Source organism: Budorcas taxicolor, chromosome 19, assembly GCF_023091745.1.
Source record: "Budorcas taxicolor isolate Tak-1 chromosome 19, Takin1.1, whole genome shotgun sequence".
NCBI classification, from domain to species: Eukaryota; Metazoa; Chordata; class Mammalia; order Artiodactyla; family Bovidae; genus Budorcas; species Budorcas taxicolor.
In genome coordinates this window covers 50,951,033-51,435,727 of record NC_068928.1, presented here as the reverse complement: position 1 = coordinate 51,435,727, position 484,695 = coordinate 50,951,033, and the positions used below count along the sequence as shown (strand labels likewise).

Here is a 484,695-nt window from a genome sequence, read left to right as displayed (position 1 = left end):
CTCGCTCTCGGCTCTCCTGCGCCCCCACCACCCCGGCTCCGGGCTTTGGAGACTGGCAACATCTCCCGGGAATGACAGCCGCCACATCGTGCTGGTGGGGCGGGCGGGCAATTCTCGGAGGCGTCCCTAGCGGATTAAGCTTTTCCTGCCAGCCAAGCGGGTCCGATTCCGGGCAGACGGCACCACCGGGGCTGGACGCTCCCTGCAGCCTCGCGGGGAGGCGCCGAGCTTCCGAGGGGGCCCTGCAAGCGGACCCTTTGCGCTCCCCGAGCGCCTTCCCACCGCGGAGATATGAGGGCACGTGTGCGTGTCCGTGTGCTAGTTGGGATGCATCCGTGTGTCCATGTCTGCGTGTGTCCGCGTGTTTGTTGGGCTTTCTGGAGCCCATGCACCCCAGCTCTGCCCACTTCTCCGCGGGTGGCGAGGAGTCCCGGGCTTCGGGAGGGGGGCGTCACCCCTGAGGAGCTCCACACTATGCTACGTTACTCATAGTCACCTCACTCACTCACCCACACACTTGAGCCATTTTTTTCTGGGCAGCGGCGCCCCAGGCTTCGACTCCCAGTTTCCCGTCCGGTTTCCGGTGCCCGACTAGGACCTGAGCCCCTGCGGGTCAGAGCCAAAGGCAATTCGGAAGCCGCCACTCCAAGCTCCCACTGTACAGAGGAGGCGCCAAGATTCCGGGATCCGACTGCAGGCGACAGGTCGAGCCAAAGAGACAGTCCCAGTTGGGGCAGCCCGGAGGACATCCTCGCCCCGCACCCCGAGCCCCTCATTCTCCTCCTCTGGGCGCCGCGATGGCCCAACAGCTGGGAAGCTCCCGGGTCCCTGCCCGGGGTTGACTTCTGCCCGCGGATGGGAAATGAAGCCACTCTATTGAGACCTGTTTGATAAAACAAGATCTCCTCCCTCTCCGCATCCTCCTCCCATCCCCGGGGCTACCCGAGGTCACAGTTCTTTCATTGCTTCAGCCGTGAACCCTCCGCTAGCGCGGGGCTGCGAGCCGGCGCGGCCCTTGCTCGTCCATTGGCCTCCGCTTCCCGGCGCCAGAGGGACCCCGCGGCCCGCACGTGGCAGGTCTGGGCTCCGCGCGACTCTGTCCAGGGCTGTGCGGGGGTTTCAGCCCCCTGGGGCCGCGCTCGCCCACCACCGAGCGCCGGGACCCGCTGAAGCTCACGGCCGCCCCTGGGCCGCGGGAGGGGCTGGCCATGACTGTCCCACGCGTGTCTGCGCCTCAGGCCAGCAGGCGACTCCAGAGGAAATACCCGCGCGAGGGGCGCGACGACTTCTGCCTCCACTCCCATCCCGCGACCGGATAGGGTCACTTTCCCGGTCCAGGGCTTCATTGGATCGAAGGCGGGTTCCCGCGGGGCCTGGGGGGGAAGCTAACCTGGTGCAGAGGGAGCGCGCGCCCAGAGATCGCGTGGGCGCGGGAGAGGAGCCCAGCTGGGCCTGGCCGGCGGTGTGGACTGAGCCTTGCCTCCTGAGCCTCAGGAGGGTCAGGGACTTGCCCGAGCAAGGCAGGGACTTGGGCTTTTACTTCCAGAGATCTCAGTGATTGGCACCCAGGCACCTGGGCCCTGAGAGCCAGACCTCCCCTCCCCACTCCTCACCCCATCTCTAGGAGGGAAGTATGGAACCCCAAGGGGAGCAGACTGTGGTCAAGGGCCCAGGACCCTATGGTCCCTAGGGCGACCTCTGTGGAGCACCCTGTCTGCCAGAAGACAGTATTGGGGACAACTGCAGCAGACATGTGGGCTCTATTGGGAGATGGGGGCAGGGCACGCTATGGCAGCTCTCTGCCTTCTTGAAATCTTTTAAACTGGACCTCAAGACTCAGGGAGGGGGGATTCAGTTCTGGTAGTTTTTTGGCCTCCTCTTCCTCCCTAAGGGCTTCCCACGTGGTGCTAGGGGTAGATAATTTGCCTGCTAATGCAAGAGACGTGAGAGACATGGGTTTGATCCCTGGGTAGGGAAGACCCCCTGGAGTAGGAAATGACACCCCACTCCAGTATTCTTGCCTGGAAAATTCCATGGACAGAGGAGCCTGGAAGGCTATAGTCCATGGGGTCGCAAAGAGTCCTGCACCACTGAAGCAACCGAGCACACAGCACTCCCTCCCTAGAGGTGGGGAGGTATCTGGCAGTTGGGGACTAGAAAATGAATGGCTGCCTTGCCTAAAACTCCTGGGGAAGGAACCTCTAGTTGCCTAGCTACCTGATCTGGAGGTGTGGGATGAAGGGGCACCCTCAAACGTGTACATCCGATTTTCCCCACCCTGCATCGCATACCCCAGGACTGCAGCAGTGGTGGGGATGGGGGTGGGGTGTGGGGGAGGAAGTGCTGTACCTGCTTGCAGTGGAGTTGGGAAGAGATGTGCAGGATCACACATGCTGGGGTTTTCCCACCTCACAGACACAATAGATATGAATAACCTGAAAAGCATAGACAATAGTAAAGTGTAGTAGAAATAATTAGAAAGTGATGAGTTCTGACTACCTATTACCTTTGTTCTTAAGGTAATTTCTATAATTGTGAGTTTGTAGAATTCACATTTTAATGATGACTGTGTTTAACCATCAGCTTGCAAATTCCTGAAAATGTAGCAGTCAGCTAGAGCCAGTCTGCTGGGCACATTACTGGTGGAAGAGGAGGGAGAGGCCTTCAGAGGTTAAACTGGGGGGTGGGAGGAGCAGGTACCCGGTGTAGGGAAAGTAAAGGGGCAGGTGGGGAAGTGTGGCCCGAGGCTCCCTGGCTGTGGCCAGCGCAGTAAAGGCAGACAGGCATAGGAGGGCTAAACAGGTGGGCCAGGAGCTTATTCTGAGGATGTCAGTGCTGTCGAGGGTCTCTACTCAGTGGATGGCTGGAGCCCACCCAGGGAGGGTGCTCAAGCCTGGTGCTGTGCCCAAGACCCTCACTCATCCTGTGGTGTCTCCTGACCCTGTTCTTTTCAAGGGCCAAGGCCGTGAGCTGGTCTAGGGCTGGAAAGAGCTCCCCTCATGGTGGGTAATGGGGGTTGCTGAGTGGGCGCTGGCAGGGCACTGGGAAGAGCTGGGAGGACAATGGACCTGGACCAGGGCTCATCCACCACTCAACTCTGAGCCCATCCAGCACAAGGTACATAAGGGTCCACCTGCTTTTTGAAATAGCTGCCTCTGCAGGGAGAAGGCAATGGCACCCCACTCCTGTACTCTTGCCTGGAGAGTCCCATGGCCGGGGGAGCCTGGTAGGTTGCAGTCCATGGGGTCGCGAAGAGTCGGACATGACTGAGCGACTTCCCTTTCACTTTTTACTTTCATGCATTGGAGAAGGAAATGGCAGCCCACTCCAGTGTTCTTGCCTGAAGAATCCCAGGGACGGGGGAGCCTGGTGGGCTGCCGTCTATGGGGTCACACAGAGTTGGACACGACTGAAGTGACTTAGCACAGCAGCAGCAGGGAGAAGGCTGGGGAGTAGAGCGGGAGAACCAGGCAAGGCCCAGGGACCCCATCTGAGAAGAGAAGAAGGCCAGTGTCCTCACTGATCCAGGTGGGCCCCTCAGACCAGAGTCAGGCCCAGTTTGCTGCAGAGGACTTGCTGTGGGCCCTCCTGGGTCAGCTGCCATCTCACCTAGGATGGGAGGACACTGTGATAATGTAAGTGGCTGCTGGGTTTTGTTTGTTTTAATATTTATTTATGTAAGTATTTGTCTGCACTGGGTCTTAGCTGTGGTATGTGGTATCTTCAGTTGCAGCATGCAAGATCCAGTTCCCCGAGACCAGGGATTGAACCCAAGTCCCCTGCATTGAGAGCACAGAGTCAGTTGCTGGACCATCAGGGAAGTCCCATGGCTGCTGTTTTAAAGTGTGGGGACACGTGTCACGCTCCTGAGCTGATTTTTGGTTTTGCTTCTGCGTTTGCGTCAGTGCTGGTGATGATCTGCGTCTCGGCCTGGGGGCTGCTTGGGCAGGGTGTTCACTTTGGGTCCCGTAGGATGAATTTATACACCTCTCTATGTGTGGTTATTTGTGGGGCAGCACCCACAGGCTGTCCCTGGAGTGGAGGAGACAGGCTTTTGACTGCTACCAGGTAAGAATCAGCAAGGACCTCTGGCAGCCCAGGCCTCATGACAGAGTCTGGCCATGTGACTCCCATGTGAGAAGTCCCTGAACCAAAGGGGTGGGGGTGTGGCCACTCTGGTAGCAGCAAGCCCCATGGGACCTCTGCCCCTAGCCTGGAGTGGCACTTCTGACTCCCATCTACCCCTTCTGGTGTGACAGGAGGGGCCATCAGGGCAGTCCCCTCTGCCCTCTTCTCAGACACCCCCGCGGCAATAGCCTTATTTTACAAACAAGGAATTGTCCTTCCCAAAGCCCTCTGTCCATGTCAGTTCATTTGCCTTCCTAGGGCATGGCTGGGCTATGTCCTTACTTGGCAGATAAGGAAACGATGGAAAGTCCAGGGTCTCCCAAACATGCCTTGAAGGCAGAGCTGAGGGGCAAGTCCTGGCCTTCACACTCCCACCCAGCTTTGTCCTCACCCATCACGGCCCACCCCTAGCCCCCCTCCCCTCCCTCACAGGGAACAGCTCTCAGACTGGCAGGACTGAGTGGCAGGAAGGAGCCCAAAGAAGACACAAGGCCTACCCTGCCCGTACCTAGTGGTGGCGGTGGATCAGGCCGGGTCCCAGGCTGAGGAAGTTCTCTCCTGCTACCCTTGGAGGCGCAGTCACCCCTGCTTCCCCACTGTTCAAGTTCACGTCCACTGTGTGACCGCAGCTCACCCTGGAGCAGCCACATGAGGACTAACAGTCGTGGGCTGTGGTCATTAGCGCTGGACAGCGGGGGCCCCCCACCGCAGGCCTCTAGACTCGCTGTGCCCAGGGGTATTTCCCACCTGACGGCCCCCTTCCTCTGAGCCAGCCTCGGCAGCTGCCAGCCCCGTCTGACTGGAACAGAGCCCTGGATGGTCTTCCCTCCTCTGGACCAAGTCCAGTACTGGGATCAGGGTGAGGAACAGGTACTCTTGAACTGATGATTTGCTGAGCCCCGTAAACAGAAATTTAGAGGCACAAACTTACCTTTCCATCTCAGGGAAAGCTCATCTCACTTTTCTCCAAGCAGGGGCTTCTGGCACCAGGCAGAACTATGGGCGCTTAGTACAGTGTAAATATTCATTAAGTTTGCTCTCAGTTCAGCAAATATTTCCAGAGCATCTACTGAGGGGCAGGCCAGGTGCTGGAGCCAGGGATGAACACAACAGTCTCTCCATCCTGAGGGCGCTCAGCCTGGTGGGCAGATGGGGTAACATGCCTCTCCAGGGTAGGGTGGCAGGTAAGTGCCCTGGGCCAGGGCAGGTGGGTGGGTGGGGGCATCAAGCAGTCAGGGGGATCCCCTTAGGAGGTGATAACAGAGCAGAGTCTTGAGGGGTGAGTGTCGAGGGAGGAAGCTGGCATGAATAATGGTGGGTTGGGTGTATAGGGTGTGCTTGGAGGGAGGGCATGTCTTCCATCTTTGAAGAGTAAGCTGCCAAGCTGGGCGGGAAGAGGCATTGCATGCGTGAGGGCTGGTAAGCTTGTAGGAGCCACAGTTTTGTCCTTCCATTTCATCCTGTCTGCAAGGAAGCCTGGCTGCAGTGCCAAGTGTATGTAGGAGGTTCTACCTGGAAATCTTGCCTGGGAGGGCAGACTTGAGGGGACACTGTCCAAAAGGCTGCTGCTGGGTGACGGGGTGGGGGAAGGAGGTTGGGGCAGGAACCGGCAGGGAGAGATGGACTTGAGAACATTTGAAGAGATGAAATCGTCGGGATTTGGGGATGACTTGGGGGTGAGGACCGAGCAGAGGGAGGAACCTGGGAAGCTTCCTGACTCTGGTGCTGTCTGCTGAGAAGGGACGATCTGGAGGGAAGGAGAGACTGTGAGTTCACGTTGGGACCTGTCGCATTGCAGTGGTTATTTGACAGCCAGGAGGAAATTAAAACAATGGGTACCAGGTGTTGTTGTTTAGTTGCTAAGTGGTGTCTGACTCTTTGCAACCCCGTGGGCTGTAGCCCGCCAGGCTCCTCTGTCCGTGGGTCTTCCCAGGCAAGAATACTGGAGTGGGTTGCCATTACCTTCTCCAGGGGAGTCTTCCCGACCCAGGAATTGAACGGGCGTCTCCTGCGCTGTCAGGTGAATTCTCTACCACTGACCACTGAGTCACCAGGGAAGCCCAAACCCAGAACTTAGTAGACTCTCCATATCATCCCTTGAGGAGACTGGTCCTGAACCAACAGGGACTGCAGGTCAGGCAGGAGGTCAGGGCCCCGAGAGCATCTTCAGGGCAGTGGAGTAGCAGCCAGCCAGTAGAGAGATCGCCCAGGGAGAGGGTGGAGGAGAGCACCACAGCTGGGATCCCACTGCTCGAGAGATTAGTTATGACTTCTGAGTGATGCCACCGGCAACAGGTCCTGGCACTCCCCGCCGTGTTGCCCTCAGACATCAAAGTGCCTCCCTGCACTGTCCTCTCTGCCTTCCTGACAATGGAACTAGTAAATTCGAAAGCCAGGTCTGGAGCAGCCCTGGAGGCCCCACCCGAGAATCCCGTTTGTATCCCCCTGGTTGGCTCCCTCCAGCTATTGGCATCTGGCTGGCGTGATGGGTGCTGGGGCCGCAGCCCGCTGTGTCCTTCCACATCAATTTCACCATCTGCCAAACACCAGGAGAGGGCATATGAAACATAAAATGAGTTGAGGCGTGTAAGTGTTTCGGAATAAAAATGGTGTGTATCAGCAAGGGATTACAGTTATTACAAGGTCTGTGCCTGATGCCACCACTCACACCTGGGAGGGGAGGGCCTGGGCTCCTGCCTCTTGAGCCTCCTCCCCTGGGCACTAAGCCAGCACAGACAAGGCTCACTGAACAGAGGCTGCCGGCTGCCAGGCACTGGAGAGGTCCCAAGGACCCCCGGGGGCTCCCAGTGCACCAGAGGACACACCACGAACCAGTCCCTTCATTCCCTCGTTGATTGTGGAGGGAACTTTGGAGTGGCCCAACAGGGGCTGTCATATTTTGTTTCCCCCATTTTACAGACCAGGCTTACACTTCAGTGTCTTGACTTAAGCAGCACAGCTAATTCTAGTAATGTAAGACCTGGCCTTCTGTTTCCGTCCATTCATTCATTTATTCATTCAGTGAACAGTCAGTCTTCTGGTATTTATTGTGTGCTGCCAGGAACTCTCCCAGAAAGAGATGCAAAGGCTTTCCAGCTAATTTTTTTTTAAAGTTGATTTCTTGGTTTTAAGTTTCACTTTCATGGACTTTTCTTAAAACATTGGCATCTGCTACCAGCAGCTGTATTAAGATCCCTGTAGGGTGGTGTCTGGCTGGGCCAAAGCACAAACCTGTGTCTTTCTGGTCAACCCCCCACCATGAATTAGTGGCTTAGTGTTAGTTGCTCAGCTGTGTCCGACTCTGCAAAACCATGGACTGTAGCCTGCCATGAAATTCTCCAGACACGCGTACTGGAGTGGGTTGCCATCTCCTTCTCCAGGGGATCTTCCCAACCCAGCGGTGGAACCCGGGTCTCCCACATTGCGGGCAGATTCTTTACTATCTGAGCCACCAGGGAAGGCAATATCAAAAAGAGGCGGTGGGCACCCTCTGAGGCAGGATGTGGCACACTGGGAGGGAAAGAGGCTCAGCATGCAAGTTCCAGGGCCACAGCCTTGGCCACCAGCTGCGAGACTCTGGGTGGATGTGAGGGTGACATTAAATGGCACGGCGGAGGCACCCAGTGAAGTGAGCGTGTGATCAGTGGTGGTATCATTACAGTGATGTCCTTGTGCTGTTGGCAGCACTGGGCCAGTCCGGGGAGGGTCTCCAAGCCAGGAGGGCAGCTGACATTATGTGCAAGAAGCAGAGAGCTATTTTTCAGTTGGGGCCATGCAGCCCACCACTTTTTTTCCCCCTTGATGCTGAGTCAGAGTCAGTTTCCAAACCTCTCAGATCCTGTGGCATATGGGCATGTCCTGGGAATGAAACAGTAGCTCCTGTGAGAAAAGCCCTCCTCAAATACATGGTTTTGTGTGTGTGTGTGTGTGTGTGTGTGTGTGTGTATGAGAGACAGTGAGGTGTGGGTGGGTCAGAGAGGAGAAATCTTAAACTGTCATGGAGTGGGAAGAAAACAAAAGAATGAAGGGATGGCATCTTCCTGTTGGATTGTCTTGGGGTTGCAAAGCCTCTTTCCTGGGAAGATTTCCATTCCCTGCTCCATTTTCTGCTGTGCATAGGGACAGCCCAGTGCTCTGGGAGGCAGAGCTGCAGCAGAACTGGTCAGAGCCAGCCTCACCCTTCCACCCCACCCCCACTGAGGACCAGCTGCATCGGCTGACAGTGACCCCAGCAGGTCCCCTGGTCCCCTGGTCCCCTGAGCCAGTCAAAGCTGGGCTGTAGTCATGACTGTCCCTGAGGCTCCGAGGCGGGGGCAACCTCCCAGGAAGGATTGTGTGGCATGCTTCCTGTCCCCTCCTGGTCACCCCATCAATCTCTAGTGGGGTGCAAAGGCAGTGTCTTTCGCCCCCCCCCCCCTTTGGCTGCATCATGCAAGATGTCGGATCTTAGTTCCTTGACCAGGGATTGAACCTGTGCCTAGATTGACCTAACAGATTCTTGCAGACTGAGGAAGTACAGCCGGGAGCATACCTTTAACCTCTCGGGTCTTAACTTTCATGGCGGCCGCTGCTTGGTGTCAGGGCTGCACAGGCTGCGGCCAGCTCCCTGTTCCCCACCACCAGCCCCTCCAGGCAGCCAGGAAGACTTCACCTCCTTGTGGCCCTGAGGCTCCTTTCTGCTCTGCACACTCTCATGTACACGTGGTAAGTGGGGAATGAGCCACACTGCACCTCACTAAACAGTCAATGATAACACCCTTCTTCTGCCCCTGGGGGATGGTCTTGGGTGGTTCATAAGCCTCCCAGGAGTTCCCCCGGGATTGGGCACCTGGTGCTCACAACAGTGGCCAACTCTATCACTCCTCCCCACACTCCTGCACCCCACTTCCCAGAGAAACCACCTACCAGCCTCAGACCCTGCCTTTGGGAGAGCCCTGCTGACCCAGGTGCATCTGAGGAGCACCCAGCAGGGCCCCCACCCAGGCAGGGGATCGAGGAGGGCCTTCCCAAAAGAGTATTGATTAAGCTGAGCTCTGAAGCAGGAGTGAAAGTTGTCCTGGCAAAGAAGTATTCTTGGTGAGGAGAGGCAGCACATGCAAGATGTTTGGGGATGGCAAGATCAGAGCATGCGATGCTGGTGGGGGGCGGACATGGCGTGCAGCAGGGCCTTCTTTGTTGGATGCACTAAAGGGCTGAGATTGCACTGGGGCATGGGGAGTCACAGAATGGTTTAGAGCAGGTGAAAATTCTTTAAAAACTGAAATCGAGTTGATTTATAGTGTTGTGTTAGTTTCAAATGTATAGCAAAGTGATTCAATTGTATATATAACATATATACAACATATATGTCGTTACAAATATTGCATAGAGTTCTGTGTGCTGTACAGTAGGTCCTTGTTGCTTATCTGTTTTATATAGAGTAGTGCGTGTCTGTTAATTCCAAGCTCCTAGTTTGTCCCTCCCCCACCCTTTCCCCTTTGGGATCCATGAGTTTGTTTTCTGTGTTTGTGAGTCAATTTCTGTTTTGTAAATAAGTTCATTTGTATCATTTATTTAGATTTCACATGTAAGTGGTGTATCGTGTATCTTGTCTTTCTCTGACTTATTTCACTTAGTGTGATAAACTCTAGGTCCATCCGTGTTGCTGTGAATGGCATTATTTCATTCTTTATTATGGCTGGGTAGTAGTTCATTGTATATGTATAGACCACATTTTCTTTATCCATGTATCTATTGATAAGCATTTAGGTTGCTTCCACGGCTTGGCTGATGTAAACAGTGCTGGTGTGAACATTGAGGTGCATGTTTTTAATTCAAATTAGATTTTTCTCCAGGTACATGCCCAGGAGTGGAATTGCTGGATCATATGGCAATTCTATGTTTAGCTTTTTTTCTTTGGCCACACTGAGTGGTATGCTGAATCTTAGTTCCCCAACCAGGGATCGAACCTCTACCCCCTGCAATGAAAGTCGGGAGTCTTAACCACTGGACTGTCAAGGAAGTCTCTATTTTTAGTTTTTAAGGGATCCTTCATACTGTTCTCCATAGTAGCTGCACCAATTTACATTCCCACCAAGAGTGTAGGAGGGTGCAGGTGACTATTTTTGAAAGCTTCTTCTGGCCACTCAGTGGAGAATAGATCTAGCACTGGCAATGGAGCAAACCGGAAGACCATTTCGGAGGCTGCCCTGGTGACCAGGTGGGATGATAGCTGTGAACAGTGTGGAGGCAGGGAGAACACCTAAAATTATGCCATGCGTGGAAGCAGCATCCGTTCTATGTGAAGTCCAACACTGGCCGTGTTTGGTTCTTGGCCTCCTTGGCTGCCCTGGGTGGTTTCTCAGGGGGCCCCTGCAGCCTGGCCTCCCCTCTGCAAGCCTCTGACACAGCCCTGCTGCCCCCTCCTGTCTCCTTATCCCTCAGATCAGTCTGGGGACATTCCCAACAGGCATGTTTAGGGGGCTTTTCCCGGCTCCTACCAGCTGTCTCAGAACGCCTGGCCTTTAAACAGAAGTGGAGGGAGATCAGTGCTGCCTGCTTGTGCCGTCACGGACGCGCCCCTTAGTGGCCAGCCAGGATGCAGGCTGATCCTCTAGTCTTGAACCTAAGGCAAGTCACTCCGTCTCTGGAGTCTCAGTTTCTTCATCTATGAAAGAGGGATGTTCTGTGCCTCCCCGGAAACCATGTTAAGAGCACAGAGCGGACCAGTGGTGGACCAGCACTGGGACTGGTGTGGAGGGTCTCGGGGTTCAAGAAGGGAGCTCCTGTCCAGGGTGTGGGCTCCTCCCCCAAGCCCACCCCGCAGTCTTCTCTGACCATAGGTGACCAGACACCCAGGGAGGCTCTTGCAGGCCCAGCTCCACCAGCCTGGAGGGGTCGACCAGGCTGCTTGGTCCAGCCACATGCTCTCCAGGTCCTGGGCAGGCTGTCCATGCTCTGCAGAAGGGGCCCCTCATCAGAGCTGGACCAGGCACAGCTGGGAGAGTATCAGAGCAGGACCGAGACCTAGTCACTGGGAAGCCCACCTTCTGATGGCCAGACTCAGGCCCCGCTGCCTGGGCAGCTGTCATCCCAGGTGGGGGGCATCATATCCGACCTCCCTCTGGACATGCCCAGCCCTGCTGCCCCTTTAAATGAGGGGTTGCCTGGGAGCACTGGGTGGAGGAGCTCAGAGCCTGCTTTGAAGACGTGAGCTGCATTTTGCTGCAGTGTGTGGCTGGCAGGCCTTGGTGCTCCCTGGCAGGGCCTCTCCAACCCCCCCTACTCTCTGTCTCGCACGAGCACACACTCCCTCTCCTTCTCCTCCATCCTTTTATCTCGGCCTCACACTCATAGTATCTGGGTCTGTAAAGTCACCACTTCCTTCCCGTGACTGCCATTTATAGCTGGCAGTAATGAAAGGCGCCTGTTTTACACTCGCTGCGCCCCAGCAGCACTACAGAGACACGGATCCCTTTGTTGCAAATAATTAATTTGGTTCCATATTGCATAACATCCTAAAAAGCTTTCCAGGGCAAGCTCCCGCCGGCCGGACACTGTGATCTCATCAATATTGCATGGCATCAGGCACTACTGTATGCGGTTTCATTAAAAATTTAATTTGTGGTTTAAATCTGCAGTGTTCCCTTTAAAAGGACGTAAAGGGAGGGAGAGGCTTCAGGTTGGGGCTGAGCAGATCTGGGGGGGAAGGGGGAATCCCAAGTTCCGGGAGAGGGAGGGGGGCCTTCCCAGGGCGGGAGCAGTGGGCCCCTCTCCGACTGGCTGCTGGCCAGGGCTGCTGCTGCTGCTGCTGGAGGGAGGGTGACTGGACCATTCATAGAAATTATTTCTCCAAAGCTTGTACTGTTTCCCTTTCTATAATCAGCCCCGGGGAAAGGGCAGCTCCCGGGAACCCAGACACTGGAGGAGGGCTGAAGTGGCGATGGGGGAGGCTTTCCCTGGAGACCCTGGGCCCCTCCAGACCAGAGTTGCCACCCTACCCTGAACTCGGGGCTGTGTGGCCTCCTGCAAGTTATCTCTGCTGTCTGAGCTCTGGTCACCCCCGCTGCCCCATAAAGTCATTGCCGTGATTTCCTGAGAATGAGTGAAGGACTTCCTAGATCTGAGTCAGCACTGCTCACCATCACCCCCCATGTTGCCATGGGGCAGGTGGCTCCTAGTGACAGGGTCGCAGTCCACAGAAGCCCTGCTGGGAATCACAAGTGTCTGAAAGGCCACCATAAGTCTTATTTCTTTGTCTGGACCTCACTCCCTCCCAGAGAGGACCTGAGTGATGCCCCCTGCCTTACAGCTTGTAGACTGGGATTTTGTTTCTGATGAGGGGCTTCACTGGGAAGTGAGGGGGACAGTTTTGCTCTTTCCAGGGAGGGAGGAGGGGCTCCTGAGAGCTCTGGTTCTGGTGGGGGAGGGGAGAGACGTGACCTGGGGAGGGGGAGCAAGCACAGATGGGCCAGAAGAGACTCCTGGGCAACCTCCTAACCCTGCCCGAGGGCGCCTGTCTGAGAGCACTTCAGACCCGCTCGCCTAGAGAGGCTGCTGATTGTCTCGTGTGTCTCGGAAGGCAGGGATTTGTGCATCCGGGGCTATCTTCTGACATTGTTCCAGAGTGATTAAGTTAAGCCTCCTGGGGCCAGCTGGAGAGAGAGGACACATTGCTTTGTAAACCTGATTTGCTGCCGTAGCATTTACAGTGTGCCCAGAGTGCACCCACAGTGCCCTCCTCTCTCGCACATGTGGGTCTCACCACCCACATATACACATCATGTGTTCAGGACACGACTTGTCACCACTCACTTCAGTGCGCAGGTCTGTGTCCAATTGTGGTGGGCTTACAGTGAATCCTCAATGTCCCAAATGCCCACACAAGGCACAACTACAGCCTGCTGGAAGACTTGTCCTGAAGACTCCTGGAGGGGTCTGTTTCCCTGGGCAATAGCCACGGGTACCATGGGGGCTAGAGCAGGGGTCTAAATGTCTGAGATATGAAGGCTTCCTAAGAAGAGGTCCAGAGCCAGCGCTGACCAGGATCCCTAGACCCTGTGGGGCCTTTGCATCGCCTGGGGTACGTTTCTACATCCCTGGGGAAATAGGACAAGGGAAATGTGGTTTTCAAAGAACCTCTGAGCTTGGATGATGGTGTGATGAGATCCACGGGCCAAATAGCTGGGCAGCTGAGGGTCCCCCAGGGAGGGAAGATGTGCTGGGGCCAGGGGCTGCATCCAGACAGAAAAGCGTGGCTGCCGTCACCACACAGATAGAAAAAGAACAGACAGTTCCTTCCTGGCAGGCCTGCCATGCGTTAGAAACACACATTTGGTAATGGAGCAGCTTGGCCTGGCTACAGCCCGGGAGTAGGACCCAAGCTCTCGGCATGCTGTTTTCTTTGCCTGTTTCCCAGACAGTCCGTGAGCACTGACTTGGAGCACACTCTAGACACTGCTGGACGGTGGGAAGATAGAGACGGCTTGAGCAACATGCCTGGGCCAGAGCTGGCTCCTCTGCTCAGCTGCTGTGGGACCTCAAACAGGTGACTTCACCTCTCTGGGCTGTGTCAAGAGTTAAATTGGACAAGCCCCATAAAGCTCTTAGGATGGTGCTAGTCTGCAGAAATAACTTGGTAAAACTTGGTAAATGCTGACTATGATTGTTTTTTGTCTTTCTCTCCCTCAAGATGCTCAGGTACTAGTAATACCATAAGGGAATGAAGGAAGGGCTGAGCCATGGATCCCGGAGTAGGGGGCTCCTGCCAAGACAGAAAAGGAAGGAAAGTGGGCCTCTGAGTCACACGTCAAGTTGGGCCCCTGCACAACAGCTCTCTCTCTCTCTACGGTTTTAAATTCTTAAATTTAAATTTTAAAATGTTTTAAATTGTGGTAATACATATATAACTTAAAAATTTACCATTGTAACCATTTTAAAGCATGCAGTTCAGTGGTCTTAAGTACCTTCACATTGTTGTGCAACCCTCTCCAGGCATCTTTCATCTTTCCAAACTGAAACTCTGCCCCCTGAAACTCTACTCTCTATCCCTCCTCCCTGCAGGCCCGAGTACCCATCATTCCATTCTCTGTCTTCCTGAATTTGACTCCTTTAAGGACCTCATAAGTGAAATCAAGCATATTAGTCCTGTCACCACTGGCTTATTTCACTGAGCATGATATCCTCAAAGTCCTTCCGTGTTGTATGGGGGTCAGAACGTCACTCCTTTTCAAGGCTGAGTTCTATTCTGTTGCATGAATGGACTGCATTTGGTTTATTCACTCACCTGCTGATGGACAGGTGGGTTGCTTTCACCATTTGGTGATTGGGGTGGTGCTGCTATAAAGGTGGGTGTGTCAAATAAATAAATAAATAAATAAATAAAGGTGGGTGTACAGATATCTCTCCTGGACCCTGCCTTCACTGATGTTATATATATACCCAGAAGTGGGAATGGGTAGATCATATGGTCCCCATCCCTCACTACAAATGCAGGAACTGAAGCCACACAGAGGAGCTCAGATGCTCGCCCAGGGACCCAGCGTCCCCACCCCCCAACCCCAGGCCTCCAGCTCCCCTGTGGCCTATCCCCAGGTCTCCTGGAAGGCCCTCTGGAAGAGGCGGGCTGGGATGGACACACTGGAGTAGAGTGGTCACTGTCACCACAGGAAGGGCAGCGGCGCGGGGGTCCCACAGGGAGGGGGCCGGGATGGCATGTGTATCGTCACCAACCAGCCTTGACTGAGCGTGACGCCTTCCAGCGCTGGGAAGGCAGCCGTGAAGTGTGACAAAGTCTCCCAAGGGGAGAGAGAGACAAGGAGCCAGGCAGCAGTAGGGGCACGGGAGGGCAGGCTCCGGTCCCTTCCGCATGAGGGCCTGTCACCAAGGCATGGGGGAGTGCCCTCTGCCCCTGGCCACCTCCTCAGCTTCTGTTAAACCTTGGAGGTTGCCCAGTCTGCCACATGGGAAGTCTGGATGGTTCTCCATGGCTTGGACAGGGGGGCTCAGCAGGAAGGGGTTTCTGTGGCTGTGCCTCTCTGTCCCAGGGGACTGCTCAGCTCTTTGGGGTCAGCAGAACCACCTGGGCTTGGTGGAGATGCCAGGCTCTGCCCTCCCCAGGGCTAGTCCGGTTAGCCTAGTGAGGCCAGGGACCAGCCCCAGGGCTTCTTCAGTTTCTTGATAAGAACTGAAGGGCTCCTCGCTTCCCAGGGAACCCTGGTGCTAACAAATGACTCTGGTGACCGTTCTTGGCCTGTTGTCCAAGTAGTTCCATTTCTTTCTACAGGGGACACCACACTGACCCCTGCGGCTGGAGGCCTCCTGCTATCAATGATCTGAGCCTGAGCATGGCTTCAGCCCAGGGCATTGCAGAACCCCCACACCCCCTTTTCTTGTCCCCCTAGCACAGCTACTGGAGGTAATAGGAGGCCTGATGACCTGTGGGGGACATCCCTTGGGATGTGAAAAGAAAGGACACTTGTCATCTGTAGTGACTGGCACACCAGCATGTTTTGACTATGGCGGGACCTAGCGGCCTCCTAGTCCCGTGTCCTGACGGATGAGTTGACCAAGGGGTCAGCCCAGTTTCCCTGGGTCTGCCCATGCTTCATTCTCCTGGTTTCTGTTTTCCTTTAAGGAAACTTATACCTGTCTAAAAAATACCTTTTCTGTTTAACTTGACCCCGGTTAAGTTAAACTTTGCTCTCTGCAACCAGCATCCTGCCCGGTGGAGGATGCTGTTTCAGCTGTTACAAACCAACTTATCATGGGATGTGGGCAAGGCAGTTGGGAGGAGTGGAGGGGGCCTGGGTTTCAGACACAGATGAGGGTCACTGGAGAAAGAGGTAGTGTGGTTGTGTATATGTTGGAAAGATCACTGAAGGAACTTTCCTACCTCTGAAGGGTGCAGCTGAACAGTTAGTAACATAGCTTTGCCTACACATACCACCCCACCCCAGAAGCCTGGGTTTGGATCCTACTGCTTCCCAGGTGACACTAGTGGTAAATAACCTACCTGCCAGTGCAGGAGACATAAGAGATATGGGTTCAATCCCTGGGTTGGGAAGATCCCCTGGAGGAGGGCATGGCAACCCACTCCAATATTCTTGCCTGGAGAGTCCCATGGACAGAGGAGCCTGGCAGGCTAACAGTCCAGGGGGTGCAAAGAATCAGACATGACGGAAGTGACTTAGCACGCACTTACACAGTGATGACCAACTGTGGTCCTTGCTCAAGTATACCTCTCTGAACACCAATAAGCACATCTGAAATATGGTGATAACAAGACATGGGATTGTTGGGAAGATGGCAGGAAAGGAAATGAATGAAGCCCCTGGCACAGTGTCTGGACATAACAGATTCTCAATACGCTGTCATAGTACCATCTGTCAAGGCCAAGGGTGGCGCGCAGCAGCTGCAACCCAGAAAGTCAGGCTGCACCTCCTCTTCGCCAACTGCAAGCCCTTGGCCCCAGCTGCCCACTTGCACCCCTCCCTCCACGAAGGAGCCGACTGTTCTCCCCAACCCACCCTTGAGGACGGAGCTGAGTGCCAGCTGCAGGCTCCAGGGTTCCTATGGCTGGGATCCAGGCTTCTCTTACTGTCGTTAAAGTGTTTTGCTGCTGGGAAGCCTCGAGCATCTCCACGGAGGGACATAAATAAAGGCAATAACTTGGCCATTAGGAAGTTTCGCCTGGTGTGTCCACCCCAGAGCGCCCTGGCACGCTCGCCAGGGAGTGCAGGGGCAGGAGAGAAGCCTCTCGTGTGCTCCGTTTCTGGGTCAGGTACCTCTTATTCTCCAGGCTGCCAACAGAATGGGGGATGGGTGTAGACAATGTACCCCGACTCAGGATGGCATGGGAGGGTCCTGGGGCCAGCCAGCCCCAGGAGGGAGCATAGTAAGCATGGTGAGGCAGGCCAGAGGGTGCTGCTCTCCGGGGCCCTCCTTCCTCCCCGAGCTGCACGTGGAGCCTAGAGATGGGCGTGTGGCTCAGAACCCAGAGCTGGGGGTTGGGGCAGGCAGCGCACTCTGGTGGCTTTGGGTATGGGCTTTGGCACCAGGCCAGCGTGGATGCAAGTCCTGTTCCTGTGCACTGTCTGTGCAGGTCCCACCAACTTGATAAACCGGGGTGTAGTCTCCGGGGTGTAGAATAGAGACAGTGATGCTCTCCACTCCCGGGAGCTGAGCCTAGAGTCACCAGCTCTTGTGGGGGTTGACATGCATGCAGCCCTGGATTGTCCCATGCAGGCGTTTTGGGGTGAGGCCCAGCTAGCTGCCCATGGGGTCTCTCCATCTCCCACTCTAATGTGAGGAGATGCCGGGAACCTGCTGGCAGGGGTGTGTGGGGGCGGAAATCTGACCTCGGGTCAAAGGTGAGACTGAGTAGTGGCTGGTGGCAGAGCTCCCCAGGAGGGAGTCCTGCTGTTCCAGAGTGGTGGAGGTTGAGGGTGGGGTGCTGGCCACAGTTAGAGGTGGGGGTGGGATGACTGGGGGCCCAGAACCAAACTGAATTAATCGAACCCAACAGGCTTGGGTCAGAGAGGGCTCAGAGGGTACCTAGACTACTTCTCAGTTTTTATTTGACTGTTGAGAGCTTCCACCCCCACCCAACCCAGGCTTCTGTCTTCTTTTCTTTAAAAATGGTGATGGCACATCTTCATTTATTAATTTTTTGCTTAATAACACTTAAAAAAACCCTAGATGCCCATGAGAAATAATTCACACTCTGTGGACAGTTGTCAAGGCTTGCTGGATGTGCCCGAGTGGCCCTGAATCTATGCCAGCTCCCTGGTATTTCCTGGAGCCAGGGAGCCTGGGAGCGGGGTGGGAGGATTCAGGGCTGCAAAGCTGAAAGGGAGCAGAAGGTGGGACATGGGAGGGGGAAGGTGAGGTGGTCACTAGGGTGCCGGGGGACCATCCCAGAATGCAGGCTGGAGAGCGAGGCCAGCCTGAGCTGGGTGATGTCCTGGCATCTGTGGGTTCACTCCAGCTGAGAGCTCCACAGGAGCAAGAGCAGAAGAGGGCAAGGGGCAGAACGGGGCAGAGCAGGATGCAGGGCAGCTGAGGAGGTCCCCAGGATGGGGCAGGTGTCTCCCCACCAACCCTCCAGGGAAGCAGTAGGTTGGGGTTCTGTGTCTTCCTCCCTCTGCCCCCCACTCTCTGCTAGGGAGTTGGGGCCCTGGGGGACCGAGGTGACCTGTCCTGGGATCTGTGTAAGGATGCAGGCCAAGGTGAGCTGAGTGAGCCAAGGCCAGAACTGCTCTGACCTAGTGACCTTCCCAGCGGCCTCTTCATAGCAGGAGTGGTAATTGGGTTTTACATGGGGCCCTCTGGCACTGACCTAGTTGTCCCGGTTCCTGCCTTCCTCTGTCCCTCTGCGTTCGCCCCTGATGTTCTTTAAACCCCAGGCATTGTGCCTTTCCCTGTCTGGCTCTCATCCTCCCCTCTGATTCCACTGGGCAAAGTCAGGCTGCAGCAGGGATTCAGGGCGTCTGTCACGGCCTGTGCTTCTCAAGGGCACCCCACTCTGGGCCCACCTCTGGGAATGAGACAAGTAAGGCTCTGGGTCTGCACGCTGGACAGCTGAGCAGGAGGTGATGGCCTGAGCGTCACCCCGTTTGGGGCCTCTTCTCTGACACTGGGTCCCCATGTGTGTGAGGAAGGACGGAAAGGTTGGGGACCAGTTCCTCACCGGGAAGTGGCATCAATAATGCAAAGTGCACAGGCTCAACTGAAATAACCTGGGTCGGGCACAAGGCCTGGCATCTGTCTCCATTTCTCTTCCTCTCTCATCACTTCCTCACCCACAGAATGGAGGTCTTGACATCCCAGTGTGAGCCCTGCGCCCCCAGGGACGTGTGTCCACTACCAGACACTGACCGTCTGCAGTGGTGCTGGGGTAGCACATATGCGAGCACCTTCTGTGACTAGAACACCTCTGGGGGGAAATGTTCTTGGGTTCCCCATTCACAGATGAGAGCACTGAGGCTCTGAATGACAAAGGGACTGGCCCAGGGTCAAGAGTTGGTCCTGGTGGACTCAGGATTCCGGCTCGGTGACTCACCCCCAGCCCCTGCGCGTCACCCCTGCTCCAGATGTTCAGCAACTCTGGGGAGACCTGGGGGAATGGAGGGCCAGAAGCTCATCCTGCAATGGATCACCACCCTGGCACACTCACCAGCCCCATGAGTTGCCAAAGCACATCCTGGTCTGGGTTCTGGCAGGCTGCTGCTTGTTTTTCGAGACTCATCGGCATGGGGCTGCCGGGAAAGCAGGCACCTGTCTCTAATGGGGATGTTTACCCAGCTCTGCACACTGAGGGGGCATGTTCCTCGATTCCTACAGGGCCAAACCCCTGTAAGAGGGAGCCTCGAGAGAGTTGGCTGAGGGTGCAGATGGCTTTGGGTTCAAAACGGGCCAAAGCTTTCACCAGCTCCTGCGAACAGTTCCCTAAACGTGGAGGTTTGACTGAAATCAGGCAGGCGACATCAGCTGCCCCCACCTCCACCCCCTGGAATTCCCCCATTGCCCTCCCCCAGACTTCCCTCCTCTGATTCCAGATTCGCCTCTGCCTGGTCCCCCAGCTCCTGCAAGCTGCCAAGCATGAAGCCTGCCCTCCAAGGCTGGATGAATAATAGAACTGAAATCACCCCTAGTTAAAAATAGATACTCTTCTTAATAAATATTTTACATACTGTCTTTAGGATATACAGATCCCCTGTCTGCGGAGTTAAAGCAAACCCTGTTATCGAACCCTGCCTTGGCAGGGCCCAGCATCCCTCCAGCCATGGCTGCTGACTGCGATCTACCTCCTCTTCGGTGACATCCGCTGAAAATAACCCACACCAGTAAGGACAGAACGTCCGGCCAGGAGCAGCCTGGGAATTCTTGGATGGGCTAGTCACTTATGAATTTTATGGGGGCAAATCAGTTATCTGACGCCCCTGGTTAGTGAGGCTCGAAGTTCAGAGAAGTCAAAACCAAGTTCTCATGTTCCAGCTGTACAGAAGGACTCCCCTCAGTGAGCAGAAGCTGGGGGCTTCTGGGGGCAGCCTCAGGGAGGAAGAGAAAATTCCAGGTGGGGAGGAGGAAGTAGTTTAAAGCGCTGGCCCATTTCAGAAAACTTTGCAAATGCAGTACAACCTTGAAGGTCTGCATTAATTAGGACACAGCATGATCTAGATACAGCGAATGGATCTGAATAATCTGCTGAAACAGGTTCTAATCTTGACCGCCCCCTCCCCCCATGAGCTTCCCATGGGAGACAGGGGCCCGGCAGGAAATGCTGGGGTCTGCCCTGCTCGGACATGACTGAGTGACTTCACTTTCACTTTTCACTTTCGCTTTTCACTTTCATGCATTGGAGAAGGAAATGGCAACCCACTCCAGTGTTCTTGCCTGGAGAATCCCAGGGACAGGGGAGCCTGGTGGGCTGCTGTCTATGGGGTCGCACAGAGTCGGACATGACTGAAGTGACTCAGCAGCAGCAGCAGCAGCAGAGCAGCCCTGCACGCAGACCACTTCAAAGTAACCCCTACTCTGCAGGCCCCTAGAGGATGGTTGATGTCCTTATTCAACAGGGCAGGAGACTGGATATTGAAGGGGCAGAATATGCTGGTGCTGGCTCGGACGAACCAAATGGGTTTGGGGCCCATGTCTCAGTGATGGTCTCTCTCCCTGGACTGGCAGCTCCTTACCCCATCTGGTTTACTTGGACTGAGCACAGCGGCCCTTCCCTGTGAGGCCTCCCTGCCCTGAGGATGGACCTCTCTCCCTTGTGCCCAGCTTGCTTTGAGGATATTTTAATTTAGCACTTAGCACGCTGATGAACGGGTAGACGGATGGATGGATTAATGAATAGTAGAAGGCTGGCTGAATAGGTGGATGGCTGGATGAATGGTGGGTGACTGAGCGGTGGATGGTTGGATGGGTGGATGAATGGATATATGAGTGGTTAGATGGTTTGTTATTCTTGTTCAGTCACTCAGTCATGTCCGACTCTTTGCAACCCCATGGACTGCAGCAGACCAGGCTTCCCTGTCTTTCACCATCTCCTGGAGTTTGCTCAAACTCATGTCCATCGAGTCGGTGATGCCATCCAACCATCTTGTCCTCTGTTGTTCCCTTCTCCTCCTGTCTTCAATCTTTCCCAGCATCCAGGTCTTTTCTAATGAGTTGGCTCTTTGCATCAAGTGGCCACAGTATTGAAACTTCAGCTTCAGCATCAGTCCTTCCAATGAATATTCAGGGTTGATTTCCTTTAGGATTGACTGGTTTGATGGATGGATGGATGGAAAGATGTATGGGTACATAGATAGGTAGATGGTTGGAGAGATGGATACATAGATAGATGGATAGGTATGTGGATGGATGGGTGGAGGATGAGTGGATGGATGCATGGATAAGCGGATGGATAGATGGATGGGTGGATGGATAAATGTGTGGATGGGTAGATGGATGAGGGTATGTGTGCATCGATGGTGGATGGGTTTATAAATAGATGCATGACTGGGAAAAGCTATCTTATATCAAAGGGGATTCGTATTCAAAAAGCCACCTTATATCAAAGATTTCCAAGGGGAATTGACCACAGAATAAAAATTACTCCAGGGTTGATCATATAGCTGGTAATGTACTTTAATTCTTCTCTACTCCTGTTGCTTTCTATCCTTTTCTTCCCAGTTCCTGGATTATTGGCTGGAAAGGCAGGGCTTGGGAAGCAAGGAGGGGTGCGATAACTCAGATCTGCAGAGGACAGACAGAGCTCAAGGACCTGATGCTAGGCTCTCCCACGTGGCCCACCTGGAGACCTTGAGAAAAGGGGCTGCCCCTCCACTGTCAGTGAGCCAGGGCACTTTAGGACAGATTTCCCTTGAACATAACATGCTGGAATGTCGGGCAATCAGAACTCAGCACCACCTGGGCTCATGTTGGGTGGAGCTTTGTGGGGGATAAAAAGAAGTTAAAAAAAATCCAATTATTTCAATAGAAATCATTTCTTTAAAAATCCATGCCACTATGTCTACACTTGTTTTGCTTTTTTCTTTTTTTTTAATTTTGGAAGGTACAGGAGAAGAAAGTCATGAAATCTTTTCATTTCTCTGTGATTGAGCAAACTCTTAAAATATTAAACTGTTGCTTAATAATTGATTAAAACTAATCTCAGCGGGAGCCAATCACCCATTTGGCAGAACCTCTTTAAGCTTTTAGGGGCTTTCAGCTCCCCGTGGCCGCCTAACCTTTCTCTTGTCTGGTTCATTCAGGTCTCAGCAAATGGCTTGCCTCTTGTGGATCATGACATCACGATGCCTCTATCGAGCTGTGGGATGGCTGACTGAGGCTGGATTCAAAAAAAAAGTAAAGTCCTAGAAATGCTGTGTCTGAAGAGGCAAGGGGGAGGAGGGATGTCAGAAATAATGATACTGTGGATTTCCAAGATGCAGAAGCAGAATCAGAGGTAAGGCTGTGCGGCCTTCAAAGCTACTTAAGTTGTCTGTGACTTAAGTTTTTCTGCAGAACAACAATTATGCTGACCTCTCTGTTTTTCATGGGGACACTAGAAGTGTTGAGTAGAATGCTTTAGGACGTGGACTCATCAGACTGTCCTGATCCAAGCCTTCCCCAGTGGTTACTTCATATGTGACCTTGGATGAGATTCTTAGCTTCTCTGAGCCTCAGTTTCCTCAGATGTAGAATGGGGGTACATATGGTTCAGTGGCTGGTGAACCCTGGTGGTTCAGTGGCTGCGACTCCGCACTCCGAGTGCAGCAGGACCAGGTTTGATTCCTGGCCAGGGAACTAGATCCTACATGCAGGAACTAAGAGTTTGAATGCCACAACGAAAGATCCCACTTCCCGAAATGAAAATCCAAGACCCTGTGTGCTGCAACTAAAACCTTGTGCAGCCAAATAAATAAATAAATATTAAGAAAAAATGGGGGTAAGCATAGAAATGCCCTCCTGAGCAGATTAGGTAAGACAGTCTTAGTATTTGCCAGGGCTGAGAAAGAGCTCCACTGTGTTCACTATGCTGATTTTAAAACAAGTACTTTGAATTCGGAAAGAGAAAGGGCCCTTATGAGAACAGCCAAAGTCCGCCAAACTAAGCACAATCTGACATGTGCACACCCATGTTCATGGCAGCATTACTCAGAACAGCCAAAAGGTAGAAGCAACCCAAGGTAAACAAAATATGGTGCGTCCACACAACAGAATATTATTCAGCCTTAAAAATGAAGGAAATTCTAACATATGCTACAATGTAGATGAACCTTAAAGGCATTATGCTAAATGAAATAAGCCAGACCCAAGAGGACAAATACCCTATGATTCTCCTTGTATGAGGTAGCCAAATTCATAGAGACACGGTAGAATAGTGGATGCCTGGGGCTGGGGAAGGGGCTGTGGGGAGTCAGTGTTTAATGGGGACAGAGTTTCAGCATGGGAAGATGATGGTCTGGAGATGGATGGTGGTGATGTGAATGTACTTAAAGCCACTGAACTGTACACTTTAAATGGTTAATATGGTCAATTTTACGTTATGTGAATTTTACTGCAATGAAAAGTAACAACTAAAAACATCACTAAGCACTTTGGCCTTCCACCCTGAGTGTGTCACCCCTAGTTGGGACTAGGTTCATTTACTGTCTGTGGATGGTGCTCATATATGCATGGGTGGGGCAGGGTCCTCTCACGAGAGCTCAGCCCCCTCCCCCACCTTCTGGATCATCCACAGACGAGGTGAGAGAAGCTTCAGGGCCCCACAGCTGGATGAGCCAACCTCACCTTTCTGTGTTGTTGTTGGGAGTAGAAATGAATCTGTCTCTTTGGAAGGGGCTCCTTGGGAGGGTGGAGCCCTCAAAGACGTGGCCAGGCTGGAGCCTCCGAGGAGTGGAGCTGGAGTTTGAACCCTGCCTGGTCCTAACTTAGCCTCATGCTCATTCTCTTGGTCTAGCCAGGCTTGGTAGCATCGTCACTTGATGGTGGAATTCAGTACAGGAGGATAGAGACAGGGCCTGGACCCCACCCCTGAGAATCCCCTGTCACCGGAGAACACAGGCAACAATGATGACAGTGCTTTTTGAGATGCTGTTAACAATAATATGAATTCCTGCTGCCTTCCTAGAATTTAGGGCTTAGAAACTACTTCCACATGGTTGATTTGTGTTTTATTTCCTGCAGTCTGCCAGCCCCATCCCTCTCTACAGACTTCTTCTATTTTATCTATCTTGTTTTTTTTTTTTGCATTTCTTTTCCATGGGGATGGTCTTGATCCCTGTCTCCTGTACAATGTCACGAACCTCTGTCCATAGTTCATCAGGCACTCTATCTATCAGATCTAGTCCCTTAACTCTATTTCTTACTTCCACTGTATAAGCATAAGGGATTTGATTTAGGTCATACCTGAATGGTCTAGTGGTTTTCCCTACTTTCTTCAATTTAAGTCTGAATTTGGCAATAAGGAGCTCATGATCTGAGTCACAGTCAGCTTCCAGTCTTGTTTTTGCTGACTGTATAGAGCTTCTCCATCTTTGGCTGCAAAGAATTTAATCAATCTGATTTCCGTGTTGACCATCTGGTGAAGTCCATGTGTAGAGTCTTCTCTGGTGTTGTTGGAAGAGGGTGTCTGGGGAGGCCTTACAAATAGCTGAGAAAAGAAGAGAAGCGAAAAGCAAAGGAGAAAAGGAAAGATATAAGCATCCGAATGCAGAGTTCCAAAGAATAGCAAGGAGAGATAAGAAAGCCTTCCTCAGTAATCAATACAAAGAAATAGAGGAAAACAACAGAATGGGAAAGACTAGAGATCTCGTCAAGAAAATTAGAGACACCAAGGGAACATTTCATGAAAAGATGGGCTTGATAAAGGACAGAAATGGTATGGACATAACAGAAGCAGAACATATTAAGAAGAGGTGGCAAGAATACAGAGAAGAACTGTACAAAAAAGATCTTCACGACCCAGATAATCACGATGGTGTGATCACTCACCTAGAGCCAGACATCCTGGAATGTGAAGTCAAGTGGGCCTTAGAAAGCATCACTATGAACAAAGCTAGTGGAGGTGATGGAATTCCAGTTGAGCTATTTCAAATCCTGAAAGATGATGCTGTGAAAGTGCTGCACTCAATATGCCAGTAAATTTGGAAAACTCAGCAGTGGCCGCAGGACTGGAAAAGGTCAGTTTTCATTCCAGTCCCAAAGAAAGGCAATGCCAAAGAATGCTCAAACTACCGCACAATTGCACTCATCTCGCACTCTAGTAAAGTAATGCTGAAAATTCTCCAAGCCAGGCTTCAGCAATATGTGAACCGTGAACTTCCAGATGTTCAAGCTGGTTTTAGAAAAGGCAGAGGAACCAGAGATCAAATTGCCAACATCTGCTGCATCATCAAAAAAGCAAGAAATTTCCAGAAACATATCTACTTCTGCTTTATTGACTAGGCCAAAACCTTTGACTGTGTGGATCACAACAAACTATGGAAAATTCTGAAAGAGATGGGAATACCAGACCCCCTGACCTGCCTCTTGAGAAACCTATATGCGGGTCAGGAAGCAACAGTTAGAACTGGACATGGAACAACAGACTGGTTCCAAATAGGAAAAGGAGTACGTCAAGGCTGTATATTGTCACCCTGCTTATTTAAGTTATATGCAGAGTGCATCATGATAAATGCTGGGCTGGAAGAAGCACAAGCTGGAATCAAGATTGCCAGGAGAAGTATCAATCACCTCAGATATGCAGATGACACCACCCTTATGGCAGAAAGTGAAGAGGAACTAAAAAGCCTCTTGATGAAAGTGAAAGAGGAGAGCGAAAAAGTTGGCTTAAAGCTCAACATTCAGAAAACGAAGATCATGGCATCCGGTCCCATCACTTCATGGGAAATAGATGGGGAAACAGTGTCCGACTTTAGTTTTGGGGGCTCCAAAATCACTGCAGATGGTGACTGCAGCCATGAAATTAAAAGACCCTTACTCCTTGAAAGATAAGTTATGCAACCTAGATAGCATATTGAAAAGCAGAGACATTACTTTGCCGACTAAGGTCCGTCTAGTCAAGGCTATGGTTTTTCCAGCGGTCATGTATGGATGTGAGAGTTAGACTGTGAAGAAAGCTGAGCGCCAAAGAATTGATGCTTTTGAACTGTGGTGTTGGAGAAGACTCTTGAGAGTCCCTTGGACTGCAAGGAGATCCAACCAGTCCATTCTGAAGGAGATCAGCCCTAGGTGTTCTTTGGAAGGAATGATGCTAAAGCTGAAGCTCCAGTACTTTGGCCACCTCATGTGAAGAGTTGACTCATTGGAAAAGATTCTGATGCTGGGAGGGGTTGGGGGCAGGAGAAGAAGGGGACGACAGAGGATGTGATGGCTGGATGGCATCACCGACTCGATGGACTTAAGTTTGAGTGAACTCTAGGAGATGGTGATGGACAGGGAGGCCTGGCATGCTGCGATTCATGGGGTTGCAAAGAGTCAGACACGACTGAGCGACAGAACTGAACTGATCTATTTATTTATTTTGGCCACACTGCACGACTTGCCACATCTTTTTCAGCAGTCCCCTAGTTCCCTGACCAGGGATTGAATCCATACCAGTGAAAATGCCAAGTTCTAACTACTGGACCGCTACAGAACTCCCAACACTTCTCCATTTAAAATGGCCAAGGTGGGACTTCCTTGGTGGCCCAGTGGTTAAGACTGCACTCTCATTGCAGGGGGCCCAGGTTTGATCCCTGGTCAGGGAACTGGATCCTGTGTGCTGCAACTATTAATAAAAGATCTGCCTGCAGGAAATCAGGGTTGGGGGAATATGTTGGGAGGGACGCCCAGCACTGAGTCACACACAGACTCAGCAGCAGCTGAAAGGACCTCAACCATGCAAAACTGGGCTCGAAGGTCAGGCTTCCTCATTTTCTTTTCTTCTTTTATCACTCATGCATTCTTTTGAAAAATCAAATTAAAAAGGAAAAAAAAAAACCTCAGTTCAGAGAGGTTTATAAAGAACCCTCCTCCTGTTCCTCCTTTCTCAGCCCTGAAGGCAAGCAGTTTTAACTGTTTCATTTTTAATTATACAGCGGTCGTCTCCATGAGCCTAAATAAAACACTCATATGCCGTTTCTTGATTTATCTGCTTTAGAGCTTATTTGCTGTGCTGGGCGAGGCTTCCTCACTGACAGCAACTGGGCCCCTCCCCACTTTCATGAGGTTCCCCCACTCACTTTCTGACTTTGGATTCTGTGCTCAGAGCTGTCTCAGTTGCGGGCTTCCACAGCCTCTCTGTCCTCCTGATGAGAAGGGGAGTGCTGACCTGTCTTCCTGGTACACCCTTGATTCCAAGCCCTGCTCCAGTTTTCACTGCCCTGGTTGGTGGTCTTTCATGCCATTGCAAGGCAGTAACTGTCTGACGTCTCTGGCTTTGGCCCCAGAGCGATGCTCTGCATTGGAAACGCGTGCACGTGAACGTGCAGTGGGGCAGAGCCTGGCTCCTTGTCTTTGAGTTTCTGTGGCTCTGGATCCCTCGCAGGACTGCTCACCTGGGCTCTGTCACCCGGCTGGAGGTTCAGAATCGCTCCTTGTTTTCATTTGCATTTATTGGACCAGACCTTTCTTATAGGCACTGCATTTTCTCCTGCATCCGGATTGCTTATTCCTTCCTTTCCGGGGAGAAGTTCCTGCCCTGAGCCGCTCTCATCCCTGCTGCCCTCTGTGTATGGCTTGGGCTTTGTCTATTCTCTTCAAGGCTCAACTCAGGGGCTCTACACTTGGACCAGAACTTCCTGGCACAGACTTTGTCATTCCTGGATTTCTCATCTCCTTTGTTTTTGCCGAGGCATCTCAGGTTTGCTCTGGAGTCGTTGTCTCACTTTGGTACCTTGGGCTTTCTTGTCCATGCTGAGCATTTTGTTTCAGTGAAGTGGAATGTCTGTTTATGGGTGAGACCAGCGAGGCTGGTGTGGAGTGGACATGGGTGGAATTTGAGGATGCAGGTTGTGCAGCAGGGCAGCTGCCCAGAGCCCTGGAGGCCAGCATCATGATGGTGACTAGGGGCCACCGACACCCAGAGACCATAAGGCCTACATTCCAGATGGGGAAGCTGAGACTGAGGGGGCAAGTGGCTTATCCATGGTCTCACAGCAAGTTGGTGACCAGAACCCAGGTCCTGTGAGCCAAGAATCCAGGTGCCTCCACTGGACCACGGCTGCTTTGGTTAGAGGCACACAGGAGATCAGGCTTTCTAAGCACTCTGGCCAGTCTGTAAAGCCATCCCAAGGGGGCTCGGGACCCAGGTCACAGACACCTCTGCTCGTTGGTGCTAACCCTCCTTCCTTGGCTCTGCCCTGTTCCATCCACAACTGCCCTTCCTAGCAAGGTCATGCCCTGAGGTTTCAGAACAAACGCAACCTCTGGGACTATTTGACTAGAAAATACAGGCCAGAAATCCACCACGGGACCTTCACACTGAAGAGATTTTGTTGTCTCCAACAATCCAGTTTGACAATTGACTAGAGATCCGAGCCTCCACTTGTGTGGGAGGAAGGCTATGGGCTGGAGCCATTTGCAAAGGGGCTGCTGGCCTTTGAGGGCTGCTGGGCAGACTTGACGGCCAGCTTCGAGGGGACTCAGCCTCGTTTTGTGACCTGGACCTGCTGTCTCCTTTACACATCAGGCACTTTCCTACAGGCTGCCCCCCTGGGGTCCACTTTTAATATTGAATCCCAGAACTTCAGTACAGAGTGGCCTTTCATCTTGTCCCTCTATTATAGAGGCAGGGAACAGGCGGTCCACATGGGACTGGGCCAGGCCACTCGGTGACTTTCTGGGGGAGCTTGTTTAGGGCAGGGTGGTTGTACTAGTCGGGGTCCTCCAGAGGAAGAGAACCAGTAGGATATAGATACAGAGAGAGGGTGTAGGGGTGTGTGAGGAGGAGAGAGGGGAAAGATTATTTTAAGAAATTGCTTGCTGAGATTGTGGGGCGGGCCCATCTCCAGTCTGCAAGGCGCTGGACATTCCAGCAGGAGCTGATGTAAAAGTCTTGAGCCCAAGGCAGCGTGGAGGCAAACTTCCTTCCTCTTCTGGGAACCTCAGTTTGTTCTCTTAATGTCTTCAACTGATTTGAGGAGGCTCACTCACACTAGGAAGGGTCATCTATAGCTACTTTACTCAAAATATACTGAGTTAAATGTTAGTATCATCTGAAAAGTACCTTTATAGCAACATCTAGATGGTGTTTCAGAGAAGGCGATGGCACCCCACTCCAGCACTCTTGCCTGGGAAATCCCATGGATGGAGGAGCCTGGTGGGCTGCAGTCCATGGGGTCACGAAGAGTCGGAGATAACTGAGCGACTTCACTTTCACTTTTCACTTTCATGCACTGAAGAAGGAAATGGCAACCCACTCCAGTGTTCTTGCCTGGAGAATCCCAGGGATGGGGGAGCCTGGCGGGCTGCCGTCTATGGGGTCACACAGAGTCGAACACGACTGAAGTGACTTAGAAGCAGCAGCAGCAGAAGGTGTTTAACCAGACAACTGGGCACCATGGCCCAGCGAAGCTGACACAGAAAATTTAACAATTGCAATGGTGCTGTGATCAAACCTGTCAATCCTAAAGGAAATCAACCCTGAATATTCATTGGAAGGACTGATGGTGAAACTGAAGCTCCAGTACTTTGGCCACCTGATGCAAAGAGCTGACTCATTGGAAAAGACCCTGATGCTGGGACAGATTGAGGGCAGGAGGAGAAGGAGGGTGACAGAGGATGAGATGGTTGGATGGCATCACCGACTCAATGGACATGAGTTTGAGCAAACTCTGGGAGATAGCGAAGGACAGGGAAGCCTGGCGTGCTGCAGTCCTTAGGGTCACAAAGAGTTGGATACAACTTAGCAACAGAACAACAACAACCTCACTGGTGCGGTGAGGGACATTTGGCATCTCTGGTCCCTGCCTACTTAGTGCCATAGTGTCCCCAGACTTATGGCAACCAAAGACAAGTCCCCTCTCTACTTCTGTATGAGTCCTGGGTCAGGGGTGGGAGGAGGATCCTGTGAAAATCTCTCAGGGAATAGTAGTAAGAGAGCCAGAAGTCCCCTGGGACCCTCAGGCCAGTGACTCAGTCAGTCACGAAGCTCCATGAGCATCTAGCTTTTTTAGCTCAGCTGGGGGTTAAATGTCTTGAGCCCAGCTCAAGGAAGGAATGCCTCCTTCCCCATGTCTTCAAGAGCACAGGGTGGTTCCTGAACCCACAGCAGGCCTCCTGCAGCATCCCACTTCCCCTGTGTCTGATTCTCTGACCATCACTCCAGGCCCCCAGCCATGACTAAACAGCCACAATAGTAGCCTTGGAAACCAGCCCAGAAATCAGAGATATCTGTAATAATTAGAGATCATTTGGGGTCCAGCTCCTGGGGACATTATGTGGTTAAAATAGAGCTGTTTCATTTCATCCCCAACTGTGGGATGGTGATATTAGGAATTCTAATGCGTCTGAGTCCCTGCTGACCCCCAGCTCCTGTCCTTTAGGAAGTCTGATGTCTGCAACTCAGAGACGGCGTGGCTAATGGGGGGCCTGCTGCTTAACCCTTGATATTTACCAACTCTGGTCAGTTCACCAATCCCCAGTCCCAAATTTGCTAAAGTAAATGCTATGCCCTTTTCATAGAGCTGTCATGCATAAAAACTGCCACTGTGTTCCCCCAGTCCTGTCCTCCAGTGAGCCCTGCAGCAGGCAGCTGCCAGCACATTGGGGGTGCTCTGAGGACAAGCCTGTGACAGTCACACCCCCTTTCTTTCCCAGTCTAGCTTGACTGCCGTGGTCCAGAGTCCCAAACAAGTCCAGTGATGGTTCTGCATCCTCACGTACACCCAGGAAAGGTGAACACTTGACCCTCCAGCCTTGGTGGTTGGGGTCCAGCTGGACAACAGCTGGAGTGAGGAGGAAGAGGAGACAGGGTCATTGGCACAGGTATTTCAGCCCTTCCTGTGTGACCAGATGCTCCTGTCCCCCTCTGACCTGGACCACCCTCACCACCTCCTGTCCCACCCAAAGGGGAGGGAAAGGGATCTCTTCTGAGATAGGGAAAGAAGACAGGAGGTCCAGGACCACAGAGACCAAGTGACCCCCAAGTTACAGAGACCTTAATAAGCCACTGTGAATGGAGAGTTTTTATACGTCAGCATCAGGCTCTTTGTGTAGACTGTCTCACATTATCTCCCCTCCTTGTGATCACGCAAGCCCATGTCCATCTTTAATACAAGGTTTAAATTGGTTTTTAATATAAGGTTTAAATGGGCTTCCCTGATAGCTCAGTTGGTAAAGAATCTGCCTTCAATGCAAGAGACCCCAGTTCAATTCCTGGGTTAGGAAGATCCGCTGGAAAAGGGATAGGCTACCCACTCTAGTATTCTTGGGCTTCCGTTGTGGCTCAACTGGTAAAGAATCCGCCTGCAATGCGGGAGATGTGGGTTCAATCCCTGGGCTGGGAAGATCCCCTGGAGAAGGGAAAGGGTACCCACTCCAGTATTCTGGCCTGGAGAATTCCATGGACAGTCCATGGAGTCACACAGTCGGACACGACTAACTGACTTTCACTTTCACTTTAAATAGATTAAAACCCACTTCAAATGTCTGTTTCTAAATTCAGTCACACCAGGACACAGTTTGCATAGGTGTTTCATGCTAGTATTTGTGCATTATTTTCGTTTTGTGAAGAAATATCTTTTTTCATCATATGATTTGGTTATCACTGCAGTAGGTATTTGAGTGCGTATTAGTTACCCATTTTTACTGATGTGGGGGATTATAGGTCTAAGACACGAGTACCTGCCCTCCATAAGTTCACAGTCTTGTAGGAGGTACAGGTGTGATAATATAGGTAGTGTGCAGCCCTGTCTAAAGTGAGATGGCTTGTTGACCACGTCTCTGCTGTTCTGAATCCTTCCTCCCAAACACTCAGTGCTTTTTCCTCAAGAGGATTCATTAAGTCATGGATTGTACCAATGAGTTCTCCTATAAGCATTTACTAGGCTGTAGAAAAGATTTTCTTTTGAACAATTCTTCTTCTCATTTGTATAATTCTAAAGGGGTAGCCCAAGGATTTTAAAATATATCATCCAATTTTTTTTTCTCACAGCAACCTTATGGAATGGATAGAAAAAAAACGACCCTCACCCCACTTTACAAATAAGGGAAGTTACAAGGCTACTGAGATAGATTCTGAGCAAGAACATCTGCTCCTTGGCTAGAGATTCATTTATTCATCTATTCATCCATCCACCCAGCCATCCATCCACCCAGCCATCTATCCTCCCAGTCATCTATCCACCCATCTATCCACCCACCCACTCATCCACCCATCCATCATCTACCCACCAATCACCCAGTCATCCACCCATCCTTTGCCAGGCCCTAGGGCTCACTGCTGGAGGATAGAGGTGGCTCCAGCTCTCAAAGAACTCCCAGTCTGGAAGGTTGTCTGAATCCTATAGGTTATGGGGGTAGCTTATGTTCTCCTCAACATTTCAGGATGAGCTTCTTCCCTCACGAACAATCTGGGGACAAGCAAAGGCACCTGGTAACAAACGCTTTCTGCTGGGTTGGGGATGTTGGTACAACTGCAAGTGACAGGCACAGTGAAGAGCATGGCCATCCCGCGAATTCCTGCAGAAGTGCAGAGTAGCAGCATTGTGGCGCTTGAGCCTCTGGGCAATCGTGGGAGAGGATTTCTCGTCTCTCTCTGGAGCTAAGAGGTAGCAAATCTTCTTTTGATGGATTAATGGATCGGAATGTCATGAGGCCTGCTGATTTACAGCCTGCATTCTCATCTGCCCTCCATAGCCTGGCGGAATCTTAGAGGAAAGTTCTTGGGCAGCAGGGTCAAGCAAAGGTTGTTCCTTTAAAGCAAGAGGAGAACGCTGTGACAACATGGGAATGATGTCGTGAAGGACGAGCCCTGACATACTCAGCAACCTGGAGGAGGAGCTGCAACTGGGACCCCACCTGCTCAAGTTTCAGCTTTCAGCCAGACACCAGCCACAAAGAGCCCTCCCTCCCACTGAGAGTGTGGAATAAGTGTATGGAGTGTGTGATAAGCGTGCCCCGTGCTGGTTTGTCGCCATGGGGGTGCTGCCATGGGAGCCTCTGTGGGCTCCGGGGAGCATCTGGAGGACTCTCTCCACCCCTGTATCTTCCTACTGGTCCGCCCCTGCGCCTGATGGTCCCCGTGAGTAGTCACTTCATTTGAGTTGAAGCAGTGAGGGTGCTGGAGATTCCTGTGGAAACCGAAGGGAACCAAAGAGGACAGCTTGGCAGCAGGCGGTGCCTTCCCCATGCCCACCATGTGACAGTTCCACTTCCCAGATGGCCTTGCTGTCTGACAGCCAGGTGGGAGCAGGGCATCAAGGAGCTGGTACACAGGACAGGTCACTTTTTTAAAGTAGTAGTAAGATATTTACAACCCCCAAATTTCCATTTTTAAGTGTAGAGTCAGTGGCGTTGAGCACATTCACACTGTTTTGCAGCTGGCACCACCAACCGTCTCCAGAACTTTGTCATTATCCCAAGTTAGAACTCTGTGTCCATTACACAATAGACCCCCATTTCCACCCCTCTAGCCTCTGGAAACCATCATTCTCCTTCCTGTCTGTGTGAATTTGACTCTTCTGGGGACCTCGTCTAAGTAGAATCATGCAGTACTTATCTTTCTGTGAGTTGATGATTTTACTGAACTTAAGGTCCTTAAGGTTCATTCACATTGCAGCCTGTCGGGATTTTCTTCCTTTTATGATTGAATAATATTCCATTGAATGGATGGACCACATTTTGTTTATCCATTCATCCATCGATGAACCCTTGAATTGCTTCTACCTTTTGGTGATGTTGAGTGATGCTCCTCTGAACCTGGGTATACAAGCAGCAGGACAGGGCACTTGTGATGGGAACCAGAAGGGCCAGGAGGGTAGGGTCACCAGGGCTGCTGGGCTGCTGTGGGGGCTCAGCCTTTTCCAAAACGACCTGCCTCTGGCATGACCATCGCTCACTCTGTGAAGGTCCTCAGTTGTGTGGACACTCTGAGTGCTGGGACCGATCTTCTCCATAAGTGGTGTCTCCCCCAGCATTCCAAGGAGGGAAGGGGATGCAGAGGAGACTCGAGAGCTGTCACAACTAGCCGACAGGCTGCTGCATCCAGGACTGACTTGTTTTGGATTGTTTCAGTGGGCAAGCTCACCCATGGCCTGGTAGACAGGCACAAAGCCAGCACGGCAGAAATATCACTGTCCAGTGACAATGATATTGACAAGGCAACTTTCCCGATTGTCAGCAGTCAGTGAGTTCCTTGTAAGAATGATGGTGAGACCTCAGAGGCCCACCCCTGGAAGTGTGATTTGAAGTGTCTGTATTGGTCAGCTGTTGGCTCAATAGCAATGCATAACAAGCCAATCTAGGAGCTACCCTGATGGTCCAGTGGTTAAGAATCTGCTTTGCAATGCAGGCGACATCAGTTCAATCCCTGGTCCAGGAACTAAGATCCCAAATGCCACGGGGCAACTAAGCCTGTGAGACACAACTATTGAAGTCTGTGCACCTAGAGCCCCTGCTCCCCAACAAGAGAAGTCGGCGACGAGAAGCCTGTGCACTGCAGCTAGAGAATAGCCCTCGCTCACCACAGCTAGAGAAAGCCCACGCACAGCACGAAGCGTGTGGCCGTAAGTTAATAAATTAGGAAAAAACCCAACCCAGCCCAACTCATGGCTTCACATGGCAGCACCGACTCTCCTGGATCTGGGGGCGGCTGGAGGCTGTCTCACTCTGCAGCTTGAGTCTCTCACCCTCCCCAGGTTGGGGGCCTCACTGAGCTGGCTTCTTGCTCTGGAGAAAGAAGCAAACAAGGGGGAGTATTTACCCCCTAGCATGTTCCCAGCCCCAGCTTTGGCTACTCTGCTAGCGTTTCACCGGCCACATCAAGTCTCAAGGCCAAGCCTGAGATCCAGGATCAGGGAAGCATGTCTGCCTCTGTGGGAAGAGCTGCAGGTCACATGGGAGAGGATGGGGAAATGGTGGGGGAGGGGGACGAAGAATGGGAGAAAATCTACCACTTTTCCGAAATGTTCCACTAAAAGCTGGACAGCCGCTGCTCCCGGCTTCCCCTCTGGCCCTGGAAGGTAGTTTTCTTTGTTTCCACTCTGAGGTGCTCTGATTGATCCCAGTCTACAAATCCTGTGACTTAATCAATGCCTGATGAACCATACACGTGCCAACAAAATTTATGCTCTGCCAAGATAATCCTGAGGGCCTCCGGTGTCTCTCCTCTATTCCCAAAGCTGGTGCAAATGCATCTTTTTCTGTTGTTGTTGCAGGCTTACGGGGAAATAAAAGATTTTGTCTGCTGGCTGATGGGTATTAGCAGAGCTATATGGGGCTTGAGTGGAAATGTGGAATTTGTGTGGATCAGCCCGAGCTGTGTTGGCAGGGTCTGGGAGGAGGAAGCAATGTGCTGAAATTCTGCCTGTATTGTGGCTGTCAGCTGCCTCGACTGCCAGACTCACTCTTTTTGGTGTGTGTGTGTTGTTACGGACCATCGTGTTGAAAAGTTTCCTTGCTCTTGGCTATCTCTGAGCAGGGCCTGGATTACTGGAGAAAATCCAGCTTATGTGTCCAAGGGCAAAGCAGGCTGTTTATCTTTGACTCGTACGTGCTTTGCACATCTCCTGAGGTTTGACTCTAAGTAGGATTTATGTCTCCCCAGATGGAAGGTGAAAAACAAGAGGCCAGCATTGAGTTTGCAGGAGGTGATGCAGCCAGCACATGGCTTGCTATATGCTTAATGTGGATTTAAGAAAAGAGAGGGTTTTTAAAAATTATTAAAAATGGCCATTTGGAGAATCTGTCCTAATGTTATTAAGTGATCTTGACATGGGATGTGTGTGGGGCTGGAACTTTCTGATGGAATCTGGGAGCTGGGCTGCAGCTGGGGCCAGGGGACACTTCCTGAGGTGTCCCTGGCCCTTTGTGGAGCTCAGGTACACGAAGGAGAGACTCAAGTCTTCAGAAATGACCATGCACAGAGCTGTGGTTCTCAACCAGGGGCATGTCTGGGAAATTTTGGAGCCATTTGGGGTTGTCACAATTGAGAGGAGTGAAGTGCTTCCGGTGTCCAGTGGGTAGAGACTGGGTGTGCTTCTAAACATCCCACAGTGCACGGAATGCCGCACAACAGAGAATCATCTGCCCAGAATAGTATTCAGCCTTATAAGGAAGGAAACCCTGACACCTGCTACAGATTGGATGAACCTTGAGGACATCATGCATAGTGAAATAAACCAGACAAAGAAGAACAAATACTGTCTAATTCCACCTACATTGTGTCCCTAGAGGAGTCAAATCCATAGAGACAGAGCAGGATGGTGGGTGCCAGGAGCTAGGAAGAGGGGGGGTGGGAATGGGGAGTCAGGGTTTCACAGGGACAGAGTTTCAGTTTGGGAAGATAAAAAAGTCCTGGAGATGATGCTGGAGGTTCTTGAACAATAATATGAGTGTACTTAAAGCCATTGAACTATACACATAAGCATAGTTCAAAGTGCTATATATCTTTACCACAGTGTTTAAAAAATGCTAAAATACAAACAAAAACAGAGCAGAATCATTTACCCAGAATGTCAGTGATGCCAAGGCTGAGGAACACTGGCTTGAATGGTACGGGAACAGGTTGGTGCTGGCTTGCATGAGCTGTTGTGATGGCACAGGGGTAAATGCAGCCATTTCACAGGGGTCACCCAATGCCACAAGCTACAAAAGAGCGGTTGCCTAAAGTCCCTCCCTCTGCTTGCCCCTAACCCACAGTCCTTGCCCCACATTACAGCGAGACAGCCCCGTGTCCCCCAGGAGCCTCAAATGAGCTCACCAAGATAGTCACCTGGAGGATTGTCATCCCTCCTGGTTGTCCTGCTGTGGTTTGATATCACCTGTCTCAGCTCTCAGAGACCCTCAAGGGAGAAGCTATGACTGTGCCCGAGTGCTTCCCAGACACACCCAAGCTGCTTTTTGGAGAATGACCCCCTCGACACTATCCCATATCATGTCACCAGGGCCCCTAGGTGGCCCTGCTTATGCCTAGAGTCCCCAAAGTCTCCCCAGTCCCAGCTACTGCAGCTGGTACCCTGCCCCGTCTAACTGGCTGGGCCTCACTCCGCTCCAGACTGCTGGGAACAGGTGCCAGCCCTCCATCACCTTTACCTCCTCTGCTTCCTCAGTCAAACTCTCTACCCTCCTTAGTTTCCATCAGCATCTGAGGAGCAGAGACCCGAGATGGGAGCACCTCACAGCCCAGACGATACGTGCCCAACTCTACCACTCTCTTCCACAGGCCCACGCGCTGGGTGGTGTCAGGGTTGAAGTCAAGGGTTCCAAGGTCCAACTTGCCTTTCTTTTGGAAAGTAAATTGGCTCACAGGAAATTCAGCCTTCTCACTGGATTACATTACCTCTGTGATCTAACCAAGTGCTCAGGGGGAAATTGCATGATGGCTGTGGCTATGTTGAAAGGCCAAAGAGAAGTGGGAATTACCAACCCTGAGACCTGAATTGGGGGAGGTTCTGACTTTGATTATGTTGTCAACCTTGGACCATTTTAAGTCAGTGATGCAGACTCTGGTTCTGGAAATGAGTTTCTGAGTCGGCCTAGGGCCCTCCTCGCATCTCTCATCGTAAAGATCGTTTTAATTCAGTGGAAATCATCTTGACAGTTACATGCTTGCTTGTTTTGTCTTTTTTCCCCCCCCACTTCAACCTTCGTCTCTCACCCTTAGATCTGATGAGAGCTGGGTTCTCAGAAGGCCCTGGAAAACCCTCCTCAGGCTTACTTGGGAGTGGGTGGTGCCCAGTGGAGCAGAGAAGGGAGGACCATCCCTCTAGGGATGCTGTGAAAGGGGCGGCCTTGCTGCAGGGAGAGCAGTGGCCCCCCCCACCCCCATCCCAGCTGCCCCGCCTACCTCTTTGGGGAACAGGGATTGAAAGATGCATAAAAATTCAAACCGTACTCAAAATAAATGAAAGAAAAATATATATTTCAGAAGGAGATAACCATAGCAATCACTTTCACTCAAAGGTAATAAAAATACGTATCGTAAACATAAACTCGGAGATTGGAGGCTGCACTCTCTGCCACGGGAGAGCACATTGCGAGGAAAGGCAGGGACTTTCTGAGTCACTCTTGACAGATCCCTCTGATTAAAAACTCGAGAAGGGAAAATATGGGAGGAAGATGGAGAGTTATGAGGGGAAAATAACGACCCAAACTATGACAAAAATTGAGGATACAAATTACATTTACAAATTTTCCCCTGGTTGACATCCTGCCTGGAATGTGATCACATATCACAAGGTGGCTGGCATGAATAATTCACGGGGGCGGGGGTTATTCTGGACCGAGCACAGAGTGTTCTGATGTGTGGTGGCACCGATGGCCTCGTGGATGGCTTTCTCCGAGCGGCTGCTGCCATGTTCATCTTCTGAAACCATTAGCCCGAACTGCCACCGTGACAAGCCAGCCAGACAAGCCTCTCCCAGCCTGGGCAGCTGCACTGTCTGCAGAAAGCCATCCAGGGTCTTCGCTGGAAACCTGAATTTCAGATGGATAAATGGAAATTTCTGCGTTCTCTGCCTTCTGATATTTGCTTCCCACAAGAAGAGAACTATGATCTCAGCTAGCTAAATGTCCCTCCATCCTCGTCTGGTTGATGTTCTGTGATGGCTGCTCCCGGCCCTGCAAACACTGCGGGGTTCCTGGGCCTGCCCCAAGGGCTTCGCACACACTGGTTCAGTTCCTCTCTGTCTCCAACCTTAGGTCCTGACTGCCATGACAGAGAGCTTTCTTGACACAAGAGAAGCCGTTTTAGGTCTAAACCATTTTGTGATCTTAGCCTGGCTACAGTGCTCACCCATGCACAAGAATAGGCTTCAGTAGTTAATGATTTTAAGGGAACAAAAGAAGATAAGAACCAGCAGCTGTTACCAGATCAGGGAAATAACTATACTGGAAGTAATAGATCAGTTGTAAGAGTAAAGATTACCCTGAAGTACATTCTTGAGCTGTTTTGCAGGATCCAAGCCCCGTTGAGCACTCCACCACCCGACTAACTAGAGCCTAAGGAATCATAATGTTGACTTGTTGACTTCGCTGCTGCTCTTGACTTCCATCATAAGAGATTGGACTCCGTTGACTTTTGGCCCAATTCTGTGCTGAATTCTCTTGTGCTCCAGCCCCTTCATGAATATGCATGTACCCTTGGCTTAAAACTTCCCTAGTTTGGCTATTGGGCTTCCCTCGTGACTCAAATGGTAAAGAATCTGCCTGCAATGCAGGAGAAAGAGCTGGATTTGATCCCTCAGTTGGGAAGATCCCCTGGAGAAGGGAATGGCAATCCACTCCAGTATTCTTGCCTGGAGAATCCCATGGACAGAGCAACCAGGAGGGCTACAATTGCAAAGAGTCAGACACAACTGAACAACTAACACACACACACACACACACACACACACACACACACACACAGAGTTTTGCTGTTCAGGAAGACTTTGGGAAAGATCACTAGTGTTCTCCTTACTTCTTGCAAGTAATAAATCCTACCTTCTGCTCTTCAGATTTGTTGTGAGTTTTGGCTTGACACTCACGAAGAGGCAAACCCAGTTTTGGGGTGACAGTAGCTGCCGTGGCCCTAAAGGGTGGTCAGTGTGTCTGTGCCTAGTGTTCATCCGACCAGCACAGCCCCAGTCAGGACTCCTTGGGGTCTTGCTCATCAGAGTCATTCAACAGATACTTCCGGTGTGTCTGCCACCCAACCAGGCTCTGTGCTGCTTGCGGGGCAGAATCAGAAGACATGGTCCCTGTCTTCATGGAGCTTCTATCTAGTTAGGAAAAATGACTTCAAAATAAACATAGATTTGATTAGAACTATCCTATATGCCATGAGTAGAAAGTATAGGGTCCCATGAGAGCTGGTAAAGGTAGGGGTGACTGTAGTTTGTCATCCAAACCAGGACATTTTGGGAATGTAAGAGAGCACTGTTAATAACATGTTCAGGCAGAAGGCGCAGCCCAGGCTGCCCCAGGAAACCAGGATACCCAGTCACCCACGGAGACCTAATCCAGCCCACCACGAGCCCTCTCTGGCCAGCTTGCTCCCAGTTTTGGAGCAGCCCTCACCTGCAGCTATAGATGGCACAGCCTAGATACCACAACAGCACATTTCTCCAAAGCTGGACCAAATCACGCTTTTTCAGGAAACCATGTAACTGCCTCCATGCTGGCACCAGCAGTGGCTAATAACCCAGGCCTTGGAACTTCCCAGGTGGTCCAGTGGTTAAAACTCCATGCTTCCACTGCAGGGGGCTCGGGTTCAATCCCTGGTTGGGGAACTAAGATCCTGCATGCCACAAGGCGCAGCCAAAAACTAAAAAATACTAATAAATGCAAAAAAAAAAAAAAGGAACAGCTTAGACCTTGAGGACATGGGTCCCTCATTTCTCAGCACTGGGAACACTTGGGGGCTCCAGACTGCTGAACCTGAGCATTAGACCTTTAAAGATCCCCCACCTCCCAGGTGATTCTGATGTAGCAAAATTTGGGAATCTGCTGGTTTGGATCCATGTACTGTCACTTGTTAGCTGTACACACATACTGTACACTTGTTAGCTGAATCTTGCCTTGGCCTCAGCTTCCTTATCTGTAATATGGGGCAATAGGTGTGTTGGAGGTATTGAGTTAAAATGTGTAAAGTGCTTAGAACAGGGTTTGGCCTTTAGGAAGTATGCTATGATAGCCATTGTTATTATAATAATTATTCTAATTAATACTAAATCAAACACTTAAGAGCCTTCCAAAGGTTCCAAAAGCCACAGGTCCCTAAGGATGTTTTTGGAAATGATTTGTAAATGATTCCAAAAACATTTTTGGAATGGGAGGGTGTTTGCCTTCTATCTTTGTAATCAAAGTTCTAGTCTGTTGAGAAAGTCCTGACTTAAAGGCAGCAGCTCCAACGGTGGAGCCCACGATAAAAAATTTTTTTAAATTAAAATCCTTCTCAGTGGGTCACCCCTCCACATTTTTCAGTTACTTTCTGTGCTGAGGGTACATGCAACCATGAATGATGTCGATTTGCAGAAAGCTAGGAAGTATAGACTGGGGAAAATGTTTCTGCTATGTGAAAAGTCACAAAATGAAATGTTTTGTTACACAGTGTTTATATAAAATTGAATGATTCTTTTTTGTAAAACCATACAAATAAATATGTCCATTTATAATAAATATTTATAATATATACTGAAAGGCTATACAAAGAAATATTAAGAGCAGTTACATGTGCAATAGAATTAAAAGTGTTTACCTTCAAAATAATGTTTCAGAATAATGTTATTTTTAAATATAATAAGCAAATATAATTTTAAGTATATGTATGTCAGAAAGAAAAGGCAGAAAGGAAATACATAAAATGGAAACAGTTTATGGAAAACCGGGACTGTGAACTGATGGGTAATTTTGATTTTTTTTCCTTCATTCTTTTTGACATTTTCCAATTTCCTCCAACAAATATTTATTTACTTTTTTAAATTTAAGGAAAGTTGTCAAATAATATGACACTGTTTAAAACATCAAATAATACTTCTGGGATTATAATGCAGGGAGGGTGGTGGTCCATGCCCTTGGAGCAGATGGTCGAAATGTTGGGCTGTTTCTTCTGACATTCAGATCAGCATTTCTACATAGCATGTTTACAGTGTCTTTCTTTACTCTTTAAAAATTAGCTTACGTTCTGATCCACTGACATCTCCTGTGAAGAACGAGACATCCCATTCTGACCTTGCTTTCCCATCCTAAGTGTAAACTTTTCATTTGGAAAAAAACGGTTTAAATTATTCGAAAAAAAGAAATCCGCTTTTGAGGCTCAGACACACATGCTGTGTTTTCCATGAAGCCTTTTTAATTACCCTAGATGAAATGTATTCTTATAGCAGCTTGTTAATAAAAACAGCCTTTATTGAGTGCTTATTGTGTGCCTGGCACTAGTTGATTTGACACTTAAAAAACGTCTCGTTTGTTTGTTTGTTTTAGTCGTTAGGTCATATCCAGGCTTCCCTGGTGGCTCAGTAGTGAAGAACCTGCCTGTCAATGCAGGAGATGCTGGTTGGACCCCTGCGTCAGGAAGATCCCCTGGAGAAGGAAATAACAACACACTCCAGTATTCTTGTCTGGGAAATCCCTTGGACAGAGGAGTCTGGCAGGCTATGTCTGACATGACTTGTAGTTGTTGTTTACTCAGTCGTGTCTGACTCTTTTGAGACCCCATGGACTGTAGCCTCAACCAGGCTCCTCTGTCCGTGGTATTTCCCAGGCTAAAATACTAGAATGCGTTGCTATTTCCTTCTCCAGGAGACCTTCCTGACCCAGGGATCAAACCTGTGTCTCCTGCATTGGCAGGCGGATTCTTTACCACTGAGCCACCAGGGAACCCCATAATAGTGCTACAGAACAGAAACTATCACTTTCCCTATTTTACATATGAAACTGGGGCTGGGGTTCAGTCAGCACCTCTCCCAGGACCTCAGGACACAGAAACACCAGAGTGAGGATTTGAACTTTGGTCTGTGTGACTCCCAGGGGCCCGAGGAGATTCTCATGCCTCCCAAGTCCTGGCCTGAGACACACTGGTTGGACTCTGACACAGCCCAGGCCAGCAGGGAGATCTTGAGGACAGCTATTTAACTGTTCTCTGCCTCAAGTTTCTTACTGATAAAATGGATCTAAAACAGGAGCCTTAACGGGGGTTATTAGGAGGATTAAAGGAGTTAATTCTCATGAAAGGGACTTGGCTCTCCACAAACACTCACTCTCAAGATTTCAGTATTTTAGTTACTGAAACAGTCTCTAATCCCCTCTATTATAGGCAGAGGCAATGGCTGGGTTAGCCTTGGCTCCCCCAGGACCTCATGCTCGCTGAAAACCTGAGAATCATTGGTGAGATGTGCATATTATATAAAATAATAAGTGGGGAATTTAAAAAGAGACAGTGGTTATATTATTTGTGTTTTCATAAAATGTAGAATCTTATTGTAGGCAATGCTATTAAAATAAAAGGTTACAAAATTCTGTTTGCGTATTTTGGATTGGCTAACAAATTTTTTTCAGTATTGACTCTATCATAAAAAGCTTTCCTTTTTCCCCTCTTTTTTCTTTTGGAACACTCTTTCTGCCCTGGGCATAGACCACATCTCAGTGATTCTACTTCTGGGTCTTGAGAGAGGAAGAAGAGGCTCACATAAATGGACTTGTGACCCGGAAAAAACACTGGCTTTTGTCCCTTCTCACAAGGGCGGTGGATCATAGTGTCTGGCCCAGGGAAGACTTGGAGCTCATGCCCTGTGTTGCAACCCAGGCTCAGCTGAGTCTGAGGCACATTTTTTTCCATCACCCCTCATCTTGCTCCTAATTCTAGGGTCCCCAGACAGCTCTTCACCCCCCTCCACTGACAGCCTCCAGAGTGGGAAGGGAAGGTCTGGGAGTGATGGATCCGCTGCTGTTCCCTTTCTTTCCTTATGAGCTAGCTCTTCAAGGCTGAGGATAGGCAAAAATGCTCAATTCTGAAAGAAGTGTGGATAGCAGGTGAACTTTATTTACTGAGACATCTTTTACCATATCCCCATGCTACTCAGGGGTCACCCCACTTTTACAAAAATATTTATTCACTCACTTTTGGCTATGCTGGGTCTTTGTTGCTGTGCAGGCTTTTCTGTGGTTGCGACAAGCGGGGACTACTCTCTAGCTGGGTGTGCAGGCTTCTCACTGCGATCGTATCTCTTAGTTTGGAGCACAGGCTCTAGGCAGACTGGCTCAGTTATTGCGGCTCCCAGGCTCCAGAGCACAGGCTCAGTATTTGTGGTGCAAGAACTTCGTTGCTCCTCGGCATGTGGGATCTTCCTGGATCGGGAATCAAACCTGTGTCTCCTACATTAGAAGGCGGATTCCTTACCACTGAGCCACCAGGGAGGCCTTAAAAAAAATGGAATAACATTTGTTTCTGCATCTCTAAACCTTACTTGCTCAATCTTACTTACTTGTAAAAAAAAAATTAGTACATAAAATAGAAAGATGTGCAATAGGAGGTGAAAATTGCATACACAAACACTGCCATATCTTTAGACGGTAGGATGGGCAGAGAGGGAGGCAGGTTCATTTGGGTTCTTGCAGCCTGTGTCTTTGACTGTGGGTGATGTTACTTCCCTTTCTCTCTTCTCACTTTGCTGTCAACAAAACATCTGACCTGCAAGGGCGGGGGGGTGGCTTGGAGTCTGCTAAAAACAGAGTAATGATGCTCAGACAAAAAGCAAAGTACTTTATATCTATTTTGGTTTCTTTTAAGCTAAGCACAGATTTCTCTGGAAAGGACAGGAGCTGGCCTGTCTCCCTGCATGGAAAACAATAACTCAGCGAAGCACCCGGTTTTCTCAAGTTGCTTGACCTCCAGGCTTGCTTCTGATTCTTGATGACAAAACACATTCAGTGCCCTTGATTGATTTAGCAGAGGAACTGCAATATTGGAGGATGGAACTCAGGCTATCCTGTTGCAAATGGAATACCTTGGCTGTGATGGTCTTGTGTTTTGAGAGAAGATGAGCCAACCGCTGAGCTTGGAGGCTGTGAAAACCCAGCCTCCTTGGTTCTTCCTGGGCAGTGTGCTGTGTTCCCGAGGCATCTGTTCAGACCTTCTCCCCGCCCTGGCTGTTCTCCCAAATTTGCCCCTAGATTTACCCCTGACCTGTGTTGTATTTGACCCACACACTCAGGTTTTATTTATATTTGTTCTTTGCTCATTTTGCAGTTTCTTTGGCTTCTGGTTGCCAAATAATCTGAGATTTAGGGTTTTTAGGGGTCTTCTGCTCCACCTTCATATTATGAGACAAGATCCCTCGTTTCTGGGCTTCCCAGGTGGTGCTAGTGGTAAAGAACCCCTGCCAATGCTGGAGACATAAGAGACACGAATTCGATCCCTAGATCGGAAAGATCCCCTGGAGGGGGAAATGGCAACCTACTCTAGTATTCTTGCCTGGAGAATCCATAGACAGAGGATGAGTCTGGTGGGCTACAGTCTATAGGGTCGCCAAGAGTCGGACATGACTGAAGCGACTCGGCACATAGCACTCCCCTTTCTGTACCTGAAGGTCAAAGGTTATTGATTGTTTCACATCAGTGGTGGTGGTGGTGGTGGTTTAGTTGCTACGTTTCACATCAGAACTGGCCCTAAAAGCCCTTTCTCTCCCAGTTCCACATTGCAGCTTGATGTTCACTCCCAGTGGGATATCATCAACACCCTCTCCCCTTCCACAGCTCGAATCAAATCAGGTTTCACACATTTTTTGAGATTTGTAGAACTTGTTTTCATGATTAAAGTATCTTATTTAGAGGCTTTGTGGCAAGCAGGAGATGTCCTTGTTTGTGAGGAATTGGAGACATTGGGAACCTGAACTGCAGACCCAAGCGGCCGCGGATCACACGCCGCGGTAATGAGATCACCCAGGTGAGAAACGTTAGCCCTTGAATTTCCAGCCTGTCATTAGTCATCGACGTTCCCTGCCTTCCAGAAACCTGGAGTCAAGCTTCCAAATGCTTATCTGGGACTCGAATAGAGTCTCTCATGACAACACTGGGAAGAGGTTTCTTTTAAATGTCATGATGCTGTGAAATGATTCAAGCCCCTTCCTGAACCTTCAGGTTGGGAGTTGGGCTTTCACCAGCCCCTTTCTGGTTTTTACATGAATAACAGAATTTTGATGCTGAAGTGTCCTTGGAGGTTCACCTTTAAGTTTCTCTTGCCTGGGACTTCACTGGTGGTCCAGTGATCAAGACTCTGTGTTTCCAAAGCAAGGGGCGTGGGTTTGATCCCTCCTGGAGGAACTAAAATCCTGCAAGCTGTGAGGCCCCAAAATAAAAGTTTTCTTGTCTCAGATGTGAAGACTGTGGACAGAGGAGGGCAGAGACTGGAAATTCTGTAGGAGTTGGTGGTGGGCTGGGGACAGAATGTGTGTATCAAATCATCAGTCCAGTACATGGACCCCAAATGTCTCTAGGTTCTGGGGTCACATTTGTGAAACACTAGAGGGTGTTTTGTTATGTAGTTCGGGGGAGAGGATGAGTCTTGTTCTGATGTATTAGATGAAAGATTGGATAATTGTTTCATTTATTTGGGGCTTCCCACTTGGAGAAGGCGATGGCACCCCACTCCAGTACTCTTGCCTGGCAAATCCCATGGACGGAGGAGCCTGGTAGGCTGTAGTCCATGGGGTCGCTAAGAGTCAGACACGACTGAGCGACTTCCCTTTCACTTTTCACTTTCATGCATTGGAGAAGGAAATGGCAACCCACTCCGGTGTTCTTGCCTGAAGAATCCCAGGGATGGGGGAGCCTGGTGGGCTGCCGTCTATGGGGTCACACAGAGTCGGACACGACTGAAGTGACTTAGCGGCAGCAGGTGGCACTAGTGGTAAATAACCCGCCTGCCAATGCAGGAGACGTAAGAAACAGGGGATCCTATGGAAGATCCCTGGGGGAGGGCATGGCAACCCACCCCAATTCAGTACCAACAGTTATTGAAGGTCCACCACTGGGCTGGAATGGAATCACTGAAGGAGACTATTGCTTGATTTCCTTAGTGAGAATATTGCCCAGTGTCCCCACATCTGACTGATTTTAAATTATTGTCAGGGTTATCTGATTAAAAAATAGAGATTCTGAATCTCTGTCCTCCCTCTCCCCAAGATTCAGTACATCTGAGCTGGGACTCAGGAAAATTAATTTTAAAATCATTACCCAGGTAATTCTGACAACCTGCCATGTTTGGGTTCCACAGGCTCCATTACTACCTTCACTTAGAATGTCAGACAAGCTGAGTGGATTTCCCCAGGTGACATACTTCATAGGTCAGGAAGCTGATTCCCACACAGATTAAGCAGCTTTCCCATGTCACAGGCTTCTCTGATAGCTCAGTTGGTAAAGAATCCACCTGCAATGCAGGAAACCCCAGTCGATTCCTGAGTCTGGAAGATCCGCTGGAGAAGGGATAGGCTTACAGTATTCTTGGGCTTCCCTTGTGGCTCAGCTTGTAAAGAGTCAGCCCTCAATGCAGGAGACCTGGGTTCAATGCCTGGGTTGGGAAGATCCCCTGGAGAAGAAAATGGCTACCCACTCTAGTATTCTGGCCTGGAGAATTCCATGGACTGTAGTCCATGGGGTTGCAGAGTCGGACATGACTGAGTGACTTTCACTGATGCCCATGTCACAGGGCTAGTCGGGAATGAATGGGGTTAATGCTGCCACTCTCCTGTAGCTGAGGCTTTCTGAAAGAGTGCCTGGGGACCTTGGCCTTCACTGTTGTATGCTGCAGGGTGACAGGCAGAGCTGGAGTTACACTGCCCTCAGGTGAGAGTGGGATCTTCTCAGGACCCTGCAGTCCTGAAGCCTCTGCTGATGACAGTTGGGGACATTTTGCCAACACTGATAGCAAGGAAAAAGGAAGATATTAACCTCCATCTGTGTTCTGGTGAATTTGCCTTGAGTTTTCATGGGAGAATGGGGCTCATGAGGATGTAATAACTGAACAAATGTTTAGAATGGTAATGTTTTAATCCAAGAATTTTAATTAAATGCCTGCTATGTGCTAGGTGGGAATGATTTTGGATTGCACTATTTACTCAGATGTTGAAAGGAACACAAATTCTGTTTGGATTTTGGTTAAATCAGTTATCTTTAAAAAATTATTATTATTTTATGTGGACCGTTTTAAAAGTCTTTATTGAATTTGTTACAATATTGTTTCTGTTGTTTATGTTCTGGTATTTTGGCCATTTGGCATGTGGCTCTTAGCTCCCTAAGCATGGATTGAACTTGCACCCCCTCCATTGGAAGACAAAATCTTAACCACTGGACCCCCAGGGAAATACCCGCCCTCAGGATTTTGATATGGATTTCGACATCGTGTCAACCCCCTAGGAAACCATACTGAGAAAGAGGGTCTCTCTGAGAGTCCAGCCTGACTCTTTTGGATTAACAAACCACGCAGGGCTGCTGGATTTCCCTCTGGTATATACCCATCATTGCTGGCATTGTATTGGACACTCACTGTATACCAGACTCCTACACAGGTTAATTTTACCCTTCAAGGTGGGTATTATATAAACCCAGATTATAGTTGAAGAAAGTGAGGCTGAACTAGTTAAGGAATGGATCAAGGTTGTCACAGGCATGGAAAGTGATACGGTTGAGATGCAGATACACGTGGGCCTTACCTCAAAGCCTAAATGCAGAGGGGAAGACCAGCCTCCCTGCCGATCTTCCTGCACCCCCCACCCGCCACTACTTTATCTAATGGTTACATGTGTGTCTCACTAGGCACTATGTTTATTGAAGACAGGCACTGCATGCCCCTTGGGGTTTATATTCCCTCTGCATGGGACACATTCTCACACACTGTAAACACGCAATGTTTACGGAATAGAGCAATAAAGTAGTGCAGGAGGCGATCCACGCATAGAGATCTATAGCTTTTAGCTGTTTGTAAGTAAAGCTACATTCAAATAAGAATAAACCGCTCAGAAAATAAATGGATTAAACAAAAATTACAATTGTCAAAATTAATTTTTTCTCTGTGTTCCTTAAAAATAAGAGTCTGATGGATACTGTGGAGGATAGTACGTCTCCTCCCAACCTCGCGTCCGATACTATATTCCTTTGTAATATTATCAATGATTCTTTCGGAAGCTTTTGCTTTTCCAAAATCTGGAAAAAACAAGGGGTCGATTCCTTTAATTTCAGAAGGATGTAGGTCTACTTGTAATAATAAAGATTTTTTCAAAATTAATTAAATTGACACAGTTTCATTTATAGGACAGACTTTGATGTGGCGCATCTGTTGAACGAAAAGCTATAAACTAGCAAGCTGAATTGTGGTAACGATGGTAACAAGGGGGCGGAGACGTCTCTCGCTGCCTCTTGGGAAGCGCGGCAGAACGCTCTGAGGAAGTTTGGCCTGTTACCCACGCCGTAGATCGCGCTGCATGCTGGGTCTTGGCAATATGGCGTCCTCCTTGATGTGCTGATGAGCGGAGTTTCACTGTAGCTTGAAACCAGAGGGCAAAACTCCCCAAACCCAATAAGCCCACATTACCCGTCTTTTCCGCGGCTCTGTGTAGCCTGTCTCTCAAGACTCGTTCTCAGACGGGCGAGAGCCATAGGGCTGGAGGCCAGGACCGGCCAGGCCGCGCGGACCCAGTGCTGAGGAGCCGGCTGCGGGCGAGCACGATGGGCCGGTCCTGGCTCTGGTTGCAGCAGCTCCGGCAAGTGCGCGACCCGCAGGGCTGAGAGTGGCTGCAGGAGACCCAAGGCGCTCTGAACCTCATCCCCTCGGCCGAAGACCTCAGCCCAGTCGGCGAACCGGCACCAAGAGCGGGCGGCCTGCCTGTCCTCTGATCGGCTGAGACGTTGGAGGCCGAGAGCAGGGTCATCGTGAGGCCTGGAGTCTCGCACGCCTTTGACAGCTCCGCTCGTAGCCCCTCTGGGAACTGACGGCCTCAGAAGCAGCCGGTGGCTTGGGAACTGGGGGCGTGTGTGTGTCTGTGCGGAGCCTGTTGGTTCCCTCATTTCCCACCCTTCTTCCCACCCCCTCCGACTTCCCGCGCAGAGTTAGAAGAATCTCAGACTTCTTGCCTGAGTGAGGGTCTCTCCACCCTCTCCACGCATTTCTTTTTCTACCTCCCCCTTTTCTGTTTCTTATTTCACCCATTCTGGTACACACTAGTTTTCAAGGCTGGAGGTTCTCGAGCGTTTGCTGCCCAGGACTCCCCCACCCCCTCCCCCGCTCATGGAGTCCGAGATGCTGCAGTCGCCTCTCTTGGGACTCGGGGAGGAAGATGAAGCTGACCTTACAGACTGGAACCTGCCTTTGGCTTTTATGAAAAAGAGGCACTGTGAGAAAATCGAAGGCTCCAAATCCTTAGCTCAGAGCTGGAGGATGAAGGATCGGGTAAGTGGATAGCGCCTGCGCCCCTTGGACCTGAGTAGTTTTTTCAAGAAAGTTCAGAGCCAGAAGTATGTCCTTGGCAGAGCGGCGATATTCTTTCCCAGACACATGTTGCAGGTCAACTAAAAAGTACAAATCATTTCAGACTCCAGTTTTGGTTGTAAAGGGAAAAGGCTGTTTTGGTTAGTAGTTATTCACTGGATAGTGTTAATTAGATTCAAAGGGAGTTCTAATTCAGACAATGAAAGTTACACAAGTTAGAAAATACAGCGTTGCAAGTATTTGCATGCTTTTTTGGATATACTTAGTACTGTTAACACTTAGAGAAAAGACAACTTGGGATGTAATATTTGTCCCCACATGGTAGGTCTACTTTTAGTGACTAGATTACTTTTTTTTTTTTTTGGTCCAAGCTAGGTGGAATGCAGAAGTCTAATACAGTATGCTAGGAAACAAGATTACTGGCAAATGTTCAGCTAGTAACAGATTAATGCAAAGTTATTTTAAAGTTACAATGAACTTTACCAAAGCCCTCTAAGCAATTTGTCTTGAATCTAGGCTTTGCTCCTTTTATGTCATGTCCTGTTACTATTACTTGGAGGCAGAATTTCTCTAATAGTAGAGTATGAGGGGTTGGAACTTGGGTCTAGTAGTGGTTCCTTATGGTGTTGGAATGTGGATAGTGACCCAGGCTGCTAGTAGGAAAGAAAGTCAATTTTGTTTAACCACCATCTATTTCCTGGCCTCCAGAGCAAAAGGGTGGGACTATGTCACCCATACATATTTATAATTTGTCTTTTTGTGTTTTTTTTCTGCTTCAAGACTGTATTTATTTATTTGAACTTTTTAGCCTTAGAAGGGTAGTTGATATTATCATGTACTGTGCTTGCTCTGGGCTGATGGATATGTTTATATAAGATGGTTGTTTTCAGTATATGATGTTGAACATATATACGATTTCCCTTATGGTAGTTTTAGTTATTCAGTCACTAGGAACTAGTGCTTCAGTTGTTATTTGGCGTACCTTCAAAAGGTTTGGAGAAGGAAATGGCACTCCATTATTCTTGCTTGGAAAATCCCGTGGACAGAGGAGTCTGGTGGGCTACAGCCCATGAGATTACAAAGAGTCATACAGGACTGAGCTACTAAGCATGCCCAAAAGGTCAGGAAAATCTGTTTCATCCAAAAGTAGTTTAGGGAGTAACAGAGATGGTCATTGGAAAAGATTGTATAAAGTCTGTCTTATTCAGTTTTAGTACTAATTATGTGGTTTAAAGCTTTTGTGGTTGCTGTCCATATATGAAAAGATTTATTCTAAAAAGTAACTGTAATCTTTTTTCATTCTAATTAGGGCTTTTTTTTTTTCTTTTGAAAAGGGCTTTCTTTTTCTTAAACTGTTAAACATGTTTAAACCATGCTTAAACTGTTCAAAACTGATTAATGGATTTATTTTTGACCTTTTATTTCAAACAATTTGTGAATGATCAACATTCCCTGATAAGCTCCTCATAGGTTATTAAGAGGAAGAAAAGTTTTGAGAGTCTGAGTAGTTACTGAGATTGTGACTTAGAGCTAGCTGAGAAAGTATCCAGCCTTTGCAAGTTGTTTAATAAAGAAAAAATATCAGCAGCTAACATTTTTAGTTGTTTCTGGGAACTTGGCATCTGGCCATCCTTATAGTCTCTTTTCCTGGGTTAGACCCTGAGGGCGCTTTTTCAGTATACTCTACAGGACGAAGGGTGCCAATCCAAATGATGCTGAGAATTGAAAGGCAGTCTAAAAAAGCCGGGTAGAAGGAGAATAATGGCGCAGATTCAGAGATCAGTGGCAGCTGAGGTTTGGCTCGTTTCTGACGTTCTGGAGGGTGGGATCAGTGGGGCTCCGAAGAGCACAGGGTGCAGCTCAAGGGGCGGCTGAGCCTGGCCAGGTCTCCGTTTGTCTTTCTTTTCTTTGATGAGCCAGAAAACTTTTTTTTTTAATGTGAAGTTTTCCAATTTTAAATTATTGGAACGACTTCAAATGTTATAAACCATGAAGCAGTGTATCTGTGGGGCTGGCTCTGGCCAAGAGGTACCTGTATGTGATTTCAAGATTCTAGGACTGTTGAGCACATGGGCATCCAGGCCAGACTGCCTCCCTGTGCTGGGGTGGTGTCCAGCAGTCTGATGGTGCAGCACTGTCATAAAGCAGCAGGTGTGGGTCCAGTTGTCCTGCATGCGGACCAGTGTAGACCACTTCTGGTGCACCACCGGTTGCCCTAAATGCAGACTCAGTCATTGCTTTTTCCTGTGATCCACAGGCAAGTCCACATACTTTTACTGTATATGTATTAGCAGTTTCTTGCTGGTGTTCTATTTAGTGCAGTTGTTAAGTGTTCCTAAAATTGACAACTTTACCAAAGTTGAGTAACAACTCCAAGTTTTCTGCCACTCGGCATTTGACATCCTCACAAAATTACAGTGCACTCTTGTTTGGAATTCCTGTGATCTTGGTGTTAAATCAGTTCTGGTTTTCAGATGCCACTATTGTTGCATTTTAATTACTAAGTTACTGTTAGTTTAATACTGTTATTATCAAATTGGTTTTTTGGTTACTTCAGTGTGTAGTAAATGTGTATATGCATTGATGGCATTTTTGATTTCTGATTTTCAAATAATTAGACATGAATTATAGTTCAAAAATGAATCATTCATAGACCTATGGCTAAAACAGATTTGTGTAGAACTTCTCCATTTGGGTTTTACTGTGATACTTCATCGTTATCACAAGAGTTCATTTTCGAGAAAGTGGGCATGTGGATATATTTGGTCTCAGATGAATCTTTACTTTGTATGTGTGGGATAGAGTCTGGGAACATGAGAGCTACTGCTCTGAAAGAAAACCATCAGCAGACACACTGTACCTGCAAGTGGGCAAGATACAGCTATAAAATGATGAAACCATTTCCCAAACCAGTCTTTAGACTTAGTCACCTTGCTTTGTAGCCAAACTTGAATAAACCATGGAGGAGGCTGAGTAGATTACATTAAACTGTTATGTGGACAGTCAGATATTTAGGTTGTCTTTGGAGCAAGGCTATGTAGTAATACTTTACAACTCTTTCTTACTCCCTGTTTCTTCACTTTGAATTCTCTCAATCTCTTCCATTTAGATTCCCTTCATGCCACTCAGACTGTCCTTCTACATGGTGATTATTTGTTGCTAAACCTAAATGTCACTTCTCTGTATCTTTTCAACTTCTTGGCAGCATTCCAGGGTGGACCACTCCCTCCTTCATAAAGCTTTTCCTTCCCTGGCATCTATGTCTTCCTGGAACTCCAGGTTTTCCTCGGAGGTCACTGATTGGTCCTCCTCAGACTCCTTTACTGGGTGACAGCAGAGTGTGCAGTACCTGGGAACTTGATCTCGGAGGTCTCTTTACTCTGTACGCCCCTTGCTAGCTGACCTCATCTAGTCTTATGGTTTTATGCGCCATCTACATGCCTTGACTCCTGTCCCAGGTGCCTGGCTGCCTGCTTTGCCTTGGTTTTCTCCATCACAACATGCTGCCATCACCACCCACTCAGTTGTTTCAAGCTATACATCTGGAATTTATTTGTGATTATTTCCTCTTCCTCTCCTCTTTGTACAATCCGTTTCATCAGTAGGACCTGTCAGCTTTGCCTGCAGAGTGTATTCTATATTGGACTACCTCATTTTGTCTCCACTGCTGTGAGCCCAGTCCAGGCAATTACCATGTTTCATCTGGACAGCTAGAATCATGTCCTGACTGGTCTCCTTGTGTCTTCTCTTGCCCTACAATTTACTCTTAAAAAATTTGTTCTTTCATTTATTTTTGGTTGCACTGGATCTTCTTTGCTGTGTGCAGGACTGATTGTGATGAGCAGGGGCTACTCTTTGTTGCGGTGCACAGGCTTCTCATTGTGATGTCTTCTCTTGTTGAGGCACACGGGCTCTAGGGCATTCAGGCTTCAGTATTGCGATGCAGCATGTGGAATCTTCTGGACCAGGAATGGAACCGATGTCCCCTGCATTGGCAGGTGGATCCTTAACCACTGGACCACCAGGGAGGTGCGACAACTTGCTCTTCACGTAGTGGCCAGAGGGGTCTTGTGAAAGTGTACGTCAGATCCCGTCACTTCCTTACTAGGCCTCTCCCTGGCTTCCTAGTACTTGGAGTGGAACAGAGAAGTCACTCTGGTTCACAAAGCTTCATCATTTGGCCCCGCCTGCCTTTTCTGCTTCTTGAATGGAAAGGCCTGGAATGCTCTTCCATCTCACCTTTGCACACTTGGCTCCTTCTTGTGGTTTGTAGCCAGCGTCTAGGTCACTTTCTCAAAGACCTTCCCTGATCACCCCATCTCAAGCAGCTCCCCAGTGGCTCATGTTCTCTCTTTATGTCTCTGATACTTTTCTTCATACTCCACGCCCAGAAGTTAGCTTTTTATCATAAAGCAAAGACCTTGTCTCTGCTGTCATGAAGGATGGTGCTTGGCACACAGTAGCGTTTCAGTGCAAAGGTACTGATGAGGGGCTTCCCTGGTGGCTCAGTGGTGAGGAATCTGCCTGCCAACGCAGGAGATTCGGGTTTGATTCCTGATCTGGAAAGATCCCACATGCCGTGGAGCCACAAGCCCGAGCGCCACAACTATGGAGCCTGGGCTCTGGAGCACCCAAGTGGCAGCTACTGGGCCCATGTGCTGTAGACCCCCTGCTCCGACACAAGAGATGTCACTGCAGTGAGACACCCACCCACTGCAACTAGAGAGTAGCCCCTGCTCGCCATAACTAGAGAAAAGCCCAAGCAGCAACGAAGGCCCAAAACAGCCAAAATAAATGAATAAATAAAAAAATAAAATTATTTTTAAGAAGTACTGGTGAAAAAATGAATCACTCACAAAGGACTTCCAATAGATTGTCTTTTAAGACTCAATAGCAGGGATTGTTACCTCAATGTGATTGATGAGGAAACTGAGGCTTGATTAATAGGCTGGCCTGCAGGGACATCGTTTCAGGGCTCCAACAGAGGAAGCAAAATCTGAGAAACAAAGCCCAGGTAAAAAGAAACAACCAAAACTGTATCACAACACCTCCACTCCACTGGAAGACTCCTGCTCAGAGACCAGGGAGTCTGAAACAAAAGCATGTGGGGAAGATGCGGGGGCTGGTGGCGTGGGGATACAGACGGTGTGCTAGCCCGCAGAGCGGCAGCGGACGACAGTGCTGATGACGCAGCCTAGCTGTCCTCACGGCGTGCCCGACTGGGTTCCTGAAGTGACGCTGTTATCATTGTTGGCTTATTGGTCTTTTCCTCATGTGACAATGGCACCCCACTCCAGTCCTCTTGCCTGGAAAATCCCATGGACAGAGGAGCCTGGTGGGCTGCAGTCCATGGGGTTGCGAAGAGTCGGACACGACTGAGCGACTTCACTTTCACTTTTCACTTTCATGTTGACAGGGGCATTGATGGTGCAGAGGTGATGGTGGGTGAAACTGCCGGTGCCTGAGCTCGGATCCAGACGGTGGTGTCAGACTGTGCTGGTGGTTATTGTTTTCTTCATCACCGTGCACTCGCAGTAAAAAAAAGCTTCCAGTTTCACTTCCGAATGCCCTTCATAAAGCATTAAAATGACTAGTTTTCTTAATTCTTGGCTCCTTAGCACACACCTCTTTGATCCTAGGCGTGGTTGTCAGAGGAAGAGCATCTGCGGTTGCCGGTACCACCAGCTGCGGCCCTTCCTGGACCACAAGCTGTACCTGGAGGAGGCTGGCGGCTGGCCCTGCCCGGTCAGGCTTGGGTTCTGGCAGATAGTTTCTCAAAGATAAACTGAGTTAGCTTCACTTTAAGGAAGGCAACTGACAGAATTTGTTGCCAGTGGTAAGATTTAAGCTCTCAAGCGAAAATTAGAGTTTCAGAACTCCTGTATCGGCCACTGTGCGATTCCCAGCTTCCCAGTATGTGAAGGTGTTTCTGATGAGATGATGGGGGTGTTAATGAATACAGTTTGCTTTTATATTGTAGAATGAAATGTGTTTCACACTTGGAACATCTGCATAATTCAGCGAACCAATATTTTCAAGTGACCGATTCATGATATTATAAAATTATCCATGGGTAAAAGATCCAAAGTTGGGCCAATGGATTTTAACATAATAGAGTGTGAAAAGTCATGGCTGTGGTTTTGGATAGATTACATTTTCTATTCTGTTCAGGTAGATTGCAGTAGACCTTTAAGAAATTACCAAATACTGAGTTTTGACATAATATCGAAGAAGAATATGTCCAATTATTTGGCTATTCTGATACTCCTGTCCTTTCCAACTATATTTCTTTTTCAGTCCATATTTTTCTCACATACTTAAAACAACATATAACAACAGATTGAGTGCAGCATGTGAGAGGTCAGCTGTTTTCTATTAAGGCAGACATTAAAGAGATGTGCAGAAAACAATGTCACTTGTCTAACAATTTTTTGAAAATATAGTTATTTTTCATATAAACATTTATTGGAAATGTAATAAGTATAATTTTTAAATAAACAAGGAAATATATTATTCTTTTTTTTTTTTTTTTGGTTTTAGCCTCTAAGATTGAAAATACTGGTGTTACTCATATAAAAAGCTCTTTGAAAGTCTTAGTAATCTTTAAGAGTAGTTAGATGTCCTGTTATTAAATGTTTGAGACTTCTTAGTGTAGTTAAAATCAAGTGGTCAGCAAACGTAAACTAGGAAGAAGGCATGAGGTGTTAGATGGTTGGCCAAAAATAGCAAGCTTGACCAGAAATCAGGTGACAGACTTGAAAGGGATCTGGTACACTCTTTCCATCCTGAGCTTGTGGAGAGCCTTTGCGACAGGAATGCATTTGTCTTATGTCTAGTCCTTTGGGCAGGGTTAGGGCCTCCTGTTGCCCCAGACTTCTAGATCGTGTCCTGCAGGGAGACACACTGCCACCCACCCAGGATGGCTTTGTTCTGTGAGGGGAGGAGAATGGATCCAGTGGGGTGAGGGGAGGTAGGTGGGAGAAGGTAGAAACCTTCACTTCAGCTCAGTGGAGGTTTATTACTCACTCAGTGTGCTATACCATACCTTGGTGTCTGATAAGACAGACAGGTGTCAATACCAGATTATAATACACTGTGTATTTACAGGGGAGGAGGCCATGGTTATCTTGAATGCCTTGAGTATATTTAAATAAGTAAATCATTTGCATTGAACTGCCCTTTTGAAACATATAAGTCAGTCAGGTTGACCCAGCCTTAAACTCACTGTTGACATATTTGGTGATAGGAGCTGCTTAAGGATTTAAGCAGGGGAATGTCAGACATAGATTTGTGTTTTGAAAGGTCTTTTTGGCTGTGGGTGGAGTGGAGGGTTTGGAGTGGGGTTATGCTGGAGGTGGGATCACCAGCTGGGGAGGGGAGCAGGGTAATCCAGGTGAGAGCCACTGGGGCTGGAGGAGGCAGCGGTGGGAGGGGTGGAGGACAGGGCAGGCCCTGCTGCTGTCCAGATAGAATTGGGAGTTGGGTTCTGATATGAGGGTAAAAGGAGTGGGGTTTGTCAGTCACTCTCTCAGTTTGCATTTTAAGTGTATGAACTTTTATTGGCGTTTGTCATGTGAGACTCAGGAGCTCCAAAGGGACATCTACATGGATATTTTTTCACCTGCTTTAAAAAATGTGCCATTTTCCATTTTGAACAACGTGCTGTGCTGTGGAAGTTTCCTGAAATGGATGAGGAAGTTTCTGCCTCATTATCACCTTGTGGAATTCTAAAGCTAGAGTTCTAACAAAATCCATGTGGCTTATATATAGAGGGTGTCCTCCAGGTGTCTGACTCTGTCTTCTTTTTGTTCAGAAGCTATTAAAGTGCTTTGAGCATCCACCGTGCTTGTTTCCGTGGAGCTCAAGGTGGATACTATTTTCTTTTTGTAAGTCTAGTTAAATGCATAGAAAAGGCCATTCCAGTAAATATATGGCATGATATGTTAATGCTTTAATCATGTTCTTGAACCTTAAACTTGCCCAGTACAGTCAACTCTGCAGAGAAGGTTGTGCCTTCAAAACAGAAGGGGAGACAGGTGAGGAGAGACAGCCAGTGACAGGTGTGCTTTCCAGGTGGATTATTGTGACTAGCTTGTATTTTTTTTTTAATTTCACACAGAAAAATCACAAGAATAGTGTAATGAATTCCTGTGTACCCTTACCCAGATTCACCAGTTTTTACATCTTGCCTCATTTACTCTTCTCTACTTATAAATGAGAATATGTAATTCTTTCCCCCAGATTATTAAAGAGTAAGTTGGGAAAAATAGAAGGTAGGAGGAGAAGGGGGCAACAGGATGAGATGGTTGGATGGCATTACCGATTCAATGGACATGAGTTTGAGCAAACTCTGGGAGATGGTGAAAGAGAGGGAAGCCTGGCGTGCTGCAGTCCATGGGCTTGCAGGGAGTTGGACACGACTTAGCAACTGAACAGGTTGGAGACAGTGCTCTTTTATGCCTTACTGTGTGTGTCTTCTAAGAAGAAAGGACATCATCTTACGTAAACATAGGACAGTTGTAAAACTCAGAACATTTGTCCTTGATATAAGACTGTTACTAATCCAGTTCATGGTGAAATGCTGTGGTTGGTTTGGTCCTGTATCAGCCATTCTGCCCTCGCGCATCTGGGTTCATGCACTGCTTTTGAGGTCTCGTCTGTTTCAGCTCAGCTCAGTCATGTCCAACTCTTTGCGACTCCATGAACCACAGTACGCCAGGCTTCCCTGTCCATCACCAACTCCCGGAATCCACCCAAACCCATGTCCACTGAGTCAGTGATGCCATCCAGCCATCTCATCCTCTGTCATCCCCTTCTCCTCCTGCCCCCAATCCCTCCCAGCCTCAGGGTCTTTTCCAGTGAGTCAGCTCTTCGCATTAGGTGGCCAAAGTATTGGAGTTTCAGCTTCAACATCAGTTCTACCAATGAACACCCAGGGCTGATCTCCTTCAGAATGGACTGGTTGGATCTCCTTGCAGTCCAAGGGTCTCTCAGGAGTCTTCTCCAAAACCACAGTTCAAAAGCATCAATTCTTCGGTGCTCAGCTTTCTTCACAGTCCAACTCTCGCATCCATACATGACCACTGGAAAAACCATAGCCTTGACTAGACGGACCTTTGTTGGCAAAGGAATGTCTCTGCTTTTGAATATGCTGTCTAGGTTGGTCATAACTTTCCTTCCAAGGAGTAAGCGTCTTTTAATTTCATGGCTGCAATCACCATCTGCAGTGATTTTGGAGCCCAGAAAAATAAAGTTAGCCACTGTTTCCACTGTTTCCCCATCTGTTTGCCATAAAGTGATCGGACCAGTTGCCATGATCTTCGTTTTCTGAATGTTGAGCTTTAAGCCAACTTTTTCACTCTCCTCTTTCACTTTCATCAAAAGGCTCTTTAGTTCTTCACTTTCTGCCATAAGGGTGGTGTCATCTGTATATCTGAGGTTATTGATATTTCTCCCGGCAATCTTGATTCCAGCTTGTGCTTCTTTCAGCCTCGTGTTTCTCATGATGTACTCTGCATATAAGTTAAATAAGCAGGGTGGCAATATACAGCCTTGATGTACTCCTTTTCCTATTTGGAACCAGTCTGTTGTTCCCTGTCCAGTTGTAACTGTTGCTTCCTGACCTGCATACAGGTTTCTCAAGAGGCAGGTCAGGGGGTCTGGTATTCCCATCTCTTTCAGAATTTTCCACAGTTTATTGTGATCCACACAGTCAAAGGCTTTGGCATAGTCAACAAAGCAGAAAGCCTCCTTTAATCTAAAGGAGTTTCTTAGGTTTTCTTAGAGTTCCTTGACCTTGACATTTTTTTATTGTCATAAAATATATATAATATGAAGTTCATCATTTAAACCATTTTTAAGACTACAGTTATTAAGTACATTGTTCAGCCATCACCAGCATCCATCTCCAGAACTTTCTCATCTGCCCAAACTGAAGCTCTGTCCCCATTAAACATTAACTCTTCCCTCCCCCTCCTCCAGCACCTGGTAACCACCATCCTACTTTCTGTCTCTGAATTTGGTGACCCTGACCTTTTAAAAGAACACAGGCAGATATTTTTTGAAACATCCTCAGGTTTCTATTCCACTGTGGAATGTCCTGATGTTTCCCAGTACTCAGATTCATGTTACACATTTTGTGTGAGGATGCTGCTGAAGTCACGTGGCTTTTCCCTGAACGTTGTATCAGAAAGCACACCTTGTTGCTTGGTCCCAACCTTATTAATGTTATTCACTTGGCCCATCCCTGTCATCGCTTATTTTCTTGCCTAGCAAGGCCTCTTCACATCGTCGTTAGTGGCCTTGGACGTACCAGGCTTGAACTTTCCTTAGCTTTTTGGCACAATGAGATGTATCTGCCTCAGCCCTGGAATCAGCCTTTTCTCCAATGATCCTCAGTTCCTTTTGGTGGAAAACAGAATTCGGATGCGACACCTGACTCCAGGTCTGGCATTGCTACTGACATGCCGTTGTCTGTGGGCCACCTCAGCAGAGATGCTGGGTGCAGGCGTCCATGTCTGTCTGGATTTATTGCTTTCTTACTGCTGGCATCTTACCGTGATATTCATGAGGTGATTATCGCTGGACTCCGTCTTCTCTGTCCCTCTTTACAGGCTTGTTATTTCCTTCCCAGCAGTGAGAACCTGGCTCCTTCGTCCTTACTGAGACATTTGTTGGCTGGAATGCACAGAGGGGAGTTTGCTAACCCATGGCGCTTGGGGAAGCACACTTATTAACTAAGAGGTTAATATTCACTTACAGTATTGTTCGAGGCAAACTGTATATACAGTGATACACACAAATCCTAACTACCAGTGTATGCTATCCAAAAGCAACCTACAGGGTTTCTCAGTGTTTTGTGGGGAAAAAATTGTTCTTATGAGCACTTTGTACCATTTACAGACATGGCACTGAACCTGGGGTGGTGTGGGATCTGAGGAGACAGAAGATGTGGGTGTGGCCCCTTGAGGAATTTTATCTTATTAGAGAAAAAGGCATCCTTTTACAAAGTTAAGTAAAAACACAACAGTAATTATGTATCCGCACTTGAGTAACAAAGTAGTGATTTAAGGACTTCTGCTTGCTAGACGTTTAGGTGGTGTCTGTATGTCCAAGGTACTGGGTGGGTTGAGCCCTGCTTTGTGTGCAGTAGAGGGTCCCTGATGGGGGCAGGGGAAGTGTGTGCAGGTCAGGTCATGAGGATGCAGGGAGGGGCAAGCGTGGTGAAGTCTCCAAAACTGGTTTAAATCATTCAGTGATTCAACAAATATTTATTAAGGGCGTCTCTGTGCCGGATACAGTGCTAAAGGTGTTGGTGATTCGTTGGTGAATAACTCCTGCTTTTAGGGAGTTTGCCAGTTAAGTGGAGAGGAGGGGTTGGGGTGGTGGTGGCTGCGTGCAGAGTGGGGAGAAAGCCTCCTGGAAGGCCGGCAGTACCTGAAAGAGAGGAAAAAGGAAAGAAGGGAGAGGGCAGGAGGGAGGGCAGAGGTGTGTCGAGGTGGGGAGGGGAGAGAGCCTATCTTTGGATGGTGCTTCGCTCCATCCTCCCCAAGACCACGCCCCAGCTCCCACTGCAGCCCTAGCTGCTTTGTCATCTTCTGACATGGGTTATGTCATTAGGACAGAGACTGTGTCTTGTTTGTGCAGCATCTCCAGCTTCTCATGTAGAGACTGATTGGTGGGAGGTGCTCACTGAATAATTGTTGAGAACAGGTAAATGGAGCGAAGACTGCAGAGAGACGTGCCGGGAGACCTGTGATAGTGGAGAGACGAGCAGGGCAGGTTTTGACAAGCTTTGTAAGGCCATGGGAATTGGGGTTTTGTCTTAAGGACTATTAAAGAAGGTTTTAAAGCAGGATGGTGACATGATCAGGATTGCATATTAGAAATATTAGAGTGGAGGAGGGGAGTGAGTTTGTGTGTGTTTATGTGTATGGTTGTGTAGGTGTGTGAGTGTGTATGTTTATATCTGTGTGTGTATATACATCAGTTCAGTTCAGTCGCTTAGTCGTGTCCGACTCTTTGCCACCCCATGAACTGCAGCACGCCAGGCCTCCCTGTCCATCACCAACTCCCGGAGTTCACTCAGACTCATGTCCATCGAGTCGGTGATGCCATCCAGCTATCTCATCCTCTGTCGTCCCCTTCTCCTCCTGCCTCCAGTCCCTCCCAGCATCAGAATCTTTTCCAGTGAGTCAAATCTTCACATGAGGTTGTCAAAGAACTGGAGTTTCAGCTTTAGCATCAATCCTTCCAAAGAACACCTAGGGCCGATCTCCTTCAGAATGGACTGGTTGGATCTCCTTGCAGTCCAAGGGACTCTCAAGAGTCTTCTCCAACACCACAGTTCAAACGCATCAGTTCTTCAGCACGCAGCTTTCTTTATAGTCCAACTCTCACATCCATACATGACCACAGGAAAAACCATAGCCTTGACTAGACGGACCTTTGTTGGCAAAGGAATGTCTCTGCTTTTCAATATGCTATCTAGGTTGGTCATAACTTTTCTTCCAAGGAGTAAGCGTCTTTTAATTTCATGGCTGCAATCACCATCTGCAGTGATTTTGGAGCCCCCAAAACTAAAGTCTGACACTGTTTCCACTGTTTCCCCATCTATTTCCCATGAAGTGATGGGACCAGATGCCATGATCTTCATTTTCTGAATGTTGAGCTTTAAGCCAACTTTTTCATTCTCCTCTTTCACTTTCATCAGAAGGCTTTTTCATTCCTCTTCACTTTCTGCCATAAGGGTGGAGTCATCTGCATATCTGAGGTTATTGATATTTCTCCTGGCAATCTTGATTCCAGCTTGTGCTTCTTCCAGCTCAGCATTTCTCCTGATGTACTCTGCATATAAGTTAAATAAGCAGGGTGACAATATACAGCCTTGACGTACTCCTTTTCCTATTTGGAACCAGTCTGTTGTTCTATGTCCAGTTCTTTTTTTTTAAATTTTTTTATTTTTTCAAATTTTTTCTTATTGTTTTACTTTATTTTACTTTACAATACTGTATTGGTTTTGCCATACATTGACATGAATCCACCACGGGTGTACATGCGTTCCCAAACATGCACCCCCCTCCCACCTCCCTCCCCATAACATCTCTCTGGGTCATCCCCATGCACCAGCCCCAGGCATGCTGTATCCTGCGTCAGACATAGACTGGCGATTCGATTCTTACATGATAGTATACATGTTACAATGCCATTCTCCCAAATCATCCTACCCTCTCCCTCTCCCTCTGAGTCCAAAAGTCTGTTACACACATCTGTGTCTTTTTTGCTGTCTTGCATACAGGGTCGTCATTGCCATCTTTCTAAATTCCATATATATGTGTTAGTATACTGTATTGGTGTTTTTCTTTCTGGCTTACTTCACTCTGTATAATCGGCTCCAGTTTCATCCATCTCATCAGAACTGATTCAAATGAATTCTTTTTAACGGCTGAGTAATACTCCATTGTGTATATGTACCACAGCTTTCTTATCCATTCATCTGCTGATGGACATCTAGGTTGTTTCCATGTCCTGGCTATTATAAACAGTGCTGCAATGAACATTGGGGTACATGTGTCTCTTTCAATTCTGGTTTCCTCGGTGTGTATGCCCAGCAGTGGGATTGCTGGGTCATAAGGTAGTTCTATTTGCAATTTTTTAAGGAATCTCCACACTGTTCTCCATAGTGGCTGTACTAGTTTGCATTCCCACCAACAGTGTAGGAGGGTTCCCTTTTCTCCACACCCTCTCCAGCATTTATTGCTTGCAGATTTTTGGATCGCAGCCATTCTGACTGGTGTGAAGTGGTACCTCATAGTGGTTTTGATTTGCATTTCTCTAATAATGAGTGATGTTGAGCATCTTTTCATGTGTTTGTTAGCCATCCGTATGTCTTCTTTGGAGAAATGTCTATTTAGTTCTTTGGCCCATTTTTTGATTGGGTCGTTTATTTTTCTGGAGTTGAGCTGCATAAGTTGCTTGTATATTCTTGAGATTAGTTGTTTGTCAGTTGCTTCATTTGCTATTATTTTCTCCCATTCAGAAGGCTGTCTTTTAACCTTGCTCATATTTTCCTTTGTTGTGCAGAAGCTTTTAATTTTAATTAGATCCCATTTGTTTATTTTTTCTTTTATTTCCAGAATTCTGGGAGGTGGATCGTAGAGGATCCTGCTGTGATTTATGTCGGAGAGTGTTTTGCCTATGTTCTCCTCTAGGAGTTTTATAGTTTCTGGTCTTACATTTAGATCTTTAATCCATTTTGAGTTTATTTTTGTGTGTGGTGTTAGAAAGTGATCTAGTTTCATTCTTTTACAAGTGGTTGACCAGTTTTCCCAGTACCACTTGTTAAAGAGATTGTCTTTACTCCATTGTATATTCTTGCCTCCTTTGTCAAAGATAAGGTGTCCATATGTGTGTGGATTTATCTCTGGGCTTTCTATTTTGTTCCATTGATCTATATGTCTGTCTTTGTGCCAGTACCATACTGTTTTGATGACTGTGGCTTTGTAGTAGAGCCTGAAGTCAGGCAAGTTGATTCCTCCAGTTCCATTCTTCTTTCTCAAGATTGCTTTGGCAATTCGAGGTTTTTTGTATTTCCATACAAATCTTGAAATTATTTGTTCTAGTTCTGTGGAAAAATATGGCTGGTAGCTTGATAGGGATTGCATTGAATTTGTAAATTGCTTTGGGTAGTATACTCATTTTCACTATATTGAGTCTTCCGATCCATGAACATGGTATATTTCTCCATCTATTAGTGTCCTCTTTGATTTCTTTCATCAGTGTTTTATAGTTTTCTATATATAGGTCTTTAGTTTCTTTGGGTAGATATATTCCTAAGTATTTTATTCTTTTCGTTGCAATGGTGAATGGAATTGTTTCCTTAATTTCTTTTTCTACTTTCTCATTATTAGTGTATAGGAATGCAAGAGATTTCTGTGTGTTGATTTTATATCCAGCAACTTTACTATATTCATTGATTAGCTCTAGTAATTTTCTGGTGGAGTCTTTAGGGTTTTCTATGTAGAGGATCATGTCATCTGCAAACAGTGAAAGTTTTACTTCTTCTTTTCCAATTTGGATTCCTTTTATTTCTTTTTTTGCTCTGATTGCTGTGGCCAAAACTTCCAGAACTATGTTGAATAGTAGCGGTGAAAGTGGGCACCCTTGTCTTGTTCCTGACTTTAGGGGAAAGGCTTTCAATTTTTCACCATTGAGGATAATGTTTGCTGTGGGTTTGTCATATATAGCTTTTATTATGTTGAGGTATGTTCCTTCTATTCCTGCTTTCTGGAGAGTTTTTATCATAAATGGATGTTGAATTTTGTCAAAGGCCTTCTCTGCATCTATTGAGATAATCATATGGTTTTTATTTTCAATTTGTTAATGTGGTGAATTACATTGATTAATTTGCGGATATTGAAGAATCCTTGCATCCCTGGGATAAAGCCCACTTGGTCATGGTGTATGATCTTTTTAATGTGTTGTTGGATTCTGATTGCTAGAATTTTGAGGATTTTTGCATCTATGTTCATCAGTGATATTGGCCTGTAGTTTTCTTTTTTTGTGGCATCTTTGTCAGGTTTTGGTATTAGGGTGATGGTGGCCTCATAGAATGAGTTTGGATGTTTACCTTCCTCTGCAATTTTCTGGAAGAGTTTGAGTAGGATAGGTGTTAGCTCTTCTCGAAATTTTTGGTAGAATTCAGCTGTGAAGCCGTCTGGACCTGGGCTTTTGTTTGCTGGAAGATTTCTGATTACAGTTTCAATTTCCGTGCTTGTGATGGGTCTGTTAAGATTTTCTGTTTCTTCCTGGTTCAGTTTTGGAAAATTGTGCTCTTCTAAGAATTTGTCGATTTCTTCCACGTTGGCCATTTTATTGGCATATAACTGCTGATAGTAGTCTCTTATGATCCTTTGTATTTCTGTGTTGTCTGTTGTGATCTCTCCATTTTCATTTCTAATTTTATTGATTTGATTTTTCTCTCTGCTTCTTGATGAGTCTGGCTAATGGTTTGTCAATTTTATTTATCCTTTCAAAGAACCAGCTTTTGGCTTTGTTGATTTTTGCTATGGTCTCTTTTGTTTCTTTTGCATTTATTTCTGCCCTAATTTTTAAGATTTCTTTCCTTCTACTAACTCTGGGGTTCTCCAATTCTTCCTTTTCTAGTTGCTTTAGTTGTAGAGTTAGGTTATTTATTTGAGTTTTTTCTTGTTTCTTGAGGTATGCCTGTATTGCTATGAACTTTCCTCTTAGCACTGCTTTTATAGTGTCCCACAGGTTTTGGGTTGTTGTGTTTTCATTTTCATTAGTTTCTATGCATATTTTGATTTCTTTTTTGATTTCTTCTGTGATTTGTTGGTTATTCAGAAGTGTGTTGTTCAACCTCCATATGCTGGAATTTTTAATAGTTTTTCTCCTGTAATTGAGATCTAATCTTAATGCATTATGGTCAGAAAAGATGCTTGGAATTATTTCGATTTTTTTGAATTTATCAAGTTTAGATTTAGGGCCCAGGATGTGATCTATCCTGGAGAAGGTTCCATGAGCACTTGAAAAAAAGGTGAAATTCATTGTTTTGGGGTGAAATGTCCTATAGATATCAATTAGGTCTAACTGGTCTAATGTATCATTTAAAGTTTGCGTTTCTTTGTTAATTTTCTGTTTAGTTGATCTGTCCATAGGTGTGAGTGGGGTATTAAAGTCTCCCACTATTATTGTGTTATTGTTGATTTCCCTTTTCATACTTGTTAGCATTTGTCTTACATATTGCGGTGCTCCTATATTGGGTGCATATATATTTATAATTGTTATATCTTCTTCTTGGATTGATCCTTTGATCATTATGTAGTGGCCTTCTTTGTCTCTTTTCACAGCCTTTGTTTTAAAGTCTATTTTATCGGATATGAGTATTGCCACTCCTGCTTTCTTTTGGTCTCTGTTTGCGTGGTATATCTTTTTCCAGCCCTTCACTTTCAGTCTGTATGTGTCCCTTGTTTTGAGGTGGGTCTCTTGTAAGCAGCATATAGAGGGGTCTTGTTTTTGTATCCATTCAGCCAGTCTTTGCCTTTTGGTTGGGGCATTCAACCCATTTACGTTTAAGGTAATTACTGATAAGTATGATCCCGTTACCATTTACTTTATTGTTTTGGGTTTGGGTTTATACACCCTTTTTGTGTTTCCTGTCTAGAGAATATCCTTTAGAATTTGTTGGAGAGCTGGTTTGGTGGTGCTGAATTCTCTCAGCTTTTGCTTGTCTGTAAAGCTTTTGATTTCTCCTTTGTATTTGAATGAGATCCTTGCTGGGTACAGTAATCTGGGCTGTAGGTTATTTTCTTTCATCACTTTAAGTATGTTTGCCATTCCCTCCTGGCCTGAAGAGTTTCTATTGAAAGATCAGCTGTTATCCTTATGGGAATCCCCTTGTGTGTTATTTGTTGTTTTTCCCTTGCTGCTTTTAATATTTGTTCTTTGTGTTTGATCTTTGTTAATTTGATTAATATGTGTCTTGGGGTGTTTCGCCTTGGTTTTATCCTATTTGGAACTCTCTGTGTTTCTTGGATTTGGGTGATTATTTCCTTCGCCATTTTAGGGAAGTTTTCAACTATTATCTCCTCAAGGATTTTCTCATGGTCTTTCTTTTTGTCTTCTTCTTCTGGGACTCCTATAATTCGAATGTTGGAGCGTTTCATATTGTCCTGGAGGTCTCTGAGATTGTCCTCATTTCTTCTAATTCGTTTTTCTTGTTTCCTCTCTGATTCATTTATTTCTACCATTCTATCTTCTATTTCACTAATCCTATCTTCTGCCTCCATTATTCTACTATTTGTTGCCTCCAGAGTGTTTCTGATCTCATTTATTGCGTTATTCATTATATATTGACTCTTTTTTATTTCTTCTAGGTCCTTGTTAAACCTTTCTTGCATCTTCTCAATCCTTGTCTCTAGGCTATTTATCTGTGATTCCATTTTGATTTCAAGATTTTGGATCATTTTCACTATCAATATTCAGAATTCTTTCTCAGGTAGATTCCCTACCTCTTCCTCTTTTGTTTGGTTTGGTGGGCAACTCTCCTGTTCCTTTACCTGCTGAGTATTCCTCTGTCTCTTCATCTTGGTTATATTGCTGTGTTTGGGGTGGCCTTTTTATATTCTGGTAATTTGTGGAGATCTCTTTATTATGGAGCTTCCTCACTGTGGGTGGGGTTGTATCAGTGGCTTGTCAAGGTTTCCTGGTTAGGGAGGCTTGTGTTGGAGTTCTGGTGGGTGGAGCTGGGTTTCTTCTCTCTGTTTTTGAAGACAATGGTCTGCTTTTCTGGTTGCCTGATGTCCTCTGCCAGCCTACAGAAGTTGTTTTGTGGAGTTTGCTCAGCGTTGAAATGTTCTTTTGAGAAATTTGTGAGGGAGAAAGTGGTCTTCCCGTCCTATTCCTCCGCCATCTTTACAGTCAGCCCTCTATGTCCAGTTCTAACTGTTGCTTCCTGACCTGCATACAGATTTCTCAAGAGGCAGGTCAGGTGGTCTGGTATTCCCATCTCTCTCAGAATTTTCCACAGTTTGTTGTGATCCACACAGTCAAAGGCTTTGGCATAGTCAATAAAGCAGAAATAGATGTTTTCCTGGAACTCTCTTGCTTTTTCCATGATCCAGGGGATGTTGGCAATTTGATCTCTGGTTCCTCTGCCTTTTCTAAAACCAGCTTGAACATCTGGAAGTTCACGGTTCACATATTGCTGAAGCCTAGCTTGGAGAATTTTGAGCATTACTTTACTAGCGTGTGAGGTGAGTGCAATTGGGCAGTAGTTTGAGCATTCTTTGGCATTGCCTTTCTTTGGGACTGGAATGAAAATAGACCTTTTCCAGTCCTGTGGCCACTGCTGAGTTTTCCAAATTTGCTGGCATATTGAGTGCAGCACTTTGACAGCATTATCTTTCAGGATTTGAAAAAGCTCAACTGGAATTCCATCACCTCCACTAGCTTTGTTCATAGTGATGCTTTCTAAGGCCCACTTGACTTCACATTCCAGGATGTCTGACTCTAGATAAGTGATCACACTATCGTGATTATCTTGGTTGTGAAGATGTTTTTTGTACAGTTCTTCTGTGTATTCTTGCCACCTCTTCTTAATATGTTCTGCTTCTGTTAGATCCATACCATTTCTGTCCTTTATCGAGCCCATCTTTTCATGAAATGTTCCCTTGGTGTCTCTAATTTTCTTGAAGAGATCTCTAGTCTTTCCCATTCCGTTGTTTTCCTCTATTTCTTTGCACTGATCACTGAGGAAGGCTTTTTTATCTCTCCTTGCTATTCTTTGGAACTCTGCATTCAGATACTTATATTTTTCCTTTTCTCCTTTTCTTCTTTTCGCTTCTCTTCTTTTCACAGCTATTTGTAAGGCCTCCCCAGTCAGCCATTTTGCTTTTTTGCATTTCTTTTCCATGGGGATGGTCTTGATCCCTGTCTCCTGTACAGTGTCACGAACTTTTGTCCATAGTTCTTCAGGCACTCTATCTATCAGATCTAGTCCCTTAAATCTCTTTCTCACTTCCACTGTATAATCGTAAGGGATTTGATTTAGGTCATACCTGTATGGTCTAGTGGTTTTCCCTACTTTCTTCAATTTCAGTCTGAATTTGGCAATAAGGAGCGCATGATTTGAGCCACAGTCAGCTCCCAGTTTTGTTTTTGCTGACTGTATAGAGCTTCTCCATCTTTGGCTGCAAAGAATATAATCAGTCTGATTTTGGTGTTGATCATCTGGTGATGTCCATGTGTAGAGCCTTCCCTTGTGTTGTTGGAAGAGGGTGTTTGCTATGACCAGTGCATTCTCTTGGCAAAACTCTATTAGCCTTTGCCCTGCTTCATTTTGTATTCCAAGGCCAAATTTGCCTGTTACTCCAGGTGTTTCTTGACTTCCTACTTTTGCATTCCAATCCCCTATAATGAAAAGGACATCTTTTCTGGGTGTTAGTTCTAAAAGGTCTTGTAGGTCTTCATAGAACCGTTCAACTTCAGCTTCTTCAGCATTACTGGTTGGGGCATAGACTTGGATTACTGTGATATTGAATGGTTTGCCTTCGAAATGAACACAGATCATTGTATCATTTTTGAGATTGCATCCAGGTACTGTATTTCGGACTCTTTTGTTGACCATGATGGCTACTCCATTTCTTCTAAGGGATTCCTGCCCACAGTAGTAGATATAATGGTCATCTGAGTTAAATTCACCCATTCCAGTCCATTTTAGTTGGCTGATTCCTAGAATGTCAACATTCGCTCTTGCCATCTCCTGTTTGACCACTTCCAATTTGCCTTGATTCATGGACCTAACATTCCACGTTCCTATGCAATATTGCTCTTTACAGCATCTGACCTTGCTTCTATCACCAGTCACATCCACAGCTGGGTATTGTTTTTGCTTTGGCTCCATCCCTTCATTCTTTCTGGAGTTATTTCTCCACTGATCTCCAGTAGCATATTGGGCACCTACTGACCTGGATAGGATACTGACCTTTCAGCATCCTATCATTTCGCTTTTTCGTACTGTTCATGGGGTTCTCAAGGCAAGAATACTGAAGTGGTTTGCCATTCCCTTCTCCAGTGGACCACATTCTGTCAGCCCTCTCTACCGTGACCCACCCGTCTTAGGTGGCCCCATGGGCATGGCTTAGTTTCATTGAGTTAGACAAGGCTGTGGTCCTAGTGTGATTAGATTGACTAATTTTCTGTGATTATGGTTTCAGTGTGTCTGCCCTCTGATGCCCTCTTGCAATACCTACTGTCTTACTTGGGTTTTTCTTACCTTGGATGTGGGGTATCTCTTCATGGCTGCTCTAGCGAAGTGCTGCCGCTGCTCCTTACCTTGGACGAGGGGTATCTCCTCACTGCCACCCCTCCTGACCTTGAACGTGGAGTAGCTACTCTCGGCCCTCCTACGCCTGTGCAGCCACCACTCCCTGGACGTGGGGTTGCTCCTCTTGGCCGCCTCTCCTGACCTCGGGCATGGGGTAGCTCCTCCTGGCAGCTATTCTTCAGGCAAGAATACTTCAGTGGGCTGTCATTTCCTTCTCCAGGAGATCTTCCTGACCCAGGGATTGAACCCGGGTCTCCCGCACTGCAGGCAGACTCTTCACCGACGGAGCCACCAGGGAACGTGTATATACATATGTGTGTGTATAAGTGTGTGTAAGGGAGGGGAAATAGGTCAGAAGCCTCCTGAGGAGGGGAAGGCGGAAGCAGGAAGGAGCTGGCCATGACTGGAGCTAGGGAGATGCCAGTGAGACATCTAGGCAGCCCCATTGCTCCCTGGAACAAGGCGATCGCACTTGGCCATTGATTGGGTACAGGAGACAGCAGAATGACTTGCTGGTTTCAGCTGGATGTATTAATAGGAGGGAGAGGAACGAGCTACTACCAGCATTCAGGAGGGAAAGAGTGTGTATCTGGCTGTGGAACTTGGAGAAAGTTTTCCTTAAAGAATATTCAGTGGGAAATATTGAAAGCAGTGCCTCAGTGGTTCCCAGCCTCCTGTCCCCTTGGTGTCTGGCCTTCATCCATCCCCACTGGACCCCTTGTCCCCATGCCCAAGGGTGTTGGTGATGAGCTGTGCACAGTGAATTCTGTTCAGTTTGGTGTTTTCTTGCGTGGCTCTTCCTTTAGCCTTAGAATTTTGTACCCTGTTTCTGCTGTTGTTAACATCTTACATTAGGATTGTACACTTGTCATAACTAATGAATCAACATTGATACATTATTATCAACTGAAGTCTCTCTGTAATTTATTTGGATTTCCTAAGTTTTTCCTATCATCTTCTTTCTGCTCCAGGATCCCACCCACGATGCCACATTACATTTCATCATCACATTTCCTTAGGGTCCAAGGAAATGTGACGACAGGATGTAATGATGGTCTCTCAGACTTTTCCTAGTTTTGGGTGACGTTGATAGTTTATAGCAGTACTGGTCAGGGATTTGGTAGACTGTCCCTCTGTAGGAATTTGTTTGATTTTTTTCTTATGATAAAACTGGGGTTATAGGTTTTGGACAGGAAGATCACAGAGGGAAAGTGCCCTTCGCCTTATATCACATCGGAGGTCCATGCACTCAACATGACTCATTACTGTTGGTCTGACTTTGATATGGGCTGGTGTCCTGTTGGTCAGGTGTCTCCACTTGATATCTCCTCCCCACCCTCATCCTGCTCTCTTTGGAAGGAATTTACTGTGCCCAGCCCACACTTAAAAGGGGAGGAGAGTTGTGCTCCATCTCCCTAAGGGCATACATTAACTGGAATTTTTCTGTATGGGAAACTTACCTATTCTTCCCCATTTATTAATCTGTTCAGTCATTTACTTAATATCAGTATGGACTCATAGATATTTATTTTGTCCTCTGGGTTATAATCCACTACTGTATTTTGTTGCTCCATCGTTGGCCAGTGAAAACTCTTTCAGTTGGCTGCTTTGACAAAGTCCCACCATGGTGGACTCTTTTTTTAAGCACCTAATGTACTTTCTGGAGCACAGGATGCTCTAGGCTCATCTTGTACATTTCCTGCCTTGGTTCTAAATTCATGTGTTTTTCCAAGGAGCCCTGGTTCCTGTTATTGGAGGGTGGTGTTAGAGACCAAGATCTGGGTGCTGGGTGTGCCCATGGCTGCTGGGGTGTTACTGCTTTTAGGTCCTCTCAGGTGACAGAGCAAAGAGATACATGTGCATATACTGATCGCTGTGTATATACACACATCTATAAACATTTCTATATGTAACCATCTCTGTTTGTGTTAAGCTAAACATGCATTTGCAGTGATATCTTCAGATCTAATTGGTTTTGGTTTTCTAAAAATTTTTTGTTGTTAGTGTTAATCTCGAACTAAGAGTTTAGTAACATAAGGTGAAGTCAGAGAACAGTGTGCTTCTGGAGGAAAGCTAATGAATGTGTGTGTACCAGGGAGGGTCTGTTACATAGCATAGACTTCATAAATATTTGTTGCATGACACAGCTAGAGCCCTTAGTGTCTTTTGTGAGCGATGACTCGGTTGAATGGAAAATTTTGTGGAAGCTGACCTTCTGGGGAGTAGTTGTCAAGGAGGTAGGGGGAGAGTGAGGCAGTGGTCACAGAGCAGGGGTTTGGGAAGAGAGAAGTAGCGGCAGCAGCAAACAAATGTTTGAAGGCAGAGGAGCCCACCGGGGGAGGGACAGAAGGTGGCAGAAAGAGTCCAGGAAGGGGCGGTAGTGAGGGCAGAAGCTGTGCTGCTCCCACTTTGGGGCTGCACGGTTCCTGAGCACTTTTCCCCACATGGGTCTAGTTTGCTTATTCCTGACAACACCCCTGGCAGGCATCTGTTGTTACGTGAGTGAGCCATGGCCACTTAGAGGGGGCAGGCAACCCCATAGAATTCCTGAACTGCTGAGGAGCTGAGCCAGGAGTCCAGGCCCCAGTGTGACGACTGTGGAGCTGGGCTTCCGCCTTGCTTCTCATCCCATTGGCAGGACAGGCTTGGGTGAGATTTCTCATTGGATTAAAGTCCCATATTATGGAGACTCAGAAAATCTTGGTGGACTTCTAAAAATTGGACAGGCAGTGGAGGTTTTATCTAAGAGAATGGACTTTGGTGTCAGAGTGACCTTGGCCCAAGCTGGTTCCTTTTCTAGCTCTCTGTTCTTGGTGTAGATCTTAGTGTTTTGCTTTGTAAAGTGGGTCTAAGGCTGCCTACCTTGTGGTGGTGTGTTACAGGGATTAAATGTGACCCGATTGGTGAGGTGGGAGGACTGAGGGGCTCACAGCTGAGCTCAGTGTTGGAGGGGCAGCCTGCACGGCTGTGGTTTCTGCCCACGTGCTCCTCACTGCGCAGCTGCTAAGGAGAGCCATCGCCTCCTGTTGGTGGTGCAGATGTTGCCTGTGATTGATTCTGGAAGGAAAGGAGGGGAAGTTGCCTGTCAAGACAGAGAGCTACGCCTGCTGTTCTCATCAGTTGGTAAAAGGCACAAGTGGTTCAGGTGACTGCTGTCCTAAGAGGAGGGCCAAACTAGGCAGACTTAGGTCCCTTTCTTTTTAAAAACGTTTTGTACCGACCCCAGCCCCTCTCCTGAGTTAAAATGGGAGCTCTCCTCTAAGATCCATGCTCTACCTGAATGTGTTTATGTGAGGTTCCGGTAAATGTAGTTTATAAAAAAACTAGACTTTATGACATATGTCCCATAAATCACTGTTTGTGAATACTACAAAAAATGAAGTGATTCTTGCAAGCCATCTTGGCAACATTAGGGTTTCAATAATAGCTCACACAGTTTTTTCCTGACATCAAATTCATTTCATTCAGAATGAATATTCTCATAAAAACAATTCTCAGAATCTACCAAGTCAGACCGGGAAGTTGAGGTCATTACTGTTCCCTTCTTTCTAGTAAAGGTGCTCTGAAGATGAAAGGCTTTATTTCTGCATTATGTGGCCTCTGAGGCAAACTGCTGGGTTTAACAGACACCGCGGTGGGAAATTCTCTGGACAGATGCTTGCCGCACAGCCTTTTGCTGCTGATAACGTCCCTGACTCCTGCTCTGTGCTGCCTTCCCATGGGTGGGCTCACTGGCCTAGCGCTGTCTCGGGTTCCAGGATAAACGAGTCAAGTAGAAAGTGCTTCAGCTCTCCCGGGGCCTCACTGGGAGTGGGGTTTGGGGGCTGACTGGAACCTGGCTCTGACTGCTGGACTTGGGGACTGTGCCTGCGCTGCATTTCCTGTGACCTGCATTTGGTCCTCTGTCTCCAGTGCTGACCCTACCTCCTGTACTCTGTGCAGTGACTCCCTGCTCCCACACAGCCTCAGCTTTTGTTACTGAGTTCTAGAGCTCAGGTCCCTGTGTGAGTTCTGGTTTGCTTCAGGTTCTTTTGAATCTTGGTTTTGGGCACCTGATCAGCTCTGCCTTCCTGGGTTTGCTTGGGTCCTGCAACACAGGGTGTGGAGTGATGCCCTGAGCCTTGTCGGGTTCCCTGTGTTGTGTCTCCCTCAGGTGCACTCCAGAATCCCAGGTGCCAGCAGCGGGCCTGGAGATTGACTCATTCTTCTTACAGCTTCCCCACCTCCCTCACATCCACCTGGTCCTGCTGTGGGGAAGGAATGTGTTGCCCATGAGCTGCTTGCTCTGTCCTTGTTTATTGCACGCTGTCCAGGACATGCTTGTTTATGGATCATTCTCTAGTGCCCTATCAGTGTCTTACGTTACTGTGTTTAACTTCGAGACAGTGGATCCTACTTGATGATCTGTTTGTTTACCTTATTTAAATTGCTGATAGTTTTCACTTAACTTCATACATTTTCACTGAAATGAATATATGTGAGAAATGCCAGAATGTCCCTGACAGTATTTGATATTTCTTTGAGAAGAATTTCATGCTGATTAGATTGGTTGATTCTATAGGTTATTTTTTCTTCATTTTAAATGGTATAACTTTATGGAATTGTCTTTATGAAGTTAGCCTATTTTAAATTTAGGAATAGTTCAGTTCAGTTTAGTCGCTCAGTCATGTCCGACTCTTTGCGATCCCATGAATTGCAGCACGCCAGGCCTCCCTGTCCATCACCAACTCCCGGAGTTCACTCAGACTCACGTCCATCGAGTCAGTGATGCCATCCAGCCATCTCATCCTCTGTCGTCCCCTTCTCCTCCTGCCTCCAATCCCTCCCAGCATCAGTCTTTTCCAATGAGTCAACTCTTCGCATGAGGTAGCCAAAGTACTGGAGTTTCGGCTTTAGCATCATTCCTTCCAAAGAACACCCAGGGCTGATCTCCTTCAGAATGGACTGGTTGGATCTCCTTGCAGTCCAAGGGACTCTCAAGAGTCTTCTCCAACACCACAGTTCAAACGCATCAGTTCTTCAGCACGCAGCTTTCTTTATAGTCCAACTCTCACATCCATACATGACCACAGGAAAAACCATAGCCTTGACTAGACGGACCTTTGTTGGCAAAGGAATGTCTCTGCTTTTCAATATGCTATCTAGGTTGGTCATAACTTTCCTTCCAAGGAGTAAAGCGTCTTTTAATTTCATGGCTGCAGTCACCATCTGCAGTGATTTTGGAGCCCCCAAAACTAAAGTCTGACACTGTTCCCACTGTTTCCCCATCTATTTCCCATGAAGTGATGGGACCAGATGCCATGATCTTCATTTTCTGAATGTTGAGCTTTAAGCCAACTTTTTCAGTCTCCTCTTTCACTTTCATCAAGAGGCTTTTTCATTCCTCTTCACTTTCTGCCGTAAGGGTGGTGTCATCTGCATATCTGAGGTTATTGATATTTCTCCTGGCAGTCTTGATTCCAGCTTGTGCTTCTTCCAGTCCAGCGTTTCTCATGATGTACTCTGCATAATCCAAGCAAATGTAAAAATCTGGCATTTTAAGATTATCCCAATTTTCTACAAGAATATTCAGTACAACATTCATTCACTTGGTCTGTATTTATTGAGTGCCTGCAAGTAACCTAATTTCCATCAATAGAGAACTGATTAATTAACTTTTGGTGATATACTAGACTTCCATGCAGCTAGTACACACAGTGAAATAATTCTGTGTGTGCTATTATGGGAAAGTTTCTAAGACATATTATTAAATTAAATCCCACACACATATTAAAAAAAAACACCAAAGACATTGAGCAGACTGTTTGGTATGATCCTATTTGTGTTTTTAAGAAGCTATTTTATACACACACACACACACACACACACACACACACACAAAGAAATGCTTGTCTATGTAGAAATATATGGAAAGGTACACAATTAAGGACAGGGGTGGGAGATAGGGATCAGTAGAATTATATTTATAAAAATTTATATTTTCCTGTACTTAATTATTGAGTCCTTATTTTACTGTTATCTAAAAATATGATTATCCTTATGATATGTCCTCTGTGGGTCTATTAGCTATATCTCTTTGTTTTATTTTTTGGGGTGCTGGTTCTAAGGTTTGCAGTGTTACATCTTTAACTTACTGCATTGTACCTCAAGTAAAGAACCTGACACTAGGGTGCTCCTGTCCCCCATCCTTCTGCTGTTCACTCACACATTTCACTTATACATGTTATAAACCCCAGACTATGTTGTTATTATTTTAAAAAAAAATTATCTTTTAATGAAATTTGAAAATTGAGAACATCTTTTATATTTATGTATTTTCGGTTCCCAGCCTTCATTGCTCCGTGTAGTTCTGAGTTTGCATCTGCTATCATTTTTCTACTGTCTCAAGAGCGTTACCTGGGTCCCCTGGCAATACATTTTTTCAGCTTTTATTTGTGTGGAACTGTCCTTATTTTATCATGATTTCTGAAGGATGTTTTCACTGGATGTAGAGTTCTGGGTTGACTTTTCCTCTTCAGCACTTTGGAGATGCTCTGTTGTGGTCAGGCCTGCCTTGTTCCTGATGAGAAGTATGCCTAGTCTTGTTTTTGTTCCCCAGGATGTAATGTGTCTTTTTCTCTCTTGCTACTTTTCAGATTTTTCTTTTTATCTTTGGAATTTAGCAGTTTGATTATGATGTTCGTTGGTGTAGTTTTCTTTGTGATTAGCCTGCTTGTAGTGCCCTGAGATTCTTGATTTGGTGAAAACTATAATACTACAGCTTAGTCTTCCAGAGTTCCAATTACATTTATCTTAGATCCTTCATATTGGCCCATCAGGCTTTCTCCCCACTCATACCTTTTTTCCTCCTCTTTGTTTTAATTTGGATCATTTTTATTTCACTGTCTTCAAGTTCTCTCGGTCTGTTATTTTGAAGTGTCTAATATGTTGTTGAACCCACCCAATGTAGTTGTTCCCCCCGCCGCCCCCCACTTTTTTTGGCCATACTGAACAGCTTATGGGAGCTTAGTTCCCTAACCAGGGGTTGAACCTGTGTCCCCTGCATTGGAAGCACCCCTGCATCCTAACCACTGGACTGCCAGGGAATTCCCACCCCTGGTGACTGAGATGGTAAAGAATCTGCCTGCAGTGTGAGAGACCTGGCTTTCACCCCTGGGTTGGGAAGATCCCCTGGAGGAGGGCGTGGCAATCCGCTCCAGTATTCTTGCCTGGAGAATCCTCATGTACCAAGGAGCCTAGTGGGCTACGGTCCATGGGGTCACAAAGAGTCTGACATGACTGAGCCACGAAGCACAGCACACAATATATGAACAGTTTTCGTTTTGATGTTTTGTTTTTCTTTTCTAGAAATTCTACTTGGGTTTTTAAAATAATTTATTATTTCTCTCTTCTTTGTGTTCATGTTTTCCTCTAAATCTTTGAACAAATTAATTTCATTGTTAATATATTATTTTAAAACTCCTGTCTCTTACTTCCATCATCACTGTCATTTCTGGGTCTGTTTGTCTGGATTGATTTTCTTTTGCGTATGGATCACATTTTCCGGCTTTTACTTACATCTGGTGATTTTTGATGGGATGCTGGACACAGTGAGTATTATGTTGTTGAGAATCTGTATGTTACTGCCTTCATTTAAATAGTGTTGAGTTTTGTTATGGAAGGAAGTTAATTTACTAGTGTATCAGCTTCATTATTTCAGGGGTTGTTTTCTGGCTTTGTTAAAGCAGGTCTAGATCAGGGGTTGGCAAAAATAAGATGCACTGCTTGTTTTGTATATGAAGTCTTTTGGAACACAGCTATGTCGTTTATGTATTGTCTGTGTCACTTTTGTGCTTTGGTGACAGACTTAAGTAGCTGGACAGAGACTGGCCCGCAAAGCTTAAAATACTTACCATCTGGCCCTGTACAGGAAAAATGGGATGACCCCCTTGTAGAGAAGCCTTTGCTCTGAGTCTGTTCTAGCCCTGTGCCTGAGATGTGGCTGCCTTTCTGGGTCGATATTTCGAGTGGCCGGTGAGGCCTCTTCACTCTGACTTACTGGAACTTGAATGTTTCCCACCCTCATACAGTAGTTGTTCTTTGCCCAGCCTCCTAGAGTCTCGCTGACTGCATGCTCAGCCAGGGACACAAGGGACCCCGGGTGGATTTCTGGAGCACCGTTTCTTGGTACTTTCTTGGTACTTGGGCCCACCACTTCCAGCTTCACAAGCTCTGATCTCTGTCTCCTCAGCTCATTGATTCTACCTTCCCCTGTTTGGGGCCATGTCTATCCACACAGAAAGCTCAGTGATCATGAGACTCACCTTATTTGCTTTCCTTCTCAGGGATCACATTCCTGTATTGCATGTACTTTAATGTCTGAAAAAGTGTTTCATATGTTTTATCCAGCTTTCTAGTTATGTATGGTGAGAAGACTGGTCTGTAACTGGTTACTCCCTCTTTCCAGGAAGGGGATGGCTCCCTGGGAAGAGCCAAGAAGGACTGGAGGTGTTGGAGAGGTTGATGATGCGTGATTAGATCACCTTTTATTGAGTGGAGTGCTAGTTGATAGCTGATTCGTTGTAATTAATAAATTGTCAGGTGTGTAGTTGTTCTTTTACCCAATGTTATTTTTCCACTGGTGGAATTTTACTTTTCAGTTTAAACAGGGCATTAAAATTTAAGATAACATTGTGTCAAGTTGATAGTACAGATTAACTGGGGTTGAGTTTGCATGATCCCTAGACAGGTAATTTACAAGTCTGGGCTTAGAGTCCTCCTTTCTCTGATAGAAACATTTGCATTTCATTTGGGCTTTATAAAACCAGGTAGGTCAGAGGTTGAAACTGACATAATTGTTAAACATGTAAGAGGATTTAACAATAAAATCCTTTCCTCTTTTGGTGTTAGAGATCTAAGCCAGGTACTTCATCATGAAGTCTTAGAGTACCAAATTTGACCTGCTACCTTAAGGGTTTAGTTAATTGTACAGAAATCCTCTTTTGCTGTTAATAATCATTAGAGACCTAGAAGGAATTGTCTAATTGCTCTTCTCATTTAGCTGTTTTATTTAAGTAGGTCTAGTCTTACTTGATTTGATTTTCTTTCTTTTTAAAAATTATGAGGTAGAAAATACATAAAACATCCATTTACAGTTTAACTTGTCTTAAAAAGAACATCTGTGTACCCCCTACCCTGGAAGTCCTTGACATCCCACCCTCATCACAATTACTTCCTCTCGAAGAGAGGTGAATATTGTTCTTACTTTTTTGGGTGATATTTCTTCACTTTTCTTAATGGTTTTCCTCCCTATGCATGCATCTCTTGAAAACTGTGCTTATTTTGCCACTTTGAAGAGTATATGGTTGATATATTGCATTTATTTTTTTGCATTGCTTCTTTTCTCAGTATTACATTTGTAAGATTTACCCAGATTATTGAATATATGTGTAATTAATTCATTTCCACTTCCATGCATGTCATTGCAGGTTATGTCTTAATTTACTTACCTGTCCTACTCCTGAATGATGTTGAAGTGAGCCTTCCTATGTAGTCTGGTACGCGTAACCTGGCATAGCACATTGGTACAAGATAATCGTATATTCTTTTTTTTAAAAGCCTGTTCTGGTCTTTTGCCCATCTTTTATTGAAATTGTCTTTTTCTTACTGATTTAGGAGCTTACATATATTTTGTATATTTACTGTAAGTGCCTTTCCACTTTGAAACTTGTCTTTGTGCTTTCTTTGTGGAGTCTTTTGACATCTCAGTTTTAATGTCATCAGATTTGTTACTTTTTCTCTTTCATCTTCATGCTGTTTTCCATTTTGGCTAAGAACTTCTTTCCTGCTCTTTTTCCTGGTAGGATGAAGATGATCCCCTCTCCCATCTGGAAGGCTCCCTCCCCGTTTGGGTCTTTTATATACTTCGTCTGTATGGTCTGTGGAAGGGGTCCAATTTTAATTTTTTCTTTCCCCCCTGTAGATGCCTAGTTGTCTTAGTGAATTTTGCTAGAAAGCTCATCTTTCCCTCCACTGCAGGGCTCTGTCATTTGTCCAGAGGCCATGTCAGTGTAGACCTGTCAGGGGATGTCTGCTCTTTCTGTGGTCACCCTTGCACTGCTCCTCTGTCTTAATTACCAGCTTTATGGAAATCGTCTGAGAGAAGTCCCCACACTTGTTCCCTTTGAGAGCATCTGGCTCTTCTGGTTCTTTTGCTCTTCATGTGAGTTTGAGAATTAGCTTGCGAGTTCAAAGAAAGAAAATTTGTTGCATGTGATTGGAATTGCATTGAGCCTGTATGTCACTTGAGGAGATTTAACATCTTTACAAAATTGAGTGTTCCGGTCCATGAACATGATGCGTCTTCATTTATTTAGAAAGGTCTGTGAATTTCCCTAAGTTATGTACTTCCCCTGTAGAGGTGTTGCCTATCTTTTGATCAGTTTCTTTTAGGTACTTGATATTATCTTGATGCTTTCCTAAGCAGCATCTTTTTAAAATCCATTTTTTTTCCTCGTGTACTGGAATGTCATGTATCGTATATTCAGAGCTCACGGGACCTTCCGTCTCATCAGGAGCCCTGGAAGGCCCTGCGCACGGCTTCCTGCCTGCTCCCTGTGCAGTGTGCGTAAGGCTGCGGGGATGAGACGGCTGTGTGTGTGGGAGATGCGGACACAGAGGTCACGCCTTAGCCTCTTACTGGTTTAATACCGTTCTAATCACTAGGCCACTTGACAGCTCTTGTTTCAGGTGCTATCATCCCACAGATCAGATTGTGGGCTCTGGGCACCAGCCTTCCCTATTTTCTGTACCCAGTGCATCTCCAGGGAGTTGGTGGTGTGAGACATCAGCCCCACTTATGTGCCTTCCTGCATGGCTCTGGGGACAGGTTCAGGCTTTGTGGTGACTGGAGCCAAGGAAAGTGGTCCCTCAACAGTTGAATGATCTGTTGCAGGAATGCTTGGTAAGACCTGCCAGTGAAGCCGTGCAATCCCAAACTTTCTTTGTAAAAAGAGTTTGTGAAAGTTCTTTAGGCTTTTGAAATGGTATTCTTTTTCTCCCTCCAATTTTCGTATTTATTTATTTTTCCTTCCACTTTTATTGAGATCTAACTGGCCTACAGCACTGCGTAACAGCATTTCCTGATACTTGAAATGCTTATCCCAGTAAGTTTAGTAAACGCAAATTGTCTCATATAGATAAAAAATGAAAGAAATAGAAAATTTTTTTTCATGTGATGAGAACACTTGAGATTTGCTCTATTAACAACTTTCATGTATAACATACAGCAAAGTTAATTATATTTATCAAGTTGTAGGCATTACATCCTGGCGTTTATTTATCGTATTATAACTGGAAGTTTGTACATCTGATGTTTTTTTAAGCCAGTTTTAGTAAATTGTGTTTTTAGGAGATTTTTTCCATTTCTTCTAGATTTCAAATTTAGGAGCATAAAGTTGTTCATCATATTCTCCTGTGATCTTTTTAAAGTCTATAGAACTGTAGTAATTTTCCCTTTCTATTCCTGACATTGAGTATTTGTAGGTCCACTCTCTTTTGTCACTTCTGGCCAGAGATTGTCCAGTTTTCAGTCTTTCAAATAACCAGCCTTCGGCTCTGCTGATACTCTGTATCATTAATATTTCATTACTTTATTTAAAAATCCTATTTCTTTTCTGCTATCCTTGAATTCGTTTTGTTGCCCTTTCCCCTACTCTTGAGGAGGAAATTCTTGAGATGGATACTTTGTTTATTAATTTCTAGTCATTGTCTTTTCTAATGTAGGCATTTTATAAATATTTAAATTAAAATTATAATATGTGAATTAAATACTTAGCTGCATTCAACAAGTTTTGATGTACAGTATTTTTGTTATACAGTTCAAAGTGTCTGAGTTTCATTTTGACTTTATTATGAGTTATTTCGGAGAAGGCAATGGCACCCCACTCCAGCCTAGAAAATCCCTTGGACAGAGGAGCCTGTAGGCTGCAGTCCATGGGGTCGCTAAGAGTCGGCCACGACTGAGCGACTTCACTTTCACTTTTCACTTTCCTGCATTGGAGAAGGAAATGGCAACCCACTCCAGTATTCTTGCCTGGAGAATCCCAGGGATGGGGGAGCCTGGTGGGCTGCCATCTATGGGGTCGCACAGAGTTGAACACGACTGAAGTGACTTAGCAGCAGCAGCAGCAGCATGAGTTATTTAAAAGTGTGTTTTGCAATTTTTTAATGTAGGGGAATTTTCCCTGGATTGGTTTTTGATTTCTTGCTTAATTGCTTTTTGATCAGAGAACATGTGTGTGATTTCATAATGCAGTAACAGATGCACTGGGCATCCTTAGGGGAGCCATTTACATCGTTGTCTTTTGTGAATGGCACCCCCTAGTGTTTTGGATCATGTGACTTGTACAGCTCTCTGAGTGTATATGCGTGTGTGTGTGTGTGTGTGTGTGTGTGTGTGTGTGTGTGTGTGTGTCTGTGGACACTCCAAATTTCAGTTCTTTGAAATTTGTTGAGCTTTGCCTTTTGGATGAGGACGTGAGTCTGAGTGAACTCCGGGAGTTGGTGATGGACAGGGAGGCCTGGTGTGCTGCGATTCACGGGGTTGCAAAGAGTCGGACACGACTGAGCGACTGAACTGAACTGAGGGTAAATGTTCCTGGTGTGCCTGACCATAATGTATATCTATAGTTGCTAGGTGCCCCATGTGACCCTCAAGTCGGATATTTTGTTTGTCATGTATAGATCATTTACATCTTTACTGATTTCTTTTTTTGATTTCTATCAATAATGGAAATGTATTAGAATCTTTCACCATGATTGTGTCAATAAATATGTCAAATATTTGTCTCTGTTTATATTTTGAGACTATATTATTATGTTACACAAATTTAAAACTATGTATCTTCCTGGTGAATGGGAGTTTGAATTGCTCTGAGGTTATTCTCTTTATCCCTAATAATGCTTTAAAGTATGTTTCATTAATATAGTTACAGCAGTTTTTTCCTTGTTTAGTATTTGTACCATTTATTTTTCTATCCTTTTATATACATCAACTTTTCTTTTCAACCTTATGTTTTTCATATGTCTTTTGTAAACAGCTTGTAGTTAGAGTTAAAAAAAAGTCTGGTCTGATAATTTTTGTCTTTTAACTGGAGCCTTTAGTCTGTTTACATTTATTTGGGCTTCAATCTGACATCTTTTTTTGTGTTTTCTATTTGTTCAGCCTGTACTCCTCTTCCCGTCCCCTCCCCCCTGCCCAGTGCCTTTTTATGGACTGAAAATATTCTGCTATTTAATTTCTTCCCCTTTACTGTCTGTGAGATAACATACTATTTTTCTCTCATTGTACTAGTTCCCTAGCAATGACAGTAGAAATACTCAACAACAAAAACAAAAAAAGCATAAAGTTAATCAGGACGTTTATTTAAACTTTTCCCTTGACAGCATAAGCCTGGAAAAATCCCTGTTAACTTTTTATTTCTTATGTGTTAGTATTGTGTATTTTGGGTGTCCTTGGTGGCTCAGACAGTAAAGAATCTGCCTGCAATGCGGAAGATCCCTGGGTTCGATCCCTGGGTTGAGAAGATCCCCTGGAGGAGGGCATGGCAGCCCACTCCAGTATTCTCGCCTGGATAATCCCATGGACAGAGGAGCTTGCCAGGCTACATTCCATGGGGTCACAAAAAGTTGGACATGACTGAGTGACTAAGCATAGCACAGCATTGTGTATTTTATTTCTTGTTTTTGTAAGCACAAATAGTTATTATTCTTGCTTTATACTGCCAACATTCTTTTAGATTAATGCAAGTTTATGACTTTTTAGTCTCATTCCTTTTGGATCTCAGACCTTCCATGTAGGATGACTTTTATCTTGACTGAAAGATTTTAGAATTTCTCCTCATGAGGATCTGCTAATGTCACATTCTCTTTGTTAATCCGATAATGCCTGTATTAAGTGCTGGTTCCTAAAGGACGCTTTTCCCACACGCGCATCCAGGACTGGTATTTTCTTTCAGCACCTGAAGTCATTCTACCACCTCCTGCTTCTGTTGTGGCTTAGAAGCTGCCAGGCAATTCCTGGAGTTCTTCCCACACACTGTTTGTGAAACTCTAATTAGATTTATGTTCACTCTCTTTTTTCCATATTTCTCTTCTATATCTACTTCCTTTTTGTCCTTCTGAGCTGCACTGTGGACAGTTTCTTTTTTATCATGTAGATGCAGTTTCTCTTTAGCTATATCTAAGCTGCTGTTTGTCATTCACTGAATTTTTCACATTTTGCATTCTGCTTAATTCTTTCAGTCCACTGAGTGTTTAATTTTCTGTGTGTGCATTTTAAGATTTTAGAACTTTATTTAGTTTATTATCAGATCACTTAAAATTTTTTTCCCATTTTCTGCGACTATTTTCAATTTGCCTTTTAGTTCGTTTGACTCGGTGAGCATGGCATTTTGTCACTGTCTGGTATTCCAGTTTGAATCTTTGGGTCTTGTGTTTTTTATCATTGCCCTTTTACTGTGTTTATGTGTGTACCTTGTTATTTTCTGGTGTGTACTGGTTTGCTTCAGAAGTGATTATCTGTTGGGATTATCTGTTGGCCCAGGGTGAAGGCACTTTCCTCCAAGGTATGTTGTTTGTTTTGCCAGGCAGTTGGTCCTGGTCTGGGACTGCTTTAAACCATGGTTCGTGGCCTGAGGTTCCCTGGGCCGTTTAGAACTGAGAACCCAGCTTGCACAATTCACAAAGGACACAGAAGGCCACATGTATGATTCCATGTGAAATGTCCAGAGTAGGCTTAGGTCAGGGGCGGGAGATGGAGAATGACTTCAGATGGGCATGACGGTTTCTTTTTGGAGGGATGAAAATGTTCTGTTATAAAATGAGATGGTGGTGATGGTGGCAAAACTCTAAATAGTCTAAACTCCTCATTTGTACACTTAAAACATGAATTTTATGATATGTAACGAATAACTCATAAAGCTGTTCTGAAAATACGTGAAGGCCCCCTGTGGCTGCAAGTCCTCAGGGCCATGTTTTGCTCCTCTGTCTCCTTTTCTGGCCCAGGGTGGTGGCTGTGGGTGGACATGGGCTGGTGCCCTGTGTGAGTAGCCCCCTGGGGTCCTGATTACGTGGAGGGCCTTGTCTCCGAGGTTCCTGCTCTGGGCTGCCTGGGCATCTTGTCTTCACCCCAAAATCCCTTCCTATCCACTGCTGCCTCCTGGTCCCTGCTCTCCCTCAGATTTTGACCTTGTAGTTTCTTGCTAGCTTGACAGCTCCTCAGTGCTTTTAAGGAGGTTGTAAGTCAAAAGAAAGCAAAAACATTTGGTCCAGGTTGCCCCGTCCTTGTCTGCACTGCCCCTGCCTCTCACCCTGCGGTCTAGAAGACCTTGCTGTTGTCACTGGATGTGGAAGTCCTCCCCTGTCCACTTGTTTCCTGCACTCTTATTAAACATTTCTGGTGCTTTGGGGTAGAAATGCCTTTTCTACCATTTATTAATCAAACAAGTGATGACACACAAATGATAACTCCTCATAAAATAGTTCGTCAGTTTCAGTGGTTTTGGTTTCAGTGGGCAATGACTGGCACCAAGGGTTAGAGGTAATTAATCTATTTGTTTCCAAACACCTGCATTTTATTTTTACTAGGATAATTTTAGAAATTGAGTTGATTTGGTGGGGGGATATGGAGGGGAGGAGGGCTTGAAATAAAGTGGTCATGTTGGTATGCTATTTTTTAATAAGGAAAATAAGTGTCACAGTAATTATTACTATGGATTATGTTATTCCCTTTCCTTTTGTTTCCTAGATTTTTTTGCTAGTTTGTGTTAAGCTTTGGTTTTTGTGAATTGCCCGTAGCTGTTTGCCTTTCTTGGTAAGGTTAGGAAAAGAATGGATATAGCTGAGTAAAGACATCAGATGTATGAAGAGCCACAGGGGAAGAGCTCTACAGAGGCACTGACAATAAAACATATCAAATAGTACTTCTGCTAAAGTAAAAACACAAAAGGCCGTATTTACCACGTTACTGAATTAAAATGGGTTAATAAAATATTTGAGCTCAAAATTTACAGTGTGTTAACTTGCATGTAAATAGTCATGATTTTAAAAAATGGTATTTTTGTTTGTTGCAGTCTTTTTTTAAAATTTCAGGCTTTCTACTTACTCCCACAAATTTATATTTCTGTGTGACAAAAGGATGTCGGGTGTGGAATTATCTGGCTGTTGTTATAGACTCACACGTACACACCCTTTGAAACTGCAAAGCATATAAAAATTTGATCACACAAGATAGTATGCTTGCTTCCCAACCCTGGTAGACCTGTAGCATCTTTCAAGTCTATTTCAAATGCTAACCTCTTCATGAATCCTTGTCTCTACCTTTTCCTTTTTAAGTCCCATAGCATTTTGTACCTTTTTGTGCCTTAGAACGTGAATTAACTTTCATTTTATAGCTTACTGTTTTATTCTTTTTACCTTTAAAAAAATTTGTAGAAGCAAGAAAGCAATATAATAGAAGATGTGAAAAGTCGAAGATGGCAGTCATACTGTGAAATCATGCTGGGAGCTACTTGACTGTTGGTTTCCTTTCCTATCATTTTTCAGGTGCATATGTGATCACATGTTGCCGTCATGGTAACTGTACAGTTTTATGTTTTACTTTTTTTTTTTTAAACGCTTAGTCTATTTTTTGAATTTGTTATAATATTGTTTCTGTTTTTATGTTCTGGTTTTTGGGCTGCGAGGCATGTAGGATATTAGCTCCCCGAGCAGGGATTGAACCTGCATCCCTTGCATTGAAAGTCTTCACCACTGGACCCCCAGGGAAGTCCCTATGTTTTACTTTTTGTACTTAACTTATCATATGCAGTTTTCCCAGATTGTTAAATGTTCTTTTCATGAATTTTTGGTGGCTCCTTAGTAGTCCACACTGTCGTCTCCTGTTGTTGGCTATTCAGGTTTCATCTTGTATGGTTCCCTTCCCCCATGTTAAGAATTACCACCTTGGTGTGGATTCTGGAAGACAGAGAGCGGGAGAGGACCCTTGGAGGGAGGATGTGGAGGAGACTGCAGCCCCTGAATTCACGCCTCCCCCTTCATGTGCGGCTCTCTTTGCTTGGAGGTTCGGCTGCTTTTACTCTTTCTTCCTGAAATGTCTCTGTTTCCCAGACTGTTCTCATTAATACAGTTTTCTTACACTTTTTTTTTTCCCCCAGAGATGGGGACACCTTACTTAGCCAGAGCTCATAGATTCATGACAAGGTGCCCCTGTCAGAGTTTGCAGTGAGAAAGTATTCATACTTACATTTTTAGGTGAAAAAAATGTTTTATTCATGGAATAATAGCGAACCCGTGCTTCTATGCAATACCTTTTTTTCAGATAGTCACCTTGCAGTGTGCAGCTGGGAGTGTGGGTGAATGGTCTTTAGTGCTTGGCCTGTGGACCGAATGAAGTGAAAAGTGAGGTTGATGTTGGTCCACAAGATTTTGGCCTTGTTTCTGTGTATCCGTTTACATGAATTTTACTGTCTTGCCATCTCTTAGCGGGAATATTTGTCAAGTATTCTGAAGTGTGGGCATTTTTGTTCCCTTTCTTCCTGTTCCTTGCTCTGTCCCAAAAAGGCAGGTAGCATGGTGGCTAGGGGTGAGGAGAGCCAGCTTCACATCTTGCATTTACTACGTGACTAGCTGCCTGACCCTGTTTCTTTTTTTTGTCTGTGAAACAGACATAATGTGAGACTTGTAGGATTGCTGCAAACAGGGGATAGTGCACGAAAGCTGACGGGCACATTGTAAAGTGAAGAAAACAGACTAGCGGAATGGGCACACTGTCATGAAAGTTGTGCTTTCGTTCATGCATGCATGCGTGTGTCTGTGTGGGAGTTTGGGCATGGCAGCAGGAGCTTCAAAGCGCACCCGTCTTGGGAGCTGTCTTGGGAGCAAAGGGGGCTTCCTTAGCCTTCCCTTCCCTTCGGCACACCTTTGTATCATTTCAGTGTGTTACTGATGAGATTTGAGATATTTTTCCAATCGAAGCATATTTTATTATATGTCCATATATAAGCAGTATCAAAAGCTCTTCATTTGATCACTAAATTAAATGTATTTTTCTTTAATATACAGTATATTTACACCATTGATTTTACTGTAACCAGTGCTTGGAAGAGGAGTTGAAAGGTGAAAATAATTTTTCCTAGTTGAAAAAAAAGAAACATTTTGATCTACCTTTAATGACAGGAAAATGTTCACCGCATGACTCAGTGAGAAAAGCACTGGCTCTAACACTGCCATGTGCTGTGTAGTATAGAGGGAGAAAGAATAAAGCACGGCTGTGTGAATGGAGGCTGCTTCTGGGTTTTCTGTAATCATCGGAATTACTATAAAATGACTGCAAAGGTGTTTGTAAGTGTAGTGATCAGAACTGGACGCCATGCTCACGATGGGTGAGAGGACAGGGAGGTGGCTGTCCTCGCCGTCCCCCTGGAAGTTGACATTTGCTGTGTGTGTACTGCCTGCCCCGCAGGTCTCATCCTGCTGACCCTGGTGTACTTGAAGTGAAGTGAAGAAGTGAAGTCGCTCAGTCGTGTCTGACTCTTTGCGACCCCATGAACTGTAGCCCACCAGGCTCCTCCGCCCGTGGGATTCTCCAGGCAAGAATACTGGAGTGGGTTGCCATTTTATCAGAATACTCCTTAGGCATCATTTTATACCTGCCTCACCCCTGTCCAAACAGTTGGTTTCTACTGTGTGCAGAACCTAGGATTTAATCTTAAGTTTAATCTCATTAGAGTTGGTTGCTTGGCCAGATCTTTCTTGGATTCTGATTCTTTATCCTGCTTATTTAAAATCCCCTCCAGCTGTACTATTTAAGAATGGATAAGAGGAACTTATTTAACTCAGATGACCATTATATCTACTACTGTGGGAAGGAATCCCTTAGAAGAAAAGGAGCAGCCATCATGGTCAACAAAAGAGTCTGAAATGCAGTACTTGGATGCAGTCTCAGAAAAGACCTCTGTTTGTTTCCAAGGCAAACCATTCAATATCACAGTAATCCAAGTCTATGCCCCAGCCAGTAATGCTGAAGAAGCTGAAGTTGAACGGTCCTATGAAGACCTACAAGACTTTTTAGAACTAACACCCAAAAAAGATGTCCTTTTCATTATAGGGGACTGGAATGCAAAAGTAGGAAGTCAAGAAACACCTGGAGTAACAGGCAAATTTGGCCTTGGAATACAAAATGAAGCAGGGCAAAGGTTTATAGAGTTTTGCCAGAGAACGCACTGGTCATAGCAAATACCCTCTTCCAACAACACAGGAGAAGGCTCTACACATGGACATCACCAGATGGTCAACACTGAAATCAGATTGATTATATTCTTTGGAGCCAAAGATGGAGAACCTCTATACAGTCAGCAAAAACAAGATTGGAAGCTGACTGTGGCTCAGATCATGAGCTCCTTATTGCCAAATTCAGACTGAAATTGAAGAAAGTAGGGAAAACCGCTAGACCATTCAGGTATGACCTAAATCAAATCCCTTATGATGATACGGTGGAAGTGAGAAAGAGATTTAAGGGACTAGATCTGATAGATAGAGTGCCTGAAGAACTATGGACAGAAGTTCGTGACACTGTACAGGAGACAGGGATCAAGACCATCCCCATGGAAAAGAAATGCAAAAAAGCAAAATGGCTGTCTGGGGAGGCCTTACAAATAGCTGAGAAAAGAAGAGAAGCGAAAAGCAAAGGAGAAAAGGAAAGATATAAGTATCTGAATGCAGAGTTCCAAAGAATAGCAAGGAGAGAAGAAAGCCTTCCTCAGTGATCAATACAAAGAAATAGAGGAAAACAACAGAATGGGAAAGACTAGAGATCTCTTCAAGGAAGTTAGAGACACCAAGGGAACATTTCATGCAAAGATGGGCTTGATAAAGGACAGAAATGGTATGGACCTAACAGAAGCAGAAGATATTAAGAAGAGGTGGCAAGAATACACAGAAGACCTGTACAAAAGAGATCTTCACAACCCAGATAATCACGATGGTGTGATCACTCAACTAGAGCCAGACATCCTGGAATGTGAAGTCAAGTGGGCCTTAGAAAGCATCACTATGAACAAAGCTAGTGGAGGTGATGGAATTCCAGTTGAGCTATTTCAAATCCTGAAAGATGATGCTGTGAAAGTGCTGCACTCAATATGCCAGTAAATTTGGAAAACTCAGCAGTGGCCACAGGACTGGAAAAGGTCAGTTTTCATTCCAATCCCAAAGAAAGGCAATGCCAAAGAATGCTCAAACTACCGCACAATTGCACTCATCTCGCACGCTAGTAAAGTAATGCTGAAAATTCTCCAAGCCAGGCTTTAGCAATACGTGAATGTCAACTTGCAGATGTTCAAGCTGGTTTTATTTTATTTTATTTTATTTTTTTCAAGCTGGTTTTAGAAAAGGCAGAGGAACCAGAGATCAAATTGCCAACATCCGCTGGATCATGGAAAAAGCAAGAGAGTTCCAGAAAAACATCTATTTCTGCTTTATTGACTCTGCCAAAGCCTTTGACTGTGTGGATCACAACAAACTGGAAAATTCTGAGAGAGATGGGAATACCAGACCACCTGACCTGCCTCTTGAGAAACCTATATGCAGGTCAGGAAGCAACAGTTAGAACTGGATATGGAACAACAGACTGGTTCCAAATAGGAAAAGTAGTACATCAAGGCTGTATATCGTCACCCTGCTTATTTAACTTCTATGCAGAGTACATCATGAGAAACGCTGGGCTGGAAGAAGCACAAGCTGGAATCAAGATTGCCAGGAGAAATATCAATAACCTCAGATATGCAGATGACTCCACCCTTATGGCAGAAAGTGAAAAGGAACTTAAAAGCCTTTTGATGAAAGTGAAAGAGGAGAGTGAAAAAGTTGGCTTAAAGCTCAACATTCAGAAAACGAAGATCATGGCATCTGGTCCCATCACTTCATGGGAAATAGATGAGGAAACAGTGGAAACAGTGTCAGACTTTAGTTTTGGGGGGCTCCAAAATCACTGCAGATAGTGACTGCAACCATGAAATTAAAAGATGCTTGCTCCTTGAAAGGAAAGTTATGACCAACCTAGATAGCATATTCAAAAGCAGAGACATTACTTTGCCAACAAAGGTCCATCTAGTCAAGGCTATGGTTTTTTCTGTGGTCATGTATGGATGTGAGAGTTGGACTATGAAGAAAGCTGAGTGCCAAAGAATTGATGCTTTTGAGCTGTGGTGTTGGAGAAGACTCTTGAGAGTCCCGTGGACTGCAAGGAGATCCAACCAGTCCATTCTAAAGGAGATCGGTCCTGGGTGTTCTTTGGATGGCCTGATGCTGAAGCTGAAACTCCAGTACTTTGGCCACCTCATGCGAAGAGTTGACTCATTGGAAAAGACTCTGATGCTGGGAGGGATTGGGGGCAGGAGGAGAAGGGGACGACAGAGGATGAAATGGCTGGATGGCATCACCGACTCGATGGACATGAGTTTGGGTGGACTCCGGGAGCTGGTTTTGGACAGGGAGGCCTGGCGTGCTACGATTCATGGGGTTAGAAAGAGTCGGACACGAGTGAGCAACTGAACTGAACTGAACTGAAGGGTAACTTCCCTGGTGGTCCACTGGTTAAGACTCTGCCTTCCAATGCAGAGGGTGCAGGTGCGATCCCTGGTCAGGGAAATAAGATCCTACGTGCCGTGCGGCACAGTTAAAGAAAAGAATAAGAAGACAGGAAGAAAAGAATGGATAAGGTACATTTGAAACCTGTCTTCAAGTAATAGATAAAAATGCAGCATCTGGAGTGGCTGAGGTTTCATGCTGTCTGGAAACTCCTGTCTGTGTCTCTGCCCTCTGGGTTCCAATATAATTGCTGCAGCTCCCGCTCGATTTTTTTTTTAAGTTGCTATTTAATTTGGCTGTGCTGGGTCTTCGTTGTGGTGTTCAGGGTTCTCTAGTTGGTTGTGGCTCGTGGGCTCTAGAGCACACAGGCTTAATTGTGGCTTGTGGGATCTAGTTCCCTGACTAGGGATCAAACCCTGGCCGCCTACATTGGAAGCTCAGAATCTTACCCACTGGACCACCAGGGAAATCCGCCCTCACTTTCAACTTTAAAATTTTGTTCCTAAGGTTAGTTTGAGAAAGCTAATTCAAAGGATGATGAAAACAGTGTAATTACTGGTAGCTTTCTTTCTAGTTAACAAGAACCAGCATTTCTGTAAACTCACTATATGCCAGACACTGTTTAAGTGCTTTGCATACGTTAACTCGTTTAATCTGCATGGTATAATCCAGCAAGGTGATGTATCTATCTCACAAATCAGGAAATGAGCATGAAACAGGTAGGTGACTAGTCCTGGATTACACTGCTGGTTAGGAGGAGAGCCAGCCTTGAGACCTGAGCATGCATCTTTGGGGTCTGTACTTTGGTACCACACTGTAGTTCAGTCATGTCTGTCTCTAGTGCCATCCTCAGAAGAGCCTTGGAAGCAGAGCCCTTCTGAAAGGGAGAGGTGAATGGCTAAAATGCAGAATGATTTTCATTCCTTTCCTGGAAGTCATGTACCAAATGAAAAGATGGTCAGTTTGAGCACTTTTCATGCTTCTGAGAGCATGTTTAGGTATTTTCATTGATGGAAGGCAAAAATATGACTTAATTGTGATGTGCAGCTGAAAACAAACTGTGGGTGTCATCTTTTGCCTTATGGATAGATAGAATGCAGTGTCCAGAACGGGGAAGGAGGGTCTTCATGTTTAAGAATGATCCTTGGTCGGGGAACTGAGAGCCCATGTGCTGGATGGTGTGGCCAAATAAATAAATAAAATAAAATTTCTTTAAAAAAAACAACACAAATCTTCCTTAACCAGGAACTATTCAAGGTGTGTGGCCAAGACTGTGGAGGGATTCAAACCCATGTCAGCTAAGGGGGTTCAGTCAAGGAACCAGGGTGTGTTCCTTGGCACAGTGTTCCTTTGTGGGAGATCGGGGAAGGAGAATGCCTCCTGGATGTCTGGGGTCCTGTGTGATGTATGCGCTGCTTCTCTCTGAGTTTACAGAGGAGGGAGGTGAAGTGATTTGCATGGGGCTCCCTGAACTCAGGCCTGCTTCCCTTCCAGGCGGTGGATGGGCTGGGGGGAGTCATGGTTTCTGACCCACAGACTGACTAGCTTCTCAGTGTAGCCAGGCGATGGGTTTCTGTAGTTTTAACATGATGATTTCTTTTCTCTTAGAGATGAAGGCCTATCAGTTAGGATCCAGTAAAGAGAACAGAACACATACTGGGTGTTTCACCAGAGGGCATTTAGGTGGGAAATTGGTTCCAGAGGAGCCGAAAGGGCGAACAGGGAACCTCAAGGCATTACGGCCAAGCAGTCGCTGCCGGAGACAGCCAGCACCCCCAGGGCTGGGGAGCAAGGCCGTGGAGGTAGGAATGTATGATGGTGAATGTATAATGGTATGAATGGCACCTCTGCTGGCACGTGGTGAGGCGGGTCCTGAGAGTGCAGGCGGGAAGAGCAGAGTCTTCCTCCTGTCCCCTGTCCCCTCCTCTAGTGTGCCTAGGGCACCCTGAGAAAGCTCCTTGGGACCGGAGACCTGGGGCCAGCAGCCCTGGTGCCCCCACCCCACGGCAGAGGCTGGCTGCTTGGACCCCAGGGCAGGCCACTCATGGGATGTTCAGGCTTCTCCACATGCACATGACGGTATTTTCGGGTCTGCTCCGTGAAGCGCAGTTGTTCTTCCTCTGCAGTCATTCTGCGGTTGGTTCTTAGTCCTGTATAGAATCTTGCTTAACTGTAGGTGTCTAACGGTGTGCTATGCTGTGCTAAGCCTCTTCACTCGTGTCCGACTCGTTGCGACCCTGTGGACTGTAGCCCGCCAGACTCCTCTGTCAATGAGATTCTCCAGGCAAGAATACTGGAGTGAGTTGCCATGCCCTCCTCCAGGGGATCTTCCCCACTGGGGAGTGAACCCGCATCTCTTAACATCTGTATTGGCAGGCAGGTTCTTTACCGCTGGCACCACCTGGGAAGTCAGGGTGCCTAATAACCTCACCCAAATGAGGACTCTAGAAACCCTGTGGACCCCTTAAGTTGTCATCCTAACATGTCACCCATCCCACCAGAGCCTTCGAAGCCTGGGAAGCTCACGTTCTCTGTGGTGGAAGAGGAGAAGGAAGACAAGCCCTTCCTCTCTCCAAAAGCTGTGGGAGTCAGTGAAGCCCTTGACCATGTGTCTGTAACACTCAGAGTGAGCCTGCTGGCTGTTATTTTATTTTATTTTTTAAATGAAAGAGAAAATTAAGGTATTTCAAATTGTAAGCCACATTTCTAGAATCGGAACATTGTAGTACAATTGTGTTTTAAGTTCTTAGATTGTTATTTGTTCATTTATTTGGTCCCGCCACACAGCATGCAGGATCCTAGTTCCCCGACCAGGGGTCAAACCCGGGTCCCCTGCAGTGGAAGTGTGGGGTCCCAACCACTGGACCACCAGGGAATTCCTGTTAACTCTGTTTGTACTCGTGGTTTGGAGTCCTGTTTGCATCTGTGGCATCATTCCCGACTAGTGTTGCCCGTGGGAAGGAGCCACAGCTCTGCATCTGTAGTTGGCTCTTTTGCTTCTGTATTTTATTTTTAATTTTCATTTTTTAATAGGTATTTATTTATCTTTGGCTGTGCTGCGTCTCATTGCTGCATGGGCTTTCTCTAGTCGTGGGGCTGCTCTCTAGTCACGCTTCAGGGGCTTCTCTGCAGTGGCTTCTCTCGTTGCGGAGCGAGGCTCTAGGGAGCATGGGCTTCAGTAGTTGTGCTTCTGGGCTCGAGAGCACGGGACCAGTAGCTGTGGCCCATGGCTTAGCCACTCCGAGGCATGCGGAATCTTCCCAGATCAAGGGTTGAACCCCTGTCTTCTGCATTGGCAGGCAGGCAGAAGGATAACCAGGATTTTAAAATAGTTGACTAATAAATGTTTAGAAAAGAGTTGATAGCTCAGTATGAATGTAGTATGAATGTAGCTTTCCCAAAATCAGATTGTGTTTCTTGATTTTATAGTCTTTTTAAGGAGAATGTCTTTGGAAGTACATATTTTCTTTCTTCCCTTCTTATACAAAAATTGAGATCATATCCTAGGTATAGTGGAGTAGAAAATGGCAACCCAGTCCAGTGTTCTTGCCTGGAAAATTAGCAGGCAACAGTCCAGGAGGCCACAAAGAGCTGGACACGACTGGGCGCACCTCCCTACACACCTAGACAGAGTCTTATATCTTGTCTTTTTCATTTAACATCAAATTGTGTATACTTCCTCTTATCATTTACTGATTCTTTAAAAACATGATTTTTATTGCTTTCATAGTAAGCCAAAGTTATTTAATATTAAAGTTTAAAGTTACTAGCTGCTAGGATGTACCTATAATTTTAAAACCATTTTTCTATTATTAGACATTTAAGCTGCTTTTGATTTTTCAGTGTTATAAATAATATTATGATAAAAATCTTTATATAAATTTTGACCAGATAGCTGGTTATTTCTTAGTACAAATTTCTAGAAGTCATAAATACCTGGATAATAACATACAAATATAATTTGCAAAATTGCTGTTGATACTAAGGCTGACCGATTAGGAGATGCTGCTGCTGCTAAGTTGCTTCAGTCATGTCTGACTCTGTGCGGCCCCATAGATGGCAGCCAACAAGGCTTCCCTGTCCCTGGGATTCTCCAGGCAAGAACACTGGAGTGGGTTGCCATTTCCTTCTCCAATGCATGAAAGTGAAAAGTGAAAGTGAAGTCTTTCAGTTGGGATTTTCCAGGCATACGTACTGGAGAGGGATGCCATTGCCCTCTCCGATTAGGAGATGGTTGTCATTGAGAAGATAGTTTATTATTTCCAGTTCTCAGGAGAAGAGAGCTTGCCATGCCATGTGGGGAAGCACTGGGGTGGGTCAGGATGTGGGGGTTGGCAGGGCCTGTGGGCAAATACCTTTACTGAGGTTTCTGCTGGAGGGAAGAGGCAAGGCAGGGCAAGCAGGCTGAGGATGGGCTAGTTTGAATAATTTCAGTAGGCTCTGGGGCTTAGGGGCTGTGCTGAGTTGTCAGATTCCTGGCCCTGCTGTAGTTAGAGCAGGTGGACAGTGGCCGGAGGGTGAGAGCCCCCGTGGGAAGTAGTTGGTGGTGTGGGCTCTGGGGATGTGGTGGTTGGTTTGTATTTGAGACAAGACTTGTTTACTGTCTCCTGAAATTGGCCAACTCTAGGAGGGGCAGTCACTCCAGGGTCAGCAGGTCAAAGCATCAGAAATACAGGAAACAAAGGACTGGTTAAAACAGAAGGTTTTATTTACCGTTGCCTGCTAGCAGTGTCTGAGAGTGCTTCTTTCCAAGCCTCGGCGTTGCCATTAAAATGTATTTGCGCTGAAGTAGATACCTGATCTGGAGAAGGCAATGGCAACCCACTCCAGTACTCTTGCCTGGCAAATCCCATGGATGGAGGAGCCTGGTAGGCTGCAGTCCATGGGGTCGCTAGGAGTCAGACATGACTGAGCGACTTCACTTTCACTTTTCACTTTCATGCATTGGAGAAGGAAATGGCAACCCACTCCAGTGTTCTTGCCTGGAGAATCCCAGGGACGGTGGAGCCTGGTGGGCTGCGGTCTCTGGAGTCGCACAGAGTCGGACACAACTGAAGTGACAGCAGCAGCAGCAGCAGATACCTGATCATTTCATTCTTGTTATTACACTTTTCAAGTACTTGTACGGCTGAACATTTTTATACATCAGTTGTATTCTTTTACTGATTGTTAGTGTTGTTTACCCGATTGTGAGTAAGACAGTGAACTAGGTGAGCTGTGGCCGTCACCCCGTCAACCCTGTGTCCTCTGCCTGCCTGTACTCTGAGGATTGTCCTGTGACACTCTGATAGCCTAGACAGTGGCCCCTTGGGAGCGTGGCTCCGAGCTCAGGTATTGACCGTGTCCTGTTTAACAGTCTTGTCAGTGCCTTGGATAAAGATTTGGGAGGTGTGCTTACCATGTTTGCCAAATTGGGAAGGACAGGTAATAATGTAGATGACAGAATCAGGATTGAACACGATCCTGAAAGGGCAAAATGCTGGTGGAATGTGGTTAAACAACAGAGATGCACGGCAAGCGAGGGCTGTGTCTGACTCCTTCCCACTTTCTTTCTTCCTTCCTGCCCTCCCTCCCCACACCCACCCCCACTTTTTTCAATTCCTGTTTTCCCACCAGTTGCATAAATACAGACAGATGTTTAGCAATTCATGTGTGAAGACCTAGGGATGCTAAAAAGCTAAGTATCTGACTTGTAGATTTCCATTCATGGGTCTCTTTGAGACCACATGTGGAGTATCTTATTTGAGGCCGGATGCTCTCTTTTGAGATGCGGTCACAGAACAGATCAGACTGAGGATGGCCAAGGAGAGTGACTAAGGTCCCTAGAGACCTGGAAGCAGTGGCTCCTTAGGTTGATTTGTAGAGAGTGAGGAGGGGCTGACTGGCTCTCTTCCAACCCTAGAAGAGCTGCCGTTGGGCATGTGAGAGAATCGGGCGGCCCGCAGCTCCTGAGGGCCTACTGGGCACAGTCCCCAGAGGCCCAGCACAGCAGATTTGTCCCTCACTGGGCCAGCTGCCTTGTCATCTCATTCCTGTTGGAAACACTCCAGGAGTAATTGGTGGGCCATCTCCTGGGATGTGAGGATTTCTCTGTTGTTAGGAGGATGCTTCAAATCTTGGAAAAGGGATACCTGGTGTACTTGAATTCAGAGGGTAGCGCACCGATTCCCGGCTTTATGGCCTTAGGATGATTGATTCTTTAATCACTCTAAACATGGTTTTCCCGTAAAATGGATTGTTGATACCTGTTTGCCATGATTGATGTGAGCATCTAAGGAGATAGTGCTGGTAAGTCCCCGAGTGCAGTCTCTCTTTCCTTCCTTGAAAAGTTACTCTGTGTGGATCCAAGTCCCCATCATTCTAAATTGCATAGCTCTGGGGTTCTCTCAGTGCATCCATAGTGTGACTATATGGCACACATGCTTATTATGACGAGGACAGCAGGGCAGACAAGTTGTTTGAAACTGTGGCCTTTTTATTAGAACATTTATCAGCATTTCTAACTTCGCTTATACTTTCAGCTCATGTAAGAGCATCTGTCAGTAAAATCATACTTGTGGGTTGTCATTGTCCACTGCTTCTTTCTCAGGCCTCTCACACTTGGGCTTAGTGAGTGATCTTTAGGGCGGAGTGGCAGGCCCTGTGCTTCTGGGCCCATTGCTGTGCTTATAGGAACCACTGAGCTTCTGTTTTCTTCAAAATCTTTGTCTGTAAAGCCTGAATACTAATACTGGTCTCCTAATTCTGGTAGGGAAGGGAGGAATAATTAGGTCCTCTCTGGCAGGTGCTTGAGTTCCTCAGAGGAGAGGTAGATACTGCATGATAAAAACTGAGATATCACCATCATAATTGGCTCTTCTGATGACATGTTTTTTAGCTTGTTATGGTCATGAATGAGACAAAGACATTTAATTTTTCTTTTTTGGACTGTCATGTAGAGAATTATACCGTTACCTGGTTTCCATTTTACTGAGGGGAGAGGCCGGAGAGGATGTGTTCTCAGTTCCAAGGACATTATTCCCTAATGCCTGTCTCCCTTCACCTCTAGGACCTTCGTGGCTGGGCAGAGTGGTCCTGACTCTGAGAAGCATGAAAAGTGCTATTCTTGTTTACTCTTAACACTGCCAGGACGTGGCCCTGACTGGCTTGGGGATGGGTCTCCAAAGACGTAGAACCTACAGGACATATGTGCATTGGCTCATGTGCTCGTGGAGGCTGATACATCCAAAATCTGCAGGATGGGCCAGCATCTTGGGGACCCAGGGATGAACTGATGTTGCACTTCAGGCCTGAGTTGCAGCAGTTGAGGCTGTTGCAGAGTTTGCTGGGAGAGGACAGGCTTTTCTTCTGTTCAGGCCTTACACTGATAGGGTGAGGCCCACTATATTATGGAGGGCAGTCGGCTTTGCTCAGAACTCACCGATTTAAATGTTAGTCTTATCCACAAACACCCTCACAGAATAATGTTTGTCCAGGTATCTTGACACTGTGGCACAGCCAAGTAGAAACATAAAATTACCCATCACGGGCATCTTTCTGCAGAGTTGAAGTCTCGTGGCTGTTGGACCTGGTGAACAGGCTGCCTAGAGGCCATGTGGCTTGTGCAGGTGAGATGTCTACAGGCAGGGCTGCGTTTTTTTTTATCTCCAAGTATTTTTGTTCTGAATGCAGTGTTCTTTCTAGGTTGTAAAGGGGAATAAATTAGCATCCTGAATTGCACTTTAATGAAGTTTATTTTTTGTTAGTTAGGATTTTACTGAGAGCTACAGAAAAACTACTCACCTGGGGTTTCAAAGGAAGGTTGTGAAGTACTGGAGTTTTCTTTGAGCTTTTAAGGTCGGAACTCTTGGGAACTTAAGAAATATGTAAAAATATAAACATTTAAACTTTATAGCATGACTCATAAATAGCTGTCTTTCAGGATGAATGGAATTCTTATGGGAAAAAGCACAGTGGCACTTTTCTACCCACGCAGAACATTAAAGACCCCATATAATATGCTTCCACATGGAGTAAAGAGTCTGGTAGGAGTGCTCATCTTCCTCTGTGTGTCACTGTCTTTACCATGTTCTAGTAAGGTGATGAACAAAGTCCTTTCCCACAGCTTCATTTTTTCTTAATGTTTCTCCCTCCATTTCCTTGTAAGTTCCCCCTTTTCTGAGAACTACCTGACTGCAGGATCCATCGCCTCACTTCTCTGCCTTATGGAATGTGGATGCCATCAGTGGGATGCTGCTTTGATGTATTATTTATTTAGAAAGTTTTTTTTAAATAATGCAAAAATGGGAATTATGTTTTGGACTTTGAATTAAATCAAGTCTTTGGTAGCTGGTGAGTCATGAAACTGTTTTAAAATAAATGATCTCAGATGTATGGGATATTTACTGACAAGATGCTACCAGAGTTCAGACATTTAAAATGAGCCACATATTATTTATATCAATTCATAAAATATAAAAGGAGCATGAGCTGGTTATCTGGATTTTTTTTTTCATTCTTTCCCCCAACTTTATGCTTTTCCAAAAGAAAGTGAGAATTTGCTTCTATGTGAATGGTTGTAAAAGCTGGGGAAGAGGGTCAACTGGAAATTGAATTAAAACCAAATTGTGTAAGAATGTCCTTGGTTTTATAACGTCCTATTGTTGTTCCAGTGCTTTGTGTTCATGCCCTCCTCCAGGGGATCTTCCCAACCCAGGGATTGAACCCAGGTCTCCGGCCTTGCAGGTGGGTTCATTATCCTCTGAGCCACCAGGGAAACCCAAGTGCTTCAGTTGTTTTTCCTCAGCCTTCTGAAGCGCTTAGTGCCGCTGCGTCCGTTGGTGTGCTCTGCCTCACAGCTCCATGGCTGCCATCCATATCACTGTGCACAGTGCTGCTGACCCCCAGGTGTATGTGCCTTAAACTTTTGCTGTTGTTCAGTCGCTGAGTCGTGTCCAACTCTTTGCAACCCATGGACTACAGCACACCAGGCTTCCCTGTCCTTCATCTCCCAGAGCTTTTTCAAACTCATGTCCATTGAGTTGGTGATGCCATCCATTTTCCTCAAACTTAGGCACATAAATTTTACTCAGGGCTATTTGCATATAGTTTAGAAGTAAGGTACTTTATAATGTGTAATTGTGAGAAGGAACCTAGAGATTTACTTCATCTAGAAATGTTATTTGGGGGTTGAGTTTTTAAATATTTGAATGGCTGCTAAACAAATTCTGTAGTACCTGGAGGTTCAAAAATTGAGATATTTATGAAAAACACTTATTCCAAATCTGCTTCCTTTTACAATCTAGGCATATAGGCAGTCTACCCAGAGACCTTCAGAGTAGTGCAATAAATATTGCTTCGAGTCTTTGGAGTTCTGTGTTCTCAGTCATGGCTGTGAAGTAGCATTTGCAGCACACATCATAGTGTTGTTTGCAGTTTGTCAGAGGTGCTGTACAGCCGGGCAGATGGAGGGGCTGAGAGGCAGAATGCTGAGGATCTGCGAGGGCATCAATCCTCTGTTTCTGGCACAGATTTAATTGTTTGGTTCAAGTGGGAAGCCATACGTTAACTTCTACTTCAACCCATCCTGAGCTCTCCTACAGATGCTGATTTTATACAGGTCTATTTGTCTTGGAAATTGAGCCTGAGAGACAAAAATTCATGCTTGAGTTGTCATAGATGTTGCTGGATTGAGACTTGTGGAACTGGTTGGATGCCCTCTGCCTGCCCCAGCCATGCCCCCTCGTGTAAACTGTTACACTGTGACTCCAGGTGACATCTTGGGATGAGTTCCCTGCCCAGATGGGGATGTCTGTTTTCATCTCACTTTCTGTGTGACCCAACTGTACACTGTAAACTATATACTGATGTTCCCTTTCTGAGAAAGTAAGAATAAAGAGTTAAAGGGAGAACATGGTCGAATGGTTTGGGCATGCATCGTGCCATGCAGGTCTTCGTTTATAGCCCTGAAGGATGCTGAAGGGTTGCTCTGGTCACTTGCTGTGTTTGTGCTTTGCCAGATCTCTCCTCACCTCTGGCCTTCATGGGCTGAGGTTCAGGCTTCTGGGTGGACACAGAGAACAGCCCCACGTACTTCTGCTCCCTTTTACATAAAACACAGCGAGGAACAGCTGAAGGTCAGTCCCATTGTCCAGCTGCTTCCAGCTCTTTAAGGTCTAGCTCAAATGCCTCATGTCTCCTCTGCTAAATTTTTTTCTTTCTTGTCGTCTCTCTCACATTTTGCTATGTATTTTAGTTGCTCACGTTTCTCAGACTGGCTTTTTGAGGGTGAGAAAGTCCTCCCTCCCCCATTAGTGAGCAGACGGTTTTGTAACTGGTCTTCAGAAATGTCTGTTGGGTGAAACATGTACCAGTCATGTACTACTTCATCTGTGTTTTCTTTGACCTTTATATGTTTTAGAAACGTGCTATATATACAGAAAAGAGACATAAAACAAATATATAGTGAAATGGATACCCAGAAAGCAACATTTGAGATAATTACCATCACATCTGGAAGGAAGCCCTGCCAGCCCTTGAGTCAGGAGCCCTTGCACACAGGGTACCTGAGATGAATCCCTGTTGTCCCACAGCAGCAGTTGCTCACTTTTGTTGCTGTAGTACACATGCCATTCAATGGATAGAGCACAGTTAGTCATTCATTCTATAAGTGTGGAATATAGGGGGTGTTCTAGTTTTTAAAAAAATATTATGAACAGTGCTGTTGTCAACATTTTTATGTATATCTTTTGCTTAGCATATATGCAGATTTTTTTGGAGGGAGGGTAGATGCCTAGGAATAGAACTTCAGGCTAATAGGGTATTCAAAGTTTTAGTTTTGAAGGTACTGCCAAATGGCTTTTCAGAAGGGCTGTTACTCTTCTGCCAATAAGTTCTGGTTGCTCTGTATTCTGACCAATGTTCTTATTTTCATTTTAGTCATCCTTGTAGGTGTGGCTGTATCATGATTTTAATTTTTATTTCTTGGGAAGATATCTCATGCTCTTGGATTAGAATAATTAATATTGTTAAAATGGCCGTACTGCCCAAAGCAATCTACAGATTTAATAAGATATCTATCAAAATAACTATGACATTTTTCACAGAACCAGAGCAGATATTCCTAAAATTTATATGGAACCATAGAAGACCCAGAATTGCCAAAGCAGTCCCGAGGGAAAAGGACAAATCAGGAAGCATAAACCTCCTAGACTTCAGACAATACTGAGAAAAAAAAAGCTACAGTAATCAAAACTCTGTGGTGTCTCCAGAAAAACAGATGTACAGATTGATCGGACAGAATAGAGAGGCCAGGGATCACACAACTATGGACAGTTAACCTGTGACAAAGAAGGCAGGAACATATGGTGGGAAGAGAAGGCAGGAATATATGGTGGGAAAAGATAGTCTCTTCAGCAAGTGCTGTTGATAAAGTTGGACAGCTGCATAAAAATCAGTGAAGTTAGAACACACCCTAATACTATGCACAAGTATTAACTCAAAATGGCTTACAGACATAAATATAAGACAAGACAAACTAAAACTCCAGAAGAGAATATAGGCAAAACATTCTCTGACATAAATCGTGCCAGTGTTTTCTTAGGTCGGTCTCCCAAGGCAATAGAAACAAAAGCAAAAACAAACAAATAGTACCTAATCAAACATAAGCTTTTGCACAGCAAAGGATGCCATAAACAAAACAAAAGACAACCTATGGAATGGGAAAAAATATTTGCAAATGATGCGACCAACAAGGGCTTAATTTCCAAAGTACACAAACAGTTCTCTGGTTCAATAACAGAAAAGAAAAAAAGAAAACAACTTGACTGAAAAATGGGCCAGAAGACCTAAATAGACATTTCTCCGAAGAAGACATACAGATGGTCAATACACACCTGGAAAGATGCTCATCACCGCTGATTATTAGAGAAATTCAAATCGTAACAAAGAGGTACTGCTTCATACCAGTCAGAATGGCCATCATTGAAAAATCTACAAGTGACTAATTCTGGAGAGGGCATGAAGCAAAGGGAACCCTCCCACACTGTTGGTGGGAGTGTATATTGGTGTAGCCACTATAGAAAACAGTATGGAGGTTCCTCAAAAAGCTAAAAATAGAGTTGCTGTATGATCCAGCAATCCCACTCCTGGGCATATATCTGGACAAAATTCTAATTTGAAAAGATACATGCACCCCTGTGTTCATAGCAGCACTGTTTATAATAGCCAAGACTTGGAAGCAACCTAAATGTCCATTAACAGAAGAATAGACCAAGAAAATGTGGTGTGTGTGCATGCATGTGCACACGTGCGCACGCGCGCGCAAACACACACACACAGACACAGAAATACTACTCTGTCATGGAAAGAATGAAATAATGCCATTTGTAGCAACATGGCTGGACCTGGAGGTTATCATACTAAAGCAAAGTCAGAAAGAGAAAGACATACCATATGATATCATTTATATGTGAAATCTAAAATAGAACACAAATGAACATACCTATGAAACAAAAACAGACTCACAAATATAGAAAACAGACTTGGGGCTGCCAAGGCGTAGAAGAGGGAAGGGTTGGGAGTTTAGGATTAGCAGATGCAAACTATTACATGTAGGATGGATAAACAACAAATTCCTACTGTATAGCTCAGGGAACTGTATTCAATATCCTGTGATAAACCATAATGAAAGAGAATATGAAAAAGAACATATAACTGAGTCACTTTGCTGTATAGCAGAAATTAAACATGACATTGTAAATCAACTATATTTCAATAAAATTAAAGGTAATTTTCACTACTTTTGTGACTAGAGTGCCTTTTTGTCTGTTTAAACAGGTCATTTAGGCTAGCCTGTTGCCTGAAATGGCTATCCAGGTTTTGCGCATTTTTCTGTATGCTGTTTTGTATTGATTTGTGGGAGTTCTTTGCATGTTCTAGATTAAGTCCTTTTTAAATATGTTTGAAATGTGGCACATTTCCTACTCTGTGATATGAGTTTTCCATCTTTTTATGAAGCCCTGTGATAGACAGAAGTAATTATGTTGTAGCTGAATGTATCAGTGCTTTCCCTGTGGTTTATGCTTATGTTTTTTCCTGTGGTCAAGACCCTGTCGTCTGATGTATCCTAAAAGCTTTTTAAATTTACTGTTTATATTTAGATCTGTAACTAGGATGACCGTAAGTCCCAGTGTGCTGAGGGCAGTCCTAGTTAGCACCTGCTGTCTTAGAATAATTATTCATAGCATCCTTTTTTACTCTATAATAAAGTGTCCAGGTTGGAGGGTAAGTTATATAATCAAACTGTCTATTCAATTCAGTTCAGTCGCTCAGTCGTGTCTGACTCTTTGCAAGCCTATGGACTGCAGCACACCAGGCTTCCCTGTCCATCACCAACTCCTGGAGCTTACTCTAAAACTCATGTCCATCGAGTCGGTGATGCCATCCAACCATCTCATCCTCTGTCGTCCCCTTCCGCCTTCAGTCTTTCCTACCATCAGGGTCTTTTCCAAGGAGTCAGTTCTTCACATCAGGTGGCCAAAGTATTGGAGTTTCAGCTTCAGTATCAGTCCTTCCAATGAATATTCGGGATTGATCTCTTTTAGGATGGACTGGTTTGATCTTGTTGACGTCCAAGGGACTCTCAAGAGTCTTCTTCAACACTACAGTTCAAAAGCATCAATTCTTTGGCTCTCAGCTTTCTTTATAGTCCAACTCTTACATTCAAGCTGTCTATTGCCTACTCACCATTGCTTCTTGCATATGGTGTGAGGTAGGGGTACTATTTTGTTTTGTTTCATATGAATATGTGAAAAGGCCCCAGCACCTTTTATTGCCAAGGACCACTGATACTCCCCTGCAGCACTGTCTTTGGTATAAATCAAATGCTGAGTATGCTTGGCCATTTTTTTGGTCTTTCAGTGCAGTTCTGGGGACCTGTCTTCTATGTGCCAGTGCCACTCTTTCCTTATCCCTAAAGCTTCAAGTAATCTGGAAATGCAGATGGTCTCCTCTTGATCTTCCTCTGGGGTGTCTTGGCTCTTCTCGTCCCTTTCCATTTCCATATATGTTTTAAGAACCAGTGGGTCAGATTCCACCAAGAGGGCAAAATACCTGTCAAGATTTTGGTTGTGATTTAATTGAATCTGTAGGTCCATAGATCGTTTCAGAGAATTGACATCTTTCAAACTTAAGTTTTCTAATTTTTTATGTAGAAGTCTTTCATGTCTTTGTTGAGCTTATCCTCAGATATTTGAATTTTTAAATGCCATTTTGATGGTGTCTTAGAACCATTTTGTTGTTTATTCTGGTGTGTGGGAATGCAGTTGATTTTATATACTGATTTAGTATCCAGCAGCCTTGCCAAATGCTTTTATTAATTTGAATATTTATCCACATATTCTTTTGACTTTCTGTAAACATAATCAGTCTTCTGCAGCTAATGACAGATGTGTTTTTTTCTGTTCCAGTCTTTTTGTGTTCTTTTCCTTTTCTGTTTCTAACTGTGCTACACTGACCAGAATTGGTGTTGAATAGGAGTGGGGATATTCTTAGCTTGCTTCTTATCTCAAAGTGGGAACTTTCAGTCTTTCACTGTGAAAGATGATTTTTGCTATACTTTTTTGTAGACTGTCTTGATCAAGTTAAGAAATATTTTTTCTTGTTCAAGAGTTGTTTTTATATTAAGTGGCTATTAAAGCATTTTTTTAAATTTTTCTTTTAAAATAATTATTTATTTTAATTGGAGGATAATTACTCTACAATGTTGTGATGGTTTTGCCATACATCAGTATAAATCAGCCTTAGGCCTACATGTGTCCCCTCCCTCCTGAACCCCCCTCCCACCTCCCTCTCCACCCCATCCCTCCAGGTTGTCACAGAGCACCAGCTTTGGGTGCCCTGCATCATACATCAAACTCCCACTGGCTGTCTGTTTTACATATGGTAATGTATATGTTGCAGTGCTCTTTATTTAAATCCTTGTTCTGCATCTGTTGAGCATGCACATACATGCTCTGCATATATTGAGGTGATCATATGCTTTTTCTTTTTCTTTAAATTTGTTAATATGGTAAAGTTGGTGTATTCCTGTATACACATGTGCGTGTGCAAACACACACAGTTTTTTAAAATTTATTTATTTTTAATTGAAGGATAATTGCTTTACAATATTGGTTTCATTTCTGCCATACATCAACATAAATTAACCATCGGTGTACATATGTCCCCTCCATCTTAAGCCTCCCTCCCCCCTCCTGCCCTTTCCCAGCCCTCTAGGTTGTCACAGAGCCCTGGTTTGGGTTTCCTGAGTCTTTCAGCAGTTTCCATTGGCTGTCTGATTTACATACGGGAGTGTATGTGCTTCCATGCTGCTGTCTCCATTCGTCTCACCCGCTCTGTCCTCCCTGCAGCCCACGTCCAAAAGTCTGTTCTCATGCACCGCAGTGTCGTTAATGGTGAAACCTGTCTCACATTTCGGATGTGACCCTGCTTGGACATCATGTCTCATGCTGGGTTTGGTTTGCTTAAGATTTTTTTATCTATGTACTCACTGAGAGGTTACCTCTTCTCTTCCCCTTGTATTTTTTGTCTGTTGGGTTTTAATACCAAGGTTTTGCTAGCATAAAAATACGAGTTTGGGCAGTGTTTTCTATTTATTTCTTCTCTGGCTTTCAGCAGTATTTGTAGAACTTTCCAGTTATTCATCCAAGTCTAGCGCCATCTCTGTGAATGTTTTTTGTTACGATTTGTTTGGTTTTGAAAAGTTGTATTTTTTTAGGAATTTTACTTTTATTTAATAAAGTTTAAAAATTTAGTAGTATAAAATTGTTCAAAAGGTCCTCCTCTCTTCAGTGTCCCTAGAGCTGCTCTTTTATTCTTGATAATGGTTATTTGTGCCATTTCTTTGGGTCTCACAGAAGCATCTGTTCTCCACAGGGGCCGGACTGCCTCAAGGGGGGAAGTTGGTTCTTGGTAGAGGGGACAGAAAAATTCTTACTGTTTATGCATAAAGCCCAGGTGTGCTTCCTGTTGACAGATAGGCAGTATTTCTGCAGTATTAGAATTTTATGGGGAGATCCATTAGGAAAAAAATGTTTAGAAGGACTCTTCAGGGGTCAGTGATGAAAAGAAGGTTGGGAGGTACTACACTGGAGTTTAGTCTTTTTCAGAGAGCCAGTTTGTGTCGCTGTCAGTTTTTTCTTCTGTATGTATTTTCTGTTTTGTCAATATCTGATCTTTATTTCCTTCCTTTTACTTTCTTTGGGTTTATCTACTTTGCCCCTAGCTTCTTGTGATTGATGCTCATTCACTTATTCTCAGCTTTTCTTCTTTTCTGTGCATGCATGGCTGTGCCTTCCCCTGACCAGTGCAGCTTTACCCTGTCCTCCCCAGCTGTGATCTGTTCATCTACTTCCCATATAAAGGCCCTGAGGTTAGAGTGAGTGTGGCCCAGGAGAGGAATAAAAAGAAGGCTAGACTCGCTGTTAGCTGGTGAGGCTAAAGAGCATTTGTCTTGGACTGTCATTCTGGGGCCTGTGGACCCTGGTAAGGAGTTTGACTTTGTTTTATGTGTGTTAGGGGTCCATTTCTGGGTTTTATCAGAGGAGTGGTGTCATTTGGTTTTTGCTTAAGAGACTGGAGAATGCATTGTAGGGGCAGGTAGGAGAGACTCAGGCTGCTCTGGTCTGTGGGTAACAGTTGCTGGTGGCTTGCCCCGAGGTGGTAGTGGCAAGATGGCAAGAGGAGGGCAGATTTGGGATGTGCAGTGTGGGAGAGGTGATGGGACAGTATCACACAAGTGAGCAAGTCGTTTGTAAAATAACCTTTATTGGACAGATCATTTATTGCCATCTCTGACCCAATAGATCTTAGTAAGCTGTAGCTTGGTAACTTTCCATTTTCCTCCATGATTATTTAGTGTCCTGACAGAACACTAAATCTCCTGATTTATTGGGGCAAACAGCTCTCTAGGAACATTCACTTTAAGTATTCTTGCAAGTCTTGTGATAAATAAAGAAGATTCAGTGCATTATGTTTTCACATTCCTACAAACTCAGTACTACAGTACTCAAAGTGTGTTCGCAGACTTCCTGAGGGCCCTCCATGATCCTTCCAGGTTCTGTAAGGTCAGTTACTGAGACATTGGTGGCTTTTCCGTGTGTTAACATGTGCACAGATGGTACAGGAGTGGCAGGTGAAGCTGCTGTCTGAGTGTGAGTCAGGCAGCCACCCCACCCTGGGCTGGACATTGTGTTCTTCCTAGTCTCACGCTTGCAGTAAAAAAATAATGCTGCTTTTAATTAAGATGAAGCGGGAAGAGACTGTTAAATCTTGACCCTTTAGACCACTTACAATATGCCAAAAGCACTTCTGCTGCATATTGAGATTGATGGTTAGCTCAATGAAAAGCACTTGTGCAGTCAAGTTGTGAGCTGAACTGGTCCCCACCCCCCACCCCCGCCACCACTATTTTTCCTTGAAAGAACAACTGTAAGAATTTTCTCCAAAATGGAAAGTAAGCTGTTGCTTCAAGGGAAACAACTGAACCAATGATAAAATTTGAGCTTTGACTGAAAATTAGATGGTTGAGAAACTTGTATCTGCCACTGTGCATTTGACAGCTTCCCACTGCCTAAAGCCTTTTCAGATGAGACCAATCGTGATGGTGCTGAACGTGATGGTTTGATGTTGGGGAATGAGTTGTGTCAGTATTTGGAAGGTCCACACCCCTCGGTGACCCAGTCTTTTCTAGATGACCAGTTCATGATGTTGCAAAATCACATGTGGGTTAATGAGCCACTTAGAGCACAAGGTAAAATGCTGGAATTTAGTGAAACAGAATAGGAAAAGGGTCTTGAAGTGGCTTCAGAGTCTACACTGCAAATGTTGAGAAACTACCACTTGTTGAGTTTTGGTATAGTATCAAAAAATATTGACAATTATTTGAGAAGGCTATCTATATATATGCAGCTTCCTACGCAGGTGAGGTTGGATTTTCTTTGTATACTTAAAAGGAATATACGACAATAGACTGAATACAAAAGCAGATAGAGAATCCTGTTGCTCTCTATTAAGTCAGACATCAAAGTGATTTGCAAAAATAAAAACATTGCCACACTTCTCACTAAAATTTTGTTTGTTTGTTTGTTTGGTGAGATAGATTTCTAAAAATAAAGTATATCATTTATATTAATGCATAATAGACTTATAATTGTTAATTTTAAGTGAATTTCTAAAAATGAAAAAATCCTCAGTTTTAACTTATCACGTGATAAATATTGTTATAATTGGCAGACAAGTTCTTTGATATCTACCGTAACTTTTAAGAGTGTAAAGGGGTCCTGAGACCAAAAAGGTTGAGAGCTGCTGGTTTATAGAAACAAAAATGGTGTTTAATGACCTTTAAGTTCTTTGAATGTGGGAGAATTCTCAACCTGACACCAGCATTTCCAGCCACCAAAGACAGACTCCTTTCTGTGCTGCTGTTGTTGCCATATAATGCTTTACGTGAAGTGCTTGCATTGGGGCAAAACATACACCTCAGCCACGTGACACTAGAAACGCTTGCAGCATTTCCCTTCTCCCACCTAAAGCAGGAATGTGTGTGCCCTCCCTGTGTGTGGAAGAGCTTGTCTAAGGGCTGGAGCACAGCTCAAGAATAAAAGCCTTTAAAAATCAGCAGAGGGAACTAGCTATTACTGAAAACTGAACGTTTTAATTAAAAATATCCATCACAGGGTTGCTCTTCTCTCTTTCGTTTCTCAAGTGTGGTGGACGTTAATCAGCAGCGGTGGGTGCACTTGATTCTGTGGTGACTGCCATTTGGTGAGTGCGATTTCTTCCCATGAAGCGCTTAGAGATAAAACCCTGCAACATCTGTTCTGGTGACAACTATCCCTTTTTTATTTTAGCTTATGTATATTTCAGAAGTTAGAGCTAGGGGGTTATGAGGACCTTCATCAGGAGCTCTGTAAATGGCCTCTCTGTGTGTGTGCCTGGGGGTCAGAAAAAGAGAGAAAATATGCAACTCATTTCAGTTCAGTTGCTCAGTCTTGTCTGACTCTTTGCGACCCCATGGACTGCAGCACGCCAGGCTTCCCTGTCCATCACTAACTCCCGGAGATTGCGCAAACTCATGGCCATCGATTTCTGGGGGTTAGAAAAAGAAAATATGCGACTTGCACCTGAATTTAATGGTAATCCTTTCTGTTCACTTTGTTTTCCAGCTGGATTAATTGATTGTTTGACTGTTACAGAGAGGCACTCAACACGACACAAATCTACCTTTGAGAGCACATTGACTTTTTCTTCAAAATTATTTGATTGGAATTGGCAAAGGGTCAATATCATGATTCTTTGTTCTCTTGTTTTATAATCTATCTATATGTATCTATTTATTTTTAAATAAAACATGGTAGAAGTTGGACTTGGCTTTTCTGCCTTTGAAGTTGCTGTAGCCTAAAAGTTGCTCAGATTAGGGGAAGAATGCTAGGATTTTAAACTTTTACAACTTATTATTAAGTGGGTTGTTCTGGGGTTCTATTGCAATGTCAGAGCGGGATTCAGATGGATTTTCTGATTGTATAAAAAGAAATCGACCCTTATACCCACCCCCCACTTACTTCTTAAACATCTGGTTTTATTGGATAGGATAAAAGCAAAAGCGCAACACATGGAAGTCTGGAAACTTGCAGTAAAACCTGTGATTCTCCATGGAGAGGGCTTGCAGTGTGTTAGATGGCTGTGATCTTGTGTAGGGTATTCAGTTACTGAGTGAGGTCGACTGCACCATCTTGGCAGAAGCATTTTTATGAGTCGTGTGTTCCCTCAGTTTACAAGGTATGTGGTATGACGTTTTCAGTAATATTGCCAAGCTACTTGAAATTTTTTTACGAGGGTTCTGGCCATCAACCAGCTGCCCTGTTGTTTTGGGATGCAGTGTTTTGGGAAGTTTGGCCAGGAAGTTTACTAAAATATAATATTTATTTGTTTGGGACCACTATAAATTTAGGTTTTGGTAAGATTTATGGTTGTTATAATTTTCATTGTGTTGCCATTTAAAACTAAAAGCTGGGCACATTAGTTTGAATGTTAGTTCATGCTGTCTTAGGTGGAAAGGGTTTATTAATGTGGATTCAGGTGGTGAAGAAACGCACATTGCAAACCAGGGTCCTCTGGAAGCAATTTCTGTGGGGCAGCTATTTTGTTTACATTCATATTATTCATATTTACATTTTATTTTCAGGAAATCTGCTTATCCCTGGGATGTCGTTATTCTCACATCTTTCAAGTTGGGATTGGACTCAGTAATAGAGGATTGACCTATCGTTACTTTGCAGATGTTAAAAAAAATGTCAAACAGAAATGCGTTTATCTTTTTGGCTGTATCTGTTATAAAATTTTCTTGTTCAGTTTCCCTTTTTCCTCTCTTCAAATGCTAGCAGGCACTGTTAGTTTCCAGCTTTTTGTTTTAAATGTTTGCCTTAACAGCTGCGGGTCCTCTTATAGGCTAGTACATTTGTGGTCATCGAGGGGGCTGTGTGACACCTTGGGCTTATGGCTAATTATGGGACCATTTGTGGTGCTTCTCTGTGATGAGGAGAAGTATAGCCAGGTTTGTATTTTTTTTGACTCATGTCTTAGATTGTGTAGCTTTTAACTTTTATCTTTTCATCTTTGATGGTGCTGGTATCTAAGAACTCTTCTGTAGAAGGCATTTTGGAGAGAAGCTCCATGCAATTTGAATTTTGATGATGTTTTATCTTGTTTGAATGGGCTCTCACAGAGGTGGAATTGGGAAGGTGGGGTTCAGCAGGGGAGCGGGTCATCGTGTCACAGGTTCATTAGATATTCTCAAAGCACAGCATAATTTGCTCTTACAAGAGCATGAAGGTTCTTGTTTCTAGCCAGGGGATTTTTGTGGCTGCTTTTGAGAGGCACTCAGGTAGCATGGTAATAGTTCAAATGTCTGCAGTGTGTAATAGTCGGTTTGTCCAGTAGGTCTGTATCCTGTGCTAACTTTTGTTTGACATGGTGTTTCATTTGACACGGAAGGAGTTTGCAAGAATGTGATGACATAGTTCATACTCTTGGATCCAAGTTTGGGACTAAGGCACCCAAAACAGCAAAGCAGAAACTTGTGAGGCAGCTTGTGACTTGAGCCAGAGACACTGAAGCTGAGGAGACACTGCATACAGTACAGTCTCTGTTTCCAGTTGTCATCTCATCAGCATTGAATGGGGTGGAGTGGTTCTTCCTGGAAAAGTGGAAATCTTTCCTAATGTGCTTGATTCAGATTTTCCCGTCTGCTGTCTATCCCTTCTGGACACATCGCCATGGTGATTTCATGGGTGGGCCACTCATTCTCCTACGGAGAGGTCTCTGTGCTGCCCTTCACGTTCATAGCTTTGATAAACTCTTCTCCAGTCCTTGCATTCATTTGAAAAAATGTAGTAATATTTGTGGCCTCATTGATATCTCAGTACAAATCTTTCATTTGTCCCGTGTGGAGAAGAGCTCTATGCACAAGCATCGAGTCCCTCTTGTTGGACAGTTAGGTTGTTTCTAATTTTCTCACTTCTCAAGACAGAGCCCAGCGAACGTCCTTATCGTGCCTATGTTTGCACTTGTGTGAGCGTACGTCTACGGTATTTGCTATAATGGAACAGAGCTGTGGGACACGTGCACCCTTCCACTCCATCATGTCGCCAGAATCCTCTCCAGGGAGTAGTGCGTTCATGCTCCCACATCCAGGAGTGTCCAGAGCTCCTCTTCACCCACAACCTTGCGAGTAAACGTATTGTCAGACTAGAAAGTCTTTTCCAGTCCTATGATGTGAAATGGTATCTCATCTATTTCTCTGAGAAATATGGAGGATTCAAAGATTTTGGTATGTGTATTGGCCTTTTGAGTCTTTTCTTTTAGAAAGGGCTTGTCTGTATTTTTTTGTTCTTTTTCCTAGTTTTTGCTATTTGTTTTTCTTCTGGTTTTTTTTTTCTTTCATTTTTTAAAATAAATCAATATTAACAGTTAGGTGTAGAGATGGAAATTTCTGCTAGGCATGCAGCACGTGTGTGCATGCACACATGCACGTGTGCACATGTAATAAAGCAAAGGGTGATCCAGCAGAAAAAAGGCAAAGAATGTGAGAGTGTTGTATATTTTGGGAGTTGTTGACTACGTGTGTGCTGTGCTTGGTCACTCAGTCGGGTCCAACTCTTTGTGACCCCATGGACTATGGCCCTGCCTGCCAGACTCCTCTGTCCATGGGATTCTCCAGGCGAGAGTACTACAGTGGTTGCCATGCCCTCCTCCAGGGGATCTTCCCAACCCAGATCTCCCACATCACAGGCAGATTCTTTACCATCTGAGCCACCAGGAAAGCCCATTGGCTACATATATGAATGTAAAGGAGTGATCCTTTGGGGCCATGCACTGCTGTCCAGGGTGATGGGATGGCATAGTTAGGCTGTCAGTATGGAAGGCATCCATGGTGTTAAAAATGGAGATGTATTAGAGGAGCTGGAATTGGAGGGCAGCCACTGGAGTCATGGAGCGGGGACAGGCTGAGGCTTGAACCCAGGGGATGGAGATGGGATGTGTGGACATTAATCTGAGAACATTAGATTGGGATGAAGTGTCCAGACTTAGAGCTGGGTAATCGTCAGTGCATGTCACTCACATAGGAGGCGGCACACACGGAGCAGGTGTGGGGCTGGGGGAAGTAGGGGTGATGATGAGGAGAGGTCAGAGGGCAGGAGGGTGAGGGCACTCGGCAGGGGAAGAGACTTCCCAGCAGGACTGGCCTCCCCGCTCCTTCTCTCCCCCTTTCTCTCGCCTCCCTTCTTCTCCACATGTTTGTTCAGTTTTACTGTTCTCATTATACAATCAACTAAGCAAAATATGAAATGTTTCCTAGTATTGGTTTGTGCAGCAGAAGCTTGATTATACAACACGATGATGATATAGATGGAAAGCACTACTGAATTTTGTTCTTGTACTGAGGAATGTTTCCATCGTTGTCAGTTTCCTTAGCTTATTAAAGTGAGCAAGTGTTTGGTTGCTATTGTGAGTTATTTAGTTACAGTACGCTGAGGGGTCCTGCTGGTGGTGCTGGTGCGGGGAGGGAGCTGGCTGGGGAGATGCCACGTGTGGGACCTCTGCCTGGGGAAGGGCAGGAGGTGGTGCTCTCACACTGCACCCATGTGTCTGTGGTTCTTGTGCAGCTCAGTCTGTGAGAGGGCGGGCATGTGAGGTAGAGCTTCCTGAGTGGTCCTTTAACTCACGTGACGGGAGCTGAGGGAGAGTCTAGATTTACTGATAAAGAGAAGGCCACAGGAAGTACTGCCGTCCTCAGTGAGTTAGAACTCACTTCTGAAGGGAAACCTGTAAAGTTCTCTGACCTCCAGGCTTAGTGTTGGGTTCAGGCTACTGTCGCGCTCCCCATCAGCTAAGCTGAATGGGAAAGTTGTGTGGATGTTGCGGGCCCCCTGCCTTTTCTGTTGACCTTTAGAGTGAGGCACCTCTGTGCGCAGTCTGCTGGGGAGAATGGTTTCCAGAACTGTCCTCTCATGGAAACAAAAATGCTTTCTATTACTTGGGAACTACTTTCAAGCCATGGGGTATATTTTTGCTTGGATTCTTGTGATCAGTTTTCATTTTTTCAATGTAGATTGCCTCTGGGCTTTTAGTTTGAAAAACTTTCATACAAGTAGAAGAGTTGAAAGATGGGTACAGTGAAAACCTTTGGGTCTTCCACTTAGAGCCAGTCGTTGTTTCCAATATATAGAAGTGTGTATGTATATTTATAAAAGGACCAAAAAGCGACTCAGATTCCACAGTACCTAAACATCACCACAGTTCCTCAGAGCCAGGGACCCTCCGTGGGCCCCATTCCTGTAGATGACGCTGAAGCTCATCTCCTGGCAGGTGTGCAATCTTTGCTGTGCATGGCCCTGGCCATGGTCCTAAAACCATAGAGCACATTTCAGGGCTCAGTAGAGCAGAGGTTTTTCTGTTTTGGTGCAGAAGTAATTCAGCAAGAGGCAGGATGAGAGGTAAGGGAAGAGTTTATTAGGATAGGACACTTGTAAGAGATACAGGGTGGGCAGGCAAGGGAGTGCTGTGCTGAGAACTTAGTGGGCTCCATTTTTATATCAAAGGGAAAGGAGTTGCAAGAACCCAGTTTTAGATCTAAATTACTGTTAGGTTAAGATACAACTTTTGGTGCCTTCAGATTGACTGTGTTTAGGACTCAGGAAGATTCTTGGTGGTGATGGTTCAGTGATGATTCAGCTCTTACCTTTCATTTCCTTCTTCCCTTGCTTAGACACAGCTAGTCTGTGTCAGACTGGAGCCAAAAGTGCCACTTGTTGGGATAACAGTACCTTGGCAAAATTGTGTCTTTAGTTCCCTGGTTTGATGATGTCTGAGTTGGTAATTAGTATCAGTTCAGTTCAGTTGCTCAGTCATGTCCAACTCTTTGCGACCCCATGGACTGCAGCACGCCAGGCTTCCCTGTCCATCACCAACTCCCAGAGCTTACTCAAACTCATGTCCATTGAGTCGGTGATGCCATCCAACCATCTCATTCTCTGTCATCCCCTTCTCCCGCCTTCAGTCTTTCCCAACGTCGGGTTCTTTTCCAGTGAGTCAGTTCTCATCAGGTGGCCAGAGTATTGGAGTTTCAGCTTAAGCATCAGTCCTTCCAATGAATATCCAGGACTGATTTCCTTTAGGATGGACTGGTTGGATCTCCTTGCTGTCCAAGGGACTCCACAGTTCGAAAGCATCAATTCTTATAGTGCTCAGCTTTCTTTATAAGTTCAACTTTCACATCCATACATGACTACTGGAAAAACCATAGCTTTGACTAGATGGACCTTTGTTGGCAAAGTAACATCTCTACTTTTTAATATGCTGTTTAGGTTGGTCATAGCTTTTCTTCCAAGGAGCAAGCATCTTTTAATTTCATGGCTGCAGTCACCATCTGCCATGATTTTGGAGCCCCCCAAAATAAAGTCTGTCACTGTTTTCATTGTTTCCCCACCTATTTGCCATGTAGTGATGGGACCAGATGCCATGATGTTAGTTTTCTGAATGTTGAGTTTTAAGCCAGCTTTTTCACTCCCCTCTTTCACTTTCACCAGGAGGCTCTTTAGTTCTTTGCTTTCTGCCGTAAGGGTGGTGTCATCTGCATATCTGAGGTTATTGATACTTCTCCCGGCAATCTTGACTCTAGCAGTGATTAGTATAAGATGCCCATATAGTTAAATCCAATGATCGTTGTGCCCTCTGAATGTTTTCACTCCTAAAGAGCCTTACGGATTCTTAGTTATAGGCATTGGAATGCATGCTGTGAGGTTAAGCAGAAAAGAAATGTGTTGAAGATCCCTGGGAGGACCCAGGGCCAGACCCTGAGGTTATGAAGACCCCAAGGGGGCTTCTGTAGCTGCTGAACCACTGGTACATTGGTATGAACCCAATAACTGTGTGGCTGCCACCCTCCAGAGCCAGGTGCCTCAGCCACGAGAGTTCCCTGTGGAGGGATAACTTGGCATTACTGGATTCAGAACCTGGTTCTTAGGCAGATGTATCTGTCTGGAGGAGCCCAGGCCACGTGCTGGCCCCTTAGCTGCAAGAGAGTCTGAGACCATTGTTTTTACTTTCTACTTTGGGAACGTGGGGCCCACAACATAGGTTATCAAGACGTATAGAAAGTGTTAAGAAGGTTGTGGGGAGTCAGATGGCAGATATCTACCGCGTGGTTACCCATGTGTGCTTTTAAATGACAGCTTATTAACAGAGTTGCAGCCATGCAGGACCTTTGATTTCCTTGTGCCTTTCATCTCCAGCATCCACTTAGCAGCACATGCTATCCCCTATTCTCTTTGAAATAGAGGTTTCTTTCTTTCCCACTCTCCCTGCATGTACCCAGAACACGTCTTCTTGTTTCTCTGTAGCAGTTTCCTGGCTGATTTCCCTTCTTTCAGCCTCTTCCTTCTGAAGTAAATGTTAGCTGTTGTCATGAGTTAGTCTTCCTGAAAAACATCTGTTTAGCCATGGTTCTGCTTTGATGGCTTCGTGGGGCCCGCTTGCCAGTTCCTGATGCTGATGCTCTTCAAGGTCTCCATTAGCAGAATCTGTACTACTCTCTGCTTGGAGCTGTGGGACCTTTGAGAGTGGCTTCATGTCATATGGTGGCCCAACCAAGAGGCTGGATGGGGCTAGAAGAAAACAGCCACACGTAGCATCCTCAGTCTTTCAGTGGTGAAATGCCCGTTATCAAGGTGTTCCAACCACCTCGGGTATATTTTTTCGGCCAGCATGGGAGCTCTGTGTGCTTTGGTTTGCCTTGAAATTGTTTTTATGAAGTCTGTACTGTGGGTACCATATGCTGGATAATGAAGAGGGGATGAAAAATTAGCCCTGAATGAATGACTCAGTCTCCTGCTGCTGCTGCTAATTGTAATTTACATTAGGAATCGTAAAGCAGCAGTTCAGGGTTTTATCAAATGACACAGACCTCCAAACAGCCTTGAAATCAATCCATTTATTGAACTGGAAAATCTTGTTTTTCCCATGGAAGCAATTTTAGCAGTGGGCCTTATTTTGTGTCCTAACCTGGGAAGGCGTGGAGAAGACATAGACTAGAGCCATTTGCTTTCCCTGCTTTGCTAAGACCAGGTGTGTTGTTGATTACGAGGCCATGCTCAGTTTGGTTAGCATAGTGCTGTCCCCGTAGGTTCCCTGGGAATCACCCACATTGCATTTCCTCACACGATCCTGGCCCACTCGTTGCCTTGGATACTAGTCTAAGCTTCAGCTAACCGAATAAGCTACTCTCTTTATTTTCAGGACACAATAAAGATGATATATACATCTATGCACACAGGCAAAAACTCCTTGACTATTGTAATAAAATAATTTTTATAACCTTTCCATTTGCTTATAGAAATGATGTATATTCATGGTAGAAAGTTTGAAAATACACACACAGCAGGACCAGGTAGAAAGAGAAAAAGAGGAATCATCCATACTTTCCACTCCCCAGAGATCAGAACTACTTGTGACATCTTGTTTTTTAACTTTGTGTCTTTAGCATACGCGTACTTGCATATTTGAAATAAGAATTACGGATCTGGTTGTGTACTTCCTCTCTCCACTCAGATTATGTTTGGGTATATCTCATGCTATTTAACATTCTTTGAAAAGATGTCTTTTCTAGTAAGTTTATTGAGATCTATATCTAGTGCCCATGTTACAAAGTTTGCCAGCTCCCAACAGAGTTGTGCGACCTGTAGATGTTCCAGCACATGACCCAGAGTGTTCCTTAACCTGTGCCCTCAAGTCAGACCCTGAGGCCTCAACAGAATTGATTGTGTATTGTCAACTTATTTAAAGTTAATTTTTCAGTATAGACAACTTCTTTATATTACCCCTCTGTGACAAGTATTTTTATTTTCACTTTATGAGGGAGCAGACTGAAGAGTTAATTGTGTGTGTATGTGTGTGTACACACTTAAGTTTCATCCCAAAAGGGGTTTGCAAGAAAAGGCAAGGATGTCATTTTTGGTTCCTCACTCATCTCATTAGTGCAGGTAGACTGGCTCCTCTGACCAGGGGGGCGTGTAGAGCCCCCATCACAGACGCCCAGGTTTGCAAAGGTAGCACCAAGGGGAGACCATCTGTTTCATGAAGGAATCACAAAAAGAATCAGTGTAGTATTCCTTTGAGAAGGGATTTCTTTGGCTTGTTTAAAGCAGTTATGATCTCTGTAATCAACCTATTTTGTATGCAGTTCTTTAATTTGGTTTTTAGAAACCTAAATTTCCCAAGGGTGTCCGATGTTGGAAGTATTCTTGCTCCACGTGTCCTCAGCATTCAGATAGAGTGGGAGGGGGAGAAGGGGAGAGCTCTGCACCCATCTGAGACAACATCTCTGGATGAGACTTTCTGATTCTCCATGTTGAAGAGTTACCTCTTGTGTCTTCCCTTTTTATTAGGCTATTTTACAGGAGTGAAGGTGGATTTAGTGGAAAATCTAGACAGGGAACTATAAACAGAATTTGGCCTCAAAAAAGAGTGTTTAAACCCAAATTAGGCCGGTGGCTCAAGGTAACAAACTGAGCTCATACATTAAAGAACCGCTCCCTCATTGCCAATTCCCACTGAAATGAACAAAGGAACAGACAAATAGGATTGCCCAAGTTCATACAGTTGCTGCTGGTGATGAAGATCTTGTTTTGTATTACGGGTCTTGGTTGCAAAAATTCCGTTTGATGTGCTTCTTGCTAGGTTTATTGTTCATTTCTTTCTAGCAGTCTTTGGGATGAGAATTGGGAGGCAAGCCAGTTCTCCTTTTTCTTCGGTAACGTGATTCCCCCGCTTTTCCTGTGGTGCATCTACTCTGTTTGCTGTATGTTCTAGTTTCTGACTTTCTTTATAAATTATGTATTTGTATAGCTTCGGCTCTGCTCAAAGTTTTTGCTTGATGCTCTGAATCTTAATGAGTACTGCTGGGAATTGGGTGGCTTTGCCTCAGATGAACAGGGGAATAGTGAATGTTGTGGCGTATATGGCAAACCCTAGTCTTGCTTTCTGTTTATTCTCCATGACGCTCAGTTGTTTATGTCGGAAGGAATAGAAGTGAGTCAGAGTCCTGGTTTGGGGAACAGAAAGCAGTGATTGGCCAGTTTAACCTACATGATTTCTTCATTCTGCATAACAGCTTAGATGTCATTGTGCACAGCAGCCTGTGAATTTATACTCAAGCTTGATCCACTCTGTCTTTTAAAAAATATATGGTTTATCAGATAATTGAATAGAAAGAAACGAATAAAGGAATTCTTTGTGATTTTGTTTCGAATTCTTTGGTGGCAGGCATTATTGTATTTTTAATCAGCAGATGACAAGTCGTATACAGAGGCTTTCAGTAGGGGCAGTGATCTGGGTCCACAGACCCCCCTATCTCCAGTTCTCAAATCCAAAAAGCTCTGAATATTGAGAATGTTTTCACAACTCATTTGAGGGCAAAACTGGGCTGTGAGCTGGTATGAGGTTGTTGGATAGTGGGTGTTTGTGCATTTCAGTGGAAATTTTAATAGTTTTGAATAGAATGTTACTCCAGACCCTTCTCTGTGTGTTATATGCCATATGGGATATATACCATATTATCCTTTTGTAAATTAGAAAAGTCGTGAATTTCAAAACTCTGATGCCAGAGGATCGTACAGGAAACTGCCCAGGCTATTACAACAGCATCAGGCGCCCCTTGTACCAAGCCTCTTCCAAGGTAGTGTTGAGACCTCTGGGTTGAATTTAGAATCCTGAGGCAGTGTGCTCCATGCCTTTAGGGATACATTCTGTGTGGCTGGAGAGGCCAATCCTGGAGTCAAAATTTTAGGATCAGAGAAATCTTGGGGCCTAAGAGATCATTGGCATCATTTCAGGGTGAGGAAGTTGTTCAGGAGAGATTGGAGTAAACCAGCATGTCAAAGGTTGTTTTTAGTGATCCCAGTGTTTTAGAGCTTCTCAGAATGATGATCTTTTCAAATGCAAAATTAACCTCTAGAGATATAACACTGTCATCTTCAATTATATGGCATTGGGGAGGAACTGTTTTAAAGTCCAAAATGATTATTTTATGTACTATTATGCAGTTTTTGCACACTGAAGTTGGTAGCCCTTACATTTTCTCAATGCTGTATTATTAAAAAACATGAATCTAGAATTTTTGGAATGAGGTTACCATAGAAATGAAAATAAAATACAAAAAGGACACTTTCGGGTATAGCTAAGAATTCAAAATCCACCACATTTGAAATCAAGCCAATGCCATTATAGTTTGCAGGGGAGCTCAGACATATTTGATTGGCTTGAGGGCAGTTGCTGATAATGTCTTTGGTCCAATTGTGGAATTAAATTGGTAGCTAAGTGTTAGGCCAAATACGTGTTTCTAGTTCATGTATCAGTGTATTCTTGAGACTTTCCCCCTTGTTTTCTAAAAGGCAGGATATAGGGTAGGTGTGTATTGTATAAGCCAGGATGAATTAAATTAATTCCTTTCATGTCTTCATTTATGGAGTGGAGCTAATTTCACACTTTCTGAGGGCCCTGCTCTCCTGTTGCTCACCTTCAAAGCAGTCACGGAGAAACTGTTGCTGTCAGTAATGTTTGGTTAGTAATGAACACAGCACGTGGTGGAGGCCTGGTGAGGGGAGGCCCACGAGCCACCTCACAGGATAGTTAAGAGCGATGATTGTGCTTCCATTAGTATTTCTGTCTAAGGACTTTGAGAGCCTCAGAGGTTGTACTTTTTATAATGAAATTAGAAATTATTTATTTTACTGAGTTCATTAACTACAGTTTTAGGGGTAGAGGGAAGGCAGTTTTTCTAGAGTGTCAGATGAGGTGGGAGAAATAGGATTATGACCAGAGATCACAGGAATGCTGCATAAATGCTCTGCCTCACCCTGCACCACCTCCCTGACCCCAGAGAGATGAAGCAAATATGCCAGCGATGGAGCTGTGAAATCCCAGTGACTAGGGTTTAGTCCTGGTGCCCCTCTCCAAATTCCTTACTCCCTCCGTGCCTCCTTAAGGTGGGGGCACAACCACCTTCATGGGCTTTTGGTGACTGCATAGCATGTGCCAGATAGGGAGTCAGCATTGGCATGTGGAGGCCATTCTTGCTCAGAAATGGTCAGTAATGACTGGGCCTGAGACCTAGGTATTAACTCCTGGAGGTAAGAGAAAGGGGTAATGTGGGGCGTTCCTGAGCTCTCGTCAGCCCAGAAGGCTGGCTCGACCCCTTTCTCATGGGTCTGTAACAGGCAGGGGGTTGGCTGAGGCACAGTGGGTGGGGTGGGCCTTAGAGCAGACCCCTCAGTATAGTGTCCTTCACCTGGGCTTCGTAAGAGGTGAAGGATCTGAGTGGGCTGTCTTTGCAGATTGAGGACAAAACACAAAATTGTGGTGGCACGGACAGTCTTAAGCAGAGACCCTGATCCATATGGAATGTTTTGTCCATGGGGACGGCTTCTCTTGTGCCCAGAGGGCCCTCAGATGACTATAAGGAAAGCAACATTTTTTTAAGGAAGCAACGTAAAACTTACTCCCGGGTTTAACCAACGCCTCAGGGAGACCTCAAAGTTCCACATTATAGAGCACAGACAAAATGCCCTTGATTTAAGTATAGCAAAGGACAGAGATGCTAGTGCTAGATGCTAGGTGCTAGTCGTTTTACTCACCAGGGCCATAGGAAGACCACAGGAAGGTTTCCAGAAGCTTCTCGTTTTAAGCAACTTATACACAAAAGTAAGTTTGCTATAAAACTATCAATTGTCTGTATGGAATTGTTGATATTGATCAATTAAATATGACTAACAAACAAAATTTTTGTTATTCTCTGATTATTTTTCAACCTTTTCCCTTAACGTTAGGTCAAGGAGCCAAAATTTGTTTGTGATGGTTCATAATGAGAAGATTCTTGTCTGTGTCTCTGGGAAGATACTCTTCCTCTATTCAGTATGTCTTTGGACACAGGGTTGCAGTTACTTTAAAGACAGATTATTATTAATAAATGCTTTTTTTTAAGTGTTGGGAGAGGAAAGACAAAAATACTTCTTTTTTTCCTCATATAACTTTAAATTCTGTTTTCAACAGGAATATTTTCTTGATGTAATAAAGATTATATCAAATCAGTAACCATCATCATTCTTAATGATGAAACATTTATGACAATTTTATTAAAACCAAGTGCAAAGATCACCACTGTCATCATTTTGTAATTATTAGTAATATGATTTTGGAAGATTTGTGTAATGCCGTGAGACCTAATAAAGAAAAAGAGTGATCTATTAAAAAGAATGAGCTAGACTCATCCTTATTCACAGACAGTGTATTTGTATGCTAACAAAACTTGGAGAGAATCACCTAAAAGCAGTTATGTTTAAGAATTTAGTAAAGTAACTTAAACATTATTCTGACAATTCAGCAATCAGTAAGAAACTACTATGGGCAAAATACATGGTTTGTAGCGTGTTGCTCCCAAATAGTCATGAACAATCCAGAAATAATCTTAAAAGAAATGAACAGGAGGTCCGGTGGTTGGCTCCATACTTCCAGTGCAGAGGCACAGATTCAGTCTCTGGTCGGGGAACTCGGAGCTCACCTGCCGTACAGCATGTGCACCACCCCGCCTCCTCCCACCCCCACCCCCTGCCCCCCCAAAAAGAGCAAGACTTGGCGAAGAAAGCTGTAAAAACATTACTGAGAAAAATTAAAAGAAAATTTGAATAAGCTTGAAATCTGAATAAATTGTATTCCTGTATGGAAAAATAGAATATCATAAGGATGTTACGTCTTGCCAAGTTTGGTTTATATGTTAAATGTAATGTTTTTGTATTTTGAATCCATTTTTATTCATTTAACATTTTAAGAATTTAAGTGTCATTCTGTTAAGAGTATATAATGGTGTGCTTAAACATTCCTTCATTTGCCTAAAATTTAGGTCGTTCCCACTTGTTTTCCATGATAAGAAATGCTGTGAAGAAAATCATTACATGTAGAAGATTCATTATATTTTGTATTTCTTATGACAGATCCTCATGTGTGAAATTGTTCGATCAAAAAATACAATTTAAAATACTTAGTGTTATCAATAGGCAGTTTGGTTAAACAGCTTTAATCAACATCTCCATGGGATTAAGAAATTGAACAGCAATTAATTTGGGAAAAAAATAGATGAATATAAATAGAGCTGAGTAAAAGTTTAAAAAAAAATTGGGAGGAAGAAAACTGGGTTTCCCAACACTGTGAAATGTTGTGAGGATAAATTATTTAAGTCAGTGAGGTATGACCCAGAAATAGAATTCGGTCTATGTGGAATATATGCTTACTACAAACTTGTGAATTTGAGTAAGTTATTTAACGGGGGGAATTGGCATCACTGGGTAGTTGTTTGAGAAAAAATTAACCCTCACCTGGTTGTATTGTTGTTCAGTCGCTAAGTTCTGTCCAGCTCTTCGTAATCCCATGGGCTGAGGCATGCCAGGCTCCTCTGTCCTTCACTATCTTCTAGAGTTTGCTCAAATTCATGTCCTTTTAGTTGGTGATACTATCTAACCATCTCATTCTCACCTGGTACCATATACCAAAATAACATCCAGCTGGATTAAAAGGGTGAGGTATGAAGCAAATGAAAATATCAGAGGAAAATCCCTGTAGTCACTCACTCAGCAGATGGTCACTGGGTCAGGTGTCTGCTCCCGTGTGTCAGCTCTGACCTTGGAGGAGCTGCAGGTGCACAGAGGAACGTGGACCAGCCTGGCTCTGCCAAGGGGAAGGCACAGATGCTGGGGTGGCATTGAGTGGGTGGGTCTGCCCTGACGAGATCTGGGAAGGCCTCCACAAGGAATGAAAGTTTGAACCTGAGAGAGCCCGAGCTGGTGAGACCAGGCAGGGAGCCCTCCAGACAGAAGGGCCATGTGTCTGAAGACCCAGAGGTCATGCCAGGTGCACTGAGGACAGAGACTGAGGGCGAGACCCGACACTAGCCTTGAATAGCATGTGGAGCAGTTCATAGTAAATCTTGAAGGTTTGGGGGACCCACTGAAAAACAGGGCAGTGCGCCGATGTGTTTGAAAGTCTGGACTGGGGGAGACAGGAGAGGGGGTCCTAGGAAAGTGGTGGAGCACAGGTTGGACGTGGAGGTGGCTTGGAGTCGGGATAGTCAAGTTGACAGACTCTGAGACATTTAGGAGCAGGATGAATGAGCTAGACGGGTGGTCACAGTGGGCGCTGGCGCTCAGGACCCAGGTGGAGGGAGCAGAGGTTCAAGTGGTCTTCCTCGCGGCCACCCTGTTTGAAATGACAGCCTCCCCACTCGTGGCAGGGATTTTTCTTTTTCTTTTTTTTGGACCATGCCCTGTGGCACATGGGATCTTTGTTCCTCAACCAGGGATGGAACCCAGGCCCCCTACCATGGAAACACAGAGTCTTAACCACTGGACCACCAGGGAAGCCCCAGGATTTTTATTTCTTTGATTTACTAATGTGTCCTCAGTTTCCAAAAACTGCAATTGGCACCTGGTGGGTTGGACAAGTTGTTGAACAAGTGAATTAATGAAGGATGAGTTCCAGATTTCTAGCTTGAGCAGCTGGGTAGATGGGGCTGACCTTTCCTAACACAGAGACCCTGGACCTGAGCAGGAGCAGGTGTGGAGGAAGGTGTGTCAGCTGATGGGCCCAGGGCTGTAGTATGTCAAGAAAGAGGAAGGAATCCAATGGCAAACACTAGACTAGGGAAATATTTACAACCAACAATGTGGACACCATCTTTAATATGTAAAGAGTCTGTGAAAATCAATCAGCAAAGATCACTGTTAGTAAACAAAAATGATAGTATAAACATGAGTAGAAGATCCACAGAAGATAAAGGATACAAATATTTGGAAAAAAATTCAGCCTTATTAATACTAAAAAATACAAACTAAATCAGTATGATACTTTTTCCCTCTCATTAAATAATTAATAATTTTAAATAATAAGAATAGCAATAAACTGGTCAGAGTGTAAATTTGTGCAAGAGTTTTTGCGAAGTAGTTTGTCACAGTGTATCAAGTGTCTTAAAATGTTTACATCTTTTGATCAAATAATTGTTTCTGAAGTATATCTTAAGAAAGCCTGAGAAAAGCTAGCTTCCCCTGCCATGTACCTGTCTCCATCTGCCTGCCTGACTCAAACCCTGTCTTGATTGTGAAATACCCAAGAGGGGCACAGGTGACAGACGACTGAAGACTGACTGGGAATGCAGAGGGCTCTGTATGTCTGGGAACATTTTAACAACTGGAAAACTCATCAGTGAATTTCATATTGAAATATTTGTTTTTTCTGTTGTGTTTCCAGATGAAGACTGTCAGTGTTGCCTTAGTTTTGTGCCTGAATGTCGGTGTGGACCCTCCAGATGTGGTCAAGACCACCCCTTGTGCGCGTTTGGAGTGCTGGATTGGTAAGTGCAGGTCCCTCCCTTACCACCTGTCGCAGGGGCCACTGCATGGGGTTCTTGGCTTGGCGGGGCCTATGTTGGTCCACTGCAGCCCTGTGATTGGTTTCTGTAAACCTGAAAATTTTATTTCATCTCTCAGTTTTATAACCTTTGAGGTATTTTAGATATATTCACTTACCATTTGCAGTGGAGAGAGTGTCTCAGGAAAAATTGATTAAATGATGACTATTGGATTATATAATTTTCTCCTTTAAATTTGCCCTGCATCTGGTACCTAGTACTAGTTATATACACTTAAACAAACAAACAAACCAAAAAACCCTGAAGCACTGATAGCTGCACGCAGGTGCCTCAGTTGTGCAACGCGGAGTCCCACCTGCCTCTTGCCAGGAGGAGGCAAAGTTGTTCTTTGTCATCATCCTCCCAGAGCATCTTAGCACATTGTTGACTGGAAATGGTGCAGCACAACCCTCACTTGTTTCTGGAGAGAAAACATTAGGGAGAAAGCTTTAGGCTTCCACCACGGACAGGACACTAGCCAGAGTTTTTTCCTGATGTCATTTCTGAGTTAAGAAGTTCACTTCTATTCTTAGTTTGCTGATAGTTTCTGTTAGGAATCCATGTTGAATCTTATCAAATGTTTTCTCAACATCTAATGAGATAATAACCTGGCTTTTCTTTTTTAGTCTGTTGATGTGGTGAATTATATGGATTGATCTTGTTGAGCCAACCTTGAATTTCTGGCATAAGCTTCACTTGTTTTATCTTTTTCATATGTTCCTGGATTTGATTGCTAATATTCTATTAAGGAATCATGCGTTTCTGCTTATGAGGGTTGTTGGTCGATAGTTTTCTCATCTTGCAACATATTTGTCTCGTTTTGGTAGCAAAATAATGCTGGTCTCATTAAACAAGTTGACAAATATTCCCATCTTTCCTGTTTCAAGGAACAGTTTGTATTGAATTGGGTATTATTTCTTCTGTAAATTTTGGTAGAATTTACCAGTGAAGCCATCACAGTATGAATTTCCTTTGTGTCCATCATTGAATTTTCAGCTTTCTCTTGTTGGTAGGATTGGGGCAATCCGTACCCCACCTCTCTGCAGCTTTCTCTAGTCTAAGCAAAAGCAGAAATTCCCTTTATCTGCTTTAAACAGTAAAAATTACAAATTGTTATGATCTGAATTGGGAAATAGGGTTTTTTCCCCCCATTTTACTTCCCTATTTCACTGTCTGGGGATATCTTAGGGTGACAGCCTTTATCTCACAGCCTCCTGCCTGCAGCACAGGCCCCTTGTCCTCCCAGCCCAGGGACAGTAGCTGTTTTCCATGGCCAGTTTTCTTAGATGCTTTCTTGGCTCTCTGCCATCCCTTGGTGACTGTGCTGATTGAAATTGACTTCTTATTAGCCACCACTGACTGTTTCCACTTCATTTACCCCTTGTCAAAGCTGAATTTAATCAGTTGTTTTCTATTTCCTCCCTCTGTTACTACTCTTCTGTTAGGTGTTTTAACATAAGACTTCTCAACCCAGATCCCAGTGTACACTCCTGGGGATTGTGTGGGTGGTGCTGAGTAGGGAAGTGCACCTTCCGGGCTGAGGGGCTTTGGTTTTCATTAGCTTCTCTAGGGATCCTTTGCTTTCTACACTCTTGCCCCCAAAGAGAAATCAAAGAACCCTCCCTCACATCTCACATAGTCTCTTTGATCAGTATTTATGGGACAGTGTTAATAAAAATGCAGAGAATCCCTTACTTTCTTCTTGATGTGAAATCCAACAAACGAATAGATTTTTTAATGTTATAGTCTTAAAATTTTTCTGCAGTTTAGATATGGAGTCTACTTTGTAATCATTTCAATAGATTTTGAATTCAGCAAGGCATATTGCCTTTAGTGAGTTGAAATTTTTTCATTTGGCTTTTATTAAAAAGCAAGTCCTTATGGTGATTTCAACAATATGAGATAAGGGAGGGGGAACGTCTTAGAGATTTGAATCAGCAAATTTGTAATGGTGTCTAGCAGCCTATATGTTAATTTTTATTTTGAAAAAACATTTTCAAAAGTTGCATGTGGAGCTCTAAGCAGTTTTCTTCCTCATTCATTTGAAAGTAAGCTGCTGAAATGATGCTCCATCACTTCGAAATCTATTAATGTATGATTGCTACATACAAGAGTTTCTCTTTCGTGACAACCTGGTCCTCACAGACAGGGGATTAACATGGATGTCCCACTACCAGGTAAGCCTTGGGTTGCATTTTCAGGGTTGCCACGTGTCCCCATAAGGTCCTTTATGGCACAAAGACTATTCCTGCTTCACACATTGTCCCTAATTTAGTTTCATTCAGCCTGGAACAGGCGTCAGTCTTTCCTTAACCTTCATGACCTTGACACTTAGAAGGTTACAGGCCCTCTGTTTAGCAGAATGTCCCCGATGGTTCCTTGGGATTACATTTTGTTTATGCCTCTTTGGCAGGAGTGTCATGGAAGAGATCCACCTTCCCCCATGGATCCTATCGGGTGGCACATGACTTTAATTTATTTCATTGCTGGGTATGTAGCTCTCTTATCATTTGATTAAGTTGGTACCTGAACTTCCCCTGTTCCCTTTTGTAGTTAATAAGCATTTTGTGGGAAGCGGTGCTTTGTCTGTGTTAATGTTTCTTTCATCATCAGACTTCCAGTTTATTCAACTTGAACTCATGGCTTGGCTGGTGAGGCAGGGAGATCCAGGCATGATGACAAGTTGGTTCTGCCTTTTTCAGGATGGTATGCCTGGAGCAGGTGATGGCTGGGAAAGGAGTCCTGAGGAAGACCCCTTGCAGGGCTTGGTACCTTCTAATAACCTGAAAAGATGCTCCCATTTAGAAGGCAGCCAATCGATGTTTTATACTTGGTCTTAGCATTTTGTGCTCCGTCACCAGAAATCAAAGGTTTTGCACTCATCATGACCTCAGCTTATTCATTCCAGCTATTTCACTCAAGCAGTCACTTAACCATTTGGGGCCTTAGTTTCCTCTGCAAAATGGAGCTGATAATGGCACCCACTTCTTGGCTGGAGGGTGATTAACTAGGGCATGAACAGGGCTCAACTTGGGGACTGTTCACAGCCAGGAGCAGCCACCATCAGCCTGCACTCGCCTCCCCACCCCACCCAACAGGCCGAGGTGCTGGGTAGGAACCTGAGTTGTCCCCACATCTGTACCGCCTCTGCTCCTTCTGTGCACTCGCCCCAAAGAGAGGGGAAAGAACCATGCTTCTGTGCATGGGGCTGGGTGGGGATTACGAGTTCATTGCTTTATGGCTGCAGACACACATCAAACTGGCGAGACTGCTGGTCGAAACTGCCCTGATCATAGGGATAAGGGGTCTGGAAACTTGAGAAATAGGCAGATTCTTACTTGCCAGTCCCTTTTTATGTACCTGTGTGCCTACAGTCTCCACACACGTTGGGGAGAGTCCTACTTCCAGAGGCTCAGAGGATGTACCTGAGTGTGCCGGAAGTGGCCCTTTAGGTTTTCCTGTGTTGCCAGGATAAGCAAGTAGAAGATGCACTGTGCAACCCAGCAGTGACAGCCCGCCCTCCCTGCTGGACTGCTGCACAGCCAAGGCCCAGGTTCCAGCTCCAGCGAGGGAGGGGGAAAGGCGCATAGCCACAGCTTGCCCAGTAGGAGTGGGGGTGTGCGGACATGGGTGCCGCCCCTCTGTTCCTCTAGACAATAAGATCCTGTTTATTTCAGGGAGGCGACACTCAGAGAAGCAGGGAGAGGCTGTTTTGTTTTATGGCCCCACATTAAACTAAAAACAATCCCGCTAAAGAACAGCACTTCTGTACCTGAGAGGATCAGTGTTTGAAAGCAGAGTGTAGATGAGCTGAGCGCTGAAGGGGAGGGAGCGTCATTTAGCCTTGATGTCTTTTACATCTAGCTAACAGTAGCTGTGTTTCAGAGGTAAGATGGCTGTGAGTTCATTGGATGCTTGGGAATTCTGTTATCCTAAGAAAATATTTGGGAGGCACTTTGTTTTTCTTATTTCTTAGAGAAAAGCATTTTCTTCTTCCCTCCACATGTGGATATTAAGAGACCTGTGTCTATGAGCTAAAAATAGTGGTAGAAAACCTTTGCGAGCAGCTCTTGGTTTTATAGACATTTTCACAGCCTGTCGTCTGATCCTTATATCAGACTTGAACTTGACGGATAGTAGAGTTGGTCAACAGATGTTAGGTGGAGACCTACCTGTTAAGTGCAGAGGTATATGTAGAAAGGTAGTCATGCTTCTTAAGATTTAGTTTTAGACAAGACCAGCACAAGGGAGACAGGCCCCTCAAACTCAGCGGACACGGTGGAGTTGGAACAGGCCATATCGGCAGTGGGGGCTGCACGGGGAGGTGAGAATGAACCCCGGGAGGAGAAGGAGCTGGTTGTGGTCACAGCCCTGAGTGTGCTTGCTGGGCTTGTCTGGGCCTTGCTGCTGGATGCTAGGTGCACCCTGTGCCTGCGCCTATGCCTCTTGCTCTTATGACTTTTGGTTTAAACCCTGTTCATATTTCAGTGAAGAAATACTTAGGAAATGTCCACTAAATACAAGCTATGGAGAAGTACAGATGTTCCTTGAGCAGTGAGTTCTGCATGTTTTAAAAATTTTAATTTGTGTTAAAGTATAGCATATGTGGGATTCCCAGGTGGTGCTACTGGTAAAAAAGAATCCACCTGCCAGTGCAGGAAATGTAAGAGATGCAGGTTCAGTCCCTTGGTCAGGAAGATCCTCTGGAGAAGGGAATGGCACCCTACTTCAGTATCCTTGTTGGGAAATCCCTGGGACAGAGAAGCCTGGAGGGCTACAGTCCATTGGGTCCCAGAGAGTCAGCATGATTGAGCATCTTTGCATAGCATGTGTGTAGGAGGGTACACTGATCCAAGTGTATAGTTGATAACTTTTCCCAAGCTAAGCAGACTCAGATCAAGAAACAGTATTATCAGTGGCCAGAAGCCCATCTTGTCTTTTGTCACCTTCTGGTCGCCGCCACCCCAAGCCTCCCCTGTCTTGACAGAGTCTGTTAGCTCTGCTGATTTTGCATGTTATCTAAGTGGGAGCATTCAGGAGGCACCGTAGGCCTTTTGTGGGGAGTGACATCATAGAAGCAGTATTTTAGAAGGACTCACTGTGCTGGTTGGTCTCCAGGTGGGTTGAGAGGAGACAGGTCAGTGAGCCCTGCTGTGCTCCCTGCCCTCTGCCCCCTGTAGCATCTTTGGGAACTGACTGGGAGCAGGGAATCTCTATAGTGTCAATATGAGAAGCTGCTGGTGAGACCAACACCACCATAGTTGATGGTGGTGGTGACCATCATGTAATGACCAATGTAGTCATCGTGATGGAGAGCAGCCTCTTTTGAAGGAAAATTGGGTAGGACGTGGTAGTCAGGTTGTGTAAATGTGAAGAAGATGGGAGGTAAAAAAAAAAAAGACTCCACTTCTTATATTGGCTGAATGCCAGCACCACCAAAGACCTTTGTGACCTTGGACCAAGTTGTCTGACCACTTTATTTATTTATTTTTTTTGTCTGACCACTTTAAGCTTCAGCTTTCTCTTCTTTGTTATGAGGTATGTTGGACTAAGTCCATGTCATTGTCAAGTTCTAAGCATCATGAAATACAGAGGGTTATGCTGAAGAGCTTGCAGGCAAGATTTATGAAGAGCTAAAATTTTATGCAAACACCAGTTACCATCTACTCTTCCTTCCTTCCATTTATCCACCCACCCACCCACCCGCCTACTCACTCATGAATCCTTCATTCATTAAGTAGAAACCTGTGAAGGCATTAGAAGAGAAGTGTTTTGTTCAGATAGAACTACAATTTTAAATTTACTTCACCCCGTGTCAGACTGATAAATTTGTCAGCAGTATCCACCTGGGATTTTGTTTTAGTTTATTTAAGTTGTTTAGTTGTTTATTTTAGTAAATGTCATATTAAATGCACCATTTCAGTTGTCTTCATCCTTTCCCTCTCTTCCCCTACCCCCTTCCATTCCCTGTCATATTATTGAGAGGAAACCATTAAATTAATTGACCACAAGGACTTGGTTTGGATGTGACAGCCTCACTTTGTTGATCGTAGCCTGATGGACTACTGTAGCTGTCGCTGCTCTTCCCTTGGGTGGCCGTATTTTGATCCAAGACCCAGGGAAGAAGAGTCTGTGCTGCTGTTGGGCTGCCACTGCTGATGAGGGCCGTTGGTGAGGTGCGTGGAGAAGCACGGTGCGGCTCTCTCCAGCTCCCACACACTTTTGACAGGCCCTCCCTGGGAGCAGCCAAGAGAGGAAGGGGCAGGTGGGGGCCAGGCTTTCCAGAGGGTGCAGTCTGAGGACAGGGTGTAGGTTTCATCCTCCCCAGCGTGGGCCTTTGGAACTCCCTCCCTCCGGTTGTCTTTGTCGTGATTCTTCAGAGGATGTGTCTAAGAGCTGCCCCTGATCAGTGTGACTCCTGGACAGGCCTGTATCTGTTTACAGAGGAAACCATTTCTGTTCTCTTAGCCGCAGATTAGCTGTGGCCAGAGCGCTGACTGCAAGGTCACTGTGTGAAGTGAGGGTACAGGAGTTAGAGGCTTTCAGACTAGCTCTGGCAGTTACTCTGTTGGTCTTCACACACAGGACATAACCAGCTATTTGATGGCTTCTATTTGTTGAAACGGTTTTCTGCTTCCTTTTGCATTGTGACACCATTTTGTTATTGTTGTTCAGTCGCGAAGTCTGAACTCTTTGTTGACCCTATGGACTGCAGCACGCCAGGCCTCCCTGTCCTTCACTATCTCTTGGGGTTTGCTTAGATTGTCCATTGAGTCAGTGATATTACCTAACCATTTAATCCTCTGCCATTTCCTCCTTTGTCCTTCAAGCTTTCCCAGCACCAGGGTCTTTTCCAGTGAGTCATCTCTTCGCATCAGGTGGCCAAAGTATTGGAGCTTCAGAATCAGTCCTTCCAATGAATATTCAGGATTAACTTCCTTTAGGACTGACTGGTTTGATCTTCTTGCAGTCCAAGAGACTCTCAAGGTCTTTTCTAGCACCACAATTTGAAAGCATCTGTTCTTCAGCTCTCTGCCTTCTTTATGGTTCAACTCTCACATCTGTACGTGACTAGTAGAAAAACCGTGGCTTTGACTAGAGGGACCTTTGTTGGCAAGTATATCTCTGCTGTTTAATACACTGCCTAGGTTTGTCATTGCTTTCCTTCCAAGGAGGAAGCATCTTTTAGTTTCATGGCTGCAGTCACTGTCCTCAGTCGTTTTGAAGCCCAAAAAATAATCTGTCACTGCTTCCACCTCCCCCTTCTATTTGCCGTGAAGTGATAGGACTGGATACCATGATCTTAGTTTTTTGAATGTTGAGTTTTAAGCCGGCTTTTTTTACGCTCCTCTTTCATTCTCATCAAGAGAACCATAGATGCTAAAATGACAAATGTGGATGAAAGGAAACAATCACGGGACCAGTAATAAAACCAGTTTTCCCTAGAAAGATGAAGAGTTGTGGTTTCTTAGCCTCCCAAGGAGGCTTAGTAGTTCTGTAAGTCAGGCTAAACACAGGTAAACCTCAGGCTCTGTTGTGTTGTCTTTAGTCAAAGGTGACTTTGAAGTGAATTGTCTAAGAGGAAACTCTGAAAGAGAGGTTTAGCTAGGAGGAAATGAACAAATAAAACACTTTCTCCTTCTCATTGCTTTCCCAGATCCTCTGTCCATGGGTCCTCAGAAAGCTCTGGAAACCATTGGTGCAAATTTACAGAAGCAATACGAGAACTGGCAGCCAAGGGTAAGCTCTTTATTTGCTCTCCTTTTTCTTTGTTACAGAGAAATATAGTTTCTTGCTTTTAAACAGTCTTTGAATCCAGATTCTCTCCTCGTACAATCCAGTGACTGGACATTCCCTACGGCAGGCCTGCCTCCCTCTTCTGTTTGTTGACGTGCTTCACAGATTCATAAGGAAGCACGTGCCCTAGTGTGAGTCATTGAATTGGATGGTCTAATTTTTATTTTGCCTAAGCTTTCCCACGAAATGTTTAGGAAAAAAGTATTTTTCATGTTCCTCTTAAATTGCAGTTTTTATTTTGCACAGGAAATGTATTTTCAGTAATACTCTGTAACCTCAACTAGTTACAGCTATTTCTCCCATCTTCAATTTTCAAATAGTTGAGAAAAAAAGCAGTCAACATTCAAAAGATGACACCTATTATATGCTTTGTCTTTGAATCAAAAGATAAGGTTCTTTTTAAGGAGGCAGTTACCAATTACTGGGTCTTTTGTTGCCTATGTCATAAACTTTTTTTAAAGAAAGAAATATGGCATAGAATATAACTGTGTCAAATTGCCTTTAAGATCTGAATTTATTTGTAAACCACCCAAAGACCTATTTTCTTTAGTCTTTCTCATTAACTAGTTTGAAGATTTTATAATTCTAATAGAAAATTAGAAATCTGGGGTGTTTATGGAGGTTTCTTTCCATACAGCTTTGTGTGATGCTGGTTCTGGAATTTTCTACAGGATGGAATGGGATGGGGGGTGGGGGTTTGAGCGAGCGGTGCTGCCGTCGTGCCTCTTGTGGGCCTTTGCTTCTACTTTTAGGGTTATGAGCCTAATGGGAGCCAACATCTCAGAGAACCGGCGAACATTTGCCTGCTTAGGAGTTTTGTGTGTGGATCATTTATCCATGTGATCTGGAATTCGGGAATTCCTCATGGATTATTTACATTCCTAGAGAAGAGAATAGCCAGGAATGAATATATTCCTGCCTGTGATGGTACCCTTGGTAATTTCTGCTTTTGCTTACGGTGTCAGGTGACTAATGTCACGCAACATTTCTGTGCCTCAGGTGTGTCCTTGTGCTTCGCATTTCTAACTTGTCAAGTCAGTGATACTGGACTCTTGTTCGTTTTCTTTTTAAATTTATTTTTGGCTGTGCTGGATCTTCATTTCTGTGTGCAGGCTTTCTCTTGTGTCAGAGAGCAGGGGCTAGTCTCTAGTTACAGTGTGTGGGCCTCTCATTGCTGTGGCTTCTCTTGTTGTGGAGCAGAGGCTCTAGGCTGGCAGGCTTCAGAAGTTTTGGTCTCAGTGGTTGCAGCTCTGGGACTCTAGAGCACAGGCTCAATAGTTGTGGTGCATGGGCTTAGTTGCTCCGTAGCGTGTGGGATCTTCTCAGATCAGGGATTGAACCTGGGTCTCCTGCATTGGCAGGTGGATTCTTTATCACTGAGCCACCAGAGAAACCTCTTGGATTCTTGTTCTTTAGAACAAGAATTTAGAATTCTTGGTAGAGAGTTTCATCTATGTCTAAAGGCTTTGCTTTTTCCTCCCTCAGATTTGTTACTCTTGATGGCTTATACAAGAATTCAGTAGCATTTTTCTTTAGAGTGCAGTGTGTTTGGGGCTTGGATGAGGACCAGTAAGATTTAGATGGTGTGGTCCTTTAAAAATAGTTGAGATGCCTGGTGTTATCAGTAGAAAATAGGTTCTTTGAGGACTTTGAAAGTACTCCCGGCTAGACAGGCACTTAGGGGTGAGTGCTCTCAGAGGCTCAGACACACCTTATGGTCCATGTGGGACAACATGCGCAGGTGACACTGGAAGATGAGATGCTCCTGGCAGATGGAAGACTGAGAGCCAGCACTACTAAAATGTAAAGAATGCCTTTCTGACTTAGCTGCTTCTGACCTTCCTCTGGGTTTGACTTCCTGTTTTTCTCTTTGCTAGACACCTTTAAGAAAGAACATTACCAGATCAATTCAGATCTACTGATTGTATTCTTCATAGGAAAGGTCTCTGCTGGTTTAATTCTTTCTTCCTTTTAAAGAATTACTACATAGAAGATACAGTCTTTCAGAATGTATGTTTAATATATCAAGGCATTTTATGTTTATTCCCTTTGGTGTGATTTACATTTTTTTTTTTCATGTGCTAAGAGTTGATTTATTGCTCTTTTTATTATTAGTTTAGCTTGGTAGGTATCAGCGAGTTCATGCTAGCTGACAGTAAATGGAATCTTCTAAAGCAGGATCATTATTATTTTTAATCTAAATTACTGTCTGTGAGCAAAGCTCTTCCATGCTATCTGGAAGAGGCATTAGCATGTAAGGCAAGCTGCATTTATATAGAGAGAAATGATTGCAGAGCCAAAAATGACAGTGTGGGATCACACATAGGACTGAGAAATTACCTTCCCAGGACACAGGTGGCCAACAGTGGTACAAAGGGGTATAGTCCTCTGGAAGGATGGTGGTTAGTCTGAGAAAATTTGTTAAAGTTAATGGGATTTCAAGATCTCCAAAGTAACTTTTTGAAGGAGAGATGGTTCAAAGGGCTGGTGAGGGAGAATGTTTCCAGATTATTGGAAGCCTTGACAAAGGTGCCAATATACTAGTGCGGTAGAATTCCATCTGGCTTGGTTTATAAAGTAGAGTTGGAATAAAGTATCAGCTGTAGCCTAGTAAGAAGCAGTTCATGCAACAGGGTGGTATCTTTTTGCCTGCATTCAGGAAGCAGAGCCACAACAATGAATACTTAATGTTTTCTTTTTTGAATGCCAAGATCATTACATTCATTTTTAAGTATTATAAAATGTTTACAGTGTTTCTGCTACAAACAGTTAGTTAGTGGGACTTGTGTATTTCAGAGACAAGCCTAAGGTAAGGGTGCAGCCAGATACCTGACTGACTGACTGGTGTCGGTCATGGGGCTGTGCCACATGCACTGGGCAGTAATGGTGCGTGTCCTGATGCAAGTGCACACTTCTCTGCCCTGCACACCTTCATGTGGGTTTACAGGAGGGAAGGAGGCCTGGCATCCGATGGGGTGGTTCTCAGAGTGTGGTGGCAGCCTCATGCTGCCTCATAGAGTTTGCGCAAAACATAAGGCAGTCACTGAGCTCAGATGTTTACGTGTGGGCGCCTGGTTTCTAACTATAAATCAGGGTCCTTTGAAACATTGCAGAGCGAAACACACACCACTTTATTGCACTCTACAGGGCTCTCGAGTTTTCTGCAGTAATAAAGAGAGGTTGATTGCATCTGCAATAAAACAATGGGAACGTTATTAAATTTCTAGACCTTTGATGTCGACACCCATAGATCTGGTTTTCTCTCTCTCTCTGTATCCTGTACTGCAAGACTCACAAAGGTTGGGCCACTGGAAATAAGGTCATTTTCATTAGTGTTTGTGGACGTCCTCGCAGGCCTCCACACTGCCGTGGAAGGGAGCAGGCTGGGGAATCCTGCCATCTCCCTCCCTTCCAGGGAGTGCAGAGAATAAACTACTGGAAACCTGTCAGCGTCATTAGAGTGGTACCTTGATGAGTTGATTTCCTTCCTGGTGTTAAAATGCTTCTAGTTCTTCCTCCTAGTAGAAAGCTTCTACTTTTCTGGTTTTGATTGTTCAAGATTAAACATTTTGATAAAGGTGATTTGGGGTGAAGAAGGAGTTTAGAGACACCTTGATGATGATGTTTTTGTCTGAAGCTTCCAGACTATCTGGCCCAGATTTCCTTGCCAGGCCGATTGAGCCCCCCCTTTCTAAATAATTTATCAGTTTGCCATGGGTGAAATATTTCTTCTGATTAAATTTAAGACTTTGCCTTATTACCTTGTAGGTACATAAATTTGTGTTTCTATGGGAGCTTGAAGGAAAAATGCCAACTGTTGTTTCAGCTGAAAATCCTGCAGTTAAATAAACCTCACTCAGTTCATCATAAGTCTCAACTGAAAGTTTTATTGGGAGATGGATCAGGAGATTATAAAGCTGAGCGTCTACAGTGAAGAATATATCTTTTTAAGACTTACTAACAAATTGGGGGTTCTGGCAGTTTAGTACAAGGTGTGATTTAGGCACTAGGGCCAGGGGAAGATGGCAAACAAAGGGTCCTGTCGGTCTTCTGTTCTTTCCCCAAAGAGTTTCCAAACCACCATCAAGACCACAGCACCTTTGCTTGGGCTGTTTTCCTGGGTGGCTTGAAAACAAATGTAATGGGAATATTCATAACTTCCAAGGTAAGTGAAGGCATTTAGCAAGACTTCCAGTGCCAGCAAGTGTCTGAAATGACCCTGACTTAGCCGTCCTGTGTGTGTATCTGTGAGAGGGGATGAAGAGTGCCCTGTGGCGCTTTGCTGCAGTGCACCCTCCTCCACCAGGCCTTGGGGACTCGTGCAGCGGTTGTTGGGGCTCCAGGAAGCCAAGGTGCTCCACAACCTCAGTTAATCCTCTGGGGACTGTTCTTCGGTACCACATGCAGGACGTTTGCTGCGTGGCACGTAGCAGAGGCTCAATTTCAGCCTTGTCTTCAGTTCATTGTGCCTCTCAAGTCTATCAAGTGGTCAAGGGATGAAAGTTCGAAAGTTGGTTTTGCTGTTAGAAAGACACATTTTCAGAGTGTTTCCCACCAGGCGGAGTATGTATAAGGGTAGGCATCTGCTTGGAACAAAGTGACCCTCCACCACCTGGTCCATCGTCAAAGCAGAGATAATTGTTGTGTTTTAAGTGACCATTGCCCTTTCCTTCAGTGTTGGTCACAGAGTTGCCTGCATCTTCTCAGAACATGTGCAAGTGAACTGTAGCCATGATTCTACCTGGTGGTGGAGGAGAGAGTTTGGAGGAAGAGGGGAATGACAGGGCCAGTGGACAGCGTTCTTCACGTTTTGTGCATTTGTTGGCTTATCTTTGGGGTTTAGGTGCAGCTGCTGTTGGCAGACCCTAACACTGTGCAGCAGTGTTTCCTGGTGGGGTTGTGGTTAGGATGCTGGAGTTAGGCTCCTGACTGCTCCCGGAAATGAGGCTGACAGCTCAGCCTGCCCACCTCTGGGAGGAGGAATTCAGCTGCCAGGCATTTTGGGGACTGACCGTTAAACTGGTGAGTGTTAGGAAATGGGCTCTCAGTTCAGTTTGCTGGGTCGGGCTTTGGAGCTCACTGTACTGCTGGGTGACTTGCCCCTGCTGGCCTCCTTCCTGGGGTGGTCACATGGCTTGTGGCCCACAGGCTGTGGTGCCTGCCCCATTGGGGGTGAGAGCAGGGGCAGAGCAGCAGGTATTCTTAATCAGACAACTGTCCTTACCTGCCCCCTCAGTGCTGTGGAATGTGTTCTGTACTGGGATGCAGCAGAAAACCTCATGCATGTGGGTTCCTTCTTTTCTTGGGATTTTCAGAGCCAGTTAAAAAACTCACAGAAGAAAGTTTGGGCCGTGTTTCCCACTTGGGAGGTGCTCTGAAGAGATCTGTAGAATAGACCAAGGTGGGTTATTTCTTGTAGTTACTCTGCTTGGGGTCACGTCATGATGCAAGTCCCAAATTGACAGTGCAGTTCAGCCAGTGAAAATGGCCCCGTAAGGCAGATTGAGGGCCGCCCTAACGCCAGCGTCATACTGTCACTCCCATTCTGCTGTCCCCTAGGCCAGCCATCTCTCCCTCTGCTTGCCTTCATTGGCCCTTTCCTTTTCTTGGGTCCCAAGGTTGGGCTTTATCCACCTTGTTGGTGTTTTTGTGACAGACTGCAAAGGAGGACTCATAGCCAAAGGCAGAATTGTGGATGGATGGCTCACAGTTTACATAATTCAGTATTTGGTGTGAAGCACTTTGCATCCTGTACTCATTAAATTTGCATGACAGTGTAGACAAAGACTTCTGGTGTTCTTGGGGTTAACTGTTGTGTTTTGACAGTTTCACTAAGTCCTTTCTGCCCCGAACATTAAGATTTGTACCTGTGACAAACATTTTAGTTATATTTTCCTTTGGCCTTGACAGTGTTCCCAGACTTCATCTTCACCCCTCTTTTCAATCACCGCTCACCTGACAGCTTTTCCATGTACCGTGTTCAGTGTGAATTCTGATTTATGTTCATCAGCCAAACGGGTCCTCTTTAGCCCTGCCCACATACCTCCTGTCTTTCCCTTTCCCCAGAGGCCATGGGAGTGGAAACAGCCTCTGAATGTGGAGTTGAGGTCCTGCAAAGCCCACCGTATGCTCACCGTGTGTAACTGAGAAGAGTTGTCAAATTATATTCCAGACTCCCCCTACCAACTCTATCTCCCATTGATTTTCCTAAGAGAGCTTACAGACCTGGCCATCCCTCCACCAGCATTCACAGGTCTGACCTGGGCATTCTTTCAGAAACACAACAAATATTATAAAAGAAGAAGAAGGAAATCGTTTTGCAGCCATCTGGAGGATAAACTGCCTGTCACGAGACTAGAACTCTGGCTCTTTCTGGGGAGGGGTGAGTTCATGGCCTTGTCACCAGGCAGAGAACCTGGGCTTGTTGAATTTTGGCTTTGCTACTTTCTAGAAATGTCACTTTGAGAAGTTGCTATTCAACTTTTAAGATTCCTAAATGTGAAAGTGAAAGTTGCTCACTGACGTCCAACTCTTTGCAACCCCATGGACTATATACAGTCACCTAAATGTGCAAGGAAGCTTAATGGGGGAAGGAGGGGCCACAGTGCTGTGGGCAGATCCCTACCTTCCTTGAGAGTGGAGGCCCTTTGAGTGAAGTACATCGCCCAGGGGTGCCCCCTCTCTCCAGGTCCCCTCTCCTGCCTGGCTGACTCCTTTCCCCACTCTCCTCTATGAATTGACCTACCTCAAGGATCGACTTTTCAGAGACAAACACAGCCTTAACTCTGTCCTTAACAAGCTACTCCCGGACGTCGTCTCTCATCTTCTTGTTCCTTTTAACAAGACAGTTATCTCTCTGTGTGTGACAGATTGCAAATGAAGACCAAATGCTGTCAGTTTGAGGACTAAAACCACAGCTCAGCATTCACAAATTTCATGTGCAAGGCTGTTTCTGAGTTAACCTGGAGGTGCAGGATGCAGAGCCCTGTGTAAACAGCTCTGGAGGATGTGCGAGGATGGAGATAAAGATGTCTGAGGAAGTGCTTGGTTCTAAGTCAGAAAGTAGAAGATGTGGTGCTTTAAAGAAGGGAATGTGAAATTTAGAGATGGCAGGGAGCCCACCGTATGCTCACCATGTGTAACTGAGAAGAGTTGTCAAATTATATTCCAGCCAAACAACAGAGTGTCGATCAAGGGCGACATGAGAATGGATTAGAGTGAAATGGCCACTCCTGTTATCTTGATTTCATTTTACAGGGTTAAACCATATGTCACAGTGATATATGTGAGTTGGGGATTCACAAAGGCTTCTGAATAGCCGCTCTTAAATGTCAAGGAGTTACTTGTTAGTGTGATATACAGTAGATATTTATTTAAAAAATTAAGATAAAATTCAATAGCATACATTATAAATGGGATCATATAATATGTGGCCTTATGTGTCTGACTTCTTTCACTTAGTGTGATGCTTTCAAGGTTCATCCATGTGGTTCATGTTGCTGTATGTGTTAGTGACTCAGTCCTTTTTATAGGTGACTTAAACTCCGTTGGTTAGTTAGACCACATTTCGTTTATTCATCTATTGAAGGACATTTGGGTTGTATTCACCTGTTGGCTTTTGTGAATAATGCTGTGAACAGGATGTAAAGCACATGGCCCAACCAAGAGGGTCATATAGGACTTGTGTCAGTGTCATCAAGGAAGTTTCTCTCTCTATTAAAAAAAATATTTGTTTTATTTGGCTTTGCCAGGTCTTAGTTCTGGCATGCAAGATCTTTTAGTTGTGGCCTGCAAACTCTTAGCTGTGCCATGTGGGACCTAGTTCCCTGACTAGGGATCAAACCTGGCCCCGTGCATTCGGAGTGTGGAGTCTTATCCACTGGACCACCAGAGAAGCCCCAGAAGTTTCTCCTTTAAAGCTCTGAATGTAGGGTAGGTTCCTTGATGGATTCTTAGTTATGTTTTGTTTTGATTTTAAAAATTTTCAGCCAAATTTCAATAAAAGTCAAGGAGAGAACCTAGATAATTGAGAAATAGCTCAAGATTTGAGGAAATTTAAAGAGTCATCAAGGAGCACTTTGCAAAACTTTGTAAGTAAGTTGGAAAACCTTTGTGGAAGGCATGATTTTCTAGGAAAATCAAATGTCCGTAACTGACCTCAGAAAAGATAGAAACTCAAAATCAATCAATCAATATAGAAGAAATAGAGAACGTTATCACAGAGGTCTTCTCCCACTTCTTCCTCCAAAAGATTTCAGACTTTGGAGGAACACAGAACTCTCAGGCTGTTTGACTTCTATTATGAAAAGGTACTGAAATATGATAAATTTAATAAGCAAAGCACAAGAAGAAAATGTATTCAGCAGTCTTAGAAAATACATGTGTAACTTAGAGAAATTCAGCTGTTTCTTCTCATCAAATTAATAGTGTAGGTGTGTGTGATGTGTGTGTACATGGAAGTGTTTGTATGTATGTATGAGTAGATCGATTGGTTGGTTGGTCCCTGATCACTTGATCTGCCCATCCTTCCGTTCGTTCAAATGCTCTGGAGTGAATGTGATGGCAGATGAGCCTGTGGCTGCCTTAGTTTTTCTCCATCTCCATTTGCTTTGTGGCATCTTGCTCTATTGATTACTTCTGTCCCACCAACACATAGTTACACAGGTAATCCCCGAAATGATGCACAAAACGTTTGCCATGGTGAGTTTGGGGTAGATGCTAAAGAAGACTTTTACTGTAAGTCCTTTATCCCCTGTATTTAAAAATCATGACTCATGTGACTTTAATAATAGGCATCTGATTTAAAATAGCTGTTCTCCCAAGTATCACTTAGTGTAGCAATGGGACTGTGTGAAGCAGAAGGACACATGTTACTGGCTTTGTGAAATCCACATGCAGTTTGTGCTGCCACTTTTGGCCTCTCTTATTTCTGTGAGAGAGAGAGAGAGAGAGAGAAAGTGTGTGTGTGTGTGTGTGTGTGTGTGATGTGAGCATCTAGAGAGGCTGTTGCCTGAGGCCTTCCTTCAGCCCTTTACACCTTGGGGGCAGCCTTCATTTTCTCCATAGAGATTCGCTTAAGTCGATGGGGAGGGCTGGTCCCTCTGAGAGCTGTACAGTGGGGGAGCACCGCCCTGAGGGCAGCACCCCTAGGGCAGTGCAGTTTATATAGTCACCTGAGGCAATGTGTGTCGGGGGATGGTGCTGGGAGGTCTCTGCTCAGCAAATCTGTTCCCTTTAACTTTGTTTATCAACTCCATGCATCGAAATAACTAAGCTTGTTACAGGCATTTAACCTAAGACAACTGATGAGAAATTACGATGTCTTAGTGGAAGGAAAGTGTTTTATTGAATATTCTAAGGAAAAAAAAAGATAAGCATCTCAAAAAAAATAAACACTGGTCATGGATAGCACCTTAAATGTTCATGTGAGGGATCCTGTTCAGTTCAGTTGCTCAGATGTGTCCCAACTCTTTGTGACCTCATGGAATGCAGCACTCCAGGCTTCCCTGTCCATCACCAACTCCCAGAGCTTGCTCAAACTCACATCCATTGATTTGGTGATGCCATCCAACCATCTCACTCTCTGTCATCCCCTTCTCTTCCTGCCTTCAATCTTTCCCAGCATCAGGGTCTTTTCCAGTGAGTCAGTTCTTCGTGTCAGGTGGCTAAAGTATTGGAGTTTCAGCTTCAGCATCAGTGCTTCCAATGAATATTCAGGACTGATTTCCTTCAGGATTGGCTGGTTTGATCTCCTTGCTGTCCAAGGGGCTCTCAAGAGTCTTCTCCAACACCACAGTTCAAAAGCATCAATTCTTTAGCACTCAGCTTTCTTTATGGTCCAACTCTCACATCCATACATGACTACTGGAAAAACCATAGCTTTTTCTAAACAGACCTTTGTTGGCAAAGTAATGTCTCTGGTTTTTAATATGCGGTCTAGGTTGGGATCCTGTAGTGGGAAGATAATAGCCTGTCTTAAAGGGATTGCTGCCCAAAGAATAGAGATGGGCTAATCATCCTAAAATCATTCTAAAATTAAGTGATACCTGTCCAAGTGGCCTAGGTACTTTGAGGGTGTGTATGTGCAGTGTAGATTCCAGCTGGCTGTAGGTTACAGGTGGGTAAAGAGCCACTTTGGCTGAATGCAGTAGGTTCTTGGTATAGCCTCAAATGAGAGGAAATGGTGATTTTACTTACAAGTTTAGTATTTTCATCAATATGGAAAGTCATTGTTTTTAATACATAAAAAATAGGTAAGTGACCACCCAGTTCAGGATGAGAACTGCAGATAATGGAAGTGCGCATCAGTTTACAGTCCTCTTTACAGGAAGATGACCATCTAACTAGTGGTGTCTACTTTTCTGTACTTTCCCTAGAGTTACTGATATGGAACTCAAAGGGAGTGCAGTCTGGGGTAGTTTAGTGTGGAGAGAGGGTGTTCCTGCCTCCATCACCATAACGAAATTGCTTTGTTTTACAAAAGCTGTTCTTTAATTAATGATAACTCCTTAACAGCACAGCATTTGCCTGAGAGTTGGGAGAACTGTTTTAATCCCACTGAATAATTGCGACCTTGGATACATCTCTAAAATTCATTTCAGCTTTAAATTGCTCTTGTTCTAACATGGGTTTATTCTTATCTATCTAATGAAACAGAAAAGTCTGTATTAACGATTAAAGTCAGATGATCTTTTTAGAGGTGAGTGGTTTTTGTTTCTTTCTTTTCTTTTTTTTTTTTTAGCTGCGCTGTGCAGCCTGTAGGATCTTAGTTCCTTGGACCATGGATTGGAACTGGGTGCAGAATTCTATAGCAGTTTCTTTCTTTTGATGTAAATAAAGGCTTTTTGTTGGTAGTGGTTTGATTTTGTTTTTTCCAGTTTAAACAAGTTTAAAAGTGTTTCCCCCTCAGCTTCAGGCTTTCTGTTAAAAAGTTGGCTATAAGTCTTAATATTTGTTTTTCTGAGGTTTCCCCCACCCAACATTGGTTTAAAAGCTTCTTTCTTGGTTTTCATAATTTCGCTGAGGTGTTCTTGGGTTCTGTATTTATCCTTTTTGGCACTTCTTGATCACAAGGCTTGATGTTTTTCGTTAGTATCACTTCAGATACCACCTGTGTCCCTTCTCTCCTAGAACTCGGTTAGAGTATGTTTGGTCCTTTCCCTGTGTCCCATGTTTTTTTTCTGTTCAGTGGGTTGTTTTCAGGTTTAGTTCTTTCTGTGTTTCTTTCTGGATATTTCCTGCTGACCTGTCTCATAACTCTCAAATCCCCTTTTGTTACAGTATCCAATCTGCTATTCAGCCAACCTCCCAAATTCTTGATTATATTTTTTCTTTTCTATAATTTCCATTTGATTCTTCAATTATTCATGGTCTTTGATGAAAATTTCCTTCCACCTTATAACCTATTTCCATGACGATATCAGCTGTCAGTTCTAAGGCGCTCATTCTCTTCACATTAACATCTCTGGAATCAGGATGTGTGTTATAATCAGTACTGACATGGGGCATGACTGGACAGCAGTTAGTGTTTTGGAAAGTAACCAAAAGGCCCACTTGTGGAGCGAGTAGGGGTCCTGGATGAGGAGTGCTAAGGACAGAATCAGTGACCTGAAAGACCCCCAGAGACTACCGTGTGTGTGAGTTCATGCTTAGTTGTGTCCGACCTTTTGCAACCCTATGGATTGTAGCCCGCCAGGCTCCTCTGTCTATGGGATTTTCCAGGCAAGAATTCTGGAGTGGGTTGTCCTTTCCTCCTTGAGGGGATCTTCCTGAGCCAGGGATCAAACCCACATCTTGTGTGGCTTCTGCATTGGCAGGCAGATTCTTTATTGCAGAGCCACCAGGAAAGCCCAGAGACCATCATGGAGATGTCAAATCTCCCCCACTCCCAACCTTTGGTCACCGAGAGTGGGCCTCTGTGAAGGAAAGTGTGGGAATACCCGAGTCAGTGGCTATGGCTTATTTTTTCTTTTCAGGTACATACAGGGGTGATAAAGGATAAACCTGCCCAATTCAGTTTACAGTAGTTCTTTCACTAAATACTAGCTGTAAGTTCCAGTTGATAAGGAAACATCGTGCCAAGTGTGGTCGGCAACATCTTCCCCTTAGTGATGCGTCAAGCAGTGGCACGTCTTTCAGCCTGTGGCTTTTTATGTTCTGTGAAGTAGGAGCATCTCTTTGATATAAATTACAGCCACACCCCTGGAGGAGTGGAACTGCGAGACAGGCTCCGTGAAGTTTAATGGTGTGGGAAGCCCCTTTCCACCATGGCTACTGGCTGGCTCTGCCTGTTGCCCTGGAATCCTGGACCTTCTCGCCCCACGCCTCCTTCCACTGCTACATCAGTCCCCTCTTCCCATCCTCTCCACCCGCCCCACCCACCGCAGGCTCTGGTGTCGCTTACTTGCCTGCTTAAACTAGCAAGTGAAAACAGGATCACATTCTACCCCCACCCCAGCCACCCTCTGGTCTGATGTTCCTTCCAGCCAGCCCACTGCCCACAGGAGGGTGCTTGTTCCTCTCACCCTCGTCAGCCTTCCCCTAGTTCATCTCTGCTCCCTGCTCATCTTTCACACATTCTAAGGGGCAGCTTGCCCACCTGACTTCAGTCTCTTTCCTTCTGTGTCAGCCCTGAGCTCTGGGGCTCCAAAGTCAGATGGAGATAGTGATGCTCTGGCTTGAGCCCGTTAGGGATCCTATGGGGCTGGCTTGGAGATTTGGGGGGTAGATTGAAAGGGACTTGTGCTCAGAGTCAGGGTTGCTCCTGGAGTCTTCAGCCAAACAAATCAGAGGCCAGAGTGGTTCCGAGTCACAGCACGAGGGGGTCAGCAAGGACTCCGTGTGCATCTCAGGGAAGGTGGGGGCCCCAGAACTCTCCTTGTTTATGGCAACTCCACCAGGGCCTATTCTTCACCACTGTTGTGTTGAGATTTTGATTGGGATGGTACTGAACTGATAGACCAACTTAAGAACTGGTGAGTTTATAACCATAAGTAGGGTATGCTTTTCCATTTGTTCTGTTCTTGTTTTATGTCTTTCCATGAGGTCTGATGATTTGATTTCTTCACAAAGATTCTTCTAAGAGTTTCTGTTGCTGCTGTGAAAGGGAACTTTTCCCCCTTCTCTTTTCTAGTGGATTTCTGGAATCCAGTTTGAGAATACTGTTTGTCATTCCATGTTGGTTCTTACATTGTCGCTGATTTTTTGGGTCCTTCCAGTATAGGTATCTTGTGTGGTTCTGAGGCACAGGCTGTGATGAAGAGTTGTCCGGAGTCTCCTGACTTCAGAACGGTGCTCTGTACCATTAGGGACTCCCAGCCCTGAACACTGGGCTCAGTAATTCACAGTCAGAACAACAAATTTGGAGATGCACAGAAAAGTCTGTCTTGTTTTCAGTTTTATGTATTTCATGTCTTTAAATCTCTAAAAAATTAGAATATCTCATTTTCATATGTCATGCTACAAAGTTTTTTACAAGCTATTTTTAGATGTCATTTACATACAGTAGGGTTTCCCGGGTGGTGCTAGTGGTAAAGAACCCACCTGCCAATGCAAGAGATAAGAGTTTGATACCTGGGTCAGGAAGATCCCCTGGAGGAGGGCAGGGAAACCCACTCCAGTATTCTTGCCTGGAGAATCCCCATGGACAGAAGAGCCTGGCAGGCTACAGTCCATGGGGTCACACAGAGTCGGACATGACTGAAGCCACTTAGCACGCACGCAAATACATATAGTAACATGTACAGCTCTTAGTAGTTTGATGAAATTGTACACTCCCCTTTAATCACCTCTCAAAACAAGATGTGGAACATTGGATCACCCAAAGAGTTCCCTCACTCCCCTTCCCAGCCAGTTCCTCCTGGCTAGGGGAAACCACTCTCCAGCAGCCATCCGTCACCATAGATTACTTTTGTCCCTCCTTGACCTCCATACAAATGTTCACACAGTGGGTATTCTTTGGTGTCTGCCTTCTTTTACTCAACATAATGATTCTGAGGTTTACCCACATTGTCGCACTTACCGCAGTCCCTTCTCCTTTACTACCGAACAGCGTCTCAGCTCACAGATGGACTCAAACCTGTCTCCCCATCCTCTTCCCGATGCACATGCAGGTTTTTTCCGGTTTTGGCTGCAATGAACAAAGCTGCTGGAGGGTTCATGTAATAGCCTTTGCGTGGGCATATATTTTCATTTCTCTTGAGTAAATACCTAGGAATGGATTTGCAGGTCATGAGGTACTTGTTATGTTTTCCGTTATATTTTGTAAGCAGTTCTAAATTGACAAAATGACAAAAATCATCTGTTTTTCTTTGCAGAGCCAGGCAATCTGCAGAGAAATCTTATTTACAGTTTTCTCCAAATACTCTGGAGACATGAAAATATGAACATAAATGAGCTCGGAGATGTTTGGTTGTCTTTGTATGAATTCTTAGGTTAGATATTGAGCATTATTTTCCTCTCAAATAATATACTTTCCTTTGCGGTGGGGAGTGAGGTAGGCCATTTGTGCTTATTATGGAATACATGCATGGTTTAGAAATTAATCAAATTAATTGCTTATCCATTATTGGGCTTAAGGAAGAGAAAGTGACTTGTGGCTTTAAAACCCCTTTGAGTCCCTCCCTGATGACAACCCCCTCATCTTGCAGAGGCAGCCCTGTCTTGGCCAAGCTGTGTGCTTGTTTTCTGAAGAGTGATGTGCATATGTGTGTGTGTGTCTGTCTGTGTGTGTGTGGACAAGACCCTAATTGGCCTGAGGTCAGCTTGCCCTGTTTGTGGCACTCACGTCTCCTTGGCTCAGCACTGGTTTTCGGATTTATTTGGCTGGTTTGGGTTCTTTTGTTCTTCCTGCTCTGTGTGTCCCTGGGAATGAGAGAATGGAAATTTGGCTGTGTACAGTTTTTTGTTGTCCGCAGACAATCCGTTGAGAAGGACTGTGCATCTTTTGGTGCGATGTGCAGAACTGCTGCTAGGATCTGCCTGGGAAGGGCCTTGCTGGTTGTGTCTGTGCATCTTCACCTTCTCAGGTGGGGCCCAGCTGCTGCCCTGGTCCTGATGGCTCTGCTGCTGGGCCAGGGCCCCTGTTGGAAGGCCGCCCTTCTCCTGTGCAGTCTCCTGCAGGACAGCTGCTGGCTCACTCAGTCTCAATGGTCTAGGCTTCCCGGCTCCCTGAAAGGGGCGCTGGAGGCAACTCACCCTACCTTCTCCATGATATATAGCAAGAAATACCAATCCATATTAATTCTGAGGACAAGTGCATTTAGCTGTGTTCATTTTTGTTTCCTCTTTAAGGGACAAAAGCAAAACCTGAGAAAATCATTTTTATGCCCAGTATTGGTTTTCTGCCTCAGGTGCTGCGGTAGGCCCTCCCCCACAAAGCTGCTGCTGCCCCTCCACTTCCTCCCCTCTCCTCTTTCTTTCCTCCTCCCTAGCTCCGCCTCCCCACATCATCTTTCTCTGCCTTCCTGCTCTCCCCTCCTTCCTTTTCTCTTTTCCTCCTTCCCTCCCTGACCATCTCCCCTTTCTCCCTCCCAGCTGATCTTCTAAGAAGCACTTAGCAGTATTCAGAATCCTTGACCTTGGCAGTTTTTAGGAAGTGTCGGTTAATGAAGAGATGAGGAAGAGAAAAGAGCCCAGGTCTCTAAAGGAATCATGCTGTTCAAAGCTGGCTTGATTCGAGGATGGAGCATTTATAATAATGTGGGTTGTTAACCGTAAAGTGCCTGAGATAAATTTATAGTGTTCATTTCCTTCAGAAGGACCTGGAATTTTTCTCACAAGGAGAAATGTGCTTTTATAAATGAATGTTCAGAATATTGATACAGCTTTAATCAGCATTACCCCTCTCAAGGAACAGAAAGTTTTGTTTTGCTTTGTTTTTTGCGTACATGGAGACTTCCTTCTATCCAGTATTTTTCCACATTTCTCCCTTTTTTCTTTCCTCTTTTTCTCTGTCAGTTAAGATATTTGAAAGCAAGTCTCTTAAACACTTCCACCATTGTTGACCGTGGGCCTGGAATTCCAGCCTGTCATCCTAATTAGTGGTTTGCTGGTTGTTCCACATCAAAGACTTGCAGGTTTCCCAGGGAGAACCCAGCAAGGCAGGGAAGCTAATTGAAGACACTGTCTAATTATTAGGGTGCCTCCTAACTACTGTTCTTATTTCATCTTAAGAAAATTTTCCTTTAAAAGTGATATAAATCATTAAAAACTTGAGGAAAATCTTCATAGGAAGCATGGAAGAAGTCTTGCTTGTCTGTTAAGCCTCAAAGCCATTCACTATCTTTCTTTCCGATCTTTATTTCTAAAAATTCTGCCTGTGCTGTAGTGTTGTCGCCACGTGATTCATGGGACCTGGGGCGTGCGGAGCAAGGAGGGCTTGCTGGTTATTTGTAGTGATTCTCTCCAGAGAAAACTATGTTTTCTGTCTCCTTCAGCATGGAATACTAGGAACGTTGCCTTTGTTATTATCTAAAGAAGAAATACCTTTCTCCAAATTTGGCTTATAGAAATAGAGCATTTTTATTGTTCTTTCCTTCTCCTTGGTCTGAACTCAAGAAGACTCTTGTTCCCTTTCTGTCTAGCCCAGTGGAAGACATCAGAGATGACATGGAGATTGGAAGAGGCCCCAAGATAAAGTTCTGGGGTCTTCAGGAGAATTTGGAAGCATTAGGGTCATTGTTGTTTGAGTGAGGCCACCACAAATCCAGTCACTGTGCTGGTCAAAGAGTGGGGGAGGCAGAATCATGAAAACCGTTCCTACTTGGTTCAGCGCAACAAATTCCATTTTGCTGGCTGCTGTGGGTGTGAAAATAAAATGGTTCCTACCAGTGTTGGACTCCAAGTCTTATAGGGAGAATAGGCATTGATTCATTGATTGGTCCATGCATTCATCAACAGTTTTTCAGGATTATTCTAAGCTCAGAGTCTGCGCAGAACCAAGTATGGTCCCTGCCATTGTGGAGCACAGAGTCTAGTGGGTGAGAAAGATGACATCACAGGATGTACTGTGGATTCAGTTCAGTTCAGTCGCTCAGTCATGTCGACTCTTTGCGACCCCATGAATCGCAGCACACCAGGCCTCCCTGTCCATCACCAACTTCCAGAGTTCACTCAAACTCATGTCCATCGAGTCCGTGATGCCACCCAGCCATCTCATCCTTGGTCGTCCCCTTCTCCTCCTGCCCCCAATCCCCACCAGCATCAGAGTCTTTTCCAATGAGTCAACTCTGCATGAGGTGGCCAAAGTACTGGAGTTTCAGCTTTAGCATCACTCCCTCCAAAGAAATCCCAGGGCTGATCTCCTTCAGAATGGACTGGTTGGATCTCCTTGCAGTCCAAGGGACTCTCAAGAGTCTTCTCCAACACCGCAGTTCAAACGCATCAGTTCTTCAGCACGCAGCTTTCTTTATAGTCCAACTCTCACATCCATACATGACCACAGGAAAAACCATAGCCTTGACTAGATGGACCTTAGTCGGCAAAGTAATGTCTCTGCTTTTCAATATGCTGTCTATGTTGGTCATAACTTTTCTTCCAAGGAGTAAGGGTCTTTTAATTTCATGGCTGCAATCACCATCTGCAGTGATTTTGGAGCCCCCAAAAATAAAGTCTGACACTGTTTCCACTGTTTCCCCATCTATTTCCCATGAAGTGATGGGACCACATGCCATGATCTTCATTTTCTGAATGTTGAGCTTTAAGCCAACTTTTTCACTCTCCTCTTTCACTTTCATCAACAGGCTTTTTAGTTCCTCTTCACTTTCTGCCATAAGGGTGGTGTCATCTGCATATCTGAGGTTATTGATATTTCTCCTGGCAATCTTGATTCCAGCTTGTGCTTCTTCCAGCCCAGCATTTCTCATGATGTACTCTGCATATAAGTTAAACAAGCAGGGTGACAATATACAGCCTTGACGTACTCCTTTTCCTATTTGGAACCTGTCTGTTGTTCCATGTCCAGTTCTAACTGTTGCTTCCTGACCGGTGGATCACAGCAAACCAGGAGAGGTGACTGGGAGCAAGGAATACATCATGTGAGGTTCCTCTTGTGTTCCTGATCAAGAGCTTGACAGGCCAGAGCACTACCCCCGTACTCCAATGAAGGCTTTAGAGCCTGCCAGCGGCTCCCCTTCACTGTATGCTCAAGAGAATGGGAGGGATGGAAGATGTCCTTTGTGGTGCTTTCTCTGTGGTTAGAGCATAATTCATAGGGCCTGGATTTTCACGTTAACCTGGGAAGGTAAGGAGCATCATCTCCATTTACTTTTCCCAGGATTCCAGCCCTGAGAGCAGATTCTGCTCAGCTATTCCCCAGGCGCCTGTCATTTTTCCATTACATCTCATTGACTCCCCTTCGTGTGCACGGGGTGAAGTCATCCTGAGTTAGAAGAGTTGTTAGTCTTTCAGGGTGAAGAAGAGAAGAAGCTCAGGGAAACTCCACAGAATTGGCCATGTCCAAGCCAGGGGCAAAGGGGACCTGACCTGGGCCAGTGGTTGAGGTGAGGGCAGGGCCACCCTCGGGAAGAGAGGCTCCCAAGCTGTGGCTTGGTTGTGCGCCTGAAGAAGCTCTGATGTTTCCAGAGGTGTCCAGTCATCTCCTCCACTGAAAACCCCTCTGCCATGTCATTTTTTCTACTCATGCCATTTTCAAAGTTTATTTCTCTGAGGTATTTGACAGTGTGTACAGAGTTCATAGTTGAAATTGAATGGTAATTTGTTTTCCCATTTTAGAGATGTTCTGTAGAGTTCTGTGTGTGGCTCGTTCATCTTAATGGTGAACCTGTCTCCCTGATAGTCATGTCCTTCACTCGCCCTCACCTTTGTTTAGCTGTGTGTCTGGGGGCCAGCATAGCAAGTGGATGACAGATTAGAGAAAAATATTAATATTCATTCAGGTTTCATGGGGCAGAGATGGGACTCCTTGACTAATTGGAGTTTGGACATAAGATCATAGAGGTGATTTGAAAGATTTTAGTGAAATGAGTAGTGTGGTTGTGATTGTGATAAGGCATGATAAACCAGTTTATTGTAGCATTTTATTCATTTGGTTCCCACCAGAGGTGCAATATTGTGATACAAGTTAACTTTTTTGGTGAGATCACTTAATGGGAAAATCCCCAAGCATCTGTCATTTTGCTGAAAACCTTCAAATGGGAAGACTGGTCTTTAGTTGTTGGAACCTGAGAATCAAGGGAGATTCAATGCTGATGTGTAACTTGGGAAGAAGGAATATTGATTTTCAAGTGGGTCATTTAGCCTGGGGCCATTGGTTGTGGAGGCTGCAAATGCTATGGTGGAAGGCAGTTTATCTTGTCTCCTGAGGAGCAGGGTCAGTTCATCTTTCACCTTCCAGCAGGCTAAAGTTGCATTGATAATTTCCAAGGTTTTTTCCCAACTCCGTGTGTGTCTACCAATGAGTAAACTTTGTAAGGGCTTCCCTGGTGGCTCAGATGGTAAAGAATCTGCCTGCCATGCAGGAGACCTGGGTCAGGGAGATCCCTGGGTCAGGAAGATCTCCTGGAGCACAGAATGGCTACCCACTCCAGTATTCTTGCCTGGAGAATTCCATGGACAGTGGAGCCTGGCAGGCTATAGAATTGGACATGACTGAGTCACTGACTCGCAACCTTTGTAAAGCACAGAGTTATGTTTTCATCTTTCTTAGGAGCTGTGAGGACCAGTCTTTAAGTTGTGAACTCTGGGAGGGGGGCTCTCTGAGAAGAGGTGACTGTACTCAGTGGGCTCAGTGCCTGGCCACTGGTCAGGGGTCCTGTGCCTATCTCCTCACCTCAGGAGTGCTCCCTCAGGATAGAGCCTGCAGGGGGCACCCTTCCATGCTGCCACAGGGAGGGCTGGCTCATAGAGCGCCAGGGACTTGGTGGCAGAAGGGTGACCCTTCCAATTTCGCCTGCCTGAACAGGCCTCTGCCACAAGCCCCACGCTCTTACAAATGGACAGCGCTGTGCCTGCTGTTTGCATGGTAATGGTGCCTTGTTTGTATTTTAAAGGTTTGTGATAAATTTCATAGTCCTGCTCCTCATTCATTTTGAAAGAGAGAAAATGAAAAATTTGATGCTCCCTCTCACATTTTGTATTTCTTTTCTGTCTGGCTTCCTGGCAACCTTTACACCTCCCTGTTAATTTCCCAGAACCTTCTGTTTCAGTGTTCTGTGCGGCAGAGCAGCCTCCTGGGGCTCGTGGGCAGAGGAGGTCCTGTTGTGGAGCCATGTGAGGACAGCCGCTCCACTTCCTGCTGGCCGGAGTGTTGAACATGTTGAATTTGTTCAAAACAACCATTTTAAATGTCAGATTTCGTTCCCGGCTAGTGTTTTGTAAGGACAAGTTGAACATCACGAAGGGAAGCAGCTTAGTAGTCTCAGGGGTGCCAAGGGCAACTCACTCCGCCTCGGGCCCTCCAGGCCAGAGCCACCACACACTTCCCTGGCGGCTGGGCCTGCGTGTCAGCCTCACTCACACGGGTGGGATCTGTACCCATCTCCGGGTCCCTGGGAGCTCAGTGTGACCTTCTGCCCTCTGTCCCTCCAAGGGTTCTGCAGGCCACAGGACCCCTAGTCATGCAGCCCTCCTGCACGGACGCTGGTTTCAGCACCCACCGCTCGCCCTGGCCAGTTCCCCAGCACCATCCCTGGTCAGTAGTCTTTTATTCTTACAGTGCCCCTGTGATATTTCCTCCCTAAACCCAGGTTGGCCCAAACCACTCAATGGCAGGTAACTCAGCGCTCTGTCTTCACGCTGGCGCTTTCCTCCTCTGGGGCCCATCACTCCTTTTCCTTTCTTTTCCCTCCCCTCTCCTTGAACTGACACTAATTCAGAGAATCGATCCATTTTTCTCCCCAGTTGTCACAGCTGTGGTTTCTGGGCGCCTCTTCAGGCCTGACCTGTTGTCTCTCCTGGGTTGTCTGTGACAGTCCACAGCATCACTTCACTTCACTGTCTCCAGATTTATTGTGTCTGAATAGATTTGTGCCACCTGGGAAGTCTTCATCTTGACCTTTAACCTGGATTATGTGGCCAACTCCCACCCCCAGCTCCCTTTCCTTCCCGTTTCCGGTCATTCTTAAACATAACGCTTCTGTGTAGCCATGAGGGTCTCTTCCATCAGGGGTGCAGATCCTCGGCAGACTGGAGCTCCTGCCACGCCAGCAGGCTCTGCGCTCCCACCGCCTGGCTCTGGTGCAGGACACGGGGTTTCACTCTGCCGGGCCATCGCCTGCGTTTCTCTCTCCTGTTCTTCCTTCATTTTTCAGAGTCCACAGCATGAGGAGCTTTCTCTCGTGTCACCCTGTGTGAGCTTGCTTCCTTCCCTTCAGCGCTCCTGGCACTCGCACCTTCCCTTGGCTGCCCAGCCTCACTCCCCTCTCCCCAGGAGCCCCAGGCCATGGCAGGGGCCTTTATCCCTCCTCCTGGCTCCTGGTAATCACACTTGTGGTGAGTGTGTATGTTCCTGCTGAGGCTTTGTGAGTAAATCAGAGCCCTCACTTGCTATAATTGTTGGTTTCTTTTCTCTTTTCCTGAGAATGATGTATCTACTTGGCCTGTATGTCAGGTGCTGAGTGAAATACTACAATGACCAGTTGATGTTTATAGTGATTTCCAATAGATTAGGATTCCTTTAGAAAGGACACTTAAAAATGGGGTGGAGAAGGGGGCTTGCTAAAGTTATAAAGGGATATTTTCAAAGGTTCTTGAAAGAATGGAAAGAGAAACAGCTTTGCATGAGGTCTCAGGTGATACCCTCTAAACAGTACAGGGTAGATTGTAGTGTACGCACTGTACTTTGTGCACGTGGTGAGCATGGAGCTTGTGAAGGACGCAGTTGTCATCACTAACACTTAACTGTAGGCTCAATTTCACAGTAACTGTTGTAGCCTTACATTCCGCTGGCTACGTTCCAACAAATACTTCCATTGTACATTGAATCCATTGCTCCTTTTTAAAATATAATGGGTAATAGATGGACTTTGGGGAAAAAAGGACTGACATCACAAAATAGGTTTTTGAGCAGGTACTTACTTGACTAATAAATCTTCTTAGACTCAGAGACAAAGGCAGAGGAGCAGTGGCCAGCATACTCCCTTCATGATTGTCAGCTTAACATCTCTCTGCATTAGGATTTAGAATTATAGGGAAAAAAAATAATAGGAATGTAAATAAAATTGAAATTCCCTCACATGAAGATTATCCAGAAGTAGCCATTCAGGGCTCTTAGGGGCTGTATAATATCAGGGCCCTTGGCACCTAGCAAGGATTTTTACCCTTTCAGTCACCTTATTGTCCAATAGAGCGCCAGCCATTTACATACACATTTCACCTTACAGGAAGGAATAAGTAGGAGGGAAAGCCCCTCTCTCTTTACCTTTCTGGATGTTTCTTAAAATTTATACTTAGCACTCTCACTGGGAGACTGAGAAAATTGTCTGTGCCCACATGAAAATCGGGGGTTCTGTTATTCAGGGGAAGTGTGGAACAGATACTGGAGAAAATCTGCACCTTCTGGCTTAAGCACCGTCCTGGCTGATGCTTATTAGCTAAAGTCTTGGCCTCATGCCAAGAAGAGAATGGTTTTGCATTGGAGTATTTGTTAATCCTTCTAAATTGGTTTTAAGCTTGAAGTATCTTAGGTTGTGATCAAAGATGCATTGAGACTCTGAGGATGATTTATCCCGATGATGATGGTGCCTGGAGAGCCTGGAGGAAGGATACCTAGGTGATCAGTTGTTTCTTAAAATAGGAGCCTAGCCTCAAGGCTGTAAAAGGAGAGGAGCCAAGCTCTGAGAAATTGGGGAGATTTGGGATGATTCACAGAAGTTTCTGGTACAGCATGGAAACTGGTGCCATGTTTGAGAAAACTGACCTTACTGCTGTTAAGGGAACCTTTTCTTTTTACATGTCTCTAATTTAGGTTGATCAAGATTATTTATCACCTGTAGACATTTTCTGTTGCAAATTTGGAGAAATTACATGCAGTCTTTGCTTCATCTATTTATTAGCATTTCTGAGAAGAATTCTTACAAAAGAGATTCAGTTCAGTTCAGTCGCTCAGTCGTGTCCAACTCTTTGCTAAGAGGCTAATAGAATATTCCTAGATGAGACGCATAAATACTAAGCTTTCTTAGATAAATGGTCAGGAGCAGTACTTGAAACGGTCCCCTGGAATAATAGGCTTTTCTGCTTCCCCCAGGGAATCAGGAACTTTTTTTTTCTTTTTTCTTGTTTGGAGTAATGCCTTTGTCTGTCATTCTCCTGGAGAGCTTCCCTGCTCTTGGTTGTGACAAGATGGTACAGGTTCATATTGTACATTTCTTGTCCCATTTTTCCAATACATTTTGGTTTCCTTAGGTTAGAAATTTATATTTCTATGGCAGAGTCTCAGAGCTGGGGATATTCACTGATACTGCATTGGCCATTTTTTCTAGGCCCTTTCAGAGAGGATACAGCCAGGATTGTATTACTATTTTTATATACAGTTAGTGTTTGCTTTTATTTATTCCAGAAATTTGCCAATTCCTTTGCATCTAAAACTTCCCACCATAATCATTTTCCTCCTGTCTGAAGCTCATCCTTTAGAATTTCCTCGTTTGTATTTTCTCTTTTGGGATGAACTTTCTTAGTTTCCACCACCATGATGTATTTTTATGTACTCTTGTTTAGAAAGTACTGGGTATACAGTTGTCTGACACTTCATTTCCTTGCAGTACATTGAAGTTGTGAGTCCACATTTTGGCTTTCTAGTTTTGCCCTCTGGAAGTCAGCTGTCAATCTAACCACTTCTGTAGAGTGGTCTGTATCTTTTCACTGTCTACTTTGAGAGCTTCTCTTTGTCTAGGGCTCTGGAGATCCTTTATTATGTGTTTAGTGTAAATTTCTTTCTGGTCATGCTGCTTATGATTTATTGGGCTTCTACATTTTAGGTACTGGCATCTTTCATAATATCTGATAATTTCACAGCCATTACCTATTCAAATATTGCTTTTGCCCCATTCCCTCTTCCATATGAATCTTATTAAAACTATGTTGGACCTTCTCACGCTTATAAAACTTTTCCTATTTTGTGTGTGTGTTTTCCTGTTTTAAAAAAAACTTTCATTGACATATAGTTAATTCACCTTGTGTTAGTTTCAGATATATAGCAGAGTGATTCAGTTGTACATATATATGCATGTTCTTTTTCACATTCTTTTCCATTATGGTTTATTGCAGGATAGTGAATATAGGTCCTATTCAGTAGGACCTTGTTATTTATCTTTTTTTTCTTGTTATTGTTGTTAAGAATGTTGAATTTTTTTTTACAAAAACTTTTATTGAGGCATAGTTGATTTACAATGTAGTGTTAGTTCAGGTGTACAGCAAAGTGAATCTGTTATGCATATACATATATCCATTCTTTTTTAGATTCTATTTATTTTATATATAGTGGTTTGTATCTGCTAATCCCGAACTCCTAATCTGTCCCTCCCTCCCTCACTCCCTTTCCCCTTTGGTAACCATGAGTTTATTTTCTATGTCTGTGAGTCTGTTTCTATAAATAAGTTTCTTTTGTGTTGTATTTTAGATTCCACATGTAAGTGATGTCGTATAATATTTGTGTTTACCTGATTTAGTTCACTTAGTATGATTATCTCTAGTTGCATCCATGTTCCCACAAATGGCGTTTCGTTCTTACTTATGTCTGAGTAATGTTTCACTGTGTATGGGCACCACATCTTCTTTATCTGTTCATCTGTTCTTGGACATTTAGGTTGCTTCCATCTCTTGGCTATTGTAAATAGTGCTGCTCTGAACATAGGGGTGCATGTATTTTTTTGAATTTTGACTTTTCTCAAGATGTATGCCCAAGAATGAGACTGCTGGATCATGTGGCAAATATTGACAACTTTGAAAAGTTCAGGCTGGCTGTTCTTTGGACTGCCTCTCAATCTGATCTGTCTCAGAACTCTCTCAGGATTAGATTCAGGTTACATTTAGGGAACAAAGACATTATGAAGTTGAGCTGCATTGAAAGTGTGCTTTTCCTCCCTCTCCACTTACTCCCAAGGTTGGAGACAGACCATTTTCTGTGTTGCTGCTTGATGGGGTGGTTTTACTGTGGGTAAACTTTACTCTGAATCTGTAGTCCTCTACAGGCACACCACCTTTCTGAAGGGCCATCTCTTAGACTCCCCAGCCAGCCTGGGCCTGGACTGTCTCCTGTCCGCAGGCCACTTGCGACTGTAAATGCCTACGCTCTAGCACTGGGCTTGGCACTTGCCATTCAGGTGAGATCTGGCTTCTTCCTCTGTTTGCCTGGCTGGATTCCCCACTTCAGTGTATGGTTAGAGTATATTTCAATTTCATACCAGCTCACCTGTTTTTTTAGAAGGTGTCTGAGAAGGTGTCCCCTTGCCTGTCCATCTGCTTCACCACTCCAAGCCTTTCCCATCGTTTTTTGATGGGAGGGTAGCTTAGGAAGCCAGGTTCACCCACCACGTTGCTGGACATTTTCTTGTTGGGGTCTTTGTGTTGCTGCAAGTGTGACTCCTTGTGTGTTCCTTCCAGGGATGTAATAGTTCCATGTCCTAATCTTAAAGTTGAGCTGTATGATGCAGTGTTTTCGAGAATGTGAGCTGCACTGAATCACAAGTCTGAATGGCACAAGCTGACAGTTTCTGAAAGAAATAGAAAAGGTAACGCAGCGCCTAATATCAAAGATAGCCATTTTCAGTGATAAAGCACTGTATGCAGCAGGTGGATAGGATTCAGTTCACCTAAGAATTGAAGGTAGTTCTGGAAATGTGTAAGTTAGCAAGCTTTGTGTTAAGAGAGGGAAAGAAGTGCATAGGGTCTATGCAGACGCATAATTGTCAAAGAAAGTTCCAGTAGATAAGTGGTTAAGCACTGATGAGTAGTGAATGCAGTTTGATTAAACACAAACATTTCTGAGGGAAGTGAGTGACTGTGGAGATGGTGTCATCTCCAGCTTTGATTTAAACGATGGGAAACAGTATCAAGAGAAAGAGCAAATGGCCAACATGTCAAAAAACCCTCAGCTCTTCTTGTTCCATGAGGACAAGCACCAGGCATCTGAATGCCCAGAGAGCAACACCCCTAGTCATCTTTAAGTTGAAGTCTGAAGAGGGCAGGTTGAGTAGCCAAGGTTGTCCCCATGCCTTGACCACATTAGGTGCTGCCTGCTGGGATGTCCATTCACTGACCCTGAACCAGTGTGTGGGGGCTTGGCAGGTAGCAGTGGGCAGTTTGAGTCGAGTAGAGTTGAGGGCCAGAGAGTAGCTAGGTAATTGCAGCTGAATGCAGGGTAGCATGTGCAAAACGCTGGTGTCAGTAGTCCTTGGGTGCCTGCGTGACTGCTGGAACCAGGGCCTTGCAAGGCCTCTGCCTTGGTCTTCTTATGTGTTCTGTGAAGATTGGAAGCCCAGGAAGGCAGGAGGCTTACCACTAGGAGGTGCAGAACCAGGACCAGATAACCAGGTTTATAGGCTGGTGATCTCTAAATAACAACACTTCATGTTACTTAATTACAGCCAACACTGTAGGAAGACTTTTATTTTAATAATCAACTAAAGGCAGGCCTTGAAAACCAAGAGCAGTAAAAAGACAGTAGGCTTAGGTTCCAGTGACCAGAGACGGGGTCTGATGTCCATGGGCCTGGCGTGGTCAGAGGCTGCCCCTGGGTGACAGGGGAGATGATGTTTCATATTCATTATTCTTTTGCTTGTTTATTGTGACAGGAGTTCATTGTGAGAAGCTCTTATTGTGATAAGAAAGTAGGCATTTTCTTACTGTTAGCAGTAAATATACCTTTTTCTCTCTTAGCTGTCACTTTAATGTCTGCCTTTTACATTGTGCTCTTAGAGATACTTAGAAATTCTCTGCTTTTCAAGCTATCATAACTTTTCTCTGTGTTTTTGAAGTACAATAAAGAAAGTGTAACCCTAAAACTGTGCAGTAATTCCTGAACTTGGCACTTACTCTCCACTCTGGGGACATTATGGGTTTCATTTCAGAGGGATTTTGGCCTACTTGAAGCATCTTAATAGCTATTCATTGGCCCCAGTACAAAGTCTAAAACTCTTTAACTGGCCTGAAAAGTCACTTTGATCTGGTCTCTGCTCTCACTGCAGCCCTGGCCCTCGCGCCACCCTGACTCCAGCTGCCTCTCAGCGTCTAGAGCGCTTGACCTTCCCTCTGCCCTGTGCCTCCAAGCTTTCTCTTCCTCTGCCCACTGGACTGTATTCATGCTTCAGGTTTCATCTTTGATGTCATTTTGTTCAGGAGCCTTCCCTGAATCCTTAATCCTTAGCATCTTAAAAAATGATGACAAAACAAACCCTCAGAAAGATGCCCACTCCTTTGTTCTTCCAAAGGATGTTGTTTTCACTCCGCAAGATATCTGTACTGTAAGATATATGTTACTATTACTGTTGTTGTTACCATCATCATCTTGATTTCGGTATTGGTATCAGTATTGCTCATTAGCTGATGACAGTGGTTGTGTCTTACATTCCCATCTCCAAATATTTCCTCCAAAACAACGTAGAAAAACAAGAAGACGGAGACTGAGCACAGTGTAAAAACTGTGCCCTCACATGTTTGAGGGCATGATATGCCAAAGCTTGAAAATAATGAGAAACTCAGATCTCAATATATAAGCTCAATTATCCACCCCACCTTCCTGGCCCCCAGCAGGCTCTGCAAAGGGAGGCCAGGAACACCTGCTGGAAAATGAGAAGAAAGGGGCTTGGAGCAGGGACTGAGGGTGATTGGAGACCACTGCCCAGAAGTCTGAGTCCTGTCTGAGTAGTCCAAGAGCACTGAACAAACTGGCCGGTAAAGCAGACCATGGATTATAGGTTGTGGGCTTAAAGAGTCTGCAGGAGAAGAAGGCAGAAAGGGAGAGAGAAGCATCCTTTGGCATTTGGGTGTTGAGGGGAAAAGAAGCAGAAGAGGGAAAGTTGGGATCCTGTTTGTAAAAGAGAACCAAAAAACTGGGGCTCACATAACTTTTTCTCTCACCAGCAGAACATTCACAAAAGCAACGGTCACTAAACTAAGGCCCCTGGGCTTGTTGCCTCTCTTGCTAGTAAAGTTTTATTGGAACTTAACCACACCCACTTCTTTGTATATTGTCTGAGGCTGCTTTGGGGCCACAGCAGAGTTGTAGAAATAAAGAAGTGTGTGAAACTCTGAGGTCAACTTAACACACCCTAAAAGCCATAGAAGATAACTTGAGCACCTTGGGGAGCCTCCCCTTCTAGGTGGGCATGACTTGGATTTATAAAAGTTTCCATTCTCCCCAGTTCATTCATGAACTTCATGCAGTCCCAGTAAAAATACTGACACTTAAAAAAAATGGAGTTACACAAGTTGATATTAAAGTATATATGGGAAAACAAACATGAAGTAGCCGGGAAAAAAGACCAAAAAGTAAAACCCACCTGGGATGACTGGCCCTGCCAGGTGTGAGAACATCCTAAAAAGCTCCCATAATTAAAACAGCCTGCTGCTGGCTCACCCAGAGACAAATAGACCAGGGGTATAGAACTAAAATCATCAAAAGTGGACCCAAGTACAAATGGAAATATATCATAAATATGACATCTTATCTGAGGCAGCCATTTAAATAAATGGTGCTGGGGCAACCAGGTACCTATTTGGAAAAAAATAAAAGTAAATCCATTCCTCACACCATATATAAGAATACGCTACAAATAGACCAGGGACATAAATATAAAATGTGAAACTCTGCAAACCCTGGAAGGAAGCCTGGGTGAAAGTTCCTGTTATCTCAGTGTAGGGCAAGGCTTTCCAATTACAAACTGGGGCTGAGGGGATGGGGTAGGGGGAGGGAAAAAGCCCACAAACCACACACAAATGGCTTAGTGTCCATAATGTACAAACAATTGCTGATTATTCAGGAATCACAAATGTGATAGCAGGAAGAAGAGATGACCATGTAATCCGCACACATAAGAGATATGAAGATTGGCCTTAAAAATATGAAAAAGCACTGAAGCTCATACTCAGAGAAATGCAAAGTGAAATTTCACTGAGATGTTCCCATTCTTTACTTATCAGACTGGTGAAAATTAAAAAGGATGACAACACCTTCTATTGGCAAGACAGTGGGGAGACAGGCCCCCTCCTCATTGCTGGTGGGAGTGCAAACTGGTACCTCACTCTGGAGGGGGGTTCACGACTGAAAACAGTTCCACATGTACTCACCTTGTGACCTAGCAATTCCACTTCTAGGGACTGGCACTGAAAATACACTGCCAAAATTCAGAAACCCATGCACAGTGCCATTCAGGGTAGCCGTGTTCATTATAGGCAGGCGTCACTGACAGATGCCAAAACTAGTCTTGGAAGGAATGTTGAGATATAGTTCAAAGATCATGAAGTCTTCCCCACAGAAGACACTTACTAATTACAAAGGGAGAAATAGCAACTTTTCAGTATGTAAATTTGGCAGACTTGTTGAGAGCTCTCATCACTGATAACCAAACATCTTGGTCCACCTGATTGTGCTCCAAGAGGCCACACATCTGAGAACCGAAAGCTGAGGAAGAGGCTGCTAAAGAACTGCCTGGTGTTTTTAAAGACTGTGAAGTTCATGGATGGCCAGAGACTGGGGATTTGTCACAGATTAAATGAGACAGGGGACATTTGAGGACCACATGTTATGTGGGTCCTTCATTGACTCTCAGACAGGAAGGGACCACGGTGACTTCACTGGCTGATAAAGTTCACGTAAGGTCTGTAGATATGCTAATAGTATTGTACCAGCGTAAATTTTCCACTTTTATTAATTGCACTGTTATATAAGGTGCTTACCTTAGGGGATGCTCGGTGAAGGCTAAATGGGAATTCTGTGCTAGTTTTTCAGTGTTTCTGAGTGTCTAAAATTATTTCAAAAGAAAAACTAGAGAGCAGGACTAATATGTCTTCTTCTAGTTGTGCTGTGTACGACACCTGACATCTGGTAGACAGTCACTCATTCATGTTTTCTAACTCAAGGTACGTACAGGGCGGAGCAAACCATGGGCTAGAACTGTGGATTGAGTCATCATGGACTGAGCATGTCATCTGTTCAGTGACTCCTCACCTGTATAGACTAGAGCCTTCCACAGAGATTTTCTGCTCGCCTGTGGCACTGCAGCCCTCTGCTTACTCACCTCCCAGGCAGTGGTTTTCACTGCTCCATCTCGTGGGGCAATTTCTTTTTATTGCTTTTCCAGCAGTGACTGTCATCTCCCAGGCATTTCTCTCTCTCACTTCACAAGAAATGGCCTGTGCTTTTCCTGATTATTCATAGTGTCCCCTAGTGATTATCCCTCTGTTCTTTTCTTTTCTCTGGATGCAAGTTTGATGTCTTGAGAACAATGTGAAAGAAACTGTAGGGCCACATTTCCTGGGTGAAGAATCACAGCTGACCTTGAGGTCGACCACCGTGAGCTCCATGTCAGTAAGGAGAGGCAATGTAGTGGCTTTCTTTTCTTTTACCTGAGTTAAGTTTTTGGGGGATGGTAATTAATGATGCTATTTTTTGTTTACTTTTTCATCAGATTAGGGCTCAGGAATAGTAGGATACCTCTATAGACCTACTTGAATGCATGCAAACTTAAGGATTTCTTGTATTTCTGTCTCTCTTGTGTCTCTCAGCCTAAATTTTGAGCGTGCAAATGATTGATTTTGCTTCGGAGAAAATACGTCATTTAGTAACTTAAATCCCGATGGCTTATATGGAGTTGATGTACTCGTGCTCGCGCTTAGTCTCTCTGTTGTGTCTGAGTCTTTGTGACCCCATGGACTGTAGCCCACCAAGCTCCACCATCCGTGGGATTCTCCAGGCAAGAATACTGGCATGGGTTGCCATGCCCTCCTCCAGGGGATCTTCCCAACCCAGGAATCAAACCCAGGTCTCCTGCATTGCAGGTAGATTCTATACCCTCTGAGCCACCAGGGAAGCCCAGGAATACTGTAGTGGATAGCCTGTCTCTTCTCCATGGGATCTTCTCAAGCCAGGAATCAACTGGGGTCTCCTTCATTGCAGGCAGATTCTTTACCAGCTGAGCTACCTGGGAAACCCAAGGAGTTGATGTGCCTTCGGAATTAATATTTCTGCTTTGAAGCTCATTGCGATTGGAATCACTCAGTTTTGCATCGAGTGTACCCAGATCTTATCAGTTACCAACCTTACTTTTCTCCTATTTTGACTAACCCCCACTTCCAGCATATTGGGTTAACAGTTGGTGAGGAAGAACGCTGGTGCCAGTCTGTCTCCATTGTTTTCCCAGAGCTCTGGCTATAGGGAAGGAGGTAAGATGGTCCCTGTCCCAGAGTTAAACATCTCCACTGTTCTCAGTTAGAACCCTGGGAGCCTCATGGTCGTTTTGTGTCTCCTGTTTATCTCATTGGAGCGTGGCTTTGTCTGCTGTAGGACTTAACAGAGGTGCATGCCCAGCCCTTCACTTCCAGGTGTATCTTTGCCTAAAACACCAGCTTTGTGTTTCAGACTTTGCATGAAATATTTCTACTTCGGTGCTTGTCTCAAAACTAATCCTTGTTTCTTCCCTGGGGCTCTCGTACTGGAGAAATGGAAATGTTCTTTGGGGTAGGAACTTCTGTCTTGAGTTCTTGGCTTTGTCTTTCAGCCTATATTTCTCAGTCTTCTTCCTTCTTTCCTCTAAATGCCCATTCTTTCCCAAGGCTCAGTTGCAATTTCCTGCTCCCAAGGGCACACAGGATCCCTAACCTTTTCCCGGTGAGAAACAGTTTTGGTTCCTGTGAAATCCCATGGTCATTCCAGATGGAGCTCCCTTGGTGAATGATGGGGAAGACCAAACATGGTAGCACTGTGACCCCGTGGGGTTCACGTGACATCCCCACTCCTGTGGGTTGGTATCCATCTTCCCAAGTGGGCTTTTGTGCAGATCCTAAGGTTGTGGCCCCCTGAGGAGTCGATGGGTGAATCCTCTGCCTTGCCCGGCACAGTTGTTACTGTGTATAGGAAGGTAGAACCTCTCTAAACTCAATGAATGGGGTTAGAAGTGTGGTTTTCTCATGTCTAGCTGGCATTTGTTTTTTGCCATAAATTCTTGTTCAGATAGTGCAAAACAGGAAGAGGTGACGGAGGGAAAAGCCCGTTTCCAATGCCAAAATGCCAATAGCCCTGCATTTGATGCATATGTGGGTGTGTCGGGACAGGCGGCCTGGCCCATGGATTGTAGATCTCGGAGGGTGGGTCTTTATAGCAGCATCACGAGCTCTGTGGAAGGTTGGTTAATGCATCAGTAAACCGTGGTCTCTAAACACTAGCAGTGGAGTGTGTGTGAGCTCAGTCATGTCCAACTCTTTGTAGCCCCATGGACTGTAGCCTATCAGACTCCTCTGTCCATGGAATTCTCCAGGCAAGTATACTGGAGTGGGTCCTCCTCCAGGGGATCTTCCCAATCCAGGGATTGAATCTGCATCTCCTGTGTCTCTGGCATCGGCAGGCAGATTCTTTACCAGTAGCGCTACCTGGGAAGTAGGGTCTTTGTAGCAGCATCGTGAGCTCTGTGGAAGGTCAATTAATGTGTCAGTAAAACATGGTCTCTAAATACTCGCAGTGGAGTCACTCCTTTTATTTTTTGATTCAGATCAATATCTTTTTAGGAAAAAAAACACCTTTAAGTGTTGTCTCAAACTAAATTAAAAAGCAGAATAACTGTGCTTGTGGCAATGCCAGGGTTTTTACCTAGGTCTGAAGGTTTCGAGTTGCCCAGTGCAGAGTGTGTTCAGTTTTTCACACTGCTATCTGGAGTGTATGTGTTTTGTGTGGTTGTTTTGCACTGCAGTGTGATCCCCAGACAGGTGACAGTTAGTCCAACACCGTGGTTAAGTCTGTTTCAACAACATCCAATTAAAAACAGGCTGTCAGAGTGCAGCTGGCACAAATAAAAGGAAAGGCTGGTATTATCCAGTGTTGAAAACCAATTTTATATGTATGACCATTTTTTGTTGTAAATACCAATACCATGGAAGTTTGCTATACCTTTATTAAGTTAAAATTTTATTTTACTCATTTTCATGAAACATTTTGTTGACTAGTCAGGTAATAAAGAAAATTTTTATTGTAGTTATGATCTTCTTTCCTGTTATATAAACAGTGAGGAAGGATGAATTTGTCTGTTACCATGTCAGTTTATTAAAATATTGGTCAGTAATATGGGATCTTCCTTTAGCTAGGATTGACATTACTCATTTAAAATGTGTGGTAGGCTGAATTGTGGTCCCCAAAAGACTTACCCACATCCTGATCCTCAGAACCTGTGAACATTACCTTAGATGGCAAAATAGTCAGTTACTTAGGTGGCTAAAGATGTGATAAAGTCAAGGATCTTGAGAGGAAGAGCTTATCCTGGGGTGACAGGTGACCCTAAATGCAGTCACGTGTATCCTGATAAGAGATGGGCTGGGGAACTTTGAGGCAGACACAGAGGAGATCTTGTGAAGACGAAGGCAGAGATGGGCTCAGTGTGGCCACCAGCCCTGGAATGCCCGGGCACACCAGCCACCATGGGGAGCTGGGAGAAGCAAAGGGACGACTCATCCCCAGAGCTCTGAGGAAGTGCGATTCTGCCGGCGTGATGATTTCGGGTTTCTGGCCTCTACAGCTGTGAGAGAACGAATTTCTGTTGTTTTCAGCCACAACCTCGTGGTAATTTGTTACAGCAGCCACAGGAAACTAATACAAGTGCAGTATGAAGAAATCTTGTTTTTCATGTGTAGACACAGTCAATTAATATGACTACAGTTGGTGAAAGCTCGGTTTATCACCGCACTTCACCATCATATTAATAAAATATGGTTCCTCTGTGACCTGTGGAAGAAAACCAAATTGGATACCTCTGTGTTCTTAGCCTGGACTAGAGTGCCTCTCTTTCAGCCTTGTCAGCCGGTCCCCTGGGTGTGTTGCCTGCCTGCAATCATGGAGGACAGTAAGGCCACTGAAGGTCCTCTGGACAAGTATACCTCTGGCAGGCCAGCGACCTTTGCCACAGGTGTCAGCACAGACGTGGAGCAGTGACCTAGAGGGATGTGACTTTACCATGTGCTTCTGGATTAAGCCTCATGTGGGAAGTCGGTAACCGTCCAGAATAAACGTACCTTGTTTAATCTTCCATATCTGCCCCTCCTCTCGTGTTTCCTCTCTGCACTGTGACTGTCCTCCCAGCTGCCCAGGCCTGGAAACCTGGGGTCATGCCTGGCTTCAGTCGTTTAGTCCATCATCAAGCCCTGGATTCTGCTTCCTCGGTCTCTCTCCTCTCCGTTGAGTCCCCACAGCCCCGCACTGCCTTTGGGCCATCATCACTGTCTGTCCAGGGCGCTGATGGAGCGCTCTCCTCCCCTCAGTCAGCTCTGTCCCAGTGCACATGTGGCTCCCACCGCACTGCCGCAGCCGGGACTGGACACCCTGCTAGGAAATGTATGTTTTCTGTGGAAAGGAAATGGATATTGTTCGTTCACTTATTTTTCATATCATTATCCACGTATAAAACAAAAATTTATTGCATACCTGCTGTGTTCCAGGCACTTCCAGGGGCAGGGATATGGCACTGGCAAAACTGTCGCGTCTCCATAGAGTGTCCGTCTGTTGGAGCTCTGTTACGAAGTGAAGAGCGCTTTGAATTATCATGTGACTTGACTTCTTTATGATTCATGCCCCAAATCTATTACTATGTACGCACACACACACACACACACACACACATTTCTTGGACCATTTGAAAGTCATTTGTAAACATCATATCCCTTTACCCATTAATACTTTAGTGTGCGGTTTTTAAGAACAAGGACATCCCCCTTCGTAACCACAGTACATTTGTCAAAATTAGGCAATGCAGCATTGATTCAATTCTATGGTCTAATTTGTTTCATAATCAAATTTTGCCACTTGTTCCAGGAACATCCTGAATCCCCGGCCCCATGTGGGCTTCGACCCTGGTTCACACTCACCCTTCCTCCATCCAGCACCCCCGCCTGTCCCCTCACTGCACCCCCACACCCCAGCCCAGTCCATGTTCTTGACATTGCTGACCAGTGTGCCTCTAATTCTCAGTTTACATCTTCCTCTCATTTTCTTTTGATTTTGGCAGGAGTACAGCAGACGTGATGCTGTCACTGTCTCCGGCTCAGCAGGGGTACTTGCGGTCCTTTTGTCCCTTTATTGGTGATGCTGAGTTTAGTCATTGATTGAGATGGTTTTGGCCAGGTTTCTTGACTGTCTGTTATTTTCCCTTTTATTATAAGTAATAAGTAATTTGTGGGGGGTACTTCGAGATGATGTAAATATCCCATTCCTTGTAGTTTTACATCCATTGATGATTCTTGTCTGTTACTACTGTGATGACTGCCAAGTGCTGGTTTTCTTTTCTTTTCCTTTAAAAAAAATTCCCATGGCTTATTTATTTTTATAACTGGAGTCTTGTGCCCTTTGACCCACTGTACCCATTTCTGATTTTTTAATTCCATTTTTCCTTCTACATTTATTAGTTGGTATTATACTATAAGAAAGGGCTTTCTTTTCATCCCACTTATTCATTCATTCATTCTTTTATATCATTATCAAATAAAAAATTCAGCCGAATAGTCTGCTGCTGTCATTATTTTGAAGCTCTAGTTGTCCTGGATTTGACTGTTGGTTATCTTTTCAAGCTTTTTAATTTTTTCTTTACACTTCCCTTCAGTTTCGATCACTTGCTTGCTTTCTGACACAACAGGATGTAGCAGGCTCATATTGTCCCTTCTTGTTGAGCTGGGAGTTGGCCATGTCTCCAAGGGGCCCGGTTCTTTTTACTGGAGAGTGATGTTTGGAACCAGCATGCAGGCTTTTGTGTGCTCACTGCTCTTGGCTCCGGTTATCCTCCATGTGCTTACTTAGTGGGTGAGTCGTACAGCACACCCAAGAAATATTAACATAATCCCACAAGTCAAAACAATCTAAGAAGTTCCACTCAGAGTAGCATCATCTCCCTGCAGCTGTTCCCATCTCCCTCCTTAGGTGACGAATTTCGTTAGTTTCGGGTTTATCTTTCTTAGGTTTCTTTTTAAAAATAAAAACATATATGTTTATCATTTTCTTTCATGATCTCTTTTACACAAAAGGGACTGTACTACATATACTCCTCTCCTTGCTTATTTTTCTACTTCCCAATATATCCTGGAAGTCACCCCATATCAGTTTCTAGAAGATTTCTCATTGTGTTTTTCTTTATTCATTTACTTGTTTATTTATTTTTGGCTGTACTGGGTCTTCGTACATGCTTTCTCTGGTTGCGGTGAGCAGGGGCTACTCTCTAGTTGTGGTGCAAGAGCTTCTCATTGTGGTCGTTTCTCTCCTTGTGGAGCACTGGCTCCAAGGTGCTTGGACTCAGTAGTCGAGGCACACAGGCTGAGTTGCGCTGTGGCATGTGGGATCTTCCCAGACGAGGGATCAAACTTATGTCCCCTGTGTTGGCAGGCGGATTCCTAACTTACTGGACAACCATGAAAGTCTCTCTGATTGTGTTTTTAAACTCTATCACACTCTACTATATAAATGTACATTGTTTTTTCAGTCTCCTGCAGATGCCATTATGATTGTAGTATTTTGCAATTACAAACAGTACTGCACTGAAGAGCCTATTCAGATGTGTTTTGTATAGTTAAGAGTGTATATTTAAGGTAAATTCATAGTGCTATTATCACTGAGTCAAAAATAAGGCATGTGTAGGTTTTGGGGGTTCTTGTTAGAGCCCTCTACCTGAGGATCGTGTACATTACCACCAGCAATGTGTAAAAGTACCAGATCCTCAGAGTACCTTGTGGTGCTCTTTAATGTGCCAGTGTGTGCAGTCTGCTAGGGGAGCAGTGTTCTCTCATTTTTATTGTAAGTGGAGTTGAACATTTTTGAATATTTATGGGCCATTTCCTTTTCTTCAGCTGTGAATTGTCTGTTCAAGTCTTTTGCCCATTTTTCTCATATAATATTTTTTATTCCCATAATTTTTAACGTTATGGGGATAGCTGCTGCACCCCATAAATTCCCATCTGCTTTTGCCTGCCAAATCCCTTCTAGCAGCGAGGGTAAGCTAAATCAGAGTCATGCTGGAGAGCAGAGCACAGATCCTCCATGAGGAGTTCGTTGTCCTCATGGGGAAAGATGTTGCCAGTTGGCAGTGTGATGGTGACCTTTCAGGAGGGCAGGGTCATCTTGTGCCTGGAGAGGGTGGACATTGGCAGGAGATTTTTGTAGGAGTCAAACCTCCCAGCTCTGTCCAGCCACCAGTGGACATCCAGTGCTATTTATTTCTGAGATTTTGTGTCTCTGAGATGAAGAACTGTGTGTGTGCGCGTGTGTGTGTGTGTGTGTATGTACATGTGTGTGCACACGCACGTGCGCAGGGGGTGTCCGCAGCTTAGTAGTGTCGCTCATAACTTGTGTCCTGACCCCAGGTGCAGCCCTGACAGTATGAACTCACATCCTCTCCACAGCAGCCCCGGGAGCAGATGCAGTCGGTCCCCAGTTTGCAGTTTAGGAAACAGACCCATTCCTCCGCGTCCCACGTGGCTCTGCCCTTTTGTAATTGTGGCCATGTTTATGTTTCACAAAACAAAGCGAAAAGGGACTCTACTCCTAGGTCTTCCTTCCTGAACCATTTGCATAATTCAGATTTCTCTGCAGTGAGTCAGTCTCCTGGAAAGTGCTCCTCCTGGGAAGGCTGGAAAGAATGATTTTCTGTTAATGAGACCACATGTCTCAGGCACTTTCCTGAACAGAAGGAATTAGATGTATACGAGGATAGCTGGTGAGCCCCCCATCCTAGCCAGGGGGTTCTGAGCCATGCTGCTTTGGACCCTTAAATGTAACTTATTTTAACTCTTGTGTGTGATTTATTTTAATGGGAGCCTTTAAGGTGGAGGCCGTGAGGGTGAAACTCACATAGCTTATTGAACCTATCAATTCTAGTTACAGCTGAAGGCCAGCTCTTGTTTTCTTTCAAGTCAGTAACAAGGAGTGGAACCTGCTTGTCTGGGTGTTCCATAACCAGAGTGCCTTCCTTTGGGTGGCTTGTGGCTGTTTTCCATGAGGCAGCTCTGTTTCCATAGACGAGGGGCCACCACAGGCAAGGTGCCACAGGTCAGAAGCGCCCCCGCAGCCCACGGTCCCCTGTGCCAGCACTCACTGTGGGCTTGGTGGATGCTCATCTCTGTGTCTCAGACTGGAAGATGTGCTTTTTTGCATGTGTGAAGAACCATGTAAAACGAGTGCCATGGCATAGCCACAGAATTCTTTTTATTGAAAAAGGAAAATGAAAAGTGTCTGCATAGTTTATGTTGATTACTTCTGACTGCTTCCTGTTCTAGAGTGTTCATTCACTGGAATGAAGCAATGGCTTCACAGTGTAATGTTTAAGATTTAAAATGTGTGACAAAGTGAGGTTAACAGTAAATTCTGAAGCTCAGAAATGTGATGTTTGCACCACCTGCAGTGCCCCCAGCTTTTGCCTTGTGAGCTCCTGGTGGCCTCTGTCTCACTGGCTGTGTCTGACTTCCTGAGGCTTCCTCTTCTGTGGCATTTGCTTCCCTCACCCTCGACGTGACAGCCCATTGCCACCCTGCAGTCCAGGGCCCAGAGCCTCAAGCTTTGGGCTCAACAAATTGGTTAAATTGAACAGACAAGTAGTCTAGGCCAAATTTACTATGTTTTCATTCTTCATTAGTCTCTTGTTCCTAACCATTACATATCTGAAAGTTTTAATTTTATGGAAAATTATAGGATTTTATTGACATATATATATAGCCAACAGTATCAGTTTACTTGGGCTTCCCAGGTGGCACAGTGGTAAAGAATCTACCTACCAGTCCTGGAGACACAAGAGAAGCGGGTTCAATCCCTGGGTCTGGAAGATCCCGTGGAGAAGGAAATGGCAACCCACTCCAGTATTGCCTGGAAAATCCCAGGGACAGAGGAGCCTGGTGGGCTACAGAACATAGGGTCTTAAAGAGTAGGACACAACTGAGTACAAACACATAACACATTCGGTCACTTAACGTATGTTTCATATTAAGTGACTGACTGTTCAGTACGTGTGAGCCAGTGTGTTCAGTGTTAGGAGAAATGCAGAGAAATAGGGAGTCAGGAGGAGGCATCAGGTTGAAGGAGACCATGCACACAGAGTAGGCGGAGTAGGTGGCGCTGGGAGCAATAGGAGAGGAACCAGGGCTGTTTGCCTGTGTTTCAGAGACATCTGCAAAAAAGTAGTCAGAATACTTTAGGAATGGGGAGTTTAGGGAGCAGAGCATAGAAGGAGGGCTCAGGACTGAGGACACAGGTGTTGGGCTGGGAGAAGGAAATCGATTAGTTGGAATGCTCCAGTTAACAAGTAACATTTGTAACCATTCCAATAATGGGTAGTAGTGTGTGCCAGACACTATTCCAAGAGCTTTTATGTATTAACTCATTTAATCTTCACAAAAACTGTGAGCTCCCTCTTTCTCCCACCCCTGTCTTTCCATTTTGCAGATAAAGAAATGGAGGTTTGGAGAAATTAAATAATCTGCCAAGATCACAAACCTAGTATGAGCTGCAATTCTCTGTGTCCCCAGAGTTCATTCTCTCAGCCATTATATGTACTTTTTCTCTGGTTCAGCAAATAAAAGTTTATTGCGAAGTTTGAAGATAAATGGTTTCAGGATTGGATATATATATGGTTTAGTAGCATCAAGATTCTGGAAGATTTTCTGTTTTCTTGACTGCCCTCAGGATCACAAGATGGCTGTTGCAGCTCCAAACATCACATGCATAGAGTTGTGTTCAAAGGGAGAAAGGAGGAGGAACAGCCATTCTCTTTGTGAGAAAACTGTTCGAGAAGCCTTTCAGCTGGCTTGTCCTCAGGTCTCCCTGCTTGGGCTTGATGCCTGGAAACATTCAGCCTTGTAGGAGGACAAAATTTGCCACCCCCAAATGTCTCTTTGGCATGCAGATTATTTTAAACTGAGAGCAATGGATGACCGATGCCCAGAAGACTCAGGAAGAAACTTAGACCTTCCCTTGAACCTTAAGACTGGAGATTCAGTTAGAGGAACGAGAAGCTTCCCTGTTAGAGGAAGGGAGCCACCCCCATAGATAAGTACAGTATAAACCTGAACCCATCAAAGTCTGTCTGTTAAATCCCTCTCTGTATCCCATTGTCTATGCAGGGCCCAGTAGACATTTGTTTACCAAACATTAACTTTTTAGTCTCTGCCTGAATTGCCTTCTTCGCCTTTGAAGTCCCCACCACCAACGTTCTCTCTTGTCTTTAGCTGAAGATGGTAAACTGAGGTGAGGGCTTCAGCTGTTTTAGTGAGTTCCTCAGTTTTCCTGGGTCTCTACCATGCATGTACTGTGTGTGTGAACTCAGTCACTCAGTTATATCCAACATTTTGTGACCCTATGGACTGTAGCCTACTAGGCTTCTTGTCCATGGGATTTTCCAGGCAAGAATACTGGAGTGGGATGCAATTTCCTCCTCCAGATCTTCCCAACTCAGGGATCAAACCCGAGTCTCTTGTGTCTCCTGCATTGGCAGTCAGGTTCTTCACCACTGCACTACCCGGGTAGCCCGTCTCCCATGTATATGTGGTATTAAACTTTTGTTTGATTTTCTCCTGTTAAACAGTCACGTCAGTTTAATTCTTAGTCCAGTCAGAAAGACCTAGAAGGGTAAAGGAAAATTTCTTCCTCCCCACCAGCCTCTCTGGTGGGACAAGGTGTGCTGAGCCGGAGAGACAAAGGGGCGAGGAAGGCAGCGAGTGTGACTCACTGCCCATCTTGTTTTATTAGTTTCTCTGTTCCTATTCCTGAGTCTAGATGTATCTCTAGGGCAGTGGCAAGAATGTAGTCTTTTGCCAGCTCATGGCTGCATCCTGACTGGACAAGAGATGCTGAAGCCCAGCCTCTGCTCCCCAGCCCTGAGCCCTGGGGGTGAGGAGGGTTAGTGGGCTGTGTGGTGCACACAGAAGCCCCTCTCTGGGTGAAGCTGGCCCTGTAGTGGCCTGTTATACAAAACAGCAGCTGGCCACTGCCATTCTGAGGGGTTGCCAGGTAAGTATTAGCAAGTGGCATTTCTGATTGTGGGCATGACTGCCTAAAAATGTTACTCTGAGTATTTATAAACATTTATTTGATTATCTCACATTTTGTGTTCCTTCAGTTCAGTTCAGTCGCTCAGTCGTGTCCGGCTCTTTGCGACCCCATGAATCGCAGCATGCCAGGCCTCCCTGTCCATCAGCAACTCCTGGAGTTCACTCAAACTCATGTCCATTGAGTTGGTGATGCCATCTAACCATCTCATCCTCTGTCATCCCCTTCTCCTCCTGCCCCCAATCCCTCCCACCATCAGAGTCTTTTCCAATGAGTCAGCTCTTCGCGTCAAGTGGCCAAAGTATTGGAGTTTCAGCTTTAGCATCAGTCCTTCCAATGAACACCCAGGATTGATCTCCTTTAGAATGGACTGGTTAGATCTCCTTGCAGTCCAAGGGACTCTCAAGAGTCTTCTCTAACACCACAGTTCAAAAGCATCAATTCTTCAGCGCTCAGCTTTCTTCACAGTCCAACTCTCACATCCATACATGACCACTGGAAAAACTATAGCCTTGACTAGACGGACCTTTGTTGTGTTCCTTAGTTCGCCCTTAAAAGCAAGTAGGATACCTCCCCAGGCCAGCTGATACTCCTCTCACTCACAGACAGCACAAACTGCATGGCAGCATTGCTTCTAGAGACACTGCTACGCACCTCAGCTTGCATGATGGTCAGTCCCTTGTTTACTCACAGAACCCACAGACTGCCTGGCGGGGACCACGGGCCCTGTGCCCCAACTGTCCTGTGCTCCCCTGGCTTGCTGGCCTCTAATGAGCACGATGGGGTACAGGCCTGTTCCCAGAGTCTAGCCTCCAGTGCAGGACGATGAGTGCTTTTGTAATGCAGACAGAGGAGATGATGTGGCTGGAATGCTTTGTCAACCCCGTTAGAGGCACTGGCTGCGCAAAACAGCATTTGTTGGTCAGCTGGGAAATGTGACCCACGGTGAAAAATCAGCACTAGTTCTGAGTAAGCTGAACCATTATTATACTTCCTTGTTTGTATGAAACACGAGAAGGGTTTCTGAGACATCCTAATATCTGTGTTATGTTTATGAAACTTTTTTCCCAGGTATGTTAATCTTTCAGATTATTGGTAAAAACACATGAGTTTTTCACCTGTCTGAACACCTTCATTAGATGTCTGTCCAAAATACTTCATATAAGCAAACTTTAATCAAAAATAGCCAATTTTGACATTAAGTTATGCATAAAAACAGTTCTCGGGGAGTTCCATTTTAATTATGGCAACATTTTGAAATGCTGTTTGCTTGTTTGCCTGTTTGTTTCTGTGGCTTATTCATTTGTTAATTTTAAAGCTTTTTATTGTGGAAAATTTTCATATCTCCCCATCTCTTCAGTAGTTATCAGCTTGTTCTAGTCCTCTTTCATCTATGCCACCACCCACCCCCCTCTCCCACCCGCTCCCTTGGCTTATTTTGAAGCAAATCCCAGACATCATATAATTTCATCTGTAAATATTTCAGTGTATCTTGAAGGTAATTATGACTTTAAAAAACTACACGCACGCACACACACAGTTTGTTTATTTGAATCAGAACGTAAGATAGATACGTTAATCCATAGAATTTATCTAAAAGCCCCTCTCTCATCCTGTTCCAGTTATCCATCTCTGCTTCTTCCTGCAAATATTGATTGAAGTAATCAGGTTATATGCCCTATAGAATTCCTTGAAGTCTGAATTCTGCCAACCCTTCCCTCACCCCTCAGGATTGACCAGATTCTTCCAGTTGGAGGGAGCTTTGGGGACACAACACTCCATAGGTGATGCTCTGTACTTCCTTTAGGATATGTATGATGAATGATTTGTATCTCTCTGTAAAGTTAGCAGCCACTGGCGATCATTACCTGGACCCATCCATTGGAGGTTGTAAAAAGGTGGTGCTCTATTATTCCCCTTTGTCCGTTAACTCGTATATTGCTAAGAAGAGGAATTTCCTCTCATCTATTATTTGGGTATCTTGGGATATAGCTCATATAGGAAAGCCAATATGAATACTTATTTTTTTTTACCCCACTGCAAAATAATGAATGCCCTTCTCCCAGAGGTAACAGGTACGGGGTATGCATTCCATTATCTTGCATGTACAATAAAAGTTTGTTGCGTTTGTTAATCATTGATGCTCATGTTTTCTCTTTGGCCACTTAAAGCCTCTTTAAATTGGCTCCTGGTTCTCTTTGACACAGGTCTGGAAGTCTTTGATCACTTCTTTCCTATCTTGTATGACAGACGGGATGTTGTGTACTCATCCTGTACATCCTCTGCTCCAGGCCTCAGTTCAGCCGCGTCCCCAGGGTTCACTGGTTCCCTCTAATCGGCATTGTTACCTAGAGCTGAACCTGAGCCCGAAGGTGCCCGCTGCTCATGCCCAGTCTCTACCATGTGCTCTTCCTCTCTGTTTTAAAGACGGAATGCGTTTTGAGCACTTGCTGACTCAGCTTCAGGACTGCAGGGTTTTTTTAGTTAATCCCCTGGGTCTTAAAGCTGTATCTGTTACCATTACTGCCAACTGAACACGAAGTGTGTTCCATTCTTTCTGATATCAGGGTGTAGATAGAGTCACACTGAAGAGTCCCTGTCTGCCTGGTTATGTAGCCAGTTGAACACACAATTAGGTTCATTTGTCTCATTTTACTTAGAATTTTTCAGGAACTGCTTAAAATTTTTTAAAATGTATTTATTTATTTATCTCTGGCTACATTGGGTGTTCATTGCTTTGCTCAGGCTTTCTGTGGTTGCAGCAGCGATTGGGGGCTACTCTCCAGTGGTGGTAAGTGGGCTTCTCACTGTGGCTTCTCTTGTTGCAGAGCACAGACTCTAGGCACACAGGCTCAGTTGTTTTGGTGCATGGGCTTAGTTGCTCCATGGCATGTGAAATCTTCCCAGACCTGGAATCAAACCCATGTTCCCTGCTTTGACAGGTGGATCCAAGTCTGGCTTCTATTCCCGTCTTTGCCGTCCTATGTCCCCCTTTCTTCTGTAGGTAATCATTTAAACGTTTAAACAATATCAGTTTGATTCAATTCAGTTGCTCAGTCATGTCTGACTCTTTGCGACCCCATGAACTGCAGCACGCCAGGCCTCCCTGTCCATCACCAACCCTGGAGTTTACCCAAACTCATGTCCATTGAGTCGGTAACGCCATCTAACCATCTCATCCTCTGTCGTCCCCTTCTCCTCCTGCCCTCAATTTTTCCTAGCATCAGGGTCTTTTCCAGTGAGTCAGCTCTTCGCATCAGGTGGCCAAAGTACTGGAGTTTCAGCTTCAACATCAGTCCTTCCAATGAACACCCAGGCCTGATCTCCTTTAGGATGGACTGGTTGGATCTCCTGGCAGTCCAAGGGACTCTCAAGAGTCTTCTCCAACACCACAGTTCAAAAGCATCAATTCTTTGGTGCTTAGCTTTCTTTATAGTCCAACTCTCATATCCATCCATGACCACTGGAAAAACCATAGCCTTGACTAGGCAGACCTTGGTTGACAAAGTAATGTCTCTGCTTTTTAATATGCTGTCTAGGTCGGTCATAACTTTCCTTCCAAGGAGTAAGCGTCTTTTAATTTCATGGCTGCAATCACCATCTGCAGCAGTCTTGGAGTCCAGAAAAAGTCAGCCACTGTTTCCCCATCTATTTCCCATGAAGTGATGGGACCAGATGCCATGATCTTCGTTTTCTGAATGTTGAGCTTTAAGCCAACTTTTTCACTCTCCTCTTTCACTTTCATCAAGAGGCTTTTTAGTTCCTCTTCACTTTCTGCCGTAAGGGTGGTGTCATCTGCATATCTGAGGTTATTGATATTTCTCCCGGCAATCTTGATTCCAGCTTGTGCTTCCTCCACCCAGCGTTTCTCCTGATGTACTCTGCATAGAAGTTAAATAAGCAGGGTGACAATATACAGCCTTGACGTACTCCTTTTCCTATTTGGAACCAGTCTGTTGTTCCATGTCCAGTTGTAACTGTTGCTTCCTGACCTGCATACAGGTTTCTCAAGAGGCAGGTCAGGTGGTCTGGTATTCCCATGTCTTTCAGAATTTTCCAGTTTATTGTGATCCACACAGTCAGAGGCTTTGGCATAGTCAATAAAGCAGAAATAGATGTCTTTCTGGAACTCTCTTCTTTTTCAGTGATCCAGCGGATGTTGGTAATTTGGTCTCTGGTTCCTCTGCCTTTTCTAAAACCAGCTTGAACGTCTGGAAGTTCACGGTTCACGTATTGCTGAGCAGTATATATTGAACAGTATATGCATATATAATGTATATATATTTACACACATTTGTTACCCTCTTAGATAAATGGTCGTATATTAAATACATTTTTCTTCACCTTGCTTTTTTTCACTTTGTTAGATTAGAATCAGTGTGTCCTCATTAAAATCAAAGCTTCATATTTTCCCTCTAAAGCAGGCTTTCTCAAACCCAGCAGTGTTGACATTTTGGGCCAGATAATTTATCTTTGTGGCAGTAATGTCCCCACATGCTGTGAGCATAGGTGTAGGGTATTTAGCACCTTCCCTGACATTTACCCATCAGATGCCAAGAGAACTACCACCACCCCTCATTGTACCAGCCAAGCCTACTTCCAGACCAAATGTGCCCTGGGGGACAGAACTGCTCCCTGTTGACAACAGTGTTTCTCACATCCACTGAGGGGAGAGTCTAAGCATGTCTGCAGAGACCACACGAGCCTTTTATTTCACAAGTGAACTCAGACCCCATCTCAAAGCTGTGGTTGCTGTTTCTGGACTTTGAATACTAAACCAGCTCTTCTTGTTCTCTCCTGCCTCTTTTGCAAATTAAGGAAGGAAGAGAAAATTGTTATTGAATAATACATAAAGGAAAGAGAGGCAGTGATTTTATAGATTTCATGTAAAACTGTCCTTATTGGGAAGATGCATGTTGAAAACACCAGGAGTTACTCTGACCTTGCATAGTGACCCTTCAGTGCTAGCGTTCAGCATTTCTCACCCACACGTGCCTGCCAGCAGGGCTTCCCTGGCCCTGGGAGCTCTAATGCCGAGGCCTGGGCGCTACAGCACAGCCGCTCTGCTCCCACTCAGGGTGGAAATCAGGTTGTACTGGTGAGTGAGTGGAGAGAAGCCAGGGCATTTTGCCATGGGGCGATGAAATTATCCAAACTAGTATTCTAGAAAACATTCTGTGGAGCAGATGAGCGCAGACCCGGAAGGCAGACTTCTTCGACTTTCAATGTGGAGGCTGGGGCCCTGCTCAGAGGTCACTGGGGTCCTCCAGAGCTGTCTTGGAGCCAGCAGCTCATCCTGTCCTGTCACGCACAGATTTCTGAGCCTCCATGAAGAAATCAGACTAATCTCTACAGACATGATCTTGAACATTATAAGAAATCTAATAAGAAATGAGAAATTTCTTTGAAAAGTAAATGAATAGGGTTAGCAAGAATGCTTCTTATGGCAGATGAAAGTTTGAATTTATGGCCATAGACTAGCTGGAGATACAGACTCTGAGAGTTCGACCCCCCTGTTGGCTCCTGGACCGTGGGGCAGCCCTGTTTGGTGCTTGACTCAGAGTGGACTCTGATGGTAGGAAGTATAAAGCAGGGACACCTTCTCATGAGTCAGTTTGGTGGCTGTTTCTCTGAGTGAATTCCAGCTTGGCTCGAGGTGATGGGCACACCCCAGCAGACCGCTGTCCTGACCTAGTTTGGCAACCATTTAATAATACCTATTTCCTCCTCACTCTGCTAGGTATTTATTTATTCCCTTTTTTCATTTTGTTCCTGCTAAACATAACATATATGAGCTATTTCCAGAAGTTCTCTGCAGCTGTAGCAGTGGCTCAGAGCACAACTGCAGGTTTGGGTTGCCCATATTCCTGTATCCAGTGAATGCCCTGGCCCTAGGGACTGAGGTTCAGTCTCCCCTCTCCCACCCCCTCCACTTGCTGCATACAGCTTGTTACATTCTGAGTTTTCTCCTTCTCTGCCCACCAGGCAGATTAGTAAATTTTGACTGTTCTAGGTCACTAGCAGTTATTGATATTGCTTGGAGGTAGTCTGGCATTAATCTAAGGAGGGAGTCAGTGCTGATGTGGAATTATTTGGAAAAATCAGTAGCCTTGAGTGACTAAAGCTATTCTCAGTCTCCCAAGCAGTTCCCATCTTTGCTGCTCAAACAAGGCAGGTACTCAGGCTATCAGCCCTTCTTGAGAGGAAGGCCTTCCTGTTAGTGGGGTGTCAGAGCCCAGGGGTCATATTGAAGCACGACAGGATGCCGGCACGCGAGGATGGCCAGAGACAGCTGGTCTGTCTTTCTCCTCCCTGCTTGTCCCCAGTTTGCAGCAACACAAGAAAGCTCACCATTGGTCTCCAAGTTCCCATGGATGTCCCCATGCTCCTGACTTCAAAATGGGCCCTGCCCCACCCCCCACCCCCCAGGGCCCATTCTGAAGTCAGCTGGCCCCGTGCCAGCTGTGTGACCTCGTGGTAGTTGCCGCACCTCTCTGTGCCCCAGCTCCCTATCTGTGAGACAGGTATGATGACAACGCCTACTTTGCACAGTGGGTCTGAAGGTCAGGAGGCTGGCACATCAGAAGTACAGCGCCAGTGCCAGGCTCCATCCATGTCCTCCAGCTTAATGACATGTACTTTCTCATGTGGTCCCCGCAGCCTGGGGAGTAGTCAGGGACAGTAGAATTTTAGTTGTTTTATGGAGGAGGAAATTGGGTTGGGTTTGTGAGCTTTCCCAAGTTGAATGGCTGGTAAATCACTGATCTGGGGATGAACCCAAGCCCTCTGTATCAGGGACCCCTGCTCTTGCAGAGGGGAGGGACTCACCACTGGGCACACCTTTACTCCTGTGCGACTCATCTCCAGTATTGAGTGGGGAGGGGTGGAGGCAGCACAGAGACCCAGGGTAAAGAGGCCACCGTAGAGCTGTCGTGGGTACTGAGGGAGTGGACAGGAGGTGACCAGGAAGACTCCAGAACTTTCCAAGGGACCTCACTGAAACTTGGCCTGCTTGCAGCCTGTCTTTCCCTGGAGGCTCGATGGAGCATTGTCAGCTGGTGGCTTTACTGTCAGGCCTGGAAATGGACTGGAACTTGATTTTAGGGCGGGCTGTGGTGAGGTGGTTCAGTCACTTGTCTTAACGCAGTCAAAGCCTCCTTTGAGACATCACTGCCCTTGGCAGATCTTGGCAGGGCGTGGGTGGTGGGATACCTGAAAATATTTGTGTCTGCTGCTCAGCTAACACTGTGAAGTGGGTGGAGCAGATTGCTAGAACAGTCTGTGCTGGAGCCTTGAGGACTATGAGTCAAGAAAAGAGATTCTTAGAAGACAAAAAATAAATGACTACTTAATGAATGGTAGAAAGGGGCCCTGGATTGTTGAGGCAGACATGAATCAAAGTCAGATCAGATCTCTCTGCAGAGCACGTGTCGTGAGCCTCTTATTCTAGTGATGACCTGGGCAGGTGGAATGGCCCTAATCTGTCAGCCACTCTCAGAGCCAGGGACCTCCGAAGGGGTCAGTATGATGGCTTATACATTCTATCTCTGTATGTGACATAAAATTCCAGAATAATATGAAAAGGTGGGAGCCAATTGGAAAATGATCGGAGACTTCTGTTTCCAGACTTCCCTTTTATTTCTGAAAAGCAACTAAACTTAGTTCTACCTGTACTGAGTGACCAGACTCAGGCTGCACAGGTGCATAAGCATGAAAGCCAAGGTGAGGCCTGCAGGCTGGGCTAGGGGCTCTGCTCCCGCTCTGCTGAAGGGCTCTGGGCTGCCTTCTTTTTTCATGAGATGGTTTTGATCCACCTTTCGGTGATGAGTTTGGGAAGGCTATGGTTACATTTTAGATGAAAACTGCACCTGTTTCCATAGGTGTGGCGCTCAGAGCCAGCGCAGTGTCTGTGACTTCCTTTAGGGCTGAGTGGATTCTGGCGGGGTGAGGGGTGGGGATTTATAGACTGAACACCTGTTTACAGGAGGGTCCTGCCTCCTGTTTGCACTTCAAGGACTCAAGTTTTCCGTTTCAACTTAAAAGGTAAACAGTTGTTGGTTTTCGTTTGTTTGTTTTTCTATTAAAAGATTGGGGGCTGAGGGAACAGTCTTACAATGATAACACTGGAAAAAAACTGTACAGGATAGCATCTTACTATGAAATAGTGAAAACATTTCAACAGAAATAAGACATGCAAATGGACTGGACAGTGTGCTTGAGCTGCACGACACCTCGCCTTGTATTCTCCCTAACAACAGAGTAGCTTTGGGGTCTGTGTGAAAGGGCACAGCTTGCTCAGGAGCCCTGGGAAAGATATGCTGGCTGAGCAGAGGGCTGTGGGGATGGGGTGGCCAAGGTGTCTGTGCCATGGTCAGGCATGGTGGCTATCTTGGGGGCAGCAGACACCCCCACTGAGGACTTGATCTTCAGGGGCAAGTGGCCTGATTGCTGTGTGTTTGAGCGGGAAGGCTGTGACTGAATGGCAAGACTTGGAGAGGATGGTCTGGAATCCTAGGGAGAGTTGGGGGCTGTTTGACCCCTGCTGAAGGCAGAGGTGGTACAGCCACACGTTCAGCTTACTGGATGAAGGAGAGGTGAGAAGGAGAGCATTGAAAAGGACAGGCCCGAGGGGTGTTGGTTGAGTGATTCAGTACAGACCGATGCCGGTGACTATGGCCGGGAGCCCGGAGGGTGGGCACATGTGGAGCACGACAAGGAATTCGGCCATGGATTTGTTAAGAGATGCTGCCCAGGAGGAGCATGTAGTGTGAAAAAAGAAGAGAAGCTGAGTCACAGCCACATTAGAGGGTTGACAGAGGAGGATGGACCTGGGAAGAGGTAAGAGACGACAGTCAGAGCAATCTGAGGGAAGAGGAGAGGAGCAGATAGAGGGGAGAGAAGAGGAGGGGAGAGGGATGTGGTGCTGATGATGGTGGTGGGATGTGACGATGGTGTTGGTTCTGGAGGTGCTGATAATGATGGTGGTGGTGGTGGTGGTGGTTTCAGTGGCTTGGCCTCGGTAGTGATGGTGAGGATGCAAAGGGCTGTAGCACACTAAGTGTTTTATGAGAAGTGGTGGCATAAAGCTCCTGAACTGCCAAGGGCTTGGAGTTTTCTTACATGGGACACCACCTGAGACAGCTGTCCTTTGAGCAGACCTGACCTTCCCCCTGCCCAGCAGCTTCCTGAAAGCCTTTGTTCCTAGTTGGGAAGGAGAGGGCGAGGGTGAAATCTTAGCAAGACCCCAGAACAGAGGCAGAAGCAGCCCAAAATCCAACAGTATGCTTATTCCTCCTGGACAGTTCTGAGAAAATCTCTCAGGCATTTCTGTTTCTTGGTTCTGAACTTGAGGTATTGCTTATTGCCATCGAAGGATGGAAATAACGTTATTCATAATCACATTCCCAGTCGAGTAATGCACAGTACTCTTTCCTAGAAACCCCAGAGGAGCACAGGCAGTGCCGCTTCGGTAGCGCAGGTTTCTTCCTCATGGGGTTCTGGTGTGAGACCACCCAGCAGAGCCCCTGCTCCTCCCCGGGCCCTGCTGTTACTCTCCTGCAGGCACAACAGCAGTGCCATGCGTGGCTTCACCAGATGGAGAAGGGCCTCCGCTGCCCACTGAGCGTCTTGAAGCAGAGTCACCCCCCACCCCGCCCCCACACTGGTAGCCTCTGGAATCTGTAGGAGGAGGGGCCGCCTCCGCAGGGAAGGCAGAGTCTGCTTAGGCTTTGTTAGCTTTGTTAGCATTTAGAGTTAGCAGGAGACAGACCTGGAAGGAAGTGAAGTCTGGAGCTCTAGCCCCTTCACTAAGCCCAGGGCCAGTTTTCCTTTCCTCCTTCCTCCCGTTGTACCGTCTTCTGTTCTCTTCCTCTCTCACATCCCCCGAAATGTCCACCATTGTATTTTATTCTGTCTTGAGGTTTGGACTTACACTAGCAATGCCCAGCACGGTAGGCAGTATTTCAGAGACTCACACTGCCATCTCATATGCCCAGCTACAGTTGTCACGAATCTCCCAAATGGTGAGGTGCTTCCTGTGCCTCGGCACTTCCTCCAGCCAGGGAGCCATTATCCTGGACATTCTTGTTTTGAAACAAAACCTTAACGTGGTGTAGTGACATTTAATTTAGTGCTTCTCATTTCAAAGCCCTTAAAAATATTAATTAATTCCCATAAAGCCCCAGGAGGTATATTATTAATATCTGTACTGCCTTTCATGCTGGTCGATTAATGTGTCCTTTCTGGGCGATAGGTAAGAAAATGAGGCCGAATCATTTTTTGCATCCCACAGGAGAAGACCTTGATGGAGCCAAGGTCAGAAATAACGAATCCCCAACTTTACTGATGTCTCCGAGTAATGTCAACCCCGTGACCTTATGTGTGGTAGGGGAGAACAACCCTCTTGTTTAGGACTAACCTCGGGGGGCACTGAATGGTCTTTCACTGGAACCAGGACTTCACACATCCTAGCTGGATAGCTGTGCAGAGGGGGCAGACTCAGGTTCTCTTGGTGTCAGCACAGTTTCTAATGAAATAAAATCAGTGTTCGTAACATTGTGACTGCATGAGGAAACATGTTTGGACTTAATTCTGGACTCTCAGTAGCTCCCTGGCGGGCTGGTCTCTCTGGGCCCCGATCCTCACTTGATTCCTTACAGAGGCCCAGAGGAGGTCGAAACTTCGGTGATCAGGACTCCTCATACCTCTCCTTTCAGTGTTTTCCTGGCTGTTCTGGCATGTTTATTTTCCATGCAAACTTCAATAGCAGCTCCGTGAAATAGTTTGTTGTTATATTTATTGGAAACTGTGGACTCTTAACCTAGGGAGAACTGATGTCTTAAGAATGTGGGTGCATCTTCCCCAGGCTGGGAGCATCTCCAGTTTGTTCGTGCTTCCTTCTGTTTTCCAGGAGAGTTTTATAAAATTTCCTTCTCAGAGTTTTGTGCATTTCTTGTTAAGTTTAATCTTCTTTGTTGCCTTAGAAGTGGGAGTTCCTTACAGTTGTGTCCTTTAACTATCTGTCGATTGTGTGTGTATGTGTATATATGGCTATTGATTTCTGTGTATTCTTTAGGTTCATCAGCAAGGGTCCAGGCAGGAGTAGGGGGAGGGGGCTAAGCTGGGCAAATATGACTAAGCAAGAGAGGGGCATTTTGCTTTCTTACCTTGTCTTTTTGAAACTATTCTCCCTTGCCGCTGTATGTGTTACAGATTTCTGTGTTTAAGTAAGTTGCCTCTTCCACATTCCAGTGTTTTTCCAAAGAGATTCAATGCTTCTAAGAAATATTTTTGATATCACAGTGGTGCTACCTTTTACTAGTGTTACTGTGTGGCAGGCATTACTTATTTATCTCATGGGATCTTCGCAATAAATATTTGTTGAGTAAATGAATGTTCACAACCTCTCTGAAGTAGGCATTATCCCAGCTGGAGATGGAGAGACATGAGGTCATTTGTGCAGCGTTCATTCAATGCAAACTCGGAGTAAAGGATGGAGTTTAGGTTTTACGTATTCTTATGAATCCATGGTAAGTTTCTTAATCTTTGTCTCTTGCAACAGGCGCGGTACAAGCAGAGCCTTGATCCGACTGTGGATGAAGTAAAGAAGCTTTGCACGTCTTTACGCCGAAATGCCAAGGAGGAGCGGGTCCTCTTCCACTACAACGGCCATGGGGTGCCCAGGCCCACTGTTAATGGCGAGATCTGGGTCTTCAACAAGGTGGGTGCACCATAAAAGTTTCCCTTGAATCCAATTTATTTATCTTTTTACAAGAAAATCTTTAAGTTTTGGATTTTGGCTGCAGATCCTATTCACCTGTAGCTTCTGTGGAGCCATCAATAGTTAATTTATTTCCACAAAACCAAATGCAGGTGCCTTCCGGTTTCTAGGTTGGCCATGTAGGCTCCCCCTCTTGCAGTGGTGTCTCCTGTTCTTCACTTAGATTGTGTCTTTTTCTTACTTATTTGGAGGAATTCTTTGTATTCTAGACAGTAACCCTTTACTGTTTTTGTTAGTTGCAAATGTCCCTGAGTTTATGGCTTGGTTTCTGGGTTTGTCTGTTTGCTTCTGTTCTCTTGTGATATCCCTTAGTGGACAGGCTTTCTTTATTTTGAAGTGGCCCCTGTTCAGTCCTCTCATAGGATGTGGGGGTTTTGTATCTTCTTAAGACTTTCCTTATGCCACGGTCACTGAACTATTCCATGTGTTCTTTTACGGAAGTGTATTTTTGTCCATTAATTTGGGTCTTTAATCTACCTGGAACTAATTTTGGCACATACTTTTAAGTAGGGTTTCAAATTCTTTTTTCTTTTTCAAGTGGATCCATTAACCATTTAATGCCAGCTTTGGACTCAGTCAGGTTTGCTTAGTGAGTAGCTATGTTTCCGAGCTCTCTGCTCTGTTCCTTGGGTCTCCCTTTATGCCAGTTAGCTGTTTTAATCAGTGTAGGTTTTCAGTGATTCCTGATATTTGGGAAGGTGAGTTTCCCTGCTTTATTCTTTTTGGTCTGTTGATCTTCCATGAAAATACTCAATCAGCTTACAAATCAGTAGATTAAATGGTGTGGGGCGTGGAGACTCAACATCTTTATATTGTTGAGTTTTCCAAACTGTGCTCTTTCAAAGTGTGCATCAGTGGTATCTTATAATTTCATAAACATTTGTATCATTTTTTAGATTTATTCCTGGACACGTTATACTTTTTTGACGTGGTTCAGTCAGTTCAGTTCAGTTCAGTTGCACAGTCGTGTCCGGCTCTTTGCGACCCCATGAACTGCAGCACGCCAGGCCTCCCTGTCCATCACCAACTCCAGGAGTTCACCCAAATTCATGTCCATTGAGTTGGTGATACCGTCCAGCCATCTCATCCTCTGTCGTCCCCTTCTCCTCCTGCCCCCAATCCCCACCGGCATCAGAGTCTTTTCCAATGAGTCAACTTTTCGCATGAGATGGCCAAAGTATTGAAGTTTCAGCTTTAGCATCAGTCCATCCAAAGAACACCCAGGACTGATCTCCTTTAGAACGGACTGGTTGGATCTCCTTGCAGTCCAAGGGACTCTCAAGAGTCTTCTCCAACACCACAGTTTAAAAGCATCAATTCTTTGGCGCTCAGTTTTCTTCATAGTCCAACTCTCACATGCATACATGACCACTGGAAAAACCATAGCCTTGACTAGATGGACCTTTGTTGACAAAGTAATGTCTCTGCTTTTGAATATGCTATCTAGGTTGGTCATAACTTTTCTTCCAAGGAGTAAGCGTCTTTTAATTTCATGGCTGCAATCACCATCTGCAGTGATTTCAGAGCCCCCAAAACTAAAGTCTGACACTGTTTCCACTGTTTCCCCATCTATTTGCCCTGAAGTGATGGGACCAGATGCCATGATCTTCGTTTTCTGAATGTTGAGCTTTAAGCCAACTTTTTCACTCTCCTCTTTCACTTTCATCAAAAGGCTTTTTAGTTCCTCTTCACTTTCTGCCAAAAGGGTGGAGTCATCTGCATATCTGAGGTTATTGATATTTCTCCCGGCAATCTTGATTCCAGCTTGTGCTTCTTCCAGCCCAGCGTTTCTCATGATGTACTCTGCATGTAAGTTAAATAAACAGGGTGACGATATACAGCCTTGATGTACTCCTTTTCCTATTTGGAGCTAGTCTGTTGTTCCATGTCCAGTTCTAACTGACCTGCATACAGGTTTCTCAAGAGGCAGGTCTGGTGGTCTGGTATTCCCATGTCTTTCAGAATTTTCCACAGTTTATTGTGATCCACACAGTCAAAGGCTTTGGCATAGTCAATAAAGCAGAAATAAATGTTTTTCTGGAACGCTCTTCCTTTTTCAACTATCCAGCGGATGTTGGCAATTTGATCTCTGGTTCCTCTGCCTTTTCTAAAACCAGCTTGAACATCTGGAAGTTCGCAGTTCACGTATTGCTGAAGCCTGGCTTGGGGAATTTTGAGCATTACTTTACTAGCGTGTGAGATTAGTGCAATTGTACGGTAGTTTGAGCATTCTTTGGCATTGCCTTTCTCTGGGATTGGAATGAAAACTAACCTTTTCCAGTCCTGTGGCCGCTGCTGAGTTTTCCAAACTTGCTGGCATATTGAGTGCAGCACTTTCACAGCATCATCTTTCAGGATTTGAAATAGCTCAACTGGAATTCCATCACCTCCACTAGCTTTGTTCGTAGTGATGCTTTCTAAGGCCCACTTGACTTCACATTCCAGGATGTCTGGCTCTAGGTGAGTGATCACACCATCGTGATTATCTTGGTCGTGAAGATCTTTTTTGTACAGTTCTTCTGTGTATTCTTGCCACTTCTTCTTAATATCTTCTGCTTCTGTTAGGTCCATACCATTTCTGTCCTTTATCGAGCCTATCTTTGCATGAAATGTTCCCTTGGTGTCTCTAATTTTCTTGAAGAGGTCTCTAGTCTTCCCCATTCTGTTATTTTCCTCTATTTCTTTGCGTTGATCGCTGAGGAAGGCTTTCTTCTCTCTCCTTGCTATTCTTTGGAACTCTGCATTTAGATGCTTATATCTTTCCTTTTCTCCTTTGCTTTTCGCTTCTCTTCTTTTCTCAGCTATTTGTAAGGCCTCCCCAGACAGCCATTTTGCTTTTTTTGCATTTCTTTTCCATGGCGATGGTCTTGATCCCTGTCTCCTGTACAATGTCACTCACCTCAGTCCATAGTTCATCAGGCACTCTGTCTATCAGATCTAGTCCCTTAAATCTCTTTCTCACTTCCACGGTATCATCATAAGGAATTTGATTTAGGTCATACCTGAATGGTCTAGTGGATTTCCCTGCTTTCTTCAACTTCAGTCTGAATTTGACAGTAAGGACTTCATGATCTGAGCCACAGTCAGCTCCCGGTCTTGTTTTTGTTGACTGTATAGAGCTTCTCCATTTTGGCTCCAAAGAATATAATCAGTCTGATTTTGGTGTTGACTATCTGGTGATGTTCACGTGTAAAGTCTTCTCTTGTGTTGTTGGAAGAGGGTGTTTGTTATGATCAGTGTGTTCTCTTGGCAAAACTCTATTAGCCTTTGCCCTGCTTCATTTCATATTCCAAGGCCAAATTTGCCTGTTACCCCAGGTGTTTCTTGACTTCGTACTTTTGCATTCCAGTCCCCTATAATGAAAAGGACATCTTTTTTGGGTGTTAGTTCTAAAAGGTCTTGTAGGTCTTCATAGAACCGTTCAACTTCAGCTTCTTCAGCATTACTGGTTGGGGCATGGACTTGGATTACTGTGATATTATTTGGTTTGCCTTGGAAACGAACAGAGATCATTCTGTCATTTTTGAGATTGCATCCAAGTACTGTATTTCGGACTCTTTTGTTGACCATGATGGCTACTCCATTTCTTCTAAGGGATTCCTGCCCACAGTAGTAGATATAATGGTCGTCTGAGTTAAATTCACCCATTTCAGTCCATTTTAGTTTGCTAATTCCTAGAATGTCAACATTCACTCTTGCCATCTCCTGTTTGACCACTTCCAATTTGCCTTGATTCATGGACCTAACATTCCAGGTTCCTGTGCAATATTGCTCTTTACAGCATCGGACCTTGCTTCTATCACCAGTCACATCCACAACTGGGTATTGTTTTTGCTTTGGCTCCATCCCTTCATTCTTTCTGGAGTTATTTCTCCACTGATCTCCAGTAGCATATTGGGCACCTACCAACCTGGGGAGTTCTCTTTCAGTATCCTATCATTTTGCCTTTTCATACTGTTCATGAGGTTCTCAAGGCAAGAATACTGAAGTGGTTTGCCATTCCCTTCTCCAGTGGACCACATTCTGTCAGACCTCTCCACCATGACCCGCCCGTCTTGGGTGGCCCCATACGGCATGGCTTAGTTTGGGGTTAGACAAGGCTGTGGTCCGTGTGATTAGATTGACTAGTTTTCTGTGATTATGGTTTGTGTGTCTGCCCTCTAACGCCTCTCGCAATACCTACTGTCTTATTTGGGTTTCTCTTACCTTGGACGTGGGTTATCTCTTCACGGCTGCTCTAGCAAAGCACAGCCGCTGCTCCTCACCTTGGATGAGGGGTATCTCCTCACAGCCACCCCTCCTGACCTTGAACATGGAGTAGCTCCTCTCAGCCCTCCTGTGCCTGTGCAGCCACCGCTCCTTGGATGTGGGGTTGCTCCTTTCGGCCGCCGCCCCTGACCTCAGGCGTGGGGTAGCTCCTCTGGGTCACCGCCCCTCACCTCGGGCGAGGGGTAGCTCTTCTTGGCCACATGATTACAAATGTTTTAAAATTATGTTTTGTGAGTTTTTACCAGGGTGTGTGGCAAGGCAGTTGATTTTTTTGTACATTTATTTTATGTCTGCTAATTTGCTAATTAGCCTACCCCTGGAGGCTCAGACGGTAAAGCGTCTGCCTGCATTGTGGGAGACCTGGGTTCTATCTCCGAGTCAGGAAGATCCCCTGGAGTAGGAAATGGCAACCCAGTCAAGTATTCTTGCCTGGAAAATTCCATGGACGGAGAAGCCTGGTGGGCTATGGTCCATGGGGTCACAGAGTTGGAGACAACTGAGCGACTTCACTTTCCTTCTTTCTAATTTGCTGTTCTCTCGTTGATCCTAATGATTTGTACATATTTAAAAATTCCTTAACAGATTACCATGTGGTTTGCAAATCACAGCAGTTTACTTTCCTTCCAGTCCTGCTGTTTATTGTTTGTATCTTTCTGTGCTACCAGCACCTCCCAGAGAGTGGAGTGGTGACTGCATGTCCTTGTCTCATTCCTCATTTTGAAAGGAGTGCGTCCTCTGCATCAGTGTATGATATTTGCTATAGATATTTGTAAAAAGAATAAAAAATAAGAAAAGCCCTTATCAAATTAAAAGGTGCCCTTCTCAGTGGAGACACAGGTGTAAAGAATGGACTTGTGGACACAGTTGGGGGAGGGAGTGAATGGGACAAATGGAGAAAGTAGCATCAATATATGTACACTGCTGTGTGTAAAGTGCATAGTGGATGAGAAGTTGCTGTATCACACAGGGTGCCCAGTCTGGCGCTCTGTGATGACTTAGAGAGGTGGGATGGGGGAAAGGAGGGAGGCTCAAGAGGGAGGGGATATAGGTATAATTATGACTGATTCCCTCATAGCTCAGTCGGTAAATTATCTGCCTGCAATGCAGGAGAACTGGGTTTGATCCCCTGGAGAAGGAAATGACAACTCAATCCAGTATTCTTGCCTGGAGAATCACATGGACAGGGGAGCCTTGCAGCCTACAGTCTGTGGGGTCGCAAGAGTCGGACACGACTTAGCGACTAAACCACCACAACCACCACAGTGTTGTTGTATGGTAGAAATGAACACAACATTATGCAAATATTTTTTAAAAGATGCCCTTCTATTCCTAGTTTATTTTTTCAAGTCATCAATAGATGTTGCTTTTCCCCCCAAGCCATTTTGTATGTATGTGTTAGATGATGGTATGATTTTTCTCCTTTAAACTTGAAATGCATTGAAAGATATATGATTTTCTAGTATTAAATATATCTTTCCTTTGTGGGATAACCTAGTGTGTCTTGATCCATTATACGTTTCATATAGGGGTTAAATATGTTTTTGTATCATATTGTCTCTATAGTTTTACATTTTCCAGCATATCATATAGTTAGAACCATATAGAATGTAGTGTTTTAAAACTGGCTTTTTTCAATTAGGAGTATGCATTCAAATTTCCTTCATGTCTTTTCTTGGCTAGCGAGCTCATTTTCTTTTTACCACTGAAAAAGATTCCACTATTTGGATGTACCACTAGTGAAAGACATCCTGGTTACTTCCAGTTTTGAGGAATTGTAAATAATGCTGTTCTAAACTTTTGTGTGGATTTTTGTATAGACATAAGATTTCTTCTCATTTGGGTAGATAACCTAAGAGAGCCACTGCTAGACTGGCTGTTATGTTTAGCATTCTAAGAAATTGGCAAACCCTGTTCCAAAGTGGCTGCGTCGTTTGCATTCCCACCAGCAATAAATGGTAGTTCCTGTTGCTCCACATCCTCCTTGACATTTGTTGTTGCCAGTGTTCTGGATTTTAGCCATTCTAATTAGGTGCATCGTGGTATATCCTTTTAATTTGCAATTCCTTAATGACATACGATGTTGAGCATCTTTTCATATGCTTGGCTGCCATCTGTATGTTTTCTTTGGTGGGGTTTCCATATCTTTTGCCCACGTCTATCAATTAATAGGACTATTTGTTTTCTCATTCAGTTTAAGAGTTCCTTTTACATTTGGGTACAAGTCGCTTATCAGATACTCATTTTTAAAAGAGTCCCTCCCGTTCTATGACTTGTGTTTCCATTTTCTGAACAGTGGACATTGACTTTTTGAAGTGCAGACCAGTTATCCTCTAGAACTTCCCTCATTCTTTGTGTTTTATAAGTTTATGTCGCACTGAATAAAAAGCAAGATCACACTTTCTGCTGTCAGCGAGGGATGCACTGTATTTCTTTTTTTAATATTTACATTTATTTATTTATTTTGGTTGCACCAGGTCTTAGTTGTGGCACATAGAATCTTCGATCTTCGTTACAGATGCAGGCTCTTATTATTTGCGGTTTGTGAACTCTTGGTTGTAACATGTGGGATCTAGTTCCCTCCCCAGGGGTTGAACCCATGCCCCCTGCATTGGGAGCTTAGAGTCTTGGCCACTGGACTGACCACCAAGGAAGACCTGAGAGATGCTTGAATGTAAAAAGGTATATCACAAAAGACTAGCTGAAAGAGAGCCAAAGTGGCTGTATTACTAATGAGAAAATAGACTTTGAGACAAAAAGTTTTGCCAGAGATGAAGACAATGTACCAGACAAGTCAGGTCATCAGGAAGATATAACTATCCTGAATGCATAGATGGCTAATAGAGTTTAAGATACATAAAGCAAGATTGTCAGGACCAGTTAGAGAAAGAAACATATCCAGTATTTGAGTAATAGTCTGGCAGTAATTGATAGGTTAAAACCAATGTTAAAATTGATAATTAAAAAATTTCTCACAAAGAAAACTCCAGACATGGTATATTTTTCTAATTAAAAAAAAAAGATCACTCAAAAGACCATCAATTGCTCTGACTCAGTTACCAGAACCCTACACCCAGCGCCCATAGAACAAGAGAAAGGCCTGTGCTGCCTTACAAAAATAAATGTCTCAATAAAGTTTGAAGGGTTGAAAGCATACAGAGTCTATTCCTTGACCACAGAATCTGAAATTGTATGCTACCTGGAAAATCCTCCAGTATTTTGAAATTAAATAATATATGTATCAAAAAAGGAATGACAGGGGACAATGAAAATAATTCAGACTAAACAGTAATGAAAAGATGACTTGTCAAAACTTGTGGGATGCAGCTATAGCAGTGCTTATATGAAAATGTATAGCCTTATTAAATTCTTATACAGAAAGAAAGAAAGACTTAAAATAAAAATATAAATGTCTACCTTAAAAAACTGGAAAATGTTGAACAATGCATAAATCAGTAAAACAGAGACCAGGTTGTACAGAAGGTTAACGGAGCTAAAGTTTGGTTTTTGAAAAACGTCTGTAAATTAACAAGTCTAGGTAGCAAAATAAAAAGAGAAAAGACAACATTTAGGGATGAAAGATGTTACCACATATTCTATAGACATTGAAAAGATAAGAGAATGTTAATAATTTTATACCAGTACATTTAACAACTTAAATGGAAAATGCCTTTTAAGATACAGCTTTCCAAAAATGACCCAAAATGAGGTCGAAAATCTGAGTAGCCCTAGATCAATCAAAGAAATTGAATTCATAGTTAAAACTCTTCTTACATGTCAACTCATGGATGAATGGATATTTTTATATAAGTATCATCTGCAAAGTGTTTCCTGATCATTACATGTAAAATGTTAAATCATGGATGGAAAAAGGAAGTGTTCTCCATGATCCATAGGAAGAACAGGTGACACTCAAACTGGAAAGTGAATGTTCTCTGCCCCAGCATTTGCACTGTCTGCACCAGGGGCTCTTAAAATATGGTAGCAGTGATATTCTTGGAATTTATGATACATGCAAATTATCACACCCTACTGAAGACTTAGCGAAGCCTATTCTAGGGAGGCCCCCAGAGATCCGCATTTTAACGAGCCCTCTAGGCCATTCTGATGCACACTCACTTGAGAACTCTTCCTCCATAAATCTGGTTTTCAAATATAGAATATCTGAGAAATCAATTAAGATATGGTCTAAAGTTTTATGTCTCAGCATCAAGAAAATAGTATTAAAAAAAAAAAGTTTAAAGTTCTTATAAAGATCTCATCCAAAGTTTGCTAACTCTTCTCCTGAAGAAATGGAATTTTTTCTAATGGTCTTCAGCCATTGCAAGCATAAACAAAGATGCTGGAAAGACCAAGTTTACAGTAAAATTACCAACTTTTTTCAAGGAGGGGGACTGCTATACTCTTAGTATTGATAAAGTAACAATTGTAATAAATGTTAAATGTGGTCTGGCACAAATATTGATTCTAAAAAATCACAAATACATCCTTTGATAATAGCACATTTAAAAACCTTTATGATCTATCTTTCAACAGACTCAGTAATGAACTATATACTAAACCAGAATAAGAGATATCTATTTGATAGTGGTGTGCAGTTTTTCCAAACCAATACATTCTATTATTTAAATAACATTTATTTAAAATTACTCATAGGGTAAACAATTATTGAGCGGTAATAAAGGAAAGAGGGCTTCCCTGGTGGCTTAGTGATTTCATCTGCCAATGCAGGAGATGCAGGTTCAATCCCTGGGTCAGGAAGATCCCCTGGAGAAGGAAATGGCAACCCACTCCAATATTTTTGCCTGGAAAATCCCACGGACAGACTAGCCTGGCAGGCTTTAGCCCATGGGGTTGAAAAGACACAACTTAATGACTTAATGACTAAACAACGATAAAGGAAAGGCAGAGAAAGTATCAAAAAAACCAATAAACCTTCAGCCTTAAGGGTTTTAAGGAGTTTGCTTGTGACTTAAACCCTGGAGTGTTTGATTCACAAGTACCACTACCCCATACCTAGCATCTCTGGGCCATCACCTCCGCTGCTGGTTCCTTCAGAAGGAAGCCGAATCTTCTGCTAACCCATGCTCCCCTGCTCTCCTTGAGAACAGCCACGTGCAGATGCCTTTACCATCCAGAGAAAAGCCAGGTGGCCGCATGCAGATGCGCCTGGGCTTCCTGCCTGTGAGGTCAGAGGAAACATGCACCCTTGGGGACTTTACCAGAAACCCTTGGGAGGATGCCATTGTACTCTGGCTAAGACTCCTGACTCATATTTTGAGCTCTTTAGCAGATGTACAGTTACAGTGGGGTTTTGTCCCATAAGGACACCATACTTGGAAATACCAAAAGCTGAAAACGCATTTGTTGCACCTAACGTAGGGCTTCCCAGGTGACTCAGTGATAAAGAATCCATCAGCCAACAGAAGGGTTGTTTGTGTCCTGGATAATCATAAGTGTGTCGGTTGTTCACCCTCCTGATCGTGAGCTAACTGGGAGGTGTGCTCACTGCTGCTGCCCGGTGCCAAGGACTGCATGTTACTGGCCCAGAAAAAACCGACATTCAGAGTATAGTTTCTGCTGCATGGATGTCTCTGTGCCCTAGTGTGAAGTCAAAAACTCGTGAGCTGAACCAGTGGGAGTTAGGGCTGTCTGAACTTAGAATCTGCTCAGAAATAGAGAGCCACTTCTTGGGAGGTGGCTGGCTTTACCTGGAGAACAAAGTGCACCTCCTCCCAGCTCATGTCTGGGGGCCCGGTGCTCGGCCGCCTCTGTGGTTGACTCAGCTGTGATGACAGTCTGATGAAGCATGTGGCTTTTTTTTTTTTTTTTTTGATGTTTAATATAACCTGACAGCTAAAGTGGAGTGTAATGAATAAATTATCTAAAACCTATTTCTTTTTCTTTGTTCGAAATGAAAACATGGCCTTGGATATGTTTTTTTCAAGAAAAAGGAGAGATGCTTTGGTTAAGAATTCTCTGTACTTGTAGTTTTTGGTGGGGGAGAAACCAAACCATTGCTGAAAGGCCCTGGAGTGTTCCAGGTGGCCTTCGGTGCAGGGGATGTTGACTTCTCCAGCTTGTGTAGGTTGGTTCGGCCTAGAAGACATGGGGATATTGCACGGGATAGAAATAGTTGCACTTTGAGTGTTGCTTCTGTCCTCCGCTCACTCGCTGCAGCCAGCATCCTGCTGGCTGCCCTTTGCAGGTTTGCAAAACCGTGATTCTGGCTGAAGCTTGACAGACTCCCCAGGATCCTTCCGAGATGGGAAATGAGATCCACCTGCTCAAGTTCTAATAAGGATTAGTTCTCAAAGGCCACTTTCCTCCATGTGGTTCAATAGAGTTGATTTTGTATTCCTCCAGGGACACAGACTTCCAAGTTTTACAGGCTTACTAAACTGCAGAATACAGCTCCTGCTTTAAATGAAATTGTCTCTCCTCAAAGGCAGAGGTTCTCATCAAAGAGGCTTTCCTCCCTCTCAGGAGCACATTTAAATATCCAGAGATCTTTTGGTGGCTTCCCTGGTGGCTCAGCAGTAAAGAACCCCCCTGCAATTCAGGAGAAGTGGGTTTGATCCCTGGGTTGGAAAGATTCCCTGGAGAAGGAAACGACAACTCACTCCAGTATTCTTGCCTGGGAAATCCCATGGATGGAGGAGGCTGGTAGGCTACAGTCCATGGGTCACAGAAGTTGGACACAACTTAGCAACTAAACCACCACCACCGCCGCCAGAAACCTTTTGGTTGTCACGACTGGCAGAGAGGGGTAAGTGTTGTTAGAAGGTAGTGGGTTGAGGCCAGGGATGCTGCCAAGCGTGGCAGTGCCTGGTTGGGTATGGGTGTGGGATGGGCCCCATACCGAGTGACCAGCCCCAAACGCCCACAGGGCTGGGGTGCCTCCACCTCAGCTACAAAGGCCCTTTCTCCTCAACTGGCATTCCAGAGGCTGCGCCCACCATGCAGCCCATCTGTGTGGAGGAATGGATCCAAGCCATTCTCTGTGGCCAAGCGTCCCTGTGGACAGCCTAGGATGCCATCCCCTCTCACAACTAAAAATCGTGAGGCTGAAGACCAATTCTGAAAGCTCCTTGCATGCTGTTCCTTGGACTGGCATTAGAGAATGGAGGCAGTTCTGCCCTCCAGTGGGACTCAGTGGCTGACAACTCTGCTTGAATCATTTCAGGGGCAGCAAAAGGCACAGGGAATGGAAGGGAAAATGCTTAACACGTTTCCTGATGGATTAGTGCTTCATTATTTTAATGAATCACCATTAATTACCTTTGTATCTCAGAAATTTAAAAAGTAACTTTTGATTTTGGGGAAATATAAAAATTACATTTCAGTTACAAAGGCTAGACTTCAGAACTCAGTATGTTTAAAATATATTTTATTTCATGCTTCTTCCCTTCTTTGGGTCTTGTGGGGCTGTACCTAGAAGGCAGCAAAGATGACAGATGATCACCCTTTCCCGACAGTACTGGGGATGAAGGGGTGGCAGGAAGGGGGTCAGAACTGCCCCAGCCATTTGCGGCCACTTGTCGCTGAGCTAGAACCTTGTGGGAAGCAGATAAATAGCCGAGTGTGGCTGGTATATAAAAATGCGATGGTTTCCTAGGCTGGTGCTAAAATCCTTTCTCCTATCAGTGTAGGGGTGTTCCTGCACACTTAACGGATTCATTTTCAACACCTCACCAACCCACGCCCCCCACCCCCGCATAGCAGTGGGGCCTGCATGTCAGCAAGGGAGGCAGGCTGCTGAGGAGAGGGCTGGAGAGGATTGCTCTTCCTCCTGTGTCCAGGGAGGCACTGACTCGTGTCTGCTCTGTCCAGTGCGGCTTAGCTGAAGCCTTTATACTTGTACAGATAACATGTGATACCTGCTGGTTATGAAACACTTAATGAATGTACATTATAGTGAACCCCAGAGCTTACCCTTTTCCTCCCTCCTTTTAGTAGTTATGTACATTTTGTCTTTTAAAAAATACAAGTTATTTTTATTCTAAAATGCTCCAAGAGAAAAGAGGTCTTAAATAGATGTGACACTTTCTTACCAGCCCCCACTCCCCTATCACCTCCCAGGTCAGAGAAAGCAGCCCTTAGCCGTTCCATGTTCTTTCAGCACCATTTATAGGACCTTCCCCTTAGCACATGCCTGCTGAGTTCTTATTTCATTCAACTTACGTGCTGGGGATGTGGTGCTTTACACACAAAATGGGATCATATTATATATGAGGTTCTAATACTTGCATTTTAAAAATCATTACAGGCCTCTGACATCCCTCCATGTCAGTGCCTATAAATAACCTTGCATGGTGTTCTATAGTATGGGCCCCTTTTGCTTAATGATCCTTTCATATTGGATATATTAGGATCCAAGGTTGTCTGTGACAGTCCCTCTGGGCCATCTGGGCCTGCTGTGGCATTGTCTCATGACACCGAGCCCAAGTCCTTCCATCACACAACTCTCCAGTCCCCCTGTACAGTCAAAGGCCTGCCATGTTTGCATTTTTTCCTGGGAAGGGAAGGAGGAAGGGGTGAGCATTAGGGCAGCACTTATAATTTGGACACATTTCTGATCATGTCCCGTAGGTCAGAATTGGGCTGCAAGATCAGACTTAGCTGCAAAGGAAACTGGGAACAGTGCTCAGCTAAACTTGTGTTGATGATGAAGAGGGTAAAAAATAGGTTGTAGACTGGCATTCTTTTCCACAGTAGCATGTAGACAGCTTACAGGATTTTACCAGTGAAAGTATCAGAGATCCCTGTACATACAAATGCAAGTATTTCTATAAGATGGACACCTAGAAGTCAAAGGCATGTACATTAAAAAATTTTAAGAACCACCCAAATTGCCTTCCCAAAAAATCTTCCTAAATTTATACTCACAGCAGTGATGAGCTGGCACCCTGTTGAACATCCTTGTCAACATGGGGCTTTATTCACCTTTTATATTTTTTTCCAGTTTGCTGGATGAAGATAGGTAGATAGATGGATGATTCTCATTGTAATTCACATTTCCATGATTAATCGAGAGAGTGAAACATTCATAATTGTTGATCATCATGTTTCTTCTGTGACTTGCCTGTGTGCAGCCTTTGCCTGTTGTGTGTTGTTTTGTCTTCGTTGACTTGCAGTACAAGCTTGTATATACACATATCCTCAGTACAGACCCTATGTCACATACATTGTACCTACTTCATTCTTAAATTGCTTGTCATTGATATGCACTTTTATCAGAATTATTTAATTTTTATGCTGTCACATTTTTCTTTCTTTCATATGTTTAAGAGGGTCTTTCTTACACCAAACAAATTTTTAAATCTGTTATTCTCTTTTTATTTATTTTTTAAATCTGTCCTGATTATTTTGTGTGTGAAATTTCAGATGGCAATATTGAATGATCAGTTAGATTTTACAGAATCACTTGTTGAATTGTTCATTCTTTCTTCACTGGGGTAAAATGCTACTGCCATTACAGTTATATTTGTGAGTCTATTTCTGGGCTTTGCCTCCTGTTTTATTTGTTTGTCTCTCCTTCCCTGATAGCATCCTGTAATTACAATAGAGATTTATAATGTATTTAATATCTGCCAGCATGAGTCCCCACTGGTTATTCTTTCTTCACAGTTTTTGAGGGGTATTCTTATAAATGTCTCTTCAGCACTAACTTTAGAATCTCTTGTCAAATTCCGTTAAAGGAAACCCCTGCTGGTATTTTGATTGGGTGCCGCATTTATAGGTTCATTAGGAAGAACTGCTTTCTTTAGAACCCTTCCGTGAGAGTTTATTTAGAGAGAGCATATTCAAGTGTTCTCTAACCTTCTGCAGTGACAGTGAGCAAGACACCAGGTGACTGCATTTTGCAGGGTGAAATGGCATGGCATAAGCAGAGGGTGGTCCCTTTGTGCCGAAGATGCCTGCACCCCCACTACACCTGTGCTGCTGGCACGTCCTCCCCTGTCTGGGATGGCACATGCAGCTGGTGACGAGAGTGCTTAACAAGAAGGCTTTTGCCATCACGTTGATGGCAGTCTTTTCCAGGCCTGGTTTGGTCTTCCGGTCCTCTGCCCGTTTTCTCTGTTGAATTAGAAATGATCCTCTTGGCAATACCAGAGACAATGTTTGTGGCTCAGCCTTGAGGGAACACCGTCACCTTTCTTGTAAGTGCACAGAATTGATTTCTGCTGGAGTTTCACCACTTAAACCATTAGTGCCCGAGGAACGGTAAATAAGTGGGGTGTTCTGTGCAGAAGAATTGCTTAAAAATGTTACTTTTGAGTGTGGATTTTTAATAATTTCTCTGCTGAGATGAAGGCCATTCCTTTCTATGTTTACCAGTAATTGCTGGAGTGGTTTCAAGTACTGAAGAGTACAGCATGTCCAGAATAATATTTCACTTAGCAGATTCATGTTAATATGTTACTGTTGTGTGATTTGAAAAAAGTTTATGGGGCCAAATCCACTTGTACACCTTCAGTGTGATTTCAGTCATCTAAAGGATAAAGCGCTTACCGGTAGGACTGAAATGAAGGGGGCTGCAGGGAAACCCTGCACATCTGAGGACCTAGTCAACTCTTCCAAGCTGACTTTGTAAGTGAGGAGTGGGTTCTGTTATATAAGCCTGGAGAAGCTTTGGAGTAGATGGTGAACAGAGTAGCTCACAGAGCCTTGGGCTTTATAGAGAAGGCTGTGGTTTGACTGCAGGTGGGTGGCAGAGGAAGGGTGGGTGTGAAGGCGCCGTGATGGGACACGTGGAAGGAGATCCCTCAGTGGAGTGGGTGTGCTCCCAAGGGGAGGAGAGGAGAGAGCCGAACAGAGGAGGAGAGGAGCTCCAGCCGGGGTTGAACTGTGACCACTGCCCGCCTCTGTCTGATTGAAACGGGCAGATGGTGGGGAGCTTAGACTACTGCTGTTCTACTACAGTGTGCAGAACGTTATATGCAGCAGGTCCCATGGATGGGACCCTCGTGGAGGTGCAGGTCCTGGTGGGCAGGCAGACTTCTCCAGGTGTGAGTCACAAACATGCACTGTTTTCTTTTCCAGAACTACACTCAGTACATCCCTCTGTCTATATACGACCTGCAGACGTGGATGGGTAGCCCCTCCATATTCGTCTACGACTGCTCCAATGCTGGCCTCATTGTCAAGTCTTTCAAGCAGTTCGCCCTGCAGAGGGAGCAGGAGCTGGAGGTGAGGCCCCGGGCACCCTGGGGTGGGAGCTGGGGGTGAGGGTCAGCCCCTCAGTGGTTTTTATTTTCTCAGGTGTAGTCAGCTCTCTGTGGTGCTCAGAATGCTCAGAGTAAGGTGGCAGGGTCCGTGACAAAGAACTTGGGAGGGACTCCAGACAAGTTCTTGGTCTTATTTTGCATTTCGCTTTACCCAGCATCATTTTTAATACAAATTTTAATTAAGTGATAACATTAATAGAGCTGATTTGTGCTCCAGTGGGCTCTGCCTCCGAGATAAATGTGAAAATAAAGCAGACACATTTATTCTCAGAGAAATGGGCCTGTGTCTGGGCATGGTCTTCAGCTCCACTCTCATCTTTGTTATTGCTCTTTTTTTTTTGTCTTTGGTGTTGGGGGGAAAAAAAACACCCCACTAGGCTAAATACAGAAAACAAACCAAAATAGCTGCCATTGGTGGCTTCTGTTTAAAGAACTGGAGAGCCAGTGTAGTGCTCTGATTGTGAAGAGCTGTTTTACTTGGTTGTTTTAATTAATATTTGATGTTTGAATTAAACAGTGAGTTCTAAAGAGAAATTGAAGAGGCAGTTTCAATTAAGAGGCCTCCATCCTGTGGCCTGAACAGAGTGAGAATAAAATATCCTGCAGCCTCCAGAGGGTCATGAATTCCAGCTGGTTGCTGTGCAGGAAATTCTCAATTCAGAACAGAAATGGTCCCGAGAACATGTTTCCTCAAGCCCTTTTGAGCCTATCCAATTTTAATGTTATGTTTTTTGCATTTCATCTGAGGATGTTGCTGGAAGTATCAGGAATAAAATTTGAAGTTCTACTTGGTAGAATTTAACATGTCATACAGTTAATTTATAAATATTTTATAAATTACCCTTACGCAGAACTTTGCGCCAGAGTGACTATTAAATTGCCCTTTATTCTTGAAAATGGAACCCAGCGCCACCAGTTGTTATTATTGTTGTTGTCTTTAGTAATATTATCATTTGCATTCTAGAATAAGGGAAGGGAAAGATCAAGTTTTATAGCATTAAATTTTTACCTTGCATTTAGGCATGCCATCTCTGTTTACCCAAGGGATAGGTTATGTTACAAGTGCTAAAAACTCAAAACACCAAGAGGTAATTGCTTTTCCTTGCATCAAGTAATAAATATTGCAAAAAAAATTTTTTTTAATTTAAAATATATAAATAAAAATGCCAAAGAATGTGGCCGGATATTTATTCCCAATTTTTGAGCTTCAGGGTGGTTAAGGAAAGACCAGTACATCATCCTTTGATAATTAAAACATGCTAAATACAGCCCTTCTCCCACCTTCTCAGCAGAAGGCAAGCATTTCGCTCTCAGGCATGAAACTAAATGTTTATGCTCTAGCACTTGGTGTATCTGCTCTCTTGGTTCTGTATATGTTCTCTGTATGTTGCCAAGGATTAATCAGCCTAAGAAACTGTTCATTTCATTGAGTGTGACGAAAAAAGTTTTCCATCCATCTTTTTCTTTTTAGGGGGAGAGAGTGAAATGTTTAATTGACTAATCCCTCATGGAGGAGAGTAAATGAAAAATACATTATCTGAAGTGGCAAATAGATGGCAATGCAAAGTTATACCATATGTTTTATAATTAGCTCCAACTTTAATCTTCATTCTTTTCTTAATTACAGTGTAGATAAGTCTTTCGATTTTCCATTACACTTACTATTATTGGCTATTGTTCAGCCGGTCTCTTGCATAAAGAGCGGAAATTAAAATGATAAAATTGGCTCCCAGCTAATATCTTAATGTTCATGTTAGTCTTTTTTTTTTTAATCTGATGTAGAAACCACAATCCTGTGTGGGCTCCTAGGTTTATTCTTTTAAAAAATTCTTTCCCTGTCTCCAGTTGGCCAGATTCTTTGTAAATTTACGATACATTTGAACACTTTTATCGGATAGCTGATGACATGAAACTGAAAGAAGCTGGCAGGTAAAATGGTTTGTGCCAGAGTTTTAAAAATAAAGAGGGTAGAAATGATTGAATATAATGCAAGAAAATAGTTACCTGGACCAGAAAGCCTCCAAGTATTAAACATTAACAACAAATATGAGTGACATAAATTTGAAGAGATGATTATCAGCTTTCATGTTCTCCAGAGCACAGTGCTCATGCTGGGAGCAGGAGGTTTACTTATTGTGGACTTCCATCTCAAAGGAAAACTGCAGGTGAAGCAGCAGACGCCTCTGAAAGCACAGAATAAATTACTGCACACAACAGAAACTTCATCAGAGCCAGGAAAGTGCCTGTCACTCAGTCACGTTCTCTACGTTTTTCATTGTGTCATATTGCTTTGCATATTGCTTCAGTTTTCTTTGCTTTCAGTGTTTCTTATTTTAAGGTACATGTTTTTATTTTTACTAAATTAGTATATGCCATAATATTAAAAATTAAATAATACTGAGGGTTTATGGTGAATGAAGTAGTCCCTGGCCCCACACCTCCTTGGCCAAGACTCTGCTATTATAGGGAACCTATTTGAACTGTTTATATTTCTAGTTCCTCTATGAGTATCTCTATAAATGCAAATAATATGCTTATACTACTACTTCTTGATTCATAATGTTTAGGTTATCTCTGGGCTTTCTGCTACCATATAAACCAAAAACAGAATTGCCATGAGTAAATTCTGTTTAAACAATTGGAGAAATTATATAGAACTTAGAGACATGTTACCCCATAGTTTTAAGTCACATTAGTACATTGTAAATTGTGAATTCTAAAGAGAAATTGAAGAGAGTGGATCACTGACTACCCTCTCCTATTTCCCCACTGTCATTTAGTTGTGTCCTTATATTTGGATTCCCTATACTTTCTAACCTTTGCCGTTTGAAATCATATGCTTATGTTTTTATTTCTCTAATAGTTTTGTCAATAATCAGTCCTATCTTCTGGTTTTATTAAGAGGTTCTTAGCTTCTTTGGACTTTCTTTTACCTCTGGACCTTCCCAACCTCTGTCATCTGTACTTTTATGATTATTCTCTAGTCTCTGACCATAATTAACTCCCCATGAGTACATACACTAAGAAGGTATGCCTAAAAAATGACAAATATTAAACTTCAACTCCCTGATTACAACCATGTAAATACTGTTCATTGAATGGCTAACTAGGGTGCTGTGCTTTCCGTTTTTACAATTGTTTGTTTCTTTGATTTTCCTAGAGATTGTCTTTCTTCTTGATTAGATCTTTAGCATTTCCACAGTTCCCAAATTTGCATGGGTAGCATTGAATCTCAAAATATGCCCCTTCCCAAAGTTTCTTCTTCTCCAGCTCTCCACCACCTGCTTCATCAGCTGTTCTAGGCAGGCCTGCTCCAAAACTGTCTTCCTGGGAGTTCTCCTTATTGTTCTCCTGCATGCATCCACTGTTTCCTAGATTCCACCTCTGTCTCTTTTCTCCTTATTTTCTCCTTTGTTCTGCTAGGGCAAATTCTCAAGTAGCAACCTAAGAAAGGATGTATAGGAGTAATCTTTCTCAGACTTGAAGCACTTGCATTTGGACTGCTGTAAGTAATGAAAAATCTCACTTCTGCTTTCTAAACAAGTCGCAATTTGTCATTTTTGCTAGGAACTCTGAGGCAAATGATTTAATTATTCAGCAGTACCATCAGGGAACCAGGCTGTTTTTAGTCTTTCCACTCTGATGTTTTATCCTGATGCTTACAGCACATTCTTCCATTTTGAGGCTAGATGAGGAGGGGAAAGGGAAGAACCCTCACATCTGTCTCTTTGTTACGAAAGCAAGTGAGACCTCTGCTGAATCTCATTGGTTAAAGCTAGGTCATATACGACCCCCTACCCACCCCCCATATGGCATGTGCTATTGTCTTCGTTCTGTCCACACTCATCATGGACAGTTTGGGTGTGGAGTTTTAGACTCTTTTCACTGAACAATCTCACCCTACTTCTTATGGTAGGTGAGAAGGTGTATTTGAGAAGTCTGCCCGGTGGCCTTGTTGTAGCCATCATAAGAGTCCAGAGGTCCAGCTACCTCCATTCATGATAAAAGCCAGAGGAGTATTTATATCCACCATATATATGCAGTATATACGTTGGCAGAGAAAGAGAATCCAGGTTTGGTTTTTTTTGGCATCAACTTTTATCTTGGATATAAAATCTTTGTAGCTCTAAGAGGGACTAAATCTTAAGATGGATTCTCTTTGAAATGGCCTTTGTTAGTTTCTTCATCCGTTAGTTCTGCTCCCAGTAGATACTTCCCATGAGCAGTTATGATCCTTCTCTTCACTGAGGACCACAGTGAAGCAGGGGTCAAGTCTTGGCCTTTCTCTCTCTCTGTGGAGGCAGAGAGGTGAGTTGATGTCCGGTGGTGGGAAAAGGAATGCCCTTCTTTTACAGAGACTGATGGAGCTGTGCTGTGTCCCTGTAAGACTTGCTCCTGAGCGTGACCGTCCTCACTGGTGTGGGGCGGGAGCCCAGACAGTTTCTTGGTGGCAGCCATAGCAGTGGTGGGACAATGTCTTCCCCCAAGGACATTTGACACATTTTGGGTGGGGGGTCTGTTATCGAGGCTCAGGCCATTACTGTGGTGGCATCATTCTCGCCTCTTACTGCCTGTTCACACTTGACAAGGCTTTTCTCACAATACCTCCAAGCGAATCATGTTTTGTTTTTGTTTGGCCATGCCTCATGACTTGCAGAATCTTAGTTTTCTAAGCAGGGGTCGAACCCTTGCACCCTGCAGTGGAAGCGTGGAATCTTAACCACAAGGCCACCAGGGAAGTACTGAGAATCATGTTTTGATCCAATATTTGGTTAACTTCTTAGTGTGACCCGCTTCTGCTGGCTCCAGCAGTAGCATCCAGCAGCTCAGCACCTTGTCCAGCAGAGACTCATTTTCATAGAAACAGGTGTAATCCTGCAGCATCACTGAATTCACAGTGACTTAAATACCCATTTGAAATCCTCTGTTCATTCTGATATATGACATTATCGTCACGTATGTAGTCATCACTGTGACTAAATTTTATGTCAAGTATGTAAACTAATGGTGACAAAAATGTCTAACATCACACTTTAGGTTTCTTCAAAAAATGTTAAATGTGTATCCCATAGAACTAGAGAATTCGTATTTTGAAACCTTGTGGTTCCTTTGCTAGTATTGTAGACAGCACATTGTGTGGATGTCTGTGGAATTTGAAATAGAAGTTAACTCTGTGTTAAGGTTAATATTTATAGTATTACAATGCCTGTCTATGATTTTTGAGTGTCACAAGTTGATTCTAAGGTTATCCGTAGATAAGGAATATGTCTTGATGACTGCTTACTAAATGGAGCTTGTGTCTGTGAATTTGTGAGCATTCTCCATGGACTTGCTGTCGGGATGTTCACGCTACAGAGAAGGGGTCCACCATGCTAACTCTGCAGGGAGCTCAGGCTTGTCCATCTCTAGCTTTCACGTTACAAGTGTTTTCATGTCTCCCATTCTTTCTCTTCTATAGCTTCATAATTACCATTTGTAGGTAGTAGGGAAACAAGAGGTCTGTGATGTGATAACCTTATTTATTTTTTCTTTAAATTTTAATATATGGACTTTAAAAAGATGTCCTTTTTTCTAAGTTACCTCCATTTCCTCCGGTATCAATTTGTGGGTTATTTGGGTTGTATAAATGGGTTATTTGGGTTGTTCTCCCTTCTACAGAAGGCTTATGATGATTCCCTGTTGCTTCTCATATTTAAGAATGAAGGGAGGCTACCCACTGTTGCTGTGTGTCATGGAGGGGCAGGCAGGTGGGAGCTGGCTATCCTGGAGCACGCTTGCCCACAGTCCAGAGAGTATTCTTTCTCTGGGAGCCGGCGACTACACTAGCCACCCTAGTTTCCCCCGGACATATCAGTAACTCTCTTTAGAGAAGAGCACCTCCAGGTGCTTCCTAGGGCGGGGTGGTTGCAGGACACCTGGCTTTAGGACATGGGTGAGCAGAAGGCTGTCCTGATGGCAGGTCTTCAGGTGAGCCTTGTCTTACCCCTGTACCACCTCAGGCTTCAGCAGTGAAGTGCCTCCCCCATTTGCTTCTCTACACACACCCTGGACAGGCCCTTTTTGAAATAAAGGCTGGTCAAGTTCACCCTTCTGTATCTTATACTCTATGTATAGTAAGCTGTAAGAATTCTTAGTAGTGAACATTTCAAAACAAATATCAGTAAGAAACCTATTATCTAGTTGAAACACTCCCCCCTCCACATTTGTAAATTAAGAAAAAATGCTGCCATTTCCACTTTTTATAGGAGAGTGAACCTGTAAGCAAATACAGCAGAAACTCTTTTCATTGGGCTCCACACAGCCACCCTCAGCCCCTCGCTGGAGAAGATGAAGCCATTATGGAAATGATGAGTGGAGGAGGAGGGTGGGCTTCCTAGGGTGCTGGGAGCTGGCTTGCTAACCAGAAAGTGGAAAGTGTCACAGAACAGCACTGATAAGAAAAGCAGCCTCTCGAAGATCAGGACCCTTACTGCCACTGAGAACTGGGAAAAGAGGAGGCCATGCAAGGTGGAAAGGCACCACCAGGGGAGGCCAGAGCACCCGGAGGCCTTAGCTGAGGGACACTGCCTACCTCTATTTGTACAGCCTTTCCTAGTTTGCAGAGCACTTTTACATTTAGTCCAGTCAGCCTGGGCAACAGAATGTACGTCAGGTGTCTCCAGACTCAGCTCCTGTGCACCTTCCCTTTTATGATTTTTATGGGAACAGTTCTTTTCTCTTGGCACCTTGTACTGTTCCTAGTCCTGGAATTTGAAGACTCTGGCTAAAAGAAATGTGATTTCTCTGCATAAAAAATTCAGAAACCCTCACTACTGGTGGTATTAAATGAAATCCGCAGACAAGCAAAGTGTATCATTAGTACAGTCAACTTTAAGGGTGTGACTAAAATTCTACTTCCCTGCACCTGAAATCTTTCTCAGATGACCTCATATAGCAAATTTTTATGCAATTAATTTGACAAAATAATTATGCCTTGTCTCATAGTATCTCTTCTATTGGTGTTGTCTGCTGTATTTATTAAACCTATTATGTAAACCTATCAAGAAAGCTTCATATGAAGTAGCTGTTTAGGAAACATTTACAGATTTGGTCTGATAAATAAATATACATTTGAATAAGCTACCTTTAGTTATCTTCCTTAGATATATCTATGATTGACTGAATATGTTTAATCTTTGATTGATTTGTATGAAAAGTAAAAAGAAATAAAGCAAAAATTATTAACCCAAATCCATGAATATAGTATATTATTGCAGCTATCATAAAACTGAGAGCTTCTCCAAGTTAAGTCTTAAGAGTTTAATGCTGTTTCCTAATTTAGTCTATTTTAAAACATGCCAGAAATCTCTTAATATTTTGGACCACAGATCATGACCAACACCATGGGATATGGGTGCAGGGTGCTGTGGTTCCTGGCAGAACTCATCTGCATGGCCTGACTTCCTATCAGGAGGGCCCCCTCTGTCAGCTGGAGGCCATGGAGATAAAGGCCTGATCTTCTCTCGCAAAGGATCTGTGGTGGCACAGGCCATGGTGCTTCTGGTGGCAACCAGAAAAATGGCAGTACTCAGCTGGGTGATCACAGAGCCATGCACAGGAAGAGGGCAGGCGGGAAGTTACCAGCCCATTTGAGGGGAGGGACAAGAGGGTAAGTGATTTTTCTTAACATTGGGGTCAAAAGCAAGGAAAAGATGTTCATTCTCATTATTCCTCTTCAACAGTGTACAGTAAGACTTTTGCAAGGGGAAAAAACAGAAGGCACAATCCTATCTGCTGAATATCAGTCGCAGAGCTCTAATTGACACTGAACACTCCAACAGCAGCAGCAAAATACACAAGTGTCCATGAAGCATCCATCAAGATAGATCCTGGGTCATAAAGCAAACCTCAACATATTTTAAATAATAGAAATCACACAGGCCTGCTCTTTGACCATAGTAAAATCAACTAGAAGTCAGTGGTAGAAAGACAACAGAAAAATATCAGAAAAAAGAAATTAACCTATAATTGATGGGTTAAAAATCTCAAGGGAAATAAAAGAAAGTACATAAACTGAATGAAAATGAATATATGTTTGAAAACTAAAAATAGAATTAAATTACCATATGATCCAGCAATCCCACTCCTGGACACATATCCAGAAAAACTCTAATTCAGAAAGACACATGCATCCCTATGTTCAAAACAGCACCATTTACAATAGCCAAGACATGGAAGCAGCCTAAATGTTTATTGACAGATGAATGAATAAAGATATGGTATATATACAATAGAATATTACTCAGCCATAAAAAGATGCCATTTATAGCAGCATGGTTCCAACTAGAGATTATCATACTAAGTGAAGTAAATCAGAAAGAGAAAGACAAATACCATATGATATCACTTATATGTGTGTGGATTCTAACCAGTGACACAAACGAACCTATCTATGAAACAGAAACAGACTCGTGGACATGGAAGACAGACGTGGTTCCCAAGGGGTGGGAGGCTGGTGTTAGCAGATGTAAGGTATTATATATAGAACGGACAGACGAGATCCTGCTGTGTAGCACAGAGAACTATACTCAGTATGCTGTGATAAACCGTAGTGGAAAAGAATATAAGAAAAAGAATGTGTGTGTGTGTGTGTATATATATGTGTGTGTGTGTGTGTGTAACTGAATCACTGTGCTGTACAGCAGAAATTAACACAGCATTGTAAGTCAACTATATTTCAATTAAATAAACAGAAAAAGAGAAAAGAAGTGTACAGCCTGTCAGCATTGATAAGATACAGTGAAAGCAATTGAAAGGGAAATTTACAGCACTAGATCTTTATGTTAGAAAATAGGAAAAGTATCAAATGAATAATCTTAAATTCCTGCCTGTCCTAGTCCAGTTGGGCTACTGTAACAAAATACTACAGACTGGGTGGCTTCTAAACAACAGAGGTTGAGTTCTTACAGTCCTGGAGGTTGGACAGACCAAAATCATGGTGCAGCTTGATCAGGTGAGGGCCCTTTTCCTAGTTCATGGCCTGGTCTTCTTGCTGTGTCCTCATGTGGACACAGGGAGCTCTCAGGCTGCTTTTTTGTAAGGACACTAACCTCATTCAGGAGGGCTTCAGCCTTATAAATTAATCACCTCCCAAAGGTCCCACCTTCTTAGCATTGTCACCTTTGGGGGTTAGGATTTCAGCATATGAATTTGGGGAGAACATGTACATTCAGACCATAGCACCGCATCAAGATGGTTAAGTAAGGTAAAATGGTGCAGCCACTTTGGAAAACAGTCTGGCAATTCCTCAAACGTTAAACCTGGAGCTGTAGATGACCCAGTAGTTCCATTCCTAGGTTTGTACCCTGGAGACTTGAAAACATGTGTCCACACAAAAACCTGTACACAGATGTTCAGCAGCATCATTCACAGTAACCCCCAAACGTAAGTTCTCTTTGTGATGTAAAGGATCAGAGAATTTTTGAGTTACCTTCTTTTGGTTGCTTCTCTAAGAGTTAATTGGGGAGAAATTTCGTTGTAATTTCTAACTAAGCATCTTTATTGAGTTATAGAATAATTATACAGCATTTTAGAAACTGATTGCTACAATGAAATAGCTTTGAAACAATGGATGGTCCATTTAGGTAAGCTCTCAGGATAATCATGACAGACTATTACCGTGAAGCATGTTCTTTAGCTGCTCTTTGTGGGGAACATTGGGGGTTTCCCTGTTATCCTTACAAGTCTTCTTGCAACAGAGTGACTCCCTCTGCTCTCTTGACCTAAATTTCAGTTTCCAGCAACTTGTTTCTAAATTATTAATGCTATTTAATATTTGATATATATATAGAATTCAGGCTTTGCAAGTGGTGCTAGTGATGAAGAATCCATCTGCCAGTGCAGGAGATGGAAGAGACATGGGTTCGATCCCTGGGTCAGGAAGATCCTTTGGAATAGAAAATGGCAACCTGGAGCAAGATTCTTGCCTGGAAGATTGCATGGACAGAGGAGACTGGTGGACTACAGTCCGTGGGCCTGCAAAGAGTCAGACACGACTAAGTGACTGACTACACACACACACACACACACACACACACATAGAGATTTATATAAATTATATATTAAAAATTACTACTTCCACTTTTTATCCGCTATTTTAAGTACAGTATCTGGTGCGTGGTAGATGTTCCATTAATATCTTTGAAATGAGCTGGGCAAGCAATACCTGATCTGTTTACAGATCTTAATCTCTCTCTGAACTTTGCAAAAATGTCCACTGTAAGTAGGTGTTACTGAGTTGAGAATAAAAGTTGCTTTAAGCTAGAACTGGAATCATTACCAAGTAGATGTTATTTTCAGAAAGCTGCTTGTTAAAGACGCCTCTGAAATTATTGGTGCTTTTGTCAAGTTGTCTCTTAACATGTATACGTACATGGAGAAAAGAAGCAGCATGACGGCAGAGGTTTATTTAGGAAATGAGAGATTCAGGTGCCCCCCCAGCGACCCCCAGCCCTGCCAGCCGTGCTTCTGGAGCGAGTGATTCCAGGCCTTGTGTGAGCCGTGTGGCCAGCCTTCCCATGAGCTCTGAACGCACGAGCACTACATTATCCACACGTGTGGAAGAGGTAGCAGATGTCTCTCTTGGATCTTGTTGCTGTGTATCGCATTGAGGGTTTTTCTGGATCCTTCCCAAATCCTCCAGAAGGCTCTAGTGAGCTTTTAACGAAGAAAGTTCTCTTGGTGTTTGAGCCTCTGGGTTCCCCAGGAGAAGCCCCTTTGGGTACAAGAACATCTGGGGTGTGCCCTGCAGGGTGAGTGGCGGCTCCCAGCTGGACCAGCTTCTTTACTTGAGTGCCTTTGAAAAGTTCTCTGAATCACTAGTAGTTAGCTTTACATGCAGGCTATTTATTATTCCAGGGATGAATTTCAGTTAAAAGGTCAATATCTTAGATAAATACAAAACCAAAACAATATACAGGAAATAGCTCACCTGTTAAAATAATTTGTTTTTGTTTGTTTTCTTGGGTTAGAAGCTTGAAAAGTGAATTGTTGCTGGAATCCTTTGTTTTGAATGTCATTTTTACAAAATGTTACTGATTCTAATTAACCCCAGTGCAGAGCTCTCATCTGCCTTCTGAGTGCCTAGTGGTGATGACAGGTCTGGTATGAGTCCTTGGGGGACTATTACTGTGTTACCGTACTAAAGATTATCTGCAGCCACACTTAGTGCTTTCTGCCAATAATACACCAGCATACTTGAAGGAGCTTGTTTAAGAAATCAAGGTTTCTATCAATGACCATTTTGAATTGGGAAATTTAGTTTCTAATGGACTTGGGATGAAGATGTTTCTGCGTCGTGTTCCTGTCTCCTGGGCTTCCTCTGCCTCAGGTACTTTGTGAGGCTCCAGGCCAAGTGCCTGTGGACCACGAGGTGCAGCCTCAGGCAGGTCTAACACAGAGGCACTGAGCAGACTTGCTGCCCAACAGCACCGCCTGGCTCTGTCAGGGCATCGGAGCACCGCCTCCACGGAGGACAGCGCATGGACCTCCTGACCCCTGCAGAAGTCCCCTTAAGCCCACTGAGCACCCTTGTCTCTGCTTGGGGCCCTCTGTCTTGGGAGAAAGATGGCCTTGATGTGACAGACTGTTTCACTTCAGAGAGCCTGAGTCTGCAGCTCAGTGAGAGGCAACAGTGAAGGTGGAAGGCCTGCAGCATTTGGGGGCTGTGGCCAGTGGACCTGCTCTTCTGTTCTCAGAAAGTAAATTTACTGTGGAGGCGGATTATAGACAGAGAAGTTGAAACTAGCACGACGGCATTTGAGAATATTGAATCTAGCTTTTATGTAAACAACTCTTTCTTCCTAAGTGGTTTCCTGCAGTCATCTCATCTGTGCCCGTTAGTGGTAATGCTCACGAGATGTATGTGTGTCGGCTTCGGTCCCAGGCCAGCTCCCCAGTGCCCCTTTCACTGTTCAGAGCTGTGCCCTCCGTGCCCCTCCCGGAGCCCGACCCATCGCCGATGTCATCCTCCCCCTGAACCGGGGAGGACATGCTTCCACAGAGCACGCGAGTGGAGCACTTCCGGCAGCCTCCCCTGACTCTGACACATCTGCAGCCTCCACGTCTTTCCGCATGACTCAGGTCTGATGAGCCGCAGACCCACATGGCACCCAGACCCGTCATCCTTCCTAGCGAGTTGTCACAGCAGACCTGGAAACTAATTTCCTGTGTGGAGCAGGTTGCTTCACTGGTGCTATTTTAGATCGTAGCGCCGGAGCCAAGGAGAAGATTAAACGTGATTCTGCCTTCCCTTTTCTCTGTGCTTTAAAAACCCACTCTGGTAATGGTTGTACAATGTGAGTTGTACCTAATGCCACTAACCATACAAACAAAAGGGATAAGATGGTAAGTTTTATATTGTGTGTATTTTGGCACAATAATTTTTAAAAAACCCATTCCTTGAGAAATTGACATTTTTAAGTATACTAGAATTTGATGTGTATTCTGGGCTTGCTATTCCTATAACAGAAGGGGTTATTAATAGAAATACAACTTTTACTGCCTTCTATTTGAGAAATAAAACAAGGTTTTATCAGCATTAATAATGACAACACTTTACATGTCATAATCTGTGGTAGGGATATATGAGTGAACACAGCTTTGTGTGTATAACTTACAAAGTGCACCTGAGCATGCTGTTAGGCCTGGCTCCTGCAGAGCATGCGTGTTAGTGTCATAGGCTTGGTGTGGGTGCAGGAGGCCCCCAGTGGGATGAGGTAGGGGAAACTTCAGCTCAGGACCAGCCTCCCCACCTATGACCAGGACTCGCCCGGTGACTGGCAGTTCCCATCATTTCTTGGGGTCTCAGTTTCCTCATTGTAAAAGATCTTTTAAAATGGAAAGAAAACTTACCTCATGGGAATGTTGTAAAAAGGAAATGAAATAGCAAAGGTGAAAGGAACAGTCATGCAGAGGGGATTCTTAGTAAGGAGCAAAACCTGAGAAGCATAAACATTCTTTTCAAGTTGGGAAACAAGCAAGTAGCCGTCAGCGATTAAAAATTGCACTTTCCTGCCCCATCTGCCCGCCTTGGCGCCATCATCACCTGAAACCCCAGCACCTGGTCTTCATGGAGCTCCCCCGCCTCCAGCCTTTATAACCCAAGAGTCCTTGAATAACGAGTGATTTGGGGCTGGAGCTAACGATCATCTCCAGGAGAGGATCCCACAGCTGGGCCTCTTTTCAGGGGACTTGGCCTGGAACCCCTCAGCCTTAAGCCTCAGTCGACAGGTCCTTTCCTTCGTGTCACATTTCTGGCTTAGTCTCCAGTTGTGGACAACGGCTAAGCCACTCTCCTTCCTGTCCCCCTGCAGGTTGCTGCTATTAACCCAAACCACCCACTGGCCCAGATGCCTTTGCCCCCGTCTATGAAGAACTGCATTCAGCTGGCAGCCTGTGAGGCCAACGAGCTCCTGCCCATGATCCCCGACCTCCCAGCTGACCTGTTCACATCATGCCTCACCACCCCCATCAAAATCGCCCTGCGCTGGTAAGTGGCACCCGCCTCAACTCTCAGCAACCTCACTCGCCCAGGGCTTGCTGTGGGGACCCAATCTACCTGACTCTGGTGGACCAAGTTCCAGGCATGAACTCAGGACCCTGAGTGGATGCTGGGGATGTCCTCTCAGGGCTCAGGATGCGCTTTCCCCCAGGTCAGGTGTGTGCGTGGTTTCTAGGAGCTTCCTCTCCGTATCTTGGCTAACTGAGGTGGTGTCCTCAGTACCAAGGTGGGCCATGCTAGAAAGTGGACTTTCTTTAAAAAAAAAAAAAGCTTCTCTAGTTATAAAATTCTTTGCTTGAGTTGAAGTAGAATATTTCATATTACTTCCCTGCCATCACTCTTTTGAGAAGTTCAAAGCTCTTGTGACTATGACTGAGGAAGTACGTGGGCTATCCCAGGATGGTAGAAGCTGCATGTAAGGCCCTCTGTCCCTGGCAGGACTCTCAGTGGAATGTGTGTGCTTCCTGCCTCCAAGTCCAACTTTCTCCCTTAGACCGTCTTGCTCCCATTTAATATCTGCTTTTCCATTTTATGTTTTGCTGGAAACCATATACACAAAGGTAAGTAGCCCTTGGTGAGCCATAGGCAGGACAATGCAGCCGTGTGGGTTCACCGGACTCTGTGGGGGCTTCTTCCTCAACTTCCTGCCAACTTCCTGTCCTAACCTCACCAGACACACGGGATCCTGGTCCCTTCCCCACAGCCCTAGAGAAAGTACTGAGACAGGAGAGGACTCTAGGGGCAGCAACATGGTGCTCAACCCTTTGGGAGGCCCCTTGAGTGACTAGCCCGGGGCGGGGTGGGACATGAAGTTGCCTCCGGTGGCTGGTTCGAGGAGAACTTGGACTTGCAGCTTTGCCTCTGTTGCAGCGTCGGGTTGACACACAGCACCTGGAAGAGGGCATCTGCCTCCCACTCCACCCCATCCCTCTCAAGTCCCGGCTGTGGGTCTCTCCAGGGAGAAGCCTTTTCTAGCTCAGCTGATTCCTAAGGAGCTAGAGGAGAAGGAGGGGGGTGATGGGCATTGGCCCCGGCTGCCGAGCCCACTCCACAGCTCAGCCCACTCAGACAGGGCCTGACTTCGGCCGCTCCTCCACTGCACCGCAAAAAGCAGAATGCATGTAGCCAAAGTGTACCCCGAGGGACCTCACCCGTGGAAGAAAGAGAGCTGAGCTAGCCTTCTTGTGAGGCAGGACTGTTGTCATCTAGAACAGTCATCAAGTGTGACGGGAGGTGAAGGGAGGAAGACGCGGATAACACAGTGAGACTATGAACCAGGGATGTTGATGTTGAAAAGAATCCCATAGAGACACAGGTGGGAGAACTATGGTGTTTGAAACGAAGGACACAGTGGATGGGATTCCTGCTAGGAGGGGGTGGCTATTGCCTGTTAGCATGTTGGGAGATTACAGCAAGGAGCTGGGCTCCGGGGCAGGCAGCAGAGGGAGAGAGGTGGAAAAGCAGGAGACATGGAGGTAGAAGCTCCCCTGCGGAGAGAGAAGGCGAATGAGGCAGAGCTGGAAATACCTGAAGCCATTGCTGACACTGGCTCCATCCCGAGGCTTCCCCAGTTCATCCCAAGGCTTGAGCTGACAGGAAAGGAGGAAGCAGGGACCTGCCCTCCCGTGAGGCTGAGGCAGCCATTCCCACACTGCCTCAGAGCATCACTCCTTTGCTCCGTGGCCATGCTCCTGCCCTTGACTGTAGGTCTTTTCATTCTTTCATTTGTGAATTTTTCTATTTAATTCTCTATACTCTGTGATCACTGTCAGAAAAGGTTTATGGTGCCATTTAACATGACCTCAGGAAGATCTATGGTCCAGATAGCTCAGGAAGCCGTTCATTTTATTCATTGTCCAAGAAATAATTTACTAAATACCACCAGTGTGCTTAAAACCCATGTTAAGCACTATAGGCAGTGCAAAGAACCATTGCCCTCAAAAATTTATGGTCTCATTGAAGAGACAAGATGTGGCCTGAAAATTCATTATTTAAATGAGTGCTTCCTGCCAGACAAGGAAATCTGAACATTTCAGGCCATCCACGAGCAAGGGTATGGCAATAAGGGCTGTTTGTGTTTCCAGAGGACAGAGGGGCCAAGGGGGTAAGGGAGGACTTCTTGGAAGAGAGGGAAACTGAGTCTGGGTCTGGGCAGATAGTGGGACTTGAAGGGGAACAGAGAACACACAGGCAGGTGACTCCTCATGCACAAACGTGGGTCAGTAGAGGACGGCGTCCAGAGGGATGACATGAGGTCAGAGGGTGGGCTGACATCAGAGGGTCGACTGCCTTGATGTTGGGCTAAGGACCTTGGCTCTTCTAGGTCTGGCAGGGGGAGGCGTTAACGTGGGGAAATGACTTACAAATACTGTTTAAGATAATCCGTGTAAGGATAGGGAGGGATGCCTGGGGATTTCCTGTCATTACTGCTCCAAAGCTGACGGTGCACACCACCTCTGCTCCGGAACCTGGGCTGGGTGCTGTGTCAGAGGGGGCTGTGAGTAGAAGGGCAGGGATGGGTGAGGGAAGCAGCAGGAAGAGCATAGACGGGCCTTCCGCTCTCGCCACTCCCCACTCTGCTGCCAGCACGAGTTGATTCATTTCTCCCCGATGCCCCCTCCACCCAGGCTGCAGCCCTGTGGTCCTCCACCAGTCAGGAGGGCCAGACGTCCCTTCACTGGCAGCTGTGGGTTCTTACCCTAGAGTCAGGCAGCAGGCTTTCACTCCACCGTGATGTGAGGCATTGTCTCGGTACTTACCTGAAATCCTCTTTTGGAGTTAATATATATTTAAATTTTTAAAAGTAAGTATTCAGTAGGAAGCGCAGTGAAAAGCGAATGAAACTAATATGGTTACCATAGAATGGACTTTGAGATCAATACATCACGACTGTGGGTGTTGGTCATCAGATAAGCACTGCCTGGAATGATTAAGCAGAGTCCCAGGTGGGAAGATCTTTTACAATTAACCACCTTCTGCATATTGAGGAATAGAAATTAGATTGAACATAGCATTTCACTGAGTGTTCTTAGCCTGTGAATAGCAATAAACCATATTCATTGGAAGAATTGTCAAGGGAAACGTGTACTTCTTTGTAACAGCTGAGTTAAAGAAAAATACCAGCCTTTTTTTTTCCACATGGAGAAAGGAGACAGTTTGTCAGATAATACTTACTTATATTTTTAGGGTCAAGGATTTCTTAAAAGTCAGTTTAATATTTTCCAATGAAAAGTGGGATATACATTCTTTGTAGAAAATTTACTAAAAAGTGAAAAAGAAGGAAAATGTAAAGATTTTACCATCATTACCACAGTTAGTGTTAACTTTTTGGTTAAAAAGTCTTTTTTTCCTGTGTTTGTATGTTTTTCATTGATGCAATTAGACTGAATTTTCAATTTCAGGTACTTAAACCTTAGCATAACAAACTTATTTATCCTTGACCACTATAAACTCTTGGTAAATGTCATTTGTAGTGATTGCATAACATTTCACTGCATTGATGTTCTGTTTTATTTAACCAAGTATAGGGCTTTAGTAATCCTATTTACTTAGGATTCAGGTATATAAAAGTAGGATAGCTGAAACTAGCTCTAGAACAGCGGTCCATGGACTTTTTCTATGAAGGGCCAGATTTTAAATATTTTAGGCTTTGTGAGCTCAAGGGTCCCAGCTCTATTAACATAGCATGAAAGAATCACAGACAGTATATAAACAAATGAGCATGACATGACAGTATTCCAATAAAACTTTACTTACAAAAGCAAGTAATGGGCCAGATTTGGCCTGGGAATCATAGTTTGCCAACCCTTGCTTTTAATGGAAACAAGGGACTTCCCTAGTAGTCCTGGGACTAAAACTTTGCAGGGGCCCATGTTCAGTCCCTGGTCAGAGCTAGATACTGCCTGCAGCAACTAAGAGCTGGCATGTAATAAATAAAGGATCCCACATATGGCAACAAAGATCAAAGATCCTATGTACTGCAATTAAGACCTGGCACAACCAAATGAATAAATTTAAAAAAAGAAAATGGAACCAGGATTTTACCTAAAAATGATTGCTGCACTTACCTATTTGTCAAGGAACCTGAGCAATAAATAACCTAGGAAAAAGCTTTGCTCAGGAACATTCCTGTATAACTAAGAGGATGGTTTTCACTATACTCATACAAGGCATAGTTGCTAGAGAAAGTTATATGCCTTATAAACAGGATATACCCTTATTTTGTATGTACATAATACATGTATGTATATTTAATGCCAGATGTGCTTATAAATCTTATTTGATGAAGTAGTTGTCAGAATACATCATTCTCTGGTTTTTGTTTCATTTCCTTCTTAATCTTCTTCATTATCAGAAACTGATAATATCAGTAACTCTGAAGTGAGCAATTATATTATTCTCCTCATAAATGATTTCCTTACCATATACTTCCATATAGTATGAGTCCAAGATATGTTTCTTTTTTTCTTTAGGCTGTTCTCTACTTACTAGATTGAATGGCAGAATACATTTTAAATTTTATGGATATATTTGTATGCTCCTGAAATTATAACTCAGTGGTACTTAATTTGCTGTGGGACTTGCTGTTAAATAGATTGATGCCCATCGCATTGTGTGGCATGCAGTTGTATTGTCTGTTAATGAAAATGGCAGACATTATCTCGGATTGAATAGAGGTCAAGAAATGTGTTTCCTTCCTTTCAATTAAATTGAGTAATCTCAAGGAGTTTAAATGTTAATTGCATAGTATTAATGTGTATTTGTCAGCATAGGAAGTCTGGTCTTCATCTTTGCCCAATGAGAGAGGCAGCTGCACAGACACCCTGCCCCGCAGCTGCTCTTGAGGTCCTGCATCGTCCATCCAGCCTGGCCCTTTGCTGTGTCCTGCTTGTCTCACTGCAGGCTCTTGCTTTGTATTTTGTGATACTTGTGGCATTTGCTTTGTATTTTGTCCTGAAGACTCAACCAAGAATCAGTCAGAATTGCTTTCAGAAACATTAATTCTTTCTGGTGTTTGATACTGGGATTCACCATTTATTCTCTGTACTGCTGCTGCTGCTGCTAAGTTGCTTCAGTCGTGTCTGACTCTGTGCGACCCCATAGACGGCAGCCCACCAGGCTCCGCTGTCCCTGAGATTCTTCAGGCAAGAACACTGGAGTGGGTTGCCATTTCCTTCTCCAGTGCATGAAAGTGAAAAGTGAAAATGAAGTCACTCAGTCGTGTCCAACTCCTAGCGACGCCATGGACTGCAGCCCACCAGGCTCTTCCATCCATGGGATTTTCCAGGCAAGAGTACTGGAGTGGGGTGCCATTGCCTTCTCTATATTCTCTGTACAATTTTCTCAAATACAACTTCTCTGCTGGAGAGCAAACTTTCTGCCTACCTATTGAATTGGTGCTTTCTGTTTTGTCATCTTTTTCAGCTTATAAAAACTGAATTAAAATGACTGCCTTATTTCTTATGTTTCAGGGCAGTTGATCTAGATGCATTCATGAATGAAATTGTCTTACCAATTTACTTTGTAGTAATGTCATGCTTTGGGTTGTAGACCTTGTAATAAACTTAATTTGGGATTTAGTTAAACTTTTTTTTTTTTTTAATCCAGAGGCCCTGACATTGTGGCCATAACTGTAATTTGGCCCTGCTGTGTAAAGCCCAGGGGAGCTTCAGGGTAATTTCCAGTCTTTAGGTTATGTAATTTGTCATGCGCCCACTCTGAGGAAAATATTTTTTCTCCCCCAACTAGACGATGTACTCTCATTGTTCCTGTCTCTGACATACACTCAATTAAGATGAATATCATAATGTATTGTAATAGAGCTCCTTTTGAAAAAAGTTGACATGCCGAAACCTGATTTATGCTGCTGAGAAACAAATTGGACCAGACAGGATGGCACAGGCTGCTCACTCCCTCCCCTAAGCTCAGTCCTCGGGCTGCCAGAGAAGAGTAAGATTGATGGGTCCTCCAGCGAGTCCACTCAACGAGTCAGAAACAGTGTGGAGCCCTTGATGGCTGATACTGTTGAGGGTGGGGAGTGGAGCAGGTGAAGACCAGAAGGTGCAGGTGAGGCAGAGGGCGGGTCCTCGGGTGTGCATGTGATCGTTTCCCTCATTGCAGTGGATGGTGCAACTTGCCTGCCATGTCTGGAGCTGAGAGGGAAGGAAATAAACAAGGTTACTACCTCTCCTTTGAAGGAAAATATACGCCTATAAAAATCAAGAGCGCTATACCATAGAAGAGTAATTCAGAGTGGGAATAAGCATACCTGAAGTGATAAGGGAGAATATTGGAACCAGGAAGAAGAAGTATGAAAGATTAGTTGGAGATATGGGTAATTAAAAACATAACTGATGAAGTAAAGAATTTAGGGGGTGAATTGAAAGGTGGCCTTATGAATATTACTAAAGGACAGATTAGAGAACTAGAAGACTGGTGAGGAGTTCCCACCAAAGAGATAGAGGTGGAAAGAATAAATGACCAGAAAGGCAGAAGCAAAGTTTGAATATCTGAGATACTGATCATGAAAATTAAGTATAGGTTTAGGTCTCACTGTGTTAGTGATGACCACCAAAAGAATGGAAATAGAATGTATCATGTTCGCATGAGGAGAGAGAATTTCTTCTCTCCAAAAGAAGGTAGAAAAAAAAAGCAGGGTAAATAGAAAATGTGAAATAAGATGTCTGGAATAAATTTTGAAGTGAAAATGATTAGTTAGTGAGTTGAATTCACCTCTCAAAGGACAGTGATTTTCATGTTGCATAAAAATTATCATGATACAGCATGTATCACAGGATTTGTGTTTAAAACAAAATATTTGAGAGGTTGAAAATCAAAGGGTGAAAGAGGAGAAATAGAAACAAACAAACAAAAAAGCTGGAGGAACAATTTTAATCTGCATCAAAGAAGAATCTGAGATTAAAAAAGTATTAGAAGGACAAAGAAAAATGTTTTATTGTGGTAAAAAGAGTAGACAATCAAGAAGATACTCTGATCGTGGCTTTATATGCATCAAACAATATGGCCTTGAAACATGTAAGATGGGAACCAAAAAGACTGTGGGCAGAAGTGAATAAACCAGGGACGTAGGTGCTGAGACTAAGTACATACAAAGTAAGAAAAATAGTTTAGATTTTTTAAATAGCAGGATTAATTAAGTCTAATAGAGGCATATAGGACCATATACCCAACAAGCAGAGAATGCACATTATTTTTGAGCATAGGTGGACCATTCACAAACAAAAACTGTGTACCAGACTCCAAAGAAAGCTGTAATGATCCCAAAGAACTGATGCCATGTAAAATCTGTTCTCAGACCACCATACAAGAGAGTTGGAGCGTGATAATGAAAAGAAAGAGAAAGTGTTAGTCACTCAGTCGTGTCTGACTCTGTGACCATAGTGCCTGTAGCCCACCAGGCTCCTCTGTCCATGGAATTCTCCAGGCAAGAATATTGGAGTGGGTAGCCAGTCACTTCTCCGAGGGAATCTTCCCAACCCAGGGATCAGACCTGGTCTCCCTGCATCACAGGCAGATTCTTTACCTTCTGAGTCACCAGGGAAGCCCCTTTAAAATGTCTGAGAACTAAAAATCTTATTCTTAAAAAAAAATCCTTAAAGAGGAAATACTTTTTGAAAAATTATGAAATATTCAAAGCTGAATGACAGTACGAGCACAACTTTTCATGTCTGTGAGATGTAGTTAAAGCAAGCTAGGACTGAATACATTTAGTTAGAAAACGAAGATAAAAAAATAAAAGGAAAATCAGATGTTCACTGTAAAGACCCCGAGGGAAATGCAGTAAACAAACAGGAACAGGAAGGAAGGCGGCCCTAAAGATGAAGGCAGCCCTGAGCTGTTCATGGTGTCTCCACTTCCAGAGCCCCTCCGGGTAGTTTCTCTAGAATTTTCCCAGTCAGGAGGAGCAGTCCTAGGGCTCTACGGCTCTTCATACAAATTTTGGACCAGCACTCTCATCCTTAGCTCCTCCTTCAAGTGAGTCTGGTACCTCAGTTTTCATTCTTTCGGAGATTCCCCATTATGACGGTGCTTCTTTTTGGGTTTTCCCCTTGGAGGTTTAGGGCTTCCAGTCTCTCTCTGCTTAGTCGCTACAAATTGCCCAACTCTTGGTTAAAATTTTAAATTATGGTAATAAAAGTAGTTCACAGTTGTTGAACATTATGCTGTACCATTACATGAATCAACTTATTCAGCCCGTGCAGCAAGCCTGTGTGGCATGGCCTACCTTCAGCTCTGCTCTCAAGAGGAGGGAGCTAAGGCTGCATGGTCGTAACTGATAGAGCCAGGATTCAAGCCCTGTCCTGACCCCAGCACTGACACTCCAGATGATCTGTATGATGACTGGCTTCTCATAACCTTCTCTCTTTGTCCTTGTCTTACTCTTTTTCTTGAGATCCGTGTGCATGTTTAATCCAGCATGTTTAAGTTGAGTCATGGGCATTTACTTGGTAAAGGTTGTACAGGGTTCTCCAGCAAATATGCTTAGTGGAGAAACTAGAGATGCACTCTCTTTGACACTGGGAATAAGGCAAGGGTTCTCTCTGGTGGTTTTTCAGTATCAGAAGTCCTGGTCATCAGTAAGACAAGATACAATGTTTATAATTATCCATGTGCAGAGCGGGTCATGGAGAAGGCAATGGCACCCCACTCCAGTACTCTTGCCTGGAAAATCCCATGGATGGAGGAGCCTGGTGGGCTGCAGTCCATGGGGTCGCACAGAGTCGGACACAACTGAAGCGACTTAGCAGCAGCAGCAGCAGAGTGGGTCATATTTCATCAGTTCTAGGATGTACATTTTCATATCTGAACATAGCTGAGATATAGTACCATCTTTTGATAAATAACATGCCTGGTTTGGTTGGCAGCACTTTTTCTTAGCAGTATATAGAAACCGTTAGAAAACCCCACATCAAGATGTGTGCTATAACCTTTCTCATTGCACTGTTTGTGAAATAACTGACTCAGTGTTTATGGATCATGAGCAAAATACCATGTTTGCAATAGGTAAAATTACTGAACTAGGTTTACATGCACCAAAAATAATCTCAAAATCATAATGATGTTAACAGATTTTAATTGGAAAAGTCTAAAATTTACAGTCTAAGCTTTCTCTGTAAGACCAGAAAAAGAGAATCGCATCAAACCCTAAGTAAGTAGAAGAAAGGAAATAAGAAAACAGTAAAAATAAACAAAATAGAAGATACACCAGAGAAACGTGCAAAACCCATGAAAATAGATGAGAGTTTTTGAAAAGTTCAACAAAAATGTTAAACTATAGCTGGAATGGTCAGGAAAAACAAAAGCTATAAATCGCCTGTTTCAGAAATCAAAGAGCATCACTACAGATCCAGCAGGCATTAAAAGGATAGTAACAGAATCGAAAAGTAATGTCTTGGACTGCAAGGAGATCCAATCAGTCCATTCTAAAGGAGATCAGTCCTGGATGTTCTTTGGAAGGAATGATGCTAAAGCTAAAACTCCAGTACTTTGGCCACCTCATTCGAAGAGCTGATTCATTGGTAAAGCCTCTGATGCTGGGAGGAATTGGGGGCAGGAGGAAAAGGGGATGACGGAGGATGAGATGGCTGGATGGCATCACCAACTCAATGGACGTGAGTTTGAGTGAACTCCGGGAGATGGTGATGGACAGGGAGGCCTGGCATGCTGCGATTCATGGGGTCGCAAAGAGTTGGACACGACTGAGCGACTGAACTGAACTGAACAGAATCCTTTAAATATGAAGAGTTTTGTGCTAATAAATTCTATGTGTTAGGTGAAATGGATGAATTTCGTGAAAGACACAGATTAACAAAACCGACACAGAAGAGAAAGAAAATCTGGCTAGTTTATATCTCATAAAGAAATTGAACTCCCTAGTTTTTCCCTCACAAAGAAAAATTCCAAGTCCAGATATCTTTGCTGATGAATTCTAGGGAACATTTAAGAAAGAAATGATACCAATCTTTATACAAACTCTTTCAGAAAATAAGAGGAAGGGGGAACATTTCCTGTCCCATTCTAAGAGGCCAACTTTATCCTGAAAATCAAAGCCAAAGACTCGACAAGAGGAGGAAAAAGAGAATCTGCAGGACAAGATCCCTCATGAACCCAAGTATAAAAAACATTTTTTTAATATTTAAAAAAAATTTTTGACTGTGCCTCATAGGATGGAGATTCTTAGTTCTCTGATCAGGGATCCAACCTGTGCCCCCTGCAGTGGAAGTTTGGAGCTTTAACTGTGGACCACCAGGTTAGTCCCAGTAGCCTGAAGAGTTCTTAACAAAATATTAGCAAATGAAGCCCGACAGTATAGAGAGAGGATGAAGTATTATGATCAAGTAAGGCTTATCTCAGGAATGCAAGGCTTAATGTGAAAATCAATCAACATAATCCATTACATTAGCAGAATAAAGGGAAAAACCTATTTGGTTATTTCAATATATGCATAAAAAGTATTTGACAGAATTTGGCACTGGCTTCATGACAAACTGATTCAGCAAACTGCAAATAGAAGAGAACATTCTCAAGCTCTTAAAAGGCATCTAAGAAAAACTTACAGTTAACATTATAGTTGAAATGGCGAAAGACTAAACACTTTCCCCAGAAGACTGAAAACAAGGCAAAAATGTTCACTCTCACCATTTCTTTCAACATTGTATTGGAAGTCATAGTCAGTGCAGTAAGCTAGAAAAGAATAAAATGGCATGCAGCCTGGCAAAGAAGGAAAAAGATCTCTCCACAGACAGCATGATTATCTACATAGAAAATCATGAGGGACTTCCCTGGTAGTCCAGTGGGTAAGACTCTGTGCTCCCAGCACAGGGGACCTGGGTTCAATCCCTGGTTAAGGACACATGCTGCAGCTAAGAGTGTGAATGCCACAACCAAAGATAGAAGATCCTGTGTGCCATATCTGAGACCCAGTGCAGCCAAAGGAATGAATGAAGAAAGAAAAAAGAAAATCACGAGGTCTTCAAAAAAAGTCACTGGAACTAATAATGCATTTTATCAAGGTTCCAAGATATCAGATCAATACCCTCAAATCAGCTGCATTTCTGTAAAGTAGTAACTAATAGTTGGAAATTGAAATTTTTTAAAAATGCTATTAGCTATGACATCGAAATTCTAGAATATTTGGGGATGAATGTAACAACATATATGCTAGACCTATGCACAAAAACTATAAAACATTACAGAGAAAGACCTAAGTAAATGGAGAATTATACTATGCTTATGGTGTAGAAGACTTAATATTTTAAAATGTTCAGTTCAGTTCAGTCGCTCAGTCATGTCCGACTCTTTGCGACCCCATGAATCGCAGCACGCCAGGCCTCCCTGTCCATCACCAACTCCCAGAGTTCACTCAGACTCACGTCCATCAAGTCCGTGATGCCATCGAGCCATCTCATCCTCAGTCGTCCCCTTCTCCTCCTGCCCCCAATCCCTCCCAGCATCAGAGTCTTTTCCAATGAGTCAACTCTTCACATGAGGTGGCCAAAGTACTGGAGTTTCAGCTTCAGCATCATTCCCTCCAAAGAAATCCCAGGGCTGATCTCCTTCAGAATAGACTGGTTGGATTTCCTTGCAGTCCAAGGGACTCTCAAGAGTCTTCTCCAACACCACGGTTCAAAAGCATCAATTCTTCGACACTCAGTCTTCTTCACGGTCCAACTCTCACATCCATACATGACCACTGGAATGTTAATTCTATCCAAATGTTAATTCTATAGATCCAGTTGATCTATAGATACAGTGCAATATCCCAGTCAAAAATCACTTTTTTGGGGAAGTTGATAAGTTGATTTTAATGTTTATATAGAAATGCAAAGAGTCTAGCTAAAACACTTTTGAAACAGAGATACATGGTTCATTTCAAGATTTAATATAAAGCCACAATAATCTAGACTGTGGTATTGGTGTAAATATAGCCATGTATATCAGTGGAACAGAATGTGGAGTTCAGAAATAGACCCCCACATATATGATCAATTGATTTTGGACAGAGAAACCAGATAGCTCAGTGGAGAAGGGACTGTGTTTTCAACAAATGGTACTGGACCAACTGGCTTTCCTTTCAGGGAAAACAAAAATAAAACCTCTCTCTTACTTTAAACAAAAAAATTAATTTCTGATCTTCTGTATAAAAGACAACTATAAAAATTAAAGATGAAAACATAGGAGAAAGTGTTCATGAGTTCTTACACATACCACAAATAGCACAAGTCATTAAACAATTGATATATTGAGGTTCATTAAAATAAAAACCCCTTTGATAGACACTATTGAAAAAATAAAAAGACAAGCCACAAACTAGTTGAAAAGTTTTACGGTACATGTATTTGAGAGAGACCTGTATCTGGAATATATAAAGAACTGTAAAAACTCAACCATGAGAAGACAACTTAAAGTGGGCAAATGATTGAATAGATGCTTAACAAAGAAGATAGATGAACAGCAAGATAGAGAGATAGACACATGAAAGATGCCCACGTGTTAGCAAGAATGTGGAGTAACTGGAATGTTGTTACATTGCTGTTGGAATCCAAATAGTACAGCTACTTTAGAAAATAGTATGGCCATTTTTAATAACTTTAGATACACACACAGCATTGTTGTTGTTTTAGTCACTGTGTCTGCTTCTTGTAACCCCATGGACTAGCCTGTCAGGCTCCTCTGTCCATGGGATTTCCCAGGCAAGAATACTGGAGTGGGTTGCCATTTCCTGCTCAAGGGGATCTTCCCCATCCAGTGATGAAACCCGTGTCTCCTGCTTGGCAGGTGGACTCTTTACCACTGAGCCACCAGGGAAGCATACAGCCCACCAATTCTTCTATATATTTACCCAGGAGGAATGAAAACATGTGTCCACACCAAGATGTGCAATGAATGGTCAGAGTTTTGTTCGCAGTATCTGAAACCTAGAAACAGCCCAGAGAGATGTTCATCCATGGGTGAATGGGCCAATTTAGGGACATACACTTAGTGTATTATTGCTTGCCAATAAAGAACATGCTCTCAATATAACGTGAATAAGTCACTGCTTAAAAGAAGATAAGCCCAAAAGAGTACATAGTTTATAATTTTGTGATGTTCTCAGTGTGAACTATAGCGAGAGAAAGCAGATCTGAACTTGCTGGAGAGAGACAAAGGATGGGCTGGACAGCGCTTTAGGGTGATGGAAATATCCTGTGAGGGGATGAGAGTGGTTGGTTGCACAAACATACATTTGTCAAATGCTTCCAATTATAATCTGAAATGGGTGCATTTTACTGTATGTAAATTGCACCTCATTGAAGTTGATTTAAATGTTTTTAAATGCATAATATTGGGTAAAAAATAAAAAATACAATACTTTTTTTGTAAACACCAACATAGTATAAATAAGTTTGCAAGTTTGCACATATACTTAAAATATGGAAGGGCATACATTAAATAGATTTGGGTGGGTGCCTGTGGAGCTTGAGATAGGTTGGGGAAGTAGGGAAGAAAACAGCAATACAAAAGAGGTGTACACCTGTGATGATTTGTTCCACTGGTATGGAACTGTGAACAGCCTTCTGGACAGCTGACATCTTAGAAAGTTCACATATATGAATTGTACTGGGAAGACCACCCTTTGCAAGATACCACGATTTTAAAATCATGTCTCCTTTTCTTTCTTTTAAATATCAGATGTCATTGTTAAAATGTTGTCTCAAGGCTCAATGTAATCGATAATGGTAAAAAGCTAAGAAATAGTGTTTGCAGAATTACTGTCTAAATACTGACAAATTTGACCAGATTTTAATGGACTTTCCTTGTGGTCCAGTGGTTGAGACTTTGCCTTGCAATACAGGGGGTGCAGGCTCAATCCCTGGTGGGGGAGCTAAGATCCCACATGCCACGGAGCTAAAAAACCAGAACATAAAAGCAATATTGTAAAAAATTCAATAAAGAATTTAAAAAATGGTCCACATCAAAAAAATCTTTAAAAAAAATTTTAGGCACATAGGGCCTTTTGAAAATCATCTTATTTCCCTAAGGAAAAATATTAAGTAAATTTTTCTTTGAAGGGCAAGTTGCCTTTTTATTTTTGTTCACGTTGGGGCTTATTTCAGTTCAGTTCAGTTGCTCAGCCGTGTCTGACTCTGCGACCTCATGGACTGCAGCATGCCAGGCTTCCCTGTCCATCACCAACTCCCAGAGCTTGCTCAGACTCACGTCCATCGAGTTGGTGATACCATCCATCTTATCCTCTGTCGTCATGCCATCCAACCATTTTATCCTCTGTCATCTCCTTCTCCTGCTTTCAGTCTTTCCCGGCATCAGGGTCTTTTCCAGTCAGTTCTTCACATCAGGTGGCCAAAGTGTTGGAGCTTCAGCATCAGTCCTTCTAGTGAATATTCAGGACCGATTTCCTTTAGGATTGACTGGTTTGATCTTGCAGTCCAAGGGACTCTCAAGATCTCCAACACCACAGTTCAAAAGCATGGATTCTTCGGTGCTCAGCTTTCTTTATGGTCCAACTCTCACATCCATACTGGCTTATATTCTTCCTTCTTCTCCAGTGTTTACCTAACAAGAGTATGTGGAATGTGTTATCTCAAACGGATCTCATTAGGCAGTTCAGTGAGTCCAAGAGTCTTTTGTGAGAGTTTGAACACATCAGTATGTAACGTGTGTGGAAGACTTGAGGGGAGCAAGTGTGAACAGAATATTCTTTTAACAGAACAGCACTGTTCAGGAGAGAATAAAGACTATATGCAGTTCAGCTCACAGTGGGGGTCTTACAGCCACCGAGTTATTAATATAATTCCAGGAAATCAACTTTGGATGAAATGATGCTCATAAAATAACATTCCACCCCCTCCAGCCTCCCTCCCTCCTGGTCCTCCTGATGATCAGCAGCCAATGGGAACAAAGTCATTTGTCGTCTGCTGGTTTGATACCATCATCACTATGTTCCAAATTAGTTTTAATCCCTGTTTGAAACCATACCTGCAGAGCAACTGAATTATATCCCTTTTTATAAAACAATTACTTGTTAACTATTTATTTGCTTATTTGTATCTTCTTATTAAATTTCTGGGCATTTTAACCAGTACTTTGACTTATCTGATTTGTGTGCCTAAGGATGCAAAATTAGTAACATTAAATCCCGTTGCTTCAAAGATGGTTAATGTATACAGCTGCATACTTAACAGCACACCTTCATGACCTTTATGGAATTTAAAAAAGCAATCCCTTGGTGCTGAACTAGACAGTATATTGCATGAACCAATTTCATTCTCATTTTACTTGTGCTGAGATGAAATGGATGATTCCTCTTAAATAGCATCATGTTTTGAATAACAGAACCATGTGACCATGTAAAACCCCTGCAGATAGTAGCATAGTGACCCCATCATTGTGTGTGTGTGTTAGTCCCTCAGTCGTGTCTGACTCCTTGCGACCCCGTGGACTGTAGCCTGCCAGGCTCCTCTGTCCAAGGAATTCTCCAGGCAAGACTATTGGGGTGGATTGCCATTCTCTTCTCCAGGGGATCTTCTCAACCCAGGGATCGAAACTGGGACTCCTGCATTGCAGACAGATTCTTTACCACTGCACTACCTGGGAGTCCCATCAGTGTCTGACATGATATAAATGAAGCCATGAGATGTCAGCTTCTTCTTTTTATTTTTAGCTTCTTGTCATTTGCTCCCTAATGTCTACACGCTTCACTCTGAATGTTTAAACTGGATGTGAAGGCCACGTTAAGGTGCTGAGACTGGGCATTAAACCTCTCTTTAGTGTTAACTGTTGTCACCAAGGTCATCAGAACAGCTTGTTTGCTTATCCTGAGATTGAATGGACCTGTGGAAATAACCTGTTTTGAAGGTGTATTCTGTTTGGTCAGCCTTATAAGTACTTAAATGATAAAGATTTGTGAGACCCAAGTCCCCATCTGCTGAAGAGACATACCTCCTCTCCACCTCTTAGGGGTGGAGAAGAGGATGAGACTCCTCTGCTCACTGTGGAGGCAGCCAGCATCTTCCTGGGGGGCGGGGATCATAAAGTCTGACTCAAAGAAGGAGGAGGCAGAGGCTGCCCCTGAGTTGATGGTCACTGCTGGTCTCTGTGGTAGCAGAGCATCCCATGTGTTGGGGACCCCAAGGCCTGAGGGAAGATGGGTGACTGCGAAGCAGTGGAGTATGGAGCCGTGGATTGCAGCTGGAAGGTGGACTATTCCATAGGAACTTGTTCCAGGGGTTTGGTGCCAGGTCGAGGGTCCTGTCTCCAAAGCCGGTGAGATGGATTGATCTCTCCCCTGCAGGAGTACGATGGCTGATTCGGGAGACATACACGGGGATCAGTAATAGAGTTACTTGGGTGCCACTGGAAATGGGCATCCAGAGGCACAGACCCACACCCGACAGAGCACTCCTGGGGTGGGCAAGACCTGGAGGTGGCCATAACAGGGGCCTTCAAGTGGGTGTGGGCAAAGTCAAGACAACTGGGCGTTCCCAGCTAGCCTCTCCCTAGCCCTACCCACTGCCCAAGGGGAGAGCAGCAGGGTTTGCAGACGTGACTCATAAAGGCTTTTCAGGGCCTTCTGATGCCTTCTTCCTACTAAAAAGTGGGGAGGCGGGGGTGGAGTGGGATGGAGGCTTTTCCAGGTAGAAGAGATCTGAGGGCCTGGAGGGAAGGAAGAGAGTAGAGCTGGACTTGGTCAGGTGGGGAGGGTGGGGTCCTTGCTGACTCAGGAAGGATCAGTTGTCACTTTGTTTTAGGCTCAGGAGGCTTCCGCAGTTGTGGGAGATGAGACAAGCTCCTCCTGAATGAGTTGTTTCACTGGGATCCATCACCAGGGTTTCAGTGTGGTTGAGGTTGCTCACTGAGGATGTGCTGGGTTCTTCAAGTCCAAATATAGCAAGAAAGTTGGCCAGAGGGAGTGAAGGGAGAGGGCAGCCAGACCCCCACACCCTCTGGCGACCCTTCAGGATTGAGAATTGGGAGAGGCCTTGAAGTTAGTTAAGTCCTCGGTCACCCAAGGCAGTAACAGCCAGAAGGCATGGGGCCACTTTGAGAAAGGGAAGGCCACACAGGTGTGAACTGTGTTAAGGAAGTGAGGGGCTGAGGATCAGATGCTCTTTTCGGGGAAGATGTATCACTCACTTAGGAAATGGATGTTGGCATTAAGTTAGTTGCTTTTTTAATGTTCCTCTTGTTTTTAATTGGCAAACTTTTGTAAACTAGAAGGAGATATCTTTCAGAGAGGAAACAATTGAGAGTTCAGAGGCTGAATGTTACCCTCCCACGGCCACTGACCTGACACCTAAACCAGAACCCACGAGTACAAGTAGGTTAGCTCAGCTAGTGTGACTCAATGAACACCCTTGTGGAGTGATTTCCAAGCTTCCTACCTGGCTTGGGAGACCAAGAACAGATTGTGTACTGGGTATGTTAAAGAACACAATTTACGTCTAAAAGGTAATTGGAAAATCAACCTGGATCCACTCATTTGCTGCCGGAATGCCAGGAATTGGCTCAGTTTCTCAGCAGTGCTCCTCCATCTTTGGGAACTGTTTTTCTGGTGGATTTAATACCGTGAGAACCCTGAGAAGCTGATGGAATGTCTGGGCTTCCTTCCCTGCACCTGACCCAGCATTGCCAGGCTTGGTCTGCATGGGAAACCTGTCCTGGCCTGGTGGCTCTGCCTGTTGCCCACACAGTCCTCAGACCAGTAATGTTATTGTGTCCACCTGCTGCTAAGTTAATGGGCACAGACTCACAGTTCATAAAGCAGCTGGGATAGCGGGTGCTTCTCAGGGTATACTTAATATTTATCTCATAAGAATTAAAATCATGTCGGTGCTATTAATGTTCAGAAGCGTATTTGGGTGTTTCCTTTTTCTTGGTGTGGTTGGAGATATGACTGCAGAAAAGCACATAGGGAGAGCTTAGGTGTTCGAAGGGACAGGAAGAGAATGGGGCTGGTTATACAAATTTGGTCCCACTTTAAATAGGAGACCTAAAAACCAGGAAGATTTAAATCCTGAGGAAGACAACTGCATAGGCTGTAGCCCAAGGAAAGCTGTGACAAACATAGACAGCATATTAAGAAGCAGAGACATCATTTTGCCAACAAAAGTGTATATAGTCAGAGCTATGGTTTTTCCAGTAGCCATGTACAGATGTGAGAGTTGGACCATAAAGAAGGCTGAGAGCCAAAAATGCTTTCGAATTGTGGTGCTGAAGAAGACTCTTGAGAGTCCCTTGGACTGCGAGGAAATCAACTCTGAATGTTCATTGGAAAGACTGATGCTGAAGCAGAAGCTCCAATACTTTGGTCACCTGATGCAAAGAGCCAACTCTTTGGAAAAGACACTCATGCTGGGAAAGATCAAAGGCAGGAGAACAGGGCGGCAGAGGATGAGATGGTTAGATAGCATCACCAACTCAATGGATATGAGTTTGAGCAAACTCCAGAAGATAGTTAAGGATAGGGGAGCCTGTGTCCATGGAGTCGCAGAGTCAGACACAACATAGCGACTGGACCACAAGGCCAAACTCGTGCAGCTGGCCTGTCAGCTGTGGTCCAGACAGGCAGGAGTGCTCACTCTATCGTGTCCGACTTCCTACGGCCCCATGGACTGTAGCCCACCAGGCTCTTCTGTCCATGGGACTTTCCAGTCAAGAATACTGGAACAGATTGCCATTTCCTACTCCAGGGGATCTTCCTGACCCAGGGATTGAACCGGTCTCTTGCATCTCCTGCATTGACAGGTGGATTCTTTACCGCTAGCACCACCTAGGAAGCCCAGGAAGGAGAGACTTGGCTCTAGTATTCCTGCAAGTCTGTTGGCCTTTATTAATGACCACAGGTTGAACTAAAACCTGACCTGAGGTGTGCACACCTCTCATTTGTTTGCTGTTTAAGCTAGTTCTCTGTTGCCTGTATTTTACCTGTTACACAGGGATGTACAGGCACTTCAGTCAGTTCTCTCCAGAGCCTGTGACTGGACCACTCACCCTACCTGGTAGCTTCCACTCTGCCTGTGGCCTTCCCTGCATGGCTGAAGGAGTCTCTGTCTTTATAAGCTTTCATCTTACACTTGTACCCTCTTTTCTTTCTGCTTTCCCTGATCGAGTTTGAGACAATGCATTGAATTGTCAGGAGGAGTGCAAGGTACATTATTTGGGAGTTTGGGTCTAGCGGCCTTAGTCTCCATGGGAACGCCGTGGCACATGTCTGTAGACTTGGCCTTGTCACTGGGTGATTTGAGAACCTTCTGATCCTCAGCTTTCTCCCACATGAAGTAGGAATAATAATAATAATAGCCAATGTATAAGCTATCTGACCACAGAAGTTACTTCATTAATGACTTCGTCCTGATCTTAATCTTCCTTGAATCCCTGGAGATGCTTCTGGGCAGACTGAGGTTGGAGGGATGTGGAAGGGGGGTTGCTCAGGGTTGCCCAGACATCTCTCATCACATAATCTCAGCTCAGCTCACAGCTTCTGTCCTAAAACACCAAACCTGTTGCCTCTTTTCCATGTTGTGTTCTCCTCCCAGGAATCATTTAGGTGTTAAACCTAGGGACTGAGTCAGAGATTGCAGAATTTTTTAACAGTAAGAACCTCCCAGGTTTAAAACACCTGGGGCTTATTCCAAAGAGGCTCTGCTGTGGCCATTTTTAAGCATGGGTTTTGCCATGCACTTGACGAGTGGGAAGTGGGCTACAGCTGAGAAGTGCGAGTTCTCTCCTGGGTTGGAGCATGGCCTCACCCATGACGGGAACCCAGTGACCAGATCTGAACTGACCAGGCATGCACAAGACCATTGTCTGAATTTCTAACCCAGCCCCCGGCTCTCCAGGGCAGGGAGTCATCTGCTGGTTACAGAGGCAGGAAGAGAAATGAATGTCTGCATTATCTCGGTAAAGCGTCTGTAACGCGCTGGAGGGGTTTGTTTGTATCTTTTGATCGTGGAAGGAGTGTGACACTGCATGGCTCATCTTGGTCTCCAGTCCTGCTTAAAATTTCTTCCAGCCGATTTCTCCTCTCACTTGTATCTGGAGAAGAATCAGGACTTGGCTCGGGGCCACCAGACGTGCCGGGACTTCAAAATTCTGCAGTGACATCAGCTTCAGTTCTCTGTAACGGGGACTGACTGGTTCTGAAATGGTCCACGCAGGTCGCCGTGTAGCTCACAAGCACTGCTGCTCTCAGCGTATCAGGGGCCTGTGTTTTTAAATAGGGTCAGCTCTCCTGATAGTTGTCACTTGAATGATAGGTGGTACAGAATTTGGTGTTGCGGCACCACCACTGGGGTAGGGGTGGCCTCTGTTCACCTTGATTTTCTTCATCCTTGTGCACACGGGCGTAAACTGACCCCCAGAGTGAACTTTCGGATGTAGACAGAAGATTGGGGGTCAAGGACATAGTTTCTTAATACAGAAAGAGCCCATCAGGTGACAAGAGAAAGATAATAATAAATATGATGGAAGAATGTAACTTAAGTGGTGTTTGGCTCTTTAATTTAAAAGAATCATTTAATTTTTACATAAATTTAACTTTCTAGGTCTGCTTTGGGGCCATCCTACATCTTAGATAAGGACAGATAAAGGCCCAGCTGCTCTGTATGAGAGTAAACAGGTGTGTTTACTGGCAAACAGTCCCTTCAGTCTTTCAGCCCTGTTTTCCTTTTATATTAATATAAATACTAGAGAACCACATTCTCAGGGGACGGCAGGCTCCACCACCGCCTCTCAGCCTTTCCTCAGCTCTGCCGGCTCATGAAGACGCCTGCTAAATCAGAACTATGCAGTGGGGCTCACAGAGGGGTTATTGAGTGAGAGGATTGGGGTAAATACAGTCTTGTTTTCAGCTTATCAGGTAAAATTACGCCTTAAGATCTGAATCGGGCTGAGGATGCTGGAACATGTGAGGCTGTCCTGAACAAGCAGAATTCTAACTTTACCCAGTGAATTCCATGGAAACAGGCCCCGGAAAGTTGGGAAGAGACGTATGGAAGCTTGTTGTGTGCCCCACCTCTTTCCTGTGGTTTGTGGTTGGGGGTCATGAGCATCAGCTCTGTGGAAGAGAGCTGCCCTTTGAAGAGAGCTGGTTGCTTTCTGCTTTCACCAGTCAGTGCAGGGGCTTCATTGCTAATGACCATGGGGATGAGCTGGGCTGGGAGCCCCTCTTCACATCTTGACTTTCTTCAAAAATAGAAACAAACTGCTCAAGTTTTGAGAAATTAGATCTTTCCTTGGAACATTTTCCTGACATTGACTCACAGACATAGGATCACCTGCTTTGACCCTCTCTTTCTCTCTCCACTTACTTTTTATTACAGGGCAATTTTCAGCCATTCTACACAACAATCAAGAGAATAATAAAGCAAACTCCCTTGTACTCATCACCCCAAATCTTAACATTGTTACTTGCTCTATCATTTTCTTTTTATGGCTATTTTTAGTAAATTACAGACATGATGCTATCTACCCACCAATATTTAAATACACATTTTTTAAAAGACTTTTTTTCTTATGACTACAATTGTCTTGACCTTTTCATCTCTTCTGAACCAAAATGAAAGCACCCTTGTGGAGTTAGCACTGTTCCATTGAAAGTTCTTTCTGCTTTCACCAGACAGGTACTTTAGGAACCCCTGGATATCCTTGAGGCTCTGGCCCTCAGAACAAGACAGGTGGGGTCAGCTCATTCCGTCCTTCAGCAGGAAACTCAGATGAGGTGATGGTATGCGTTTCTCTGTCTAATGAAATAATTAGTTTTCCCTTTAGCTGGCTTGCCTCTGAAGCTGACAGCAGCTCAGACAGCTGACTCCTGAACCTCATTTGTGTCTTGTCCTGGTTACTGGCCTAGAAGCTCCTGAGGAGAGTTCTGTACATTTAAAAGTGATAGCTGTTTAAAGGTTATAAATTAGAAAAGTCTCTTCTACTTTTTTTCTCCTAATAATACACATGGCATACTTTTCAATTTAGCTTCAAATACCAGAGAATTGACACACTATTTCATATAGGTTTTTTGTTTGTTTTTTTAACCTGCTAGATTAAATGAAATGTCAAGGAACTTGCTTGTCTTATTTTAATAGTGTACTGCCACTTTGGGCTATCTCCCAAAACTCCTTAAAAGACATCTCTGGCAGTGCACTTTCACATTCAGAAGGACTTGGTTAAAATGGTCTGATCTGTGAAGCTTTCTCGACATCACCGTCCGTGGAAACCCCAGTGCCAGCCCCTGAGAAGGACATGGCCATGCTCAGTATAGCCTCTGCTCAGAATGCAGCTATCTGAGCACTCCAGAAAGCAGGCAGCACTTTGGGGACTGAAATCAGAAACCTTGAATAACACTCAGTGGGGATCCGGCCCCGCGGGTGTTTTCCTGCCCTGGCTCTCCCAGCTCTGACCCGGGTGTAGGCTGAACCTGCACAGGGAGTGCTTAAAGCTCCGCTTTCTCGCTGGAGGACAGGGTCACCTGTGCATGGGAGAGAGCGAAAGGCACTCCGCCTCCACAGAGCACCAACCTAGGAGCGATCTGAATCCCTTTGTTCAAGATTCTTTGTAGAGCTTAGTCTCTAGCCCCCTTCCCTCCTGAGTTCAGAGGTTGGAGGTCAGCATGTGGCTGGAAGTTCCCATCTGTTATCCAGTGTTTGGTCTTTCTGGTGACTGGCCCCCACCCTGAATCACCTCATCAGCCTAAACTCAGTTGTGGTCAAAGGGGGCTCCAGAAAGGAGACAGCATGCTCTTTGTATCCTCAATGAAGTTACAGAAAAATGGTCTCTGAAAAAAAAATGAATAAATATTGAGATTGACAAAACATTACATCAAGATGCAAAGAGAAAGAAAAAGTTTAAGAAATCAAATTTAGTTCTAAAGTTTGTGATCTTAAAATTGGTCAGAAGTAGAAATACAGGAGACAGAAAGCAGTAAAAAAATAATGAGAAGCAAGAAAACTAAAACAGTGAAGATTCAACACGCAGATAATTATCCTTAAAATATGGACTAGAACACTTGGTAACAAAGCAGTGTGTAAACATAAGCCATATTTCAGTAAGTATAAGTTTTTTCTTTCTTCTCATAAAGTTACCGTGACTGAGGCACCAAACCTGACAAGTGCAGTGTGTGTGCACATGCACATATTACTACACACGCACACATACACGGACACACAGTGCAGATGAACTCCAAGTGAAATACTAGCACTTCGCATCCTGCAGTATAATAAGAGAACAAAAAACTTCGGCCAAGTGAGAATCATTCCAGGACTGCTCTGATGACTTTCTATTAGGCTGCCTATTAATATAATTCATCATCTTAATAGGTGAGAGGAGAATAGTTACTTGATAAAATTAAAAATGAATTTTAATAAAACCTTATAATAAAAATAGAAGAATACTTCCTTTACATAAGAGAAATTTTCTTCTCAACTAGCAGCTATCATCCTGCACTAATGCTTCGATACTGTGTTTCATTAATGTAATTAGAACAAAGTGGGGATATATAGTAAGTGTGATTCATTTAACAACTTCTGGAAATGCTAGTCAGTATAGTAATTAGGTACAAAAACAAAGTGAAAGTATACGTATTCTAAAGAGAAGGCAAATTTGCTTTATTTATGTCTGGTCTGAATTTTAACTTTACACAAAACCAATGAAAAATTATTAGCAATAACATGAACATTCAGCAAAGTGACTGATTACTAAGTGAGCATAGATCAATACCATAAACCATAAAACTCCAGGCTACCTCTGGGGAAGGGATGGCAGCAGATACCATGGTGGGGACACAGGGGACCTTTTAGATTTTGTAATGTGCTATTTCTTAATCTGGGTGGTGCTTACATTTACTTTATTAGTCCTTAAACTCACATCTGTATTTTATATAGTCTTCATATATTAAATACTTTACAGTTTCCTTAAAACTGTTACCCTTTTTATATATTAAAAATAGCAAGGAAATTTGGGGAAGGAAGATAAATCTGATTCACAGTAGCAACAATAACAATGATACAATGTAAACGAGCTAAGAGTATATTGGACATTTGTATAGAAAATTCCATAAAACTTTACTGATTAATATGAAAGGATCTTTGAATAAATGAAGGAATTGACCACATTATTATTACATGGTGAGAGCCAGAAGATTAAGGGTATAAATTCTCCATAAATTAAATCATAAACTTGACACATATAGATAAAGTGATTTTAAAGGTCAAGTAGAAGGATAAATGTTTGCAAATACCCATAGAAATTAAAAAAAAAATAAGATTTGTGAAAGAAAACTGCTGCTGCTGCTAAGTCGCTTCAGTCGTGTCCGACTCTGTGTGACCCCATAGACGGCAGCCCACCAGGCTCCCCTGTCCCTGGGATTCTCCAGGCAAGAACACTGGACTGGGTTGCCATTTCCTTCTCCGGTGCATGAAAGTGAAAAGTGAAAGCAAAGTCGCGCAGTTGTGTCTGACTCTTAACAACCCCATGGACCACAGCCCACCAGGCTCCTCCGTCCATGGGATTTTCCAGGCAAGAGTACTGGAGTGGGTTGCCATTGCCTTCTCTGGAAAGTTATTAAAATACATTTTGAAGGTTCAGGTAGAAAAAGAGCTGACATTCTAGTCAATGGAACAGAGTACAGTTCCAGAAACAGAATCTATTTAAGAATTTATCATTTGGAAAAAGAGTGAATTACTCAATATTCTTTGGGACACAGGGCTAACCATTTGAAATTTTTCTTTTTTTAAAAAAATTAATTTATTTATTTTTCCTTTATTAAAAAAAAAATGTTTATTTTTACTTTATTTTACTTTACAATACCGTATTGGTTTTGGCATACATTGACATGAATCCGCCATGGGTGTACATGAGTTCCCAATCATGAACCCCCCTCCCACCTCCCACCCCATATCATCTCTCTGGATCATCCCCGTGCACCAGCCCCAAGCATCCTGTATCCTGTATTGAACATAGATGGGCGATTCGTTTCTTACATGATAGTATACATGTTTCAATGCCATTCTTCCAAATTATCCCACCCTCTCCCTCTCCCTCAGAGTCCAGAAGTTTATTCTACACATCTGTGTCTCTTTTGCTGTCTCACATACAGGGTCATCATTACCGTCTTTCTAAATTCCATATATATGTGTTAGTATACTGTATTGGTGTTTTTCTTTCTGGCTTACTTCACTCTGTATAATCGGCTCCAGTTTCATCCATCTCATTAGAACTGATTCAAATGTATTCTTTTTAATGGCTCAGTAATACTCCATTGTGTATATGTACCACAGTTTTCTTATCTATTCATCTGCTGATGGACATCTAGGTTGTTTCCATGTCCTGGCTATTATAAACAGTGCTGCAATGAACATTGGGGTACATATGGCTCTTTCAATTCTGGTTTCCTCGGTGTGTATGCCCAGCAGTGGGATTTGCATAAGGCAGTTCTATTTACAATTTTTTAAGGAATCTCCACACTGTTCTCCATAGTGGCTGTACTAGTTTGCATTCCCACCAACAGTGTAAGAGGGTTCCCTTTTCTCCACACCCTCTCCAGAATTTATTGCTTGCAGACTTTTGGATTGCAGCCATTCTGACTGGTGTGAAATGGTACCTCATTGTGGTCTTGATTTGCATTTCTCTGATAATGAGTGATATTGAGCATCTTTTCATGTGTTTGTTAGCCATCCATATGTCTTCTTTGGAGAAAAGTCTATTTAGTTCTTTGGCCCATTTTTTGATTGGGTCGTTTATTTTTCTGGAATTGAGCTGCCTAAGTTGCTTGTATATTTTTGAGATTAGTTGTTTGTCAGTTTCTTCATTTAGTATTATTTACTCGCATTCAGAAGGCTGTCTTTTCACCTTGCTTATAGTTTCCTTTGTTGTGCAGAAGCTTTTAATTTTAATTAGATCCCATTTGTTTATTTTTGCTTTTATTTCCAGTATTCTGGGAGGTGGATCATAGAGGATCCTGCTGTGATTTATGTTGGAGAGTGTTTTGCCTATGTTCTCCTCTAGGAGTTTTAAAGTTTAGATTTTTAATCCATTTTGAGTTTATTTTTGTGTGTGGTGTTAGAAAGTGATCTAGTTTCATTCTTTTGCAAGTGGTTGACCAGTTTTCCCAGCACCACTTGTTAAAGAGATTGTCTTTACTCCATTGTATATTCTTGCCTCCTTTGTCAAAGATAAGGTGTCCATATGTGTTTGGATTTATCTCTGGGCTTTCTATTTTGTTCCATTGATCTATATTTCTGTCTTTGTGCCAGTACCATACTGTCTTGATGACTTTGGCTTTGTAGTAGAGCCTGAAATTTTTCTAATCCTTAACCTCTTACCATGATAAAATAAATTCCAAATATACTGAGGTTTTAAATCTGAAAAAGAAAACACAAAAGTACTGGAAAAATTATTAGAATTAAAAAGCTATAAAGGAAGTGATAGGCTTTATTGAATACTAATTCTAAGTTTTATATGGCAAAGAAAGCAAAAACAAAACTTTAAAAAAATTATGAATTTGGGGAAAATTATGTAATATATAACAAAGCCACCCTCAGTTTTGTTAATGTATAAAACACTTTAAAATCAATAAGACAAGAAGGGCATAAACAGACAGTAAGCCAAAGAAAAATACAAAGAACCAGAAAAATTATTAGCTGGCATTTAACTTCAGTAATAATCAAAGCAATTCCAATGATGTGTCATTTCTCACCTATCAGTAGGACAGAAGGTTGTTTTTCTTTTATGTTATAAATGCAGTATTTTCCAGAAGTTAAAAAGTGGATGTATTCAGCTTTGATGTGACAGTAAATGACACTTTCCTCTGGAAAGCCATCAGACAATGGCTGGTCATTCAATAGGGATACCCATTCATCAGGCAGTTCCATTGCTACAAATACATCTTGAGGACAGCGCACTCATGTTCATGAGAAACAATGTTCTGTGCATCAGCTTTTATATTGTCCATGATATATACAAGGACAAGTTACAGAACAGCGTGTATAAACTACAATCTTTTCATATAATGGAATACCAGTCAGCAGGGGAGAAGAGTAAATTCATGAAACCAGCAAAAGCATGGATAAATACCTAAAGCATCATGCTAACTGGAAGAGGTCTTATACAAAAGAACATACTCAATGAGACCTTGTATATGAAACTCTAGAACCAAGGAGTAAAAATCAGTGGAAAAATCAGAGCAGTATTTGCGCCTGGGGGCAATGGGAAAAAATAGGAATTGCTGAGAAAGGGCTAAAGAAAATCCCTGGGAAGCTGATAGAAGTCCATGTAGCAGCTTGGGTACATGCATTTGTCAAAACCCAATGAATGAACAGTTAAAGATGTGTGCACATCATTATATGTAATTTTACATCAAAAGATAAAAAACAATGAGCAAATACTGAACGTTGGTTTGTGTGCTAAAGAATTTAAAGGGAAGTAAGTATACCACTTCCTCTGTCTCATGAAAAATGAGATGCACTGATGGATGGAGAAGCAGAAATGTGATAAAGCAAATGTAATCAAATGCTGATGGTGGAGCCTAGGTGGTGGGATCCAGGAGCTTAACTCTAAAATTCTTTCAGTTTTGTTGAATGTTGGAAAACACTGGGGGTGAGGGGAAAGCTATAGTGTGTATGGCAGATTCTCTTATGGTAAGAAACAAAAGCTGAACAAAACCCAAGTGTAGATATTGATTGTACATGTGTGCTAGGCACAGTCTGGATGCAGAGGGGCAGTCGGCAGTGGGATTGGGCTGCAGGACCAACTCCACTTTTCCATCGTCTGTGTTGTTTAGGCTGTTTCAGGGACTGATTTTATTCTATCCCAGCACAAAATAAATCAGCATGGTTCAGTTTTCTGTAAGAGGTAAATAGGAAAGTGTTAATTGTTATCTTAGATTTGGGGGTAATTTTCATTTGTAATATCTGTACTTTCAATTTTTGTGATAAATGTATGGGATTTTTTCTAATTGGAAAAAAATTTAGTATATTTCCACTCTCAGAAACAATAGCATCCAGCAGTTATTTGACAGTTTACAAAGTTACAGAGTTGAGTTTTCTTTTTAGCATCCATTAATTTGTTCCTCATAAAAATCTTGAAGCCAGTCACTTGCAAGAGCAACAGGAAAAAAAAGATATATGAAATATTAGGAATCAATCTTATACCATATTCACTTGGTGACACATTTATGATGGAGTATCAAAACTGTATGTTAGGGCACCCTTCTAAGTACTTGTGACACACTGATGAACAAAATAAAAGAAGTCCTTGTGCTCATAGAACTTATCTTCTATGATAAAGACAAGCAATCAAAATATATATTAAGGTAGCAAGAAATGCTGTTTTTAAAAAGCACAGTACACGAGTAGAGAATGAAGGTGCTATTTTCTCAGGCTGGTCAGCGAAGGTAGAAGAAATCCGAGTAAAACAAAGGAGTAAACCTTCCAGTTTGGGGCAAGAGGGAGCAACCTGTGCAAAGGCCCTGAGGTGGGGCTGTGCCTGGCGGACGGAAGGAGGAGAAAGTGTGTCAGGGTGACTGGTGCTGGGTAAGCAGAGTGAGAGGGAGGAAGTAAAGTCAGAGCAGTGACTAGAAGCCCAGGGCAGGGCCTTCGGGGGCTAGGCAAGCACCCTGCATTTCATCCTGCATGGCAAGAAGCCTCTGGAGGGTCAAGATGACCACATTTCCTGATAAAAGGCTCGCTCTGGCTGCCTAGTAGAGAATTCCTGGGAGAGAATTAGGGAGCACAGGCAAGAAAGGAAGCAGAGAGACTATTCTGGAAAATGTGAGGGATGCTGGGTCCTGGCCTGGGGCTGTGTCCTCAAGGAGGTGAAGGATATTAGGCAGCGTCAGGAGACCTATTTGGTTGTCACAACTGGGATGGGGTGCTGCTGGCATCTCATGGGTAGAGGCTAGGATGCCACCCCCACAGCAAAGAATGATTTGGCCCCAGTGTCCTTAGTGCCCAACTGAGAAACCCTGGCCTGGAGGGTCAGTAGGCAGGCGGTGAGCAGTGGTCACGTGCTGTGTAACTTCCCCCGCAGTTTGGGAAGGGCAGGTCAGACAGGAGTCAGAAGTGGCCCAGCCTGTTGATGAGCTCCAGCAACCAGCACAATGTAGTCAGCACTAAACGTCTGCCAGCTGTTGTGTTTATTGTTATAATTACTAATATCCAGCTTTGTGGAATTGTCGAGCCATTTTTATTGTCTCTGATTTTGCCTGATATAGTCTGGTGCAAAGGGAATGAATACAGACTAATGTACAGTTTTGTGGACTGTCAGTCACTGGTTCATCCATGCTGCTCATGCATATTTTAAAGTTGCATAGTGTCCCTATTTTTAATTTCCTTCTTAACTTTATATTTCCAGCAGATTTATGATAATACTTATTTCCCAGTTAAGTTATTTTTATAAAGTCTAATTCCAAAATGTGGTCAACAATGAATCTAGTTTTATTAACTATTTTTGTCTTGATTTTAGGATAGAATACTTTCCATTGTGAATGAGACACTGAGAAAGTCTGGATTCTGTCAACTTCCTCCTGTTTAGCTGTAGATGGTTTAATTGACCTTGTAGTCTCTCGGCTATAGGACTGGTCGTTGACTTTGCTCCTGGTTTGGGGGATGCAACTCTGTATCCTGAACCATGGTTGTAGCTCAGGCCACACCCCACAGTGGAAAGCCCCAGGTGTTCATAGCCCCCAGTGTGGCACTGGTTGTCCCTGTCTATGTGCATCTGCTGATGAGCAGGCATGGAAATCTCTCCTCGGTGCCCTTCAGCTCTGATGTCCCCAGGGCTCCTTGGGGTCTGATCCTGTGCCTGTGCAGGGCCCAGCTCAGCCCAGGGTCCTAGGAGAGCTTGCTCGCAGAGTTTGGCTCCTCCTTCCTAAGACTTCCCCTAAAGCTCTGGGCTTCTGATCTCCTTCCGGTTGAGCTGTGTCCCTGATGCTTTATGAATTAGGGAGCACGTGTGGGAAAAACTGGTTAAGGCGGACCTTGTGCGGTTACTCTTCTTGTAAGGGTCATACCTTCCCTTTCTGCCTGAATTTGTTTGCTCTTTGATGCTTTCAAGTGGTTGCTTTTTATATTTTATCCAGAGCTTACTGTTGTTATTGACGAAAGGATTAGTCTGGTACAGACTATTCTGTCATTATAGGAATGCTGAGGTCCAATCAGTAAGCACGTTGCAGAGAAAAAAAACAGCAGAGCAATCCTGTTTGCATAGGCCTCAGAATTGGAGTGGAAGGTACATTTCCTATAAACCATTTCCATCCACGGAGAGATTCTGATTCACATGGAGCCACTGTCAGAGCTGCCTGTGGGCGGTTGCAGTGATGTGTGGGAGCGGGCGGGCCGAGCTCTCCAACAGGGAAGGAAACAGGAGGATCTGTCCGGATGGACTGACTGGCCCTGTGGAGCATCTGGGCAGCCCAGGTGCTTGTGCCTGAGGGAGACGGGCTCTGTCTCATTGGTGTTTCTGCTGCTCTGTGAATGGAGAGCACCGGCCAGCTCAGCCACCGCCAGAAATATAACTTCTTCTGTGGCTGAGCAAGGTGTTGCTCGCTGAAGCCATAAGCCTAGTGGGGCTGGGTTCTCAGGGTTCCCCCATCCCAGATGGAGGGCCACATGTCTGGAGCCAGTTGCGCACCAGACGCTGTCGTCATGGTCTTGTCTATCTTCCGATATCTGGGTCTCTATCTCCTTGTCTTTCTCCCTCGTCCTTACCTATCCACTGTACACCTCTCACTTCATGTACCCTGAATGTGGCCTGGTCCTTGTATTCATCCCCTCCCATGAGCACACTGGCTTTCCCCGACCTTCCTCCACGTATCACATCCATCTAGTGATGCGGAAATGTGTTTTGTGGGTGTATTGCTCTGTGCCTGATGCTCTTTACGTAGGGGGGTTATTTGTTCTTAATTTTTAAAGCAGGTGAATTAAATGTTTTACATTTCTCCTGTGACCAGTGCTAAGTTGCTTCTTCACTCTTCGTGACCATTGATTCTGTCCTGCCACGTGCCAATAGCCCTGACAGGAAGGAAGAGATGGGCTTCAGCCTCCTGTCAGTGCGCACAAATTAGCTGATGCCTGGCCAGTCCCCCAGTCCCAGTTCCCCCCGACCCCAGCCAGCCCTCCAGGATGGCTCTGCAGCAAAGATTAAGTCTCATAGCTCCTGTGACTTTATGATAATTAAAATGATATAATTGAATTCACTTTTCTTTGTCTTCTCCCACAAATTTCTTTTGTGTGCCTCGGGGTGGTTCACTGATCCTTCCATCACTCTCTCCAGCTTTACTTGCTTAAGAAGGAAAAATGAAAAGTGGGGCCTGTTCCATCATCTGGGTGGAAGCTTTCTGTCTGGTGACTCTCATGAGGACCTGCCCCCAACCCCCCAAACTGGGGATCTGCCTCACCACCTGCAGATTTTTCTCCTTCCACTGAAGACCTCCAGTTGCAGCTCAGTTTTCCTGCCCCTAGGGAGATTTTCTTCGTAAACCTAAGAGCTGACAGAATTAAGAAAATCTTGGTTTACCTTTTCACTGTGGCAATCCCCATGCCCTGCTTCCTCTCTGTGCTTTTTCTCTGGGACTGCTGTATTCTCCTGTTACATATCCCATTGCTGTGATTCACTGTCTTCTCTTTCTTTGCAGGTTCTGCATGCAGAAATGTGTTAGTCTGGTGCCTGGAGTCACACTGGATCTGATAGAAAAGTAAGTCAGATTTTTAAGCTATTGTGGCTTCTGGTGTGAAGGGGAGTCTCCATTTTTCAGTCTCGGTTCTCAGAAGTACTTCCTGTCAGCACAGATGTTTCCCTTTCATGTGTTCTTTTGTTCTCTGATTAAGGCCTTGTTTGTGATTGTTACATAGGACAAGCTAAATTTGGGGCCATATTAAAAGGAAGAGAGTACAAGCGGAATCCTTTTGAACATTTAAAAATACTCTCGACACTGAACCAAAGCAAAAACGCACATATCGTTACACATACAGACCAGTAACTGCACATAGAGATCACTCTGCTCCTCAGCTGCAATAGTCAGATCATAGCTTAGCATCTTCCCCGTGTTCCTCAACTTTCCCTTTCACATTCTGCAACCTTCCATTCCCCTGACTCAGTGGGGACATAAACCCAGTGTTACGTTCTATCTAAGGCAGGTGTGGTGGTCCTGGCAGGAGGGGTCCTTCATGATGTGCAGTGGTTGCTTGGCCTCTCCTTGTCCTCCCAGGTCCTGGGGCCGGCTTGTCTGCTCCTGTCATGAGCCTCTTTGGGTCAGTACACCATCTCAGAGCTCTAAACTTAACCTACATTTTATGTTTGTTTGCGTGTTCATTTCATTCATCCCGATTCACCTAGGGTAGTTCCTATTGCTTCTGCTCTGAACCCCATTTCTTCTAGAATTAACATATGGACTGTTCCGTAAGTCTTGATATACAGAATCGTGTGGTAAAGCAGAAAGGCCTGATTTTAACAATTAACCTCAGGTAGAAAAAGCAAATCTTCTAGGTTTCTCTCCTGGAAGACAACTTGCCTGTGTGTCAGGGGAAATGCACAAGAATATTATGCCTGAATGCCCACCGCAAGTGCACTGTGGAATCAATCACATGCGTTCCCGACGGGAGAATACAGAGTGTGGTGGCTACACTTGCGTCAACAGGGAGCGGCCTTTTGTTAAGAGACTGACATGACACCCACCATGGGCTGCAGAACCGTGCATGACTCTGTGTGTGAATACATATCAGCAAGACATGAAATAAAATATTTGCACTCCGCTCTGGGTAGGAAAGTGAAATTTGGAGCAAGAAGCAGGGAGGAGCAATGTTAAGGAACTGATTTTTTTCCATCTCGTTTAATTTTTTTTATAAGAATATAGATATGTAAAATATAGATACAAATAAATTGAAAAGAAAGAACCAACAAAATATAAGTAGGATACCTGCAGACAATTCATTGAGTATAATTCCTTTCATTAAATTTTGGATAAATGTCTGCAGAAATCATGTGACTGGTCACTGCATCTGTTTACTTCAAGATGCTTTTGTCCACAAGCAAAATGGGATATTGTGACAAGAAAGAATTAGCATGACACTGATCAGTGCCAGCAGGACAAACAGGAAGGCCTGTGGTCCTTCTGCTTAGAGTGGGTCTTGGTTTCCACTGACCCACAGTTGAGATTTCAAAGCCATTGCTGAAAGGGCAGTGCTGGCTGAGGCTGGGCACAGGGAGGCGCTGATAGATGGGCACTGCAGGCTGGGAGGGAAGCAGCGGGACTTGAGGTTGGGACTGATACCAGCAGCAGAGTGGTGTTTGGGGTGCTGGCTGTGCTGGCTCAGTCAGAGCAGGGACCACAGGCCTCGGTGCGTCATGTTCACAAGGGTCACGGAGGGCTCAGGCCTGGCTCTCTCTGCCCCCAGTGTGTAGTACAGAGTCCACCCATGCTTCTTTTCAAAGTCGTGCTGCTCTGGGCAGGTGCAGCTGCTGATTTTCTCCACATCGGAGCTCTGGTGCTCTCGGGGTTACATGGTGGGGAGAGCGCGTTGGTGGTCTTGTGTCCCTGTTCCCGTCTTTGCTGGGTGGCCCATGCTCCAGGGGTCAGTGCGGTCAGGAAGCAGGGGGCTGAGTGGCTGGGTGCTGAGTGCTCTGTTAACCAGCCTCCACAATCGCCCCGTCCTGGTCACACTCACACAACTCACTTCTAGAGACAGGACTCAGGACCCCTCCTCTCAGAGGAACTGTTCCTCCCTGTTCTAAGCCAGCTTCACCTCCAATAAGGACTGAGACCTAGTGAGACCACATTTACAAGTGCTAGGCAAACAAGGCAGCCACTGAGAAACAAACATCACATGGAGAGAAGCTGAAAAATAAGAAAGTGTTGGTTCGGCCTGGTCATCCGGCCTGTTTGGTCCCTGACGAGATTTCAGAATTTGGAAGCCATCCTATTAGAGCTCGTTCACCAGCGCTGCTGTGCTCTGTCTGTGGGTCTTTACTTCCCCCCCATTTCTGAGTGCCAGAGCCTCCATTGCCTGTACCTCAGATCACCATAGACATGTAATTCTCAGATAAACCATTAAAACTGTGATAAAGTTACCTTCTTTCCTAGCGAGGTGACTTCTGGTGGCCCGTTCAGACAGTACTGAAGAGGAATCTGGCATTTGGTTTGCTTCAGTTTCCTTGGTGGCACTCCCACCTGGTGGTGTCAGGCCAGCCTGGTGGCCAGGTGTCTGGACGTCTCTCTGTGGTCTTTCCTGTACACAGGCCCTCTCTCTTCCAGACTTTGGTGTCTGAACAGCCAGCTCTCATCCTGTCACGTTCTCAGACTTAAAGTGTGCATAGCACTTGACACCCTAAGCATGATCCACAAAAGAAAAAAATTGGCAAATTAAACTTCATCAAAGTTTAAAATGTTTACTCTCTGGAAGACACTGCTAAGAGAGAGAAAAGACGAGCTGCAGACTTGGGGGGAAATATTTGCAAATTGCATAGCTGACAAAGGACTTATATCCAGAATATATGAAGGTATCTCAGAACTCACTAAAATAAAATAAAAATGGACAAGAGACATTTTACCGAAGAGGGTTTAAGGTTGGGGAGAAACCTTTACTCACAACTTAAACTGGCTAATGAGGATTGAAAAATAGAAACAGACACCTCCTATATATGATAAGATTTTAATATTTTTTTATCAAGTGCAGTTTTCATAAATCACGACTTCAGAGTTTGTAGCCACCCGTGTTCCCAAAAAACACCGTGTTGACTCTACCCTCCACAGTGCTAAGTGACTTTCTCAGCTGGCAAGTGTGACTTCTGGTGGCCCTTTGAAGGTTGGCTCAAAGGTTGTCCTTTCTTCTCCATTAACCCCTCTCCTGTCCCGGGCAGTGCTACAACGTTGGTGAAATGCTGAAAAATTGGTTGTCTGTGTGTTTTGATTTAAAAAGAGAAACATCATTAATAGCACCCTGACTGGGAATGGGGGCAGGGAAAGGGGGTGGTGGAAAGACTACAGACAGACAGACGTGGCCAGCCTCACCCTCAGCAGTCACACTCACTGGGTGCACACCTCTCACCCCTGCATTTGTCACCGTCGCCCAGGGTGGATTGAGGAGCATGTGGTCGGTTCTGTGGGCGTCAGCTCACCCCCACAAATACTTCTGTTCTCTCACCACTTTCCCAAAGCTGCACTGGGAATACTGGTTAATACTACTTTGCACGTCTGAAGCCATTGGATTTCTGATAAAGACTGGGGTGGGAGGGGGTGGTTCACGGAGAGAGTGTCTTTCATACACCAGCCCCAGCCACCATTGGGTGAATGCCACCACATAACTTTTGGAAAATTGTGTAAACAAGTCCAACAGTGCAGTTTAAGAAGAGATCATTCCCATACCAAACAAGTTTGTATTTTAGAAAAGCTTGTTGTCCATATTAATTGGGATAGGCTATGAGTTTCCAAAATGAACCACACTAAAAAAAAAAAAAAAAAAAAAAAAATGAACCACACTTGCTTCCCAAATGGAACTTCGTCTGAGTGGCTTGTGATGGTGGTGACAAAAAGTGAGTAAGAATAAGATATTTTAGAAACCTTAGAACCTCTTTGTTGTGAATAACTTTTCAAGGTACAACGGTTTGGGTCTGAGTCATTGTTCTCAGAATACAACTTAGCAAACATACAGTTCAGGTGAGACCATACACGTCATCATTTCCAATGGGAGGCACTATGTGGCTGCTCCCCTCGTAGCCTGGCCACAGTTAGGGTGAATGTGCAGGGTTGAATTATGTTTATTCTTTATGCCAGGACAAGCTACAGGCTTTAGTTACATGGCACTAGAAAAAACCCAGATGTATAGCTCCACAGGATTCCCGGCCATTACCACCATGAGATCTGTTTCTGAGTAGATACAAGTTCTTAATTTCTGTAGCTTTCTTGGAGAGATTTTCCATTTAAAATGCTGTTCTGAGGGCTTCCCTGGTGGCTCAGTGGTAAAGAATCCGCCTGCCAATTCAGGAGACACAGGTTCAGTCCCTGATCTGGGAAGATCCCACGTGTCTCGGAGAAATTAAGCCTGTGTGCCGAAACTACTGAGCCAATGTGCCACAACTACGGAAGTTCTAGCACCTGGAGGCCGTGCTGTGCAACAGGAGAAGCCACCGCAAGAGAGGCCCTTGCCCCGCAACTAGAGAGTAGCCCCCATTTGCTGCAGCTGGAGGAAAGCCCACCCAGCAATGAAGGCCAGCTCAGCCGTAAATACATGTTTTTAATGCTATTCTGCTGTTTTAATTTTTAGACTTTCCCCCCAACTATGCTTACAGTCTATAAGAAGAAACATTTTCAAGAAGTAGGTGTGACCTTGAAGTTACAAGGTTAGAAAGAAACACAGCACATCTGTGTTCAGTAGTCTTCCAGGCTGCCAAGGTCTCTGTACTCAGAGAACCTTCGTGGGGAAGATGTCTCATTATTCTCCCCCATCATCATTTTCTGGAGACTTCCGGTCAAAATACACAGCTCTTGGATGCAGCAGGCTCTTGGTGTCCGCATCTCTGGGGCTGTGTGTGGTCTCCACTCTATGTGCTGGGGCCACTTGGGGTTCCATCAGGATCATAACTCATTGTGATGTTTATCTGCCTGTGGATGAAGCAGATTCGTGCGGGAGCTATCCTGTGCGGTGATTCCTCGCTCGCTGTGCTGAGTGTTTGCACCGCTGCCGCAGGCCAGGCTGTCCAAGCTGCTTTACCCTTTGCCTCTGTTTCATTTGCAGTGCCCTCCTTAGATGGCCATTCTCACCGTATCAAGCACCCTTTGTCCAGTGGATGCCCATCCTCTGCACAAGCTCTTCTGCTTTGGGGACGAGGCCTGTGACTCACCTAAAGAGGTGCAAGGGACGTCCAACAGGGTGTCGTGGGCACTTATCCCCAGGAGGCTCACTGTTACTCCCAGCAAAAGCCACTGAGCTGGTGGAGCCTTCAGGGGATGAAGTGAGAACCTCGTTTGTGCGTCTAGATTAATTGGCAGGATATAATTTGTGCTTAGTTACAATTATAGGATCAAACAGAAATTGGCTTTTTTTGCTCAGTTCCTTGGTCCTGTTTCATATATTCTTTAGCTGCTCGTTACTGCTAATGAAGTCCTCAGCACTGTCAATTGGTGGGGAGAGGACAAAACTCCATCAACAAGGAAGCACCTACGAAGGCGTTGCTGTGGGGAGAGTGTTTCCTGCGTGGAAGGTGGGATAAACCTGTGTTGGGGGCTCCTGGAGACACATCAGCAGAGGGCTGGCAGGGCTGCCACTGACATGTTGCTGGTTTCACAAGTGTCTTAAGGCATTTGCATCCAGTGTGACTCTCTGGTTTCAGCTCACCACATGGAAATTCTTGAACTTGTGAGGGTGACTCTGGTCACTGTACCACCTGACTAGAGTGACAAGTCACAACACAGAGATGAAGCAAAACCAGAAGGACACTGGGTTGTGTTCCTGAGTTTTGTTTCCCTCCCTCAAGTTTAATGACCTGCAGAAAATAAAGATAATGTCCATCTAGTCCTCTGCCCACCCCTTTCCTTCCCCGGGTGGTGCTGGCTCTGCGTGTGTGAGGGATGGTCCTGACAGAGCTGGGTGAGTAGCCATGCCGAGGCCTGGCGTGCGTGAACTGGGATGGCAGGCATGTGGCCTGAGCCCACCGGCCTCACCTGCCACTCCTTCCCCTGTGTGTGGCTCTGTGTATACCCTGGTCTCCAGGGGCACCTCTCCTTAGGACCGGAACAGGCTCTTAACGTTGGCGTGAGCTGGAGAGGGAATCTTGCCCTGCACGCTGCAAGACTGGCGACCCCATCCAAGGAGCCCCGAGAGTTTCAGGGTCAGGTGTAGGGGCTTGAAGGTGGCGCTGGGCTTCACCTGTATGCTGCCTTTCCAGCCATCTTCCAGCACCTTCCCTGGCTACCCCTAAATGGTCAGAAATGCAGCCCGATTCTGTCATCACCTTCTTCTTTGCCATCACTGGAGAAATTGATTGAAAAGTTTCACACTTCTGAATTGCTGTATGGTAATTCTTTGATAAATGTGGTTTGTTTCAAACAGCTGCCTCTGTGCAGCAGCTCAGCATAAGGTTCCCCAGGATATCAGGGCTTAACCCCTTCCCAGCCTTGGCCACCTTTGTCAGATGTGCAAAATGTGTTGTTTATAGAGTCTCAGCACCAGTCCAGAGAAGGAGACATGGGTGGTGTGTGTGTATTATAATTATTTAGCAATCTTTAAAGCTAGGGAAGGAATTTGTTTTCTAATTAAGCTGCTGTGTCTGGAAGTAAATTATAGTGAACCTTCTCTGAGAAATCTCCCGATTTCTAATTATCTACGCGAACCTAGCAGCCTGATGAATAGGCATGTTGCCACTGCAGTACATATTTATATTCTGAATCCTTTGAGAGACTGGCAATAAGATCCATGCTTGGAAATTAAGGGACATTTTTCAGCCCTGAAACAAAGTAATGAAACGCTTAAACAGTGCTAGAAATATTAGGGTACTCAGAAGGCTCCAGGGAATCAGAAAGACGAGGGAGCTATTCCATGAGGCTGTTAGTTAGTATTCTGATCACTGGAGGCACAGAGCACACCAAAAAATTATTCATAATTAACATCTATTGTGTAAACAGAATTTTTAAATAGCTAACAATCCACTGTCTTGAATAAAATGAGTTGCTGTGTCCTGCTTCCTCAGAACCTTGAATAGCAGTTTAGCCCCTGTTTAGTCCAGAAGCAGTAGCTGAAGATGAGTTTGGATTTGGGGCTTGATTTTCACTTTGAAACCTCAAGCAATTTTTTTTGACTTAACTACGGTCTCCATCTTAAGAATCCTGGTCTCACGAGTCCTGCATATACAGTGAAGAAGAGGTCACAGGGGAGGAAGGAGAGGGTGGGACAAATTGGGAGATTAAGACTGACATAAATACACTACCGTGTGTAAAGCAGGTCGCTAGTGGGCACCTGCTGTAAAGCACAGGAGACTCACCTTGGTGCTCTGTGATGACCTAGAGGGGTGGGATGATGGGGAGGGGGGAGAGAGGGAGGGAGGTCTACAAAGGAGAGGATGTATGTATACATATAACTAATTCACTTCATTGTACAGCAGAAACTAACACAACATTGTAATTATACTCCAGTTTAAAAAATACATGAATTATGGCTTGAGAATATAGGGTAACCCAAAGATTCTTTAGTTGAGAGTTAAGAACAAGATTAGGTGATATTTATTGGCCACCTGCTATGTACCAGGTACTGTGTTAAGGGCATTATATATTCAGTTTCTGTTCATTCCCGGAGCCTTTTGAAGGGAGGTGCTATTATTGTCCATATTCCAAAGAGACTGAGGCTCTCGTGGCAGGCAACTAGCCAGCCCAGTGTCTGTCCAGGCCATGCTGGATGGTCTGTCCCAGCATCGCAGCAGGAAGGGAAGCGGCATCCCATGGGGCTGGCGTGAGCAGAGAGATTCAGCCTGGTAGCAGCCTGTGCCTGCCACCCCAGGATCAGTAGCTGTGATTAGAATTTACTCCACTGTCAAGCCGGAATTGTACACATGTATTATGTTTGAAAGGAAAACTATCAAAAGATAACGTCTTAATTCAAAAAGTACCTTTCTTTCCAACATAAATATATTGTATTGGCTGGTTGAAGGTGAAAATCAGTAATTCATTAACGCCTGCCAGTCACTGAGAAGATGAGTAATGATTCACTGGCAGCTAATTTGGAAATGAAGTGGGGAAAACAGATCCCCAAGAGACGGCACAAGGGGAGAGAATGTGAGTAATTGGCGGAAATGTGGAAACACTGTGAAGGAAGAGTCGCAGGTCCTCTCAGCCCGCGAGCAGGTGTCAGTCAGACATCGATCAGCCTGGCCTTGGAGCGCCGCCTCTGGGGCGAGTGGCTGGACTAGACCCAGCGTTTCTGCCTGTCTCTATGATCCTGCTCAGGTCAGCAGGGGAAGGGGGGCTAATCCCCACACCCCATATGGTCCCTGTGGCCTGTGCTGATCAGCCAGCATGAAGGAGGCTTGTCTGGGAGGAAGTTGTAGATGAGCTGCCCAGGGAGCATGAGAGGTTCCCGGGACTTCCATGGGGCGCCTGCTCACCACCCAGAGCGTCCATTTCCTTCTCTGTGGGACTGAATCTTGCCCTCTCGTCATCCAAACAAAGGCTGCAAAGCGCCACTCGGAGCATTTCAGCATCTGTGGCACTCATTTCATCTCCTGATGCCCTGGGCGCCCTCCTGGTGTCCTGAGGAAAATGTGTCTGCAAGTCTGTAAAGAATGCGTCATCCCCAAGATCCAGGGATACAGATGGCGGTGTGGGTGGCTTTTCTTAATGGAAGGCGGGCGTCAGGCGGTGAGAGGGGAAAGTCAGCGGGGGCGCAGCATGTGCCTCCAGTCTCTCGGAGATTGGCCTTCCTTGGGGCGACTTTGTCTCCTGAGGCTTGTTGGTGCTCTGGAGACACTTACCACAGCAGGCCCGTGACGGAGATGAGGCTGAGTCAGTGCCTCACCTCACTTCCGTCCCTACTGAAGCTTGCCCTGTCTCCCTCCTTTCTTGGTCTACTTGCCGACCTGTCTCCGAGAGCTTGTTCAGGTCCAGCTCTACACCACGGTCCTCTCCCATACAGCCCGGCAGTGGGCTCCGTTTCACTGGGCGGAGAGGGAGGAGGCCAGCTGCATCAACCAGTGGTCCCTACGCCTGTCTCTCAACACAGGACTCGGAGCCCTGCTGTCACCATGTTGGCACAGGCCTTGGCGCACCCCAAATGTCCAGCTGTCCCCACCAGTCCAGGGAGTGACTGTTGGCACCATCTCCGTTTCAGACCCTGGAAACCATGATAAAAGGAGATTGAGTGACTTGTTCAGTAAGTGGCAGAGCCAGCTCCTGCCTGCTCTGACCACCACGCCCCCTGGTGACTGCGCCAGGTTTTCTTTCCAAAGACAACACTCGCCCACTCTGATCTGAGCACATCATCTGAACTAGAAGCCAGTGAGTCACACATGAGATGCCTGCTTTTGAGAAGGGCATCTGAGATGCTGCTTCCCTGGTGGCTCAGCTGGTAAAGAACCTGCTTGCCAATGCAGGAGATGCAACAGACTCAGGTTCGACCCCTGGGTCAGGCAGACCCCTGGAGAAGGCCGTTGCACCCCACTCCAGTACTCTTGCCTGGAAAATCCCATGGACAGAGGAGCCTGGCAGGCTTCAGTCCATGGGGTCACAAAGAGTCAGACCCAACTGAATGGGTGCCCACACATACACACACACATTCTGAGATTCCAGGCTTAAAAACACCCAGACATCTCTCTCGGGCTGCTCATTCATTGATTCAACGAAGGGTTGGTATGTGGCCTTACATTCTTATTGGGAGAAGGAAACATGAAAGCATAAATTAAAAAAATATGCAATTACAAAAGAAGCTATAACATAGTGACTGGTGCTTCTCTGATTGAGCAGCAAAGAGGGGTGTCTGGAGAGTGATCCACCTGGCCAGAAAGAGCCAGCCAGGCGAAGTAGGGGAGAGAGTCCCAACCTGGAGCCAGTTGTGCTCCAGATGCAGCCCTGGAATGGAATTCATCCGTCTCAGTTCAGTTTAGTCGCTCAGTCGTGTCTGACTCTTTGCGACCCCATGAACCGCAGCACGCCAGGCCTCCCTGTCCATCGGTCTAGTACTTAAATTAACACACTTAGTGGTTTCAAGGTGGCCTCTTAGGGTCTGACTCAATTCCCTGCATCACACGGGGGAACTGATCACTTAAAAGCTTGGTTAGTACCTTAATTGGAAGTGGAGCTAGACCATTTCCAGTTGTAGTTGCTGGGTTGTATGGGTATGCAGTGACATTTACTCTCCCATGCCTTCCACTGGCAGGTGTTGGAGCACCAGCAGTGTGTAACATGCCAGGTGCTGGGGGGTTGATGATGCAAGACTAATAGTATATGAGGTGATTTGTCCTCTAGAGCTTAGAAACTGATTGGGGGGCTCAGTTTCATATATGTAGAACCGTTATCAAGGAAGGCCTGTGCTCAGTAGCCCGCAAGCCTCTTAGAGCTAAGAGATTGGGCTGGATACTCAGTAAGAGGTTTACCTCCTCTCCTGTGTGGACAGTGTGTAGGGGGCAGTCAGTGAAGGCCTGTGAGTGGATAGCAGTCCAGAGAGGAAAGAGCCTCGGCAAACTGGAGGTTCCAGGGCCAACTTAATGAAAGAGGACCCATGGGCTGGGCTTCACAGAGGAGGCAGTATTTGGTTCAGTGACAAGGAACACACGCCATGCTTTGCTCTGTAAGTCTGTTAACCACAGCCTTCCACCAAAGGGGGTGGTGGTACAAAGCCTGGTGGACATGCTGTGTTTGTCAGATGGAGAATGGGTATAACTGGAAAGCCACAAGGAGGGCTGTCCCTGATCTTACCTGAAGAAGGTGGTCAGCTGGTCTTCTTGCAAGATCTTTAAGATTATTTCCTTGGATGGTGTACCAGGTCAATTTGGTGTGCTGTGTATGGTATCTTAGAGCTGTAATGTGTTGCCTTTTACCACCAGAATCGCAGTCAGAATTCTGCTCCGGGTAGTAGGAGCCTGTTTAGATGTGACAGCAGCAACAACTGATCTCACCTTTGCACATTCTTCATGTCGGCACCATTCTTCTGCTTCAACAAGGATGCATCTAATAATTAACCATAAATACTAGAGCAAAATGATGCAAAAAGTTTTCAGAAATTCAGATCAACCATGATAATATTGTTATTAGAAATAATGAGAACACAACTAAGAATTTGTTCATATAAGAAAACTTTAAGGTGGACCCAGTACTAGAATATAAAAAGGTCTTGACAGGCTGAGGAATGAAATGCAGATGATCAGAATTATGTATATAGATCTCACAGTAGTCCCCAGAAATCACATGTACAAGTATGGGATTTGAAAAATCTGATATGGAAAAAGTCAGGATTTTAGTAAACGGAATTTAATTTTGGTCAACTTCTCAAAATGACTGCTCAAAAACCAGAAAAATCTAGAGAAGGAAGGTGATAGACCCTGAAGGGACAAGGTGGGACGTGGAGTGGGCGGCCAGGTGAGAAGCACTTTAAGGAACTGGGACATGTAGCCTGGAGCAGAGAAGACTCTAGAATGACAGGTAACTGCTTTTGATAATGGAAAAGCCATGAGATTCAGGTAAATTACACGTATCTGGGATCAAGAAGTGCCAGCGTCAGAGCTGCCTGGCAGGAGCTTCAGGGAAAGCAGTCTTGGCATCACGAAGAACTGCCCCGTGGTCAGAACCCCCAAGGCAAGATGGGCAGTGGGAAGGCCACACCAAGTGGAGCGAGGGCTGTGGGGTGAGGCGAACCAGGAGGCGATGTGTAAGGCCCCTTGGACCGAAGCAGCAGTCTTTGTGATGCTGGGAAAAGCAAGAAACAGATGACTTCCAAGTGGGAAAAAATCTACCTGTTTATTAAGGGAAAGAAAGGAAAAATGAGAGTTCACAAAAGTGAAAATGTGCTCCATGTAATTACTTAGGTTCTCATAAAATTATCATGTTTATTAAACTTAGGGGTTGACTGTATTTAGGCGCTTCCAACGTTTCTGATTTAATTTGTTTCAGAACTTGTAGGGATTTTGTTTTAATGGCAAACAAGTTGTTCAGTCGCTAAGCTGTGTCCGACTCTTTGTGACCCCCACGGACTCTAGCCCACCAGGCTCCTCTGTCCGTGGGATTTCCCAGGCAAGAACGGAGGGGATTGCCATTTCCTTTTCCAGAGGATCTTCCCAACCCAGAGATCAAACCCTTGTCTCCTGCATTGGCAGGCGGATTCTTTATGACTGTGTCACCTAGGAAAGCCCAGCCAAGAAACAGGAGCAGCTATATTTTCTGAGCCCTTACTATGTAGCAGGTTTTGTGCTAACTTGTTAGGTTGTTAACTTACTTTACTTTTCTAGTTCCTGTGGGGCTAGGTATTACAGAAGTGACTGAGTCTCAGAGAAGTTAGGTAACCTACCTAAAGTCACACAGTGAGAAGCAGCAGAGCCTGGAGGGTTCAAACCCCAGCCTCTGATTCCACTCCCTCATCTCCATGCCGTGTGTACACTGAAGGGTCTCAACATTCTGCAAGTTCTTGTATGCATGTAGAGAGGAAGGAAGGGTATATTTTGGTTGAATACATATCAGAAAAGGTCTTAAAAGGGAGGTGGCCTCCATTTCGTGCATCTAGGTGTCTGGTCTCCAAGGGCAAGGAAAGATGAGGGGATGTCTGTGGTGTAGGAGGAGTAACTGGTCACTGTGGCCCAGACTCCCAGCTACCTGGGAGGAGTAGGAGAGCTCACGTCTGTTTAATGCATCCCTGCCAGGAAAACCTCAGAGGAGAGTTATCCTGGAATATGAAGAATAGCAAACACAATCTGATTGTATTTGAAAGCTATTGTATCTGTGGTGTTTGAACCAATTGACAGGAAGAGACAGAATTTCCAGCAAGGCTGCCAGCAGTCCTTCTCGGCACGAGGTATAGAATAACCCTGGCATTCCAGGCTCTTCATGGACTAGAAAGGTCAGGATCAATTTCTGTGAAACACTTGGAGGTCTTACATCCAGGTCTGCTGCTGAGGAGGCCAGTTCCACCCTCCCCCTCCTCTCCTCCCACCTCCTTTATAGAGAAGCTCCCTTAGGAGACTGCCTCAGTACATTCAAGGAGGGGCGCCTGGAGGCAGAGGAGCATCTCAGGAAGGAAGTGCTCCCTGCCCGTCTGGACCAAAGAGGGCCGCTCCCTGGGGCTTGTCTGGATTTCACCTCCACCCCCCTCATTTTAGAAGCTGCCTTTTCTGAATGTTATTGGCTTTTTAGCAGCTTTTCAGAGAACTCTGCTTGAAGGAGACATCTGCTTGGCTCCTGGGCCTGTAGCTCTCAAGAAAGGGTTGGTCTGTAAGTCAACCTTGACATCCAGAAAGCCAAAGAAAATCCACTCTTTCAGGGAATGCTTTAAAAAATAAAATTAGGTTCAGATTTGTTTCTGTTCTCTTTAATAGAAACAACCTGTTCTCCTGGTGTCATAAACATGTTCAATAAGTATGTGAGAACCTGCTCCTTTTTTCTCTTTGACCCGGGTCTCTGTGAGTTCTTTTTGCAGCCTCCAGAGGGACTCGGAGGTGCCAGTACCGGTGCTGTTGTTGTCTGTGGCTCCAGGAATAGGCAATAGTTTATCATTGTGTAATAAATTCAGTAAAAGAGAGAGCATCTCCACTGTTGTATTAATAACTCCTGCTTACCACCGAGCCTTAGAAATCATCACTCCTCTCCCCCTAGAATTTTAAGATACATTTTTCTCCATTTGCTTCACAAGTAAAGATTGGCAGGCTTCTGTTCTGTGGGAGCTGTTAAAAGGCAGAAGGAAAGGGATGTGAAGGACAGCAGTGCTGCACACATAAGCCATTCGATTTAAAGGCTCAGTACAGATTATTAAAAAATCATTATGAAACAAGCTGCCTGTGTGGGTTTCAAAAAATACCAGTCAGCTTATTCAGAGGTCGAATTATGTAATTTTCTAATCTCTTACATCTCTCAGATGCCATGTTCACCATCAAACCATTTTGATGACCTGAGCCAATAGCTTCCAGGAGAAATTAACAAGTTAACTTAAGTCAACATTTTTTTAAACTGCAGGTCATGGTTTATAAGTGTCTGTAAAATCAGTTTAATGGGTCACAGCCTTGCATTAAGAAAAAGAGAAACACCCAGAGAATATCCTTGTTTTTCTAGCAACATGAATGCTCTCTGGTCCTGTTGTTTGAATGTGTATATTTACACACGTGATCATCTATATGTGTGTATCAGGTGACCATGCAAAATGTATTTCTTACTAAGAGTTGTGATCAAAAAAGTCTGAAAGCCACTTACGTTCCCTGAGGATGTGGATGTACTATCTCCCTAATGTCTGTCCTCAAGTAGTCAATGTTCTTAATAGGTAGCTTGTCTTTTCCTATCACTAATCCCTGTTGACGCAAATAATCAATAAGCAATCTATAATAAGGGATAGAAAAGAGTTTTATCCAAGCCACACTGAGGACCATAGCCCAGGAGACAGCCTCTTAGTCGCTCTGAGGAATTGGTCTGGAAGAACCATGGTTTTCAGCACCATGCTTTTTATATCTCATCAGAGTAAAGAACGTATACCAAACATGACAGGGCTACATCTCTTCAAGGTTTCAAAAGAGATAGATTAGCACAAAGTGGACATTCTTTTGGATATTGTTGTTTTTTTCCCTGGCCAAGCAACACGGCTTATGGGTTCTTACTTCGCTGACCCAGGATTGAACCCTGGCCCCAGCAGTGAAAGCAAAGTCCTAACCACTGGACTTCCAGGGAATTCCCTGGATACTGCATTCTTTTTTTAGTGGTTAAAGCAGATGTACAATGGATGATAAACAGGTCATAAGACAGGTTGTTCTAGTTAACGTAAACTTCAGGCCAAATTATGTACAAGCTGGAATGACTTACCCTTACCTCAGTATGTGAACATTTTCTTCTGTCATCCTAAATGCCAATTCTGCCCTCAGCCTAATACCATGTTATGGTTTCCAATAATCTGCCACATTTTTAATTACTGTTGCTGATACATATACCTCAACTTCTTCCTCTCTTCTTATTCAGGAAATAATTTTGATGATTTATTGTCATTTTGCTTCAGCTCCATCTCTTCATTCTTCCTGGAGTTAGTTCTCCACTGATCTCCAGTAGTGTACTGGGCACCTATCAACCAGGGGAGCTCATCTTTCAGTGTCCTATCTTTTTGCCTTTTCATACTGTTCAGTGATCAAGGCAAAGAAATAGAGGAAAACAGTAGAATGGGAAATACTAGAGATCGCTGCAAGAAAATTAGAGATACCAAGGGAACTTTTCATGCAAAGATGGGCACAAATGGTATGGACCTAACAGAAGCAGAAGACATTAAGAAGAGGTGGCAAGAATACACAGAAGAACTATACAAAAAAGATCTTCATGAAGCAGATAATCATGATGGTGTGATCACTCACCTAGAGCCAGACAGCCTGGAATGTAAAGTGGGCCTTAGGAAGCATTACTACGAACAAAGCTAGTGGAGGTGATGGAATTCCAGTTAAGCTATTTCAAATCCTAAAAGATGATGCTGTGAAAGTGCTGCACTCAATATGCCAGCAACTTTGGAAACTCAGCAGTGGCCACAGGACTGGAAAAGGTCAGTTTTCATTCCAATCCCAAAGAAAGGCAATGCCAAAGAATGTTCAAACTACTGCACAATTGCATTCATCTCACACGCTAGCAAAGTAATGCTCAAAGTTCTCCAAGCCACACTTGAACAGTACGTGAACTGTGAACTTCCGGATATTCAAGCTGGATTTAGAAAAGGCAGAGGAACCAGAGATCAAATTGCCAACATTTGTTGGATCATCGAAAAGGCAAGAGTTCCAGAAAAACATCTACTTCTGCTTTATTGACTATGCCAAAGCCTTTGACTGTGTGGATCACAACAAACTGTGGAAAATTCTGAAAGAGATGGGAATACCAGACCACCTGACCTGCCTGCTGAGAAATCTGTGTGCAGGTCAGGAAGCAACAGTTAGAACTGGACATGGAACAACAGACTGGTTCCAAATTGGGACAGGAGTACGACAAAGCTGTATATTTTCACCCTGATTATTTACCTTATATGCAGAGTACATCATGAGAAATGCTGGACTGGATGAAGCACAAGCTGGAATCAAGATTGCCAGGAGAAATATCAATAACCTCAGACATGCAGATGACACCTCCCTTATGGCAGAAAGCGAAGAACTAAAGAGCCTCTTGATGAAAGTGAAAGAGGAGAGTGAAAAAGTTGGCTTAAAACTCAACATTCAGAAAAACTAAGATCATGGCATCTAGTCCCGTCACTTCATGGCAACAGATGGGGAAACAATGGAAACAGTGACAGGCTTTATTTTGGGGGGCTCCAAAATCACTGCATATGGTGACTGCAGCCATGAAATATAAAGACACTTGCACCTTGGAAGGAAAGCTGTGACCAACTTAGACAGCATATTAAAAATCAGGGACATTACTTTGCCAAAAAGGTCCATCTAGTCAAATACATGGTTTTTCCAGTAGTCATGTATGGATGTGAGAGTTGGACTAAAGGTCCATCCAGTCAAAACTATGGTTTTTCCAGTAGTCATGTACAGATGTGAAAGTTGGACTATGAAGAAAGCTGAGCGCTGAAGAATTGATGCTTTTGAACTGTGGTATGGGAGAAGACTCTTGAGAGTCCCTTGGACAGCAGGGAGATCCACCCAGTCCATCCTAAAGGAAATTAGTCCTGAATATTCATTGGAAGGACTGATGCTGAAGGTGAAACTCCAAATACTTTGGCCACCTGATGTGAAAAGACCCTGATGCTAGGAAAGATTGAAGGCAGGAGGAGAATGAGACGACAGAGGATGAGATGGTTGGATGGCATCACTGACTCAATGGATGTGAGTTTGAGTAAACTCTGGGAGTTGGTGATGGACAGGGAGGCCTGGCGTGCTGCAGTCCATGGGGTTGCAAAGAGTCAACATGACTAAGCAACTGAACTGAACTGTCATTTTACTTTAAAAGCTTATTATTTTGACTATGGGCTTTGCCCTTCAGAACTACAGAAGGATACATTCACCATGACTGACTTCACCTTCCTGATAGAATGAACTGAACCTTTTGTCATTAAGAAATATCACTCTTCATCTCTGGTAATACCCTTTCCATAAACCTCACTTTGTAGGACTGTAGCGTATCAATGGGCTTCCCTGGTGCCTCAGACAGACAGTAAAGAATTCACCTGTAATGCAGGAGACCCAGGTTTGATCCCTGAGTCAGAAAGATCCCCTGAAAAAGGGAATGGCAATCCATTCCAGTACTCTTGCCTGAAAAATTCCATGGACAGAGGATCCTGGCAGTTTACAGTCCATGGAGTCACAAAGAGTCAGACATGATTGAGTGACTAACACACACACAGCGTAGCCATACAACTCTTGTTTGATTTTTGTTTGTACAATGTGTCATTTCATATATAAACATAATATGTGTGTACATAATTGTATTAGATATAAATGTTTTGTGTATTTAGGCAGGTATCTTTATATATATTTCTGTAGCTTTATATTTTACGTCATATCTTTTTAACAGGGTATAGTTGACTTTTTTCTGTTTTTAAATCTAGACTAAAAATTGTTCACCTTAATTGAAATATCTGGTCTTTTTATAGTTACTGTAATAATTTTTGAGTTTAAATCTACCATCCTGTTTCTTTCTTGTTTTTTCTATTCTTTTTTCCATCTTCCTTTTTGTCTTCTGCAGTGCCATGTTTTGGATTGATTAGCAGTTTTACCACCCTTTTCTCCCCTTGTTTTGGCTTGTTAACTGTTTCTTTTCGTGCACTGGAGTGGCTACCCAGAGCTGTGGTCTCCGTGTGCTTTCTGTTAAAGGCCAGGCAGTGAACGCAACACAACAGAGGCATAAAGTCTCTGTTGTTTATTCTTCTTTATCTTCTCCTGCAAACCTTTAAAATTATAAGGCTTGTTATTAGCTTGCAGACCGTGCCAAAAATAGGCCACTGACTGGATTTGGTCTGCGGGCCATGATTTTGGCAGTCCCTGGCTTCTTAAAGTCTAAATATAAATTAGTGCTTTTACCACTTCTCAGGTGATGTAAGGACTTTAGAACAATTAATTTTGTTTACTGACTTCCTGAAATGTGTGCAATTATTGTCATATATTTTAACTCTCCATATATCATCATCTCTATAAACATTATTAATATTCTATAGAGTTAATACTCATATATGTTTCCCACATATTTACATCTTCTGCTGTCTTTCATTCCTTCCTATACCTCAGGGCTTCCGTGAGATCATTTTTCTTTATCTCCTTTAGTGCAGGTTTGCCAGGGAAAAGTTTTTATTGTTTGAAAGTGCCATAATTTTTTACATTTTTAAATTGACATTGTTGAAATACTGCTTACATTCAATAAAAGGAACTCACTTTCAGTATGCAGTTTGATGAGTCTTGACAGTTTTATATACCCATGGAACCACTATTACTCTCAAAATATATCCTAAAAGTTCCCTTGTACCTCATCCCAATTAATCCCCCACCCTAGCCCCCAGGCCCGAACAAACATTGATCTGCTTTTTCTCTTATGTTGCTGCTGCTGTTGCTAAGTCACTTCAGTCGTGTCCGACTCTGTGCGACCCCATGGATAGCAACCCACCAGGCTCCCCTGTCCCCAGGATTCTCCAGGCAAGAACACTGGAGTGGGTTGCCATTTCCTTCTCTAATGCATGAAAGTAAAAAGTGAAAGCAAAGTCGCTCAGTCGTGTCCGACTCTTAGCGACCCCATGGACTGCAGCCTACCAGGCTACTCTGTCCATGGGATTTTCCAGGCAAGAGTACTGGAGTGGGGTGCTATTGTTAGATTTATCTTTTCTAGAGCTTCAGATAAGTAGAAGAGATACTGTGTTCTTTTGTGTCTGCGACCGGGCTTGCCTGGTGGCTCAGATGGTAAAGTGTCTGCCTCTAATGTGGGAGACCCGGGTTCAATCCCTGGATCAGGAAGATCTCCTGGAGAAGAAAATGGCAACCCACTCCAGACACTTTGTGTCTGAAGAGTAGAAGGTGGTGTGGCAGGTGCATGTTTAACCTTATCAGAAATTTCCCAGCCCTTTCCCAAAGTGACTCGCCCTTTGTACGCTTAGATCTTTTCACAATATCTGCTGTTTCTTATGTATTTATTAATTATGTTCCAATCTCATCTCTTTTGCTTAATTTTGAGTGCTTTTTTCTTCTGACCCATCTTCCATTTCTTTCTTCAGTATTGTCTGATCTGCTGTTCTGCCCATCTGTTGAATTTTTTAATTCAGTATATTGTATTACTATTAAGTTTTTGAGGTTCCAGAGTTTCCAGAGTTTACAGTTCTCAGCCAGAGTTTTCCATCCTGTCCATTAATTCCATGAACACATTAAGTAAAATTATGGTGAAGTTGGTGTCTGATGTCACCATTATCAGAATCCTCTGTCCGTCTCTTTCTCTTCTTAGTTGTTTTTCTTGGTTTTAAGCATATAAACGCCTGGTTTTAGGGGGGTTTTTGGAGATATAGTTGATTTACAGTAGTTTTTTCAGATGTACAATATGGCGATTCAAAATTATTATAAATTCTATTCCATTTATAGTTATTATAAATGCTTGGTTATTTTTGACTGAATGCTGCAAATTGAAAATAGAGGGCTTTCCCTGGTGGTCCAGGGGTAAAGAACCCACCTTGCAATGCAGGAGGCTTGGATTCAATCCCTGGTCAGGGAACTAAGATCCAATATGCTGCTGAGCAACCAAGCCGGCACTCGGCAACTGCTTGAGCCTGAGCACCATAACCAGAGAATTTGTGCTGCAATGAAAGATCTCAGTGCAGCCTAGTTAATTAAGTATTTTTTAAAAAAAGAAAGTGGAAGTTGTACAGAGATTTAGGTTGATCTGAGACTACAAGGTCTGCCTTATTTCTAGTTCATCCTTTGCACCCAGATCCAAGCCTGGGTTTGTTTGTTTGTTTGTTTGTTTTACCAGAGCTCCATCTCCTTGGCCAGCCCTCAATTTTTGTTCTCTAGCCCATGAGTCCGCCAGGCTCAGCTCAGGCTCTCTGCCTCTCAGAGTTGCCAGGCGCCTCCGGGACACATGGAGCCCCAAGTGCCAGCTTAAGCCTGGGGCTTCCCCCTCTGAGGTTCTGGCCTCACGATTCTGCACAGCCTTGCCAGTCTTCCATTCCCTTCAAAAAGATTTTCACACACACACACACACAGCACGTCTGGTTGTTCTCAGTGGGTGAATGGTCTGAGTCACCTCATCTACCATTGTCAGGAAGATGACATCATCCAAACCCTAAGAGAATGATTGAATCGCATGCCCCAGGCTTTGCAGATGTAATTTAGGGCCTAGCTGACTCAGCTCTGAGAGAGCGTCCCAGTGACTGCACAGTCGAGTGTCTCTGAGTGAGTGCTGAGAGCTGAGTGCAGTGTGTCCACAGGCTTTCTGCATTTAAACAAGTGCAGCTCCATTTCCAACCAGGCTTTCTTACTGCGTGTTTCTCACTTCCTTTCTCCTGACTACTCATACGTAGTCCTGCAGTCCATTTAAAGGGGAACTTCTGTAAAACAGCAAACTATTCAGGCTGTAAACAAACCATGTCACGTTTTATAAGCTGCAGGTTTCATGCACACCGAAATAGACTTGGATGATCATCACTTGAAATCTATGACTGACTAGGAAAAAAAGCACTGAGTAATAAGAAATACAGATAATATTATGGCTTGGTCTGGTTCAGCAAAATGCCAGCATATGAAGAAATATGCTAACCTTCATTTATGTCAAGTAGTTTTCTTCTCCTGTTCAGCTGAGTTTTTAGAATGATTTTAGGTTATGTGTGTGTGTATCTGGTTTCAATATGGCAATTAATTGATTGAGAAAATGTACCTGCACACATATTCAGGGACTCCTGATGATGTGAGTGCTGTCTCTTACCCCACACGTTGAGATCCCTGGTCTCATGTATCTGACTTTGTCTAACCAAGCATCTGACCAGTGTGTACTGACCTGGATATTCAAAAGAATTATTTTAAAAAGAAATTGCTGGGTTCTCTCCCTATTTCTTAGTTCCAGAGCATTTCTAAGTAATGAATTATATGCATCGAGAAAATGGTTTAGCGGAAGGTTCTCTTCACCATCATTTACATAAAGCCATTTAAACAGACTTGTGGTGTATCCTACTTTATTTGAACTGAATATGAGATAATGTAAATTCATAAAATTATGCAGTTTCCAAATATTTTCTCTTTTCAGGAAACTTGCTTAGCTTCCCTCTTATTAAAAAAAAGTTTCAAGGACTTCCCTGGTGGTCCAGTGGTTAGGACTCCACGCTAACAATGCAGGGTTGCACATTCAATCTTTGGTCAGGGAATGAAGATCTCATATGCTGCGTGGTGCAGCCAAAAAATTTAAAAAAAATTTTTTTTTAATTTTCATGTTTCTTTATTATGAAGCAGTGTGTTTTTAGCATATGTATTATTGAATACAGATAAGCAAAATAAAATCATCCATAATTTCCACCATGCCAAGATAATCATTGTTACTGCGTTGATGCAGACCTTCCCAGACTTTTTTCCTAAGCATATTTGTGGATGTTTTTAAGACATGTAAACATTTTAGAAATATGGCAACTCTTTTCATATTGTTATTTCAGTGCAATTAAGGTTTTTTGATTTTGTGCATTAAGAGCTATCTGGAGGAATGGGCACCAGAATGTTTCTGTTGGTCCTTTGATCATGAAATTTGGAGTGATCTTTGTGTTATCACTTGAGTGAGTTTAGTAAGTTTGTGTCATTTTCTTGGAAACCAAGTTTTTCACTTAGTGTTTTATTTTCACAGAGCTGTGATCATCCAGCAGGGATCTATCCACTCGCTCATCAAATATGAATAGGGCACCTGTTATGCATTAGTCGCTGTGCGCTGAGCACCGGGTTAGCACGAGGAAGCATGCGGGCCTGCCGGCCAAGAGCCCTGAGCCTAGTGGGAGACATAGCCCGTGCACCAGCTGTCGTCCATGGATTCTGTGGGGGCCTTGGGGCAGAACCAGAAAGCGGGGTCGGGGGGGCCTTGGCAGAAATGAGGGATGAGGCAGAATGTCAGAATTGCTCCAGTCTCCTGAGCCAGGAAGGCAGAGGGGTGTCTGTGCAGGTCCAGGGGCATGTGGACTGTTTGAGGAGGACAGGTTCCATGTTGCTGGACTTTGGTGTGCTGGTGAGAGAGAAAGCTGGGGAGACATAGAAAGGGACCCACAGAAGCACAGTCCCGACATCTACCCCAGACCACACTGCTGGCCGGTTGATGTGGGCAGACATGGAGACAAGGGACACAAGCTTACTGAGGAGAAGCACAGAGGGAGACAAGGAAGCAGCGGCCATGAGGCTGGGCTGCTAAGCATGGGCCGCCTGGGGAAGCCCCACATCTCAGCCCCAGGGTGGTCAGCTGGAGACCAGTCTGACAGCTGAGACAGCTTCACTCCCTAGCTGGACAGTGTCCCCGAATATGCTCCCCTGCTGAGCAGCCAGCCTGTCTTGGGGGTCTGGGCAGTGGCTCTCCATGTCAGCCACACAACCTCATGGAGTTTGGGGAGCTGCTGGCCAAGTGTGAGCAGCTGTTCTTAAGCAGGGAAGTAACATGAGTCAGATGTGTGAGCTGTGAGCTTGTGCGTGTGCTCAGCACTCCACCAGAATCTACGAGGAGATTGATTTATATCGAGGAAAGTAAGTCATTGCCCACAAGGAATTTATTACCTAGTTACACAGATAATCAACATGCATGGAGCAATAGTGAATAAGTAAAAAGAAGAAAAGTAAGTGATCAACAGGCTGCCAGAGGAATTCCAAGGGAGATGCTGTTGCAATGGACCTGACCACAGGCTGTCATGGTCAAAGTGTCTTCATGGACAGGGAGGTTGGGCTTTGCTTGTGAAGACTGAACCGGAACCAACCCAACACAGGTGGGAGGCTATTCCAAGTGGGCAAATGAAAGGAGACTGAGTTTGATGTTTTTGTCCAACTGTGAGGTTATGGACCTGACCAGAGGGAACTAGTTTCAAAGTTTAATGTGTCAAACGGATGGCTTGAAGCCAATTGGGAATTTTCTACCTAACTCCAATGACAGTGGTTTCACCCTTGCTCCTTGGAGACCTCAGAGTGGCCATCTAGGGAGGCACAGGCTGCTAAGAAGCTGGTGGCTCCCAGTCCTCACCCTTCCAGCCATCGGAACTCCACTTTCCTTAATTGCAAGCAAGATTTTATTGAAGTAGAGGGAACTAAAATGCCATTTGGAAACACTGCAGCAGTAAGCAGAGAACCCTGTAGCTTTTTGAGTAAAGTTATACTAAGGGCCATCACCCTGCCCAGTATGAATTAGATCAAGAAGGCTGTTGAAGATACCTTTGAAGTGGGAGTGATGAGCAAAAGGCAGTGGAAGAGATGCCTCGCAAGAAGCAGGAAACGTGAGCTGCACTTGGGGCAGAGATGAGTGGGCCGTGTCTCAGGGTTTGAGCTCTGACAATAGGGAATCCACGGGGACTCTGGGAGCAAGGACGCATACTACAGGGGAGGAGAAGATGGCAGTAATGAGGATGAGCTTGATTTTAGACGTGGTTAAATTTGGGCTGTGAAGACAGCAAGCAAAGGGTGAAGGCAGGTACCTTGTGTTGGGTTATTTTGTAAGATCCATAAGCATAGTGGCCATAGCTGGAGTCGGGCTCCAGACAGCGGGCAGTGCTGAAAGCCGTAGGTGAGCCCAGATGTCGGGGGAGGTGAGAATAAATCCAACGCCTGATAGCAGTGATACGGAGTCTGAGGAGGTGGCATGCATTTTCCAAGAAAGTGTCTGCTGCATCTCCTTTTGAAGTGCTATCCACTTTATTTTGGTCCCCATTTTGCATATGAGGTTAGTCTGGGTGACTCAGAGCAGAGGAACAAGATGCCAGAAGTTACCCAGACATGCACAGCTGGGACTAGAGTCATTTTTCCTCATCTCCCAATTCTGTCATCTGTTCCTAAACTATAACTTTAAACCCCTTTTCTTTTAAATTTTAATTAATTAATGTATTAGTTTATTTATGGCCGTGCTGGGTGTTCATTGCTACGCACGGGCTTTCTCTAGTTGTGAGTAGCGGGAGCTACTCTTTACTTGTGTGGGGGCTTCTCACTGCAGAGCCTAGGTGCACAGTCTTGAGTAGTTAGAGCATGCAGACTCAGTAGCTGTGACACATGGGCTCAGTTGCTCCGAAGCATGTAGGATCCTCCCGGACCAGGGATCGAACCCATGTCCCCTGCTTTATCAGGCAGATTCTTAACCACTGCACCCCAAGGAAGCCCTAAATTATGAAATCTTGTGCTTTTCATGTAAAAGCTAATCTGTGATTAACACTGTGGGTTTAAGTTTTCAAAGAACCACTTTGATTATTAATGAAGTTCGGGGGAGGGTACAGGTGAAAGAAACTTTAGTAACGAAATGTGTCCTGGACTTGCTCTGTGCTAGACCTTTCTTCCTGGTCCTGCATTGCTGACCCAGATAATTATCTGCCAGCAATTGTCATAAGGTGAGGGTTTTCAAAGCCCTCCTAAATGCACACTGGCCTCCACCTGACAGAGTGGCCTCCGCTCCTCCAGTGGCTCAGCTGTGTCACTTCACCTGACTCAAGGGTCACTGTTCACGCCCCTGACATCCTTGGTTTTAGTTTGAAAATAAACCTCAGCAGACCTTCTTTCGTCCAAGAATACCATCCTGTCTCCACCAGCCGCCCACCAGCTGCCAGGGCGAGGAGGCGGGTGAGCAGGGAGAGTGTTGCCACTGCCTCACTGTGGGGTTTTCCTCCTGATCAGCTTTCCTTGGGGGTGTTCTGTGTAATTATGTCAGCATGGTTATTTGTCCCACTTCTTTACTGAATGTTACAAAGCAGTCTTTTCCCCATATCATTAAAATATTCACAAACAACAGTTTACTAGCTTGTAATTATTTCATCGTGGTTGTTCCATAATTAATCATTTCTTTATTATTGGTCACATAGGTGGTTTCTGCCTTTTCACTGTTATAAATAAAACACTGGAAAAATATAACTTGTTTCCACACTCTTCATTTCTGGTTCAAGACTGATTCCTAGGAGCAGACTTACTGAAGAAAGGATACAGACCTGAAGGATTGTGCCAGCATACACACCCAAGGTGTTGTATGTGAGTGGCCACAAGCGGAGCATCACCCAAGAGTGTTGCCTAGTCGTCCATTGGGTTTTGTCTTGCTATGTTCAAATTTCCCTGTCGGGGTGGGGAATTAAGCCCAGCTCCCCTCACATGCCCCACTGGGAGGCCTGGGCCGCAGTTGGCCTGCCTCTCATGTCCTCACCACTGGCATTTTCAGCCCAGCGATGCTTGCCCTGTGAACTTAAGAGGTAGAATCTAGGCCTGAGTAAGTTTGTTTGATGTTGAACAGGTGAATGTGTGGTGAGGAGCTGGGCCCACATAGGAGGTCTGGCCTTTGCCCTTGGCTGCTGGGAAGTACCTGTGTCCAGCCCAATAGGAGTGTCTTGATTTGGGTATAGGGCCAGTCACCCAGAGGCTGAGAGCAAGCCTGTGGTGGGCTGCAGGGCTCCAGGGGCTCCCCTGGTCAGAATTGCTTTACGCCTACCGTCACACATGAGTGCTGGAGGGGCCACACCTGCTCCTCTGTGCAGATGGGGAGGGGAAGAAAGTGAAGTGGAGGCTGAACTTTAAGATGTGAGGTTGGACATCCAGGAGTCTCAAAAGTCCCAGTGGGGCACAGAGGTCTTCCCAGTATGGCCAAGCCTCCCCACCCCTGGTCTGATGTGCTGTCCCCTCGCTCCTTCTTTTCCCACCACCTCCTGCCTCTATCACCTGTTTCTGTCGCTGTGGCTGTTTTGTGTTTTCTAGGATTCCCGGGCGGCTGAATGACAGGAGGACCCCCCTGGGCGAGCTGAACTGGATCTTCACAGCCATCACGGACACGATCGCATGGAATGTGCTTCCTCGGGGTGAGGCCACCCGGCCATGGGCTGGCGGGAGGGCTGCTGCCCCAGAGTCAGGAGACTCTGGCCCTGGGATGTGAGAGAAGTCAGAAGGAATGATCGTGTTTCTCTCAGTGAAGAAACCTGAGGGGATGGGCAGCAGAGGGCAGGAACCCCAGAGGTTCTTTGAGGATGAAGAGCATCTAGAGAAGCATCTGCTTTGGCCCTTAGTATTTTCAGGGCAGATTCAAGGCTCATCTGTCTTCGTGGAATATCCGTATTTCTTACAACTGCAGTTACTACTGTAGTATAAGGAGCCTTTGTGTTTTCTGTTGATAGTTGCTTGGGTTCTGCTGTTTGTTCCAGTTACATATGTAACAGATGTAGGTTACTGCCAGTGGAAAATGTGCATGTCAGTCCCAACCCGCTTGTGGCAAATTCTGATAGAAGTAAGTTTGTATATTTGGCTTTAAATGCTGGGCATGAGTCACTGAAGACAAATTGTTATCTTTTCTCTGCCCTCAGATCTCTTCCAAAAGCTCTTCAGACAGGACCTGTTGGTGGCTAGTCTGTTTCGAAATTTTTTATTGGCAGAAAGAATCATGAGGTCATATAACTGCACCCCCGTCAGCAGTCCACGCCTACCCCCCACGTACATGCATGCCATGTGGTAAGTGTTTCTTGCTGGACCAGTGTCAGGTTCTCTAAGGAGCGTGCTTTCTCCATTTCTTTCTTTCTTTTTTTTTTTTAATTTGGCTGCATCAGGTCTGAGTTATGGCACATGGGCTTAATTCCTCCCCAGCGTGTGGGATCTTCATTCTACAACGAGGGATCAAACCCACATCCCCTGAACCACCAGGGGAGCCCCTCCCATTTCTGAGATAGTCCAAGTGTAAGGGAATTACCTGAGCAAAATAGGAAGACGTGCCTCCAAGCATGGAGTCCTGGGTCGGGCACTCAGCTCTGCCTGAGTCCTCTGCAGAAGTGCAGGTGTCTCTGAGGGTCATCCAAGGCCAAACGGGACCAGCGCCTCCAGAGGCCCTGTGGTTCATGGCTCAGATGGAGAGGGCCTTGGGGTGAGTTTCTGACTCTGTAAGGGTTGGTACTGCGGAAAGAAACTGCCAGCTGAGTTCATGAAGCACGTCCAAGATTGCTCCAGAGACTGAAAACTGCTGGGTTCATGACCAGGTCATTTGCATGCTTATTTCATACATGCGTGCTCACACACACGAGTGTGATCTCTATGACACTTTTATGTTGATTATAAATTTCCTTCAAAACTGGGTTACTGTTCCTTGCACTACTGCTAGTAGTAAGCACAGTATTATAACAATATTAATGGAAATTGTCTTGAATCTAAACATTATATCTGAAGGCATTTGGTTTCTTCCCATTTCCATGCTTTCGTAACACAAGCAGAGTTTGAGGACATACTGAAAAGGGGCAGCAACAAAGGAAAACAAGCCTTAGTTATATCCATCTGGGAGAAACCCTAATGCAAAATATTTTAGAAGAGTAATTCACTTCTATTTAGCCCTAAAAACGACTTCCCTGATACTGGGAAAGATTGAGGGCAGGAGGAAAAGAGGGCAACAAAGGATGAGATGGTTGGATGGCATCACCAACTCAATGGACGTGAGTTTGAGCAAATTCCGGGAGATAGTGAAGGACAGGGAAGCCTGGCGTGCTGTGTAGTCCATGGGGTCACAAAGAGTCAGATATAACTCAGCGACTGAACAACAGCAAAAACCACTTTATGGTGTATTTTCAGGTTTATTTGGAGTGGTGGTTTTTTCCTTCTTAAATATGTGCATGACCACTTTCCCCTGACTCTGGAAACCCCAAGAACCAAAAAGGAGGTAGTAAACTCCCCTCCTCTCATCTACTTGAGGAATGTCAGAAATTAGCATTTTTATGTATGAGAAAAATCAAGATGTACTATGTGCCAAAGCACCAGACTGTAAACAGAAATCAAGTTAAAACATGCCTCATCCATATCCTTTGTAAGAGCTTGTAGCATAAACTAGAGAACAAGTTATGAAGAAACAGAGGAACAGGAGTAGACCGCCACGGAAGAGTCGCTCTGCAGCTGTCTAGATCCTGTGAGAACAGACTGGCAGAACAGCCGATGCAGCTTCCTGCCCTCCATGATTAGAACGAGGAGCGAGAGTGGGGGAAGGGGTTGAAAAGCCTCTCTAATGCTTAGGATGAATAATTAGAAGACCCACATTTCTGAAAGAGGAAATCCTCAAAACAGCCTTATCCTGTTAAAAAAAACAGCGATGCCTTAAGTTCTATTACTTTTGAACCAGGTTTTTATAAAATATGTATTATTAAAGAGGAAAGAGAAAGGAAAAAGAGCTAAACAGGGTCAGTGTTGTGTCTAGTCATGGATAGAAAACTATTTAAACCACAGGAAATGGGCCTCACACCAGCCACCCAGTGTGAAGGGCCTCCTGGGCCACCGCGGTCACTTGGGCTATTGGCCAAGCAGATCCCCCAGGAGATGGAAATACAGGATGGACAGAGGGCATCAGCTTTTAGCAAGAAGCACCCTAAGTCCTCCTCTCCACTTTGTTGCCCACCCAGTGGCAAGTCCATGGGACAGTCGTCTTTGTGTGCATGTTTCTCTGGATGTGAAACTGCCTCTTCTAAGGTGTGCTCAGCTACACAGAGTAATAAACAGCATCTGGTCCTGGAGAAGAGAAGAAGAACCAGAGCCAGAGCTGAGAGCAGACAGAAAAGGCAGGGAAGATGGCAGCAGGAGAAGGGGACCCAGAGAGGAGGCACCCGGAGACCACAGTAGAGAACAGTGACACCTGTCTCTCTTCATCAACCCACAGTTCTTTCTCTAGTATTGGCCTCTTAGAACATGTCTGAATCCTGGAATTTGCATAAATACTGTTTAATACAAGGTCCAAATGCTAACAGCAGCATCTCATGATCCTGCCCATCTCTTTTATTGATTTCCATGCCCACCTCAAAAACTGGGAGTATGGCCCTCTCACCTGCAAGTTTAGCTCTCTGTGAACCTCATAAAACAGATCCTCATTTGTATATATTTGTTGTGCAGAGAAATGTGAGTTAATAGAGCAACCCACAGAGGCTCAGATAAATGCAGGGAAAGATCCTCTGGTCTCCCAGGGCATGTGCAATTGCTAGCAGTCATACATGTACCTTTGGCTCTTTCTGCTTGTCTGGTTCCAACCTGCCTGTGCACTCCAGGGGCCCTGTGCAGCTGATAGGCTCCCTAGGACTTGAGTACAGTCTAGTCCCTCAGGCTGCATGGTCTGCCATCCTGCAAAGCACTGTCTGTAGCCTGATACCCTCCCCCCTCCCTTTTAGGCAAATTCTGGTTGTTGCATGCTGGGGTCCATGGGAAATGGACTCAGAGAGGGGTCAGTGTAGGATGCTGTGAGGGAAGGTTCCTGGGATCACCTCCCTGGATGGGGAGGCAGCCTGACCCCTGACCCAGCCTTGACCAGCACATTCCCTTCCTGGCAGTGATGAACCCTGGCATCTCCCACTTCACTCTAGCCCCTACTGCCCTGTCCACTTTGCATCTGCCCATCCCAGTTCAGGAGGAGGACTAAGCAGGTTGCTGAGGAAGAACCAAGAAACAGGACTGGTGAGACAATCAGAGAGGCTTTGACAAGGAAAGCTGTTTGTCAGAATGTTAGCTTTAAGAAGGGAAGCCAGAGGCAACCCCAGTACCTAATATAACAAGGATGTAATTGAAATACATATACTGGAAAAAATGCAAGCCATCTTAAAATTTTATGAAGATTATTTATTATTATGCAAAATATATGTTAAATGACAAAAACAGAACACCAGACTGTATCAGCAATATAATTACTTCTGTGTTATGCATGGGGAAGAGGGCTAGGTAGAATTATAACAAGATGCTAATGGTGTTAATACCAGGACCAGAGGATTGGAGTGAAAATGCTCTCTTTTAAAAGTTGATAGATACTACTCCTGTAATTAAAAATCTACATGTAAATGTTTTAAGCCTTTGAAACACTAAAACTATTTTATTTTCAATTAAGTCATTAAGGTTGAGGTATTCCTTGTCAAAAACAAAAAACTGGAGACAGAAAAATCATTGGGTGCTTCTTTGCATGAAAAAAAAATTAACTAGTAGAACTCCCTGAGGGTTAATACCTGCACTTGATCTCATTTGATATTTGATATTTTTTAAATGTTGTGGAAAGAGCTCATTAAAACCCTAAATTGGAAATCGCTCAGATGCGTTTGACTCTATCCTGTGTTTGTTACTGTACATGGGATTGCTACTGTAACACCAATTGCAGCAATAATTTAATTTAGCATGTAGTTGCACACTCACTATGCACAGGGCACTGGGAGACCTTGTCAAGATCATTGTAAAGATCATTAAAAAGCCATTCTAGGAAAGGCATAAAGTAATGCCTGAGCATTTATTGAATATCAAGTACTGGTGACCCAGCCTGGACACATTGTGTGTTCCCAGGTGGGCATCAAGCCCTTACACATGGCCCTCGTGTCACCACAGACACAGACTCAGGGTTGGACTGTGTTTGTCCTAGTGTTGTGTCCACCACCACTTACAGGAAGGGCCCCATCGGGGTGTGGGCATGAAGAGAGGGCTTTTCAGAAACATGCAGGGTACAGAGCAGGCTAATACCCAGAGTATGTTCCCCACTGGGGTGGAAAGAAGGGCCTCAGGCAGTAGGAAATCTCTCTGTCCCTCATTCGCTCCCATGACAGACACTTCACGTCTTCTGGGGGCTTCAAAGGGGGGACACACAGAGAAGGTGGCCTTCAGACCTCAAAACGAAAGGTGGGGGAGTCGTCAAGGAGCACAGTGTGTTGCGAGAGCCGGGTGCATCATGTGCATCACGGAGCCCCAACTGCAGCTTTTATTTATTTTATTTTATTTTTTATTTTTTTTATTTTTTGGTGACGGTTTTTCTTTCTTTTTTTTTTAATTTTTATTTTTACTTTATTTCACTTTACAATACTGTAGCTTTTAAAGAGCAGCCAGAAACCTGTATTCTCGTCTATTATTCCTATTTTAAAATGTTGGCAGCTAATATAGCATTTTGAAAAAACATTCTGAGGGCCAAACTAAATGCTTGGGTACCAGATGCAGCCAGTGGGCTGTCCATTATGAGCTCTAGGCCAGGCCAGGGCGCCCTGAGTTTGAAATTGGGAGTACAGCTTCTTGGTGGCCCAGGGACCCTGAAACGCATGATAACCATGTGCAGGGCTTAAATGTGGGGTGGGGCCAGGGTGCTCTGCTCACCTAGGTCTTGGCGTGGCCTGTCCTGCTCTGCGTGTCCACAGCCAAAGGTTCTCCAAGTGAGGATCTTTTTCTGAAATCTAATATCATGGCTTCCAATCTTTATATTCTGAGAAATGCCAAATAGGTAAGTCTAAATTAGGGCTTTTCATACAGAAATCAGAGGAGAGATTTCACGGGAGGAGAATCGCAGGCATATAACACATCCTCCCCCGATGGGGTTCTTCCTAACAGTGCCAGCTTGAGCCTGTAGCAGATAAATGTTAGTCAAGCCCATTAAAAATGTTGAAAACTATACCATTAACCTACTTTGATCTGGAATCGAATATAAAATCAGGCTTTAGATTGAAGAAGTAACATGCTCGTAGGAGCACCATCATGCAGTGAAAGAGAGAAATGTCGATCAGAAGCCAGATGGCAGGTCCCTGAGACATGGGGACCACCCAGAGCAGCGGGCACCCTCTCAGCATGGGGCTTCTCTGTAGAAGCAGCGCCACAGCCTGGGTCTCCAGAGGATGAGCCTCCCCACTGATCAGAGGGACAGTGGCTCCTCCTGGAGGGTCATGGCGCTTGGGCTAGGAATTTCACAAGCCCTCCAGTTGGACCATGCTACTGTGTTGTAGATCTAGGGAGGAGAAAACCACTCAGTGTGGGTGATAACCTTTATTTATTTATGAAATCATTCAAAACTGTCTCATGCCAAGTCAGAGACCACAGATACTTCATATAAACTCCAGGTCAAGCAGCTGCATACGGCATGCAGCCACGTCAAGGGACCCTGACTTGCTTAGGCTGGATAGACTCCCAGGTGTTTTCCCTCCTCACCTGGAGATGGACAGAGGTACTGGTTAGAATACCGGTTAGTTGGTAACGCCAGATCCAGTGGCTTTGCAAGAATACTGGTTAGATGGTAATACCAGATCCAGTGGCTTTACAAATGAGAGTTTGTTCCTCTTTCCTGTATAGCCAAGTGGCTCACTTGAGCGACACAGGTCTCCACTCTCCCCAGCGGCTGTGTGTGGTACCTGGTCTACGGAGGCTGGGGGTGTGATCTCCGTCATGGGTAGCAGGCATCCAGCTCACATTCCTGTCCTTAGGGGAGGTGGGGGAGCTGTGATGCAAAGGCAGGAGCGTGTGAGGCTTGGAAACCAGAAAGGTCATGTTCTCCTGCACTCAGGTTCATCAGCTGCCCCTGAGGTCTAGGCTCCTGGCTGGTGAAGCATTGCCGTGGGCTTTTAGCAGAGCTCATTCAGGTGATGAAACCCTTGACAGCAATGCCCACAGCTCTTTCTCCCACCTGGTAAACTGACCAAAGTCTGTTCGTCCCTAGGGAGTGCACAGCCGAGGTAGTTGGAAAGAGCATTCCTAATAAATAATTTACCGTCTAGTTACTGTGTTCCTTGGGTGGTGATGAAGAGGCTGAATTTTCAGCAGGGGGAGGCAGGGAACAAAGCCTAACAAAAATTGAGGTTAAAACATGAAGTCATACACATTCACACTTTGCTTCAGGCGGGGGGTGCCGATGATGAAATGCTCAGCGCCCGGCTCCTGTTTAATTTTTGATGTGAAGCCATCGGGGAGCCGTTTGCCTTCACTTTCAATTTCAGTAGGTCCTGAAACCTTGCGTTCCTCCGCAGTAATAACCTGTGCATTCCATCCCATCGAGGGAGCCTGGCTGACTGACTGATCAGTGCAGATGGAGCCGGGTGCTCTTGGAAGGCTCTCCTCACGGCCCACTCCTTGGGCGCCTGCCATCTTAGGCCCGTTTCCTGAAAACCCGAGCTCTTGCCTGGATGGCACGTTCTCTAGGCCGTGATTCATCGGCAGCCCACGGCTCAGGGCCCCGCTGCTCTGAGCCTCGGGGGCGGGGAGCCCAGGGTCCTCCCTCCGGGGAGGGGGTACAGCTGGCGCGGCTGGTCCCAGGGGCTGTGGGAAGTGCGAACGCAGACACCTCCCAAGTTCCGCGCTCGCCTGGGTGCCAGCAGCCCCCCACCACGGCTCAGGGTTTTAAGGACTCACTTTCCCACTTTCCCTTAGTGAGAATCCCAAATTAAGACTCCCAAGTTCGTTTTGATTTTACCCTAGAAAATGTAGCCAGTTTTAACCAACTGAATAAGTGCTCAGCAGAGGGTACCTTCGTGCTGTTGAAAAGGCCACCGTGTGATCAAAGGCTTGATGGGAACTCTGAGGTCCTCAGCCTGACCCTTTCCTTTTGTACAGTCAACAACCACAGGCCCCGAAGAGAGACCGGCTTGCCCAGCACCAGCCTGCTGCTCTCTCCTGCCCCTGCCCGGAGCTCACTGCAGCCTCACTGCGTGCTAGTAGTCTGTTTGGCCTCTTGGTGTCCAGCAGGTCTTCAGTGCTCCCCCACATCCTCCCTCCTCCCCTGTCCTCCTCAGTGCCTTGAACAGAGTCCCTTGTCCCCATCCCCTGTCACTTAGGCAACTGTGCCCCTGCAGGCATGGCCCTTCCTCGCTCCCGGTGAAGCAGGCAAGACACCTCCTTCCTTTCAGGCCAGGAGTCTCCTCTGAGCTGCTTTTCTGGCACAGAAATGTGCAGCTGGCAAAAGACTCGACCCTCCTCAGTGGCTGGACCCAGGTGGGGGCCAGCCCTTAAGAGGTGGCAGGCCAGACAGCCCACACTCCTCAGACGATTCTTGCCCAGGGCCTGCTGCAGCTTCGTCGGGTTTTGTTTCGCTCCTTGGAGAGGTCTGAGGGCAGTTGGTCTCGCCAGGGCAGCCTAGTTTCTGATACTTTGTCTAGGACACCCCAGCAGGGATATTATTAACAGTTTATAATTCTTCTTGCCTCCTGAATTTGAGGAGATGGTTCTGAAAGAAGGCATGGAAGCCTGCTGTACAGAAGGCGCAGTTTCCTGGTGCCCCCCTAGAGTGAAGTGGCTGTATCAAGACCACCAATTGCCCCAGACCCCCCTGCCCACAACACCTCCCCCATCTGGTGCTCACTTTTCTTCTTCTAACTCCTGAAGTTGAAACTTTTAATTTGATTAAATTCAATGAATCTTCATAGAGCTTAATTACAATAATTGACTTTGCTTCTGTCTTAACAAAGAGTAAGCGGCTCCCTCAACGCCACAGAATAACCATCTCGCCTACAGTCTGGGCACTTATTGAGCATATGGGAGCTATTTATTGCCCGTACTTTGAGGCACTTTTGATTATCTCCTGATTGCCTCTTAATTAGATTGGAGGGGGAAGGACAGGCTTGTGCAGAAGGGGCCAGTCTGGGCAAAAGAAAGATATTCCATATACTCGAAAAAGAGTTTTCTTGTCTTTCTGTTCATCTTCCATTTTGTTTTTCTGGATGTCTTCCTTTTTCGTTCCTGTTTTGACCGTTTATGAAGACCCATGAGAAGACCCTCTTGCACACAAACAGGCAGTTATTAGTCTAAATAAACCTAACGTGGAATCCTTATATGTGTCAGGGCATTGTAGTAGGAGGAGATTGCCATACCAGAAACAAAACCCCTTGTTCAGACCATCACTTCCAAGAGGAGCACATTTCTAAAAGAAAGGGAGGTCTGAGTCAGAGAATCTTTATATCCTTGGGAATCCACACTCAGATTGAGACCACAGAGAAAGGAAGAGGCTTGTTTGTGTCCACTTTAGAATCAATGTTGGATGTTGCCAGGAAACAGCAGGCCTCTGTATATGTTCCTCGATGTCATCCACCTGCTGAGGTCTTCACAGGACTCTGTGCAGGAGACACAATCATTAGCCCACCTCACAGGCAGTGAAACTGACCTTTGGGAGGTGACGCCATGACCCAGTCAACGTGGCCTTGTCTTGCACATCTTGTAGTGGGCAGAGCCAGGTCCAGCACCACAGAAGTTGGAGAAGGTGACCGGGCCCAGCCATCGAAGAGGCTGCCACCTCTCCGCACACAGGGCACCACCCGTCTCATCCCCAGTGGTTTGCATTGGACACAGGTTCCCACCAGCCACAGAGGGGTGCAGTGGCCACAAGGACGGGGCAGTTCTAGCTGTGGGTGGGCCAAGGGAGACCCTTTCTCCCAGCCCCATCTGACCTGTCTCTGGTGAAGTGCCTCAGCCTGACCACGGCCTTTCATGGCCAGTTTGTGTGTGATGCTGCCCCAGTCCAGCCACCCAGAACCCCAGCTGCCACACTAGGTGGGCTCAAGTTGGGGTGGAAGCTGTGTTAGTTAGAACGTAGACAAGTCCCTTTATTTTTCCTGAGCTCTTTCTTCTTTTACTTTGAAGAGAAAAGCTGTCATCAACAAAATGGCTTTAGTGCTGCCAGCCGAGAGTTCCTTGCCTCCTGTGCCCCCCCACTGGTAGCTCTACCCTGACTCAGCCGCTCACGGGCTCCTCTGCTGTCAGGGCCCCTGTGGGTGAGCCTGTCAGTAATGCTTCGTGGGTCCCTATCTGCTCTCTCCCCAGGCAAGCCTGGGACCTGGCCGTGGACATCTGTCTCTCCCAGCTGCCGACCATCATCGAAGAAGGCACAGCGTTTCGGGTGAGTCCCATTTCCGCCCCCTACCCAGGGCATCCTGCTTGGTCCGTGCAGCTGTTTCTCTGGCCTGCAAAACCCCTGTTTGGGTGTCAGAGACAGCCTGCACCCACCTGGGAGAAGATTTATTAGCCAGAAGCTTAAAAGATTGCACCAACCTGGGGTTATTTAAAGTTAGATTATGAAATGGTCAGCTCTTAAAGATGTCTTCTCTACAGCGGTGTTGTCTTGGGTCTGCTTTTCTTAGTGTGCACTCCCTGATAGCGGGTTCTCAGCCTTTTCACCGTGAACGGTGCTCGCCGCTCTCGGCCCTGAGGTGTCTGGTCACCAGGTGCTTTTCCAGCTAGTGGTCTGGTCGTCCCTGAGTTCATCTGGTGTCACTCGTGGCCCCTGAGGCAAACTGACTCTCCCCTCTCCCCAGGAGACTTGGCAGCAGCTCACCAAGGGTCTCCTCTTGCCTCCTTTCCCCATACAGCCCCCGTTTTTATTCAAGATTTGCTCATTTGCTGAGTGTTTGGTGTGCATCAGATACCACGTCTGGGTGCATGTGGGCGAGACCCAGTCCCTTCTCTCAAGAAACCCGTGAAAAAGAGAAGAACCACCCCTCAAGTTAGAACACAGTTAGACCCCTCCAACCCTCACTCCCCGAGGGTCCAGGCAGGCATTCGGGACTAGGGGTAAATGGGCTGGGGGGAGTGGGAGGAAGCAGGTGGCTCCAAGCCATCCCCTGAAGGGGATGGAGGGTGGGGCTTGCAGGTCGGAGTCATTGGCTTTTTCTCTCCACACCGTCTTCTCTGGTCCTGTTGAAGATACTGCAGTGGTCAGCTCAGTTTCCTTATTTTTAAACGGGAATTATAGTTGTATCCAATTCAAGGAGCATGTGAGGACTGGAGGGCAGAGCCTGGCACATGATACCTGCTGGACATGAGGGTTCCTGACCTGTGGTGTAGTCACACAGCTTTGACCGAGGTCAGACACACCCACATCTCACTGCAAAGGCTTTTCACTTTTAGTGCACATCACGGTCATCGGGGAAGCTTTGAACCTTACTGAGTCAAGGGCCTGGGTGGGTGTGTGTGTGTGTATGTATGTATATCTCAGGGTATATGTGCATGTATATTTGTGTGCCTGCATGTATCTTTGGGGTATGGGTTTGTGTGTTCTCTGTCGGGTATGTGTACGTGTGTGCATATCTGGGGGGGGTGTTTTATGTGTGTGTGTTAACCCCTCAGATGATTTCAGTGCCTCCAAGACTGGGGTACCTGGACTACGAGGTACTCCCTCTCAATTTTGTCTTATCTTTCGTCCCCTCCTTTATTGCTGGAATCTTTCCCATTTTATTATAAACGTTTTCAAACCTACAGCAAAGTTGGAAGAATTCTGCAGCAAGATCCCGTCTGCCCCCCGCTGGGTTCTCCACCAGCGTTTGCAGTGCCCACTCCAGCAGCTCCCCCACCTCCACCCACCTTTCCTTTAATGCACTTGGAGGAAGCCAAAACTGGCCTTGAACCTTGAACCCAGAAGTGGGCGCTGGCAGGACCTTCACGTTGTCTCCCACCCATGTATTTGATGTTGCCGGGGTACCCTAATCCCTGAGGCAGTGACAAGTCCCCATAGGGAACAGTCCTGGACTCCTGCCCCTCACGAGCTCCACCTACACAGGGACAGGGCCTGTTAACACATGCACGCGTGTTTGGGAACCTCATTCAACTTGTGCTTTTTTGTGCTCTGTGCCTGATTTTCCTTTTACCGTCAGGGGGTGGGAGCTGCACACTCTCGGATAATAAAGTCCCACTGTTCTGTGTCCTCACCCCTCCTTCCAGTGCCAGGCCTCCTTTCAAGGGTCTTCAGCCTTGTTTCCCATATACTGGATTCAGGATTCTGCCTCTGGGAGCAATGTCACCATACTGTGATGGGGAGGGATTCCTGATGGAGCCACATGCTAGCTGTTTTATTTAGTTTCCATTCTTTTAAAAGCATAACATACACAGAGAAGACTACAGGCATCGTATTGTGCAGCTTGATGAATTTACAAGTTGAGTGCAGTCACATAACCAGCACCCCAGTCATAACATCAACAGCCCCCTGAGGCCCCGCTCTAGCCGCTGCTTTCCCCAGGGCATGTGCTGCCCTGTGCGGTTTGTATTTTGGTAAATTGAATCCTTGTGTCTGGCTGCTTTCACTCAACACTATTCAATCTGTGCACTTGTAACTCATTCCTGTTACAGCCTAGAAACCCCAAAGGTCATGGTCCATCCTGTGGACCTCACGAATTGTCCTCACCCCTGCCCAACCGAGACATTGGTGCCTGAGGCAGAAAGAGAAATCAGTCATGTTGGGCCTGTCTTTTATGAAATTTTGATATTTTTTTCATAATGGATTTTTACCTTTATTTTTATTTTCTTAAATACTGCATTAAATTTCTTTTTAACCTCAATTACTGTGTTTTTTGGTGTCCCCTTAAGTTTCGGTCCTCAGGTGGGTGGGCAGGTGTGGCCGGGTGCTGTTAATCCCTTATGCTTGGGTACAGTAGTGTCAGGTGTGCATATGAGGAATGAGATTTCTGGTTACCACGTGTGCATAGTTTCGGTAGGAAAACTGCTGGATAGTTTTCCAAAGTGGTTGTGAGTCAATTTTCAGTCCCTCCCACGATATATGAGAGTTTGAGTTGTTTCACGTTCTTGTCAATACGTGATGTTTTCCACCTTTTTTTTCCCCTTTTGGCTTTTCTGGTTCCATATGTAATGGTGTTTCATTGAGATTTTATCTTGCATTTCCCTGATGGTTAATAGTATTGAGCCCGGTTTCATATTTTTGTTGACTGTTTGAATATCCTCTTTTATAAGTTGCCTGTTCAAGACTTTTGATCATTTTTCTTTTGCATTATGTTTCTTATCAATTTGTAGTGGTTCTGTTTATATGCTGAATACAAATCCTTTGTCACACATTGCGAATGCTGGTGGTGGTTTAGTTGCTAAGTCAGGTCCAACTCTTGCAACTCCATTGATTGCAGCCTGCCAGGCTCCCCAGTCCATGGGATTCTCCAGCAAGATCACTGGGGTGGGCTGCCATTTCCTTCCCCACGGGATGTTCCTGACCCGTGGGTCGAATCCACATCTCTTTCGTCTCCTGCATTGCAGGCAGATCCTTTGCCCGCTGAGCCCCAGGGAGGCCCGACACGCGTTGTGTTTACCTTTTTTCATTCTGTAGATTTCATTTTCACTTGTTTGCTGTTTTTACTTGGTGAACAGAAGGTTCTTGTTTTACCATACCCAGCTTACCAATGTTTTTCTTTTATCATTAGTGCTTGTACCCATTTAAGAAATCTTACTTATTATGAGACAGCCAACATCAGTGTGTTTGGACCAGGGTCGGCAGGTGAGAAGAGCAGGAGTGTGTTGATATGAAGTAGTTATCTTCCCTCCCCAAGGTGACAGTGCAAGACAGGGTGGACTAGCCCCCGGGGTCAGGTGTGGCTCCTTGTGCCCAGAGATGGCCTTTCTGCTCTCAGTCCATCACGTCTGGCACCTGTCTTCAGACCCCTTCCAGTCCATCTAACACGTGGGCTGGCCACCTGTGTCAGAATCATCCCCCTGAGGCCCAGGCCACATGGTCACATGACTCAAAGCCTCTGCCCACGAGCTGCGAGCTCTGCTCCAGAACACTCATCCCGGGCTCTGCATCTTCCCCTCAAGAATATACATGGTAGCTCTGACACACCGGGAGGTAGTCTTGAAGATTTGGCCCAAAACATCAGCTCTGTGAATCATTTCACTCACAGGGCAGCTCTCGAGCTGTTCTGTGAAGTGTTACTTAAAATGCTGAGCCACGCTTATGCTAGGGACTGAGCTGGTTTGTCACCATCTCCGCAGCTTTAAAAAGCACGACAAACCTCACAGCACACTTCGATGAGAAGGGCTCTTCCCTCTTTGTCAGCTTTAGGTGAAAACATCAGGAGTGTCTGTCTTTGGGGACAGAGCGGCTTCTACAGCCCTGAACCGCATGTTTATATCCACAAGGTAAAACCAAAGTGCAGGAAAGAGGGAGAGGTGGAATTACCTGAGTTTCCCAACTCCCCTTTCCAGACTGAAGGTCCCCCTCACTCGGTACAGCTGGGGAGGGGCCACTTAACAGGACTATTGTTTTTAAACCAATCTGTGAATAACTCACACTTAACGGGAATATCATTTTGGGGGCTCCATTCCAATCCCCAGGTTGCCCTCCAAATTTTAGTAGCTTCATGTACCCTGACTTTGCAAGAACATGAATTCCTGAGTGTGAAATTTCTCTGCCCAATTCTCACACGACACTGACTTCTTTACGAGGGGCACCACGGCTCTGAGCCCCAGGCGCCTCTGTAGAGGGGATGGCAGGAGCACCCCAGTCTGGCTCCCAGCCTCACTGAGCCCACCTCATCACTTCAAGTCCTCTACGAGCACGTGTCCACATGTGCCAGAACCTGGGGTCAGAGCCCACATCCCTGCCTTCCCATCCACCCTTCCTCTCCCCCTGGGGAACAGTGTGGGCAGAGAGGAGTGGGTGGGAGGCAGAGATTTGAAATTCTGTTTGGGGCTCACAGATGTCAGAGCTGCGTATTAAGTGGGGATGACCATGTAATACAGAAAACCCAGCAGTCCTACCACTTGGCCTCTTGGTTCTCGGAGACCTTCTGAGGGCCTAGGCCCCCTCCTACCTGAACCTCTAATCTGAGATTTCCCTGGTCCCTGTCATCACCACCAAAGTCGTCTCCTCTGCAGGGCTTTCGAGAGGACAAGCTACCCTCCGCACCCCTGCTGCCAGGCTGGGGAAGCCCACTGTAACCGGCTTTCGTCACTGCCCTCCAGGGGCCTTAAACACTGCCTGGCAGCTGCCCAGATGTGTCTCCTTCATTCCTTCCTGTCCCCGCTCTGCCCTCCATCCATGGCACCTGCTCCCTTTCTCACCTCGCTGAGAGACAGGAGCAATAGAGGGAGCCTCTGAGCCCCTCCACACCCGCCTCATCCCTGCATCCCCTCCTTTCTGTGTCCCGTTTCCAGCTCCCGGAGGGCTCCTGCTCCCTGGTACCTACCTGCCAGGGCTCTCGCCCAGCACCTCCTCCTCCATCAGCAATTCGCCCTCTTACAAATATGCCCTTTTCTCCCACCTTTAGAAAGAAATGCCTGGTCACATGATCCTATCCGATCCCTTCCCCTTTGCAGCCAGATTCCTGCGAAAAACTATCCTTGAGTCTCTAAATCATCTTCCCTTCTGTTTGAACCTAGTCCAGTTGTGCTTCTGCCCACTACCACGGCCCCCCATAACATTCTTAGTAGTCAGTCTCCAGGGCCCTCATGTCATGGTCAGCCTTGGACCTTGGTCCTGCCTGACCCTCTGCATCGTGACATGATGGTGCCAACCACAGCCTTCCGCTAAGTCACTCTTCCCTGGTATCCTGGCTGCTGCCTACTCCTGCTCCCACTACTGGCCTTGCCCTAGTGTCTCCACCTCCTTGGCCTCTTGTTCTTGGGGTGCTCCAGGGCTCAGCCCAGGGTCCCCACTCTTTCTCACATTATAAACGAGATCTGTCTCTCCAACCCAGACCCATCTCCTGAACTGCAGGCTCATGTAGGCCATTCTCCCCCTCCCACACCACCCCCCTGATGTCTCACTTGGGTGTCCAGAAGGTGCCTTAAACACAATGCATCCAGGTTGAGTTCCCTACATGCTCCTCCGAAACATGCTTCTTTCGGTCTTCCCACTTCAGGTCACAGGACCCCATTCCTGGTGGTTAGACCTGTGGTGGTGGTGGTCCAGTCACCAAGTCACCTCAGGTCATGGGACCCCATTTCCTGTTGTTTAGACCCGTAGTGGTGGTGGTTTAGTCACTAAGTTGCCTCTAACTCTTGCTACTCCACGGACTGTAGCCCACCAGGCTCCTCTGCCCATGGGATTTCCCAGGCAAGAATGCTGGAGTGGGTTGCCATTTCCTTCTCCAGGGGAGCTTCCCCACCCAGGGAAACTCAGGTCTCCTGCACTGCAGGGGAATTCTTTACCAACTGAGCCACCAGGGGAGTCTGTTTAGGCCTGAGCCCCAGTGTTAACCTTACCACAACCCTTCTCTTACCCACACCCAGTCTATCCACTAGTCCTCTGACTCTGCTGTATGAAACATCCCAGCCTGACCACATCTTACCGCTTCCTCTGCCATGGCCTGGCTCTGCGGGCTTTCGCCTAGCTGGTAGCTGAGCGGAGTTGGGGCCTCACAAAGACACATGACTGAGTTGATGGTGGTGGGTATGTATAGGCAGAGCTGACTGAAGAAGGGGGTTCCTGACTAACCCACCTTGCTTGTCCCACAGCACAGCCCCTTCTTTGCTGAGCAGCTGACCGCCTTCCAGGTGTGGCTCACGATGGGCGTGGAGAACAGGAACCCACCTGAGCAGCTTCCTATTGTCTTACAGGTGAGTGTCTGCAGGTGGACCAGATTGGCCCAGGGAGGGAGCCAGAGCCCGCAGCCTCCCAGTGAGGGGACTGGTTTATCGGGGCTGAGTGTGTGTGTGTGTGACAGCCCCCGTGCTCTGTAGCTGACGAGTCCTTGCTCCTCCATGGCTCCCCTGGCGAAATCACTGCCCCCTCCCTCAGTTAAACACTGATCTGGGTTGTCAGCCGCTCTTTTGTCTGCCCCCGGAGCTGCTGTCAGGGCGCTGTGTTCCAGCACTGTTCGTGGTGTCAGCACCCCTTCTCTCTGGAAGGATGTGAGATGCAAATCAGCCGCAGAGAAAAGCGGAGAGACTGAGCCGATTACACACACAGGCCGTCAGCACCTGTGGGTTGGTCGTTTTCGGGGGGCTGTGCCCGAGGGTGCTATGGGCTGTCAGGTGCAGTCACCACTATCCTTGGGGCAGTTGGTGCCCCACAAATGGTTTGGGAAGTCAGTTCTGTGGGTCTCACCCAGCTAAGTTTTGGGTTACCGAGATGGCAAAGTACCAAAGTTCATCACAGGTAGGAGTTTTCACAGGACTTTTGTTTCAGTTAACGTATATTTATGGGGCAGGTGTAGGGATCAGACTGTGATGTAAGGAAGGGCTGTTTTACTCTGAGATAGTGTCAGATGAGATTTAAAACCACTGCCAGTATAGACACTAGGGCCTGATAATTCACTTTAGGCCCTGGAAAAAGTTGTGTACAGTGGGGATGGGGCAGTTGAACCTTGGGTAAGAACTGTGGGAGGGGCAGGGCCAGCAGCAGAAAGGGGTGGGCATTTACATCCGCACCCAGTTAGGGTCTTAAATTCTGAGAGCTGGCTGGGAGGACCATCACCACCTCCCCGAGAAAGCTGCTTAGGTTGCTTCGCCTAATCGTCCACCTGCCCAAGGACAAGGCCTTACCCCTCCCCCCCACCCCCCTGGAGGGCTCCACTTTCTCACCAGGCCACTGACCACGTCACACAAAAGCACTGTCTGTCTTCACTGGGCCAAGCGTGTGTTCTGAGCTGATCTCTGGCCCACGTGGAGTGTGGCGGGCCCCCTCCCCACATGGTCTGCTCTCCCGCTCTGTGCCTACTGCATGGCGGCCTGGAAAAGTGGTCTGCCTGCGACAGAACATATCTCAGCGGACTCAGGACTGTGTGCAGGACCCAGACAGCGAGCAGTGAGAGCAAGGTATACAGTTGTGAAACGCCAACACACAGCCTGTCCTCGCAGCTTGATAATCAGCTGGGACAGGCTGTTGGCCAGGATCCTTCCCTGGAGATATTTTGGTGCTTTTAATGTATTATGGCTGCTGCTTTTCTGACATTATGAAAAGAATGCAGAAATTATTGGTATTCCTCATGTGTGCTGCTAGATTAGTTTAAGACTATCCTGAGTTCGCAGGGTGAGCTATCAATAGATTTTCAGAACAGAACCAAAAAAAGCAACAATAACAACACAACAAAGAACACTGTCTATTTGGCAGGAGCCTACGAGTTCTCATCAAGTGGAAGGCCAACGGGCAGGGCTTTGGGATGGTAGTGGCTGATTGGGTGTGCTGAGTTCCCCAGCAACTAGGGTCCCCCAAATTTTCATAAGAGGAGACTGTGACCAGTTTCCACTGACCTTTCTGGTATTTCAATAATGGGATGGATAAAACCTTTCCAAGCAGGGACACGCTGCCCAGCACTTTGCAACCAGCCAGGCAAACAACCTTGTTGTAAACGGCCCCCTGTTGACTTTTTCTTTAATGTCCCATTTACAACCCACATTCCCCCAGGGAAAAAGACCCAACTTGCTAATACCAAAATGAGGGAATAACTGAAAGAAAAGGGGCATCTTGTGTGCAATCTTTCCATCAAACTTAAATCATAGTTTCCTCATCATTCTGGGGGTTCTGTCAGGCTATGCCCCGCCTGGATCAGTGCAGGAACCTTTACTTAACAAAAAAACCCAACACAGTGCAAAGGAGCCCTTGCTTCATTTGGGGCAGCCTGTGGTACCCGCTCTTCTCTTTAATTCAGTTATTTTGCCAGAACCCAGGCCCCATCATCTATCACTTATCCCCAGAATCTTGGCAATTCAGAAATGTTGCTGAAAGAGAATTTTATTTTGTTTTATTTCTTTTTAATCCACCTTTCCTCCAGATAATTATCTAGTCATCCCAACATAATTTATTAGGTAATTTTGGTATTTCTCTAATGATTTGAAATACTGTCAGCACATCCTATACAGGTGTGTACTTATTTCAACATTTTGAGAGAGAATTTTAATACGGAGACATCACAGCTCTTCCAATCCTTGCTACTTTTTCCACCACCAGCAAGCATTTTGTCTAACTGAAAATTCAGCAGCATTCACTGAGGACCATTGGAGTAAAATGAACTGTCCCCTAGGGCAGCGGATTTGCAGCCCCTTGTGTAGATGTAAGCATGAATCTACACTTTTCCTGACCAGCCCTGACATCCTTTTTCACCTTTTAAAAATATAAATCAAGAAGGATGGAAAGGAAGATTCTCAAGCCCTGCAGCACCGCAAGGCCTGGCCCTGTGGTCTCACGGTCTGACAGCCCTGCCTGGACTCGACATTACTGTCTGCCCTCCCTTGGTGGCCCGTGTACAAACAAGCCCAAGTTAGAGTAGGAAGAATCAGTGGAAAAGAGAGGGAAGAGAGGAATTTTACAAGATTCCACGTCAGGACCTTTCCACAAAGTCAGTGTGGGCATTTCATTAGGAAACCCTGTTGGCTTTCATGGCATCATCTACAAGGAGAATTTTTGGTCTGAAAGTGCAGCATTATTATTGGATGGCAGCAGGATAGTAAGTGGACTGTTATTACTACACATACTACCTACATTGGTGGCTCCAGGATCTCTGATCATCAGATTCCCAGGTGCACCAGGCCAGAACTAGAGCTTGAGAATCTGGATTTTCATAACCGGCTTGAGCCAGTGGTCTCAGCCCAGAAGCCTGAGTGTGCCTTTTGTGTATAAGGTACATGAAAAGTAGTTGCTCTAGCAGCTCTGTTTTAGTTTTGGTGTTGATGTCACCACCACTGATCTTTAGTTTGGATTGCCACAGACAGAAAGAAATCCCAGTAACTCATTTAGTTCACCGACATTTATCTCTGTAATTCCCCTAGGGCCTGAAGCACATTGAAACAGGAATTATTTTTTTTTAAGTGCAAATACAAACAAAAGCCAGTTCTTTTTTTTTTTAAGTAATTTTAATTTATATTGGCCCTCAATTTTGTCTTAAAATGTAAATCAGCAGAAGGAATTGGAAGGAAGGGGTAACGTTTAGAAAAGCCAGTACCTGACATTTTCTCCAGGGCTCGTTATTGATGCTGTTTATTTTAGCAAAACATCAATACCCACAACACAAAATCCTGCATTGCTGACGGTCTTTGAGTCTCTGAGACAAGTGAGCTGTCTATTGGTGCTTTAACGTGTGTTTCATCTATGCGGACAGCAGAGTCGGAAGAGATGGAGTTGCAGTAGTGACAGTGGCGATTTCCATTTTACTTTTGCCATCTGTGAATAAGACGTTGTAATGGAGACCTTTTACTGCTGGTTAGTGCACATGAGAAATAAGCAATACAGACTACCCAGGGTTAGGTTTCTTGGCCCACGTTGCCATTTCCTCCACTGCAAATTGCTCTGCTATTTACTTGAAAACCCAGAGCTTTATTCAAGTTGATAGTGTTTAAAATAACAAAGGGCATCAGAAAACAGAATCTTTACAAGTGCTAGATGTGTTTGATGTCTTTGATTTTTGATGAATCACACCTTCTTTCACAAACCTAATAAATGAAAGGTTCTGCTTGCCCTAGAAACTTGAACCTCCGGTGTGGTTCCATTTTCTTTAAAAAACAAAATAGGGAATGCCCTGGCGCTCCAAGGGTTGGCACTCAGCGCTTTCACCGCCAGAGCCCGTGTTCAGTCTCTGGTCCGGGAACTAAGGTCCCATAAGCCACCCAGCAAAGTAATCGACAAATAAATAAGCAGTCAATCAAATCTCTTCTGAGAGGTGGAGCCATCCTGTGCTGAATGTAGCAGTCATCACGCTGTAACATCACAGAAACAGTAACAATCATCACCCAGACAGGCTGCATCTCATTTAATTCTGGAAATTACATGTTATCTTCTCCATTCTTCTCGATGATGAAACAGAAGTTTCCAAAGGTGGTGGTTTAAGCCACACTGTCAGGAAGTAAAAGAGTCAGGTCAGCTTGACTCCAAATCTCGCACCTTCCCACCATCTAACCTTGCCCTCCACACCTGCCTTTCTGCCGTGGTGGCACATGATAACCCACGAGTTAAACATGCAGAGGGATCAGGTGCTGTTCAGATAGGCCCCTGTGAGCAGCCCCCACATAACCTCTCCACCAGCTTCTTTATCAGAGAATCTTAACTTCTCCAAACACTAAACGAACCACTTGAGCATCCATCTCAAAAGAGTGATGTGGAAACAGGCTCCGAACCAATGGGAGACGAATTTCAGTGGCTGAACCCAGCCACCTCCACCTCCCTGACCCCTGGGCTGCCTGCCTGGTGGACACGCCTGCTCTCGGCTCCCCTGCAGCCACAGGCCACACACCCATGTGGGGAAGCTCCCCAGCCTCCCTATCAGGAACCCCTCCTCAGGAGCCTCATGCTGCTGGGACCCCCTCCCCTCTTTCCACTCCCTCCAGCCTCTCTCACTACCTCCTCTGTCCCCCACCTGCTGACCCTCCTGCACCCTCAGCCTCTTCCCACCTGCCTGTGTTTGCCCCTCAGAGGGGCGCCCCTCAAACCACTGCTCTGGTGGTACCATTTCCTTACCCCTGTTCAGTCCCTCCACCACTGGCCACATCCCTGCAGCCAGAGGGTCCGCTTCCTGAGTCCCGCTGCTGATCCTGCCTGCCCCCCGCAGCAGATACATGGTTCAAACCTCCTGTCCCCTCTCCTACCTCCTGTCCCATCCCTCACCAGTTCCTCCACCCAGCTTCCCCCTTGGCAGACCACTCCAGGCTGGCCGGCCTGACCCGTCCTGTCTTTTCTCTTGCCTCATTCCAAACCTTATCTTCCAGCAGCTCCTTTCCCTCACCCACCTTCCCCCTCCACCAGCAGGCTCTGGGTCATGCCTGTCGGCTGTCTTGGAATCTATTTCTCCCTATCAGTCTTGGCCGCGGTCAAGTCCACCCATCCCACCTTTCCAGTCAGCCTGCTGCCAGCCTGTTGCCCACAGCGAGCACAGTGGATGGGCCCCTCTGCTGCTCTTCTGAAGAAAAGCTGAAGCCCTTAGCTTGGTCTGCAGGTCTAGCCAGCTCTGGCGCCTCCCTGTCAGCCTGCCCGCCTGCCTCCCTCAGACACCCTGCTTCGCCAGCCCCTCTGCCTGAAGCCCAGGAACCCCATGCTTCGCCCACTGGGAGGGAGAGCCTTCAGACCCCAAGTAGGGAGCGGCCACCCCCGGTCATCTGTTCACCATCACAGTAATTATTGCGGTGTGGATGCGGAATGTCTATCTCTGGGCCCCTGCTGTGACAGGAGGGCTCCTGCTGTTCCCAGTCACCCCCAGCACTGTGTCTGTACACAGTAGATACCCCATACCCGCTTTGGATGGCTGGGAACACAGTAGGTGCCCCATACCTGATGGCTGGGAACAACGGTGGGCAGAAGGGCTCTGCATCACAGGACTCTGTACACGTAATCCCCATGTTAACACCATGAGAGAAGTCAATATAAATGACTCCATTAAAGCTTAAAACTTTGATATACCACAGGAAAAAAGAAAAATATGTGGCCAAGGTTGCTCTTTTTCATTTAAAAAGAATCCTTTCGTATGAAAAGGAAAAAAGTCAAACATTTAAGTAGGAAAATAAGGACATGCCTGGCTGGTTTACTAGAGAAATAGCCAATTAACCTATGAAAAAATATTCATCCTCACTTGTAATCAAGGAAATTCAAATTAAAAGAACATTTTTATTATTAACTGTCATGTTGGCAAATTGTGTAACATGGGCTAATGTTTTCCTGGGAGCTTTTAATTTGATATTTAATAAATCCCTCATGGTTGAGTCTTGTGTTATGAATTAGGAAATTAAAGTTCAGAGAAGTTATGTGCCCAAGCCTGGGTAACCTGTGAGTACCAGAGTAAATATATCCTGCTGCCTGGTAACCAGCTGAGGCTTGGCAGGTGGGCAGGTGGGCAAGATTGTTCAGCTGGAGGGCAATCTGGTGATGTAAGTGTGGGTGCTCTGACCCTCTAATTTTACTTCTCAGGTTTATCCTAGGAGGAAGGGGGTCAGGAAACCATGTAAATGTGCAGAGATGTACCTGTTAGTATTTTTATCATAGCATTTTTACAATAACAAAAATGTATTAATAATTTAAAAATCTAGCAAGAGGGAGATTGTTTAAATGAATTATGCACATTTACAGAAATGTACTTCCGTACTGCCATTGGCAGTGATATGATCAAACGTATCTAGGGTTGTGGAGTAAGACTGACAGTGTATCATTTACTCATCAAGGAGATGAGAAATACAGCAGTATCACTGAATTTAGAACAAACAGGACATTATACTTAGAAAAGAGCATCTAGAAGTGAATAGACCAGTGTCATCGGTGAATATTTTCTTAAACACCATTAGAAAGTGTCTGTTCTAATAGTTCCTACAGTGCGCACGTCATTCACCTGTTCTTGAAGAAATGGAGTGTTCCTAGCCTGTGTAAAGTGTGAGCCGTAGAGAAAGGGACACCCACCGACCTGGGTAGACAGCTCCTGGGGATGCTCATCCAGGGTCGTGTGGGGTGCCTTGCAGTGACACTGCCTCTTCTCCCTTCCAGGTGCTGCTGAGCCAAGTGCACCGGCTGAGAGCCCTGGACTTGCTGGGAAGATTTCTGGACCTGGGTCCCTGGGCAGTGAGCCTGGTGCGTGCTTCCTGCATTAGCAGGGGAGGAGTCGAGGGGGCACCAACTGAGGAATCAAGGGTCCTTGGCCATGCAGCCAAGCGTGACTGTGGGGGTGGCCATTAAACCCACAAGGCCCCATGGACCTCTCTTTGCACCTTCATTGTCATGTTGTGGGGGGCCCTTTCCCATCCGCTGTTAGGCGTCACCTTTGTGGGACAGAAGGTGTCCTTTAAGAACATCCTCTAAGGAGGGGCTCTCCCCTGTCACACCAGGAAGCTCACAGCCTCTGGGCTGGGTCCTGGCCACACGTGGTCTCCTGGAAGCAGCCTGTGAAGCCTCACTCACTGTCCTTTCACTCTGGTTTTAGGCACAACTCTGAAACACTTTACTATCATTCATTCTATGGAGAAGTAGAAACAAAACACTGAGTGACCCATTTTTCCACCACACAGATCACCAGGGAAAGAGATCAAGAGGGACCTAGAGATAAAAGCGGATTCAGGAGACCCACCACCAGCTGCAGAGTGTGGACCTTATGGGGCTCTGTTTGCAAATGAAAGTTTGAAAGTTGGAATTTGAAAAATTAATATTCATGAAACAGAAAGTTTACATGAACTGAATGTTTTATATTATTAAAAAATAATTGTAACTGTTCATTTTCTAGGTGTGGTAATGGTATGTGGTCATGTTTTCATAAAGGAGACTTTATTTTTTAGAGAGAAACACTAAGTGTTTACAAATGACACCATGTGATACCTAAGGGGGGCTTCAGAACATTCAGGAGAGGACAGTGGGCGGGGCCAGCCAGGATGCCACACCCTTTGGTTTGACAGCGTTGAAGCTGGGTGATGGGCACATGAGAGCTCAGCATGTTGTTTTACCTCCGTCGATGTATGTAAGTTGTTTCATTATATGCTGTCAACCAAGAGTGATAATTGATAGCTCAGCAAGAAGGAGAAGAGGGAAAACCTAAAAGTTAGGAAGACTGCACGAGCTCTCCTAGCTGGCCCACTTCCACTCCCAGGAGCCAGGAGGGAGGCCATGTGTGACTCATCATGGGTAGACTTGGGTGGAGGCCTGGCGTGTCTCTTACCTTGTGGTCTGCGTGTACTGGTGCAGCCCAAGCAGGCAGGCCTGGGTTGCTTCCAGGAGAACCGGAGGTCAGGGAGGACAGCCCTGCCCCTCGCAGCTCCCTGTCCATGCTGAGGGCGCCATGTACTTTGCTCCCTCCAGCGTGGGGCTCACATGCTCTCTCTCTCAGGCGCTGTCTGTGGGCATCTTCCCCTACGTGCTAAAGCTGCTCCAGAGCTCAGCCAGGGAGCTGCGGCCTCTCCTTGTCTTCATCTGGGCCAAGATCCTCGCCGTGGACAGTGTGAGTAATGTCTGTCTCCCCCCACCACCACAGGAGAGCTGCTGAGAGCAGGTCAGGGGGCCTGGCACTGCTGTCCACGCCCCCTCCACCTGGCCTCATGCCTTCCACGGCCTCCCTCCCTCCCAGGAAAGGCATTGCTTCCGCTTGGCCCAGTCGTGGTCTGTCACACTGGCCCTCGGCTCACCTGTTGTCTCTGTGCACTGCCCCTTCCCAACCCATAACCACCCCTCCAGCCAGTGACCCTGCCTGGTTCCTTGTTGACTGGTCTCCTCAACCAGTTGATGCTTTTCCTTCCCCTGCCCTGACCCTAGCAACAGTCCTATGGAGGCCCCAGCTGTCACCTGTAGGGCTCGGGCCATAGCGCTAGTCACTTCTCAGCCGTGACGGCCTATCCCATGTCTCCAGCTCTACTCCCAGCAAGCACCTTCCCACCCCTGGCCTCATGCCTGCGGGCCTGCAGTCACATGTCTGCTGCTGAAGTCCTTGGCAGGGCCTTGTACTCAGAATCGTGCTGAAGGCCAAAGGTATTGCAAAGCTCAGCTGTCCCTGCCCTCAACACTGTCCACTGGGGACCAAATCCTCTGCTGTGAATACACACACCTGCCTATCACAAGGATGACTTTTCAAAAAGTGGGCAAATCTTATGGGTAGGGCTGCATTTGTGTGCCTCAGTGTAACAAAAGATTATAATGTTAACCCAGGTGGGAGGGGGCCACTGACCCGGCTGCTACATGAATTCACAACCAGAGGGAGTGGGGGTGGCCACGTAGGTGAGAACCAGTGGTCAGGAAGGGCCAGGGTAGGGATGCCAGGGTGACAGTAGGGCCAGGTGGGTTCTCGAGTTTGAACCTCTGTGGCGGGAGGGCTGGTTATGTGACAGTGGTGCCGGAGGTGGGGTGCAGTGCAGGAAGCATTCACGGGACTGCTGGTGATGCAGCCTGTTCCCATTGATTTCTTAAGCCAGCCATTTTCACCTCCAGCCATCATATGCGTCTCTGTAAAGTTGTGGTAATAACGCTTCCTGCAATATGGTTGCAGAGGTTAGGACCACAGTGTGTAGAGCAGTTTTAGAAATTTTAGCGTGAAGGGAGTAGTGATAAAACCTCATTTCTACCCAGCCTGCCTCTGCTATACTAAAGCCTTTTGTTGCCGATCTGAAAGCCTGACCTTGGGGCTCAGGAAACTATACGTTTTGGTCACTTCTACTTTGCCCTTCATCAAATTTAACTGAAGAGGCAAGCTACCACGTAAAGAAGAGGGCTTTTCTGGGAAAGTTATTTCAGAACCTTGTTTCTCTCCCACTTCAATACCTTTGTCATCTACATCATGTGTTAAGTTCACTGGCACTGTTCTTGCCATTAGGGACCATGTGCAAAGGTTCCGGATGCATCAAAGGGCGAGACTACCGTGACCTGAAGCCCAGTGTGGGGAGAGGGACAGAAAAGATGTCCCCTTCCCCCCAAACCCTCAAGGGTGATGGTCGGCCACCTGAACCTGCTCCTCGGGGCCACCAGTGCTCCAGAACATGTTCAGTCAACTGCAGTTCTTGTACTCATCAGGATTTTAGTAGCTTTTAGCATCTGGAAATAGAGGGTATCTTTATTTTTAGTCTTCAGTGTGGCTATTTCTGCTTTAATCTTTTTGCTTTATGTGAAAAGTAGATGACCCTTCAGAACCGCACTTTGCTGCTGAACTCTCATGGAATTTACAGTTGGTCATCTTATTTCAGAACAAGGGATCTGGTTTGAAACTGCCTCTTGGTCACATTTGTCTCCAGGGGCCTGGTTGTCTCTGGAGCCAAACACGGGAGGGCTCGTCGACAGCACAGATGATGCAGTACTCTAAGGCCGTCTCAGAGCCTACGTTCATGTCTGCTCGATGCTGGAGGAATTACACGTTTAATAATGCTTGAGGAGCTGTTTCCGGGCCCAGCTGGAAATGCCCTAGCATGCAGTGTTCTTGTAAATGCTTGCAGGTGCTGGGACCGTCCTGTGGCTTAGCGCCTTAACCAGCTTGTTCCACCTGTTAATTTAAAGGCAATCATCCCACTAGGAGACATTTTTAACATTTCCAGTTGAGACTGAGTGTCGTTTACTTTTCATAATCACCCTGGTCCGAGTTTCTGAGAGATTAAAGTTCCATGTGTTTCTGGGAATTTGCTTCTCCCTTCCCCAGCTGGCATCTGGCCTCCGAGTGCTCACATGTATGTGCCTCCCGCAAAGCTCAGAGCTCCTGGAGTGAGTCCTTGATGTGGCCACCATGAGTGAGGGTCAGAAGACATGTTTGTGACCAGGATGCCCACCTTGGGGTGAATGAATCTGCACAGAGGCACAGGCGAGGTGTCCCAGCACCCCAGTGCTCTCAGCTGTCCCTGTGCTGGGGAGCTGCCCACCCTCAGGGCTCTTCCCCAAGAGCTGAGAAGGTGTGGGCCCCACTCTGGCCGCATTCCCAGCTGAGGGGTGAGTCCGAGGCCTCCTCTCACCCCTCAAGCATATGTTGAGCACACACTACAGGCCATTGTGTGAGGGGCTCCTAAAGGATTCAGGAAGCAGGAATTACCTCAGCCTTAGAGGAAGTAGGCTCAGTCTGGGAAGAAGGAAGGAGGGGAATTCCAGGCTCAGAAGGACCATGTGCCATTTGACTGAAGTGGGCAATGTACCCTGTGGGGGCACCGATATGCAGGTGTGTCTCCGGACAAGGAAATCTATTAACAGCACTTTAGGAAAGCCCTTTCCTATGGTCTCAGTGCCCTGATTATCTCCAAGGAGTCTGGTCCCTGAGGTGTGTGCTTAGTTGTGTCCATTGCGACCCTAGGAACTGTAGCCCACCAGGCTCCTCTGTCCATGGGATTTTTTCAGGCAAGAATACTGAAGTGGATTGCTGTTTCCTCCTCCAGGGGATCTTCCCAGGGGTCGAACCCATATCCCCTGTGTCTCCTGCATTGCAGGCAGATTCTTTACCCCTGAGCCATCGGGAAGCCCCAGAGGGCCTCTTCCCAAATAACCCATACAACGTGTTACTCTACGCTCAGTGCTATCATCAAAAATTACCAGATGTGTGAAGAAGCAGGAAAATATGATCCATAATGAGAGGGGAAAAAATTGGCCTACCAAAACTTATTCTGAACTCTCACAGATGTTCAAATTAGCAGTCAAGGACATTAAATCATTAGAAGTCTGTTCCACATAAAAAAGCTCCATAGAGACATGGAAGATATTAGAAGGACCCAGCTCAAACTTCTAGAAATGAAAACTCTGATATGTGACATGAAAAATATGGGATAACAACCAATTAAACATTGCAGAAGAAAAATCAGTGAACTTAAAGGCATGGTAATAAAAACTCCAAGATGAAGCACAGTGAGAAAACCTTTTATAAAACTAAAGGTGTATCCTTGAGTTGTGAGACAACTGCAGGTGACTGAATATGTGTGTACTGGGAGCCCCTACCAGAGAAGGCAATGGCACCCCACTCCAGTACTCTTGCCTGGAGAATCCCATGGATGGAGGAGCCTGGTAGGCTACAGTCCATGGGGTCGCAAAGAGTCGGACACAACTGAGCGACTTCACTTTCACTTTTCACTTTCATGCATTGGAGAAGGAAATGGCAACCTACTCCAGTGTTCTTCCCTGGAGAATCCCAGGGACAGAGGAGCCTGTTGGGCTGCCATCTATGGGGTTGCACAGAGTTGAACATGACTGACACGACTTAGCAGCAGCAGAAGCAGCAGGGAGCCCCTACAAGGGGCTGGCAGAGAAAAAATTTGAAGAAATAATGGCTAAGAAATTTTCAGATTTGATGAAAACTATAAACCTGCAGATCCAGGAAACCCAACAAACCCCAAACACAAGAAACATGAAGAAAACTACACCAAGGCACCTGATAATCAAATTGCTTAAAAAATGACAAATTTAAAATTCAAAAGCAGTTGATAAGAAAGGAAACGGAGAAGCTAAGGATGATAGTGGATCACTTGTCAGAAACTATGACAGCAGGAGAACAATGGGACTGCATCTTTAACGTCCTGGAAGAAAAACTGAACGTGGAATTCTAACCCACTGAAAATATCTGGGAGGCAAAATGGAGGCAAAATAAGGACTTTTAAAGACATGTAAAACTGAAAGAATTCGTCACTAGTAGAGCCACAGTACAGGAAATGTTAGAGAAAGCCATTCGAGCAGAAGGAAAATAATACCAGGAGGAAACATGCATGGACACAAAGGAGTTCAGAGCACCAGAAAAGAGTGCTCCACAGATAAATGTGTGGGTGGTGGTGTTTTTTTCTTTTTCATCCTTGCTTTTTAAATTTCTTTAAAAGATAATTGACTATTTAATCAAAAAATAATAGCAGTCTACTATGGAGCCTGTAACATATGTAAAACCCAAATGTATGCTAACAATAGCAAAAAGGTTGGGAGGAGAGAAATTGAGGAAGTATTGTTGTTAGGTTCTCATACTTCTTTGAAGTGATAAAATATCATCTGAAGGTGAACTGTGATAAAATGTAGTCCATAAGCCTTGAAGTTATCACTAAAATTTTAAACTATAGCCAATTAGCCAACAAAGGAGATAAAATGAAATCATAAATATATACAAGTAACATGAAAAAAGAAAGAAAAGAAGGGAAAGAAAACAAAGAATGGCTGAGATAAATACCAAAAATGTTAACAAAACAATAGACTTAAGCATAACCATATATATATAAATAATCACAATGTAAATAGTCTAAATACCCAATTATAGGGCAGAGACTGTCAAATTGGATTCTTTAAAAATTATATGATCTTAAATGTACTTTCAACATAAGATACAAATAGATTAAAAGCAAAAACATGTGTTGCCACTAAGCACAGAAGGTGAGAATGCCCCTATTAATATGTCAAAGTAGGTTTCAGAGCAGAGAATATTACCAGGGACACAGAGTTGTTTGCTAATGCTAAAGGAGTTCACCCATCATGAGAACAGTACAGTCTAAATGTTTATTCGCCTAATAACAGTATTTCAAAACACATAGAATGAAAACTGGTGGAACTGTGGGATGGCAGTAAATAATCCATGATTACACCTGGAGAATCCAGCATTCTCTTTTCAGTAAATGACAGAACAAGTAGAAGTGGAACCAAGGAGGTTCTCTCAAATGCTTGAACGGGCCCATCCACCAGCTGGACAGCACTTCATATGACTGCAGACCTCTCGTTCTTTCCATGTGCCAAGGATGTACACCATGATGGACCTTGTCCTGCGTCATAGAACAAACCAGGACACATTTAAAAGAACTAGAATCTTACACACTGTATTCTACAACCATAGTGGAATCAAATGCAAAGTCAAAATAGATAATAAGAAAATCAAGGACACTTGGAGACTTGTATACTTTTACATAAATGATTCAGGTCAGTTCAGTTCAGTTGCTTATTCATATCCAACTTTTTGTGACCCCATGGACTGCAGCACGCCAGGCTTCCCTGTCCATCACCAACTCCCAGAGCTTGCTCAAACTGATGACCATCGAGTCAGTGATGCCATCCAACCGTCTCATCCTCTGTCATAATAAATAATTAAAATATTTTAATTATAAAACAAAATTTAAGAAGCAATATAAATATATAAAATATATAATATTAAAGTATAAATGTTATATAAATTAACAAGCAACATAGATATGTTAAATCAAATTTATTTCTAATTATAAGAATTATGTATAAAGTAAATAAATGGGCTGCATCAAACTAAACTCTTTTGCATAACAAAGTAAACAGTCAACAAAATGAAAAAAAAACAACCTTTAGAATAGCAGAAAATATTTGCAACTCACCTGTCTGTTAAGGGGTCAAATATAAGGATCTCTTCAGTTCAGTTCAGTTCAGTCGCTCAGTCGTGTCCGACTCTTTGCGACCCCATGAATCGCAGCACGCCAGGCCTCCCTGTCCATCACCAACTCCCGGAGTTCACTCAGACTCACGTCCATCGAGTCAGTGATGCCATCCAGCCATCTCATCCTCGGTCGTCCCCTTCTCCTCCTGCCCCCAATCCCTCCCAGCATCAAAGTCTTTTCCAATGAGTCAACTCTTCGCATGAGGTGGCCAAAGTACTGGAGTTTCAGCTTTAGCATCATTCCTTCCAAAGAAATCCCAGGGCTGATCTCCTTCAGAATGGACTGGTTGGATCTCCTTGCAGTCCAAGGGACTCTCAAGAGTCTTCTCCAACACCACAGTTCAAAAGCATCAATTCTTCGGCACTCAGCCTTCTTCACAATCCAACTCTCACATCCATACATGACTGCTGGAAAAACCATAGCCTTGACTTACAATTCAAAAAAACCCTGACTTACAAATGGTCAAAGGACTTGATATTAGTGAAAGAAAAGCAGGTTAAACCCAAAGTAGGTAGGAGAAAGGAAATAGTAAAGATCACTATGGGGACTTGCCTGGTGGCCCAGTGGTTAAGAACCCGCCTGCCAATGCAGGGAACACGGATTTGATCCCTGGTCTGGGGAGATCCCACGTGCCACGGAACAGCTAAGCCCGTGTGCCACAAGTACTGAGCCCATGCTCTAGAGTTCGTGCTCTGCAACAAGAGAAGCCACCGCAATAAGAAGCCCTCATACCACAACAAAGAGTAGCCCCTGCTCCCTGCAACTAGAGAAAGCCCAAGCGCAGCAGTGAAGACCCAGCGCAGCCAAAAATAAACAAATTTATTAATTTTAAAAAAGATCACTGCAGAGGTCAATGAAAAAGAGAACAGAAAAGCAGTGGACAAAATCCACTTAACCGAAGGCTAGATTCGTTGAGCAGATCAATAACTACTCACACTGAGAAGGAAACAGAAAAAAGACATAAAACCCCAAATCAGGAATGAGAGAAGTGGCATCACAGGTTCTGGAGACGTTGAAGTTATAGTGAAGGAATTTATGAACAACTTGAAGCCAAAGCTTTTGATAGTTTTGATGAAACTAACTCCTTGAATGACACAAGCTGCTCCCTTAAGAAGACAGATAATCTGAATAGCACTGTATCTAGTTTTAAAATTCGATTTCTGATTTAAAACTTTCCTGCAAAGAAAACTCCAGGTTCAGATGGCTTCATTGTTGAATTCTACCCAGTCGTTAATGAAGAAATATATAGATGGCAAAGAAACATCTTCCCATATCATCCTATGAGACTTGCCTTGCCTTGGTACCAAAAACCAGATTAAGAAAACTACAGATCAGTATCCTTGGTGAAGACAGATGCAAAAATTGTAAATCAAAATTGAACAACTCAGAGTCCACAATATATTTTTAAAAGATTATACATCATGCAGAGACATCATTTGGCCAACAAAGGGTTTGTTATCTGTCTTTCTGCTCATTAACAAGATGAAGAGAAGGGAGACAGTAAAAGATTTTTATAAACTAGATTCTAGTTAATTGCGGTTTTTTTCATAGACACAGTTAATACGTAATTCAGGCAGACTTTCCCTGCTGCTGCTGCTGCTAAGTCGCTTCAGTCGTGTCCGACTCTGTGTGACCCCATAGATGGCAGCCCACCAGGGTCCCCCATCCCTGGGATTCTCCAGGCAAGAACACTGGAGTGGGTTGCCATTTCCTTCTCCAGTGCATGAAAGTGAGACCTTCCCTAGTTACAGCTAATAAGCTTTTATTTATAGCGCCACCAGGGGACTCCAAGAACACAATGTCACTGAATTTGGAAAATCCTTGTATGTCGGTACAGATGAAGGACATACAGATTTGGGAACACAGAGAGCTTCACTGTATGTACTAGCTCTCCTGGTCCCAAGAAGAAACGTGTGAGTAAAAACCGGATCAGGGATTAGCAGGGGTTTATTTCTGTAACCATTCTCTCCCCCTGCCCAACATCTGTGCTGGTTCTCCTCCTCCTTCCCAGCCTCAAAACTTGTGCTGTTCTAGCTGCAGTGATGTCGTCCCAGTTCACTGCCTCTCTTCCTGTACCTGTATCCCCTCTTGTTCCCATCTCCAGCTCACAGTTGAAAAAGAGGCGGGTTAGCTTCCTCTTCCATCCAAAGATGACTCACGTCACTCAGTTGCTCAGTTATGTCCGACTCTTTGCGACCCCATGGACTGCAACACACCAGGCTTTCCTGTCCATCACCAGCTCGCAGAGCTTGCTCAAACTGATGTCCATCGAGTTAGTGATGCCATTCAACCATCTCATCCTCTGTCGTCCCCTTCTCCTCCTGCCTTCAATCTTTCCCAGCATCAGCCTCTTTTCTAGTCAGTCAGTTCTTCGCATCAGGTGCCCAAAGTATTGGAGCTTCAGCATCACTTCTTCCAATGAATATTCAGGGTTTATTTCCTTTAGGATTGACTGCTTGGATCTCTTTGCAGTCCAATGGACCCCCAAAAGTCTTCTCCAACACCACAGTTCAAAAGCATTGGTTCTTTGGCGCTCAGCTTTCTTTATGGTCCAACTCTTACATCCGTACACGATTACTGGAAAAGTTCATAGTTTTGACTAGACAGACTTTGTTGGCAAAGTAATGTCTCAGCTTTTTAATATGCTGTCTAGGTTGGTCATAGCTTTTCTTCCAAGGAGCAAGGGTCTTTCAGTTTCTTGGCTGCAGTCACCATATGCAGTGATTTTGGAGCCCCCCAAAATAAAGTCTGTCACTGTTTCCATTGTTTCCCCATCTATTTGCCGTGAAATGATGGGACCAGATGCCATAATCTTAGTTTTTTGAATGTTGAGGTTTAAGCCAACTTTTTCACTCTCCTCTTTCACTTTCATCAAGAGGCTGTTTACTTCCTCTTTTCTTTTCTGCCATAAGGATGGTGTCTTCTGCATATCTGAGGTTATTGATATTTCCCCCAGCAACCTTGATTTCAACTTGTGCTTCATCCAGCCTGGCATTTCACATGATGTACTCTGCATATAAGTTAAATGAACAGGGTGACAATATACAGCCTTGACGTACTCATTTTCCGATTTGGAACCAGTCCAATGTTACATGTCCAGTTCTAACTGTTGCTTCTTGACCTGCATACAGATTTCTCAGGAGGCAGGTAAGGTGGTCTGGCATCTCCATCTTTTGAAGAATTTTCCACAGTTTGTTGTGATCCACACAGTCAAAGGCTTTGACATAGTCAATAAAGCAGAAGTAGATGTTTTTCTGGAACTCTTGTTTTTCTACAACCCAACGGACGTTGGCAATTTGATATCTGGTTCCTCTGCCTTTTCTGAATCCAGCTTGAACATCTGGAAGTTCACAATTCACGTACTGTTGAAGTGTGGCTTGGAGAACTTTGAGCATTACTTTGCTAGCGTGTGAGATGAATGCAATTGTGCAGTAGTTTGAACATTCTTTGGCATTGCCTTTCTTTGGGATTGGCATGAAAACTGACCTTTTCCAGTCCTGTGGCCACTGCTGAGTTTTCCAAATTTGCTGGCATATTCAGTAGCAGTGCTTTCACAGCATCATCGTTTAGGATTTTAAATAGCTCAACTGGAATTCCATCGCCTCCGCTAGCTTTGTTCGTAGTGATGCCTCCTAAGGCCCACTTGACTTCGCATTCCAGGATGTCCGGCTCTAGGTGAGTGATCACACCATCATGGTTATCTGGGTCATGAAGATCTTTTTTGTATAGTTCTTCCGTGTACTGTTGCCACCTCTTCTTGATATCCTCTGCTTCTGTTAGGTCCATACTGCTTCTGTCCTTTATCGGGCCCATCTTTGCATGAAATGTTCCCTTGGTGTCTCTAATTTTCTTGAAGAGATCTCTAGTCTTTCCCATCCTGTTGTTTTCCTCTATTTCTTTGCATTGATCACTGAGGAAGGCTTTCTTATCTCTCCTTGTTATTCTCTGGAACTCTGCATTCAGATGGGTATATCTTTCCTTTTCTTCTTTGCCTTTAGCTTCTCTTCTTTTCTCAGCTATTTGTAAGGCCTCCTCAAACAACCATTTTGCCTTTTTGCATTTCTTTTTCTTGGGGATGGTCTTGATTACTCCCTCCTGCACAATGTCACAAAGTTCTGTCCATTGTTCTTCAGGCACTTTGTCTATCAGATCTAACCCCTTGATCTGTTTGTCACTTCCACTGTATAATTGTAAGGGATTTGATTTAAGCCATACCTGAATGGTCTAGTGGTTTTCCCTATTTTATTCAATTTAAGTCTGAATTTTGCAATAAGGAGTTCATGATCTGAGCCACGGTCAGCTCCTGGTGTTGTTTTTGCTGACTGTATACAGCTTCTCCATCTTTGGCTGCAAAGAATATAATTAGTCTGATTTTGGTATTGACCATCTGGTAATCATCACCCAGATCAGAATGTGATCACATGGGCCAGAGGATCTGCTGTTCAAAACCTGCTTTCTTAATGGTCCATCGCTGAAGGCAAAGCAGCCCTTGGTCTGGTCCTTTGAGGATCTGGGGCATACACACCTCCTATGCCAGGAGTTTGTTTGTGTCCTGCCTTATTCCTAGTTTTTATGTTAATAAAATGTATTTTTATCATAATTTTAAAGAAAAGTTAATAGTAAATAGAGTTCCCATATGTCCCACACCCAATTTCTCCTCTTGTTAATACTTTACATCAACATGATACAGCTTGGTCAGAAAATGGTGACCTCCTAGATGACCCAGGTCAACAAGCACTCGCCAGAGCTGCCACTGGACAGTGTCCCCATCTCCACAGTGAGCCACATCCGCTTCCTGCCTCCTCAGAGGACCCTCCAACACTAGCAGGAAGGAAGGGATCACCTACAGTCCCCTGCCATGGATTTTCTGGGACAAAGAGTTTTTTGGTAAATAGAATTGTCGTTCAGAATGGCCTCTTCGTAGTTGTCTTCCTGGTTAAATGAGGTGGCTGCTTTTCAGAAGCCCTGGGAGTGGGTTTTACTCTGGGAGGAGAGTCAGATCCACCCTCCTGGGGTCCCTGGAGAACTGTGGGCCAGCAAAGCAGAGACCTCACCCATGTGCCAGGAGCTGAGCCTGCCTGTCCTGATGCTAGTTCAGCCCCAAGACCACCTGGGAGGAGGCCAGGCCCTGCTAGACATGCTCATTGATGACAGGTCAGGTTGCAGCTGGGTTGTCTCTCTCGGTCAGGAGGGAGGCAGTTGTTTAGATACCTGGAGTTGCCAAGAGTGAAGTGAAAAGCTGAAGGAGGGACGTAGGAGGCTGTCACCTGCCCTCCCCACGCAGGCAACTCGGCCCCACACTGGCAGATTGGACCGTGTGCTGCTGTGGAGGTGACAGATCGCCCTTTTGCAGGATGAATGGGTGCAGTGACTCAGGCTGCAAGGAACTTCCCAATGCATCAGTCTGTCGCCAAGGGCAATTCAGAGACTAGAGGGCTGCGTGATTAATTGTCAGGCTGCATTAATCACCACCTCTGCAGTACTGATTCCAGTTGGGGGTGGGCGGGTGGGCAAAGGCTGGTCAGCCAGAAAGCAGAGCCCACATGGCCAAGTCTCAAAAGTTTTATAAAAGGGCAATCATAGTTTGTGTGGAGCCTGAAATCAAGGCTGGGTTGATTGGCCCAGAAAGCACCAGCTCAGGCACCTTTCTTGCCCAGTACTCCTGGGCATGTTCTTTGCACCTGGCAGTGACCCGGGTTCCAGGGTCAGGGACAGGCTGGACCTCGGCAGCACTGATCCAGGGAGGTTTGTTCCCTCGTTGTTTCATGGGGCAGCAGCTAGTGGATGTGACGGGCACACGGTTAGGAACTGGCCTACTTCTTGGTACACGTATCAGTTCATTTATGCAGTCAGCAAACACTCACTGGGCCTCTGGTAGAAAGGCTGCATTGTGGGTCCTTGTCCTCAAAGAGCTGGAAGTCTAGCAGAGAAGGTAGAAGGTGCAAAGAGCTAACCCAAAGGCAGCGACTCAAATTGGGATCAAAGAGGAAGGCGGGAGGGATGGCTGGGGAGGGAGGGCACTCTGCCTCCAGTGGGAGGTGAGGGTGCCGTGAGCCGAGATGCGCACACACGAAGGCAGTAACAGCAAAGACAATCCAGTGTGCAAGAGCTCCTGTCTAGGGGAGGAGGCTCTTGGGGGGGGCTTCTTTAGAAACACTGCTCAGTCCTGCTACCGCTGAGTCTGGCACCAGGCAGGGGACCTTGTATGATGTGGCTCAGTGTGACCCTGAGGGATGGTGGTTTTAGGGCCTGGCAGGGATGATATTATTACTAGATCTATGCTACAGAAATATATCAGATGGTTTAAATGAGTCCTAGGAATCGCAGCTGAGTTCTGGGCAATGGGGTGCAGCCCAGCAGCAAGGTCCCTCCAGCGTGGAGGCAGCTCATTAGGCCTTGACCAAAATCAGCCCAGAGCAGAGCTGGAGGTCCCAGGGCTGGTGTGTGGGTGCACAGGAACCAACTGACTCTCTGATAGGCTTAAGCAGGTAGAGAATTGAATGGCGAGGTTGTTAGCCAACACTGTCTCTATTGGTTAATACAATTAGACAAGAGAAAGAGACTAAAGACGTAAAAATTACAAAGGTAGAAGCAAAACCATTAGAGTTTGCAAATGATATGATTATGTGCCTAGAAAGCCCAATGGAATAAATTAAATTGGACTAATGAGAGAACTTAGTGAGGTTAAAGACTTTAATACACAGAAATCAAAAGAAGCAACCAGTTAGAAGATAAATGCAAGGAAAAAAGATATATGCACCCCATTTATAAAAGAAACCTAAAACTGGAAATAAACTTGACCTGAAACGTGAAAATCCTCTGTGAAGAAAACTTTAAGCATTCCTGTGAGTTCCCTGGCAGTCCAGTGGTTAGGGTGCCAGGCTTCCACTGCAGAAGGCATGGGTCTGATCCCTAGTCAGAGAACTAAGATTCTGCATGCCACCCACGAAGAGCAGCCAAAAAAAAAAAAATCCTGAAGAACACAAGAATCAACTTGAACAAGTGAAAGCATCCCTGTTCACTTACAGAAGGATTCATCATCATAAATATATCAGTGTTCCCTGAATTAATTTAAACTTTAATAGATTCCCTCCAAAATCACCAGCAGGCTTTTCTATCTGAAACTAGACATTTTCTAAACTTCCTGTGGAGAAATAAATAGAAATAGCCAGGGAAATTATGTGTAGGAAGAGTAATGATGGGGAATCAATCCTACATATCTCAAAACTAACTCTGAAGGTTCAGTCATAAAGAGCATTGTGGAGCTGGATTATGGACAAACTAGCCTCCTTAATATATAAAGAGCTCCTTGAAGTCAAGAAAAACACTAACAATCTAATGGTCAGTGTACGCAAACCAACAGTTCAAAGAAAGCAGAATACAAATGGCCCTTAGATTTATGAAAATGCTCAATCTTTTTCCTAATAAGTGCACAGTAATACTGCACTGAAATACCACTTTTCACTTCTCAGATTGGCAAAAAGTCAAGTATTTTACAATGTGCTCTGTTGTGAAAATACAAAATGGTAATATCTGTCAAAATTAGAGATGCATTTACCCTTTGATCTAGCAGTGTCACATTTGGGAGCACAATTTAACAGCTTTATCTGCAGATGTATGAGATAGCAGGCAGAAGTTTATCCGTGGCAGTAGCGGGTGTAATCACAAGGGACTGGTTCAGATCACAGGTCCCGGCACCACAGGAGACTGGGTATGTGAGCAGTGCTGCTCTGCAGTGGGATATTGTGCATTAGCTGGGAAGATGGAGGAGGCTCTCTGTGAGCCCGAATGGCAAGACCTCCTAGGTGAGGAAATGCAAGAGGCAGAGCCAGGTAGAGGAGGTCCTGTGCTGAAGGAGAGAGCAGTTTGGTCTGTATATTCATATTTACTTATGTTTAGTCAAGAGAATATATAAGAAACTAATAAGGTGATTAAACATAGTGGTGGAAGAGTGTCTTTTAAGCTAACATTTAATTTAATATTTATTTTCATTTTGACCCAGATGTCACATTCTCTATGTTAAGATATGATATACTGACTCCCTGTACCCCTTACAGGGACAGGAGATGGAAAAAAGCTTCTCATTCTATACCTTTTGATGGCATATTGATTTTTGAACCTTTAAATACACATGGACCACAGCCTTGTGTAACTCAATGAAACTGTGAGCCATGCCATGTAGGGCCACCCAAGACCGACAGGTCATGGTGGAGAGTTCTGACAAAATGTGGTCCACTGGAGAAGGGAATGGCAAACCACTTCAGTATTCTTGCCGTGAGAACCCCATGAACAGTATGAAAAGGCAAAATGATAGGACACTGAAAGATGAACTCCCCAGGTCGGTAGGTACCCAATATGCTACTGGAGATCAGTGGAGAAATAACTCCAGAAAGAATGAAGAGACAGAGCTAAAGCAACACCACCCAGTTGTGGATGTGACTGGTGACAGAAATAAAGTCCAATCCTGTAAAGAACAGTATTGCATAGGAACCTGGAATGTGAGGTCCATGGATCAAGGTAAATTGGAAGTGGTCAAACAGGAGATGGCAAGAGTGAACATCGACATTTTAGGAATCAGTGAACTAAAATGGAATGGAATGGGTGAATTAAACTCAGATGACCATTATATTTACTACTGTGGGCCAGAATCCCTTAGAAGAAATGGAGTAACCCTCAGAGTCAACAAAGAGAGTCTGAAATGCAGTACTTGGATGCAGTCTCAAAAACGACAGGATGATCTCTGTTCATTTCCAAGGCAAACCATTCAATATCACATTAACCCAAGTCTATGCCCCAACCAGAAGCTGAAGTTGAACCGTTCTATGAAGATATACAAGACCTTTTAGAACTAACACCTAAAAAATATGCCCTTTTCATTATAGGGGACTGGAATGCAAAAGTAGGTGGTCAAGAGATACCTGGAATAACAGGCAGATTTGGCCCTGGAGTACAGAATGAAGCAGGGCAAAGGCTAATAGACTTTTGTCAAGAGAACACACTGGTCATACCAAGTATCCTCTTCCATCAACACAAGAGAAGACTCTACGCATGGACCTCACCAGATCAATACCAAAATCTGATTGATTATGTTCTTTGCAGCCAAAGATGGAGAAGCTGTATACAGTCAGCAAAAATAACACCAGGAACTGACCGTGGCTCAGATCATGAACTCCTTATTGCAAAATTCAGACTTAAATTGAATAAAGTAGGGAAAACCATTAGACCATTCAGGTATGGCTTAAATCAAATCCCTTACAATTATACAGTGAAAGTGACAAACAGATCAAGGGGTTAGATCTGATAGACAAAGTGCCTGAAGAACAATGGACAGAACTTTGTGACATTGTGCAGGAGGGAGTAATCAAGACCATCCCCAAGAAAAAGAAATGCAAAAAGGCAAAATGGTTGTTTGAGGAGGCCTTACAAATAGCTGAGAAAAGAAGAGAAGCTAAAGGCAAAGAAGAAAAGGAAAGATATACCCATCTGAATGCAGAGTTCCAGAGAATAACAAGGAGAGATAAGAAAGCCTTCCTCAGTGATCAATGCAAAGAAATAGAGGAAAACAACAGGATGGGAAAGACTAGAGATCTCTTCAAGAAAATTAGAGACACCAAGGGAACATTTCATGCAAAGATGGGCCCGATAAAGGACAGAAGCAGTATGGACCTAACAGAAGCAGAGGATATCAAGAAGAGGTGGCAACAGTACACGGAAGAACTATACAAAAAAGATCTTCATGACCCAGATAACCATGATGGTGTGATCACTCACCTAGAGCCGGACATCCTGGAATGCGAAGTCAAGTGGGCCTTAGGAGGCATCACTACGAACAAAGCTAGCGGAGGCGATGGAATTCCAGTTGAGCTATTTAAAATCCTAAACGATGATGCTGTGAAAGCACTGCTACTGAATATGCCAGCAAATTTGGAAAACTCAGCAGTGGCCACAGGACTGGAAAAGGTCAGTTTTCATGCCAATCCCAAAGAAAGGCAATGCCAAAGAATGTTCAAACTACTGCACAATTGCATTCATCTCACACGCTAGCAAAGTAATGCTCAAAGTTCTCCAAGCCACACTTCAACAGTACGTGAATTGTGAACTTCCAGATGTTCAAGCTGGATTCAGAAAAGGCAGAGGAACCAGATATCAAATTGCCAACGTCCGTTGGGTTGTAGAAAAAGCAAGAGTTCCAGAAAAACGTCTACTTCTGCTTTATTGACTATGTCAAAGCCTTTGACTGTGTGGATCACAACAAACTGTGGAAAATTCTTCAAAAGATGGAGATGCCAGACCACCTTACCTGCCTCCTGAGAAATCTGTATGCAGGTCAAGAAGCAACAGTTAGAACTGGACATGTAACATTGGACTGGTTCCAAATCGGAAAAGGAGTACGTCAAGACTGTATATTGTCACCCTGTTTATTTAGCTTACATGCAGAATACATCATGTAAAATGCCAGGCTTGATGAAGCACAAGTTGAAATCAAGGTTGCTGGAAGAAATATCAATAACGTCAAATATGCAGATAACACCACCCTTTATGGCAGAAAGTGAAGAACTACAGAGCCTCTTGATGAAAGTGAAAGAGGAGAGTGAAAAAGTTGGCTTAAACCTCAACATTCAGAAAACTAAGATTATGGCATCTGGTCCCATCATTTCATGGCAAATAGATGGGGAAACAATGGAAACAGTGACAGACTTTATTTTGGGGGGCTCCAAAATCACTGCAGATGGTGACTGCAGCCATGAAATTGAAAGACCCTTGCTCCTTGGAAGAAAAGCTATGACCAACCTAGACAGCATATTAAAAAGCTGAGACATACTTTGCCAACAAAGGTCCATCTAGTCAAAGCTGTGGTTTTTCCAGTAGTCATGTATGGGTGTGAGAGTTGGACTATAAAGAAAGCTGAGCGCCAAAAGAATTGATGCTTTTGAACTGTGGTGTTGGAGAACACTCTTGAGAGTCCCTTGGACTGCAAGGATATCTAACCAGTCAATCCTAAAGGAGATCAACCCTGAATATTCATTGGAAGGACTGATCCTGAGGCTGAAAATCCAATACTTTGGGCACCTGTTGTGAAGAACTGACTCATTGGAAAAGACCCTGATGCTGGGAAAGATTGAAGGCAGAAGAAGGGGACAGCAGAGGATGAGATGGTTGGATGGCATCACTGACTTGATGGACATGACTTTGAGTAAGCTCCAGGAGTTGGTGATGGACAGGGAAGCCTGGCGTGCTGTAGTCCGTGGAGTCACAAAGAGCCAGACACAACTGAGTGAGTGAACTGAACTGTAATACATGCACAAATTTTTGTTCTGTTTTTACCACACCACGTGGCTTGGAAGAGCTTAGTTCCCCAACTAGACATTGAATCCAGGGCAACGGCAGTGAAAACACTGAGTCCTAACCTCTGGATTTTCCAGGAAATCCCTACATTTATAAATTTAGAACACATACAAAAAAGTAGATCAGAGGCATAAAAGCATTCATGTATGTGTGATTTTCCCACTGATAACAGTTATTTCAACATTCCTGGTGTCCATTCATTCTGAAGTTTACCTTCAACACAAGAGCATCTGACATGAGAACATTTAAAGTAATAAACCATTTGTTAGAAAATGAAAACCTGTATATGTATATAAATATCTTACTGCACTTAGCAAGTGGGAAGGCCATTGTGCCAGGCCTTTGAGTTGTGCAGAAGGACATTTGTCTTTCACTGCCTGGGAGGGACTGTGCCCCTGGGTTTGAAGAACAGTGAGCTCTTGTTTGCAGTGAGCAGAACCCCCACTCTGGGATTATTTTCTCAAGCACTACTAGTTTTATGGCCACGAGCTGTGTTTAAGACTCTTGGTGTACGAACAATTCAACGTAGTCCTGCATTTGTCTGGAGACAATTCTAATGTTCTGGTGGCAGTGGGTCAGGGCTCAGTCCAGTGCTTCTGACTCTTGTGTGAACCCAGCTCACCTCTCCAGCATCCTTTCCTCATCCCAGGGAGTGAATTCTGCAACCCGAGGACAGGAAACAGGACTCCCCGCTCTGTGATTTTCTCCGTATTCACATCAGAACATGAGTGGCTGTGTCCACTGGTGACACTGCTCAGGACTGTCCTGCTGGTTGGGCCTCATTTGATGCATCGTGTCTGGTGGTCGGTTGATCTGTGCTGTTTGTGTCTTCCTGCTCCCCAGGAGACAGACATTATAATCTGCATTAAGGAGAATGAAGGTAGGGCTTCCCCCACAGCATTCTTTGCCAGAATATTCTGAGGGGGCGCACCTGCCCTTGCCCTGTGAACTTACCCTCGCAGAAGCCAGAGTCTGGGGTCTCTGGGCTCGTCCTGGTCTCTGCTGCCTCCCGAAATCAGTTTGCAGACTGCATCTTCAGCCACAGTGAACTATGTACTTGCTTCCTCTTCTCTGTTTGCTTTTCTTCTCTTCCTCCCCTCCCTCCCTTTTTCTCATATTAAAAATATAATTCCCTGATACAATGATCATGAAGGTGGTTTTCCCACTGTGAGGCTTATCCATTGCATTCCAAATGTGCTGACCCCTGCGGTTTTCCTAAATGTGGGAAAGTCGACTGCCTAATTTGTGATAGTGAGGGCCTTTTCCCTACTGAGAAGAAGGGGAAAAAATACATACATACGTACATATATATATATATATATATATATATATATATATATACACAGGTGTGCAATGGCAGGAGGACTTGCTTAGGAAAAAACCATTTCATATTCATGCTCTCCTTCGTCTCCACCCTCTTTCTATGCTGGCCTTAATATGTCAAACCTGTAGCTTGATCTGGGAGAAAACAGACATGAGAGAGGGCCCTTGAAAAGCAGCCGTGTGGAGGAGTGTGGGTCACTGGAGCCCTGCGTGTCTCAGGGGAGCTTCCCACCAGGCTGTGTGTGCAACGTGTCTCTTGCCTGCATTTCTGGGCCTTTGCAGTTTCAAGGACTGTTTTCTCTTTTAAGAAGGCACTTCGCCAAGTCAGGAGGGAGAGTGGGCAGCTGGTGACCACTGTCTCAGCATCCTGAGAAGTCAGCGCCCTGCCGATCCCCGGCTCTCCGGCCCCAGAAGTAGATACAGAGAGGGCTGGGATGGCTGATGGGGTGATTCTAAGCCAGTTCTAAAAGGACAGTTGCTGAACTCTGAGAGTGAAGGTGGACATGACCCAAAAACATTATTGTTCCCACCTGCATGGCAGCCTCTTCCAGACAGAGGTCGTTCTACACGAACAAGACCATTGCCGTTTGCTATATCGCTTCACCTACTCACATATGTGCCTCAGCTTCTGAATTAGCAGATATGACAGGGACACGTCATCATTCTGTGACGAGATATGTTTTATGAAAGTCACTGTGAATGTGTGGGCCTGGGTTTGACTTTGGCACCTCTGGTTTAAAAACAAAGGAGAGTGGCTTTGTTTTCAGGTGCCAGCGCCTTAACCCTGTCCCCAGACGCAGGCACTGTGCTGCAGGCGCCGTCTGAGTGCGCCCTCCCGGCCCCTTCTGGATGAGCCTCTGCAGACAACATCTTGCTGACACCTTTTAGCTCATTTATCCAAACCTTCATTCAAAGCGAGGCATCCCTTATGGGAATGACTTGAAAGCTGCATGCTTAGTTGGCTTCCCTGGCTCTTGGGGATTATTATCCTGCAAACCTGAGCTCCTAGCACCCCTGCTCCCTGACCACCCCCTCCATCTCGCTCAGTCTGAACTTAAACAGCTGAGTCCAGTCACCACCTTATTAGTTTATTGATGTGAGGAAAAACACCTCATTATCAGAGCACCCTGAGAAGTAGGCCAGCGTGGGAGAGAGGAGGTCAGGGCTCCAGGCTGCAGTAAAAAGCAGATTCTGTCTGCAAAATCACCCTGCCCCTGAGAGTTTCACACTGGGCGTGCCCTCAAGCCAGCAGTGCCCTGCAGAGTTAGGAAGGTTTTGCAGTGTGTAACTTTTCTCCTTTTATTCTCAGAAACTCAGATCTTAAAATTCCAGCCCTCTCTACTTCTTGAATGGCCTTTTTCCCCTAGAGTGGAGCATGCTAGGAGCTGATGGAATTCAACATCTCCCTGTGAACACGTTACCCTAAATCACCAAGCGGTTTTTCTGGGTATTGATCCAGGAAGCTCAGTGAGCAGTATGACCACATTCTGTGCGTTGCTTTCCAAGAACGAGAGCATCCATGATTTATGAGTCACATTCCTGTGTTCAGATTGCACTTCCATGTGTCAGATGTTTCATCTGATTCCACCAGTTGAGAAAAGATTTCTCAAATGTCACTGGGGTCCCACAGCTGCAAGAGGGAGAACCTGAGCATGAAGCCTGTTTCTTTGCCTCTCTTTCTCTTACTGGGCACCTCCCTGGATGTCAGTTCCTGAATGTCTGAGGCACAATTGTTTAAGTCCCTTGAAGAGCCAGCACCTGCAGAAATGCCCCCCCCCCCAGTCAGCCAGCCTGTTATAGAAGCAGGGTTTCTGATGACCCCACTGCCTCAGGGCCAGTTCCTTTCCCTAAGATTTAGATTCCTTGCTTCTTGGTACCACCTGGAGCCCCTTCTGCTCACACGCCTGTTTCCCTGTCTCCCAACTCATCCTTCATGCTCCAGATCACCTCCCCCTCCACCTTGTGGCCATGGGCTCCCACCCAGTTAGTGCATGACTTTTGATCTAGGAGTTCAGCCTGGCTCGCCTCCTCCTGGTAGCTCCACTGTGTCTCCGAGGCGCCTTGATGCAGTGTACCCCAAATCCAACTCCTTGCCCTCTCAGTCTCTAATGACACGGCCCCCATCTCTCCCGCCTCTTTAGTGGTCTCGCCAAGCAGTCAGATTTCCCGGCTTCTCCCACCCAGATCCCTCTAGAACAATCTCAAGTCTCCAGGGTCCTCCCCACCATCTCTGACCCTGCTGCACGTGGTCACCACCCCCAGTCCGGCTTTCCAGCTCACCCTCTACTGCAGCTGCCAGAGTGATTCTTCAACCTGAAGTTCAACAGTCTTCCCCCTCACATTCCTAGTGCCCTCTGGTGTCTTCAAGACCCCATCCATGAAGCAGTCAAAGCTCTCTGCCTCCTACCTTCCCTGGCCGCCTCTCCCTGGCTCCATATCCCAGCAGGATTCCCACCTGTTTTCCCACCCTCTACCCCCACTCTCACGTCTGCCCTTCCTTAATGGATGACCCCAGCTCTCCACCCCTCCCAGAGCCTCCCAAGCCCAGCGTCTCATCGTGAGCCAGAGCTGCTCAGTAGTCTCCCCAGGACTATGAGCAGGGTGTGGGTGTCTGTGTCCAGGACTGAGCCAGTGCTTGACACCTAGTGGGGCTTGAAAACTATGCTAACACATGACACAACGGTGCCTACACATGCCATGTGCCCTAAGGAGGTGGCGCGAGCTGCACACTGGCAGCCCACTTAGCCCTGAAATCAAACTTTCCATTTGGAGCTGCTCCTTTGGAGACAGGCCTCTGGGAAGCACCTGTTGGAATATAACCGTGGGATGCAAATAATTCATAATTATAGTGTTTACATAGATTTTATCAGTCTAAGCAAAGGTGTATGACAAGCTCTGGCAGGGGCTGGGGTCTGCAGAAACTGAGTGGTTTCAGGTGTTGGGCATGTCCCCGCTCAGAAGTGGGAAGAAAGGCACATGGGCCCTGGGCTGACTCAGGAGAGAGGACAGGTATGGGAGCTGCGGGACGCAGACGGCCTCCGAAGGAGCCAGCCCAGCAGCCAGGGTACCCACATCCAGCAGGTACCCAGAAGGTGCTTTCGAGGATGCCTCAGAGCCTCTGTGCTTCTGACAGTGTGTGCGATGCCAGCCCTTTCCCCACAGCCAAGGGAAAATGCATTTGTACACAGCCGTTCCAGCTATTTTTTCAGATGAAAATTGGACTTGAGAGGTGAAAATGATGAAGACATAAAATATTCATCACACATTTGTTTGTTCACACATTCTAAGAAGGAAAAGGAGCCCCTTCCTGGGAATTGCACTCACTGTTTCTCCTGTGTCTCTCCCCGCAGTCATGCCAAGCTGACCTGGTGAAGGACAATGGCCACAAGTACTTCCTCTCGGTCTTGGCAGACCCGTACATGCCAGTAAGGACCAGCATGTTACACTCTGGTGACACGTTTCCTGGGGGCTCTGGGCAAGGTTGCTCCACATAGAGGGACCTGTGGTGGGAATGGGGGCCCACTTACACTCCCAGCTCTGCCTCACTCGGACGATACCCTTTGCTTCCTGGCCGCTTTCTTAAAGTAAGTCACAGTGAACCTTGATACACAAGCAGGTTTGGTTTTGTTTACTTGAGTCCTCTTTCCGGGCACTTCTTTGCAGTGAAGTAGAATCCACTGTGCCTTGTACCCTGTCAACCAAGTTAGATCAATGAGTACTTGTACATCCATAGTACTGGCAGTTCCTTTGGCCGGTGCAGGATCTGGACCTAAGGGTAGGCTAATGCACTTTATCAATCAGGAAGGGGGTTGGGGCAGTGGAGGTGGTGGAAAAATTGAAAGTTGAAATTTGAAATATATTTTATTGTATTAAGTTGTTTAAAAATTAGTAATCCATGAATAGCATATAAAATAATTCCCAATAAATGTTTTTAAATTAATATTTATATTCTCTCTAGCTCCTGGCTTAGTAAAGAGAGTAAAATAAACACCTTAAGTATCAATAATTACTCAATATAACTTAATTTTATCAGAATGGTTAATGAAATCTAACAGCTCATTCACACAGTCATAGGTGCCTCTAGTTGTGGAAAGGAACTTTTGGGTGTAGTTTTACCCTCTCGTTGGTTTTCTAAACTAAATGACAATTTAAAAAAATTTTTTTCTAAAATCCAGGAAACATTAAAAACAGGATTGTTATAAAAGGTAAGCAAAACTGGTATGTTGCAACTGAAGTGTGGTATTTAAACGTCATCAAAGGTGGTTACATTTAGACTTTATGTGAGCATTGGAAATAATACAGCGTGAGTAAGATAGAGGCCAAACGACTGAGAGAGACATCTGAGCTGATAGACGTGCAGCAAAGTGATGGACAAAGTCAGCACCAGTGGGCCCCACTTCAGCTACAAACACACTGAAGTTTTGAGGAGCTAGCCAGATTGAAAGAAAGGAAATTAAATCTACAAATGCCAACACCTGAAGTCAGAGGGGCACAGTGGGTCATGGATGAACCTCACAGTGACCCTGGAGCTCCACAGGTGTGCAGCCCCAAGTCTGCACAAAAACAGGCCTGTGGAGCAAGCCGCCCACTCACTGGACGAGGACAAGAAGAGCTAATCCAGTCCATCCACGTCTGGGCAGAAAGTCAGGAAAAGCCTCTGTAAGAAATGGAAATTCCCCATGTGGGAGGAACCACCAGCCAAGTGAGGAACGTGAAATCTCCAGGGCCTGCCTGGAAGCAGCGAAGGCTGAACCTTCTCTGCAGGGCACCTGTCTGTGTACCTTCACAGCCAGGGTACCAAGACTCATGCCAGGAGCACCACTCTGCTCCTAACCCAGGTTCAGGTGACGTAAGCAGAGGTGGCACAAAGGAGGGTTGGCTCCCAGAGAACTGAAACTAATAGAGTTCTCTGGAAAAAGAGTGAAGAGCATTACAAATAAGTATGTTTAAGATAACTGAATAAACAATTTGTTTTAATTGTGTCCAAAAATAAACCCTGATGTTTTTTCCCTCAGAAGTACTTTCTTGCCTGTTGTAAGAGATCAGTGTATTCTGTCCTTTTTACTCCTTCTCAAAAAATGACCAACTAGGGTCTTTTAATAAATAGGCAGATTTTGGAGGGGGAAAAAAGAACCTGTAATGGAATATAGTCATTAGAAGCTCCATAGGCGAATTAAACAGCAGAATTGACACAACCAGTAAAGAAGTCTGTGGAGAATTCATGTGGGAGGAAGCAAAGAGAAGATATGACGGAGGTTCTGAGAGGGGCTGAGCAGGCTAGCTGCATTTGACAAAGGCCAGAGGGAGACGAGGGGACGCACAGTTTAGTGGAGAACTTTCCAGAATTGAAGAAGAAATGAGTTTTCAGGTTTATAAAGCACAGTGAGTCTTGAGAGGGTTCAATAAAAACAAATCCACACAAAGACTCGTCATAATGAAAGTAGAGAATGTCAAAGGCAAGAGTAAAAATCTCTAAAGTAACCAGGACGTAAAGGAAGATTGTTGCAAAGATGTGGACAGCAGTCACCACAGTAACAGATGGAAGGCAGAGAAGGGGCCCTCAAAACACAAGGGAAACTGTCGCCCGGGGACCCTGTGTCCCCACGAGTGTCAGTTTGGGAGAGGGCAAAGCCAGCACATCTGAGGACCAGCGGCTTCTCAGGCAGTCAGGAGGCCCGCACTTCAGGAGGAGATGGAGCCCAGAAGTCAATAAGAAGCATCAGAAAGCAGACATTGGCATACATGCCATGTATGTAAGTCAGCATCGGCTCTAAGAATAAGTAAGAGCAGTCATGCTTGAAGGACTGAAACCAGAGGAGGAATACTGGGAATCCAAGGCAGATACAGAGAATGACTAACTTTAGACTTTGCTGCAGGTTAAAAACACAAGGTACCACAGATAGTTAAAAATAGACTGATGTCTGAGTCAGTAGAAGCACAGAGGAGAGGAGAAAATGAGAATCGATCTGCCCACTAGAAGACCAGAAAGAAGGGAAAATGAAGTCAAGTAGAGACTGTGGTCAATCATTTTATGACCAGTGTGCTTGACCCCGATGGTCTACTTCCATAGGTGTGGGCAGGACGGGGCCTCTGATGGAGCAGCATCACCCATCGTGCAGCATCAGATGGTGGGGACCCATCTGTCCTCCATGAGGCCAACCCAGAGCCATGAGACACTCTTTAAAGCACAATTCCTTTTTTGAGACTCAAAAGACAACAAAGCTGGCTCTCGTTACTTTTAACTACACACCAGGCTCGTCATAAAGATCCTGAAAGGATAACTCTAATGCGTGAGGGTGATGAGTTTCTGCCACAAAGTGCGAACTAGCCGGTGACTTCTGTTTTCCAGGCTGAGCACCGGACCATGACGGCCTTCATTCTGGCTGTAATTGTCAACAGCTATAACACGGGGCAGGTGAGTGTCACGCTCCTTCCCCACCCCTGCAGGGCCTGCCTGTGGGTTGCAGATGCACAGCTGCAAGCTCTAGGATTTGGAGGCCAGAGGAACTGTCCTGAATGTGTGTCTGATGAAACAGTGACCTCAGAAGCGGGGGAGAGGTTGGGGATCACACCAGCCCTGGGGGATCCATAGGAGGAGTGGGGGTCCAGACCCTTTGTTTAGCCCCAGGTGAATTGAAATTGGTGGGATTTAAAATGAGGAAAATTGAAGAATGTCCCAGCCGTCCAGTGGTTAAGAATCAGAGCTTCCTCTGCAGGGTACATGGGTTCAATCCATGGTCCAGGAACTAAGATCCCACATTGTGCAGCACAGAAAAAAAAGGAAAATTGAACACATCTTGCAAAGTGATTAAGCAAGGTTTCCCTGAGAAACCTGGGGGGCTAGGGCCAGCCCAGGACCCCGCCCCAGTCAATGGTCAATGGGTGATGCCCTGTGTTGCCTGCCTTCTCGCAGGAAGCCTGCCTCCAGGGAAACCTGATCGCCATCTGCCTGGAGCAGCTCAACGACCCCCACCCCCTGCTGCGCCAGTGGGTGGCCATCTGCCTGGGCCGCATCTGGCAGAACTTTGACTCGGCCCGGTGGTGCGGGGTGCGGGACAGCGCCCACGAGAAGCTCTGCAGCCTCCTCTCCGACCCCATCCCTGAGGTGAGTCTGTAACCCCGCCACTGCAGGCTGAGTAAGGCCAAGGTGCACCTGGGGACCACACCCCCTGAGTGCCCTGCCCGCCCCAACCCCGTGGGTTCCTTGGCCCCTGGCTTGGTCTCTGATGCCTGCCTGGCTTTGTCTGATGCCTGCACACAGCCTGTCACCTGACCCTCGGGTGGGGCTGCCACTAGCCTCTTGTTTCCCTGCTCTGCTTGTCTACACAAGTGGAGCTAGGCTGAGAGGACCATAGACGGGACTGAGCTGCATCTAGTAGGCTCCAGGGCCCCCAGCCAGAGCCACACAGCCGGCTACGGAGTGACTGGCCCCTGTCCCGCCCACAGGTGCGCTGCGCAGCCGTCTTTGCCCTCGGCACGTTTGTGGGCAACTCTGCAGAGAGGACAGACCACTCCACCACCATCGACCACAACGTGGCCATGATGCTGGCCCAGCTCATCAATGACGGCAGCCCTGTGGTCCGGAAGGTGCGTGGCCCCCACCCCCAGGCAGCGCTAGGCGCCTCCAGGCCGGGCTCCCTTGACGCCCAGGTCGAGCCATGACCCTGACCTGACCGCAGCTTCGAGTGCTCAGTCCGCCCCCGGCGCGCATCCTGCCGAGAGCCGACTTTAAATGTTTGTTTAATTCTCTCCAAAATGCGTTTCTTCACCAGATACTCGTGTGTTTGCTTCATTTAAAGGCATTTAACAGGCTGCGTCTCCTGGCAGCTTGTATAATAGGCTCCTTCCTGCCTGGGAGCAACACATACACACATCACGGAGATTCAAAAGAGCAGTAGCCACCCACAGACAGACGGAAAGGTTTGTGTAGTGTATTCCCCTCCCCGCCCCCATGTTTGTCAGCGACTGAACGGAACAGTTCTTTGCAGTTGAAACTTTGACTTCTGTTTCAATGTAGAAGGGCCATGATCTCCATCCAAGACCTCACCCCCCATCAAAAGTTGGCTCAGAACAGATCAACCCTCTCCTTCCCACAGCCAAAAAGGCCCATGGGGGTACCCCACTATCTGTTGGCCACATTTCAAAGTGGCCTTGGAGGCCCACCCTGGAAGCAGAGACTTCTCTAGGACCAGGAGGGCAGTGCCATCCTGTGTGTGACCCTGAGTCACCTCTCATCACCTACAGGTGCTGGGCTACTTCTCGGCATGTCTGACATCCCTGTGTCAGGGAAGGGAGGCTGGGTTTCTCAGAGGTAGGGGTGGTTTGGAGGGTGTCTGTTTGGAGAGCAAACCTCCACTGACTTAGTGGCGGGAACGTTGTCGGGGCAAGTTCAGGTCAGCCAGGAAGGACTCATTCCATCTTGAGTTCCCTCAGAGAGCCATGAACCCAGTTACTAATAGGCCAGGTCATCTAGAGAAGTGTTAGCAACGTGGAATGATCCTCCAGGTGCCTTTTCATGTTTTTATTTTGGTTTCTCATCATTAGCATCTGTCTGAAGCTGACTTCCTTGAGTCAGAGTCTTCTTTTTCCCAAGTCAGACTGCCTGTATGTGATCAAAGCAGCGGTTCAGCAGTATCCTTAATTGTCTGTTAAGATTCCTTTTAAAGAAAGGAACTCTGTTTTTCAGTTCTTTCCCAAAAAAACTTTAAAAGGATGTTAATAAAAATAGGAAGAATGTCCATCTGAGTCTCCAGTATCAGGAGAATGTTCTCCAGGTCATCAGGAACACAGAGACTGACCACTCAAGCATGTCCTGGTGACTTGACGTGGCCCCTGGCTCCTTTCCCGGCCTCACTCTACTTGCCATCCTTCCCCGGACCTGGGATGCTCAGGTGTAGCCAGGTCATTCCTGTGGGCACTTGGGGTTGGCCTTGCCTGGGCCTGCAGACATAGGTGCTAAGAAGGGCTCTGCCTTCGCCCATCCAGCACTTGAGTTGAGCTCACAGCTGCCTCAGCACACCAGGCTCAGTGCATGGAGCAGCAGTCACCCACCTTCAAGAGATACAGGGTACAAGTGCAAAGGCAGGCACAGAACCAGCAATTGTGCTAAAGCCTCATAAGTGAGCCACACCCTAGAGACCAGGCCAGGTCAGGGGTGCTGGCCCATAGTTGGAGGAGGGGAGCCTGCGCCTAGGTTGTGAGGGACAAGGGACTGGGAGAGCGAGTGTGGCAGGAGTGTGTGCAAAGGGCCGGGCACATGAAAGGCCATAGTGTGTCCAGGGCTGCCATCCTGTGCGCTAGAGCACAGAGCATCCTCGGCACCCCAGCTGCTGTGTTGCAGCTCCGCACCGTCACTGCCTTCAGGGCTTTTTCTCTTTGGGAGATGGACAGAGTGCAGGCCTGTTAAATAAGGGGGCTGCATTTGCTCTGGAAACATGGGTGACCCGGAGGTTCAGGGAGACGGGCCCATGGGTGGGAGAGAGGATCCAGGCTTTAATAGGGTGAGTGACACTGGCTCAGAGGCTGAGCCCTCATTCTCATCACAGCCGTAACCCTAATGCTTTTGGCAGCTTGCCTTTCCCATCTTTGTCCAGAGCATGTGGTGATAGTCATGGCACGATGCACTCTGAGGGGACACAGGCCCAGCCTGCTGGCCCAGGAGACCCAGAGCCAGGGCACCTGAGGGTCGGAACAAGACTCTGCCTAGAGCACTGCACTCCACGAGCTGACCTGAGCTTAGGTGTGAGAAGTCCCAGCTGTAACCAACTGCTGCTGTCTCTAGCTTGTGGCAATACAAGACGTGTCAGGATATCATGGCGGGGCTTTGTAAAGTCACACATCTGCAACGTAAAACACTTGCCCTGTTGACTTCTGAACGATGAAAGCATCCTTTTCTGGAGGAGGCAGTCATGGCAGAGAGGGAAGATTTTTGCTTATTGACCTCTTTAATGAGCTTACTTGATAAAATCAAGAGTCAGCAAGTTCACCCAAATTATTTTGAACTTGAACTTGAACTTGTGCGGGAATTATATGATGGCAGATTGCCCAGTTAGCAAGCTGCCCACACCTCATCAAGAAGGGCCAGGCCCCAGGGTGGGGGGAGGGGGGAGGGGGAGGTTTGTGACCACCCCACTGTCACCCTGCTTTTCTCAAGGGCTGACCAGTCCAGCCCTGTGACCCTTGCCTGCAGCTAACTGGATGCTGTCCACCTTAGCAAAGAAAGCAGGACACGACACATTGCATCCATTTTCTCTAGTTTGCATTTATTTAGTAACCACAGACCCACAGAGGAACAGTTCCTGGCGTCCACCTCCCTTCACACAGGTCTGACTCCAACCGAACCTGATGAATGGCATCAGAGGGTGTTTCCTATCAATGCTCAGAACATCTCTGGTGGCAGAGATGGGACGGCCGAGCCACCTGGACTGGAGTGCCTTCTCTCACAGGAGAGCCCAGAGGCCGTCTGGACAGAGCAGACAGGCTCCCTTTCCCGCAGCGCTGCCCTGGCCTCCTGGGAGCTGAGCTTGATACTTGGTGGCCGTGGGCCGAAAACAGATGTCAGCCAGGAATTCACTGTTGGAAACATGGAGCAGGGGCAGCCCTGGGGGACCACCCAGGAAGACATGTGATCCAGCCTTCCGGGCCACCACAGGAGGAGCATTAGCTGACTCCCCTCGGGCCGTGTATGTAACCAGGCGTGATGTCCCTGAATCCTGAAGGCAAGTCACCGAAACAGTCGAACCATTCGTTAAAGATTATGCTGTGTCGAAGGGAAGAGGCTTCACTCCGTCAGCAGATACTTGTTAAGCGCCACCTGTGGGCCAGGCCCTAGGTCACCAGACCTCCAGAACTTGCACTTGGATATGGTGCAGGGTGGAAACTTCCAGAACTTGAACTTAGAGACAAGAGTGAAGGTAGAGAGCAGGGATCACTGGCGAAGGTGGAGGCCTCCCCAGGCCGAGCAGACAGCAGGTGCCAAGGCACGGAGCAGGAGGCCTGCTTGCTCCCAGTGTGAGCAGGAGGCTGGAGTGTGGAGGTGGCGGGACCGCTCTGCTGGGCAACGGGCTGAGGCTGCTGGCTGGAGGGGCCCGGGTCACTGTGCTGGTATGCCTCCAAGGTCTGAGAACAACTCAAGCCTTCCACCAACCTCTCTCTGGCCAGACCTGCCTGAAGACCTCTGAGGGCTGGAGCCCACAGCCACCACCCAGCAGGAGGAGTTTGACCAGCCCTCACAGCTTTCCCCAGACCAAACAGTCCAAGACCTAGAAATCTGCTTCCGGTCCAGCTGAGATGTTTTCACTACTTCAGAGTAAAGGGAAAACCTGTGTCTTCTGAAGACAGTTCAGGCTTCTTCCTGAAGTAGGAAATGGCAACTTGGCCTGTATTCTTGCCTGGAAAATTCCATGAACAAGGGAGCCTGGTGGGCTACAGTCTGTGGGGTCGCAAAGAGTCAGACACCAGCGAGCACACATGTGGGCAGGCTGCCTCTTCACTGGGAGGGGCCGGTGGGCAACCCCTCAACAGCCTGTTACCCAGCACTGTTAGACTCAGGGACAGGCTGGTTGGGTGGCAGGATCGGCAGAGAGAGACATGGGTCAGGATGATTCAAGGGTCTCACTGAAGCCACCAGAGGGCACAAGCCAAGCGTCCCTGGCAGGGGCTGAATGGAAAGGGGTGGGTGGCAGGCCCTGGGCAGGTCAAGTTGGGTTTTTAGAGTGCTCAGTGGGCATGCAGGTCAGCAGTTGGAAGGACCAGCCTGGGTCTCAGAGACAGGATCAGAGAGGTGGGTTTGGGAGTAAAACCCACACACACGCCACGGAGGCCAAGGAGTATGTAAGGGTGAGGTAGGAGAGAAGTGGGGGGTCTGCCTAGCTTGTTGACACCTCAGCACAGCTCTCCTGGCCCTGGCCATCTGAGGGATTCACAGAACAATAAGGGGCTCTCAGACTTTGGCCATCTGTTAAGTATTTTTCTAAAAAGTAAAATAAAGTTGTGGGAACCATTTGAATAGTGATAGTAAAAGTAGTACAAACCTACATTCAGGTTTATTTCCCGTGATTTTTAGGATCTCCAGGTCATCGGGTCCCAAAAGAGATCAGGTGTGTCCTTCCCTTGGACTGAGGCATCTGGGCCTGAAGTCATGTAGAACTTTCCTGTTGCCTTTTGGGGACTGGAAACCAGTGTGTCCTGCTTTAATGCCCAGAGCTCTCCGTGGTGGTGACCATAGGAGGCCCTAAGGGCTCTTCCCTGTCCCACTCTGGGGTTTCTTCCCCCTGTCCTGCCGCTCACACCCAGCGGTCAGCAGTCTCTCCTCCAGGTGTCCAGGGCGTCCCTCAGAGGCCCTCATCTTCACCTCACTGCTTGTTCAGAGGTTTCTGCCCACACCAGACACTCGAGGGTGCTGTATTGAGGGGCCAGCCCCTGTCTCAGCACCAAGTGCTGTCTGTCCGCCACCCCACCCCCGCCTTTTCTCCTTGGTGGCTCGAGTGCTCAGTGCCAGCATGCACGTCTCACTGCTGAGTTCTCTCCCCGCCCCAAGTCAGTGTCGCTGTCTCTTCTCCTCCCGGCAGGAGCTGGTGGTGGCTCTGAGTCACCTTGTCGTTCAGTATGAAAGTAATTTCTGCACCGTGGCCCTGCAGTTCATGGAAGAGGAGAAGAACTACCCACTGCCCTCTCCAGCCACCACAGGTAGGACCACCGCAGGTACGGTGCTGAGGTGGAGGCTATGCAACTCGCTGGCCCAGGGACCCCGGTCTGAGCTGTCAGCAGGCCCCTCGTTCTGTGGGGTCCTGAGCCCACGTGTCAAGTCCTGGCCACACAGATATCTGCAGTTCTTGTCTTCTCAGAAGACTAGAAAGGGCAAGAAAGGGCCTCCTTGACCCCCTGGTTTCTTTCCTTGTTACTTTTTTTGGAAATCAAGTCACAGAAACCTCGAAGGGTAGGAGGTGCTGCCTCAGGGACTGGAGGTCACACTTTCTTCTTGTCACAGGTCTCACGACAGCGTTGCATTAGGCAGCTCCCCATCTCACATTTACTGACTTTATATTTCTTCATCTTGGGCTGCCTCAGAGCACAAGCCACAGCACAGCCATCTCTGCAGAAAAGAGGCCTTGTGATCAGCCATGTGACCATGGCTGCATTTAGTACATCAAGGAAGGGAATGGCCTGCATGCCCTGGTGAGGGGCGGTCCAAGGGAGGCCAAGCCAGCAGACAGCTGTCCCAGCCCGCCCCAACTCTGGCTCTATTTGGTGTGGGGGCAGCAGCCACAGGCAGGTCCCAGAGCACCTGGTGGGGGTCTGGGGGAGACCACTGTGTGGGGGCCTCTCTAGCTGAACTCTTACAGAATGCCAAGCATGGCTCAGGGTCATCTGCTCCCGCTCCCCTCACTGTGGTCACGATCTTGTCCAGCTGACCCCAACACACATGTGGCAGAGACCCTGTTGAGCTGAAGGGCCCTGCTGTAGAGTCACATCATCCAGAAAGAAGCCACTGTCACCTGCTGTCTAGCCGCCTCCGGCCTGAGCCCTCCATTCATTTACCCTCTCTCTCCTTATCTCCTCCCAGAGGGTGGGAGTCTGACTCCCGTGCGGGACAGCCCCTGCACCCCCAGACTGCGTTCCGTGAGCTCCTATGGGAATATCCGCGCCGTTACCACGGCTAGAAACTTAAACAAGTCTTTGCAAAACCTGAGCCTGACGGAAGAAAGTAAGAGCCCAGAGGCTGGGTGCTCAAGTAGGGTGGTCATGGGTCATCTTCTGGGACCTTTTGTTAGATGGACCCCCACCCCCTCCTGCCTACCTGGATGTGAGCAGAAGTCCTGGTTCAACGCTGAGGGTAGCCAGTGATTGTCCTGCAGCCCCACTGGGCATGCCCAGTCCTAAGCCCCCAGCACCCTCCCCAAGCCCTGTGTCCAGAAGCCCAGCCCCTCCTGCAAGCCAGGAGATGGAGTGGGTGTGTGCTAACTGCCCCCTCTCACGGCGGTGCCCTGCCAGCCGGTGGCTCGGTGGCCTTCTCCCCTGGGAACCTGAGCACCAGCAGCAGCGCCAGCAGCACCTTGGGCAGCCCCGAGAATGAGGAGTACATCCTGTCCTTTGAAACCATCGACAAGATGCGCCGCGTCAGCTCCTACTCCTCCCTCAACTCCCTCATCGGTGAGTCCAGCCTCCCCTTCTCCACCGGTCCCCTGGGCACCCACAGGTTCCCGCCTGGGTGGGCAGTGCTGAGACATGCTCAGTGGGAGGAGGAAATGAGGATCATCTTGCTGTGACGGCAGGAACGTCACCCTTGGATGCTGGTCTGACCCAAGCCGTCCGGGGAGCCACCCTTGTCCTTGGGCAGGCCGCAGGACTCCCACGCCTGCAGAGCAGGTTGGTTCTGCCCTCAGGAGACGTTTGGGGTGTCGTGGCCTGGGCAGGGAGGCTCCCAGCATCTGATAGGTGGTGTGGCCTCTGATGGCGCCCAGGGCCCCTCAGAGGAGGCATGGTTGAGGTCCAAGGTCAGAGCCCTGCTCCAAGGGCACAGACGGCCCTTCCCTACTCAAGTTCCCTGGCCAGACCTTCCCCACCACCAACCAAGGACCCCCACTCTGTGCTTTTACCTTCAGTCAGCCCAGCAGTTTCCTACTTGACTGCCTGGACATTGACATTTGAGCCAAGGCTCAGAGAGGTCTTGTGTTCTGCCTTGAGTGGGGACCCCCTGGTTCTGCTGCTACGCTCACTGAGAAATGGGAAGTTACCACGTATCCTCACTGCATAACCAACCATAAAGACTTGGACCAATGTGTCACACCCCCACATGTGTGTTTTGTTCCCAACTTAAGGAGTTATAGACGAAGTTAGAGAGCCCAGAGCCCCTCCCCATTCCCCGTGCAAGGTTCCCACGAACTCCCGCCCTTTCCCAGGGTTTACACGTCGTGTCTGGCGCTGCACATCCCCTGTCCTCACTCGGCTGGTGGCTGTGTGTCCATGCTGCTCACCTGAGTCTCGTTTGCTCCCTTTCATGATCTGCTGCAACTTGCTTGTCCATTCTCCTGTTGGTGGACAGTGACCTTGCCTTGACTTTTCCTTATTTCCTCCTTTTTTAAAAAGCAGACTCAGAATTTGGCCCAAGCTCCGCCTCCTGCCCTCCCCGCTGCACTCAGCGATGCTGAGCTCCTTGGCCCCTGAGCTCCTCCCCTTGGCCGGCGAGCTTTGCCTCCAGCTACCTCACAGGCTGCTCCTCAGTCCAGTCACAGTCCTGCTCCAGTGTCACCTTAAAAGAAGCCTTCCAGGCTCCCCCAACCCCAACCCAGAATCGCCTTCTGCAGGTGCTCAGCATCTCTCTCCGTCTCTCTGCTTTCCTCCTGAGAACTTTTCCCCAGCAGTTTAACGATGTATGTTCCCATTTATTCTGTCTGGTTCTGTCTCTGACCAGGGATGCCAGAGCCACAAGTGAAGGAACTTTGTCACCTGCCATAGCCCCAACCCCCACATCCCATGCCAGGTGTACAGTAAGTACCCATAATGTGCACAGGCATGGGCTGCAGCAGGCACCCTGCACTGTGACACACGTGGGGTCTGGCTCCACACAGAAGGAGATGGACTGCAGAGGGTTCTGTTCCAAGGAGGACAAGCTCCTGTGCCCCCCCAACACACACCTGGTCCAGTCAGGCCTCCCCACCTGATGGGAAGAAACAGACTCCTTGTGGTGTTGATTTGCATGTCCCTCGATTACCATGAGGTTGAGCTCACGTGTTCATTAGCCTCCCCTGCTCCCACTTCTGCAGTCACTTGCAGTATTAATTACCCTCCTATTTGGTTGGTACTGTTTTCATTAATGTTCAGTTCTTGGTGGTTTGCTTGTTTCCATGATACTCCCTCTGCCTCTTGGCATCACATGACAGTGTTTGATGTTTCTGACTCACCAGTGTCGTGATCTGAAGGGGCAGGGCAGTCCAAATGTGCTTGCTATCAGAAGCCACGAGATCGGTCCTCTGCTAGCCCTAGAAAGCCCTCAGGACTAATCCACAAGACGCATCTCCCTGGGGCCCATAGGAGTCTAGATGACTGTAGGGTCCAGAGCTTGTTGCTACCACCACCCCGCCCACTGCAGTACAGCCCGGAAAGGGGGATCCTTTTGTCCTTGGTGCTAGCTTGCGGGTAAAGCAGTGGTGTTTCATTTGAGGCCACATGAGCTCGGGGGGCACAGCCCACCCCTCCCACCCCAGCCACATTCCGTGTCCTCCAGGGACTTGAGAGCCTTGTCACTGATGCCTTCCTCCATACAAAACCAGATTCCTGAATGTTTTTTAAAACTGGAGAAAACCGAATTTTATCTGTATATGGTTCAGATCTTTGAAAACTTCAGTGGGCAAGTTTCACAATGAGCTAGAGCTGGAAGGAGCACTAAGGAGACAAAGTGACTGTGGGCCAGAGCGGGCGTCCACCTGGTAACGCGGTGCTTACATAAGTGTTTAAAATTCATAACCTACACAGAATCCCATTACTGGTAGCATTCGCCTGTTTAAAGCCAATTTTTTTCTTTCATTTCAACCAAAGAACAATCTCTTTAGCAATCTCTTTAGCCTCTTTGACTGAACATTGGAAAAGAGGTTCTCAAAACCATGGCAACCTAGGACATCCATTTATTCCCATCTTCTCCCAGAAAACTGGCCCCTCCCAGGCTCCCCCTTTCCCCGACTGTCTCCAGAGCACTGGAGGTCTCACCTGCCGAGGGAAGTGCTGTCCCCCCACCACAGCAAAGGCTGATCGCACGTGTCTCTACATGCCTGAGCGTGTCTGCCCAACATCTGTGAATCTGCACTGGGACCTGGCTCTGTGTCACCACCTTCTGAAACCTTTGATGTCTCCCTCTGTGTGTTTCTCACCCACTCAGCCATTTACCCCTACCTCCGCGTGTGTCCCCAGTCAGTTCTTTCCATTTCTGGGCCCCCCACCCCAGGACTAGGCATTGCCTTTTCGCTCCCTACCACCCCTGCAGAGCAGACCCCACCACCACCACTAACATCAGCTCTGCACAGACTGCCATCCAGCTGACACCATCACAGAAACTCATTTCCTATAAAGTCCAAGCTGTGGCCAGCACTCAGGTCCTCCCACTGAGAGCTGCCTGGCCTTCTTCATAGCCCCCGCCACTGCATGCACCACCCAGACCAGCCGCTGGCCCCTGAGTGGGGCCTGGGCACCTCTGTCTTTACTCCCCTCCCGCACCTGCCTCTTCATACAGCAGTGTCGCCCATTCCTCTCTACCCTGACTTTCTGTGGTGTCTCAGGAGGTCCCTGACCCATCAAGTGCCTTCATGTTACACATTTAACCCGCAACATCACATCAGGCTATGACATTGCTGTCTTAATCAACAGGTTTGGTAAAGCTGCTATTTCTTGCTCTCCTGTGTGGCTGGCAGCCTCTCCTCCCTTCATCACCTGCCCTGCTCTCCCTCACCTGTCCACCCGTTGCCCTTCTGTCCCTCTCTCCCTCCCTCCGTCTCTCCCTCTCGAGCCTTACCCCATTCTGATGTCCAGAGTCGGGGAGGGAAGGCCTCATGCTTGTGTCTCACCTTGTCCTCCAGGTGAGACAGGGTCGGGGGAGTCTTCTGAAAGGGTTGTATAGATGCATTGCCCCATCTACCCAGGGCTCCGTCCAGTAAGCAAAAGAGGTGGGCAGGATCCTCCCAGAAGGGCTCAGTCAGGGTTATGAAGAGGGAAAATGAAGAACCTCCAGATCCGGGGGCTGATTCCCAGGGAGGCACCCAGCCCAGTCCTGCAATAGAAAGTCAGGGTCAGTGACCCCTAAGACCCAGGCAACAGGTCACAAGTGACAGCTCCTGCCTCCAAGAGGTTCCACCTTCCTTCTCCAAGCTGCCCTGCCCACCCCCAGGGACTCTGGAACCCAGAGTTGGCCACAAAGCTGTGAGCAAATTTTCCTATACCAGTGCCATTTAGAAAGTTGTGGCCATTGCTCTGAAAAATAAATCCTAAAACTATTAGTTATGATCTTTTATTACTTTTAGTCTAGACTTGAAAATAGGCTCTCAGCACTCATGGGGAGTTTGGTGAATGCCAGACACTGCGCCCTGTCTGAGTTCGCTCAGCCCAGCAGCACCCACCCCACTCCCCCATCCCCCGAGGGGCTACACTCGGGGAGTCTGAGCTCTGTGCTGCACAAACTCAGAACTTTCCCATTAGGGACAGCAGGTGTAAAACCAGGACAGTACACAAAACAGAGAGGCTGAGATGGGGTGGTCAGCGCCACGAGAGCAGTGACGAGGGGGTGGCAATTCCAGGCCCCTGTTTTTGCTAGTGAATCGTATACCATTCACTGTGGTCAAAGACAGTGACAAAAATTAGATTTTTTATTATTCCCTATTGGACATGAATCTGAGCAAACTCCGGGAGATAGTGAAGGATGGGGAGCCTGGAATGCTGCAGTCCATGGGGTCGCAAAGAGTCAGACATGACTTAGCAACTGAACAAACAACAAATTGAATCAAAAACAGGGAGCTATCAAAGTCAAAATCTTCTGCAAGAGAGTCAACGATAGTAATAAAAACAGATTTTATAAAGTAAATGGTACCCCTTTCTCAGTACACAGTGCCACCCTGTACTCCTTCTGCATGTTCATGCCAGAGGCTCCTTGATTAAGGTTCTCATGGGCCCCTTGGCCCCCACTGTTCCCTTCCTTTCCTGGTCTCCCTGTTACCACATGTCTGTCATCTGTAGTCAAGCAGACATTTACTGTGCCCGTCACAGCCTCTGTCACACAGGGAAGCTACTGCCCTGGTCAGTCTGAGCTCAGAAACAACAGGAGAGAGGTCTGCCCAGTGGCTGTGCTGAGCGTGAGGGGTCTTTGTAGGAACGTCCCATCCATGGACCGCTTCTCCTGACTGAGTGAGCCATGTCCATGAACGAGCTCCACCTCATTCCCCCGGCATTGTGAATCGGGACCGTGCGCAGAGCGAGTGTGAAGTCCTGTGGCCGGAGTGGTGGGAGAGACCTCCCAGGCCCAGCCTGTCGGAGGTCAGCCTGTGCAGGCAGCTGTGCTCCTACGGAATCATTCAGAGGCTGTGGCAGCTGTTGGCACCTTTTCCCACAATGAGGGTGGAAGGATAAGGTGATGGGAGTTTTTGTAAATGCTCCCTGGAAGGTATTTTGTCTGTAGCAGTCACCTGAGGAGCAAGGCCACTTGCACACACGAGTGAGAGGTCAGCCTCCTCCGGCTCCATCACGCTGCAAACAGGAACCACAGTCGCTGTGGAAAGGCGGCCTGGGCCATGCCGCCTTGCGTTACGAACGAGGTGTTGGGCGCAGCAAGCCAGGACTTGTCCATAAGCATGGACATGGGGCACACAAGAGAAACTGACCTTTACTCTGAACCTTCATTTCCCGTCTCTCTTCTGTGATTTGAATGTCGTATAAAATTCATTCCCTTTGAACTATGGTGTCCCATCAAGAAACACTGTCCTCCTGTGGCCCTTCTTATATTTAAATTCTTCATAACTAGAGGGACTTCCTAACCAGGGACTAGCCAGTCAGATGACATGTGATCACAGCTTGTTTGAAATCCTCTTTTACTCCCTATTGTTGAACAGGCACTTTCTTTTCAACAAACCAATTGTCCAGCTTCTTCCATGTAAAAAGGATGCAGTGGGATGTGGCTTTCTTCCTCATCCAGGCCTGCAAGGAAGTCCTGCCCCTTTGTAACTTTTCCTTTCAGAAAGATCTAGCCGCCAGAGGTGAAACTGTGTGATCAAGCCTGTTCACCACCTGGAATTTCTGAATCTCGGGCTCCTTAGCAGATAACAAAACCAGAACTTCCCATAATCCCAGCTCGTTTAAGTGTCCACCCCCAGTGCATGCTTAGGTCATCAGAAGAGGGAGCTATCCCAAAAGGGCTGCCCCGCCTCCCCCCCCACCTCCCAAGCACACAGTGGCAACTCCTTGTTATTAACAGCTCCTGTTTCTCTTTCCCAGGAGTTTCATTCAATAGTGTTTACACTCAAATTTGGAGAGTCTTGCTGCATCTGGCTGCAGACCCCTATCCAGATGTTTCTGACTTGGCTATGAAAGTGCTCAACAGCATTGCCTACAAGGTACGTGTGAAGGGCGGTCTTCACAAAGCTCTCAAGACCTTGGTTTTCAGTTATGAATATTCATGCAGAGAACTCCAGGCACGTTCAGGTCTCCACCATGGTTTAGAAACTTCGAACAAGCGTTTTGAATCCAGAGGTTCACGAACTCCATGTGCACGTAGCTTGTGCTGAGGCACGTGTCACTGCTTCTGCTTGCCCACATCAGGTGGGACGTCCGTGTGCCCTGTAGCGACGCCCTCTCCCATTCCCAGCACCGGTATCCTACGACTTCCCTTATTCATGACCGTTCTGACGCAAGGAAACTCTTCCAAGAACCAGCTTTTGGTTTCATTAGTACAGTTGACTCCTGCACAAACACAGGGGTTAGGGGCACCAGCCCTGACCCCCTGCAGCCTGTCTTGTCCACACCTCCGCATCCCTGGATTGTATACTACCACAGTGGGTGTTTATTGAAAAACACATGTGTTTAAGTAGACCTGTGCAGTTCAAATCCATGCTGTCTGAGGGTCAGCTGTGTTTCTCTGTTGTTTTTCATTCTCCATTGTATTGATACCAGCTTTTAGCTTTATTGCTTCATTTTTTCTGCTTACCCTGTTCAATTTTCTCTTCTGATTCTAGTTTCTTACGATGGAAGCTTAAGTCATTGATTTTAGTCCTTTCTTCTTTAGGGACTGTAAACTCTCCCAATTGTTCTTGTGAGCTCTGGGAATTATTTGACTTTTCAGTGGCTCTTTCCCCACCCTTATGGATTTTCACCCCACCCTCAAGTGAAAAGTAATCGCAGATTCAAGGAGCCTACCCTATAGACCCTGGAAGCCCTCTCCTCTCTGCCCTGCAGATTCCATCCACCCCAGCTTCCATGCTGCTCCTGTCTGTCCCCTCTGCTTGCCGCACTGCCAGGCTATCTGGGTACCCTTCCCCCACCACAGCCAGGTCTGCGGGAACTGCCTGCAGGCCAGGAGCTGGGCAGTGAGTTCCCCTCTCTCAAAGACCACAAGCCTGCAGTACCAAGTGTCCGAAAACAGCTATTTCTTTTTTCCCAGCTGGGCATGGCAACCCACTCCAGTATTCTTGCCTGCAGAATCCCATGGAAAGAGGAGCCTGCCAGGCTACGGTCCATAGGGTCGCAAAGGGTCAGACATGACTGAAGCGACTTAGCACAACGCACAGCACAGTCTTTTCATGAATAGAATGATAGGATGCAGCAATAATGAATGCCAGAAAGAAGTCACTCATTATAGCATTTTTGAAGATTTTTATAACTTTCTGATTAAATTTTAGGCTTATAGACAAGTTGCAAAAAGAGTACAGGGAACTATCATCCCTTGTCACAGTTTACTTGCTGTGTCTCCATCCTCATCCCACCCTAATCACTATCCAGGGGTCGTCCACAGGCTGCCAGCTACCTGCACACAAGTGGCTCATAATGTTACTTGCAGCTTCACTCCTGATCCGTTATTTTTTCTAAACTGGTTATCACGCCGTCCATTTGCTGCCACCTCACTGGGGTTAGCCTCCCACTTAGCCCAACCTCCTGCAGCACCTGGCCTCCTGCTGACACCATATTTGTTTGGTGTCCGATTCCTTCACCAACATATTTCTTCACTGGTGAAGTTCTGTCTTTTCCTTTTCTTGTCTGTGGCTGCTATTTCAGCTCCTGGTGGCATCACAAGTAGTAATAACACAGCCTTGTCATGTACCCAGTTTTAAACTGCTGTAGCAACCAAGCTCATCTTCTTGAAGGAGCAGTGAGGATATTGCAGGAGCACATCCTAGGTTTATCCTGGGCCTGTGGTCACACGTGTGGCTCTCTCTGGAAGCAGAGACCCCCAGGTCCACAGTGTTCACTGCACTTCCTGCCTGTGGGCACTGCCAGCCTCATGCAAAAGTGCTGGGCATTACTGTTGGCCCTCTCGGGCTCACTCGGTGGTTTATTTCACATGGACCTCCCCTTGACCCCAGTGAGCCCCTCGCCCACTTTCTTCATCATCCTACTGCATGACTAGCCACAGAGACACCTGAATGCTGTCCCATCCTGGGAGTGGGGAGTCTTCTCCATGTCTATAGAAAAGAGGCCAGTGAATTAAGTTTTTTCGCTCTATAATACAAAACTGAGAAATAGTCCAACCATCTCCTTTTTCAACCAAGAATAGGATTGATTCAAAATTAAACTTTTCTAAAATACATGTTTGTTACAGCATGTTAGGGTCTGTGCCCAAGAGAGGAAGTACAGTCTTGAGGAAGGAAATAGAGGAAAGGAAGGCAGTCCCAGCAAAAGGCACAGTGGGACTCAAGTGGGCCTCTGTGAAAATGAAGACTCCCCACCATGCCCAGTCCTGCCCTCACTGATGCTAGTTCTCCTCCTGTGAGGCTGAGGATTGAGGGAGCCCAGGCCCCCAGGAGTGGGGCTCTGCCAACTACCAGCCAGTTCATCACAGTCACCACCGTTGCTTGAAGTGAATTCTACCTGGAACTTAGAGTCCAAAAAGAAAGTTTACATTATTTACCTAGGAGGTTTGGTTTACAGAAAAATTCCTTTCTAGATAAATAGAGTCATGCGTTTCATAGATGTCCATTCTCAGTGCTCTGGCTTCCACGTCCTCTGCCTCGAGTTAGCCCAGAATTAACTGTGAACCATCCTTTGAGGAGTCATTCCTCACGCACAAATCCAGATCCTTGGTGTGCAGTTAACAGGGACTTCTCTGAAACACTCCCTCCCCCAAGAGAGAGCAGCCAAAAGCCTCCTTTGGTGTCCTGAAGCCTGACTGTGTCAGGATCCAGTTAGGAAACTCCTGTCCTCATCACCCTTGTCTCTGTAGGGTGTTTGCCCTGAATTAGACTTTCCCGAGTTCTTATGAGGCAACATGTTTCTGGGAGAAGATCTGCAGAGTAAGAAAGTGCTCAGAGCTGGACACAAAGCAGGCATCTTACTGTGGCCCAGGCTCCCATGACAGAGACCGCCCCCGTTAATGGCAGGGGGGCGGGGAGCACAGGTGGGGCTGGCGTGTGCACATGTGTGTGTGGCCCTGCAAATCGTTTCTGTTTGCAGTGGGCTAAGAGGATACATCTGAGCTAGGTTCTGATTGTTAACAAGATGCTTGCTGCCCTCTGAAGAGTTGGCCTGTAGCTGTGACCATGTCCCGCCACTGCCCTTCCTCTTCTGGACTCAGCACTTGCCTTGGGCCTTCATCAAGCCCATCTGCTGGTCCAGTGACTCCAGTGCAGCATCACGGAGGGGAAAATGACAGGGCATCTCAACACCCTGAGAGCCATGGGCAAGTGTGCTCACGGTCAGTGATGCTCCCAGCAGGATCCTGAGGTCTCACAGACCCACGCTCCATCCTCCTTCATAACAGCCCAAACCTGACACCCAGCAGGCACACCAGTATTTCTGTGTTACCCTTTCCTGACTGTATGCTCTCTGTGAAACAGCAACTGCGACCAGCCCAGAAAGGGGCCTCTCTGGAGGGTATCTCCCACACCTGCTCCCTGAGCAGCCTCTGTCCACACCAGTCCCACAGACAGGTGGGTCTGCATGACCACTGTCCACTCAGGCTCCCCGCTGCAGCTCTGCAGCCATGGATGTTTGCTGCCCAAATAAGAAATGTTAGGCGAAGAAGCATCACCTAAGCCTGAAACCCTACAGTCGATCACCAGTCACAGGGCTTCCCCAGCCAGTGGCACACCTACCTCTCAGGATTTCTAGAACAGATGCAAAACTAGGGCTCTGTGTGGCAGCCATCAGTGTGAAGTGCATTGAAGAAACACGGCTGTCTTCTTTGCCCTCAAGGCCGAGAGAGAACAAGCCAGGGTTGTGCCGCCTCCGCCCCTGGAAAGAGCAGGGAGGCTGAGTCAGTCACCCCCAGCCCACACCTTCTCTCCTTTGGAGCCTCCTTGGATGGGGGCCTTCAGGATGGGGGCCCCTGGGGAGATGGCTCCGTGGGCTGCAGCTCAGGCAACAGCAGATCCTCTGGGCTTGGGGAGCCTTTGAAAGGTCGTGGATTCTGCTAAAGTCTGTATTTCAATCCAAAGTCTTTCTCCATCACCTCCCACTGATTTCCTGGAAATTTTGAAGAGGCACCTAGTTTCTTAGCTTAAATTTCTTTTCTCCTTTTAGACCTCTTAAGGAATTGTTTGGCTCTCAGGCTTTGTTTGGTGTGTGTGTTTGTGTAGGTCAAATAATGTAAATACCAGAGCAAAACAAACATGAACAATACAACCTTTATATTTCAGAAAACAAAAAAACAGCCTTTTAATAGGCTGGTTATGATCCAGTTCTAGCTGTTTTCATTTCAAAGTGAAGGTTTATCTGGAAAACATTGATAGTATGTTGGTGGTTTTGTTTTCTATAACTTTCTGCCTGTGAGCTGAACATAGGTATGGCCTTCATCACTGCCAAGAGAATGATTCAGAATGGGAGGGTCCTCCGTGAGTAGCCAGTCCAGGGTTCTCCTGGACCACGTGATCATGGGAGAGAGGGCACAGAGCTGGGTCTCGTCTCTATTCACAAAGTGCTGCCCCCAGGGGGTTGTTTTGAGCCTGCCCTGAAATGCAGAAGAATAGTGAGGCTAAGCCTGGGCAGGCTCCTTCCGGGGCGCCAGCTCTGCCCAGGAAGCTGCTCCTTCCAGGGGAGCTCCTGCCCCAGTGGGCGCCTGGGCGTGCCCGGCCCTCATTAGTCATGGTACAGTTTCGTCACGTGTTTGTCACATGGGCACGGGGGGGGATGCATCCCTGGAGCCTCACTGGAGCAGGTGAATACCTTCCAGAAGAGCTACAGAGTATCACTTTACCTACAGGGTGGCATTTCGGGGGAAATTTTCAAGTAGGACCTTCCATTCCTGTGAGATTTCCTCAGCCAAAAGCCCTTTTCTGTGACTTTGAAGCCACTCAAAAGCAGCCACCAACCTCTGCTTGTCTTGTAGCCTCAGGTCGTCACAGTGACCACCCCCCTCACTTGTTCTTTTGCTCCTTCAGGCCACAGTGAATGCCCGGCCTCAGCGCATCCTCACCACCTCCTCCCTCACGCAGTCGGCGCCCGCCAGCCCCACCAACAAGGGCATCCACATCCACCAGGCGGGGTGAGTAGTGGGCAGCCCAGCCCCCAGGATCTGGGGAGGTTCCCGACACAGCCTCCCCCACCCCTCCAAGTCTGCAGGTTCCCTCTCACTTATCTGAGCCCCAGAGAATCTTTTCCTACCTTCATCTGCACAACTGTTCAGCAAAAGCTGAACTGAACCTGACTTCATTCAGGATTTTATCAGAGAGGGTCCATGTCTTCCAACAAGTGACCAGCAGGTTGGAACCCTCCTTGTAATCAGTGTTCACAGGGCAGTGCACTGGATCCTAGGGAGCACATGTGCCCTGCACCCTCCTGTGAGTCAACCCTGACCAAGCTTGCCTCTGGCTGCACTGGTTTTCAGGGGAGGATGGTTCTTAAAACCTGTCCTTAGAATGATTCTTAGAAACTGGAAAGGGTTATTAATTCAGCAGCAGCAGTTCAGGTTTGGAAGTCACATCAGCAAGTCAGGTGATTGAGGCTGTTCCAAGCTGATGACCCTCAGCCCATTCCCAGGATCTGGGGGTGAGTGGGACCAGTGGAGGTTGCTTGGGGTTTGGTGTCAAAGGAATGGGCTCTGGATAAAACGCAGTTTCTTCTTCCCCAACGGCAGAGGCTCCCCTCCAACATCCAGCACAAGTAGCTCCAGCCTGACCAATGATGTGGCCAAGCAGCCCGTCAGCCGAGACCTGCCTCCAGGCCGGCCGGGCGCCACAGGCCCTGTGGGGGTGCAGTACACGCCCCACTCCCACCAGTTCCCCCGGACGCGGAAGATGTTCGACAAGGGCCCAGACCAGGTACAGATGTGGCTCTAAACACTAACTTCCATCAACATTCAGTTACACCCCATGGGTGGGTGTGGTCTCTGCAGCTAAGTTAAACAAGGCTATTCCGGAGAGGGAGGAATGGGCACCTTTGTTTGTCCGGGTTGCGAGAAAACATACTAGGGTGGACTTGGAAGCTGGGGCGTTGTATCTTGTCCATACTGCTTGCTGCCGTCCCGGCCAAGCGGACACGATATAGAGAGGGCATTCTGGATACAGCAAGGATGCATCTCAGCTCACCAGTGACCTGCGATTTTAATAGGAAGGTCACAGCAGCCTGCAGGCTGACTTTGGAGCTGGAGTAGGTGTTGGGGGTGGACAGGTGTCCACACCTGCTGCTAGCCCCGCCCACCTGGCTTCGGAGCCGCCTGCTCCCCTTGCCTCAGTGGCCAAGGGGCAGAAATGGCCACAGGCGCCTTTGTCAGGTTTAGCCTCCCAGCTGGACTCTGCCTGGGTCAGCCAGGCAGGAGTGGCTGGCCCACAATCTGTGAGTCCTGGCCCAGCAGCACTGCAGTTCCCCCTGGCAGGCAGGAGGTAAGACCTTATTGCTGACCCCATCTCTCTGGGTAGCAGAGACTCCTCTCTGAGGCACTTCTGCCCTGTCATGTGCAGTGAGGCCAACCCCTGCCCCGCCAGCCCAGCCCACATTGGTTCTACAACAGGGAACAAACTGACCCACCACCCCACCACAGACCAAGTGTTTTAAGTTTTAATGTTTAGAAGTCCCAGGTGGCCCGAGCTCTGCTGCTCCCTTGTCGAGGAGCCACAGGGCAGGCCAAGGTCCTGCATGTATGACTGGCCCAGTGGGAGCGACAGCCCAGGGACCAGGCAGCAGAGGCCCTGTGTGGGGCTTCTAGACCCAGTGCTGAGGACCAGTGTCAGGCTCTGCAGCCCAGCCTACCTCGGCTGTTTCCGGGGGACACTCCACCTCTTTGCACAAACTCAGAGCCCTGTTTTGACAATCAGGGTTCCTTGGTCACCAGGACACAGAAGTGAGAGGACCATAGAGATACTGTCCTCAGAAACCGACTACTGACACCTATGCCTTGGTCTCCAGAGAGGGACTGTCTCAAGCTCACAGAGAGGGTTGGAGTTACATGACTAACTGTTTCTGTCTTCTCCTCTCCTCTTTTCCAAACGCCCCAAAGACCACCGACGACCCAGATGATACTGCCGGACACAAAAGTTTCATCTCGGCCACGATGCAGACAGGGTTCTGCGACTGGAGTGCGCGGTACTTTGCCCAGCCTGTCATGAAGGTAGCTGTGCGTCGGCAGCTCTCAGGGTTTAAAGCCAAAATTCCCCAACCAGCACTGCCCTCGTCTCCTCAAAAGCGAGCACGGGCCTCCAGAGCCCCGGCCTCAGGCCTGGGTGTCTGAACCCTTCTGCTCTGAGCTCAAGGTCTGATCCCCACTGGCTTGCTCACTGTGACCCTCAGGGGTCGTGACTCCCACCAGCCCACATGCCATTGTGCAGGCCTGGCCCTAAGCCATGGAGTGGGGCAGGCACAGGGCTGCACAGGGCTCTGTTGTGCCCACTGGCCTCCTGTTCCACCAAGCATGGCTGTTAAGGGGACACCAGATTGCTGTCATGAAAGCTGGAATTAACGGTCAAAAAAACAGCAAAAGAAACTGACTTCACTTACCTGCCTTTCTGAGCTTGCCAGTATAAAATGTGTCATTTTGTCTTGATTGGCAAAGTCACCCAGGAGCTCCCCAGGCTTAAGCCGCTCCCGGCTTCAGGGACTGTCAGACTGAGCTAGCTAGCTAGGGCTAATCTGACTTATTCCGGGACACTGCCTTCCCAGTTTGATGATATGACATGCCCTTTCGCTGCAGACTTGGGCCACACATTCAGGGTGCCAGGGTGGGACAGGGTAGTGCTGTCAAAACAGAATCTTGGTGCCCATCTTTTTACAGGGAGCACTGCAAGGGCTCATTTTAGACTTTGATGGTCTAAAGCACGTTCTTACCTTCCTTTCCCCTCATAGATAATGGAAAATTGAAAATTGCAGCTTATTCTTACTTGTGTATCAAGCTATATATCCAAGAAATTTCCAGGAAGAGTGTTTGGACTGTATTATAGCTTTTCTCTTACTTTCCTGTTTCTCTGTAGTGATACTGGCTTTTGCCAATTACAACACAGAATAATGGTTGTCAGTGCCTGAGGCAGGTGATAAAGGAAAAGCAGTCTCTCAGTAGCAAAAACTAGAAATCCAGGTAAATGTCCAGCAGGAGGAGAATAGTTGAAGAAGGTTGAAGTACGTGATATAATACTACTGGAGCTACTGAAAAATAAAGCTTTGAAATTAGTAACTTAAGAAAATGCTCATAACAAAACTTCCTTAAAGGGGGAAAGAAAACAAGACATAAACTGGCCACGAGATGACCAGAGTTTCCACACTTAGCACACAGTACCTTTGTAGTCTGGAGCTGGAAATAGCAACCCACTCCAGTATTCTTGCCTGGAAAATTCCTTGGACAGAAGAGCCTGACAGGCTACTATCCATGGGGTCACAAAGAGCTGGACATGACTGAACGACTGAGCATACACCTTTATATCGGGGAAAAGATACATTAAAGAAATGATCCCAGGAGATCACTGAGGCCTATTACAGTCAACCAAGTGTGTTGTCCACACCTGGGTCCACCTGCTCCCACTGATCTCTCGGGCTTCTCTGGCTAAGGATGGAGAGAGTGGGCAAACACGAATTTGTCCCAGGAGATGGTTCGTTGCTGGTGCTATGGGTAGTAAGTCATCCCTTAGATCTGTGGCGCATACTGTCTGCTTTGAAGTTAAGACTGGTGAGTCTAGTCTAGTAGTAACAAACAAATCCATGATACAGTCTTCTGCTTCAGGCAAGTGTGGTCAAGCGACACAGACCACCATCTCACTGAAACTGCAATGACTGTAAGTCACAGAAGCTGCTTGGTAGGACGCTGAGCTGCTGTTCTCGAAGTCTCTGGGCATGCCTGTTCTCAGTTCTTCCTGTGGGAAGAAGTGACATAGGTAATCCAAAACACATTTTTTTGAACATAGACACAAACTTGACTTTTCCCCTAAGGATCTGCTTTCCTTTCCTAGGCATCGGGTACTTAAAACTCAGGCACCCTCTGTGAGCACACATCAGCTGACCTTGGAGGAAGTCTCCTTGGGCGAGGGCTGCCGTTTGTGGGGACCCCTACATATGTGTTTACATGTTTCACTCAGGTGCTACCCACAGCCAGCATCTGCTCTGGGACTGAGCCGTGCCTCCCTTTTTTTTTCAGCAAGTTCCCCTGCCTTTGTGCTTCTCTGTGTGTGTTCTAGCTGGCAGTGTGTCTGAGAGTTCCCGCTGGGGAGGGTCCCACCTGTCACTAGCCTGGAGGAGACAGAGGCTGTGAGCCCAGTGGTCTGTCCCGGTGCATCATGCTGGCTCCCAAAGTGGACCCTGCAGTGCAATGAGGGGAGAAGGGTCCCCGCAGGATGAAGTCAGCTTTTACTGCAGAGCCCGCGAGAAGAGCCAGGAAAACAGTTGCTGCATGCATGTTCTTTCTGACTCGCCATGTTTGTGATAACAAACTCCCATTTGATGTAGCTTGAAATGACAAGCTCGAGGTGTTACGGTTGAAAATGAAGTTGTTACAGTGAGTTTTGTCTGTAATCCCTGTTGGCAACAGGTGCTTAGGACTCAAGTGATTTTTCTTTCACTTTCATTAGAGACCTTTTCCAAACTTTAGAAGAGGACATGTTTAATCTCATTGCTTTTTTAAAAAATTTTATTACTTTTTCCAGGTGTTATTCATAAGGGCCTTCTTTTATTAATTTAATTAATCATTGAATGACACGTTTGTGCAATAAAATGCATTAGGAACTTTTTTATTACCCTGTTTCATATGCAAATTAAAGATAGCTCAAGGCTAGGGTTGTACCTCAGAAAGGACAGAAGAACCCCAAACTCTAAATCACTTCAGAGGTAAGCATAGGAAACTACATTTTCACCAGATAAAATTATGCCCAATATTTACAGTCACATGCAACTAATGGTTAGTGGGATTGAATACTCAAAGCATGACTATAATGACAATTTTTGCTGACTTTTTATCAGTTCACAGTCAGATTTCTTACAGGTCTGTGTGACCAAAAAGAACTACATTCTGGACTGTTCTCCTTTGATTGATGGCACCCCCTCTCTCTTCTCTGGTTTGATTTCCAGAGTTCATATCTTACTTTAGGCAGGATATTAAAAATGGTCTGTCTTGTGCTTAAAAAGTAGAGGCATACTGAAATTTGTTCTGATTATAAAAGTAATATGAATTCTTTTTTCATTCTCAGGTTGGTAAATTTCAAAGATTGATTTCTAACAAGAGGATGGATTACCGGGGGGTATAGGGTAATAGAAAGTCTCACACACTATGGGTGGCTGATGAAATACTAGCTTGGTATAGGGCAGTTCCGTAGTAGCTGTCCAAGCTATAAATGCGTAGGCCCTAGAAACCAGCAGTTGAAGAAAGAAATGGCAACCCTCTCCAGTATTCTTGTCTGGAAAACTCCATGGACAGGAACCTGGTGGGCTACAGTCCACGGCATCAGAGTCAGACCCAAGTGAGCACAGCACAGAAGCCAGCAGCCCCACTCTGCGAAGCAGATCGTAAAGCCACTACTGTACACGGGTATGTAGTAGCTTTTGTCAAGAAATGCTGCTACAGATTATTTGTAATAACAAAATTTTAAAACAAAAAAGAAAATATTAGTAAGGAGACAGTTAAAAATGATTCATCTGTGTAGTAGACATAGACATTAGTCAGTGAGCTTCATCTCTGTGTGAGGGCTTAATGGGATGTCCTTGATATAGTAGGTCAAATAACACGATGGTCCAAGACATGTGCACGGATGTTGTGGTTCCGTAGATTTGTGTAAGCATCAGAGGAAGCTTGGAAGGTGACTCTTCATGCGATTACTTCTAGAAGGTAGGACTGGAATCAGGGCAAGGGACTGTCCTTTTTACATTGTATACTTTCAGCTCTTTGAATTTTTTAAAAAGAACAATTGTTTGTTTCATAATTCAGGACAGATTAAAATATAACATTTAATACAAAGAGAGCTTTATAAAAAAATAAGAGCAAACAAGACTTCTTATACTTCCATTTCGTTGTATAGAGGCAGCATTACTCTATTACCAAAACCAGTCAAAGACATTAAGAGAATAAAAATCTACAAGCCAGTATTCTTCATGAACATGGACCCAAAATCCTTAACATAATATTCATAAATAAAATGCAGCAGTATATAAAATAGATTCTACACTGGTGACCAAGTGGATTCTATCCCAAGAATGCAGAGTTGATTCAGCACTTTTAAATTAATCCTATAACTGACCACATCAACAGACTAAAGAAAAACCATATGATCATCTCAGTAGCTGCAGAAAAAGGATTTGATGGAATTCAACAACCATTCACAATAAAAACTCCTAGCCAACTAGGAATAGAAGGAACCTTCTTTACTCTTATAGTGGGTGCCTACAGAAAACCTACAGTTAACATATTTTCACTGATAAAAGACAGTGCTTTTTCTCCAAAACCAAGATGTCTGATCTTACCATTCCCATTCAGCATCCTCCCAGAGGTCCTAGACAGTAAGGCAAGAAAAGAAAATGTGTACACATGGGAAGGGTAAAATAAAACTCCATTCACAGACAATATTGTATGTATAGAAAACCCTAAGTAATCTGAAAGATGCTGCCAGAATAAGTGAGTTCAGTAAGATTGCAGGATACAAGGTCATTATACAAAAATCTGTTTATTTCTGTATGGACGATTGGAAATTACAATAACATCCCCCCGCCAAAAAAAAAACATGAAGTACTTAACTTAGCTACAAATTTTTTTTAAAAAAGCAAAATCCAAATGGTGAAAAATGAAAAACATTGATGAAAAAAATCAGAAGACTTAAATCAGTGAAGACCACATTTATGGGTTGAAAGACTATGAAGTTCAGATGTCAGTTCTCCCTAAACTGATGTATATAGAGCAATGCAGTCTGAATCCAAATCCCAATAGACCTTTTTAAATTTGTCTATTTTTAATTGGAGGATAACTGCTTTACAATATTGTGTTGGTTTCTGCCATATATCAACATGAATCAGCCATAAGTCTACATATGTGCCCTCCCTCTTGGACCTCCCTCCTGGCTTTTTCTATTTAATCAGCAAGCCTATTCTACAATTTATGAGGAAAAGCAAAGAAACTAAAGTAACCAAAACAATTTTGAAATAGAACAATGTTGGAGGACTTTTGCTGCCTGATTTCAAGATTCACCATAAAGTTAAATAATCAAGACGTGGAATTGGTGAGAGGACAGACACATAGATCAACGGGACAGAACAGAGTCCAGAAATAGAGTCACATCAATACATCCCATTGATTTTCCATGGAGGTATGAGAACTATTCAGTTCAATGAAAAGAAGGTGTCTTTCCAGCAGAGTGGCACCATGGTAATTGGACACCCATTTGCCAAAAGTAGAAATTCAATCACTCACTCACACCTTGTACAATAACTCACTCCTTAAATGTGAAGCTTGGAACCATGGAACTTCTGGAAGAAAATCTTTCTCACCTTGGATTAGGCAGTAGTTTCTTTAATAAGGCACAAAGAGCACAGGCCTCACAAGAAAAAGTGGCAGGTTGATCTTCACCAAAAATCGATAACTGCTTTTTGAGTAATCCTGTTAGGAACATGAAAGCATGAGCCACAGAACAAAAGAAAATTAAAAAACACATATCTGATTTTAAAAAAAATCTTGTATCCAGTATATATAAGGAATACTCAAAATTCCATAATAAAGAAACAAGTGGCCCCATTAAAAACAATGGGCTAAAGATCTGCAGATATTTTACCATAAAAAGTACCCAGGCAGCGAATAAGCTTGAGAAAAGATGTGTAGTGTCACAGCAGTTATTCACAAGGGAAGTCGAGTTACCACAATGAAATAGATACTGCACATCTGTTAGAAGGGCTAAAATTTTCAAATCTATCAATACCAAGTACTGGCAAAGGATGCAGAGCAGCTGAAACTTTCATACTTTGCTGGTGCAAAGGCAGAATATTGCAAGCACTTTGGAAACATTTGGCCCTTTCTCATAAATTAAAGACATACTTACCATAGAGCCCAGCAATCCTACTCCTAGATACTCACCCAGGAGAAATGAAAACTTCTGTTCATTCAAAAGCCTGTACTCGAATATTTACAGTGGCTTTATTCATAATCACCAGGAACTGAGAACAACCCAGATATCCTTCACCAGGTGAATAAACTGCCAGAATATTTCATATGATGAAATACTAATTCACCAAATGTTTTCTAAATCAACTGAAACATTCACACTGTGGATGAATTTCAGCTGCGTTATGCTCAGTGAAAGAAGCCAGACTTAAACTGTACAGTTCATTTATACAGCATCTGGAAAAGGCAAGACAGAGCTACAGTGATGGAAAATAGAGGTTTTTAGCTGGACTTGGACTGCGGGGAGGGCCAGATGCCAGAGGGCGCCTAGCAGTTTGGGGTGAAGGAACTATTCTGCATGTCCATTGTGCGTGGTTACATGACTGTGGGGCCTGTCAGAACTCAGAACTGGGCCCCAAAGGGTGAGATTTACTGCATGTGAATTGCATCTCAGTCACCCTGATGCTTTGTGGGGTGTGGTCACATGATAAAAAGGCCTGTATTTAGGTATCAGAACCTACAGTGAATTCTGATCTGCCCTTCAGAGCTTCTTCCTTAGCAGTCAGTGGCCTTTAGCTTTGTAACTCCTTAGACGTCATACCCAGAGGAGACCAGTCAGCCCACAGCCAGTGCACTCCCTCCTGGTACTGCTGACTCCGTCATTGTTTGGGGAGGGTGGTTTGTTGTTAAACAAGGTCTCTGTCCCACTGCAGAACTCGCTTTGTTTCTGGTGGGGACTTCCATGACCTCACGAGCCTTCCAGAGGTCAGGCTTCAGTCCTGATAGCCACGTGCCTGTTGTGGATTTTATCCCACGCACTTGAACCCCTTTAAATTCAGAGGCATTGAGGGTGTGCCCTGTGTTTCACAAATTCATGGTATAAGGACCTGCTGACCCGGCAAGGCCTGCCATCAGGCTTCTGAGACCCTCTGGTCTTCCTTTGTTCCCGGCCCAGGCTGCCCCAATGACAGGTGAGGAACAAGGGGGATGCCATCACCAGCCTTCAGCTGTTGGCTCCACGGGAGGCCTCAGGAGGTTTCAGCATCATAATTGGTTTCTGTCTGAGGAAAAGCCAGGTGTTAGGAATCCTCAGCGTGTCATGATCCTAATCATGTAACACTATTAGCCTCACCCACGTCCCTCCAGCTCTGCCGGGAGGAAAGCTCAGCCCGGTCTAGGTCTGGGCTTCTATTTACTCGGAAGCTTCTATTCAACCTGCAGAGCCACGTGGGAAGGGGAGGGGCAGGGCAACTGAGCAGATAATTAAGAAGGGCTGAGCAGGAAACAGTCTGGTCCCTCCATCCATCCTCGTCCTTCCTGGCCGGCTGATGCCTGCTGCTTCTCACAGCCTCTGCTCTCTCCCCCTCTCCTCGTCTCTCTCCACCCACACCTCCCACACTGTCCCTCTGCTGCCCGCCCCCGCTTGTCCTAGTGCTTCGTGGTGATTGTCCCCAGGACGGTATGTGCACTGGTTCCTGGGCTGCAGTTCAGTTCAGTTCAATGCTGCGAGTCCTTTTCTGAGCTCAGCGGGGCCACTCCCCAGAGCTCCACGCTCTGCTGCTTAGGACTCAGCCCAGGGCAGTGATGTCTGGCTGTGCAGTGGAGGTCAGTCTCTCTGAAGCCCCAGGGTGCATGTGGCCACACTCCCACACACAGCTGCCTCCTGCCCCCTTCCTTCCTCCTGTCTGCCCTCACCACATGGAGAACTTCCTTTCTGTCTGTCCCACTCCCTCCCTGCTTCCAGACCCTTCCTCTAAACCTGCAGAAACCAGAGCTCCATTCTGATTCTGTCTTTTCATCTGGAGGTTTTCTTTTTATCACTCTATGTTATTGGTTATCTATAATTTCTTTTCCAATAATCTCTGGATTATTATGAAACAAAACCAACTGGTAAAAACCCACCATCTATCCCAAGTGCCTTCTTGGGGTTATGTCTACAACACTAACTGCTCTGGAGGCTCTAGGTGACTTTTCTTCTGTTGTCTCCGTGTCAGGATATCTTTGCTGTTTTGCTGGCTGTGGGTTTGTGATTTTTAAGAGAAAAAAGACAGGATTGTAGCAGTGAAATCCTGGAACACAGACCCCTCTGGTCTGTGCACAGGGATGAGATGAGGTTTCGGGTTGTTTGTTTGTGATCAGAGATAACAGGGAGCATTTGAGAAGACACAAAAGTGCTCTGTGACCATTTCGTGTAATAACTGCCTAAACTGTGACCTAAACTGCTTCCCATCTTCTCAGCTATGCTTGCACACAGGCAGGTACACCTGACCACGTTCACCATTCTTCATCCTGATGCTTTCTCCAGCAGAGAAGATGACTTTTAAAATATTGAATATGGGCTCCCTCTGCGTATGCAGTGTTACCTGGCTGAGTACAAGGCAGGTTAGCTCTCAGCCAAGAGGAAGTAGGGTTTTTCCTAATTTATTTGATTCCTTTTATATTTGAGAACTTTACAGGTCTGAGTTCTCAAGCAGGCATTAGGCAAGTTGACTGTATGACGAAGGAGATACATCATTTTTCCACAAGTGATTATGTTCTGAATATAGTAAATTTAAATCCTAACTTACTGTTTGCTAAGTGTGGCCCTCTCCTAGACGTGGCCCGTATGCATGCACACTGGCCATGAAGCAAGAAGGGCCCTTATCCAGGAAAGGGGACTGTTCCAGCTTCCACATACTTCATATGCAGAAGCTGATGAAGGAGGGCAGAAGTTCCCAGGCATAGGTTCGAAGCTCCTTCCTCACTGTCCACCCACATGGAGTCTGATGCCACCGTGGGGCACCACTCACCTGCCCCTTTGCTGTGTTCGGTGGATCCTGGCGGGCAGCGGCTCCTGCCCACCCTGGGTGAGAAGGCCCCACCCCCAGGCCCAGGCTGCCTCTCCGGCCCCAGGGGCAGCACTTCCGTGCCTGCTGCCCTCTGTCACTTCTCATGAGCGAGCTCATCTTCTAACCAGAGGCTTCGTTTCCCTTTGGCATCAGAATAAAAGCAAACCTCTCTGAGCACACCACATCTTTTTCTGATTTTGCATTTAAGGGTACAAAGGAGTCAATCTAGTGTCCAGCACAGCAGAGCCCTTTATGTTCCCTCCTGCAGGAAACACCTGGCCCTTATCCCTGCACCTCCCCCTCGAATTCTGTCTGCTTTGAAAGCAGCCCCCTCGCTGCCCTGTCAGAGTGTGACAGCTTCTGGCCTCTATGGTTGGGCTCTTGGAGGCAGGGGCTTCCTAAGTCTCTGCTCCACGTCCCCAAGCCAGCCAGCCCTCCCCCCGGTCCCGGGTCCCAGAACCTCCACACCCAGCTGTCAGTAAGGGGCAATGCCCCCAGCACAGGGAGGGAAGCAGGTTCGGGAGCTTGGTGACCACCCTGTAACTGTAAGGGTCTGCTCTGACTGCTGTTGGGCACTGGACCGACCAGAGAACCAGGTTTCTTCTGCACCTGCAGAGGGGGAACCCTCTCATTTGGAAATAATTGTGTTAATTTTTTTTTTTTTGCTGGAGATTCCGGAAGAGCATGACCTGGAGAGTCAGATCCGCAAGGAGCGGGAGTGGCGGTTTCTGCGGAACACCCGTGTCCGGAAGCAGGCACAGCAGCTCATCCAGAAGGGTAAGGGGTGTTCTCAGGGGCCACCATGGGCAGTGAGCCGGCCCCCACGGGCAGTGAGCCGGCCCCCACTTGCCCTGGTGCAGGCAAGGAATGAGGCTGGCGGAGATGCTCCAGGAAGGAAGGGGTGCCACTGTGGGGCACCACTCACGTGCGGGAAGGCCTTGTCCCCAGGAACTCTGTGCCTTTGTCCCCAGGGAGACAAGGAGGCTCTCTGGGATCATCGTCCAAGGAAGCTCTTGTCTGACTGGCGGCCTCTGGGACAGTCATGACTTCTACCTTTTGTCATTTGCAGAGAGAAGGGAGCAAGCCCTCTGCAGGCCCTGGGGTCCACAGCAGGGTGGCCTGTGTCCCACCATGGGGAAAGAAGACAAACATCAGGCCCTAGTTGTATTTGCCTGGACCCCACATGGCTCCCAGATAATTGCTCCCTGTTACCCCAAGCCTGTATATCAGTCACATTTTGACCAAACCTTTTACTAAATTTGCCAACAGGTGCCCTAACTGCCCACTTTGCATACCTTCCAGCCCCACCACACCCCACCAGTGTGGGGACGTGGGCTGCCAAAGGGAGAGCTGCTGGGTCATGGGTCCCCCTTATGTCAGCTGCATCAGCCCCCAACCCTCAGGCACTGAGGCCAGGTGGGAGGGGGCAGCCAAGGGGCTCCACCCTGTGGTTAGGAGAGGGCCAGAGCACTGGGCAGCTCCCCCGCCTTCTCCTCCCTCTTTCCCAGCAGTACAGCCCTCAGGGCCCAGGAGCCAACTCAGTCCCGCAGCGATGGGTGGGCTAGTCTTCTAGCTCTGCCTGAGCCCTCGTTGCTGGGCCAGCTTTGGGCAGTGGACGATGCTCCCTGGGTACTGCACAGAGTAGATACGCAGACTCCTCACGCTTTTGTGGAATTATTTTCATGACCTTCTCTCCCTATAGTGTCAAATTCCCTTGATTATTAAGGGTTACTTTTTTTTTAATTTTTTAAAAATTTATTTATTTATTTGGCTGTGCCAGGTTTTACTTGCAGCAAGCAGGATCTTTTTAGTTGTGGCATGCAGCATGTGGGATCTAGTCCCCTGAACAGGGATCGAACCTGGGCCCCCCGCATTGGGAGCATGGAGTCTTAGCCATTGGACCACCAGAGAAGTTTTTTGTATTATGGGTTACTTTTTAAAGTTGCGGCTGAGGACCCATGAGCCCATCCCTACCTGCAGGCAGCCTGGAGTCGGGATCTCATCCCTGGCCCACCTGCCCAGGCCTGGTGCCCCCTGAGCATTTCCAGAAGCAATGCCGTTTCAGAAGCGCTTCAAGTGCATTCACGGTGCTCTCGTTGAGATGCTCAGGTCACATTCCATTAATGCGGGGTCACTTCTGCTAAAACCAATCTTGGTTGTTTGTAACTCCCCTCTGTGAAGGCGCATTCTAGATGTAGAACCCCCAGGGATGTAGAATTCAAAGTCTACCAATTTTTCCAGGAGAGCTTGAGCCGCCCAGCTTGATAGGAGCTCTTTGAATTATGGTGTCAAGGACCTGTTTTCTTGGAAGTCCATGGTTCTTTAGAACCCCAGGCCTACCAAAGGGGACAGCAGGACGAATTGGTTTCCCTGTACCCACAGGCGGCCTGGGAGCCAGTCTACAGCGAACATCTGAAGGCAGTAAAGGCCACACTCTGGGCTGGTGTTGCTTCGGTCAGCATTACACAGGGAGTGAAATTAGAGCCGGTCACTTGAGAACCAACCAGGTTTTGCAGACAGAAAAGAAAAAAATCATCTTTGTAAATTAGGGACAGGGGTTCTCTTTTCCAGTCTTTGTGGGAAAAAGATCTGCTTGTCTGACCCACACCGAAAGGAACTGCTGAGCTGCTGGAGACCTTGGCAAGTGAGCTTGCAGGCAAGAGCCTCACTGCTGGCAGACATGGGTAGAGAGGGCAGGGCCACTAGCCAGGGCACAGCCTCCTTCACTGCCTGTAGCGCTCAGAGCCTGGACTCTGTGAAACGGTGGTTTCATCTGAGGCCAGCCGTGTGCTGGGAAGGATGTGAATCATGGAATATCGCCTACAGGCCCAGCAAAGTCATCAGACAAGGCCCCGAGGCCCCAGGAGATGAGCTGGGAAAGTTAATGCCGCCTCCCCTATCTGTGACCCCTCCAGCCAGCGCCCATGACACTGCAACCTCACCATCGTGCCCAGATCTGTGCATGAGTGCAGAATGCCTGCAGTGACTTAGGACCTGGGTATCCCCTCATCTTTCCTGGGTCAAATCACACCCCCTCCCTGGGGAACCCATGGCTGAGGGGAAGGGCACCTCTGGGCAATAGTTAAACCCTCCCAGGCCTGTTTGCCTGTTAGTTTAACCCCATCCTGATGATTGAGTGGTTTTCAGTGTTAGCTGTTTCCGCAAAGGGAGGCGAAAAAGACTGAAATCGTGGGTGACAGCAGCTCACCCAGCAGGTGCCAGGTTCACGAAGCATGAGCACCACAGTCGCTCTCCTCTGTGTCACCCGAGGCCAGCTTCCAGCAGCCAAGGAGGGGGTGACCCCGGGGCTGAGTGTTGTAGGGGCTGCTTGCCCTCCACGACGGGCAGGTACAGGGCCCTGGCTCCTTTGTATGAGCCTGCATTCTTCTGCAGATACATGTGTGAACCCATCTGATGTTCCCCACACTGGTGTCCTCTTTTCGTTGCTCTTCTAGAGCTCCTCAGGGCCATAGCAGTTTTTCCCAGGTACCTGTGTTGGGGCCTGGGGAGCAGATCCCCATTCACGTCCCCTGTGTGACTCTTGATCAGCTATCTTTCCGTCATTTCAAGGTTCCCGCCTTTCCAGACTGGAGGCCCCTGCCTCCACACAGGACTTTGGCTGGGTTACGGACAGTAATGGCTGAACCCAAGCTTTAGCCTTAGGTCTGAGTTACGAATCGCCGCCTTACAGAACTTTATTCCAAAGTCTGTGACATTCTTTTCAGAAACCCTTCACCCGCGTGCACTGCTCTAAATATTGCCGATGGGCTGTCGTGAGTGTGAGCCATGCCAGCCTGTCTGTGCAGAGGCCCCGCCGTCAGGAGCCCGCCCAAACGCTGCCTCCTGCTTCCCTCTGGGCCCCTCCCAACCCCCTAGTACGAGGGGCTGGTGTCAGCCTTGGCAAAACACGGCAGTGACATTTACTGCAGATTGAGGCCCATCGCCATGTATTTCCCTCGGCAGGTATCACAAGGCTGGATGACCAGATATTTCTGAACAGGAACCCTGGCGTCCCCTCCGTGGTCAAGTTTCACCCCTTTACACCATGCGTGGCCGTCGCTGACAAAGACAGCATCTGGTAGGGGGGCGCTTATGGGGCTGGCCTTTCAGCTGGAGAACAGGTAGCCCCAGGGGTTGTGGGCGGGACACCCCGAGCCTTCGGGCTGCTTCGGGGGTGGGGGCTAGAGAACTTGCCAGCAGATGTCTCTCCTCCCGGTGCTGCCCACACCCTCCCAGGGCTGCACTTGGCCACGTTACCGCGAGCGCTCCAGTTCTGCGCAGTGAACAGAGAGCAGAGCACAGGAGCTCATTAGGACCCCCCAGTGACAGGGCATGTGAGGGACCCGCTCAGGTGCAAGGGCAGCAAGCATGCGAAGGGGGAGCGTCAGTAACAAGACACCACTTCAACTCATAGCGACTGTTGCCCTTATGTCACTGAGAAAGTGCACACTTGATGGGAGAGAGCCATGGGGACGATTATTTTTATAGCTGATAAAATGGACAGAATTCTTACCTATTTCTTCTCCTTTTTCATACATAACATAAAATTTACTGTCTTCTCCGTTTTTAAGCTTGCAGTTTAGTGGCATTAAGTGTTTTCACTTTGTTGTGCAGCCGTCACCACCGTCCACCTCCAGGACTTTTTCATCACCCCAAACTGAAACTGTGTCCCATTAAACACTGACTTTCCCTCCCCACTCCCCAGGCCCAGCATCCACCAACTTTCTGTCTCTAGGAACTGGTCTGTTCTGGGAACCTCAAATGAGTGGAATCATCTAGTATTTGCCCTTTTGTGATTGGCTTATTGCCCTTAACATACCGTCCTCAAGGTCCATCCGTGTTGTAGCAGGTGTCAGGACTTCCTTCCCTTTTAAGGTGGAATAGTGGTCCAAGTGTATGGATCACATTTTGTTTCCTCCTTCATCCATCAATGGGCACTTGGGTTGCTTCCATCCTTTGGCTGTTATGAGTGACACTGCTGTGACCTGGGTGCACATCTCTTGGATACGTACACAGAGATGGGATCCTGGACACGTGGTACTTCAGTGTTTAGTTATCTTGAGGAACCGCTCTTGTTCTGCGTGGCGGCTGCACCATCTTACATTCCTGCCAGTAGGGCACAAGGTTCCAGTTTCTCCACATTCTGACGACACTTGTCCTTCTCTGTGTGTTTGCTGGTGGCTGACCTGCTGGGTATCAGGTGGTATTTCCTTGTGGCTTTCATTTGTTCCTCCCTGATCACTCACCGTATTTCTCTCTTATTCCTTGAAGCTTTTGGGACTGGGAGAAAGGGGAGAAACTGGATTATTTCCACAACGGAAACCCTCGGTACACAAGGGTTACAGCCATGGAGTATCTGAATGGCCAGGATTGCTCCCTCCTGCTCACAGCCACAGGTGAGTAGGGCTCCCATGGTGGGGACCTAAACCCTGATGCAGAGACGGCAGGGGACAGGTGCAGGACCCCAGCACGAATTGGCAGCAAGGTTCCTGTGACTGCAGTTGTTTCTTTTGGTAAAGGGGACTGACCAATCCCAAGTGGAGGCCACCATCATGAAAGGCATACCTAGGGGCAGAGGTCCTGCTAGCAGCCCTCCCCAGGAAAATAGTCCAGCCCCAGCCCCAAGACAGCTCCCCGGCAGGCCTCAGGCAGGGAGGGGAAGACCAACCCCCACAGTGGTGCGGGAGCCAGTAGGGTCTGTGGGGCATTTGACAACGGGTCACAATGAGCCTACCTGAGCTTCAAAGAGGATGCAGAGAGGTGATTCCTTGGAAACAGCAGACATGGCAGAGGGACCAAGGGCCCTTTGGGAGTCAGGTCCCAGTGGAGAAGCAGCATGAGGCCTAAGTTCTAGAGCAGGGAGGCGTCACGTCTCAGCAGAGATCGGGCCAAATCAGCAGATGGCAGAGCCAGGGACTCTGCTCGACGCGAGTTCCCCAGTGTGTCCCCAGGTGACCTTGAACTCCCTCTGCAGCTCAAGGCCAGGTTCTCCATGAGGGGCTAGTGAGGCTGGAGAACAGGGTCCTGGGAACAGCAACACCAGGAGGAAGGAAGGAATGACAGACAGACGAACAGACAGGTGGTGGCCCCACACTCAGGCCCACCTGGCTTCCCATCTGCTGGAGAACACGGACCTCTGCCCCATCCTGGGGCTAGAGAGGCGGGGAGGGGCATCCCACCAGTCTCCTGAGTCGTGTGACGGGGTGGAGAGAGAGGCCCTGCCCCTGTGAGAGACCAGCTCTTCTTGGCAGATGATGCCCACGAAGGTAGGGGAAATCAGGAATGCCGAGGTGGGGGCTTCACCCTGAAGCCCCAAGGCAGGCCGGAAGGGGTCTCACACTGCCTGTGTGCGGCTCCTCCCCAGATGAGAGAACCGTCTGCCCCACAGGCTGCCTGCTGTGGGCCTAAGCAGCCTGTGTCCTCGGCACCCCCAGGAAAGGGGCCTCCTCCGCTTCCCAGACCAGCCCGGCCTGCGTTTTAATCTCCTTTCTCCTCTCCCCAAGATGACGGTGCCATCAGAGTCTGGAAGAACTTTGCTGATTTGGATAAGAACCCGGAAATGGTGACGGCCTGGCAGGGACTCTCGGACATGCTGCCTACCACCCGAGGTGGGTGCTCCTGGGGTCCTGCAGGAAGTCGGTCCACTCAGAGCCCCTGAGTCCCGACCCAGCCAGCTTCCCTCTTGGGAGGCTCTGCTTGCAGCGAGGTGAAGGGGAGCGGGTGTGTGTGTGTGTGTGTGTGTCTTGCCGAATTCTGAGCAGCCTGCAGCCTCTGTCCTTGGCTTGAAGCGTGTGTTGCTTGTGAGAGCGCGGGCACGGCGGGGCCTGGGGCTGCATCCTGTGCCCCTCATACCTAGAGTAATCCCCTCTCGGTGAGAAGCACACAGCGGGCACCCTGGTAGTGTCTGGTCCTCGGGAGAGGCCAGTGCACCGTCTGCCTGCTCTGGGCTGAAGGAGGTGTGGCTGCGGTGTCCGCCAGACACCACTCTGTGTGCTGCCTGTTGGTGGGCACGGCCACCCCAAGGCCAGGGTGAGAGACGCTGGCACCACCTGCCAGTCTCTGGGTCCAGGCCCATTATCGGGAGGTCTGCACCCCTCAGCCTGGCGCTCACTGTGCACCCAGCATTTATGTGGCCATCAGTCTGGATTTCCAGAGCCACCCTCCAGTGTGATCGTAAAGCCCCTGCCAGATGGAGGCAAGAGCAGCTTGCTGTTCATTGCCCCACCCCCCTCCGCCCACCTGGGGTCTCTCCGTGGCCTTGAGAGGCGATCAGGTGCTTGCGTGGCTGCTGCTCTCTCCTCCGTCTAAGCGCCCTCAGGGGCCATGGCCAGCTCCACAGCAGACACTTCCACAGCAGATACTTCCTTATATGTTAATATTTTAAGTGTTTTTACATTTTCTTCAGGGACAAAGTAGTTGTGTATCGAACCCCACAAGCCCCAGCACAGCCGTTTTTTGGTTGCCTGGGCCCCTGTGAGCCCGGGTGCTGTGCTCCCCTGGATGGCAGCTGCCGTCACAGGGTCCCTCCATCTCTCTCTTGCTTCTTCCTGTTCTCTGCCCTGCAGCGCCCCCACCTTCCACCCGCTCAGCCACTGGCCCCACCCCAGGCCTGTGCTGAGGCTCCAGGAGAGCCTCCCCGTGGTCCTTAGGTGCTCACCCTCACGTTGCAGGATATGCTGGGCAAGATGAGTCACGGTCTTCAGTCCTTAGCTTCCTGCTGCCATCCCAGCAGGCAGCCTGTCCCAGGCTCCAGCCATTCACAGACCCCTGTGTGGGGAAGGCAGGAGCTGGTGGAGACCAGGCTTCCAGCTGCGCCAGAGGATGGGAAGGTGGGGAGCCCACTTGTGGCCCAGTGAATACACTGTTGTCTAGCCTTTTCCTTTTGCAACGGTCCACCTACCTGTAGCCCCCAAATAGCTGCCACCCCCAAATGATGTATCTGTGGTGTATTTGCCCACAGCGTCGCTTGCCTTTGCTCCAGTGAAGGTGAGAGGAGCTGCCTGCCCAGGAGTCAGCATGCAGGTGGGGTGACAGGGTCTAGCTGAGCTGGCAGCAGCTCAGCCCTGGGGCACCCCTGCACTGTTGCCCCCAGACGCCACCTGTGTGTGGGGGCCGCTCCTGGCCCAGGTGTGCGCTATAGCCCTTCCTTGCAAGTGGGTTCCACTGGTGTAGACAAACGTGTGTTTCCCACAGACTCCTTCCTACTGGACCCGCCCCCTTTCCTGGGTCTCAGAAATCTCCCAGGACAGGCATCGTTGGTGAGGGCTGGTGAGGGTCTTACCTCCAAGTCTTTGTCAGCAGGTGGGGTGAGGGGGTCTTTGGGCAGGCACTCCTCGGTGGCTAAGCCAGAGTTCGTCTGACTGGGCAGCAGTGGACTTAGCAAAAAGGAAGATGTTACTTCCTCACTCTTTCTGGAGGAGTGGAAGGTAGAAGGGGCAGGGCACCTGGGAGGCCAGCTGCTTTAAAAGTTCAGGACAGGAAGAGCTTATGTGTTGCAGGGCCTGGGAGGGGTGCCCCGAGAACCAGGGACCCCCGCACACTCCAGCCTCCATAGCTTCCCTCTGCAGCACAGGGACTGCAACCCCAGCAGGGCCAGAGAGACCCCAATTATCATTTCCATTTCAGGAGCTCAAGCTCAGTAACCAAGGGGCGAGGCTGGTGAATTTCTGGCCCCTCTGCCAACTTCTTGGTGCCTTCTGCCCATCAGTACCTGCTGTCTTTCTCTTCACTCATCTTGGCCTCTGACTTGAGAGTCACAGAGCTGTTGGCCGTGATTCTGAGGGGAGAACTAGCAGCTTCTAAGGCCATTGCTTGTCAGCGTCTGGGGGCCCCCCTGCAGCCTGAGGCCCTTCAGAGTCCTGGCTGTGGTCCCCCGGGACCTTGTCAGGCAGAAGCAACAGCCCCCACTCCCTGCTCCAGATTACCTCCCGGGCCTGTGAAACTCACTGTGCTGCACAGGGAGGTCCTCCGCCTGGTCTCGGGTCCCAGGCACCCTCGAGCTGTGTAGGGGGGATGAGGCACCCTGAGGGGAGGGGCTGCCATCGTCAACTCCTCCATGAACCTGTGACAGGGGATCCTACACAGCTCTGCACCCTGCAAGGCCCAGCCCACCTTGTCCTTCAGCTCCAGAGATCATGGGGGTCTCGTCTGTGAACACTGGCATGTAAGGCACGTGGGAGGGAGGACTTGGCGCCCCCTGAGCAGTGGGGAAACTCTGCCTGTGAGGTTCTCCTGTGTGCTCTCCAGCTCAGAATTCACTCACCGGGTCACTGTCATGGCAGCCTGTTTGCAAAGATCTGAACCGGTGGTTTGGGACTAAAGAGACTGTTTTTGGAAGGAGCCCTACCCCTGCCTTTTGGAAGTTGTGTGAAATGTGCAGGGTCTCCACATCATCTTAGCATGCCCCTGGCTCATGTGTGTACATGTGTACCCAGGCACGGACACGCATGCATGCATGTGCACATGTGAACACGTATACTCCTGTGCATGCTTGTGCAGTTAACCTGGGGACAGCCCCCTCATGGGGATCCCCCATGGTCAGGAGAACTGAAGTCAGTCTGGGTTCCTGGCCAACCCCTGGAGCTGAGTGAGCCATGTTCTGAAATAGAACCGGCGGTGGTACCACCCATCATAAGGCCGAGGTGCCCACAGTCACCTGGACACAAGCACCATTCCCCGGAGGCCTCCTCACCGACCCGAGGCCTCGTGAACGAAGAGCCGTCCTCACTCAGGACCTAGACAGAGGGTTGCCTCCGCTCCTCCGGCCGTGGCCAGTGGGTCCGCTCCTGCCAGTCGGGCCGCACTAACCGTGTGTGGGACCGGCCACTAACTGCCTCGCTGGAAGCGCCACGCATGTCAGGCCACGTTTCCCTTGAGTCTCAGCACCTTCTGATTTCCCATCTTGAGTCTTTTTTTAGCCAAAACCTACAGTCGTTGAGTTTTCAAGTTCGTAGGTACTTTGGCCCTTGTCTTCCGACTGCAGCTGTGGCCCGGGCCATTGTCTGCCCCCTCCCCTGTTTCCTTCACCGTGCTTCCTGACTCTGTGGTGTGTTTAATTCTGGCTGATTTGCCTCTGGCTGGCCAGCTTCCCCTTGCATCAAGCCCATAATCCCTGTTTCCTCACAGGTCTGGCCCGAAAGGTCTCGATCTTTCTTGACCACAGTAAGCAGGGAGGTGAGTGCCTTCCCCTTATCTGTGAGGGCTGGGCGGGAGCCGGCTCCTCTGCTCTGCAAGACAACATTGGCTTGCCCACCGTGCTCTCAGGCGGCAGAGGGTCAGGGCTGTGGTTTTTCTTATTCCCTCATCCACATACTCTCCTCTAATACAAAAGACCTCACTTGTTGAGCACTCAAATCTCATAGGATGAGTGAGGTGGCTGCATGCAGCTCTGGAAAGAGACCTCAGTGAGAGCCGTAGACAGGACTGTCCCTGAGAGCCAAGGCCTCGTCGCGCCTCCCAGCCTCCTTAGTGGCCTCACTCTGGCCTGGCTCGAGGACGGTTCAGCTCCGTGCTCCACGCCACCTTCGCAGCAGCCTTGGAACGGGGATCATCCCAGTCTACATATGCGGCAGTGCGGATGGCGCAGCTCTCAGGCTCCCAGGGAGACGTCTCACGATTCCATTAGGACAGAGATAGGTGTCATTCCAAAGTGAGATTTGTGTTCCCACCAAATTTTTTCAAAGAGACTATTTCCTAGAATTGAATGTGGAGTTTCTTGAAGCATCTGTTTCCATCTGAAAATCCATATATAGGTTTGATAGTTACCAAAACGCCCATCTGCAGTTGCCTGTGCATACACTGGGTTGGCAAACTTAAAATACGCATGCTCAAAATGAGTCCTTTTCTCTCCTGATTTCACTAGTGGGGTAAGTTGTAAAGAGATGGAGCCTTATGAATCCTGGCAGCAGATAGAATTCTTGACCTTTAACTTGCAGCATCTGAGTTTAGAGAGTGACCAGCCCTGTGGTGAACTCCCCATCCTGGGTCTGTCTTTAGTTGCTCTCTCGACAAGAGTTCCTTGCAGGAAGGCAGTGGTGGCCACGGGTCTGACAGGGTCCCTCATGCCACCAGAACTGGAGGGATGGAGAAGGGGGTCCCGGGAGGCTAAGAACAAGATGTCCTTACAAACGTGCAAACTCACAGTTTGATATTTTACAAAGGACTCTTCTAGTAAAAAGTTCAAAATGAAGGAAAAATAGAGAAAACCCAGGACTGACTCCATCTTCACTCCTCCGCTTTCCGCCACCAGCGACAGTAGTGGCGATAACCAGAAGGGGTTCTCTCAGAAAGGGCCTCAGAGGAACGACAGGGTCACTGGCCCCAAAATCCTGAAGAGAAACCAGGGAACGCCTTTCACAGCCTTTCTCTGGGGCACCTGGGGGAGAGCGGCCCTGACCCCTGGTTGTCACGTGCGTGGAGGGCAGCAGTGACCCCGGAGGGCAGGGAACAGATCGTCCAGCACCCGTGTGTGAACTGGACGTAAACCGTGGGCCTCGTCGCCTGGAGCAGCTGGGCAGCGAGCAGGGCGCCAGCCACAGAGTGCTGGGGTGGCTGGTGGGACTAGGAGGGCCACAGCCACCCTTCTCTCCCACCTGCACACCTCCTCTGGCATCACAGGCATCTGGAATCAAATCTTAGGGGAGGCCCTCTCAGTGCTGGAGCCAGGACACAAGGCCAGGTGGTGGCTCCCGTGGGCCCACAGGGCAGGCACATGGGCCACAGGGAATGACAGTTCCCTCCTCACCCAGGACACGTGTGCCCAGCCCCACTGACAGGGAACACCTTCGCAGCTGCCAAGTGTCCTAGGCTGTCTCCCTAAGTGAGAAACAGAGGTTTAGGTGAAATCATTTGCCCCTGAAGAGCCCGGTTTCTGTTGCCAGCCCAGTTCTGAGCCTCTGAACCTGCCAGGTGTCTAGAAGTGTTCACAGGCCCTGAGAGAGGCCTTACCTCATGGGAAGGTGCTGTGTCTGCATCCCCGGGGAGGCAGTGGGGGTCGCCATCCCTCAGGTCTGAGGTTTTCACATGTGCTGGTGGAGTGGGGGCCTGCCCCTCCTCCTTGGAGTTCTAGATCCATCACTCCCAAGGGCATTTCAGGTTGGGGGTGATGGGTCCTTAGTCATAGGTCCACATAATGGGTCCTCAGAGGTCAGATCCCTGTGTTGGTTCTCAGAGGCATATTCCAGACGGCGGGGGGGTCCTTAGAGGTCAGTCTGGACTGGCCGCTGAGCCTGGAGGGCCGATCATGGACATCACAAAGACCCAAGCCTCTGAAACAACGCGTTTCTTCTGTCTGCTGTGCCTGGGTTCTGCCTGGCCCCTGACTTACACGTTCGAGCTTGCTATTCCCCAGCCCTCCCTGCACAGTATGCCTATATTTTAATGAAGAAATCCCCTCTTTGGCCAGCTTTTGGAGAAGAACATGTGAGCAGGGCTCGTATCCAGAATAAAGTCAGCTGAGAATCTCTGCCTCCTGGCGAGGGCCACCCCACCCATGGCTCCCTGGCAGTGAGAGCGACATCACACTAGATGGACTGTGCTCTTGGGCACTCGGTGCCCGCCCAGCAGGGGAGAGGCTGCAGCACACACACAGCCTCCGTTCATTAACCACCCTCGGTGTCCTCAACGTAGCGGCATGGACCAGGAGGAGGGACCGTCCGGAGGGAAGCCCAGAGCAGTCTGCCTGCTCCTGAAAAACAGGAAAGGGCCAGGGGACCAGGGGGCTGGGGCTCTCCCCACCATGGTCACTTCTCTGGGCATGGGGAAGGAGGGGAACACTGCTGAGGCCATGCTCCCCAGGAACAAAGTGATTGGAATCTGCACTCTAGTTCAAGATCATGATGTTCCTGTCTTATGAGTTTTACTTAAATCACAGCCATCAGTTTTGTTCCTTGTATTCAACATGTCAAGAAGAGTGTCACCTTTTTTATCATCTTTTCCCAACTCGTGATGAGTCAGATCATCTCTCCTCCGCTGTGTCTAGAGGTCGAGACACAGGCTTGGCTGGGAAAGGTCTCAAGGAGGAAAGCCAGTGATTACATTCGGATCTGGGTCAGAGGACCGGCCAGGGCCCCAGACCTGCAGGAGAATGAGATGGGGGCCAGCAGGTGCAGGAAGGACTCTTCCTGGAGGTGGGTCAGGATGTGAGCAGACTGTTGTTTTTATCCCAACAGTTTTTCCATTGGTCTGAGACTCTTCCACAGATAGGAGCTCACTGTCTTAGGGGACACAACTTCTACAAACAGGCCCAGTTCAGAAAGCAGCCTTGCCCAGAATTGTCTGCACATGCGGGGCACCTGCCTCCCCAACATGCACAGGACTCGGGAAAACTCTAGGAAACCCGTTTCTTATCTCTGCTGGCCTCTGTGCTTTAGAACTAGTTTAAACCAGAATCTGAAGCTCAGTGGTCCACATCAGAGAGTCCAGATTTGAAACAGGACTCAGAGCTAATGTAACCTATGTCCCCAGATCCTCTGACGGCTGCACGGACACACCTTCCCGTGCCTGCATGCAGATGGAGACACGGGGCCTGAAATAGGGGCTCTATCTCCCCAAATTAATGTGTTGGAGTCCTCACCCCCAGCACTCAGAGGGCAACTGTATTTGAGAGAAGGATTCAGTTGAAATGAAGTCACTGGGCTGGGCCCTAACGCAGGGCAGGCTCCTACCAGCTCTGAATCCACCATGAAGGAGATGCAGCGAGAAGAAAGTTGCCACTGCTTCATCTGAAGGCCAGGTGGGCCTTCTCGCTCCATTGGGAATGGCCACAGCCTCCCCTCTGCTTCCTGCATAGGCTTGGGGCTGAGACCCCTCCCAGTCCTTGTGTGGTCCCCCTGGATTCTCCGCAACTTGTTCCCATGATCCCAGAGCATCCCAGGTGTCACCTGGCCCCATGCTCAGTGGAGGACCACTCCTTAATTACACTGCTCCTGAAAACTCAGGGCCAACACGGAGCTCCCAGCAGACTGTTAAGCATGCCTGAGAACACAGGCCACCCCAGCAGTGATCCATGGATTTAGGAGTCTATAAGCCTCTGCAGTGACCTGGTTCCCAAAGTCCGGTCCTGGGTGGGTGCATCCTCTGTGATTCATTCACATAATGCCCACCAGGCACATCATGAGGGGAAGCAGTGGCCTGGTTTCAGGCTCTGCTTGTGGGCTGACTGGTCGCAGTGTGACCTGGGCTTTCCTAGACAGAAGTGGGACTCACTTGTCATACCATTTCATCTGCCATGCCTGCCGCCTTGTCACCTGCGGAAACTTATGGTACTTTGGGGTGTTTCCTCCTGCCTGGGGTCAGGGGTGTTGCAGTGGAGAGACTGCATTCTAAAAGGTGAAACAAAGGCTGGTCCATTTGTTGTGTGGAGCTGACATTTCTGCAGAGTAGACATGACAGCTGCCGGCAAAACAGGAAGTACGGGGCAGGGGATGTGGGAGGTGATGCCTCTGGAACAGGGAGACATCATGGCCTCGCGTGGTTGAGAAGGTGACTGAGCATAATATGGAGGGGCTGTGTGGATGTCAGGAGAGGGGCGTTCCAGGCACAGGGTCCAGTTAAGAGGACCAAGCTGGTCCCTTTTGGGCAGAATGGGAGTCCATTTGGGAGGCCACTGGGAGTCTCTGGAGCAAGGGTCGAGGGACTCAGATCTGAGCAGGAAGCTGAAGTGATGTGTACAAATGAGAATCTGGGGTTCAAGAGAGAGATCAGGCACTTGGATGGAACTCTGTAGCCTGAAGGGAACATATCAGAAAAGAACAAATGAGAGTCACGCCCTCCAGCTCAGGAATTTGGAAGAAGAGTAGGCACCCACAGAAAGAGAAGGGAAAACCACAGAGCCAAACACAGGAGCTGCTGCCACGAAAAGCAGAGACAGATGTATGAAAAGCACGGTGACTTCAGTTTAGACTTGGGTGTGACCAAAGAAAACATAGATAAAGTCATGTCAGTGACAGAACAGGAAAGGATATTTGCACCCTATGAGTTAGGCCATCAGTGTCAGGATAGATATTGAAACATGCAGGGGCCTTCCCTGGTGACTCAGTGGTAAAGAATCCACCTGCCAATGCAAGAGACACAGGTTCGATAGCTGATCCGGGAAGATCCCACATGCCTTGGAGCAACGAAGGCCATTCACCACAACTGTTGAGCCTGTCTCTCGAGCCCAGAACTGCAACTACAGAGCCTGCTTGGCGCAACTACTGAAGCCCACATGGCCTAGAGCCTGTGCTCCACAATGAGGGAAGCCACCTCGGTGAGAAACCCACACGCTGCAATTAGAGAGTAGCCCCCGCTCTCCGCTCCTAGAGAAAAGCCTGCACCGCACCAAAGACCCAGCACAGCCAAATATATAAATATATAAATAAAAATATATATATTTTAATTATTTAAAGGTATGCAGGCTTCACACACCAATGCTGACCAGGATTTAGGGAAACCACACCTTGTGTCCATTTCTGCTGAGACTGCAGGCCAGCATCCGCTCTGGGAGTGGATGGCCATTCCTGGGGAGGTGCGAAGCACAGATGGACATGTCCCCTTCCTGGAGCTGCCACCACCTCCTTACGCACAGGGAGCATGGAAACGTCGTCAGGGTGGCGTGGCTTACAAACTCGGGATCATGGACGTGAAGGGCTTGTTCTCCAAGAGCGTGTTACCCACAAATTTATACGAATTAGCCAGATCTGCATTCATAGATTTGGGTGAAACCTCACCCTATAACCTTACAGAAAAAACACAAGTTGCCAGAAAATATACTCCCAGTTGAAACTGGCAACTTCTGAGAGGTAAGAGATGCATTTCGTGGTTTTGGACACATGGCCCTGCATTGGAATGCACAGAGGCAGGCCTGGGAGGATGCCTGCAGCCTGGGGGCAGTTCATCTGGGGAAAGGGCAGGCACGTGAGGCTTTTATTGTCTTAAATTTCATTTCTTTTCAAGAAAAAAAAATGACAAGATATTAGAAACTCTTAGATCTGAGTGGTGTGTTCAGGGATTTCTGTTGTGTTTTTTCTGTTTGTTTGAAATACAATTAAATTTTTAAATTAAAATCTTATTTTAGAGTCCCTCCTGTGAGGTCAGTGCTGCCCTTAGGGAGGCTGAAGGTTCTCACCACACCCCGCCCCAACCCCCACCCCGCCCAGTCCGAGGAAAGGGCTACCTACCCCTTGATTCATTCACCACTGGTTATCTGTGGTCAGCCCCCTGCCTCCATGAGGGGCAGCCACAAAGCTCTTCATCCCCAGGGGACTGCAGGACCCAGAGGACTCAAACCTGTGTGCCTCTGACACCCTTTCTCAAGTCTCCAGACCTGCCAGTCATGCCCAAGTGTCCTGGAAGGTGGGCATCTTGGACAAACGGCCCTGAGATCCTGCTCTCCCTCTGGCAGGTGCCTGAAGACAGCAGAGATACGGAGAAGGCTCTGAATTGTCACCCCAACCTCAAGCTTGTGTGGGGTTGGAGACCCACCCTGTGGGTCTTGAGCAACTGCCCAGACCAGGCTCCCCCAGTGACACTGGTGCACATCTGTGTCTCTCCAGGAGCTGGGATGGTGGTGGACTGGGAGCAGCAGACCGGCCTCCTTATGAGCTCGGGAGACGTGCGCATCATCCGGATCTGGGACACAGACCGCGAGATGAAGGTGCAGGTGAGCACACCATCCCTTGCGGGGCTTCCCCGGAGGCGCAGCAGGCAGTGTGCCCAGACCCCGCCATCCTCCCCAGCTCCACTCACCCTCAAGGTCAAGGGCCAAGAATGAGGGTCTGTGGAAGTGCTCTGAGCAGGCGGTGTCCCCAGAGGTGGGGGACAGAGGAAAGTAGGCCCAGTCAGGCTGCCTCCCACCTTTTAAATGGATACAATGATTCAGTTTCCTTCCCTGTTGGATCTCTTCCTTGTGTGCGCCTCAGCCGCAAACTTCTTCTGATTGGAAAAGCACTTTCCCCTCTTGGGCCCCATTTTTTTGTCTCCTGCTCTTTCCTGCTGAGCGTTCATCACACCTCCTGCCCTTCTCCAGCTTTTACAGCTGCCAGGAGGAGAGGTGAGAGGATGGTTTATGGGTGGCAGGATTCCTCCTGGACCCTTCCCTGAACTAATTACGAGGTTTAAGAGGGAGCTGACAAGGATTCCTCCTGCCGAAATGTGCTTCATCCTCCTTAGGAGAGAGGGAGACATTGGAAAGTTTAATGGTCACGGAGGTGTTTGCGGCTGTGTCCTCTGGGCTGCGGGCCTCGGGCCCAGGCTGTAACTAGGGCAGATGGAGCCTGACTGCCTCTGGGCCCAGCTCCTCGGGCGGCTGGCGAGGGCGGGGCCCTGACCCCAGGGTGCTTGATGGGTCTGCGTCGGCCCTAGGACATCCCCACGGGCGCCGACAGCTGCGTGACGAGCCTCTCCTGCGACTCCCATCGCTCCCTCATTGTGGCCGGGCTCGGCGACGGCTCCATCCGCGTCTATGACAGGAGGATGGCACTCAGCGAATGGTAACTGGGCCTCGCCTACCCCTCCATCTCCTGGGCTCAGGGGGAGCGAGCCCCCCGGGCCAGACGGCCGCTCCCCCCAGAGCCGCACCCCCCGGCGCGTGGAGGAGCACAGCTTCCCGCCAGCTGTGGACGGGCTGTTCTGAACACAGGCTGAGGGAGGACATCCCAGCGAGTCGCTGCCTTCTCGGCCTCCATTCCCCCCTGAACACAGACAAGGCTACTGCCTCCCAGGTCAAACTCATGGACAGCCGAGGAGATGGCGTTAGGAACAGCTCTGGGCCACACACCGTGGCTGCTCTGGGCACCGCCACTCTGCCCTGGGCTGAGGCCCCCAGGGGCCTTGCACTGTGCCCCGTGTGGGCCGGTGAGCATGGAGGTCCAGATGCTTGTCACACACAGCTGGTAAATGACAGAGCCCCACGGGAAGGCGGGCCCGGGCTCCCAGGTGATGTTTACTGAACACCCACCTTGTCCCAGGGAATGGGGAGCAGTAGGTGGGCCCGTGTACAGCCACAGGAGCTAACGGGGTCCTCGGGGGAGGGGAGTGAGAGGAGACAGGACGGGACGGGGCCGAGCTGGGCCTGAGCACAGGTGAACCCCATAGGTGGCACCAGCAGGAAGAGAGTGCAGGGCTGGGGGCAGCCGGGAGGACCGGTACGGACCCAGGCAGCCAGCAGGGGCGCCAGCCAGTCTGGCAGGAGTTTGTGCCTGAGGCTTGGATGACAAGTGGGCCCCAGGCAGCCCCTGGTTCGCATGGTCCCTGCAGGTCTCTGCAGGAGGGTCCCCACCGAAAACCTACACTGCCCACCAGAAGCACCCATCATGGAAGTGGGGGAGCAAGGTTCCCTTCTGGGGTGATGAAAATATTCTAAAATTGTGTGATGGTTGCACAGCTGTAAGAACATGTCAAATCAGTGAATACATGCTTACGGGAGACTCTTCCTGTATGTGAATCAGATGTCAATCAGACTTATTGTAAGAAGCCTCCCTGGGCAGGCAAATCGACAGGAGCTGAGGGTCACAGAGCGGCTGTGAGGGAGGGGCTGGGGTCCCCAGACCTCCTCTTCGGCCTGAGGTCTGAGGACAGAGACACGGGCTCCCGGGCATCCCTGGGCAGAGACCTGTGTGTGCTGGGTGTAACTGTGTCCTGGACCCTTCCTGGGGGTCACACTGTGACCCCCACCTCCCCGTCACGTGCATCCCAATCCCGCTGCCAGTCATGGACCGCATCAGGCTTTCAGGAAAGCCCGTGTCCCTCTGCTTCAACAGCTTTACAGTCTGGGGTTCTCGGTCCCAGCCCTCAAGCCTACAGGGAGATGCAGTGTGAAGTCCTGGTAGGGGGGCTGGCAGTGCCTGGGGCCCCGAGAGGACATGACAGCCACCCCGCCTCCAGAGGCCCCAGCATGGCCTGAGGTGACCAGGGAGGGGCATGCCAGTGGGGCGAGGTCCCTCAGTCATTCACAGCGAACATGAGAGTGAGGGCTGACCTCCGCGCATGGGCAGACCGTGGACACTTTACATAAACGCCCAGTTCCCTCTGCTCAAAACAAAGTCCACTCTGCCTCCCATCCTGATGCCTCGGAGTGTCAGGGAGGCCCACAGCTGTGCCCAGGCCCTGACCCCTCCTTGCTCCCCTCCAGCCGCGTCATGACCTACCGGGAGCACACGGCCTGGGTGGTGAAGGCCTACCTCCAGAAGCACCCCGAGGGCCACATCATGAGCGTCAGGTAATGAGTGTGGAATATTCATGAGACATTTTGCTGTAAAAACATTATTTTCCCTCCATCTAAAATATGTCCTTGGTATTTAAACAGCTGGGAAATATGGCATTTCAGGGTAGTAATTAACTTCTGCTCTGGGACTGGCCAGAAAGGTCGGGGCCAGCACCAGGGCAGGGACAGCAGGTCCTCCCGCTGGAGAGCCTGGCCTGCGGGCGTCCTGTGGGCGGCAGGAGAGGGGGTGAACGAGGCAACCGGAGCACAGCCTCCCCGCGACAGCAGCATCTGGCGGGTGTGTGCCAGGATCACCGTGCGGACCCATCGTCTGCCCATAAATCCATTCCTGCTGCCCGGTAAATCCTGTGCTGAGAGCGGCAGATATTTATTTGCCCGTTAAAGGGGCAGCAAATGTAATTTACTGTTACAAAGCCACCATTTCTCCAAAGAGATGCTCTTCCCTCATTTGTAATGTGCAAACAGAACACAGCTTTCAAAATGCTGTCTGCCTGGCCCAGGGCAGGAAGAGGTGACCTCCCATCTTCCCCTCCCACCCATCACCACATCCCCGCTATGCAAAATCTAATATCTGGCCGGAAATGAACAAATAACTCACAGCTTCCCCCAGGTCTTTGCTCACCCTGCTGTGTGCCTCAGCAGCTAGGCCCTTTCTGACTGTAGGGAGGGGTCCCCAGGGCTCAGCAGCAGGCCTGGTGCCAGAGTCAGTAGGGTGGGCCCATGTGCCATCCAGGGGCCTCCCTGGACACTCTGAGGGTCCAGGGGACCATGGCCTTGAATAGCATGTGTGGACGGCCCCTGACTGCACGTGGTGCATCCTGGGGCCCCGGTATGCCTACCCAGCATCACCACGACCCCCTCCCGCAGCGTCAACGGGGACGTGCGCTTCTTTGACCCTCGGCTGCCAGAGTCTGTGAACGTCCTGCAGATTGTGAAGGGGCTGACGGCGCTCGACATCCACCCCCAGGCAAACCTGATTGCGTGGTAGGTGCTGCCTCTTCTCTGCCCCCCGCCCTGCCCAGCCGGCTCCCCGGGCCCTGTGTAACAGCAGGCACCACGACCCACCCCCACACCTGTGGAGGAGAGCTGGGTGGAGGGACTGAGTGTGGGGCCCTTTTGCTGCTCCTCAGCTGCCTGGCCTTACAGCCCTTGAGGCTCAAGCCCCCTCGTGGGGGTGACCAGAGAGGAGCCCCCTCTCCCTACGGACACGCCCACCTCCCCGCACTGACCGCCAGGCCTTCTCCTGTGCAGCGGCTCCATGAACCAGTTCACCGCCATCTACAACGGCAGTGGAGAGCTGATCAACCATATCAAGTACTACGACGGCTTCATGGGCCAGCGGGTCGGCGCCATCAGCTGCCTGGCCTTCCACCCACACTGGGTCTGTGTCTCTGCCCCCGTCAAGGGCTGGGGATTCGGGAGGCGTGGGGAGGCGCTAGCAGCGGCAGGCAGAGGCCCCCGCCCCTCACCACAGTCGGCCACCCCAGGATCTCCAGGGGCCATAGCCCCAAGACCACTCCCTCTGGAAGCAGCATCAAATTCCCTGTCACTCAGGGCAGACATGAAGTAGCCCCGCTCTTCGCGACCCTGCTGGCCCCTGCATAGACCCCAGCCCCAGAGAAAGCTCCCCTTGAAAAGTCCACTGGGGTAGGAGCAGCCCAGACCCCATGACCTGGGTGACGGCGCCATCCTAAATTACAGTCAGCCATGTGGCTGGGGGCTGCTGTGTTTTAAATTAGGATTCTCCCTATCTGCCTGTGTGCAGTGCGAGGCTCCCCAGGAGCCTGGCTTGTGGCTTTCTGCCAAAATGCATGGCATGAGGTTTCCAGAGCTGTCCCTGGGGAGCCATGCTGAAAAGAAAAACGTGGGTGGTGTGTGGAGCGGGCAGGTTCCCTGTGACAGGGCGGAGGTGAGAAATCTGCACGAGCTGTGTGGCCCAGGAGCCCGTCATTTCCACGCTGGCCTTGCGGGCGGAGTTGGGGTGACCAGGCCTGGCCTGCACCGCCCCCAGCTGCTCACCCCCTGCTCTCTCCTCCCTCCCGCAGCCGCACCTGGCCGTGGGCAGCAATGACTACTACATCTCCGTGTACTCGGTGGAGAAGCGTGTCAGATAGCGGCCCCTCCCCGCAGGCCGCCGTGTACATAGGGGACCCACCACGCTGCCCTGAACACTGGCCCGAACTGGCTGCTGAGGGCTGGAGAGGGCCCGCACTGTCTGTCTGTCTGTCTTCGCTGTCATGCCCAGGAGCCCAGAGAAGGGGGCTCTGCTGGAGTCCTTGGTGTGACGGTCGCTGCTCTGCTGAGACACGGCTCCCGGACCGAGGACACGGTCACTGTACGTTCCAGTCCCCGCCCGTCCTGTTGTCGTCTGAGGTTCTTAAGGGGATAACACACTTGTTTTATTTCCCAAGTGATGGAAGCATTAGTCCCCAAACCAGACGGAAGCCAGCTCCTGGGGCTGCGTCCCTGCCGGCGTGGGCTCCTGGGGTGGTCCGAGGCCGCTGGCTGAGGTGGAGGCTTGAGACTGAGCGAAGGACAGATGGAGGTGGCCTGCCACCCGCTGGTCGTCACCCCAGGCCATCTGGCCAGTCGTCAGAGCCCGAGCGCACCCCTCCCCACAGGCAGGCCTCCCGTCTGAGTGTCAGCAGGAGGGCCTCTGGTTTGGAAGGAGAGGCAGGTCCCTTGGGCCACGGGGCTTGTTTCTCTCAAGTGCTGCTCTTCCCCGGCAGGTGCAGGGAACCGTGGCTTCCCCACCCACGCCCCACACGCATCCCATGAGCACATGTAGAGGGCCCGCCCCAACCCTCTGTCCCCACACACATGGGGGCACCTCACACCTGCAAGGGACACAGGAGGGCTCCCAGGTAGGCGGCAGCTTCACGTGTGTCTGTTGCACGCACGCATCTGTGGCGGGGCCCTAAGCAGCCACGCCTGGAATGCAAGACACAACCACGATGATGATATTTTGAAAATCATTTTTTCCATTTTCCTTGGGAATCAGGATTATTCAAAGATAGAGGAGTGAGCTGGCTTAGTTAACTCTGCCGGTAAGAGGCCAATAATAGTGGGAATGTGAGGAAGAGCCATGCTGTGGACCTGGGCGGGGGGCTGGACAGGGCACGGGGCTGGGCCGGGGGCTGGCCGTGACTGCTCCCCTGAGAAGGTTCCAGGACAGTGTCCACCGTGTGCTGGGTGAGTGAGCGGCGTGCGGGTAGGGAAGGCCGCAGAAAGCTCAGCTCACCCAGTGCTCCAGACAGGGCGACTTGGGAACCTTCCAGAAGCTGAGCTCCACCCACAGATGCCGAGCTGACTGCCCACTGCCGATTTCACAGAGCAGTTCCACTCCACATTTTGAGCTCACATGTGGTTCTGTTTTGAGACAAAACTATCTCCAGGCCAAGCGCGGGGGCCCCGGTGGGGCTGTCTTCACAGGTCTGATGCGAAAATTCAATCATGAAGTTACAGAGGCTCGAGAGAGTGTGACCTAAGGGTTCATTTATCTCTATTTATTTTATCAAAATGAGAACTGAAAGACTTTGATGAAACATGGAATTGTAACACAAAAAGCAAGAAGGATAAACTGTTAATAAAAGATAAATACGCAGAGGGCTGGCTGGAGGCGCTGTCCTTTAAGGCAAGTCCTCCGTGCCCTCGGGGCTCCAGGCACAAGGTGGTGGTTCCTGGCCCTTGGCCCCCTTGGGCACAGCCCCAGCCCTGTGGCTTGGACAGTTGGCCCAAGAGAAGGCCCTAGATTTGGGGTCACCCCACTCTGCCTGTGAGCCCAGGCTCCCAGAGGGAATCCCTTTGCCACTTCCTGTGTCTTTTTCACTTACCACCCACAGTTAGAAGCCAGAAGGCTGCATCTGGGTTCTGTCCTGGGGATGCATCTTCCCACACTTACCCTGTAGCTTGGGGGCCCCAACTTCTTCCTCAGCCAGCATCCCCTCTGATCCCAGCCTGAAGGGTCCTCCACTGTCAGCCTGTGAGTCCTCGGGCCCACCTAGTGGTCCAGGGTTGGCTCCCCTGTGGGGGCTGGAGCCCATGTTCCCACTGACACACCAACAGGCCTGAGGGGTCCCAGCCCCTTAAATGCACCTCACGCCTTAGGGGTCCCACTCCCTAGAGGCAGCTTGGGTCCCAGCTCTTGTCGCCCTAGTGACAGGAAATGGAGCCCCAGGCGTGAAGTAACTCACCCAGAGCCACACCCACTGGGTGGGTGGTAGCAGGAACCAGGGTCCCACCCGGCATCCTGACCTCGAGGCCTCAAGATGGAACCTCACTTGGCAGACAGGGTATGGTGAGTGGGGAGGTGGGTGGTACTGGGAGCCAGCCATGCACACTGGCGCCGAAGGAGCGACAGGAATTGAACCGGGTTCACTAGACAGGATGGGGTTGACCCGGCCGAGGACGAGAAGCCAGCCCCTGAGGAGGCCAGGCAGGCTGTGACGGGCACGGTTGTGGGGGCACATGGGGAAGAGAGGAGCCAGGACTCAGGCATGAGGCGGACCAGCCGCCCCCTGGGCCCAGGCCAGGGAAGCCCCTGTGTCAGCCCTCAGGGCAGCTGCAACAAGTCACCCCAAACGTGTCAGCCAGGACAGACTCACCCTCCTGGGCCTGGAGAGCCCCGCGCCGGACCTAGAATCAAGGAGTTGCGCAGGTTCCTTCTGGAGCTTCCAGGGGAGAATCACTTTCCCCCCTTTTCCAGCTTCTAGAATCTGCCCTCATCCCTTGGCTCGTGGCCCCTTGCTCTTTCTTCTGAGCCGGCAGTGCAGCTGGAGTCTCTCACAGGGCGTCACACTGACTCGGACTCTGACCCCACCCCCCACCCACCACTTTCAAGGACCCTGTAATGACACGGCCCCACTGAATAATCCAGGACAATCTCTCCACATCCGAGTTGCTATTGGCAGCCTTAATCCCCTTTGCCACATGACCTAAGAGGGTCACAGCTCCCAGGACTAGGATGTGGGCCTCTTTGAGAGACTTGATTCTGCTGACCACTCTCTCTGTCTATAAGTCCCCTACCAAGCAGAGACCCCAAATGCCGGAGGTGGCCTAAGAGGAGGTGAGGGGTCACTGAAATGGGAAGCAAGACATCCATCCCTGTTCTCGAGGAGCAGGGAAGGGCCCCTGCTCTCCAGAGCTGTGCATTCCAAGCCAGGAATTCCAAGCCTCCCCTGTGGGTAGGCCCACAGGAGGAGGCCTTGAGGCCTTGGCACGTGAGGGAGATTGTGGGAAAGCGGGCGGATTCCCCAGTACAGCACCCACTCCAAAGAGGGGAGGGGAACTGTTGCCATGGAAACCTGGGGTCTCAGCAGCTGGAACTCCTGAATTAAATTAGTTTGTTTTAAACAAGAAGGATACCCAGCACTTACTCAGCTGCACCTGGCGCGCTTCAGCAGAGAGAGTAATATTTTTCCCATTAGCATCAGTTATTCTGTCACCGGGATTTGCATACAAATCAAGTGCTCATAAAAATGAAAGATGGGCATGTGGCTGGAGCTACCACAAGAGGGCGCCAGACCCAGGGTTACACCCTCCACTCACTGGCTCCAAACGGCTGCTGTAAAGGGGCCAGAAAAGAGCCCACCAGCACCGCGGGGCCGGTGTCAGCTTGCCAGCCAGGAGCCAAGGACGACTGTCCTAGGTGGCCATGCAGGGACAGCCGTCCAGCTGAGGGGAGAGAGGGTGGGGCGGTGTTATCTCAGGATGACCAGCTCAGGGAGGCCCTGCTCTGTGGGTCCCTCCTGGCTCAGCCACTTTCAGCACAGGACCACCTGAGACTTGGCCGTAGGCTTGTCCTCAACCCCATGCAGACACCACGCTTCAGCACGTCGGAAGCGCCAGGAATTCCCAGCAAAGGTGTGTTCACCTGGGCGGCACACAGTGAAGCGTGTGCATGCAGGTGGGTGGGAGTGATTCAGTCTCAGGACGCGGGGCCTACAGAACGAGTTTGGAAAAACATAATTACAGACAAGGGCTGGGTGCACCATAAGGCTGGCTGGCCACTGTCTCCATCTTGGGGTTTTTACAGGGGTCCTTTGGGAAGAAGTCAGAGGGGTTGGCCTCTCAAGGTTGTTCTGCTTCTCGGGTTCAGTTGTACAAGCTGGCTGAGGGTCCACGTGGCCCAGTGCCTCCTGGCCTGGGGCAGGTGAAGATGGCGTAGGATAAGAACAGGTGAGGGAAAGGGGACCAGAGGGAGGGTGGCAACTGGGATGGGCCCAGTTGTGTCCCCTAAAGGGACAGCCAGCAGGCATGTCCTGAGACCCCCGCCAGGGCCCAAAAGTGTGCAGCTGGGACGAGCAGCTGAGGATCAGGAACCCAGGTGAGGCGTCCAGTTCACCTATCCAGGGGCTGCCACTGGTTGAAGGAGGAGAGGCCGTGAAAGAGATGCTCTACCCAAGTGTAGAGCAGACACCAGGGGGCGGGAGGAGAGAGGCCAGGTGGGTACAGGTTCTGGGGCAGCAGAGCCCTCCACGCCAGATACAAGGCAAGGGGGCTCCCAGAGAGGCCCCCAACTGCAAGGGAGGGACTGGAGATGATGCGGGGCAGCCCAGAACTTGTCACCAGTACCCACAGTGCCCTGCTTTGCAGGAGGAATGGCCTGGGGGGGGTAATCTGTGAGGGAACCCAGCCACGTGCGGGACTCCCGCCCTTGCAGCCTATGGAGGGAGTGATCCCAGCTCCACAGGGAAGGTGGCAGCTGCCAGCAACAACCACAACCAAAGCCCAGGCAGAACCCATGTGGGGTTTCCTGTCTTTTTTGCTCTTTACCAGAACTTTTTGCACTGGGGAAAGAAAGAAATGACACACTAGCATTGAACACCTGGAAAAGGCAATTAACAAGCCAATTCCATTTACAAAAGCATCAAAAAGAATTAAATACCTAGGCATAAATGCGATAAAGGAGATGAAAGATGGTACACCAAACAACAAATCATTGCTAAAAGTAATTACAGAGGACCTGAATAAATAAACATTCTGTGTTCATGGGTTGACTATTATTAAATGGCAGTATTCCCCAAAGCAATCTACAGATTCAATGCAGGTCCTAGAAGATCCTAAAGACCCTTTTGCAGAACTGGACCGATCAAACTTCAAATGCATATGGAATTACAAGGGTCCCCAAAACAACTTTGAAAGATAAAAGGTTGGAGTCTTTCTACTTCCCTGATTCAAATCTTAGTACCAAGCTACAGTAATCATTCTACAGTGGTTCTAGCATAGAACAGAATAGAGAGCCCAGGATAAACCCAGACATCTATGGGCAACTGGTTCTCAAACAAAGTGACAAAACCACTCAGTAGGGAAAGAATAGTCTTTTAACAAATGGTGCTGTGACAGCTGGATATTTACACACAAAAGGTTGACCCTTACCTCACACCACATACAAAAACTAACTCACAATCAATCAATGGCATAAATACAGGAGTTAAAACTTTAAAACTAAGGAGGGGGGAGCAGGAAATAGAGGTAAATTTTCATGACCTTGGCAACAGATTCTTAGATTTGACACCAGATGCTTGACACAAGAAAAACTAGATAAACTGGACTTCATAAAAATGTCTTTTTGTGCATCAAAAGACATAAGGATGTAAAAAAAAATAATCTGCAGAAAAAAGATTTCAGAGAAAATATTTGCAAGTCATATATCTGATAAGGGTTTAAGGGTTTGATATCCGGAACTCATAAAGAGCTCTCACAACTCACCAATCAAAGGTCAAACAAACAGTTCAAAACTGGGCAAAGGACTTGAAACAGACGTTTCTCCAAAGACGCAAACTTGGGTCTGTTTCCTGCACACAGTAAAGTCGAACTATTGACACCAAGTAATGGTAAAAACAAGTGCGGCAGCAGGTGCCAAGCAGAGAATCCCAGGCAGCTAGTGCTTAAGAAGCCCAAACTCGCTACAGGCTTCCAGGTGAGGGAGAGGGGTTGTGCGGTACATGATCAGCTCATGGATAGTCTTCTGATTGGTTGGTAGGTAACTGGGAGTCAACATCACCCATCTTCTGGTTCCAGTGGGTCTGGTGTCTACATGCTTGTGGGCAGTATACAGTTAACTTCTTCCACCTAGTGGACGTTTCCGTATCTGCAAAATAGCTCAAAGAATGTGGCTTCTCCAAGCTAGGGCAGACTCATGGCAGATCTTACCCCTGACCTCACGGGCTGTTCTTGGACCCACCTTCCTGCACCTCCCCAGCCGGTGCAAGGGGTGGACTTGCGCCAGTGCTGGGTGTGGGCTGGGGAGGTGCTAGGATGCGGGCGGGATGCTGCCCCCACAGGGTGAGGTGTCTGAGATGCTGTGTGGGGTGACAGGTGCTGGGGTACAAGAAGCTTGTGTCTGGGAGCAAGTACCCGGTGTGGGGTGCAGAGTGCAGGGTTCTAGGTGTGGGGGTGCCTGAGTGTCCAGTGCTGGGATGTGGAGTGCTTGGGCACGGGTACCGGTGCCGCCCCCTCCTGGGAAGCCGGCCCACATCCCTGGCCCAGGTGTTGTCCTACGGCCTCCGGGTTGTCCTGCAGCGCCACCGCGTGGCCGCCTCGGGGCTCGCCCTTACCCGGACGCAGCTTGGCTGAGGGTCAGGCGCTAGGCTTCCAAGAAGGGTGGACGCCCCCGCGGCCCTGCACCCCTCTCCCTGGCCCCGCGTCTTATCTGCTCTCAAGCCCTCAAGAGCCGTCTCAACCTCTGACCCGCCGCGACCCAGCGTCCCCACTCATGGGTCCCCCAAGGGTTACCAGAAGGCAAGCACTTTCTCCTCAGCCCTCCATGCAGCCCCTCTGAGTTCCCGCCTTCCCCAGGACGTCCCCCGTCCCAGGATACCCGCCTAGGGGCTTCCACCGGCACTGACCTGGGATGCCCCATCCTCTGTGACCACGTAGCGTCCATGAAGCTGGTCCTACCAACACCTCATCTGTGTCTTCAGCACCATTTCCTGGGCTCACACCCAATGCCTGGGACTTGGCCTGAATCCTTCTGACTTCTTCCAGAAGATTCCCTGGCTAACCCCGTGTTCTCTGCTGCTCTGTCACCGCCTCCATAGTCTGACCCCCCAGGACCCCTAACCCTGGGGACCCTTGACCACGACCCTGCCAGCTCTTAGCATGCTGCACGTGTACCGCTGGCCAATCCCCCAGTTCATCCTCCCCATGTGTCTGGACCGACTAGGCATCGGAATGACTCCTGTTCTCATGTGAAGCTTTATCCCAGAACCCTGGTGTTTAGGGGCCTCAAAAAGTGCCTGTTTCGGAGGAAATTCCCTCCACTCTGCCCGCGAGCTCCCACCCTCCCCTCTGCGGATTGGCTCCGGCGAGGATAGTACACCAGCAAGGCCACAGTTGATTGGCTTGTAGGGAACCAATCAGAGCCCCTATCTGAGAGTGATGCTTGGCAGTCTGGGAAGGTGGGCACCCAGCGGAGACTGATCGGTAGGCGTAGAAGTTGGAAGGAGCAGGTGGTTGGAGACGGTGGATAGAGGAAGTGGATGGCGAATGTGAGCCGCAGAGCGACAAGGGGCAAGGGGACTCGGATGGCTTCCCGCGCTAGTCGTTCATGGCCGCCGGAGTTGGTGGAGGTTCCTGCCACGTGCTCCTTGGGCCGCCATCCACAGGCCTGCAAGACCCTGTTGACGCCTGAGCGCACACGGCAGGCCAGCCCACAAGGCTGCACTTGCACGCCACCTGCTCCCTGGGTCTGCGCGTCAGGTAAGGGCTACCCCATTGTCACCTGACTGGGCTTTGGTAATTGTGAGGCAAAATGGGGGTGGGGTGGGGTGTCACTGGGCCCTGAGTTTCTTTTGAAGTCTAAGAAAGCTCCCTCTTCTCCAAGATCCAGTGACGGGACCCCTGGCCTTCATTCCTGCTACCCTGATTTTGAATCACTGATTCTCTGTAATAGACGTCTTCCTGCCTGAAATGCCCAGAGAGGTGCCTGTTTACAGAGGTTTCCATGATGCATAGTTAGGCCCAGAAGTCAGTCCCGGAGAGACCGTGGAAGACAGAATCCGAAACTTGATGGTATGCAGTGATCATCTCATTATTGTGTCTGAACTGTGTGTCCCCCTAAAATTCAGATGTTGCAGTCCTAACCCCAAACACCTCAGACTATGCCCTGATTTGGAGAGAGGGTCTCTACAGAGGTGAACATGTTAATTGAGGTCATTCATGTCAGTCCTGATCCAAAAAGACTGGTGTCCTCATATAAAGGGGAAATTTGGACACAGACGGGCACACAGGGAGGCTACGTGAAGATGGAAGAAAAGTCCAGTGATGCTTCTCTGTACTACGGCTTGCTGACAACCAACAGAAGGTTGGAGATTCCCCCTCACGGCCTCAGATGGAGCCATCCCTGCGACACCTTGAACTCAGACTTCCAGCCTGCAGACTGTGAGACAATACATTTCTGTTGCCTAAGAGGCCCAGCCTGTGGTAATTTGTCATGGCAGCCAGAGCAGGCTACCACAGCCTGTGGCGAATAGGACATAGGTAGTGGCTGCATGCTGTAGCCACACACGTTTCTGCGATGAGCTGGAAGGAAGCATTTCCCCAAAGCCAGATTCTGGGAGTCCAAGCAGCTGCAAAGCAACGTCCTGGGGGAGATCAGGGCTATGGGGGTATGCGAGTGATTTCTGACCACACTGGGAAGATTTCATTTTTAGAAACGACAAGCAAGGGGCTTTAAATTCTCAGTTCAAGATAGAGTCCGAAAAGCAGAAAATGTGTTCAGTTCAGTTCAGTCGCTCAGTCGTGTCCGACTCTTTGTGACCCCATGAATCGCAGCACGCCAGACCTCCCTGTCCATCACCAACTCCCAGAGTTCACTCAGACTCACGTCCATCGAGTCCGTGATGCCATCCAGCCATCTCATCCTCTGTCATCCCCTTCTCCTCCTGCCCCCAATCCCTCCCAGCATCAGAGTCTTTTCCAATGAGTCAACTCTTCACATGAGGTGGCCAAAGTACTGGAGTTTCATTCAGCTTTAGCATCATTCCTTCCAAAGAAATCCCAGGACTGATCTCCTTTAGAATGGACTGGTTGGATCTCCTTGCAGTCCAAGGGACTCGCAAGAGTCTTCTCCAACACCACAGTTCAAAAGCATCAATTCTTCAGTGCTCAGCCTTCTTCACAGTCCAACTCTCACATCCATACATGACCACAGGAAAAACCATAGCCTTGACTAAATGGACCTTAGTTGACAAAGTAATGTCTCTGCTTTTGAATATGCTGTCTAGGTTGGTTATAACTTTCCTTCCAAGGAGTAAGCATCTTTTAATTTCATGGCTGCAATCACCATCTGCAGTGATTTTGGAGCCCCCAAAAATAAAGTCTGACACTGTTTGCACTGTTTCCCCATCTATTTCCCAGGAAGTAGGACTACTATAAAAGAAAATCTCGTTTCTTGTAGCAGGACTGTTGTGTCTGGATGTCATTCCCCCAGTTCTATTCTGTAGGATTACAACATAAATTGAATTCTCAGCCTCACCAGGTCAGTGTGAAAGAGTCAGATGGAGAGAGCTGAATGGGCTGATGGTGATCCCCTCATAATCACGTCAAGCCTTGCCTGCCAGCAGAAGCGACCCTGCTCCCCATCTGAAGTGTCCTTCCCACCCCCTGCTCATGAAGACTCCACCCCAAGCAGGTAGGGGGAGACCTGCTGAGAGGAGACTGATTCTCCTCAAGACCCCACCCAGTAACCCCATGTTGCCTTCAGATCCATAACTGCAGTGAGAGCCCAGCTGACTCCGGGGAAGGTGGGCACATCCCAAGAATTCCAAGAAATTGCTGACTCACACTAGAGGGTCTCGGGGCGACCTCACGGGGATGCATGGCAGCCAGCACTGGGCGAGCTGGACAGGGCATGAGCGCCTGAGACTCTGGACCACACTGTTTGCTTTCATCTGTGCTTGGACTTCCCAGCTGAGATGCCAGCAATCCCTTGGCATAATACAGAGGAAGGACTCCAAGGGCTGGGACACATAAGGACTCGACATGAATTCATCAGGTGCAACTCACTCACTGAGCTCCTTGTGTCCTCAAGGCACAGGCACTGGATAGAGGCCCCAAGAAATCCCTTGGTGAGGACCTCGGGTTCTTGAAAAGCCCTCCAAGGTCTGCAGGCCAGGGAAGACAGTAGAGGCGCTGCCATCAAAACAGGGGCCCTGATTTCTCCTGAGAAACAGGAGATGCAAGGCTCAGAGCTCACATGGGCAGGTCACTGGAAAAGGCAGCAAACCCACGCAGTAGTCACAATGCACGGTGCCAGAGAGCCCTTGACACTTGCCAACTGCAAAAGCTGGATAGTCTCAGAAAGCCTCAGTGGATCATTAAGAAACCAGCCAGATCTGGGAGATAGAGATCTGATGGGAAGGACCTTAGAGGAAAATCATGATCTCTCACCCAGTTCCAGGACTGAACAGAAGGGAGAATGGGTTCCTCATGAAGGGGTCTAGGTAGTATGCCTGGCAAGCCCCCCGCCCCAGTGCCTGAACCATTGTGCCAGGTACTGCTGCTGCCTAACAACCTCCCCCTGCCCTGGCTCTGCACTTAGGCGGAGTCAGCAGGGAAGGCTCATCTCTGCTCTGTGGGACGCCAGCTGAGCGGCCTGTGTGACACCTGGGTTATCTGATGGGGGATAAGAACTCCCCTGACAAGAAAGCACAGCTATCCAGAGAGCAAGGGCTGCTGACTCCTCCCCACGCAGTCCTCTCACAGACTGCTGCTGGAATAGACACTCTGGATATGGATTTGCCTCCGCCCACTCTAGGAGGCTTCTGCCAGCTGCACTCTTGTGGACTTGGAGGCCGCTAGTGGTGTCCATGCAGCTCTGCTCCTGATCAAGGAGTTCATTTCACAGAAAGGGGTGAGCGCTGAGCATGTGCCATGGGACACCTCAGCTTATGACCCCACCTGCCCAGAACTGCTAGAAAGGTGGTGGGGCCCATGCAGACTGGGCTGCGGGCTCAGCCTGGGCGACCAAACCTGGCTGAGTACTGGGACCCCTCATGCCAACCAAGACACACGAGTGGAAGCCAGGGCTGCAGGTGTGGGTGGCACCCCAAGCTATATCCTCGATGCCCCGTGGAGGCTTCTGCCGGGACCACGGAACCAGAAGATGGGCTCCCCTGGAGACAGGCCACCAGCCCGGAGGACAGAACCAGTGGGGCACGCTGCCTAGTTGGCAGTTCAGTGGACACTAGAGATCAGGGTTGTAACATCACTAAACGCAGCGTTTTGTGCATCCGAGCCGGCGGGGCGGTGATTTGTGAACAAGATCTCTGACCTTCTGGGAGACGGTCCATGCGGTCACCCTGCAGGGTTCCCACGGTAGTGGGAGATGGAACTTCTAGTCTTGAAGACCGCGCGGGTGGGGCCTTCTGGAAATGCACCTGAACCGCGCAATCCAGGGCCCCTGAGCCCCGCCCACTGCAGGTCCAGCCCCTTCTCTGGGCGGGGCTTCCGTCCACAGACGGCCGCGTTCCGCGTTCTGCGGCGCCAGGCCCCGCGCGGCCGCCGTAGCGGGATGGGTTGGGCCCGGGCTACGGTAGCCGTGTGGCACGGGGCACGGGTCCGACCGGGCAGCGCGGCGGGGCACGGGCCAGGCCGGCCGCCATGGGCAACCTGTTCGGCCGTAAGAAGCAGAGCCGGGTCACGGAGCAGGACAAGGCGATCCTGGTGAGATGCCGGGCCCTGCAGGCGGGTGGGCGCGGGCCGGGTACCCCCGGACCGTACGGGGAAACGGAGGCTGGGCGGCGGCAGGCTGCGCTCCGTTTCTCCAAAGGGTCCAGCCCCTCTGGCCGCCCAGCCTCACGCCCGGGCTGCAGCCTCGGAGCCCGTCTGGGGCGATGCGCAGTGGGCTCCCCTTGGGGAGCATGTCCGGGCCCGGTCCCCAGCGAGTCTGAGCGAATCCTGTCGCTGCGGGTGTAGGTGGTCCGGGTGTGGCTGAGCTGTGCTTCGGGAGGCGGGGCCCTCGTTGTACTGTCTCGTGGTTGTACCTTGTCCGTGGGCGAGTCCGCGCCTGCGGGTGGGGTTTCTAAACTCCAGCCCCACGGGAGCCAGCCCCAGACCACTTCCCAGCCCCGGCCCCGACCCGGTGCGGGCTCGGGGCCTGCGTGGCAGACTCAGGTGGGAGGTCGTGGGGAGGGGATGATCTGGCAGTGGGGCGTCATTGCTGCTCCCAGAACTGGGGATCTAAGCAAACGCTCTCACTGTGGGACGGTCGTGTTCTGTGTGCTTAGGACTCAGGCTGGACTCAACACCTGTCCCAGTCCTTGTCAAACTTACAACCTGTGCGGCCCCTGAGGAACGAGCCATTGGCCCCGAGCTTGTGGACTGCCCTTGTCTCCAGGCCACTCCTGGCCCTCGAAAGTTTTAGATGATGGTGATGTTTCTGTTTCTACTTGTGGATTTGAGCATCTTTTTCTGGAGAGCACTGATATGAAAGTTAGCTTCTAGGGAAAGAATCGTGTGGTGTGTTAAGTGAAATGACGTGTTGAGACTAACCCATTTTTGTAAGAGAAGTGTGTCAGGAAGGAGAGAGCCTAGAATGTAAGTGGAATCTACCTTCGCTTTCTTTTCTGATTTTCTGCAGGAAGAGTACGTAATTTTTGATACTAAGAAAGAAACTAATTCAAGTGGCAGGTTGTTTTTTTGGGGGAGGCGGGGTGGTTTTACTGTAGCTTCTGAAACCAGAAGTTATACCAGAAGTTATAAAACTTTTTAACTGAAGTTCCCCTTGAAAAAGAGGCCTGTTTGTCACTGGAGAAGATCAGCTGTCATTGGGTTTTTATTGTGGTCGGGGTCCGGTCCCCCACATGTGCTGGCCTCCATCCTGGGTTTCTGGGCCTCTGGCTGAGCAGGAAGCTCCCGAAGCTCTCCTTCTGTTGTCAAGGATACACATCAGTGGGGTCGTGACAGGAACAACTCAGTTGGCACACCACAGAACAAACTATTGCCTGATGTTTTCTGAGGATGAAGAGCTGAGCTGAGGAACCTTGAGCTGCCCCGGGACCTTCTGCTGAGACTTCTTGTTTTACAAAGGGGTGGCCTGGCCACACCTGCCTCCCTCTGGCTCTTGCCTGACACTTTGTCCACCGCCTGCAGGGTAGGTGCTCAGCTCCTATGGAAGAGAAGCAAGTCAGAGTTGAGCCCAGTTGGTAGGCTGGCTATGGGGTGATATCTCATTGTCAGCGGACATCTCTCATGCCAGCCTGGAGAGGACATGTGGCTGCCCTGAGCCACCAACCACAGAGTGCACTGGGGCAGATGGCCTCTAAAAAGGGAGCTATGGAGCGGCCACTTTAGACCATGTCCATGCTGGGGGCTAATTTCTCACCATGTTGAGTCCAAAAGATGTGCACACCCTTGACTTACTTAACTCACTCCTGGTAACCGACCCTGAAGACATTATCTTCCATCGGAGAAGTGACCCACGCTTGCAGGTGCTCACCGTAAGCATCAACTGAAATGACAGAATTTGGAAGAAGTGTAAATGACCTAAAATAGGGAAGGAGAGGCTAAGGCGTGTAAATGGCCCTGCATCCTTTTTGGGACAGGACTCCAGGGTGCCAGGTGCTTCATGAGGTGGTGTGAACCCATCGCCTCAATGCGCCGTCCATTGTCCACCCACGTATAGTGGCAAGTGACAACAGTTGGGGAGCTGATGGCAAATGGCTGAGATTCCCCAGAGGGGTGAAGCTGGAAGGGACGGCCCCTGTCTCCAGCTACAGCTGGACTGGGCTGGTGGCACTCAGGTGGCCCTCACCAATGATTTTGTGTTGTCTCTGCACCTTGGAGGCCACACTCCCTGACCAGTGCTCACACTCCTCGCTGCCTGGGGTTGGGGGGAATCCTGGGGGCTTGTAGGATATTGAGCCTGATCCTGGGCCTCCACCCCCTAGATGCCAGCAGTATCCCCAGTGGGCCAGCCAGGAATGTCTCCAGGGAGTGTGCCACACGCCCTGGAGGGCACACTGGTCCCCACGGAGAGCTCTGTTTCAGAGGATGCACTTCCATGGGTGGCAGCTGGGGCAGCCCGGCCTGTGGGGGGCCCTTCGGTGTCCCTGGCAGCCTCTGTGCCCACTCTCCTGGGCACTAGGTAGCCCAGCGAGTGCCCAACGCTGCGTGGGCCCGTGCCAACACAAGGCCTACTTTCCCAACAGCAACTGAAGCAGCAGCGGGACAAGCTGAAGCAGTACCAGAAGAGGATCACCCAGCAGCTGGAGCGGGAGCGGGAGATCGCCCGGCAGCTCCTGCGTGACGGCAGGAAGGAGTGAGTGGGGTGGCGCCAGTGTGCGGGGGAAGGAATCCATCCCCTGTCAGCCTAGAGCAGGGTGTGGGGAAGGCTGGGGAGGCTGGTCGGTGCTGGGCCAGGACATCCAATGGCCGTGACTGCTGGGTCCCCTTTGCAGACGGGCCAAGCTGCTGCTCAAGAAGAAGCGATACCGGGAGCAGCTCCTGGACAAGACAGAAAACCAGATCACCAGCCTGGAGACCATGGTAGGCCTAGTGGGGGTCAGGGGTGTGGGCTGTGTAGGCCAGAGGCCCCTCAGAGAACTGAAACCCACCATTTTCCTTTCCTGGACCCTCAGCCAGAGGCTATGGAATGGGTCAGGTCTGGAGGCAAAGGAGAAGCTATACTGGGAGCCTGATACTCTTAAGGGTCTGGGGCAGGTTGGCTGCTGCAGGATTGTGGTTGGGGGGCTAGGCCGCTTCTGGGTGGTGGGGATGGGGGGCTGGTTCTGCCCCAGTGACTGAAGAGGTGTTAAGATCTGCAGGAGGCTCCCAAGCAACCTGGGTTCAGGGCGCAGCGCTCTGGTTGTGCTCATTTACCAATAGTTTTGCTGTTAAAAGCAGTCTGATAAGAGATTCTTCCCAGGTCCTCTCAGTCCCACCCAGCTGGTGGTCAGGGCACTAGGAAAGGACAGAGGGAAGAGGAGGGCAGAGACCGTCAGTCTTGGTGACAGTGTGGTCCTAACTCCCGTCGTGGGTCTGCGTGAGGTGGCAGAGAAGGCGGGCCCCTGACCACACAGGTCTCCTCCTCAGGTCCAGAGTATTGAGTTCACCCAGATTGAAATGAAAGTGATCGAGGGGCTGAAGATTGGAAATGAGTGTCTGAATAAGATGCACCAGGTAAGTCTTGGTGGGCTGGGGGCAGAGAGGATGGGGAGCCTAGTGCACCAAGGAGGGGACTTGTCCCTGAGGCCCCAGCTGCACCCAGGCCGTTGGGCATGAGGGAAAGTCAGGCATTACCAGGAGAGGCTGACCATCGAGTAAGACAGACAAGCTCCGGAATATTGATCCGAGAATAGGGACCCCAGCTACAACTTGGATCCAGAAATTCTAAGCGTGACCAGAGAATAGCCTCTTCAGAGTGGGGGAGGGATGTGGTGAACTAATCAGAGGACTTCCTGGAGGAGGTGAACACAGCCCCGTCTCAGGAAGCAGCACAGAGGTGGATGGTGAAAAGAGAAGTGAGGTGCAGAGAGGCCACGCCCCAGCCTCACCCCATCTTGTTCCTGATGAGTGGATGGCAGGTGGGGCTGGGCAGAGAGCTGAGGTTACGTTGCCTTTCTGAATGTCCAGTGTGGGGACCAGTCAAGCAAAGGTGTTGCTTTGAACCCAAAACAAATCAAGTCATGTGGCCAGAGAAAACTTTATATTTGTTATTACTGCTAGGGTTGATCTGGGTGCCAGAAGGTCCACTGAGAAAGGCCAGCAGGGGTCTGAGAAGGTCAGTTGAGGCTTCTGAAAAGACTGGTCTAACAGCTCCGTGCCTGCGTGGACAGGCCCTGCCGGGGACATGAATAACCAAAGCTGTTACTTAATGGACATAAATAACCATATCCCACTTGGCGTGGCTTCCTTTAAACAAGAACAGAGGGGCAAGGCCATGTGCGCTGCCAGTGCAGGTGAGCTTCACGAAGGGGGTTCTGTCGCATGCTTCACTGACAAGACTCAAAAACTTGTGACCAATCAGGTGATGTCCATAGAGGAGGTGGAGCGGATACTGGACGAGACGCAGGAGGCCGTGGACTACCAGAGGGTACGTGTCGCCGTGTCGGGGCTGCCGTCTGGCAGCCAGGGTGTGTGGTGGCCAGCGGCCCACCCTGCCTGTGAGGGCCAGGCCTTTCCACGCCACACAGGGGCTGCCTGCCTTCGTTCAAGGGAGAGCAGCCTTGGACCGGGGCTGTCTCCTTCCTCTGTGAGGGGGCGCCTCTCTCCCCACCCCTAGCCCAGCCACGCTCTTCACCTCTGCTCCTCCTTTTGCAGCAAATAGATGAGCTGTTGGCAGGAAGCTTCACTCAGGAGGATGAAGATGCTATCCTGGAGGAGCTGGACGCCATCACTCAGCTAACAGGAGCGCCGGGACTGAAGCAGGCTCCAGTGGAGGGGCCCCTGGGAGGCCTCTGCTCACTGGCCTCGGTGAGCACCTGCCTTGAGTTTCTCTCGAGCCCACAGCCCTGGTTTTACAGCTGGTTTTACTTCTTCCCTAAGACAACTGGCATTTGTTTAAACCGAAGCCCCTTCTCCCCGTCCGCCTGGCTGGCCGCAGGGCGGGACTGGCCTGGAAAGAACGCTTTGCAGGTTGTCCCCCAGGTGTGGCAAGTGTGAGAGTGAACCAGGTACAGAGCGAAAGGCTGGCTCGCCTGGCTCCCTCAGCCCCTTTCTCCCCAGTGGGCAGTGGCAGGTTTAGATCAGATGGGGGCTCTTTGCCTCTGGTAGTGAGTCTCTAGCTGCCACTGCCACGTGTTGGCCTGGAGGCCTCTAACTGGCCAGCTGTGCTCCCTCACAGAGGACGTCTCCATCTCTGGGGGCCCCTGCCTCAGCGAGCCATTCACACCGTGCCCACCAGCTTGCCACCCCGCTGGCCATTGGCCATGGGAAAGCAGGTCCTGAGTGCTGCTGCTCACCACCTGTGGGCCCCCACGTGCACCTGGCCGCTGACTCACCTCCTCCCGGGCCCCGAGAGGCAGACCCGTGCTCTGTGGTTCTGTACCCAGGAACCACAGGTGCTCCCGGGCACCACCACGCCAAGCTGGGGCACCGCTGTGGCCCCTGACCTGCATGGGCACCTGTTTCAAAGCCCTCAGCCCAGACTCAGAACAGAATTCTGGGCGGGGAACCCCTCAGGGTCCGGGTCATTGGGAGCAGTCACCTTTTGTGGCCACTGATCTGAGTGACAGAAATGCCAGAAGCCAAGGTGTGTGCTGCGGCGTCATGTGCCGTTTAAACTCCTGCTGAGAGCAGCCAAGTGGACGGGATGCTGTCCTTTCCAGGACAGGGATGAGGCGAGAGTGACTCATGGCCTGTACCCTCTGTCTCCCGCAGGAACAGATAGAGCTGCCAGCGGTTCCTTCAGAGCCCCTTCCTGAGAAGATCCCAGGTACCCGCCTTGTTATGTCCTTTGGAGAACGGTGCCTCCTAGAGCAAAGCATGATCTCTGGGCCGCTGGGCCCTGCCCTTCCTCCTTGGTGAGGGTCGGGTCCCACCTCCCCGCTGGGTGCTTGCTGGCACCACCTCAGGCAGAGTGCAGCCTTGCCCTGGGGTTGGGCCCAGACCTCGGAGGGGTTTGGGTAGCTTCATAAGAGCCAAACCCCATTCAGAGAGGCGAGTCCCAAAGCATCAGGAAAAGGCACATTTAGCTGTGCGGGCTCTTCCGAGTCCAGCCCAGGACCCGCCGTCCCTGATTCGTCGCTGGGACGACCTTCCCCGGGGCATCGCTTAACGCGCCTTCAGAAATCCGCCTTCGTGACTCCTCTTCGGCTCGCTGCTCCTTGGCCTCTCTCCGGGGTCCGTGGGAGGGTGCCCGCCCGCCGCTGCGCTGCCCCGCATGCCCGCACCCCATGCCTGCTGCCTGCCAGCCCCCCGGCTTCTGTGTATGCCTCGCCTTGCCCGGAGCTGTGCCCGCTCCTCCCAGGGCGCCAAGCCCCGACCTGGCTCCTTGCCGCCTCTTGTCCTCTTCGGGAAGCTCCTGCCTGTGGGGTGTTCTGTACGCAACAGGCATCTCTGTTTCCTCCACAGAGAAAGTCCCCGTCAAAGCCAGGCCCAGGCAGGCGGAACTGGTGGCAGCCTCGTAACGCAGCCCTCTCGCGTGGGACTCTCGGGACTTCGGAGGACTGGGGCCCGCAGTTTGGGTGCGTGGCCAGCCCTGACCGGGCCCCCAGGAGGCGGGCGCCGGGCCAGGCGGGCCGGGTGCTGACGGAGCGCGCAGCACGCACAGGGCTCCCGGTCGGGCTGACTCTGTGGAGCACTGCCCTGGCACTGCTGTCCTGCTCTCATTTCTGGATTAAATGGCAACATTCAGATCCTCCAGCCAAAGGCAGCTTCTGAAGCTGTGCTTCCCACAGGCCACGGCCAAGCCCGACGCTCCTGGTGCTGGTCACACCACCCGACCCGGGTCGTGAGGCTCCGCGGGCCAGCGTCTCCACAGCGCTGTCTTCTGTTCAAGGCACCTCAGACCTCCCCGCCCTGCCCTTCCACTTCTTCCCGCTGCTCTCATTAGTTCATGGGGGTTTTGGCTAAGGGATCCTTGCCTTGGTCTGGCTCCCTGACATGCCCACTCCATGCAGATTTGGGGGTGAAAACCTCTCTGCTTCTGTGTTGGCGTTTGGGGGTGGTGGGTCAGGAGGGGCACGTGCCTGCTGGATTGCTGACTCTCAGAGCTCTGCCTGCCCCCCTTCTCTGGGGCATACACCGAGGCCCAGTCCTGCCAGGATGGACATTCCAGGATGGCCAGCAGGTCCAGCTGAGGCTCCCCAAGCTGTCAGCAGCCAAGCGGAGACTGGGAAGGATGGAAATGCCTTCCCAAGTTCATGATTCGTTTTGGAATTAAGACAATCTCCCTGAGATTTCACTCCCAACAAGAAAACAACGTGGACCCTCCTAGCCCCCAGACAGGCCAGCCCCATATTAAAGTTGACGCCCATACAGCCTGCCGCCTTGTGGACTGGGGTCTGTGGAAGGGCCTGTGGGGGTCAGTGGGGCTCCTGTCTCTGGTCCTGGCACACAGCCCCTTGACCCTCCTGGGACACTTGGGGGCACTTGGTTGGTCAGTGCCATGCGGGCCCTGGGGACTCAGGAGCTGGTGCGGTTCTAGCCCTGCCCAGCTGTGGGTGGAAAGCAGGCCGGGGCTCCAGGCTCTGGCGGTCACCTCTGGGGCAGCGGCCTGCGGCAAGGTGCAGGGTGGTACTCTGGCCCTTCCTCCCTTAGAAAGGATGCTGGTGGTTTCTTTCAAGGGAAGAGACCCTTCGTGTCACTCCCATGGCAGGTGGCCGGGAGGTTGTGCAGCTTAGTGTCTCCAGGGTGAGGGGTTCTGGGTTAGAGTCTTGTGTCTAGGGTGGGAGGCCAGATGCCCCAGGGAGCAAGCAGGCAACAGCAAAGAGGGAGAGGTGGGTGTTCCACCTCAGGGGACATCCATGCCTTCCACCCAGAGGGCACAGTAGGATGCAGACAAGTTGCCAGGTCTGGGGTTTTTCAAGAGGAGCTAGAGACCCCAGTTTCGAGGGGATAGTCTTGCTTCATATGAAAGCACGCTTACCAGATTGCAGTGCATGCCTCAGCCAGGAGAGGGCTCTCTGCCAGCCAGTTTCAGGATTTTGCCAGAAGCTGGTTTGGCCAGTGCCAGTCTGTGGCAACCCACTCCAGTACTCTTGCCTGGAAAATCCCATGGACGGAAGAGCCTGGTGGGCTGCAGTCCATGGGGTCGCTAAGAGTCGGATACGACTGAGCGACTTCACATTCACTTTTCATTTTCACGCATTGGAGAAGGAAATGGCAACCCACTCCAGTGTTCTTGCCTGGAGAATCCCAGGGACAGGGGAGCCTGTTGGGCTGCCGTCTATGGGGTCGCACAGAGTTGAACACGACTGAAGCGACTTAGCAGCAGCAGCAGTCTGTCTGTTGGGCCCCGCCTGCTTGGTTTCGGAACTGCGAGGATCCTGCTGGCAGTTCTAATTGAGAAGGGAAGCAGACCCTGCCCCTCCTGCCCCCAGTGACCTGTCCCTCTGCAGCAGTAGGTCCCAGGCCAGGGGAGGGTGTGCAAGGAGGGGCGGCCCCTCCAGACCGCCCTCCTCCCCCCCAGCAGGGTGGGTCCCTTCCCTTTCCCTCTGCCTCCCAGCACCCAGAGCTCAGGGTGGTCTGTGAGGGACGCTGGTGGTGCGATTCCCCACCTCCTTGATGGTTTCATCACCGGGGGCTCTGTGGTGGGCTTTTGGGCTCTGACCCCCGCCCAGTGAGCGCTTGGAGAACTTACCTGTGGGTGTGTGTGGCTCAGCTCCCTGGGAACCACTGGGAAGGTCATGACCAGCCTCCTCCTGGCCTGCGCAAGAGGTCCCCTCATCTGGAACGACGAGAGAAGCCCCATCTTTTCACCACCAACATGTAAGATGTCATGTACCTAGCAAACTGCCTTTTTCTTTGTAAAAATTTATCCAGTGGACCCAGGGAGGCCTTGCTCTGAAACCCAGCTGTGTTGAGCTGACTCCGGGCCTCCAGCCTTGGAGGTCGCCTGGCTCGTAGGCCCCCCACCCCCAGTGTACGTATTGGGTCAGGGGGAGTCCCTCCTGCCAGAATGAGACACATCCTCCTGCCCAGCGCTGAGCCTCGGTCTTAAAGCGCCAACTGCGTGACCCTGACCCAGCCTCCCGATCTGGGGGCGCCTAGGACTCAAGATAATGACAAATCAGTCACAGTGGCGTGCAAAATCTGGGGGCAGAGCTGGTATCCTGCCCAAGATCAGTGGGGGCCTGGTGGGGGGTTGGAGAAGGGGAGGCCAAAGTGAGCCACCCACAGAGGGCCTGAGAGCTGCCGTGCCTGGTGGGTGGGAGAGGCGTTAAGGGGCAGCCGTGGGGCCCATTTGACCACAAGGGGCTTCCTAGGAAGCCAGCAAGCCTGGCGTCCAGAAAAGGCAGACCAGGACAGTAGGGAAAAGGACCCAGGCTGCAGGACCATTGGGCTGGAGGCACGTTTGTGATCAGGCAACGTGGAAAGTAGGAAAGCAAGGGATGGGGAATTGGGGGGCAGGGGGCACCTAGGGTTGGGTGGGGTACTCCTGGGACAGGGTTGCCCTGCCACCTACCCACTGCTGCCCCATGGGATCTCCTGGTGCCCCCTGCCTGCCCATGGAGAGAACTTGGGGATGTCAGAGAATTGTCATGACAACACAGGGCCTTTGCCTTCCCAGGAGAGGCACGGAGCCAGGTCACTCAGCAGGAAACCCCACTACGCCTTCCATCTCTGCTGGTGCTCAGCCACTGGGGTGGGGGCAGCAGGTCAGCAGGTGGAGCTGGGCCTGGGCCCGGGTGGAGCTGGCCTCTGGCCCCAGGCAAAGCCTCGACACCCAGCCTTGGCCTCCTCTGTGGACACTTGTGCCCCTTAGCCGGGGCAGCTGCCACCTCGGCATGCGCCTCCCGCTTTCCGTGATCCCCAGCATCCTCGAGGCCATGTGGCTGGGGCACTCAGAAAGTGGAAACACTCCGGATCTTTCTTCCTTAGTCATTTTCCCCACCCCCTGAACCCCAACTTTACCGAGTGACTTCCCACACACAGCCCCGCCCCATCACTGGTGCCCAGGCCTCCCCAAGGCCCAGGTCTCAGGCTGGGGGCTGGGGGGGGCCTCTAGGGCTGTTCTCACCACTCGCCCCCTTGTCCCTGAGGAGTCCCAGACTGGTGTCAGAAGGGAGATGTGTTCTTTCACACCTGTACCTGAGGGAGGCGCACACTAATCTAGGGAAGACATTTAATGGGTGTGGACTCTGTCCTCTCATCTGGCTTGCGGGGTAAGCGCTCCTTAAGAAGCCAGAGTTCTGAAATGAGCTCGGTAAGGGTGCAGGGAACGAGGCCCGTGGGAGCTGTGCTGTGGATGGGAGGCACTCGGCCCTGTGACCCGCCAAGAGTGGGCTGCACTTTGTGGGTTTTTTCTGGTAAAAACGTCACTGAGTGTGCGGTTCAGCCAGTTGCATTATGCTCCCAGAGTTGTGCGGCGGTCAGTGTGAGAACAGTCCCATCATCTCTGAGGAAACCCTGCACCTCTAACTAGTGCCCTCTTCCCCGCTCTCCTCCTCCCAGCCCCTGGCAGCCACTGATCGGCTTTCTGTCTCTCTGGCTTTGCCCATTCTGGACACTGCACATAAGTAGAGTCACACGATGAATGGCCTTTAGTGTCTGGCTTCTCCGTGTGGTGTTTTGAGGCTTGTCCGTGTTGTGGTGTGTGTTGGTGCTTCGTTTCTTTTCGTGGTTGGATGATGTTCCGTTGGGCATAGGTGGACCGCATCCTACCTGTGCGGCACCTGACGGGCATTTGCATTGTTCCCGTTCATTCACTTTCATGAATGACACTCCTGTGCACATTTCTGTGCGCATTTTTGTTTTCATTTCTCTTGGGTATAAACCTAGAGTGACTTCACTCTGGGTCATGTAATGACTCTTAAGTTTGGCCGTTGGAGGAAGCAGTGCGTGTTTTTTCCTAAGTGGCTGTACCATCTTTATGCCCAGCAGCAGATGTGAGGGCTCTCCTCTGTCCACATCCTGCCTGGCCCTAGCTCGTTCTTGTTTTTTCTCATCATAGCCATCCTCAAGTGTTATCTCAGCATGGTTTTGATTTGTATTTTCATAATGACTGATGATGTTGAGCATCTTGTCTTGTGCTTAGTGGCCATTTGTACCTCTTCTTGGGAGAAATGTCTATTTAGATCTTTTTACCCATATTTTAATTGGATTTGTTTTTTTTTAATTATTGAGTTACAAGAGTTCTTTATATATTCTTTTTTTTTTTTCCTGCACCACATTTCTCATGGGACCTTAGTTCCTGACCAGTGATTGAGCCTGGGTCGGTGGCACTGAAACCTCACCTCTTAACCACTGGACCCCCAGGCATGTCCCTCTTTTATATATTCTTAATCCTACACTCTGATCAGATATAAGATCTGCAAAAATTTTCTCCTGTTCTATGGGTTTTCTTTTTACATGTTTAAATAGTATCCTTTCAAACACAAGTGTTTTTTAATCCTGATGAAATCCAGTTTATTTTTTCTTTTGTTGCTTGGGCTTTTGGGATCATATCTAAGATACCATTCCCTAATCCAGGGTCATGAAAATTTATTTATGCGTTTTCTTTTAAGAGTTTAATAATTTAGCTCTTACACTTAGATCTTCGATCGATTTTGAGTTAATTTTTTTATATGATGTTTGGTTGGGAGTCCAACTTCATTCTTTTACACGTGGATTTTTTTTTTTTTAGAAGTGGTTTTTTAAGAAGATGAACACATTTGTCTTCCTTTAATGTGGAAGTTGACTGATTCTTTTCCGATTATTTCAGTACCATTTGAAAAGACAGTTATTTCCCCTATTGAATCCTTGACATCTTTGTCAAATATCAGTTGACCAAATGTGAGAGTTTTTTTTCCAGCCTCTCAATTCTATCCTGTCTGTCTATGTCGATCATTATATCCTTATTGTAGCTTTGTAGTACGTTTCAAAATTGTTAAGTGTGAATCCTCTAACTTTGTTCTTTTTCAGAATTGGGTTTACTATTCTGGGTCCCTTGAATTTCCATATGAATTTTAGGATAAGCTTGTTAATTTATGAAAAGAAGTCAGGTGAGAGTTTGATGGGAATTTTTTTTGATCTGTAGATCAGTTTGGGGAGTGCTGCTATCTTAGAAATATTAAGTCTTATGATCCATGAACACAGGTGTATTTTCATTTATTCATTAATTCCTTTCAAAAAATTTCGTAGTTTTCAACATATAAGTTTTATACTTGTTTAATTTATTATTATTTTATTCTTTTTGATGCTATTGTAAATAGAGATTTTTTTTCTTTATTTCAATTTCAGGTTATTCGGGTTAACAAGTGTATAGAAATACAATAGTTGTTTGTTTGGTTTTTTTTTGGTATGCTGAACTTATGTATTAGTTCTAGTAGGTTTTTGGTGGAACCCTTAGGGTTTTCAATATGCAAGATCATGTCATGACAGATAGAGATACTTTTACTTCTTCCCAACCCGGATGCCTTTTAGTTCCCTTTCTTGCCTTAATTTCCCTGGCTGAGACCTCCAGGACAGTGTTGAAGAGAAATGGATGTCTTCATTTTATATGTTTCTATTCCACTCCCATCCCTCCAAAAAAACAGGAAGAACAAAATCCTTACAAAATTTTGGAACAAAATCCAGCCTGTTTCTTTTTTCTTTCCTGATGGTTCTTTCCTACCTTTCTCTTTTCATCATTTTTTTTTTTTTTTTTTTTGAGCCAGGCGAGGTGGTGGGGCTGACAGGCCAGGCAACACCTGACCCACTTGGCCTTCACTGTTCTCGTCAGTCTGCATGATGTTTCTGTGGATTCCGTCATGAAATGTGAACTTGATAACGGCATCATTGCGACTGGGTTTGCCGCCAGGCGGGCACTGATCACTGCCTCCAAGCAGCAGAGGGAAAAGATCTCCTGCGCTGTGACTCCACTGGGAGGGGCAGCAAGAGTGAGCAGCACTCACAACGATGGCTCCGGTGGTAACCAAAGCCCCCGACAGTGTGCTAACAAAGGGCACGTGAAGTCCCAGAAAGGCCAGTGTGTGGGTTGATAGGTTAAAACCTTGTGGGGCGGTGAGGCATTTGAAGGCGATCTGGGGACTTTGCCTGCGAACTCTGCCCGGGAACCGTGGGTCCAGCTACTAAATCCTCGAGAGACCCTTAGGTTTCACCAGTAGGATATCTTAGTGGGCTGCTGCCGTCCCCTCCCCAGCTTATGTTTACTGTGCCGCCCGAGTCAGCAAGAAAAGGCTAGATTCTGAATGTTCTGCTTAAGCAAACAAAGTGCCCCAGAGAAGGGCAGAGACAGGTCTGACGCATCTGCTGTGGTGTCCCAGCCTCCTGAGTGCTGACCTGCTCATGTAACAGGCATCACCATAGCTGGGCTAGAGTCATGATGGGTATTTCCCAAGGGCTCACTGATTCCACAGGCAGATTGCGGCTATCTGCAGGATTCCTATATGAGGAATCCTATGAGGAATGTGAGCTATATGAGGAATGTGTCCTTCCTGGTGGCATCTGCAGGCTGGGGGAGGGTCTCCGTACCTCTTTCTTTATATATTGGCCTCCTCATGTGTTTAAAGTGTTAGTCGCTCAGTCATGTCTGACTCTTTGTAACTCTACGGACTGTAGCCTGCCAGGCTCCTCTGTCCATGGAATTCTCCAAGCAAGAATACTGAACTGAGTTGCCATTCGCTTCTCCAGGGGATCTTCCTTGCCCAGGGATCAAACCCAGGTCTCCCACAGATTCTTTGCCACCTGAGCCACCAGGCCATGTTTGAAACAGTATGTTTCTAAGCACAGTGTCACCTTAGTACTGTAGTTTTCCCTTACTTCACTTCTTAGGAAACATTTCTTTAAGTAAATAACATAAAAATATACTCATCTTATTTTCTCTCCATTAGTTCCAAATCAGTAGCATTTAACACACATTTAGCTGTAGACTGTGTAGAGAACACATTGGTCTGTACAAGAGCAAGTGGACCCTTCCTTATTCCAAGGGTGATGTCCTGGAGGAAAGTCCTGTTCTCCATGGACTGTTCATCGGACCCACTGAGGTGCATCACACACGCCCGTGCCACCAACTGAACAGACTCATGGGGACATGGTAACCTTGCCTGCCCTCAGTGTACTGGCGTGAAGGGAAGTGAGGGATAGCAGACACGCTTTTTTTTTAATTGAAGTGTAGTTGATTTACAATATTGTGTTGGTTTGGTTTCAGGTGTACAGCAAAGTCATTTCAATCTATGTGTATATAGGTGTTCGCTTTCAGAGTCTTCTACATTCTAGATTGTTATAAGATACTGGGGACAGTTCCCTGTGCTGTGCAGTGGCACCTTGTTCTTATCTATTTTATACGTGTTGTTGTTGAGTTGCTCAGTTGTGTCTGACTCTTCTGTGACCCCATGGACTGTAGCCACCAGGCTCTTTTGTCCATGGGATTTCCCAGGCAGGAATACTGGAGTGGATTGTCATTTTCTTCTCCTGTTTTATATATAGTAGTATGTATATGTTAGTCTCAAGCTCCTAATTTATCTCACCCTGCCACTTTCCTCAGTAACCATAATTGTTTTCTACCAACAAGTCTGTTTCTCTTTGGTAAATAAGTTCATTTGTATTATTTTTTAGATTCCAGATATGTGATCATGACTGACTTTGTCTGACTTACTTCACTGGATATGATGGCCTCTAGGTCCATCCATGTTGCTGCAAATGGCGATATTTCATTTTTTTATAGCTGAGTAATATTCCATTGTGTGTGTTTGTGTATACTTATATATATATATATATAATATATATTTATATAAAATCCCTAGGTTCATCCATGTTGCTGCAAATGCAGTATTTTATTCCTTTTTATAGCTGAGGAATATTCTATTATATATATATACACACACACACACCACATTTATCCATTTATCTGTCAATGAACACTTGGGTTGCTTCCACATCTTGGTTTTTGTGAATAGTGCTGCTATGCACTGTTCCAATTCAAGAATATGATATATGTTTCCATCTGTTGGTGTTGTCTTCAATTTCTTTCATCAGCATCTTAGAGTTTTCACAGTACTGGTCTCTTGGCCTCCTTAGGTAGGTTTATTCTTCGGTATTTTATTCTTTTTGATGGGATGGCAAATGAGATTGTTTCCTTAATTTCCCTTTTTGATATTTTGTTGGTAGTATGTATAAGTGCACAGGTTTCTGGATATTAACTTTGTATCCGGCAACTATCTAATTCATTGATGAGCTCTAGTAATTTCCTGGTGGCGTCTTTAGAGTTTTCCGCGTACAGTATCATGTCATCTGTAAACAGCGACAGATTCCTTTTATTTCTTTTCTTCTCTGATTGCTGTGACTAGGACTTCCAATACTGTGCTGAATAAATGTAGTGAGAGTGGGTGTCCTTGTCTTGTTCCCGATCTTAGAGGAAATGCTTTCAGCTCTGCACTGTTGATACGATGTTAGCTGTGGATTTGTCATACTTGGCCTTTATTATGTTGAAGTGTGTTCCCTCTATGCCCATGAACACACTTTAAGTCTGGCTATGTGGCACACAACCAGCAGGGGAGCTTGGATGTAGCAAATCTCTGAATAATAGATAACGCTGAATCCTTAAGCAAAGTAGAAGTGTTTACAAATCAATTGTTTCAGATTAACTGCATCATCTCCAGATTATTTCTACTGTTTGAAGTAACATACAGAGGGGCCAGCTCTGTTACGGTAGCGTAGTATATTCAAAAGCAGAGACATTACTTTGCCGACTAAGGTCCGTCTAGTCAAGGCTATGGTTTTTCCTGTGGTCATGCATGGATGTGAGAGTTGGACTGTGAAGAAGGCTGAGCGCCGAAGAATTGATGCTTTTGAACTGTGGTGTTGGAGAAGACTCTTGAGAGTCCCTTGGACTGCAAGGAGATCCAACTAGTCCATTCTGAAGGAGATCAACCCTGGGATTTCTTTGGAAGGAATGATGCTAAAGCTGAAGCTCCAGTACTTTGGCCACCTCATGCGAAGAGTTGACTCATTGGAAAAGACTCTGATGCTGGGAGGGAATGGGGGCAGGAGGAGAAGGGGACGACAGAGGATGAGATGGCTGGATGACATCACGGACTCGATGGACGTGAGTCTGAGTGAACTCCGGGAGATGGTGATGAACAGGGAGGCCTGGTGTGCTGTGATTCATGGGGTCACAAAGAGTCGGACACGACTGAGCAACTGAACTGAACTGAAGCCTACTTCAGCCCTTCTCTGTCACTATCACAACTGAAAACTCAAGTTTAAAAAAAAAAAGGCAGCTCCCTAAAGCCTCTGCAAAGTGAACCAAAGCAGGTGGATTGTGAAGGCAAGTTCAGACTTGCTGCTGCAACCCATGTATGGAGGGTGTTCCCATTTTACTTTCCCTTTCCTTTTTGCCTTGGGTGGCCTCAGTTGCAGGACCACACAGCAACACCAAACCAAAACTCTGGTAGAACTCTGTCTTTCTGGCAAGAGGAACTCTTGACAGAGGAGCCAAGTTCTAGAAAGTGCAGGAGTCCTGGAGAGGAGAGAGTTGGAGAAGGGGACCTGGGCCCTGGATAAACCAGTGCAGGTCGTGGGCTCACCTGCAGGTGACACATGCACGGGAAAGACCCAGAGCAGCACAGAAGGCTTTTGATAACTGAATTTAGAGTGGAACCACTGGCCACTGAAGGTGAGTGGGGCTTGTGGTCTCAACGCACCAGGCTGATGGGCTCCTGAGTCAGGGCAAAATTCTCCAGAGGATTGTAACAGACTCAGAATCTACACAACATAACAGTCAAAATATCCAGTTTACAAGCCCAAATTATGCAAGGAGAGAGACAGTCAACAGAGGTCAGCTCCAAGGTGATCCAGGTGGCGGAATTATCAGACAGAAATCTTGAAGTGGTTGTTGTGACTGATCATATAAGGTAGGGTCAGACATACCTCTGAAGATGGGAAGATAGAATGTCTCAGCTGAAAAGCAGAAACTATATCAATAAACAAATTGAAAACTTTAGAACTAAAAAAAAGCCAGATATCTGAGAAAGTATGGACAGGCTCAACAGCAGAAAGCAGATGACTAAGGCACGACTCCATGAACCTGGAGACAGAGCAACAGAAATCATCCAATTTAGAGAATAAAGAAAGAAAAGATTAGGGTGGGTGGGTGTGTGTCGGGCTGGGGGGAACCTCAGGAACTTTGGCAAACATCTAACATGTGTTTTCAAAATCCCAGAAGGAGCAGAGAAAGAGATTACCGCAGGGAAAAAACATTTGAAGAAATGATGGAGGAAAATTCCCCACATGAGTGAAGGGCATCAGTTTACAAATTCAAAAAGCGTGGTAATCCCCAAAAAGGATAAATTCAAAGACAAACAGGCCAAGTCACATTATAATTAAACTGCTAAAAATCAAACAGAAAAAATCTTGAAAGCTGCCAGATAAAAATGAAACATTACATGCAGAGTAACAACAAGGTGAAGGACTACAGATTTCTAATCAGAAACCACAGAGGCTAGAAAATGATGAAACAGTGTCTTCAAAGTATCGAAGAATGGAAATGTCAATGGGAGCTCAACATCTGGCAAAAATATGCTTCAGGAATGAAGGGGAAATAAAGACATTCTTAGAGGAAGGCAAACTAAGAGAATTTACTATGCAGATTTTAATACTGAACTATTCAAGCTGCAGGGAAATGACACCAGATAGAAAATGAAGAGAGAACAACAGAAATGGTAAACGTGGGTAAATAAGGTAATTTTTCCCTTTAAGGTTTAAAAAATATGTATGACTCTGGAAAGCAAAAACTATAACATTGCCTCGTGGGATTTTCAACGTATGTAAATATAATTGGTGCAGGAACTATAACACAAAGGGGGAAGATAGAGGAAATTACTTGGGGGTAAGGCCTCCACATTTTAGTTGAAATGGTACAACACTACCTAAATAAACTGAAAGGATAGGCATGTATATAAAAATCCTTAGTATGATCATTAAAAAATAGAGATAGGGCCTTAATAAAGGTCAGTAGATAAAATAAAGTGGAATACTAAAAAGATTCTCAAATAATCCAGAAGGCATCAGGAAGTGGACCAAAGGAAATAAACAGAAAGCAATAAAATGGTAGACCAAAATTCAACTACTTTAATTACATTAAATGTAAGTGATCTAAACACAGCAACTAAAGACAGGATGGTCAAATTGGAAATTAAAAAAATAATACTATTTGCTATCTGCAAGAAACGGACTTTAAATATGGAGACAGAAAAGTTAAATGTAGAGAAATGGGGAAAGCATACTATGGAAACACTATTGAAAGAAAATCTAGAGTGATTACATTAGCATCACTAGAGGTAATTACATAAAAATGAAAGACGGCATAATAATCCTAACTGTATTTGCCTAACAATAGAACTTCCCACATACAGAAAGCAAAACCTGACAGAACTAAAGGACAAATGGCCTCTTAAAGATTAGATCCCCCTCCTTCAGTGAGAGACAGCCGAAAATCATTAAGGGTACAGTCAACGAGCAATTTTGTCAGCCAGCTTAACTCATGTTTATAGGATGTTGCCCCCAACAACAGAGCACATATTCTACTCAAGCACGTGTGGAACGTTTGCCAAAATCCCATGTTCTGGGACTTTAACAAATCTCAAACAATTGAAATCAGACAAAGTATGTTCTTGACTATAATGGGACTACTCTAGAAATCAGTAACAAAGAGATCTGGAAAATCCACAAATATTAAATCATGAATAAAAGAGGAAATCATAAGGGAAATTAGAAAATATTTTGAACTACAGAACATGAAAACACAGCAAATCAGCATTTATGGATCATGCTTATCTATTTTTTTAAAGTCCCCAATCATCTAAACTTTCACCTTAATTAATTAGAAAAATACCAAATTAAATCTAAAGTAGTCAGAACAAATGGAATAATAGCAGAAATCAACGAAAATGACAACAGAGAAACACTAAAGAAAAAAGCAAAAACTGAGTATTTGAAAAGATCAGTAAATTTGACAAACCTTGAGCTAGACTGATGAGGAAAAAAAGAGAAGATACAAATTACGACATCAGGAATGAAAGAGGGAACATCACTACAAATCCTATAAACATTAAAAGAATATTTTTAAGGCAAGAGTTTCCTTTGGTTCAGTGGTCAGAACCCCACACTTTTCCTGCTGAGGGCCTGGGTTCAATCCCTGGTTGAGGAGCTAAGATCCCACAAGCCACATAGCATGGTCAAAAAAAAAAAGGAATATTAAGGAATTACTACAATTTCGTGCCCATAAATTCAGCAGTTTAGATGAAATGGGAAAATTCGTTGAAAGACACAAATTACTAAAGCTTATGCAAGAATACATAGATAAATAGTCATATGTCTTATTAAAGAAACTAAAGTTGCTTAGCTGGTCAGTCGTGTCCGACCGACTCTTTGCAACCCCATGGACTATAGCCTGCCAGACTCCTCTGTCCATGGGGATTCTCCAGGCACAAATACCAGAGTGGTTGCCATGCCCTCCTCCAAGGAATCATCCATCCCTTATGAACATACATACAAAACCCTCAGTAAAATATTAGCAAATGGAACCCAGCAGTATGTAAAGTGGGGCCTTTGTCTTAGAATAGCCTGTTTTTTTTACAGGATAAATCACATGCGGTTTATCTTGGAAATAACAGTTTAGCTCAACCTTTAAGTATTAATCAGCATATTTCAGCATATCAATAGACTAGAGAAGAAAAAGCTTATGATATCTCAGTAGATGCAGGAAAATAATTTTAAAAACTCTTAGCAAACTAGGAATAAAAAGGAACTTCTTAAACTTTATAAAAGTCATTTACAAGAACTCTGTGGCTAACGTCACACTTCATGGTAAAAGACGGCATGTTTTCCCCCACAAGACTGAGAATGAGGCAAAGAGGACTACTCTAACCACTTCTATTCAACATCACATTGGAAGTCCTAGTCCATGTAATAAGCAAAGAAAAGAGATAAAATGCAGACTCCCAAAGAATCTGTAAGAAATCCACTAGAACTAATCAGTACATTTAGCAGGGTCACAGAATACCAGGTCAGTGTGCAAAATTCAATACGTATTTCCATTTACTAGCAACAAACAACTGGAAACTGACGTTTAAACACGGGAAACAAACTTCCCAAGCGGGAAGAAGTAGTGTGTGGTAGATCAGTGCTCCCACTAAGAACTAGGGAAGCTAGACAAAATATATAAATCATATCTTTAAACGTGTCAGAGAACTGCAGAAGCAAAGGAAACAAGAGGGTTTAAGATTCCACAGAGGGGCAGGGCCACGGAAAGATAGCTGACCATCTGCGCACACTGCTTGCCAAGCGTTGGCTCATGCTGGGTTTACTGACAGAATTTAAGATTTAAGGGCTGTCTAATGGTGAAAAGAATGGAGACTTGAGGGCTGATCTTTCCTTTAAGACTGACAGATTCAGGAATGTGTGAGGATGCTAATTAAAGAGCTAGTGTGGGAACCTCTGGGAGGTTGTCTTCCTGTCCTTTGTTGTGCTGGAGCACGTTGTCTAGAGGAGGGATTGCCAGACTTTTCCTTAAACAGCCAGATAGTAAACGTCTCAGGAGGTATGATCTCCGACTTACTGAACTCTGCTGTCTCCATGTCGACGCTGTGTAAACAGATGGACATGGCTGTGGACATGGCAATAAAACCACAGAAACAGGTACCTGGCCACTGGGCTGTAGTCAGCCGACCCCCAGTCCGTTGCTCCCACTGTCTTTAAATACTTATTTATCAATATCTGGCCACATTGGGTCTTAGTTTGCAGCACTCAGGGTCTTCGTCGCGTCATGCCGGGTCTTCCATTGGGAGGCACTGACTCTAGACACGGTGCTCGGGCTCAGTAGTGGCGTGCCAGCGCATGGGCTTCGTTGCTCCGCAGCAGGTGAGATCTTAGTTCTCCAACCAGAGATCAAACCCATGTCCCCTGCATTGCAAGACAGATTCTTAACCACCAGACCACCAGGGAAGTCCCTCCCATCTTCTTTAGCACGTGACACCAGCACTAATTCAGAGGACCAGGTGACCGAAAGCCAAGAGGAAAAAACCTTTCAGTGGCAGCAAGTCCACAGGTTATCTGAGCACTGGTTTAGCAGACAAGAACTCTGATCGATCTGGAAACAGGACATTTTTCTAAATAGAGGAAATGATGGAGAAAGTAGATTAAAAGATGGAGAATCGGAGTCTATGTAAACCAACACTTTAGAGTCTGCAAACCCCACACTTCTCTGTCCAGGCAGATGTGAGCAGTTCACACTTCATCCTGGGCAATTTAGGCTGCATCTCAATGTTTCAGCTGATAAGTGAAGCTGCGCTTGGCACCAGAAATGTACCAAGTTAGTATACCGAGTTAGTTAATGGTAACTACCTGTGAAGAGTGTCCATGAGGACTGAGCCTTCCTACCCAGATCATAGGCCCCCTTCCCTGACCCCTCTCCTGTGTGCCTGGTTTCTAGGGGAGCCGGTGAGCAGCCTAGTGTGAGGAGGCCAAGGGCTGAGGACCACGCAGGCGTCCAAATTCATCCTTGTGGCCCTGGGGGGAAGGGGCCATGAGGTGGGGGTTCAGGGGCTGCTCGAGGGTCTCGTCCTCATCCCCAGGGATGAGGATGCTGTGGGCTGGCACCACAGTACCATGGGACGGGGTTGGCCTCTCGGGGCTGCAGTGTAGGGACCAGTTCGTACACTGGTGGATGTATCAGGCGAGGATGAATCAGGGGAGAAACCAGTGCCAGGGTCTAGGGTGGAGGGGTGGGTGGTGGGTGTGGAGAACTGGACTGGAGAATTAGGAGCACAAAGCTGAGGGTCTTGGGGATGGGTGGGGGGCAGTAAAGCAAGAAAATCTCACCCAAGGCTGAGAAGCCGCAGTGGGACGGGACCTGGACTGGGTCCACAAAGGAGGCCTCAAGCGGGGATGCTGGGCAGGTGGTCAGAGCTGGAGCCCAGGAGAGAGGTCTGGGCACGAGATACGAACTGGGGAGCCATCTCGGTTTAAAGGGAAAAACTGAGTTGCACCAGGAGCTGGGATGACCAAGGGGCGGCCCTGCAGGCAGAGGTCCCGTGCCAGGCTCCCTCTGGGGCCCCAGGGGAGCAGGAGGCAACCTCTTAACTCCACGCCTGGCGGCTCAGGCAGACCCCTCTGCAGGGAAATTCCTTCCCGGGGCCACAGTTCCCTCACCAGCAAGTGAGGGTCTGAATCGGATCAACCTCGTGAGCTCTGGAGAGGTGCCTGGTGCAGAACGTGGAGTGAATGACAGTCACGGTTGGTTCCTGCCGCTCTGGGACCCTCGGGTGCCTCAGTCTGCGACTGTTTCTTGTGCTCGTTTTGAGAAATTAATTTTTGATTATTTATGTCTTTGGCTCTGTTGGATCCTAGTTGTGCCACTCAGGATCTTCATTGCAGCACGCAGACTCACTAGTTGTGGCACGCTTAATAGTTGTGCCTCGGGCTTCATTGCTCCTCTGCATGTGGGATCTTAGTTCCCCAGCCAGGGATTGAACCTGAGTCCCCGGCATGGCAAGATGGATTCTTAACCACTGGACCACCAGGGAAGTCCCTTGAGAAATTAATTTGATTCTTAGGCCTGTCGATACTGCCAGCCCTTCACGGGAAACCTTCAGGCTCAGGCTCCCTTTGATGAGCAGCTGAAGAAGACTGGGGCTTATTGAGGGAGGTCAGGGCCTCTAGGGGTCTCCAGAATTAAAAACATTTGCCTGAGTCGATGTGCGTGTCCTCAAGTGTGATCTTGGAAGCTCTGTAGGGTGCAGGGCCAGAGGGCAGAGGAGGGAGGGTTTCAGGAGCCAGTTGTTGGCACAGCAGATGTCAGATCCCCTTTCTAGGTTGGGGGCCCCTCAGTATGGGGGTTTGGGGCCGCCAGAGGATGGGAGGGGTCTGGAGAGACAGGGAGAGCGTGGTGCCTGGTGTGGGGGTGCAGCGAGCAGAGGGTGCAGCGACAGCAGCAGCCCAGGGTCAGGGGCTGCTGGGCCAGCTTGGCCTGTTTGATAGGCAGGTGGTCCTCAGGCCAGGCCTGGCTCAGGTGGCTCTTCAGAGTTTCAACCAGTAATCTACCTGATCTCCTTTCAACAAAGCCCATTTCTGCTGAAGTTGCTGAGGCTCTTGCCCACCAGGACCGGCAGGTGTAGCTGCCTGTGCCCCAGGTGGGGCAGCTCTGAGTCCTCCTCCCCAGCTGCGTGGCCTTGGGAAAGCCACTCCCAGCCCATGCCCCAGCTCGATGAGGCTGATGAATGCCCAGTCCCGCCCCTCCTGTCCTGAGGGCTGGTGGTCAGAGGCCTTGGCAGGTTTCTGAGCCTGACTCCCTGGCTCTGGGCCACCACCTGGCATCACAGTCCTGCCAGGATCGTGGACGGTCTGGGCTCCCACCCAAGGCGTCTGCAGGCAGCCGGTCAGGACTTCCACTCACTCCACATGGCCAAGGGTGGGGGCCGTAGGGCCTTCTTACAGACCTCTCTGACACGGGTCCACTCAGGAGCCCTCAGTCCACGCTCTACCCTCATCACACCACGGGTTTCATCTTAAAGGCACACAGGAATTGCTCAACTCATAGAATTAGTTTTGGTGGGCCTTGAGGCTTCTGGAGCTCAGCCCAGTTGGAAGACACAGCTGACCGGGGGGACCAGGGAGCCCCTCCCAGGCTCACTGCCCTGACAGAGTTCTGAGGTAAAGCTGCTGAAATTCTTCAAAAGCCTGGTTCCTTTTAAAAACGATGCCAATATATATACTACTTTATATAAGTAACTTATGAGAACCTCCTGTTTATCACAGGGAACTCTATTCAGCGATCTGTGGTGACCTCAGTGGGAAGGAAATCTAAAAACTGGGTATATGTGTACATACAACTGATTGGCTTTGCTGTACAGAAGCGTCCCAGGTGGCTCAGTGGTAAAGAATCAGCCTGCAAGGCAGGAGACACGGGTCCCATCCCTGGTTCGGAAAGATCCCCTGGTCAGGGAAATGGCAGCCCCGTCCAGGATTCTTATCTGGGGAAATCCCATGGACAGAGGAGCCTGTCAGGCGTCAGTCCCTGGAGGCTGCGGAAGAGTAGGCTGCAACTGAGTGGCAAAGCAATAACAAAGTAACACAACGCTGTAAAGCCACTAACTCCAAAAGTAATTCTTAAAGAATATAAAAAGTAAAAATAAATACGTACAAAATAAACAGAATGTTATCCACATGAAAAGACATTCAATTAGGGATTGGGGAAATTCAAGTCAAAACCACAGTGAGCACTGTGTTGCACCCAATAAGACAAGGTTAGGATTTTAAAAAATGATAATAATAACAAACAGAAAATAACAGTGGTTGGTGAGGAAGTGGAATCCTTGTGCGCTGCTGCTGAAGAGCATAAAGTGAGAAGCCATAGAGAAGACAGGTTGCACAATAGTGTGAGGGCACTAAACACCACTAAAGTGGACAGGATTGTATACTTTATTTGTGTGTGTGTGTGTGTAATAAAGTTTTATTAAAGTATAAAGGAGATAGAGAAAGCTTCTGACATAGGCATCAGAAGGGGGCAGAAAGAGTACCCCAGGATTGTATACTTTTAAATGGGTGATTTTATGCTAAGTTTTATCCCCATTTTCTCAAAAAGGATGTCATGGGGCCCTTTGAAAATCAGCATCACAGCAAGCAGTTTCCTCACAGAGTGAAAATGGCCAGCGGTCTGCAGTCCCAGCATTCCCTCTGCAGGTTCCAGGCAGCCTCTCCCAGGCACCGTCTTTTCTTCGCTGCTGGGTCCTGGCAGGATGGTACTCCTCTCCGCCTGAGAATGCATCTCAGGAGAGTTCAGGTCCCACGGAGCCGGTGCCCTGAGGGCCGCCTGCTGACTACCCAGACTCAGGGGCAAGCACGAGATCAAGATCACCGCCCCAGCCTGGGCGGTCCCACCCTATCACCACCCCTCCGCCCCCTGCAGCCCATCCACCTGGCTGGCTGGGCCACCACTCTCTGCGCCCGCCATGCGTCTGTCCACCAGGTGGCAGCGGAGGCTCCCCGATGTGGTGTCCCTGCCCAGCAGCCCCGCCAGCACCCCATGTGCTCTGCAGACCAGGAGCCAAGATGCTGGGGTCACGTCGCCCACTAGTGTGGCCGCGTCCTCGGTCCTCTCTGCCTGACTCAGAGGAGGCTGAGCTCCAGACGCCAGGCAGGGAGTCTGAAAGCCAGAGTCTGTCCTGCAAAGCACCACAGGGCCGTGCTCCTGCAGCTGACATCGCATGAGACCCCATCTGCCTGAAACGGCTTGCAAAGCACCACCTCAGCTTTCCACTGCACCACAAGCCCACAGCTTTCCAGCAGGAGCCTGTGCCCGGTGGGGAGCCTCGGCTTTGACTTCACCTGAGGTGGAATCAAGGTCTCTGGGGTTTTCCCGGTGGGAAATCTATAAGCCAAGGAATGAGGGAAAATTACAACCGAATCTAACATCTCCAAGCCCAGGGTCTCTGAAAACCAAGGCCCGAGGCTGCACAAAGGACTCGGCTCCTGCAGCTGCAGAGAAAACCTCAAAATCTGGGTGAGAATTAGCAGCAGGTTCCAGGGGCTGAGCTGCCAGTTCTCTGCAGGGGCCCTGTTTCTGCCAGCAACAGAGCGACACTGCAAAGGTCAGGAGCCGATGTCTGATTGGACTGTGGGTTAAAGGTCACCTGGATTCGTTTAAATTGTTTTTCCCCCATAGATGGAATCATCTTTTTGTTTGGACAGCTAGGCAACAGTTGAAGTTTTCCATGAACCTCTACGAAGATAATGTTTCTTTTGATTTTTGAGAAAAAAAGAAAAAGAGCCTGACAGGGCAAATGATATTCTCAAGCTTGACACTAAAATAATTTTTATCAAAATCCTATTACTTTCTGACCAGACCTATCAATGAAGAAATTCCAAAATACTACACGCTTCCTGAGGCTGTGACAGCCTGGGCGGCAGCTTTGATTGCCGTCCAGACAACTCCCTGGTTCCAGACAAGAACGGGGTGCTCCACCATGGCCCTGCAGCCAGCATCAGCTCAGATCAGTCTTCACTGGATCACCCAGCCTCCCAGCCACCTGGGCAGTCCTGTGGCTTTCACTGCAGACTGGACTCGGGACATCACAGTTCTCAAAAGACCCCCGCCTCTCTGCTCTCAGCCTTTCTCTTGCTGTAGGATCAGACCAGTAAACTCAGTCCTCACAAGTATCCAGCCAGCACCTGCCCCACCACCCCGCAGGCCCCCAGAGCCCAGCCTGGCCCCCTGACTGATTTTGGCCTCTCACTGTCCAGTTTCATTACAGTTCCTCTAGGACATACTGGAGTGAGCCACAGAAGCAGATGAAGTGGTTACACTAAAAAGGACGGGACCTCCCGTTTCTCAAGTGCCCGCCACCATTCGGGTGGGTCAGTGGGTCACTTTGCCCGTGGGACAGAGCCTCCCATTGTCCAGCATCAGCTGTCCCACACTGTGCAAACCAACCTGCAGACAGTGAACTGATGCTTTCTTATCTGAGCCGTCTGGTGTGGTGTCTACACAGTCAGAACAGGGAGTGCCCCCCTCGATGTCCTTGGTTCCCAGGTACAAGAGACATGGGGAGACCTGGGTGTCAGAGATAGCAGAGATGGGAGAGGAGCCCACAAACTACCGACTGGCAGCTGCTGCCCACCACACCCCTCCCCAGGCAGGAACCGCCCATCTGGTCCCTTCCCACCTCCAGGGGACACACCTAGACCAGACAGGTCCCGCTGCCACGGGGCCTAGATGGGGAGACGAGGTGGGTGGTTCCAGACTCCCATCTCCTGGGAACACCTGGCATCATGGGGGTCGTGCTCCTCTCCCGAGATCACACACCACTTCTCACACATCTGAGAAGCCAGGACGTCCAGGGAGCGGAGAGGTGCCCCACGTTCTGGCTGTGTCGACGCCACATGAGACTGCCCTGATAGGAAAACATCTGCCAGTTGTCCAAATGCCACAGTGCTGGACAGCGGGGAGGGGGACTCTGTCCCACTGACCGGCTGACCCACAGACCCACCAAGTCGGCCGCAGAGCTCCTCCTCTGGGAGCTGTGGGACCCTAAGTGGGGTTTTAGGATCTGCAGCAAGAAGAATAAGTCAGGTTTCAGGGCTGAAGACAACATTTTAAAATCTGGCTTTAAATAAACATGGGATTTAAAAAAAGAGAGAGAGAGCGCGCGGAGCCTCCAGCAGCTGAAATTAGAAGCAGCCGCCTGGGCAGGGAAGCCATCTGCGCACGCGAGGCGGCGTCTGGGCTTCGCTGGCAGCGCCGGGAGCCGGCACTGCAGGCCCAGGGCCACCCTCCCTCCAGGAAGAACCCGCGAGGACACGTCCAGCCTTGTTTTTCAGAATGTCCTCTAAGTTCACGTTCCAGACAACAGACTTTCTCCTCTCCACTCCGAACTTACCTTTGAGATCACTTACAAGGGATAAGAAAACAAAGACTGCGTTTCAGAGGGAAATGAAATAATGGTATTGAGGGTGAAGCCAGCCTCTTGCCTCATCTTTCCCATGATGTTGAGTGGCCACCAAGAGCCAGTATGCCTGGGGTGGCCCAGCTGGGTGCTCAGCCCTTCAGGTCGCTCACCTCTGGCCTCCTCGCCTAATACACTGTGCTCTTTTGACCAAGGGGGCTGGCGTGAGGGCCATCGTTGACTTCCTTAGCTTCCAGTCCCCCTGCTCAGACATTTCTGTCACAAGCTGGGTTTGCACAGAAGATGGTGAGTGTGCCTGAGACTGGGGGGAGGGGTCCCCTGCTGCCTGCCTTTAGCTCCTCCCTGCCCACCCGACCCAGCCCCTGAGCTTGGGCTGCCCTTCCCAGTCCGCCCCATCAGCTCTGGACCCGAGGCCCAAGCAGGCCACTCGCCCCGGCATCCTGCCTCCGCCCCAGCCCTCCTGCCTCACCTGGGCCGGTGCGGGAGGCCCCGGTCTGGGGGCTCTGCCCGAGTTATTTAAATCCACGTTGTCAGTTAATATATTCTAACGAGCAAGTGGGTGACCGAGCTGGCAGACGCAGGATGACGCTGAAATGTAATAAGAGGGGGAGAAACACCGAGTGAAACTCTGAGACTCGTCCTCGCCCCTGCGCTCACCCCCACGCTGCCTCCCACGGGCACCTGGAGTCACGCCGATGCGCTGGATTATGTAAGAGGGCCCGTTGCTGGGGAACCTCTCCCCACCCAGGCGGGGACAGGGCGGCACCTCCCCGGGCCCCTCAGTGGAGGCCCCTGCGGGCCCCTCCCGGCCTGGCCGGTAAGGAAGCTCTGGGAACTTTTTACGCTGCCTCGATAAGAGGGTTAAAGCTGAACTAGGAAGGACATGGGAGGCCACCTGCGCCTGAAACACTCCACCACCTCCTCGGAGAGGGGAGAGGACCCTTGTGCACCAGGCGTCTCCTCCCAGGCAAGGCCCAGCTCAGAGGTCCCTCCGAGGGCAGAAAGAGCAATGTCACCCATCCCTGGAGGCAGAGTGAAGCCTGTGCTGTCTGCAGCCAACATTTTGGTCGGAGAGATGAAAGCCTCTGAGCCACGTTCAGGTCAAGGGGGGGCGGGTTTTGAGGGAAGAGCAAATCTCAGTAAAAGTCTGGGGAGGAGGGAGGAGGCAGGAGATTGGCCATCAGCCAGGCCCACGCGCTGCCCGCCCCCCAACCCCAGGCCAAGCCTCCTGCACAGGCGTCATGCAGCAGGTGGCAGAGTGGACCTGGGGCACTCTGTGGGGACAGGGCCACTGCTCTGCCCACTGAACCCACAGACACTGGACTCCGGGCTGAGGTGCAGGCCCCTCCTTCAGACCTGCAGGCCAAATGGAGGCTTGTACCAAGGCCATGGGTGCCCCCCATGAGTAAACTTTACATGTTAGGACTGTTTAGATTTACACAGTTACTGCAAAGATAGCCCACACCTAAGAGATCCCCCTGCCCCGCCCTGTTAACATCTCTTGTCGCTGTGATGCGTTTGCTACAGTTAACAGACCAACGTGGACTCACTGTTGTTCACTAGAGTCTGGACTTTATTAAGGCTTTCTTAGCTTTCATCTGGTGTCTTCTTACTGCTCCAGCACCCAACCCGGATCCCAGGTGACATTCAGTCATCACGTCTTCTTGGGCTCCTCTCGGCCCCGAAGGTCTCAGACTTCCCTGGTTTGGGCAGTGTGCTGGATGGGGGTCTGCAGACTGTCCCTCTGCTGAGATTGGTGACGTTTCTCCTGATGAGCCTGGGATGACGGGTCTAGGGAGGAGTGCCGCCTTTCCCAGCACGTCAAGGCCGTGTCCAGTCCCATGGCTCACCCTGAAGACATGGCCTGGCTCACCTGGCTGCAGTGTGCTCGGCAGTGGCTCCTGGCACCCCTGTTTCCTGGAAGTCGCCTCGCAGCCCACACCAAGGCTGGGTATCTCCGGCAGCACCACTAGAGGGGGCAGCACCCATGGGCGCTTGAGTGCTCTCTGGAAGGTCCCTTCTGACCACTGATGATGGCGATCTCTAAGACACACTGACCACTTGCCACGTGCCAGGCATGGTTCTTGGTGCCAGGCTTCTTCTGCCATCTACACCTCAGCTCCTCCGACACCCTGCCCGGGTAGCCTGCCCATCCGGAACCTACTGCCCAGGCTCCCAAGGCCATCACGGGGCTTCCCAAGTCTGTGCCCACACCGTTAGCGGCAGTCCCAGGTAGACACCAAGCTTCACCCCGTGGCAGGCGACGTGGCCCTGCCGCAGCCGTACAAGGCCATGCTGTGCTGGAGGCCGCTGAGGTGAACTTCCTGCTGGCAGGACACAGGCCTCCCCCACCACACCCGCCCGGAGCTTCCGGCTCCAGGCACCGCCACGCCTTCTTGCTGACAACGCTGACAGTGTGAAGAATGTGGGCTGAGGACCAAGAAACCAGTCCTCTGGACACAATTTGGACAGTCCGGCCTGGTAGCCCTGCCCCGTCATAGAGCCCTGGCATAGAAGGGGGAGGCAGAAAGGGCCAGAGAGAATGGGAAGACGCGACAGTGTCCACGCCTCCTCTCTCTCCTGCTCTGGAACTTTCTGGTTGCCGATTACAAGTGCTCTAATCCAGGAAGGAGAAAAGGAAGAGGAGTTCTGATTGGGTGGATCCTTCTCTTAGAGAGATGGGGAGGCTGCCAGGAGAGGGTGGTGGAGAAACAGCTCCCTTGACAGGCACGAAATTTCCCTGTGATCTGAGACACACTGCCACCCCCTTAGGCCACGCTCCGCAGAAACCCGGTTGGGCTGGTCAGAGAGAGAGAGATGGTGGTGAAAACCCTGAAAGTTTTGCGGTCACCTCAGAAAGGGCTCCTTCTGTTTAGCAAAAAATCACAGATCCTTGTGCCTGCCTTGCCAGGAGAACAGCTTGCTTGAAAAGCAGAGGCTGTCATCCTGTAATTAAATCTGAGACCCCCCCTCCCTACGTGACGTTGAGATGAAGCCACTTACATAACGCGACTAAAAATAAGCTGATGAAGAGATGCACTTTGATTCTCCCTGCTTCCAGCCTTTTTCTCCTGGGCCACCCGTGCTGGGGTCAGCTGACCCAGGGTCAGTGTCGGCAGCACCACATGGTCAGAGTCTTGCCGCTGACCCTGGCTCTGCACCCTATGTGCGCAAGGCCCCATCACCGGTGCCGGGGATGGGGGGACTTCAGGTTCAGAGGTGGGGTGCTGCAGGTCGCCATGGCTACACACTTCTCTGGTCGCTTGGCCCATAGAGGTGAGGACAGACAGGCAGAAGTGACAGGGAAACCAGCAGTGGGCAGATTCCAGCCCATCTGCTTTCTCAGGGACTCGTGATGAGCTGCTCATCGATAGAAAGCCACTGCCCACCACCCCCCCAAATAGTGCAGGGAGAACAACCCCCTGGTCTGGGCGAGGGCAGGGGGCTTGGGGTGCTGGCCCTGGCGCTAGTCCTTGCAGGGCCGGTGAGACAAGCAGAGCCTCTCCATCGTGGCAATGACTTGCTGGTCTTGAAGAGAGGTGGCTCTGACCCTAAGCGGGCCCCTCTGACTCCCAGGAGTGGCACGGGGACCACCTCAGCACCCAGCCCACCCCTAGCCCTGGGCACTGCTCAGCCCCGCTCAGACACTGCTGCCGTCTGAAAGGGCTCCCACCTAAGTAAGAGAGGCCTCAGGGATCACTGGTGGGCTCCTGGCCTGTGGCTCAGACCTCCTCGCTGCTGAAGGGGTCAGCATGCAGGCCCAGGCACCCCAGTAGACTGGTGGTTGGAGGATGGGCGGGGGAAAGGAAGCTACCCAGCAGGGGGCAGACTTTCTCACTGCAATTCTCCAGGCCCAGGTGTAAGCCCCTTTCCAGTCCTGCCCTGCATCTGCCATCGGCCCCACATTCTCAGTGCCATTTGGCTGGATATGCTTATTTTCACTTGCCCCAGGTGCTCAGTGAACACTCTTCTGAATGATGGCTTCCCTCTCAGCTGTTCATCTCCTACCCAGATGTCAGCTGGAGTGTGCAGGCCCAAAGTGAGGCGATTAGCCCTCCTGTCTCAGCTGCTACCAAACGCGAGCATCCAGTTGGGCAGAAGGAGGGCGATCAAGACTAGGATCTTCTAGGGGGTGGGGTAGGGTGGGGCTCGGGGCCATGGAAGCTTTTCTGGGAAGCCCCTATCCTTCCTCTGCTGTCTCGTGACTGATGGGAGCAGACAGCCCAGAGAATTCTCCCCAGGCTAATTCCCTTCCCAGAGCACTGAGACCCTGTCTTCACCGGCCAGCCTCCCCCCACCATTCTCCTTGTCCTGGCCACTCTGGGCCCTTTGGATGAGCAACAGCTCTTGCTCTGTACCCACCTGGCTCCTCATTGGCCTGTGACCTCATACAGGTCAATGCACATCAGTCTTGGGGTGGGAAGGATGGAAGCTGCCTCTAGCTGGCCTGGAGGAAAGGGAGCTGGGGGAGGAAGACAGGCCTGACTTCTGACACGTGAGTCAACAACGCCCTCATTGTTGGAGCCAGTTTGAGCCGGCTTTCTGTTACTTGCAACCAAAAGAATCCCAGAAATTACATACTACACTGAAATCTACCTTAAAACACTGAAAGCAATAAAAAGGAAGAAACTGGCGCTGGTGTTGAAAGGAAATTAAACCAAGTAGTATCTCTGTGAACAAAGTCTCTGAGGTTAGGAGGGAAGGCAAATGCTTCCTGAATATCCCTTCCATTTTCTTTGAATCCATATGAAGCAGAGCGTAGTTCATTCCGGTTAATGACCCCATGGAAAAAACCTGTCTCAGCCCCTGCTGTCTTCTGGAGTCCTCCAGCCATCTTGGGGGTTCTGTCTCTTGGGCACCTGCTCTTGAAGGGATGACTGTCCAGGGATGGGATGCTGGTGGTGCTGGTGGAGAGTGTCAGGTTTAATTAAAGAGAAACACTTAGATCTGGTGTTTTACAAGGTAAAGCAAATAATTTCTCTATGTTAGTCTAATTTATGTAAATATTTCTCCAAAGGAATTGTACCAGGAACCCTCTGTGCCAACTTGGTCAACTTCCTCGGCAGAACCTCCCAGGAATTGCTTTCAAAAATCAGACATCTCTGATCCCATCTCTTCCATCCAGGAAGGTTCACCCTCCCCCAGGTTTTCCCTCTCCCCACCCCCCTACCCCCAACCCCACCTCCCTCTTCCCTGCCCCTCCCCTTCCCTGAGTCTCCTCTCCCCAGGGAAACTACCCCTCAAGGAAGATCTTCTGCCACCATCACGAGGGTCCTTTCTCTGAGCGCCCCTCAATCCTCACCACAGGATCCTTTCCCCATCCCTCCTCCACCCCTTCCAGAATCTGCATCCCCAAAACCCCTCTCCGCAGAGTCCTTCTCTGCAACCCAGGGCTCTGTCCTCCCTAGAATCCCAGCCCCAAGGCCCCCCCCCCCCCCACCGCCCCGCTCACGATGCACCCCTCCCAGGGTCTTTCCCCCGGGTCCACCCCTCTCTAGGGTCTTCCCCAGGGTCCTCCCTCCCCTGAGACCCGTTTCAGGGTCCTTCCTCCCCGGAAGAGCCGGCCCAAGGGTCGCAGCCACCCACCAGACTTACCTCCGAAAGTGCCCGGTAGAGGCTGGACCCTTGGGACAGCACGCCAGCCTCTCACCCTCCTTCACCAAGTCCGTACCCTTGCCCCCTCCCCCTTCCCCAGGAAGTGTCCTAGCGTTCAGGGACCTCCGTTGCCCAGTGCGGACGCCTGATCCCGACCGCTTTCGGGGGAGCGGCGCCCAGGACCCGGCCACCCTGACTCGCCACTTTGCGGAGTGCCTCCCCCACGCGCGTTCGCGGCCGGCGTTCCGCCCCCACCCAGTTTCTGCTCCCTTCTTCCTGCGCCACCCCGCCCCCGCCTCCCCGCCCCCAGCACTGCTGTCGCCCCGGCCCCCCAGGCTGTTCCCAGGGCCCCAGCCCGCGCCGCGCCTCCGCCTCCTCCCCCGCGATCGACGGCGCCATGGGCCAATCGCTCCTTGCTGGCGGCCCACAAACCCCGCCCTTATCCCCGCCCCCTTCCCCGTCTACGGAATTCACCAATGGGAAAGACGGCGCGGGGGGCGGGGCCTGTCGGTTGCCTAGCAGCAGCGGCTGGGCGGGGGCGGGAGACCGGGGGTGGTGAGCCGGGTGCGGCGGGGGCGGGCGCGCGGGAGGCGGGGCCTCTAGGGGGCGGGGCCTGGTCGACTATAAAGGAGGCTGCCGGCGGGGCGCCGCGCTCCTGGTCAGGTTCCGTGCGCTGTCTGTCGGGTCTCCTCGTCGCTTCCGCAGTCGCCGCTACTTGCGCCCCTGGTTTGGTCAGTGGTGCAGCCGGACCAGCACCATGTCACTGTCTCGCTCGGAGGAGATGCACCGGCTCACGGAAAATGTCTACAAGGTGAGCTACGTGCCACACGCGCCCTCGCGCCCTCCCCGGGCCGTCCCTGGGCCCTCGGGGGTCTAACCGGCGCTGCCGCGGGGACCCAGCGCCGGCCCGGCAGAGGTTGGCTCGGGTCCGCTTGCCCCAACAGCTTCTCGCTGCCCCCGCGCGCCCTTCCGTGCGTCTTCCGCGTGCGCGGGGGCCGGAGCCTTCGGACCCGAGTTGAGTAGGGGTGCGGACTGCGGAGTCCGAGGTCTGCGGGGTCCGGGGCCACGGCTGTCGTCGCCCAGCGCCCCGCGGTGGCCCCGCCGGGCACGGTTACGCAAGCCTGGGGCACTTTTTTCTCAACAGGCTTTCCCTTTCCACAACTCCTTCTCGGTGGATGTGGCCGGGTGGGAGGTCGCGCGCGGGCAGGTTCGATGGGTAGACAGATAATCCGTCATCTTATGTAACCGCGGAGGGAGAAGACTACTTGTGTGGGAGGCTGGCGCGCCCGCCTCTGCTTCTGATGTGTGAGGAGTCGGCTCTCAGCCCCCGGTGCGGAACGCGGGCGTGTGTGTCGGAGCGCCGGCAACCCGCCGGACCCTCGCCGCCCCCGCCCGGGGCCGGTTTTGCGCCGGTGTGCACGTTGGCAGACACCCGAGTTTCCGTTTCTTAGCATCCATTTTCTCGGTTTGGACCCCCACCCCCACCAGCACAGAGCCAGGCTCCGGAGGCTCAGGGCTGTTCCCGGCAGCATTTCCTCACGGGAGAGTCGTGCCCTGGGCGGTCCACGCGGGCTTCGTACAAAGCCGGGCTCTGTTTCAAAACTGTGTCTGGGGGTTACGCGGGGGGCCGAGGGGTTTCGGAGTTGATATTTAGGCGGCGCCTGGTTCATGGCGGCGGAGTGGGATTGCAGCGCGCTGGCAGAGCAACAGTTTCTAATTGTGTTAAACAACTACGCTGTGCCTCCTTAGCCAGCGGCCTGCCAAGCCCTCTTTGCGCGCGGAGGGAGGCCTCTGATGGGCCCTTAGCTTTCAGCTGGAGTCCAGCACGGCCGCAGTCAATCCCAGCTGCTAACAAAGGTTTTTAAAGTTGCAGCTAGGTCACCTGGAAGAGTCTGGAGGCCGGGTCAGGGTGGACTAAGTCAGTTCTGAAGCCATGTTGGAGCTGCTGGTAAACAGGAGTGAAGACTGACGAGGACGCAGCACGTAAAAGGAACAGCCTCTGGTGTTTTTATGTTTGTATCACGAGAGTCAGTGGCATACGCTTTTTGGTCGTGTTGCTCTGTAAATGGTTGTCAGGGAGGGAGATTTATTAAATTATTAGTCATTAGTTTCATTTCCACTTGCTCATTATTGCAGAGGGTGGAAGAGAAGTGCCAGTCTTGGTCTTTTTCCTCCTCTTTTCCCTGCTTTTGCTCCAAAACCATGAGACAGGAACTTTAATGGCCAGAATTAAGAGGGAGTGCGTGGCGTGGCTTTGCTCTGGGGAACCCCATGGTTGGTCTTAATAAAACTCTTAGAGCAGTCAGGCATGCTGTTCCAGCGGAGCAGCTTCTGGCGGAAGCAAAATGTGTTTGCAGGTCTGGAGTGAAATCTGTTGGCAGAAAACTATTAGGATCTGAGTGTTTGGGGGTTTGGGGCACACGTTCAGCAAGCTAGTCTGCGTTCTGTGCTCACTGGTCAGCTGATGACTGAGCTCCCACGGGAAGGTGTGGCCGAGACCAGGGACTTTCAGGTTAGACACATCGGGAAGTGGGCGTCCACAGCGCTGGGTGTCTTACATTCTCCTGGCCGGTTGAGGCCGTGGGGCCAGTGGACAGGAGGGCTTGTGGGTGGTGCTCTCCTGCCACTCTGCGGCTCTGGTACGGCTCCCTTATGATTTGTGGCTCGTCACTGGGGAGCTCGGGTTCCACAGCAGAGCCAGGACAGGTTGGGTAAGTTTGGCACACTGGCTGGGCAGAATCCAGCCAACTCAAGGCATGCTCAGGACACAGCCAAAGCTGCTGTGTGGAGACCCCGGCCAGTCTGGCTGGTCGTGCACCCTGTCTGGGAACACTGCTAACTCTGTGCCTGGTTTGGTGACTTGTGGGAGAGTGGCAGGGATGTGGCCCTGCTCGGCGTCACCCCAAGCTATAGCTCAGCTGTTTGCTTTGGCCCCTGTCATATCAGCTGCAGTTCTGAGTGGTGTTTGCCTTGGCAGAGAAGGGAAGAGTGGGGACACCCGGCCTTGGCCTTGCTGATTACAGACGCAAGAATAAAATGTCCAGTTTTGCTTCTCCTCCCTGGAAGAATCCGAATCTCAGAATTTAATCTCTCTTTCCCCGTGGCCCACTTCCCGTGGGAGCTTTGTCGTCGGGGAATTTGATGGAAGATGAAGGGGCAGGAAATGACATTCACTGAGAGTTTACCCTTGGAACCTGGGCCGAGGAACAGGGACTGAAGGCCTTTCGGGGCTTCCTAGGGTAGAGCCTGGGCTGGGCCCCTCGTGATGGGACTACAGGCAGCCCTAGGTGATTGCCTGGGACGAGGGACAGAATTGCAGGGTGGGGATCTGCCTCTGAGAATTAAGCCCAAATTGCATCTCTCTTGGGAGAGGCCTCCAAATGTCCCCACATGCTGCAGCAAGAGGGCTTTCTTTAGCAATTAATCTTAGTCTTCAGCTCCAGGGAGTGACTGTCAGGTTGGTGGTTTTTTTCATGGTCCTATGTCTCACGAGAAGCCCTGGCTCCAGGCAACCTGGTGACCTTGGAGGTGCTCTGGCACCTTGTGGAGGAAGAGCCCCACAGGCCTCCATCCTGTCCTGAGGACGTGGGAAGATGGACACAGGCTTCAGCGAAGAAAGTCCCTAGGAAGGCCTCAGGCATGGCTGTTTAGGGTGTCGTGGGCCTTAGGCTTGTGTCACCAGACGCTGTCTGGTGGTCCTCACTCTCCGGCCGTTGTGGGGAAGCTCATTGCATCTCTCCTGTGAAGACAGCTGTGGCCAGTAGGTTCCTGCACCTGGAGTCCCATCAGGTTTCCACTGCTGGTGCAAGGCGGTGGGCATCAGCGCTGGCAGAAGGGAGCCCACCTGTGTAGGTGAGAGCCCACTGCTGGCCAGGCCTTGCCCGTCACCCTCCTCCAGGTGTTTAGAGGAGCAGGGAAATCAGGAGGCCCCAAGTTCTCTACTGCCTACCCCAGAACCTCTTCCACTTCTCGGCAGTCACACGGAACTCTTGGCCACCGTCAGGAGCCTGGCACCCAGCATGGACAGGGCTCCACGGGCTCGTGGTTGAGGGTGGTGAAGTGGATGCTCTGACAGGCTCTTCCTTAGCAGCAGAAACGCCTGCTGGCAGCAGACCTGAGGCTCTGTGTGTGCTTATGTGCGCAGGAACATGCGTGCATATGTTGTCCTTGCAGACAGGTGTGACTTCAAGCCCATGCATGAACATGTTTGTGTATTCACAAGTATTCTGTGTCCAAGTGAGTATGCGTGCACATGTGTGTGCATGCATGTGGGACTTCGTTTTGCCATAGAGGCACCTCAGGGTGCCCTGTTGGGGTAGCATCTTCCAGTAAGACGTGGGGCTTGCTGTCCAAGTAGACTGTGAGCCGTCCTTCATGGAGCGTGCAGCCCACTCCCCACCATCTGTGCGGCAGCAGCAGTGCATCTCCGTCTCCCGTGGAGTAGCCCGGGCAGCGAAGGATGCTTTCTCTGTTGCACTGATTCTGGGCCACTGGCTTCAGCAGCTGTTTGTGCCCAGGTCACGGTCCTGAGGTTGTGGGCCCCTCGGCACAGGACCCTTGCCGCTGGACCTTGCCGGTGCTTGCTAATGGCCATAAAGGAGGGGGCCCCGGGGCGTGGTGGCGCTGCAGAGTTCCTTGCAGGCCAGGAGTGCTTTGCCTGCCCTGCCATCCCCGCTGGTCTCGCCTGGAGAATGTGTCTTTTGTTGGGGAGGCTCCTTGGTTCATGGGACAGACCACGTGCACTTGAGGCTCCGGGTGCTGGCCCAGGGCTCTCGGGGCATCCGTGGGAGCCGCGTGTGTGCTTGTCGCCACCTGGTTTTAGGTTCCTGAAGCTCACTGAGGGCCTAGAGGTCCTTCTGTCTCCCTCCCTCCCTCCCCAGCACAGGTGGTGCTGTCTGGGCTGCCCAGATTCAGGGGCCTTTCAGGGGGGGACTGGCCACTGAGCAGAGGACCCTGTCCCCTCCTGAGCAGGAAGGCAGGCTGGCAGGGAGACCAAGGCCCACCTGGCACTCCCCACCCCCAGTTTGCAGAAGTAGGTCCTGCTCAGGGGAGCCCTTCTTAAGATGGAGGGTTGGCAGATGGGGCTGCCCTTGTCGCTCAGTGGTCCCCCCTCATTCTTGCATAGCTTCTGGGACGGGTGTTGCTTTCCAAGGGCAGCCACGCCTGAGCAGCGATCTCGTGGGGGTGTCCTGGGCCACCGCTGGTTGCCTGCCTGCCATTCTCTTTTCTCAGCCCTTATGTGCACCACACCAGGGCCCTGTATGGCCACTGTGCCCAGGTGGTTTCTCTTGAGCCTTGGGGTGGGGAGGCTGTCCTCATTACGGTGCAGGCCTATGCCCACTGGACACCCTGCGCCAGGTGCCCAGTGGGGCTGTCAGCGCTCCGCTACTGTCTGCAGCCTGCGGCCTTGGTAATTACAGGCAGGCATGGACCGTGCCCGCACCTGCCTCCCCTGTCCTCCCCCCGCCCCCGCTCTGATTCATCCTGGTCCTGATGGCACTTCACAGCTGTGAAATAACACAAGGGGAGGGGCGCCCAAGGGTCTGCACCCAGGGGCTCCAGCAGCAGGCAGGCCTGGGCGGAGGCTGGTGCCCAGGCCTCTCTTACTGGGGAAAATCCTGTCCCCACCTGACATGCTATCGAGCAGCCAGGTGTGGTGACTTAGGACCCACGTGGCTCCTGACTGTGGGCCCACCTGCCTGGAAGTATGGCTGACGTGTATGTCAGTGCTTGGCAGTGGCTGAGCCTCATTTCTGGTTCTGGGGCCCCCGTGTGTGCATCGCTGTGACCATCTCAGTCGTGGGTCTGGTCTCTCAGCTGTTTGCTCCAGAGGCAGTAGCCCAGGACCCCTGGAGGTTCTGGAGGCGGTGGCAAGCTCATGTTCCTTCTCAGGGCCTGCAGGTAGGCCAGGGTGTTAGCCAGAAGCACCTGCTACTGCCGTGTCCTGGGGGCCCAAGGGACGGCTGGTGGTGTGAAGCCAGGGCATGTGAGAGCCAGGGCGTCCTGTCTCTCGGAGGTGGCTTTGCGCACCTTGGGGGCAGGCAGGGGATCTCCATCTGTGACTCAGTGTCCAGTGGGTGTCAACAGGACCCCTTTCTGCTGCCCAGGGCAGTGGGGTCTCGGGTTGGCACCTCCAGCTGCCTCTGGCCTCTCCTCCCAAGTTTCATCGCAGGAGGCTTGGAAGTCTCCTTGGAAGTCTTGTCTGGTCTTCCACGCCTGTGGGACATTCGGGGGCTCCTGCCTCTTCTCCCCCTGGCTCTAGCCGTGCGCAGCCTCACTGGCGGGGCATGCACAGTGACCAGGATGGGCCTGGATCCCTCCAGGCTTCCCTTGTGGCTCCAGGGCCTGACCGGGGTCTGGTAGAGCCTGTCCTGACGCCCTGGGCTGTTAGGTGAGCAGCCAAAGGGTCTCCTGCAAACCCTCGGGGTGTGTGTGAGAGGGCCATGTGGCCTCTATGACGAGTACCCTGAGTTGTGAGGCGCTGGGAGAGGTTGGACCACAAGGAGGAGTTGGGGCTGCCAGTTGGAACAGAGTGCCTTTTTCTTGCTTGGGAAATTGGTTTTCTAGTTATGAAAACAGTTCTTTTAGAATTATTTGGACAGGTGTTTTAAAAGCTATATGTCAAATGTACATGAAATAAATTGGCAAGGTTTTCCTGAAACCTCTTCAGGTCCAGAGTCTGACTCTAAGGAGCTTTGGTTCAGCTCAGTCGTTGGGGTCAGAGCATCCCCCGGGCCCCACCTCTGGCCGTCCAGGTGTCGGTCATGGCGGGGTGGGGGAGGTCCCTTCCAAGCCCTCAGACTCTTGTTCCGCCACTTTCGTTGCTGCCACTTTGGTTCCTTGATCGGAGAAGTTTCCCCCATGATAGCCAGGATCTCCGTTCCTTCTTAGTTGCTGAGTGGTGTGTGGACGTAATGTCCCCGCTCAGCCAAGCTAGGGACAGCCATCAGGTGGGCCTGTGTGAGTGATGACACACATGTAACGGGTTGTGGAACTTGCTAGGATTTCACAGGTGTCTGTGCTGTGACAGAAGTCGACATCTTGACATCAGAATGGGGGTGGGAGCTTGGTAGGAGAGAGGGCATGCCCCCACCCCTGGGAGCTAGACTTCATCCAGCAGGACGTTTGTGTCTCCAGGAGCCAAGCGTGGGCAGAGCTTACCTGCTGAGCCAGAGTGGCCTTTGCTGTTTCCAGCGGGGCCGTTCAAAGAAGGGGGTGTAGTGAAGGCCGAAGTGTCACTGATGTGGCCCAGGTGGAGGGAACCAGGGGCTCTGTACACCCACTGCTCCTCTGAGCCACTCTGGGGCCAGCGGAGCCCCCTCTGACCTGGAGGACAGCCTGGCAGAAGTGATCTGTGGTCCACACCTCCGTTTCTTCCTTCCTGCCCCTCCCACGGAAGACATGTCGTTTGCACTCCAGGGGACTGATGGCGCTCAGGGCATGGCCAGCCCTGCCCTTGGGGCTCCAGGACCTTGCTGGTCACAGCCGGGAGGCAGCCAGGGGCCGCAGTCCAGTCCAGGCAGGAGGCCTGGTTGCAGGCTTCTTGCGCAGATCCCACCAGGCAGAAAACTGAGGTTGGCTGCCCGGGTCCAGACAGTCTCACGCGCTCCTCTCATTCTGGCTCTGCTGGGGGAGGTGCTGTGGCCACCTGGGGTTTTGCAGTTGGCTGGTAATTCTGAATGATCGTGTGAAGAGCCTTCAGTGGGTCACTCTGTCCAGGTACCATGCTGGGAGTGGTGTGTGTGACCTTGTTTATCTCTACACTGCTTCACGAGGGGTCCTGGCCATCCCCGCGGGTGGGGGAGCCTCAGAGATGTGAAGCGGCATGTCCCAGCCCAGCCCGGTGCTCAACTGAGCCCAAGCTGGAGCCAGGTCTGCCCTGTGGCTTCAAACTTGTTTTGTTTTTCCACTTAGGAGTCCTGTGGGCTTCAGGTGAGGATCTTCAGCTTCTGTGCCACTGTTTTCTCTTTCACAATTAGCTGGAGCGGAGAACCCTTCCTGGCCACAGGGAGCATTAGGCTTTTAGGATGGAAAGTTCTTGGAGGAGCAAGTAGTCCGTGGTGAGGGCAGGGAGGCCCAGGTGAGGCCTCTGTTGTTGCCGTCTGAGTTCCCGGGTGCCGAGGGGCCTGTGTTCCCGCCAGCACGACAGCGTTCTGGGCTGGCTCATTCCACCCAGTGGAGGGAGGCAGGAAGCAAGAGAACAGCTTCAGAGTGTCTGGGGCTGTGTCCTTCCTTGCTCATTGAGGTTCCTCGTCCAGCAAGGAGCCCAGCCTTGTGAAACTCAGATCAGAGCCTTCCCAGGGACAAGGACAGGTCAGCAGCCCTGGAATGGTCTAACCAGTCAAACAGTAACCAAATGATAAGAGAACTGATGGCTAGGTCTTCACAGGGCAAGCGGGTATTGGTCCAGCCATTGGGTCTGCTCGGGTTGCCAAACAAAGCACCACGTGTGCTTGGACAACAGACAGGTGTGTCTCATCTGAAGCCTGGAGGCTGGGATCCAGGTATGGGCAGGGTGGTTCTTCCCGTGGCCCCTCTCCTGGGCCTGTGGAGGCGGACTTCCGCCTGTGTTTCTCACGTGGTCGTCCCTTTGTGTGTCTGTGTCCTGATCTTTTCTTAGAAGGCCCAGTTCTGTGCAGTTGGGGTCCATCCCCATGACCTCATTTTTACCTGCATTGTCTCTGGTGATTGTCTTTGGAGGGCATCTTTACAATGAGATGATGAGGTTAGGCCTAACACATGAATCTTTAGTGGGGGAATTCAGTCCCTGACACCAGGCAGTCGTGGGGCCGCCACCCCAAGGTGCAGCAGGCTGGTGCCTAGGAGTCGGCCTGGGTGCTACTGTCTGAATCACAGGGAGCTGTGTTTCCAGCCCCTGAAGGTTTTCCGTGTTACTCAGATGGCAGCTCTCAGTTCTTGACACCGTTAGGACTTTCTCAGGAGCACGCTGGCTTTGCCATGAAAGTTATTAGGGGAGCCTGGGCTCCAGCTTAGCACTGACCTGGGACAGAAAGAGTGGAAGGCATGTGCCCTGGGGCCAGGCCAAGCAGTTGGGGCAGGTATGGCTGGGCCTGGATGCTGAAAGATGTCTGGGGCCTACAGGGCCCTGCCCCACCAAAGTCAGGACCTGCCAGAGGTGCCTCTGGATAGGAAGGAGGTGGCTGGGCTGGAGGGGCCTGTGTTTGGACCCTGCTCTGCGACTCCTGGTCTGATGGATTTGTCTAGTTCCTGTGGGGGTGGCTCTCCCAGTGGACAGCCCCCAGTCAGTGCTCACTGGACCCCTTCCCCACCCTGAGCCCACTTACTTCCTGCCCCCCGGACCTGTTCCAGGAGGGGTCAGGCTGGAGGCATCTGAGGATCCAGGTCCCAAGAGAGAGCTGGGGTGAGAGCTGGGCGTCCTCAGCCCCAGGAGCCAGTGATGGCGCCTGGTCCCTGCAGGGAGCCGGGGACTTGGCGGGGCCCTGGAGCTTGGCAGCTCCTTCCTCACCTTGCGTGGCCCATGCCGTTCCCCCACCCTCGGACTCGGACCAGGAGAATTGGCCTGTTTGTCTTTCTCCTGGTGTCACCTAGCCCGAGGCGCAGGGCCCACAGGGGCAACGGGAAGGGATACCTGCCGCTTGGTCCCTCCTCATGGGAGGCCACTGTGTTCCCTGGTGTCACTCTGGGCTCCATGCCCAAGACACAAGTTGTCACTTTTTTCTAATGCTGGTGACCTCCCCAGAAGCTGACGGAGGCTGAGAACCTCCATTTTGCTACTGGGCAGCCCAGGTGCCTTAGTTCCTAAGGCCAGGTCCTCTCGCGTGCGCCCTCCTGGGGAGGCTGTGGCGAGCTTGGCCGCTCCCTGCCCTGGTGGGACCCTGGCCCGTGTCCCCGCTGGAGGTTGTTGGGCTGAGAATGCGCGTGTCGGGTGGCGGCTCTTGTCTGTGGGGCGTGGGGGAGGGGAGCCTGGTGCCGTTACAGTGAAACCGGCCGCTGTGGAGCGCTGTTCGGTGCCTTCTTGTTCCTTTGCGGCCTTTATGCAGCCACTGCCAGCTTTGACTCTCTGTCCTCAGCCCTCAGGCCGTTTCATGTGGAAGTGGAAGCAGCGGCGTCCGCTCGTTTCTCAAGTGCAAACCTGTTGTTCTCTTCTCTCTGGCTGGAGCCAAGAGAGCTCTAGCTCAAGACCCGCCTCCTCCAGGAAACCCTCCCAGCACTCTCGGAACTTCCCCATTTGGCTTCCTTCCTTTGAGGAAGGCCCCCAGGACAGAGGTCCCAGTTATCAGAGCAGAGGCGGGAGTCACAGTGCTGCCCGGAGATGCTGGACTCTGTCTTAGGGGGGTGATCCTTCATGCCCCTCTCACCCCACCCCTCCTTCAGTGTGAGCCGGGCCCTCTGCCCAGAGCCTCACGCAGTCAATGCTCCTTGAAGGGGGCAGCAGCCTCAGGTGAGGACAGCTTCCTTTGAGGAATGCCGCCAGCTTCCCCCAGCAGAGCGTGGATGGTGGCGCCCCAGTGGGTGTGGGTTGTTGGCCCCAAAGCTAGCACCTGTTGTGCTTGTGCCAGAGGTGGGATGTGAGGGTCCAGTGGTCGTCAGTGAGGCAGCAAGGCCCCTCGAGGAGAGTGATGAGGCACCAGGTGTCCTGGCATCAGCCTCTGCCTTTACGTTGCTAGAATGTGGCTCCTAAGGGAGCCCAGCGCAGGCTGAGTTGCCAGGTGGCATCTGGTTCTATCCTGCCTGCCTTGGTGACCTGTCCAGAGAACACTAAGGCCCATATGGAGAGTGCAACAGCTGGGTTGTGTGGCCAGCCTGCACTGAAGCCAGGATTGGCTCTACCAGGACCCAGAAGACTGGCTCTTAGCCTCCCCTGAACCTCCTTCTGTCATCCGTAAAATGGACAGCAGCGCCCATCACCAGTCCGTTGAGGACTCAGGGTGATGAGGGTGTAAGGCCACCTCTCCCCAGGCCATAGGTGGAGTCCAGTGTGGTCTCGTCCCCTGAGTCTGTCCTTCCAAAGGTTGAGTGTGTAGGGAGGGTGCAGCCTGGCTTGGCCGTGGCACACAAGCAGACACCCACGCATGCACACACGTGCACATGTGCACAGGCGGACCCCCAGGCCCATCTTCCTAGACTACACGAGAACTGGAGGGGAAACAGGAGGCACGTCACTTCCCTGTGTCGGCAGAGAAGCTTTGCTCTTTGTTTGTGGCGGTCCTGCCAGCAAAGTTCTGGACGAGTTTGTCGCCAGGAGCCAGAGCTGAGGGATAAACAGGATCCCCAGGACGACAAGCAGGGTGCCCTAGGCTGAGCCGGAGCACAGTCCCGTGGCAGGGCTCCCTCACTCCTCGTGACCCCAGGGTGGAGACAGGGCTGTCCTACTGCCCTGTGTCCTCACTGGCCGGGCAGACCTGTGACCCGAGTCAGCCAAAATGGGCGTCCCTGCGCAGGCGCTGGGATGCCCAGGAGCTAGCCGGGCAGGAAGGCTGCTGGGGACCTGCCAGCACTGCCCATGCAGCCAGGCCTGGCCCCTCCCACTGATGCCCGGAAGGGCTGGGGGCCCCGGGTGGGGCAGAGCTGACCCCGCCTTGGAGATTTGCCTTAAGGTCTGGATTCCTGGGACCGCAGGGTGGCAGGGACATGGACTGTGTGACATCTTGGCAAGAGGGCCACCAGGAACTGCGCCAAGCTCACAAGTGTCCCTGGCAGGGACCCCCTCTTCCCCCTGACCCTTCTGGAGCGTGTGTGCAGTGGGGGTGGCAATCCCTGCTCCCTGCTGGCCCCTCATAGATCCTGAGCCAGCCAGGGAGGTAAGTGAAAGAAGATGCTGGTTCTGAGCGTGGCGCTCAGCCGGGGGCAGGCCCGGTCGCCGTGTGCCACAGCGCCACACTTGAAGGGATTTGGTTTCACTTGCACAACACAGGCGTGAGTTTGCAGAAGGCGCTGGTCATTGGTCATGTCGTTGGGTCTCCATCCTGGCTGCAGGGAACTGGTCTCAGTACAAGGCCTCTCCTGAGCTCCCCCAAGTTCCACAGCAGGCGTGAGGTTGGCCTTGTGGTACAGAGAGGTGTGTGCGAGGAGGCCGCCCTCCTGGGCTGGACTTCTGTTGCACACGCCCTTTGGCATCAGTAAGGAAGCGAGCTCCCTTCTCCAGCCCTGGCACATGCTGTGGGTTTGAATCTCAACTCCCTCTGTCCATCCAGTGAAGTCCCACAGTGACGCCGTAGTTCCTCACTTCTGAGAAAGTAACAGGTAGCAGAGCCCCTGGGCCCCCCTGGCCTGCTCACCAGGCCTCTGTCGGCCTCTGACTTGCCCCTCCAGGGCCCTGCGATGTGTGGAGGGGCTGCACAGGCCCCTAGTTAGGGGAGCGCTCACTTGCAGTGGGGGTGCCAGGGCCCCACTGCAGGTCTCTGAGGGTGGGTTTGGGCCTGTCATGGGCCTGGGGACAGCATGGCCTCCTGGGTCCAAGTGCATCTGCCCGAGCCCTGGAACAGCCTTGGGCTCGGGCTCTGAGAGGGCCCCCTCTCAAAGGAAGGTCCCCACAGGGAGGAGCCCCACCAGAGGGGCCAGGCCCTTCTCAGGCCTCCGGGGTCCCTCCAGACAAGGTGGTCTTGGACCTGACCTTTGTCTGGTGGTCCCAGTTCTGAGCACTCAGTGACCTGGAGGCAGCTGGGAGCCCGCTCTCCCACCAGGGCGGTGTCTGTGAGGAGCTGGAAGGACAGTTCTCCGGCCAGGGCAGGAGGGCCTCCTGCTTCCCCAGCCCCACAGCGTTCACGTCTCTGCCCCTGCCTGAGGCAGGCGAGTCAGCAGCACCCGTGTGACCAGGCAGTGCCCTGCCCAGGTGGCCTGGCCGGCACCGCAGCGCCCCTCCTACCCTGCCCCCTCGCATGCACATTCCCCGTGCATGAGCTCAGCTGCTGCACTGAGGAAGCGAAACCTGGCCGCTGTGCCCGTGTGTCACTGGCGGGTGTGGGCGGCTGCCGCGGTGGCCCCTCTGTTGGCCTGGGCGGCCGCAGGCTGTTTGCTGCCGTCACTCAGGACGTGTGGGGCTCCGGGTGGGAGCTGCGGAGCCTCCTCTTCTGCCCTGGGGGTGGTCCTAGAGCTCTGCGCCCTGGGTTGGCTCTCACAGGCCCCCAGCCCCGTGCCTGTCACTGCAGTGAGACACACATCTTACACTGAAACTGCACACACACACGCATACTCGTGTGCACGTCTGGAACACAGAATCGGGGTCAGAAGCTACCCTCTCTAGGTCTGTACTCTGCTTCAGGTCCATTTCTTTTGAACAAGCAAACACATGCACCCGCCAGCATTCTCTGCCCCGACGCAGGCTTGGGTGGCGTTGAGCAGCGAGGCAGAGGGCTCAGCCAGCCTGTGCGTGCACCCTCGGCAGGCAGTCTAACCCGGGGCCCCTCTGCAGCCTTCCTGGACACCAGTCCCTCGTCCACTGCCTGTTACCTGACACCCTGTCCTGACTCCCAGGCCCTCCTTGGGTTGGATGAATCTAGACTCAGGTTCTCCCCCAGAGTGGTCTCCAGACCACTGAGCTCCGTCCCTCGTTGTGATAGGGCCGACTTTCCACTGAACCGTCACCTCTTAGGTTTCTGAGCAGTTCGGAGGGGCCGCCTGCGTCTGAGTAGTCTTGGCTATGATCTGGTCTCCTTGGAGCAGCCAGGGGGTACATTTCCTTCTGAAATGCTCAGATAGACCCTTGGTTTCCCATCCTGCTTAGGGAAAGAGGCGTTCCTGCCACGGGCTGTGAGGTGGGGGCTTGGCCATTACTGCACCACTCCCGCTTGTTCTTCCCTCCCACCACCCTTTCCCCGGCTCCCACCATCCTGTGCCTCACACCAGCAGGCCCTGGCCTCAGGGCCTTTCATGCTCCTGCCTGAAGCCCTCCTCTCTCGACAACATGCTTGTCTCCCTGGTGTCTCCTCCGGGCTGAGCCCAGTCCTTCTCTCCTGTTCTCCGGGCATGGGATCCTGCCCAGTGTGTGGCGTGGGCCTGTCTCCCCTCCCAGTACTCTATCCTGTGGGGTCACTGCTGTGTCCCCCATGTGCCTCAGCCCTGGTGCAGCACAGGGCAGGTGCCCCCTGCTTTGCCATGTCCAGAAAGGGAGGTGCGCCTGCCCTGTGAACTGGGGCGCCTGTCGGGTGTGATCCCACAGCCCTTCTTGGAATCTGTGTTGGTCCCGCTGACTGAGGGCCAGGAGCATGGAGGAGAGCGGGGCTGGGACTGCCCGTGTGCCAGGTGGGCAGGGGCTGGCACTGCCCGTATTCATGCAGAAGCACCTGGGCCTCCATGGTCTGCCCACAGGGCCAGGCGACTTCCCCTCCCTGGCAGCGTTTGTCTCTTACCCTCAGGAAAGATCAGACGCACATCATGATAACTGACCCGGAGATGTGGGATGTGGCTGAGAAGGGGTTTTCCTTAGAAGTCCCTTGTGGTGTTCTTACCGGCTGGGTCTGGCACCCGACCGTCAGGGCACGTTACCCAGTGGAGCTCACATTTGGCTGTTGTTTGTGTGTGCCTGTTTTTATGCCTCGTAATTAAAACATTTATTTGGCCTTCGCAGTGAAAATCTGATTTCTTCAGTCTAAGAACTGGTGCTGTTGGCACCAAGACTTGAGTCCATCGGGCGCGCGGATCCAGAGCTGCTGGCTTATTCATCGTGCGGTGTTTGCAATCAGGCTGCGCGTTGCTCTAATCAGAGCTGATGTTTGGTAATTGATGTGTTGAGTGAAGATCGTGGTGGGAGGGGGCTCCAGGCGGCGATGAGCCTTTTGTGTGTGGCCTGCTGGGGGCCCTTCCTCACTGACTCAGCCCTGCCAGACGGGGTAATGGCTCCTCAGCGCAGCGTGTCTGAGCGCTAGCTATATGCCGGGCGCGGCCGCACGCATCCTGCGCATGCTCACTTGTTTGATCTGCCAGGCCCCCATGGAGCAGGTTCTGGCCTTTCCCCCATTATACAGGTGTTGGTACTGAGGCTCTGGAACGTCACTTGCCACAGGACATTCAACAGGGACCGAGCTGTGGTTTGGACCTGAAGCCCAGCTGTGGCTTCGTGGGCTTGACCCATGTGTGATGCCTGCAGGATTTTTCCCTCACCGTTCAGGCCTCCAAGCAGCCAGGTGCCTTGCCCCTAAGGCTGTTCTCTTCTCTCTTCCAGACCATCATGGAGCAGTTCAACCCCAGCCTGCGGAACTTCATCGCCATGGGCAAGAACTACGAGAAGGCACTGGCAGGTGAGGCTGGGGTCCCTGGCCTGTGGGTGGGAATGAGGATGCCCGAGCAGGTAGACTCCTTCACGGGCCCTGATGAGGGAGGGGTGAAGATGTTTCCAGAAGCCTGATGTGGCTGAGCGAGGGTGTAGGCTCTAGGTGCCGCACCGCGGGAGGCCTGTGATGTTCTGTGCACAACGTGGACATGGGGCCGACTCTGAAAGTGGGCAGGTCAGCCAGCATGTTTCAGGCTGATGGCAGTTCATTTTCTGAAAGGAACAACCGAGGACATGTCTCACCCGGTGGGCTTTCTCTCAGAGTGACGTCACTTTACTCTCAGCTGCACAGGTCGACGGCCTTGGGGGAACCCATCACGGCCCACGTGGGGGCTCCTGCTCACATGCCCTGGCTGCTTGGATGTGAGGCACATGCCTCCTTCCAGGCCGCTCCATCCTCACCGGGGGACCCCCCGTGAGTTCTGCGTGGACTAGGGTGGGAGGAGGTCTGAAGGTGTCCTCCAATCCCTGTTTTCCTGGACCTCCCCAAAGGATGGAGCCCCTCAACGGCCCTCGGCCTCCCCAAGGCTAGGCCGGGACCCGCTAGGCTTTCCTGTTGTCTCTTCCAAGGAGCCCACCCTGCTCAGCAGCGGGCCCTCCAGCCCCTGGGGCACGGGGCCCATACGAGCTCCAGAGCAGACTGCGTGCACTTAATTGAAAACTACCGAAATGAAATTTGATCGAGAGCCCAGTTACAAGCCCCTAACCAGGTTCTGGAGAAAGCAGATTAGAAACTAGTAATGGTGGATGCTCCCCACAGCCCCACTCTGGAGGTGCCCTCATCCTCCTTGAAGGGCGGTGTGGGGGTGCTCCTCCGATGAAGGGGTTTGTGGGCACACCCAAGGTTTTGAAGGGTCTCTGTGTTCCTGAAGGAAGCTCTGCCCCAGGCAGCGGCCCCTGGGCTTAGTCCCAGGAAGTCAGCTGGCCTGGAGCTTGCCGTCCAAATCCCCCGCAAAGTCAGGTCTGCCTCTGGTTTGAGCAGAAGTCGCCGTGGGAAGTGGTGTGTGAGGCCCCACCCCCCACCCCTAGCCGTGCTGCCTTTAGCCTGATTTGAGTGTGTGACTCACTCCCACTTGCAAGGCTCAACTCTCAGACGGAGGACGTTGTCAGAGTCCTCAGCCCAGGCTGGCTGTGGGGGGGCCTTCCTGTCGAACCAACTTCGCAGGTCTCCAGCTGGAGATTGGTGCTCGTCTTGTCAGGGGCACCAGGCCTCGTGGGCAGGGCGGCACCCTGTAATTTGACTGGATTAGCTCTGGACCTGAGCAGTACACAGTGTCCTTAGAGAAGGTGCTCTCAGCGTTGGGACAAGAGGCCATCAACAAGAGACGGGCGGAGGTCCTGCCTCGGCTAGAGCCTGCTGGGCACAGGGGAGGCGGCTGCATGGCAGGCGGGCAGGGCAGCTGAGTAGGTGCTGCAGGTGGTGATTTCCTCCTGAGAGGGAAGTAACCATCCCTTCCTCTCTTCTCTCAGGTGTGACGTATGCTGCCAAAGGCTATTTTGACGCCCTGGTGAAGATGGGCGAGCTGGCCAGCGAGAGCCAGGGCTCCAAAGAACTCGGTAAGACTCTGAACCGTGGCAGAGACCCCAGAGGTCCTGAAGTCGGATGTCCCCAGGCAGATCGGGGACCCTGCCTTGTGCCTGGTCCTTCTTTCATTTGGGATCATGTCTTCCCTGTCCAGTAAGAAAAGACTTCCGAAACTGCCAGACTCTTGCCCTCAAAGCTAGTGAGGGCTGTGGGCTGCGTAGGGTGCACCAGCAGCTCCAGGCCCCGTAGAAGCGTGGTTTGGGGGCGAGGAGACAGGCAGATCCACGTTTATAGGTGTTTGTGGCAACACTTGAATTGGCTGGCATAGGGGAGCCATGTGGGAAGGTGGACTGAGATGATGGCCTTTGATGGTGTGGGGAAATGTTTCTGGTATAAAAATGAGCAAGAAAAGATACAAACCCGTGGCATGGTATGACCAGATTTTGTAAAAATGACCTGGGAGCATGCTTATCTCATGATGGAGACCCCAGAAGCTTAACAGGTAGAGTTTCTGGGTGGGATTCTTTTCTTTGCGCTTTTTCTGTTTGACACATTTCCAACAGCAGCTCACATTTGTTTTATCATCGAGGCACACGGTGTGGAACGTAAAGAGCCGTGGGCTCCTCGGCACCACCCCAGGTTCTCGGCAAGTGAGAGGGCGTCTGGTCTCTCTGCATGCCCATTCATTCTGGCTCCCAGAGGTGCCTGTGTCTTGCCCACTGCGTGGTCTCCAGCAGAGCCCGCCCACTCTCGCCAGCAGCCCACCTTCAAACTTCTTACACCATCCTGCCTTCAAAGCCCGGCCAGCCCACCACAGGGTTTTGTGGTGCCCTCTGCCACTCCCTTGTCTGAGGACACGGTGGCCTAGCTGGCCCCGCTGTCCCAGCCCTGAGTCAGCACCGTCCTGGCAGGCCTGGCAGGTGTGCTGTGTGTGTTGACTGCCACCCTGGCAGAGCAACAGCCCCATCTGGGCTTCCTGAGGCCAGTGTAAAAACCAAAGCAACTACGGGACCTTCCTGGGCTGGGAGCAGGGGCTGGTGACTGTGGAGACGAGGGCAGGCAGAATGAGTGACCAGGGCCCCTCTCCTCACAGAGGCTGGGCTCTGCTCACATGGACGTGGGCCTTTCTTCAGTGTCCACAGAGCTGGCTGGTCTCCAGCTCTGTAGCTCTAGGTGGTGGTGGTTTAGTTGATAAGTTGTGTCCGACTCTCGAGACCCCATGAACTATATAGCCTGCCAGGCTCTTCTGTTCCTGGGATTCTCCAAGCAAGAATACTGAAGTGGGTTGCCATTTTCTTCTCCAGAGGATCTTCCTGACCCAGGGATCACACAGGGGTCTCCTGCGTTGCAGGCGGATGCTTTGCCGATTGAGCCAGTGGGGAAGGCCTCTGCAGCTCTAGAGGGGCTCTCGTGGCTTCTTGAGGACGCTGAGCCGACCTGCCCTGGACGTCAGGCCAGGGTACCGCTGGTGGGCAGGCCTGCAGGATGGGCCTGGCTGGTGACGTGTTGGCTGTTTGGGTAGATGGAGGCCTGAACTCCCTGGTGACCAGTCATGCCTGTAAACCAGCCGGCTCTGAGCTCAGAGGCCACTTGTGGGCCCTGCCTGGTGTTCCTGGGCCTCCCAGCTGTGGCTCCTCAGAGGAAGTTCGGGTGTTGTGCGTGAGCCTGTGTGTTTGTACATGACTCCTGTCTGTGAGAGGGGCACTTTTCTTATCATGGTTGATTGTGGTGGCCGGGGGGAGACGTGTCTTCTCCCTGTGGTCACACACACGTGTGGAAGGAGAGGGTCTGCCACGGGGAGATCAAGTCCCACCTGGCTCCATAGTGTGGGTGAACATGTGCGAATCTGTATGAGATTCTCGAATTTCCCAGAGTCCTTGGGGGTGGTTACAGCAGGCCCGGTGAGCGGATGGCAGGCTCCTGCCATGAGATCTGCTCGTGGAGGGGGCACGGGCCACACTGGGCACTGCGGGAGGGGCGTCCCTCCTCCCACCACTCTATTTGTTGTCTGGGCTCCGGCCTGAATCCAGGAACTTCTGGTTTACCTGTGGGTTTTTTTTAACTCTCTCCAGGGGCTTGTGGTGTGTGGGGTCCATCACCAAATGGGAGTTCCCACCGTGTGTGTCCAGGGAGGCGCCAGCCAAGGGGAGACCCTGTTTCCTCCACTCATGACAGTTCTAACACCAGGTGTGGGTTTTCCAGCACCAGCGAGCGCTCCAGTGTCTGAGGACCCCAGCCGGGGGTCCCACAGCTCAGCTCACTTCTGACACCATCTCCCCAGTGTCAGTGCAGACCCTTGTCCCAAAAGACTGCTCCCCCCTCACCCCAGAGGCCAGCACTTGGAGGGTCCCTGGTTCCCCACACTTCTGTCCAATTTGGCTATGAATGGGCTTCCCACCACTCCCTCCTCGGGTCTGGCTCTGTGCTGGAACAGCTCAGAGAACTCAGGGGCAGGCTTACTGTCTTAAGGGTGTCATGAAGGACCCAGGTGAGCGGCCAGAGGAGCAGATGCCCAGGGCGAGGTCTGGGAGGGTGCCAAGCACAGGAGCTTTGTCCCTGTGGAGTTGGGGTACCCTACCCTCCCAGTACATGGGTGTGTCCACCACCCTGGAAGCTCTCCGAACCCCGTGTTTAAGGAGTTTCCAGGCATGAGCAGTTCTTAGCTCAGCCTCCAGCCCCTGTCCCAGAGGATGGGGTGGGGCCTCTACTTCTGACGCTGGCTGGGTCTTTCTGGTGACCAGCCCCCATCCAGGAGCCCAGGCAGAGTTGCCTTTGGAACAAAGGACATTGCTATCACCAGGAGATAATGGGATTAGGAGCTCTATATCAGGAAGCTGGGGTGGGGGGAGGGGCAGAGACCAGCATGCCTGCCTTCTCACATCATCGCTCCATTTTTTCTTTAGGTAACAGCTTTATCAGGACATAATTCACCTGCCATACGGTTACCGTTGAAAGTGTTCAACTCTGTGCGTTATAGTATATTCAGGGAGTTGTGCACCCATCACAACTGTCTCATTCCCAGACTTTTCATCCCAGAATGCAAGCCATCCTCGTTAGCAGTCACTCCCCCTCCCCCAGCCCCTGGAAACCGCTGACCTGCTGTCTGTGTCCGTGGCTTTACCTGGACGTTTCATACAGAAGAAAGCGAGCGCTGACCGGTGGCAACCCATTTGTTTCCAGCTTCTTTCAGTTGACAAGCGTGTCTTCGGCGTGCATCCGTGTTGTAGCGTGTGTCAGCTCCACTCTTTTTATGGCTGAATAATATTCCCTTGTCCACACAGGGAAATACTATTCCATTCCCCAGCTGATGAACATCAGGGCTGTTTCCACATTTTGACCAGTTTCAATGCTGTTGGTGTCAGCAGTCTGCACAAATGTCTGTGTGGACACTTCATATATCCCTGGAAGGGAAACTGCTGAGTCACATGGTTGGGGTTGAATTTTTATTAAAGCAGCCCGGGTTTAAAAATAAGTTCCCCTGCCCCCCACATGCCTGAGGCCCGCTTCTCAGCCATGCGTGTTGTCTGCCTGTGTTTGCTTCCATACGTGTAAACAGGCAAGTTTGTGCTATTTCTTCTGTTCAATTTTGGACATTATTTAATGAATCTTTTTCTAGAGGATTTGGATTTAGCATTTTTATATTGCTCCTCTCTCCCCACCCAAGAGAACGATGACAACTTTTGCTTTAATCAGTGCCCATTATAGCCTTTGTACGGTGCTGGCGGGAATCCTCAGTTCAGAACAGTCTGCCCACAGCACAGCGGACGGCGGGTCTGAAATGGAAGCATGATGAGACAGATGTGAGCACACACCTGCCCAGGTAGCGATCAGCCCCGGAGAACACCTCCTGCCTCTCTTGCTCCATGCCCGCCCCATTCCAGACAACCACTGCCTTTCGTTCTGCCCTGAGACTTGGTGCGCATTTGCTGGAGTCTATAAATTGACTCGCAAAGTGTGTGCTGTGCTCTCTCAGCTTGGCCTCTTTAATCTCATGATTGTTTTGAAAGTCATCCCAGTGTTACACATACCTCCAGACCATCCTGCCTTCACGACGAGTAGTTTCCGCTGTGTGGACGTGCCCTATTGTTTATACGTTCTTCTGTTGACGGACATTTGGCTTGTTTCCAGTTTGGGGCATTTCCACATCCGCGTTTCTCTAACGAACTAATGATGTCGGGCATCTTTTCATGTGCTGTTTGCTGTTTATCTTCTTTGGTGAAATGTCTCTTCAGGTCTTTGTCCCCTTTTTTTGGTTGGGTTTTTGTCTTCTGATTGAGTTGTAAAAGTTATGTATGTATTCTAGAAGTGCTCTATCAGATACACACTTTGCAAATATTTTCTCCCAGACTCATTGGCCTTTCATTTTTGTCACAGTAGTTTTAGAACAGAAGTGTTTAGTTTTAATGAAGTCCAGTTGAGTGATATTTTTTTTTTCTGCCCTATGGTCCATAGGTTTTCATTACTATTTTGACAGCTTTGTTTTTCCCAGAGGTAATAATTGCCTGCCTTCATTTGGCATAGTTGTCAGTTTGCAGTCATGAACTCAGTCCCAAACCTGAGACTGCACTCTGGGGTTCCTCCCAGCTGGCGGTGGTCCCGTTAACCTGGCTGCTTCTCCCCCTCTTGAAACCTGCCTCCTGGAGCACCCCCGCCACCTCCCCAGGGCCAGTGGCTGGGCTGTGCATGCATGGGACACCCTTCTTCAACCTGGGACTCTATTTTCTGCATCCTGGGTCCTGTCTTACTCCCTCAATTAGGGCGACCATCCTTCCTTTTAATGCTTCCTCAGCAGGAGAAGGGGAAACATATTTCTGAACCCATGTCTGTGGATATGTCTCTGTCTCACCCTGATGGCTTAGAATTCCAGGTGGAAGTTCACACCCCTCAGAGTTGGAAGGCATCACTTCCTTTCTTCTGACTCCCGGTGTTGCTGTCTTCAGTGCTTGGTGGCTTTTTTTTTTTAATGGGAGTTTTCTGTTTTTCCCCTTCTGGAAGCTTTTGAGGTCCTTATCCTTGGGTAGGTGCTGTGAAATTTTCAGACATCGCTCCATTGTGTATGTTGAGGGAGGGCCCCAGGGGGCCTGGAGAACAAAGCATCCCAAGGGTGGAGGAGGCATGCAGCCTCCTGGGGCCATGGGAGGGATAACGAGGGCCAGAGTTAACTGCAGCCCCGACCTGAGGACAGCGAGGGCACGGGTCGGGTGGAGGACAGGAGCAAGGGTACATCCACCAGTGCAGGGTGGACAAGAAGGCGGCATCCTGGGAGAAGTGGGAAAGTCTGGAGCCAAGGAAGGGAGCAAGGCTGAGGGTGGGGGTGGGGCTTCGCCCTTGGGACGCTGGGTTTGTGCAGCCTGCTTGTTGTCTCTGCGCTGGGATCCACCTGTTGGCAGCAGCAGGCGCTATGCTTTCACGGCTGTAGAATATTCCATGAACATGTGACGAACACAGTGTGTTTCTTGGTCTTTCGTTCAGTGCCCAGCTTATTCCCTGGGATGGGGGGGAGGGGTTGCTGCTGTGAATGAGCTGGTCCTTGGGAGTGTGATGCCAACCAAGCCCACCACGGGTGACCTCCACGCGGTTCCACAACAGCCATGTCCTGGGTCTCTCCTTCCTGGCCTCGTCGTCCTCCCACATGACCCGTGTGATGATCCACAGTGCTCCCATCTGAGTGAGGCTGGTCACCGCTGCCTTCTCCTGTGCCCTTGTGCCCTCCTCTGTGTGGGCGAGTCCTGTCCTGCAGGCCACCCTACTCCCAGGTGAGAAGGCAGCAGCTCTGGTCTACCTGGCTCCTGGACGGGAGGGGAAGACCAACCCAGGACCAGCATCTTGGGCACGGCAGAATGACAGTTTGCACCTGGTTACAGCTCGGGGTGTGCTGGGCACCCATGTACCGGGGTGGGCAATCCAGCCCAGGGGGGTGCCTATACCAGGCTGCCCTGCAGTGACCTGCTGAGAAAGCCAAGGACTCTGGGTCCTTCTGCACTGCTTGCTTCTGCTCCCTGCTTGAAGACTCTGGTAGAAATGGTAGAGATTTTCAGATTTGGGATCCTTTGCTTGTGGCGGTAATGTTGCAGGAATGGGGTGCCCTGATGCATTTTGGCCACACTATCCGACAGTGAAACTGTCGCTTAGGAAACGTTCTCTTGGCAGCTCCTTGGTCCCATTGGCTCTGCCCGTGGCCTTGGGCATCTGTATGAGCTCCCCTCCCCCAGTGCTGATCAGGACCCTGGGGAGGGGGGCCTATGCTGATGGCCGAATGAGACGTGGCCCATATTTATAGATGTCTATAACGTTTGAAGAGAACTTATATTCCCCAACTGTTCTCTGATTCTGGGTGCAAGGTTTCTAACTGTTCAGATCTTCAGTAACTTCACTTCCTAATTAGTAAGTAAAAGAGGTGTCCCTCTCACTCCCTGAGATGGCGGCCTCTTTGGTTTCTCTGTGTGGTTTTTGTGTTACTAAGCGTGTAAATGGCGAGTTACACGCAGTTGCGTTTTCCTGATGAGCTGAACTTTGCAAGGGGACCCCTGTCCCCACCAGTCCTGTTTCCAGTCTACTTTGTTTCATGCCGAGTTCGTTTTCCTCCGCCCTTCCTGTCTGCAACCCGGGGGAAAAGCTCAGTTTCTGACCACTTTCTTCTCAACAGACCTTCCTCGCCTGGGTGGGAGGGAAGAGGTGTGGAACCTCTGCTTTCCCAGGGACGAGCCAGAGCCCTCAAGGAGCGAGTGCCTCCGGGGACACGGTGCTCCAGCCGAGGCGTGGTGGCGGCCTGGAGGGAGCTCTGTTCACACTGGCAGCATCCCGGGCTGGGCGCCGGGCTCCTGACCAGAGACGTCATCTTGATGGGGCTTTGTCTGCCTTCTCATGGCCCGCTTCCCGCCAGGGTCCCTCTGGGTGTGGCCCCTGGCGGCTATGGGGTCAGGGATTGCCAGCCAAGCAGTGGCAGACACCCTGGCCACTCCCTGGTCACCCTCCTTTCTCTGCCAATCCCTGCCCCGTTCTTCCAGTTCTTCCTGCCTTTTCTTTCCCACAAAGGGCAGAAGCCTTTTTCTTTCCCACGTAGGGCTCAGGCTTTGCTCCCAGGGCTGGCAGCCTGCTAGGATGGTGTGGGATTCAGCCATGCTGACCCTGAGTGGACCGAACCCCCTCATCTTTCTGCAAGCCCTGTGCCCTGTCCTTCCTGCTTAGAGTAAGGATCTTGAGCAGCACAGCGCCCCCAACACCTCCATCGCAGTGTACTCCCCGGAGCTGGACCTCTCATTGCCAGGGCAGAGGCTTCCGCTGTGCAGTCTCCTGCTGTGAGCAAGGCTGAGGCCTTTGGAGGTCAGAGGTCAGAGCCCAGTCGCCGTGCTGCAGCCGAGCAGCGGGCAGCTGTCCCTTTGTTCCCCTTCCCAGTGGAGAGCAAGTGGCCGCTCCGCCTTTGGTCCGACGGCCGGGAAGGTGGCCTGAGGCTGCAGCTGCAGACCTCACAGTGTAGACAGCGTCTCATCCTCCCCCCTCTCGGCTCTGGACCGGCTTTGATAGGCAGGCGGCTTAGCCAGGGTGCTGGGACGGCCGCCTTTCTCATCGCCTCGCCTCCCTCTCGTCCCCCGCTGGCAGCCACCCACACTTGCGGTCGGCGTATCCCCGGACCGCCACCCTCCCTGCTCTGTCCGGGCATGCCGCGGCAGGGGATGACATCTCTGATCTGTGGACTTGGGTCAAAGACCCCATCTGCTCCCTCTCCTCATGGCTTTCGGCAGCTCAGGGCAGAGGGCGTATGCTGTCTGGGTCCAAGGCTCTAGACCAGTCCCCGGTGTGTGCAAACCTGCGCCTTCCCCAGGCCAAGGAGCCAAGAAGGTGACCCCAGTCACAGCGCTCCGTGGAGGCTCACGCTTCAAGTTCATAGACCACGAATTTGGGGGTTGCTGAGATCTAAGAGTGAAAACGTTCATTTCTCCTGCTTCTCCATCTGCCTGGAGGCTGCAGGGTAGAGGGGGCAGGTGTCCTCTTGCTGGTCCCACCCTCTCCCCACCCCACCGACATGGGCAGCCGAAGATGCCAGTGTGGTGGGGAGCCCAAGGCAGAGCGCGGGTCTGAGCCCCAGTGTGGGCTCCAGGCCTGGTCGGGGAGGTCAGGTCTCCAGGTCAACTCCTTTAGCCCTGGAGGTGGCCAGTGCAGGAGCCACTAGGTACTGTCAGCAGTGCCGTGTCCCACTGCCTTAAACTTTAAGTAACAGGGCCCCTCAATCATGTCCAAGCAGAGCGAGCAGGTGGGGATCCCCCAGTGCCTGTCCCCTGCTGCCAGAGACCAGGTATGGCGTCTCACCCATGCCCTGTGACTGCTCCCCTGGGGTGAGCACCATGGCGCCTCCTCGCTTCTCCACCCAGCCTCCGTGTGAGCTGTCCCCAAGCCCTGCTGAAAGCGCAGGTCCCCTAGTCCAGGCAGCGGGCAGGCTGGCATCCGGGCCCTCTACTGCACTCTCACGTCCACTTGTGCAGAGTCACCGTCTGTCCAGCTGGCTGGTTTCTTCCCCAGTGTTGGCTCCTGGGGGTGACACTGTGGATCTTGGTCTGGTTCTTGGTGCAGGCGAGGCTGCCATCCCATCCCCCTGACAGCCATTCCACCGCGTGCAGTAAGCCCCCAGGGAGCTGGCACACCTGAGCAGCCCACTAGGCAGCCGTCTGCAGCCAGGCCCCTGGCTCCGCTCCCCAAAGCGACTGTGCAGAGTGGGGCTGAGCCCAGCACGGGCGGGAGTGGGAGGTGGAGGCCAGGGTCCCCGTGCACTTGGGCTCCAGGCACAGGGTGCACACGTGGGCAGGTTACTCAGGTGCTCTGTGCTGGAATCATTCATGTGAGATGGGGTCAGCTAGGTCCTTTGGCTGTGCGGGAGGCTAAAGTGACACCTCCCATGAGCACTCTAGGCTTTCCTGGCCGGCAGCGCTGACATGAGGCTGTCATTAGCAAAGGGCCCAGCCTGCCTGGAGCCCTCTTTCCTCGGCACGTGGCCGAGTTTCACAGCGGGCCCATCCCTCCAGAGCCACTGTCCGGGGCCTGTGCTCAGGGCCTCACCCTGGCCATCTTGTCCGCCTGTGCAGCTGAGGGCCAGCGACCGAGCAGCTGTTTTGTTTGGCCCTCACTATCTCCCGAGGCCTCTGTTGTGTTCTCTGCCTTTGAAGAGCTTGCTTGTTTGTGAACCTGGGCATGTTCATGCTTGCAGGCGCCCTGAGTACCCAGATCCGTCCCTATGCCCAGGAGAGGGCAGGAGCTCCCTGCTGGGCGGGGCCTAGGGCAGGGAGGTGGCTCTCCTGCACCTGAACCTGGGCCAGGTTTGGCAGTGAGTCACTGGATTGAGGTGTGGCCTGAACACTCCCCTGAGCGTTTGGCTGCCGTCCATGCCTGGCTGCCCAAGTGAAGAACAGGCAGGCCATCCTGTGCCACTTTTGGAGACTGGCCTTGTGGGACCCAGCTACCTCTTCTGGTTCCTGCCGATGCTGCCGACTTGCCCACAGCTGCCTCCTGCTTAGCAGCGTTGGGGGCCAGTCCCTGCGTGCGGGTCACTGCAGTGCAGGGGCCACATGGCCCCAAGGACCTTCGCAACTGTTACCGGGAGATTCTGTTCACAGAGATGGTTCTGAGATGGCACCACAGGCCATCCACAGGTTGGGGGCTGGCCACCAGGTTGGTTCCTGTGCCCTCCGGGAGGCTGGTCCCTTCCACGTCAGGCAGAGCCGGCCGCACCTGGCCAGGGAGCCCGAGGGTGTCCCAGCCTCCCCTGCAAGTGGGTGACATCTGTGGGTGAAGTCTGTCATGTCCGCCTGCTGTCAGACCCTAACAGCAGGACCTGACTCTGACTGCTGGGCCCTCCTGACAAGACACCTCTTGGAGGACTTATTAGACCCCTCAGTGGGAGCCGTGTCCATTTCACATCCCTGAGGGTCCCCACTCAGGACCGTGTCGCCCCACACTGTGGTCCCATGCTGGCCACAGGCCTCTGTGCAGGACAGCGTCCCCAGGCCAGCCTGGAGTGGACTTCTTACCTGCATCCTGCCTTCACCTCCCCTTCACAGCTGAAACGCCGCAGCACATGGAGGAGCTATCCGTTAGCCCCCAGGAGGAGTGGCAGGCACACAGACAGTCCCTGGAGCCCCAGGACCAGGGTCTCTGCTCTCTTAGCCTCCTTCAGGCCTCTTGACACCAGGCAGGACTTTGGTGGCGTCTCTGTCTCCAAGTTTGGCTTTGTGTGGATGCTAGACAGATCAAAGGGGCTGAGCAGGGATGGGGGGCTGCAGTCTGAGGGGTCCCCCTCAGGGCCCCCTGGACTCACATACCTGGTGTCAAGGGCTAGGGGCTCCAGTGTATCCGCTTTGCCCGCCCTGGTGAGAGCTTTATGGGGCTGGCTCAAGCCTGTGTCGGGAGGGATTACTGAATGTCTTAATTGGATCCGCCTGCTCTCGGTGGCTTTGGCTGTAGCAGGAGAGATGGCTCGGCGTGTTTTCGTGCTTCCTCGGTGTCCAAGGGCCCCCTCTGGGGTGGGGACATTCACAGGGAACAGCAGTGCCTGGCTGGGTCTTCTGAGGGCAGGCAGGGGACCCCAGGCCCTCTGACCTGGTTCCTGGGGGTCCTGTGGGGGAGGAGGGGAAGGGGGCCCTCAGCCATGTTCATGCTGGCGGTGATGAGGGGCTGATGGGGTCTCTGAGGACCGGGCCTGGGCCTTGTTCCTGCCGAGGGCGGACGTGTGGCCTGTCCGGGGTCTGCAGCCAGAGGCTCACTGAGGTGCAGCAGCGTGCCCGCAAAGGCTCTCCCGGCCTGGCCAGCCTGACTCGAGGGCCTGTGTGTCTGGAGGGTGCTGGGGGCTCCCAGTCCTGCAACCCCACCATGTCTCCCGCCAATTGAGGTACCTCCTGCAGAGTGCGCTCAGTGTCTGCAGTCCCCCACCCCGACCCCTGCAGGTGAGAGTGAGGAAGTGGTCCTTTGCTGATCCTTTGTTGACCTGGTACAACCAGGGTCTGCCGGGACTGAGGGGAGAGGACACCAGGTTGACCTGAAGTCCCTGCCTCCCTGTCACCCAGGCTCAACCCATTTGCTCCACAGCCCCCCATCATCCAGTTCCTTGAAGCAGCACCCCCAGCTGGCCTGAGTGGCCAGCCTGAGAACCCCCAGTGTGACCGTGGATGCCTGAGAGCCTGTGAATCGGCCAGGGATGCATCCAAATGTATATCTGGTTCCGGGAGGAGTGGGGTGGGGCCTGAGCTTCTGAGATCCAAGCAGACTACCAGAGTGGCCAGTGCCAGTCCAGGACCTGACCCAGTGCAGGTAGGGCGGAGGCCAGCCCGGACAGTTGGGCCATGTGTGGTTGGCACCTCATTCCACAACACCCAGGTGCCCGGGTGTCCAGCTGTGAACATAGCACTGACCTCAAGGAGCCATCTGGTCTTGCTCCGCTTCAGAGCGGCAGTCAGGGAGGGTCAGTGTCCGCTATCATCACCATGGTAACAGCCATCGATTTTTGTCCTGGTTACCCCTCTGGCCACCTGCCATTTTTGCCATTTTGTAGGCAGGAGAAGAACATGGCTTCTCCCAGGGAGGAGCTGGAGGCTTTGAGGCCAGCAGGGAGGATGAGGGGTTGGTGGCTGGTCCCGGAGGGGTACCCCGGTGCTGTCTAAGCTCCGCGTCCCGTCCTGGTGGCTCCCACAGCCGGCGCGACATCCCCGTAGCCCCTTGGCTGTCTGTCTTCCTGGAACGAGAGTTCTATATTCGTGCCTTGTTCAGGCGTATGCTAATTAGCTCTCAGAGGCGCCTTTCCGCTCTGGAAGCCACCAGAATAATTGAGCATTATGGAAATTTGCTTTAGAAGGCTTCAGGAGGCGGTGGGCGCTCCCAGCCAAGTTTGAGCAGCTGACCCCTTGGCTCAGAGCCCGTTAGCCACCGGCAGGGGCCGCGAGCTCCGGCACCTCCTGGAATGACAGATCCTCAAGAAATGAGTGTTTTGGCCCCTCAGTGGCTGCCAGTGGCCCAGAGGAACATCGTGATCACTCAGCAGTGATGGTGCATCCTGCTTGCCGGGTTGAAGTCCGGCTCTGGGAGGACGGGGCTGGAGGTCTGGTTCCCAAGGAGGGTCAGAGGCCTTCTCTGAGCCTCGAGCACCATCTGGGGCTGCTGAGGACTACTCCGGCATGGGGCTCAGGCTGCCTGGGAGGAGGTAGGGAACGCCAGCAACCCTGCCCTCCCCACCAGAGTGCACACACAAGTTAGGCTCGTGGTTGCAGTCACGACCGTGCAGTCTTGGTCTCGCCTCTGGCTGGGTTGCTCGTGTCCTGGGGTGGCACAGCTTGACGTCTGCTGGGGGTGGGGAGCAGCCGGTTACAGGACTGGCCTTCTGGGCTGCGGTGGCCCAGGGAGCCCTTAGGGACCCATGCGGGCAGGGACTCCACACTGGACATTCCCATCTTTCCCACGTGTTCAGATCCATCCTAGAAGCCTCATGCGCTGGGAGCACCCGGTGTGGTCTGGGGTCACTGGACATTGCCCAGGTCCAGGCAGCTGGGGAGCCAAGTTCTCATCAGTGTCCCCCACATTTGTGATGCTGCTGAAGGTACCCACTTTCTTGTCACATCAGCTCCCCTGAACTCCACACTGTGCCTTTCCAGGAGCCCCCAGCCTGTGCTCTTGTCCACAGGGCTTTATGCAAGGCTCGTCTCACAACCAGGGTCGGGGACAGGCACAGCCCTCTTTCAGTGGAAAGGACACAGGTATGGGGTAGGGTGGTGAGGAAGAGAGCATACAGTCAAGACCCCTGCCCCAGCCAGACATGGTCACCAGGGAAGAAGGCATAGACTGGAGAGAAAAGGTGGGTGGTACCTTCCTGCCTGCTGGGGCTGGGCTCTGCAGAAAGACGGCCTGTCTTGGTACCCAGTTCCTGAACCACTACACCTGCCATCCTCCCCCTTAAAGGAGGGTGTGGTGGGACCTCTGATGTCTAGATGGATGGCACCCAGATGCTTGGCTGTCAAAGTCACTATTACTGACAGGGGCAGGCACTTGCCTGGCTCTTTCTCTGGGGCGGGGACTGTGCCGTGAGCTTTGCCAGTCCAGCCCCCTAATCAAGAGACTTGTGGTCTCACTGACTTAATCCTGGTATGGGGTATAAATGTGTACACATAACCGATGAGACAGGTCAGCCCAGGCCTGGAGCCCTTTTCCTGGGATGCCCGGACTGTTGGAACCTGTCGCCCCTGTGATAGACATCCCCCAGCTGGTGGACACACACCAGGGTAGAGGCTAGTCTGTGCTCTGGGAGGTGGTCCTGCTGTGTGGCAGTGGGTCCCTGGGGAGGCCGCTCCATAGGTGGTTATTGGACTCTCTCCCTACCCCCCAGCCAGCGCTCAGCGCACCTGTGTCTTCCAGAGATGGGAACTGCCCTCTGTGACCTCCCCCACCCTGGGGCCCCAGCCTTCTCCTCCTCATGTAAATCAGGTTTTAGAAGTTTCACTGGGTTTTCCCCCTGGACACTGACATTGGAAGCATTGCTGTCCTATGACGGTCACAGTGTTATGGAGAGGGGACTGGCCCTCCATGCAGTGTGCCTAGCCTTGGGGTCTGGCAGCCAGGTCTTTAACCTCTTCATCCCACGCTGTCGCTACCCTTTGCTGGGGGTCAGCTCAGGCCACTGGCCGTCTCCATGGGAGCCAGTGCAAAGCTGGTTTCCTCAGGCCTGTGTTGCTTTGGCAAAAAAACGTGTTCTTTTTTAAGCCTAAGTGGGTGAGAACTCAAATCCTTCCTGAAATCCTGTCTTCACTCCTTTGGGATAAGGAGCCTAGTGTTGTGGCCTGGGAGGGGCCCTCAAGTGGAGTCTGCTCCCTCAGCTCACAGAGGGGGAGTGGAGCTGCCGAGGTCTGCTAGATGCCGGCCTGTGAACGGCCAGACGCTGGGGACAAGGGCCACCGCTCCCACCATCCTGGCTTGTTCCCAGTCTCCCAGATCCCCACTCCCCCTCAGCTTCTTGTCATTTGCAGACTATAAGAACATGGGGGTTTTTTTGCAAAAAAAAAAGAAAAGCAGCCTCAGTCTTTAAAAATGTCAGCGTTGTCAGAGATGCAAGTGGAGAGGACTCTTCTGGATTTAAGAGGCTGAAGACTCCCGACTCCCGGAGGAGAGATAAGAATTCTGGTGCCGCTGGAGGTTAATTCCTCGTAACCCGTGACTTAGCCTGTTTATGACTGACTTGTTCCAGATGCTCACGGAGCAGCATTTAGATAAACAGAATGCTGATTTATTGAGAGAAAGACCTGAAGAGCTGGGCGTGCGGTCCTGGGTTGGGGAGTAGCTCTCAGGCGGTGGCACATCAGGGTGCCAGGCCCCGCGATGCAGGCGCTGACGGAAGAGGGTCTGTGTCAGTGGCCGCCCTCCCTGGGTCAGGATGGCCGCAGGCCTGTGCACACGAGTCACGATCTCCAGCTGTAGAAGCTGACTTGCTGGCCACACCACGGTGCTCAGTACGGTCTTGGATGGTTCAGCCAAAAAGTGTGTGCGTGGTACATAACGTTCGTGTGTTGGGAAGAGAGCTGGGGAGCCTGGTGGAGGGTGAGTGGGTACTTGCTTCGCTATTTTTGAGGCTTTTGGGAGGTTTGGAGGGTGGAGCTGGGAGAAGTGTGTTTTGTCTTTTCAGTGCCGATGAGAACAGATTGACGGTCACACTGTTCGAAGGGCTGTGGGTGGAACCTCTGGGTGTGGCTACAGAACTGGCCTCCATTCAAGTCCCCTAAGGGTCAGCATTCAGTGCCCTGGGGGACTGCCTGATGTCTTGTGGAGCTCGGATGGGAGGCAGGGCTGCACCTGGGCTGACCTCAGGCTTAAGAATCAGTGAGATGAGCCTCCCTGCCGAACTCCACCCCGCCATCTCTGGGTCATCCAGGGCCACAGGCCTCCTTTGTCCTCCTGGCCCGCAGGCAGCTCTCCTTCCTGACCTGCCTGGCCCACTCACCCTTCACTCCACCCCATTCCTCACTGGCCCATGGTTTGTCTTCCTCTCCCGAGAAAGAGCATGGCCACCACAGAGGCAGGGCCTCTGGTTAACTCTCTCACCTGCAGCGGCACCTGCTCATGAAACAGCCGTCAGAGGGGTAAGATGAAGGTGAGCGAGTGCCCCAGGCTGCGAGCAGGTCACCTTCGTCACAGTAACAACTCCCACATCAAGACACCAGCCTGCAGTTTCTAGAGTCTGTGCCTTTTAAACATCTGGTACATGTAACTTTCTCTAGTCTCCTGGACTCTTTTATCTTCTCCCAAAGATCCCAGTTTGGGGAAACACTTGAATGTTTCGGAGATCTGAGATATCAGCGGTGGGTCCTACATCCCCGAACACGTATAAAGTGAGTGAAGACATCTCACTCCTGACTCTTGCCGCTCCTCCCGTATCACAGCAGGGCCCCGCCCTTTGGGCGTCCAGACCTGGCCTGGAGCTCCAAGCAAGCAGCTCCAGCCCTTGGCCTCCTGTGGGCCTTGGTCCTGCTCACGCTGCTCTACTCAGGGTCTGCCCCGCTGCCGTCCTCTCAGGTGTGGCTCCTTCCCACACCAGGGCCCCCTTTTCCTCAGCCGTGCCCTCACCTTCCGGCACATCCCCACGCTGCATCTGTGCTGGCGAGGTCTCTAGGTTCTGCCTTCTCTCCTCTTGGTGGGTGCCTTCGGGCCCCAGGCGCTGGCCAACACTCACCCTGGCTGATGCCAGGCCCTTCCACCTTGTCCTTGTACTGAGGTTCTTGCCAGGGGCTGTGCACCATTTTTAAGAATCTGTTGGGAATTTTTTGGTATCAGCGGTGAAATAGAAGCAGAGCGACAGCCCTGGTGCTTTCCCTGGCTCACGATCCCTGGGTTTGGTAGAAGCTAGCTCCTACTAGGGTGGGGGGCAAAGTCTTCCCTGGGGACAGCCCCCACCCTCCTGGCTGAGCTCTGAAGCAACGGGGATGCTGAGTCACCCCGACTTGCTGGAGAGGCAGGCTCCTCGTTGTGGAATCAATTCCTATTAGTATCTGCAGCCTCGTCTTCCCAGGAGATTTGGGGAGCAGGGAGCAGGCCCTGCAGAGATGGCAGTGGGTGCCTGGGAGGGACACTGGGTCTGAAGGAACCTCAGAGGGCCTGGCAGCACTGAGGCTCCAGCCCCTTACGTGGTCACGGTGCTGGCCAGAGGCCCCCTGTTTACTCAACTCCCCAGCCCCCACCCCAGATCTGCTGGCTGGTGGACTTTCTTTCTCTAAGAAGATGGGAAAAACCTCAAAAATCGTGTTATGAAGATTGTTTACAAACAGAATTTAGGGTTGCTATAAAACTGCTTCCTAAGGAGAGAGCTGATTGTCACAGCAGCAGTGTTTGTAACAGCCCGAAAGTGGAAACACCCAGATGTCCACCGGCGGACATCAGTGGATGACTAAATAAAGTGTGGTCCCTTCCCTGGAATGTTATCCGACTAGGGAGGGAATGAAGCCCTGACACACTGCCGCCGGTGAGCCTGAAAAACCAAAAACACGCTTAGTGAGGAAGCTAGACACAAAGGTCTGCATCATGGGATCCCGTTGATACGAAACAGCCTGAACAGGGGGATCTGTATAGACACTAGATGAGTTGTTGCCCAAGGCTGGAGGGGAAGGGGAGTGACTGCTGATGGGGACAGGTTTCTGGAGTGACGAGAACCTTTTGGAATTAGGAGCGGCGGTTGCTCGACCTTGTGACTGCCCTTGAGGACAGAGTGGCCTGTTGGGGCCCCCACAGGCTGGGGCTCTCCAGCCACCCCGGCTCCAGGGTTGTGTCCCTGTTGGGGGCCACGTCCCTACTAAGAGGCTAGACCAGTTCTTTTTGCATCTGTCACCCAGGACACGGCCACCACCCTGAGGGACAAGGGCCCTGCCTGGCTCCCAAGGCCGCCACCCTGCCTCTTTTCAGGGGCCCACACACCATCTGCAGGCTGCTTGGGCTCCCAGCCCCAGGTGTACAGAGCAAAGTGGGCGGCGACTGTCCTGACATTGTCCTGTCCTGGTTGCACCACCAGCCAGACTGTGACGGAGGGAGAGGTGGTGACCGGCACATTGCCTGTGTCTGTGAGGAAGCACAGCTCGTGTGCTGATATGTGTGTGTGTGTGTACACACTGCCCCAGCCCCCGCCTTCCCCTGGGGGCAGGGAGCTGCCGTGTGTACCGGATTCCACGCTTACCCAAAGCCGGGAGGCGGGTGTTTGATGAGGTTACCGGGAGTATCAGGAATTTTTAAACTCAGAGCTGAAGGGTGTGCAGCCGGAGGTGACTCACCGCTGACCTGGCAGCCTCCTTGCAGGGTAAACACTGGGTGGCAGGGCCGAGGAGGGCGTCGCCCGGTTCTCAGGTGCCTGTGTGTGTTTCTGACGTGGTTCTGTCCCCAGTGAAGCCTCGTGGCACCCGTGTGTGCCCCTCTCCTGTCTCTGCTCCCGAAGGGCCACTCTCGAACCCTCCTCAGTGCCAGGGTGGTCTGCCCACCACCCCCTCTGCAGCACCCAGGGGCCTGGCCACCTGCCCACTGCCCCCTGTGTTCACATGTCTCGGGACCCTGGCAGTCCCACCAGCTGGTAGCACTTGAGCTGGTTACCCTGCTCACCCACTGTTTGCTCTGGTGAGGCCAGGTCTGAGCTGCTACCTTAAACCTGGTTTTTTGAGTTTAGGACCCACCTGCGCTGTAGAACCGGACCTGGATTCCCAAACAGGCCTGGTTCAAAGCCCGCGGCCTCCTCCTCCCTGGGCGGGGTGGGCCTGCAAAGCTGTGCCCCCTCGTGCTGTCCTTTGAGCTCAAAGAAGCGGGGAGGCACAAGGAAGCCAGGGACGGGATGCGTCTCTGGCTGGCCCCCTGGCTCCAAGGACCTTCACTAGCCCACCTCCTAGGACCCGGAAGGGACTTGGGTAAAAAAGGACCAGTGAGTCTTCACACCGACGCCTGAGGCTCCCAGCTTTCCTGGGGAGCCGAGTTCAGGGCACAGCCTCATCTTGGGGTGGGGTGACCATCTCCTGCAGCTGGCCCAGTGCCCCCATGATGCTCTGGGTCCACCACCCAGTGGCTCGCACACGCTCACACCGCCACCTTGCAGACGTGTTCACGGGACTTACTGCAATGGCTTGTAAAACACACTGTATAAGTTCCCTGAGTGGACCAGCTTGTGCAACCACTGGCTTTTAGCTCAGAGCCATGTTCCTGTTCCCTGCATGCTCCCCGGGGACAGGTGGGGCCTCTGGCCAGCAGAGGCGATTCAGTGCATCCCAGTACATTGGTGGAGCCTGGTTGCAGGGGCCAGAATCCTCGAGAATGTCTGCATACTCTTCTTGGCAACAAAAATTCCTTTTTTAAAGGATTTGCTCTTTGTTGTTGTTTTTGCCTTTTTTCAAATGGTCTTGAATTAGTTGTGTACAGCCTTTCAAGGAAATACGTGTTTTCAGTTTGATCCGGATGTTAACTTATGATTCTGGGGCCTCAAGTATGGCCAACAACACCACTTGCTGTGTTATTTATGGACTTCGTGTCACTTGAGAGAGCCCTTGGGGCCCGAGTGTGACCTGTGGGTCCAGACTTCGGTGCACACATTCTTGACACAGCACAGTATCCCCATGGAGCAGATCAGATCTGGGGGATCCTCACCCTGCTCGGGAGCTGCAGGTCTGTGCCAGGCAGGTCAGGGTGGCGGCAGCCTGGCCTTGTCCTCTGGGCTACCCGCTTCTGTTTGTCTCTGTGGCTCGTTTTCAGCCAAGGACAGGGACCAGGAACCTTCTGTACCCTGTTGTCCTTGGCCAGGCCCCTGGGATTGGGGTGGAGAAGTGGATCAGGGCTAGGAGAGGATGAGTAAGACTTGAGCAGTATCCTGCTGGGCCAGGTCGACCTCAGCTCAGCCCTGAGCGTATGGTTGACCATCAACCATGCTGACCACGGGCGGGCACGGTTGGGGCGGGCACGGTTGAGGCGTGGCCTTCTCGTCCCCAGGCGCCGCCCCTCCCTGTCACCCTCCGCCGGACAGCACCATCAGACACAAGGTCAGGCTGCTCTTTGGACCCTGAAGGAAGTGACTTCCAGGGACTCTTGGTCCCAAACAGGTGTCCCCCGTACCCTGGTCCCAGAGCTGGCGTCCTGGTGGCTCAGTAACGTTTATCATCTTGGGTTGGGGGTCGTGTCCCGGGAGCTCCAGGGTCTGCCCCTGTTGTGGCATCTCCCCGCCCCATCCTCTCATCCCCTGCTCATGGGTGAGCATGGTCCTGGAGGCAGACCCTGTGTGGCCCAGCCCTGGTCCCTCTGGTCACTTAGCTTCCTGGAGCCGCTTGTCTATGGGAATATAGCCCTGGGGTGCTGCTGGGAGAGAGAAGGGAGACGGAGGTTCACACACAAAGCCACAAGTGTGCCCACTCCACACCCACGTGCAACATGGCCACACACGCTCACACCCACTCTCTCTGCATTCATGCAGGCACTCACTCCCACACACACCTTGTGTACCCACATGCACACGCCTTTCCCCACTCACACCCACACAGGCACTGCGTTCACACCCACGTGCTCGCTCGCGCTCACGCACTGTGGTGCGGGCCCTGCCCGCGAGCACCCTTCGCAGCCTCAGGCTGGGTCTGGGCGTCTTCCTCTCTCCACACGGGAGAGAGGAAGCCAGCCTGGGGTCTGTGTTTCCTCACGTATTGCCTGGGAGGGGGTCTCCTCTCCGCTGGCGCAAGTGGCAGGCTGGACATTCAGCCCAGGGCCTGGTAAACCCCAGCCATGTATGATCCTACCCCATGACCAAGGGGCCCTGCCAGCATGCTTGTCTCTCCTCTTCTGGCTGCACCTCACAGCTTGCAGGATCTTAGTTCCCAGACCAGGGATTGAATTTGTGCCCTCAACAGTAAAATTGCCGAGTCCTAACGTGGGAGGGATTGGGGGCAGGAGGAGAAGGGGACGACAGAGGATGAGATGGCTGGATGGCATTACTGACTCGATGGACGTGAGTCTGAGTGAACTCCGAGAGTTGGTGATGGACAGGGAGGCCTGGCGTGCTCTGATTCGTGGCGTCGCAAAGAGTTGGACACAACTGAGCAACTGAACTGAACTGAACTGAACCACTAGACCACCAGGAAAACCACTGCCCCCCACCATGTCTCCTGATGGGGATGTGCGGTTGGCCTTGCAGGGCCTGTTCCCTAGCACACGACGGCTCCTCCCAGCCGCCAGATGACCCCGGGGCTCCTTCAGAGGCACTCTCGTCTCTTCCTCCTCCCTCAATAGACATCCCTATGTCCAAGGCGAAGCCTGTCTTTTGGGATCTCAGTCCAGCAGCACTCTGAGAGTGAGAACTCAGAACTCAGACAGGAGGCAGGGCTCCAGGGCCTGCAGGGTGGAAGTGGGCACTGCAGCCACCTAACAGCCCACTGACCTTGGGCAGCCTGCCCCAAGGATTGGTGGAGATCTGACCACGTGTGGTCAGTGGTCACCATGCCCTGTGGTCATCAGGGCTGAGAGCAGCTGGTAGAATGGCCTGATGACCAGGAGGAGCTGGCCTCTCACAAGCCCCACTGTGTTTCTGGGAGGGAACATGACCCCGGGGATCACCTGCCTGCCATCCATGTGACCTTGGAGGGCAGACAGCATTGTCCCTTTAGGGCAGGAGCCACAGGAACTGTTCTGCTTTCTAGCAAGCCTTGTGGAGACCAGGGCTGCTCCTCATGGCTGCCCCCCAAAGAATTCTCTGGATCATGTGAGCCCTGAGTGGCCTGGCCATGAGGGGAGGGACATCCTGGTGTAGGCAGCACCTCCAGGACACTTAGTCAGCAGGTCCCGAGGGCAGGGACAGGCCTTCCTCCATGTGGTCACAGTGCGTGGTCAGCACCTATTTAGCAAATACTTGCCAGTGAAATGAATGCAGCCCACACTGCCCGTTCCAGACCCACTCTCTGCAGGGGAGGAAGTGAGCCATTTGTCCAGGGAGGTCCTTTGTGCTGACTCGGTGGGTGTGGGCGGTGGCCCTGAGGGTCATTGGAGGCAGTTGTTGTGTGTGCCCCAGCCTGGAGCTTCTATACCACGGCGTTGAATTGGGGTGCTGGATGTTGGGGCTCTGCTGACCATAGCGTGTCTTGGGCCATGGGGTCCTTCCCTCTACAGTCACCCCGCCTTCCACACCATGTCCCAGGACACACGGGCTACTCGTTGAGGCTGCCGCCTCTGCCTGGGCCCGAGGTGGGTGGGCCAGTGGTAGTTGGCACCTGCGACTGAGAGGAGATGCCAGTGCTTGTGGGATCGCAGGCAGGGTTGAAACCTGCAAAAGTAGGGCCTCTCATCCAACCTCTACCGTGAACCTCGGCTCCGATGCAGATACCCGCAAGCCCCCAGAGACACCAAGCAACTGTGCGTCCTTGTTCTAGAATTTCCCGTCTCTCTGGGTGGCATCACCTGGAGAGGCACCCCTCCCCCTGCCCCCAGGGCACCCCTGCCCACCTGCCGGTCCCCAGACCACTGCAACCCCAGTGCCCGGCCCGCCAGTGTGTGCTCCGCAGCCATGGAGGGGTGATGGGGCAGTGATTCTGAGGCTCTCGCTTCCCTTCTGCTTTTCTCTCCTGCCATCTGCCTTCCAGGGGACGTTCTCTTCCAGATGGCCGAAGTCCACAGGCAGATTCAGAATCAGCTGGAAGAAATGGTGAGTCGCAGCCTCCCAGGGAGGCCCGGGGAGGGAGGGGCAGCTGCAGGTGGGCCGGTGCTGTCGGAGGGCAGGGGAGGAGGTGAGCGTGTGCTTCGCCATGCATCCCCTAGGGAGGCCTGTGCCGCCCTGGGTCACACTCGGGTCTGGGGCATACCCAGGGCGCAAGACAAGTCACATATGAAGGAGGTGACCATCGTGGGGCCTAGGGGTATACAGGAGGACCTGAGAGAATAGGGCGCAGGCCAGATGGGGTCTCACACTCAGCTGGCCACGAAGGCCAGGCTCCAGATCAGCACTCTCTCCCAGGGCCGCCTGTTTCCGCGGGGCCACCAGGGTCATTGGCTCACGGGTCCTCTCTCCCATGGGGGTACCCAGCGTCCTGGGCACCCTTGTCATGGTGACCGGCCCCCTCTCCTAGGCGGCTCCCTCCCTCGGGGCCTACGTTAGAGCTGACATCTGTTTTCTCTCTGTACCAGCTGAAGTCTTTTCACAACGAGCTGCTCACGCAGCTGGAGCAGAAGGTGGAGCTGGACTCCAGGTACCTGAGTGTAAGTAGCCCACCCGTACCTGCTGGTCTGCCTGCCCTGCTTGGGCTCTGTGTGAGCACTTCCCTCGGTCCAAGGGGTTTCCAGCTTCCCGTGAGCTCTGCGTCCTGTGGTTTCCCGCAGCTCCTCTGACGTTTCGTGCCCGTTTGAGACCAAACGTGACCCCATGGGTGGACTCTTGCATCGGATGCCCCACGTGCCCTGGTCCTCTGCCCCTGCCTCTCAGCTGCTTTTAGTAAAAACGATGATGTGCAGTGGCCATAGTGTGGAACCTGCACGAACACTTCTGACCTGCTGTCATGAGTTTCCTGGTCCTGTCCCCTCCCCCAGGTCGACCAGGAGGGCGAGGGGTCAGCCGGTGCTCATGACACGAATTCACACCCTTCCCGCCCTGGGGTGGAAGAGGGAAGCCCAGCTGGCAGTCCCAGCCCTGATCTTTATCTCAGGGTGCGCAGGTCCTGCCATCCACGAGCTTGGACTGCTGTGGCCCTGTGGAGAGTGGGAGGGGCACGCTGGCTCACTGCCCACATTGTTTTGGCATTTGTTTCTCAGGCTGCACTGAAGAAATACCAGACGGAGCAGAGGAGCAAAGGTGACGCACTGGACAAGTGCCAAGCTGAGCTGAAGAAACTCCGCAAAAAGAGCCAAGGGAGCAAAAACCCGCAGAAATACTCGGACAAGGAGCTGCAGGTAGGACTCGACCGCACGTGCTGGGCGCTCTGCCTGCAGGGACACGCCGGAGGGCTCGGGCCCCTGTGACGGTGTCAGGACTCTCGGTCCTTTCAGAGAGCAGTGAAGGGCAGGCCCTCCTGATGGATCAAACCCAGGCTCCACTCTCCTGGGGGATTTCCAGTGGGGGTGCCCTACATCCCAGAGCTGGCAGCCCCGTCCTGCAACCTCGGTGGGTGCCATGGCTCTCCGCCAAAGGAGCAGAACCCACAAGGAACCTTCCTGCCTCCGAGAGAGACCTCAGACCGCTACTCTGATTTGCTACTCACGAATGCCCACGCGCAGCGTGGGCTCAGAGCCTCCAGCAGGCAGACACTGGCCCATTCAGCATCTTGGGGGCCCTGCGGTGTGAGGCAGATGGCACTGCAGGACACGGGAGGCACAGCCCTGGTTGCAGGCATTGTGTGCTGGGGAGGGGGCAAGGAATTAGGACAGCGTGGCCTGTGACAGGCATGGCCCCGATACACTTGACTCGCCAGAACCCTGCCGCCAGTTGACATAGATCGGGCCCAGACGCTGCTCTCCAAGGTCGTGCGTCCAAGGAGGAGAAACAGGACAGCCACCCCCCCAAACCCGGTCAGCAGTGGAAGCTCTCCTGGGCACAAGCATGGGGTGACGGCTGGGGTGGACCCTCCGCTCCTAAAGCCCTGCTCTTCCTGCCGGCCATCAGGGCAGCAAGTCTGGGGGCACCACATACACCATCAGGGCCTCCCTGCATGGCATGCCCCCTGGTGCCAACACCACTGCCCTCAAGCACCTCTGGAGCCCTCTGGGGCCACGAGGCGGCTCCTGGCCACTTGAGTAAAGCGTGGACAAGCAGGTCCCCTGCTCCCCCGGAGCAGCCCGGCCTCTGCACTCTCTGCGCCTGGGGCTCCTGATGGAGAGGATGGACAGGGGGTGACAGCTGAGTACCGCAACCCGCCATGCGGGAAGCAGCCACGCCTGCAGGGGAGCAGGCTTCTGCAGCCCCTTCCTCACGAGTTTCTCACAGAGTTGCAGTGATAACCCAGCTCCAGCCTCTCTCTAGCATCTTTCACTTTCCCAAGCCCACCCCCATCCCTCTTCTGCCTGCGCCTTAGCCTCCTGAGGGTGCTATTGCAGTGTTAGTAGCCTCGGTTATTCCAGTCAGGAGCGGGGTAGGGCTGTGTTCCACCCTGTCCCTCCCGGCGTCCAGCACAGGCTGCTCACGTGGTAACAGGCAGTATGTGATGTTGTTCCAGTTATCTTCTAAGGGCAGGAAGCAGAGCGGCAGTCCGACGAGTGTTTCTTGTTCCCTGGTGACGCTGAACCTGAGAGGCCAGGCTGGGGGTCGTCAGAGTCCCTCACCCCATGTCTGTGCAGCAGGGTCGGGCGCTTGGTGTGCTCTGAGCCAGTGGAAGGGACACCAGCCGCCCGTCCCGTGGACAGCTCTGGTCTGCCTGGTGTCCTGTGGGGATGCCCAGCCCACCCGAGCATCTGAGGGCCCCTCAGCACCTGGGGCTGTTCTGATTCTTGGAACCTTTGCGGACCTGGCCCAGGAGCCAGGCTCTGATGTCTGCTTTGAGGTGCGGCTGCCGGGGGCTGGACAAGCCCTGGGCCCTTCTGGTGTGACAGCCCTCCCCTCCCCACCGTTTCCCTGGGAAGAGTGCCTGGCTGGCAGGGCAGGCGTGCTGAGTTGGCCTGGCCCTTTGCCTTGGTCAAGGTCCTGCGAGTTACAGGAAGTGGCTTGTTAAAGACTTACTGAGGGGGAAGCAGGAGTCTGCCCTCCCCGTCTGTTTCTTAGAACGCCCCTCCACCCGCAGTGCTCCCACACAGGCCACCCAGTAGCAGATGAGCCGTGGGGGCAGCTCCGCCCATGCAGACTGTAGTTCACGGCCCTGCCCTGGAGAGCCCGGCCTCACCTGGACCACAGTAGACTCTGCCGCTAGACGTGCTCGCTGCAAGCAGGTGTACTCGTGTACTATCACCGAGTGGGGGTGGATTCCGGACTGTGGACCCCTGGGGAAGTGGGCAAGGACCCCAGGCACTGGCGACCCCTGGCTCCCTCGGAGCCTCTGTGTGTCCCCAGAGTCTCTTGCACCCTGGGACCTTCACCGGGGTCTGGGCCATGTGTGGTCCAGTGGGCAGTTTGTGCCCCAGTGGGCAGTATGTGCAGGTAGGGGTGATCCCAAGCCCCATGGCTGGCACAGGGGCCCCACCTGGGCATCCCCAAGCCACAGCCTGGGCTGACCTGAACTGTGACACCCCTTGGCAGAGGAGATGGGGCACCCAGACTGATGGAGCCCTGTGGCTCTGGTGTCCAGCTGTGGGTGTGCACCCAGAGCTCCTGAGACAGGTGGGCTTGCCTGGGGCAATCCCTGGGGTCACCTGTGAGCCTTCTGGAGCCCCTGGCCCACATGTTCCGCTTCTGACTAGACCTCAGTGTGGACAGGACACTCACCAGGGAGGGTAGAGGCTTCTGGGCACCTGCCAGGCAGAGGTCAACCCTTGGAGCAGCCACACGCCTCCCCAAGGCGCCACTGCTGCCGAGCGGCCCGTCTGCGCTGAGCACTGAGGTGGGGCTGTGCCTGTGGGTCACGCTCCATGGGTGGTGCGGGGGGAGACTGACCGCCAGTCAGTCTGTGACGGGTTCCCCGTGACGGGGACTGGGTCAGAGCCGGCCAGCTTCAGGAACTGCTGGTAATTGAGACTGTGTTTTGGGATTTCCATGAAGAGAACTGATTTTAGGTCAGGAATTAGGCACTTAGAGGCATTTGGGGCGCAAACTAGGACGCAGGCTTCTTTCTAGAAGTAGGGAGCGCCCCAAGTGCTGACCACGTGGCGAGGTCACGCTCCACACCTCTGGTCACCGCTGTGCTCACAGGCGCAGAAGTGCCACGGGGCGGTCGTGGAGGACGCACCGCGTGTCTGACAGTGTGTGGTCACAGGCCTTGTCTGGCGCCGTCTCTGGCCCGGGGTCCTCCCCCCCAGGCCTGGGTACATAGCTGTATCGTAGCCTGAGCGTCAGGTTCTCCAACTTCGAGGTGATTCTGATGGGCAGCTGCCCCCCTGGCTTCTTGGTGGTCTCCAGGGCTTCTGACAGAAGGGTCTGGGCTGGGGTGTGACTGTGCCATGAGCCGTCCCAGGTCAAGCTCTTTGGGAAGGTGGGGCTGGCCAGACTCTGGGTACGCATCCCCCTCACAGATCCTGCAGGACCTGGCCGAGGATTTCTTCCGTTTCTGTTTCCCTTGGCCCCACCCCCAGCCCAGCTCTGATTAGGTAGGAGTCCTCGGCCTCCAAGGGGGCACTGTGACTGTTAGAAAACCCAGCAGTCAACGTGCCTTTGGGATTCACATTGGTGTGTGACTTGTGACCAGCAGGGGTCATGCGGACACAGCGTGTCCTTCCTACCCGTGTGCAGGCTCTGAGGGAGGGGCCGCTGAGACCGCAGTGGAGAGGTGAGAGCCCAGGAAGAGAAGGCTGGAGGCAGATGGGTGGGCATAGATGTGGGGCAGGGTCACCCCCAGTGTGGGCCAAACCTGAGTGCAGCAGGCCAGGGCCCTCGACCATCCCTGCCCGCCCAGCACCAGGTCCTTAGCAGCCTGGTCCTTGGAGCTGCTGACTCTGACAGGCTCCTGCTGTCAGGAGAGCAGATGGCCCAGCCACCCCAGCCCACCCACCCACTGGGGTTGGGGTTGCCAGGGGACCCAGAACTGCCGAGAGCCCCCCTTGCGTCCTGAGCCATCCTCCGCTCTCCCTCTCTGAGATGCTGAGAGCAGGGCCTCGGGTGTTCTAGCCTGTGAGATGTGGGCTGTCGCCGGGGCCGGTGTTGACTGAAGCTGGCGGTTCCGGCAGTCAGCTCCCTCTCCCTGGGCTCAGATTGCGGTCTGAGAAAGGGGAGAGATTCGTTCTATTTAAAGGGATCTGTAATTAACAAAGCAAAAACAAAATAACCATAATTTAGATCTTCAAAAACAGTAATGGCAGAGGCTGGTCCTGATAACACATAAGGTTTGACTGCAGTGGTTTAAGCCCCTTGTGTGTCTGCTGTTCTCGTTTTAAAGAGCTCTTCAGTGCGAAAGGCATCTATGGACAAGACATCCCAGCAGTGGGATGTTTTCTTTCCTTGGAGTATAAGCAGAGGCCCTCTGGGTAAAAGCAACTGAAAAGCCAGAGTATCCTCTTAGGGCTTCTGGGTCCAGAGATGCATCAGCTGCTCGGTCCTCTGGGGGACTCTGCCCCCCCGCCCCATACCTACCCCCAGTTCCCCAGATTAAGCCCCCCCAGTGGGCTGCCTAGCTAGATAACACTGTGAGAAATCTGGAGCATCTTCTGCTTTCAGGGCTGAGAGGACTTCTGGGGGCAGCGCCAGGCATGTGGCACCTGTCTTTTTGCACTGAGAGGTGGGCACATAATAAATGTGATACGGGAAAAGCGTTTTACTGGGTAGAACACGTCTAGAGTGTTATTTAGACACGTAATCATTGCAACAGATACTAGTGATGTGGGTTGCATTTGTCTCTTTCCTGCTGAGTCTTTGAAATTGGATGTGAATTCCGTACCTGCGAAACCTCTGGGGTCACGTGAGGAGGGGCTGCCTAGTTGGGTGGTGACGTTCTGGCTCAGCCCCTGAGGAACCTGAGACCCGAAGGGTCCAGAGACTTGGCCACCCAGCAAGTGGGCACGGGAGCCCCAGCTCTGCCCTCCTCTAGGTCCCAGGGCAGCAAAGCAGACCCCAGACCCAGGTGGCATGAATCCCAGCAGCCACCGAAGGCCTTGGCTCAGGGTGCTCACAGGTTACTAAGACCCGTCCCCTTGGGCCTCAAGGCTTTTGTCAGCGTGTCCAGCCCACTGGTGTGGACAGAAGTGGCCCCACATTCTTTCCTGGGGTCTGGGCACGGGGATGCGGTGGGCATGCCCCTCCCAGCACGTTCTTCCTGGACTCCAGTGGATAAGTGCACCGGCAGCGCGTGGGCAGTGGGATCTGTTTGGTCACAGAACCCCTTGCCAATCTAGTGATGGTTGTGGGCCCCTTCTCGGGAAAATGGCAGCCTGGGCCCCCAGGTCTGTGTCGCCTGCGAGGGGCACTGCGCTCTCTGCCTGAGAATGTGCCCACAGCACATGCCCCATACCGCTGACTGCTGGCTTTTCCGCCTGCTGGCCTACGGGAAGGAGGGCACACTTGCCCTGTGCTCAGCCCTGGTCCCCAGCCCTGCTTGGAGCTCTTGTGCTTAAGAGAGATTCTTAACAATCCCCTGAACCGAAGGCTGGCCGTCCTGTTCTTGGCCTGGGCACAGGGTACATCAGACCAGAGAGGGACACAGGCCTGGTCAGCGGGCTCCAGGGAAGCCACTGGCTGCCCCCAGAATGTACCCAGTGACTGGATGCAGCTGGGGGCATCCCATTCCAGCTGTTCCTTTCTGTCCATCACAGCTGCCGGGGTTCTCTCCTTGTCTCCTTGGAGTGATGGTTATGGGCAGTGACAGCTGAGGGCCAAGGATCCCACTGTCATTCCCCAGCTGCAGCGGTTAGGGACCACATGGGGGTTCTAAGAAATTTGGAGAAACATGGGAAAGCTGGGTGGCCTATCAGGTGAGGGAGACCAGAGCCCCGGGTGTTTGCTAGAGCGCCCTTCCCCCGTTCTGAGTCACTGGGCCGCTCCGCAGAGGAGACATGCGTCCTGATCACTTTTGTCTTCTCGGATTACAGGGCTGTTCAGCCCAGGGTGACTAAGTGGGAGCGTTCCGTGGGTCTTAAATGCTTTCAGCTGGGTGTTTCTATAGTGCCGTCGCCATAGCACCCGCTAAGCCAGGAGCAGGGGTGGGGGGTGGGGAGGCAGGACACTGGGAGCCTGGCCACGGTGCCCGCCTGCAGCAGGGATGGGCTCAGGCCATTTTCTGTGGCCTGTTTGGAGCTCCTCAGGTCTGTCGGGTGAGGCACGTTCTGTCCTCTGTCCGTCCCAGAGAGTGTGGGCGCTCCTGCATGTTCGGGAATGTCCCCTGCCCACCGCGGCCAGTGTGGCCTGGGGTGTCCTCCTCTCCAGCCCCTTTGGACGCGAAGCTCCTCACTCAGCCTAGATTTCTAGGGTCTGCCCTTCAAAGTGGTGGCCTCCCTCTGCAAGGAGGCAGCTTTGTGGAAGGAGGTCAGGAGGGCTGGCAGTTATTCCTCGACAGAAGTGGCAGCCTGGGTCCTGGCCGGATGCTGGGGGAGGAGGAAGGGTCAGCTCTCCTGGGCCGGGCACCCCAGCCAGGCCGACGTGTCTCCTGCCCCATCCTGGGCAGGTGTGGTCCTGGAAAGACACTGCGTGGCTCCGGGAGCCCCCGGGTCCTTGCCTGAGACCTGAGCTGCTTCTGGCTGATCTTGGGGCTCGTTTGAATAAATGGAAATCTTAAAAATAAACCGCCACTTCCTCCCCCGGCACGGGAGGCTGCCAGGCAGCTAATGAGGCCAGCACCCCGCGCCAGCTCGCCCGGAGCCGGTTTCTTTCCCCTCTAGGGAGTGGGAACATTGAGGTGAAAGACGTTACCGCAGCCTGAAAACCCAGAAACCGGCTGCAGGACGGACAGGGACGCCGGGCGGTGCAAGGAGGAGCCGTCCTCAGCAGCGGGCTCAGGGTGGCTGGACCCGGGGGGCCCGCGTCCCGGTTTACACCGCTGTCCTGGGGTGACCGCTCACAGAGGTGCCTTCCTCCGCCCCCAAAGTCTCTGCTTAGGTGACCGTGGGTGCCTCCTTTGGGCCTGCCTTCTCGAGGCTCTGTGCTGACTTCTCAGGGTCTCAACCTTTTCACTCCAAGCCCGCCCTGCCTCCCAGGTCTGCCTGGCGCTGGAGCAGCGCCCCAGGAGGGTGGGAGGTGGTAACCCCAGGGACCGGCTGGCTGGGGCTTTTATTGGGATTAAACCCCAAACTTCCCCTTGTAGAGCTTTGCAGAGACTCTAGAAGCCCCTTAGGGGGCTCTCGGGATCACAGCTGAGCCCAGGAGAGCCCATGTACTCGAGAGCAGGCTGAGGGAGGCATCTTGGTCCAGGGCTGGTTGAAGCCTGCAAGGCCACACCGATGTTCCACTGTCCCCCGGAGCGGGTAGGACAGCCACGGAGCAGAGTGGGCGGAGGCCCTCGGGGGGTCTCGGTCTGGTGCCGGGTTGCTGTTTAGGTGATGGGGCGCGGGCAGCAGGGGCCTGCATCAGTGTCCCCGTCTCTGAGCGAGCCCTGTCCCTTCCAGGCCCTTGTGTCCAGCAGGTGTTCCCACCCTCAGGCCTCTTGTCCACGTGGGGGCTTTGGGGTGTGAGCCAGCCCCTTGGTGGGCAGCATCTGAGGGGTCCTTCCACACAGCATGGCCTTGCCCACCATGGCACCCTGCATCTGCAGACTCCCCCGCTTCCTGGAGGAGCCACTCTGCAGGCTGGAAGGGCAGAGGCTGGAGGTCTGGGTGCACACGTGTTTCATAACGTGGGGCTTGGGGACAGGGGGTGGAGGCAGCCAGCAGGGCTGCCCTGAGGGCCTCTCCCCTCCTGCTCGGACTTTGTTAGGCACACCTTGTGGCCTGGCTGGCCCTGCAGCTGCTCAGGAGGGCCAGGGCAGACTCCTCCAGGGTGGGGGACCTGGAGGCCCATTTAAGCTGCTCTCTCAGGGCAAGGAGAATGGAGTTCAGTGTTGAAGGCAGGGTGGTCTGCAGGTGCAGAGGGAGCAGGGTCCCTGTCCTGGTGAGAGTGCTGGGCAGGCAGGCTCACACTGGCAGAGGCTTGAGCTAGGGACAGGGCTGGGGACGGCCCACGCCCAGCAGGCGATTGCCCTCCAGCTGCGTGCTGCTGCGATGTGGGGGGGAGGGCAGGGAGGGGCCAGGAACAGCCTGCACTGCGCCCACCCGGCTCCGCACCGCCCACCCATGCTGAGTCAGAGCTGTGGGGGAGGTGGTGAGTCAGGCGGGGGAGGCCGCCCCCTCGTGGCCCGGGTCTGCCCCTGCCGGAGGATGGGGCTTGATTCTGTGAAGGCTGGTCCCCCCAGCCAGCGGCGCGGTGGAAAGGGATCCCAGTTCAGGACAGAGGAGTCTGTGCCCCTTGTGGAGCGTGGAGTGGGCTTGGGGGAGAGAGGGGAGACAGGGAGGGGGCTGGAAGGCTCTCCTGTGTCCCAGAGGCGGGGCTGCACACAGACATGGGGGGCCTGCAGGCCTCCCTGGGACAGCTGCCCCCAGTCTTGGTGGAACTGTTACTGGAACTTTCCATCCTGCAGAACCAGAGTGTTCTGGTGTGCTGTAGCATGGAACTGTGCGCTCTGCCCACCCCCGTGGGATTCGCGCGTGAACTAGTCATTCTCGAACGCACAGTGCCAGCTGAGCTGTCCTGGTCTTCCGACTATCGGGATGGCCTTTATGGTTGGTGTCGGGGTCTGAGGGAGGTGCCACACCAGCCTCGCCGGGCAGTCTGCCACGTGGTCCCCACACATGCAGCTGCCAGGGCACCAGGGGGCAGTGGCTCAGCGGGATAGCCTCATGGCCAAAGTGAGTCACACGGCCAAGCACCCACCCCAGTGGGCTGGCCGGGAGGTGTCCTCCCCCTCTGTGGGGCTGCTCAGAACGGGAGGTGATGAGGTGTTGTCCCGTTTCGGGCTTATCTGCCTCTCCCACCCCCAGTACATCGACGCCATCGGCAGCAAGCAGGGTGAGCTAGAGAGCTACGTGTCCGACGGCTACAAGACCGCCCTCACCGAGGAGAGGCGGAGGTTCTGCTTCCTGGTGGAGAAGCAGTGTGCCGTGGCCAAGAACTCCGCCGCCTACCACTCCAAGGTGGGTACTTGCTCTTCACAGGGCTGGGCCCTCACTGGCACAAACTGCCTCCCTGGGGAACATGGGGGCGTGCCCCACCTTGAGCTGTGATGAGGGAACACTGCGTTTTCGATCTCCTCAGGAGGAGAGTTCTGGAAGGACAGTTACCAGGTCAAGGTTGCAGATGTTTTACAACTCCCAGCAGAAATTGCCAGGTGCTTTTTTTGAGAGCAGTTACACCAGTAACTCAAGCTTTGCTGGTGGCTCTGACAGTAAAGAATCTGCTTGCAGTGCAGGAGACCAGGGTTCAATCCCTGGGTCAGGAAAATCCCTGGGAGAAGGGAATGGCAACCCACTCCAGTATTCTTGCCTGCAGAATTTCATGGACAGAGGAACCTGGCAAGCTACAGTCCATGGGATCGCAAAGAGTGGAACACGACTGAACAACTAACACTTAAAGTTTCACTGTTCACATCAGTAGCCCACTGAGAGGGTCTTCTCCTTGGGAGGTGCTGCATGCAGTACCAGCCCCTATAGAGGCCAGCTTAGCCCCCCGAGGCCAGCACCACCCAGAGGACACATCTCCCCTGAAAAAACAGATAGCTTCAGTGGGGCTTCTGTTCCCCGTAGTCCACAGGTAGGAACTGGAGTGGGGTCAGAGGTGTCATCTGGAACATTCCAGAATGTTCTGAGAGCTTAGGTGTGGTTAGGCAGCCCGAGCCAACCAAGGAGACCCTCATTTGTGTCCTTTTTTCCATAAAGGGGTTCTGGGGGTAGCACCTCACACGTGTTTGATCTGACTCAGCTTCTGGTCCCCAGGCTGACAGATGGCCTCAGCCTCCACGGAGAGGCTCCTACCTGCCTGGGCCTGCCCGAGGGCCTGCTGCTGCCGCAGGTGCAGCGCAAGGACAGTGATGGACCTTCTGTCCTCTGCAGGGTCAGGGTGGAGCCACCCCGCCGCGTGAGACTTTGCGTTCAGGTCCTGTGCCTGAAGGGCTGGCTGGCAGCGGGGAGGTGCTTGCTAGAGCCGCAGTGCTCCGGCAAGGCCACCGCAGCGCCCACGCGGCTCCAGCAGCCACGCGGCAGGCATGTGCGCCCTCTGGTGGCCACTGGGCCCTATGGCTGCTTAGGAGAGCGTGGACCCATCCGTGCTAAAAGGAAAGCAGGAGAGCCATCCTTTTCCAGGATGTCACCATCTCTGTTTCCTGCGGGAGGGCAGATCGTGTGTATGCGAGATGACTTCCCAAGAAACCCCAGCCCCCCAGGAGGTTTGAGAAAGGCACAAGCCCCGGGTCTGGGGCACCAGGGCGTGAAGGCAGAGCCCCACCTGCTGTTCCTAGCAGCAGGCAGCTAACATTTCCCTGTTGCCTGGGTTCAGGCCTGACAGTGACAGGGCCATCAACTGAGGGGGAGCCCTGAGTTGTCCCTGTTGGTGAGGGTTCCTGCTGACCCAGTTTTTCACCACCAGCCCAGACCCATCAACTGTTCCTTTCAGCCAGAGGGTGGATTGTAAGTGTCTTCAGTTTGGGCCAGTGCACAGGGAATGTGGCCACTGACATGTAAGCCAACTGCCCTGGCTGTTTTCCAGTTAAACATTCTATGCAGATAAGCAGCCAGCCCTCATGCAGGGGTCTGCTGGCCCCAGAACTAAACCAGAAGTTGGGGGAGGGGCCCTGGCCTGCTCTGAAGGGCTATTTGTCCAGCATCCCCCAGCTTTCCCATGTGGGCGCCACCTCCCTGCCCCAGACACAGGCCAAAAGAAGTGGGAAGATAAATGAGGAGAGACAGTGAGGGCCGGACAGACCCGTCCAAGGTCCTGGAGACCCTGACTGCCCTAAGCTCCACCCAAGGTGGGTCTGGGATCTGCATGGAAACACAGTTGTATCACATGTCGCAGGGAGGGTAGCCCGCCTTGGCCAGAGGGCTAGGACAGGGGAGGCAGAGCCGTCTCCAGGGCCCTAAGTGTGTCCATGCCGTGGATCCGGGACCCCTGAATGGGCTGCAGGGGGTCTCAGGCTAGTGTCTTGCTTTTGGCCACACCCCCACCCTGGGAGCCTGGTCAGGCCTGGGGCTTCCTCATGCTTTATCAGGCCCTTGTGCCCTCTAGCCCCCTGTGTCCTGGGCAGACCCCAGAGCACACTGGAGGGACAGCTGGGCTCGAGGGCCCCTGGGTTGGGAGGGGGGAGCGTGGACCGCAGTTGGGCCCTGGGCAGCTCTGTCCCTTCCCCACAGTCCCCTCTCTGTCCCTGTGAGGTTTCCTGGCCCTCAAGTCTACCTGAACAGCACTCTTCCTGGTACCTCACCACAAAGAGCCTATCCTGTTCCATGGCTGACCATGTGGGCCCCTGTTCTTTCAACTCCCTCAGGCCCCTGGGGAAGCCCCTCTTGGGTCAGGCCTTGGTTTGACCTCATTCTGAGGGTCTCTCAGCTGGGGGGCATGCTGTACCATATCCGGCCCCTTTCCCAGGTCGGGAGTCAGGGACTTAGAGGTGGCTCACCTGGTTGAGGCACCCCACCTGGCGAAGAGCAGCCCCAGCCAGGTGTGCCCACCTGGGGTTGGGTGTGTCTCTTCAGGAGCCGCCTGGTGCCATCTGGGAGCCGAGGGGCTGTGTCCGTGAGGTGGACTACAAGCCTTGGCCTCTCCCAGCCCTGCGGGGAAGCCCCCCGGCTGCGGGAGCCTGAGGCTGGCCCTCACACCCACCCTGTTCGGCTTCCTCCACTCTAGGGCAAGGAGCTGCTGGCGCAGAAGCTGCCGCTATGGCAGCAGGCCTGCGCCGACCCCAACAAGATCCCCGACCGCGCCGTGCAGCTGATGCAGCAGATGGGCAACAGCAACGGCTCCGTCCTCCCCAGCGGCCTGTCGGCCTCCAAGTCCAGCCTGGTCATCTCAGACCCCATTCCGGGGGCCAAGCCCTTGCCAGTGCCCCCCGAACTGGCCCCGTTTGTGGGGGTAAGTCCTCGCTTCAGAAAGTTCTGTGGGTGTGGGGATGGTTCCCCTTGGTGCTGGTGGTTGGCATCCTGGGGTGCCCTAAGAGGGGGCCTTGCCGGGCCCAGGCCCTCCTGCCACACTGCACCCACGCCACCTCTTCTCAACAGCGGCTGTCTGCCCAGGAGAATGCACCCGTCATGAACGGCGTCTCGGGCCCAGACAGCGAGGACTACAACCCATGGGCTGACCGCAAGGCTGCCCAGCCCAAGTCCACGTCTCCCCCGCAGTCTCAGAGCAAACTGAGTGACTCCTACTCCAACACGCTTCCCGTGCGCAAAAGCGTGGCGCCCAAGAACAGCTACGCCACCAGTAAGCGCTCCACTGGGGCCCCAGGCCCACCCGGCCCACAGCAGTCACGGCATCCCTGAGGGGAGGCTGGGGGGAGCCCAGAGGCTCACAGGCACACGTGTGTGCAGCACCCTGGGGACCGCTTTGAGATTTCCATCCCGGATCCTTGAGTTTGACAGGCTCTCCTGTGAAGTGAGTGTGGTAGGGCAGGGCGGTGCCGGGACGCCAGCAGCTCAGCCGGTGACAGGAGCTGATGGGTGACGCTGGAGGGCACTTTGCTGACCGTAGGACCATTCCCTGCCCTGCCTCCAGCCCATCTGCCATGGACAGCACTCCCCCTCCGGCAGCCCCACCAGTGGGCCTTGGCCTGTGAGGGTCTCCCCATTAGCAGATGGGAAAGCTGAGCCTAAGACCCAGAGAACTGCCCCAGCTAATGAGCGGCGGGTCAGAGGCCACATCCACACGCACCCTAGCTCCCAGCCCCTTCCGGAGTCTGAGCCAGACAGCCCTGGAGGCCTGGCAGTCATCCATGAGGGTGGGCCGCCCACCTCCAGGCCCACCTGGGGGCTCCGAGCGTCCTACGGTCGGACAGCTGAGCTGACAGGAGGGTGACCACGCCCTTTCCCGCGTGCGGTGGAGCTCCCCCTCACACCTGCCCTGACGTTCCTGGCAGCCGAGAACAAGACCCTGCCGCGCTCGAGCTCCATGGCCGCTGGCCTGGAGCGCAACGGCCGCATGCGGGTCAAGGCCATCTTCTCCCATGCGGCCGGGGACAACAGCACCCTGCTGAGCTTCAAGGAGGGCGACCTCATCACCCTGCTGGTGCCCGAGGCCCGAGACGGCTGGCACTACGGCGAGAGCGAGAAGACCAAGATGTGAGTCTGGCGGGGGCGTCAGCCTCCTGACCCGGGTCCCTGCGTCCTGGCTCTGGGTCCTCCTCCAGACCGATTATCCAGGTCCCACAGGTCCATTAGGAGGGACAGACGTGGCCGCAGGCCCCCACCAGCCCTCACTTCTATGTCCCTTGACTCAGCCCGGCATCCCACGTGTGCGCGTGGCCTCCCAGTCAGAAGCCAGCCTTCCACCCCAGAGCCTTTCTGTGCACGTGAGCCACCCTTGTGAGGGTTCTAGAAGTGGCCTTGAGTCACGGGCCACACCTTCACAGCTCAGTTTGACACCTGTTGCCAAGAGGCTATGCCAACGCCTGGCTCTCGCTCAGCCAGAAGCTGCCCAGGTCAGGGGCTGTCCCTTCCGACTGCCCCCACCACCCACCGCCATCGTGCGTGTGTCTTTTGGTGGGCTGAGAGACCCCTGCCCGGGGCAGAATCAGCCTGCCTCCACCAGGAAGGGAGAGACTGGGCTGAGCTTGGCTCTGGCCTCCTGGCAAGCGCCACCCTGGGTCGGGAGCTCTGAGTGCCAAGGGGCACCCTCCCATGGGGGCTCCAGGCAGCCTCTCCTGTTGGGGCTGTGGCTTTGCAGTCATGTGGAGCTGAGCCAGGAATCCCATCCTGTTTGTTGAAGAAGTTAGAGCCCTGCTCGGTCCTGGCACCTTCGCTCACCCACAGCCCCACTCCTGTCCAGGGCAGGGTGGCTCAGAGCTGGATGGATGCTCCAGTGGGGTCTCCTGGTCTCCCTGGAGTGTGTGCAGGGGTGTGAAGGCCAAATCCAAAGCTCCCGAGCACCAGGCCTTTTGGTGGAGGCACCCTGAACCCGCCTACCTACAGCCCCTGCTGTGCCCCCTCCTCAGATGCGTGCAGCTGGGCGGGGGAACGGGTGGGACCTGGGGCCAGCTGACGCACTCTGACGGGGCCTCCTGTTCCAGGCGGGGCTGGTTTCCCTTCTCCTACACCCGAGTCCTAGACAACGATGGCGGGGACAGGTTGCACATGAGGTGAGCATGCTGACGGGGCAGGTGGCCTGTAGCTCGGGGCAGGGGCTGCACGTTTGAGACCCTTGGGTCCAGGGGTGTGGAGGTGCTGTGAGGGGTGGAGGTGTCTGAGAGCTGTGTGGGGTGGGGCGGGGGCTCACCCAAGACAGTTGCAAGGGTGAACTGGGCTCCCCCTACCACCCTGGCATGCCTCACACTCTCCTCTTAAGAGGGGGCGGGGTGGGGGCTGGGGGAAGCCCAGGCCCACCCAGGCAGCATCACTGCTGTCTTCCATTCCGCCCTCCTGTGGGGCCAAGGGAAGCAGGGGGCCCAGGTGGGCCCGGATGACCGCCCTGCCCACCCCCGCAGCCTGCAGCAGGGCAAGAGCAGCAGCACGGGTAATCTCCTGGACAAGGAGGACCTGGCCCTCCCGCCCCCCGACTACGGGACATCCTCCCGGGCCTTCCCCACCCAGACAGCCGGCACCTTCAAGCAGAGGCCCTATAGCGTGGCCGTGCCCGCGTTCTCGCAGGTGAGTGCGGGGCCGTGGCGGGGTCTGTAGGTGGGCGGGTTCAGGGTGCCTCCACCAAAAGGCCTGGTGCTCTGGAGCTTTGGATTTGGCCTTCACACCCCTGTAGTGATCTGCTCAGGGATCACAGCCCAGCGTCCGCTATAGTCTCAGGGCTCCAGAGAAGCGCGGTAACCCCTCTGTCTGCCCTCCCCCCAGCCTGGGGATCACTCTGGACGCCGCCTCTTGGGAGGAGAAGCCCCTTCCCTGAGACCCAGGAAGCTCCTGCAGTCGTGGCTGAGTGCCCTGTCTCTGCCTGAGATGTGACCAGAACCTTCTAGTTAGCATGCGTCTGGGCTCTTAGGAGGCAGGACCAGGCATGTGTGGTCAGCCTACCTGGAACCAGGGAGCCAGAGGGGGAAGATCAAGGCTTGGGTACCCAGCGGGTCCTCCAGTGCAGGGTGGTCTTCAGGTCAAGGTGGGCCCATGATGTGAGTGTGGACGGTCCCCACAGCTCTGCTGGGGAGCTCATGGGCTGGAGAGGGCCCAGACTTCCAGGACATTTGCTGTGGTGGCATGGTGGGCAGGGGCCAGCAACTTTGTTCCATGCTGGTCTCCAGGTCAGGGCCTCACTCCACCTGGGGGACCAGGGGACCCAGGTCAGGGGAGAGGAATCAAAGAGAACTCCTGTTTCTCTAGAATTTGGGCAGACAGAGAGTTGACCCAACAACGGGGGGTGGGGATGCTCCCGGGGGCCTCCCATGTTGACAGTGTGCCATCAGAAGTGGGCAAGGCAGGGAAGGGCTCTGGGTACGTGGTGGCCGACTCGCCCTGTCCAGATGTCCGTGGCTGGTGGCTGTCATGAGCGGCCTCACCCACCCCTCCCTGCCACGAGGAGGGCTCAGCTGGTGCGCACCGTATGAGGTGTCCAGGGTGTCTTTAGGGAACTGATGATTTAGGCACAGTGAGCACGTGATTTGAGACAACTTAGGTGGTGAGTGGGGCGAGGTGGGTGGTGTGGCTGGGCCTTTGGATGGAACATTTTGGAGATAGTGAGGCTGGGTCAGGGCGAACAGCAGGGAGGGTGAGGCGGATCCAGCCTTGGGGGAGCTGTGGCACCTCAGGGGTCACGGGGCCCACCTGCTGAGCTATGAGACACCCCAGTCCCTCTCCAGCCCTACCCAGGCCGCATGGCACAGCTGGCCAGGCCTGGAGGGGTCTGACCTCTGCTTGCTGCTCTTGCATTCCAGTCTTTGGACTTGGTTTTGGAGCTGAGAGAGTGGAGGAAGGTGTCCCCAGTACCCCTCAGTGGCTTTGGGGCAGCAGCTTCTTTGGGGCCAGGCAGCTACAGTGGGAATGTTGGGGCTCAGGGGGACGCTTGGCCCAGGGTCCAGCATAGGCTTGCATGAGGCAGGCTGCCCTCCCTGCATCAGCTTCTGCCAGCCCAGCTTCCCCACCCAGATCCCACCCTCCACTCCACCCTCCACGGTTTCAGGCTCTGGGTTCTCCAGGAAGCCCTCACATGCCGGGATTTTCATCACATGACCCTCACGGCTAAGGGCCACAGGGAACATGTGCGGAAGGAGGTCATCAGGTGACCTGTCTTGTGTGAGCTCTCCGTTGGCCACTGGCCAGATAAGGAAGCATCCTTGTGAATCGGGGAGGGCCCTGCTGGGGGTGGGAGGGGCACTTCGTGTCCTCAGCCGCAGGCAGCATCACACACCCTGGGGTCAGGAGGGACCCCTGTCCTGCAGACCCCGCCTCAGCCCCTGGCTCCCCAGCCTGACGCTTTCTGTCTTTTCCTCACCAGGGTCTGGATGATTATGGGGCGCGGGCTGTGAGCAGGTAAGAGATTTTCAGACTCGTCTTCGGGAGCTGTGGGCGGTGGGGAGCCGTCCCACCGGAAGCTGGAGTCGGGTGGTCCCTCTCCCAGGCCTGCTCGGTTGGAGCCTGGCTGGAGACCACAGTGTCTCCACTCTGAGACAGTGAGCGGGGCCTGGGGTGCCTGGTCTCTGACCCTCACCCCGTTGTGCCCTCCCCAGTCTGCTCCGTAGGGCAGGGCCCTCAGTGCAGGGTGCCCTGACCCCTGGCAGCAGCCGGGGGTCCCTGGATATCGCCTCATGGGGAAAGAGGCCCCTCCCGGAGCTGCCTTCATGCTCCCCTTGTGGGTGAGTGGGAGCCAGGACTGGCCCTGTGCCCAGGCTGGAGCCAGGGACCCACTGCAGCCCCTCTCGGGTCTCTCCTCTCCTGGGGAGGCCCCTGGGCTGCCCACCACCGCTGCGTGACCCCTTGGCCTGGTTGCTTCGTGGCCCGGCTCTTTCCTGGCGTCCAGGCATCTCTTCTTGGCCAGGAGCTGGGCTGCGCCCTGGCCCTGGGGTCTCCTGCCCCACTCCCTAGGGCCAGGCGGCCGGCCGCGGGGAGGCGTGCGGCCCGGCAGCGTCCTGTGCTTTGTTTCACAGCGGCAGCGGCACGCTGGTGTCCACAGTGTGAGGACGCTGACCGGGCAGCTGCTCAGAAGAGCTCCCGCCGCCCCCCTGCCCCCCGGGCTGTCTGGTCTCCATCGGTCTCCTCCTCCGCTCTCGTCGGTGTCTTCCTGGGTCGTTTTTCTTTCCCACTTGCCCCCTCCCCGCCTTTCGGTTGGTGACCCCAGACTCTGATCCCCCAGGGTCCATGGTGCTGCCCCATATCCGCTCCCCGTGTTTACACACCCGCCCCCGCGCGTCCCGCCAGGCGGGGCGTCCTCGCCGCAGTCCCCCTTCCACCGCCGTGCTCATGACGCGCTGTCCCTCTTTGAAGGCTCACCATGAGCCAGGTCTAAAGTTTGAAGAAAAAGAAAAATTCAAAAAAGCCAAAAAAAAAACAACAAAAAGATGAAAAACAGGAAAAGGACTTTTTCTTTTTTTCCTGAAAAACAAAAACAGACATGCATGGACTCCGGTGTACGCACTGTTATCTCACACCCGACCCCTGCGCACACTGGCACCTGTGTCGGGAGAGGGGGTGCTGCGGGCTCCGAGAGGCTCTGGACCCCGGGGCGCCCTGCCAGGCTGCACCCAGAGAGGGGCTGGGGCCGAGCCGGGGGAGCCTCCTGAGGAAGCTGGCCGCTCCTGTGAGGGAGGCCCCGGCCCCGCACGCCTGCCTGCCAGGCCGGGCCCCTGACGGCTCCCTGGTCCCGACGCCACTGAACAATGTGCAGACCAGAGCGCGGTGCCAGCCTTGGGCACCATGGCTGCGACCGCACAGGGCGCTGGCGGGGAGGGGGCCCGGCCGCACTCGGACATTCCAAAGACCTCCAGAGACCACCCCCGCCCCCACGTGTTCTGGAAATCATTTCTCTTAACCAGCCTGTGACGGAGCGAGGGCGGCTCTGGGCACCCCGCCGCATCCTCCCTAAACGCTCTCGTCTCTTTGTGTGTCTCGGTGGCTTCAGAAGCAGACACGCTGGACTGAGTGGCTACTGGTTTTGCCTCTTCACGCCTTGAATCTGGGAAGTGAGCGAGGGCGCAGCTGCTCTGCCCTTCCCACCGCGGGAGCCCCGGTGAAGCTGTGGACGCTCCTTTTTCTGATGTGGTTTAGCCAAACCCTCCTGCCCCCTCCCGTGGACTAGGACGTGCCTGGTAGCGTGTGTGAGAGAAGCAGCTCAAGACGCAGACAGACCCTGTTTTATAATTTAAGGAGAAAACAAAGCCAGAACACGGACCTTTGTAAAAAAAAAAAAAAAAAAAAAGGAACCTTCTATGTTGGTGTTCTAATTTTGCTAAAAGATCTCAAATCCAGGGGATTCCATGCTCAATGGATGAATGTAGACACAAAACTGCAAAACTTGTATGAAGATGTAAAGTGCTGAAAATATTTTTCCTGTTTCCTTTCCCTTTTTTTTTTTTAATCTGAATTGTGCCCTGTACTGCAGTTGTTTGAATAAAAGTTTTATTTATTGCATCTAATCGAGTGTGGCGCCTCCTTCCAGCCCCGCTGCGTGCTTCTGGGCCTCGTGCAAGCCTGGCCACCTTGCCGACAGAATAGCCAAGGTGCAGATAGTGTTGGTCCACATGGCTCTCCCTGGGCACAGCCGGGGAGGCCCCCGCTCCGGTGAGAGCTGCGTGGGCCTGACCCCGGGTCACCCTCCCGGGGCTGGACAACCAGCTCCGCCCTGCGTTCGGTGGTTCTGGCTCCAGGCAGCGTGCCCAACTGCCAGGAGCCCCCATCCTCCATCCAGCTTGCGTATCCTCGGGATCCTCAGCCCTCACTCCCCGCCGCTCTACCCGCACCAACCAACCCTTGTGTTTCCTTGCAGTGCCGATGTGGAAGTGGCCAGATTTTGAGCAGCCCCTGACTAGAGTTAGTAAGTTGCCCCGGTTTTCTTGTGCTGGTCAGCCTATGTTCCCAGCAGCTCCGGAGACCCTCTGACCTGGGCCAGGGCGGGGTCCGGGGTCTGCTGAGCCTGCCTCTGCTCTCGGCTCCGGCCTTCGCTTCCCTTGGACCTGTCCTTGGGCTCTCGGGTTTCCTCTCTCTGGAAGCTGGCGGGTCTGGCCTGCCCCTCTGTCTGGGTTCCCTGTGCCTCTGCTGGGTGCTTTGGCCACAATCGGGGTAGAGCCTGGTGATCAGCTGCCAGGCTGGCTTTGGGCTCCTTGGGCTGAGTGCCCTTCAGACCAGTCTCTGGGCATGGATCTGAACCTGGCCTGGCTGGCTCCTGGGCTGGTGAGTATCAAAGCCCCTTGAGGGCTAGGGAGACCAGGACGGGTCTGGGGACTGCCATGGCTGTGGAGAGAGCCACAGGCATGTGGGGGGAGCAGGCACACGCCTCTGCCCAGCAGGCGGTGGCTCTGCTGCCCGTTGTGCCCACGCTCACCTCTCCTCTGCCCCAAAGTGCCCGAGGGGCTATGTCAGGCTTTCCAGTTTCAGCCCCAGTGGCCGCCTCCAACTCCCACCTGGTGATGGTCTTTTCCCTGGCGCCTCTGGAAAGCAAGCACTGGCAGCCGGGTGGGGAGAACCCACTGCTCTGGGTGCCTGTGCCTGGGTCAGAGCAGTGCTGCTCTCCCCATCCCACCCCAGCCCCGCTCCCTGGGAAGACTGCCGTGTGAAGCTGACACATAGCCCTTTACCAAGATGGTGGTCCCTTCACCCCCTTGAGAGTCACCGTGATGCTGACCTCCCTGTGGGCATCTGGGCCACTCCAGCAGGGCCTGGACCCTCCCTCTTCTTGGCTACCTTTGTTGGGTTTCGTTTTGGGTTTGGTTTTGGCCACACTGCGTGGCTTGTGAGATCTTGGTTCCCCAACCAGAGATCAAACCCAGGCCGCTGGCAATGGAAGTGCAGAGTCCTAACTACTGAACCACCAGGGTTATAAGTTTTTTGGTGTTTATTGATGTTGCTGCTCTTCTCTTGAGCTGCAGTGTGATTCTCTGGAGACAAGTGCTCCTCAGATTGTGGTGTGGGGGGAAATCAGTTTGACGCTGGCTTAGCATGAATGACCTGGGCTATCCTTCTCCTCTGCCTCTGTCCCTCCCTTTACGAGGTGCTCTGAGACACCTGCATCTCCTGCCCCCCAGCCGAGCAACCCCCACCTCTGCTGCCCCTGTGGTCCCTCTGAGTTATCAGGGCCCAGTGGGTCTCATCCCCTGGAGGTACTGGAAGGGGGTGAAGGCCCAGGGAGGCTGGCGTGGCCCCTGCCTGGAACAGAGCCCCAGGAGCACAGTGGGCTGGGGAGCACACAGCACGCTGGCCGCGGCCTATCCTCGGATGGTTCTCCCGGGGCAGGGGTGTCACAAGGCGCCTCTGGTTGGTTGCGGGACCTTGCTCAGCTTTGCCCAAGCTTACAGCTCTGGGGAGGAGACCAAGTCAAGTCCAGAAGGGCCGACGTTCTGAAGTGTGGAAGACACGTTGTAAGAGGAAAAGGTCTGGGCGCAAGTTGAAATACGTGCTGTAACTGCCCTCCGTGCCTTCTCTGCTCTGGAGTCGTTCCAGGATACAAGCCACACTTCGCGCTGCCCAGGTGTTCTCAGAACCACCCCCTTTCTCATTCAAGAAGTGGATTCAGAAGATAACCAAAGGTGACTCCCCCAAATCCTCAGTGACGAACGTCTTCGGGAGGCTGGACCCTAACGCTGCTCAGCTGCAAGGGTCCCACCCTGTCAGGCCAGGGGGTCTGCAGAGGACTGGGAAGAGGGGACAAAGGGCAGGGGGCCTGGCTCGCTCCTGCCTTCACCACACCCAGGACTTCAGGCCTGCCCGCATCCAAGACGACAGATGGATTCCGTGGAAAAGCTGCCGCTGTCCCTATGTCTCTGCTCAGGAGGGGGACAGAGCTCAGCCCCTGGTCCTCTGCCAGAGTGCCTCGTGGCCCTCCCTGGGGGAGGAGCCCCAGCACCCTGACAGCTCTGACCCTCGCGCACACCGACGTCTCCCGTTTGGGTTAAGAAGCGCTTGTTCTGTGTCTGGGTGGTCCGCTGTTGACTGGCCCCGGCATCCGCCCCTGGCCGTGACAGATGTTTGCAGGACAGGAGGATCGACAGTGGCTTCAGTCCAAATCTTGTCCTGTTTTGTCATCCTAGCGTTGACCCCAGCCACCCACCCTGGGTCACTAAAGTGTCCTCCTCGGAGTGGCTTATAAGCTTGTTCTTTCACAGAATGTTCCGAAAGGTAGTGGGCACCCATGGGGGCCTCGCCCTTTCCCCTGGTGCTAAAGGGTAAGGGTGTCCCACCCCAGAGTCTCTGGCCAGGGCTTGCAGGAGAGAGTTGCCCCAGAGGCCTGGAGCAATTGCAGCCGCCGCCTGCTTCCTCTGACCCTGCAGGGTGTACACAGCACACGCTTCCATGGCCACACTGTTTTGGGGGAGGAAACACAGACAGTGTGACTGAGAGCTGGGCATCCCCTTGGGGAAGATCTTCCTGGTGCAGGTGACAGTGTGGATTTGCCACCAGTCCTTCCGGTTTTTAAATTGAGGTGTAGCTGATTTATAGTGCTGTTAATTTCTGTCATCCAGCAAAGTGATTCATTTATACATACATGTACATTCTTTTTTATATTATTTTCTGATAGTTTATCATAGGATACTTAATATGATTGCCTGCACTACTGTAGGACCTTGTTTATCCATTCTATAAATAATAATTTGCATCTGTTAATCCCAAACTCCAGACCCACCCCTCCTCCCCCTTGGCAACCACACCTGTTCTCTGTGAGTCTGTTTCTCTTTTGTAGGTAAGTTCATTTGTATCATTTTTTAGATTCTACATATAAGTGGTATCGTAGGATGTCTTTCTGATTTACTTAGTATAATTTCTAGGTCCATTCATGTTGCTGCAAAATAGCATTATTCCGGTCTTTTTTATGGCTGAGTAATATTCCATTATGTATATAATCATTTTTGCTTCATTCATCTGTCAGTGGACGTTTAGGTTTTTCTGTGTCTTGGCTATTGTGGATAGTACTGCTGTGAACATAGGGGCGCGTTTATCTTCTTGAATTCCCGTTTCCTCAGGATCGATGCCCAGGGGCAGGATTGCTGGGTCACAGGGCAACTCTACATACTGTTTCCCATAGTGTCTGCACCAGTTTCCCACCAACAGTGTAGGAGAGGTCCCTTTTCTCCACACCCACTCTACCATTTGTTTATAGACTTCTTAATGATGGTCGTTCTGATCAGTGTGAGGTTGGTACCTCAGTGTAGTTTTGATTTGCAGTTCTTTAATAATTAGTCATGTTGAGCATCTTTGCTCGTGTCTCTTGGCCATCTGTATGTCTTCTTTGGACAAACGTCTACTTAGGTCTTATGTCCATTTATTGGTAGGGCTGCTTTTTTGTTGTTGAGGTATATGAGCTGCTCGTATATTTTGGAAATTAAGCCCTTGTCAGTCACATCATTTGCAGATGTTTTCTCCCAGGCCGTAGGTTGTCTGTTTATGGTTTCCTCTGTGTAAAAGTTGGTAAGTTTGATTAGGTCCCATTGGTTTGTTTTTGCTATTGTTTGTTGCCTTGGGAGACTAAGAAAACATTGGTATGATTTATGTCCGAGAATATTTTGCCTATGTTTTCTCCTAGGAGTTTGATGGTGTCATGTCTTACATTTAAGTCTTTAAACCATTTTGAGTTTTGTTTTTGTATAGAGTGTAAGGGTGCATTCTGACTTCGCTAATTTACACAAGGCTGGTCACCAACCCTTTCTGATGAGACTGCAGGTGTGTCGGGACACACTTGGCCAGTGCCCCCTTCTGCCTCCCACTCTGATCAGCACGCGTGCCATCCTCCCTTCTCTGGGTCCCCACTTCTGCTGGGTCCCCAGCTCTGGATGGACAAACCTACCCCACTTCTAGGCCCCCCGGGACTGCCTGCCCTGACCCTGGCTGGGGACAGCCAAGGGCATAGAGCCCTCCAGGACCAGAGTCCCATCAGGGCAGCAGCCCCCATGGCTGCCTTGCACCCTGTCCCAGGGGCCATGACCCTGGTCATAGCAGAACCGCCAGGCGGTCCCTGCCCGAAGCGTATCTGCACAGACCAGAACCAAGAAGACCAGAGAGAGGCCCTGAGGGAGGGAGCCCACGGCCCCACCAGCTGGGTGCAGATGCGCCAAGGCAGGGGTGGAACCGAGGCTGACGTGGTTGCTGCCAGCTGTCGGGCAGTGTCTTGGAGACGCGGAAGCCATGCTTTGCTGCGTCAGCCTCTTCTCCCTAGTTGACCTTTAAACAGCTAAGTCCAGTGTGCCTCAGTGTTTCAGAAAGTGCCGGGTCCTCAGCCACACACGAGGGTGCCCCTCCTCGTGCTCTTCCTGGGCACCTGGATGGAGTGCCTGCCCAGCTCCCACGGACACCCGGCCGCGCCGAAGGCCACCCCCACCCCAGGTAACGGCTCCGCTCGTGCCGAGCCCTCCGTGTCCTCCGTGCTGTCCGTGCTGTCGCCCCGGGGCTGCCTGATGTCCTGTTGTCCCCGCCCGGGCGGGGTCCTCCGAGCCCACTGGGAGCCCGAGGAGGACAGGCCTCCATGAGCTCGAGGCCGGACGCCGGCCCCACCCTGCACTCCTCTCGTTGTGTCTCAGCCCCTTGCCCTGGCGCATCTGTCTGTCCGTCAGCCGCCGTCTCGGCACCCAGGGGTGGAACGGCTCCTCTCTGAGGAGACGGTCAGCCCCTCCGCAGGGGCTGTGGGCGTCCCCCCTGCCAGCCCCTTCGCCACGACCGCCTGCGCCTTGTCTGTCATGTGGGTGTGGGACCGGCCACTCCAAGCCCCCGGGACGCATGGGCCGGGCTTGTGTCCTCTGCTGAGCTATCTGTGTGTCAATGGCCGTGTCCTTGCAGACGGGCTCAGCTGCTGCTCAGGCGGGTGGGGGGGACACTGGGCCTTGGGGAAGTTCTGCACGCTGAGCTCGGATGCAGCTCGTAGGGGGCTGTCTCGGGCCACAAAGAGAGGACTGGGGTGCATGTGGAAGGAGCAGAGGGCCCCCCACGCTGACCCGCCCTGTCCTGGGAGGGCCTGTGGTTCGAGGCAGGACAGGTTTGGGAGCAGAGGGTGGTGCGCTGGGGCTCAGCTGGCCTTGCAGGCGGGGCCTCCACCATCCCAGCTCTGAGCTGGGAGGCTGACCTCTGGGCGGGGGTTGGTGCTGTCCACAGCCTAGGGCAGCACGCAGCACCTCTCCTGAAAACCACTGAAATGGCTCTTCTCTCCTCTCCTCAGGAACCCCTTCGCCAGCGTCCAGCTAAAGCCGACAGTGACCAACGACAGGTCTGCCCCGCTCCTCAGCTGACCGCCGCGTCTGCGCCCACTGCCTGTGGGTCCCCTTCCCTGCCCCGCCCTGCAACCTGTTTTGTTACAATCAGCTTATTCCCTGTTAGAGAATTCCCTCCTTCCAAACCCTCTGCCCCTACCTCAGTCTGGCCTGGGCTGAACCCTGGCTCTCCCCACAGGGTCAGGAGGTGGCACCTGGGCCGTGGTTGAGGAGAATGAGGGGGGCTGGCCCCGGGCCCTGGGGCCAACCTTTCGGATCAGGCATGTCTGTTGTGTGGGCCAGGGAGCCTCCAGGGTGCCCAGAACGCCATCCCATCGGCTTGTAGCTGAAGGGGAGCCCCTATCCGGTCAATCATGAGGCCACTCACCTGTGCGTGCCTGCAGGCAGGACACAAGGGCGCGGGGAGGGGCGGGCCGGCCCCTTTGTCTCAGAAGACGGACTTATTAAGGACGCGCACCTCCTGGCAGACTCTTGCCTGGGGCTCTGCTGGGTCTCCGTGTGCCCACCGGCAGTCTGGGGGGCTTCTCCCTGCCCATACCCGAACTCCCACCCAGAAATGGCTGCAGGGGCCCGCCTCTCCGCCCTGGCCCCAAGGAGGGAGATCAGTGCTGTGGCCTGGGTCCCCAAGCTGTGTGCGTCCTGGCCTGGGTGGGCCTCCCCCATTGATGCCCTGGCTGCTTCCCTATTTCAGCTGAAATACAAGATTTTAGAAACCTTTCTGGGTCTGTGGTATTTGACGTTTGAGGCTGAAATACAGCCAAGCTAACCACGTTGGTGACAGCAGTCCTTACGTCAGGAGATGTCCCAGGCAGCGCTCGCTCACCTCCCAGACCCTCTAAGGAGGTGCTTAGGAGCCCTGCACCACCTTCAGCCTGCCCACACCCCAGAACACAAAGCCGGGATTGGGGTTGGGGGGCGCTCCGGAGGTCTCTCACTTGGCGGAAGCTGGAGGCGGGCCAGGTGGAGTGAGGCAAAGTCCTAAGACAGATGGTCAAGGTGAGGGTGCACAGGTGC

The 484,695-nt window shown here is 48.7% G+C and overlaps 3 protein-coding genes across 12 annotated transcripts; all 3 read left to right on the top strand.

Moving 5' to 3' along the window:
* Positions 1-49,206: 49,206 nt before the first annotated feature.
* Positions 49,207-376,912, top strand: RPTOR (regulatory associated protein of MTOR complex 1). 3 transcript variants are annotated; one of them, XM_052657405.1, is made up of 35 exons: positions 49,207-50,164; positions 127,563-127,665; positions 135,380-135,462; positions 188,247-188,405; positions 203,778-203,924; positions 217,315-217,490; positions 249,145-249,204; positions 274,998-275,098; positions 275,597-275,741; positions 284,778-284,853; positions 291,186-291,287; positions 298,126-298,209; positions 299,453-299,563; positions 321,458-321,532; positions 324,457-324,522; positions 325,021-325,212; positions 325,554-325,694; positions 330,677-330,794; positions 331,672-331,812; positions 332,100-332,258; positions 338,076-338,194; positions 343,169-343,272; positions 343,864-344,047; positions 345,223-345,333; positions 354,779-354,884; positions 358,071-358,185; positions 359,379-359,503; positions 360,611-360,715; positions 364,233-364,280; positions 370,640-370,746; positions 371,448-371,575; positions 373,216-373,302; positions 374,176-374,292; positions 374,560-374,689; positions 375,354-376,912. In XM_052657405.1, the coding sequence occupies exons 1-35, from the start codon at positions 50,003-50,005 to the stop codon at positions 375,420-375,422; spliced, it is 4,056 nt and encodes a 1,351-aa protein (XP_052513365.1). In that variant the 5' UTR covers positions 49,207-50,002; the 3' UTR covers positions 375,423-376,912. The 3 variants fall into 3 exon arrangements, with proteins under 3 accessions (XP_052513365.1, XP_052513367.1, XP_052513366.1); XM_052657407.1 differs by lacking the exon at positions 203,778-203,924; XM_052657406.1 differs by lacking the exon at positions 364,233-364,280.
* Positions 376,913-386,834: 9,922 nt separating this feature from the next.
* On the top strand, positions 386,835-393,623 carry CHMP6 (charged multivesicular body protein 6). 3 transcript variants are annotated; one of them, XM_052658058.1, is made up of 8 exons: positions 386,835-386,976; positions 389,463-389,572; positions 389,712-389,799; positions 390,346-390,432; positions 391,280-391,345; positions 391,573-391,653; positions 392,632-392,686; positions 393,325-393,623. In XM_052658058.1, exons 1-8 carry the CDS (start codon positions 386,914-386,916, stop codon positions 393,378-393,380), a joined length of 606 nt encoding a protein of 201 aa, XP_052514018.1. In that variant the 5' UTR covers positions 386,835-386,913; the 3' UTR covers positions 393,381-393,623. The 3 variants fall into 3 exon arrangements, with proteins under 3 accessions (XP_052514018.1, XP_052514019.1, XP_052514017.1); XM_052658059.1 differs by having other exon boundaries at positions 391,573-391,662; XM_052658057.1 differs by having other exon boundaries at positions 391,573-391,725.
* Positions 393,624-420,559: 26,936 nt separating this feature from the next.
* BAIAP2 (BAR/IMD domain containing adaptor protein 2) lies at positions 420,560-484,397 on the top strand. 6 transcript variants are annotated; one of them, XM_052658053.1, is made up of 15 exons: positions 420,560-420,702; positions 435,034-435,109; positions 436,612-436,698; positions 458,260-458,321; positions 458,801-458,872; positions 459,422-459,559; positions 468,182-468,334; positions 471,039-471,263; positions 471,410-471,611; positions 472,264-472,465; positions 473,413-473,481; positions 473,827-473,989; positions 475,776-475,810; positions 478,260-478,307; positions 483,630-484,397. In XM_052658053.1, the coding sequence occupies exons 1-14, from the start codon at positions 420,649-420,651 to the stop codon at positions 478,285-478,287; spliced, it is 1,566 nt and encodes a 521-aa protein (XP_052514013.1). In that variant the 5' UTR covers positions 420,560-420,648; the 3' UTR covers positions 478,288-478,307; positions 483,630-484,397. The 6 variants fall into 6 exon arrangements, with proteins under 6 accessions (XP_052514013.1, XP_052514011.1, XP_052514012.1 ...); XM_052658051.1 differs by lacking the exon at positions 483,630-484,397 and adding an exon at positions 479,921-482,805; XM_052658052.1 differs by lacking the exon at positions 483,630-484,397 and adding an exon at positions 482,672-482,792.
* Positions 484,398-484,695: the final 298 nt, after the last annotated feature.

What these genes read in the sequence shown, in the direction of transcription:
- BAIAP2 (XM_052658049.1), top strand. Translation starts at nt 420,649, where the DNA reads ATGTCACTGTCTCGCTCGGAGGAGATGCACCGGCTCACGGAAAATGTC. An exon ending in CTACGAGAAGGCACTGGCAG is followed by an intron (nt 435,110 to 436,611) that starts GTGAGGCTGGGG and finishes CTCTTCTCTCAG; the next exon opens with GTGTGACGTATGCTGCCAAA. An exon ending in AGAATCAGCTGGAAGAAATG is followed by an intron (nt 458,322 to 458,800) that starts GTGAGTCGCAGC and finishes TCTCTGTACCAG; the next exon opens with CTGAAGTCTTTTCACAACGA.
- RPTOR (XM_052657405.1), top strand. Translation starts at nt 50,003, where the DNA reads ATGGAGTCCGAGATGCTGCAGTCGCCTCTCTTGGGACTCGGGGAGGAA. An exon ending in TGGCAGACCCGTACATGCCA is followed by an intron (nt 321,533 to 324,456) that starts GTAAGGACCAGC and finishes TCTGTTTTCCAG; the next exon opens with GCTGAGCACCGGACCATGAC. An exon ending in GGCCACATCATGAGCGTCAG is followed by an intron (nt 373,303 to 374,175) that starts GTAATGAGTGTG and finishes CCCCTCCCGCAG; the next exon opens with CGTCAACGGGGACGTGCGCT.
- CHMP6 (XM_052658057.1), top strand. Translation starts at nt 386,914, where the DNA reads ATGGGCAACCTGTTCGGCCGTAAGAAGCAGAGCCGGGTCACGGAGCAG. An exon ending in AGCAGGACAAGGCGATCCTG is followed by an intron (nt 386,977 to 389,462) that starts GTGAGATGCCGG and finishes CTTTCCCAACAG; the next exon opens with CAACTGAAGCAGCAGCGGGA. An exon ending in TCACCAGCCTGGAGACCATG is followed by an intron (nt 389,800 to 390,345) that starts GTAGGCCTAGTG and finishes TCTCCTCCTCAG; the next exon opens with GTCCAGAGTATTGAGTTCAC.